The sequence below is a fragment of the Periplaneta americana genome, chromosome 4 (assembly GCF_040183065.1).
Source record: "Periplaneta americana isolate PAMFEO1 chromosome 4, P.americana_PAMFEO1_priV1, whole genome shotgun sequence".
Classification (NCBI taxonomy): Eukaryota; Metazoa; Arthropoda; class Insecta; order Blattodea; family Blattidae; genus Periplaneta; species Periplaneta americana.
The window spans coordinates 206,596,801-207,070,840 of record NC_091120.1 but is presented as its reverse complement, the minus strand read 5'-3'; the positions used below and the strand labels follow the sequence as shown (position 1 = coordinate 207,070,840).

At 39.0% G+C, this 474,040-nt stretch overlaps 16 protein-coding genes and 2 long non-coding RNA genes across 47 annotated transcripts; 7 read left to right on the top strand and 11 right to left on the bottom strand.

The window, feature by feature from the left end:
* The first annotated feature begins 7,092 nt into the window (after positions 1–7,092).
* LOC138698733 (uncharacterized) lies at positions 7,093–21,940 on the top strand. Of its 4 annotated transcripts, none has more exons than XM_069824956.1 (5): positions 7,093–7,284; positions 7,411–7,477; positions 20,605–21,129; positions 21,271–21,609; positions 21,691–21,940. In XM_069824956.1, the coding sequence occupies exons 1-5, from the start codon at positions 7,273–7,275 to the stop codon at positions 21,702–21,704; spliced, it is 957 nt and encodes a 318-aa protein (XP_069681057.1). In that variant the 5' UTR covers positions 7,093–7,272; the 3' UTR covers positions 21,705–21,940. The 4 variants fall into 4 exon arrangements, with proteins under 4 accessions (XP_069681057.1, XP_069681056.1, XP_069681055.1 ...); XM_069824955.1 differs by having other exon boundaries at positions 7,094–7,284; positions 21,229–21,609; XM_069824954.1 differs by having other exon boundaries at positions 7,094–7,284; positions 20,605–21,228.
* LOC138698732 (lisH domain-containing protein ARMC9-like) lies at positions 21,828–50,901 on the bottom strand. 4 transcript variants are annotated; one of them, XM_069824950.1, is made up of 15 exons: positions 50,544–50,901; positions 47,132–47,213; positions 46,889–47,056; positions 43,188–43,463; positions 40,898–41,105; positions 38,655–38,782; positions 37,333–37,473; positions 35,294–35,622; positions 33,250–33,577; positions 33,061–33,174; positions 32,871–32,991; positions 28,913–29,105; positions 28,767–28,837; positions 28,581–28,687; positions 21,828–22,050 (listed from the first exon to the last, which is right to left on the bottom strand). In XM_069824950.1, the coding sequence occupies exons 1-14, from the start codon at positions 50,588–50,590 to the stop codon at positions 28,587–28,589; spliced, it is 2,307 nt and encodes a 768-aa protein (XP_069681051.1). In that variant the 5' UTR covers positions 50,591–50,901; the 3' UTR covers positions 21,828–22,050; positions 28,581–28,586. The 4 variants fall into 4 exon arrangements, with proteins under 4 accessions (XP_069681051.1, XP_069681053.1, XP_069681050.1 ...); XM_069824952.1 differs by having other exon boundaries at positions 21,828–22,045; XM_069824949.1 differs by having other exon boundaries at positions 28,591–28,687.
* A 5,098-nt stretch (positions 50,902–55,999) lies between these two features.
* Positions 56,000–66,049, bottom strand: mus81 (mus81 structure-specific endonuclease subunit). Of its 2 annotated transcripts, none has more exons than XM_069824946.1 (9): positions 65,478–65,968; positions 65,032–65,356; positions 62,399–62,620; positions 60,925–61,078; positions 60,785–60,851; positions 60,470–60,603; positions 58,855–59,074; positions 57,384–57,710; positions 56,000–56,387 (listed from the first exon to the last, which is right to left on the bottom strand). In XM_069824946.1, exons 2-9 carry the CDS (start codon positions 65,312–65,314, stop codon positions 56,142–56,144), a joined length of 1,653 nt encoding a protein of 550 aa, XP_069681047.1. In that variant the 5' UTR covers positions 65,315–65,356; positions 65,478–65,968; the 3' UTR covers positions 56,000–56,141. The 2 variants fall into 2 exon arrangements, with proteins under 2 accessions (XP_069681047.1, XP_069681048.1); XM_069824947.1 differs by having other exon boundaries at positions 56,259–56,401; positions 65,478–66,049.
* A 12,146-nt stretch (positions 66,050–78,195) lies between these two features.
* LOC138698730 (MAPK/MAK/MRK overlapping kinase-like) lies at positions 78,196–80,265 on the top strand. The gene is made up of 3 exons (XM_069824945.1): positions 78,196–78,528; positions 79,341–79,517; positions 79,766–80,265. The coding sequence occupies exons 1-3, from the start codon at positions 78,425–78,427 to the stop codon at positions 79,941–79,943; spliced, it is 459 nt and encodes a 152-aa protein (XP_069681046.1). The 5' UTR covers positions 78,196–78,424; the 3' UTR covers positions 79,944–80,265.
* A 292-nt stretch (positions 80,266–80,557) lies between these two features.
* On the top strand, positions 80,558–85,466 carry LOC138698729 (uncharacterized). Its single transcript, XR_011331931.1, has 3 exons — positions 80,558–81,055; positions 83,308–83,438; positions 85,427–85,466. It is a non-coding gene; the product is annotated as an uncharacterized lncRNA (long non-coding RNA).
* Positions 85,467–88,934: 3,468 nt separating this feature from the next.
* On the bottom strand, positions 88,935–125,607 carry LOC138698728 (NEDD4-binding protein 2-like). 3 transcript variants are annotated; one of them, XM_069824943.1, is made up of 9 exons: positions 125,483–125,607; positions 112,704–112,860; positions 111,146–111,725; positions 106,198–109,219; positions 103,771–103,893; positions 102,893–103,008; positions 100,406–100,885; positions 95,755–96,047; positions 88,935–90,877 (listed from the first exon to the last, which is right to left on the bottom strand). In XM_069824943.1, exons 1-9 carry the CDS (start codon positions 125,514–125,516, stop codon positions 90,793–90,795), a joined length of 4,890 nt encoding a protein of 1,629 aa, XP_069681044.1. In that variant the 5' UTR covers positions 125,517–125,607; the 3' UTR covers positions 88,935–90,792. The 3 variants fall into 3 exon arrangements, with proteins under 3 accessions (XP_069681044.1, XP_069681045.1, XP_069681043.1); XM_069824944.1 differs by lacking the exon at positions 125,483–125,607 and adding an exon at positions 122,430–122,458; XM_069824942.1 differs by lacking the exon at positions 125,483–125,607 and adding an exon at positions 119,653–120,361.
* A 7,709-nt stretch (positions 125,608–133,316) lies between these two features.
* On the bottom strand, positions 133,317–254,278 carry LOC138698724 (inverted formin-2-like). 4 transcript variants are annotated; one of them, XM_069824934.1, is made up of 17 exons: positions 254,245–254,278; positions 195,634–195,774; positions 172,118–172,393; positions 166,711–166,744; positions 155,283–156,552; positions 155,099–155,206; positions 154,954–155,024; positions 154,759–154,885; positions 151,929–152,184; positions 149,245–149,472; positions 146,274–146,321; positions 142,672–142,806; positions 142,449–142,590; positions 142,246–142,370; positions 140,909–141,046; positions 137,864–138,018; positions 133,317–136,330 (listed from the first exon to the last, which is right to left on the bottom strand). In XM_069824934.1, the coding sequence occupies exons 1-17, from the start codon at positions 254,255–254,257 to the stop codon at positions 134,879–134,881; spliced, it is 4,719 nt and encodes a 1,572-aa protein (XP_069681035.1). In that variant the 5' UTR covers positions 254,258–254,278; the 3' UTR covers positions 133,317–134,878. The 4 variants fall into 4 exon arrangements, with proteins under 4 accessions (XP_069681035.1, XP_069681037.1, XP_069681036.1 ...); XM_069824936.1 differs by lacking the exon at positions 254,245–254,278 and adding an exon at positions 227,631–227,845; XM_069824935.1 differs by lacking the exon at positions 146,274–146,321 and having other exon boundaries at positions 254,245–254,276.
* Positions 254,279–274,860: 20,582 nt separating this feature from the next.
* Jupiter (microtubule-associated protein Jupiter) lies at positions 274,861–362,543 on the bottom strand. Of its 8 annotated transcripts, none has more exons than XM_069824928.1 (5): positions 329,123–329,207; positions 286,826–286,903; positions 283,426–283,748; positions 281,422–281,496; positions 274,861–275,420 (listed from the first exon to the last, which is right to left on the bottom strand). In XM_069824928.1, the coding sequence occupies exons 2-5, from the start codon at positions 286,897–286,899 to the stop codon at positions 275,284–275,286; spliced, it is 609 nt and encodes a 202-aa protein (XP_069681029.1). In that variant the 5' UTR covers positions 286,900–286,903; positions 329,123–329,207; the 3' UTR covers positions 274,861–275,283. The 8 variants fall into 8 exon arrangements, with proteins under 8 accessions (XP_069681029.1, XP_069681030.1, XP_069681026.1 ...); XM_069824929.1 differs by lacking the exon at positions 329,123–329,207 and adding an exon at positions 294,724–294,742; XM_069824925.1 differs by lacking the exon at positions 329,123–329,207 and adding an exon at positions 294,360–294,436.
* Positions 362,544–362,695: 152 nt separating this feature from the next.
* LOC138698721 (inhibitor of growth protein 1) lies at positions 362,696–366,628 on the top strand. Of its 2 annotated transcripts, none has more exons than XM_069824924.1 (3): positions 362,696–363,087; positions 363,930–364,133; positions 364,919–366,628. In XM_069824924.1, exons 1-3 carry the CDS (start codon positions 362,952–362,954, stop codon positions 365,587–365,589), a joined length of 1,011 nt encoding a protein of 336 aa, XP_069681025.1. In that variant the 5' UTR covers positions 362,696–362,951; the 3' UTR covers positions 365,590–366,628. The 2 variants fall into 2 exon arrangements, with proteins under 2 accessions (XP_069681025.1, XP_069681024.1); XM_069824923.1 differs by having other exon boundaries at positions 364,889–366,628.
* Positions 366,629–372,538: 5,910 nt separating this feature from the next.
* Positions 372,539–381,586, bottom strand: LOC138698719 (endothelial zinc finger protein induced by tumor necrosis factor alpha-like). Of its 2 annotated transcripts, XM_069824922.1 has the most exons (7): positions 381,330–381,586; positions 381,022–381,138; positions 377,977–378,714; positions 376,492–376,626; positions 375,148–376,367; positions 373,803–375,045; positions 372,539–373,469 (listed from the first exon to the last, which is right to left on the bottom strand). In XM_069824922.1, exons 1-5 carry the CDS (start codon positions 381,465–381,467, stop codon positions 376,185–376,187), a joined length of 1,311 nt encoding a protein of 436 aa, XP_069681023.1. In that variant the 5' UTR covers positions 381,468–381,586; the 3' UTR covers positions 372,539–373,469; positions 373,803–375,045; positions 375,148–376,184. The 2 variants fall into 2 exon arrangements, with proteins under 2 accessions (XP_069681023.1, XP_069681022.1); XM_069824921.1 differs by having other exon boundaries at positions 373,803–376,367.
* LOC138698723 (uncharacterized) lies at positions 378,721–381,011 on the bottom strand. The gene is made up of 3 exons (XR_011331930.1): positions 380,450–381,011; positions 380,298–380,373; positions 378,721–380,116 (listed from the first exon to the last, which is right to left on the bottom strand). It is a non-coding gene; the product is annotated as an uncharacterized lncRNA (long non-coding RNA).
* Positions 381,587–381,935: 349 nt separating the features above from the next.
* Klp64D (kinesin-like protein 64D) lies at positions 381,936–392,508 on the top strand. Of its 5 annotated transcripts, none has more exons than XM_069824915.1 (8): positions 381,936–382,142; positions 384,834–385,040; positions 387,023–387,228; positions 387,593–387,783; positions 389,797–389,936; positions 390,007–390,204; positions 391,220–391,412; positions 391,607–392,508. In XM_069824915.1, the coding sequence occupies exons 2-8, from the start codon at positions 384,834–384,836 to the stop codon at positions 392,380–392,382; spliced, it is 1,911 nt and encodes a 636-aa protein (XP_069681016.1). In that variant the 5' UTR covers positions 381,936–382,142; the 3' UTR covers positions 392,383–392,508. The 5 variants fall into 5 exon arrangements, with proteins under 5 accessions (XP_069681016.1, XP_069681017.1, XP_069681019.1 ...); XM_069824916.1 differs by having other exon boundaries at positions 381,936–382,158; XM_069824918.1 differs by lacking the exon at positions 381,936–382,142 and adding an exon at positions 382,191–382,306.
* A 1,991-nt stretch (positions 392,509–394,499) lies between these two features.
* Positions 394,500–404,831, bottom strand: LOC138698718 (uncharacterized). Its single transcript, XM_069824920.1, has 2 exons — positions 404,112–404,831; positions 394,500–403,016 (listed from the first exon to the last, which is right to left on the bottom strand). The coding sequence occupies exons 1-2, from the start codon at positions 404,382–404,384 to the stop codon at positions 402,276–402,278; spliced, it is 1,014 nt and encodes a 337-aa protein (XP_069681021.1). The 5' UTR covers positions 404,385–404,831; the 3' UTR covers positions 394,500–402,275.
* Positions 404,832–409,925: 5,094 nt separating this feature from the next.
* Positions 409,926–411,304, bottom strand: Pex3 (peroxin 3). The gene has a single exon (XM_069824911.1). It carries the CDS (start codon positions 411,160–411,162, stop codon positions 410,149–410,151), a length of 1,014 nt encoding a protein of 337 aa, XP_069681012.1. The 5' UTR covers positions 411,163–411,304; the 3' UTR covers positions 409,926–410,148.
* Positions 411,305–411,853: 549 nt separating this feature from the next.
* LOC138698714 (zinc finger protein 782-like) lies at positions 411,854–420,525 on the top strand. Of its 2 annotated transcripts, XM_069824909.1 has the most exons (3): positions 411,855–412,141; positions 412,223–412,381; positions 414,057–420,525. In XM_069824909.1, the coding sequence occupies exons 1-3, from the start codon at positions 412,004–412,006 to the stop codon at positions 415,278–415,280; spliced, it is 1,521 nt and encodes a 506-aa protein (XP_069681010.1). In that variant the 5' UTR covers positions 411,855–412,003; the 3' UTR covers positions 415,281–420,525. The 2 variants fall into 2 exon arrangements, with proteins under 2 accessions (XP_069681011.1, XP_069681010.1); XM_069824910.1 differs by lacking the exon at positions 412,223–412,381 and having other exon boundaries at positions 411,854–412,141.
* A 1,672-nt stretch (positions 420,526–422,197) lies between these two features.
* On the top strand, positions 422,198–432,112 carry LOC138698716 (alpha-ketoglutarate-dependent dioxygenase alkB homolog 6). Of its 2 annotated transcripts, none has more exons than XM_069824912.1 (5): positions 422,198–422,562; positions 422,675–422,851; positions 425,457–425,561; positions 429,109–429,216; positions 431,674–432,112. In XM_069824912.1, exons 1-5 carry the CDS (start codon positions 422,500–422,502, stop codon positions 431,905–431,907), a joined length of 687 nt encoding a protein of 228 aa, XP_069681013.1. In that variant the 5' UTR covers positions 422,198–422,499; the 3' UTR covers positions 431,908–432,112. The 2 variants fall into 2 exon arrangements, with proteins under 2 accessions (XP_069681013.1, XP_069681014.1); XM_069824913.1 differs by having other exon boundaries at positions 422,199–422,436.
* Positions 432,113–437,900: 5,788 nt separating this feature from the next.
* Positions 437,901–450,141, bottom strand: LOC138698713 (golgin subfamily A member 5-like). Of its 2 annotated transcripts, none has more exons than XM_069824906.1 (4): positions 449,229–450,141; positions 449,006–449,141; positions 443,814–443,994; positions 437,901–439,102 (listed from the first exon to the last, which is right to left on the bottom strand). In XM_069824906.1, exons 1-4 carry the CDS (start codon positions 449,381–449,383, stop codon positions 437,946–437,948), a joined length of 1,629 nt encoding a protein of 542 aa, XP_069681007.1. In that variant the 5' UTR covers positions 449,384–450,141; the 3' UTR covers positions 437,901–437,945. The 2 variants fall into 2 exon arrangements, with proteins under 2 accessions (XP_069681007.1, XP_069681008.1); XM_069824907.1 differs by having other exon boundaries at positions 443,814–443,991; positions 449,229–450,038.
* Positions 450,142–454,979: 4,838 nt separating this feature from the next.
* LOC138698727 (uncharacterized) lies at positions 454,980–467,136 on the bottom strand. Of its 2 annotated transcripts, XM_069824941.1 has the most exons (5): positions 466,882–467,136; positions 464,196–464,360; positions 460,269–460,427; positions 458,527–458,703; positions 454,980–455,640 (listed from the first exon to the last, which is right to left on the bottom strand). In XM_069824941.1, exons 1-4 carry the CDS (start codon positions 466,945–466,947, stop codon positions 458,551–458,553), a joined length of 543 nt encoding a protein of 180 aa, XP_069681042.1. In that variant the 5' UTR covers positions 466,948–467,136; the 3' UTR covers positions 454,980–455,640; positions 458,527–458,550. The 2 variants fall into 2 exon arrangements, with proteins under 2 accessions (XP_069681042.1, XP_069681041.1); XM_069824940.1 differs by lacking the exon at positions 454,980–455,640 and having other exon boundaries at positions 455,709–458,703; positions 466,882–467,134.
* Between the last annotated feature and the right edge of the window lie 6,904 nt (positions 467,137–474,040).

Genomic DNA, 474,040 nt, shown 5'->3' with positions numbered 1-474,040 from the left:
TGAATTCATTGAAATTACAAATTGCATTATACCTGTACATATTTAAAAACATAGCATTAGCTCGTGATTGGAGCAGTTCCAGTTAATATAACATTATACTAGAGGTTATGTGATGTAATTACAATTTTTGGTGGAAATTGAGGAAAAAAAAAAACACTAGTTGAAAAAAAAAAAGAAACAAAGAAAGAAAACATCTATATGAAAAAAAATAATGGACAATTTAAATTTAAAGAAACGTAATAACGAATTTATTTCTCTTACTGAAAATATTACTGACGTCAGTTAACCCGCATTTATTTTAACAAACCGATGGTATAATGTTGGTCCATAACATGAAGAATTAATTTGTCCAGATTTTGTGTTGTAGGCTATTTTGGTTTAAGTGAAAAAGGTAAACGTATTTCGTCTAGTATTATGAAATGTTTCTGTGGCAACTTTACACTTATTGTTTTCATGAATAAAGTTTAACAGAGTCAAATTGTAAATTTGTTCAATTATTACTCGCATTAACACAACATTTTGAAAAAATTGAATGTGTTGGACAATGAACAGGTTTATTTACTTCACGGCGCTTTATAAACCGCTAGGGTTATCTAGCGTCTGAGTCAGATGAAGGTGATAGTGCATCTCCTTGCTTTAGCCCGCAGTGAATTGGAAAAGCATCTGACAGAAACTGACCTATACGGACTCTGTTGTACGTTTCACTGAGACACATTTTAATTAATCGAATTAATTTCTTGGGAATGTCAAATTCAATAAAACCACATTGATGATTCCCAATAATTACAACCATGTAGTCAATCTTATCAAAAGAATATTGGACAAAATTTTGTACGACGTCAACAAAAGTGATATACCTCGAAAGTTACTACAGTTAGTCTTGTCCCCCTTCCTATTGTTCTGGTATAATTTCCTTTTCCCAAATTGCAAGTACAAGCTTGCCAATTTCACTAGATAATGTACTACTGCTGCTACTACTAGGCCTACTAGCCTAAATACTCGATCTCAGATCACCGGTACATAGAGTATACCTCATTATATCATTTTCCAATACTCTTCATCATTCACAGTTTCAATTTGTCGTCATTGGAACTCCCTACCGCATACCTTAAGTAGCTGTCAGACATTTAATAATTTCAAAACCCGGTTGTCAAATAGATTGCTTAGACTGTGAGCTTTCCTAAAATATAATTTTTTCTAATATATGATTTTTATTTTTAACATATAAATTTTCTTTATTATTTTAACGATTCGATTCACATTACTATAATTTGTTTGGTATTTAGAATTACATGTAACTAAACTTGTTTTCATTTTGTTATCATTATTATTATTATTATTATTATTATTATTATTATTATTATTAGTGTATATTGTTCCTGTATTTCTGCTATTGTATTGCTATTGTTCTAATACTGGTTGAGTGGAAGAGAAGACTTTATGGCCTTAACTCTGCCAGTAGAAATAAATATATTACTACTACTACTACTACTACTACTACTACTACTACTACTACTACTACTACTACTACTACTACTACTACTATTCAATTATCTTTTTTTATTTTAAACTCGGGGGGGGGGAGGGATTGCCCTCCATGTCCCCTTAATGACGCCTTTTGTCTTACGAAACTATCATTCTGGAAAGCAGTCGCCATTACAACCAATGCTCTCAACGCCATCCGGTGCGCTCGGTTGTTGGATGTCATCAGAATTCTTATGGTCCTGCGGACATCATGCAATTCTGCAGGCAACAGTATGCAGCACGCCCTGCAGACCCACAGGCCCACGGTCTCGCATCGTCCGGATGAAAACGATCGACCAACCCAGGCTGCTCCTCACGAACAAGTTGGTTGACTCGGCCTGGACAGCTGATTCCTGCTGAGGCTATCAGATGCTCAACAAAATCTTCTGACGTTGCAGTTGGACGTTTTGGCGTATGATTATGCTTCCCCGAGGGACAGCCAATATTGTGACATATTTGGATGGTTGTAAAGAATTCATTTTCCATCACAAGTCAAAACTCGGCTGAGGAAGTCCCCGCGGTGGCGGTAACAAGCGAGCTGCTGGTCTCCGCTCGATCCTCGCAGCCGCCAATCATCGACATGTTTGCTTCGGACCATTCTCGGTCGTCGTCAACGTTGATGCCGGGCTTGATTCATCACCACTTGAACCACTTTTGCACTCTTCTATTAAACCAAAGGCGATACAGGTATAATCTTTGAACTCGCAAGCAACCAAGGTCAAAACAAATTTTAACTCTGCACACTATGCGATTGGTGAATAAGCTTCCCTCTCCAGACGAATTTCTAATAAGCGCCAAGCGCTTTCTATACAAATGAGCAGAACTTCCTCATACAGCGTCTTTCACGTACGATGATCCGGCTTGCAATTCCCCGACCTTGTTTACTCTTGTTCGTTCCTGCTTGTCCGGCAGGCAATGCGAAGACATCTCTTATGGGTAATGCGTTATGATGGCTTAATAAAGCCGAAGCTTGTGTGGATTCGGAAGTGGTTAATTGAGTGTTACGTAGATTCTGTGTATAATAATAATAATGCCACGAGACGCTGCAGCAACTGTTTGTACCAAGTTTGTGGTTTCAGTTGCGTAGATATTTTATCCGACTGCTCTGGAGCAAAGGTAAGCTTCACTACATCGTATCGCACTCATCGGACGAATCGCACGGATCGGAAAAAGACAATCTTTGCTGAAATTGTTATGTAACCGCGTTCACTGCATCGTATCGCACGCATCGGCTCTCGGCAAATCCGTCCACGTTTCTCGGATGAGCAACTTTTCCGATGCGTGTGATCATGGCCTTCTTTAATAAATCAATTTTAATTGCTTAACTGTTACTATTATGTTGTGCCATGTTCAGTTTCGCGCTAAAATGACAGACGGAAAACTTATTTCGCTTGTAGAAAATTACGAAAAATTATATAATTTGAGGCGTTCCCATTACAGTAATCAAGTCATTTCTTACATATATATTATGTAACCAATATATCTTTCCTTTCTTCCTCTTCAACAGGGGCGGCTCTAGAAGGGAGTAGCAAGTTAGCGCTACCCCCAGAAATTTTATCAATAAATAATGTGTGTAATAATCATTAATGACTTACCAGTAGTCCTATATACTCTTCTAAACATAATAAGAAATACCCCTATTATCTGTAGAGGACTTGCATGTTCATCTGTACTAGCCTTGTTAACTCTGTGTCTGCTGAGGGACTTTGGGTGCTAGAGGGGCAGGTGCGGGGAGAGACTCTGGAGACGTGGCCTTCGCTAGCAGACAGTTTATGACGTGTATACACACGTCGTTTGACGAAAGGCTTCGCGCCTTGAAATCACTGCCTTCTTGATCATATTGCTGCATAGTATGTTATACCGCGTTTTATGCTTCAGGTGTTGTGTGAGATTTTGTTGTATTGTTGAAAGTGTTAATTATAAGAGAGTAAGTAATTAATTAAGTGTACAAAAATGAATTCCATTAATAGTTTACAATCACAATCATTTTCATCTAGGTCATTAGAGGCGAAAATATAAATAAAAAGGCTTGGTAGACCAACCTGCTATTAAGCTTTCGCAAATAATTTCTAAGAAGGGTAGGACTTTTAACGGAATTTTTAATGCTAATATGTTCGAAAAAGTGATTGGTTGTGCATCTGCAATGTCAAGAATACTCTATTTTGTTTTCCGTGTATGTTATTTGATGGCGAAGAAATGTGGACTAAAACAGGAATGATTGATGTGCATCTTCTAAATGAAAGGGTTAAGAAACACGAGGCATCGTCAACCCACATAAAAAAATGTCCTTAGTTTAGCCTTCATGGGAATTGTAAATATTGTTGCTCAGTTGGACGGTGCCTATAGAAGAAACGTTGATCGTGATAAATATCATCATTAATTGTATTAGATTCTGTGACTCCTTTGAATTAGCACCGAGAAGTCACGATGAAACGGTTTCGTCTTCTAATCTAGGCATATTTCGTGGTCTCATAAATTTCAGTGCTGAGCTAGACAACGCTCTAAAGACCCACCTAGAAAATTCAACAGTTTTCAAGGTGACGTCAAAAATCATTCAAAACGAGCTTTTGGCGTTTATACTAGAAGTCTGTCATGAAGAGATTTCACGGCAGATAAAAACTGTGGACTTTCTAGCTGTTACTGCAGATGAAACAAGTGATGTCTCCAACAAATTTCAGATGGTGGTTATTTACAGACATATCCACAACAACAAACCTGTTGAAAGATTCTGGGACTTCATTGTTCCTACTGGTCATGATGCAACATCTTTGGCTAAAAGCATAACACACGAGTTTGATCGTCATTTAGGAACTTGTCCCAGGAAACCGATCGCTCACACATATGATGGTGCTTCGTCATGGGTGGCTCATTATGTGGTGCTCAAGCATTGGTCTAGCAAACTTACACAGACGCAGCTTAGCCTATGTTCATTATTATGTGCCAGCTTAATCTGATCATGCAGAATGCCGCATCAGCTAAAGAGTATAAAAGTACTGTCACCGACAATATGCAACCCCCTATATTTCAAGTTACCAACCGCCACTGCTCTTCAATTAAGACATATGAAGCAATTACAAATTCTTATTCGCTAAAACTCATAATTAATAGACCTAACCTCAACTCCTCTGTTTTCAGTAATGTCAATATCGTACGACGTCATGTTTTAAATAGATGATATGGGAATCCGATGAGATAGAGCCGTTACAGTGAACGCACTGCACTTAAAATATCCGTTGCGTGCGATGCGTACGAGGAGTGCGATACGATGTAGTGAACGCTAACCTTTAAGAGCTCTGGCTGCCGCAGAGAAATTCGCCGCGCGACTGGCCAACTGGTACGCGACAAGCGCTGTATTTGTAGAAGAAACAGGAGTCTGAGTAGGATCATGGTGCACTCCAGTACGTTTATTTGCTGGAATTATGATGCATTATTTACTGTTCAAAATGTCCGCCTGCATACAGGCTGCTGCTCGTCGTCTGATCGAGATCTGAACATGCTTGACCAGATCTCAACCATTGCATTTCTCTCCGTGGGGCACTTGCAGTCGTCGGTGTATTCCATCCTGTGGACAATGCAGGCTGTCAGACAATGAAAGTGTCAGGAATTTGAGAGCATTTTCGGATCTCGATGAGACGACGAGCTGCGGTCTGTATTCAGGCAGGCGGGTCATGAAAATGTAAACAGAATGCATCATAATAATTCCAGCAAACAAACGTAGTGGAGTGTACTTCTTACTTGCAAGCCCTACCCAGAAACCAAGCATTTTCGGACCCATGTTGATATAACCATTTTTATTCTATGCATATGAGAAATCCATCCATACCCGGAGTTTTTTCCCCACTTTTTCGTTACACCTGTACAAGCATCTACTTTCCAGTCTATTTCTAACTACTGCAAATGACAGAAGAGCCCCTCCCCGACGTCTGCTTTGTTCATGACGAGCAGGCCGCCTGGATGGAATAGTCAACATCTCGTCAGCTCCGGTACGCCACAGATGCGCAGTGCTGTGTACGCCGCTCCCGCTGCACATTCCGCAGCAGCAGATAGGCACTTTCTACTTTCGTCTGCTGTGAATAATTAAGCCTTTCCTCTTCTGTGAGTAATTCAAATCCTTTGAGCTTTCCAATAATTACTCAGCCACCAAGTCAACACGCAGAATGCAAAACACATCGAGCGAAGTGACGCGGTATGCCGGTCGGAGCTGCAGGCATTACGTCAGAATAAGCCATTTTTGGATTATTAATTCAGAGCTGGGGGATTTATATGTGAATACATATTTCTGTATTACGAAGATAGTCTAATTATATTATTTGTAAAGCAAATAATACCGGTACCCATTTATTTTACATATTCTTCCATATTTGTAAGCGTAGAGCATATTACAATTGGAAATAAATATTATTCCATATTTAGTCGTATACTGTCACGTTGAAAATTAAACATAACGTAAGCGTTAACTTAAGAATATAAACGTTACGATAAAATCAAGATCATTCACGATGGGAACATAAACATAACAGCAAACATATTTGGTAACCATGGAAATATAACAACGACGCCATTTACTCATATTCTGCCGTATACTTCAGCGCTCCACGATTGTGTTCTGTTTGCAAATCACGTAAGCATAAGCATGAAAGTTTGGAATTGGCAAACTTTCATGTTAACGTCTTACGGTAATTTTTAAGTCAATGCTTATGTGAATCATTGTGAATAATCCCATTTGGTAACCTGGGCGCAAACTTCTGTGTTTATGTTACGGTTATGTTCGATTTTCATTGTGAATGGGCCTCAACTATCTATAATTGTTTCAGTTGGTTTGTTTCCGGCGTTTACTCGACGGTTCCATCGCAGCTCTCGCGATTCTTAGTAATGTCCCGCTTTTCGTAATTTGTCGGGCCTCGAACTCAAGACAACAATGTATCACAAGGCACAACATTTTGTAATCAGGGTCTGAAATGTCGTGACGTCATGATATCCTACGAGATGTTTATTGAAGATCACGGCGTCCTTATCCATCGAAATCACGGAAGAGACGACAAAGGGGAATTACCGTTGATTCCGAAGAAACCTGCCGACACCTGCGAGAAAAGGAAGTGAAGTTTTTGAAATGGACGACAGCAAAAATACGAGCGGTGGAAGTTTGCTGGTGCTTTGTTATACAAGTTAAGAGTTTCGTAAATGTCTGGCTGAATTAATTGGTTTACTTTCTCTACTACGACTGTTCCTTTTTTGATACGTATTACAATGTTTTGTTGTAATGCTGTTTGGACAATGAACAAATTAGTCGTTCGCGTTATTGTTGCTATGGTAATTTTTTTGCACACGTGCCATAAAATGCCACGTTACGAATGATTGTGAGCACAACCAGGGTGTAGCAATAGCGACACCGCTCGCTCCAGGGAACGGCGCTCAGCTCGCCTTCCCACGTGCCGCGGAAGATCCGATCTGCTGCGCGTTACGTACGAGCGGCGTGTGCCCCATATCGCAGACCCCACCCCTGCGAGGGCACCAGTAAAACTGAAAGTCGTCCGGCAGATGGCTCTGGGGAGTGGGAATAGAAAGTGTGGTGATAAGGCACCGTCCTGGAACTAGTTCAGGTCGACCCAGCTGACCCCTGGAGGGGCACTTTCCCTGGAGAGAGGAGACGACCGCCCCCGCTGCGGGCGCTGCGCAAGGTCACGGATATAAGGCCCGCAAGCCCCAGCAGGCTCGCACATTCGTAACAGCAGCTCAACCAGCAACAACATGGCTCCTCGGGTAAGGTTACTAGGATGCTACCAAAGCTTAATTCTGTGTGCATAGTTAGTCCTATTGTGTGATATTAGCGCGATCTATGTGCTTGCCAGAAGTGATTATTCTGTTCGTTGGTTGGCGACGTTTCAGGTGACCCTGGTGGTTCCCCTGTTGCTAGTCATCAGCCACGTGCTCGCCGAGCCACCATCTCACGGAGGTAAGAGAAAAGATCACATTCAAGTTCTGCAGTTGATTGAGCGTAAGACATTTTCGAAATAGCACTCCAAGCTCGTGTTCAAACTGGTCACCCAAACAAGAGAGATATTTTTCAGGAATCGACAATAGTAATATGCGTTACAAGAGCGGTATGTTGAAGTTTTCATGTTCGAGGAAAAGTTTGAAAAAGCGAAACGTAGTTGAGCTTTTTTAATTTCCGAGAATTGAAAGAAAACATACCGTTCGTGTATCGTACATTATTTTGTGCGAACATCGATTATTACATACCTGAAAGAGGAATTTCTAATTAGTTGCAATGAAATCTCCATCTTGGTTTCTGTTCAATGACGGAAAATTTGCAAAACAAAAATATCTATCTTCAACATTGTTGCTTTAAAATGTTTTCTGTGTTTACTATACTCCAGCAGGCCGTGATATACGTCTGTCTTTTTTCCCCCAGTCTATGATGAGTCTGGAATCTTGTTGATTTTTTCAGGCTTCCTTAATGTTACTTGCATCACGAATGCAGTAACTTTAGTGGAGTTAGAGTTTACTTAATTTTTGCAAATATTTAAAAACAATAATTAACAGTGCAATTTAGGTGAAATTGCAGTGGTAAGTTTCCAATTTATAATTATTACTATATTGAACGTCTCTAAAAATAATATGTTAAAAGCCTAAAGCAGTAAAATCAATATGTCACTTAAGCGGTAAGAAGAGGGAAATTGTTGTGTGTGTTAGGTTGGGAATACTGAATGTGGAATTTTAGATTTTCCGCGGATTGGTTTTGTGCGGAAACCAAGCAAATACGCACGATCTCGCACAAATGTTATTTTTATAGGGGCTTCAAAATACGAGACAATTCGAAGTGTTTGGCTATGGTTACTATGGTAACAATTTTATTGTTGATACATTTTGTTAATACTTATGTTATGAAAACAGTTTTATTGATGAAATCGATAAAAAACAAAAAGCTCTTAACAGAATTGTACATAGAGACCCAGGCAGTTAACAGAGTCGGGCCCCTCTGTCGTAATTTAGCAAAAAACAACTTTAGGGGAGAGTCGGGTAGTATCGGACATCGGGTAATATCGGACAGTGAGTTTCTTTCATCTACCACACGATGATAGTACCTGATTGACATAGTTACGTTTCTGTGATGTCGCATAGAGAAACGTAACCATGTCATTCAGGTACTACCATGTGGTGGAGGATGAAAGAAACGCACTGTCCGATATTACCCGACTCTCCCCTACCTTTATGTTTTATTTATTTATTTATTTATTTATTTATTTATTTATTTATTTATTTATTTATTTATTTATTTATTTATTTATCGTACTTCAACTTTATTGTATAAAATCTTAAGACAATGTTACAGAATAAGTCAGGAGCGATGCGAAACAACGAAAAAATAAAGAAAACAAACACAGTGTTGCCACTTTCTATTTCGTATGGAAAAAATTGCCATTTCCGTGTCCTCCCCTATACACTATATATATATATATATATATATATATATATATATATATACAGAGAGAAAGAGTGAACCGTGAATAATATAATTAATTTCACGGAGTTATTCTTTGAGATATTTCAAACAAAAAAGTTGAATACAATTTTGCTCGTCTTTGGTTCCTTTTCGTGACAAAAATGATTTTATATGAAAGACTTCATACCATGTTTTGGGACAGCTACTGAATCAATCCCCAATATCATCAGTCAATGTAAGAGAGCATTGTCTTATGATATCGAACGAATTTTAGTTTTTTCCTTCAAATGTACAGAAATTTGATCTGAACAAATGTAACTTTCCGTTCTGAAAAGGAATATTAAAATGTTATATTTGTTCGGATCACATTTCTGCGCATTTGAAGGACAAACCTAAATTATTTCAATCACTGCTCTCTCAAACTGACTGAGCATATTGAGAATTCAATCAATGGCTCTCCCAAAACACACTACCGGTACGAAATCTTTCATATAAAACCATTTTTATCTCGAAAAGGAATTTAAAACGAGCAAAATTGTATTGAACTTCTTTTATTTGAAATATCTCAAAGAATAACTCCCTGAAATTAATGCCATTACTTACGATTCACTCTATACAGGGTGATTCACGAGGATTTACCGTCCCTTACGGAGCTTATTTCCGAAGACATTCTGAGCAAAAAGTGTCAAATAGGCATTTGTCCTAATCTCAATATTTTCAGAGTTACACTAACTTGAAGTTGTCAGTCCTACCTCCTTCAGTTTTACAGGCAAAACAATATTACAAATAGAGAATGAACTGTTCAGAAGTGTCATTTCTTTAATTGGCTAGTGTTCTGAAGCTAAAAATGTGTTGTTAATTACTTTGTACAGATTTTATTTTTCAATTGTTAACCAAAAATGACATCATTCTTACGCACTTATCACAAAAATTGTTACAAATCATACGACTTTAGGAACTTGATTCTTTACAGTTCAATTATGCATCCTAATGTACAGTCTTGAAGAATTTACAAGAATGGCGTGATATGTAACAATTGTGATAAATGCGTAAGAAAATGTAATTTTGTAGTTAGAGATCGAAAAAAAAAATCTGTATGAAGGAACTATGGAATTCACAACACATTTTTAGCTTCAGAATACAAGCTAATTAGAGAAATGATACTCCTGAATACTTCATTCTTTATCTGTAATATTCTTTTATTCTTAAAACTCCAGAATAATGGCATTTTACAAACAACTTCAAATTAGTGTAACTCTGAAAATATTGAGATTAGGACAAATGTTTATATGACATTTTTTGCTCAGAATGTCTTCGGAAATAAGCTGCATAAGGGACGGTAAATCCTCGTGAATCACCCTGTGTATTAGTGTACCAACAAGTACCACTATTATTATTATTATTATTATTATTATTATTAATAGTAGCTATAAGAAAAATGTTTCATTGCTCCGTAACTAAGACAAGAGTTAGGATACTTTCATCAGTCATATTAAATCAGGGTTGCCATATCTTTAAACGCAAACCTGAGGACATCATGTCTAGGATTTTGATGACCTATAAATCATGAAAAAATGTCCTAAAAACAATGCACTTATGAACTTAAAATCTTTCAAAAATGCCCTTAAAATGCCCTAAAATTGATCTTACATAATTGGCTTAGTAGCAATACTAATATTTAGACTAGTAATTAAATTAAATTCTAGTACCAACATTTAAGTTTATTTAATTTTACATATTTTTTTCTAATTGGTACACTTTAATTAATTATTTTACCTGATGTAGTTTCCATGTAGCGCATTACAAGGCCACTCTTATCCGGAACTAGCAGGAATAGAGGAGTCTATATTGAAGGGGTGGTTGGAGTGAACTACGTTAAAATGGCAATATTTGTGTAGAAAAACGATTAAAATATTATACAAAATAATGGGTATTAATGGACAAAATATGCAGAGGAAAAATCAAAGGAAATAAATAATAGTTTATATTAATAATGGGGATTTATGGCCAAAATTAAATGAAAATACTCCAAAAATGACCGAATAAAACAAAAAATGCTCTTATGAGTTGTAAGAGGTAAAAAATGCCCTAACAAATATGTCTTAAAACACTCAGTTTATCACATAACATATAAATACTGAAGCAGCTATGTTTTTGGCTTACTAGAAAAAAGATGCAATTGCATCGAAATCCTAGCCCTGCTTATTACTCTACCCCTTAGATCGGGGGCTGCACGAAAGCAGCGTCAGGAAAAGGGGGGGGGGGAGGGGTTCGTCACCTTCGCCAGAAGTTGAGTACACTTCTCCGCAGTTGCCCTCGCCCGCCATGAAGCTTGAGGACCTTTGGCTATAGGCCTACCGGCAGGCCGTTGTTCAGTTCCTGTTCTACTGTCGTGTGTATGTATGCATGTAACTGACTAATGTTTATGATATTGGTGATTAAGGCGGTGATGGATCGTGGTCTGTAAATTTCCAATTTGCCCTTGTAACAGAGAGCAGCTACGAAGACCAGTCAGAACGCCCGACATCCAGTCCGTTAGTTTTTAACAAGCTGGAAAGAAGCTGCGGGAATGCGTGACACGCGAGGTCGGAGAAAGTGCTGCGAGTGATGCATCAGACAGAGAGGCCGCCCTTTGCTATAAAAAGCAGACGATTCTGAGCCGGAAATGCTTTGAAAGGATTTTGTGCAGGAGGCAACAGTCCATCGGAGGTGTCACGATTCGGTGTTCGGTGTCCGGTCGTCTGCACGCGAATTATCTGGGTTTGACAAAATATTGTCTTTGGTTAATTTTTCCGTTGTACACGATCTTAAACCAAAGTTACTGTTTCTTTTAAAATGACAGATTCTAAGTATAGAGTTTCCTCTTCAACAAGATTTGGATTCGACAGACAGCTTACGAGCATTTTCAGATTTTCAATTTGCTTACCTTCCCCCCCCCCTATTTAGGGCCTTCGAAAACATGAGGCCCCTATCACAGGATGTCAGTTGAATATTTATTTCAGGGGACATTAAAATCTTAATTGTTGATAAAAAAAAATACTGTCTACAATACTTAGCAATGTCGGCCGAATCATATTTTTCGCGCTCAACTTTTTTTTTACCTTGTACAGGAGGGACTTTAAAAAGGAGAAAAAAGAATCGTTGTTTGTATTGCAGTTAACATATCACATACAGAAACTATACATTAGGCACCTGAAGGGGACAAATGTCTCTGGCAGAAGAAATTAACGCCTTTTCAGTAGGGAACACCTTGGCACACTATCTACATTTGCTACTAGCGTTAATCCGGCACTAGACATCCTGATCCACATCTCCACTTCTTACAAATATTATTGTGTCCGGTTTTCCAGTACCTAAAGAAAAGTTGGCAGCACTGGGAGCAGGGCTTCGTTCTAATCACGTACAGTAGGACAGCCTTACCTGCATCGTGAATCGCAGAAATCCCACAAGTCAAATTTTTTCTCAAATTCAGTTTTTCATACAGGCTACCTGCAATATATCCACACACAGTTCTTCCAAGTGGTGCAGGAACCCAACCCACATCCCGTGCTCTCTGTACATTTCACAGCGGCAGTGAATTGCAGGAACATCACAAACGTGGAATCTTTCAGAAGCTAAAGAAATTTTCAGTTTGCTTTTATTTGATTAAAGGAATTTGGAAAATTAAATATGTTATTCACATACTTCCGCATTTTTGTATGTTTGTGCACTTTTTTTAATTTCTTGGCTTGAATATAGCCTACATTTAGTCGTTTAAAGTTCTTTATAAGGTAAAAAAATTGTCTTCTTCTTCACCTAAAATTGTTTTAAAGAAGTCGTGAATTACAGAAACCCCTCATGTTCAGGCAATTCAGATTTTTTTCAGGAAATGCTACAGAAAAGCATTAAAGTTCATGCATGTCAAACAGTAGAACTTATTATCCTTTGATAAAAAAAATATTCACTCCAAAATACCAAACGCTTTTGAAGATAATCAGTGTTTTGTGTCTCCTGGAAAATTTACTCAAATGGACATGGGTGATTTCTGCGAGTCGCGATTCAACCCTCTAAATATGGTTGTCAAAAAAATATACAAACGCTAATAAAATCTGTTATTTTAGACGAATTCTTCTAATACTTGGGGAAAGTGTTAAATTCACGTTTCTATCAAAGGTGAGGTTCGACGCAAAGAAACAAAAGTGTGAAAATTTAGATTTCGCGAGATTTTCAGACATAACTTGTATAAAAATGACAAATTCCAACCGATTCTTCTAATTCCAACTAAATCGACAACACTGTTGATTCGGACAATTATTCCTTCTGAAAAAGTGACATCTTATTTTAAGGAGCCACGTGTAATTAAGGCCTTCAAAAGTTCAATTTTTCAAGATATTTTTTTCTTTTATGCACAAATTATTGTAAAATATTCTACAGAAAAAAAATTCATCAATACCTGCAACAGTTAAAAATAATAATGTGCAAGACAAGACGCTGCAACCTTGGTTCAGTCTGACAGCGGGGACTTCGCTGCGAATTACATTTCGTAACTAACATATTCATATTATGAATTCTTTGGTGTGATTGCGCATGTTATAGCTACAATAGTATGCAGAATAACTCCAGTCTGTTAAACGGGTTACTTCCTCGGATATAAAATAAAAATGTTGAAAAATCAATATACAGCATCTATTGTGTTTAACACTAGGTGAAAAATGTTATTTCTTGAGAAATGGAGTTCAAACAACATGCTAATGTAAACATGAAATAAAATATGAAAACGATAACATAAAATACTAAAAAAAAAAAAAACTAAATTGTCAGGAAAACCCTGCATCACTGCACGTTAAATTGTCACCATTTTGAATTTTCAAAAAAACATATAAATAAATTATTTTCTATTATAAAAATATTTTTATTTTTAGTAGAAGAAATATAGTGTTTTACATCTACAACTTTTAATTTTTCTAAACATTATAGGAAGAGAAAAAAAATTGAATATTTCCAAAATGTTGCTGCAGTACGCTTAATATAGTAGGCTATGTCTTTTTTTTTTTAACATACTGTGTTCGTAACTGTGTGCTGAGCATGCGCAGTATGTTATAACTGAAACTTGGAAAATTCAAGTGACCCAAATTTTGTTTCTGGGTTCAGTTTCCACTTGCGTTCTTTTCGTTACAATATTTCGGGGACAGATAATCGGCGCAGAATACTACTCTTAAAAATGAAAAATACGGTATTCAGGAAGTGTTTTCGTTTAATCATCACGTAATACTGCATAACTTGTTGCCTTTGCATTTGTAATAAAGTGAGAAATGCACTTAAATTGCTACTTGCAGATTTAATTGCGATGTACAAATATCACTCTTGACATAATTAAAATGCGATTGTCCCCCCTCCCTGTATTTATCACATTTACTTCGCCGTCCCAACGGACAGCCACATCCGTTGTGAGAGCTTTCACATCGCACACTAGACTTGTTCTATTTGCTTGTGAAGGGCACTAGGTTGGCCTTGGGTTCGCATCCTTTCCCTGCTACTTTCTCCACAGTGAGATGAGTGTGTGTATTACGTGAAAGGTTCGACGACATCTGGCAGCGGTGCACAACCTAGGGATCGCAGTCCCACGACCGCTTGGCTTGCTGTGACCGCAGTCACATTTTCCAATTTGTTTCTTGTTTCCTTCGCCAGAGGTCTCCGTGATCTCACGAAACACCCCGAATGGACATCTTGTGTCACTCATGGTCAACGGAAAAAATGAAACATATTTTAGAATTGGTCGAAAGATCGTTATGTCTTTCTTGCATGGACTACTTACCATGAAAGAATGAGTGTCGTCGAAGATGTCCGTGAAATGGCCGTTGTTTAGTCCGAAGACAAGTTTGAACCTCACAAGTGATAACAAGAAAGCACCACTTATGAGGCAACTAGGTCAGGAGATAATGGGGTAGAGTGGCCAGTTCCTTTCTCCCTCCATTGCATACATCGCCGATTAGCTATATATCACACTGATCAGACTTCAGATGCATACAAACAATCTTCCTCTGACACATTGTCAAGTGAGATGTACTGCCTGATAATAGATGTAGGTACATATCAGCTAGAACCTCAATCAGAGGTAGTATGAGGTTTTCATGGTCCGACAAAATATGTAAAAAATTGTACACGGATAATACAAAAAAGTGGCAGTATATAGTGAATGCAATGTTGGCTTATATTATAGCAAGGAAAGATTGTTTTCTACTAGTAATATTGTTGAAATGCAGAAATGAGAATTATCGTGTTGGTATAGCAAACGAGAGGAAGCATTAACTTATAAAATCAGTATGATTTTGCAACACGCACACTGTTGGTTATTTGGTTTTGAAACTTCCTAACAATAGTAAACATACACTGAACTGTCCTGCAGTAAGCGGCACTAATGCGTTGATGTAAGCAACTCTCGGTCAATTGCAAAGGCCAGTCCAGAAAATTAAGTAAATCTGTATTCAGTACATCAGTACATTTTAACTGGATTCCAGAATGTTTAGAGCAAGTATCTGGTTAGACCATTTCAATATTAAACAGTTTCGGATGAACTTTAGAATCAAGATTTAGTTCACAACCGTCAGCCCTAATGTGAATTCGTTGTCTCGAGATCATAGACAGAAACTGAAATAGAAATAACAAACACCAAACGTGCTACGAAATAATGTCAACGTCAATGCTATTAATTAATTAAATGTCCTTTCAAGGAATCGAACACGTGACATTTACCACAGTAGGCTAATCATGAACGCAAGATCGTTATCTTCTCTAGTAGGTATCTCGTAGACAATGAATGACAAAACTAATTAATTATTTTCTATACATCCGATAGCATACTTTACGTTATAGAATAAAAAGTAATTCAGTGTTGACTACCAAACCGAAACCTTTAAAGTGCAGTGAATAAATGTCTTTAACTTTCACTCATAATATTCAGGCATTATGAACGATATACATTCATTCACACGATGGTCTACTCTACTTCAACGATGACTGGTGACAGAAGAGCATCGGAAATGCCAGCTGTTATTGTGGGTAAAGCATGAAAGCGGTCAATGCCCCAAACAATCGCAGTTCACATGAATCGAATGTGCATGCGCGAACGTCACAACGCTTTCCAAACATTCACGTCGTTATTATTGTACGTGAGGATATTATCCCTGCTGAAGTGTCGTTTCTCATAAATTGGAATGCGCAACAATACACTATTGCGCCCTCCAACGTTGTTGTGTGTACGAAGCACATACCACGATGTTATTCAAGATTTGTATGATTCACAAGCAAATGTACAATTCTGATTTGCGCTTTCTTTCCAGATAGAAACTGTGATGAGATCAACGTATTTTATTTCAAGCAACTGTGTAGAGATTGTTAAATACGTGTCCAACAAATGGACGACTTATTGACGTCTGTACTATACAGTAAGTGAGACAGTCCCAAACAGTTATCTATACTGTTTCCATTTATACCTATGAAGTAATGTATCACTACGCCGCGCACGTTTATTTGTTTTGGTAGAACCCATACCAATGCTGTTGCCATACACAGAAGTGACAAGGGCGCAATTATAAACAATTTCCGCATTATTATTATTATTATTATTATTATTATTATTATTATTATTATTATTATTATTATTATTCAGTGAAACATACAGCAGAGTCCGTATAGGTCAGTTTCTATCTGATGCGTTTCCAATTCACTGCGGGCTAAAGCAGGGAGATGCACTATCACCTTTACTTTTTAACTTCGCGCTAGAATATGCCATTAGGAAAGTTCAGGATAACAGGCAGGGTTTGGAATTGAACGGGTTACATCAGCTTCTTGTCTATGCGGATGACGTGAATATGTTAGGAGAAAATACACAAACGATTAGGGAAAACACGGAAATTTTACTTGAAGCAAGTAAAGCGATCGGTTTGGAAGTAAATCCCGAAAAGACAAAGTATATGATTATGTCTCGTGACCAGAATATTGTACGAAATGGAAATATAAAAATTGGAGATTTATCCTTCGAAGGGGTGGAGAAATTCAAATATCTTGGAGCAACAGTAACAAATATAAATGACACTCGGGAGGAAATTAAACGCAGAATAAATATGGGAAATGCGTGTTATTATTCGGTTGAGAAGCTCTTATCATCCAGTTTGCTGTCCAAAAATCTGAAAGTTAGAATTTATAAAACAGTTATATTACCGGTTCTTCTGTATGGTTGTGAAACTTGGACTCTCACTCTGAGAGAGGAACATAGGTTCAGGGTGTTTGAAAATAAGGTGCTTAGGAAAATATTTGGGGCTAAGCAGGATGAAGTTACAGGAGAATGGAGAAAGTTACACAACACAGAACTGCACGCATTGTATTCTTCACCTGACATAATTAGGAACATTAAATCCAGACGTTTGAGATGGGCAGGGCATGTAGCACGTATGGACGAATCCGGAAATGCATATAGAGTGTTAGTTGGGAGACTGGAGGGAAAAAGACCTTTAGGGAGGCCGAGACGTAGATGGGAGGATAATATTAAAATGGATTTGAGGGAGGTGGGGTATGATGATAGAGACTGGATTAATCTTGCACAGGATAGGGACCGCTGGCGGGCTTATGTGAGGGCGGCAATGAACCTTCGGGTTCCTTAAAAGCCATTTGTAAGTAAGTAAGTATTATTATTATTATTATTATTATTATTATTATTATTATATCCTGAAAAAAAAAGTGTCAGAACTTACTTAACTTGATTAATCAGATTCTGGAAGAGGCTCCACTCCCTCAATTTCTGAATCAGCTGATGAGTCACATTCGCCTCCAACATTAATCACAAACGGTTCATGCCTTCTACTTCCCACATATTAATCCTGTTTAATACAATCGCGCCAATACACAACAGTTAGTGCTTCCCTAAATGCTGTAGAAACAAGTTTCCGACCGTCAACCAGTTTGAATGTTGTGTCTTGCAACCATAGGCGGAATTATGGGAGGCACGGCCCCTCCCCCCAAACTTGCCTCAACTCTTTTTTTTTTCTATTAACGTTAGAAAATACTGAATTCAAAAGATCTTTTTCGCTTTTGTTTATGATTTAGTTTCTGTGCTTTTAATGACGATCTTTAGATCATGTGTCTGGACTCTAACATTTATTGTACATTTCTGGATTGCTATAGCTCATTTGAGGAATGGAAGCGTTGTAATGTTTCTTTTGTAACAGCTTATACTCATGTGCTAGAAGTCTGCAGGTGTTCAGGCCGCCACTTAGAGAAATATGAATAACATACTGCAGAACAATGCAGAAAAAAGAAAAGTGATCTCGGTGTAATGTGTAAACTTAAAGACGAAATTAAATAAAATAATTAGAGTTTACATTTCATAATATTATATCATCAGGAAAAGATCTCCCAGCTAGGTCCAATGGACCCGTCGACCAACAGCAGGTGTGGTCCTCCAGACATTCTGGGGGTTGTGTGTGGATGAAGTAGCCACCAAAACGTTAAAATATGGTGTTCACTTAAATCGGTTACAACTTGCCACATGACAATATCTTTGAAAAATATTGGAGTGCAAGTGGTCAAATGACTTTATTGTCAAATGTCTGGTATTAGAAAACAACTACAACAACAAACAACAACATATCATCAGGAAAATAAGCTTCATATAAAAAAGTTTCTGTTAGCACTGTTACGTAGTTTTACTGATGTATGCATGTTCTTCTACACGAGAGACAAAAAAGAGGGAGATTGTCAGCCTTAATGTATCTCGGTCCGAAACATCGCGGATATGGATGTAACTCTGTAAGAAACATGCCCTCGAAAATACCTTTATTAAATGATCATATTCCGGCATACTGTACCACGGTCACGGGAGGAGGAGGTAAATGATGTCCCCCATAAACCCATTATACGAGGATTGTATGGTTTTGCTTTGTCCCCCCCCCCCCGCCTATGCTAGCAACATAACCCTTCACTTGACTGCACACGTATTCAATGGGATTGAGGCAACAATGGTAAGGAGGCAATCGAACAATACAATGTTCTGCCATACAGTTCAAAACGTATTTTTGACACGTACTTTTTAACGGCTTTACTAGTTCAATTAACTCCACTTCAACAAAACCCTCATCACACTGAATGTCTTTCTTCCGTAGCCACGTTATAGTGTCATTTCTTCTCCACGATTTATTTGGAACTCGCTCTGATTGAACGCTGTGGTAGGAGGCATTATCCATAACAATGAAACTGTGAGGTTCTAATTTCGGGAGAACTTTCTCAAACCAGGTCCTAAAAACATCACTTGACATTTTCTCGTGGTAATCCCCACTTTTTTAAGTTGAAAAACTAGTTCCCCACACTCCACAAGTGTGGAGTAACGGTGAGCGCATCTGGTGCGAAACCAGGTGGCCCGGATTCGAATCCTGGTCGGGGCAAGTTGCCTGGTTGAGGTTTTTTCCGAGGTTTTCCCTCAACCCAATATGATCAAATGCTGGGTTAACTATCGGTGCCGGACCCCGGACTCATTTTACCGGCATTATCACCTTCATATCATTCAGACGCTAAATAACCTAGATGTTGATACAGCGTCGTAAAATAACGCAATAAAATAAAATAAACACACTCCACAAAATCAGAATCATTACCAATTTGGAGAATTATCAATCGTCTGCCCTTTTCGCTTGAGTGTTTAGTCCCGGGGGAGGGAAAAAAAAAACGATTTTATTAAAGGTCACACCAAGCTCTTGAAAATGTATGATGTTCGTTGACCCACGTCTCATCCATCTTATGCCCTTTTTGCAACGAGTTAGAAAGAGAAAGATATCAGCAAACCAGGTAACATCACAATGCTATGTACTGAAACAACAACAATAATAATAATACTTACTTACTGGCTTTTAAGGAACCCGTAGGTTCATTGCCGCCCTCACATAAGCCCGCCATTGGTCCCTATCCTGAGCAAGATTAATCCAGTCTCTACCATCATATCCTACCGCCCTCAAATCCATTTTAATATTATCTTCCCATCTACGTCTCGGCCTCCCCAAAGGTCTTTTTCCCTCCGGCCTCCCAACTAACACTCTATATAATAATAATAATAATAATAATAATAATAATAATAATAATAATAATAATAATAATAATTTATTATTGATGTAGTATTAAAATGTATTTCTTCTGACAACATGAAATTCATAGGTCTGACTAACAGTTTATTTACAAGATCTAACCTAAAATTCTATGTTGTTTGGCCACATGAAATGATTAGTACGAACTCCGAAAACGTAATACCAGTTTAAAATGTTTATTTATTAATTGTTACTGTATTATTTATTAATATTATTAATTATGGTCACATTTCAAATAACATTTGCTAGTAACTTTTGTTTCATGACTGTTGACAGCTTCTGCAAAGGCAAACGATGATACCTGTATCCAGTTAACAAAAGTAACTGTCAGTTGTAGTATTTGTCAGTACAGAAAAAAAATTGTAAAAAGAAAATTCAATGCGGCATATAGAAGATCACCATAATTCACTAGTACAGCATATGTAGTGATAGGGAGGCAATGGTTAGGTTTCATCCTTGTAACAACACCCAGACAGATCAATTTTATGTTTAAAAATCCGTTTGCCAAGGTTCCTCTTTCTGTTGCAGGATACAGCTACAGTGGTGGCGGTGGAGGCGGTCATGGTAGCTTCGGTGGCTACAGCAAAGGCGGTTTCAAGGGAATAAGTGGTGGTGGTGGCGGTGGATTCAAAGGTGGGTTTGGAGGAGGCGGTTATAGCTATAGCAGTGGCGGTTTCGGAGGTGGTCATGGAGATGGAGGCTACAGCAGTGGTGGATTTGGAGATAGTCATGGAGGAGGGGGCTACAGCAGTGGCGGATTCGGAGGTGGCTACAGCAGCGGCGGATTCGGAGGTAGCCATGGAGGAGGGGGCTACAGCAGTGGCGGATTAGGAGGTGGCCATGGAGGAGGCTACAGCAGTGGCGGATCTGGAGGTGGTCACGGAGGCGGAAGTTACAGCAGCGGCGGAAGTTTCAAGGGTATTAGCCTTAGTAGCTTCGGAGGTAGTCACGGAGGAGGCGGCTACAGCAGTGGCGGATTCGGAGGTGGTCACGGAGGTGGCTACAGCAGTGGCGGATTGGGAGGCGGCTACAGCAGTGGTGGTCATGGAGGAGGTGGCTACAGCAGTGGCGGATTGGGAGGCGGCTACAGCAGTGGCGGTCATGGAGGAGGTGGCTACAGCAGTGGTGGATTCGGAGGTGGTCATGGAGGAGGTGGCTACAGCAGTGGTGGATTCGGAGGTGGTCATGGAGGAGGCAGTTACAGCAGTGGAGGCGGTTTTAAGGGAATCAGTCTTGGGAGCTTTGGAGGTGGTCACGGAAGTAGCAGTTACAGCAGTGGCGGCTTTGGAGGTGGTCACGGAAGTAGCAGTTACAGCAGTGGCGGCTTTGGAGGTGGTCACGGAAGTAGCAGTTACAGCAGTGGCGGCTTCGGAGGCGGGCATGGAGGAGGTGGCTATAGCAGTGGCGGCTTCGGAGGCGGTCACGGAGGAGGTGGCTATAGCAGTGGCGGTCATGGAGGAGGAGGTGGCTACAGTATTGGCGGTGGCGGAAGCAGCTACTCTGGTGGCGGTGGCCACGGAGACGATGATTTTGGTGAGTGAAGTGCATATGACTGATGCCTCACAATATTTGCTATAGTCACGAATATGCGACTAACGTCTTGTTTTGTTTCAGCTGGATACCCGTAGCAACGTAGGCATGCCGTTCTTCTTCCCTGTGTTCGACTGCATTCTTATTCAGACCTCGTTTTTGCTGAGGTCTTCTTTATGTTTTTATACTTTTGTATTTTTGAGACGAATGAATGACTGCGGTGTGCTGATTAAGTTTATTTGTGATAATAACATTATTTTTGTAACACAACAGTGATATCACAGACTTATTTTGTATAACAATAAAAGTGCAAAATAAATTATTTTATATATAAGTACATAATGAACAACACTCGACTAAGCTGGCGTCACATCGTCGCTCTGCAGTGTGGGCGTGCGAGGGATCTTGGGACGGGATGTGAACGCCTTCGTGTACTCATCTTCTCTGAAAGGAAACAGTTATTGTAATTGTTTCTTACTTCTGCCATTGCTAACAAAGCTTCAAATATTGAATCTACCATCATCGACGGATTTAGCCTATCAATATTTGGGGGGGGGGGGGGACTTGAAATTGTTTTGTATATACTTTAAATAATTTCTCAATATTCTTTTACATCTCTATATCTTTGCCTTCAACAATGGTATTATTTGAAAAAATAAGCAAACTGACAAAATGCTATGCTCACATACTCACAACAATCTACTGACATCTTACTTGTGGTGATGATTTTAAGCATCCATTTTCTTTGTGACGCAGCGCCAGATTAGTCTCTGAAGTTCTCAGCCATGTCTTGATTTTTCTCATTGCAGAAAAACTCCTTTCACAAGCTGCTCAACTACGAAATGGTTGCAGCAGCTCCGACAGCTTTATGCAGATTTGGGTGCAGTTTTTCTTTACTACTTTGTCCAAGTGACTTAAATCAATGCATTTACATCTAACTGCTCTGTTTCCAATACAGCTTTTGACAACTGACATTTCTGCTTGAGAAGAGTTTCACCTACTTTCAAACATTCAACATAGTTTCTAAGAAATCTAAGTTAAACAGAACACCATAAGCATTTGCCAGAACCTGTACCTCAAACTACCAGTCAAAACATCTGAATGATTTGAAATACCCAGCTGACCTTGCTACTCCGCAAAATGTCAAGTGACACGAGATCACGACGAGGCACACTTACTGCACTTAGAGAAGGAAACAATCTTGGAACTTCAAGAAAGCTTACTGGACACAATACAAATCCAACACAGAAAAATAAATACCATCAAATTAGAGAAGCAATTTAATAAACACAAACACTCAATTAATGAAATTCTGTAAACTAATAAAAAAAAAAAACATTAAAAAAAGAAGCATCTCTTGTGGAAAATAACACAACTACAAACCATTCTGGACTAAGAAATATCAAGAACTAAAGAAAAGCAGGAATCAAGAGAAGATTAGCTGCAGAAAACTCATCAAAGAAACAAACAAAACTGGAAGAAAAAATCAGCAATATTATGGAAAGTCATCATCATGGGGGAGGAGCGGTCAGGAAGGGGGAAGAAAGAGAATTTATGAAGAAAATTCCTAAAGTCTCTAAACTATGTAATAGATGGAATCAAATCACAAAAATTGTTAAACTCATTACATAACAACCATCCAAAACAGAAAACAACAATAAATTACACAACAACATAATTACATGCAGTCATGGCCCAAAAACTAAATACACATTAAGATAAACAAACAAAAACAAATGAGGGACAAACTCTACAAACAACTAAACAAGCAAATGAACAACGATCCTACAATAAAGATTCAAAAGGAAGAAATCTTCACAAAAGACTTTAGTATGTTAGAGCTAAAAGAAGCTATATAAAATCTCAAAATGAAGAAAGAACCAGCTCAGACGACATTCCCTGAGTTCTTTAAGCATCTAGACCCAAAGCCCTGGAAGTGATCAAGCGTGTACTCCCCAGCAAACTGGCTAAAGGCAAAACAATACCAATCCTCTAACCACACAAGTCAAAGGAAAAACTCAGCTCATACAGATTATTGCAGTTACCTCGACTATAGCAAAGACAGCAATACGCGCCTGAAACTGGCATCCAGAACAGGCAGGACAGATCAACTTCACGATTATTATACAAGAAATAAAAGAAGCCTTCAATAAAAGAGAAAATACAATGCAGTTTCACTGATCTGCAAGGAGCCTATGACACCATGCTGTTTGAAAGATTCCTCACACATAGATGGATAGCTACAAAATACAATAGATCCACAGCAGGGCTCCAACAAATGAAAAACAGGGGCGACAATTATGTCATTGTAAATACATTCAATTTGAAATTCACTGTCCTCACAAACCACGAGGTGTCACGTGCGTGCAGTACTCCTCACTTGGGAAGTTCCTTACAATCAACGACAAAGATGGCGTGGTAGCCGAATTAGTCCCGTCGCCACTCGATTTTTTCTTCTATCCTGTTTTTAACTTTTATTTTTCAACACTCATGAACATGCACAAGACAAGAATCGGTTATGATTAAGTTTCCAATAAGAGTTTGAATCTGTCGGAAAAAGCTGAGAATATTTATCACAATTTCTCTATCATCCAATTGTAAGCTATTAAAAATACAATCATAGGAGTACAACGTGCAGCTTGGAAATACCACCCTCAATGCACTGCAATTAACCATTCTGGCTCACAGGGTGAATCCCACTCAAGCTGATGAACCTTCAACATAGTACACTCCGGGAGGAGAGTAAAGCTACAGGTCCCAGATTGTACATTTATGACACGATAAAGAACCCGCCCGTTCCTGAAGAGAAAGCCTCTGGTCCCATGTTGTAGATTTACAGCACGTTAAAGAAATCCATCTCTGACCTTGATGAGAGTTCTAATAATAATCCGTGGCACTACAGCCCGTGACGGGCCCAGATCGACCAGCCAGCTGCTGGCCTCACACCCACATGCCGAAGCAGAGGTGGACGATCATCCAACCAGAATGGAGGTATCGTGTGGTTAGCACGATGATCCCCCCAGCCGTTATAGCTGGCATTCGCAACCGGATTTCGCTACCTATCGTAGCTCCCCAAGTGCATCACGATGCTGGGTAGGCACCGGTCCCATACACTGGCCGAAATTTCATGAGAAAATTTCTTTCCCATGAGGCGATGAGAGTTCTAGGCGAGATTTACTGGCCACATCTAGCCGAATATTAATGAATAACCTGTGCAGTTGAAATGCATCGGACAGCCAGGTGAATGGACACGAACTGCGTGTTTCCATGTAAGACAAGTACAGACAGAGAGTGGGACAGGTGAAGTGTGTGTCACGCACAATTATTCTATCCACTACAATGTGAAAAGCAGTTTCGATAAATTACAGTAGGCCTTAGAAATTTGCAATAAAACAGACCAACCAACTCTGTTGCAACATGTACTACACTTCACAGCCGAGACTCTTGTTGCGAACTGTATAACATTAAGCTGCTCTGCTGATATCAATAATTCTGTAAGGATCTAAAATTAACATTGGAATCCTTGCCAGAGGAATAACCAAGGAATAGCAAAAATGACGTCATACATATCGTCGGCTAATGTACGCGATACAAAGTCCGATGTGCGACAGTCTGTTTCTGCTCTAGAACTCTCATTTTATGAGGGCCACTTTTACCATAGTTTTAACTTTTATCCACTTTCGTCAAGTAATGTCGACTTTACATCACTAATAAAAATGTTGTAAACACATTCATTACGCAACTAGTTAGATAATGATACTGCTATTACCTAACTGGTAGCGTAATGTGAACCACACATTAAATTAAATAAAATGGAATTGATTTTATTTATTATTAACGTTAACAACATGTTCGACACACTTTCTACATTTTTCTTGGAACACCAATCTTCAAGTTTTTTATACTCCACTGCATATCTTAGCGGGATTTCGATGGCACTAAACATTCAATTGCAGAATTTGCAGCGTGTTCGATATCTGAATCCTCATTTGAACTCATTTTAACAATGTTTGTCTATTTCTCCTAGTACTGCTGTTTTCCTGTCCTTAACAAAAACCTATCATGCTCAAAACTAATAGACCAAACATAAACGAATCGCTTCTCACAGGAAGAAACTAATAATAATGCAATCGCCTCTCCACAAAAGACATGTTCGAAACTACACTGCAAGATTAATACAATTACTTTTATAAAAAATACTAAAACTCCTTAATAGACAAGGAAAATCGATAACGTTTCAATGGATCCCATCACATGTTGACATTTCCGGGAATGAAACTGCAGACCTACTTGCTAAGAAGGGAATGACACTTAATCCTACTTCAACCTCACTGGACACAAAAACAGAAGACTAGTAACGAACCGAACCCATGACCTATTTCACGCAGAAGCATCGAAATTATCCCAGGACAAAATTTGGTGAAATATTAAAGAAATATGGCAGGTGAACAAAACCAAACCTAGACAAAAAGCAACAGCAACCTTCCGACTGAACACTGAGCAATGGATGTCTTAGATTTCAAACAAGTGGTATAACAACTTCATATGGCTCAAGGTAGTAATGCAATAAATTACTTTTTCTGCTACTGTTATATTAATATTAATATTAATAATAATAATAATAATAATAATAACAATAATAATAATAATGGTTTATTTAACCTAGCCATATGGCCTTCAATAGCACTTAACCAGGAGTAAAACTGTGATACAAAAAATTTACAAAACACAGCAAAAAAAAAAATTGAAGTAGATAATCATAACACAATGTAAACAACAAGTCAGTAGAAAAGAGACATAATATACAGGGTGATTCACGAGGATTTACCGTCCCTTACGGAGCTTATTTCCGAAGACATTCTGAGCAAAAAATGTCATATAGGCATTTGTCCTAATCTCAATATTTTCAGAGTTACACTAATTTGAAGTTGTTAGTAAAATACCTTTTTCTTTAGTTTTAAGGGTAAAAGAATATTACAAATAGAGAATGAACTATTCAGAAGTATCATTTCTTTAATTGGCTAGAGTAAAAATTTGTTGTTAATTGTTTTGCACAGATTTTATTTTTCAATTTTTAACCAAAAATGACATCATTCTTACGCACTTAACAAAAAAATTGTTACAAATCATATGACTTTAGGAACTTGATTCTTTACAGTTTAATTATGCATCCTAATGTACAGTCTTGAAGAATTAGAAGACTGGCGTGATTTGTAACAATTGTTGTGATTAAGTGCGTGAGAAAATGTAATTTTGTAGTTAAAAATCGAAAAAAAAAAAAAAGAAATCTGTATGAAGCAACTACGGAATTCACAACACATTTTTAGCTTCAGAATACTAGCTAATTAGAGAAGTGATACTCCTGAATAGTTCATTCTTTATCTGTAATATTCTTTTATTCTTAAAACTCAAGAATAATGGTATTTTACATACAACTTCAAATTAGTGTAACTCTGAAAATATTGAGATTAGGACAAATGTTTATATGACATTTTTTGCTCAGAATGTCTTCGGAAATAAGCTCCGTAAGGGACGGTAAATCCTCGTGAATCATCTTGTATAACTTATAGAAAGAAGAAAAAGGCATAATAAAATGTGAACAGTAAGTCAAAATAAATGAGACATACAAAGTATAAAAATATGAGATAATAATAATAATAATAATAATAATAATAATAATAATAATAATAAGAACAACCAGAAAATAGTAAAGTATAAAGCATATAATGAACACAATATTTCTTAGGTACAGACAGCAAAGAAAATTATGATTATGAGCAGCTCAAGTTACCACATGACAGACATACATTATCAGGAAATATGATGAAACAAAAATAAATAAAATAAAATAAATATGACTAGAATATAAAAAATGTAGTGAATACGTGGAAGCATGTAATACAACACTTGTAACACTAAGTCAGTTTGGTAAATCGTCAATATTTTATTGAAGCCTGCAGCTCATATGGATAACTTTATGTGTTCATACTGGGTGTCAGTGCATGATCTAGACCTTGTACAAGTAATAATGGTCTTTACACACAAAGAACTGCATCACAGATTGTATTATTACTTACGACCTTTCAAAGACTCCACCACGAAACATGAATGTCAAAGTATTCTTCACACTATCTTTATGTGGGAAAAAATCCAAATATAAAAAAGATATTGATTTGAAGTTATAAATATAACTGCAATTTGTTGCTAATTTTCACCTTTGTTCTGATTATTACCGTAATTTTTATGAACTTAATGAAAATTCAAAGAGATTTTATTTATCACCATAATGATACCTCACGACCAAGCATGCACTAATTGTTACAATTATCCTACATGTGCAACAGTCTAATGTTTCTCTCTATGCTATAGCTAACCGTTCAATGATACGGTCGGCCAAGATGGCATAGCGCTGGCCTTCTATGCCCGAGGTTGAGGGTTCGTTCCTGGGCCAGGTCGATGGCATTTAAGTGTGCTTAACTGCGACAGGCTCATGTCTGTAGAATTACTGGCATGTAAAAGAACTCCTGCGGGACAAAATTCTGGGACACCGGCGATGCTGATATAACCTCTGCAGTTGTGAGCATTGTTAAATAAAACATAATTTCAATGATACAAGTCCTAAATTTTGCCATTTCGTTATTTATTATTAAGATAATCATTTACTAGAACATAAAAAACATTGCATGCATCCCTTCTGAGTTGCAAAATTTTGTACGGGATTGACCCAATACTTCGTCAATAGGGACAAAATGGTCGTCATTCGTTATATGAAAAACAACCATTACATTTAACGAAAAGTATACACTAGTGCAGCAAAATAACATTCTGTATGAAAAAGACTGACAAGAAAAACATGCATGAAATATAAAACAAATTACATTCACGTAGCCTAATCATCAAAATCTTAATACAACAAAATACAGATGGCAGCACTCGCAGTAAACATGCAGCACACGGGGAGCAGTAGCAGCTACCTGCACTCACCCTTCCTCAGAGGCGGCAGGGGGCACAGGAGGGGCTTCCACTGCAACAGCGTCGGAACTGGAATCTGTGGAGGACAGCAGTGCCGCTTCCTGCAGGCCTGCCAACACACCGCATGTCAAGCTGTGCAACTGCCAGATAGCAACACCAGCAATGCCTCGCTAGGCGCGCTTGCTCACCTTCTGCACCGCACATGACCGCCTCCTTCTCGTCGTCGTCGTCGTCCTTGTCCAGGCTCTCCAGCACCAGGCTGGCCAACACAACAAAACAGTCAGCACGTGCACGCCCGTGACGTAAGCATTGCATAAACATGATGAGTTCTTACTTGTCGCATGCTCTGAGGCAGGAATTGGCATCCGATGACTCGTCGGAGTGGCGCAGCTCGGGGGACGTGGCGGGTCTCACCACGGTGCTGGAGCACTTCCTCTTCCCCTCCAGAGACCCGAGGGACAGCAGGCGCGGCGTCGTGGGGCGCAGCAGCAAGTCACCGGTGGACGAGGACGACGGGTGCACCACTCCTGCACACACCAACTGCTCTGTTAGCTGCACCTGCACAACTCTGCTTTTCCTCATATTCATTATAGAAAAGGCAGCACAATTGCTAATAAAGAAAAGGAATCATTTTAGTACATAAACTTTACAATTTCTTCTTTCCGTGTCCTTAAAGATGGAACTTGTGTTGAAATCACCGACTGTCCTTTCATTGGCAGGTGTTCTAAGAATACACTTTGATCTCAATCTATCACACCCGTGTACTGCATGCTAAACATTGTGTCAATATGCAGTGCACACTGACTCCTACAGTAGCAAAGAGTAAAATCACGGCCAGGAACCAGAGTCCACAGTCCTGTTCCTATTACCAATTATCATCAGTGCAGTGGGCAAACAATCAAACATGCCTATTTTATGTATTTCTTCCACGTTTTAACAATGTTAGATTGTGAAGAAAAACCAGAAATCCAGCGAATAATATGCAATCCGTAGTCAATGTCATATTAAAATGCAGTTCTTGTTTTATGAAGTTCTCTTGTAGTGGGTGGAAGAACTATGACTGCCCGTCCTTGGCAATAATTGCAAGGCTGCTTCTACACTACCAAATCTTTCTCTCATTTCAATACTTCATAAGAACACTCATCAGGGTTATAATGTGACTTCGTTTGTAGACACTAGATAGCAGCATAGTGAAATTGATGAAAAATATTGTCTTCAAAGTGGATTAGGTTGATAAATCTGTTATATGTGACTAGGGGTAAGAGCTTCCTTCTTCTCACACAATTATATTAACATGTTATTTCCATTTACGTCATGTAAAATTCGAACTTCATCATTTGTATAAAACAATTTATGCCCAAACACAAACATCTGTAATATTACTTCTTTTTTGAAGAAATATTGAACTCCAAATTCTTTTGCAAGAATGTAATAAATTATGTCTGTGAATTCAATAGCACCGAAATGTAGGAATTACAAATTTTCTTTACATAGCCAGAAGTTATAACATACAAAGTTCAATATTCAATGGATGTTAAGTAAACAATAACGTCACTATTATTATTATTATTATTATTATTATTATTATTATTATTACGTGTTCCAGAATCACATGAGAAAATGGTTGCAATCCTATATGTAGGCCTAGATACCGAATATTATAATTAGGGTTCGGTAGCTACTAAATATGGCCTTAAAAATTGCAAAATATCCCAATAAATATGCACTAATAAATCACGTTTTCTTTAAGAGTGCGAATGACAATGAGCATAAACTTACATTTCCCTAGAGGTTGAAGCAGAGGTGTTCCTTTGTATAAAATCAGCAAAGAGTTGCAGTGGATGAAGTTTTCAGTTGAGATGCTGTGTCTGTTGCTTTGGTATTATGAAAACTTCTCTCCTGGTCACACGAGGTTAATGATGTTCATTGTTCCGTAGACGGGTGCAATGAAGGAACTTCCTTCGAGAATGTCTTGAATATTGCACAACATTCTTCTAAATAATGTTAGTCACTTTTTCCTTTACTTTTTGCCCAGAACAGACCTCAGATAAGATTTCTTTATACAAGGGAGTGCCAACACTCTTCAGTGATGATTGCTTTTGATAAACAGCAAAATTAAGTAGATATAAATACAAGATTCCCTTCCAGCTCATTGTTTGAGCTCTCTCAATAGACGCAGCATTAACTGTAGATGATGAACAGTGATGCCATGTGCAAGAGCAGATCTCACTGCTTTGAATGCCAATATCGCTCTTTTTTGCTCGTGAGTGCACACAGTGCAGCTCTGTTGGTCATCACTGATATAAAGTCTCATTCAACCACGTTCCCCAAAAGATGAACACTGGTGCAGGTACAAGTGCTATTGATCTACATAGCTGAACTCTTTGATGGACTTTTAACAAAAATGCTCTTTATGAAGGCCTGCAAATCAGTGACCCGGCACTGATGTGTGTTGTCACCAGCTTATCACAGTGATTCAAACATTCCATCTTCCACGCAGGGCGCTGCTCTTTGCGTTCACAAGAACTTTTAAATCTTATAAATATGCGATATAAGTCTTAAAGCATTGCAAATATTATGCACTTATTAAAATAGCGGAAATACGCAACATAAAATCATGCTCAATAAACTCAAAAATTGATCATTCGTATAGATAATTGTAAGCATATAGTTACACCCTTCAGGGAAAAGCATGCAAATGCACGGACTTCTGGGACTAGATGCAAACCCTTTAGAGAATAACTAGGCTGTACAAAACAATATCTATATTACTTAACTGTACAGTACCTAAAACGAAGAATATCACTACTGCATAATGTTTTAAAACAAAATATTTATACGAATAGTATTTGCTTAAAACATATATTGTTAGAATCTTTTTCATTGGTACTTAACTCGAAGAATACGCATTGTTTTCACTCATTTTATTGTGGTGTTCCACAGTGTGCAGGCATGCTTTTAATTCATATAATTGAATTAACTCACAAACATCTTTCTTCAGCCAGGATGCCATGTTTTTGTGGTTCTTGGCATCATATTTTCGAATCCTATTGGTTAATTCCTTCAAAGACTTGTCAAGCCTTAGAACATGTTCTGATTTACTTTCAAAACAATCAAACACTTTTAAAGTATCGTATGTGATTTGACAATATGAGGTACAGTCAACGAGTTCGTTGTGGATAGACTGCATTGCAGAATGGTGCCGTGTCAGTTCTTCTCTTGTCCCGGCAAGAGGCAGTTGCGTACATACAGTGTAAGCAGAACTACAGTCTCTGTTGTAAAGGGTAGTTGAATGCTAGAGGAGGAACTCTAGAATGTCGCAGTTTGAGCAACAGGAAAACATCAAGTTCTGCCAAAAATTAGGCAAATCAGATAGAAAAATGTCTGAAATGATAAAGCTTGTGTCGGACAAAGAAGCCTCGGGCCCCGGTGTTGTGTTTAAGTGGCAAAAACAGTTTGCAGGTTGATGAGCATACTGTCAGTCAAAAATGTTACCCAGCGCCATGATGCAAGGCCAACGTGACGACTGCATGACTGATCAGCAATGCTGACGACGATGCGATGCTTCTCAACCAGATCATAACGGGAGACAAAACATGGTGTACGATCTGCAACTGAAATGACAATCGGTCACCTGAAAATCGACATGAAGGAAAAAGCCGCGACAGGACAGGTGAAAAGACAAGGTGATCCTTGAGCTGTTTTTTGACTCCATGGAATTCATATCATAAGGAGAAACTGTAAACAAGACCTGATACAAGGAGATCTACGCAATTCAATTTCTTGTAAGCGTTCTGAACTTTGGCATACGAAGAACTGGCTGTTGTTACATGATAAAGTCCCTGCACAGCGATCTGTGCTGGTCCAAGAGTAACTGGCAAGGCAACAGGTCACCTCCACACTTGTCTGATCTCGCACCATGGAATTTCTTTCTCTTTTCTCACTTGAAAGCAACCCTAAGGGGGTGTAGATTTCAGTTGGTCAAGATTATCACTGCTGCCATACGGGATTTTCCTACAAATATCTTTCAGTGGTGTTTCCAGCAGTTGTACCAAAGTTGGCAGATGTGCGATTACTGGTGTGTGTAAGTTGAATTTGATGAGTTAAGATTTGATCGTGTAGAAGCAGCTTAAGACATAAACTCTCTCTCTTTATGGCAACTTGAAATCTTAGAGGAGTAAATTTTTGATAAGAACAGCCAAGTGTCTAGCAAGACTTGTCTGAAGCCACTTTCATTTCGGGCCAATGCAGAGCAATGTTCTGAATGGAGATCGCACACGGGTACTGCTCACCGTGGTGTGGGAACACGAGGCGGTAGTTCTGCAGCAGCAGCTGATCGCCGCTCAGCTCGCCGTGCAGGCTGCGCACCGGGTCGTCTGAATCCAGCTCCTCCTCCAGCAGGTCCACCTCCTCCTGCACAGACAATGTCTGGTCAGGCGGCTGCTGCTGCAGTGCACGTGTGAGGTGCGCCACAATACTCACCGCATCGTCGTCGGCATTCTCCTCATCCGAGGTGGCACTGTGGTCGGGCTGACAGTCCCCGCGATGCAGCCTCAGGATGTACTCCAGCTGCTTGGCCATCTCGCCCTCGCTGTGCTGCAACATGGAGCACACCTTCACACATGGCCGGGCGTCTGCACTCGGACGCATATGCCGCTCACCTGCGCTCACCTTGAGGTACAGCTCCAGCATGCTGCACAGCCCCATGCGCCTCGCCTCCGCGTTCAGCTGGGGGTGCGCCAGCAGGCTGTACAGGGTGCCGTTCACATACGGCACGGCCTGGGCCACGTCGGTTCCTAGCAGGCCGGTCAGCAGCTGGAGCACGGTGTGCGCGAGTGGCACACAGCGCTCCTTGGCACGCCGGTGCAGGCACAGGTTCATGAGCAGGGCTGCGCTGTATTCCAGAGTGTATGGCTTCATGACCACGGCGTCTGCACTCAGGCGCTGCACCAGCCACTCCACGAGCCCCAGTTCAATCATGCCGATGCGCTGGCTGTGCCTGCACACACAACTGCTGCTTATTAGTGAGTGACACGGAAATATAAAACAGTTTAACAGTATAAATTATGAACAATTTTACGTATTTCCACTCACTCAGAAGAGTTTGAAATAACATAATAACGAGACTGATGTTTTTACAATGCAACAAAATTCTCACAAACTAATAGGTTAGTGATGTGATATGATATAATTATGATAAATTATATATTTATTGTCATCAACTGTCTGCAAGTAGTAGTGATCCTTCACCTTACTGTATTCAATGCCACCACAACTATTATTTACTAGAGCCTTATCTTGAATTTAATCACTTCATTATAAACCCTACAGATTGCCTGCACTCTTTGTGTTTTGTTTGTTACATCACTATATTTCAATAGATTAGTGACAGCAACTGGCAGTACAGTAGGACTAATTGATGGACATGATCCAGATGATTGGGTCAAAAGTGAAAGTCACTCTAGCAATATGTTATTGTGAAAGTACAGTATTGCACGTGTTAAAAGAACAAAAGTTAAAAATATTTAAACACAAAAAGTACAAAAGTTATAAATATTTAAACAGAAAAAATATAAAACTTACAAATATTTGAACACAAACGTATTTTTAAAATAACGAAAGTTAAAAATATTTAAACACAAAAAGTACAAAAGTTATAAATATTTAAACAGAAAAAATATAAAACTTACAAATATTTGAACACAAACGTATTTTTAAAATAACGAAAGTTAAAAATATTTAAACACAAAAAGTACAAAAGTTATAAATATTTAAACAGAAAAAATATAAAACTTACAAATATTTGAACACAAACGTATTTTTAAAAGAACAAAAGTTAAAAATATTTAAACACAAAAAGTACAAAAGTTATAAATATTTAAACAGAAAAAATATAAAACTTACAAATATTTGAACACAAACGTATTTTTAAAAGAAGAAAAGTGACAAATATTTAAACATAAGAAGTATTTATTAAAAGAACAAAAATTACAAATATTTGAACACAAAAAACATTATTTAAGAGAATAAAAATGACAAATATTTAAAGACAAAAAGTATTTTTTGAACTAGTCTACATATAATGACATATTAAAAGGGGGCGAATGCATTCTGAAACATCTGCACCGTCTTCTGCAGTAAAGGAAAGTTTTTTCTGTCACTAAATAAATAATATCTAAACTTCCTGAAAACTGATTCAGATAATTAGAGATCTGGATATTTGGAGTTACAGTGTTCAAGGATGATACAATAGCTAGTTCCACAATATTTCTTATGACTGCAATTGCTAAAATGTGATAAAAAGTTCTTTCAGATGCCACTAACTTAGAATGCCTCACAATTTTTTTTCTTTTTCAAAGGAATTTATATTTGGGGAATTTTTTCGTCTGCAAAATTCATCGTCCTTGAATGGATTTGGACCAGAGGGAAGTAGGCCATAAAGAATGACAGTGCAAAGCTCATTATAGCAAAGTATATTGTTGGTGTAGCTCATCTGCACCTGCCAAACTATCTATTTTAAATATCACTTCACGCAGAAGGAAGGTACATATACACTACTCACAGAGCAATGATTACTCTTCTATGATTCAGCCAAACATAATCTGAACTTCAGGAATGCCTCCAATATACTATACTGTAGGCTGTATTTGTCTCTTAACGAAACAGTACTTTTACAAGTATCTGCATTGACACAATTAGCACTTGTTGACTTGACCTGAGGCTCAGCTTCTGCAGTGTGGCGAGTAACATGTCGGCAGTAGTGGAGTCCAGGTGCGTGCCTGCATCGCCACGCAGGCAAGGCACGAGCACACGCAGAAGTTCGGTGCCTGGGGAGCTCAGGTAGTCGCGGCCACAGCGCAGCGATGCCAGCGTGTTGATGAGGCGCGCAGCCGCCTGCTGCAGGGGGTGTGGCGTCGCAGCGTCCAGGGGACACAGATGTGCAGCGAGGGGCAGAGGGGCGCTGTACTGGAGCCCCAGCACATCGTGCCGACAGTACGCACTCACCACGGCATCACGGTCCTCAGGAGAACTTCGTGTGATGCGCTGTTACAGCACACACAGGGTTGGGAAGTTACGAGCAAAAAACTAATTTCTACATCATGTGTAATTTATATCATGAATGTAAAAATGTAATAAATTCAAAACTTATGTTGAACTGTTGCTAGGCTACCAATGTGCATTACTTGTGGTAGTTCATTCGAGTTGAACCCTGTTCACACGTCGCTACTTCTAAGCTGTGCGCAGCATGGAAAAGTAGCGGGCAGCAGGTTCGGCAGCCGCTACTTTTCGGGTTGCACCGTTGTTCACACGTCGCAGTACGAGAGTTGCGCAGTTTTTTGTACTGCAGCGCAGCAAAAGTAGCGACGTGTGACCGTACCTTAACACCTTCCTTCCATAATTAAAACATTAAATACATAAGGTTTATTCAAATCTCACATATAAGGTCAGTCTCCTTTAAGTCACACTACATTGTGGTCGATCACCTGAACCAGCCGTCGTGGTAGTCACTGAGGATGAAGAGGCAATCTTCGAAACATGTCTGAATTTTATTAATTTTAATAATTTATTTTATTCTTAAAAGTGTTCATACAACTGTGTTATATATATTGTATGTTTCTCACATAAGGTTTATTTATTATTTTCATGAAATATGTTAAATTCCACCATAAACTCGAAGACACAAGAAATAGTAATATTATTTTTGGGTGTTTACACAAAACAAACTGAAATTTAATATAACCTTGAATGAGTGGAGCAATAATGAACTACGAAACCAACAAAATATTAATTTGCAGTTACCATTACCACAAGAAAATAATAATAATAGTAATACTGGAAATACGAATTGGTGTAACTTGCTGTACATGTACCAGTACTTGTAGTGTAGGCCTAGTTATCAAAGTAGGATGAGCTTAAGCAATAATAATCACACCAGAATTGGAAATAAAACATGATCAATCAATTTTATTACAACAGACTTAATTTTTCTACATCTCTAGTAAAATAATACATAAAAATAATAATAAAATGAGTACAATCAAAAACATATGCACTGAAAGGAGTAGGCCTAATGATGATTTCTCTAGAAATTTCAGCAGTCTAGGTGACAGAACTTTAAATACCTGGTGAAGCATTTGGTTGTGAAGTTTAACTATACAGTGCAATCTACACTGACAAATATCTTCAAAAGCAACACTTCAGTTTCTTCACAACACTCTTTTGGAAAGCCAGGTACATGGAGAAGAGCTTTAGCAATTAATGATCCATATTTAAGTTTATGAGCACTGGCATAAAAAATACTAGATATTGCATTTCCGCAATCCATAACAAATTAACATACATTATTATTAAACCTGAAACCACATTTCTTTCTTGAGGGGAATCTAATTTAGTTCAGCAATATGTTGAGAGTCTCTGGTGTTAAATAGGCCTATTTTGAACCTATATATTTCAACTTTTATCTGAAACCGCCTTACAAACGTCTCCTCCTTGTCCCATATTATTATTCCAATTATTCTATGTTAGTTGTTAACATTTATCACAACTGGTAACGAACATTTCAAGTTTACACAACTTCTCTTTACAAGCAACAATATGAAACAGTACTTGCACAGTCTAATGTCCCTAGTACTCCTAGTAGCTAGCCACTTGGAGCGCTGTAATGTCAAGAAATGCTTCGTGACTGCATGCACTGGACTGTGGTAATACCTGGAAACTATGAATATATCTCGCAATATTTATAAGAGTGCTCACCCAGCGCAGAGCTTGGAAGAGCAGCAGCTTGGTCTTCACACTGGCCGTCGCCAGATGCTGCTTGATCTTGCGGAAGTCCAGTTCGAGCCCCGGCATAGTCTGCTCAGAGAATGACTGCCAGATCACCTCGTCCGACGCTGTCTGCAGAGCCACACAAGCGCATGTTTACATATCATCGTGGATGACCATCTCGCAGATACAAACCATCCATAACAAGTTCAAGACAGCAAATTTTATAGCACGGTTGGCATTCAAAAGTGACGTACATAATCACACATGCTGGGAGAAAGGCAGGCTCACATACCCAGCTAAACAAACGAGTCTTTAATCTCCAACTTAAAAAAAAAAAAATGTGCTCTTTTCTTTTAAAGGTTATTTTACGACGCTTTATCAACAGCTTAGGTTATTTAGCATCTGAATGAGATGAAGGTGATAATGCCGGAGAAATGAGTCTGGGGTCCAGCACCAAAAGTTACCCAGCATTTGCTCATCTTGGGTTGAGGGAAAACCCCGGAAAAAACCTCAACCAAGTAACTTGCCCCGACCGGGAATCGAATCCAGCCACCTGGTTACGCAGCCAGACGCGCTGACCGTTACTCCACAGGTGTGGACGGGTTGAGGAAAAACCTCAACCAGGTAACTTGTACCAACTAGGATTTGAACCCAGGCCCGCTAGTTTCACGATAAGGCATGCTAAGAATGCGCTCTTCTGAACGAATTTTATATTTGTCATCATCCTGAATTTCAGGCGACCACAGTAATAATATATGAAGAAGAATGGCCTAGTTGCAGGGTTATAGCAGATTTGAAAGAAGGGAGCGCTTCCATCAGTTCATCACAAGGAGACAAGCCCAGTTTTCTATCTTAAATAAATAACAACGAAAGCTTGCATAAGCATCTGCACGTTCATTCATGTCCAGTGAAAGGAACTGGCCAAGTCTTATAAAAATGAAACCCAATCCGAGCACCTGTTCTGCATAATCATAACTGATTGCTACGTTTCCTTTTGCGCATGTAATGTTTCACAGAGAACTAAAATCTCTCTTGTGCTCAATATGTCAATTCGTATAGGTACAGTTATGGAGATGTGATGTCACACCATTTTATTCATCACATGATCTTAAGCGTGGAAACGAACCATTATACATCATCTTGTGTTATGTTTTCAAATAAAAATGAAATATTTTAACAAAAGCGACCGTATGCAGCACACCGACTAGAAGGTAAAGCTGAACAGAGAGATCGCGTGCAAAAACCATTTTTTTTCAGGTTTGCTGAAAATTTCGAGAAATCTCCATTTGTACATTTTGATGTAACTTCACCTCAGTCTGGGGAGCCTGTCTGAAGAGGTCCGGGAAGATCTGTGTGCAGTTGTGCAGTGTTGCCTTCAGGTCCACGGCCTGGCCCTTCACCGAGCTCTCCAGCGCCCCTGTCAGCTCTGCAGCAATGCCTGCAGTCAAATGAACAGCGGGCTCTGGCATTTATCTGACCAGCAGGATATCACATTACACATCCTCGCCATAATTCAGTTCAACTTTGGAACAGTCCATAATGTAACATCTAAGAAAGAGTGTGAGAATGTGTGTGTGTGTGTGTGTGCACGCGCGTGCGTGCGTGTGTGAGTGTATGTATGTGTAAATTTTTTGGGCCCCTCTGTTTATTTGATAGCCCATTTATATCAACAAAAAATTTAATTTCTATACTCTGTGAGCTTTAACGGTAAATTTGTTGCTAAATATGGCAGTACTGACAACATTTAGTCGCTTGTGATTGGTTGATTTACATGATAAAGTAAAACTGCAATAAAGTATCATAATTAAAACATTTCAACTACCACACTGTAGCAAGTGTGTGTTGAAGCTGGGTACTGCACACATCCTAGACTTTTGTTGTGGGTGAATAAAATAGTAACTCACAGGCAAATTTAATTCAGTTTAGCAAAAATAATTAAGATAACCTGTGAATTCGTAATAATGACATTCTATCATGATAATGTCGAGAGATGATGCAATGCAACTGGTGGGCACAGAAGGAATGCAGACACACAGGCCAGATACTGGCAAAATCAGATGCGAATGGCACAAGAATTATTTTACTGAAGTGACACCTGCAAAATTATACTTTTATTTGTAAATGATCAAAACATCTTTAGCAGCTACCTTATATACATAAAAAGTGACACAAAATTATAATCCAAAAATATCTACAAATGAAATGATGGAAAAGGATGTTAGAACTAAAATAATTTTAAATTATAACAGTTTAACTATCTGTCACGTACCTTAAGGGTATATGTACGTGAATGACCACAAATATTATCAGAAAATGCAGGCTCTAAATTTCTAAAATTTTATAAGAAAATAAACTCACAATTGGACAAAAATTACAAGGTACCACAACAAGACTTATTTAAATTTAATATCTGATAAAAGCATAAAAAAGGTTACTAACAATATTTTGAAACCAGTTTTATCAACGTAAGAAAAAAAAAATTCTGCAGTTACATCATTTGGTAACCGTAACAATTTTATGGTCTCTCTGACGTCTTTAATATTTTTCCTGAATGTAATAAACACTTATTTCTGAAAAGTAGACTACTCTCAGACATGTAGAGTTGTTTATTTTAATACAGTTAATTTTTTATTTGTCCTATATAAAATATATTAAAATTTCCGTAATGTTTTGTGACCAATTTTTCTATTTCCAAAGAAATGGGCATTATTGTAGTCTACCTTTTGCATAAATGCATGTTAAATCAGTGTACAGAATTTAAAAATTCTATCTCTAATGGTTGTGGAGTTATGAAATAATATGTGTGAAAATTTTCAAATTTTGGAAAATTTAATTTAAAGTAAAAAGTGAATTCTAAAAAATATTATTAGTAACCTTTTTATACTTTTATGAGATATTTAAGTTCTAGTAAGTCTTGTTGTGGTACCTTGTAATTTTTGTCTAATTGTGAGTTCATTTTCTTATAAAATTTTAGAAATTTAGAGCCCGCATTTTCTGATAATATTTGTGGTCGTTCACTTACATATACCCTTAAAATGACATGGACAACAAATTAGATCAATTTAGACTTACACGCACTTTTGAAAAAAGCAAGGAAATAAACTCTTTCAAAACTAAGGCAGTCTAGTGTGTTATATTGCGCAGAAACTTGGGCAAACAAATAAAATGTACCTACAGAAGCATCAGAAGAGAAAATGGTCGGATCCTTTGCAGGATATGCTGTACTAAATCATAAAAATGTAATGAAGAAATAAGGAAATAACTAAAAATGTGGAATATTATATTAAAATGACCAGTTCATATAACGAGAAAGGATAACAATAGAACTCCATACAAGTGCAGTGTGCAGGGAGTTAGTGTCAAGCCTTCATTATGCTTGCTTGCTTACAAATGGCTTTCAGGGAACCCAGAGGGTCATTGTCACCCTCACATAAGCACAGTGGTGGGTGGAGATAGATTACTGTTAGATTTTTTTGTGATCTCAGGTTAAAGAAACAAAAGTATTTATTTAGGAATATAACATATGGTGTTGTATAAGTATTTATTGCAATACCAATCAGGTTGTGGTGGTCTCTGTGCAGCTTCTGGTAGCGCCGCTTCAGCTGCTTGTAGTTCTTGTGGGCCTCCAACAGCTGCGAGTGGGACTTGTGCACGCCGTCGACCAGACTCAGCTGCAGCAGGCGCGGTGCCACCCCCGCGCCCCAGCAGTGGCCCACCACGAAGTTCCTCAGACTGCCGGCCAGCCGACATGCCCAGTCCTCCTGCACAACAGCGTCAGTGCGTCCATGATATGTTCACATTGCGTCAGTCAGTGGCGGCTGGGTTCACTATTACACGGAATCACAACTCAGTCACAAGATTGTTGCTAACTAGAAAGTTTCGTAAAAATGTCTCGCACGATCCTCCCGCAACTGACGAACTTAAATGAAATGTAAGGAAAAAACACAGAGATATCTATAAAGTGGAGTAAATGATGACTAGTGAGGCACAAACATGCATCGGACTCTGACGCTGTCATTCAAGTTATAAGAAAGATAATGAATACATTTTAACCTAAACCACAACGTGGCAGAAACATGGACACAGACGAAGTGAAGAGAAACGACCGGAAGCATTTGAAATGTGGATGTGGAGAAGAATGGAGAGACAGAATAAGAAATGAAGCTGTGTTGGAAAGAATGGGTGAAGAAAGAATGATGCTGCAACTGATCAGGAAGAGGAAAAGGAATCGGCTGGGTCACTGGCTAAGAAGAAACTGCCTACTGAAGGATGCACTGGAAGGAAAAACGGGAGAAAAGTTCAGGGCAGAAGAAGATATCAGATGATAGACAACATAGAGACATACGGATCATATGTGGAAATGAAGTGGAAGGCAGAAAAGAGGGAAGATTGAAGAATGATGAGTTGCCCTTGAGCAGAACAGTATGAATAAATGAACCACACACTAGCTGTGGGCCCACCGGAAATAGGACTTGAAGAAAACTGAAGGAACCAGGAAACAAAAAGACTACTAAACAACTCACAAAAGCAATATCAGACACAAACACTGCATAGATCTTAAGTAAATGGTCCACATTACATTAACCAGGACAGGGCTGTCTTGCTGTTTGCAGGGACTTTGGATGCATCTATATACATAAGAAAGCATACAGCTACAAACAAGGACAAACTGCCAATTCGTGGAATAGAGAACTCTGACAGCTTCACAGGAGACAAACTTAAAGGTGCCTGTACACTATACGCGACCATGCATATGCTGGCTGGACTTCTAACGAAAAATAAGTGGTGTAAACACATGCACTGGTCTTGAACACATCTATGGTGGCACTGTGGTTTATCCTCCTGCTGGACAGAGTACAGGGCTGAGGCCAGGGTCCCATTCGTCTTGAGTTTTGGTGAAGTGTCCTGCTTTTAAGTGATGGTAATACTTACAATGATGCTTTCTTTCTCCATGCTTCTGTTACTTTATCAATTTCTGTGCACATACATGCCTGTACATTCAGTTGTAAATACTGCATCTCACATGGTGGTTGGTTTGCTTCCTTTGTTCTCGCAAGTTATGTGGATCCTGTTTCTAAGTTTTTTTTGTTAGTTAAAAATGTTATGTTTTATTTAACGACGCTCGCAACTGCAGAGGTTATATCAGCGTCATCAGATGTGCCGGAATTTTGTCCCGCAGGAGTTCTTTTACATGCCAGTAAATCTACTGACATGAGCCTGTCCCATTTAAGCACACTTAAATGCCATCGACCTGGCCCGAGATCGAACCCGCAACCTTGGGCATAGAAGGCCAGCGCTATACCAACTCGCCAACCAGGTCGACTTTTTGTTAGTTTATGATGTTTATGCATCATGATAATGGCGAGTAAATTGAAGAAATTAACCAATGGGCTGAAAGTTCGTTGTTGAGGTTAATCCTCAAATAACACCATCACATATGGCAAAGAAACACAGTTTGGAAAATAATGAAGAAGAAAAAAGAAATTTTCACTGCCAAGTTTCAGTGTAGCTCGGGTTCCACCAAATGGAAAAAGATTCGTGCCTCACCATTTAAAGAGTTAGTAAATATTATAATGGAATGTATTGTAAATAATAATTTAGGCCTAATTGAATTGCTAATGTCTGGTACATAACATACATGCTAGTACTAGTTATTTTAGCCTTTCCTTCCCATTTTATGTAAAACCTCTTTTAAGGAAAAAAAAAGTAATCTGTCAGAGATTCGTTAAAAAGGGGTTCTACTGTATCACACACATTCCTAGTGCACGAGCAAACAGCTGTGGCAGTCGAAGAGCGTACAGACGCCTTACAGCTGTTCTGGGTTCGCTGTGCGACGCTCTCACCGTGAACAGCTCCTGGAAAGAGGGGTGAGTGGCGGGGTTGCTCACGAAGGGCAGCGCATAGAAGGGCAAGAACTCCGGCTCTGCACTGAACTGCGTGCCCTTGGTCTCCAGGAAGCCGCGCAGCACCTCCATGCCTGCTTTGTCTCCGTCTTCCTCCTCTGCCGAGTCTTGCTGTTTGCGTAGTGGCAACACTGCAAAGTGCACGTGCAGGTAGAAGGTCAGCTTCTTGTACTCCAGCTTCTCCTGGATCGAGGCAGGCACCAGTTGCTCCCACGCCTGCAACAATACGCTGATGTCATGCTGGACAGCAAATATTCAGCAATTCTCTGAAGAATGCAGTTTTATTATAGCTTCAACATCACCTTACCAGCTGTTGTTAATAAACTCTAATCACGACCGCTGCCCCAACTCATGAAGCCATACAAGATCCTGGACCACTAGAAGAGTGGTTTGAAAATGTAATTAGCACAAAAGGTGTCGAAGTTTTGAATTCAGTGTTTGTGCAGACGAGGCTTGGTGCCATTTATTCACAAAATTGCCGCTTGTGACCTTCAGAAAATCCATATGGCTGCAATTAGTAGAACACCAAATCACTACAATGTTAGAGTTGCGATCTCAAGGCACCGAATTGTAGGTCTTATCTTTTCTGGCACATCATCAGTTGCAGAAGACACAGCCCTGCAGTATATATTGACTACACCCCAAGTCTCACTACTAGCAAAAGGCATCTATAATGAACACCGATCAAAATGCCCCTCATTTCTCGTGAAAAACAACAACTGAATAGACTACAGTGGACTTTATGTTGTCGGCAAACAGCTGGATACATTAAGAAGATTGATTGATCTTTTTTTGGCATCACAATAAATTCAGAAAGATACTGTTCCAAAATGTTGTTGTTGTTGTTTTCTAATGCCAGGCGTCTGACAATAAAGTCATTTGACCTCTTGCACTCTAATATTTTTCAAAGATATTATCGACTGCCTCTGTGGTCTGTTGGTCAGCATGCTGGCTTCCAGATCAGGAGGTCCCGGGTTCGATTCCCGGGCTAGACTCTCGGTGAATTTTTCTTGAAGAAGAGGAATTCCCTGGGTGTCTAGAGTCTGGAAATTTGTATGAATGTGAGTGTGATTGTGAGTGTGCCGGGTTAATATTAATTAACCAATCATCACAATATAAAAATACGTCAGGACTGTCGCTGGGCAGTAACCTGAACACACGTTTCAGCGTCACATTGTTGACAAGTAACTCCATCTGTTAGCACAACCATAAAGCATCTAATAGATGCTATAGAGTTACCAACAACGGGGAAAAAAAAAAAAAAAAAGATATTATCATGGTCAGCCACTGAAGCACAAATTTTGAGGTGTTCCGAATCCATTTCTTGGTTTGAGTTGCACAATGGGCAGTTAGGGGACTGATATATTCCAATTCTATGCAGGTGTTTGGCCAAACAGTCATGGCCTGTTGCCAATCTAAATGCAGCTACAGACGATTTTCGTGGTAAATCGGGAATTAACTGTAGATTATGATGCTGAGAGTTCCATTTTTTCCCTTGAGATTGTGTTATCAAATTTTGTTTGTTGAAGTCTAAGTATGTAGATTTAATAAATCTTTTTGTTCCAAAATGTTGTATCCATTATAGATCAGTTAACGGAAGATGAAAGTTTGAATGGGTATTTCCACCAGGATAATGCTACCGCCACTTCATTGGACTTGATGAAAGATATTTTGGTGAGAGTGTAATCTCTAAGGGATTCTGGCCCCGGACTCCTCTGATCTTACGTCACGAGACTATTTTGGGTGGGGATCAAAGTTTATGCTGATAAGCCTTAACAATAGAAGAGTTGGTAGTTGACATTTCTAATTACATCCAACGAAACAATGATCAAAGTGTTAGACAATAAGTATGAAGTGTTCATTTGTATCTACAGAATGGTCGAAAACATTTTCTACATTTTCTGTGAAAATTAAGTTTATTTCACTGAAATGTCTTTATATTGTTAAATTTTAAATTGTTAAATCGCCGAAAATATTACATAATTTAAATCATTTAAGGTCCCCAGAAGCTTGGAGTAATGCCCTGACCTTTCATTAACATTTCTTCGACAGTGTCACACAGTGTTTTAATGTCTGCAGAGTATTACTGGACGAGGAAGAGAAGGTGCTCGCTATGAAGACTGTAGGTTATCGAAATTGAATCAGTTAGATGGGCACAGTTAAGAAATATTGCTCCTTGTCAGGCTTGCTAATGCTTACAGCAAAATAATTTCCTGTAACCCAATATAATCATATGGTGGAGAATTGGTAGAACAGAGAAAAATTCTTTCCAGCACCGGGACTCAAACTTGGGTTTCCAGCTTTATATGCTGGCACTTTATCCAGCTGATTCAAGTCCCGATGCCGGATTGAATCCCTGTCATCTTAAGTTCTACCTGCTGTGTTGGCCTACCCTTGTGTGCCGTGTCACAGCACATACAATGTCCAACCACAAGTACAGAGCTGCACTCATTATGAGTGACTAAGTGGCCAGGGTCCGACGCAAAAAGGCGCCATCTTGAATCACAAGGTAATTATTTACACTTCATCATATTACTATGATGTACCGAAGTACATATGGCGTTTCAGTGCAGTAATTCAGCTGGAAACCCGGGTTGGAGTCCCAATGCTGGATAGAATTTTTCTCCATTCTACCGATTCTTCACATCTGGAAATGCAGAATTAGCCTACTACACCAAAATTCCATCTGTACTTCGGTACAGCATAGTAATACCAATAATATCAGTTATCACTGCTACTTACAGACCTGTTACTAAATCTACGTATTACTCTGTGAAAAGATTTATTAAATCTACATACTTAGACTTCAACAAACAAAATTTGATAACACAATCTCAAGGGAAAAAATGGAACTCTCTGCATCATAATCCACAGTTGATTCCCGATTTACCACGAAAATCGTCTGTAGCTGCATTTAGATTGGCAACAGGCCATGATTGTTTGGCCAAACACCTGCACAGAATTGGAATATATCAGTCCCCTAACTGCCCATTGTGAATCCAACGGATTCAGAACATCTCAAAATCTGTGCGTCAGTGCCTAACCATGACAATATCTTTGAAAAATATTGGAGTGCAAGAAGTCAAATGACTTTATTGTCAAATGCCTGGCATTAGAAAACAACAACATAGTAATCAGTTATCTGTGTGCAACATAAATCCTGAACACGAGGTTTCGTTACTTCAATAAATTGTTCATTCCACCAAAATGTCATGAGAGATCGGTTTTACAAGGAATTCTTCTGCCTCTTCTGACCTCTAAGAAAGCAACAGTTCTCGGTTTCTGCACAGTAGTGTGCAATTTATTATTTACTATTTCGACATGCATAACACTTTTCTTTGGCGTTATTCTGTATGGAATGGAACTACGTCACTACGGCAGCTTCACTGATAGCTGGTCATCAAGACGTGAGCATCAACAGTCTACCAAATGCTGCACTTGGATCCAGAGCAAGCAAATTAACTGAGATGCAAAGTAAACACAATAATGGTCAGAACTGAACATACATCTGCAATAGGATTTAAGAGTCGCCAGTGCATTAAGAGCATCTCTCAACTCAGCCTCGTAAGTGCACACAAATCATTGCAGATAAAAATAAAGACCAAGTGCTACTAGTGAGACTACAAAGTGTATTGACGTACACTAAAGAAGTTGGCCAAGTCGTTCTTGGCGAAGTGGTCCAGTATCTTGAGCAGACTGTCCTTCCTGACCCGCTCCTTCTTCACCGACTCCGGCACCTCGTACGCCAGCTCGCTGCAGTCTGCTGTGAAGGCTTCCAGGGTGGAGGCCAGCTCGTAGCTCTGGAGGAACTGCAAGATGGCACGGCATCAGTACAAGCTGAGGGCGCGGTGCGGCATGGCTCCTTGCCCAGCATTTGCGCTTACCTCACTGATCAGCTGCAGACACAGCTTCTCTGCTTCCTCGTAGCGGGTGAGATCTGGGAGCAGCACGTCATCTTTACCTGGGCTGTAAAACGACATGATACACCACTGACATGTTGGTCACTGCATTGGATACGACACTAGTGATAAATAGTAGCATACATTTCCCCAGAACAAGCTATACAATAACTTCATTTTTCATAATCCATTTTTATTGGTCACAAATCCATCATGGAACTCGAAATCAACTTAGAAATGTTAAATAAATTTGTATATTTTTGGTATTATAAATGCGAAGAATATTTCTCTCCCCTCCCCCCGATTTTAATGATAAAATTACATGGCTTCATCATTTATTGCACAAGCATTGCTATTTAAGTTCCAAGGACTGTTCAATAGTGTCATTCATTTCAAACCACGGTTTCTTTTTCTCAGTTTCATAATAGCCTATGCTCTGCCCAGCTGCAATTTTGATATTAAAAATTGAACCAAATAATGTTTTATTTAACAATGCTCGCAACTTCAGAGGTTATATCAGCATCGCCAGTGTGCTGGAATTTTGTCCCGCAGGAGTTCTTTTACATGCCAGTAAATCTACTGGCATGGGCCTGTCGCGTTTAAGGACACTTAAATGCCATCGACCTGGACCAGGATAGAACACGCAACCTTGGGCACAGAAGGTCAGCACTCTACCGCCTGGGCCATTCAAGCCAACAATTTTGATATTAAATATCCGATATTTTCCATCATGTTATTAATATCTAATTCCTCTTCAATTTCGTCAGAACTTCCTAAAGCCGCAAACCTATTTGAAATTTCGACCTGATAATGTTGCTTAGTTACTAAAAGAAACAGAGTAAGCTCTAAGGGTTGTTTCTGACAAGTCAACATTATATTGTGAAGACAATACCTGAGACGCATGGGCCAAGATAAGGATCGAAACAATGATGAGCTTCTCATGAACATTGAAAATGCAACTGTTCTGCACAGAAGAGCAACCTTCCACTGATTACGAGGCATTATTAATACTGTTAATACTGGCAGAGCCTGTTAACTACATTCATAATTTAGTACCGGTACTTACCTATACTTACTTACTTACAAATGGCTTTTAAGGAACCCGAAGGTTCATTGCCACCCTCACATAAGCCCGCCATCGGTCCCTATCCTGTGCTAGATTAATCCAATCTCTATCATCATATCCCACCTCCCTCAAATTCATTTTAATATTATCCTCCCATCTACGTCTCGGCCTCCTCAAAGGTCTTTTTCCCTCCGGTCTCCCAACTAACATTCTATATGCATTCCTGGATTCGCCCATACGTGCTACATGCCCTGCCCATCGCAAACGTCTGGATTTAATGTTCCTAATTATGTCAGGTGAAGAATACAATGCGTGCAGTTCTGCATTGTGTAACTTTCTCCATTCTCCTGTAACTTCTTCCTTCTTAGCCCCAAATATTTTCCTAAGCACCTTATTCTCAAACACCCTTAACCTATGTTCCTCTCTCAGAATGAGGGTCCAAGTTTCACAACCATACAGAACAACCGGTAATATAACTGTTTTATAAATTCTAACTTTCAAATTTTTTGACAGCAGACTGGATGATAAAAGCTTCTCAACCGAATAATATCACACATTTCCCATATTTATTCTGCATTTAATTTCCTCCCGAGTGTCATTTATATTTGTTACTGTTGCTCCAAGATATTTTAATTTTTCCACCCCTTCGAAGGATAAATCTCCAATTTTTATATTTCCATTTCGTACAATATTCTGGTCACGAGACACAATCATACACTTCGTCTTTTCGGGATTTACTTCCAAACCGATCGCTTTACTTGCTTCAAGTAAAATTTCCGTGTTTTCTCTAATCGTTTGTGTATTTTCTCCTAACATATTCACGTCATCCGCATAGACAAGAAGCTGATGTAACCCATTCAATTCCAAACCCTGTCTGTTATCCTGAACTTTCCTAATGGCATATTCTAAAGCGAAGTTAAAAAGTAAAGGTGATAGTGCATCTCCCTTCTTTATACCGCAGTGAATTGGAAAAGCATCAGATAGAAACTGACCTATACGGACTCTGCTGTATGTTTCACTGAGACACATTTTAATTAATCGAACTAGTTTCTTGGGAATACCAAATTCAATAAGAATATCATATAATACTACCCTCTTAACCGAGTCATATGCCTTTTTGAAATCTATGAATAACTGATGTACTGTACCCTTATACTCCCATTTTTTCTCCATTATCTGTCGAATACAAAAAATCTGATCAATAGTCGATCTATTACGCCTAAAACCGCACTGATGATCCCCCATAATTTCATCTACGTACGGAGTTAATCTTCTCAAAAGAATATTGGACAAAATTTTGTACGTCAACAAAAGTGATATTCCTCGAAAGTTACCACAGTTGGTTGTCCCCATTCTTAAAAACAGGTACTTACTTATAATAATCTTAATTTTACTGCGACCATAGTTTTATTTTGTGAGCCATTTTAGCGATGTAGTACTGATACCTTGCCATATGGCATTTGAAAGGAGTACCTGTATCTCATTGTATCGCCAGAAACAAGGAGGAATACAATTTTTGTTGATAACAGGATTAATTTACAGAAAATAGAGTATTTAAATATTTGTATAGTCTATTGACAAATTATTGGTGGAACATAATTTGGAATCCGTAAATAACAATGTAGAAAAGTTGAGCTAAGTGTACCGGTAAACTGCCGACAGGTTTTGAATAGCTTGGTGACGAGACATTTCCTAATATATCAGCAACCATGAATTAGAAGCTATTTTAATAACAAAAATACACAACATAACCGAATGGGAGCAGTATACCAGTATGACTGCATTAATTTTTAACAGCTTAGAACCATACTTAGGCCTACATCCAAATTATTGCTTTATAAGACTCCAGAACCGTCCAATTTATGCAAGTACTAGAAGGAACAAGTGGATGCATTGTTCAAAAGAAATCTATGGTCAAATAACAAAAACATACGAAAAGTCTCTAAGAGAAATGTAGAATTACAATACAAAAAGAATAGTTAAGATATTCTCGCTATACTTCAGAATACCGTGTAAGTACTTACGTACAATGACTGTACCACCTAAAAATATTTTTTTATTGAATGGTACAAAGGTAAATAAAATAAATACATAAAAAAGAGATGTCCCTTGCACCAAAAATAAATAATTCAGTAATGTAATAACGACATTAAATGTAATTACTTACGCGGTATTCTGAAGAAGTCCCAATTTCTTAATATTTATAATTATTACAGTAAAGTATTAACTTCAATTCCTGAACCCCATCATAAATACCATAAAAAAAACTCATCCAAAAACTCTTCGATATCATACTACTAATGCATATAATTATGGAAGTTGTAACATTACTTTGGTATGTCACTTTTCTGCAGATTTTCAGACTCTAACTGGTCCATCGCTGCAATATATTAAAGAGTAGTTCAGTGTTTAATTCCATTCCTGTAGTTTACAATTTTTTTCAATTAAACCTCATTTATTATTTAAATCTCACAATATACAACACAAATGCTTCAGACATTTCTGTACAAATACTTCAAAATTATGTAAAACAGTGCCACCACAACACCTGCAAAGATTATCAGAACATAGTATGAGAAAGAAATATGAATTTGCATTACACCGATTTAATTTGGTAAATTAATCTTGTTAATAAAACTCTTAAGCAAGAAGTACAATCGTTCCATGCAAATTAAACTTCTGAATTCCACAAAAAATTTGAATTGCTGATACTATAAGCTCTCACATGTTGGCCACACCGGGATTCAAAATCGATTGCATTCGACTATCGATCGTTACGATGAATATAGCGATATAGCCCTCTTCGTTTGAATGCAACATACAGTACATACATACATTACGAAATAATTTTAATGTATTATATGTATGTTACAGAAGTTTCAACCACAATTCAGAGATCGCCACAGTTCATTTCATGAAGGGTTACCAGACGTCCATATTTAACAGGGCATGCTCATATTTTGAAGGTCTGTCCTGCCGTCTGTATTTTTATGAACATTTTCTAATCATCTTGTTCTCAATAAATGAATGTCAAACAATATAATTTTGAACTGCAAATAAAACTTTAGTTCCATTTCCATAGATTTTATTTAGAGACAACTGACTTCAGTCTTCAACACAATGGGGCTCCAAGTAGGCTATTTAGCGTTACTTACGGCTTTTAAGGAACCTGGAAGTTCATTGCTGGCCTGACATAAGCTCAGCAGTGCCTATCCTGTGCAAGGTCAATCCAGTCTCTATCATCGCATCCCACCCCTCTCAAATCCATTTTAATATATCCTCTCCTCTATGTCTCGGCCTCCTCAATGGTCTTTTTTGCCCCAGCCTCCCAACTAACACTCTATATGCATTTCTGTATTCACCCATATGCGCTACGTACCCTGCCCATCTCAAACGTCTGGATTTAATGTTCCTAATTATGTAGGATGACGAATACAATGCGTACAGTTCTGCATTGTGTAACTTTCTCCATTCTCCTGTAACTTCATCCTTCTTAGCCCCAAATATTTTCCTAGGCGAACTATTTAATATTGTATGTTGTTCAGAATTGAGTATGTCTATTTCCGTTCCAGTATTCGTAATGGTACAATTTCAAATGCTTCCTGTAATTATACTATGAGGCTCAGCAGAATGCTAATATTATCAGTGGTTAGGCATGAACCAATATAACTTGTGAGACCAAGTCCAGTGACGTCACTACAGGCATGAGGGCGCCGAATTTGCGTATAAAATTAGTGTACAGCTTGGGCACTGCCTTTCTCAGTATCGAGAGCATTACAAACCTGTGCTATCACTCGTTTGATTTGTAATCGCGAGTTTTAGGATATTGAAGTGATAACAGTAACATACGATAAACTTTGAGTGAACCATCATGAAAAATTTGTGAACTGGAACAAATTTCAGAATACCACTTCATACAAAGATAAAATATATTCCATGCCCTTCATTAATTACTTTTCTTATCATTAACCCATCCTCTCTATTTATAAACTGAAACAAGAATAAAACATTCAAACCAAAACAACTGTAGTTTCATTCTCGAAACTAGGTGACATATTCTACTATCCAGCAAAGCGAACTTGCAATGCAGAAAATATGTGCAACAAACACTGTGACGTCATCATATCGTAATACAGTCAGTCACCTGGTCGACTGCAGTGCCCGGATCTACAAGGCCAAGTCAGAGGTTAATACTTGCAGGTGTATTCCTGACTGCAGTTTTTTTTTTGTAGCCAAAATGCAAATGTTGAAAGAATATTTTCATTAAAGCACAATGGACAAAGGAGCACAACAAACTGAATGCTAGTCGTTTCTTTCTTTCTTTTTCTTTTTTTTTTTTTTTTTTTGTTGGTTATTTATAATAACGCTGCATCAACTACTAGGTTATTCAGCATCAATATAATTTGTGATAGTAAGATGAGGTCGAGGATTCGCCATACATTACCTGATATTCGCCTTACAATTGGGAAAAACCTCTGAAAAACCCAACCAGGTAATCAACCTAAGTGTGAAGTTCAGCACCACAGATTTGACTTGCAGTGCTTTGTTTGCTTGTTGTAAAGAGACTGGTTCATACAGAAGTACAATAATTGAATGACTGTGCATCAAATGTACGTAATCCATAGTTTCTGAGGAATCTACTTAAAAAAATAACTTTGGAATATAATTTGTACAGAACCTAATACTTTGCAAATATAGAAGCATAACAATGCAATGAAGATGTAATGGAAGAATTACAACTAGAACCTGTAATTTATCTCGTAAAACATTATCAGAACAACTGGATAAATCATCTGCATCGCATGCGTAAAGATAGAATCCCAAAAGTCATGCTCCACTATCATCCAATGGGAAGAGATCTCTCGGTTGTCCAAAGAAGCGATGGATTGAAAATTCAACTGTGAGATTGTAACAGACCATTTGGCCTAATACTTGAAGGAAAGAAGAAGAAGCATAACAAGTCAGCATTAGAAGAGGTTTCCACCAGTGGGGCTGTGCAGCAGTTACTTTACAGCAGAACCTGGGTTTAAATAACCAGTTATACACAGTTCTGGTTTGTAGGTAATTATGCACAGGTTCTGGCAAAATAGCTTTTAATTACAAATAAATTAACTGATTTATACACAATTTTATTTTGTAAGTAGTAATATATTTAAAATGAGTTTGAATTGTACGTATTTTTATATGCTTTGACATGCAAGTTTCATTTTAACTTCACATGATTTCTCTTATGACTTTAAATTATTTGCCACACTCCTCAAGGTCAGGTGAATACAGATGGCACAGTCCATCTTTATATATTACCGGTACCTTATTTTCTTTCTCACAGGACGTGTTCCAAACATTTGAAAACAATCGCAGGTCACTCAGCATTTTTCATGAACTCATAAACATTGGCCATAATTTCGCGACTCTGACTGAATTGTTGTTCCTTTCAAAATAACTGGAGATATTGTTTAACACAAATAATAGAAGTGACTTAAAATTACAAATACTACAAATATTATATTCCCATTAAAATTAAAACGAAATTAGATCAGTTAAACTGCTGTACACTACAGACACCACCCTAACTCCGACGACCTCAAAAAACTGCAGAAATTTGATTCAAACAAATTAACATTTTAAAATTCCTTTTCAAAACGAAAAGTTACATTTGTTCAGATCAGATTTGTGCACATTTGAAGAACAAAATTAAAATTCTTTCAATCATTTTAATATCACAAAACACTGCTCTCTTAAATTGACTGAGCATATTGGAAATTAAATCAACAGCTTTCCCAAAACACGCTATGAAATGTTTAATATAAAACAATTTTTATCTCGGAAAGGAAGAAAAACGAGCAAAATTCAATTAAACATTTTTGTTTTAAATATCTCAAAGAATAACCCCCTGAAATGAATGGCATTACTTACGATCCACCCTGTATACTTGGCAGGAATAAAGAGGAAATTAGGTGCAACGCGTCAATAAATAAAGACAAGTGAAGGAGCGATGTCTAGTTTAAGTGTGGAAAAAATAAAGCAAAAAATAAAATGAAACATTTGCGCATGTATATCAGTCACAAGGAACTGACATTTCAAGACTTTTGTAATATTGGTTTCCATGACTTCATGATTGCACATGGCAGCAAGAATGACGTTAAGAACATTCTAATAGTGATGTCCATCTATAAAAGACAAAACCAGCTAATAGAAAATGTTTTCGTATCATCAGAAATTGAAAAAAATTCATTAACAGTCGCAGAAGTAGGGTTCATTTACCACGCAGTAAAATACATTCTATAATGAAGTGTTCGCTGAACAGTCACAGTCATGCATTCTTTAATCATCTTGCATTTCTGTCTCAGTATGTAGGTATTTAATGAAGCCAAAAGAGCTAGCGTAGCTAGTGACTAGATAGACAGGCGAAATCCGCCTACGCAGAGGATTCCAAATCCTCCACTCTCACTGTGTGAATTGCAGAGCTTTGTCTTGTCTGTCCTCAAGGTTCACCGCGGCTTACGAAATCTGGGAGTGATAAAGTAACGCCTCTTCCACATTCTTGAAATATTTCAGCTCTTCATGTCTATGGATATAAGGAACTCACGGCATCACTGTTTCAATATTTTTCAGTCTTCTCATTTTATGCTCTTAAACCTTGAATCTACAATCCAAGTACAGTATATTACAGACAGATATTCAGTTACTGAAAGATATTTTATTTGCAAAAAAAAAAATAAAATAAAATAAAAAAACCATAAGGCACAAAGGAGAAAAGAGAATACAATGAAGAAGTAATACTACTGACAATCAATGAACTACTGTAGTAGAAAAGCAAATATTTCAGACTTGTGAATGACTTGGCATTCATCCACATAGTGATCATTACTACTACCTAAAAACCTAAAAAAGTCTAATGAACAATACAAATAATTACCAGCAGGAAGACAATTGATTTCAAACTTGCGATGTTCGGAGTGCAAACATTCAGTTTGTGACCCAGTGGTCGATAATACTTACTTACTGGCTTTTAAGGAACCCAGAGGTTCATTGCCGCCCTCACATAAGCCCGCCATCGGTCCCTATCCTGAGCAAGATTAATCCATTCTCTATCATCATATCCCACCTCCCTCAAATCCATTTTAATATTATGTTCCCATCTACGTCTCGGCCTCCCCAAAGGTCTTTTTCCCTCCGGCCTCCCCAAAGGTCTTTTTCCCTCCGGCCTCCCAACTAACACTCTACATGCATTTCTGGATTCGCCCATACGTGCTACATGCCCTGCCCATCTCAAACGTCTGGATTTAATGTTCCTAATTATGTCAGGTGAAGTATACAATGCGTGCAGCTCTGCGTTGTGTAACTTTCTCCATTCTCCTGTAACTTCATCCCTCTTAGCCCCAAATATTTTCCTAAGAACCTTATTCTCAAACACCCTTAATCTCTGTTCCTCTCTCAAAGTGAGAGTCCAAGTTTCACAACCATACAGAACAACCGGTAATATAACTGTTTTATAAATTCTAACTTTCAGATTTTTTGACAGAAGACTAGATGACAAAAGCTTCTCAACCGAATAATAACAGGCATTTCCCATATTTATTCTGCATTTAACTTCCTCCCGAGTGTCATTTATATTTGTTACTGTTGCTCCAAGATATTTGAATTTTTCCACCTCTTCAAAGAATAAATCTCGATAATAAAAAAATAAATATGACAGGAAAAGGGGGAAAAAAAAACATGTCTCCTGGTTTTCTCACTAAGTTAGGATCCTACTCTTCTGACAGTCTGGACCAAAATGCAGCAACAACAGATAATACATTACTATTTATAAAACATAACTCTGAGTGTACAATCTGGGCAAAGATCAATAAATTTATCACAAGAAGCAGAAAAAACATTTTTCAATGACAAAAGCGGTCAGGACTAGCATTTGTGTTAATGTCTCTGTCAGGACAGCGTGTGGTTGGTGTAGAGCTGATGCACAGTGCGGCTGATGATCGGGCCGATGAGTCGCTTCAGAGAGCCGTAGCGGAGGCCGGCAAGGAGCTTCTCCCCAGCAGCGCCCTCCGCCTGGTATGCAGCCATCAGGGCGCGGGGCGTGGGGTAGCGTTCCACGATCACCTGCGCCTTCTCCACTGACAAGCCGTACAGCTGCAGCAGCTGCTTCACGAACATGGCGGACACACTCAGTGCCTGCGAGACACAATCTGCTTAAATGACACGAACTTCAAGCTGAATCACTGGCTATGAGACAGACTAAATTTCTCATTTCAAATTTTCTCGGGCTTCCAGCCAGGTCATAAGTTGGTGATCCACCAACTTATGACCTGGCTGGAAGCCCGAGAAAATTTCGAATTATCACGTCGCCAGGAAAGCTTCAGTAGTTATTTCTCATTTCAGTTAATCTCTTCTTTCATTAAATAAGAAAATACAGATATGGTGACAGTTACATAGACATGACACTGTCACAGCTATATATAAATATAAATTTAGCTTCCCTTATGAAAAGGTTACCATATTTGACAAAGCGTATTACATATAATTTGGAAATACACCTAAAAGGTAAAATGATATACATTTGAAATGGTTAGGGAATCGAATATACAAAATGTCAGAAAAATTTACACTTAAGTAGCGTTTATGCTCATTTACAGTTAAGAAAGGGGAAAAAAAAAAAATCATTAGATGGGTTAGAATGATATGAATGCCATATACCGCGAGAAAAATAATAGTACGGATTTGTTGGCATTGATATCTAAACCAATCAACAGCCATCGGTTAAGATAACTTGAAATTTCCATTATCACTCCCATACAAATGATTTCTCAATATCTGAACCAATCCTTTGAGGGCACTAATGGCTATTTCCTTCACAATGCTGTGTGTTAGCCCCAGGTTTTTACATTTGTTGGCAAAGAAGGAGGGTATGGTACCTCGTGTTCCCACCATCAGACCTATTACATCAATGCGGGACAGACTATATTTATCTTTATAGAACGGGATTGTTGGTCCATAGATCCGTTTCTTTTCACTGTCCACCTCATGCGGTTGATATGCATGTGTCTCAAATCTGATGGTGGGATCGAGAATGATGAACACACGTGCAGGTGACGCAAGAAAGATGAATGACCGTGGTAATAAGTAAATAAGTATGCAGTACGTAAGCAAATGTCTATTTAATAAGCTCACCTTGGTCTTGGTGGCCGCACTGTTGAACTCACAGAACGTCATGAGGGACACCAGGTCGTCCCGGATGTGTGTGGGGGGCAATCCCTCGCAGCGGCAGCTCACCAGGATCTTGCCGTGGTACGCTGCATGCAGCAGCCGCGTCATGGTTGCCAGGAAGCGCATGGAGCCGCGATGGTTCTGCGTCGTCTTGACTGTAAAGCCATCGACCACCTGCGTGTTGATGGCTGCCTGGTTGAGGGTCTGCAGGGGCAGCGTTGTATGCTGATCATCCCCGTGGCTCTCCACCAAGTAGAGCAGGTGCTGCACCCCACTCTGCTTCAGACGGAACTGAGCAAACAGCAAACACAACAAATACTTTAACTGAAGATTCCATTATTTAGATTTAATGGTTTTCAAAATCTTTAAAACTGCTTAGTACTAGGCATAATGAATCAAGTTACAAATCATAGTGTACAGAAATGTCTGATATGTGTCACATACAGATATCTCTATGGTCTTGAAAATGCTCCTATTGAAGCTGAAATATGCACATCAGCCATGTTATAAAATGCATGAAACATAGTGGTCGAATGGTTTAAGGCGTATGTCCCTGAGTATGGGGTCATTAGTTCGGATCCCAACAACATCAATCACAGGCTCGCACTTGGGTGGTCCCAGGTTCGATCTCTAGTGCCGACCAATCTGGTCGAGGTTTTTAACTGAATATTTTAACTTTATTGTAAATGTTTCGAAATTGTTGCTGTTTTGTTTCTCTTGGAATTTGTACAAGTACATTCAGTTACTTATATTTAGATGTCTAATTGTTTCCTTTAATCATTAAATATATTAGGCAATTAATATATTATATTAGTATTTTGTGTAACTGCTGTAATTTTATCTTCATACTTGTATTTTTTTTTCTTCCACTGATTTGCATTTCTTTTTGTATTATCTGTGTATTATTATCATTATTTTTTTTTGTATTCCTTATGGCCTTAATCCAACAGATTAAATAAAAGAATAGGTTTTTATTAACACTGTTTGTAATAATCAAGATAGTATTAATTGGATACTACTATGTAATAGATTTACTTTATGTTTTGGCATATCGGTACCTCAATTGTTTTTAATCTGGGCTTGGAACCTAGTTATCTAGTCCAGGTATCATAGTTTGGCTGCCTAATTAATTTTTCATAACTTGATATGGCTTGCGTGTCACATTTTTTAATTTTATTGGCTTAGTTGAAGTGGGGAGCAGTTTTAACTGAGCTTGGTTTGTATGCAATGCAGCTCCATCCACCCTCCTCTATCTCGTAACTTTTTCGATTTTCCTAGCTTCTTTATCGACCTGTGCAACACTTGTAACATATTTCACTTATATAAGCTCAAGTTTGGTGTAAATTGCGGGAAAGCTGACTTCAGCTACTGTGATGGGAGGTAAAAATGTATTGTGAACATAGGAAAGCAGAAAGAGTGAGCAGGAAGTCTTTACCTTCTGCTCGTGGAAGCGGCCGTCGCGGATGCTCTTGGCGAGGTCATCCATGCGCTTGCGCTCCACAATGTAGGGCAGCACCAGCTCTTGGCCAGTTGCGCGGTCACGGCAAACCCAAGCAAAGTCCCCAACCTTGAGGTGCCGGAGTTCAAACAGCGCTCCCAGGGCCGACAGATCTGCCACAGTCGCGTCCTTCGAGAGCTGCTGCAGTCCAGACCCCCTGCAGGCAAAGACACGTGTGGCTGCTCACCTCATACTGAACAAAGTCTGCCAACTGCAAATGCACTGACTTCGTATGTTATACTATCCGATTGCCAAAAAAGGATCCAATTTAATTCAGAATAGAAATACAAGCCTACCTTTTACATCCATCAAAAGACTAATTAAAAATAAATATAAAATCAAGCAAAACCAAGTACTATGTACCGAAGCCAAAGATAAAAAATGGAGCATTTTAATAAAAAAAAAAAAAACAAACTATTACAGAAATCCCACGTAAATCTGCAGTAGCAAAATTCAGACTGCTTACAGAACACGATTATTTGGCCAAACACTTGAATAAAATAGGAATTTACACAAATCCAAATTGCCCTCTATGCAACAAAGAAGAAGAAATGACTGAAGATCATCTCATAACCTGTGAAGTTCTACCTGATGGATCCACCACAGAGAAATATTGGAGAGCAAGAACGCTAATGGCTTTGTTGCCAAAGCCCGACATTAGATAACAACAACAACAACTATCTGATTGGATGGTGCATGATCATTGACTGAAAGATGTCCACTGCTGTGATACTGTCTTGTCCACAGCTGTTAAGTTTAATGTTAGGATTGCAGCCGTACACAATTTTCTGGAAGCTACAATTTTCTTTAAGGGGAGAGGATGGTATTTTTTGGTGAAAAATGAGTAAATTAAAAAAAAAAATCTTTAAAATACTCTATGATATGTGTGGAATGCATTGCATAACATTTTGTGGGTATTTGTGCCCTTATCGGATGTTGAGACGTCATTTTTAAACTTCCTGCGCTATGGATTTTTTAATCACACGCCCGCTTTTATCAGTTTCCAGTAACTTCATTTTTTTTTTGCTACATTGCCAGACAAAGATGGATATAATTTCTGAACTATTAAGGATACATGCATGAAATTTAGGACACACATTCTTCAGAGTATTAGGAAACATTTCTCTGTAACAGAATTTTGTTAATTGATTTTATTTTAAAAATACGTCCGTTTGTTTGCAAGAAAGGAAATCAGACAATTGTTATTAAATTTTAATTGTTTATTTTACAAACGTAGGGACTATTATCAAAATTCTGTTACAGACAGTTTGTAGAACATGCTTTTGCAAATACATTGCAAAAAACTGTTTGACTCTATCTTTAAAAATGGTTTATATATTGTATCAGTTTTAGTACAATCCTGCATTGGGTATATTTTTTTCAAATTTGAGCTCCCAAATAATTTTTTTTTTTTCAAAATATTTTTATTTGGTTGAGTGCCACAGCTATGGACTCTTTACATACAAAAAATTAATATTTTACACCAAATAGGAAAAAAGTTTAAAAAAAATACCGTCCTCTGCACTTAACATAGTTCGTATGTTTCCCTCACCCACTGGTCTCCTTCTTGTCCACCAGCAGAATAATGTCGAAGGAGTTTGGCTGCAGGATCACTGTGTCTGCCTCAGGCTCCGGTGGTGCAGCAGTCCTGCTCTGCTGCTCCACTCCTGTCTCCAAGGCTGGTGACTGCGCAATGCAACACTTTCTCTATCATATCTAATCCTTTGCTTATTTTAAATTAGGACAAAATGTCAAAACATTGCTTTAGAAAACTCTGCGATATTGAATATGGACTGTTTGTGCACACACGTGGAGGGGGAGGGGGAGGCACTCTCGTTCACTATGCCTACCAGGGTGAGCCACTTACCTGCGAGCCTCCTTCCACGTCACGCAGCTGCCGGGCCATGCTCCTCCCCGCCTCCGACAGGCTGAACCTGCAAACAGTCATGACTTGCAATTCAGTTTTCCCGCCTGCGACAAGCACAGCATACCCAGAGCAGTACGAACCTGGCTGGACACCCCTGACGCAGCACAAGGCCCCGCTTGACAAGGCCGGCCATCGAAGACCAGGCCGTGTAGTGGGAGCCGGGGTCGGGCCTCGTGAAGGACACGTCGCACCACGGCTGCGCGGCTGCCTGCAGCTGTGCTTTGGTGAGGAATTCTGTGAAGAGTGCACACTGCATCAGAGCGAAGCAATTTAGACACTTTGAGTGAACCACAGTGAAAAATTGGACTAATTTCGGAATGTCGCTTCATTCAAAGAGATGATATATTGCATGCCCTTCATTGATTACTTCTGTTATCACAGATCCACACTCTCCATTTGTCAACCTGAACAAAAATAAAACATTCAAACGGACTAACTGCACTTCCATTCTCGAAACTGGGTGACATATTCTAATATTTTTCTTTAAAGCTATATTAATTACAGATTCTACAACAACATTCTGCAGGCAAAATACATACAAGTTTCAAATCTAGTAAGAAAATTAAAGCTCTGGACAGAACAACAGCTTAGCTTTCAATGAATATTGTGACATGCAAACCATTTTGAAAAGGATTGCTGACTAACTGGTACAACAGAGGGCCTCAGACAATGCAATGAAAAATATTCTTCCAGAGACATCACAAGAAAAGATTAAATCAGAACATAAAGTGATAGCAGTCACTTTGAAAAAGCATTCAGAAACACAGCACAAGTTACATTTAGACTAAACTGTTAAGCACATGACTCGAATCTTCTTTGGGCTACCAGCCAGGTAAAAGGTTGATGATACACCGACGTTTTGAGGATGTTCATTATCCTCGTCTTCAGGGTGAACTGATGATCAGGGGAGTATCGTGCCGGGGGAGGAGGTGGGTGCTGATTGGCTTGTCGTGTTCCAGGCTTTGCAGATCGTGGCATCAACATGCCTCGTGCTGTGCGGGCTCACTGATCACGGGTCTCTCAGAAAGCCCGGCAGACGTGTTCTCCGTTGATGACGGGCCACTGTCTGGGTAACCAGACGCGCTGAGTTGGAGTCCCGATTCAGGTTATTGCTTTCAGATGCAATGGCCAGGGTTTCCTTGACTCTTCTATTCCAGTAGCCCGTCAACAACATAGAGCACAGGAGAACACGTCCGCCGGGCTTTCTGAGAGGCCTGTAATCAGTCAGCCCCACATGTCGGCCACGGTCTGCAAGCCAATCAGCACCTAGTTCCTCCCCTCAGCAGTTATGTTAAGCACATATTCACAGTACTGCAACAACTGATGCCAAGATGACTACAGTCCACCTCAGCCATGACACGAAACGAACCAAAGTAATAAATAATGGAGTCCAATACAGTTTACGTAGAATCTAATAAAAGTGTCACTCAAAATTTCCTTGGATGCAAAGGACTCACGAAACTCTGCAGGAAGAGGACACTGAATGGACAGTGGAAACAACTGATACTGCACGTCATAAGCAGGCAGGTATTGTATCATCACTGCAGCAGTTACCTGAGGAGTTGTGTCCCTGTGTCTCCTCAAGCAGGGCTAGAAGGATGGCGTAAGGGCCAGAGCGCCAAGCAGGCAGATATTGTTTTCCCTTGCCAACCCGTCTGCCCCTTTTGCCAGAGTCCTTTGGTGATGAAATATCAACTGCACGTGCCACCTTCCTGTTTCGTGGCCTGGGGCTGTCACCACAAGAAGCTGCAGTGTTCTCAATGCTGCTGTCCTGTCCTGAAATCAAGGCAGACGAAGTGTTCAGACAGCAAGGCATGCAGCTCATTCTAGACAGGTCTGCGGTAAATTTCTCCACTGCTGATGAAATACAGAATGCCCAACCAGATCTGCAATGAGCAGTATGCCAGGATTATGAAAAATGGTTCTCTTTAATCGACAACAATATTTCACACTTTTAGCCTTGCATACCAATGTCAGTACTGTGTTCCTACCTTGACTGGCTTGGAGTTCACATTCCCTTACCACTGCCCCAAGACATGGAGGCTACTTATGTGCCGTTTAGTTTATCATTCATCTTCCATCCTACTGATTCCTAATTTCTAATTAACGTTCTATTACATTCCACATCGATATATCGAAGTTATAAATTTAAGGTAGGCACTCACTTACCAGAACGGATTTGTTCAGCGCACAGATTTTTTTCATTGCATTATTTTAAATGGAACATCGCCCAATTGACTGTATCACCTCTGTCCGCATGATCTGATTTTGTCCTGAATTCTAAACGGATTTCCATACAGGGCAAGGTCGAACTAACCTAACCTAACACTTTCTTGCTTAATCATTTATGAGAACTTGCCACTCCCATAACGGGTGATGAGAGCTACTGTGTTACGATAATCTACAAAAGTAATTAAACGTTCTGATGCGGGCAGATAAAAAAGTTAAAGTTTTTTCTTCCACCATGTTAATAATGTCAAAAGAAGTGCTTATACAAATTTTGGCCACTCGACCGCAATTACGAGGCCCTCCAGAAAGTGATTTTCCCTGGAGCCGTTTATAGAAAAAAGCACAGTTGCTTGGAATTATTTATTGAAACAGATATAACAATTGTTGTGCTTTTGTCAACATATCCCCCACAGGAATTAAGACTTTTTCATACCATAGGATCAATTTTTGTGTCACAGAAGTCAGCTGCCTCACATCGGAACCAGCATTTGACTGCGTCTGCATCTCTCTTTGAAGATCCCATGTTATGAGAAATGTCTCGATTCCGATGGAAAATATGTTAAAAAATAGCTCAACAATTGCTATGTCTGTTTCAATAAATTTGTCCAATTAAATTGTGTTTTTTTTCTGTTAACGGGTCCTAGCGAACTTATTTTTTTTACGGCCCTCATAATTGCGGTTGAGTGACCAAAATTTGTATAAGCACTTCTTTTGACATTATTAACAAGGTGGAAGAAACAAATTTAACTTTTTTATCTGCCCCCATCAGATTGTTTGCTTGTTAGACCAAAAATAGTGATAAATTTATACCACTTTCCTCAGGGCAGGAAAAGCGTTGGGAAAAACGCAAAAAGCGTTAACGACAGTGGGGGCTAAATGGTAAGCCATAGGATATGATAATGCATCATACCACTACTAGTGTCTCAATATGGACATATTCTTTTCTGAGGGTAGACCATTCCATTGCTAGCATTAAAGCTACTTATATATAAAATGACTTAACAGACAGAGTTTATGTTAATACAAAGTTCCTAGAACAGAGAGGTCCTTACAACAGACAGAGAATCATCATTTTCAAGTGATTTATATATTACGATTGTAAACAAGGCATTCTTTAATTAGCTGCTCAAATTTTTAAGTTAAACTTAAACTTAAGTAGGGCCTACTTACAAAGTGAAGTTAGCCTAAAGTTGTTTGGGGGGCCGGGTAGCCCAGTTGGTAGAGCAGCTGGCTACGGACTGGAAGGTCCGGGGTTCGATCCCAGGTGGGGACGGGAGTTTTGTCGTTGCCAAACTTCCAAAATGGCCCCGAGGTTCACTCAGCCTCCTATAAAACTGAGTACCGGGTCTTTCCCAGGGGTAAAAGGCGGTCAGAGTGTGGTGCCGACCACACCACCTCATTCTAGTGCCGAGGTCATGGAAAGCATGGGGCTCTACCTCCATGCTCCCCATGTGCCTTCATGGCGTGTGACGGGGATACCGTACCTAAAGTTGTTTAGATGAATCTACTCTTTTCGGAAAACCAGTACTATAAGTTTAATTTTTCTTTGGGAGGAGGAGAGGAAGTAAAATACGTAAAATAAGTGCCATATAGTCAGTATGTCACGACAGCCGCGAAATGAAGCGCAGTGCTAATTCATGGCAGTGGAATGAACATAATAGCCTATATAACCTAAAAGAAAAGCGACGAAGTACATACATTTTAATTGGCTTTTTCATTTGACTTGGGTGAAACGAGCGTTGAGCGGATTCCGCCGATTTCGGAATAGACACCGACGTACTTGAACTGCCAAAAAACCACACTCAATCGCTTTCACCTTCATCTTGACGGGATAATAAAAGCCTAAACTAACCTAACCTAACCTAAGTGTGTCGGTATCTATTCCAAAATCGGCAGAATCCTCTCAACGTTCGTTTAACCAAAAGGGTATGCAAGCTTATAAATAAATGGCAACTAACCTTCGGGGTTCTCCTTTCTGTATTCTGCAAGTTTACGATCTAACATGATGCAGAGTCTGTTTCCGAAACAGTCTAGAATTCCACATTCCCTGCCGCTTTTTAATGGAAGCGGATACTTCCTCAATGATTTCAGTGCTTTCCCAAAACAATACTGCATGTCTGAGCCCTTGCTTGCCGCCTCGTTCTTCCATTCTTCAAGCCATCTCTCGAACAACGGATTTGGAGACTTCTTGGTCTTCAATGTTACTCGTTTCTTTCTCTCCTTCGTTATACCCGTTGCCATTTGTTACGATTATATAGCGACTATTACTCCAACCTTAAATTCCTGCAAAATAAATTATAGCATAACTGTAAATTGAGGTTAGAATCTAAATATTTAACCAAGCCACATTCGAACAATGAATATAACTAAATGTCAAATCCATATTCGTTGCCATAACAATTACCCAATGTTTTTCTCCCAACACTCTGCACACACATCTGGGCTGGAATGAAAAGGAAGTACTTAAAATCAACGAAAAATATGTCCATTTCGGGTTATGAGGAAAATTTACAATTTATTTTATGATGTAGACTAAAATGTCTACCACTTTTCTAAAAAGTAGGCATAATGAAGAAAAAAAAAATTAAATGTTCATTATCCACGGTAGTTTCATAGCACTTATCAGTTTTGTAAATAACACTGAAAATGTTATTTGCTATAGAAGTAGAACTAGAACCACAAAACAACGCTTATACAAAACGCGGGGATTTAATCGAATATGATTGGTCATCAATATCGATAGCTTACCCATGATACATTTATGGCGGATAATTCGATTGCCTTTAATTTGTAATTTTATTACTAAATAGATCACACAATGCATAGATCGCACTTTGATTTATAGACCTGCATATCGTAAAACTTAAAATTATATGTTTTATTACGAATTGCATATAACTGCTCTATTTTGTAGTAACTGAGAACTATTAGGATGCTGAGGTGGCAGATCGTGACCATTTTTGTTGGTCGGGCTAGATGTAAGGTTGATGATCTTGAAAGTTGGAATGGGGGTACATTTTTTAAAACATGGTCGACCTAAGTTGTACTACCAAAAACACAGGAATAACAAACGATATTATAATAAAATTATAAATATAAATTCTAAAATAATAATACAGATACAGAACTTAACTCACCAAGTGGCAGCATTACATATACAAGCGTTGGGCATGTCTGTTCTTCTGGCTGGCAAACATATTGATGACTTTGTTGTTGAAGTTTGGAATTTCACTAACTTTCTCATTATGAAACGAAAAAACAGTCTGTGAATTCAACCTGTGTTGGCCCATACTGTTCCTAAGGAAAATTTTTATTCTTTTCAAGGTGCTGAAACATCACTCTGCCTCAGCTGTTGAAATGGGAGTGGTAGTGCAATTTCCAGAGTTTTGTGTACTGGTACTTCAGAAACGATTCCTCGAAGGAATGCTATATGAAAAAACAGAATAGATCACAGACTGAAGGAATATCTTGGAAAGTATGATTGCAATAGATCACTGACAGTTCGTTTTTCAATTTCTCTTTGCAAATAACGAGATTGTAACTTGATGCGAAAGTGCTGACTAAGTTGGCTGGGAAATTTTCTCTGAACATAGCAAATTTCTTTGGGTCAAAACTACTAAATATATGACTATTATAATAGTCCTGCTTCTTTGACATCTGCAGTCAGGTTTACTTCTGAGATATTTCGGTCGTTTTCTTCAAGGACCGAAATATGTCGTGTCCTCATCAACGTGACACATTCCAATGTTCTGTCTTATTTCAAATACAGTTGATTCAAAATGTTGTAATGCGTCGGATATGGTTCCGGTAATTGCAATCTTCATTTGAATTGTGTTAAACAAAGTGACAATATGTTTCATAATGTTGTAGAAAAATTTAGAAAAAAACAAAAATCGTGGATTATTAAAGAAATACTTTAAACAAAAAGCTTCCCTTAGTGTTAAATCATCCCATCCATCTTCTCAAAGCATTCCAATAAATCAGATTTGTTTTTACGAACACTATTCACAGCCTGAGATTGAAACTTCCATCTTGCTGTGTTAACAGTTGGAATCAGTGTCGGCTGATTCAATGAGGCAAGTGAGGTCGGGCCTCAGTCACTTGGCTTAACTAAACTCAAATTGTGTTTTTATATTAATATGTTAGTTATTTGGATGAAGCATATAGTGTTGTAGATGTATTTGAAAACTTTGTGATGTATATAGGCCAGTCTTGCAGTAAAATTTGTTCCTGAGGCCTGTGTCGGGTCTGGTTTCTGTATTTCGTGTTTTTCAGCAGGTTCTGAGGTTGCACTTCAAAAACTGTAACTGAGGCCCATTTCTTATGGTCAGCTTTCACTTCTCCCATCCACAGACCGGTTTTTTAATAATGCCCGTCTCAAGGGTGGGATGGAGTGAGAATAGCAGTGGTGAATCGTCTTCCTAAATAAGTCATAAATAACACAAAAATTCTCGTTGTCTATCAGGCATAAGCCCACACTATTCTCTCTCCTTATATCTCAGTTTATGACCAATGCGAGGGCGTTGTACTATTGTCCTTTGTAGTATAGTAGAGTGTTTGGTCCAGTGTTGTGTTTCGGAAAAATAGCAACAGAAACAGATCCAACAAAACAATGATGATATAATTAATTCACTGTTAGAGTAGCCTTTTCTGGAAGAAATAATATTAAAAGACGGGACATTTTAAATAAAGAGATACCTATGGTATCAATGATAATTTTTCAGAAAGATAATCTTAAAACGCAAGCTTCCAATGTATTTTTTTAGTAGGTTATTTTACGACGCTTTATCAACATCTTAGGTTATTTAGCGTCTGAATGAGGTGAAGATGATAATGCCAGTGAAATGAGTCCGGGGTCCAGCACAGAAAGTTACCCAGCATTTGCTCATATTGGTTGAGGGAAAACCCCAGAAAAAACCTCAACCAGGTAACTTGCCCGACCGGGAATCGAACCCGGGCCACCTGGTTTCGCAGCCAGACACGCTGACCATTACTCCACAGGCTTCCAATGTATCCTGATATGGGCAACATAAATGATTACCGGTATGTGGTAACGTGGTGCGAAATAAATTTTTCTGTTGCCTTGCTTGTTGCTGTTGAAAAAAAAAAGAACAGTTGTCTACTGAGGGCTTCAGCGACCTGAAAAATATTTCCAGGGGAATTTCAACACATGCTTCTTCAGCTGAGCATAATATGCACTGCTTCATTCGTGACATCCAAACAATCACTGAAACAAATAAACAGCATATTAGTGATATTACTTTTAATTAGTACTAATAATAACAATAATAATAATAATAATAATAATATATTAACAATAATAATGATTAATTTCACTGAATAATAACCAAATACCGGTCCTAAACAGGTACTGTACTTAAATTAGTTAACATCAGTGCTCACTGAGGATTTCAGTCACTGGTCGCTACTGATTGAAATCCACTCATTACCGCGACACCATCATATGCTTGACCTGAGTTTTTTTTCTCACTGAAAGGTTGTAGACTTTTTTTTTTTTCAGAACCTCACTGAGAGCATTAGTTGTACGATCATGAGCTGCTTCAAAGGAAAGAAATCTTCCAATGGGTTTATAGTTCTTAATATTGTAAAATAGCAACAAATTGACTTCGGCAAGGTATGTCTGATGTTTCAACATAATTGACAGTGTTATCCTTGGTCAGTTCCTCAATGTAAACCTGATGCAGCTCATCCTGCATAATGTGGCAATTCCTTAGGCAGAGTTTGTTGATTCTTGTGTTTCAGTGTGACCCTTCAATTCTCGTTCATGAGTGCTACAAAATTTTAAACACTCTGTCACTCTGTTCAGTATGTGTCTATTTTTTGTGACCGGTTCGTTGTGTTTCTGGATTGAAGTTTTATGTGCAGAGTCAATCTGCACAGCAATGTTTAGAGTCCCAAATATTTTAAAGTTACAGGAATTTTCTAAGTAAAATGGACTTTCCTCTTGTTTTCAATTCCTTCACTTAAATATTCTTACAACTTACCATCGTCCACAGTCCTTCACCACCAAATAACAAACAATAAAAACAAAGCAGACTTAGTTTTTCTTCACTCACTGTTAACCACTAAACCACGTGTTACAGAAAGTTCTCTTTTTCTTTCCATGCGGTAGCATACATAACAAACCTGCAGAAAAGTATATTCTATTATCCATGTGCTAAAAAGGATAAATGTTCATCTCCCCTCTTGCTTAAAAAAGTCCCTTGTGCAGACACTTGTATTTCCCTATTTCGACTATGCGGACATTTTACTGACTGACCTCTCCAGCGACAACAAAATTAAACTTCAACATGCTCATAATTTGTGTGTACGTTTTGTAAGCAATGTTCGTAAATATGATCATATTACCCCATCCCTGGAAGCAATAGGTTGGCTTAAACTAGATAAGAAAAGAAATTTACATTCACTTCTCTTTCTCTTCGAAATCTTGAACTCTTCTATTCCTTCGTACCTGTCGTCTCGCTTCACTTACATTTCTTCCAACCACAATCTGAACACACGCTCTCGCCATGAAACAATACTAACAATACCATCCCATCGCACCTCCTCATACTCATCCTCTTTCACAATAGCCCTGCCGAGACTCTGGAATTCGCTACCTGCTAGCATCAGGGACTGTCGAAATAAAATTGAATTCAAACGAAAACTTACTAGGCACTTGGTCAGTAATTGATTTCTTGTAAATAGTTTCTTTAATCTATCACAAAATATTTCAATATTCAGTAATTTCATCACTATACAATTTTGTTATTCTAGATTTAATTTGTAATTCAGTAAATATAAAATATTCTTTGTTTCTCTATGATAAATGATCTAGCTTTAATTATTCAGGTAATCTTTTCGTACTTTGATTTTATTGTAATTGTAATTGTAAATTTAATACTAATTGTAATGTTATTTGTAATTGTATTTATAAATTTAATACTAATTGTAATTTTATTGTTCATATTGTAGTTGGAATCTCCTGGTAGAGGGGCAGAGAAGGCCTGACGGCCTTATCTCTACCAGGTTAAATAAATAAATACTACTACCACTACTACTACTACTACATATGTGCACATAACCATGTAATTTCAAGTTTTTCTTCTAATTTTAACGAATGGAAGGAAGCATTTAATAAATAATCCACTTTGTTTATTTTAAAATCACTTGAAATCAACTGTTTGCAATGCCAGCGCAGCATGGCCCCAAGTACCTCTGTAGTTGCCTTGGGCTGCAGAAGGCAGTTGTCAGAAGGTGTAGGGATGGGAGGAAAGTGCAAGGGCAAATGAAATGCAGTTGCTCCAGAACGTGTACATTGAGACCAGGATATTTTTACTCAGCTTCCTCACCTAGTCAGCACCACTTGGAAGTAATGATTACGAGGAAATAAATTATAAAATTATAAATAAATGCCTACATTTTACACGTTATTCTTTGTGGAACCTGGCCCTTAACACTGAATATTATTATTCTTTGATTATAAAAATAATTATTATTTTTTTTCAGAATACAGAGTATTAGGTAAAGTTGGCGAGGGATCATTTGCAGACGTTCTGAAATGTCAAAATCGCGAAACTGGTGCAGTGTATGCTGCAAAACGACTGAAAAAGATGAAACAAAGGTGAGTATTAGAGTGTGTCCTTAGTTTTGTTTTGCAATTGCTGCATTTAGCTGCGAAACCATTGAAATTCTTATTCTCTAGCATATTTCTGTAATCGAAATCAGGCGCGTAGCTGGGGAGAGGCTGAACGGGCTTTACCCCCTCCCCCCATAGGACCACAACTTACACAATTCAACACTTTTAAATAAAGAATACTTTGCATTCAGTTCGTAGTTTAGAGTATGTCAGTACTCGTATATGGCAAAAGCAGCACCCAAAACATTAACCTAACCTACAATACTATTCAGCTTCTTTAAATTCAGTAAATACCGTTAAAAGATGTGCAATTTGTCTGCAAGGCAAGCCAACCACCTCTCAGTGAGCCACTGCAAAAGTTTAAAAATGACTTCGTCTCAATGGCTAGCCTTTGCTAAAATTCATAAAGACAACAAAGATGATGCCGGTGAGCTTTAGACACTAAATTCAAAGAATGGAGCTAGAGGAATGCTCAAAAGACTCAGATTACGTGTCTGTTATAACATTATTGTGTTGCATTTTCTGTGATTTAATATTTGGTGTTCTGCTTTGGGTAACTATAAATGTTTAACTACATGTAATACCAATATGACTACTTAATTTGTACATTTTCTTAGTTTATATTCATGTTTTATTTATATTTATAGTACATCAGCATCAGCATCGTAGCTTGAGATGTGGAACAAGTTAAAAATTGTACAAAAATAGGCTACATAATTATCAGTTCAGAGGCCTAGTAACAGATTAATATTATAAGCATGAACAGTTCATCAGTTGAGTGGAAGGTTTGAATATGGAGAATTTTTTTCTGTTCTAAACTTTTTCTCTGGCCATTCAAAATTGAAGAGAGTGCTACGTGGATAGTGAGCTCTTTTCTCATGACAACAGACTAGACTTTATCTTGGATTAAAATTGTATGTCCTGCGCCATAGCATCGTGCTTTTCTCATGATATTTCAGTCAGTGTACAGGACTGGTGCCCACCCAGCATCATGATAAATTGGGAAGCTATGATAGGCAGCAAAGTCCGGTTTTGAAAACCAGTTCTAATGGCTGTAGGATCACACGTTACCTCTGTACTAGTAGGATGATCATCCTGTGGACGTGTGGCTAGCAAGCAGCTGGGTTGTCGTGCCACGGATTACATTGCAATGTTCCGATTAACAATAAACAGTATCTTGATTTTAACATAAAACAATGTAGGCTACTCACAAGATATAATCAAGATTTATAAATTTTGAAAACGTTTTTACAGAATGTCCTTTCATGTTCCTGTCATTCTTAGCGTTTTCTTTTGTAAAATAAAAATATGTTTAGTTTCAGACGAGTTGGCCTAGAATATTAATCCAAATGTAATTACAGAATGAAAGTATGCGAAATAGGCCTATGCCATTTTAAGGGTGTTTATATCGTCAATAGAAGATAAGAATCTTAATGCATAGTGCAAAACTCAATTTAGGGGTGTACCGTACTATAATCCAAATTTTCTCATTCTTCCTGATTATGAGGTCTCCTCTTTCCTCACATGACTTTACTGCCTAAGATTTAAAGTGGAATGTAGAACACAGAGATCTGAAATTTGGTATCATTTTAAAAAGAAAAACCAATTATGTTATTTAACACAAAATAGGCATAAAAGATCTTAAAAACTATGAAGAGTTATGTGACTATATTAAATAACCAGAAAACATAATTAGAGAAGTGTTACACATGCATTAAATAATTGAGAAGTCCAGTATGAATTATTTGTGGTGGGTCGTTTGCAGCATTACAGAAGTCCTCCGGACTCCAGAAGTGGTTGCTATGAGGAAGCTCAAGTACCACCCCAACATCCTGCGCATGATAGAGTCTCATTTGTGAGTATACATCGCCATTTTCTTCACATAGTTCTCTATTTTACTGAAAAGTAACAGAGTCTTTACTCAATTCCTCTTTTGAACCAAAGCGAGAGCTTATGAGTTTGCACTATAATGTGAATTCACTATCATTCAGTGCTTTTCTTCCTATGTGTTTGTGCTGCTTGCACATCCTCTAATAATACTTTTTAAATGTAATCTTCATCTTACGATGTTTGGATGACGTATATACGTCCGTTGATGTGACATATTAATGAATTAAATACTATAGGTTCGATTCCCGCTCGAGGTTGTGAAATTTTTCTTTCATACCATGGCATGATTGTGACTATAATAGTATTTAATTCATTAATACTTTTTAATTTGCACAGTAAGTTCTTGAGTTGCATGTAGGCCCTTCAGGTGACGAATTTTAACATTTTGAAATTAGAAACGCAATTTTAATTTACTAATTTAGCACTGTACCATCAGCAAATTTCACATTTAACATTTAGGAGCATTTTTAAGCATAACATGTCTTTAGCTTAAAACAGGTAACTGAGTATATTTTAAAGTTATAATTTCATTAAGAATAAACCCCATATCGCAAGAAAAGAAATTGATAAACTAAATTATGTTAAGTCACTTTTATGAAACAGAAAATCCAGCCATTCTAAATGAAGAAAGAAAAGAACTAAATAATGAAAAATGCATTGTCTTGTTTTAGTTATTAACAATTATATTTAACTACATTAAAATCAGAAATTAGCAAAGCTAAAGGTATGTATACAAAAAATAGTAAAATGAACTGGAGAACTCTCTCTACAAAGAAGATTGATATTATCATCAAATAAGAACATACAATAAATTTATAGATAATTTTACAGCATTCTGTCAGAATTTCAAGGATGCTTGTTTTGTTTCAGTGACCCACTGTCTGGGAAGGTGACCTTCATATTCGAACTCATGGACATGAGCTTGTATGATATGCTGAAAGCCAGGAAGAGGTAAGCCTGGACGCAGTCCCTCTGCATTGTCTCCTGTGTCATGTTTTTTTTGGTAGGTTATTTTACGACGCTTTATCAACATCTTAGGTTATTTAGCGTCTGAATGAGATGAAGGTGATAATGCCAGTGAAATGAGTCCGAGGTCCAGCAATGATAGTTACTCAGCATTTGCTCTTATTGAATTGAGGGAAAACCCCGGAAAAACCTCAACTGGGTAACTTGCCCCAACCGGAATCGAACCCGGGCCATCTGGTTTCACGCCCAGACGTGCTAACTGTTACTCCACAGGTGTGGACCCTGTATCATGTTACAGGTGCCTGCCGGAGACACGGGTCAAGAACTACCTATACCAGATTCTTCAAGGGCTGAACCATCTGCACCAAGCGGGGCTGTTCCACCGGGACATCAAGCCAGAGAACATCCTGCTCAAGGTGAGATCAGCCAACACGTGATCTGAGGCAAGGATTTCAGAAAGAAACATTCGTCTTGCTATATTGATTGCTAAAAATGTAATCATTTTAGTACTGGAGACTTACGTAAATTCGACAACCCTGCTTCCTTCAGTATCTGTAATGTGTGTAGAAGTTGGAAGTTATATTCAAACCGTTGTTGTTTTATCAGTAAGTGTTCTGGGAGTGGAAATGTAATGCTCAGCAATGTGCAATAATATATCCAAATAAATATGTACCGGTACTACATTATTGACCAGCACAGGCGAAGGGGAGGAGGGATTTGGGAGTCAAACCCCCCCAAACCGCACAGACAAAGCATGTTGAAGCCCAGCAACATTATAATAGTAACTTACTTCCGGTAATACACAACCTGTTCACAATGACAGCAACTGTCCCTGTAACTGACTTGTACTCCTGAAAGTTCTTTTCATGACTAAAAGCACTGAAAATGTATCTCAAAAACAGCATAGGGGAGGAGTGCCTTAATGGATTCGTTGTCATGTATATAGTTGAGAAAGTACCTGTGAATGAAAATGAAGCACTCGAGGAACTAGCCAAGAAACGTAGAACACACTGCGTCTGACTTAAAAGTATAATAAAAGGAAAATTAATAACATTTCATGTTTATGCAGGAGCACAATAAGTGATAACTGATGTAAAAGATAAATTTAAAATGTTTTTTATGGTACCCTGGCATGTCGTGATAACGCACTGCACATGTGCACGACTCCATTGGTGCCAAGAAAGCATATGCTGCATTTGTGGCCATGTTAATGGTTTTCTGTGTTGGGACCTATTTAGTCCAATGAGAAGTTCAAACTGTAATCATAAACAAGGCGCAGGTACAACTTGGCCAATAACATATCTGCAATTCAACAAAGGTTTTCAACAAAATTGACCAGAACTTTTTGAATACCAGTACCCAGTTTGAGGAATCAACACAGACATGCCTTGTGTGTGAAAAGGCTCGCAACTTCTGTAGCTCCAATACAAGAGTTGCTTAGCAAAAGCAGCGGTGTGTGACTACCAGACCACGTCATAGAATGTCCCGAAGTGCGAACTGCAGTCTATTTGGAACACGCAACACTCAGCCAATAGGCTGATGCAAATGGCAGCATGTCTCAGCCTATCAGAGTCACCCAACAAGCTGAAGGCCAAGTGCGGCTGAGTATTGCTGATGCTTGTTCTCAGCCTATTCCAAACAAACTAAAAACGGTTTTCTTATGTTTTACATCAAATTCGAAGACACACACTTTCTCCCACATAGTCTTGTATCTTGCGTGTTGCAGAATGGCGTCATCAAGCTAGCCGACTTGGGTTCAGTGCGCGGCATCTACTGTCGCCCCCCATACACTGAGTACATCTCCACTCGCTGGTATCGCTCGCCAGAGTGCCTGCTTACTACAGGCTTCTATGGACCCAAGATGGATGTCTGGGCCACGGGTTGCGTCTTCTATGAAATGCTGACGTAATGGCACAGCATAACAGGCAGAGATCTTATATCACTCAGTACAAACGACTTGGACTATACTGCATGCATTCATTCAGTGTTCTGCAAACCCAGCTTTCTCCAGTCTTTCCTATTTTCTACCTTCCTCTTTGTCTCCTCGTATGATCCATATATCGTCGGTTTCTTGGTAAAAGTGACCAAGTCACATTCCAAGGCTTCCAAGCATTATGAAAATTTAAGACATAATTTGATATTAAAAACTAATAATATAGCACATTCACCTTCAAAATAACTTATTACTAACATCTAAAGAAGTACAGTTATCTTTGGATGGATCATTAAGCCTTTAAATGGCCCTTTTCCAACAATTTTGCATTTTGGACTTGGTCACTTTTACCAAGAAACCGACGATATCTTAATGTTGTCTAGACAGCATATTACTTAGTATAACAAACCACGATCTTGTCTTAATTACTTCTAAGTGATTAGGAGCATATGTTGCTTAGTGTAGCAAACAAAGATCATGTTACCAGCACTGTGTAATAGATTAGAAACATGTTGCTTAGTATAGCAAACCAGGATCATGTTACCAGCACTGTGTAATAGATTAGAAACATGTTGCTTAGTATAGCAAACCAGGATCATGTTACCAGCACTTGGTGTAATAGATTAGAAACATGTTGCTTAGTATAGCAAACCAGGATCATGTTACCAGCACTTGGTGTAATAGATTAGAAACATGTTGCTTAGTATAGCAAACCAGGATCATGTTACCAGCACTTGGTGTAATAGATTAGAAACATGTTGCTTAGTATAGCAAACCAGGATCATGTTACCAGCACTTGGTGTAATAGATTAGAAACATGTTGCTTAGTATAGCAAACCAGGATCATGTTACCAGCACTTGGTATAATAGATTAGAAACATGTTGCTTAGTATAGCAAACCAGGATCATGTTACCAGCACTTGGTGTAATAGATTAGAAACATGTTGCTTAGTATAGCAAACCAGGATCATGTTACCAGCACTTGGTGTAATAGATTAGAAACATGTTGCTTAGTATAGCAAACCAGGATCATGTTACCAGCACTTGGTGTAATAGATTAGAAACATGTTGCTTAGTATAGCAAACCAGGATCATGTTACCAGCACTTGGTGTAATAGATTAGAAACATGTTGCTTAGTATAGCAAACCAGGATCATGTTACCAGCACTTGGTGTAATAGATTAGAAACATGTTGCTTAGTATAGCAAACCAGGATCATGTTACCAGCACTTGGTGTAATAGATTAGAAACATGTTGCTTAGTATAGCAAACCAGGATCATGTTACCAGCACTTGGTGTAATAGATTAGAAACATGTTGCTTAGTATAGCAAACCAGGATCATGTTACCAGCACTTGGTGTAATAGATTAGAAACATGTTGCTTAGTATAGCAAACCAGGATCATGTTACCAGCACTTGGTGTAATAGATTAGAAACATGTTGCTTAGTATAGCAAACCAGGATCATGTTACCAGCACTTGGTATAATAGATTAGAAACATGTTGCTTAGTATAGCAAACCAGGATCATGTTACCAGCACTTGGTGTAATAGATTAGAAACATGTTGCTTAGTATAGCAAACCAGGATCATGTTACCAGCACTTGGTGTAATAGATTAGAAACATGTTGCTTAGTATAGCAAACCAGGATCATGTTACCAGCACTTGGTGTAATAGATTAGAAACATGTTGCTTAGTATAGCAAACCAGGATCATGTTACCAGCACTTGGTGTAATAGATTAGAAACATGTTGCTTAGTATAGCAAACCAGGATCATGTTACCAGCACTTAGTGTAACAGATTAGAAACATGTTGCTTGGTGTAGCAAACCAGGATCATGTTGGGCCTACTTATTAAATCAGATTGGAAATATGGTACGTAGTATATTTTTATTATAATTCAGCAGGACTGGCATGGAAGGTGGAAAAGATAACCAATGCTTGCTTCACGTGAAAATAGCATTGGCTGAGTAAGGTCAGGAATTTTGGCAAATGTCTTGAAAATACCAAATGTGAGATAGAAAGGGATTTTATTCAATGAGTCCATTGCATGCATAAATGTAAAGTTCAAAAGAAAAGAGCAGTAATTTCAATTGAGGCACTAAAAGCTTATACATTTAGATCTGAACACCCATGGATGTGTATAGGATGTCCTGGATATATAGAAACTAAGGAAAAAATAGACTTACTTACTTACAAATGGCTTTAAGGAACCCGCAGGTTCATTGCTGCCCTCACATAAGCCCGCCATCGGTCCCTATCCTGTGCAAGATTAATCCACTATCATCATATCCCACCTCTCTCAAATTCATTTTAATATTATCCTCCCATCTACGTCTCAGTCGACCTGGTTGGCGAGTTGGTATAGCACTGGCCTTCTATGCCCAAGGTTGCGGGTTCGATCCCGGGCCAAGTCGATGGCATTTAAGTGTGCTTAAATGCGACAGGCTCATGTCAGTAGATTTACTGGCATGTAAAAGAACTCCTGCGGGACAAAATTCCGGCACATCCGGCAACGCTGATATAACCTCTGCAGTTGCGAGTGTCGTTAAATAAAACAACATTTATCTACGTCTCGGCCTCCCCAAAAGTGGAAAAAATAAAGTATATATATTTTTACACAAAAGCTATTATTTCCAACTTCATTTCTTTTTTTTCTACAGAATGTCTATGAAATTAATTTCGATGCCGAACTTGTACCTTTCCTTAAATTTAACAACAGCTCTGGTTTATTTAATATCATTCTTACTGATTCAATCAAGTGGGGGAGGGGAGAGTATTGCTAGAATCAGAATATGGACCTGGTAGTAGTGGACAGAGGGTTCAATAGAGTATTAGAGCTTATTTTTCAGTGTTTGACTGCAAGGACAGAAAGAAAAGCAAGCTTTTGCTGGTAGTCATGTTAGATAATCCGTGTGTGCAGAATGAAGCCGTTGTTCCCAGGCGCCAATGAAATGGACCAGCTGGCCAAGATCCACGGTGTTCTGGGAACTCCACATCCTCACCTCATTGCCAAGTTTCGTCGCCAGTAAGTAATGTTTTTCTCAACGTATTTATTTGAACTGTGTAATTATAATTGTTTTGGATTGCATTAATTATCTCACTTGTTAAATGATACAATATTCACATGAAACAGAAAGCATTAACAAACAGAAACACTCCAAGTACGATATACTTGTTCTGTTGTTTTTGACAGGCGAAAGTATTGCCTCCTGTTTCCTGTCAACAGCCATGTTCCTATGCACAAGTTCTGTACTATTGTCGGTAGAAATATGTTTAAGCAGTGCAGCAGATGTGGTTGGACAGTCCATCGAAGTTATGCATTGCACAGAACACATATTTCAAAGGCTTTCTCTAACTCAGTCAACATCGTGAGATTATTGTTCAATTGCGAATTTTCCGCTATACTTAACGACATTAACACTACAACCTTGGAGGTATTTAAATATCAAGCAAACCCTATGCCAGCACTTTTAATTGTCGTGAGGTGGCAGCATTTGACATAGGAACAACTATATCCTATCATAAATATTAGACGAAATTGAGTGCTAAGAATTCACATCGATATTTGTTGGTTACCTCGATAAAAATCGAAAATTTCAACATGTGCATGTGATGCGGGATCAAAATGTTGACGAAACTGCACATGTTCTTGTCAGTATATGCAGGTGTCTCTAACTGCCAACTGTAACAATGTGTGCAAACAGAGATGAAACCACTGATAAGAATGTGAATTAGTTGGACTGTAAATTGCCTTCATTAAATCTATTTACCGGTATATTCTTTTGTTTGTTGTCGGGAATGTCAATACCTGCATGTGCACTTACTGTCTTGTCGCAGCAAATCTCGCAACTGTGAGTACGCATTCCCATCGCGGGTTGGCTCCAACTTCTCGTGCATGCTGTCCAGTGTGAGCGAGGCGGGGCGAGACATCATGAAGCTCATGCTGGTCTACGACCCACAGCACCGCTCTAACGTGCGCCGGCTTCTGGAGCATCGCTACTTTGCCGACCTCCGGTACTTATACCAGACTACACTAGAGTGTACAGAATTGCTTAAATTCAAATGCATTACTACACCGTCCCAAACTACAGAGAATGCCCCAACTATCATAATAACCATAAGGTTTCGTGACCATCAGTGCAGGTCCCCATTCAAGAATTACTGCAGAAAATGTACACATGGTTAATATCTAGCCACCTTGTTCATATAGTGGTAGAGACCCGCAGTTTTCAATTATTTCTCCTACAAAACTCGGTCCTCAGGGAACAAGAGATGCTCTGTCTGAGACAGCAACCATGTTCTGTGACACCAGCCAAGACGGGAACATGCAGTGGAGAGTGGCGCAACCCGGCGCTTCAGAGCTACATGACCACCGTGGAGAAGAGGCGCAAAGTCAAGGTGAGAGTTCCTACCAGAAGAACAAGGCGAAGCTTTCTCTGATTGTGGTAAGATTAGCAAACACATGGTAAGCCTTCATGTTACTCCAGTAACAGAAGTAAATTCAATATCAGGCTTCAAGTTACTGCAATAAGAGAAGCAAGTCCAAGGGAGAGATTCACACTGCTGCATAAGAAGTACAAGGTGCTGATTGCTTTGTCACACATTCAGGTCAAGCGGAGCTGTGTAAGAAGTAAATACTTCATGTTAGATGACATAAATACTTCATGTTAGATGACAAAGTCCCGAATTTTTATTACTTTACTACACAATATGTACATCATTCCCTGATAAATTGACTCGTAGACACTGAATATGAACAAAATCCATCCAATAGTTTAGTAGAAATCGCTGTACACAGACAGACTAGTACTAAAATTATTATATTTCAGGTACATTATTCCCTGATAAATTGACTCGTAGATACTGAATATGAACAAAATCCGTCCAATAGTTTAGTAGAAATCGCTGTACACAGACACATTAGTACTAAAATTATTATATTTCATGTACATCATTCCCTGATAAATTGACTTGTAGATACTGAATATGAACAAAATCCGTCCAATAGTTTAGTAGAAATCGCTGTACACAGACAGACTAGTACTAAAATTATTATATTTCATGTACATCATTCCCTGATAAATTGACTCGTAGATACTGAATATGAACAAAATCCGTCCAATAGTTTAGTAGAAATCGCTGTACACAGACAGACTAGTACTAAAATTATTATATTTCATGTACATCATTTTCTGATAAATTGACTCGTAAATAAAGGATATGAACAAAATCCGTCAAGTAGTTTAGTAGAAATTGAGTGAATATAGTTTACTGTTCCTGGTGAATAACATACATTTCTTAGTTGTACAGAAACAAATATCTCGCCAGTTCCTTAGAACTGTCTCTGGGGGGAAAATTATCCTTTCCAATGGTATGGAATTCCCCAGGTAGTTATTTAATTCAATATGTACTTGTGATGTGCTTCACTGCAGCGAACAACCATTAACAGAGAGCCTGCGCCTCGCACCATACTGTCCAGTCCCAGTGAGCAGCAATCTCCTCACCACGTCAAAAAGCAGCCCCAGCTGAAGGAGCGCTCCTGCGACATCAGGGTGAGTTTAGAGATAATCATCTGTAATCTGCTCGTATCTTTTCCACTCCCACGCATTGCTCAGGTCATTATGCTGTTTTAATTGCACTAACATTGAAGTCATCTGCACAGATTGGAAGCTCACTGCTATTCCCCAAATCATGATGTTTGTATTATGTTGCACTACTGCGAAGTTCTGGTAACTAGCCATGTCAGACTCGTGACTTCAATGCAGTGTGAGTTCGAGTCCCATGTAGGATGTCCTGCTGACCCCACTGTCTCCTGTAAGCGTGCACATGGGGTAGCAGAAACAGTCTACAGATAGAAATTTAACCTGAGTGCAACTTGTAAAATTCAATTGGATTATTTTAGATAAACAAGTGACATTACAGTTTTAAGAGAATCTGTTGAATTGTCGAGTCGGTCTATTCTGTTAGTGGACTCAGAATATGTTGGTATTATAACCTCACTGTGTATTTCATGGTTTACACTTCATCACCCAATTGTAAGTGCATGGATTTTGAACACTGAAACTGGTCAAAGCACTTAATGTTATTTATGTATGTCAGTTACTCTCATTTTTCTCCAGAACTGATAATGAAAAAATTCCTGTTGCAATTTCGAATTTAAAACGTAATGTGCTTTGCAGGTAGCATAATTACTTCTTTCCACTTGAATAACAGAATCTTCACGAAATAGAGTTAAGTTTACCAAAGTTCTGATATTGAAACAGTTAAATGCTAGTGTGCCTGTATTCTCCATTCAAAATATGCATAACTCTATATTCCAGACTTACTCTTTTCCAGAGTGTTATCTGTTATAAACCAATTTGCTTTCTTGATTACTTTTGTTTCCAAGAATGCAAAGATTCAAGATTCCTGAATATTTAGTTCTGCTACTACTGTCCAATTAAGATTTCACTGAAGCAGATACACTTTTTTTTTTTTTTTTTAATTTCATTTCTGGAAAAATTTTGTGTTGATCTTTTTCACAAAACCAGTTCAATTATTAAGTGAAGGCAAAGTCGTGTTGTCTTCCATTCTTGCAACTTTGTATTATTTTACTTTATAAATGTAGTTGTCCTTTGTTTTATACATAAGAGCGGACCCATCCTATAATCCACAGATAGCCAAACTTAATCCCCACCTGATTTACTCATCGCTTTATTTAGCCAAGGCTTGTTCTTCTGCTGTGCATGAACCGACAATTTTCACATTTTGATATGTTAAATCTTAGCTTCAACTTGTTTATTCTTGTTTCACATCTAGGCAGTGTACAAATGCTGTGCAGTAAACATCTGCTTGACAGGTAATAGTGCACTGTAGTGTGGGGTATGATTCTTTCGCTATGATAAGTTTGTCACTGGTTGCGACCATGACTACAGTTCCAAAATCACAGCTCCAAGAAGTCGCCGTCTCTGCCCGATATGTAACTCACAGCAAAGGCGACTGTGACAGAAGATTAACTTGAAAGACAACATAACTCGGATCTAATTAACTTTCGTCCCACTCAAAAGGTTTAAGTTCGATACTGAAGCTATGCACTTGCTATATTCTTCCAGGAATGATTCACTTAATCATTCATAAACATTGGACGAATATACATGCCCACACATCACACTAACAGCTCAGATGTGTTTTGCTTTCAGTATACACGCCGAGCTAATCTCTCTTGTTGATGTAAGACATGGCGCCAGCATATCAATCAAATCTATAGAAGAGTCATAAACGTAAACATGTCGGTTTGTGATGAGAGACACGCATATTGAGTTATAGATCTACAGAGAAGAACTGGAGCGACAATCACCAAGAATCATCACAAAAGATCAGGAACTGTCACACCCCACTTCGATAGCACTGAGCACGAGTAACAGAAGTTGCCCATTTTAATTAAGTTCCTTTCTGAGGATCACTTTGACGTCTAGTATTGAAATGCCTCCTTTTTATTTTATTCAAGCATTCTTACAATGTTCCGTGAAGTTGACAGTATTGCTTTCGATACTTTCCACAATAAAGTAATGAAATAATAGCCCAATGTTTGTTATTACATACCAAAGTTACTTTCTGCATGATATAGCAATACTGCAATCACTGGTTCATACATGTTTGTTGTATACTTCTCATGGGCATGCACATGTATTTACACCTCTAGCATAAATTCTGCTTGATATAATTTCAAAACGTGATGTTTACGTAAATGATAACTGTGGTACATAGTTTTGGAGTTATAATGTAATGCATTATGAGCAGAACATTGTCTTGTGTTGACTTTCAGCAGCGGCTGAAGGAGCCCCAGCACTTACCCCCTCTGGCAACCAAGAGGAATGGCTGCCAGCCCCCCGTGAAGCTTCCTCCACTGGAGGTGACGACCTACAGCAAGGAAGTCCAAGTCCCCATCAACAAAAAGTGAGTAATTTATGAAGAGTGAGAGAAAAAATTAAATAGACGTGTAGGAAAATCGTTCAATTACAGCAGGTTTGAAGAACAGAGGCATTCAAACAAAGAGCTTCCACAGATTCTTTTCAGGTCATTCATAGAAGAAGAGTTTGCTTATGTGAGAAAAAGAGGCAAGTAGAATGTTTTATCATTGACAATGATCACTGTTATGTTCACATCTTAAAATAGAAATCGAATGCAATTAGCCTAGAACATGATATTCCGAGTAAGACTTTCCTCCTCTCTTCATTGCCACACTCTTATCCCTCCAAGCCTCTGCGACATTACCTTTGTTTCAGAAAATACGCATAGGTACAAGTTAGGTAACTTCTTGTGATACATTATTACTCATATGAAATGCAAGAAAGTGTCTCCAAATTACCTTATAAACTTAAAAAATTTACTATCGAAAAATTATATAAAAGAAAGGATGCTCCCTATTTCCTCTGCCCTCTTCTCAACATTTTAAATAATTTCAAATCAAGAGTGTTTCCTCAAATATGTGGTGCTACAATCCTAGAACTCACCATACACGCCTCTCCTCCTCAAAATGATGACTATCACGATGTTCTTAATGATAAAACTGCGTGTTTTGTGTTTGACGTTCTTTGGGGTGCATAAAATAAAGAGATACAGTACTACAATATATCATAGAGAACAAAGATTAAGGGACAAATAACGTTATTTTACAAAATGAAAATGCAGAAGATATTCTGACAACAAAGGATGACGATAATGACAAACTGAAGTGAAATGAAAATGCAGAAGACATTCTGACAACAAAGAATGACGATAATGACAAACTAAACTGAAGTGAAATGAAATTGCAGAAGACATTCTGACAACAAAGAATGACGATAATGACAAACTAAACTGAAGTGAAATGAAAATGCAGAAGACATTCTGACAACAAAGAATGACGATGACAAACTAAACTGAAGACATTCGGACAACAAAGAATGACGATAATGGCAAACTGAAGTGAAATGAAAATGCAGAAGACATTCTGCCAACAAATACCAGAGGTTGGAAATATTTTATTGCCAGTGTATTTATTTGTATCCTCAGGTTGCAGATCGAGGAGACAGCTTCCTGATAGGGAGAGTAGCTGTAAATATATTGAATAAGCAGTCGCAGACAGCTGATGATGGGTGGTCCTCCAGCTTGGGGGTTGGGCAAAGGGCTAACAACCCATCACCGTAAAAAACAGCTTGTTACGAAACCACATAATAAGCCTCTAAATTCTTCACCTATCTGACATAATTAGGAACATTAAATCCAGATGTTTGAGATGGGCAGGGCATGTAGCACGTATGGGCAAATCCAGAAATGCATATAGAGTGTTAGTTGGGAGGCCGGAGGGTAAAAGACCTTTGGGAAGGCCGAGACGTAGATGGGAGGATAATATTAAAATGGATTTGAGGAAGGTGGGATATGATGGTAGAGACTGGATTAATCTTGCTCAGGATAGGGACCAATGGCAGGCTTATGTGAGGGTGGCAATGAACCTCTGGGTTCCTTAAAAGCCAGTAAGTGTATTTATTTGTAGGGAACTTGCCATCTATATTAATTATATTTCAATCTGAATATAATACATTATTTCTGTTTGTGATATGATTCATGACAAAATAATACTTGAATGCTCTAAATTATTTTAAAATTCGTTCACTTCGTCTACCTGGCCAGCATATGCTTCGGTCCTAATCAGCTCCTCTTCTCGTGCTTCTCTGTGAACCAGTTTCTTACAAATTCTATGTTAGCACTTCCTTATTATCTGATTCAACCGCCCCAAAGCCAATTTCAGAAGAGCTACAATGTGTCATTATCCAGGCACTAAAATATAAATTGCCACCTATGAAATAGTTTATATTTCAGATCTGCTCCACCAGAAACGAGTTAATTTTACATTTTCAAGCTCATGACGCAGGAGGTCTGACCTACTGGTGCTGCTGTTTCAGCTCTGTCCGCCTGCCTCCTATCGTACAGGACCCGTCCACATTGCCCGTTGATCTTGAACCTTTGGCCGGCGTCCAGGAGCACAGGGCACTGCTGCAGGTTGTAACACTTTTTAATGTGAAGTCACTTTCTAAGTGGTATATACTAGTAAAAATTACTAACTGAAAACAGTAAATCAATGACTGGATCGTGAAAATGATGGAGTGTAACTAAAATGTATGGACCTAAGATCTGACACACAAAGAACACCTCTTACTGAGCAGTTTGTAAACAGTGCAACACTGACATGCAACTCAATAGTGTCAATGAAGCAGTTCTTCCCTTCCAATTACTTCATATTCAAAAACTGGGTATAAGATTGCGTGGGCTGCAAGAAAAAGAAATGGTCATATTATGAAATCCCTAATGTACTAGTCTCTAGATCAGGCATCTCAAGGCCAACGCATAAAAGTTGTTACAGAGAGCAAATGTACCGGTAGATAGTCAGCTGAACAGATAAGAGCAATACCCAAAGATAGCCAATCGCTGATTCGTGTCACACGCATGAGTGAGTTAAGTTATAACTGCCACGGGAGAAATTCCACAAAGCTGCACTTTTGAATTGTACTGTCACAATAAACGGTTGTTTTCGGAAGGAATAAAATTTCGCGGCGGCGGCGGCAGCAGCAGCAGCAGGAGTAGTAGTAGTAATAATAATAATAAATTTATTTTTCAGTTATGTATTAATGAGTAAAAAGAGGACATCTGAAGCATGATGAACCATACATGTTACGTAATTATTTAAGCACAAGGAACTGGTCACACTACCCCATTATCTCCTGGCCTAGTTGTCTCATAAGTGGTGCTTTGTTGGTATCATTTGTGAGGTTGAGATGTCTTCGGACAGTTGACTAGATGACAACATACTTCATTTCTAGTAAATGGTTTTTGGTATCTTTGTTTTAAGTTTATACTATATTTAATAAAATAAAATTCAATTAAATAATAATAATAAAATTACAATTAAACTTGTTTGTTGTTAAGGTACGTATTCTTACGACACGTCGATATTAATATATTAATTACAATAATAGTTAAATAACATGTTTTGTAATGTTTTCAATAATTAACAATAACCAAAACATCTTAGAAATTCACAATTATTTTAAATTAGAATTATTCAAATCTTAAATCTGGTCCCAAATTCTTTTCTCAAGTCCTTCGTTACCCTGGTCTTGATTCAAATTAGGTAACAATTTTAGATTAATGAAGTGGTAACAGTTACCCACTGAAACTTGCGATTCCCACTTTCCCTATAAAAGCATTTATTTCTTCATACATTTGCTGTAATAAGAACATTCTTTCCTCGGAGATGGACACAACGTCGTAGCGGTTGCAGATGTCTATTCAAATGACGCGGTCAATGACGTCATCCGGAGATACACGAACTGCTCCCGCATCTTGTTCCTCTCTTACATAAAAAAATAGAGAGAGGAGGAAGTGCTCCGAGAAGGCCCTATTGAGACATCTGCTCTAGATGGTCCCTTCATACGGGTCGCGAATTCGACACGTCTTGACTAGCGGAAGGACTAAGCCTACCTGGACAGCATCACAAATATTTTGTTCTGAGTTCGGCAAATTTTGGAAAACTTATTTTGGTCTCAGATATTCAGCTTTAAAATGTCTGTATGTTTCCTTCAAATTGCACAATATTAGCCTCTTTTGTTTATGTATTTTTGAACATCTTTCATGATCATTTCTTTATGGCACATAACTGTTATACATTTTCGAAATATTAATGGGAAACTTGCTGTTTTCCTAAGCAACGAAGGCAATACAATATTTGAAGGAGCTGGAAAAATAATTAAGGTTGTCACGAAATTATGTGATTTGTAGGTGGGTTCGACAGAACCTTTACAACGAGGCATTATAACATAACAAGGAGGTCCTGTAATGGTGCATCACCACTCAAAACACTAACCCAAAGAAATGTGGAATCAGTGGTTGTTGGATCAGTTTCTATTACTGTTTGCTACATATGCTGTACTATAACACGTGTACTTCGTCAGTGCTATGTTAAATCGAGTGTTGTTAACATCCTGTACAAGTAATAGTGGAAGCTAGAATGGCTAGCCAGTTGCTGGTAATTCAGGCCCAAAATAACATTTCGTTACCTGACCTGAACGCTTCATGATGTAAGCATATTCTTGTAAAAATTTTGCATGCATTCGATGCTTTAATGTTAGGCTGTTAGCCTAATTTTCTTTAATGTCACGTCATCTGTCATTGCACACACATGTCGATGCATGCTTTATTTTCTGGCATGGATAAAGAACCAATCACCAGTTGGGAAGCAGAAGAATTTTGCAGTATATTTATTGATATGTGGAGTCTTTCTGTATGAAATGAGGATTAGTGTAATTTTCTGCGAGAAAGTGTTCCTCAACAGCACTGATGGGTTCTTTTATGATACTCAGTATCTCCCATCAGTTCCTTATTGGTCAGTAGTATGCAGCACATGCACTTACAAAAATATTTCTTTACAATTCAGTTTCCGCATCTCCATTTTCAAATTACAAACACACTGACAAAGTTAAATGGGGAATAAATTATTTTTTTTTTTATTTACTAAAATTCTCGCGAACGTGTTACATTTACAATAAATTATTCCAAAAAGCAGCATTATGTAAAATAAAACTACAATTCTTAAACTTTCAAATGAGCCTAAGACGAGTTCTGTGCAACACGGAACCAAAGTTATAAGCATTTATGTCTATCACCGTGCACCCGTTCTTAATTTTTTTCAACTTTGATTCATATTACAAATTTTTTAACCCCCTAAAAACACAAAAATTTCCGAACTGTTTCGAAACATCAAAGTCATAACCTGTTCGATTTGTTATGGAATGCCTCATTTGCTACTTAAGGAAGTATCGAAAGAAGCATTGTGCCATCATTAAGTTTTAAGTTCTCATTTGATTAATTAGATACTTCATAGTTCAAGGATATCGACTCTCTTACGGTAACTCCAAAAAGTGACTCAAAAGTGCTGGGTTCTAAGATGGTTGAAGATATGCACACCAATGTTGTAAGTGTGGCAACACAGGAGACAGAGATGCACCTTGCTACATCATTGTCTTGGTCAAAGATGCTCCTATATATACAAAATACAAATAGAAAATTTATTAAATAAAATATTATCACACTCTAATATATACAGTCACGAAGCTTGAGTTTTCAGGTGCTAGAAATAATAGACTGTGATGGTACTATTTTGCATTGCCTGTAATGAGGCGATATTAGCGATCCTAGTGGTGAGTAACTACCTAATGTTTGCACATTTCCTATGTATTGAGCTTCGCGACCGTATATACTAGACTGTGATATTATGTATTGCTTTCACAGTGACTCCATGCTTTCCTGTTAACTGTTGTGTCTACTTCTTATTGCAGCTGCATCTTGGGTTGAAGACCAGGGCATGGGGCAAACTCCCTGGTAGACTGAACAAGTAACAAAGGAACTCCAGCCAGATGACGTCAAATTATTTTTTTAATCTGATATTATATTCCAGTTACATTTGTACTGCAACAATGCTCTAAAACTAGTGCCTGATTCACTACTTGCTGGTATAAAATATCTTTAAAAACAAGAAAAAAACACAGCAACGCGCCATCAGGAGAACGACCGGCTGCAAGGCACGACTGCCACTTTGTACTGTGAGTTACTGCAGAGAAGTAAGCTTTCGTGTAGTCTGAAATCCATATTCTCCAATGCGGAAAAAACCTTGGTTCAAAGAACTAACTTCTCTGTGAAATGTTTTTTAAAGAATTTCCAAATATCACACACACCTGTGTGACTCTATAACAGTGGAACAAGTTGTACACATTGACTCTCTCCTGTTTCCAAAATGAAGCTGTGTAATGCGCCACACCCATCTCTTAGTTCTTAATTACATTCACAGTTCATTTTAGAAATTTTTTATGGGATAAGAAAGAACTCATAAGAAAACAAATTTCTTTTTAGTCTAGCTTTGTTTGTATATTAACTGCCTTCAAATAAAATAGAACTTCAATCATCATTATTGTTATACCAGCACCAAAAATTTGCAATAATTACTGAAATGATAATGAAACCATTTAAACCCAATTCATCCATGAAGTTCAAATCAGTTACTTACACGTGATTTGTATGTCAGCCCATTTTTTTTTATATTTAATTAAATCTATATTATAAAAAAGGCCAATCTATGCTGATGCAATTAACAAAACAAATTCAATCTAAAATTATGGTTTTCACTAACTGATATGTACAGGCTAGGTTCACAATTCACTTACCAGAACATGTAACATTTCTAGTATGCTTATTCGTGTATAGAACAGAACAAAGCCACTACCTGCATCACACTCATGATAGTAGAAACGATGATAATGAAGTTCTATTGTTGAGTCAGTTCATCACGGACCGCCAGTCATTCTCCTGGTCGCACAATTTGTACTTACATTTACTTGATTGAACAGAAACTGACAGTGCTCTGTGGAAATGTTGTCAGCACAAGACATTTGTACATTCCAGCAGCCCAACATCTTGTATCCCACAATGTTTGCTGGCAGTGCTGCCAATTGCAACTGTCACGTCAGTTACAGCAGTGCCAACTGTGCAGTGCATTCTATGTCTTTTTCTTAAAAATACTAACAAATATTAAAGGCCAGTTTCATCAACTTCCATTAGATTTTGCTTGAAAAGTGTCTCGTTAAAATTATAACTATTTCAACACTAATAAAAAGATACAATGTCTATTTGCATTTACAAACACTGATCACTTGGGAAAGATTATAACATAGAAATGTCCTGATTGGCAGTCATACAAACAGATTTGCTGGGAGTAAGTATCGGTTATTTATAACACTACAGGAAATTCGAATGTGTAGATAATGTCAACAGAGTTCAGGAACGCTGATGAAATTAAAACGAGGCCTTTGACAATTGTTAAAAACTCTGAGGTGGTCAAGCACCAAACCTCACAATGTGCGGTCGCTATGACAACCATGCAGAGCACACTACGGACACGCCCTCACAATGTCCCAATCTGGCTTCACGTGGTTGTAAGTCAAAGTCCTAAAACGAATATTTTTCACAGCCTTAGAAATTGCAGAACCACTGGACTGGACACTTACATCAGTAGGGGCGAAAGCCTGCAGATATAAACTTATATAGTATATAAGAAAACAACATATTTATAACACTGACATGTACAAATCTCACTTCAGAAAAATATAGTATAAAAATATTTAAAATACTGCATCGACTATGTAACAGCTGATCTCCTGGGGGGGGTGCCCCGCGATGCTTGAGGCACTCTAAGTACTGCGTGCGGACAGCTGGCCGGCTCTCAACTGCCGCCTCTCACACCAGATGACAGTGGTGTCAGCCACATCACCACCACTTTCAGGAGTCCTGGGTTCACGGTCTGCCACCTGCAACACAATTACATTGCACTGACTTCCTTACTCAAGAGATTTCAGTTGTGAGTTTAGCAAGGGAAGAAGTCTGAGTAGGCAAAGGTTTGGTCCCAGATTTCTGTAACTAAATATTATTAATAATATTACTAGGTCGTCTCGTTACTGCATGTGACTATCGTAATTTGTTAGAGTCCTTCTAAAGCACTACTGAAAACAAGATTATAAAGCTACTGTCACAGTTCAAAGAATATGTGAAGTCGAGGGTGAAGGTGTTGTTAGTGAGTGTGTAGCTCAACGATGGTTCCAGCATTTCAATAACAGAGAAAAATAAATGTAAGATTTATAAGACTTAAGGCAATAAATATTGAGAACACACAAAAAAAAAAGTAGTCCTAGATTGTCAGAGAACTTCGTGTTTCAAAGATACAATACACCACCACATTAAGACAAAAATTCAACACAAGTTGTAGATCTGTACTTCACGAATTGACACCTGAACAGTTTCAACACAGAGTGAATATCTGTCATCAGCTTATAGCTAATCCCATGGATGATAAATTTATCAGGAGAATTGTCATATGTGATGAAAAATGGGTATATTACCGCAACCCAGACACCTAAAGACAGTGGCTCGATCCCCATCAACCTGCCAAACCTGTCGTTAACACATATCTGGCATTATCTGATATAATTCTCTTGTAATAGGACAATGTGAGATCCCACACTGCTTGAACCCTGAAAAAATTCAAGAACAGGGAGATATAGAACTGCCAATACACCAGGCATATAGCCCAGACCCTGCACCTTCAAATTACCATAAATTATAAATCCTGTACACACATAGAAAAACATAAACAAGAGATTGCTACAATTGGTGAACTCAGAATCATTCATAGTAAGAAGAGTTATTATAAAATTGAAAGGAAATATTAACTAGTTACTGTGACGTGTAAAGATATTGAATAAAAAGCATCCTGTTAATCAACATAGTTACCACAGCATTAGCCTTAGGTTTCCATTCCGATCATCTCAACTTCGTGGACAAGAGTGATGTTCACATGTAACCATAATGAAGCAGCTGTTCATAATCAAAGATTTGTAGAGAGAAAACGATAACAATGCTTGATATGCGCTCTTAAAAATGTAAAATAAAATAAAATGAAATATGTGTTTATGACAAAATATGTAAAAATATGCGAATTAAACCTGGTTTATTTTAACCTATAAGACATGATCAGCAAAACTTCACAAAGCTTTTAGATATGTATGCACATTCAATAAAAATACGCATTTGCATAAACTTCCGCAAAGCAAATAAGGAAAATGCTTTGAAAAGTACAAAAATATAAGGTAAATAAATTAATTTGTTCAGTTACGTGTAAAAAAATAGAACATATGAAGGTATACAGAAATACAACATATGAGCATAAAGAAATTTAATATATAAACGTGTAAAGCAATACAACACGCAGTATAAATGTGTAAAGCAATGCAACATATAAATGTGTAAAGCAATACAACACGCAGTATAAATGTGTAAAGCAATGCAACATATAAATGTGTAAAGCAATACAACACGCAGTATAAATGTGTAAAGCAATGCAACATATAAATGTGTAAAGCAATACAACACGCAGTATAAATGTGTAAAGCAATGCAACATATAAATGTGTAAAGCAATACAACACGCAGTATAAATGTGTAAAGCAATGCAACATATAAACGTGCAAAGCAATATAACACGCAGTATAAATGTGTAAAGCAATGCAACATATAAATGTGTAAAGCAATACAACACGCAGTATAAATGTGTAAAGCAATGCAACATATAAATGTGTAAAGCAATACAACACGCAGTATAAATGTGTAAAGCAATGCAACATATAAATGTGTAAAGCAATACAACACGCAGTATAAATGTGTAAAGCAATGCAACATATAAATGTGTAAAGCAATACAACACGCAGTATAAATGTGTAAAGCAATGCAACATATAAACGTGCAAAGCAATATAACACGCAGTATAAATGTGTAAAGCAATGCAACATATAAATGTGTAAAGCAATACAACACGCAGTATAAATGTGTAAAGCAATGCAACATATAAATGTGTAAAGCAATACAACACGCAGTATAAATGTGTAAAGCAATGCAACATATAAATGTGTAAAGCAATACAACACGCAGTATAAATGTGTAAAGCAATGCAACATATAAATGTGTAAAGCAATGCAACATATAAACGTGCAAAGCAATATAACACGCAGTATAAATGTGTAAAGCAATGCAACATATAAATGTGTAAAGCAATACAACACGCAGTATAAATGTGTAAAGCAATGCAACATATAAATGTGTAAAGCAATACAACACGCAGTATAAATGTGTAAAGCAATGCAACATATAAATGTGTAAAGCAATACAACACGCAGTATAAATGTGTAAAGCAATGCAACATATAAATGTGTAAAGCAATGCAACATATAAACGTGCAAAGCAATATAACACGCAGTATAAATGTGTAAAGCAATGCAACATATGTGTAAAGCAATACAACACGCAGTATAAATGTGTAAAGCAATGCAACATATAAATGTGTAAAGCAATACAACACGCAGTATAAATGTGTAAAGCAATGCAACATATAAACGTGCAAAGCAATATAACACGCAGTATAAATGTGTAAAGCAATGCAACATATAAATGTGTAAAGCAATACAACACGCAGTATAAATGTGTAAAGCAATGCAACATATAAATGTGTAAAGCAATACAACACGCAGTATAAATGTGTAAAGCAATGCAACATATAAATGTGTAAAGCAATACAACACGCAGTATAAATGTGTAAAGCAATGCAACATATAAATGTGTAAAGCAATGCAACATATAAATGTGTAAAGCAATACAACACGCAGTATAAATGTGTAAAGCAATGCAACATATAAACGTGCAAAGCAATATAACACGCAGTATAAATGTGTAAAGCAATGCAACATATAAATGTGTAAAGCAATACAACACGCAGTATAAATGTGTAAAGCAATGCAACATATAAATGTGTAAAGCAATACAACACGCAGTATAAATGTGTAAAGCAATGCAACATATAAATGTGTAAAGCAATACAACACGCAGTATAAATGTGTAAAGCAATGCAACATATAAATGTGTAAAGCAATGCAACATATAAACGTGCAAAGCAATATAACACGCAGTATAAATGTGTAAAGCAATGCAACATATAAATGTGTAAAGCAATACAACACGCAGTATAAATGTGTAAAGCAATGCAACATATAAATGTGTAAAGCAATACAACACGCAGTATAAATGTGTAAAGCAATGCAACATATAAATGTGTAAAGCAATACAACACGCAGTATAAATGTGTAAAGCAATGCAACATATAAATGTGTAAAGCAATGCAACATATAAACGTGCAAAGCAATATAACACGCAGTATAAATGTGTAAAGCAATGCAACATATAAATGTGTAAAGCAATACAACACGCAGTATAAATGTGTAAAGCAATGCAACATATAAATGTGTAAAGCAATACAACACGCAGTATAAATGTGTAAAGCAATGCAACATATAAATGTGTAAAGCAATACAACACGCAGTATAAATGTGTAAAGCAATGCAACATATAAATGTGTAAAGCAATACAACACGCAGTATAAATGTGTAAAGCAATGCAACATATAAATGTGTAAAGCAATGCAACATATAAACGTGCAAAGCAATATAACACGCAGTATAAATGTGTAAAGCAATGCAACATATAAATGTGTAAAGCAATACAACACGCAGTATAAATGTGTAAAGCAATGCAACATATAAATGTGTAAAGCAATACAACACGCAGTATAAATGTGTAAAGCAATGCAACATATAAACGTGTAAAGCAATACAACACGCAGTATAAATGTGTAAAGCAATGCAACATATAAATGTGTAAAGCAATACAACATATAAATGTGTAAAGCAATACAACACGCAGTATAAATGTGTAAAGCAATGCAACATATAAATGTGTAAAGCAATGCAACATATAAATGTGTAAAGCAATACAACATATAAATGTGTAAAGCAATACAACATATAAATGTGTAAAGCAATACAACACGCAGTATAAATGTGTAAAGCAATGCAACATATAAATGTGTAAAGCAATACAACACGCAGTATAAATGTGTAAAGCAATGCAACATATAAATGTGTAAAGCAATACAACATATAAATGTGTAAAGTAATACAACATATAAATGTGTAAATCAATGCAACATATAAATGCGTAAAGCAATACAACACGCAGTATAAATGTGTAAAGCAATGCAACATATAAATGTGTAAAGCAATACAACACACAGTATAAATGTGTAAAGCAATGCAACATATAAATGTGTAAAGCAATACAACACGCAGTATAAATGTGTAAAGCAATACAACACGCAGTATAAATGTGTAAAGCAATGCAACATATAAATGTGTAAAGCAATACAACACGCAGTATAAATGTGTAAAGCAATGCAACATATAAACGTGCAAAGCAATATAACACGCAGTATAAATGTGTAAAGCAATGCGACATATAAATGTGTAAAGCAATACAACACGCAGTATAAATGTGTAAAGCAATGCAACATATAAATGTGTAAAGCAATACAACACGCAGTATAAATGTGTAAAGCAATGCAACATATAAATGTGTAAAGCAATGCAACATATAAATGTGTAAAGCAATACAACACGCAGTATAAATGTGTAAAGCAATGCAACATATAAATGTGTAAAGCAATGCAACATATAAACGTGTAAAGCAATACAACACACAGTATAAACGTGTAAAGCAATGCAACATATAAACTGTGCCATCAAATTCACCTGAGGCCTCTCTGTTTGAGACGGCGCTCCACTGCTGGACGTATGCGGGACTTCCCATCTGAGCTGCGCAAGCCTCGTCCTGTGATGAGGAACAGACATTGTCTGCCACGCTGCTCAACAAGGTTTGCAATGTGGTGGTCCAGGAAGAGGTCCAGGGCTTGCAGGGCCTCAGCCACGTGCAGGTAGTGCAGGTCCAGGGTGGTGCTGTTGTCACGCGCCAGTGTGTGCGCCTGCAGCAGCGAGGCAGCCGCTTTGGCGTTGGCATCGTCGATCCTTTGTCGGTGCAATGCTGCCTGCAAGATCAATCAGTAATCTGAATCTCAGCTCCCCTTCCTTAGGATGTGCGTATCCACGGTAGTTCGACAAAACAAATTAAAACGGAAACTCAAATGAAGATATACAGTGTGTCCCATCTTGATCATCCAAAATAACTTTGTAAGCAAGCACCAAATGAAAAACTGTTTCATACAAAAGGGAGAATAATACTGATGGGGAGACAGCCTTGTAGCGTTATTTATTAATGAAATACTAATACTAACATTGCTTTTCTATGTATTTATTATTAAATATTTCAATTAAGCTCAAGACCTATTCAAATTCCACTTCATACGAATTAATTAAATTCATTCCACTTAACACCAATTAATTAAATGCATTCCCCTTCATACCAATTAATTAAATTCATTCCCCTTCACACCAATCAATTAAATGCATTCCCCTTCATACCAATTAAATTCATTCCCCTTCACACCAATTAATTAAATTCATTCCCCTTCACGCCAATTAATTAAATTCATTCCCCTTCATACCAATTAATTAAATTCATTCCCCTTCATACCAATTAATTAAATTCATTCCACTTCACACCAATTAATTAAATGCATTCCCCTTCATACCAATTAAATTCATTCCCCTTCACACCAATTAATTAAATGCATTCCCCTTCACACCAATTAATTAAATTCATTGCCCTTCATACCAATGAATTAAATTCATTCCCCTTCATACCAATTAATTAAATGCATTCCCCTTCATACCAATTAATTAAATTCATTCCCCTTCATACCAATTAATTAAATGCATTCCCCTTCACACCAATTAATTAAATTCATTCCCCTTCATACCAATTAATTAAATTCATTCCCCTTCACACCAATTAATTAAATGCATTCCCCTTCATACCAATTAAATTCATTCCCCTTCACACCAATTAATTAAATTCATTCCCCTTCATACCAATTAATTAAATTCATTCACCTTCATACCAATTAATTAAATGCATTCCCCTTCACACCAATTAATTAAATTCATTCCCCTTCACACCAATTAATTAAATTCACTCCTCTTCACGCTAATTAATTAAATTCATTCCCCTTCACACCAATTAATTAAATTCATTCCCCTTCACACCAATTAATTAAATGCATTCCCCTTCATACCAATTAATTAAATGCATTCCCCTTCACACCAATTAATTAAATTCATTCCCTTTCATACCAATTAATTAAATTCATTTCCCTTCACACCAATTAATTAATTTCATTCCCCTTCACACCAATTAATTAAATTCATTCCCCTTCATACCAATTAATTAAATTCATTCCCCTTCACACCAATTAATTAAATTCATTCCCCTTCACACCAATTAATTAAATTCACTCCTCTTCAAGCCAATTAATTAAATTCATTCCCCTTCACACCAATTAATTAAATTCATTCCCCTTCATACCAATTAATTAAATGCATTCCCCTTCATACCAATTAATTAAATGCATTCCCCTTCACACCAATTAATTAAATTCATTCCCTTTCATACCAATTAATTAAATTAATTCCCCTTCACACCAATTAATTAATTTCACTCCGCTTCACACCAATTAATTAAATCCATTCCCCTTCATACCAATTAATTAAATTCATTCCCCTCCACACCAAATAATTAAATTCATTCCCCTTCACACCAATTAATTAAATTCATTCCCCTTCATACCAATTAATTAAATTCATTCCCCTTCACACCAAATAATTAAATTCATTCCCCTTCATACCAATTAATTAAATTCATTCCCCTTCACACCAATTAATTAATTTAATTCCCCTTCACACCAATTAATTAAATTCATTGCCCTTCATACCAATTAATTAAATTCATTCCCCTTCATACCAATTAATTAAATTCATTCCCTTTCATACCAATTAATTAAATTCATTCCCCTTCACACCAATTAATTAAATTCATTCCCCTTCACACCAATTAATTAAATCCATTCCCCTTCATACCAATTAATTAAATTCATTCCCCTCCACACCAAATAATTAAATTCATTCCCCTTCACACCAATTAATTAAATTCATTCCCCTTCATACCAATTAATTAAATTCATTCCCCTTCACACCAATTAATTAATTTAATTCCCCTTCACACCAATTAATTAAATTCATTGCCCTTCATACCAATTAATTAATTTCATTCCCCTTCACACCAATTAATTAAATTCATTGCCCTTCATACCAATTAATTAAATTCATTCCCATTCACACCAAAATTATTAAATTCATTCCCCTTCACACCAATTAATTAAATTAATTCCCCTTCATACCAATTAATTAAATGCATTCCCCTTCACACCAATTAATTAAATTCATTCCCCTTCATACCAATTAATTAAATTCATTCCCCTTCACACCAAAAAATTAAATTCATTGCCCTTCATACCAAGTAATTAAATTCATTCCCCTTCACACCAAATAATTAAATTCATTCCCCTTCACACCAATTAATTAAATTCATTCCCCTTCATACCAATTAATTAAATTCATTCCCCTTCACACCAAATAATTAAATTCATTCCCCTTCATACCAATTAATTAAATTCATTCCCCTTCATACCAATTAATTAAATTCACTCCTCTTCACGCCAATTAATTAAATTCATTCCACTTCATATCAATTAATTAAATTAACCCAAAAAGTAAAGACTATTAAACATGAAGGAAGTGTGTCAGCTGCCCACGATTTAGTATCAGCAAACTGAGGCAAATTAAAACTACCAAAGAAAACATGTAAATCAGATCAAAAATTGTTGTCAGAAAGAATGACAACTGTTCGATATGAGAACTTGATTTTAAAACACAAGCAATCAAAAGCAGGACTTCTGCAAGAAACTATATATATATATATATATATATATATATATGGTTTATTTAACGATGCTCGCAACTGCCGAGGTTATATCAGCGTCGCCATTGTGTCGGAATTTTGTCCCACAGGAATTCTTTTACATGCCAGTAAATCTACTGACATGAGCCTGTCGCACACTTAAATACGATCAACCTGGGCCGGGATCGAACCCACAATCTCGAGCACAGAAGGCAAGTGCTATACAAACTGCGCTACCAAGGACGATGCAAGAAACTATAACCGGCAGTAATATATACAGAGCCATGTATTGTGGGTCCCTATCGCCACAGCATGGCGCGTCCTCAGGTTGCAGATCGAGGAGACTGCCTTCAGATATGGAGGGTAGCTGTGAATATATTGAATAAGCAGTCGCAGACAGCCGATGAGGGGTGGTCCTCCAGCTAGGGGGCTGGGCGAAGGGCTAACAACCCATCACCGTAAAAAAACAGCTTGTTAGGAAACCTTTAAATAAGCCTTGGAATGGGACTCATTCTCTGGCACAACTACAGCAAACGAATAAGGTTTTGAGATTTGGTACTTGGAATGTTACAAGTCTATATAGAACAGGAGGGGTGACATTAGTAGCAAAAGAACTAGCTAGATATAGAATAGACTTCGTGGGAGTACAGCAGGTTAGGTGAGATGGGAACGGCATATCACAAATAGGAGATTACTTGTTGTCGAAATTGTGATAGAAAATCTGAAAAATTATAAATCTCCAGGTATCGATCATATTCCAGCAGAATTAATACAAGAGAGTGGAAGCGCATTATCTAACGAAATTTATAACATTGTACTTGCTATTTGGGAAAAGGAAATTGTACCAGAACAATGGAAGGAGTCCATAATCGTACCTATTTTTAAAAAGGGGGACAAGACTAGCTGTAGTAACTTTCGAGGAATATCACTTTTGTTGACATCATACAAAATTTTGTCCAATATTCTTTTGAGAAGATTAACTCCATATGTAGTTGAAATTATTGGGGATCATCAGTGTGGTTTTAGGCGTAATAGATCAACTATTGAGCAGATATTTTGTATTCGACAGATAATGGAGAAAAAATGGGAGTATAAGGGTACAGTGCATCAGTTATTCATAGATTTCAAAAAGGCATATGACTCGGTTAAGAGAGAAGTCTTATATGACATTCTTATTGAAGTTGGTATTCCCAAGGAACTAGTTCGATTAATTAAAATGTGTCTCAGTGAAACATACAGCAGAGTCCGTATAGGTCAGTTTCTGTCAGATGCGTTTCCAATTCACTGCGGGCTAAAGCAAGGAGATGCACTATCACCTTTACTTTTTAACTTTGCTCTAGAGTATGCCATTAGGAAAGTCCAGGATAACAGAGAGGGTTTGGAATTGAACGGGTTACATCAGCTACCTCTCTTGCTCTGTTATTTCAAATAAGTTACAGCAGTAACACAAATATAAATCGGTTAGACAAGCATATTAACATTGCAACTCACGACTTGGGAGTAGTAGGACGCGACGGACGTGAGGCCCTTGCGGTAGGCGTCCTGTGCTTTGTGGAAGCACTCGTTGCGCAGCTGGTAGTGGCGGCTGGCCTCGGCACGGTAGTGGTTGGCGTCGTTCATGGCCTGGGAGTGCGGGCTGGCCGCCCTGCAGTCGGAGGGGTCCTGCACCACCACGATGGGCAGCTGGGTGGGGGCGCAGTCCTTGCTGCTCTCCTGACGGGCCTGCTCCATCAGAGCACGTCCGTATGCAGCCCGTGCCTCGGGCGTCATCACGGTGCGCACGCCCTGTTCGTGGGGGGTGCCGGCCACAGACGCCGTCACCTCCTCCACAGTCCTGTCGAACGAGTGGCCATGCGCAGCGTACACCTCGAGCAGCACGTCGCGTTCCAGCATGGGAAACATCTCGAACAGCCGCTGCTTGGACAGCTTCGTTGCCAGATCCTCCTTCGTCTCGTCACCGCGCCACTGTGCCTGCGAACCAGACTATCAATCCTGCAGCGAGGCAGCAACAACAGCATAGCTGAGCGCCACATATAAATACAGGCGACTGAACTATCAAGGAGAACGAAACAAAAGCACTGATATACTGCTTACGTTACAACGAATCTGCACAGCAACTACGATAGAGAAAACTATCAAACATCATACACAAAATCTTCTAACGAATATTACTTTTATACTCACGAGAATCTGCCTTAAAAATGATCTCAGTAACGGAGTAAATATAGAGGATTCCTTCCTTTCGAATAAACAGCTCTACTTTGTTTTGTACAATGGTAAGTTCTTTAACGTGTCACAATTAACCCTGACTCTACATTTCAATCATAATGAATAAATTATGATGGAGAATTATTGGAATGTCACACGAGAACTGGGATATCCAGAGAAAATCTCTACTGCATGGACCTGGGCAAGGTTCAAGCTGCAAACTTACAAATTGTTTGGAAAATGCACCAATGACAATTTTCTGCTAAATTTTGTTAACCCATTATCAATCTTACACCAAATGGCAGTGGAGGGAATACGCTATAGCCACTGTAAACCATTACTGCCATTAATACCACTTTCAAAGCAAAAAGTCAGTCAGTTACGAAAATTTAACTTTCATTTCTGCAAAAATCCCAGGTGTTGATGCAAAATGCCATTATATCATCGGAACTTCAATAAATGGAAAAGGTCCTTTGTAAGTGGTAAATTTAATAAATGGGCCATGTCATTTGTAAGTGTTAAATTTAATAAATGAGCCATGTCATTTGTAAGTGCTAAATTTAATAAATGGGCCATGTCATTTGTAAGTGCTAAATTTAATAAATGGCACATGTCATTTGTAAGTGCTAAATTTAATAAATGGCACATATCATTTGTAAGTGCTAAATTTAATAAATGGCACATGTCATTTGTAAGTGCTAAATTTAATAAATGGGCCATGTCATTTGTAAGTGCTAAATTTAATAAATGGCACATGTCATTTGTAAGTGCTAAATTTAATAAATGGCACATGTCATTTGTAAGTGCTAAATTTAATAAATGGCACATATCATTTTTAAGTGCTAAATTTAATAAATGGCACATGTCATTTGTAAGTGCTAAATTTAATAAATGGCACATATCATTTTTAAGTGCTAAATTTAATAAATGGCACATATCATTTGTAAGTGCTAAATTTAATAATTGGCACATGTTATTTGTAAGTGCTAAATTTAATAAATGGGCCATGTCATTTGTAAGTGCTAAATTTAATAAATGAGCCATGTCATTTGTAAGTGCTAAAGTTAATAAATGGCACATGTCATTTGTAACTGCTAAATTTAATAAATGGCACATATCATTTTTAAGTGCTAAATTTAATAAATGGCACATGTCATTTGTAAGTGCTAAATTTAATAAATGGCACATGTCATTTGTAAGTGCTAAATTTAATAAATGGCACATATCATTTTTAAGTGCTAAATTTAATAAATGGCACATATCATTTGTAAGTGCTAAATTTAATAATTGGCACATGTTATTTGTAAGTGCTAAATTTAATAAATGGGCCATGTCATTTGTAAGTGCTAAATTTAATAAATGAGCCATGTCATTTGTAAGTGCTAAAGTTAATAAATGGCACATGTCATTTGTAACTGCTAAATTTAATAAATGGCACATATCATTTTTAAGTGCTAAATTTAATAAATGGCACATGTCATTTGTAACTGCTAAATTTAATAAATGGCACATATTTGTAAGTGCTAAATTTAATAAATGGCACATATTTGTAAGTGCTAAATTTAATAAATGGGCCATGTCATTTGTAAGTGCTAAATTTAATAAATGAGCCATGTCATTTGTAAGTGCTAAATTTAATAAATGGGCCATGTCATATGTAAGTGCTAAATTTAATAAATGGAACAGGGCAAAACAATGTTCAGTGCCTGAATGCCTGGTCAGTGTACTAGAAGGAGAAGTACCTATATAAAATACAGCACTTAAAACTACCTGGTCAGTGTGGTACAGGGCCAGCGCCATTTCCATGTCCATGATCTCCTGCATGTCCGGCACAACGGCGGCAGCCCCTTGCTCCTGCGCCTGCAGTTGTCGTGCCAGTTCCTCATCTGCGGCAGCAGAAGAGTTAATAAATACAGCAAATGTAGAAAACAAAATCTATGGCAACAAAGAACTACAAGCAGGTAATAAACTGAAGTGCCAAGAAGCGTACCACAGGCGGTGCATCTACACTGCACTGTAATTAAAGATGATTGGCACAGAATTTGGTTCTGGGGTCAAGAAACTGACTATGATACATATAGTGAGAAACTTTAATGCGTAATTACTTATAATTACAGTTTGAATGAAACAAAACTTCTCATTGGATTAAATAGGTCCCCAACGAAAGCAAACGTAACTCCATTTGCTTCTGAGTCCACACGGGCACAAATGCAACATATGCTTTCTCGACAACAATGCAGTTACGCATACGTGCTATATACTATCACGACATACCAGTATTGTACAAAAAACCTTTTAAGTTTATCTTTCACGCCCTGTATTGTTTATTGTGCTGATATGTAAACATGAGATGTAGGCTACATTTTTCTCACATTTTACCCTTTGGAGACAGGTTTCATTTCATTGCACTCCTTTTAATCTAGGAGGTTCTGAACTCAACATGCTTGGTTTGGCAGAGCTTACAGCTTATCTGGTTTGGTCTTAATGGTGGTGTATAGCAGTGCATTTGCTTAGTGGTTAGGGAATTACCATACCTTCAATATAGGCCCAAAACACTTTAGCAAATTTACTTTACACAAATGTTCTTTTACAGATCTAATTGAGTATTTTAACGTGTTAAGATTTTATAAATATGATGTCATTCTCACCTTCACGTATCATCTGCTCCATCTGCTTGTACTGTTGTTCCAGCAGGGCTAGCTGCGACTCTACTAGGTAGTAGTGGATCTGACGGGCAAGTGACAGCGGCAAATTCACCACCGGCTCCATGTCTGCCAACATCCAATAAACACAGGTGCCATCCAATTCCTGCTAACATGCTAGTTCTCTCACTGTGATTCGATTTCCAACTTCCACATGTCTGTACAGCATAGCAGAATAACTGCTGCTGCAAGTAATTGAGATCAACAGTAATATGAATGCGTGGCTGTTAGCCCTCAGCCTATAGGACCAGGTCTCTGTATTTAGCTATGCAGTAGCGTGCAAATTAATCCGAACACGACATATTTTTACATTTTCTGTCATTGTTGGCCTCACAGCTGCTCATACTGCTTTAATTGACATCTGTAGTACGTGTAATTCCATTGTTGAAGGTCTGTCATTATTTTTTTTATAATATGTGACATTTTGCCTGTCGTTTTGTACTTATAAGCATTTCAGTTGTGTTGGAGACGTAATACTGCAATCCTGTGTACATTCTGTCGCCTTCACAAATGGATACAACTCCACAAAAACGGTCTAAAATTATAACATTAGCAGAGCATTCTTCTATGACACAGAGGCAAATTGCTGCAGAATGTCACATCGGTTTGGCTTCTGTTAATTCGAACATAAAACGATACAGGGAGACTGGATCCATCACACCCCAGAAAAAAAAAACTGTGGCCGGAAAAGGAAGACTTCACCTGCAGATGATCGTTTAATTGTCAGGAAAAGTAAATTAAATCCTAAACTAACTGCTGTCGACTTAACCCGCGAGTTAATGGCTACCACTGGGGCGAATATTCACGTCACAACAGTGCGGCATAGGCTTTTGGAAGCTGGATGAAGGGCTCGTAAGCCTATTAAGAAGCAACTGCTAACCCCTGTTATGTGCAAAAAACGCTTAATGTGAGCAAAATTACATTAACACTGGACAGTGAATGACTGGAAGAATGTACTTTTTTCCGATGAGTCTCATTTCGAGGTCCACAGCCACCATGTTGCTTACGTATGGAAAGGATCCAAAAAAGTAACAGCAGCTCATCTCCAACAAGCACCCAAATACCCCCCTAAAGTAATGTTTTGGGGTTGTTTTACACATGACGGGCCTGGAGCATTAATACCTATCAAGGGAATGATGAATTCTGACAAATATATTCACTTATTGGAAACCAGAATTGTACCCCAGCTGCAAAAATCATTTCCGGATGGCAGAGGTGTGTTCCAACAAGACCTGGCACCATGCCATACGTCTCGAAAAACTACAGAATTCTTCAACAAGAAGAATATTCAGGTACTCCCCTGGCCAGGCAACTCACCCGACATCAACCCCATTGAGAACTTGTGGTCAATTTGCAAAAGAAGAATGCAAAAAATGAATTGTTCTACAAAGGAGATGATTTCTGCCCTCAATGGTGTATGGTTTCGCGATGAAGAAATGAAGAATGTTTGTGGGAAATTAGTGGAATCCATGCCAAATCGTCTCAGAGCTGTTATTAGGAACAAGGGAGGCCACATAGATTATTGAGGTATGTCTTAGATCCTTTTTTTATCCCGTTTGAGTGTTTTTGCATAAGTAATTATGTTGTTCGGATTAATTTGCATGCTACTGTACTTTATGGTAGACTATTGTCACCATATGAAAAGCTAGGGCACACACAAAGTGTAATTCAATTAATAGCTTGGCTAGTGTTTTAAGATCATGTCACTGATATTTAAAACCCTCGATTAGTGTAGTTTTCCAGCACTACTGCAAATGGTAAATCAGATGAATTTCTCTCTCCACGTGAACACATGTTAGTCTGTGCAAGAACTACGTGGACAACCGTAAGAAATTCGTTCCATGAATTATGATCAGTCAGGTTTTCCTAGACAGAACAGATACCTGATGTAGAACAGCAGTGCCTGCAGCTCACAGTCTGTCATCTAAAAGTTAAAATGTACGTCCGTGACTTTCAACAATGGGCAAATTACAGTATATAAGCCATGAACTGAAAATTGTTGAATACACAGAAAAGCATGACAACAGAAGAGATGTGAGTTCTACATTTAGATGGAACAGACTCTGTCACGTGATGTTAGTATTTGTGCTAGGTACAGTAGTCACTTTAAAGCACTATCACAATTAATTATTTCATAATAAACGTCATAACTTTTTCCTCACCTGAATTAGGCACTGTGGTTGAGGTTGAAATAAGTGCTCTTCACACAAACTTTTATGACAATCTATCTAAAAGTCACAATTACTTACTGAAAGTGAACTTTTGCTTTTTATACAGAACACAATGGCATGACTTGCAACTGTTTAATAGAAGAGCATGAAACTATTCTTACACACTCCCACAATATCGGGTGCTAGTAATCTATGTCCTCACCTTCGGGGCAGGGCAGAGCTGGGTTCCCGAACCTTTCGTGAAGCTGGGATACAAACGCAGGGTCCAGCGCCACCTGCAGCATCTCCTCGTCTTCAGCACTGCTGATGCTCTCGACCTCCTCCACATCACCAATTTCCTGCGGTGGCTCATGCTTCGGGGAGTTGGCACTGCAATCCTCCATAAACCTCCTCAGGTGCTGAGGGTCTGCCGGGATCTCTGTCTGTTCTGTGAGTTCTACAGTTGGTATGAGTTCTGTGGTGGATGTGGGTACTACGATTGGTATGGGTTCTGTGGGTACTGTGGATGGTATGGGTACTGAGGTCGGCATGGGTTCTGTGATGGATGTGGGTACTGAGGTTGGCATGGATGTGGGTACTGCAGTTGGAGTCGGCTCTGTGGCTGGGAACTGCTCCAGCTTGGACTCCAGCAACAGGTCGATGGCCCAGTGCAGGTTGCCGTGGCACTTGTCGAAGAGCTCGCGAAGGTCCTCCTCGGGCACAGTGCTGAACATGGCGGCCAGCTGGCTGAACTCTCGCCTCTTCTCCTGAGCGGACACCAGCATGGCAGCGGCCAGGTCGTCGTCCTCTTCTGTCATGGAGCTCTTGTCCAACATGAGTGTGCCGGGAATCGGTCGGTCCAGCACGCTCAGTGGCATCACGCCCTCGCAGATGCTTCGGTTCCTTGCCATCACAACCCGCACACCTGCCGCAGGCTCTGACTGCAGCATGGCAGAGAAGTCTGCCTCCTCTGTGCCGATGGCCACGCTCCTTCTGGACATCTGCACAAAGTTGTCAGGCGTGAGCAATGTCGGCGCACCGGCGAACATGGATCTCTGCGGCTGTGGCTCCTCCGTGCTGCCCCCTGCTGGTGCCGGCACTCCGGGCTCTTCTCGCTTGGCCTCCCAAGACTGTGCGGCCTCGGGCACCGTGCCCCAGGCCTGCAGCTCGGGCGGCAAGACCTCTGTCTCTCGTGATGGCACCAGTACCTCACTTGGTTGCTGTGGTCTGCGATAACCCTGTCGGGGAGACCGCTGCTCTCGCACACCACACTGCTCCGGTGCCGGGGCTGCCCCCTGTGCCCAGCTGGATTCACCTTCCTTCTCATCTCTGCACTTCAGGACCCACGACATCAAGTCATACGTGGGGGCAGATGCCAAGCCCAACAGGTCTTTCAAATCACACGCATCAGGTGTGCTAAGCATACCGAGCTCCTTACATGTATCGGAGGCACAAGGGACTATTGGACGTTTATCCAATGAAACTGGATCATTATCAGATGTTACAGGCCCCATGCAAAATGTACCGTTATCCTTAGCAGACACATTGCTCGCTGCAACAGATGAATCAGGTGCCTTATTCATAGCAACAGACTCGATATCAGATACAGGATACATGCAAAACATACCACTTCCCTTATCAGATACATAGTTGGCTGTATCAGAGGACTCAGGCTCCTTATTCATAGCAATGGATTCGATATTAGAAGTTGCAGGATACATGCAAAATGTACCAGTACCCTTATCAGCTACACTGTTCATTACATGAGATGAATCAGGTTCCTTATTCACAGTAATGGACTCTATATCAGATAGCGTACGATACGTACAAAATGTAGCAGTATCCTTATCAGCTTCAATGTTGACTGTATCAGATAAATCAGGCTCCTTATCCAATGAAATGGGATTATTATCAGATGCTGTACGATCCATGCAAAATATACCAGTTCCCTTATCAGATACATTACTGGCTTTATCAGATGATTCAGGCTCCTTATTCATAGCAACAGACAATGTACCCGTACCCTTAGCAGACGAATCAGGCTGCGTACCCACAGATGTGTTCGGTTCCTTGTTAGAATCAGGCTCTGCCTCAGAACTGACTGCACTGTGATACACTTCATCTTCAGCTGTCAGCAACTCGGTGAGTGGGCTGTCCTCCTTCAACTCCACTCCGCACCCAGCTCCTTGCACTTCTTCCCCTGTGGTTTCACTGACCTCCACCGTTTCTTCCACAGTGTGAAAAAGCAACATTTCACTATCTGTTGCTTGAGAAAGTGGCATTTCCCTGTTTCTGGCTTTCTCCACTTCGTCTGTGGACTGAGGAAGTAAAACTCCATTAGAGCAGACGGGCACCACTTCCTCTGTTGGTTGAGGAAGTGATACTCTGCTGCTAATGTCTTGAATAAGTGATACTCCACCGCTCTCCATCCACGTGGCAGCCTCCGTGCCCGTCTCGATGGGAACTCCTGGCTTAATGTCTCCGCAGAGCCACTCATCAATCTCCTCAAGCGTGAACGTGCGTGCCGGGGCACTCGGTGCAGGATTCTGCTGCTGCTCAGGCTGGGCATCTGTCAGGTCGATGAGCAGGCCCTCTTCATCGGGGTGGTGCTTCTGGTACACCCACTGCGAGTCTTCTGTCACCAGAATATACTCCCAGCACTGGGGGGCTGCTTCCTCCTCCTTCGCCTCCTCTTCCTCACTGCTGCTGTCCTCGCAACCCTCTCCCTCTCCTCCATTGCTGTCTTCAGCAGACGAGCTCTCCGCAGGGGCGTCCTCCAGTAGGGCATCACTGATGGTGATTCCGCTGTTGAGTCGACAATTTGCCACATCTGGGTCCAAGCCTCGCCCCTCTTCCAGCGTCTTCTTAGCCAGGAAAAGAGACAGGCTGTCCATCAGCCTGTTGGCCTGTGCCTGCTTCGCCTTCCTGCGCTGACGCACCCTCTTGGTCTTCACCTTCGGCTGCTGCTGCTGCTGCTGCTGCTGCTGGGGGGGGGAGTTGGCTGCGGGCTGGGGGGGCTTGCAGCCTGCCGCGTACTTGTAGCCCAGCTTGGCCAGCAGCTTCTTGCCTGTCAGGTTCCTCTCGAAGCGCACCAGCATGTTTGCGATCTGTGATCGTGGCACCCTGTGCACGTTCTTCTTCTGCAGCTGGTCCTCCTTGTAGCGCCACGGAGTCGACGGTTCCAAGAGCTCCAGCACGTAACCGTTCTTCACTGCAATTTCTGCATACGGTTTCATCTCCCACACCTGCACAAAAAAGGCTCAAGCTTCTGTAGTCTAGGTTAGTCGTTACTGTGCATGTCTCTGGACCCAAGTGTCATAAGTTCAAATCCTGCTCAGGGTGCTGGATTTGTCCACAAAGAAAGTGGAGTTCAGAGTACACATCACGCCAAGTTCATGATATATTAAAGAACCTAAGAGCATTCGATAAAAAGAAATCATTCTACTTTGAGTTATAGATTACAGATGGCTCTCCTAACCCATGAGGGTGCACTAGCAAAAGCTAATCTGGACTCTGTGCAATCCATATTGCAGTCTTAAGTGCACCATAAACTGCATAAAAGCTGTAAGGCCAGATCAAAGCTATACCCGAGTATAGCAGAAACGCGAATGTAAAACTCACTGACAAGACATTATAGAAACTACAAACAGTGCAAAATGAACCCAACGTAACGACAGAAGCAACGAAGAGAAAAACTGCCACCCTGCTCACACTAAGAACAAACCTACAGAAATTAGCTACAGAGGACTCTCAATTAACCCAACGTAATGATGGAGATGATAAATCATCGTGGATAATACAAAATATAACGAACACCTGTGAGTGCAGAGTGCAAAGTGTGCTGACTAATTCGTCTTTATTGTTTTGAATCGGCTCTAGTTTCCTACACGAGCCATTCACTGGCATATCTTCAAGTATAAAATGTGGCGAAAATTAGGAAGTTGAGAAAATGATCGATAATTAAAAACACGGATGTCACAATAAGTGCTAGTCTTAAAACTGCTGAGCGCTGTACGTTGGTTCTTAAGTGGCACAAACTACAGATTATCCAAGATCAATCATTAAACTATTTTTGAAGCAATCAACGAAATTTCCATTATTTTTAAAGATGTTTTAATTATTTTCACCAGATTACCTTAACACCTCCAGTACTAACTTCGGTTCAAGCTACTGTTGCAGGCCGGGTGACATGGCTGCTGAAGGAAGAGCCAGCACTATTCAGTACTTCGCGTGAATATGACTTCTTTTGTTAATAATAATAATAATAATAATAATAATAATCCATGGCGCTACAGTCCGTGAAGGACCTAGACTGACCAGCCAGCTGCTGGCTTCACGCCTACATGCCCAAGCAGCGGTGGACGATCATCCAACCAGAATGGAAGTATCGTGTGGTTAGCACGATGATCCCCCCAGCCGTTATAGCTGGTATTCGCAACTGGATTTCGCTACCTATCGTAGCTCCCCAAGTGCATCACGATGCTGGGTTGGCACTGGTCCCATACACTGGCCGAAATTTCATGAGAAAATTTCTTCTCCCATGAGGACTCGAACCAGCGTGCATTCCGTAACATGAGTCCTAGGCGGGATGCCTTAAACCACGACGCAACGGTGCGGGACTTTCTTTTGTTAATAACAGATAAATAACAGCAGATTTACTGCTTGTGGTGTTGCTGAATAACGGAAAAGTTCTGTATCAGGCAACCTATTGTTCTGCTCTATATGGAGGTATGTGATCTACAGCCCCCTCTGTGTACCAGTAATGCTAAATGCACAAATTGAGTACCGTATTTACTCGATTATAAGACGCTTTTTTTTAATAAAATCGTCACTTTTAAAACTGAGGTGCGTGTTGTATTTGAAGGAAGTCCTGATCTCTCCAATGCTTTGGTAGTGAAGACAGCCTGCTTTAGGAGGATGACAACCAAAGTGATTTTAGTGATTCGGATTTTAATGAAATGTGATGCATAGACAAAAAAATATTCTTTCTTCACACTTTCACTCCTACAGATTTTCTGTGTAAATTTGAGATGGATACGTGTTATACGTGCAGCAAACTCATTTGGCTACAAGTAGTTATGGTGTTTGAAGGGGGGACCTGGAGTGTATTATATTCGATGGTGCGTTACAATCGAGTAAACACAGTATCAGCGATCACCTAGCATGCACACCTCTGTGTTAGTGTTGTCCACGAAGATGGGGCTCCAGAAGCGAGTCGCAGCGGAGGCAACACGCTCGCGGTTCCAGCTGTGAGCCTCCGTCAGCATGTGGGGCACAAAGCGCCCCAGCAGCAGGAAGAAGTCGTCCGTGCTGAACACGTGCTGGCTGGGGTCGCTCTTGGACCCCATGGTTTGCCGGGTCAGCTGTGTGGCCAAGTACGATTTACCGCTGCCCGGGGCTCCCCGCATCAGCACCAGCACCCGGACACCGTCCCGAACAAGGCCCTGCACCCGCTCCGCCACAGACAGCGGCTTCACCGGTTTCTTCTGCACCATCTGTGCAGATGACAACTGTGGAGTCTGCTTCTTTGTCTTTGGAGGCGACTTCCCCCGTGCCAGGTCAGTCACGGCGGGGGTCACGTATTGCACAACAGGAGGATACGGCAGCTGCAATGCTGGGAGCGTGCCGTCCACCGCTGAGCTACCAACCAGCTCAAACTCCTGCTCATCCTCCACCACCACATCGGCGTCCGAGTCGGACTCCTCGCAAGCGCCAGACGTCTTGTACGACACTCTGATGGCTCCACTCTGCCTGCAGGACGACACAAATAAGTTAACATTCCTATTAAAATCTGTTTTGCTTCAAATTTATTTCAGCTCTAAAATTCTGTAATTTCATTCAACGAATTCATTGTAATAAGTTTCTCGGCTCTTAACACACAATTATATCACGGTCCGACAGTGATGGCACATGGCTGACCATTGCTCAGGGAATAGTCGTAATTTTCCAGGGACTTTAAGTACTGCATTCAAACAACTCATACTATCAATAAAAAACCATTCCAGAAATAAATATAGTTCTCGGCCAATAAAATTTATTTATGCTGCAATCTCAAATAACAATAAAACATGCATAAACAATTATTCCTCTATTTACTCTATATTGTACATCCATAGAGTATGCTCCACATTGAGGTTCACTATCTTCAATAATTGATGTTCCGGGTAAGCAAACTTCCTATTTTTACACAATTTATTACTATATTTTTGTACATTTTAAAGGCTTATTTTAAATTATGTGTAAACAACATATGCTTCACACTTCTAACATTAGTACTATGTCCTTGGTCACTAGAGAGCATCTTTGCAATGATATTAATTTACTACTTACTCTTCAGTGGTTAAGAAAATTTCAAATTGCCGTGCACTCCTCTGTACGAGGTGATCTTCCATGAACCATCCTACTTTTGGTTACGGGTGTGACATTTGCACTCTATTTTTTTTAATTAAGTTAATCTAATATACAATGTTTATTTTAGCACACCAATACTGCAATGTCTTCTCATGAAAAGCAAACACCTCTAACAAATAGATTTTTTTTAGTTGGTTATTTAACGACGCTGTATCAACTACGAGGTTATGGACTAGCCCATTCATAACAGTGTCTCATGCACAGTGAAGTCTAACTAGATACGATATTTTCTGTCCTGGCTGCACAACAATGCTTTACACTTGTGCCTCAATACCAACATGACGATTTTAATCTACACAGCTGTGGACCAGTACACACCCATGTGCCGAATTTGCAAGGAAACTGGTGTGACTAGGAGACTTGGTCTTCCTCGGAGGTGCTGCACCATCGGCCTTCCTGGTGCGAGGGGCATCCCACGGCCTGCAGATCTCCACGTCTGCAGACAGCATCGTCAGCGCGTCTATGGAAGCATGTACTGCAATCAAGCCAAGGCAAATGTTCAGCAATGCAAGAGGCTACTTTCATATTAACCCACATTTCCTTAAAATTCGCAGTCTCTCCTGAATGGAACCATTTATGCGTGCACGAAGAGAATCGTCATGTCCCTCATGGCTAAGCTCTAAGCCAAGGCAATCCAATCCAACATCGCAAATCCAATATAAGCTTACTTACACAAAATCTGTTCGATACGTATCACCACAAAATTCTCATTGTTCAATCTATACTAATAATAAATCTGTAGCCGAAATTTTTCTGGTAATTTTCAATTTTCCAAAAATAATTGGTCCTAACATATATAATTAACCACCCTGAAACCGAAAATCGCATTTTTGAAATTTTTGTTTGTATGTCTGTCTGTATGTTTGTTACCTTTTCACGCGATAATGGCTGAACCGATTTATATGAAAATTGGAATATAAATTAAGTTCGTTGTAACTTAGATTTTAGGCTATATGGCATTCAAAATACTTTATTTAAAAAGGTGGTTGTAAGGGGGCCTGAATTAAATAAATCGAAATGTCTCGCTTATTATTGATTTTTGTGAAAAATGTTACATAACAAAAGTTTCTTTAAAAATGATTTCCGATAAGTTTTATTCTTTACAAAATTTTGATAGGACTGATATTTAATGAGATAAATGAGTTTTAAAATTAAAATAACGCCATCTAAGATGGTGCAATGAATTAAGAACAAATGACTTCGTCTATAAGGTGCCTTCAACAACAATCGAAACAGGGGCCTTGAACATCAACAATCGAAAGCTATTAAACATAGCCTACAGAGAATGTTTCTGTGTTTGTATGAAGTAATATCAGAAGCTAAATTAACCGATTTGTATAATTAATTATTATTTCACCACTGGAAAGTGTAGTTTATCTAGATGGACATAATGCTATAATGTTATTACAGTAACGTCTGAGTAAATCGAGGACAGGTAAGATTAAAATAGCTTCTTATGCACAGAAAATTTGATAGGCTATTTTGTACATTCGTTTTCTGTATTTCTTAAAATAATATTTATGTACACTCATTTTAATCTCAGAGAATTAACGAACAACGAGAGTGTATTGATTTAGTATGCAGTAATAGTACGTTAGCTTAGCAATCCATTATTTTATAATTCAAATTTTAACTATGCTCAATTGAATTGTGTTAAAATGCATAAAATATATATGCAATAAATGCAATGCAAAAAAAATTGGGTAATGAGCCAAGCAGATTATCTTGAGCTGTTGTAGAATTTGTTCCCTGGATCAAACGTCCTATTTTAATTATGTAATTACTTTATATTTATTTCTAACAGGTGCAGCGGAGCGCACGGGTACGGCTAGTTTAGCAATATATGTGTGACACAATCTTCCTTTGTGGCACGACAAGAAACAAAACAAGAGGCTTGCCAGCTGAGGGAAGGCACTGTCTGCGCACATTATCTAAGCAGCTGGTTCCCTAGTGCTCTCTCACTGCCCCTAGCTATCTGCTGCAGCAGTTGTACGTACAGTTACAAACACATCATTCGGTATTTATTTTCAGTGCATTCCATTGGATATGGAAGAAGAAAGTGTACGGATTCACAAAATAACAAATATAAATAAATTACATTTTTCTTCGTTTGTGTACAATACAGTATAAACAAAACTCCAATTTATTACAATTCGTATCTGACCGTGAACTACTGATAGTATGCAATACATAAAGTCTTTCAAGTAGGTCTGTTACAGGGGCGTACGCAAGGGGGAGTTACTGGGTTTGAACCCCTCCCCTTGAACTTTAAAACAAAATTACATATATTTCACTACAGTTGATTGTTTCCATGGATTTTCCTGTTACGTTAAGTGTCTTAGCTATCATATACAAATAACTGTTCGACTACATATATATATATCGGGTGTTTCAGACCACTCGTATCAGCCTTTTTTCTCGAAAACTACATGATACTGGTTGTTCATAAAAAAAAATTTTGTAACCAAAACCTATGTAAAGAATCGATTGGTGGTAGTACCATTTCCCGTATCAAACCAGAAGTAGGGGTACCTGTGGTCAACTTCGAAATTTCAAAATGGAACATGGGTCACTGAAGGTGTCATTGGAAACTACTTAAAAAAAAAAAAAACAACTTTTACTCAAACTTTTTTTTCTAACTTTTATTGTTCACTCACAAAGCAACAAAAATGGTATTTTCTGACAAATGTTGTATGTTGTTTATGTACGTACACTTTTCATAGTAAGTGTTCAAAATGTACACCACCCTGTGCTAAACAATGCTCTGATCTCCTCCTAACATCCGTGAGGATTGAAGTGACAAAAAAAAGTATTTTAAAAGCAATAGCGAGATACAGAGTACTGACTACGAAACGAGATAGATGTACAAGAAATCAGTTAGCAGTGTTATTCACAACACATGAACAATTCGTAGCTAGTAGCATTTCCCACGAATTCCAGTGGACAACAGTCAAAGACGGAGGAAACCTTAAAAAACATTGTTGAGGCAGAGAAGAACGACTTCAGTACACTCCCATCATACTGATTGTTCACATTTCTTTGTACATTGCATCCACTTGATAAGATCCTGAATGCTACAGTCATACTAATTCCAGCAGAAGCACGCTATATTAACCGTTTAACATTTCAAAGTTGTTCTGTTTACATACAACACAGGTTTCATGTTTTTTATTTATTTGTTGTTGCACATAACAGGGAAAGCCCAATTACAATGTTCAAGACTGACAATTGATATAATTTATAAAGCTAAACATGGAAAAGAAAACATACTCTTATTAAAAACTGAAACAAAATAGAAAAGAGAGAAAGAAAAAAATTTAAATAAGGTGTGAAAGTAGCTTGAAATTAACTAACAACAATATTCTGTAAAATATGATAAATTATTCTGTATTTAGGAAAATTCATATTGATAATACCAGTATTCCGATCAGGATGTTAAAGATATAAGTACTTAATGTCTGGTGCTTGTACACAGTCTATCTTTTACGTTTATACTTATAAACTACATATTTTTTTAAATCAACTTAAACATCTCGACTTCTTTGCATAGGCCTACAACTATTATTATGCATAGCCAGTTATCATATTCTCTCAACAAATATCACACATGACAGCTGTGTATTATTTTTATTTTAAGTTAAGTTAGTTGGTTATTTAACGAGGCTGTCTCAACTACCAGACACCTGTGCAGTACCTATCTCAGTATTTATTTACTATCTATTATTGCTCCACTTCTTACTGTGTAGTTTCCAACTAGCTCACTCTCCGGAAGTTAGGTTAGGTTAGGTTAGGTTAGGTTAGAAGCGGCCATGTTGTGTTAGTTAAACGACGACAGTCACGAAACAATGCACTGCGTAAATGATGCAACACTTGCACGTCAACAATTGCGATATAGGTAATGTAAATAATTACCTTTTCCAAAGGAACTACACTAAGAAGGCGCATCTACCTTCTCCCTCTACTAATTACCAAGATAACATGCGAGAAGTCCAGGACGAAATGGCCTGTTTCGCTTACTATTGCGCCCTGGACCTCTCGAGTGTTATATGGGTAACAAGTAGGGCAGTGGGAACGCTACAACAGTGTGTTAGAATATCAAACGATTAGCCTATATTGTTGGAAGTACAGTATGTGTGACTGCAAACTAATACTACGTGCTTTATCAGTATATACACCTCAGAGAAGCCAATGAAACAAAAAAAAAAAAGGAATGTGTCTATAGTATAACGTTTCTGGAAAATTACCGCTACTCTATACCGTCACCTGAATGCAAGAACTAGGTAACTCAATATTGCCTATTTACTTAATTATTTGCGCAAAGGAATATGTCTCGTTTTCTTTTACCTATTTTTTTTACATTGCAAAAGAGATGTCACTGGTATCGTTCGATCAGTTACCTAGTGCTTACATTACATTCTGCGCGATTTTTGCTATGCTATAACAGAGATAACTAAAAAACGCAAATTTCGAGTTAAGTTACCTAGTTCTTGCATTCAGGTGACGATATTAAGTCGACCATGTAAGCTAATAAAATTTGTTATAAGCTATGTGAACTATGAATTAAATACTATACACATGTGGTTAGCGGAAGAAGAGCCTTAAGGTCAATTCCACGATAGGTTGGACATTGAAGTTAAAATTAAATTTCGTGTTCATTATATGTTCTTTATATAATTTTCTTCAGGAAAGTTCATATTTTTAGAAATTAGCAGAAAAGTTCGATTTGTTTAATTCATCTTTGTTTTACATACATCCGAAGTGAATATTTTTAGTGTGTACTTTTGATCTGTCACATTTACTTTGGCAGTTTGTTGCCAAACCATGACTTAAAATTAATAAACCAGGCTGTTCTCTGTTGTAATTCTATTAACGGAAAGAGAAGACTTTAAAATCAGTACCAGTTTACTTTTATGAATGTCAGTGAGTTTAAAAATTTGCTATTTTAAAAGTAACTGTTTTTATGTAACACCCGTCACAGAATATGCTTAAAGCTACTCTCTTGCTCTCAATTTTTGTCCTGAAGGCACCAATTTTTGATAGCTAAGTCGAAATATAATGCCAAAAGTACAATATTTTTTAAATTTTTTTAAAACTAAAAATAATAAGTGTTTTAATGTGACGAGTGTTACAAAATTAGAGCACAGAGAACACAGGAATTCTGTATTTTGATTTATTGCAGGTAGTTCCCACAACACATTATTAAATAGGTTTCAAATGTTGGTAAATCTGAAGTTTAAGTTATCAACAGTCGTCAATAACTGTTTCCTCCAAAAGCTTGACTGAAAGATTTCCCGCCAAATTTACATTAAGCTGAATGTTTGGTCGAAAGTTCTGATTTACATAAAAATTATAGGCTACAAAGGTAAATGTACTTATGTTCTATTTTAGTTAATCATAGTACTTTTCTATTCTGTAACATTATTTCTTGCTTACTTAACAAGGAATGAATTACTGAAGATATTAACCACTAGCATAACCTAAAAATAAATGTGGATTAAGCTGCTGCATTTTTAGGAAACACGAAGCTGCATGTTAACCATGCAATTAATTATTTTAACGTTTTGAGATAGCTGGATACCGTATATATTTAACTGCAGAATGGGGAAATCAGCAGCTGAGAGGCAACCTGCATGCCGTAGGCGAAGAAAATTAAATAAAGATAAAATTCTGTGGTGTTCGAGTAAAGGGGGATAAGTAATTTTTTGTGCAGATGTAATTTTGTTCCCCAGATGAACACACAAGTTAAATTATACAAGTGAGTTTGCAAAAATGAAAAGAATACTAGCAGTTGATGTGTTTTGTGTAGAAAAATATTTTCAGTAAGAGTTCCAAGTTTAATTTTCATTTATCACCAAGCTCATTTTATGAAATCTCCTTTTACCCAACCAACACAGATATGAAGACTACTTGCAGAAGGAGAGAGAGAGGAAAAGCTTAGGAGAACAAAGAAGCTATCAAGAAAAGAACTTACTGCTCACAGTAAGAAAACAAAACTGAAAGTTTGAAACTAAAGGGCAAGAAAAGCTGCATTAATAAACACTAGTGTCTTCAGTGATTCACCTGTGTACGAAATTCCAGTCACTAGGAAAAGCTGTCCAAATAGTAAAAATTGAGACAGCTCTGAGTATGATGCTGCTTAAGGTGTTGCATTTTGTTTTGTAATTACAGTTTTAGTCAAATTTATTAAATTCCATTGTGAGAAATATAAATTTATATTTATCATTTGTTGAAGTGAGCATATATACTGAAAGTAAATTTATGTTAGGAACAACAGTTTAATATCAAAAGCGAATCTGTTTTTCCAGCCACACTATTTTGATTTTATGGCTGTATTTTTTATTGTTTCTATTAAATATTTGTATTAATTTACTTTACAGCGTCAGAAGTACAATTTTGCACCTGTCAACATCATATTTGTAATTTACTAAGTGAAAGTTAACTTAAAAAAATTGCACACTTTGAAAATATATGTATACCGTTGATATTAGGCTACCAGTACTCTTAAGTCTATGTAGTGAACTACAGAAAATGTATGTTCTATGATTTGAACAAAAAAAAAAAAGTGAAATTTCTTCAGACAAGTAACACCCATCACATAAGATTAATTAAATTGTAAGTGCAATGCTCAATATTTTAATTACATCCATTATATCACTCGATTCCTTGAACTTTCCTCTCACTGAAAATAGGTAACACAATTAATTCAAACTGTGAACTTCACAGAGTTATCAGTTAAACTGTATCATTAATTTATGCATGTCTTTTTCATGTTACACCCGTCACATTGTTTATTTCACTTATATCACCCGACAAATAATGGTTAGAAAAAAAAACAATTAGTTGTGTCTGATAAGCAAGAAGTGGAGATTCATTGGAGTACAAAAAAACTAATAAAAATATTTTATTAATTATTGTATTCCAGTTAAATTTCGAAGAATCTCTTTCTGAAAGTAACACCCGTCACAGTGGAATTGACCTAAATGTTCACTAATATGCACTAAAAGTTAACGCGTTTTCCTATAAAAAATATGAGTGTTTTTGTAAATGACTAGTAATTTCGTTTAACTAAAAATACAACACAATACACTACTGTGGACCAAACTTGTGCTAAAACGGTTTAAGTACATATTACCAATGCCGTGGAATACTATAAGACGGAACGAGTAATTTCCGTGGACCAAAATTATAATAATGGCGTTGCTACTTAGTGACAGTGATGTGCCGAGCATTTGCCTAAAATTCTTCAAAACAGCCCATATATACTTACAATTGAATTCACAATTGTGTGCTACTGACTGTATGATATCCAAATCAAGAGCATCAATAAACATGTCTTCCAGTTGGTGAAGAACTTCCTGTCGCTTCTTAGAGTTAATGTTTGAATTCGATTGATACGAATTCGAGTTTTTCTTCCAAGCTCCGCCACCCTTTGCAATCCACCCTTGCTGGGAGGGCTTGTGATTGCTTGCCATTATCACCAGATACTTTCAAAATCCAACACGGTAATTTGCTATGTTTTATGAATTATGGCAGTACTTCTGGTGCTAACTACGTCTTATAAACGGCGGTAATCGTTCACACAAAGCCATAAATGAAATACTTAGCATTTTATTATGAAATAACCTGTACTTTATTTTGCTCATAAAACATCACTAAAACTCATTCGTCCCAACTCATCTTATGTAACAACATTAATTAAAAGAAAATGTATCTTAGAACCGAATTCTACCATTACAGCAATAAAATCTATCCCTCTTGTGCCTATAGATAACTTGGGTTATCAATAGTTATTCCCCTACTGATAATGACTTTATCACTTTATCACTTAGTTATAATAACAGTAGGGTGCCAACATCTCTCACAGACAGTGTTGCCAGGAACTCCACCTTGATTTTCCCACAAAGAAGCATAAAATTTCCCACACAACTGAGATCTTTCCCACAACCTAAATAAAAATAAACAGGTACTAATAAAAACGTGTCTGATTCATACGGGGATAGTTTACAGGAGTCAAGTGCTTGAAGCCTCTAAACTTGACGCCATATTTGTGATCACACGGAAACACTGAACTTGTAACCGTGTTCCACACGTAAAAAATGTTGTATGCTTATTATCATATAATAAAATTCAAGAACATAACCAAGTCAATTAGCGAATACAGCAAAGAATAACAACAAATCAACTCTTGCACACTTGTGCGCATTTCTTCTTACTATTATTAAAGCCCTGATCACGTATACACGATTTTTTTGGAACCACTTCTACATTAATGTTTTGGCTAGCGGGTCTGGCCGCGAAACCAGGTCGGGGCAAGTTGTCTGGTTGAGGATTTTTCCGGGGTTTTCCCTCAACTAAATATGAGCAAATGCTGGGTAACTATCGGTGTTGGACCTCGGACTCATTTCACCGGCATTATCATCTTCACTTCATAATAATAATCCGTGGCGCTACAGCCCACGAAGGGCTAAGACCGACCAGCCGGCTGCTGGCCTCACGGCCACATGCCGAAGCAGAGATAGACGATCATCTAACCAGAATGGAGGTATCGTGTGGTTAGGACGATGAGTTAGTTTGCGTAACCGGATTTCGCTACCTATCGCATCACGATGCTGGCCGAAATTTCATGAGAAAATTTCCGTAACGCGAGTCCTAAGCAGGATGCCTTAGACCACGACGCCACGGAACCTACTACTAAAAATTGTTTTGGACACCTTGTTCCTAAAGTTTCGTAGCAAGTTTCTGAAATAATTGCCTCTTGTTTAATTTTTATTATTATTATTATTATTATTATTATTATTATTATTATTATTATTATTATTATTATTATTATTATTGAAGTTTTCTCGGGCCGTATATTCCACGGAAGTTCGTAGGTATATCTCATGCACTTCTAAAAATAGGGTCTATATATTTATTTTTGTTTATTTATTATGGCTTATGGGAAAGTACACAGGCTAGATACTCATCAAAGCAACTTCTTCACATAAATTTAATTTATAATTATTGATAATGATTCACATTGACTGCAGTTATAAAATAGGTCGGCTACTAATATATCGGTGTGCAATTCATTTACAACAGAAATAAAAGAATTCAAAAATGAATGAAAGAGATGTTGCTTCTTATGATTCAAAAATCAGAAATTTAATGAATCGATAATAAATTGCAGGGCCAAAACAAGGGAAAAGTTTTTATATTTGTCTCGATCTAGAGATATTAAACACTAAATTTCTTATATATATATATATATGTGTGTGTGTGTGTGTGTGTGTGTGTGTGTGTGTGAGCCGTTCAGAGCAGAAGTGGTGTAAGTCAAAATTGACTTACACCACTTTTGCTCTGAACGGCTCAAATAAATAATGTACAAAATACAATTCCTACTTTCTCTTTGTTTTTTTTTCTCTCTCTCTCAATCTTTCTGTTCTTCGTATATACATTTACAGGCAAAATATATATTCATGTCATTTAAATTTGTATAATAACGACCGAATCATTAGCCTAGTTTATATGAGTCGTTCAGAGCAAAAGTGGTGTAAGTCAAAATTGACTTACACCACTTCTGCTCTGAACGGCTCTTATGTATATTTAGAAGGTTAAAAACTGGAATTAGTTTGAGTATTTCAACGAAATCAGTATTATTTTTGTTCATATTTTTCTAAGAAATATCGAGTCGTTTTTGTGTCATTGAGCGTAAGGAAATCAAAAATTCATCTCAATAATCTAGTTGGGAACTGGAATGAACAGAGTATTTTGAATACCTTATAGTATAGGAACCTAAGCGATTTATACTGTATCAACTCGATACAATGAACGTTGGTTTTGCAACAAGGATTCGAAATAATTATAGTATGTAGCATATTCCATTTGCTTCTAACCAGGTGTTAGCCTAACCTAAAAATAAGTGGTTGCCTGAATAATTTCGAATTACAAATCCAAGTGACTTGTAAGCACAACTAGTAATCGTTAAAATGTGGGGTTTGAAAGTTATATTAATCTCAAATTCGATACCTAACTTAATTAGCTATTAATTTAAACAAACCATACGTGCACACTATCCACAAGATCTCTTTGCAAGTTGCTACAAGAGTACAAGCTAGTAGTGATTAGAGATGGCCGATATTTCACAAACCTATATTTTGTCACAGGTATTTTTTTGTCACAGATAAACCTGTGACTGATGACGCGAATTATCTGTGACAAAATATCGCTATCGAAATCTGCTCCGTATTCAGTACTCTGTGACTGATATTTTCTACTCTACGTCTTAGGTTTGCGCCTGCGCATGATACAATAACTGCAATCGGGCGGTAGTTTCTCCATCTTATTACAAATTATATAGTTATTACACGATTTAAATAACACCATTGGTTACCAGTACTTAATCTTATGTAAAATCCTGTCTGAACAACTGTTTTGTTTTGTAATTATTTTCCAATGTTTTTCCGAATACTTATGTTTCATTAATTTTGATTCTATGACTCAATATTATAATGTTAATGCACGACTTAAAATAATTTATCCATAACATTATATACAATAAAAAGGATCAATTTTTAAAACGATTAGGATAATCATATAACCTCAATTTCTCCATACCCAACTACATTTAAAAATGATCAACTGGTACAATATCTATAATATAGCCTCTTGGTACATGAGGTTAACTTTTGACATGTTATTGTTCAGTTAGGTAAGTATTTATTTGTTAATGGTACATGTACATAATTTCTTTGTTGCATTTTCCCATATAAATCACTGATGAGTGGTGTGTATAGAGAAATCGTATTCATATTTCACTGCTCTTCAATATTTCCTGCTAATTTTGATCGGTGTGACAAAATATCGGTGTAATTCATGCTACGTATCGATATAAAATATCGATGTGACAAAATCACCGATAAAAGTCACAGATATTTAATTGTCACAGATACTTGAAAATATCGTTTAAGCTCATCTCTATAATAGCAAAGATGTTTTATAGTTTAACCTCTCTAGTAATGATGAGCAGAAAATCACTGACCTGTGATTTTATCACGGTGATCGAAAAATCACGATCACACCTGTGATTAAACAGCTCTTTAAACATGATCACAGTTCGAGAGCTAAACTGCTCACCAGCTGAACAGTTCGTGTTCTTTGCTCACTGCGTGCGTTGCGCTGCTATGCTTATGCTACCTAGTGTCAACACTGGGAACGACTACGCCCGCGAACTGTGAGCGCCCGATTTTAACAATACATTCACGTGTAGCCAACTCAGTAGATTTCAGGCTGATCCTGGCAGATTTCAATTTCTTAAACCCGGGAAATATATTATTGTCAGCAGACAGCCGAAAATCTGGCAGGTTTTTACATTGCTTAATTGATTCCATTATTTTAAGCAGTGACGTTATAAATTGCCTACACTAATCAACCAGTAAAATTACAATAATAACAAAATTTTACCAAATATGACAATGATTTAAAAATAACAATGTTTCATTCATCTCCTGAGTGATGTGTGAATTCACACACACACACATACACACAATGTCAAAATTACTAATTTTCCATTTTTTTCCCCCTTATAATATTTCACTTCGGGAATAGTGGACATCAAATGGAAATCATTATACTGGTTAGCCAGACGAAAAATGTTCAGTTTCTCTATAGCATTAGATTAAAGGAATGAATAAATAATCAGATAAATGAATAAGTAAATAAATAAATACTGGCTTTTAAATCTTTAATCTGTTTTTAAAATGATGAAACGCCTGTATTTACATCTCAGTATTGTGCTTACACTTGACTTCTGTGAAGTACAAATACATAACCTCATTTTCTCGCCCTCATCTACCATGTGCGAAATATCGAGAGAGCACTGAAACATCGCAGTGAGCGGGAAAGAATGAACCGTTCAGTGTTCACCTCGAATAAGTTCAATCACTGTTTATCACTGTCTATAAGAACACCGTGATCATAAATGAGCAATCACAGGTCGAACAGTGATCACAAAAGAGCAGTTTATCTCATCACTACAAGCTAGCAGAGGTGGGGAAAAAATAACGTAACGGTTATTTTGGAACAGTTCCTTGCTTGGAGCTGCACCTTGGAATACTACGTTTCAAAATAACGCTGTACTTGCTGTTTACAACGGAACATGTCTGGCACTTTCAGGAAACACTGGGTGGGCTCAAACATTTGAGGTGTAAGTTAAGTAAATATCGTAAGTATAATGATAAATTATTGGGTGGGCGCCACTGTTTGAAAGCAGAATTGGGAATTTTTTCGTCGCACTGAAAGAAATGTTGGAATCTAAAGTGAAATATAAATAGTAAAGATATGAAAACCTTCGTTAAAAAAATGTACACATTATCTTGAAACTAATGTACCTGAGTATAGGATTCTATCAAACAATTATTCGCATAATACCTGTATTAGAGTGTAGTAACTACATTGTGAATTTTTTCAAGCGAGGTGACAATATATAGGTTATGTTTTATTTAGAAATATTTTACAATTTTAGTTTCATTACCAATTCTTGAAATTAAACTAAATTCTGTTGAAACACGACTATTGTCGAAGTTTTTTATTTACAAAAGTACAAGGGTAAATTGTCGTATTTCATTACAATGAGATTATTACTCTTCATGACGGTATTAATATGAATTTTAGTACGATCGAATGATTAGAGCTTTCATTTACTAATTTTTGTATAAATTGAACACTATTGTAAATCTGAGCTGAGCAGAAGAGAAAGAATAGGTTAGGTTTTATTTATCATTGGGATCCACTTCGATTTCGTGACCAATAAAATTTACAAATAATTTAAAATTGCATTACATTTGCTGCTTCGAACAAACCTGACCTACGAATTCAATTTGGCATTAGAAAACATTTCTTTTCCACAAATTCACATCTCGGCTCACTATGACATCATAACGAATCACATGGCATACAGGGAAGTTGTGTTCATTAGCGTCCTGTTATATTACTAGTCGTACGTGCATGTTCCAAAATAACACTGTTACATTACATACTAATACGTACCTGTTCCAAAATACTACCGTTCCATCAGATACCACAGTCTAGTATATACAATCGCGAAGCTCAATACTTACTAAATATGCAAACATAGACAGTTGAAATATGCATTCATAGATAGTTGCTAACCACCAGGATCGCTACTATCGCCTCATCACAGAACCTTTCCTCAGCAGACGATAAAATGTATTGTACTTTCGATATCGAATTAGTGATGGGTCCAACCGGCTTTTAGGCGCGAGCTAGCTCGTTGGCTCGCGCTCCCAAGAGAGAGTCGTTCAAAAGAGTCAGTTCGTTCATGAGCTGGCTGCCAGCTTGTTCGTTCACGAGAGGCTAGACAGCTCGCGAACGACATCGTTCAAAGAGCTGGTTGCGTAACATCGAAACTGTCAATAATAGTGTAATGTATGACATTAGGAATCAGAAGGATAACAGGGACAATCGCATTATGTTAAACAAAATAGATGACAAAACAAAGCTTGCAACATAAACGTTTTACAATGTTATATGTATATTTTTCTACACACATATCAGCTGATAGAAAGCCGCGTAATATTAGTTCCACATCCGTCCGCTACTGGTATATGGCGCTTCTCTGTCTTTCACAACAGAGCAGTGTATATTAGAGAGTACCGTATTCTCGACGGCGGCAGCCATATTTACTCCTTGCTCGACACAGAAGCATAAGCAGTAATGCTAGAACATTGGTAATTAAAGGCGATGTCATACATGTTGTTGTAGTTTATTGAACACAGGAGACAAGGATTAATAAACATTATTGTCATAGCGAAATGACTCATGGGAGATAACACTTTATTATTTATGTTATGTCCATTTCAATAAGGATAACATCAACAATTTTCTAATGCAATTCTCACACCAACATTTCGACCGCCACATTTAGCAAATTGTTGTCGTGCATTTGCTATAACAGACAATTTTCTTAACAATAAATATATTCTAGTTATAAAATAGTGACAAGACTTTTTCCAATATATTATAACGAATTGAGAACTTATGAGTTGAAGTGTTAATGAATAAAGACTTCAAATCCTTTAGTGTCAGTATATTTTCTACCAACGTTTCACATTTTTCTGCATTTAGAATTATATCAAACACGAATTTATAAGGTATACGTGACATTTCCATGTACGACTTGAGAGTCACTAATATGCTAATAAAATCTATAGATTCATCCCTGTTGTCAGTTATTAGATATGAAATAAAGTTTTCACAAATATTATATAACTTATTTTGTTTTATTTTGAACAATACTGATCCCAACAAATAGTAAAGAGCTTGTTGTTCACTCAAGTCAATATTTCCATTTTCAGTTAAATTAAAATTTAGCCTATATCAATTTCTTTTGCTCAGATTCATCTTCACTAGACCTTTCTGTTTCGGGTTTACTTACATCTATACCTAGAAACTCAACTAATTGTTCAGAATCGCAAACTTCCCCAAAGATTTTTTTCCCTCCGGCTTCCCAACAATACTCTATATGGATTTCTGGATTCGTCCATACGTGCTACATGCCCTGCTCATCTCAAACGTCTGGATTTAATCTTCCTAATTATGTCAGGTGAAGAATACAATGCGTGCTGTTCCGCGTTGTGTAACTTTCTCCATTCTCCTGTAACTTCATCCCTCTTAGCCACAAATATTTTCCTAAGAACCTTATTCTCAAGCACTCTTAATCTCTGTTCCTCAAAGTGAGAGTTTAAGTTTCACAACCACATTACTTGCTTCAGTAAAGTTCCCGTGTTTTCCCTAATAGTTTGTGTATTTTCTCCTAATATATTCATGTCACCCGCATAGACAATAAGCTGTAATGCTAATTCAGTACAACAGCAATTGATTACACATTGATTAACTGCACAACAACACGGCATTCTTCATGATAACGATGGAAAATCACACTAGAAACCTGTGTTCCTATGCAAGTCTTACGGTGTACTGAGTCTCCGCAGGAGTAAATATGGCCGCCGCGTCGGCATTTGTCGGATCAAAAGAATGCGGTACTCTCCAATATACACTGCTCTGTTTCACAAAGTAATTGCAGATGTCACGTGATCATGCATTGAATGCCATTGGTTATTCGAGAGCGGGAGTCGTTAGACGAGCTGTGAGCTGGTTGAGAGTCGCGAGCTGAAGGAGCTGGAAGTGCCTCGCGAACGACCAGCTCTCAAATGGCTCTCAACGAGCAAGCTAGCTCGTTACTAGCTCGAAGAAGAGAGTCGTTCAAAAGAGTCAGTTCGTTCGCGAACGACCCATCACTATATCGAATTCTTTTGAAAAAATTAACACCTTCCTTCCAGTATTGAAATGTGAAATACATAAGGTTTATATATTATTTTCATAAAGTATATATTATATTTTATAAACTCACCTTCCTGGATTTTTCGTAAGAAGGATAAATCTGACCTATTTTTCTTACACTATTCGGCCAATGTTACTTATGTCCCGCCCACTATAGAGACATAGGCCAATTTTACACATATTTAGTATAACTTGCTTCTTTGACAGGTTAGGTTTGGTTAGTTTAGGTTTTTGTTATAGCCTACCTTGCATATACGATTATAGCGCAACATTGGCAGTGATAAAAGTGAAATATTCATTCAGTGGGCGTTGGATACTCTACATTCACCCAATATTTATAGTACCACAAACGTCTCCTTGCCGCATATTATTATTCAGATTATTGTATTTTAGCCATTTACAGTTATTACAACCGATAACGAACATTTCACAGTTTACACAACTTTTCACAACAAAGCGAAATACGGCACAGTCAATGCCTTTTCGATCTGGACCAGGCCGTAATGTATGTTCGGGTTTTCTATTTCAGTGTACGGAGCTCAGTGAAATATTATATTATAACTTTATTGCGTATCATTGCTAAGTTTTATTTAGTGTAATGTGTCCATAAGTTCCGTTTACTTCTTGTTGCATAATATGTTGCAGAAATAATTACAAAACTGTGTTATTGTAATGTGAAGAGAATTTTACGCGTTAACATAATCTGTTCGCATCAACATTTTAAGTTTATAATGGAAGCTATATAGTGTGTCACCGTCCTGATCGCGATCAGGAGCTAAATCCTGTTCCCAGAACTACAGTAGATAATAGCGCTGAGGCACGGCCCAGTGGACGAAAGTAACATTTTAGTAATCTTTGGTTTCGAATCACCTTGATTTATACAGGGACATCATTTTATTTTTACTAACATTTTTAATATTAACCTGGCTATACTTTTGGATTAATGATTGAGACCCGGAAACACAGTTTGCTACCTCCTTCCACGACTGGAGTTCGATGGTAGGCTACTGGCGTAAAATACAAACAAATCACTTTACTAGGTATAGGAGGGAAGATAAGTAGTTCATCCATTTACCTAAACTAGGAAATATCGCGATTTTGAGTTTGATAATTTTCATTGGGTTTTGTTTAATCAAAATACAGTACAGTATTAACAATAAGTGTTTTTATTCACGAACTGAGTTATCCATGCGAACGTATTCATTATGCAATGCATATTATACTGTCTACAGCACATTAGCGTACAATATAGAGAAAGAAGTTAAATTGAAAAATAATCATAATATGGATATTTAAACACATTTTTGAAAATGGTGGCCGTTCATTTCGATACAGGCTTCAGATCTTTTGTGCATATTATCGCACTATAGAGTATAGACTATTGCATCTAATTCCAATTACCAATTTCGTCCTTCATACTTAGTAACTCATATTGAAATAATTCTGTACCTACTCTATAAAAGAGTACCTTACGTACTGTAAATTCAGTCTTCATTTCTGCCCGACCCGCACAGATAAAATTACTCAGACATGCTATCTACTGTCCGTCCAAGTGGTTATGTCGCAGGATCGTAGAAAGTGGGGGGGGGGGATCACGTGACAGTTAATTACTTAACGAGGCGCTTTTATTTAAGTTATTTTAAACAGTTGCATAATATTACGTAGACGTCCAATTAATTCCTAACTGAAATTAATGTTTTCAGAAAAGAGCTAAGAAAGTCCAGCCACTAGTCTTTACAATGGTGCGAGCAGAAGCAGGTGGGGGAAATCGGGATGCGACGTAGGCAAACGGACGACAGTACCTGTGCGAAAATATGATTCAATATTGGAAGTTTTCGTCACTGGAAAACGCGAAAATATTTCTGAAACGTAGGCCTACTATACTCACTAACTCAGTACTGCGGCCTTGGTTCTGTGTGGAGGACAGTTGGAACTTCGTTAGTAGAAGGGGTGGGAGCGAAGTAGCCTACATTCAAAAACTCAGGTACAATAAAAGTTGAGGTAAACTATGTCCCTGTATTGTATACCTACGATTTTTGGAATATATTATAATAGCTCCACGGTCTACAAATCTCCAAGATTCCCTGTTTACTGCACCGAGTATCAGGTTTTTACTAATAACATATCCTTTGATATTCAAAACTGATGATAATCTTGATGAATTGCGGGCTGCGGCCTATCAGTTCATCTCCACCTACACGTAAAGATAACAGAAACAGCCATTTAAGTTTTTTAAATAAGTATGACTCCGTATTAGCAAAAACAGTTCCCATGATGTGGTGGCAGACTAATACTTGTCTTGTATGAAATTTCGTTAGCTGCAGTTCCTGAAAATTAACATATGAATAGTCTTGAGTGGAATAACGTGGTATGTAAATTTAAAAGCAGCTCCACTGGTGTCCGTATGACCGAGAACAAATACTCCTCCTGTAAGCATACGAAAAAGCGACATACCACCACAGTCTACTATATACAGTCACGAAGCTTGAGTTTTGAGGGTGCTAGAAACAATAGACTGTGCCGGTACTATTTTGCATTGCCTGTAATGAGGTGATATTAGCGATCCTAGTGGTGAGCAACTATCTAATGTTCGCATATTTACTACGTATTGAGCTTCGCGACTGTATATACTAGACTGTGATACCACGTTCTTCCAGCCATCCATTCTTTTACTAAGCATTACCTATATTTAATTTTATTTTGATGTAGTCGAGATATTTCAAGTTTGTATCTTAGAGGCGTCATTTAGAAAGGGTAGGGTAGGGTAGGCAATTGCCCTCCTACTGAGTTTTAGGATTAACAGTACATTATGCAACGAGCCTATAATGATAGTAATTAAGACGCGAGTATGTTTGTTTATGAAACAAGCGCAAGCGAGTTTCATAATTTTCATACGAGCGTCTTAATTACCATTATAGGCAAGTTTCATACGACTTTTTATGTTCGACCATATTTCTAACTAGAAATTATTCATAAGTATTAATGTTATGGTTATGTAAGTGAGGAGCGGAACTGAGCTTCTAAATTGTGAGATGTGCGCAGACGCGAAAGTATTGATTTTTTTTCCGAGGAACGAATGTCATTGACCTTGATATAATCTAGAGAATAATATGAACTTTAGTCTTGATATAACCTGGAAATTGATTTAGAATTGAAAAATGAGATGACAAATTGAATTTATTTGAATATTATTTACAATTAACGCTAATTATTATAGTAACAGAACATAAACTTCTGCGACAGTATTGGATTTCCATCCTCCGTGACGTTTCGCTAGTTGTCTTTCGATTTCATATCCGAGAATAATCGATACTTGCGCTTTTATAATGGTACAATGGTGATTTCTCATTGGCTGAACAACCGAACTATAATGAATAGGTGTACTTTAGTGAGGTGCATTAAAGGGCTGCTACCAGGTGTATAATTACTACATTTCGGCATGGTCGAGCATAAAAAATAATAATAGAGTAGTACTATTACGGAAAAAATGTAGAAACTATACCTTTAATACATAAAATATCCAACTTTTATAAACGCTTATGAAATGAGAGACGAAATTTGTTGGGGCTAATTAAGGAAATTGTTTGTGGCAATGGCGTACCTTCCAGCAATGTCTTGTGCCATTGGGAATGCACCAGAAAATGTGTTTTAATCCACTGCTTAATTATATGTTAATATTGTCTGCCTATAAAATAAATTTATGAAGATTATAATCACAGTTCTAGAGACGAAGTATATTCCATGTACAACCAAATCTGTGTCTATCGGAATTTGTGATATTACTTTACTACTTACTGATGTTAGAATATGAAGAATAAAAAACCAGGAAATGTCACAAAACAGTAGTATTGAGATAATAAAGTTTTAACACCTGTGACATTCCTGACGTTTATCCAGTGAACATTATCTTATACAGACATTTCCACATTTAAATTCTTTGTGATTGGATCGTCACCATGAAGTCGCAAAAGCGGCACATTCCCTGTTTTTTCTTCTTATCCTTGATATATGTTGAGCTAGAGAGAGTCGCCAAGCTTTCTTAACAACCAGCGACCTGTTTTAAGTTCCAAAGAGAGTAATGCAAACCCTCAAAACAGGTGCAATGAAACTTGCTGAATCACACGGACTTGAGGGTGGAGTCCACAGGTAGTTTCTGCATTAATTAAAGTTTGCTACATGCAGAGCTAGGCAGTATTTGAAATACATTTGTATTTTGTAATTTGTAAGAATTTTCGAAAGTATTTTGTATTTAAATACATAAAATTGATGTAGTTTGTATTTCAAATACTTAAAATACTTTTTTTTCTTCTTGTCCTTCAAGTTTTGGATTTGGATTTGACGAATGAACTTTTGTGTTATTTGCCTATCCATTTCAGATCTGCTAGTTTTCTTGCCACAACTGATACCCTTAATGCCATAAAGAAATCTCCAACAACATCAAGGATCCATCACCCAACACTTGCTAAATGGTCAGCATTTTGGAATGCGTCTAGGAGACCCAAATCCTCAGAAATTATATCAGATGTCTTGAAATATTCATCAAAGTTTCCTTGCCGAACTCGATGGAATTCTCTTTATGACTCAGTCTCTCAAATATTGCAATTCAAACATGATATAAACAGGTGTAACAGAGAACTGCTTAGCTGGTTTCACACACATATTCTGTGTCCTCTTCTTATCATTTGGTGAGGCAGTGTCAGAGAGCCATCTCATCTTCAATGGCAAAGGGACAACCCTGTGCACTCTAGAGAATTACCCAACAGTGAAACAAGCTTTTATAAAGTATAATACAAGTTTGTGTACCTCTGCACCTGTAGAAAGACTGTTGTGCTTTGCAGGATTTATTCATTCACCAGCAAGGGGATCCTTATCTGATAAACTTCTCGAGAAACTGTTTTTTTTTTTTTAAAGGGAGCAGTAATTATTCATATGTAGCATAATTTCATTGCTGTCTGGGAAAAGGAAGAATGTTCAGTTACAGTGTTTGTATAAAATTTCGAGGTAAAAATACGTTTAATGTTAATATAATATTTTAGATTTTCAGTAATAGGCTATTCTTATTTCTTTAGGCCTTTATATTGTATCGAGTATTTCAAATACAAATGTATTTTGAGTATTTGAAATACAAATGTATTTTGGTTAATTTTTTAAAAGTATTTTGTATTTGTATTTCAAATACAATTTTTTTAAGTATTTTGTATTTGTATTTCAAATACTTGGATGTCAGTATTTTGCCCAGCCCTGGCTACATGACCTGCAATAGAATTTGTGCAAACGAAATCGGAAATTTTAGACAGACTAATATTTACAATTTAGCAACAATGCCATTCAGCTTAAATAGAGCAATCCAGTTTACCCCAGATTACGATATGGAAAATAGTTAATTTCAGAGGAAACAGGGAAGGAGTATGCCACGGGATATATATATATTTTTTTTATATATTTTTAGGGAAGACCTTATAATATTATATATATATATATATATATATATAATATTATAAGGTCTTCCCTAAAAAATCTTGCTCTCCACCCAAGCAAAAACTGAAATGACGCCCCTGTACCTACTTATTATTAACAGCAATACAAATGGGACAGATTTACACAAGGTGAAGTTTTATTTATTTTATAAAGTCATTACCGGTAACAAGTAATCTAATATCATGTGTGTGCACCAGTCCAGTGTTGTTTACTGCCGTCTTCAGTGTAATTATATTAACAGCATGTCAAATAATTTATGCCAAAACAAATAATCACAAACTTGCAGTTAAGACTGACTGCATTGTAGTAAGCATGATCGTTTATTCTTTGTACCAATTAATCTGGGCTGCTTGAAGTGGAATCCCATTGGTCATCAATCCACTCTACTCTCCCTCTTTTTGTAGTTCACTGTTGTAGAAGTTAAGCAGCTGATAAGTACCGTAAGCTGTTTGTTGCATTTCATCATCTGAAAACCTATCACGAGCGTACACACAAAGCTGCATTTGCTGTCGCAACTTCTGCAGCCCTGCGCGCTACTTCTGGCCTGTGTGTGAACGCGATGCCACACAGCACATGTGATAAGTTAGGGTGCGGGCACAACATCTCGTAACACGTTTGGAATCACTGGGATAATCTAGAAAATAAAAGACGACGTGAACACTGTAAAGCTATAAAACCACCTCCCCGCCCCAAAATGTCCAGCAGGATGACTTCAGCTCCATCACTACCAGCCTATGCAGAGGCTGTCAGCTATTTCTCACCTAACCCACTCTAACCTTGTTACAGACCTCGGGGCAAGGTGTCACAGTATTTGGAACTATGCCTGTCACTTCAGTAGCCCGTCCCTAACCTTGTCGCTATTTCACATCGTACTTAATCAGCAAAGATTCCAATGGAATCTCCCCCATCTCAATCAACAGTGCGATTATTGTCATTCATTGAGTTTCTTTTAAAGTTTTTCTTTCATTTTAGTCTTGATGTATAAAATACTGCCGTCCTTCCTAGCTAGTATTAGAGACTACAATATCTTTGAGCAGCTTCGCTACAGATCATAAAGATGGAAATACCTTTACTGATTTCGATATGAGAATGAGGCAAGCACGAAACTCAGGGCAGTTGTTGTTCTGTGTACCATTGTGCCAAGTACATGTGTTTGCAGCATCTGCCATCCTTCACATATGTGCTCCAAGGCCAGCAGCAGCTGTTTCTCTTGGTGACTGTTCAATGACCTTAGCAACAGCCACACTTCTCGAAATTCAGCTGTGTCCCTCAAAATGTGAAAAGGTTTACACAAATTATTTTACTCTTCAATCCTTTCAAAATAACTTTAAGCATCACTGTCGAATCATCTCAGTACGGGTGAACTTAATGAATCTGAATAATTACAGGCTAGCGTGCGTGTAGTGCACTATAAATACTCCGTTTGATGCGCTTATCGCCACACCTCCCAAAAGAAAGTGTGGTAACGGAAAAGTTCGTTACTTTCTTCCTTCACTTGACACCAACATGAACATTTGATTTTAAGCATTTCGGTATGGTACATTCTTTTGGCACTATTATAGCCAGAAACTTTCGGATCTCTGTAAAAGCCATTACGATTTTCGTAAGTTTAATAAAACGTAGTGAAGCTCGGAGCAGGGTTGGAAGAGTTTTATCTGCATTATTAAGCTATTTCTCTAGTTGGGCTTGGCCAGCCTGCGCGTCTTGGTGGCGTCGAGCGCCACGCTGTCCTTGGCGGCGCTGGCGGCGGTGGGGCGCATGAAGCCCCGGCGCGCGGGCCCCACGCTGCTGCCGCTGCTGGACGAGCGGCTGGCCGCGTTCTCCTTGAAGCTGGTGCTGACGCCGGGGGCGGGGCGGGGGCGGCGCGCCGTGGGGCCGATGCTGCTGCCGCTGCTGGACGAGCGGCTGGCCGGCGTGGCCACCGCCTTCAGCTGCGCCGGCCCCAGCGGCTTCTTGGCCGGGGCGGCGGCGGCGGGGGCGGCGGGGCGGCGCGCCGGCTCCTTGGCGAGCGCGCGGGCGGGCGGCGTGCGCGGCGCGTGCTTCACGGTGTTGACGGAGGCGGCGCTGTTGAGCGACGAGCGCGAGGAGCGCAGGCTGGTCCGCGAGCCGCTGGCGACCCGCGCCAGGCTGGCCTGCGAGTCCGTCTTGCGCAGGCTGGCCGTGCGGCGCGGGATCACGCTGGCGCGCGCCTCGCCCCTCACCGAGGCGCTGCGCCCCAGCGCTCTGGCGGGGGCGGGATGGGGCGCCGGGTTGCTGCTGCTGCTCCCGCTGCTGTCCGCGCGCGCCACCCGCGCGGGGGCGGCGGACGCGTGGGGGCGGCGCCGGGGCGAGTCCACCACGTCCGAGGACGTGCCCGTCTCCGACGCCAGGCTCTGCGTCTCCTCGAAGCCCTCGTCGTGCAGGTCGTGCGCCTTGGGGGCGGAGGCGTGCACGCGGATCTCGGGCACGTGCTCCACGAGGCGCACCCTCTCGCGGGGCCGCGGCTGGTCCAGCGTCTGCAGCTCGCGCCGCGTCGTCGCGATGTTCGCCAGCGCCTCGGCGGCCACGGCGTCCTCCCCGGGCGTGGCGGCGCCCCCGCGGTACTTGAGGCGGTCCTGCCACTTGCGCAGGCGCGCCGCCGTGTCCTCGGCCGTGGCGGGCGCCGGCGTCTCCGCCGCGCACACCGACGCCACGTGCAGCGTGGCCGGCCGCACCACCTGCTTCTCCGACACCAGCTCGGGCGACACCACCTCGGCGTCGCGGTCCGAGCTGTAGTCCGACGTCTTCTTGTAGCGCCGCGTGCGCCGGGCCGACGAGAAGCGGTCGAACTGCCCGTCGCCCAGCGTCTCCTCCTCCTGCAGCAGCGTCGCCCTGCGGCGCGTGGCGGGCGGCGTCTCCACGTTGTCGGCGTCGATGTCGGCCTGGTCGTCGTGCGGGGTCCTGCGCAGGCGCCGGGGCACCGTGGGCGGCGGCTCCTCCCCCACCAGCGAGCGCCGCATGTCGCCAGGCACCTCCGCCGCCTGCTGGTGCTCGGCCGGGGGGGCGGGGGCGTCGCTGGGGCGCCGCAGGTACAGGGTGAGGCAGTCCTGCTGCTCCGCTGCGCCCAGCGCGCCGATGATGCCCTTCCGCTTGCACTCCTCCTTGATGGACTGCAAGAGCGCAGAGCAATGTTACGATCCGTGGCACTGCTGAGCTGCTGCGGCGCAAGTTCTTACCAGAGTCTTCAGCTCAGGACGGCTAAGTGCATCAACATGTACTAACAGCAATGCCTCCAATTCGTTGTCATGCAATTTACCCATTAAGCTTCACAGACGCCAGTTTATTATCGCTGTCACTAGATAACTCTGAAGTATGGCAGCATGTAACAACGCCATATCAGAGTGTCTGAAGCAACGTGCTGTGATAAGAGTTTCTGACTGCACAAAACGTGCCATCAATTGACATTCATTGGGGAAGGAAGGCTGTTTATGGGAATGAATGTGCTCGTAATGAACGAAACAGTGTTGGCCTCTCAATGGCACAAAAGCAGTCCGACTGATGGCACCCATCGCAATCGTATCAATGAATTCATTAGAGGGATTCGCCGCATAATGCTATCAGTCAAGTGTGGCATGTAACAGTGCGTGTGACGCATTAATCGCATAACTGGGATTCCAAAATGCGCCATCAGATTTTCATCTGTTCCCAGAACTAAAAGAACATGTGAGAAGACTGCACTTCGTTTCTGGTGATGCAGTGAGGTTGTCAAGTGAAATATTCCATAGCAACGGTATCAAGAAATAGGGAGAATGTGTTGATGTCAACAATAAAGTTGTAGGAAGTTACCACTTTTGCTTTACTCAAATAACTATAATCATTTTCAAATAAAAGAATAGGAGGCATTACTCTTAGTACGCCTTTCTACAATTAAGCGAATAAATAGTAACATCATTTTTAATGGACATTTACTCATGCATGAATCCAGGATGACCACATATTCTAATTGAGGACCGTTTTTGCAAAACTTGCTAACCGCAAAATTTGAAAAATTAAGATTTTGATGGATTTGTTAACATAAGGCAGGCCTCTACATGATGTTGAAAGCGTCTTAGTAAAATTGGGTTATTTCTCTTCATTGTAGTGTGTCAAAGTGTGATCGTTTTTTCAAAACTTGCTTTCTGCTATAAGTCAGAGATACAGCAAAACTTGCTTGCCATAGTGTTTTGTCTTTCCTGTAAAATTTAGTTTTTTCAGTTAGCAAGTTTTGCAAAAACGATCCTCAATTTCGTTTTGATTTTACCACTTCTCCTTGAGTGCCAATTAACTACCTACCTCAAGTCGAACCTAGCATAAGAGACCTTCATGTCATTTGGCTGTAGTGCCCACTTTCAGCTGAGATGCCACTAACAACTAACTTCTGACAGTAAAAATTTTACCCTCTGGTAGAAATTGTTGTTTAGTTAACTGCCCTAAGATCAATTTCAATCTCATAAGAGACACCAACAAGGTATCACTCATGAGGCAACTAAGCCAGGAGATAATGGGGTAGTATTGGCCAGTTCCTTTCCCCCTCCATTGCATAAATCGCTGACTTGCTACATATTACACTACTCAGAGTTCAGATGCATACAAACAATTGCTCTTCCTCTGACACGTATCGTCAAGTGGTGTGGTTGCCACATGTGCCGTGCAGTTTGCCGTACCTGCAAGGGGTTGGGCGCCGTGTCCATGCTGCCACGGGAACGAATGCGACGCAGGCGCCGCATGTCCAGCTCTGTCTCCTCGGCACTGTTCGGGACGTTCAGATTCGACTTGCGCCAGGGGGACTTGTCCTTCACTGGCGTCTGGGGCTGGGCCTCTGCAACACACAGTGATATCAGCAATGCAGCTTGGACAGCTTTCAACGCGCAGTAATACGGGACACTCGACACTGATTTTAGAAACTGAGTTTTGGTATAAATGTTCCATCACGCTTATTCATGTTATCTTTGACCAGATTGAAACAATACAATTAAATTAAATTAAATAATATTATTGAAAATAAAGTATTATTGAAAATAAAGTACTCAGTAGATAAACTGAACAAAATGAATTGAAAATGTACTTACTTACTAGCTTTTAAGGAACCCGGAGGTTCATTGCCGCCCTCACATAAGCCCGCCATCGGTCCCTATCCTGAGCAAGATTAATCCAGTCTCCATCATCATATCCCACCTCCTTCAAATCCATTTTAATATTATCTTCCCATCTACGTCTCGGCCTCCCTAAAGGTCTTTTTCCCTCCGGCCTCCCAACTAACACTCTATATACATTTCTGGATTCGCCCATACGTGCTACATGCCCTGCCCATCTCAAACATCTCGATTTAATCTTCCTAATTATGTCAGGTGAAGAATACAATGCGTGCAGTTCTGTGTTGTGTAACTTTCTCCATTCTCCTGTAACTTCATCCCTCTTAGCCCCAAATATTTTCCTAAGCACCTTATTCTCAAACACCCTTAACCTATGTTCCTCTCTCAAAGTAAGAGTCCAAGTTTCACAACCATAAAGAACAACCGGTAATATAACTGTTTTATAAATTCTAACTTTCAGATTTTTTGACAGCAGACTGGATGATAAAAGCTTCTCAACCGAATAATAACAGGCATTTCCCATATTTATTCTGTGTTTAATTTCTTCCCGAGTATCATTTATATTTGTTACTGTTGCTCCCAGATATTTGAACTTCTCCAATTGAAAATGTACCCTTTGTGAAACAGGTTCACCCTGCTATAGATCAGGGTCACTTCTCTGAAGAACTGTTTGTTCTGAAGCATTAAGCATGAAATGCAGCACAAGCCTCAATGAAAATGATTTCACAACAAGCATCGATTTCACTGTCGTTATAAGCCACTTGTTTTCTCGTCAGTCCACAGCGAGTTCATGCGGAGATCGATCTCCCAACATTTCCATTTGCACCGAAAGATACATAAAGAACTTTATAACTTTTTTAAATTTGAGAGCTTTTCGTCAACACTTCTGAACAGATCTACCCAGGCTTCATCTAAAAGTTTTGACTTAAGAATTTGCATCAATTCACTACCTTCTTTGAAATTCAGAAAATTTTCCACAATCATGATCTCAACAAACAAGTGAGAATCTGGTAGCAGTTTGCTTCGTGGCATGTGTACATTCAGTGTCACTCCCAATGTTGCCAATGCAGCGAATTCCAGTGTTACCAACAGTGATGAAGACTGATATTGAAAGATATAGCACATAACGTTCCCAATTTTGATTTTTCAGTCACTATTATTCAAATAGGGTCAAAAACATGTCCTGAAGACCTCTTTTAGGACATCGGAACAAATTAACAAAAAAGGGATGTTCCGTATTTTACGGAATGTATGGGAACTCCAACATGTGAACAGCTTATTATATTGTTATAGTGGTTAGTACCACATTATATCGAGAGCGTGAAGACAAAACTGTAAGTTTAGAGTAGAGCCATATAAATATGGAATAATTTTTCCTATTTTGTCTATATAACAACGCAACTTCTTTTGATTCCTTCTCATGCCCATTCTAAATCTCAAACAATTGTTTTCAAACATAACTAGGTTCAATAAGAAACATTAAAGATTATATATTACAGTTATATGAACACTAATAAATATAATTATTAAAGAAATTAGTAATAGTCAGACATGTTTCGAAGATGCTTCTCCATCTTCAGTGACTATTTACCACGATGGATGGTCAGGTGATCGAACCGCGTTGTTGCTTGGCTTAAAGGAGACTGACCTAAAAACCTCCTTTAAGGTTTTATTAAACCAATTTTTTTTATTTGAAAGTTGTATTTTAAGACGCACGTCGTAGTAAAAATTGACCAATTTTTCTTCACTAGCTTTTTTCATAACGAAGTTCAATTAAAATATTTCAATAATGCAAAGCCCTTCTGGCATGATGCTCTCGATAAAGCTGTAGTTCATTAAGGGCCATTTATATAATAATAATTATTAATAATAATAATAATATAATGATACTAATGATATTATAATGATGATAATAATAATAATATAATGCCAATAATAATAATAATAATAATAATAATAATAATAATAATATAATAATGATAATTATAGTAATGATAATAAGATGATGATGCTAATGATAATAATGATGAGGATAATGCTAATAATAATAATAAAGATAATAATAATAGTAATAATAAAAATAATAATAGTAATAATAAAGATAACAATAATATAATGATAATAATAATTATAATGATGATAATAATAATAATAATAATAATAATATAATGCTAATAATAATGATAATAATAATAATAATAATATAATGATAATAATAATGATAATAAGACGATGCTAATGATAATAATGATGAGGATAATGCTAATAATAATAATAAAGATAATAATAATAGTAATAATAAAATAATAATAGTAATAATAAAGATAATAATAATATAATGATAATAATAATTATAATGATGATAATAATAATATAATGCTAATAATAATGGTAATAATAATAATAATAATAATATAATGATAATAATAATGATGAGGATAATGGTAATAATAATAATAAAGATAATAATAATAATAATAATAAAGATAATAATAATAGTAATAATAAAGATAATAATAACAGTAATAATAAAGATAATAATAACAACAACAACAACAACACATGGAGATACACAAGGCAAGCACTGGCACAACTTCTACAGTGCTGAAGCGTTACCTTCGATGGCCTCCATGGCCCCCACGACGTCCGTCTTCTCGATTGTGGGGCGCCAGTCGGAGTACACACGCTTGTACTGCGTATTGGTGGCCTTCTCCTCGGGCAGTGTGTCCAGAGTGCTGCTTCGGCCTTCGTTCTCTGCACCAACAACCAATTGAGTTGGAGAAAGTGATGCAAAGCTGTTGTTATACTAAATACCATTTTACAGAATTGCGACATGAGTATTGAAAGAGAGAAAACGAAGACAATGGAAGTGCTAGTATGCGAAAAATTGTATGAGCAAAGTATAATACATAGAAAAACTAAAAAAATTGTCTGCAGACCAAAGAGATTCTCAAAATTATTTTCGAAAGGGAAATTGACTCCTGATGTACATAACATTGTTGGTAAACAGGAGTGAAGCATGGCGCATTAGAAAAAGGAGCAACAAAGATTAACATCGGCGGAGAAGGGATATGAGACAAGCCGCTTATGGTTTGTAAGTGCAGTTCGAATGTTCCAGAACGTTAAGGATGCAAACAATTTCGTTATTCAGAATTGCACAGCCTAGAATGGACACATCAGGTCGAGAGGATGGTGCATGGCAGAATCAAGAAAGAAAACTTTTATCATATTATACTGAAGGGAAAGAAAAATTTAGGATGGTCTAATGGGTTGTTATGATTGCAGAGGAATGACTCTTCCCATCTTTATCTAATTTTTCCGGGTTTTCCCTTTCCTTCCCATTAGAACTATCGCATAATTCTGGAAACCTTTCTGCTACCAATCTATCATTCACATTAAAAAAATGAGTTACTCTCATACAAAAGTATTCATATGTGAGAGTGAATGCAGCTACCAAACATAGAAACTTAATCCCATCTAGAATTCCTTTTGGAGCTCTTGTTATGGTCCAATGTTCACACCTTAGCCAAGCATGGGAACTGCCGTCAGTCTGTAAGGTGTTCACTGAGTGTCTCTCTCTGCATAAAGATTGCTAGTTAAATTGCAATCCTATCTATACCCGTGATTATTATCTCTCCAGGTATCTTACACACAAGGAAAAAGATTTTAAAAAGTAGGAAAAATTTATATTGACTGGTTTTACTATCTTAGAAGTTGTGACGAAAGTAAATAAACGTCTGAATATCTCTCAAAGACCAACAATTTCACCATCGCGGTTACCTATCACATTCGGTATTACCAGGATTGCGCATCACAATATGACTTAAAAACTCTTGAAGAAGGCGTTGTGACAGCACCCACCAACACTATATGCCAAAACACAAAGGACCAGCACCTGTCTCAAATATTACACTACAAACAGTAAAAGATGCATTCATAGTGACCCTGTTTACCAGAGTCGGCTTCCAGAGAGCGGCGATTGCTCTGCACACGGCGCGAGCGGCGACGCAGCTCTTCAGTCTGCTTTTCTTCCTTCTCGTTTTCCTGCAGCCAGGCCTCGATCTTCTGCCTCCACGCCCTGCACACAGACAACACCGTTCGTAAGACACTTCACCACCTGCAATCCCCAACTTGTCTGCCTGCACACGTCACTTACTTGGGCTTGTTGTCTCCTTCCGGTGCAGATGGCAGCAGGGGGGATGGAGAGCTGGGGCGCTCCCGCTCACCGGAGAAGTCTGCAGTGAGGAGGTCTGGGCGCTTGCGCCCCCCACCCCGCGCACGCCGGGCCCATGAGCGATCTGTAACATCAACATAGATGTTGTAATGTAAGAATTACCGAAAATCACGAAGTCATGTTCAAAACAGCATCAGATGCTCACCCAGACTGCCCCACGACTTGCGCTCCCGGCTGCCGTCATGGCCCGAGGACCTCAGAAAGTCCATGAGGTTGGAGTCATCCTCCTCTGAAGGGACTCTGCTGCGTCGACGTCTGAGGCTGCCGTTCGGGGTCACGTCTGAAACAACAAGTCCTGCTAAAACAACTAGAACAGCGCAAATAAATGTCTGAAACAACAAGTCCTGCTAAAACAACTAGAACAGCGCAAATAAACGTCTGAAACAACAAGTCCTGCTAAAACAACTAGAACAGCGCAAATAAACGTCTGAAACAACAAGTCCTGCTAAAACAACTAGAACAGCGCAAATAAACGTCTGAAACAACAAGTCCTGCTAAAACAACTAGAACAGCGCAGATAAAGGTCTGAAATAAGATGTCCTGCTCAGAACTAGTACCGGTACAGTTCAAATAAAAGTCTAGCAATGGTTTTTAATTTACTGAATATGGCGACTGTTCGCAATTAAATTGGGCCACTGTATTATTAGTTCGAGTGCTGGGATGGCAAAAATTTTCCCCTAGAATGCGAGAATTCACTTCAACTATAATCGCGGTAAGTCTAGAAATGTTTAAATTTATGAAAACCAAAATTGTTTGAAATACGAAGTATTGACCTAACTTGTATCCCATTCAATTTATCAGCACAGCTCAAAAAAAAAAATATATTTTTAGACAAATAAGTCCCAGGTATTGTATTAAGCGTGGTGTAAGTTCTTTGTGTGTTTGCATTGCGTCATGCAATACATTCATTACTTCAGAGCTAAGCTCCAAGAGTGGAGTGAAAGCCTTTCAGTGTCTGTAGGTACAGCCGTTTTCAGTTGATTGGTAGTACTGAAAATCACTACAGTTCGTAAATTTCTATTCATTTGTAGACTTTCCTAAGCATCCATTGCCATTTTTGATTACTGACAACAGAACTAGAAAATAATATAAAATATTTCAACATTTGCACTTTCAATAACATCAATCTTCTAAACAGCGATATTTCAGAAATCACAGTCTAACTTATAAACATCATGCCTGCATCTAATTCAATCATCCTTTTTGAAAAGCGATAACATCAGACATCAAACTACAATTCACAGCAATAACAGAAATTAGAAACATCAAATACAACACGGAAAACCAACTGACTACAAAAAGACATCAAGGTAAGAGGACAAGAAAAAGACTACTTTAACATATTTTGTTAAACATAGGAACACCAGATGCAAAGTGGACAATGTTATAAAGGACAGATTAGGACAGCTGCTTGCAAACGAAGATGTTTAAGTATTTATTGAATGCAATATCTACATGACATTTGATACATTGTCATTTGTTTTCCGTGCAGTAACTGCCATGGTGATTCAGTGCTGGACTCATAATCCTCTAGATCTGAGTTCGATCCCCAGCATGCCCCAGTCTAGGACTTGTATTGTAAGCAACACAGGGGTTTTCTTTAGGAGTTTCGTTTCCCCTGTGGCATCGCAACAAACCTCCATCATCATCATCATCATCATCATCATCATCATCATCATCATCATCATCATCATCATCATCATCATCATCATCATCATCATCATCTCATATTGGCTGTAGCACTGATCAGCTTCCTATCGTGCACACTGGCTTCGTATGGGTGGATGACGAACAGTCAAGTACATGCCATTAATAAATAATAAATAATAATAATAATAATAATAATGATGATGATAATAATAATAATGATAATAATAATGATGATAATAATGATAATAATAATAATGATAATGATAATGATAATGATAATAATAATAATAATAATAATGATGATGATGATGATGATGATGATGATAATAATAATGATAATGATAATAATAATGATAATAATAATAATCATTATTATTATTATTATTATTATTATTATTATTATTATTATTATTATTATTATTATTATTATTATTATAAATCTTCTGCAAAGTTGTTCTTCAAATGTTTCCAGTTCTTGAGCTTACCAGTACAAAAAGCGCGCGCACACACCTGAGGTAAATGTGACCATACAAAAAGAAAATAAGAAATGGCAACGCTCATATTAAAAACAGACACAATATTCGAACAAAATATTCATTCTCATGCACTCTCTATGAGCAAGGACCAAGTAGCAACATCTGAAAGTTCAAGCAGGGATGGGAAAGCTCTGGCAGTTTTATATTAATATATCAGCAAGGCTAGAGTCACTTCTTTAATCAAGGGAGTAAACTGGCCATGATTCAACATAAGGCCATAATGTGACACTTGTTTACTTAGTTAACCAAATCAGTTTGAAGACTTGCGGTAGTATTCCATTTTTCCAAATACAAAGTATTAAAACATACAGCTATCTTCTTGCGTCATTTGCAACCAAGAAATCAGTTTATCTTGAACTATGTGTGCACACTTGGATGTTATATACCAAGACTGAATGGAGATGGTGAATTGCTGAGCACTGGCATTTGTAATCTAATATGACAATTACTTTCATTGAATAGTATAATAATAACAGGTACTGCCTATTTAAAACATTCTCCTGAACATTTGCTGCTTGACAAGTGAGTAACTTACTTGAGAGTCATATAAACCAGGACCTTTCATAAATACGACAGCAATATTAGAAACAAGCACGACATATGAACAGATAGCCCTTATATGTGAATCTGCACAACATTGATGACGTGTACAAGCGAAGCCAGATATTTGACTTCATGTCTTTTGGTAATAAATGAAAACGAATGTTTAACTTTTATTTATGTGGGCAGTAAATTATTTAATTTTATGTAGCCTATGATAGTTAAAAAAAAAACAAAAACAAAAACAAAAAAACAAATATATATTATTTTAATGTACCGAAGTAGCCTACATATGATATTTCCATGCAGATATTCTGCGTCATCATGTGATGAAAGAGTAATGGAACGGAGAAAAATTCTCTTCAGCGCTCGGATTTGATATGCGTAAATCACTTCTTGATTTAAGACGGTGCTTATTCCGTCGGATCCCGGCCAACTAGTCACTCATAACGAGTGCACCTCAGCACATGTGTGGACTTCAGTCCTACGTTCATAGACATCTATGACGTAGTGCAGAGGGCGGCCACTAGAGGGAACCCAAGAGTTGGAACTTAATCTGAGACGATTCTGTCCGACACCGGGATGGGTATCCGGTGTGGCTTAGTGGATAAAGCATCAGCACGTAGAGCTGAAAACCCGGGTTCAAATCCCGGCGCCGGAGAGAATTTTTCTCCGTTCCATTACTCTTTCATTGTAAAAAAACAAATGCACACACATCCGCACAAAAATAGTTTCCATGCAAGCCAGATTAAGACATAGTTATGTAAGTTACATTCTACATGTTTCTGCTCCAAGACTGACAGGATTCATCTCATTATTTGGGGAATGGGAAAATTATTGCGGAACTTGACAAAATGGTTCATTATATGACCACGTGTCCCATGAAACACACAGAGACAGCAGGTCCTTGTGTTACGACCACGGATTGTGTTATTCGGTGTCAGACAATGAGAAACGTGTTCTCTTCACCACAGACCTCGTACTGGGTTAGTGACACAGACACATGCGTGTGTGTAATGACCTGCACGGACGAGGCAGCTTCGGTGACACAACTGGCGGCCTCTGTCACCTGCAAATAGGCATTCTGTCAGTCAGAGAGAAAAACTCAAGTAATGTTTTAAGCTCAGAACACGTGGCAACATCTGAAAAGTTGTGTACAGAAAAGTGGACTGCATGCCGTGAAGGCCTCACAATGGTGAAGTGTCATCAGTACTGGTAACAGATAAAAATTCATGATGGTGACAAATGCTAATGTATGCATTACTGTCGTGAAGCCAAGATACAGCAGTACTGGCACTTGACTCATTTGCTGGACTGCCATCTTGATGCCATCCTCAAGAAGTTGGACATCGTGAGATGAAGCAGAGCATTTCAGACTCTATGAACAGGGTGTGCAAAACTGATAATCGTCTGACTGTAGCTGATGAATAATAATAATAATAATAATAATAATAATAATAATAATAATAATAATAATAATAATAATTTGTCACTGACCAGTATACGAGGCTGTGACATCGTCAAACTTCAAGCTAGTTACCGGTACAGGATGTTTAACCTACAAACTATAGTCCCATCGCTCTAATTTCAGGCAGCCAATCGCGTTGCAGGTCGGCTACATTTAAACGTGTGCGTCTTGTGATTCACTTATGAAGACGTTATTCATTTCTTAAGGCTCGATAAATGCTTAATATAATCGCCAGCCATTTTGGCTTTTTTGTTTGCGTTTGCAGAAAGCACACAAAGACGTTATTTGCCGCTCAATTACAGTGCGTTTGATTTATTATCATAGGAGCTACGACATGATAATGTTTAACGGTGTGGCAAATAGATTCCTCGTATGGTAGCTCGGCAACGAAAGAACAAAAATGGCGAACGATACTACGTACCTAGACTTTATAGAGCCTTCACTTCCTAAGACGTAAGCGAAGAGGCGGAGTCACGCCGGAAATAACAGTGTCGCGACTATAATTCGAACTATATCTTGGATAGTTGATGTCACAAAAGACTGATTATAGGAATGTTGTGAAAGAGTAATGTCTTGTTAAAGTAGACTTCGGACGTGATGTTGCACAGCAACCGTGATGGTCCTGTTTCACCTCTCACAGCATTCCTAATTACCATTTCCTATCATGTTTTTAATTTACAATTTTCTCTCAACTCATCCCAAGCATGTGGTTGTTATATGCATATTGTTCTATAATAGTTTTTTTTTTTTTTTAAAGAATTACATTTCATTGTTGTTGTTTAGTCAACAGCCCAAAGACAGGTCTGAACCTCACAACTACATTTCCCTCTTCAGTGCCTCTTTGTGTAGTCCTTGGAGTAGTTTCAATGAATGGTTTTGTGAGTAGGTGTTGTGTGATGTGATAGATTGAAATGCTGCTTTCGAGTCACTCAGGATAACTGCTTTGTTCAAGGATTTAACGTGGTATAGTAGACAAGTAGAAGGAAAACAGTTTGCATTTATTCCTGTTCCTGCACTTCTGTTTTTATCTATCATTAATCCATCTGTGTATATGTGATCCATTCATCTACAGGGTATTTTTTTAATTGGTTATTTAACGACACTGTATCAACTACTAGGTTATTTACAGTCGATGCGATTGGTGATAGTGAGATGGTATTTGACGAGATGTCGCCAAGGATTTGCCTTACGATTGGGAAAAACCTTGGAGAAAACCCAATCATGTAATCTGCCCAAGCGGGACTCAAACCCAAGCCTGAGCACAACTCTGAATCGTCAGACAAGGGAAGCGCCTCAGCTAACTGGTGGGTCCTTACAGTACTGTTTGTTGTTTTAATTTGGTGGGTCAGTTTATTTTTTATTTTTTGGTGTATTCTAAGAGTTCAATTCTGACAGAAGTAGAGAGCGACTTGGGGGAATCAAGTCACAGGACAGTTTCTCACCACGAGCTGCATATCTTCTCCAAGAGTATTGTACAGAGTCATGAGGAGGTGAAGTGGGCCAGAAAGAGAGGATCCAGTGGAATGTGCGGATACACTAGAAGATTTGCTTCCTATTTCAAAAGTTTAGAGATAAAAAATTTAAATTTACACAAGACTGCAGGAGGAATTGTACCTCAATGTCCAAAAAACTAAGGAATTGAGAACACTGATGAGAAAGGAATAGAGTTGGTCACTCTTTCATTTAGTTACTACAGGAGGAAGAGAAGCCTTGTAGGGTTGTATCCAGTCTGCAGGAGACGAAACATCTCTAAAGGGGATGAGCTCCTGATGCTCTTCATGCATGCGAAAAGTGGACAATCGCCCACCAACCTGCGAACATTTGTTAATCGCTGACAATGACCAGATTTATAACAAATTAAAATCTTTGTAGGATAACAGAACAACTACAAATTGCAACACAGATAAAGAAGAGAAAATGACAATGAATTGGCATATCGTAAGAAAATGCACCGGGCCCATTGAGAAAGCAACATTAGATTGGAGTCGTCACGAACTGATCACGACATGAAACCAGCTACTGAAGAGAGAGGCTGCAGAAACATCCAGATGTAGCAGACAGATCTGAGTGGCGGATGCCTGGAATTACTGATCACGATGGTGATGATAATGATGATTTCTTTTTCTTCAGCTCTATGTGGTCAATTATAGTCCAAATATTTTGAGGACCCAACTACTTCAATTGACACGTTTTCAGCAACACTTGGTAGTCCAAGTGATCGTGCAGGGTCCTATGTCAGTCAGGAAGTTATATTCACAAAACTGAAAATACCGGTACTGCTGGAAATGAGAGATTTGTGAATTGAAGAAGAGAGAGACAGTGAATTATCGTAGTTACTGATGCTGTATGATAGTGATTTGCCTAACGTTGACATAAACAAACGACGAATTCAGACATCTACAAAGCATTCATGTATGAAATGTAATAATTCATGTCACAAGATCTTCTTCAAAACTGACTCATGATACACTTCGTGTCACCAGAGCATTTTGTCAATTCAAAGTTACATTATTTCTCTGTTTACCTGGGGAGTAGCCCTCCTCACGACCCCCTGGCTCCCCAGTGGGCCCAGAGAAGGAGCCCATCCTGCGACGGGCCACGAGTGGCGAGCCAGTGAGTGACGACACCTCCTCCTCTGACGTGACGCAGCCGCCATTGTGTGGCTTGCGGGCACGCAGGTCCTGGCTCTGGGCGAAGCCGGACCGGATGTCGCACAGCAGCGAGTCCACCAGGTTGCTGTCGGACTCGCAGCCTGAGTGCAAAATGGATACGTTGATAAAGCAAAAAGAAATAAACAAGTAAACAGAAGAAGAAATACATTCATGAATGAATAAATAGAAACACGAAATAAATAAATAAATAAATGAGTGAGTGAGTGAGTGATTGAATTAACAATTAATGAAACAATAATAAATCTGGATGAATGGGTCGATGGACAGTTGGATGGACAGCAGTGTTCCAATTGAAGAGGGGAATGCCGGGGAATTTCCCCTTATGTTTTTTCCCTCCCAGCTTCTGCATTCCTGTATATCAATAAACAGGGCATATCAAAAGTACGGTAACACTTTCAATATTTTATTACATAAAAACTACAAATGAAAGCACTTTCAAACACACGTCAGTTTGAAGTCAAACTTCAAAGCTCTGTTTACACCTTACAGAGATTCAATGTGTGAACCACGAGTGACTCGGCAGATGTCCAAACGATAATCAAACTCTTCCCATACCCTTTTCAACATATCCTCTGTGACCGTGGCGGCAGCTTCTCGAATTCTGGTTTTTAGTTCCTCTCAATCACGTGGCAAAGGCGGTACAAACACACGGTCCTTTAGCTACCCCCATAGAAAAAAAGTCACATGCAGTCATATCAGGTGACCTTGGTGGCCACGTCATGAAACATCTGTCCCTTACTCCAGCACGTCCTATCCAAGGATCAGACATCTCCGTATTCAGGTAAGCACGAACTGCATTGTGGAAATGTGGCGGAGCCCCATCTTGCTGAAAGATGAAATCGTCATCGAGATCTTGCCTAAGTTGAGGCACCAACCATTGCTGCAACATGTCCAGATATGAATGTCCAGTCACAGTAGCCTCAATGAAGAAGAAAGGTCCGTACAGTTTTCGTTGTGACAACGCGCAGAAAACATTCACCTTTGGTGAATCACGCTCATGTTCAATGATTCTGTGAGGTTTCTGTGTACCCTCAAACACGACAGTTGTGCTTGTTAATTTTCCCACTCGTATGGAATGTCGCTTCGTCGCTGAAAATTAAGCGGCTGAATAACTTTGAGAGTTTGACTTTAAACTGACGTGTGTTTGAAAGTGCTATCATTAGTAGTCTTTTGTGTAATAAAATATTGAAAGTGTTACCGGACTTTTGATATGCCCTGTATGTCTTAATACTATCAGTACCACATTGGCTGGATAGCGATATTTTCCCTGAAATTGCATTTCTGACAATTTGCTTTTATTTTGTATGCAGTAGTCAACATTTTCTCCTCTAGAATGAATTATCCAGTACGTACGTATCAAGCTGTAAGGTAGAATAGAAAGACTTGCCATGGCGCTAGAAATTCAAATACCATGCAATGCCACAGCAATTGAACAGGACTTTAACAACAGCAATAATACGTCATCATTTTATAATAATAAACTTTAAAGCCGAATATGTTACAATTTATTGATATAAATACTTCAAAAACAAATAAAAAAAAATAGTAAGTGAACAAGAAGGAAAACACGGCAATTTTACTGGAAGCAAGTAAAGAGATAGGTTTGGAAGTAAATCCCGAAAAGACTAAGTCTATGATTGTGTCTCGTGACGAGAATATTGTACGAAATGGAAATATAAAAATTGGAAATTTATCTTTTGAAGAGGTGGAGAAGTTCAAATATCTTGGAGCAACAGTAACAAATATAAATGATACTCGGGAGGAAATTAAACGCAGAATAAATATGGGAAATGCCTGTTATTATTCGGTTGAGAAGCTTTTATCATCCAGTCTGCTGTCAAAAAATCTGAAAGTTAGAATTTATAAAACAGTTATATTACCGGTTGTTCTGTATGGTTGTGAAACTTGGACTCTCACTTTGAGAGAGGAACATAGGTTAAGGGTATTTGAGAATAAGGTGCTTAGGAAAATATTTGGGGCTGAGAGGGATGAAGTTACAGGAGAATGAAAAAAGTTACACAACACAGAACTGCACGCATTGTATTCTTCACCTGATATAATTAGGAACATTAAATCGAGACGTTTGAGATGGGCAGGGCATGTAGCACGTATGGGCGAATCCAGAAATGTATATAGAGTGTTAGTTGGGAGGCCGGAGGGTAAAAGATCTTTAGGGAGGCCGAGACGTAGATGGGAAGATAATATTAAAATGGATTTGGGGGAGGTGGGATATGGTGGTAGAGATTAGATTAATCTTGCTCAGGATAGGGACCAATGGCGGGCTTATGTGAGGGCGGCAATGAACCTCCAGGTTCCTTAAAAGCCAGTAAGTAAGTAAGTAAGTAAGTAAGAACGAGAAGCTTCTCCCCTCTACATTTTGATTAATTCGAACACTGATGGACAGACGGAAGTAGGTAGAGAATTAATAGTGAGACACACAATAGAAGTTAAGTAAATAAGTATGCCAGTATTATGAAAATAAATAAATCGGTAAAGTATCAAATAAACGAACATAAAAAGCTATGGTGGAACTCACTCTGCTGCCTGCGGCGTGAGGCCAGCTGCTCCTCCCGCTGCCTGCGCCGGGCGTTGGCCTGCTCCTCCTGCACTCGCCGGCGCTCATTCTCGGCCACCGCCTGCCGGAATTTGACGCAGAAGCCGTGGAACACCCGGAAGCATTCCTCCAGCTTGAACGTGGCCGTGTCCTCGCAGAAGAACTCCGACAGCGCCTTGCGCACGGACTCCAGCTCCTGCATGTCGCGCTGCAGCCCCGACACCTCCCGCTCCGCCATCTGCGCATCAGGAGTTCGAACCTCTACTGCATCATTCAACCCTAGGCAACACTAACATTGTTCTGGACTTTTCATACAACACTTATTTTCCTAGGTTTTGAAACAGAATAGTAATATGCGTTACAAGAGCGGTATGTTGAAGTTTTCATGTTCGAGGAAAAGTTTGAAAAAGCGAAACGTAGTTGAGCTTTTTTAATTTCCGAGAATTGAAAGAAAACATACCGCTCGTGTATCGTACATTATTTTGTGCGAAGATCGTTTATTATATACCTGAAAGAGGAATTTCTAATTAGTTGCAATGAAATCTGCATCTTGGTTTCTGTTCAATGACGGCAAATTTGCAAAACAAAAATATCTATCTTCAACATTGTTGCTTTAAAATGTTTTCTGTGTTTACTATACTCCAGCAGGGCGTGATATACGTCTGTCGTTTTTTTTCCCCCAGTTCATAAATGCGAACTTAAAACAAACGGTAAGGTTATGTAATGATTTATTTTTCATTTTAATATTTTAACAATATTATTTATAAAACATATTGCAGTAATAACATCGGCATCTGGAATCTTGTTGATTTTTTCACGGCTTCCTTAATGTTACTTGCACCACGAATGCAGTAACTTTAGTGGAGTTGTAGAGTTTACTTAATTTTTGCAAATATTTAAAAACAATAATTAACAGTGCAATTTAGGTGAAATTGCAGTGGTAAGTTTCCAATTTATAATTATTACTATATCGAACGTCTCTAAAAATAATATGTTAAAAGCCTAAAGCAGTAAAATCAATATGTTACTTAAGCGGTAAGAAGAGGGAAATTGTTATGTGTGTTAGGTTGGGAATACTGAATGTGGAATTTTAGACTTTCCGCGGATTGGTTTTGTGCGGAAACCAAGCAAATACACACGATCTCGCACAAAATTTCATAAATTCGCTTACTCATAGAATATTGCGAAGTTAAAGGTGAAGAAGAGAAAGAACGAATGAAGCCGTGTTATTGCACGAGTGCAGTCCACTGGACACGCCGGTTTACATTGTGACAGATTCTACATAGAACACGCGGAAAAGCTAACTTCAAAGACTTCATGAATTAAATATAAAACGCGACGCAGTTTTAGAATCTATTGTAACCAATTTACAAGCCTCTGATGACGAAAATGGCTAGGATGGTTACGACTAAAGGTAATCGTTCACTACATCGTAGCGCACTCCCCGTACGCATCGCACGCAACGGATATTTTAAGTGCAGTGCGTTCACTGTAACGGCTCCACCTCATCGCCTCATCGGATTCCCTATCAGCTGTTTAAAACATGGCGTCGTATACCTTATTTTATTTCAAGGAGTGCAGTTCGGTGGCTCCTTTGAACACCCACTTACAGATTTATGACTTCCTACACAAACAACTCTGACAATTCCATCCTGTCCCCTCGTCCCAACATTGCACAGTTGCCACAATCCTGATGACCTTCGAAATTATGCAGTGAAACTGACGGGATTCTTGAAATTCGGAAAAGATACGGCAACTCTGCCTCCACGTGGATTTGACGGGCACCTGTCAATTCTTCTGAACGAGGGTTGTGATTGGTTACTAACAAGAGAAGACAAGATTTCCGTCACAGTAAGTAAGACATTTATTTATGACAACCAATTAGTAGGGGGCAGTAGAAAGTCTGTCGGCAAAGTCCTTTCTGTGAAACTGCACTCCATGAAAAAAAAAAAAAATAAAGTATGCAATATTGACATTGCTGAAAAGAGAGGAGTTTGGGGTTAGGGCTATTATTTATGAGTGTTAGCGAATAAGAATTTGTAATTCCTTCATGCGTCTTAACTGAAGAGGAAGAAACGAAAGAAATATTGGTTACGTAATATATATGTAAGAAACGACTTGATTACTGTAATGGGAACGCCTCAAATTATGTAATTCTTCGCAGTTTTCTACAAGCAAAATAAGTTTTCCGTCTGACATTTTGGCGCGACACTGAACATGACACACCATAATTGTAACATTGAGCAATTAAAATTGATTTATTAAAGAAGGCCATGATCGCACGCATCGGAAAAGTTGCTCATCCGAGAAACGTGGACGGATTTGCCGAGAGGCGATGCGTGCGAAACGATGTAGTGAACGCTGTTACATAACAATTACAGCAAAGATAGCCTTTTTCCGATCCGTGCGATTCGTCCGATGCGTGCGATACGATGTAGTGAACGCGGTTACATAACAATTACAGCAAAGATAGCCTTTTTCCGATCCGTGCGATTCGTCCGATACGATGTAGTGAACGCGGTTACATAACAATTACAGCAAAGATAGCCTTTTTCCGATCCGTGCGATTCGTCCGATGAGTGCGATACGATGTAGTGAACGTTTACCTTAAGAGTGTTTCACGAATCTGTACCAACTGTAAGACTATCTAGGTCGGTGAGACATTTGCCTGGCAGTTGGAGGAAACCTCGACTAATCCGAGTTAAGCAATCAGCCCAAACGGGATTCGAACCCACGCCTGGACGGAGTTTTGGATCAACCAGCTGAGTTAATGAGCTGCAGCACGTTTCAGTTAGTGAGCAGAGGGACCGACCTGCAAGAACTCGCCCATCTGCATCTTGATCTCGTCCTCCGTGGACGGCAGGTCGATCTGCTTGCGGACCTTCTGGATGCGGGAGTCCAGCGCGTTGATCTCGTTGTGCAGCTGCTCCACGGTGGTCCTGCAACAAGCACAGAGCCATGCAGCCGCCCCTCCTTCTGACCGGCACGTCACAGTCAAGGTACTCACTTGGTGGCGTCCTCCAGCACGGACATCTCGTCGGGGAAGCGCAGCAGCTCCTTGCGCCGCCGCTCCGCTTGCTGCGACAAGAACACAATGCTAGTCAAGGAGCGCAACACGGCGCCGCGCGCGCGCGCTAGCGAGCGCAACTCACCAGGGCCACGTAGTGGATGAGGTTCATGCCCGGCTTGTTGGCGCGGATGTCCGTCAGCTTCTGCAGCGAGCTCAGCTTCACCCCGGCGGCGTTGCCGGCGTAGCCACCCTGCACACACATACACGGTCTCAGATACATTTGGCAACGCCGACCTGCTTAGCAACTCTCACTGCGACCAACTCACGGAGTTGAGGAAGTTGCCGGCGACCAGCACCATGTAGAGCACCTCGTGCAGCGGCTCGTTGGTCATGAGGTCCTCGCCCGCCACGATCATGGCGTTGATGCTGGGCTCCAGGTAGCCCATGTTGGCCGCGAACTCCTCGCGCAGCAGCATGCTCTCCACGCGCAGCTTGTAGTTGGGCACGGCCACCAGCTGCAGCAGGAAGCGCTCGGCGTTGCCCAGGCGCGCGCGGTCGCCGTCGAAGGCGCGCAGCATGTCCAGCTCGTCCAGCTCGGGCAGCAGCTTCAGCAGGCCGCGCAGCTTCTCGGCGCCCACCTCGTCGTGCGCGCCGGCGCGCACCAGCTGCACGATGTCCTCGTTGCGGCTGCGGAACTGCTTCAGGAAGATGTTCACGTTCAGGCTGCGCTTGCCGTCCAGCAGCGCGATCTCCGACGACTCCTTGCGGCGCCTGTCGCCGTCCGGGACGTCGCGCCCCGGGCGCGGCGACGCCTGGGCGGCCGGCGCGGGGGGCGCCTGCTGGCAGAAGAGCCCCTCCATCTCGGCCCAGTCCAGGTCCGCCATGGGCGAGTGCTCGTGGCTGCGCGCCACCAGCGCCCACACGTTGTGGCGCCCCATCACCTTCTGCGGCGGGATCTTGTTCCAGTTGATCGTCTTCATCTTGGCGCGCGGCGTCGGCGTCTCCTGCTGCGGCAGCAGGCGCCCCCCGCCCTCCGGGGGCTCCGGGCTGCGGGCGGGCGACACCGCCGGCGGGTTCAGCGGGGGCGGCGGCGCGGGAGGCCCTCCCATCAGGGCGACGGGGGCGGCGGGCCGCGGAGGCGGGGGAGGGGGCGGCGGCGGTCCCGGCGCGACGACGGGCGGCGGCGGGGGCGGCGGAGGAGGCGGCGGCGGGGGCGGGCCGGCGCTGAGCGACTGCTTGCGCGCGTGGCAGTGGCAGCAGAGCTTGGCCTGCAGGCTGGGCGAGCGCAGCAGGCGGCTGGCGTCCTGGCGCGACTCCAGCAGCGTGGCGCGGTGCACCAGCGTCTCGGCGGCGTCCCACACCACGTCGCTCACCGGCTCGCGCGGGTCCACGCGCAGCAGGTGCTGCAGGATGCTGAGGAACGGCACCTCCTGCGGCGTGTCGGCCACCTGGCGCAGGATGGCGTAGAACACGTCGAGGTGCGAGCTCAGGTCCACTCCGTGCGGGCCCTGCAGCGCCTGCGCCTCGTCGCTCTCGCGCTGCTCGTCGAACACGTCGAGCTGCACGCCCAGGTCGGGCTCTGCCGCCGCCACACGCCTGCGAGTGCAATCGCAGGTTTAATAATATGTAGAGGTTTATCTTGCATATTACCTTCACTTTTTATGTTAAAACCCATAATACTGCACTCACATCATGGCGGATTACATGTAATTCAGTTCTTAATTCGCCATCACCCACTATACAATGATTACAACTTAGCAATAGACAAATAAACAGATGACAACATGATGTAAGTAACTCAAACTTTTCCGTTTACATTAAAATATAGTAATTAGTATTAATTCTTTATTTACTAATCTATTACAATTATTTTTCTAGCTAATTTATACAATTCTCCATCATCGCATAATAAAACTAGTCAACCCTTATGTATTTGAAACCATTAATTTTCCCTTTCTTTTTTTAAATATTAAATCCATTACTTGTACTGTCTATCTATATCCCTATCTAGTCTACCTGTATGGTAACCTTCCTCTTCCATAATAAAGTTAAAGATTATTTTGTTATTCGATATTATTCCTTTCGATATTTGAATTGTATACTTTTCATAGCTTAACATCGGCTCCGAGTACTCAACATTGCAATCATAGCTTTAACATTCTTCCCATCTAATTTTAACTCTAAAAAGCAATTTCCATAATTAATTCGGATTGCTAGCGTTCAGATCATTCTTTTTTATATGCAACTGTAGCGTTTTGTTATCGAGCCAAACATTTCTCAAACACAGTTGCCGCACAATTTAAAGCTATACGTATTGCGTCTTCTGCATAACGGACATTTACCTTTCTCTCTTATTCTTGAGTCTCCAAATACCAAATCTTCCCCCTGTCATTCTTGTCTTGGATTTATCCTAATAAAATATTCTTCCTATTCCCAAAACGTTTTAATCTCCAAATAGTAGGCCTACACCTTGTTTCAAACAGAATGACCCAATTTTGAATAAATATATTTAATAATGCAAATACTTATGGTTCCAAAACTAATTATTACAGACTGTTGAGCAAGTCCTTCAGTTTTAAATGCTGCACGGACATCATCAAGGCGCTTGCTGAGAGTCACTGCAGCCGTGATTCTATCCAAGTCAGCGAGTAATGGTGGAACATAAACACATTCTTTTACATATTCCCATAAGAAAAAGTCACATGATGTGATGTCTGGATATCTTGGCGGCCAAGAGTGTAGCGCCAAATCCTGGGTTCCCATGCGTCCAATCCAACGTTGAGACAATATTTCATTTAGAAACTGACGAACTTCATTAGGCCAATATGGCGGTGTTCCGTCTTGCTGAAAAATGAAATCTTCAGAGCCTTGTCACTTGCAGCATTTCAAGATACCAGTTTCCCGAAACAGTGTTACCCTCGAAAAAGAAAGGGCCATAAATCCTACGACTGATTCTGAAACGCACGCTGTACCGTAATCACGGACTCAGTCTTGCCAAATTCAAGCACACAAAATGCTTTTTGAATAATTTCGAGGGAAAAATTGTTCCGGGGCCGGGTATTGAACCCGGGACCTTTGGTTAAACGTACCAACGCTCTCCCACTGAGCTACCCGGGAACTCTACCCGACACCGATCCAATTTTTCCCTCTATATCCACAGACCTCAAAGTGGGCTGACAACCGTCAAGCAACCAACATTTGAGTGCACACTAACTCTGTATGACTTTAAATTGTCACACCTTTAACCAAAGGTCCCGGGTTCGATACCCGGCCCCGGAACAATTTTTCCCTCGAAATTATTCAAATTGACTTTACAGGGAGTTATTCCTGAAAGCTTAATTTGTAAAATGCTTTTTGTTGCATAGATGCCATTTTATCAACAACTAACGATAGCGTTTGTTTGAGCGCTAGTAGTGGAACCTCGCGGTAGTCACATGAAACTCATTTGGGGTTCGAGGTTGCTGAAATATAACCCTAGTTCTCTCCATAGCCAGTTCAGATCTAATTTGTTTATTTCTAATTCAAACTCCTTCAACCAATTTGACTTCCAATTAGCAGCTTTCATACACCAGAGGTAATACATATTTTCACGCTGAATCATTATTCAACAAAATATAATGCTGCAATTAATAAATATTACCTCTTAGAGTTTGGTATTTCTGACCTCACAGAATTTGAGTGTATCTACTGAAAAATATAAGTGAAAGGACTAATGACTTGCAGGGCTTCTACCTCAGAACTCCTGGATTTCACATTGGAATTTCAAGCCCTCAAGTCTTGTTCTATACAAACTCCACCCTGATATTAGAACAATATCTCCCATACTTAGTGCCAACATGTGAATTGCTAAGGCCTATTTCTGCTGCAATGTCTCCGATTAAATGTTTGGAAAGAGATCTTGCGAACGAACTTTGCAAACTGCCTACTGCAGTGACCGAGTTGGACTGCCAATCAATTGCCTTGAAATTATTGAAGACGTTAGGATCTGCATTTGTGGTTGTGAGTATATCAGCTAAAAACAAACTGGACAAAGCCATTAATGGATATTCTGATTACGAACATACGTGTTCAGTAAAAAAAAAAACTAACTTGCGGTGAAAATATAGAAGACACAGAATTTATAATGACTTCGTTTCAAATTTCATCACTCAAATTTGCACCTATCACTTCGTGTGACGTATAAACGCCATTTTCTATACTAAAAAAACATTTTGATAAATAAACGGATGAACTTGACTGCTGAAAATTTGGAAAGGTTGTTAGTAGTACATTGTGCCATTAGAAAATAAGATTAAGTGGTTTTTTCCTCCTCTGTGCATATTTCAAGATTTGATAGAGCATGGAAATCCTGTCCTTGTAGAATCGGATCGACGGGGAAGAATGGATTTCCCATCCAATTCATCACGTGACTAGTTCTTCTTATTCGTTGCTTCCCGCGCGCTGCTTCCGGTTGGTCGTGACGCGGCTCAAACCTCAACATGAAGACAACACAACTACTTCTGTGTTCATACTGTACGAAAGGATATGTCCTTACAGTTCATACAACGGTATGAGATATCATTTCTGAGTCCTATTAGTGAATTCTACAGTTGAAATCAGTAAATCTAAATAAAACCGAAAATATGACAATTGCTGATATAATGGAGAACACGATGATCTATACTGACTTGAGACAAGAGTGAGCACATTCGTATGGGAACTTAAAATGAGGAATTTCAAATAAAGGACAGTTGAGTAGCCCACAGTTGGAAGATAGTAAGGTCTAGGTTGGAAGCTGTATTCTCTGTGTTGGGAACAGAATGGATGGAAACTGTTTTGACGTCACCGCCAGCGTTATATCATTCTATGTACAGATCTTGTACAGGAATTTCAGCTACGTACTGCGACCGGATCTTGTACAGGAATTTCAACCATGTACTGCGAACGGATCTTGTACAGGAATTTCATCTACGTACTAAGAACAGATCTTGTACAGGAATTTCAACTATGTACTGCGAACGGATCTTGTACAGGAATTTCAATTATGTACTGCGAACGGATCTTGTACAGGAATTTCAACCATGTACTGCGACCGGATCTTGTACAGGAATTTCATCTACGTACTAAGAACAGATCTTGTACAGGAATTTCAACTATGTACTGCGAACGGATCTTGTACAGGAATTTCAATTATGTACTGCGAACGGATCTTGTACAGGAATTTCAACCATGTACTGAGAACGGATCTTGTACAGGAATTTCAACCATGTACTGCGACCGGATCTTGTACAGGAATTTCATCTACGTACTAAGAACAGATCTTGTACAGGAATTTCAACTATGTACTGCGAACGGATCTTGTACAGGAATTTCAATTATGTACTGCGAACGGATCTTGTACAGGAATTTCATCTACGTACTAAGAACAGATCTTGTACAGGAATTTCAACTATGTACTGCGAACGGATCTTGTACAAGAATTTCAACCATGTACTGCGAACGGATCTTGTACAGGAATTTCAATTATGTACTGCGAACAGATCTTGTACAGGAATTTCAACCATGTACTGCGAACGGATCTTGTACAGGAATTTCAACCATGTACTGCGAACGGATCTTGTACAGGAATTTCAACCATGTACTGCGAACGGATCTTGTACAGGAATTTCAACCATGTACTGCGAACGGATCTTGTACAGGAATTTCAACTACGTACTGCGAACGGATCTTGTACAGGAATTTAAACTATGTATTGCGAACGGATCTTGTACAGGAATGTCAACTATGTACTGCGAACGGATCTTGTACAGGAATTTCAACTATGTACTGCGAACGGATCTTGTACAGGAATTTCAACTATGTACTGCGAACGGATCTTGTACAGGAATTTCAACTATGTACTGCGAACGGATCTTGTACAGGAATTTCAACTATGTACTGCGAACGGATCTTGTACAGAAATTTCAACTATGTACTGCGAACGGATCTTGTACAGGAATTTCAACTATGTACTGCGAACGGATCTTGTACAGGAATTTCAACTATGTACTGCGAACGGATCTTGTACAGAAATTTCAACTATGTACTGCGAACGGATCTTGTACAGGAATTTCAACTATGTACTGCGAACGGATCTTGTGCAGGAATTTCAACTATGTACTGCGAACGGATCTTGTACAGGAATTTCAACTATGTACTGCGAACGGATCTTGCACAGGAATTTCAACTATGTACTGCGAACGGATCTTGTACAGGAATTTCAACTACGTACTAAGAACAGATCTTGTACAGGAATTTCAACTGCGTACTAAGAACAGATCTTGTACAGGAATTTCAACTACGTACTGCGAACGGATCTTGTACAGGAATTTCAACTATGTACTAAGAACAGATCTTGTACAGGAATTTCAACTACGTACTAAGAACAGATCTTGTACAGGAATTTCAACTATGTACTGCGAACGGATCTTGTACAGGAATTTCAACTACGTACTAAGAACAGATCTTGTACAGGAATTTCAACTATGTACTGCGAACGGATCTTGTACAGGAATTTCAACTATGTACTGCGAACGGATCTTGTACAGGAATTTCAACTACGTACTAAGAACAGATCTTGTACAGGAATTTCAACTATGTACTGCGAACGGATCTTGTACAGGAATTTCAACTATGTACTGCGAACGGATCTTGTACAGGAATTTCAACTATGTACTGCGAACGGATCTTGTACAGGAATTTCAACTACGTACTAAGAACAGATCTCGTGCAGGAATTTCAACTATGTACTGCGAACGGATCTTGTACAGGAATTTCAACTACGTACTAAGAACAGATCTTGTACAGGAATGTCAACTATGTATTGCGAACGGATCTTGTACAGGAATTTCAACTACGTACTAAGAACAGATCTTGTACAGGAATTTCAACTATGTACTGTGAACGGATCTTGTACAGGAATTTCAACTACGTACTAAGAACAGATCTTGTACAGGAATTTCAACTATGTACTGCGAACGGATCTTGTACAGGAATTTCAACTATGTACTGCGAACGGATCTTGTACAGGAATTTCAACTATGTACTGCGAACGGATCTTGTACAGGAATTTCAACTACGTACTAAGAACAGATCTTGTGCAGGAATTTCAACTATGTACTGCGAACGGATCTTGTACAGGAATTTCAACTATGTATTGCGAACGGATCTTGTACAGGAATGTCAACTATGTACTGCGAACGGATCTTGTACAGGAATTTCAACTATGTACTGCGAACGGATCTTGTACAGGAATTTCAACTATGTACTGCGAACGGATCTTGTACAGGAATTTCAACTATGTACTGCGAACGGATCTTGTACAGGAATTTCAACTATGTACTGCGAACGGATCTTGTACAGAAATTTCAACTATGTACTGCGAACGGATCTTGTACAGGAATTTCAGCTATGTACTGCGAACGGATCTTGTACAGGAATTTCACCTATGTACTGCGAACGGATCTTGTACAGAAATTTCAACTATGTACTGCGAACGGATCTTGTACAGGAATTTCAACTATGTACTGCGAACGGATCTTGTGCAGGAATTTCAACTATGTACTGCGAACGGATCTTGTACAGGAATTTCAACTATGTACTGCGAACGGATCTTGCACAGGAATTTCAACTATGTACTGCGAACGGATCTTGTACAGGAATTTCAACTACGTACTAAGAACAGATCTTGTACAGGAATTTCAACTGCGTACTAAGAACAGATCTTGTACAGGAATTTCAACTACGTACTGCGAACGGATCTTGTACAGGAATTTCAACTATGTACTAAGAACAGATCTTGTACAGGAATTTCAACTACGTACTAAGAACAGATCTTGTACAGGAATTTCAACTATGTACTGCGAACGGATCTTGTACAGGAATTTCAACTACGTACTAAGAACAGATCTTGTACAGGAATTTCAATTATGTACTGCGAACGGATCTTGTACAGGAATTTCAACTATGTACTGCGAACGGATCTTGTACAGGAATTTCAACTACGTACTAAGAACAGATCTTGTACAGGAATTTCAACTATGTACTGCGAACGGATCTTGTACAGGAATTTCAACTATGTACTGCGAACGGATCTTGTACAGGAATTTCAACTATGTACTGCGAACGGATCTTGTACAGGAATTTCAACTATGTACTGCGAACGGATCTTGTACAGGAATTTCAACTGCGTACTAAGAACAGATCTTGTGCAGGAATTTCAACTATGTACTGCGAACGGATCTTGTACAGGAATTTCAACTACGTACTAAGAACAGATCTTGTACAGGAATGTCAACTATGTATTGCGAACGGATCTTGTACAGGAATTTCAACTACGTACTAAGAACAGATCTTGTACAGGAATTTCAACTATGTACTGCGAACGGATCTTGTACAGGAATTTCAACTATGTACTGTGAACGGATCTTGTACAGGAATTTCAACTACGTACTAAGAACAGATCTTGTACAGGAATTTCAACTATGTACTGCGAACGGATCTTGTACAGGAATTTCAACTATGTACTGCGAACGGATCTTGTACAGGAATTTCAACTATGTACTGCGAACGGATCTTGTACAGGAATTTCAACTACGTACTAAGAACAGATCTTGTACAGGAATTTCAACTATGTACTGCGAACGGATCTTGTACAGGAATTTCAACTACGTACTAAGAACAGATCTTGTACAGGAATTTCAACTATGTATTGCGAACGGATCTTGTACAGGAATTTCAACTACGTACTAAGAACAGATCTTGTACAGGAATTTCAACTATGTACTGCGAACGGATCTTGTACAGGAATTTCAACTACGTACTGTGAACGGATCTTGTACAGGAATTTCAACTACGTACTGTGAACGGATCTTGTACAGGAATGTCGATCCTCGTTCCTGTGTGAGCGTGAAGGCAGTACAATATTGAAACATGTTTATAGAATTATTGTGTCCTGTGAAGTCTGTGCGGTGTAATGGTAAGTGTGTATGCGGACGTTAAATTTGCCTTGAGCTAAATTTTAGTAGTGATGGGATTTAAACAAAAATCGTTATGGAATAAAGGAATACAGTGAAGCTACAAAGAAATGCCACTCTGCTTCATATTTCGTGATCATTTCCTCTACACTTGACGTCACTTGCTCATACACCGGTTGCGTTGCTACTTTTATTTTAACAATACTGCAGCTACTTATGTCACTTTCAGAGTCTAACAGAATTTAGTCGCATAAGATTAATCTCGGATCCGTTAAACCGTAGCAAAGGAATGAGCCACACAGTTTGCCTGGAGGAGCTCCTTGCCCTCAGTGGAGTATGAACCCACAGCCGGCTTATGTGCTCGCCGTTGTAAACAACCCCGGCTGCCAGACCGCTGCCGCCGCCGGCTCATAATGGAGGCTTTGTGCTCCACCCGCGAGACGCGCAAAAACAGCAGCTTCCTGTGGATGTGGCGTACTCGGTTTGATTCCCGATAAGGGAATGGAGGTTTACCTCCTTTCCATACCGAGAGTCTTAAGTTGCACCACGATAAGATGTCGTGCTACCACTCAACATTTATTATTATTGTTTCTAATTGGTTACTTTACGAAGTTTTATCAACTGGTATGGTTATCTAGCGTCTGAATGAGATGAATGTGATAATGCCAGCGAAATGAGTCCAGAATCGAGCGCCGAAAATTACCCAGCTTTGCTCTTAATGATTTGAGGGAAAACCACGGAAAAAACCTCAACCAGGATTTGAACCCGGGTCCATTTTACGATCAGGCATGTTAACCGTTACTCCACAGCGGTGGAGATGACTATTATTATTATTATTATTATTATTATTATTATTATTATTAATTGCATTGAAAATGAAAACAGATTTTCCTATTGAATTCTCGAGAAAATTTCCATAATAGAGTCCATTCTCAGGTCACGTTATCCAAGGTTTCTGTGCGTCTTTTAGTTTTTTTTTTTTATAACCTCTTACACTAGAACGGTTGCGGCTCACTATCTAAGGCAACAGGAATATCAGCTTACTACTTGCGATCCACATTGTTGCATGCGCACTGTAAAGTGACCCGTCAAAACAAGCAGCCAGCCAGGCGCGCTCACAATGTGTGTTACAGTTAGGTGTTTGACTTGACAAAACTGAGAAATAGTTATTTTCATTGAAAGAAAAGCTTAGCCTAAACAGCCGGCACACTTTGCTGCTGCTGCTGTAGCTTCAAGTATTATTCGGAGCGCAATCCCAAGGACTCGGTTCCCATCCTGGTGGCACAGTGCATGCAGACACGGACCTTACCTGGAAACGAAGCCGCGACGCCGAGTCCACAGACACGAGCGACTGCCTGCAGCCTGACTCACTCACTGAATGCATCCAGAGTTAAATTTGTCTGACGCTGGACTGGGCGCGGCCAGGCGCACACTGCAAGAGGGCAGCACGTATAAACTGAGTTCAAACCCGACGAGGGATGGCTTCGTCTCTAGGGACAATTGCGGCCAATTCCGCGATGAATAGCTTCTGCAACTGAAACCTCCGTTAAATACTACTGCTATTGCTACTAGAATCATTTCATAGCTTTGCTATATTTTCAGTCATTCACTGTTATCAGCCCAAGATCAGGTCCTTCATTGCAAACCCAGCATTCTCCAATGTTCCTTTTTCTCGCCTTCCTCTTAGTCTCCGCACATGATCCATGTATCGTAAAGTTGTCTGTCATTTGATATCTTCTTCTGCTCGAACTTTTCTCTCGTTCACCATTCCTTCCAGTGCATCCTTCAGTAGGCAACTTTTTAGTCAGTGACCCAGTCAATTTTTCCCTCCTGATCAGTTTCAGAATAATTCTTTCTAACACAGCCTAATTTCTTATTCTGTCTGTCCATTTCACACGCTCGACTCTTCTCCATATCCACATTTCAAATGCTTCTAGTCACTTTTCTTCTCTTCGTCGTAATGTCCATGTTTCTGCCCCATACAATGCCAAACTCCACAGAAACAACTTCACTAGTCTCTTCCTTAGTTCCCTTTTCCAGAGGTCCGCAGAAGATGCTCCTTTTTCTATTAAAATCTTCCTTTGCCATTGCTATCCTCTTTTTGATTTTCCGGCAGCATTTGAAGCTGTCTACTTGCTCTACTGCCTCATTTAGAATTCGTAAGTTTACCTTCTTTATTTTCTCTATTCCACTCCTCTCTAACATTTTTCTTCTTTCCTGACTTTGAATGGTTGTTTCATATAAACGTTACTGAATGACCTCCTGTCTGTCTTTCCACGTTCAATTAATAATACTAACAATCATAGAGGACTGGCAGGGTGCCAACATAAGAACTGATTATCCCCCCCCCCCCACTTACAAAAAGTATTTCCGCGGTTATTCCTTGAGGTTGACGGCTAATCTGCTTGAGTTATTTTCACTAACATGACTGTGATATCCCGTGACTGAAAAAAGATGCCTTATTCCCCCTCCTAACAAACCAGCAGCAAACTGGCCGTTCAGATCTGCTTGAGCAATGACAACAAGCTGAACTCTCAGTTCTTATTTTTCAACAGAATCAAGACTTTCAGTTTTTCTGATTCACTGGGGGTTCCAACTGCAGGGAGGCAACCCTGCGTCACTTAGAGCGTATACATATGAAGTAACAACAAACATGTGACTGACTACACAGTGTGCGAGCGTCGTCGAGGCAAGGCCCCCTCCAGCTCACATTCCAGGCGGCTGAGCCCGGGACGTCAGTGGCGGCCAGTGTACAACTCACCTGAGCTCGTTAAGCAGCGGCAGCAGCTTCAGCCCTGAAACGGAGTAACAAACTTCAGTCACAACTGCACTGCTCCTTCAACGGTTGCCAGTTGCCATGACAACTGTAGGCTGGAGACATGCTCCTTCAACGGTTGTCATGACAACTGTAGGCTAGAGACCTGCTCCTTCAACGGTTGCCATGATAACTGTAGGCTAGAGACCTGCTCCTTCAACGGTTGCCAGTTGTCACGACAACTGTAGGCTGGAGACCTGCTCCTTCAACGGTTGCCAGTTGTCACGACAACTGTAGGCTGGAGACCTGCTCCTTCAACGGTTGCCAGTTGCCATGACAACTGTAGGCTGGAGACATGCTCCTTCAACGGTTGTCATGACAACTGTAGGCTAGAGACCTACTCCTTCAACGGTTGCCAGTTGTCATGACAACTGTAGGCAGGAGACCTGCTCTTTCAACGGTTGCCAGTTGCCATGACAACTGTAGGCTGGAGACCTGCTCCTTCAACGGTTGCCAGTTGCCATGACAACTGTAGGCTGGAGACCTGTTCCTTCAACGGTTGCCAGTTGCCATGACAACTGTAGGCTGGAGACCTGTTCCTTCAACGGTTGCCAGTTGCCATGACAACTGTACTGCTCCTTCAACGGTTGCCAGTTGCCATGACAACTGTAGGCTAGAGACCTGCCCCTTCAACGGCGGTTGCCAGTTGCCATGACAACTGTAGGCAGGAGACCTGCTCTTTCAACGGTTGCCAGTTGCCATGACAACTGTAGGCTGGAGACCTGCTCCTTCAACGGTTGCCAGTTGCCATGACAACTGTAGGCTAGAGACCTGCCCCTTCAACGGCGGTTGCCAGTTGTCATGACAACTGTAGGCAGGAGACCTGCTCTTTCAACGGTTGCCAGTTGCCATGACAACTGTAGGCTGGAGACCTGCTCCTTCAACGGTTGCCAGTTGCCATGACAACTGTAGGCTGGAGACCTGCTCCTTCAACGGTTGCCAGTTGCCATGACAACTGTACTGCTCCTTCAACGGTTGCCAGTTGCCATGACAACTGTAGGCTAGAGACCTGCCCCTTCAACGGCGGTTGCCAGTTGCCATGACAACTGTAGGCTGGAGACCTGCCCCTTCAACGGTTGCCAGTTGCCATGACAACTGTAGGCTGGAGACCTGCTCCTTCAACGGTTGCCAGTTGCCATGACAACTGTAGGCTAGAGACCTGCTCCTTCAACGGTTGCCAGTTGGCATGACAACTGTAGGCTGGAGACCTGCTCCTTCAACGGTTGTCAGTTGCCATGACAACTGTAGGCTGGAGACCTGCTCCTTCAACGGTTGCCAGTTGCCATGACAACTGTAGGCTGGAGACCTGCTACTTCAACGGTTGCCATGACAACTGTAGGCTAGAGACCTGCTACTTCAACGGTTGCCATGACAACCTTAGGCTAGAGACCTGCTACTTCAACGGTTGCCAGTTGTCATGACAACTGTAGGCTAGAGCCCTGCTACTTTAATGGTTGCCAGTTGCCATGACAACTGTAGGCTAGAGACCTGCTAATTCAACGGTTGCCATGACAACTGTAGGCTAGAGACCTGCTACTTCAACGGTTGCCATGACAACCTTAGGCTAGAGACCTGCTACTTCAACGGTTGCCAGTTGTCATGACAACTGTAGGCTAGAGCCCTGCTACTTTAATGGTTGCCAGTTGCCATGACAACTGTAGGTTGGAGCCCTGCTCCTTCAACGGTTGTCAGTTGTCATGACAATTGTAGGCTAGAGACCTGCTACTCCAACGGTTGCCAGTTGCCATGACAACTGTAGGCTAGAGACCGCCTTCTTCAAAATTTGTCACGACAACCGTACGTTTTTAAACTGGTTTCCTAAACAGTTGCCACGACAAAGTTGCGGTTAAAACCAGAGAGTACGGAATGGAAATAGAGTCGCTGTATGTATTTGATATTGAAGCCGCCAATGTCGCGCGGCAGCCATCTTGATCCAACCCATCATTGCATTTACTCTTATGGTGTAGGTGTGTTGTTTCCAGTTATTTAGAATAATATTATAGATACATATATGCCGACCTGTGTTATGTAAGACAGAGAAAATAAGAGTCCAAGAAGTTACCTATGATGGCTATGTATGACTAATGGCATTGTATAGTAGCCTACTGTCGGATATCGTTGTCGTCTGCAGTTTATTAATATTTAAATTCAACTTGTGTTGCAGCTTTCCAGAGGATCCAGCACAGTCACTTCGCACGACCTCATCGTGTCAGAAGGCGTATCAACAAAACTGCAGTCTAACATTAGAGTCATTTAAATACAAAATAATTTTTCCTGCCCCTGTCTACTTAACAGGGTACTTTCTGTGATTCCTTCTCATGCCCAACGTAACTTTAATAGGTTTCATTAACGCTGCAGTGTTGATACGCCGTCGACATGTCTATCAGAAGGGGGCGGTGCTGTCTATATTTGCAGCCTAAAAAAACTAAAGATTAGTTGGATGAGCATGAAACTAATATAATTAGCCATAATAATAATAATAATAATAATAATAATAATAATAATAATACTGGTATTTATAATCACTACTGTTCATAAAGTAGGCCTGTTATGTTATGTATATACATTATGATTGACCTACATTATGTCATTGGAAGTTGATACTGAAAATGAAATTCAGGTTTTCTGTCGAAGAAGAATAAGGAAGTTAAGGAAAGAATGATTGTTTTGTCTACAAGAATAAGATTAAAACAATGCAACAGTGTAAACGGCGAGTGGTGAAATGAGTGGGTGATATAAACGATGTGTTAGAAACACTGAAACAGAAAATCTTGTTTAAATATGAGTTCTGTGATATTATGTTACGTTTCATTTCAAAGACTTTTCTATCTCTTCTCAGTAGACATATCGAAGGTTAATGGCGTGAAGGAAAAGAAACAATGTGATGAAAATGTTAAAGCGTTTAACGTAACAATTAATTTTCCTTCCATTAAGGCATAGACCTACAACTTTGTTAAAAGAGAATATGACACGTCTTCGTCATCCTTGGACTCTGTACAAATGGTACAGATAAATGAGATATTCATATCCTCAACAATGTATAAATAAAAATGTTGTAGCCTAAACTTTTTAAGGCGGGACCCACATCTTTTGCCACCCCTCTCCCTACCGTATCGGTACTTAATCCCATTGGAAAAATACAAATAACGATAATTTGACTCAAAAGCATTGGATACCTCACAAAGAGCGACAAAAATAGAAGTATATAGTGCAACAATGACACGACATATACGTCAAACTATTACCACTATGGCGCTGCGGTAATAGTTCAACACAAAATAGTAAATGTTTTCAAATGAAGAGCTTTGCAAACTCGTATTTTCAGCAAAATTTGTGAAGACATGAGTTATATGAAAATATTCTTTATCGTACGAAAGGAAGACGGCTTTCGCGGAGTAGCATGTTGAAAAGAGTTCTACAGTTAAGAGCAGAACTTACTGGCACATGCGAGACGAGAAATCGGAGTGTGCAAACCCACTTCCCAGTTCTCTTTGGTTTTTACATTGGTCTTCCTTGTTCATATTTTCGAACACTTAAACAAACTGAATAGTAGCTTGTAACGCCAAGATGTAACATCATAACAGCCAGGGATAAAATAAAATCAGAGAATTTATAAAGAACCTGACTTTCGGTCAATATTACTTGACAAAAAGAAATTAGATTCATTTCAGTATACCTATTAAAGAACTCGTGGAAAATTTTGCTCCGTAAGATACTACGAACTAAGTTTGTTTTTGCCGATAAACAGTTCAGTCTCCAAAATTTTAAACAACTTTCCGAAAGAAGAAGAAGAAAACAATTACGACAGTGACAAATGAATAGTGAATCCGTTTTTAGACATTTTCGTTCAATTGGCTGAATTCCAGAAAATATGAAGGAAAAAGTCACTTGACAATCATATCATTCATATTCCGATTTCAAAATTCTGCTCTTAACTGTAGAACTCTTTTCAACATGTTACTCCACAAAATACAGAAATTTTGGAACAATTGAACGTCCAACCTACATTAAGTTTTCTTCAAAACTACAGAATTAATTGGAAACATCATGTCGAAAGAATGCCAACAGAAAGCTGCCAAAGGCAGTGCTACATTACCGCCCTTCTGGACTACGATCTGTTGGAAGGCCATTAAGAGGATGGCATCAGACCATTGAGACTGCAACAGATACTAGGTCTAGTGCTTGAATTGGATGACGACGATGATGATGATGATGATGATGATGATGATGATGATGATGATATAATTCTGTGTGTATGTGGTATACAGAGTCAGATTTGAGAAGCTCTTTTATGAAAAATAGACACATTTATTGAATTTATTTATTTTTTTACTTTATTACTGAAACATTTTTATTCTTATGTTCAACGTTGTTTCTGTTTATCTTTCTAAATACAAAATAAATGCATGTTAAAACGTTTTTGTATTATTTTGTAAATCATCTCGTGACCCCCTAAGCTCCTTACACGACCCTCACTTTGGGAACCGCTGTTCTAGTCTACAGTTCGATCCTTACAAAAACCATCCAGTTTTTTAATACAAGTATAGCAGTGGACCCAACAAAGAAACAACAGTTTAATAATCTGGAAAGGTAAGTAAGTAGTTTACATAATTTCCTGGTGCAAAACAGGATTAGTGAAGCTAACTTTTGTTTGTTTTCTTTGAGAAGTTAAATTTTGATTGTTACTCCATTACCATGGAAGGAAAAAGATTTATGTTACATAAAACTGCAATACGTGTATTTGACAGATGTGTTATTTATGCTGGGCTGAGTTGTATCAAGATGGCGGTGTTGGCTTCAGCTGTCCAAGATCCATCCATAAGTAAGGTCTTCGCACACTGCCATATTTGCGCTAACTCTTATACTTGTTTTTTTGAAAGATGGGACATGACAGGGGCGTTGCAATCGGAAAAACAACTGAATGTCACATAGCGTGGTAGGCCTGTTGCTATGGTAACAGCGGTTGAGTTGCCAAAGTTACAATTCGCACGTGGCGAGTGCTTAATAGCTCTCTTGACGACATTTATTGTGCACACAATGTTAGCATTGGTACGTTTCGTCTTTGATTCTCTGTCGATTTTTGTATTGTTTTCTTACCTTCGCGTCAATTGTCATTGATTGTTTTAACGTCAGCCATCTTAACGACATCAGCTGGCAGCGTGGTAGTCTATATTGGCAACATGGCACTTAGTTCCAAGCTCGGCCGTTAAACTGTCATGTCCCATCTTTCAAAGAAACAAGTATAGGTTTGTTTACATTGCGCTATGGTTGCGTTGTGGAAGGAATTTGTGTTTACATTTATATATTTCATAAAACAAGTCTCCAAGCAAACATTCCGCCTGCTCGCACTGACCGATGAACTCGTTGCGGATGCGGATGCGGTCCTTGAGCTGCGGCGTGGAGATGATGAGGCAGTTGATGAAGGCGACGAGCGCCGTCTGGTAGTCGACGGCCGCCGCGGCGCGCAGCTCCGCCACCACGACGTGCAGGCGGTAGCGCTCGCCCTTGAGCGCGCGGTAGTGCTCCAGAGCGTCCAGTGCGCGCGCATAGCCCTCCGCGTTGTACACGCACAGCGCCGACAGCAGCTCCAGCACCTGCTTCTTCACCGTCACGTTGGGCGTGTCCAGAGCTGCAACACCACGGAAATGTTATTACCTCTTTGTCAGTTTGCCTACCCTGACACACTGATCAGACAGCTTCACTGATGTGCTTGCTTAACAGTACGGTGGGACAGCGCACAGCGTGTGTGACGGATACTTGAAGATGAATGCTACTAGATTACCTAGATTCCGGAAGTGAATTAAACACTATGATATCAACTGCGGAGGACGCAAAAAGGAAAGCAACTAAAGGGCGTTCGGATCGGTCCCAGGTCGATGAAGTGCATGCGTGCGTCACGATCACGATTGACAATAATTTCAATCTGTAACCTCCCGCGTAGTTCACCACATAGGTTGTAACAGCATGCAGACAATTGCATTTCCTGTCTTCCAAGTGGTGTGCATCTGCACTCACAGTTACAGCACACCACACACCAATTCTGTAATCATGCAAAGGCACTCCGTGTATTATCTGTGCCCGGAGTGTGAAGCAGCATGGAACCATGCAGATCACATGTGGATCAACAATTACAGAAATTCTCACAACTTACATTCTCATGCGGTTTGGTCAGTCCTAAGTGCTTACGTTCGCACACCTGAGTAGCAGTAGGGCTGTCAGTAGCAGTAGGGCTGTCAGTAGCAGTAGGCCTGTCAGTAGCAGTAGGCCTGTCAGTAGCAGTAGGCCTGTCAGTAGCAGTAGGCCTGTCAGTAGCAGTAGGCCTGTCACTAGCAGTAGGCCTGTCACTAGCAGTAGGCCTGTCAGTAGCAGTAGGCCTGTCAGTAGCAGTAGGCTGTCAGTAGCTGTAGGGCTGTCAGTAGCAGTAGGCCTGTCAGTAGCAGTAGGCTGTCAGTAGCTGTAGGGCTGTCAGTAGCAGTAGGCCTGTCAGTAGCAGTAGGCCTGTCAGTCTTAAGTGCTGATCGTCTCTTCAACAGTTCAATCGGAAGGAATCGAAAAATGAACAATCCATGGTCCCATCGGGAATCGAACAGACAATATTCCGACTTGCAGTGCGTTTCCAAATAATTCATTTTCCTCACACATTGCCGTAGTGCCAAGTGTGCGGACTGCACAATGTTAAGCCGGTACGTGGGCTGCATGCACATAACAAGCATTCCTAATGCAGCTGGCTTCACTGCGACACAGGATACATACTGTACAGGGACATCATTTTATTTTTACTTCAATTTTTATTGTACCTCAGTTTTTGAATGTACTTCACTCCCACCCCCTCTACCAGTAAACTTCCAACCGTACTCCACACAGAACCAAGGCCGCGTATGCAGCCAAAGTCGTCTTTCGGTCATAGTAAACAGTACTGAGTTAGTGAGTATAGTACGTTCCAGAAATATGTTCGCGTTTTCCAGTGACGAAAGAGCTTTCAATATTGAATCATATTTTCGCACAGGTACTGTCATCCGTTTGTCTACGTCGCATCCCGGTTTCCCCCACCCACTTCTCGCCCTTTTGTAAAGGCTAGTGGCTGGGCTGTCTTAGCTCTTCTGAAAACATTAATTTCTGTTAGGAATTGGACGTCTACGTAATATTATACCCATACAACTGTTTAAAATAACTTAAATAAAAGGGTCTCGTTAAGTAATTAACTGTCACGTGATTTACCCCCTTTCTACGATCCTGAGACAAAACCACTTGGATGGACAGTAGATAGCATGTCTGAGTAATTTTATTTTTTCGGATCGGGCAGAAGTGAAGACTGAATTTACAGTACGTAAGGTACTCTTTTATAGAGTAGGTACAGAATTATTTCAACATGAGTTACTAGAACGAAGGACGAAACTGATAATTGGAATTAGACACAATATAGTCTATATACAAAATCCACAAACGATTAGGGAAAATACGGGAATTTTACTTGAAGCAAGTAAAGAAATAGATTTGGAAGTAAATCCTGAAAAGACAAAGTATAAGATTATGTAACTCACACATGTAAGGTCAATTAAACAGTGTCCCTTCTTTCATCGTAGTCAGTCTCCTTTAAGCCACGATACATCGCGGTCGAATACCTGTACCAGCGGTGAGTCTTGCGTCCAGATTGTAATTCTGTCCATTCTTCTTTTTCATTTACTTTTTGTACTTTTTAATACATGATACATGTTTTTTACTATTAGATAGTACTTACTTCTTATGATGTTAATTTCTTTTATAAATACCAATTTAATCTATTTTAACCTTTCATATCTTTTATTCTTTTATATTTTTGAATAAAACACACACTGCTCATTAAGCTCTGAACCTTTTCTAGTCTTACAAGAATTTAATATTAATATTCAGACATTGTATATTTTTGTATTTTATTTCTTAAACATAACTATCCACGAACCTTATATATAATTATTTTCCTTTTGCAGTCGTGGTAATATCACTGAAGATGGAGGGGCACCCTCCGAAACATGTCTGAATTTTACAAATCTTAATTATCATCATTTGTAAAGTGTTCATACAACTGTGTTTTATATATATTGTATGTTTATTATATATTGTATGTTTATTATATGATTATGTCTCGTGATCAGAATATTGTACGAAATGGAAATACAAAAATTGGAGATTTATCCTTCGAAGAGGTGAAAAAATTCAAATATCTTGGAGCAACAGTAACAAATATAAATGACACTCGGGAGGAAATTAAACGCAGAATAAATATGGGAAATGCCTGTTATTATTCGGTTGAGAAGCTTTTGTCATCTAGTCTGCTGTCAAAAAAGATGAAAGTTAGAATTTATAAAACTGGTTGTTCTGTATGGTTGTGAAACTTTGACTCTCACTTTGAGAGAGGAACAGAGGTTAAGGGTGTTCGAGAATAAAGTTCTTAGGAAAATATTTGGGGCTAAGAGGGATGAAGTTACAGGAGAATGAAGAAAGTTACACAACACAGAACTGCACGCATTGTATTCTTCACCTGATATCATAAGGAACATTAAATCCAGACGTTTGAGATGGGCAGGGCATGTAGCACGTATGGGCGAATCCAGTTGAGAGGCCGGAGGGAAAAAGACCTTTGGGGAGGCCGAGATGTAGATGGGAGGATAATATAAAAATGGATTTGAGGGAGGTGGGATATGATGATAGAGACTGGATTAATCTTGCACAGGAACGGGATCGATGGCGGGCTTATGTGAGGGCGGCAATGAACCTCCGGATTCCTTAAAAGCCATTTGTAAGGAGCAAGAGCATCATTATATGAACACGCAATTCTCAAATGTTGCATCTACGAGTTTAACTACTTTCATTATAAATTATTTACAGTACAATATCACATCGCTATTTATATACAATAAAGAATGTTAAAAATGTCCGATCTTATGACTTATCGATGTAATATTAACAGTTGTTAATACATGTTAAGTATAAGTAATGTATAAACGTTTCCGCCTTTTACGGCGTCATCAGATATAACTGCTTCTATGATATCTAAATTACATAGTGGAATTTTTGTTTTCTCTTGCAGTAAACCATCAAATTGGTGTTATAGTAATAAGTAATAATGGACTCACGAGTTTTATATATTTTACTTGTTGGAAAAATTTTAGATTATAAATAAGTCTACATTGTATAACTAATTATATTCTATTTAGTATTGAAATAGATAAAACTCATGTTGCAATGGTTTCAGTTGCATGTGTATTTTAAATTGTCACAATTTTAAATTCAAATACGTTTTCAATCTATGTGTTTAAATATATGATATTGTGTTTGTAATATACAGTATAGCTCAATTTATGTAAAGCTTTGTTGATGTAATTTATATCTTCATTTTATATTTGTCATAATTCATGAAATAATTCGTAATATTACATTAATGTCGTGGTGTCTGTTGAGATGTGTAATGATTCTACGTAATATAAAATGAAATTTGTGTCTTGTGTTTGTTGTTTTTAAGCTTATTTTGTGCTTGATGAAATTGGTGTGCTATTAAATGGATCTTGAATATCTGCAAAATATATACGTTTGTTTTAGGTTGAAATAGATAATGTTAAATTGATAGGTTATAAGATTGAACATTTTTAATTTTATTTATTGTATTTAATAACTGACATCTGAAAATCAAAACATGAATCGTAAATTAGGTATTTATATAACTGAACTTTCCTTGAAGAATGCATTGTTGCGTTTCTGTTCAGACTACAGACCGAAAGCACTGAGCTACCAGCAAGAGAGAGAGCGAATGATTGTTGCGTCTGTACTCGTACTGGTGTGATCGTGGCTAGGCTAACGAGAAAGCCAGGCTATGGCGCAACGTCACATTCTTAGTCATAACATGGCCAACATTGAACAAGTTCATATGTAAATGCATGTTTAACATGAGATTAATATAGCTTTTCCTTTGTTTTTTAGAACTTTGAACATGTATTTATATTAGGCGATTGTTAAGATGGCCGTGATAACAACGTGACTCCGATTCGTGCCGAAGCCTGTCTGTGGTGCGATGTGCGAACAGGCCAGAAGACGATAGTATTAATAATGTTAAAGCAGTCGTGATAATATGACATTTTAAATTAAATGGTTTCATGTAAGCTTAATATTTGACAAAGGAAAAGAAAATCAGCCAGACTCAGTTATATCAAATTATGCTACAGGCGTTTCTTGAATCTCTATTCTCTATGACTGTGTCACTAGATTTAACTTGAAATGGCTAAGTTGGCAACACTGGCTACCACTACCAGCGCGGCCGACTTCAAAGAATTGTGCTCTGTGCAATTGTGCTGTTTTTAGAATCAGTGTCGCATACTTATGAGAATTTTCACGTAATGTCTGATGCATGCAGTCCACTGAGCTGTGTCGCTTACTACAGAAGCTGCTAATGTAAGATATTGCTGTAGGCCTGTATGAAATGGTAATTGAAGCAAGTGCCTGGTGGCACAGTGGACCCCTGCCTATGAGCAGTTAAATGTAATTTAAGTAACAAGGTCCTGAACTTGTATCCTTGTTCCAGACATTTTTCGCAGCTGTTTAAAAAGTGAACCACTGCTCGCTGCAGTTTTCCTTGAGAAACGGAGGCGAAATTTTTCTATTCTTTCAGAATATGTAAATTATTTTTATACACTTTGCTCTTTAGAATTCATCAGAGATAAAATTCACAAGCGATTAGGTCCTTAAGCATATTGAGGATTTTATCCTGGTATTCTCTATGAAGATCGTCCATAGAATAGTCGACTGTATTGATGTCGCAGGATCAGTATCGCCAACTTTTGAAAACATTGGGTAGGCTCAAACAGTTCAGTTATAACTTAAAAAACAAAAAGAGCAAGAAAGAAAGAAAGGTTAGAAAAGGAAAGATATGTCCTAAGTCCTCATTTGGGTGTATCGTGATATTAATTTCCATAACACTGATATGAGTATGGATAAAAAACTACAAAGTGCTAAAATAACGAAATGCAGATCTGAGAACGATTTAGAAATGTATGTGATTTGATTAATATAAGGTCCAGGGGCTATGGCCCTTTAGTTGTAGATAACGTTCTTTTGTATTTTTTTGTGAATACCAATTGCGACTACGAAATAAAAACCTCTTCATATTGTTAAGACCGTCTAGCAACTATATACATCATCTGTTATGCATAATTAGCTACCCAGTTGTGATTAAATAGATCCTTATAATTATGTCAGTGTTTTAACTTGGGTGCTTTCTGAAATAACAATAGTCAGTAGAACGTTAACCGCCATTATGTAGCAAGGCGTGTTTCTCCTGATTGCACTTCTCCCTATAAATTCGTCACAAACATCTGTCTCCTCCAAGTCCAACTCTCAGCACTGTCCTTGTGTATATGTGATAAGTCTTTGCTGGGACACACTTGAACGCTAAATGCTTCAGAGAGGACAAATATCTCTCTGGGACGGCATGGTCAGAGTTAGACGTTTAATTTGCATGAATTTAGGCACATTCGACTTCAGAAACTTTACTACATCAGCAAATGTTGCCAATTCTACACACAACGTTGGAGCACTTTGCCTCTGTGACCGTCAGATTTCACAGTCTGAAAGTCGTCATTCAAATCGCACCTGACGTCGTCTACTTTTCCAATAACAAAACTTTCCACTGCCTTCAGAATTTAATTTCCCTGGAAGCATTCTTTAAGGGGTACATTCACGCAATTTAGAATTTCATGGAATTGGCACTCAAAACGCTTCTTCACACGCATACATTCGTGCTGTGTGTAGGCGCCTTCCCTTGCTTCAAGAAAGCAAGCCATTAGCTTTCTTGCACACTTGAGATAATTTGAATTTTTTATTTCCATCATAAAGTACCCAGGGATGTATTCCCTGCCATTAATTTTGAAAACTTATTTGTTTCCCATTAACTTGACATTTTAAAATTACAGTCCCCTGAATTACTGAATTATTTTAAAAGTAATTTCGTAAAACAATATTAGCCGATTTCCGAACCGAATTTAAATCTACAGCACCGGAACACTGGCGAGAGTATTGTTCATCCGTGGTCATGTGATAACCAATTTGTCCAATAAGACTGAGAAAACCACAACCACGTGACACCAGACTGAGAAAACCACAACCACGTGACACCAGACTGAGAAAACCACAACCACATGACACCAGACTGAGAAAACCACAACCGCATGACACCAGACTGAGAAAACCACAACCACATGACACCAGACTGAGAAAACCACAACCGCATGACACCAGACTGAGAAAACCACAACCGCATGACACCAGACTGAGAAAACCACAACCACGTGACACCAGACTGAGAAAACCACAACCACGTGACACCAGACTGAGAAAACCACAACCGCATGACACCAGACTGAGAAAACCACAACCACGTGACACCAGACTGAGAAAACCACAACCACGTGACACCAGACTGAGAAAACCACAACCGCATGACACCAGACTGAGAAAACCACAACCACATGACACCAGACTGAGAAAACCACAACCACGTGACACCAGACTGAGAAAACCACAACCACGTGACACCAGACTGAGAAAACCACAACCACATGACACCAGACTGAGAAAACCACAACCGCATGACACCAGACTGAGAAAACCACAACCACATGACACCAGACTGAGAAAACCACAACCGCATGACACCAGACTGAGAAAACCACAACTGCATGACACCAGACTGAGAAAACCACAACCACATGACACCAGACTGAGAAAACCACAACCGCATGACACCAGACTGAGAAAACCACAACCACGTGACACCAGACTGAGAAAACCACAACCGCATGACACCAGACTGAGAAAACCACAACCAGGTGACACCAGACTGAGAAAACCACAACCACGTGACACCAGACTGAGAAAACCACAACCACGTGACACCAGACTGAGAAAACCACAACCACGTGACACCAGACTGAGAAAACCACAACCGCATGACACCAGACTGAGAAAACCACAACCACGTGACACGAGACTGAGAAAACCACAACCGCATGACACCAGACTGAGAAAACCACAACCACGTGACACCAGACTGAGAAAACCACAACCGCATGACACCAGACTCAGAAAACCACAACCACGTGACACCAGACTGAGAAAACCACAACCGCATGACACCAGACTGAGAAAACCACAACCACGTGACACCAGACTGAGAAAACCACAAACACGTGACACCAGACTGAGAAAACCACAACCACATGACACCAGACTGAGAAAACCACAACCACGTGACACCAGACTGAGAAAACCACAACCACGTGACACCAGACTGAGAAAACCACAACCGCATGACACCAGACTGAGAAAACCACAACCGCATGACACCAGACTGAGAAAACCACAACTACATGACACCAGACTGAGAAAACCACAACCGCATGACACCATACTGAGAAAACCACAACCACGTGACACCAGACTGAGAAAACCACAACCGCATGACACAAGACTGAGAAAACCACAACCACGTGACACCAGACTGAGAAAACCACAACCACGTGACACCAGACTGAGAAAACCACAACCACGTGACACCAGACTGAGAAAACCACAACCGCATGACACCAGACTGAGAAAACCACAACCACGTGACACCAGACTGAGAAAACCACAACCGCATGACACCAGACTGAGAAAACCACAACCACGTGACACCAGACTGAGAAAACCACAACCGCATGACACCAGACTGAGAAAACCACAACCGCATGACACCAGACTGAGAAAACCACAACTACATGACACCAGACTGAGAAAACCACAACCGCATGACACCAGACTGAAAAAACCACAACCACGTGACACCAGACTGAGAAAACCACAACCGCATGAAACCAGACTGAGAAAACCACAACCACGTGACACCAGACTGAGAAAACCACAACCACGTGACACCATACTGAGAAAACCACAACCACGTGACACCAGACTGAGAAAACCACAACCGCATGACACCAGACTGAGAAAACCACAACCACATGACACCAGACTGAGAAAACCACAACCGCATGACACCAGACTGAGAAAACCACAACCACATGACACCAGACTGAGAAAACCACAACCGCATGACACCAGACTGAGAAAACCACAACCGCATGACACCAGACTGAGAAAACCACAACTACATGACACCAGACTGAGAAAACCACAACCGCATGACACCAGACTGAGAAAACCACAACCACGTGACACCAGACTGAGAAAACCACAACCGCATGACACCAGACTGAGAAAACCACAACCACGTGACACCAGACTGAGAAAACCACAACCACGTGACACCAGACTGAGAAAACCACAACCACGTGACACCAGACTGAGAAAACCACAACCGCATGACACCAGACTGAGAAAACCACAACCGCATGACACCAGACTGAGAAAACCACAACCGCATGACACCAGACTGAGAAAACCACAACCACATGACACCAGACTGAGAAAACCACAACCGCATGACACCAGACTGAGAAAACCACAACCGCATGACACCAGACTGAGAAAACCACAACTACATGACACCAGACTGAGAAAACCACAACCGCATGACACCAGACTGAGAAAACCACAACCACATGACACCAGACTGAGAAAACCACAACCGCATGACACCAGACTGAGAAAACCACAACCACATGACACCAGACTGAGAAAACCACAACCGCATGACACCAGACTGAGAAAACCACAACCGCATGACACCAGACTGAGAAAACCACAACCGCGTGACACCAGACTGAGAAAACCACAACCGCATGACACCAGACTGAGAAAACCACAACCACATGACACCAGACTGAGAAAACCACAACTACATGACACCAGACTGAGAAAACCACAACCGCATGACACCAGACTGAGAAAACCACAACCACATGACACCAGACTGAGAAAACCACAACCGCATGACACCAGACTGAGAAAACCACAACCACGTGACACCAGACTGAGAAAACCACAACCACGTGACACCAGACTGAGAAAACCACAACCGCATGAAACCAGACTGAGAAAACCACAACCACTTGACACCAGACTGAGAAAACCACAACCACGTGACACCATACTGAGAAAACCACAACCACGTGACACCAGACTGAGAAAACCACAACCGCATGACACCAGACTGAGAAAACCACAACCACATGACACCAGACTGAGAAAACCACAACCGCATGACACCAGACTGAGAAAACCACAACCACATGACACCAGACTGAGAAAACCACAACCGCATGACACCAGACTGAGAAAACCACAACCGCATGACACCAGACTGAGAAAACCACAACTACATGACACCAGACTGAGAAAACCACAACCGCATGACACCAGACTGAGAAAACCACAACCACGTGACACCAGACTGAGAAAACCACAACCGCATGACACCAGACTGAGAAAACCACAACCACGTGACACCAGACTGAGAAAACCACAACCACGTGACACCAGACTGAGAAAACCACAACCACGTGACACCAGACTGAGAAAACCACAACCACGTGACACCAGACTGAGAAAACCACAACCGCATGACACCAGACTGAGAAAACCACAACCACGTGACACCAGACTGAGAAAACCACAACCACGTGACACCAGACTGAGAAAACCACAACCACGTGACACCAGACTGAGAAAACCACAACCGCATGACACCAGACTGAGAAAACCACAACCACGTGACACCAGACTGAGAAAACCACAACCGCATGACACCAGACTGAGAAAACCACAACCACGTGACACCAGACTGAGAAAACCACAACCGCATGACACCAGACTGAGAAAACCACAACCGCATGACACCAGACTGAGAAAACCACAACCGCGTGACACCAGACTGAGAAAACCACAACCGCATGACACCAGACTGAGAAAACCACAACCGCATGACACCAGACTGAGAAAACCACAACCGCATGACACCAGACTGAGAAAACCACAACCGCATGACACCAGACTGAGGAAACCACAACCGCATGACACCAATGTTCACGCAAATCGAAATTAGCCTCAAGTGGTTCTTGAGCATGGTTCGTACGTGTTCAGAGAAACATTCTCTTATCAACATAACAAAAATTCTCGTATTTCACGAAAAATTCTCGTGCCCGTAAGAAAAAATAAATAAATAATAAAATAATAATAATAGTAATAATAATAATAATAATAACAAATTATTGGGAGGGCCTCGCTCCAATAGCAAAATTAATGTATTACCTAAACCAGGGGTGCTCAACCTTATGAATACTACGAGCCAGTATTTTAAAAAATGTTCTTTTGGAGGGCCGCAGACATCCTCCAGTAATAAATGGAATTTACATAAATGTCTTACTAATTAGTGATTGCTGTAATTAATAATATGTCTGTTCAAATATTTTTTTTAATTTTAAGTTTGAAACTTTACTATCGAGCCGCAGCAAACATAGTGGCGGGCCGCGGGTTGTGCACCGCTGATCTAGACGAATTCACAGGTGATGTAGAATCTGCAGTAGTTACCAGTGTGTTCCATGTAGCCTACTGCCGGTAGGAATGAGTGATTTTAAATTTATATATCTTCTCACCATTCGTGAGCTGCCGCAAGGGACAAAGAGTACTTAACCGTAGAAATGTTTACAAGTTCAGTGAACCATTAATTTTGTTTTAACAATGAAATTCTTACAAGTACATAGCTGCAATAATTTTTTTTTAGATTAGTGGAAATATACCTATTTTTAGAAAGGTTAGTGTTACGAAAAAGTAAAGAATGCTAATGAACTTGGTTTCATTTCGAATATAGGTGATGCTTCAGGAGAGCAATTGATCCTTTCAATGCAGCTAAAGTTACAATCGGAATAATAGTTGTAGGTATTCCAAGCCTCTTAAACTCATCTTTCATGAAGAGAGTAGCGGTACCTCTTGCTCCAACCAGAAGTCCGATTACTTCAAGCTCTTCTAGCTGGTATGTTTGGAGGTAATAGGGAATGGTAGGATTGTAGATATTCTTTTTTTCCTTATCCACTTCTGCTGGCTGCTCCTCATTCGTTTCGAAACGCACAGTGGGATCAATTATGAATCCAGATCTTGTAGATTCCTTGAAAGCTATTATATCTATGCGCCGTGTACTGCCAGTGACGGAGAGACCATGTACTTCTTCAAAGGTGTTGTAATCGGCATCTTTAAGGGCAGTGGCTACAATAGATCGTACTTGGTGGCGTTTCGCAGAGCTTCGCCGTGCGGACAGGATCCCAGTGTCTGTAAGCTCACCAGCAGGTGTCAGAGTTCCGCACACGATTGTTTTCAATAACAAAATTACGGTAAATAAAACACAGATTTCTGATCGTCAATATCAGCTCACGATTGATATAAGCAACAGTGCAGTGAGTTGGACGTGAACGGCTTCCACGTGGTTTTTGTGTTGTTAAACTTCATTGCACGACGTTGCAGTTATGGCGTGGTTTTTTGTCCTCGGAAAGGAAGCAAAATGTCTTAGTAATTGAAAACAATAAATTTTAAACAGATTTAGAGGATTTCTTCACATTTTTCGTCATTCTTACAATTGGTCACACTTAATTCGTAACAGATTCATATTCGCCACAGGGCACAGCGGTATATTTGTCACAGGTGATTTACTGATAACAATTTCAATTGGTCTGAATGATTCATTGGTCACAATTTGAATTGGTGAAATTGAATTCCGACTGAATTAATTAACAATAATTTAGTTAGTCATATAGTGAATTTCCTGTTATTTTGCCGTAAGTTTGCTGCAATATAATGCCCGTAGAATGTTTCCTTCCTCCTTGTAATGTTCGACGATGGAGAAATGCTGCACGTGTGTCGGTCTCCGCAGATTTTCTTTTCTTCTTAGTCGGCGAGTTATCTCACCCTGCGGATTTTGAAGTACACGATGCTTTGTATTCAGTCCACTGTGGCATGCCTCAAGTCCTGGGAAGGTGCCATATGAGGCTGTTAGATGCAAAGCTGATGTTATTTACTAGCGGATAGAATTTGCTCTTACATCATAATTTTGATATTTACCGTTTTACGGGGTCTTGAAAATCGTTATTAAACGTTTAACTCGCGTAATCCATTATAAAGTTTGATGCAAACCTTGCGTGATCCTTCCATAAAGTTTGAGCAAATCTGTTCTTATTCTTGGGTTTATGCATCTTCAAGAAAAGGCTCAAGCAAATTTGTCTTCTATTGAATTGAAGGAAGACTACTAATAAAATCTATTTCTCATCGATTTTGGAGGTTCTTTCTCTTGTGCTAGCTGCATCGAAGTAAGATCTTAATGTAGTCAAGAGATGTTCCACAGTTGTTGCAAGGGGGAAAATCCTGAAAGCTTTAAGAAATTAAAACAGCCGTGAAAGAAAGAAGAGCGTTAGTAGAAATGTGTTTTATGAAGGGTGACCAGACATACTCTTTTCTATCTGAAAATATCTTCAATTGTACCCTTTTCTTTATTTTTATAAATTTCAACAAAAGTGATATTCCTCGAAAGTTACTACAGTTAGTCTTGTCCCCCTTCTTAAAGATAGGTACGATTATGGACTCCTTCCATTGTTCTGGTACAATTTCCTTTCCCCAAATAGCAAGTACAAGCTTATAAATTTCGTTAGATAATGCGCTTCCACCCTCTTGTATTAATTCTGCTGGAATTAGATCGATACCTGGAGACTCGGATGTTTTTATTCCTGCTATTTGTTTCTACCTCATTCAGTTTTTCCTTCAAGTAACCTCTCTTTTTATTCCCAAGTGTACGACTTGCTTCCCATCTTTCATTGAAATAATTATCTCTATTCTCCTCAACTGGATCCTGCAAGAATTTCAATTTTGTCTGTTTCCTTCTTTCTACTACCGTGCAACAATCTTCATCAAACCTCGATTTATTTTTCTTAGTTTCATAATAGCCTATGCTCTGCTCAGCTGCAATTTTGATACTATCTCGGATATTTTCCCACACGCTATTAACATCTAACTCTTCCTGCTATGTTGCTTAGTTTCCTCGTGCCGAGCGAGTTGGCTCGCATTCGGGAGGTCCTTGGTTCGATTCCCGAACCAACCAACCTGACTGTGGTTTTTCTGTCATTTTCCACAGTTACTTAGGCAAATGCCGGTTTGGAATTTTCATTGCCACGGTCCATTTTCCCTTTCCCTTCCGTGTGGAAAAAGAATTTAGATTATCATACCATATCATTCATCTTTCTCATCTCATTCAATAGCCATATTCAGGTCAGACGCATGTCTTCATCCGCTTACAGGAGAGGGCGTCCTGAGTTCCCAGCCTTCCGTAATATCTCTGCCAGGATCCTTTCCTTAAGAGCACTTCCAAGGGCGCTTCGACACCTTGGAAGGGCCGTTGGAATGGATCCTGTGCTGCTTCGTCACCACACGCCGAGCGGACTAATTTTCAGAACATAAGCGGCAAATTAGTTTTTTTCGTAAATAATAATAATAATAATAATAATAATAATAATAATAATAATAACAACAGTGGATATCATCTCCACTCGCAACTGCTCAGCCACACGCTAGCTACACGTGACGTCAGAGTGCTTGCGTCACGCAGGTGGTTTATGAATAAATGTATCAGGGCCGGCACCTCCGCCCGCCCGCCCGCCGCGCCGCTCGCTGATGCTCCGTTGCGACATTGTTGAGCTGATTCAACGCTGACACCGAAGGTTACGAGTAGTTGTCAGTAGCAACAAATGTTCCATCAGGGACCATTTAGGCTTCCAAAAGTATTCAGATTAAGGCTGCCACAATTCTGCATACAAAAATAGGGAAATTTTTGTTTTCATGAAAGTTGGAGATATGATTTGCAACGAAGAAACCTGTCTGATAATTATACTGTACGTATCCATGCATAAAAAAATAACAGCAAATCTGAATATGTCTGCCGTGACGTCAATATCCTGATAGTTACGAGCAGATAGGCTAGTCTGATTAACTGATTTAAACATGCATACTATGAACTTAACCTCTGATTGAGGTTCTGGCTGATACGTATGTCTAGTATCAGCAGTACATCTCACTTGACGATATGTGTCAGAGGAAGAACAATTGTTTGTATGCATCTGAAGTCTGACTGGTGTAATATGTAGCTAGTCGGCGATGTATGCATTGGAGGGGGAAAGGAACTGGGCACCCTACCCCATTATCTAATGGCCTAGTTGTCTCATGAGTGATGCCTTATTGGTGTCACTTATGAGGTTCAAACCTGTATTCGGACAGTTGACTAAACAACAACAACATGAACTCAGTCGTTCTCGTACTTGCTTCAGGAAAGAAGATGTTTTCTCGAAGTCACGAAAATGCACGCATGAAAAGTCTGAATTGCCTTATTTAATTGGAGTCTATTTCTTTCATGATTCTCTCCACAGGTGTAGAAGTTACTGGAAAACAGTACACAAATTTATAAAACTTTCTAAAAAATTTTACATTTGGTTCCACATTCTTTTAATTTGTTGAAAACTTCAACCCGCACATTTACACCTTGCATTCCTTTACTCGAGTCTCTTTCATTTTAAGCACAAGATAGACCAGCACGACGTCATCAGGAAGGGCAGCATCAGGACTAGAAGTCAGTGCCTTTAAGTTGCGCACTGCTTCCATGTAATTCACAACCTGAACCTACTTCAATCAGCTCACTCAAACCTGCTCTCCATAATTATGAGATTATAATTCAAGGTATGAAATGCACTCGTCATAAGAGTAAAAGTTTAAAATATTTCTTCGAAATTCTCCACTTTAGTTTCTCCTTCAGTGACAAATATCGTCAATTTTTCTTTAGCCGTCTGAGGAATGTTTTCCTCTGGAAATGAGCTTCGTGATGTGTGAACAGTGACTACAAGTTGGCTGATCTTCCTTCAGAGCCCGAACGAGAAGATACGGACAATTCGTCTCTTTTCACCGGTACGATGGGGACAAGAACACTGGGTCTTAAAATACAAACTGTCCGCACAAAATATGGATGCATGGCAAATAAAATGTGTCCGAAATGTAGTTATCTAAATCAGGTCTGGGAGCTATTAACTCAATCGAGTCACTACAGATTCCCCTTAACTCCCCACTCTACCTTCCCTGGCTGAGACGAGTAGACCGGCAGTTAAGCACTGCTCAGTGACGGATTGCATTACAGCTTTTACGAACTTGCTGTCGCTGGTCGCCTGAAATCCATCACTGGTGCACAGTACCCACTGTGTTTGTTTACAAGGCAGTGTGTGCGGAGAGGGTTCCACTTCCCCGTTGTATCCGTGGTTGTCCTAAAAGCTCATAAAATGCCCTACCGCGAGACAAGGACATGACACACTGATTTAAATTAGGGACTAATACACCAAGATCTCTCATCGCGATCAGTGCTGACAACTTATCGAAATAGTTGAAAACACGCGCTCAGTCTCGTTGGCGACGGCGTCTTCTGCCCCGGACGAGATGCACGAGGAGCAATATGTCACCTGCCACCTTGGCGATTGGCACAGCTAGAAATTTTAGGTGCAAAATTTTGGTCAAAAATGTGCAAAAGAAGATGCGTTAATTTATAGTCCCGTCGCTCCAATTTCCGGCAGCCAATCACGTTGCAGGTCGCCTACATTTAAACGTGTGCCTCTTGTGATTCGCTGATGAAGACATTATGCATTTCCTAAGGCTGGACAAACACTTGATATAATCGCACGCCATTTTGGCTCTTTCGTTGGAGTTCGCAGAAAGCACACAAAGACGTTATTTGCCGCTCAATTATATTTGCTGAATTACAGTGAGTTTGATTTATTATCATAGGAGCTACAACATGATAATGTTTAACGGTACGGCAAATAGATTCCTCGGCTGGTAGCTCGGCAACGAAAGAACAAAAATGGCGAACGATACTACCTACCTAGACTTTATAGAGCCTTCAGTTCCTAAGACGTAAGCAAAGAGGAGGAGTCACGCCGGGAATAACAACGTCGCGACTATAGTTAAAAAGGGGAGAGTTGGGTAGTATCGGACATCGGGTAATATCGGACAGTGCGTTTCTTTCATCTACCACCAGATCGTAGTACCTGATTAACATGGTTACGTTTCTGTATGCGACATCACAGAAACGTAACCATGTCATTCAGGTACTATCATCTGGTGGTAGATGAAAGAAACTCACTGTCCGATATTACCCGATGTCCGATACTACCCAACTCTCTCCTAAATATTCATTACAAACAGTACCAAAACCAATGACGTTACAGATAACGTCACAAAATTCACTCATTAAAAAGTCCCAGAGCGCAATGTCGTCCAGAAAACTATTAAAACAGATCACATTCAATATTTCAATAAGTAAATAGTTACATATACAAAAGAAACGTTCCACGTCAATAGATACAAGAGGTGCATACTTTGTTCGTTGCAACATCCTCAACATCAGGGCTTTTGACAGCTCTGCTCCAGAGCTCCGTTCAGAAATGCATTTGCATATGAATATTCATCTTTTAGTGCCTCACAAACTCGATGCAATAGCCGGTAACATGTAAGATGCTTGGTCCATACTCCATCATATTCTATTCCTTCAGGCCACAATACAACGCATGCATTATTGAAATTTTGCATGATATCAGCACGTCCGTTTTGTTCAGAAAGTAGGTTTTCAAAAGCATGGGTTTCATTTTCTCTCCTTTTAGGGGTGCTACTAAAATGTTCAAAACATAGGCTATCTGTTCTGCCTATCATCTAGGATAACATATTCTGGGTTATCAGCTACTACTTGCGTGATGTTTTAATTGTTCTTCATAAAAAGGCTGAAGATATGATTTTCGTGAGGTGCTCTCATCTGAAACAGTCTTCCCGGTATATTTCTGCAAATACGATTTCATAATGGGATTTTTAAGCTTGGAAAGAGAAATGCCGCAGGCCACAAGTGTACTTGCTGTTTCAGTAAAATATTCATTTTTATTTCTTGAATTTGAAGAAGCCAGTGCCTGGCCAATAAACTGTTGTGGCATTCCAGTTTTCAATCAGTAGTTTCTTATTCTTCATGTGTATTGCACTACCTTTCATGTGTATTGCTTAATTTACGCTGGTGCTTTCCATCAATCGTTATTGAAATATTACAAACATTGCACCTCAGGACAGATCTGAATACTATACACATCTGGCTTCCAGGTAGTAGCTCCCTGTAAAGCAGGTTTGAATAATTTCAGATTTGTATAATACATTCGTTACTGGAGGTACGTTAACAGAAAGCCACAATTTAAGTCACACAGTATTGTGTGCACTCAAAGTTGGGTTCTGGCGTCTTGTCAGCTCATTTCAGTTGTGTGGATATAAAAGGAAAAATTGTGACGGTGTCGTGTATAGTTCCTGAGGTAGCTCAGTCGGTAGAGCGTTCGCGCGCTAAGCGAAGGGTCCCGGATCGATACCCGGCTCCGGAACAATTTTTCCTTGAAATTATTCAGGTCTGAATACTATCTGCACTAAACTGTTTTACAATATCGTGTATTTTCCGGCGTTGTCTTTCCGTTTCGTCATGCTGAATGCTGGAACAAAGAAGAATGACAAAGACACCACGCACTAGCAAAGCATACTCTGAATTGAAAAATGAAAACAGTTTGAATTCGTTCTCAAATTTCAGCTTCCAACAGTAAACCATACTGATTGCTGATTGGTCAGTTTGATTTCGCCCTCCTCCTTTTCTTCCTATTCTATAACGGCGCGCCGGTGCGATGAAACGCAAACTAATCCTAACTAATTTATACTTCACTTCCTGATATATTATACAAATAATTTACAGTAATAGACAATCTGAAAAATAAGACATTTCACTTCACTTACGTAATGCATATTGTGATAGCCATGCAAATCGGCGTTCAAACGCGATATTGTGGTGGCTTACTTCACTAACGCGCCAAGGGCTGTAAACCTCTGACAATAGGGCGCTCTTCATCAAAACTAAGGGCTACCTCGTTTGTCCTGAGGGCTTTTGGGATTGAAAAAAATCTGAACGAAAAGTAAAAATAATTCTGCATATAAGAATTAATTTCTTCGGAGTATGTATGATAAGTCTTTCCTGTGTTAAATTTTAACGTACCTTGTTGACATGTTTCGACCTATTTATGGGTCATCTTCAGAACTGGTCGTTGTTGGTCTTGGCGCCTCTTGTTCTTTCCTGTGAGGGTGCGTTCGTAGTGTAGAGTCAAAGAGTGTGTGTGTTTTTAAATTGAGTTGTGTGTTGAGAATATCAAAACACACACACTCTTTGACTCTACACTACGAACGCACCCTCACAGGAAACAAGAGGCGCCAAGACCAACAACGACCAGTTCTGAGGATGACCCATAAATAGGTCGAAACATGTAACTTAAACAAGGTACGTTAGAATTGAACACAAGAAAGTCTTATCATACATACTCCGAAGTGATACAGTGTTAAAAGTTGTGTAATCAAGATGTATAATTAATTTCTCTGGAACTTATAAAGTACTTGGGAACGTGCTGGGCAGCTCACTTCAAATGTCTCCATCTTATGCAAAATAAATAAATAAATAAATAAATAAATAAATAAAGTCCTTTAAAACGATATCCAGTTCATAGTCATTTTGTATTTCTAATTTCTAAGAAACAATCATATTTTTACCCCCAATGTCGCGTCTGTTTGCTGGACGCTACCGCGCTGGTTTCCATCCAGGCGACCCCTGTTCGATCTCTGACCAGATTATGGTGGATTTCGTGGTGGACAAAGCAGAAGTTGCAGAAGGTTCTTCTCGGGGCACTCCCGTTTCTCTCTATCATTCCACCAACACTCCCCACCTCTCCCTCATTTCATCTATCATCTGCATATTTAAAAATAGGCTGGGGTAGTACAGGTTGGTGGTGCTGATATAGGCAGGATGACCCTGATTCACGAATGCCACTGTCGGGCTTGGGTAAGGATCCGACGAGGGTCGAGGTTTAATGTGGATGAGTGCCATCACGACCTGACCGGAGATCAAACCCGGGCAGCCTGGATGGCTCTTCTCCGCGCTATCTTCGAGTAGCACCACCCGCTGTAACGTTCAAGTCAGCAAGCGAAATAGGTGCGATTAAGAGATCCAGTGCAGGCTCGCGTTACCATGGGAACGGGGGCTCCGGCAGAGTCGCAGGAGTCCCACGCGCAGGGGTGGCCAAACTCGAACCAGAACCACGCATTACATGCACAGCCAAGGGAAAATGTCATCAGCGCCTAATACTCTGTGGTTCTGCAACCCCCCAGTCATTCTGAATATAGACTGATCTCTTTGCTATGGCGATCTGCTCACTTAAGTTGGGTCTTGCAACCAGTGCCAAATAGACGACTGTGATCATCCAATAGCTAATAGATACTAGGAAATTCTATGTTTCTTCTGGAATTAATGATGTTTTGTTTAGTCTTTTCCAATTATTTCTAATTGTGCTATTTCTTATTCTTTTCCTCTCCATTGTTTTCTTGTTTTTATTTATGGTAAGCTTTGTCTTCTAGGCAGCCTTCACTTGGAGGAAGCTGAATAAAATTTATTCGAAATAAATTAAGAATATAACGAAATAACATCAGAAATTCACATACCGAGCAAACTTCATGTATGATGAAAATATTTAATTTGTTCTCTCTCTCTCTATTTGTAATTATCACTTTTATAAGGCACGCACGCTTTGCAATTCATGCCAACAGAATCGAGTGACAAGCATTACTAATTACTATTCAGTTAAGCTTTCATTGTCTGCCTATGATCTATTATGAAAATGCTCTAAATATCACTCGAACGTGCAATGGCCATTCTACACTATTCCTTAAAATTAATTCAACACCAAATTTTGACAATTTCGTCAATTACTTAAGGTAGCAGAGGTTCCAATCTTATTCACCCCCTTTTCATAAAGCCAAATCTGAACTATATAATGACGCGATAAACATTCTTTGCTTCATGTTTTGCGTCAACAGCTCCTTTCTGCAAATTTCTTCTTGAAACACATTTCTCCTTGTGATCAGAAGTGATCGCACTGCTTGATATGGGATGCTGCGCCCTAGTAGAAATTATGTAAACAACAATTCGGCATTCGTGATCGCTGTTTCATCATTACTAACAAAGAATGACGAAATGCTCGTTTTCCAATTACACTTAATACGTTTTACGCTTCTTTGTGTCTTCTGCAGTCATCTTAAGTCACATGGGACACAGAAAAAATACACGAGCACACACTGCAAAACACACGACTTCAATAACCACACGTGGCCATTCCTTTGCGATACTGCTGTCTTCTTACTGGTGGACGCAGTTTGAGAACTCGAACGCTTCATTTCAGAGAACCAATCAGTGGAGATAACAGCCACTGCATGTAACAGGTAACAGCAGAACATGAGGCGGCAAATTCACTGTCTTGTTCACATTTTCACAAACCACGATACACGCTGATGACGTAACAACAAAAATTAATCTCCTTCCTCGTTCAACACCAGCGACTATAGCAGATGGAAGTGACGATTTCACCCGCATAGCTGGCAAATGTTGCGCATACAGTGTTGACACATTTCCTTTCGTTTTATATCTGCGGAATGAATTAAAATATTTTCTCCAAAATAATTTTCCCTTTCACCGCAATTCCGTAATAATGAGAAAAAATTTTTACTAATTACTGATAATTCCTAATAGTGTATTTATTTCATCTGTTCATTTAATCTGGCACCTCTGTGAATTGCTTTAACGAACTGAACATCATCTTAAGTGCTCACCTGAAGTCGTTGAGGAGCACAAGATGGAGAACATTCAAACGATGAGACAAAGCAAACAGCGCTAAGAGCAAAACGTAGGTTTCTTTTCTTTAATTCAACTTTAAACTCGTGCAACGTAACACGAATACTTTATGATTCACTATGCTAAACAATGCAACACATGATTCACCAACACTTGCCCTCTTATATTCCGTCATTCTGAAGCAGCAATCTGTTGTGCATCACCATCCGCTTTCAAGATTTCGGGATATGAAACAATCCCCCACACTGCTCGGTAATGAGGTCAAGGCTGGTTCACAATAAACTGGGAATGGAAACGACAACGAGAACGAGAACGGAAATATTGTTAAAATAAATGTATTTAAATGTGAGCATTCACAATTAACTATTGTGAAAGCTCACATTTAAATATATTTATTTTAACACAATTTCTTTTACGTCTTCTTTGTCGTTTTCGTTCCCGGTTTATTGTGAACCAGCTTTCAGCAAGCGGACGCGAAGTGTTCGCACCCGCATTGCCGAGCCCTTCAACATTTATTTCCACAGAACGTTCGATCGCCCAACTGCCTGACTGCGACACCAGCCCACGGTCATGGATTGCAGGCCACACAACACACTTCCCCATCAGTTAATTGTGTCCGTCTGTGCGGGTGATAACACTGCTTGCAGATTGTTTTCCTGCCCTGTTATCCTGAAGACTGCAAAAATTAAATTATTTGATAGTCACTCAATTTAAAAGGCGATCTTTCGATTTATGTATTACAAGACAAGGCATCCCGTGTTAAGTAATGAGCTATACCTACATTGCAGTCACTGCTAACAGTACTTCTCTATGAAAACCTACATTTAAAAGTCACAAGGATGTTAAAATATATCAGACTTTGCTTTGGTTCATTCACGCGTAACACACGCGTTTAGAACAAGGGACGCTAATCCTGTTACAATGAGACAATCTTCACTAAGAACAGTGAAGCTAGACACACTAGTATTACAATTATTACATTTCATGTACATCATTCCCTGATAAATTGACTCGTAGATACTGAATATGAACAAAATCCGTCCAATAGTTTGGTAGAAATCGCTGTACACAGACAGACTACTACTAAAATTATTATATTTCATGTACATCATTCCCTGATAAATTGACTCGTAGATACTGAATATGAACAAAATCCGTCCAATAGTTTGGTAGAAATCGCTGTACACAGACAGACTAGTACTAAAATTATTATATTTCATGTACATCATTCCCTGATAAATTGACTCGTAGATACTGAATATGAACAAAATCCGTCCAATAGTTTGGTAGAAATCGCTGTACACAGACAGACTAGTACTAAAATTATTATATTTCATGTACATCATTCCCTGATAAATTGACTCGTAGATACTGAATATGAACAAAATCCGTCCAATAGTTTAGTAGAAATCGCTGTACACAGACAGACTAGTACTAAAATTATTATATTTCATGTACATCATTCCCTGATAAATTGACTCGTAGATACTGAATATGAACAAAATCCGTCCAATAGTTTAGTAGAAATCGCTGTACACAGACAGACTAGCACTAAAATTATTATATTTCATGTACATCATTCCCTGATAAATTGACTCGTAGATACTGAATATGAACAAAATCCGTCCAATAGTTTAGTAGAAATCGCTGTACACAGACAGACTAGTACTAAAATTATTATATTTCATGTACATCATTCCCTGATAAATTGACTCGTAGATACTGAATATGAACAAAATCCGTCCAATAGTTTAGTAGGAATCGCTGTACACAGACAGACTAGTACTAAAATTATTATATTTCATGTACATCATTCCCTGATAAATTGACTAGTAGATGCATCTAATCCCTGTAGAACGGGCACAGTAAGTTTCCACTTCCTGTAGCAGCAGATTCTGCAACTACACTAAAGTTTCCTAAAATTGTTAAATAGGCCTATCTTTTCCAAAAACTGTTGAGCAATATGCGGACGGACGGACGGATGTGACGTAAGTGGCACAACAATGAGAGAGGTTCATCGACCCAACAATGTGTCCGCCGCGCCCACGCCTTGGCGCAGGTGCCACTCCTACACCAGCGTTCAAGTCTCCACTCACCTCCCGCGAGTTTGGCCGTGTACTCGGGGTTCTCCACGATGTAATCCAGCCCGATGCGCGAGTCCATGGTGACGGCGCGCGCATGAGTGCTGCGACGCCCGGGGTACGGGGGCGGCCGCCGATCACTGCTCCACCGAGAAGCTGAAACAAAAAGACGTTATCAGAGAGAGTTTACCGCTGCGGAATATCGGTCAAAATTAATTTAGAATTCAAAAACAGGCACGATGAGGAGAAAATGTAGGCAGAATATGAAATTATGAAGTAAATATATGTGTCAAAAGATCTCCGTTCATATGCCACGCAGAGCAGGTTTGTATCATTTCTTCCAAAGTAAACATTCAGAGATCAATGCGCTTGTCATGTTTGAATTGAATTGAATTTAACGGAGAGGGACACCATGGCCCAGCACTGCGACCTGTTCAGATCTATTGCGCTAGCCCTCTGGTGACGCTTTCCAAACCCACACCGGCCGACCACACTGAGGTTCTCTGGTCCAGGCGACCCCACTCGTCCCTAGGCCAACCCCCTCCATGCATCGCCGGCCGGAACGCTACGGAATGATAACGAAATGGAGAAATGGTGACGGAATGATGTAAATGCCTGATTTGGGGAAAAACGGGAGAACCCCGGGAAAAAACCCAACCGCGACCTTGTTCGCCACAAGTGTCACTATGGATTTTTCAATGAAAAAAATCCCAGACCTGACCGGGAATCGAACCCGGGCCGCCTGCGTGACAGTCTGATCCTTCAGCCACCGCAGAGGTTTAATATGACATGGAATAAAATTAAACAGTTTCCCAGAGTAAGCAAACTCCCACCTGAATGCAAGAACTAGATAACTTCGTTTTTTACTTCGGAATATGTATAAGACTTTCCTGTGTTAAATTTTAACGTACCTTGTTAATATGTTTCGACCTATTTTGGGTCATCTTCAGAACTGGTCGTTGTTGGCCTTGGCGCCTCTTGTTTCCTGTGAGGGTGCGTTCGTAGTGTAGAGTCAAAGAGTGTGTGTGTTTTGAAATTGAGTTGTGTGTTGAGAATATCGTTGCGGTGTGTTTTTGTGTGTCTGTATATTTCATATTGTTCTAGTGTGTTGAGTTTCTGGCTTTTTGGTTGGTTGTGTAGTATTTCCATGTCTGTGTTGATGTCTCTATGGGTGTGGTTAGCATTTGTGATGTGTTCTGCATATGTGGAGGTGTTTTGTAATTTTGTTATGGCTATGATGTGTTCTTTGTAACGTGTCACAAATGCCAACCACACCTACAGAGACATCAACACAGACATGGAAATACTGCACATCCAACCAAAAAGCCAGAAACTCAACACACTAGAACAATATGAAATATACAGACACACGAAAACACACCCCAACGATATTCTCAACACACAACTCAATTTCAAAACACACACACTCTTTGACTCTACACTACGAACGCACCCTCACAGGAAACAAGAGGCGCCAAGACCAACAACGACCAGTTCTGAAGATGACCCAAAATAGGTCGAAACATGTTAACAAGGTACGTTAAAATTTAACACAAGAAAGTCTTATCATACATATTCCGAAGTGATACAGTGTTAAAAGTTGTGTAATCAAGATGTATATTCAATTTTTATATTCAAGAGAACAACAAACAGAAGAAAAGTTTCTTACATTAATTGGATTCAACAATGCGACACAAGTAGCTTCAGTAGTTTTCTGCTACACCTTCTGTCAGTTAATACGATGGAAAATATCGCTGCTCGGACCTTCAAGCACCTTACTAACTTGATAGACTGGAAAACATCTCTATTGTTCCCTTATAATTCAGCTACCTTTAAGCTGCAATGAAGTCGCCTGATTCGAAGGCACAGCGCAGGCATACTGTAGGTACATTCTACCTCTAGCTCTAGCAAGTCATAGTGAGTACTGTGCTGTTCCGATACTGGTCTTACTATTGATTACTACATCTTGATGGCTGATTGTAGTTCACTGCAAAGGTAAGACGCTCAAGTGTGTTGTTGCAGGGCATAGGTCAGGAGTATTGAACTGATATTTTGACGTGTGTAAAACAATCATAAAAGTGACAAAAACAGTGCAGTCAATGCAATAGGCCTACCAAAAGGCACAGAAAATGTGTTGAACGTAATCCAAAAGAATCAGTAGCATAAAAATCTGCAAATTATCACGATATTAACTCCAAGTTTACATGCATCTGTGTACCGTGACGGTCAGTGCCGTCATCTCAAATACTAAAATAACCGACATGTGCACAGAAAAATAATGGCAATAACAGCCTCATGAAACACGAAGGAATGTCCGATAATAGGAATATTTTGTATTTTCTTGTACGCCAATAACGTCATGTGATATTGAAAAAGGTTTCTCGCGATTCATTAGGTTCATGCACAAACCTGCGTTGTCAAGGGATTGTTTCATCCATCTTGAATCTTGCGTAGTAGGCTCTGATGATGGTGTACAGCATACACCGAAACAGCTGTAAGCCACACGAGCTTATAATATAATTAACACTTGTAAGTTTGCCATTTAATCAGTCATTGATTGTTTCAGGTTTGTCATTTGTTGTTTGGAGTTTTGTGCTTGTAAATAAGTATTGAATTTTGCGGATTTGAAGAAAGTTTCTCCTACTTGTGGGCTAAAGAAGATGGAGTGCCAAGTGGAACAAGCGAACCCTTCCGACATGTTATTCTGTTTGCCGGGAGCCTTAACCCTGGGCCGACGGGTTGACTTTGAGCTAAGGCGGCTCGTGCACAGGAAGAAAGTGAATGGTTGTCGTTTCAACACCTCTACAAAACTTAGTGGATGACGTTATGGGTTTGGTGAGATAAAGAAGGCGTCGTGTACTACGAATTGCTTCCCAGGAATGAAACCATAACTACTGACATTTATTCCCAACAACTCAGACGTCTTGCGGCCGAAATTGAAGAAAAACGACTGGGAAGACATCAAGTACTGCTGCACCGCGCACTCCGCTAACATAACGACAGCTGCTATCCAGGAGCTTGGGTGGTTGGGAGGCGATTCCACATCCTTCATATTCTCCCGATCTTTCGCTCTCAGATTTCCATTCTCTATCCAACAATCTTCAAGGGAACTCCTTTGATAACGTAGATGCTTAAGGACTTCTTTAATTCCAAACCAGCAGATTTCTTCAGACGCGGATTGAAGATACTAACACATAGGCATTTCCAAGTCCTTCACACCTCTACACCTACCTACCTTGCCTCCCGTTTCAGTTACCTGTCATCATATCATAATCTCTTCACACGCACGCAAAATAGCCGCATACTAACCATACCAACACATAAGACATCATCGTATTCATCATCATACACAATCTCGCTCTCGTGCTTGTGGAATACCCTACCCAGTGACATCAGAGACTGTCGGAATTTAGTAGCGTTCAAAAGCAAACTTATTAAGCATTTTCTTATTGCGTAGAGTGGTTTAATTTTTACTTAATTGAAGCGTGCATTTCCAGAACGTTGTAAGTGCCAATTTGTAAAGTTTACAGTAGGAACAAAAATAGTTTCATACAGTCCATACAACGTTGTGACTTGCACAACCTGAAAGTGCACTGCTTTATTACTTGGAGCAGCACTTTCTTCATAACCCTTCGTAATATTGTCAAACAGGGCACCTACAACTGATATATGTGAAAAAATAGATTCTCCCGGTATCGGCACTTACAACGTTATGGAAATGCACGCTTCAATTAATAAAAAAAGTCTCTCTTCTTAACTTCTACAATAACCCGTCTAGCTTATATTAGTCAGTTAATCTTTTAGTACTTCGATTTTTATTGTATTTGTAAAGTTAATATTAATTGTAATTATAATTGTAATTTCATTCTTAATATTGTAGTTGTAATCCCCTGGTAGAGGGGAAGAGAAGGCCTGATGGCCTTATCTCTACCAGGTTAAATAAATAAGTAATAAATAAATATTACTGATTAATTTCTGTCTTCCGTTGATCTAAAATAAAAAACGCTACGAACCTTTGTATCAACGCAGTAAAATAATTTTAAGTGATATCTCATGAATGCACATTATTATTAGTGACTGCAACGACCAGGACGGAAATGCAGATCACGGCTGTAGCATGCAACGCACTTGCTATGCAGCTCCGTGCTGGTCACTTCTGTAGCCGCTCCACTATATTGGGAGTTGGACTCCACGAACACGAAGCGACGACCTGTTTTTAAATCTGTATCCGTTGTATTCGGTGTGCTGTATACTCAATGTGTCTTTAACTGGAATACTAGGCCCAGCTTCACCAAGCTTCGTTAAAATAACGACGCTAACGGCATGTTAACTAATACAGGGACATCATTTTATTTTTCTTCAATTGTTATTGTACCTGAGTTTTTTAATGTACTTCACTCCCACCCCTTCTACTAATGAAGTTCAACCGTCCTCCACACAGATTCAAGACCGCATATACAGTCATAGTAGCCTTACGGTCATAGTAAACAGTACGTTCCAAAAATATGTTCACGATTTCTAGTGACGAAAGAGCTTTCAATATTGAATCATTTTCGCATAGATACTGCCGTCCATTTGCCTACGTCGTATCCCGGTTTCCCCCACCAGGTTTTATTCGCCAGCTAGTGGCTGGGCTGTCTTAGCTCTTTTCTGACAACATTAATTTCTGTTAGGAATTGGACGTGTACGTAATATTATACAACTGTTTAAAATAAATAAAAGGGCCTCGTTAAGTAATTAACTGTCACGTGATTTCCTTCCTTTCTACGACCCTACGACATAACCACTTGGACGGACAGTAGATAGCATGTCTGAGTAATTTTATCTTTTCGGATCGGGCAGAAGTGAAGATTGAATTTACAGTACGTAAGAGTAGGTACAGAATTATTTCAACATGAGTTACTAGTACGAAGGACGAAACTGGTAATTGGGATTAGGTACAATAGTCTATAGTGCGTTAATATGCACATAGAACTGAAGCCTGTATCGAAATGAACGGCCAGCATTTTAAAAAATGTGTTTAAATATCCATATTATGATTATTTTTCATTTAACTTCATTCTCTATATTGTACGCTAATGTGCTGTAGACAGTATAATATACACTGCATAATGAATACGTCCGAATGGAAAGCTCAGTTGTGAGTAAAAACACTCATTGTTAATACTGTACTGTATTTTGATTAAAGGAAAACCTAATGAAAATTATCAAACTCAAAATCGCGATATTTCCTAGTTTACGTAAATGAACTACTTTTCTTCCCTCCTATACCTAGTAAAGTGATTTGTTTATATTTTACGCCAGTATCATCGAACTCCAGTCGTGGAAGGGGGTAGCAAAGGTACAGCCAGGTTAATATTAGAAATGTTAGTAAAAATAAAATGATGTCTCTGTATATTGTTAAAAATTAAACATCCTATTAGTGTACGAGTAATAGTGTTTCACTAATCATATGAAGTACTTTGGTTAGATAACATGATGTTAAGAACAATGTAACAGAATCAACGAGGCAGTGATTGTATGGAAGTATAATCGGTTCCAATAGTTGCTGTGTAGCCATTTGTTTTAGCGGAAAATTGTATTTTTACATTGTGGAAGTATTAGAGAATAATATAATTATCATGGAAATTGAGAAAAATAAACGTGCCGTAATTTTACTTCATATGAGAAACATTATTATTTTAGTAGATCTAGCAACTAACTACAAGAATGTGCTGGTAATGAAGACAAACGCAGTGATAGAACTTCCGTAAGGGAAAAGGAGCAAGTGTGGGTTTCTTTAACCCAAGATTTCATCGGCATTTGCATGTGAAAACGCGAACTACGAAACAAATCAATATTATGAAAGTATTCAGAGGAATGCTAAGAAGAATCATGTACAAGATTCAGTGGAACATCTGAAAACTACTTTCACTCTCAAAGTTGACGGTAACTGCGCGAAGATTCTTTCAATTATCCAGGACCAAGTTGAACCATTAGAAAAAGATCATTGAGATGCTGAATAAAATGCAAAGCGTTAACATTATTGTCATATCTTACATACTTAATATATTTTCACACGTCATTAATCATAATTACATGTAAACTGTTAAATCAGTGAAGTAAAGAAATATCGTTTTGAAAATCTGCAATTATAACTGACTATTAATACGGAATAATAATCACACACATCCCTGCTTTAATAAGCACAAATCTTCTCTTAATATTAACATTAGTACTTACGAACATATCTCTAAATAATTAAACATGCTGAAGGAGACACTGCAGCTATTTATTTTCATTGCTGATATACGTCGATATAATAATGCAGCTTGTGACGTAATTGTGTTCCCTGGCAGCTAAGATTCACGCTGTAACAGGATTTAACTGCGGGAGTACGCTATGTGAACTTAACACGATATTAACAGTAACAACAGTTGATGAAACATCTCTTCAAACTGCCTTAACGACATGTTAAATATTTAACAAAGGTTGGTGAAACTGAGTCCTGGTCTACTTATGATCCGGCGGGTCATGGAATCTGACGATTTTTAAGATAGGCTAGAGCTGGGGACGGAGCGAGTAGAACCGTTGAGTAACTCGGTTCTATCGGTTTATGTGCTTGGCAGCGGAGCACCGGTGTTAAGGCTGGTTCACAATAAACCGGGAACAGGAACGACAACGAGAACGAAAAGAATCTATACTAATAATAAATCTGTAAGCGAAATTTTTCTGGTAATTTTCGCTTTTCCAAAAATAATTGGTGTTAACATGTATAATTAATCATCCTGAAACCGAAAATCGCTTTTTTGAAAATTTTGTTTGTATGTCTGTCTGTCTGTCTGTCTGGATGTTTGTTACCTTTTCACGCGATAATAGCTGAACGGATTTCGATGAAAATTGGAACATAAATTAAGTTCGTTGTAACTTAGATTTTAGGCTGTATGGCATTCAAAATACTTCATTTAAAAGGGGGGTTATAAGGGGGCCTAAATTAAATAAACCGAAATATCTCGCTTATTATTGATTTTTGTGAAAAATGTTACATAACAAAAGTTTATTTAAAAATGATTTCCGATAAGTTTTATTCCAGGCAAAATTTTGATAGGACTGATATTTAAGGATATACAAGAGTTTTAAAATAACAATACAATACATTTCCACCGCAGCCTCAGATTATAGTGCCGTTGTTCCGTAACTGCTATGTGCAAAATATTAAATTTTTTAGTAGGAAGAAAAACAAATTTATTCATTCTATAACAGTAGTGCATAGGAGATCGTGAATTCTTACATTTTTACACAATCAACTCTATTAATTAGAGTGATTTATTAAAGGATGCATTCAAGACTAATTTAGAAAAATGTTAAACGAATTATATTTGCACCAAATGAGTGGTCTCTGGACCAAAATGATAGCATTTTAATTATTTAAATACAATTTAAATTAAGTAGCATATTAAACGATTTATTCTTCTATCAAACACGAATGTTCCCTGGACCCAATGTTCTATTTTAATTACTTTATATTTATTTCTAATAAGTGCAGCGGAGCGCAAGGGTACAGCTAGTGTTAAAATAAATGTATTCAAATGTGGGTTGAAAATAACTGATGACTAGAGCTCGTAAATTGCCCCTTTTCCCTATTTTATCCTTGTACATAAGTTAGGGAACTTCATCCAAAATCGAAGTTAGATCATTTAAAAGTGCTTCTTCCAGTTTTAGGGATAATAGTCCATTTTAGGAATACCTGCCTCTAAGCACCTATCTTGACAAATTTTATGTTGCGTATTTCGCCCATTAGAAATTTCCTTCATTATATTGTTTAAAGTTACAATTGTTTCATTGCTATTGCTGTCGTTACCTGCAGATGGGTGAACAGTCTCTGCAATAGTGCCTCCAGATAAACATGCAATGACGTTAGGTTGGTTTTGTACAGTTACCGTACTCGAAGCACATTGTCATCTACAGCACCAAAAGAAAAACCTGGCATGTCCATTTTCAGAAAATACACTTCAGATGCCAAAAACTTATATCTCTGCCATGAATAAAATGATTTCTGCGGTGAAATTTAATGATTTTTTTTTTCTATAGACTCGAATAAAATTTTACCATAGACAATTATTAGTTTTTAGGGACGCATATTTATAGCATTGTCTCAAAATGGACATGTTAATTTTATTATAGAAAGTTTGCTCCTCAGATGTACTCGACTATCAGGCAGTTTATGTTATCTACCAGATGTATTCGTCGACAATGAGGCAGTTTATATTGCCCATCAGATGTATTCGGCTATGAGGCAGTTAGTATTGCCCATCAGATGTACTCGAATATGAGGCAGTTAGTATTGCCCATTAGATGTACTCGACTATGAGGCAGTTAGTATTGCCCATCAGATGTACTCGACTATGAGGCAGTTAGTATTGCCCATCAGATGTACTCGACTATGAGGCAGTTAGTATTGCCCATCAGATGTACTCGACTATGAGGCAGTTAGTATTGCCCATCAGATGTACTCGACTATGAGGCAGTTGGTATTGCCCATCAGATGTACTCGACTATGAGGCAGTTAGTATTGCCCATCAGATGTACTCGACTATGAGGCAGTTAGTATTGCCCATCAGATGTACTCGACTATGAGGCAGTTAGTATTGCCCATCAGATGTACTCGACTATGAGACAGTTGGTATTGCCCATCAGATGTACTCGACTATGAGGCAGTTGGTATTGCCCATCAGATGTACTCGAGTATGAGGCAGTTAGTATCGCCCATCAGATGTACTCGACTATGAGGCAGTTAGTATCGCCCATCAGATGTACTCGACTATGAGGCAGTTAGTATCGCCCATCAGATGTACTCGACTATGAGGCAGTTAGTATAGCCCATCAGATGTACTCGAGTATGAGGCAGTTAGTATCGCCCATCAGATGTACTCGACTATGAGGCAGTTAGTATCGCCCATCAGATGTACTCGAGTATGAGGCAGTTAGTATTGCCCATCAGATGTACTCGACTATGAGGCAGTTAGTATCGCCCATCAGATGTACTCGAGTATGAGGCAGTTAGTATTGCCCATCAGATGTACTCGAATATGAGGCAGTTAGTATTGCCCATCAGATGTACTCGAATATGAGGGAGTTAGTACCATCCAACATACGAACGTCACTAGGAGTGAGTCAGTAATGCGGACCAGATGTACTACGTCAGTGTTACTGACAGATTTAGTCAATGAAGGAGTCTGTACCGTAGTGACGACCAGATGTATTCTGCAATGGGTGAGTATGAATTAGCCACAAGATATAATCAGTTAAAAACGACTCAGCAGTGCATGGGCTGCATGGGCCACATGATTTACATCGGCCGGGCCCCGAACCCGGCACAGGTGCATCCGCGACCTTGAGGGGTCGTGGCGCCAGACACGTTGCAACATTGCTGACGTAACGTTGTGACGGCCTTGGCCCCCCGCTTCCCCACGGGTCCGACAGCAATCTTCAGGGGCCCCTGACCCCATGGTGGGCCCATGGCGCGTCACCGCGTGGCTCACGTGACTAAGACCCAAACTACAAGTTGCAGGGGGCTGTGGGGCCACGGCCGGCGCGCCTGGGCCCTTTCATGGTAGCAGATGGCCCCCGCGACCAGGTCTAGGCCGCGCCTCGCCGCTCCCCGCGTTTCCATGGCACCGGCAGCAGTGGCGTGCTTCAGTATCCAGGCAACAGTGGCGTGCTTGACACATACCTAACCTCTGATGCCAGATGGATCAGAAGCGTACTTGACATATTCCCCAACGGTAATAACAGCACGTTTCAGTCTTGTCCTTAACACACTCCATGGCTATGATGCCAGATGTATCAGTAATGTGCCTCACATATTACTCCAAAATGATGTGCTTGTCCTAACCCGTACTTAATGACAGATATCAGTGACGTGCTTGATGCAATGTATTGACAGATACTTTGAATTTTTTCATGTCATACCCGATAGTCAAAGTGATAGATTTATCTTGACGTACCTAAAACACTCAATAGTTCACATGGTGACGACATTGCTGGCATCCTAAAGACACAGTTTGTGTGACGATTTTACTATCAGTCACCCTCGGCATATGGCAAACTTAACTACTAGGCTATGTACAAATAGGTCTACGTCAGAATGTATTTAATCTATTAATAGGCTATTTTTATTGGGTTATATTACAACGCTGTATCAACATCTAGGTTATTTAGCGTCTGAATGAAATGAAGATGATAATGCCGATGAAATGAGTCCGGGGTCCAGAACCGAAAGTTACCCAGCATTTGGTCGTGTTGGGTTGAGGAAAACCCCGGAAAAAACCTCAACCAGGTAACTTACTCCGACTGGTATTCGAACCCGGGCCACCTGGTTTCGCGGCCAGACGAGCTGACCGTTACTCCACAGGTGTGGACTACTAGGCTATGCACAAACAAACCTACATCAGAATATTAATCTATTACTAGGCTATGCACAAACAAACCTGCTTCAGAATATTAATCTATTACTAGGCTATGCACAAACAGACCTACATCAGAATATTAATCTATTACTAGGCTATGCACAAACAGACGTACATCAGAATATTAATCTATTACTAGGCTATGCACAAACAGACCTACATCAGAATATTAATCTATTACTAGGCTATGCACAAACAGACCTACATCAGAATATTAATCTATTACTAGGCTATGCACAAACAGACCTACATCAGAATATTAATCTATTACTAGGCTATGCACAAACAGACCTACAACAGAATATTAATCTATTACTAGGCTATGCACAAACAAACCTACATCAGAATATTAATCTATTACTAGGCTATGCACAAACAGACATACATCAGAATATTAATCTATTACTAGGCTATGCACAAACAGACCTACAACAGAATATTAATCTATTACTAGGCTATGCACAAACAAACCTACATCAGAATATTAATCTATTACTAGGCTATGCACAAACAGACCTACATCAGAATATTAATCTATTACTAGGCTATGCACAAACAGACCTACAACAGAATATTAATCTATTACTAGGCTATGCACAAACAAACCTACATCAGAATATTAATCTATTACTAGGCTATGCACAAACAGACATACATCAGAATATTAATCTATTACTAGGCTATGCACAAACAGACCTACAACAGAATATTAATCTATTACTAGGCTATGCACAAACAAACCTACATCAGAATATTAATCTATTACTAGGCTATGCACAAACAGACCTACATCAGAATATTAATCTATTACTAGGCTATGCACAAACAGACCTACAACAGAATATTAATCTATTACTAGGCTATGCACAAACAAACCTACATCAGAATATTAATCTATTACTAGGCTATGCACAAACAGACCTACATCAGAATATTAATCTATTACTAGGCTATGCACAAACAGACCTACAACAGAATATTAATCTATTACTAGGCTATGCACAAACAAACGTACATCAGAATATTAATCTATTACTAGGCTATGCACAAACAGACCTACATCAGAATATTAATCTGTTACTAGGCTATGCACAAACAGACCTACATCAGAATATTAATCTATTACTAGGCTATGCACAAACAGACATACATCAGAATATTAATCTATTACTAGGCTATGCACAAACAGACCTACATCAGAATATTAATCTATTACTAGGCTATGCACAAACAGACATACATCAGAATATTAATCTATTACTAGGCTATGCACAAACATACCTACATCAGAATATTAATCTATTACTAGGCTATGCACAAACAGACATACATCAGAATATTAATCTATTACTAGGCTATGCACAAACAGACCTACATCAGAATATTAATCTATTACTAGGCTATGCACAAACAGACATACATCAGAATATTAATCTATTACTAGGCTATGCACAAACAGACCTACATCAGAATATTAATCTATTACTAGGCTATGCACAAACAGACATACATCAGAATATTAATCTATTACTAGGCTATGCACAAACAGACCTACATCAGAATATTAATCTATTACTAGGCTATGCACAAACAGACATACATCAGAATATTAATCTATTACTAGGCTATGCACAAACAGACCTACATCAGAATATTAATCTATTACTAGGCTATGCACAAACAGACCTACATCAGAATATTAATCTATTACTAGGCTATGCACAAACAGACCTACATCAGAATATTAATCTATTACTAGGCTATGCACAAACAGACCTACATCAGAATATTAATCTATTACTAGGCTATGCACAAACAGACCTACAACAGAATATTAATCTATTACTAGGCTATGCAGAAACAAACCTACATCAGAATATTAATCTATTACTAGGCTATGCACAAACAGACCTACATCAGAATATTAATCTATTACTAGGCTATTCACAAACAAACCTACATCAGAATATTAATCTATTACTAGGCTATGCACAAACAGACCTACATCAGAATATTAATCTATTACTAGGCTATGCACAAACAAACCTACATCAGAATATTAATCTATTACTAGGCTATGCACAAACAGACCTACATCAGAATATTAATCTATTACTAGGCTATGCACAAACAGACCTACATCAGAATATTAATCTATTACTAGGCTATGCACAAACAGACCTACATCAGAATATTAATCTATTACTAGGCTATGCACAAACAGACCTACATCAGAATACATTTAATCCATTCTGTCAGTCATACAAACCCATGAGGTCGGTCTAAAGGTAATTTAACCGTCAATAGTAGCTAAACAGCAGGACTATATTGGGCGATACAAACGTGGTGAAGAGCATTACAACAGAACTGAGGAAAAGTTAGAGAAGACGAGACGAAGTCGATTCTTCTTTATTTCAGAGATTCTGTTATGCACTTAACACATGTATTGCATACTATTTTTTGGCCGATCTTAATAAAAAAAATAGGTAAATTATTATTAATCATTTTTAATTTAAATAAAGTTTGTTTTTGGACGCTAACATTTTCACGTGTGATCGTCGTTTGTTGATAGGTATTATTCATTTGTTATTATTCGGCGGCGATTGTGAAAATGTTGTAATAAAATAAATTATAGAAAATTTAGTTTTCTCTTCAAAGAAGTAGGTAGGTGACACGTTAATTATATTATTATTATTATTATTATTATTATTATTATTATTATTATTATTACTATTGTTGTTGTTGTTGTTGTTCAGTCAACTGTCCGAAGGCAGGTTTGAACCTCATAAGTAACACCAATAAGACATCACTCATGAGGCAACGAGACCAGAAGATAATGGAGTAGGATGGCCAGTTCCTTTCCCCCTAATTATTATTATACATGAATAAATAAATAGCATATAGAAAATGTTTGTGACACATTAATTATACATCAATATAAATAAATAGCATACAGTATAGAAAATGTTTGCAGGTGACATATTAATTTTACATCAGTGTAAATAAATTGCATACCGGTATAGATTACTTGAATACGTATTTTATTCCATGGATGTTTTCGCGTTCAGCCACGATCCCACTAGTGGCGCTTAGAGCAACAACCAGAAATCAACAGAAATGGCTTTGACGCTTACGTATTATCTACATTAATTCCAGTTTTCTTACAAATCTCCACTCCAATAAATTAATTTAGAAAGAGTACAGTCTAATAAGGCATTTAATTATTCCTCTTAGCACAGTGGTGCACGACACTGATCGTTCGTTACTTTTAAGTAAGTAAATAAAAGTTGATTTCGTTTATCTGCTTACCGCACGTGTGTTGTAAGTTTAACTTACAAGGCCTACCAACAACATCGGTAAGGTTGTTAAAAACACGATCGGGCAAAAATTAATGTGTAACACAGTTGCCTAGTATTACATCTGTTGTTCTTGCTGGGATATAGTGCAGAAACCGAATGAGATAGCAAGCTACCCACAAGACTGTGTCCTCAAAGAGTACTGGACAGGCTTATTGGCCGCTCCTGGCTTGTAACGGCACACCTGAAGTATTACATGAGAATGAAAGTGATACTCTTTGAAAACTACGCCTGGTTGGTGGCATTACAAGCACTTGTGCCACTAGGGGAAATTATCAATGGATAAGTAGGCCCATTTGCAAACATATTTTCGTACATTTAGATGGAAATACGTAATTTCAGTAATACTAATGCCCGTGTGCACCATTCTCGATTAAAATTTGACCATGGTTAAGTCGGCACTTGACCATCTTCAACGCCAATTTGCGGAGTATCAATCTTGATCAAAGTTAAACAAGCGAGTTGATGATATCAAATTTGATCATGGGTGTGGGACCGATTATCTTGAATTGAACATGGTCAAGTCGAGAAAACCAAAATGGTGGCACGATTTGACGTGCTTGATGGAATTGAAGATGAAATTATGTATCTTGAACACGCAAATCACTGCGGAAATAACAGAATTGGTGTTATTGTAGAAAGAGTAAGTTTGTAGATGAATAATAAAAATGTATTTTTTTCTCAAAATAGACTAATGTTTTATATAATATGTTTCTGCTTTGGAAGATCGGGACTTTATTTGAGGACAAAATATTATTTAGGCCTAACTGTTCAATTTGTTAACATAATAATAAAGTAGTTATTCTATGCCGGTAATAATATAGTAAAACTAAATGACCATTTTGTAGAATGCGAGATTATCACTTATTAGCTATAGATTTGCCATTTGAAACTATTAGGGCCTACATGATGTTTTGGACAATTAGGCTATTTACGCTTGAATTAAGAGAAATTACACGGATACCTTCCTTTCCCTCTTACTCCAAAATTCCAACCTTGCGAACACAAAATAAATGGATAAATTTCAGAACAAGGATACTTTCCTTTCCCTCTTACTCCAAAATTCCAACCTTGTGCACACAAAATAAATTGGCACTAAAAACTTCCTTTTCGTATGCATGATGATGCGTATTCGACATACACAGACAAATTGCTTTTTTTTTTTTTTTTTTTTTAAATTATTGTTAGCGAGGTATCCGTATACTGAAATTTTCCCAAATAAATTATTGGCACTGAAATGTGTCTTTTCGTAAGCAAGATGATGAGCATTCGACTAACACATACAAACCTGGTCTTTTTAGTAGCCTATTTCAAGATAATTGTCAGTGAGGTATCCGTATACTGAAATTTTCCCAATTATTATCAATAATATGAAATAACCACTGTATAAATTACGTTACAAATTATGTAAACACGTGTAACTCATGCTGAATTGTGAGGTTAAATCCGACCAGGTAGCCTGCTTTTCTCTTACAGAACTTCCGTCAGTACTTTTATTCTCTAATATGGATGCAGAATTGCTGACGAGTTCTAAAAGAATTCCCACTTCGAACTGTGAGAAGTTCGGTGCTCTTTTCTTTTTTTCTTCCATGATTATTGAAACTTGTTATTTGAAAACTGCGAGGATGTTTGAAACAGTCCGACAAACAAAAACGAAGCAATAATTGACAGAGTGCGTTCGTTCGCTGTTTTATACGCGGTAACCTAGCGCTCAGATGATTCTTCTCAAGCGAGCGTACCGTCAGCTGACGGTACTGAGTTGATCGAGAGAAAATGTCGGTGCACCGCATTAACCATGTTTCCTTGATTGCTGGTAAACGGGCTAGATGATCGAGAATGGTGCACACGGCCATCGATCTGTTTTACTCAAAGTAAGCGCTATAAGCAACTCTGATCTCCTTGTTTCTATAATTCGTGGTACTCGTACATATAATTGTTCGTGTTCAAGGATTCGATGCTTTAGTACTTCAGTTGTCCCTTCCTCACTCCCTGACGAATACTAACCAGGTCACACTTATTGTGCCAGTCCAAGAGTTTCGACTTCGATGTCAGCAGTTTTCACGGCAATTAAAATTACACCTCAGATATACTCACTTCAAATTTAAATAGTAATTACTCGTATGTCAAATTTCATTGGAATTCGAAAAGATCCGTACCATATTTTTTCATTACCAAGTTCTTTATGACGTCACTGATTATATCCTCACTTACGGTTTATTTTTATTTACAAGACATACGGAGGTGACAGGTCCAAACACATATACTATTGGGTACCGAAATAAGAAACCAAAACTTTTTTTACTTTCTGCACTCCACACAAATATAATTTCTGCAATAAAAATTTCGATATCTTTCTTCAGTAATTATAAACTGTACGCTGTCAGCAGATGTAAATGCCATGGCAGCGGTCCACATCTGTACTGTATTGCTCTGCGTTTTATGGCTGATGAAACAAGACAGAATTCAGCTACGTCACTTGTCAAGTGAGTGCCAAAAACAGGTAATCTCCAACACAGAACGTGCGTCCTTGTGCCATTCTGTAGTGCAAGTCCGTAACGGCCAGGATTCCTTTTAGTCGGTTTTAATCACGCTGTATCAACCACTAGCTTATTTAGCGTCGACGGATTGGTAATAGCCATGGATTACCCGACATTCGCCTTACTGCTGGTGCAAATCAGCCCAAACGGGAATCGAACCCAACTGGCTAGAGTTGATTGTAATAAGTGTAGATAACTTTTGGCGATAATGAGCAATTGCAATACAATTGTACCAACAAATTTCAGCTTACCAAAAAAAAAAAAAAAAAAAAATTAATTGACTACGGTAACATCAATAACAGCTCCTCCAGAGAATACAAACCATGTATCCAGATGTCAAATTCGAGAATGGATTTTCTAGAAGCCGAAAACAGTCTATGATAATAAGTAAATCCGATTTACACAAAAACAACAGACTCTATTTGTTTCAATGCTCACCTGCCTCCATGTGCCGGCCGTTATGTAACAGCGCGTCAGAGAGCACAAATAACACCGGCCGACATTCCAAGCTCGTGGTGATATAGGTGACGTGGTGATGCGATATAGCTGATCGTACCATTGTTAGACGTGATGTGGTTATGTTGATTATAATGGTGGTGATTTAGACGCAATGATAACGGTAATGATATAGGTGATGGTGGTGTTCTAAACGGTAATTGTCATGATATGGATGACGGTTCATAATGATGGAAGGACGCTGATGAACAGACAAGCTGATTTCGTGTAGCACACCATACAGTGCACGCCAGTACTGCTTGCTTGGTCCTATTGCGTTAAGTTTTTCCTATTCTTAGAAGTCATAAACATACTTTTCCTTTTAACTATCAGATTTAATCCATCTTGAGTCTTGCGTAAACTGCTTTTAAGGGAAGGCAGAGGTGAATATTTCAAAATCCACAAAATTTATCCGCTTTGTTTGAAATTGATCATGGATACTAAGTACGTTATTAGTAATGGACATACCAAGTTTCAACTTTCTAAGTACAATAGTTCCGTAAATATTAATAATTTTATAAAACTTTATATCGTTTGATATAAAATGCTCCATGCACCATATTGTAAGAAATTTTCAATATTTCTTTTTATTTATATGTTCAGAGAAGGTATATAAATAATGATAAGTATTAGTTTATTATGGGAATAATATAGTAATACAGTTATCTTGGTTTTAATTTCATACTTTAAAGGGAACAAAATCAAAAACTAACATCGGAATATCAAAATAAAGATAATAAGAATGGAAAAAACCAAATTTTAATTTTTTCTTCAGTTTTATTCGAAAATTTCACCTCTGCCTCCCCTTAACACTTTATTACAGAAGATTGATAAATGGGCAACCTGTTATATATTTCAGCACGTGGGCTTACAGCTGTTTGGTACACACGCCATCAGCAGAGCCCATTCATCAATCTTCTATCAGATTTACTACAAAACGGAATTTTGTATATAAGTTACGTTACGACCACTGACAGAAAATTGTTATCTTTCCTTTATTTCTTACGCAAATTTGGAGGTTCTATTCCTTCAGTTGCATTCTGAGAGCATAACAATCCAGACCATGGTCACCAACGAACATGGCGCTGTTCCACTTGGTTGTTGGTCGATTTTGAAACTACAGAACTGCTTAATTCGTTCAGGAATGCTGGAGTTCAGACTCCACAGTTAAATTCGAGCGAAATTTGTAATACGATGTGTCATTCTGCTTGGCAGGAGAACGCCAGCATTTGTATTGCAGAACCTCATCGTCGTCATAGCATTAATCATATATGACTACAACATGTCGTTTGCTTGCCCTCGTAGCATCAGCAGGGCTGGCGGTTTCGGAACCCAAACAAAAAAACAAGTTATGTGCACATAGGGTTGTGATTACTGGTCTACGCCATGCAGTCCGTTTACACTCAGCGTAAGACAGATCATTCCAAGTGATGCACCTTGGCTGCCCTGGGTTCGTTGGAGCCGTGTCAAGCCCCGAACAGAGACAGCGAGTGAGTGGGAATGAGACGGAATACCGATCGCTGAGAGGGTTGCACGCGTGCAAGGGGTGGAGTGAGCCACTGAGGGACACATATAGATGGCACGTTTTATGACACATATGAAGAATTCAAGAATTACAACAATTGGCCATAACAAAATAATACAACAACATAAAATTGTCCTTTTTTCTGTAGTTAGGAAGACAATAATGATATTTCTTTGATTTCTTTTCCTTTCAGCTATATCAGGGAAAATTGTTTGAGTATAATAATTGCGTAACACTGCTTCCAACGCAACATCGAACAAACATGACCTGGTTCTACTCTTATTCAGGTTCATGACTGAGAATGTGTGTTCGCAAAGGTATATACAGGCAAACGTAACAATTAACTTGCATATCAATGCGTAGGTAAACGGAAACTCTTTTTGTTCCAAGTTTTTATAAAACGCAAGGAGGCCGCCTGGAATATTGAAATATTTATCTTTCAAAATTGTCTGACACTGAAGCCTTATGAATTCTCTTTGAAATTTCACTCGAGCCTGCTCAACATTTACAGGAAAGGGCGTCATAAAAATGTTCACAGACGACTGTGGAGAGAGACTAATTGTCTCAAATAACGTCACCAGGAAAGGACACAATATCTGAAGTTGAAATCATGCACTCCTTTACAAACATTCCTTCCGCAAAAGGCCGGCTACTTTTGGCGATATCTAGGGCAACAATATAGCTTGCATGGACAGCTCTTCGGAACTTGGCTCAATGTGCTGCGAGAGAAAGGGAAAATTAATTTTTAATGACTTCTTCACTAGACATAAAATACATACATACTTAAACGGATAGAAAATCCTCTAACAGTTTAACAAACGTTTTTATAATAATTCCCAACATTGTTGACAAGTTGTCAAAATAAACTTACTCTAACCTAACCATTAATTTAATCATATTGCCCTTAGAGTACTTAATTAGTTGAAATGATATTTACCTAGACGTAAGAAGACTGCATTTCGACCTTTAGTTTCGTTATTAATGCCTTCCTCTCTTCTCCGATAATATGAGCGAGGGTATCAGAATGTTTAACTTCAAAGTGACGCTTAATGTTGTACGTTTTTGCCCGCAAATTTATATGGCATATTAAACATTGAACATTGTTGTCGTCAGATTAGACTAGATACAAGCCCGCCCAAGAGCGATTAAATCCTGAACCGACTGTCGACGCACTTCTCTTCATTCTTACTCAAAACAGTTAAGCACAAACGATAGTACACCATATGGATGAATGCATGACTGATGGAACGCATAATCCAGCAATGCCTGCAGAATATCATCAAACAGAGGAGTAGAGTTGATAATCGTATGCATTCGTACACCACCAGCGACAGAGAGGAGTGGGGGTCCGCCAGGGCAGCTGCGGGCGCCCTAGCCCTCAAACGCTGTCTTCGTTCGATGAAGATAAATGCAAATAAGACGAAGATCTGGTCATAGGAAGAAAAATAAAGAAGGTAAACTTGCGCATTATAAATGAGGCAGTCGAGCAAGAGGACAGCTTCAAATACTTGGGGTGTACTATTGTAAAAGAAATCGATTTCTTCATCATGTTACTCCCACTTCTCCTAGGAAAACCTATACTTCACTTCAATACGTGCATTGCAAGTGTGGCAGCTTTCTCTGCGTTAACTTTAAGCTATTTGACAGTTTCGCACGCAACTTTTAATAACCCAGTTCAAAGTCGACTTTGAATAAGTGTCCATCATCGCATTACAGGAAGTGTCATAAAGGATGTTTTCTTATGTATAGGCTAATCTTTATAATTGACTTAATATTATTGCCTTGAATAGAGTTAGTTAACGTTACTTGTGTTGGCTTTAATGTTAACTTTTGTTCCGGTTTACAAATGAGTTTGGGTTTCTGATAAGAGAAGTAATTAATGCTGGTCATGCAATATATTTTTTGACCGAAAGTGTTTTCAACAACCTTACCGATGTTGTTGGTAGGGGTTGTGTTATTGATAGCCTAATACTTACTTACTGGCTTTTAAGGAACCCGGAGGTTCATTGCCGCCCTCACATAAGCCCGCCATCGGTCCCTATCCTGAGCAAGATTAATCCAGTCCCACCTCCCTCAAATACATTTTAATATTATCTTCCCATCTACGTCTCGGCCTCCCTAAAGGTCTTTTTCCCTCCGGTCTCCCAACTAACACTCTGTATGCATTTCTGGATTCGCCCATACGTGCTACATGCCCTGCCCATCTCAAACGTCTGGATTTTATGTTCCTAATTATGTCAGGTGAAGAATACAATGCGTGCAGTTCTGTGTTGTGCAACTTTCTCCATTCTCCTGTAACTTCATCCCTCTTAGCCCCAAATATTTTCCTAAGCACCTTATTCTCAAACACCCTTAATCTCTGTTCCTCTCTCAAAGTGAGAGTCCAAGTTTCACAACCATACAAAACAACCGGTAATATAACTGTTTTATAAATTATAACTTTCAGATTTTTTGACAGCAGACTGGATGATAAAAGCTTCTCAACCGAATAATAACAGGCATTTCCCATATTTATTCTGTGTTTAATTTCTTCCCGAGTATCATTTATATTTGTTACTGTTGCTCCCAGATATTTGAATTTTGCCACCTCTTCAAAGGATAAATTTCCAATTTTTATATTTCCATTTCGTACAATATTCTCGTCAGGAGACATAATCATATACTTTGTCTTTTCGGGATTTACTTCCAAACCTATCTCTTTACTTGCTTCCAGTAAAATTCTCGTATTTTCCCTAATCGTTTGTGGATTTTATCCTAACATATTCACGTCATCCGCATGGACAAGCAGCTGATGTAACCCGTTCAATTCCAAACCCTCTCTGTTATCCTGAACTTCCTAATGGCATACTCTAGAGCAAAGTTAAAAAGTAAAGGTGATAGTGCATCTCCTTGCTTTAGCCCACAGTGAATTGGAAACGCATCTGACAGAAACTGACCTACACGAACTCTGCTGTAGGCTACGTTTCACTGAGAAATATTTTAATTAATTAGTTTAATTAATCGAACTAGTTTCTTGGGAATACCAAATTCAATAAGTATATCATATAATACTTCCCTCTTAACCGAGACATATGTCTTTTTGAAATCTATGAATAACTGATGCACTGTACCCTTATACCCCCATTTTTCTCCATTATCTGTCGAATACAAAATATCTGATCAATAGTAGATCTATTACGCCTAAAACCACACTGATGATCCCCAATAATTTCGTCTACATATGCAGTTAATCTTCTCAAAAGAATATTGGACAAAATTTTGTACGACGTCAACAAAAGTGATATTCCTCGAAAGTTGCTACAGTTAGTCTTGTCCCCCTTGTTAAAGATAGGTACGAATATGGACTCCTTCCATTGTTCTGGTACAATTTCCTTTTCCCAAATAGCAAGTACAAGCTTATAAATTTCGTTAGATAATGCGCTTCCACCCTCTTGTATTAATTCTGCTTGAATTTGATCGAGACTGGAGACATAATTTTTCAGATTTTCTATCGTAATTTCGACTTCAGAAAGCGTGGGTTCAGGTATAAATGGCTCAGCAGTTTGTATTTCAGTTTCGTCCCGATCATTACTATTTGGCCTATGTGCATTTAGCAGATGCCCAAAATAGTTTTTCCATCTGTTCAGGATTGAATGAGAGTCTGCAAGCAAGTCACCATTCTCATCCTTGATCACGTTTACCCTTGCCTGATATCCATTCTTAAATTCCTTTAGGCATTATATAAATCTCTAATGTTTTTATTTTTACTATTTGTTTCTACCTCATTCAGTTTTTCCTTCAAGTAATCTCTCTTTGTATTCCTAAGTGTACGACTTGCTTCCCGTCTTTTATTGAAATAATTATCTCTGTTCACCTCAACTGGATCCTGTAAGAATTTCAATTTTGCCTGTTTCCTTCTTTCTACTACCATGCAACAATCATCATCAAACAACGATTTATTTTTCTTAATTTCATAATAGCCTATGCTCTGCTCAGCTGCAATTTTGATATTTTCCCACTCGCTATTCACATCTAACTCTTCCTCAACTTCGTCGGAACTTGCTAATATGGCAAACCTATTTCAAATTTCGACCTGATAATGTTGTAGTTTCCTCGTCCTTTAATTTTGAAAGCCTAATAATTTGGCAAAATCCGAATCATTTAATATGTGGGTAAAATATTATACATACGAGTATTAACAATGGTTAAGCTCACATTGGCAAAATCCGAGTATTAACAATGGTTAAGCTCACGAGCGAACATTGGCAAAATCCGAATCGTTTAATATGTGGGTAAAATATTATACATACGAGTAAGTATTAACAACGGTTAAGCTCACAAGCGAACACTGGCAAAATCTGAATCATTTAATATGTGGGTAAAATATTATACATACGAGTATCAACAATGGTTAAGCTCACAAGCGAACATTGGCAAAATCCGAATCATTTAATATGTGGGTAAAATATTATACATACGAGTATTAACAATGGTTAAGCTCACAAGCGAACATTCTTATGGGGGGCCAATAAAAAAGTTCATTTGTTTCTTCCACTATGTTAATAATGTCGAAACAAGTGCTTGTACAAATTTGGCCACTGGAGCGCAATTACGATGACCACAAAAAATAAGTTTCCGTAGGAGCGTTTACAAAAAGAAAACACAATTTCGTTGGAAATATTAATTGGAAAGATACAACTGTTGAGCTATTTTTCAACATATCTCCCACCGGAACTGAAACATTTGTCATAACATGGGATCGACAGAAAGGTGCAGATGGCTGTCACACACTGGCTCCGACCCCAGTCGGCGGACTTCTACGACGCAGGGGTACAAGATTTGATCCTACAGTATGACAAATATCTCAATTCCGGTGGGGAATATGTTGAAAAATGGCTCAACAGTTATTGTATCTGTATCAATTAATATTTCCAATGTAGGAAATAATTTCTTTTCTGTCCCCATGAGAATGTGTGCTTGTCAGCACGGAAAATTAGCCATTGCATTATTTTCTGGCAGTAGTGTATGCATTAAATTCTTAAATTAATTTACGCCTCAGAGTTTCCATTTCTTAGCATGATTGAACGTCAGTCCACTACCCTGTAAAACTAACTTATCATCACTTTGTAAGCTTAAAAAGAGTAGTTTATTTCATAAGTAATATAAATACTGTAGCCTGCATGAAGAACGTGTCCGGAAATGAATCATTACTGTAATTAAGTAGCATAAAATATAATAATAATTATTATTATGTTAATAAAATGCCCAGTTTCTCCACATTCCAACTTACTCAGTCCATTGTTATAATTAAAGACCAACAACATTGGAATGAGTGCACGGGACATACATTACGTCACGTGTTCCTCAGTACAACACTACAGGGTCAATCTGAAACAAGTGCAGCGTGCTTCAGCTAGCAATGTGTATAATATCATGCACTGCTAGTTGGAATGAAGCACAGAAGAGGGCAGAGGAATTCGGAAGACTGTGTCTCTGCGTAAGTGGCGGCGTAATTGTGTGAACTGGCCCTGTATTAAAAACATATAAACCACTTGAAACTGATAGAAAGAAGTGAGTCCGACGATCTACCTTCAAGTATATAGTGATTTAGTGCCAGCGGACGAATTCAGCAGATCTCTGTATGGTGCAGGCCAACATTCAACAAGGTTGAGAACAAGCACTGGAAGTACACCAGGCAGAGCCTGTGTTACAGAAGCACCCGTGGTTTAAGTTACATTTTACAGAAGAGATTACTGTGTCATAGGCTTAACCACGCTGTTAAAAGTAGTGCCTCTGATACATTAACATTTTAAGTTAAAATTTTACATCACATATTGTTCACGTGTTAAATTTAAACTAAGTTTACAAATAAGCTTAAACATTTCATTAAGAGCGGTACCTATGAAACAGTAAGGGTGCTATTCATAGACATTTCGCTAGCCCGCGCTACGAGCGTGCTAAACTAGCCCCGGCTATCTACTGGTTACTTGTACAGGATTCATATCACATCATATCGCTAACAGTGGTTTATGAATAATGAAAACGTAAGTTCGCTGATCATCCATCGGAAGCCCGCGCTAAGAATAGGGACTATCTATGAATACGGCCCTAATATTTTAAGTTAAAATTTTACATCAAAGGTTATCTATCGTAATATAACATGTTTTTTTAGAGTAGTGCTTGCGAAACAGCAACATTTTAAGTTAAAAGTTTACAGCAAAGACTACGTTTATTCTTTTGTAATACACAACGCAGCCCTACTCTTTTTTGTTGTCCTTGATGTGGGCCATTCGTCAAGTCATTTGGCTCATCGTACTCACTTGACTTCAAAGAGCAGTGGCTAAGATTACGGTCCCTACTTATAATCCATGCGCCACGGTTGTTACCCTCCATCAGTTGGAAGAAATCGTAGCCTATGCGTCACGCTGGCATACAGTGAGTTTGGAAGGTTATCTGATCGAACGCACAGGCACAGAAATATTGCGAAGACAGAAGTGAAGCAATGGAAAGAAAGCATCCATCGTGGGATCTTGTGACCGGTATGAACTCTGCCTGCGTCGTCACAGTGACGGCGCCCGCCCTAAAACAATTGGACCACATTCTGCAGAAAGAAACCAACCCTCGAAATTGTAGTAATACTCCTGACGCTGTTTCTGCATTTCAGTATCATTTATGGAGTAAAAAAAACACTGACGTCAGTTTCTGAAATCTCTCTTCTGCAGAATGGAACCATGTGGGTTCGTTCCTTTTAGCAGAATGAACAAAACATTGTATGGGATCAGCCTTTGCTAAAATCTAGTGTTTCAAATGGCTCATTTAAGCAGAGGGCAAAGGTTTGTACAATCGCATACTTTAGAACGTGAAAACGAGTTCAGCTGTGAATCGTTTGAAGGAGAATATGCAGAAATTGGTCTAGGTCAGGCATGCCAAAACCCTGCACATTGTGCAGTAGTCTCTGTGCGATGTGCACTCTCTATTCCCCTACCTGGAGGGAGTGAATCGCCTTGGGGGGAACGCGACAGAGCTATACAGCATATCAGCTTCTCTTTCAGTATGGGTGCCGATTTGGCTGTCTGTGAATGAGTTATGATAAATAAAGTGAGGAGTTCACAGATAACGGAGAGGAGAAATTACGAATCATATAATATAATTGTTATAATGCTTTCCTCAGCAAACAATAATTATTTTAAAATGAAAGGCTTTCATCAGCCCATGTCGAGGTAACAGTTTAGACCAGATCAGTAAAGTTCTCAAAATATGATATTGCCTGCGCTTATTTCTTAATCAGTACTCTCACGGCAAAACGAACTTGACAATGGCGTTGTTTTGGAGTCTGTACTAACACAGCCATCAAAGGTTAGACGACTTACGACTTTCATTTCATAAGCTGATAAGTGATGAGAATATAGTGAGGAATACATGTGAGGCTCTTGAGGTTGTAAGGAGCGAAGAAAGCAACTATTTGCAAGGAGGAAAAAGTTTCTAGAAAAATATATAATAGAAATTTTTCCATCTCACATCACTATATTATGCTAATATACTTACATTAATAAATCTTTAAACCTGACATAAATAGAACATCGTCGCTTCGCAGCGACTTTTAATTTCTTTGAGTAACGCTCCCAACTTGTCGATACTTGCTCTCAACGTTTTCCAAACAAATTATATGTGAATTTAAATTCTAAGCTTAATTTATATTATTTATTCAAATTAATGTTAATTTATATTGACATACAGCAAGGGAATTATTTCAGTGTAAAAACTTCACAATATCCTACTGCATGTAATTAATTGGAAGTATATTTTCTTCAACATTTGTCGCCCAATAAATAATAATGTTCGACCAACAATGAAAGAGCAGGGTCTAAGCCTATTGCTTTAAAATAATTAGTACCTACTACGTAAAATGAAATACTTGTTCGTTTTCGCTGTTTCGAAATTGCTGCAATATTCTTTTTCTTCGAATACTATATAAAAATCATTTTAATAAATTACGCTTTACAAACCACTACTTTGTGAAGTATAACTGAGTAAGCCTAAAGTTTCTTGTATTACAATTGAAGGGTAAAAAGGTAAAGGTAAAGGTATCCCCGTAACATGCCATGAAGGCATTTGGGGGGCATGGAGGTAGAGCCCCATGCTTTCCATGACCTCGGCACTAGAATGAGGTGGTGTGGTCGGCACCACGCTCTGGCCGCCTTTTACCCCCGGGAAAGACCCGGTACTCAGTTTTATAGGAGGCTGAGTGAACCTCGGGGCCGTTCTGAAAGTTTGGCAACGAGAAAAAATCCTGTCACCACCTACAATTGAAGGGTACAGAGAAAAAACGAACAGCGTCACAATTTTCTTAAGGGTGATGTCATCATCTAATTCAGTATATTACTGCAAAATTTATTGTTGTGCCTAATGAAAATGTAGGAAAGGATGATTATATACGTAGTGATAATTCTCCTTCACCAGTTTTGATAAGAAAAACACGTACATTTAGCAGTAATATACTAAATTAAATGATGTCGTCACCCTTATGAGAATTGTGACTGTTCGTTTTTTCTCTGTACCCTTCAATTGTCAAGTATAGACACTGATAATAACTGTGTTTTTTCCTTTCGCTAAGTGTGTTTATAATGTCCAAATGCCCATTTAATCCAACCCTAGAGCTCAGAATAGATTATTGTACACCCCTCCAGCTGAGAACTGGTAAGAGCAACGCTTGAATGATGCAGTCTACACAGACCGGCGATCCGCGCACATAACTGCACATTTAGGGCCAAATTCATAGACATTCTTAGCGCGGGCTTCCGGTGGATGATCAGCGAACTAACGTTTTTTATTCATAAGCCAGTGTTAGCGATATGATATATGAATCCTGTACAAGTAATCACTCGATAGCCGGGGCTAGTTTAGCACACTCGTAGCGCGGGCTAGCGAAATGTCTATGAATTGCACCCTTAGAGTCTGATTTCTGGCATGCCTGGTCTAGGTGATAGGCCAATTCCTTTGTTGCCCAATGGTAAACTAATAGTAACGCGTAACGCCAAAGATTCGCGGTCTACAATCAATTATGATCTAATAACTAGTGACGCAAAGGATTTCTGCATTGCTTTGACTGCAGACTCATATGAGACGCATTATCAGGAAAACTAGCTACACTTCTAAGTTGAGTAAAATTATTAATTTTGTAATAAGGACAGAACTGTGTATGTCTGTACTGTATATTCTTTTCTTGCACTATTTGATGTTGATTGTAACGGTTATTACGCGTGTTACTACTGCCACTAGTACTATTTTTTCTGTAAACTTTTATACAATTTTCTGTGGTTTAAAAGAAACATAATCATGCGGCAATTTGATATGTATAAATTTAATATTACATTTCAATAATTATAATTCACGTACTCTGTCTATATTAATGTTAAACAAATTACATAATTATTAATATAGATCTTTGTCCTTTAACAACATTAAGATACATGGATCATATGCGGAGACTAAGAGGAAGGCGGAAAAACAGAAACGATTGGAGAATGTTGGGTTTGCAGTGAAAGACTTGCCTTAGTCAAAACACTAGAACTGAATTAATGTCACTAAAAATATTCACACAGTATCTACTGCATCAATGCAAACGTACGAGTTGGATCATTTTTGCAGAATGTCATCTGAAATGTATGTCACTTTGCAGAAAAAACCAAACCACAAACATATAGAATTACATACAGGGTGTCCGCAGCGGGACGCACATCTGTTTACCTCCAACAGTTTGAAATTTCAAAATGTATGTAAGCAATTTGATATGAGTAATTATTAATTGTTAGATCCTATTTTATTGTAATTTATGCATGTAAATTTATTATGTATCGAATCCTTCCCTGAGCTCTAGAACACTCTCTTTTAGGGAGTGCTAGAATTTTGTAAATGTACAATTTCTTTCTAAGTAATTGATTAACTAGCGGACTTACTCGTGTTAATTATGTAAGTCTGTGCGGCTTACAGCTGTTTCGATGCTTCATCACACCATCCTCAGAGCCTACTAGATCTCGGCATCATCTCGAACTTCTCTGCCTGTTGTGTGGGTGCGTTTCATTGTTGAAAAGCGGGGTCAAATAGTGTGTGTGTACTGAAATTGATCTGGGTGTGTTTTAGTGTGTCTGTATATTTCATATTGTGTGTTGTTGAGTTGAGTTTTTGGTTCTTGGATTGTATGTGTAGGATTCCCATGTCCGCATTTATATTATTGTATGTATGGTTAGCATTGGTTATGTGATCGGCGTATGTAGATGTATTGTGTCCTCTGGTTATTGCTTTAATGTGTTCTTTGTAGCGAGTTTGGAATGATCTGCCTGTCTGTCCTATGTAGAACTTATCGCAACTATTACATGTGAGTTTGTATACGCCTGTGTGGTCGTATTTATTTGTTTGTGTTGTTTGTGTGTTGAGATGTCTTTGTAGTGTGTTTTCTGTTCTGTATGCTATGTTGTATTTCTGCTTTCTGAATGAAGATGCGATCTTATGTGTGCTTTTGTTTTCGTATGTTAGTGTGATGTATTTCTTGTGTTCTTGTGTTTGTGTTGTGTTTTGCGTGTTTTTGTGTTTGTTAAGTTTTTGTTTTGTCTTCCTTATGATGTTGTCTATTATGTTTGGGTTGTAATCATTTTCTTGTGCTATGTATTTGATTGTGTTCACTTCTTCATTGTAGTGTTGTTGGCTCATGGGTATGTTCAGTAATCTGTGTACCATTGTCCTGAGTGCAGCATGTTTGTGTTGTGTGGGGTGGTTAGATGTGTTGTGTATGTGTGTGGTGGTGGTGGTTGGTTTTCTGTATATTTTGAAGGTGTGTTTGTTGTCAACTTTTGTTATGGTGATGTCTAGGAAATTTATGGAGTTATTGTTTTCGAGTTCCAGTGTGTATTGAAGTTTTGGGTGTATTTTGTTTATGTATTGGTGTAGTTTGTGTATTTGTCGTTCGTTTCCTTTGTATAGTATGAGTATGTCGTCTACGTATCTGTGCCAGTATATTATGTTGTCTGCATATTTGTTGTGTTCATTGTTGAGTATGTATGTTTGTTCTATGTTGTGTAGAAATATTTCTGCTAGTGCTAGATATGGGTGATCCCATTGACAATCCTTCTGTTTGGGTGTAAGCCGCACAGACTTACATAATTAACACGAGTAAAAGTCCGCTAGTTAATCAATTACTTATATTCAAGTGTTAAAAGTAGTGTACGCAAGATTCAAAATTAATTTCTTTCTATTGTATTATTCTGGCAACAGTAATAATAATAATAATAATAATAATTATTATTATTATTATTATTATTATTATTTGAAATTAATCTTTCACAATTCATTATACGCGTCGAAATGAATAGCAGTAGGCATTTAGCACGTGGGGAAGTTGCATGGACTCTCAGGATGCATGCGAAGTGAAGGCATATAGGTCGCTGGTAGCTGAAAAAAATAATACGATCCATTATACCAGCTACCAGCGGGCTAACAGGCTAGAAGGCAATCGGCCGAACAGTCTTCGTCTTGCACGTCTCCATTGCATTCCTTCCAGCAAGGTAAGGAGTCAAGCTACCAGCCAGGACACAGTATTACGTACCCTTAGCATATGACATTCTAAACCCATTTGCCTAACATTATCATCACTGTGATAGAGATAGTCTTCAACTTCTTCCTAACACAATGAGTCGCTATGAATCTAAAAGTGAGTGTGTGATAAAGACATTAGTGGAATTTGTAAATTTTTTAAATAATATTATTTAAGTTAGCTTTTCATGAAATATACGAACTAGCTCTTATTCTACTGACAATTCGTGCGAACGTTTATTTTTCTGTATGCGGAATATAAAAACATAGGCTACCTCTGTAACCGAATGGCAGACGAGCCCTTAGGCAGTCGAGTAATTCTTTGCATTGAAAGGGAATTAACCAAAGACACCAGCTTAGACAAATCTGATGCCCTCCACAATAGACGCATCAATCTACATTAGTATTTCTACTGAGCCAAGCAAGTTTTACTTTTTTCATTTCATTCATGCTGACATAAAATTATAAATATGGTAAATTGTGATCCCTCTATATAATAGGCTTATAATATTAATTTACAAAAATTATTAAATACGTATGTAAATGCATGGACATTGTCCAGACAAGAATAGTTCCTTATTACAGCATTAATATTTTAATGCAGTTCCCCAAGCCCACCCCCAGATTACAAACCCTGGCCACTGGGAACATACCGAAGGCGCCGCGCTGCACTGACTGCGCAGTTTCACAAGGCCACCATATTGAAGTTGCTTATGATAATCGGATGGGCGATGGATTTTCAAGAAATCCCCCATTGGAGGGCGCAAAGTCGCACCGGACGTCATGACGTCACAAGTATGAAGAAAGCAGATGAAGGTGACGCCGCGCTACTGAGAACTGAGCAAATCCGCACGTGCAAAAGGATGCATAAACGTGATTGCAACATTTCAATATAGTGGAAGCATCACAATAAGTTCGTAAATTTGGCAACAAATTTTAATTGCATAAGCCTACTTCATTACCAAGCAGGATTACACAACAGTCAACTCTTTACATATGGTGGATCTTGCCCTGCCAGTTTCTCCCACAATTCCAAGTATTGTACCTACGCTTGCCATTCTGAGTTGTGTCCCCTGTTCTTGTTTTATTACTACTAGAATTACATTTGTACACAATTGTCCTCTAATAGCATAATTTAGAACTTTATTCCCAACACTAAGGCTGTATTTAACAACCTTAACAGTGCTCCATCAGTTTTAGTTTCGCCTTTCTTTTGTGGGTTCATTCTCTGAGATCGGTTTTCATGTTAATAGTTAGAGTGTGAGTTGCATGCTACAGCATGCTAATAAGCCTACGCTTAAATACCATACAGACCTATAGGAAATCGACTCCAGGCAGGAGGCGGAGAGATGCACGATTAAATTTAATTCAGAACTGTATATAGGTCTGGATACATACGCACATGTTAAGGTTACAGTTTGTAATTTAATTCAGAAATATATAGGCCTGGATACATACACACATTTTAAGGTTACAGTTTGAAATTTGATTTTAATATTTATAACTTCATGGCCTTAATTTATAATTTCCAATTAAAAAAAATTATACATCTTGATTACACAACTTTTAACACTGTATCACTTCGGAATATGTGTGGTAAGACTTTCCTGTGACCCATAAATAGGTCGAAACATGTAAACGAAGTACGTTGAAATTTAACACAAAAAAGTCTTACCATACATATTCCGTAAAAAAAAATATTCATAAAAAATGAAACGGTTTCTAATTGGAACATGTATTGGTGTGTAGTGCTTGATGTGCATAATGATAATAACTGTCGGAAGCTTAACTGTTAACTAGTACAATAAAATTGCATTGTTATACAACGTAGACCGAAATATACTGTCTCTCAAATTTAATTTCCCGATGGAGGAAAGAGCTTTGCTGCGCCACGAAGTTATATCTGAAATCCGTAATTATTACGTAATAGCAATTCATTAAGTTTCAGATCTAGAACTGGATATAAAATGTCTCTAAACAGCCGACGGTTTCAAAATATGGAAGATTTGCGCCATCAGCTGTCAGGACTCACACCCACACTACGATTGTTGGCGAGAAAGCGAGGGTCTGTTATTCAACTACTTACATCATGATGAGGCGAGATGAAGAAAGTTGACTTCACACTATAAACACCACACAAAAAACACACACACATACACACTGAAGAAAACAAACAACAATCACAACAATGACGGACACAAGACGCGGTCTGCAGCTGCGCACTGGAAGAGAACAAGTGACGAACACTGAACAGCGCGCTGCTCTCACGGCCACATAGACTCGCACTCCACTTTCACTAGTTGGCCGGTCGGCGATCCGCGCAAGCGCGTGCTCAGGGTAAACAAACAAAACAAAAACGATTTGCACATAGCAACCGCCGTGAGTGCTGAGACACTGGAACGAGATGAATGTCGCTCCAGCGAGAAGACGATCAGACACCAAACCACGGCGATGACGTCACTGACCACTACTTCGTTAGAACAAGACCGTGGGTGTTCCCGATTCAACAGAAATTGTTATTTCTATTTTAAAACCCACACAATCACAAACTTAGTCTAATAACGAGAAAAATGCATGAGTTCAGATTTTGAAGTGGGTCAGTGATGAAGTCAAATACACAGATACGAACTATTATTATAAAATGCAAGATCCATGATTAAGTTCATCTTGAATAATATTGCAAGCGTTTGGTTCTTTAACCCCTGTTCAGTTTCGTTTTACTTTCTCTCTACACTTTGCACGAAGTACAAATACAAAGTATTGTAACTTATGTTGCGAAAAAGTCACCACTGATACACTGATAATGTAAGTTATTTTCGGGATACCCTCTGTATGTCTGTGTACAGCAATTTCTATTGAACTACTGGACGGATTTTGTTCATATTCAGTATCTACTAGTCAATTTATCAGGGAATGATGTACATGAAATACAATAATTTCAGTACTAGTCTGTCTGTGTACAGCGATTTCTACTAAACTATTGGACGGATTTTGTTCATATTCAGTATCTACGAGTCAATTTATCAGGGAATGATGTACATGAAATATAATAATTTTAGTACTAGTCTGTCTGTGTACAGCGATTTCTACTAAACTATTGGACGGATTTTGTTCATATTCAGTATCTACTAGTCAATTTATCAGGGAATGATGTACATGAAATATAATAATTTTAGTACTAGTCTATCTGTGTACAGCGATTTCTACTAAACTATTGGACGGATATTATTCATATTATTTCAGTATCAATGAGTCAATTTAACAGGGAATGATGTACACGAAATATAATAATTTTAGTATTAGTCTGTCTGTGTACAGTGATTTGTACTAAATTATCAGACGAATTTTATTCATATTCTGTATCTACGAGTCAATTTATCAGGGAATGATGTACACGAAATATAATAATTTTAGTACTAGTCTGTCTGTGTACAGCGAATTTCAACTAAACTATTCGACCAATTTTATTTATATTCAATATCTATGAGTACATTTATCATGAAATATTAGTAACTTATGCAACGAGCCTATAATGATAGTAATTAAGACGCGAGTATGTTTGTTTATGAAACGAGCGCAAGCGAGTTTCATAATTTTCATACGAGCGTCTTAATTATCATTATAGGTAAGTTTCATACGACTTTTTATGCTCGACCATATTTCTAATTTGAAATTATTCAGAAGTATTCATTTTATTTGTATCTGACTGAAGATCGGAAGTGATCTTGTGCATAGCTCGTAAATTGTGAGATGTGCACAGACGCGAAAGTATTGATTTTTTCCGAGGAACAATAATGTCATTGACCTTGATGTAATGTAGAGAATAATATGAACTAATTTTGATATAACCTGGAAACTGATTTAGAATTGAAAAACGAGATGACAAATCGAATTTATTTGAATATTATTTACAATTAACGCTAATTATTATAGTAACAGAACATAACCTTCTGCGACAGTATTGGATTTCCAGCCTCCGTGACGTTTCCCTCGTTGTCTTTCGATTGCATATCCGAGAATAATCGAAAACCTGAACTTTAATGAATAGGTGTACTTTAATGACATGCATTAAAGGACTGCTACCAGGTGTATACTTACTACATTTCGGCATGGTCGAGCATAAAATAATTTTAGTACTAATCTGTCTATGTACAGTGATTTCTACTAAACTATTAGACGAATTTTATTCATATTCAGTATCTACGAGTCAATTTATCAGGGAATGATGTACATGAAATATAATAATTTTAGTACTAGTCTGTCTATATACAGTGATTTCTACTAAACTATTAGACGAATTTTATTCATATTCAGTATCTACGAGTCAAATTATCAGGGAATGATGTACTTGAAATATAATTTATTGTTACGGATATATTGTTAAATATGTTACACCATTACATCTCCACTCAAAAACTTCTTTCTGTAAAATATCTGTACCAATTGTATTTCAAATTAATGTAGTCCTCTCCGTCATTTAATGTTCTTTAAAGTCTACAGCAGTATAGCTCAGGCAACAGTTTCAGATAAAGCTACCTTACGTATTGTATATACATTCATAGTGTTCTCCCTAAGGGCAGGTCTTTCACTGCAAACCCAGTTTTCTCCAATCTGCTATTTTCTGCATTCCTCTTAGTCTCCATATAGCCTATAATCCATATATCTCAATGTCTTCTATCATGTGATATCTTCTTCTGCTCCGAATCTTCTCCCGTTCACCATTCCTTCCAGAGTATCCTTCTGTAGACAATTTCTTCTCAGCCAGTGACCAAACCAATTCCTTTTTCTCTTCCTGATCATTTCTTATTCTGTCTGTCCATTTCACACGTTCCATTCTTCTCCATATCCACATTTCAAATGCTTCTATTTGCTTCTCTTCACTTCGTCGTAATGTCCATGTTTCTGCTCCATACAATGCAACACCCCACACAAAGCACTTCACTAATCTCTTCCTTAGTTCTTTTTCCAGAGGTCCGCAGACGATGCTCCTTTTTCTATTAAAATTCAACTTTTCGAGTTATTCCCTACGCAATTACTAACCGGAAATGACAAAATGTTATGTACTTTTAAATGGAAAGAGGCCATCGTTGATGAGATTTGGAACATTATAAAAACCATGAAAAGATCAAAGATGTTTTTTATATATCCAATGGTTTAAAAAAAATAATGTAGTTTATATTCCTCTTACATACGTGATTAATATTCGTATTAAATAGGGTATATTATTTCCAGGTCAAGTAAAAATTTCGGAAGTAATCCCAATGTATAAAAAAGGCACGTACAGTTCAAGTCCAAGTAGTTCTGTCATTCCAGCCTATCTAAGTATCTGAATATGAATTTCACTCAAATTTATGATTCCTTTAAAAATTTTGATCTTTTACTACTAACCAATTTGGCTTTAGGAAAGGAAAATCAACAATAAAATAGAGCTTTTATTAACGGAAATTTTAAGAGATTTTGAAAATAAGTCACAAGTTAAAGCCAGATTTTGTGATCTCACCAAAGCTTTCGATTGCATTGATCACATTTTAATTATCTAAATTATAAATCTATGGCATTCGAGGAAATACACGGAATATTTTTAGAACTTTTCGTGGCAGAAGGCATGATAATTGGTCGAGTCTCACCTGTACACATTATGGGGTTCCACAAGGCTCAACTATAGGTCCAGTGGTAATTACTGGCCTTCATTACACTAATTTCCTATGTTCTAGCTCTGCTCTTAATGAATTACATTTAATGGTTTGAATCTAATGAAGAAAAGATTATCAACACATCTTTCAGCTTAAGGGAAGAGGATGGTATTTTTTGGTGAAAAATGAGTAAATTTTCGAAAAATAAGATTTTTTCCTTAAAATACTCTGTGATATGTGTGGAATATATTATATGATATTTTGTGGGTATTTGTGCCCTTATCGGATGTTGAAACGCCATTTTTAAACTTCCTGCGCTCTGGATTTTTAAATCACACCGCCCTTTGTTTGTTGTTTCCGGAACTTCTTTTTTTTTTCAAAACCAAATTTTTCTTTAAAATACTCTGTGATGTGTGTGGAATACGTACATTGTATAACATTTTGTGGATATCTGTGCTCTTATTGGATGTCGAGACGCCATTTTTAAAGTTCCTGCGCTCTGGATTATTAAATCACACTCCCTTTGATTGCTGTTTCTGGAACTTTATTTTTTTGCTACATTGCCAGACAAAAATCGATATAATTTTTGAAGTATTAAATATATATGTATGAAATTTAGAATACACATTCTCTGGACTACTAGGAAACTTTTGTCTAACAGAATTTTCCTAATTGATTTCATTTTAAAAATAAGTCCGTCTGTTTGCAAGAAAGAAAATAAAAAAAAAATGTTATTACATTTTAATTGTTTATTTTACAAATGTAGAGATTAATATCAACATTCTGTTATAGGCAGTTTGTAGAACATGATTTTATAAATAAATTGTAACAAACTGTTTGAATTTATCTTTAAAAATTGCTTAGATATATCGAGTTTAGTAAAATCCTGCACTGGGTACATTTTTGTTTTCAAATCTGGCTCCCAAAAATTTTTTTCAAAATATTTATATTTGGTTGAGTTGCTATAGCCATGAGCTCTCTACATACAAAAAATTAATATTTTACACCAAATAGGAAAAAAGTTAAAAATAATACCATCCTCTCCCCTTAAATCATCAAAATAATAAATAAGAACAACACTCAAAACTGTACACAATTTCTAGGATTTCATAGAAGATTATGGACGGGTATCACGTCTTTTCCCCTGTTTAAGTCACTAGTTCTTAGTTTAACAAGAAAAACCCGACTTTACAAAATATAAAAAATACATACATCAATGAAAATGTTTGAAAATTCATCTCAAATAATTAGGTATTTCGAAACTGTTCTAAGTTGTCGATAACATCAGAGGAGATACAAGCAATAACTTTGCATGAATTGCGATACATGAAACGACCGGTGCAGCTAAATTTGGTCCATCGAATCCACATCTGCTTGCCACCAGAGATGGACGAAGTCAATTTTCAAAATTGGCTAATGATTCCACTAGTAGGTAGAAAATGATTCATTTGCCAGTATTTATCTTAAAATTGTAAATCTCTTTGAGAGAGCGATAATACGAGGGGGGGGGGGAATAATCGGATAATTGAATTTTTATTGAACTCTACATTCACAGAACTTTAGTCCCCTCCACAGTATTGTCCATGTGCATTAATGCACTTGTCCCAACGCTTTTGCCACTGCTGAAAACAGTGCTGGAACTCTTGAGGCAGGACACTGTTCAAAGCCGTTAGCGTGTTTTCTTTGACGTCATCCACATCACTGATTCGCTTTCCTTTCAGACATTTCTTCATCCGTGGAAACAAAAAAAAGTCCGACGGAGCCAGATCGGGTGAGTAGGGTGGATGAGGCACAAGCACCATGTTGTTGTTTGTCAAAAACTGTCGGACCGTCAGAGCTGTGTGGGCTGGAGCATTGTCGTGGTGAAGCAACCAGTTCCCATTTCCCCACATTTCGGGCCGTTTTCGTCGCACACTCTCTCGTAATCTTCGTAACACATCCAAATAGAAATATTGGTTCACTGTTTGTCCTGGCAGAACGAATGTGTTCTTTGTAACGTGTTTGAAATGATCTCCCTGTCTGTCCTATGTAGAAGTTGTTGCAGGTGTTACATTTGAGTTTGTATACGCCTGTGTGGTTGTATTTGTTTGTGTGTTGAGATGTTTTTGTAGAGTGTCATTTGTTCTGTATGCGATGTTGTAATTTAATTTCTTGAATGAGGTTGCAATTTAGAACAGATATGCATACTAAACAAAAACAACAACAAACACGCAGACGTCATATATTGGCACAGATATGTAGATGATATACTAATACTATACAAAGGAAACAAAAGACAGATCCAAAACCTACATCAACACACAAACAAAATACACCCAAAGCTACACTACTCATTAGAAATTGAAAACAACAAATCCACAAATTTTCTAGACATCACAATAACAAAAGTAGACAACAAACACACATTCAAAGTATACAGAAAACCCACAACAACAACAACAACACACATACACAACACATCCAACCATCCCACATAACACAAACAAGCTGCATTCCGAACAATGGTACACAGACTACTCAACATACCAATGAACCAACAGGATTACAACGAAGAGCTAGACACAATCAAATACATAGCACAAGAAAACGGATACAACCCTAACATAATAGACAACATAATACGTAAGACAAAACATAATCACAAAAAACATAAGAATACAACACAAACACAAGAACACAAAAAATACATCACACTAACTAACACATGAAAACAAAAACAGACACAAGATTGCAACCTCTCAGTTCAAGTTCCAGCTCTCGGGTTCCCTCTAGTGGCCTACCCTCGTGCACTGCATGACAGTGTCCACACATGTCAGGGGTGTACCAAGTGGCCGACGGAGCAAGAGCCGTCTTAAAACACTGAGTGATTGCTTTTCGCTTACTACTGCTATTCCCTGCAGTGACCTACGCAGACCGGGTTCGAATTCCGGTCAGACCTGGACTTTCCATTCAAAAATCGATAGTGGCACTTGTGGCGAACCTTAGTGTAGTCAGCCGGTGTGGGTTGGGACGTGTCCCGCTCGAGATCGCATGTTGAAGGCTACGCGTAGACCAGTCTGATATCTGCACAGTCGCATCATTCTCATCGCATGCCTAAACGCTTAACGCATGTAAAAACACATTGCACGACCCTTTTCCTGATAGAATTTGAGTACAATACAAATGTTATTCATCTTCAAAATACGGGATAATATTTGTCCCGTGAAAGACTCATAAGGGACTCGAGACATTTTCTTTAAATGTGGGGTTGTCCCTTAAAACATGCGACGTCTGGCAATCCGTAACCCTCACCACCGCAGATCAAAACATGCGACGTCTGGCAATCCGTAGCCCTTACCACCGCAGATCAAAACATGCGACATCTGGCAACCCATAACCCTCACCACCGCAGATCAAAACATGCGACGTCTGGCAATCCGTAACCCTCACCACCGCAGATCAAAACATGCGACGTCTGGCAATCCGTAACCCTTACCACCGCAGATCAAAACATGCGACATCTGGCAATCCGTAACCCTCACCACCGCAGATCAAAACATGCGACGTCTGGCAACCCGTAACCCTCACCACCGCAGATCAAAACATGCGACGTCTGGCAATCCGTAACCCTTACCACCGCAGATCAAAACATGCGACATCTGGCAATCCGTAACCCTCACCACCGCAGATCAAAACATGCGACGTCTGGCAACCCGTAACCCTCACCACCGCAGATCAAAACATGCGACGTCTGGCAATCCGTAACCCTCACCACCGCAGATCAAAACATGCGACGTCTGGCAATCCGTAACCCTTACCACCGCAGATCAAAACATGCGACATCTGGCAATCCGTAACCCTCACCACCGCAGATCAAAACATGCGACGTCTGGCAACCCGTAACCCTTACCACCGCAGATCAAAACATGCGACATCTGGCAACCCGTAACCCTTACCACCGCAGATCAAAACATGCGACATCTGGCAACCCGTAACCCTTACCACCGCAGATCAAAACATGCGACGTCTGGCAATCCGTAACCCTTACCACCGCAGATCAAAACATGCGACGTCTGGCAATCCGTAACCCTCACCACCGCAGATCAAAACATGCGACGTCTGGCAACCCGTAACCCTTACCACCGCAGATCAAAACATGCGACATCTGGCAACCCGTAACCCTTACCACCGCAGATCAAAACATGCGACGTCTGGCAATCCGTAACCCTCACCACCGCAGAACAAAACATGCGACGTCTGGCAACCCGTAACCCTTACCACCGCAGATCAAAACATGCGACGTCTGGCAATCCGTAACCCTTACCACCGCAGATCAAAACATGCGACGTCTGGCAATCCGTTACCCTTACCACCGCAGATCAAAACATGCGACGTTTGGCAACCCGTAACCCTTACCACCGCAGATCAAAACATGCGACGTCTGGCAATCCGTAACCCTTACCACCGCAGATCAAAACATGCGACGTCTGGCAACCCGTAACCCTCACCACCGCAGATCAAAACATGCGACGTCTGGCAACCCGTAACCCTTACCACCGCAGATCAAAACATGCGACGTCTGGCAACCCGTAACCCTTACCACCGCAGATCAAAACATGCGACGTCTGGCAACCCGTAACCCTTACCACCGCAGATCAAAACATGCGACGTCTGGCAACCCGTAACCCTTACCACCGCAGATCAAAACATGCGACGTCTGGCAATCCGTAACCCTCACCACCGCAGATCAAAACATGCGACGTCTGGCAATCCGTAACCCTCACCACCGCAGATCAAAACATGCGACGTCTGGCAACCCGTAACCCTTACCACCGCAGATCAAAAGACATTCTTGAACTGACAAGACAGCTGCTTCGTAAGTATTGGCAATACCTCTGTGCAGTGACAAAAGAAATGCAATAATAATAATAATAATAATAATAATAATAATAATAATAATAATAATAATAGATAACAATAATAATAAAACTTTAATAATATGAGACACTCTTTCAGTTTTTCTTCCTCATTGGACAAAGCATAACACACAGAATGAAAACAAAACAGATCACAAAAGAGAAATGTGGAGAACGAACAAAAAAGGGAAATGAAGGACAGGAAGGATAATAGCACACATATAACAGGCCTAAACACAGTAAACAAACAGATTAGACGTTCAAATAAAAGTTCTTCCTTTTTAGGAAAAGAAGTACAGGTGGTATTTTTAAATGGCAAGTGATCCTCTGATAGCGGCAAGGGAAACATCACGAATAAAGTCGTTGTTCAGCTGGAACTTCTTGCAGAAACTGGCAAAGAGGCGAGGTATTGTGCCCCTAGCGCCAACCATTAGCCCAACTACTTCATGCATTTTTCTGCGTGGACGTCAGCGGGCTGTTGTTCCTGTGCCTCGAACCTGACTGTCGGGTCGATAATGCAGGCGAATGTAGAGAATGGCAAGCATGTCAATTCGCCGACAGGATCCCTCTTGAGAGATGCCATGGACTTCTTCGTGCACAGTGAGACCTTTCTTCCTCAAGGCTTCGGCAATCATGGACCTGATGCTGTGATGTCTAGAGTTCCGCAGTGTCTCGCTGAAAGGCCAGGCACCCAAAACGTGGCCAAGAGTTTCAATCTCACTGACGCAACGACGACAGTGGTTTCCGTCTCGGGACCTTCCTGGTATAGCACGCAGGGGACAAACATTAGCTGTCATTTTAAGAGCTTGTCTCCATTCGCTGCTAGTGAGGCGATCAGGTTGTCGGATCCATTTACTGGCGGGAGTGAACTCCTTATAGAGGATGACGCCTTTCCCTTTCTGATTTAAAGAGCACCAAGATTGAAACCCCTCAATTTTTTTCACTTGAAATGAATCAGAAGAGATGCTCTGAAGTCCAAGTTTATTTAAACAAACCCCAATTTCATTAGACAATATGGTGTTATACAAGGTGATCCACATTATTTTGTCTTGTTTCAGATTCTATATTGCAAAAAATGGATAACTTATGAAATTAAAACAATGTATAGCATACGCAGATGACAATGCTAGCTGCAAGTACAAAGGAAGCTTTGATTGAAACATTCAACAATTTGAAAGAAAAGTCGATAAAATTTGAATTAATAATAATAATAATAATAATAATAATCAATGATAAGAAAACCAAATTTTTAAAACATGTTAAAAGGAATAATACATTAGAAGACCTTATTATTAGTAATTTAAAATTGCAAGTAATAAATTTTAAATATCTTGGCTCAACTGTTAATAGTAATTAACAAAATATAAAAAGAAATTAAAGAGAGAATCATACTTGATAATAAAGCATAGTACGGTAATCTACCACTTTGTAAAAGCAAATTAGTCTCAAACTAACCTAAATTAAATTTATACTGGACAACAGTCAGGCCTCTGCGAGTGCTTAGTAAGCGGAGACTATTCATATCTGAAGGGAAAATATTAAGAAGAATCTTTGGTCCAACAAAAAACAACAAGAATTAAAACTAACAATGAATTAAATTAACTAATAAAGAACAAAGACATAATAAATCCCTAAGACTAGGATGGCTTGGTCGCACAACAGGATGCAAGAACAGAGACTGGTTAAAAAACTTTATGAATGGAAATCGATAACTACCAGAAAATTAATTGGGTAGACCAAAAAACAGATGGGAAGACGATGTCCTAACGACTTTAAAATGATGAAAATAACTGGATGAATTATACAGCATCGGAAGGAATGGAAGGAGGTTGTTGAGAAGGCCAAAACTCCTAATATAAAATTGTGTCTAGTGGTAAATAATAATAATAATAATAATAATAATAATAATAATAATAATAGGACTCGTCCCCACGAAACGTGGACATTATCCTACTCTCGCATTGTGGCGCAGTCCGGTACAAGGCAGCGGTGTCATTACGCGGTCCGCGAGCCACATGCGGCTCTCAGAGATATTTATTGCGGCTCTTGAATAATATTACTATTACTAATCTTTCTCTGAGAATTATTTTTTAATTTCTGCAATAATATCCAACTGAAGAAAACTTTCCTTACCCTGCATCATTACCGTCAGTGAAGGTGTTGAACATCGATACGTATTTGTTTTCCCTTAAAAGGTAGTGTCATGTGCTGGTTATGTCTTGATACAATAATGGGTTATAAACGTTTTATCTTAGTACACATTACAATGGCGTGCAAGTATCCAAAATATTCTCAATCAAAGATAGAAAATGTCAGTAATATCTGAACAGAAAGTAATTTATTCTACTGTATGTGAAAATGAAAGCAAGCAAAGCAGAAATTGGACCATTTATAGACGAGTAGGTTATTAAATGCCTTCTTGTTGTATCTTGTTGTTTAGTCAACTGTCCGAACACAGGTCTGAATCTCAAGTGACACCAATAAGATACCACTCATGAGGCAACTAAGCCAGGTGGCCAGATCCTTTCCCTCTCCATTGCAGACATCGTTGACTAGTAACATATTGCACTAATCAGACTTCAGATGCATACAAACAATAAATTGTTCCTCCTCTGACACTTATCGTCAAGTGAGATGTACTGCCTGATAATAGATGTACATATCAGCCGGAACCTCAATCAGAGGCATTCTTGCTGTATGTGAAACTTTATTTTCTAAATTTTCGAATTAAAGACCTATTAAAACAACAAAGCAGCCAGCTTGTATTGATATGGTTAGTAATATAAGCAATGTCATTAATTTCAGGGGGTTATTCTTTGACATATTTCAAACAAAAAGGTTTAATAATTTTGTTCGTTTTTTGCTTCCTTTCCGAGACAAAAATTGTTTTACACGAAACATTTTACAGCTTGTTTTAAAATTCCTTTTCAAAACGAAAAGCCACATTTGTTTGGATGAAATTTCTGCATATTTAAAGAACAAATATAAAATTCTGTCAATGATTTATTATCACAACACACCGCTCTCTTAAATTGACTGAGCATATTGGGAATTAAATGAATGGCTTTCCCAATACACGGTACGAAATGTTTCATATAAAACAATTTTTATCTCGTAAAGGAAGCAACAACGAGAAAAACTGAATTAAACTTTTTGGTTTGAAATATCTCAAAGAACAACCCCCTGAAATTAATTTCTCTCTTATTTCCAGTGTGTGCTACTGCTCTAAGGGTAAGTTTACAGAAATGACAGGTCGGCAGAGGTGCTCGCTGCACGACCGGCAACTGTGACTCACGCGGTTGCACGATTTCGACATTTCGCGATATCTGCGGCCCACACGCTGCGGACCCTCGCCTGTGAGTTTCGGAACACGGGGAGCACCGTCCAGGATCCGAACCTGCACCCTCGGCACGCGGAGCGTCCCCAAGCAACGCCAGATGGCGCGATGATGCAACAATCCGATGATCTCATCATGAACAGATGTTCACCTGATTGTTGACCCACATCCGAGTCTGTTCACGGCTGATTGTTGATGTCGCCGCGTCGTCATAGTAACCATCAGCGGCGTGCAAATTATTCATTGTTGGCTTGTTAACAGGGTTGCCAGGTGTCCCGTATTGTTAGGGATGTCCCGTATCTGAATCTAGAGAAGCTTATTGCATATGCATCCCATACGGGACATCATGGAGGACCAACTTTTACTTTCTGTACTGTTGTAGAAATATCACAGCAATCAATTTATTATTAATAACAATGTCTATAGAATCGTAACAATTTACACATAAATTTAACCCTGTAGCTTGTTCAGTTTCACAGTAATTACCGCCATATTTCCAACCAACCAACCAATCAATCAATCAATCACTATGCATGATTAATGGTACAATAATGTTGTTGAATTGTGTCGAAGCGGGGGAAATCACGTGACAATCATTTAACGGGGCCCTTTTCTTTAAATTATTTTAAACAGTTGAATAATATTACGTAGACTTCCAATTCCGTACAGCAAATATTTTCAGGAAAAAGCCTAACAGCCCAGCCACTAGCCTTTACAAAATGGCCAACAGAAACGGGTGGGGGAACCAAGAAGCGACATAACCACTTGGACGGACAGTAGTATGCGTGAAGATGAGGAAAGTGTTTGCAATCAAAATGAGGGATTCTCCTCAGCATGAAACAAAGAGGTCATGCGTATATTCAGAAAAGTAGAACGCATATTTAATAATTTATGTAAACACAGCAATTGCAATAAAATTACATTTAACCATACTGCATCCCAGATGTTATTGAAGTGCCTTCTAAAAATAATGAAAATATACCGATGATGGCAACACATACAGCAGCTTACACAGTGTTAGGCTAAGGCAGTTCTTTGACATGCTGAGAGGATTGAGATCCTAACGATGATACTTTTGATGACAGAAAACGTGCACAACAAGGTGTACACACTTTTTAACAACTCATCAAATCGGCCATCTACGTATTTCTCAGTCAACTGTGAGTATAAAAGAAATGAAATTCAGAGATACAAAAGGATCATTTTCTGTTAAAAACATCTTGTTTTATTTTCATTTCATAACACAAGCAAACTAATAAGATATATCAAGAATATAATTGAGTCGTCTAGAATCAAACTGCACTTTATCCAAAAATCCGATTTCTAGAAAAGACGAAAAACTAGTGGTTAGACCCCACGCGGTGATTTCACTGCTGAAGCTAAGGCAGATAATTTCCAGTTTGACTCCAGACGAGCAGTTCATCACATTCCCTGCAAAATTCTGCACTGGAACATAACTTAATCCCATACTTCATGATTAGGAGAAAATGCAGTTTGATTCTAGGCGACTCGATTGTTACCACAGTAACCATAACCATAGTGCTTCTGTTTAAAACAAATGAAATATTGCATAAAAATATTCTCTTTCAGATGAATATGAAAAACACATTTAAAAATGTTCTCCATGACGTCATAACTCGCACAACATTCCTTTCTGAATTGAAGGTTTGGCTTTCTGAACTTTTTGTTTCAAATCTTCCCAATCAATTTTAATTACAATTAATCGTTATTTTTCATACAGTTCCGAGGCATGAGTTGTCATTCTAAAATTCCAACTTTTTTTCCGCCCATATAATTAGCTAATCTTTATTTTTACAACTAATCCATTCTGTGATAAACTTCACTAGCTGTCACAGAATTAAGGCAAACAAGAAACATGTACACATGTGTATTACAGCAATGCAGTATGTTCTCCCTTGAGCACATCTTCAACAATGGCAGACGTATTTCGAATAATGCAATTCTTATTTTTTTTTTTATTTTACAGATTCACCAAGAAAACAAAATAAATACGAGTGCGCTATGTGCTCGATAATAGATAGATTAAATAAAATTAATAACTAATTAACAAATAAACAATAAACTTAAAATAGATAAAAATAGAGACAGAATGAATAAAATTAAATAAAAGGCAGAAAGAAAGCAACTAAGTGTAATCTTATGGAAACAGAAGAGCGAAGTGGCGCAGGTGCGCAATATAGTCCAAATTAGGAGAAGTGAGGTCGGCCATCTGGTTGCCATGGCGACATGAGCCAAGGTCGGCCTTGCTCTCACTTTCTTGAGTCGGAAAATGCATCTCGCGACCTTATCGACCATCTGCGTAACATCTCGCGCGGCTGTTCGACGTCCTGTCGCAGTGTGACAAGGGTTCGAACCCCACTCACAGTCTTGGGTCGTGAGAGTGCGAACAGCGCTTTATACTGGCGGTCGTAACTGCAGTCGTCCCGCCAATCCGGGATTCGAATTAAGGACCTGCGCTGGGAGGTCAGCAGGGCGACCTTCTCGTGTTCCAACAGAAGGGCACGGGGTCGACGAAGTACACAGCGACTCACGCTTATTGTACAATCTGCTGAGTTTTCAAATAGAACGATGTTCATTGCTAGCAGAAGCTGCCAATTAAGAGAGGGCTTTAAATCTTCACTTTCAGCAGTAGCCACTGACGTCTTATATGGGATAATATGCACAAATGCACGAACAGTGAGGGAAATCTAAGGATAATAAAATCCACATAAGAAAGAAAAGGAAGACTGCATTTTACTTTCAAAGTATTTGAAACTGCCACAATAACCAGAGAGTCAATTCCAACAGCAGAGCATACCGCTACTGTATATCCACTACAGGAAATTTACCTTGCTCACAAATTATGTTCAAAATGATTATTATTCTACATCTTGATTGCACAACTTTTAACACTGTATCACTTTGGATTATGTATAAGAACTTTCTTGTGTTAAATATTAATGTACAGTAGATACCTTGTTAACATGTTTCGACCTATTTTCGGTCATCTTCGGAACTGGTCGTTGTTGGTCTTGGCGCCTCTTGTTTCCTGTGTGGGTGCGTTCGTAGTGTAGAGTCAAAGAGTGTGTGTGTTTTGAAATTGAGTTGTGTCTTGAGAATATCGTTGGGGTGTGTTTTCGTGTGACTGTATATTTCATATTGTTCTAGTGTGTTGAGTTTCTGGCTTTTTGGTTGGATGTGCAGTATTTCCATGTCTGTGTTGATGTCTCTGTAGGTGTGGTTGGCATTTGTGATGTCAACACAGACATGGAAATACTGCACATCCAACCAAAAAGCCAGAAACTCAACACACTAGAACAATATGACACACGAAAACACACACCAACGATATTCTCAACACACAACTAAATTTCAAAAAACATACACTCTTTGACTCTACACTACGAACGCACCCTCACAGGAAACAAGAGGCGCCAAGACCAACAACGACCAGTTCTGAAGATGACCGAAAATAGGTCGAAATATGTTAACAAGATACGTGAATAATATTTAACACAAGATTATCATTCACTGCGATACAAGCTTCCAGAGTGATTATCTGCCACACTGCGATGTTGATATAGTGAGCATTTCCTTGTAGACAACATCCTTCAGCGTTCCCCAGAGAAAAAAATCCTCAAGGCATCAAATCAGGGTGACCATCCTGTAGGTCCTCCGCCTCAATTCAATGGTCAAGAGTTGCCTTACTATATCTTGCTGATACCACGTTTCTTCTAGTTTCCAGTGGAACGTCTCCCAACATGTGTGGAAGTTCGAGTGTTGGCATGTCTGCATTCAAAGATCTGATGCCCAACTGCTCCACACCAATGACGTCCACGAGCTGCTTGCCGTTGCAATGCAGGAACTTAATTTGCCTTGTGCACACTTACCAAAATTCTCACTATTCTCAAAATCGTGTGCAGTAGCTCTTGGTGGAGAAAGACACGATGCGGAAGGAACCCGTGGCACACTGCTGTGAACCGGCAGCAACAGCAGCTGGGCAGTAACTTCACCCCTTCTGAGGTGTTCCACGGTCATCCAGTTCATGTCTCTCGGTACAGTTCAATCCCCTTACACCATAGGATACGCTCACTCTTCGTTATTGTTTAAATATTGTATAACAACTATGAACCGCGCTACAATCTCGAAACATTTTCGCCCGCTCCACTGATTGATGTCCCTCACTGTACATAACTGAAGGAGAATGACTTACAATTACGCGCAACACAGAACTGAAATGGATATAAGATCACCAGGAATCAGTTTCACAGAACACAGAGAGCCTTAGCAATAGAAGGTGACTACAATAATTGTAATATTAACACAGCCTAATATATACAGTCACGAAGCTCAATACTTACTAAATATGCTGGGGGAACACGTTACAGACACAGCGGGAAAAGCATGGAGAGCGTTACACTTTGTGATGAGGGTACTAAGAAAAGGCTCTGATAAATCCAAAGAGATTGCATATTAATCACTAGTACGTCCAGTAATGGAATATGGTGCTGCATGTTGGGATCCTTACAGATTAGAACATATTAAGACACTGGAAAAGATTCAAAAACGGGCTCTCAAGAGTTGTCGGAAAAATTCACCATTAAAATGGGACACACTCACGGGCAGGAAAACGCGAATTCGATTATGCGCACTGTTCAAAACATACAGAGGTGAGCCTGCCTGGACAGAAATAAAAAATAGGTTGCAGCCGCCAAATTACTCTTCAAGGAACGACCACTCATATAAATTGAGGGAAAGAAGGCAGAGGACGGACACTGGAAAGTTTTCTTTTCTCAATCGTACTATCAGGGACTGGAATGCTTTACCTGCAGACTTACTAAAGGCTTTACCAACAACCAAAAATGTATTTAAAAATAGGCTTAAGGACTTTACTAATAGACGGTAATTATACACAGTATTTAAAGGGTGTAAATGATATGTTGTTATTGAAGTGTTGTATCAGTGAAGAATTATGTTGTCAGTGAAGTGTGTTGTATCAGTGAAGAAGTATGTCGTGTCAGTGAAGTGTGCTGTGTAAGTGAAACGTGTTCCTGTCAGTGAAGCTTTATAGTTTATAGTAGCAGTGCAAAGTATTTGAACAGTGAAATGTTTTTGAAGTGTTAGTGAAATCAGGATAGAATCAGTGAAATGTGTCGTAGTTCCAGTGCAGTGAGTGAGTTGACAGCGAAATGAGTGTAATTTGAAAGGTACTTGTGCAGATATGACCATATCACACTCGTGGGTTTCAGTTCGAGCTTAGTTTTAAGATACAAATTAGATTTATTTCAAATGTTACTTTAAGTGACCGTTTCATTTAATTTAGTATTTTCCCTGTTGTTGTTATTATTAATTATTGTTAGTTTTAATTATTAGTATTATTATTAATTGTTTTTAATTAATAAGTTTATTATTGTCATTATTGAGTGTAATTAGTTACCACTGCCACCGGGTATATACCCACTGCAGTGTGAATAAATAAATACATACATACATAGTTGCTAACCACCAGGATCGCTACCATCGCCTCATCACAGACCCTTTCCTAGCAGACGATAAAATGTATTGTACTTTCGATATCGTGTTCTTTTGAAAAAATTAACACCTTCCTTCCACTATTGAAATATGAAATACATAAGGTTTATACACTATCTACCAAAAAGTAATTGGGCACCCAGGATTTTATGTGCTAGGTGCCATGTTTCGGCGGTTATTATGCAGTGGTATGCAGACAATAATGTTCACCGGTTGGACTGGCCTGCACGGAGTCCTGATCTCAATCCCATTGAGCACCTTTGGGCCGAATTGAACCGGCGATTGAGGTCTCGCAAAATGTGGCCAACTTCCATTTGTCTAACTGAGTGCCATGTTGCAAGAGGAATGGCGACGCATTCCAGTGGATATCCTACACAAACTAGTGGAGAGCATGCCTGACAGGATGGCTGCTGTTATAGCAACAAGAAGTGGAACTACGAGGTTCTAAAGGGGCAAAAACAGTGCCCAATTACTTTTTGGTAGATAGCGTATATTATTTTCATAAAGTATATATTATATTTTTTAAACTCACCTTCCTGGATTTTTCGGAAGGATAAATCTAACCTATTTTTCTTACAATATTTATACTACCACAGACGTCTCCTTGTCCCATATTATTATTCAAATTATTGTATTTCAGACATTTACAGTTATTACAACCGATAACGAACATTTCACAGTTTACACAACTTTTCACAACAATGCGAAATACGGCACAGTCAATGCCTTTTCGATCTAGACCAGGCCGTAATGTTTGTTCGGGTTTTCTATTTCAGTGTATGGAGCTCAGTGAAATATTATATTATAACTTTATTGCGTATCATTGCTAAGCTTTATTTAGTGTAATGTGTCCATAAGTTCCGTTTACTTCTTGTTGCAGAAATAATTACAAAACTGTGTTATTTTAATGTGAAGAGAATTTTACATGTTAACATAATCTGTTCGCATCAACATTTTAAGTTTAGAATGGAAGCTATTTTGAGGTTTAATAGAAAAGAATTTATATTGTGATTTTAATTTAGCACATCTACCTTCCTTAATTGTAGACAGGAAATTTACCATACCACTCCTGTGAAATTAGTGTACGTACGATTGTGTTACTTTGTCTCTTAGGTAGTAGATAAATACAATAATTCAGTACTCAATTGTAGTATTAAAATACAAATTGAATGTGACGGGTATCATACATGACATTATGTTTAATTATAATGTATAATTGCGAATATAGGAATATAAGTTAAATATAGTAAACATAACCTATAATTTCCATATGACATAACATACATATGTAATGGCAGGACATTGGAGACCATTAAAATTAGACATAAAGGGGGGGGGCAACTGGTACAATAAACATAACCTACAATTTTACCTTATCTAAATATCCGTGTGGTGCAACTGAAAATGATTGAATCGTGCATAAATGTACAAGAATTTCCCTATATTTAATAGAAATAAAGGCAAGTATTACACACCAAAAATAATATTACACCTTAACTCGCAAGTGAATTGTCTTAAATGTCTCATAATCATTGTTTTAAATTTTAATAATGCAATTACACTATATTTTAGAGAAATATGTGATATTCTTTATGCATTCCAACTAATTTATATGGTTGAAACGCCGCCCTTCGTGATCGGGTTAAGCGAGTCACATGGTCTGCCTTACGGCCTGTATTAGATCACGATGGCACTGGCACAGTCTATTGTTCCTAGTACTCACAGCGCTCCAAGCGGCTAGCAACTATCGCGAGAAATGCAAAAAATCATCCCAAGCTTCGTGACTGTATATAGTAAGACTGTGATATTAATATAAATGCATTACATACATTTACCATGAAATGTTATCTTGTCATGAACTCAAGACTTCAAAATATATTAATTATTAATGTTTTTATGTTTATTACAAACCTCTTGCAATTTCAGTTGTTTTGTTGGAATATGCCTCAGCGTCTTTCATAAATCTCAGTCTTTTCTCGCAAGCAGCTTTTCCTTTTACTGTCACACATGATGAGTGACCTGCAACTGTTTTGAACAAGAAACAACAGCGGTGCGCACTTGTGGCCCGGGGTTCATCCCTCCACCGCACCAGACGAGTGAGCTACCCTCCGTTCGTATTTCTAAATGTACGAGTGGCAATGTCGTCTGCAGTGATATAGGCTAAGTGTATGAAGTAACTTTTATGGTGAATGGGGACAATCTAGATTGCGATAGTATTAAGTGTCTTATCTTGTCTCCTGTTATAACATTGCAGGCATTTTAATAAATACCACCATAATGACTATGGCAAACGTATTCTCTCCGGTATGTAAACAGCAACGATAAACTGTAAATTGTTAGTTTATAATGGTTGTATTAGTATTCAAAATTGTTTATTTCCAGGCGAAGCCAGCTCACAGAAACTTAGAGATTCGGAGCCACAAGCTCATTACGTTTCCAATATTGAGAATGCTTCAAGATTTCGTACAGAATAAAGTTGCGGAACTCAACTGGGAAAAATATGAACCCAATTAGTGAAGCAGAATTGTGGTGTTCTGGTAAAGGGGTATAAGCCATTTTTTTTTTTTTTTTTGAAAATGGAGTTTTGTTCCCCAGGGGAATACAGAAGTTAAATTCTACACGTGGTGTGCAAAAAACAAAAGAATACTAGTATTTGATGTGTTTTGTTTGTGTAGAAAATTATTTGCAATAAAGGTTCGATGTTTAATTTTCATTTAACTGAAAACTAATTTTTATGACTTATCTCCTTTTACCCAAACACCACGGAAATCATCAAAGACGGCTTCATAATAGGAGCTGCGAAAGTGTACATGCCCTAATTTATGGATATGTTTAAATCTGTCTTTCGCGAAACTCCTTAAAGGAAAAAAAATAAATCACTAACTTATTTTTCTCTTGCCCTGAACGAAGAAACATTTTCGAAACTGAACTCTATTAAGAATGAATATCGCAGCATGTCAAGTGACAACCACTTAGTTCATCTTCTGTGGCTGTGCATTTCTTCTTTTGAAACAAATATTCATGAACTGGTTAAGGCTAAAATTCACAAAATCGGACAAAATGAGATACGATGAAAGAGTAATGGAACGGAGAAAAATTCTCTCCAGCGCCGGGATTTGAACCCGGGTTTTCAGCTCTACGTGCTGATGCTTTATCCACTAAGCCACACCGGATACAACTCCGATGCCGGTTAGAATCGTCTCAGATTAAGCTCCAACTCTTGGGTTCCCTCTAGTGGCCGCCCTCTGCACTACGTCATAGATGTCTATGAACGCAGGACCGTAGTCCTCATATGTGCTGAGGTGCACTCGATATGAGGGAACCCAAGACTTGGAGCTTAATCTGAGACGATTCTAACCGGCGTCGGAGTTGTATCCGGTGTGGCTTAGTGGATAAAGCATCAGCACGTAGAGCTGAAAACCCGGGTTCAAATCCCGGCGCCGGAGAGAATTTTTCTCCGTTCCATTACTCTTTCATTGTATGATGACGCAGAATACCTGCATGGAAATATCATATGTACTTCGGTACATTAAAATAAAATAATATATATAAAATGAGATACGTTTCACACATATTTTAAATTAAACATAAAGCGTGCATGATGGCGTCATTCTCTCGCGGTGAGCTCACCCTCCCCTCTTCCCCAGGCGCTAGCTTGCAGGGTGTGTAAAGGGGCAGCTGGCTAAGAATTGTGGGAAATGATTAAAAAGTATTCAAAATCGTAAGACAAATCACGTGAAGTTAAAATTAAACTGCATGACATATGAAAGAGAACAAAAATACCTACGGCACAACTCAAACCCGATTAAAACAAAAACACTCCTCCGCCGATTTAGTAAATGGCTTTGAAGGTGATCTGCTGCTGTGGCGAGGATCCAAGCCCCCGCACACCTAGAGCATCACGCCACAACACGTTCACGTCTGAGTATTTCTGACGAGTAAATATTATTCAATGCCTTAAAAACCACGCAAATATTAACGATATTGCTGGAGAGTTTAAGGTAATATTTATTTATTTATAATATCCTACGTCATCCATAATAACGTTGTATCAGATTCACTTTTTATAATAAATTAACAACTCTTAAATACTTACTTACTGGCTTTTAAGGAACCCGGAGGTTCATTGCCGCCCTCACATAAGCCCGCCATTGGTCCCAACTCTTAAATATTCATAATAAATATGATCGATTTTTACTGTCCATAATATTCCTCGACTTTCATGCTCTACCTAAACATGATGTTTGCCGATTGCAGGGGACTCGCTCCGCATGTTGTATCTAAGCAGGAAAACATTGGGTTTCCCCTATATCTACGGAGCAGTGTACTTACTACGTACAAATGAATCAAGTATAGTTCCAAATTAATTTGTACGTAATTAAATACTGTATAATTAAGTACAGCCCCCCCCCCGAAAAAAAAAATGAGACGACTCTTGGTAATCCGAAAGTCCAAGTTCTATAGCGTGGTTCACACGATATCGATGTAGCCATGCAGGAAAACATCTGGCCATGCACGCGTATTTTCACCCTATTCCGAAGTACACACCAGTCAAAATGTTATCACTTATCTGTCCATTTCTGGTACAGGTCCGTGATCTTTTATCTTTTGTGAAAGTATGGAAGCAACCGTGAGACAAAAAGTCTCTGGGGAAAAAAAATGTTATTACGAAATGACAAATGTAGAGCTACGACAAAAACAACAAGGACCACGAAAAAGACAAAGACAACGGTAAGGATCACAAGAACCAGGATCATGATATGGACTATGAGAAAGACAACAAGGACCGCGATAAGGACCACGATATTTTAAATACATGTCACATGTTTGACAAGTCTTTCTCATGTGTATAGTCATAACTCAAATGAGCACATCTGACATACAGCTTCGTCATCATTTTGAACAAACTACTCACTGCCCCACGCTTTCTTGAAACTGAAATGCACTTCGCACATCGGATGCTGCTGAGTGTCTGGGCTCAAACAGCACAGGGCACCTGCCGCCCATGCCTGCACTAGGGTCATATTATTACCATAACGTTCTTTTCATCTTCTATGAATACTTCACAGCAATGATGCAATGACAGAATGAATAGAAGTCTCACTGTCGAAACTCGCATGCAACAACTTCTACAGCGGACAGAGGCACATCATTCAAAACACGTTACAAAGAACACATCACAGCCAACACAACACTTCCACATATGCAGAAGATATTACAAACGCCAACCACACCTACAGTAACATAGACACAGACATGGAAATTCTACATATCCAACCGAAAAGCCACAAAACTAAACACATTACAATACGAAATATACAGATACACAAAAACACGTTGACAACAAATCCTCAACACACAACTGAATTACAGGAAAAACACACTATTTGACTCCACACCACACAACACAAACGCATCCGCGCCGCAAGGATCTCACAGTTCTGAAGATGGCTCCCACGCCGAAACTAACTAGGTATTTATAAACTTAGTTCAAATTAACACGTGGAAGTAATCACCATATATTGTATTCCAAAAAGTGATATAATTATGTAATTAATAACACAGAAGTACAAGAACATGCTCTGTATACTACTACATTTATCACCTAATATTATAATTATGTAATTAATAACACAGAAGTACAAGAACATGCTCTGTATACTACTACATTTATCACCTAATATTATAATTATGTAATTAATAACACAGAAGTACAAGAACATGCTCTGTATACTACTACATTTATCACCTAAAATTATAATTATGTAATTAATAACACAGAAGTACAAGGACATGCTCTGTATACTATTACATTTATCACCTAATATTATAATTATGTAATTAATAACACAGAAGTACAAGAACATGCTCTGTATACTACTACATTTATCACCTAATATTATAATTATGTAATTAATAGCACAGAAGTACAAGGACATGTTCTGTATACTACTACATTTATCACCTAATATTATAATTATGTAATTAATAACACAGAAGTACAAGGACATGTTCTGTATACTACTACATTTATCACCTAATATTATAATTATGTAATTAATAACACAGAAGTACAAGGACATGTTCTGTATACTACTACATTTATCACCTAATATTATAATTATGTAATTAATAACACAGAAGTACAAGGACATGCTCTGTATACTACTACATTTATCACCTAATATTATAATTATGTAATTAATAACACAGAAGTACAAGGACATGCTCTGTATACTACTACATTTATCACCTAATATTATAATTATGTAATTAATAACACAGACGTACAAGGACATGCTCTGTATACTACTACATTTATCACCTAATATTATAATTATGTAATTAATAACACAGAAGTACAAGGACATGCTCTGTATACTACTACATTTATCACCTAATATTATAATTATGTAATTAATAACACAGAAGTACAAGAACATGCTCTGTATACTACTACATTTATCACCTAATATTATAATTATGTAATTAATAACACAGAAGTACAAGAACATGCTCTGTATACTACTACATTTATCACCTAATATTATAATTATGTAATTAATAACACAGAAGTACAAGAACATGCTCTGTATACTACTACATTTATCACCTAAAATTATAATTATGTAATTAATAACACAGAAGTACAAGGACATGCTCTGTATACTATTACATTTATCACCTAATATTATAATTATGTAATTAATAACACAGAAGTACAAGAACATGCTCTGTATACTACTACATTTATCACCTAATATTATAATTATGTAATTAATAGCACAGAAGTACAAGGACATGTTCTGTATACTACTACATTTATCACCTAATATTATAATTATGTAATTAATAACACAGAAGTACAAGGACATGTTCTGTATACTACTACATTTATCACCTAATATTATAATTATGTAATTAATAACACAGAAGTACAAGGACATGTTCTGTATACTACTACATTTATCACCTAATATTATAATTATGTAATTAATAACACAGAAGTACAAGGACATGCTCTGTATACTACTACATTTATCACCTAATATTATAATTATGTAATTAATAACACAGAAGTACAAGGACATGCTCTGTATACTACTACATTTATCACCTAATATTATAATTATGTAATTAATAACACAGAAGTACAAGAACATGCTCTGTATACTACTACATTTATCACCTAATATTATAATTATGTAATTAATAACACAGAAGTACAAGAACATGCTCTGTATACTACTACATTTATCACCTAAAATTATAATTATGTAATTAATAACACAGAAGTACAAGGACATGCTCTGTATACTATTACATTTATCACCTAATATTATAATTATGTAATTAATAACACAGAAGTACAAGAACATGCTCTGTATACTACTACATTTATCACCTAATATTATAATTATGTAATTAATAGCACAGAAGTACAAGGACATGTTCTGTATACTACTACATTTATCACCTAATATTATAATTATGTAATTAATAACACAGAAGTACAAGGACATGTTCTGTATACTACTACATTTATCACCTAATATTATAATTATGTAATTAATAACACAGAAGTACAAGGACATGCTCTGTATACTACTACATTTATCACCTAATATTATAATTATGTAATTAATAACACAGAAGTACAAGGACATGCTCTGTATACTACTACATTTATCACCTAATATAATTATGTAATTAATAACACAGACGTACAAGGACATGCTCTGTATACTACTACATTTATCACCTAATATTATAATTATGTAATTAATAACACAGAAGTACAAGGACATGTTCTGTATACTACTACATTTATCACCTAATATTATAATTATGTAATTAATAACACAGAAGTACAAGGACATGCTCTGTATACTACTACATTTATCACCTAATATTATAATTATGTAATTAATAACACAGAAGTACAAGGACATGCTCTGTATACTACATTTATCACCTAATATTATAATTATGTAATTAATAACACAGAAGTACAATGACACGCTCTGTATACTACTACGTTTATCACCTAATATTATAATTATGTAATTAATAACACAGAAGTACAAGGACATGCTCTGTATACTACTACATTTATCACCTAATATTATAATTATGTAATTAATAACACAGAAGTACAAGAACATGCTCTGTATACTATTACATTTATCACCTAATATTATAATTATGTAATTAATAACACAGAAGTACAAGGACATGCTCTGTATACTATTACATTTATCACCTAATATTATAATTATGTAATTAATAGCACAGAAGTACAAGGACATGCTGTGTATACTACTACATTTATCACCTAATATTATAATTATGTAATTAATAACACAGAAGTACAAGGACATGTTCTGTATACTACTACATTTATCACCTAATATTATAATTATGTAATTAATAACACAGAAGTACAAGGACATGTTCTGTATACTACTACATTTATCACCTAATATTATAATTATGTAATTAATAGCACAGAAGTACAAGGACATGCTGTGTATACTACTACATTTATCACCTAATATTATAATTATGTAACTAATAATACAGTATTGTGAGGAGTTGTTCTGTCATGCCTTTCCAGAAACAAAACTTTGTAAATTATTTATTGTTATATCTTATTCCCAGTGAATGACTTTTTGTGTTAATTAGTATCAGAGATCCGTGATTTTAAATGGAAAATTATGAAGTTATATTTTGCGCGCGATTCACAAATGCCGGAACAAGCTGACTGCTGAAAACGAGCTTTCGCCTGAAAATCTAGGAATGTATCTCGTGCAGTGTCGCTTTACATTTTGTGCAATGAGAAAGTAAAGAGAAAAGAAAAGGCACACGAAGTACGAGTATGCGATGGACTGTGTGGATAGTTTGGTGGTGAAGATGAACCGACGGACGAACGGACCCAAAGGCTGGCAGATAGGAAGTAATATAAAAACGCGTGTCGTGTCTTCGAGTGTGTGCGTTACGTCACTTGTGTGTTATTCCAAAGGACAAGCTCGACCGGAAGTGCCCGGAGAAAGTCTGCGAAACGTCGTGGGGATGACGTATTAAGGGAGTGCATGAAGCAGTATGGAGGAGGAGAAGAAAATGTAATATTGAAGTAAGCAAAGGATAAACCAAAACAGAGAAGTGAAAGTGAAAAATTAGGAAAAAGAACAAGCAAGAGAAACGCGAATTGCAAACGGCGCCGGCTGAGATAGGCCCTGCCCGCTGCGCCTTACCGTGATACACAACACATAGCAATACATTAATCCAGGCTCTGGCACTCACCGAGCAGACGCATGGCGGCGCTCCTCACAACATGGCTGCTCACAACAATGTGACGCTCTCGTCACTGCAGCTGCGCTGTGTGGCACTGCGAACGACGCACGCATATCAAACAAAACACGCACTTCCTGCACGTCATTAATTTTATTGTTGTGTCTGAGAACTGAATACAGATGCGGGCACGAGTTCGACACTTGAGTCACGTCAGCTGGGCAACTGTGAACACGTCGTGTTTCACTTCCCCAACCCCAGAACTGTGCCGTCTGCAAATCACGGCTGCGGTCTTATTTAAGACGACATGCTGGACACGAGGTGTGGAAATTAATACTACAGTACACTGCACCACGCTTGTGACTCCGGTCGTGTCCTGGCGGCTGATGCACCCATACTACCACACATTCACTCCCGCCTGTTGTAACTATAACATAAGGGATGAGGCCGATGGTAGGGTTGGCAAACGACGGCTTTGAGGCGGCCCGTCCTGCTTTTGGTTTTTAAAAATGATCTGCCCGACGCCTTTTGAGTGAAACGCTAGCTTCTAAAAATAAAATATAAAGAAGAAAGATTAAGGGAGTAAGAAAATTAGTAAATTTAACTGAACCTTACAGTTTGAACGCGTTTTTAAATATTTGAAATTATTGTTAATTAAAATTGAGTACGCAGCGTAATTTTTTTATAGCGAAATCCTTTCCCATACATTTCCTCTCCCCCCCTCCAAGACGAAAGCGTTGTCAATTTTTTGTAACAATATTGCAACAATGAAATTATATGTTAATATGAAATAGTTCATAATTTGCTTGTAATGGACAAATGCTACACGAAAAATTGTTTCAGCAACAGTGGAATATACTCTCCCTTCCCTATGCCACATATCTGTCATGCATTAGACAGTTTTGCCTGCAGTAACTACATCGGATCCATTGTTCTTGTAGTTATGAATGTGGCGCTCTTCATTCTAACAAGGGAAGGGTTTCGGTTCGAACAGGAATTTCGTATCCAAAATTTGTATACAGGCCCATCTTTACATCTCTGTAAAGCTCCCAAAAGCATTCGTTTGTGTAATGTGTGGTTTGTCTGTTAGAGCACTGTACAAGTTGAGGGGTGGGGAGAGCACTGCACAAGTTAAGGGGATGGGACATCTTACCCGTAAGCCTAGAAGCTAGTGCGAGTGGTAAAATGTCTAAAGCCCATTGAAGATTTTTCTCCAACGTTCTGTCTGAAAATATTGCAGCTAATAAAAAATGTACACTGTTGTGTGAGTCATTGAATGCGCACAAGGACACAACCTTAATAAATGGATCATTCCAAGGCTAGGACATAGAATGTATGATCATTCCACCTAAAAAAACTAAATATATCCAGCCTCTGAATATCTATTTCCTTAGACAATACAAAATATATGCTCGGAGGATAACAGATTGCATAAGGACTCTTGCTGAGAATCCAGAACTTAACTTGGGAAATCGAGTGTTTATAATGAAAATGCACTCTGTTATTCATACCCAGTTGTCTGCTCCAGTGTACCGCCCCAGTGTACCGCCCTATGCTTCAGTATTCCTGGCAGTCAGCTGGTTACGTGAATCCTGAACAAGTCTCGGACTTCAAAAATGTAATTCAGGTGGCATTTGATTGTTCAGCACTGGAGTGTGGTTCAGAAGATTGTTCAGGTGTTGCTTCTCCGTGTTGTGCTTATTGCTCTGCTCCATGCTGTTTCATGCATTTTATAGAGAATCCTCATGCACATTTTTAAAGAAGTGTATTGACCAATACCAACCAAACGGAGAGTTACACAAATGAATGCTTTAAGGGAATTCGTCATCATTGTGAAGTAAGTCTCTGTACAAATTTTTAACCAAAAATTCCTGTTCGAGCCGAAACCCTTCCCTTGTAAGTGGTCCTATCGTCACTTATTTTTTGTTAATGTTGAAAATCCCTAGTTCTGAAGGAATGTCTTCACTCGTCTGTTCTAATTTAGTATATCCTGCAATATATCTTAGGAATTTCATTTCGTTTGATTGCATCCTGGACTTATCTTTCTTTTCAAGATCCACGTTTCACTCCCATAGAGAAGGCAAGGGCCTGATTTCGCTTGTTTCTTTCTGCACTTTGTTGTTCAGGATTCTTCTAATTGTGCCATTTATATAATTGTCAATATTTTCTTTCTGGTCAGTGCTTTCTAAGTATGTCCCAGTCACTCGCTCTATTGTTTTAAAAGCTTGTCTGTTGTACGATTTATTCGCAGTTTCAGAAATATAAATTGTACATGTAAAGGTGAGTAAAATAAAATTATCGTATATTTTCTTTCTTATATTTCAGGATATTGGTCCAATATCAAAATGTTTCTCTGACTTCGTATGTCTTCCTCCTTCACTTTGCCCACAGAAACGGGAGAACCCTGAGAAAAACTCTGCAACGTCTGTTTTGTCCACCAAAATTCCATCGCGAACAGACCGTGAATCGAACCCGAGCCACCTGGATGAAAAGCCAGCGTGTCAGCGCTGAGCCACAGACGCGGCTGTCCGTCGCACCGGTAGCATCACCAGATGGTCGTCATTCCTTTACTTTCACTATTGGTGAATTTCCACTTATTCTTCTGAAGAGGCAACAGAGGTATACACGCAAACAGACAAAAGAAACACAGTCGTCGTAGAATTTACAGTCTGGAGGGAGCAAACAAACAAAACTAATCTACTACAAAGTAAAGGAACGAACTCGAAGCATCTAGACTCATATTTGATTAGTGTGAAAGGCAGAGGAATGGATGGTTATTGGCTCAATTTATTATTTCAAAACGACAAACCTACCTGAGATCATGAAGAACATAGTCTGTCATTAATTACAAACGACGTTCTTGTATTCAAGCTTTTCTGCTAACGTATCCCGAAATACATTTTTTTTTACCTTCGTATCCCCAAACTGCACTGCAATTATATAAGAAATAACAAGACTACGATCGATGTTGTACTTAATAATAGTAATGAACTGTGTAGCAAGGATAAACAACAGTTGATATTGTAAAAGAAAATGTGTGAACTGCAATAATTATCAACAAGTACAGTAAAATAAATATGTCAGCATTTTCACAATCCTGTCCCCTTGGGGGGGTCGCGTACCATAGATTGAATACCACTGCTTTAAGTGACTACTTCCTCATTTTATCTATAGTTACAAATAGGCTGGGGTAGTGATGCTGATATAGGAAGGGCTTGGGGCTTATCAGGGGCTGAGGCAGGATAGCCCACTGTCAGCGTCGGATTCGCTAATGCCATTTGTCTATCTTGGACAATCATCGCACAAGTGTACGGACTCGTCTGTGCCGGGTGCTGCCAAACCAAGCAATCAAAACAATAAAATTATTCGGAATATGTATGATAACTTTCTTGTGTTAAATTTTAACGTACCTTGTTAACATGTTTCGACCTATTTTCGGTCATCTTCAGAACTGGTCGTTGTTGGTCTTGGCGCCTCGTGTTTCCTGTGTGGGTGCGTTCGTAGTGTAGAGTCAAAGAGTGTATGTGTTTTGAAATTGAGTTGTGTGTTGAGAATATCGTTGGGGTGTGTTTTCGTGTGTCTGTATATTTCATATTGTTCGAGTGTGTTGAGTTTCTGGCTTTTTGGTTGGATGTGTAGTATTTCCATGTCTGTGTTGATGTCTCTATAGGTGTGGTTGGCATTTGTGATGTGTTCTGCATATGTGGAGGTGTTTTGTAATTTTGTTATGGTTGTGATGTGTTCTTTGTAATTTAACACAAGAAAGTTCTTATCATACATATTCCGAGGTGATACAGTGTTAAAAGTTGTGTAATCAAAATGTATAATCAAATTATAATACATATTCCAAACTACAAGTCGAATGCCAAACATTAAGATTCTTCAATAACAATAGAACCTTCTTTCAATACCGTGAAGTAGGAATCCAATCCTATCTAGGAATTCAGTTGCAAACTACAAATGTTCGCTCTCATCTTCAGTAATTAAATTATTCACACTGACGTAACTCCTACTCACTAAATATAATGCTCTTGCAATAAGGTAGAAAATGTACCACTGACTTCATTACAATGTTCACTTTTAGTGCTTAATCAGCTATCTGTGATAAAACATTATAGCCTACAGTACATCTTTCAGTGTGCCTACTTCATTTCAATGATATCACTTTCAGAAAGTATGGAGGGTGGTAAAGCGACCAAGTCTGGTTTATCGTGATCATCATGGGGATATTCGCCATTTATAATTTGTAGTAAGAAGTTGGGAAAGTCACATTCCTTTGGCTTCGCTCGCATATTTTTACTAAATTTAAATATTTTGGATATTGGCCACAAAGGAGAGAGCTGTACGGAATTTTGGAGGATGACTGCTCTCGATCTGTGAGGCACAACAGGCAATACCTGCCTGAAATCGCCTCCAAAACTATAATTTTACCATCAAATGGCACATCATTATTCATTATATCCAGGGCTGAGCAAAATACTGACATCCAAGTATTTCAAATACAGATACAAAATACTTCAAAAATTGTATTTGAAATACAAATACAAAATACTTTTTACATATGAATAATTAATTACTCCTCCCTTAAAAAAAAAAAACAGTTTCTCAAGAAGTTTATCAGGTAAGGATCTCCTGGCTGGTGAATGAATAAATCCTGCAAAACAGAACAGGTGCAGAGGTACACAAACTTGTATTATACTTTATAAAAGCTTGTTTCACTGTTGGGTAATTCTCTGGAGAGCACAGGGTTGTCCCTTTGCCGTTGAAGAATTGTGTGAGCTCATACTCCGCAGTAGACAAGTTCTTTTCTTTTTGCTTTTCAAAGTCTGTTGTACTTGAGTTGAAAACATAAAAATTGTCTTCATCGTCTGAACTGACCAAAGGTGTAGCAGAGAACTGCTCAGCTGGTTTCACACATATATTCTGTGTCCTTTTCTCATCATTTGATGAGGCAGTGTCAGTAGCCATCTCATCTTCAATGATGGGTAGAGCAAGCTGCCAAAATAGTTCAATTTGCTTCTGGGGTCAAATCAAACATAGCTTTAAATCTTGATGAAAGCGAACTTATTAGGATTGGAGTTACTTGGAATATGGTGTAGATTGCTATATAACAGAATATGTAATCTGTTTTTGAGGGAAATTAACAGAGGACAAAAGTTGGTCATAATAGCACGTCTTCTCATTTGCATTAAATTAAGGGCTACGGCAATGGGTTTCAGAACTGCACAATATTCTTCAAGGTACTGAAACTCAATATCTTTGAAGATTGGCAATCCCAGTTTTTCACATATACTGTTTATATCATGTATTTGAGAGGTAGAGTCAAAGAGAATTCCATCGGGTTGGACAAGGAAACTATAATGAATATTTCAAGACATCTGATCTAATTTCTGAGGATTTGGGTCCCCTAGACGCATTCCATAATGCTAAACATTTAGCAAGTGTTGGGTGATGGATCCTTGATGCGGTTGGAGATTTCTTTATGGCATTAAGGAAATCAGTTGTGGCAAGAAAACTAAGTGTATGGCTAGCACAACTGAAATGGGTAGGCAAATAAGACAAAAGTTCATTCTTCAAATCCAAATCCAAAACTTGAAGGACAAGAAGAAGAAAAAAGTGTTTTGAGTATTTGAAATACAAAATACACCAGTTTTATGTATTTAAATACAAAATACTTTCGAAAATCCTTACAAATTACAAAATACAAATGTATTTCAATTATGTATTTCAAACACTGCCCTGCAGACGATTTATATGCATAGTAGCCACAGAGCTTCATCCCAGATCATTAGCTTTGCTGAACGAATATGAGAAGCCTCTTTGCTATTTAACACCTGATAAATTTAGAGGTAATTTGAATCGACTGTGCACAGTACAGTCTTGAGGTAGTAACATTGCTGAATTACATTTAGCCCCAAATTTGTGCAGTTGTGAATCACACACTGATAAACAAAGGTTTTCCCAGGGCCACTCGGGCCATGATTGCTGATACTTCCTCCTTTTTTTGTGCCAAGTCCATAATTTTAGTAATTATAGCATGTTGTTGTTCACTTGCCTGGCCTACCTCTGTCTTCACCGATCCTCATTAATTTGTGGAGAGTTTACTGGCACATCTGAGGTTGGCAAGTCAAAAGGTGATATAAGAAATGTCTGTAAGAGCGAACTGCAGGTGACACAAACATTGTACTACAGGAATACTGACTTGCAACAAAAAATTAACGAAACTTCCGGAACACTTGAGCAACGGTTAACAGTAAGCTCAAATTAAATGCAAATAAAACTATTTATGAATTTCAACAACAGTTGCAAGACCCTGTACAGATTATACTTAACGGCACCATAATTAAAGAATATTTAATATTTGAGGAGAAAAATTCGCTCCGGTGCCGGGGATCGAACCCGGGTCCTTGCTTCTATGTACCAAGCGCTCTGACTACTGAGCTACACCGAATTCAATCCACAGCGCCAGATCGAACTCTCCTCCTATGGTGTTTCCCTTTTTGTGGCCTGACTCCAAGTTGGGCATATACGTTGACGTTTATATTTCATTGTACAAGGAGCGCACTCAGCTGAGTGACTAATGGCCGGGATTCCACAGTAAAGTGCACAGCAATCTGTACAGACTCATGCACTGCTAGCTAGACGAATTTACTAAAGATGTTATTGATTGGTCCAACAATTAAAATTAATTGTCATTATAACAGATATTATTCTGTTGGACCAATCAATAACATCTTCAGTAAATAATTAAAGAAGTTAAAAACACAAAATTTCTAGGTATCTGGGTTGATACAGACCTGACATGGGAAAGCCACATTCAGTTCTTAACAGAAAAAATATCTCGACTATGCTATGTATTCCGAATCCTCTCAAAAACATCACCCACTGAGCTACTATTGTCAGTTTATTTTGGCTATGTACATTCAGTCATATCATATGGAATCATATTCTGGGATCATCATCAAAATCTTCTCTTATACTTAAACTAAAAAAACGAATAATTAAAATTATGAAGCAAGTATCCATTCGCACAGAAAGTAAAGGACTTTTCAAGGAACTTAAAATTTTACCGGTACCCTGTGTTTATATCCTAGAAACGGTATGCTTTATTCATAAAAATTTTAATTCCTTTAAAACAAACTCAGAATATCACGAGCACAATACTAGGACATCCAATAATATACATTTGAATTATCACAGACTTGCCAAACTCTCAATACCCCTACACATGCCGGCAGTAATTTATATAATAAACTTCCCCCACATGTCAAGGCACATAACAATAGTATGTTAAGAAATCTGTTAAAAATATATTACTGACACACATGCCAATGTGCACAAAGGAATATTTAAATATAAAGTTTTAAATCTTAACCATTTGTTCTTTTGAGTACTGCCCTTCTGTTTTCTCTTGTTTCATGTGCCTGGAGACCTGCTGGAAGAGAGACAGCATCAAGACTCAGAAGAAAGAAAATCAATTGCCTGCTAGAGTGTGATTACAAAATAATTTGTGAATCTCTTAAAATAAACCCAGCATCTTATTTACAAGTAACTATTCTAGTGTGTTATGCATTACTGACTGAATTAGTAGTGCGTTATTTGCTTAGTGATTAACTACATTATATTCTGAGTAACTAGTATCCTATTTAATAAGCATGGTCTATGGCCTAACGTCATGAGCAAGCAGATGATGCGTTGCTCCACAAGGTCGTCAGTGATGATGGTTGGCCTCCCACTCCGCTCCTCGTCATGCACATTTTGGCGTCCTGCTGAAAATTGTCTACAGCAGCAACGCACCATCTGCTTGCCCATAGACCTGGCACAGCTGATGATACATTTCAATCGGCGCTATGCCCTGTGCATTCAAAAACTTTATCACTGACCGCACTTCACACTCAGCGGGAGCTGGAATAGGAGCGTCCATCTTCAACCAATGCAACGAAGCTACTGAGAGCACTCGGGAAGTTCCGTTGGCGCATGCGCCATGCCAGGACATTACTCTATCACGTACATGCAGTCGCTTCGCGCAACATATGGTTTGCTGTGGGACGAGTGGGGAAAGTTACTTTATGGACGCGCCTCTTACATATGTCCCCTGTTAAAACACACTAATTTAATTCTTTCCAATGTAACAATACAAAATAACGTTGGTTACTATCGTAACCTGGTAGAATGACAAATGACTAGCACTTTAATATTCACTTCCGTTCAGTTTTGTAACTTGTTCAATTTTCTTAATATTTCAAGTTTTTAGTTGTTTCTTAGACAATTTTGATGTGTGTATTTTATTTTACAACAGTAAAGTAATGACTCAATAAGTTTCGTGCATATATTGGAAGATGTAAATTTGCATTAACATTAAATTTAAAAGTCATGTTGAGTTCAGATAAGTTTGTGAAATAATATCATATAAATTAGTTATTTATTTTTCAGTCAATCATTTATCATGTTAAGATGGCAGAACTGGATTCTGTTACATCAAGGTACAATGTTAATATATGTCACGAATATTTTCGACTTACTTTCAAGTCATCTTCAGGTGATACTTTTCTAACAAACGAACATTTGAACTACGTGAAAATATTATTTAAACACTAGTAAATAGTCTGACCATGCATACTTTACATAAAATGGTTGAATGGCATACATAGTCTTTATGAAATTAAAAACATTTAAAATTATTATATATAACACTGAAGACTAGGATTGTTCTTTATGACGTTCAATGTATTGGAAGACTGTATGAAGTGGATGTAAAAGAAAATCTCAGTCTATTCGCCATGGTGAGAGGCATTAGAATAGACCGAGATTTTCTTTTACATCCACTTCATACAGTCTTCCAATACATTGAACGTCAAAAAGAACAAGCCTAGTCTTCAATTATATATATAATAATTTTAAACGATTTTAATTTCATAATTCAGGCACACTGCCTCTATGTCAATTTAATTTTAAGACTATGTACGCCATTCAACCATTTTATGTAAAGTATGCATGGTCAGACTATTTACTAGTGTTTTATAAATGTGTTTAAATAATATTTTCACCTAGTTCAAATGTTTGTTTGTTAGAAAACTATCACCTGAAGATGATTTGAAAGTAAGTCGAAAATATTCGTAACGTTCAGTATATTAACATTGTACCTTGATGTAACAGAATCCATTTCTGCCATCATAAAATGATAAGTGATTGACTGAAAAATAAATAACTAATTTATATGATATTAACTTTAAACTTCATTGCCCATTGGTATTACAACAGATTACAATATATTTCTCCAAATTTTCAGATGTAAATCTCTTTCGGTTATCAGCAAGTATGTTCTTATAAACAGAGAATGTTCTTTCAACTTCACATGAAGTTAGGGGACAAAACTTAAAAGCTGCTATTTCTTTAGGTGCGTAATTCTGAACAGTCTGGGCTCACCTTGTAGAATTCCACTAATCTTTTTCACTGTTTCCAAACCTAGATTTCGTTCCTCAATTTTCTTCATCTTCTCTGTTAGAATTCTCCCCAATGGCCCTGGTAATTTGTTGAAAGATGTTATGACAGTGTTCAACAAACTCACTGCAATAGTCAGCTGAAGACCACGTTCCTCAAGTTTGGTCATTGTTTCAGGAAGTGTATTGATGTGTGCCTATGTGCGAAAGTTCACTTTGAATTCCTACATCATCTGCTGCCAATATTGCTGAATTAATACAGGCCGCATCTTCTGGATTCAGTAAATGAAGCACCTAAGAACAAACATATAATTAATTAATTATGAAAAAAATAAGGACCATCGCAGGCCTGCCTCCTAGTGTTAAAATCTAGTATTTCAATATATTCAAGAAATTTATTATTGAAATTCAATAAAAATAAACTGCTGTTTATCAAGTAAACAAGGAAAATATAAACTAAATATAGTGTAGTGCATGGAAACCCTTACTATTTAGTTCATTTATATAATTTATCTATTTAAATTATAGAAATGTATTTACAGTGAAACTTGGATCTATGCATCAATGAAAAACACAAATATTTGAACTTAAATTAGATAACTGGAAGCCCCAAAAATAGGTGGCACGAGACCGTAACAGACCCTCAAGGGTCTAACACATGATGGCGAATGATGATGATGAAATTAGATAGCTCAGAATACCAACCTTCTTAATATCTTCAATATGCAAACAGTAGTAGAGTGCAGCATTGATCCAGGTTCCCATCTAGTTAATACAGGCTCTGGTAGAAGAGTAATTTCTGTTAGTTCTTTGAATAGTGCAGTCCTTGCTGGAGCCTTTACAAACACCTTTTTAACCGAAGAAATCAAATTGTTGGCCTTAGGATGCTGTGAACGAATCTCTTCAGCAGCACGATGTAGGCTGTGGACAATGCAAGTACAGTGGATCTTTTTGGGGTAGAAAACTTGAAGTGCCCCCGCTGATTTCAGCATATATGCTGCACTGTCAGTTAAGAATGCCAGGAATCTCTCTTCATGTACTTTGGTTGGCCAGAGTAAACCTAAAAACAAATTTACACTCAAGTCATTCTCTGATATCTCTATTTCTTTCAGTTATATTCAGGATAATAAACTTACACAAAGCATCTCTGACTGTCCTTGCAATGGTAGCATGATTGGTATTTTCTAAGACAGTGCACATAATCAGATGAGGAGATCCAGCGTCTATGGAGTCCATTTTCACCACAACTACATTAGCTACATACCTTCCACAGGAATCTGTAGTTTCATCCACGGAAACCCAAATAAGTGAATCTCCTATGTCGCTTCTAATTTCTTGGAGGACCTAAAATATAATTTATTTTTAATAGTTACGAAAACAACTATTTTAAAGTACACATCAATTACACAAATGTTTTAAGCAATTAACTTCAATAAACATTATTAACCCTCAACTGGTATTGCTTTTTAAATGTACATTACAATATCTAGCCATATGGGTCTATATTGACCCATAGATACCAGTTGAGGGTTAAATAACTGAACTCACTTTTTCATACAGCGGATCCAAGTAATTCTTTCTCAATGTGGACTCGCCAGGAATTTGCCTTTTAATGTATTTCTGCAAAAATCCGCGAAGTAATGGATTGTGCAGCTTCCTCCAAGGTGCATCAGATGCTACTGGGGCTTCACAGAGGTTCGGACTAAATGTATCATTTTCATTTTGTTTTGGATTCAAATGAAGCAAAGGCTGATAATTATTTTTCGTTGCATTTTTTATGTGAGACGCAGTCTGCAAATGCTGATCCACTTGGAACTTTTTTGTGCGGTTCACCTATTAACTAAAACATTATTAAAATTTAAAATACGCAACTGTAGTTTGTTAAAATTTTATTTTTTTTTAGATTTTGATTTGTTATTATTTAATTATTTTATTGGAACTTTTTTATTAAATTATTATTTATTTGTAATTATGATAAAATTAGTAATTTTTTATTTATTTTATTTAATTTTTGTTAAAAGTTTAAAAGGATAAGTAATATAATGTGTCTTTGTAAATAAAATAATTAAAAGTGTTTGTGGATAAATATTTTTAAAAAGTGCAAAAGCTTACTTTCTTCGATCAAACTTGATAAAACATACGTTTTCTGTCCCATATTAAAGTCTTCTCTCCATCAATCCAGCTTTTCAGAAGAGTACTACTTGAACTTTTGTCTTTAGGCATAACGAATATCACAACAAACCACCATGAAACACATGAACCGAATAAATACATGGAAAGTTGGCAGTCAGTTTGAATTTTGCTGTTCAAATATAAACCAATTCATAGGTATAGTATTCTATTAAACCATTATTAACATACTTACTTACTTACAAATGGCTTTTAAGGAACCCGAAGGTTCATTGCCGCCCTCACATAAGCCCGCCAGCGGTCCCTATCCTGTGCAAGATTAATCCAGTCTCTATCATCATATCCCACCTCCCTCAAATCCATTTTAATATTATCCTCCCATCTATGTCTCGGCCTCCCTAAAGGTCTTTTTACCTCCGGTCTCCCAACTAACACTCTATATGCATTTCTGGATTCGTCCATACGTGCTACATGCCCTGCCCATCTCAAACGTCTGGATTTAATGTTCCTAATTATGTCAGGTGAAGAATACAATGCGTGCAGTTCTGTGTTGTGTAACTTTCTCCATTCTCCTGTAACTTCATCCTGCTTAGCCCCAAATATTTTCCTCAGCACCTTATTCTCAAACACCCTTAACCTATGTTCCTCTCTCAGAGTGAGAGGTCAAGTTTCACAACCATACAGAACAACCAGTAATATAACTGTTTTATAAATTCTAACTTTCAGATTTTTGGATATAATGTCTATAATACAGTATTGTAAAATTTATGAAGGAAAATGAAAATATATACAGTAGGTTGTTTTATTTACAAATGTTTTCTATTTTTAGTTCCATTACCAATTCTTGAAATTAAACTAAATTCTGTTCAAACATGACTGTATTGTAAACTACGTGAGACAGCAGATCATGTTGATGACTTTTATTTACAAAAATACAAAGATTGCAAATTTTCCCTGCAATGAGATTATTACTCTTCATGATGGTATTGTGAATTTTAGCACAGCGGAAATAATTATAGCTTTTATTTAGGGTCTACTAATTTTTGGAGAAATTGAACAACATAGTGAACTTGAGCTGGGCAGAAGAGGAAAAGGTTAGGTTTTATTTATCATTGGGATCCACTTCGATATCGTGACCAATTTACAAATAATTTAAAATTACATTAAAATGTATGCTTTGAGCAAACCTGATCTACGAATTCAGTTTGGTATTAAAAACATTCCTTCTCCACAAATTCACATCTCAGTTCATTTATTGCATTATATCGCATACAGGGAAGTATGTGGTCATTTAACATCCAAAATACCACTGTTACATTACATACTAGTCTTGCCACTGTGCACCTGTGTATTTATATATCATTCGTAAAAGTGCAAGACCTCTTAATTCCTGAGGACTTATGCACTATTGCCAACAATATGGTACTGTTATTTCGGAACTGTTATTTGGAACCTAGTATTTTCGTGGAACTGGAACAGTTGGAACTGTTACGAGAAAATAACTTTTTCCATCTCTAATTGGAGCACATTTAGAGGCTGTTTAAAGCATTTCATTCCAAGTAACGTAACAGTTTCTTCTGCAGAAGACTTGGATGCAGAATTGAAATGTACGCCAAAACTGTTTACTCTGCAGTCAGGTTAGCAACTGATTCCTTCCAGATAAATAAAAATATAAATATAAATCCAGAACTCAAACTTACGTCAACAAAAAAGAACAGGCGACAGAGAACTTGTAACCCTGCAGATAAAAATATATATAATAATCTGAAAACCAAACTTCATAGATGGGCTACTGAACTCAGAAGTAATAAATCTGAAGCTGATGTAAAAAATGCTGCTTCATCAAATACCATTTTGAAAATCACTAAAAGATGTCAAACTCCTCTCTAAACAGCATCCAATACAATCTCCTTCCGGACTCAAACCTAACCCAAATGAAAAATCTGAATACTTAGAAAATCTTGGACTGTACACTTTCATGGCCGGCGTTATATGGAACGATGTTATCTAGGCTAAAGGGCAGTGGTCTGTTGCTACCATACATTTCGTCTGCTGCTCCGGCAGATGAAATGTATGGTAGCAACAGCACCAACAGATCATGGCCCTTTAGCCTGGATAACGTTCCATACTTAGAAAATCATTTTGAAGAACCTCCTGCTCATCCAGATTATAATACTGTAAATCAAGAGATAGCCACTCAAGTTATAACAATCTTCAACAAGCCACATAATAGTCAAATTCGTCCACACCTATGGAGTAACGGTCAGCATGTCTGGCTGCAAAACCAGGTGGCCGGGTTCGAATCCCAGTTGGGGCAAGTTATCTGGTTGAGGTTTTTTCCGGGGTTTTCCCTCAACCCAATACGAACAAATGCTGGGTAACTTTCGGTGTTGGACCCCGGACTCATTTCACTGGCATTATCACCTTCATCTCATTCAGACGCTAAATGACCTAGATGTTGATACAGCGTCGTAAAATAACCCAATAAAAAAATAGTCAAATTCACAATACTACTCCCTCTGAAGTGAAATCAATAATCAAATCATTAAAATCTTCCAGTTCTTCAGGACCTGATAAGATAAACAACCTAGCCCTGAAGAATCTTCCTCAAAAAACAATGTCATATCACTAAACTGTTTAACATAGTAATGAGTCTGGAATATTTTCTCACATCATGGAAACATGCACATATCACTACTTCTGAAGCAAATAAACCACCTAATTTTCCTCAAAACAGATATCCTATCAGCCTACGATACACAAGGAAAAGTATGAGAAAATTATCCTTAGACTTGGCCCATTCACGGAGAAGATTAACCCCCTTGGCACACAGCATTCCAGAAAGGGAAATCTGTAAATCACTGCATACTTTCTTTAGTTGAATCCTATCATATATACCCCAGATAGGTCAGCCTTGTAGGCTTTGACGTTAACAACTTTTGTCAGGTTTACTACGCTGCCATCTAGTTGTTACATAAGGAGTCACGTCATAATTCCCATTTGAATTGCATTAGCAACTGTACTGCCATCTCGTGTTCGATCCTGGCGGTTGTTCTCTTCAAAGTGCAAACGATTTTAACATAGCGATGACCTGTTACATATATGATCTAACAGCTGATGTCAAGAAGGCTTTTGACTGTGCCTGGCACTATGGTGTTTTGTGTAAAATTGATCAACTAAATTAATAGCCTGTTACCTACAGGATAGGACATTCCAAGCAAAAATCGAGGCTCTTTGTCTTCAACTCATCATACAGCTGCTGATGTCTTGGGCCCTATTCCATACTGTTTATATATGGCAGATATACCCACTTTAACTCAAACTTCTGTTCTTATGTATGCTGACGACACTACCATTTATCACACGAGCTAAATGATGTAACAACAGTTCAAACTCACATTAACTCTATGTCAGAATGGTACAAAAAGTGGCCTATTTCAATCCAGAAAAATTTCAAGCTGTATTATTCATCAAATACAGAAAACGTCCAAGAGATAATTTATCCATCAACAACCAAGAAATTCCTTTTACTGATAATGTAAAATACCTACGAGTATATCTAGGTAAGAGGCTACTGTTTCATAAACATATTGAAATCACCAAATCTAAAGGAAATGCAAGGATATCACATCTCTTTCCCCTTTCCAAGTCTCTCCAGTGCTTAGCTAACAAAGAAAAATTGTACTAGGCCTATACACAATGTTAGCATTGCAGTGCCAGTCTGGTATCACATACCTGAAAGTGTCCTTAAACCATTGAAAAATAATTCACGCATCTGACTGGTACACTAGAATTCTACAAATGCATGAAGATCTGGATAAGTTCCTTGAAATTATTTGAAAGAACAAGTGACAAAATTTTACGAAAACATTAATAAAAGTGAAAATTAATTAATTAATTAATCAATCATTTAGAACAATATGATCCTCATTTCTTTTGTAAACAACAGGAACATACTGGTACCCACATAATACTATACGTACGTATGTATGTATCCAATGCCTGACCACTTCACTCTACATGATTCAGGTTCCACATATAGCAGATAGATGGCAGGGTTGTGACCCATTTTTTCTAGTTGCACACCACTTCGGCGGGCCACACTGTACATGTGTAGTATCTGCTGAAAGTTACGTCGTGTGCTAGGGTGAGTGTATGTGTAAGTACAGTGTATGGAATGAGTGATGACGAGGAAGGGAGAAGGGGAAACCTGGTGCTGGCACGTAGCCTACTCCTGTCAAATAGCACCAAGGTACCCACATAATATTGCAATTGTAAATTTGTAATCTAATTAATGTATTACAGCCTGGTGGATGCTGACTACCAGAGTCTTTATATCAATTACTGCATAATTTTTATGTATCTCAATAATGTACATTAAAAGGCAAGAGGCATTTAGGTTACTGTCTTGATACTTTTGCAATAAAGTGAAGTGTATATGGGGGGGGGGGAACTCTGTTGGGCGATATAAAGTGAGTAGAAATATGATGCTACTTCTTTTAAATGGTGCAATTTTTTATAGTGATATTTAAAATTAATTGAGTGTATAAAGTGTATTAATATTTAGCAGTGACTATAAATAAGTTGTTACATTAAACATTATCTTCCATGTTTGGTGTGAGTGCTTCAAGCACATTAATCTGTGTGGTGTATTTCTAAATAAAAAAAAGTGCCCTGGCATTGAAATTTCGAAGCATAAACTACTGGGCCATTCTATTTAAACAGAAACAGTTGGTTGCTTATAGCCATATAGAAAACAGAATTGAAGCAACTTACTGATATCAAAGATTAAGAAGTTGTCAGGTCTGAAGAGCAGATTTCACCATCAGACACTGCCCGGGTCCATCCACCAGGCCTGATTAATCTTAAGCATAGACGAATTCAGAAGATGTATACAATATCTCCTCAAATATCCCAGTTTCTTCAAGTCAACAATAACTAACAATTTCATTGCCTCACATAAAAATGGAGGTTTCTACAAATCCAGAAGTTCATGCAAGTACTAGCATAGAAAAGAAATGAATAGACTCCAAAATGAAAGTTCGTGAACAGATGATGAAGAATTATTTATACCACCAAAAAAGTCACTGAAAACATATGCTGCAAAAGTTTTAACAAACTGCAATAATGACAATAATAGATTCCAGGTTCCATGTAGGGCACCTTCTATATTTATGCAACCAACCAATTCAGAAACAACACCAAGATGTAGTCACTACTAATAGTCAAAACAATTCTACTATGGCTACAGCACAAAATTTAGTCGACAAGAAACCAAAGAAACCCCCGCCTATTATCCTAACTACAAAACTTTCCAATTTCTTTTCCAATAATCAAATAATCCGAGGAAAAAGAATAATATACAGCAATAAAGGTCTTAAATATCATGACAAGCTCATAGAGATCTTCAAATCAACTTAAGAATAATATACAGCAATAAAGGTCTTAAATATCGTGACAAGCTCATAGAGATCTTCAAATCAACTTAAGAATAATATACAGCAATAAAGGTCTTAAATAACATGACAAGCTCATAGAAATCTTCAAATCAACTTAAGAATAATATACAGCAATAAAGGTCTTAAATATCGTGACAAGCTCATAGAGATCTTCAAATCAACTTAAGAATAATATACAGCAATAAAGGTCTTATATGTCGTGACAAGCTCATAGAGATCTTCAAATCAACTTAAGAATAATATACGGCAATAAAGGTCTTAAATATCGTGACAAGCTCATAGAGATCTTCAAATCAACTTAAGAATAATATACAGCAATAAAGGTCTTAAATGTCGTGACAAGCTCATAGAGATCTTCAAATCAACTTAAGAATAATATACAGCAATAAAGGTCTTATATGTCGTGACAAGCTCATAGAGATCTTCAAATCAACTTAAGAATAATATACAGCAATAAAGGTCTTAAATGTCGTGACAAGCTCATAGAGATCTTCAAATCAACTTAAGAATAATATACAGCAATAAAGGTCTAAATTATCGTGACAAGCTCATAGAGATCTTCAAATCAACTTAAGAATAATATACAGCAATAAAGGTCTTAAATATCGTGACAAGCTCATAGAGATCTTCAAATCAACTTAAGAATAATATACAGCAATAAAGGTCTTAAATGTCGTGACAAGCTCATAGAGATCTTCAAATCAACTTAAGAATAATATACAGCAATAAAGGTCTTAAATATCGTGACAAGCTCATAGAGATCTTCAAATCAACTTAAGAATAATATACAGCAATAAAGGTCTTAAATGTCGTGACAAGCTCATAGATATCTTCAAATCAACTTAAGAATAATATACAGCAATAAAGGTCTAAATTATCGTGACAAGCTCATAGAGATCTTCAAATCAACTTAAGAATAATATACAGCAATAAAGGTCTTAAATATCGTGACAAGCTCATAGAGATCTTCAAATCAACTTAAGAATAATATACAGCAATAAAGGTCTTAAATGTCGTGACAAGCTCATAGAGATCTTCAAATCAACTTAAGAATAATATACAGCAATAAAGATCTTAAATATCGTGACAAGCTCATAGAGATCTTCAAATCAACTTAAGAATAATATACAGCAATAAAGGTCTTATATGTCGTGACAAGCTCATAGAGATCTTCAAATCAACTTAAGAATAATATACAGCAATAAAGGTCTTAAATATCGTGACAAGCTCATAGAGATCTTCAAATCAACTTAAGAATAATATACAGCAATAAAGGTCTTAAATATCGTGACAAGCTCATAGAGATCTTCAAATCAACTTAAGAATAATATACAGCAATAAAGATCTTAAATATCGTGACAAGCTCATAGAGATCTTCAAATCAACTTAAGAATAATATACAGCAATAAAGGTCTTAAATATCGTGACAAGCTCATAGAGATCTCCAAATCAACTTAAGAATAATATACAGCAATAAAGGTCTTAAATATCGTGACAAGCTCATAGAGATCTTCAAATCAACTTAAGAATAATATACAGCAATAAAGGTCTTAAATGTCGTGACACAGAAACAATTTTTTACAAGCTCATAGATATTTTCAAATCACATAAATATGAGTTCTATTCATATACTTCACCTAAAGATAGACTAATTACTAAACTGTCGCCAAATATCAAGGAATCTGAAATTACTAAAGAACTGAAATAATTGCCTAACTCTTCAGTAATCAATATCCACCAGTGGGTTCAAAACACAAACGGAGATTCAGAAAATCACAAGCTACCTACATACCAAGTAAACTTGTGTAGTAGAAATTAAATACTGGGTGCCATATTAACGTGTCTGTTGTAGCATCCAGCAACCTCTACTGGGTTTCTGCTTATTCTTCTTCAGTCCGTTCTGCTGCTAAGCGTCGGGTTCGCCTCTCTCCGTCCATTTCATCCATTTTTCCCGGTCTCTACACATTCTCTTCATCTCTACCATTGTTTTTCCTTTCTGTTGGCCTATTCTTTCTATTGTATCCTCCCATTTAATCCTTGGTCTTCCTCTTCCCTTCCTTCCTTCCACTCTCATTTCCATCACCTGTTTAACCTTCCTTTCCTCTCCCATACGATATACATGCCCAAACCATTTCAACTGCCTTTCATTAATCACCTCTGTTAATGCTTTTCTCATTTTAACTCCTTCTCTTATCCTGTCATTCCTTATCCTATCTCTTCTGGTCTTTCCTACAGTTCTTCTAAGATATTTCATTTCCACCGCTGTTAATTTACTTCGATGTTTATCTAAGAGTGGTAAGCTTTCGGTACTATATTGTATTATAGGTTTAATTATTGAATTATATATCTGTATTTTTGTCTTAGTGGTTATTTCTTTTTTCCCAACTATTGTATTACTTATTTGATAGTATGCTGATGTTGCTTTCTTTAGCCTGTTCAGTACTTCTTGATCTACTCTTCCATCAGTAGTTTTCTTTATAATTTAATAAACAGAAACTATATAATAATAAAGTAGCTATGGGCAAATTATTACATCCTATAAAATTTGATGGGGAGGTAAACACTAATGGCACAGAACAGCACTGGTATTGTATGTTTAAAAATTTCGTGGAATCTACTAAAGCTGCTCACCAATTACATTGTGCTCCCTCTGTATACGAGCGTGCGTACCTACTCTGGTGCAATCGCAGCATTGCAATTATTGTGTGTTAAGTGAAGAGTGAAGTTTTTGCAGGTACCAACTTTCTACTAGTGTCAGTTACAGGGTAAGTCTGTGGATCAATATATTGAAGCATTAAAATTATTAAGCAAAGGCTGCAATTCCCAGGTTGTCCACATGTAGAACCTCCTAAAAATACTCAGAAAGAATACCCTTATTCGCCAAAGAGGCAATTCCCTTGTACATCAACTCCATTTGATGAACATAATAAAACTTATTCAGATCAATCATCGTTAGAGGATGTTAAATCTTTCTTAAATTTCTTTACAGAATTACATGTTCAGAAAATGTTCAACATTTTAAGATCAACATCACAGAAATTGAGAGAATGCAAAGACAATTTTTAAAAAATGTTTATGTTATGACAGCAAACTATAAATAAAAAATCCACAAGCCACTAGTCATTCCAAATTTTAATGTGGTCTTCAAAATCAAATTTTAGAATTTACAGAGTATTTACACACCCCAATCACGCAAAGTGGGTACGCATTATAGATACACACAAAGTAGTTGCAAGATAAACAGCTGACAATGCCTGTGTAAAGAAACCCATCTAAACAAAATAAAAATTCCAAATTAGTGTGTTTACAGAATGGATAAAGAACCATGAGCTGCCAATGGCAGGAAGCAGAGGAGTAAGTGGCCAATCAGAAAGGAACCTAGTCCTTCTCATAGCTGAGCTCTCCAGGGCTCAAAGTTAAGCATGCAAACAAAGCTTTCTTACCTCATCACTGCCTGCAATACCAAGCTTCCTTGCCAAGTCCTCCTTCTATGGTACATAGTGAATTTGTATAAAGAGAAAGTTATCTATTTTTCACCAATTCAGCTGCTATATTTCTTATCATAAAGGTTCATCAAAATTCTAAATAAAACAAACGAACACTTATAAAAATTTTTATTGTATGGGAAGTGTGATACATTTTTAAACAAGCAACAGTTTCACAATTGTTACAGTCTTCGAGTGGTGAACAAGCCCAGCGTGTGCCAAGACAAATAAATAGTATGTACACAAGCCACAATTCATCTGGGTTACCGACACGTCATTTATATAAAAAACGGAGTCCAAACTAAACAATCTGGGATGATCATTTAATATTAAAGGCACCAGCTGACAGTCAGTCTGTCCTACGCTACCTGAACAAGCATCAAACCAAGAGAACTTATGCATTGAATCAAGTAAAGTATTAATTATATAACTATTGTTATTGTTAGTCGTCATTAAAATAAGATGCACCACTACAAATTTGCTTAGAGAATCCGTGTTAATCCTTCTAGTGGTGACCTGGAAGAAGAGGGGGCCGGCTCACCACAGGCCGGAGGAGTAGCCGCCGGGCGGCACACGGTTGCGACGGGCCTCGGCACTGCTGGTTCCATTTGCAGGAGAAGACTCCTTCTCGCCGTTCACTGCACTGTAGCCCTCGCCGGTCACAGGATTGCCGTCTGTGAGAACAGAAACATCCCCACCATAGGTGAGTCATGGAATAATTCAGATCAATCTTAAGAGGTAAGATGCAAGGTGGCTTGCTGAAGAGGAGAGCTTTATATTTGATTTTTCCTATTGCTGATGGAATAAAGGAAATGAATGTTCCTAAGGTGTGACCTATCTTTGTCTTTAAGGGACGAGGAAAAAAGATTTTACTTGTTGCAGACGTCAAAAATTCTTAAATCCAGGACCAGTCAAATGGAGTCAGCCCATTTTTTACATGATGACAAGGAAGCTCAAATGTTCGAATCATCGTATTTCTATAAATGATCAGTTTAGACAGCAACTTTTTTCACAATAATGGTAGATGTAAAATTCTTCCACAAGTGTCAATAAATATTAATGTGTTGTGTCCTCAATATGTGTCTCGCAAAATATTATCTAATTACCAACTCGACCAATAAGCCTCCAAAACACGTTCCTCATAATCAGAATGCAGCAGTATGGATTTGTACATTTGAGTTGCTCTGTGGACCTGGATCATTTTATTCAAAATGGATATGAGGTCACAGGTCAACAACATTCAGATGCGGATTGTCTACGAGTTGCATGGTATAAGCTACAGCACTTAAATTCCCAGAATTCGCCAAGTAGACTTGAGTTCCAACTCCACCCCGATCAAAAACACAAACATTTGCTCATGTTATTTCATTATCCAGAGTGCAACAGGACCTCACCAACGAACTTTATGGAATGCTAGAACACGCAGAAAGGATAATTTTTTCTTAAGGAATATAAATACTCGAGCTACCAACATAGCTCAGTCGGCTGAGGTACTTGTCTGTGCTAGGGCATGGCTCCGATTCTTGCTTGGACAGATTACCCGGTTGGGTTTCTTCCGAGATTTCATAAGGCAAACTCAACTCGTCAAATACCATCTCACTATTACCAATCACATCAATACTAAATGACGTAGTTGATAAAGCGTAGTTAAATAACCAAGTAAAAAAAAAAAGTTCGACACATCCTAATGAAGTTATATATCCGAAAAATCCTATCCATTTTTCTTTTGCACAAATGAAATTTAATTTCCTATGCATAATCAGACAATTTACAATAGCTGTTCAAATTGCATTTTTGACACCTTCACAGCATTGAACGTCCAACTGGCAGGACTGTGTTGGATGACAAGATGGACTAAGGTGCATCACACAGAATAACAAATCTACATATGTACGGCATTCATATAGGGATGAAGGTGCATCACACAGAATAACAAATCTACATATGTACGGCATTCATATACGAATGAAGGTGCATCACATAGAACAAACCTACGTATGTACCTACTTCATTGGTACAGGGATGAAGAATATCACACAGAACAAACTACAGCAGTGCAACAGAAATGATACAACATGCGTGATGAGGAATGAGCTTCTAGAAAGGATGCATAATGTATATGTTCCTTGACAAAAAATTATCCTCTACATCTGACCTATCACTCCTCAAAGTTAGTCGGTGAGGTCCTCTTACACCCTGTATTCATATTTTTAGTTCTTCAGTTTTCATGTAGACACTTTTCATCGCTGAAAAAATTAATATATATATTGTATTTGTCGGTGTATATGACGCACTTTTTGTTCTCAAAATAAGCCTACAGTACCATTATTTTTCATAGTTTCGCGCACTCTAGTTTTTTCCCTTCAAGATCACGGAATGCTCCGCGTTCAAACGATAACGATGCGACCTGTTCATGAGTGATGGACAGCAGTGTGCTCAAATGGCCTACACTCACTCCAGTTTGTGAATGGGTCAAAATATCCTCGTGCTAGGTCAGTGAAGTCTTTTTTGAAGTGAGGTATCACCAATGCCTTAGATGAAGTGAAGATCATTTTCTCTATGAATCTGAAGATGAAGATTCTTGTTCTGATGAGTTCAATGGATCCAATGAAAAAGAAACTTCCAATGACAATAATGGGAGTGGATTTAAAGTATTCTGAAGGTCAGTGAATAATGCTTAACATTAGTTATATATATTTTTTAATTCAAGTTTTTTTCTGAAAAATTTCTTTCAATTTTTGGGGTGCGTCTTATTCACCAACAAATATAGTACTTATATTTTACCAACATATTGTGATGTGATGAGTATTCCATGTGCTGGAACTTGACATTTTCAACATTCCATAACCACATACAGGCAAGACCAGAGGGTCAACTAGTTATGTCTGGCTACTGAAAACGACTGAGCCATCTGCGAGTTCAAGCACACAGTGGAAAATCCAAAGTTTATTTCTGATTATTATGAAATTATTACATCAAACTATGGCACAATTCACTGCACTGACTCACATGTTGCTCTTTAAACTTCTTCACAGGACCAAAATGCTGCATCACTATCCTTTATTCATCAGCAATCAGAGAAATCTCACACCACCCTTCCTCTTCACATTTCAACAGACCTACACTACATCAATTGTGCACCGACATCAAGTCACTGGGGAGGGGTTGATGGTTTCTAACGTGCAACTAAGCCTTGAACACTACAAAGCATGTACCAGCTACAAAATTCTAAAATAAAGTCATAATCTGTTTGCATGGCTAAGGATGAGGAAAATGTACCAATATGCAAGACAAGGGCACTAAATTTCCATGTTGGAGAACTAAGTTCTTAATAGTGCAGAAGGAAGGAACAGCACCGGGCAGTTTCCTTGAGGCAGTCTCTTTACTTTTTATCGACTCCTTCATTTCTCTATTCATAATTAATTCTATGTATGACACCAAAGACAAAGAGAGAGAACAAAGCCAATTCTCTGCTGTTGTCCACTCATTTTACCTTGCTATTATTATTATGGTGTAATATGAGGATCAGCACACTTCAAAACAAGTTCTTATTCCTATGCTCACATAAGTTAAATAGGAAAACATTTTAGTCTATCTAAAGAATTCCTCTCTCAACAATGGTGGGAAATAAAATTACATGTTTGTCCATAAGAAACTTGCTGTAATACTCCAAACCCAACATCACACAGTTCTGTGATTCACAGGTTGGCAATTTCTGAGTTAGTTATCACAATTTCAAGAAGTCGCTGACATGAGACACTCACTGATTGTTATTTGTTTCAGAATTCATACAATTGAAGAACAATTGAAGATTTGATAAACCTGAAAACTGCAGTCACTGAACAAAATCTGACAATGAGAACTGTGACAAAATACCTATAAAAAAAAAACGCAGGTTCTGACTTTTGTACACAAGTCTAGCAGGCTGCACAAAATAAAAATGACTTTTTTTTATACTGAGCAAATAGCTTGAAACCAACTACAGTGCGTTTGTAGCTCGGCCAGACCGTTCCGCGGCGGCCTTGGACTGGGTGAATTGAAAATCTAAATTTAAACTCTTCAGTGAGATGAATGGATCAATAAACTGAACTGTCGTGTAGCTTGACTCAGAATTCTTTACAATATTCGGCTTTGTTATTGTAAACATTTGAACGGTCCAGCCGATCTACGAACGCACTGTATAAAGAGAAGCACTGTGATGATGTAAACAGTTGACTTGGAGATTTTCATGGAAATACACTGTTTCAGTGTTCCTGATATGGAAAGCCACCTGAATGTGTGCAGGGACTTATCTTAATGGATTTCGTTCATACTCTGTATCCATGAGTCAGTTTCTCAGGTAATGATGTACAGATGCGGAATTAAAATTTGGAGAGAGTCTTGATGAGAGTCCACTTGTATATATAGGCAACAATTTCGCACGACTGTCCACAAGTAGCATATATACAGGGGCTCTAGTTTACTGCACATGTGCAGCGTGTTGTAAGCAAAACTTACACAATAAGGGAGCTCCAAATTTTATTTATGTATCTGTACATGAAATATAATAACTTTAGTACTAGTCTGTCTGTGTACAGCGATTTCTACTAAACTATTGGACGGATTTTGTTCATATTCAGTATCTACGAGTCAATTTATCAGGAAATGATGTACATGAAATATAATAATTTTAGTACTAGTCTGTCTGTGTACAGCGATTTCTACTAAACTATTGGACGGATTTTGTTCATATTCAGTATCTACGAGTCAATTTATCAAGGAATGATGTACATGAAATATAATAATTTTAGTACTAGTCTGTCTGTGTACAGCGATTTCTACTAAACTATTGGACGGATTTTGTTCATATTCAGTATCTACGAGTCAATTTATCAGGGAATGATGTACATGAAATATAATAATTTCAGTACTAGTCTGTCTGTGTACAGCGATTTCTACTAAACTATTGGACGGATTTTGTTCATATTCAGTATCTACGAGTCAATTTATCAGGGAATGATGTATATGAAATATAATAATTTTAGTACTAGTCTGTCTGTGTACAGCGATTTCTACTAAACTATTGGACGGATTTTGTTCATATTCAGTATCTACGAGTCAATTTATCAGGGAATGATGTATGTGAAATATAATAATTTTAGTACTAGTCTGTCTGTGTACAGCGATTTCTACTAAACTATTGGACGGATTTTGTTCATATTCAGTATCTACGAGTCAATTTATCAGGGAATGATGTATGTGAAATATAATAATTTTAGTACTAGTCTGTCTGTGTACAGAGATTTCTACTAAACTATTGGACGGATTTTGTTCATATTCAGTATCTACGAGTCAATTTATCAGGGAATGATGTACATGAAATATAATAATTTTAGTACTAGTCTGCCTGTGTACAGCGATTTCTACTAAACTATTGGACAGATTTTGTTCATATTCAGTATCTACGAGTCAATTTATCAGGGAATGATGTACATGAAATATAATAATTTTAGTACTAGTCTGTCTGTGTACAGCGATTTCTACTAAAATATTGGACGGATTTTGCTCATATTCAGTATCTACGAGTCAATTTATCAGGGAATGATGTACATGAAATATAATAATTTTAGTACTAGTCTGTCTGGGTACAGCGATTTCTACTAAACTATTGGACGGATTTTGTTCATATTCAGTATCTATGACTCAATTTATCAGGGAATGATGTACATGAAATATAATAATTTTAGTACCAGTCTGTCTGTGAACAGAAATTTATACTAAACTATTGACGGATTTTGTTCATATATTGGGTATCTACGAGTCAAATGAAGAAGAAATGGTGTACATGAAACATAATTTTTACGAAAAAATTAATGGGTCGTCATTATTCTTTACACGTGATCAATTATGTAGGGAATATGTCGACAAAAATCTTCATCTGAGAGGAATTCATTACACTAACAAACAGAACTTTTCAATAATTGAAGTACTACAAGTATGTGGACAAATTGTTTTGCAAAATTTACAGATTGTAGCCATTATGGAAAGTACAGCAAAAAACAAATTTCTTGTGTAGACGAATTAAAATCTATAGAATTATATCCCCCTGCAACTGAAAATTTCTTGAGACGAAAACTTTTCAGGCTTGAAGATACGCGAAATAATTTTCAAAGCAAATCTAACCGTAGCTGTTACAAAAATAGAGCAATGAAAAGAGTCTCAAAGCGACACAAGCCTATGATCACAGAGACGTGTGCAAGTCTCAATCAGTTTCTAGCTGCCAATAATTTAAATAAATCACTGTAAAGAAGGGCTATGTCTATAAGTTATCTTCATTTCAGTGGTTGTTTCTCATTGTATAAATGCCTAAAACTTTCCAGATTTTTTTCGAATTTTTAAGAGTTATTTTCGTAATACACAAAGAAAGAAACAATATGAAGAGCCATTTCACTGAAAGTAGATTACTTGAACTGTACAATTTACACGTATATGAAGCAGATCTATTTGTGTGTGTGATTATAAAGAATGCTTTTCAGCTTAAATTATTACCTTATTTTGGTGCGTGGTAAATGATTTCATTCCTGTAGGTATTCCGAATAACAGTTTAAGAAAAAGGCAACATCTACGTAGTGTCATGTGGGGTTTGAACCCACACGCACGAGGCAAGATAAGCAGAAGGAGAGTGTCGTCCATTACCTCGTTTCTTTGTGCTCCTCCTGAGAATAGAGTCGCTTGAGCAGACACCGTCCCCGGTCACCGGATTGCGCCTGGCTGCAACCAACAAGCCATGCAGCACCAACACCTCATGCACCACAGACACACGACACCAAGTTCTGTGCTTCAGCAGCTTCCAAAGATCTCGGCTGTCCGTTACCTGCTGCAGCGTTTCGCAAACTGGACCACCCTAAGCTATTGAGCTGATATTGCACACTTATAAATCCTCTGAGTTGTTTAGAAAGTTTACTGCAAATTAAATTTCTTATGCCCTCAGAACTTTACTAGATTTCATAAAAATTTCTCAATTTATTTTCCTATTATCAATATTTGTTGGAGCAAATTCACCCATCTTCTACAGCTCAGTAACTTGCCAGCAGTTCACAGGCAACTGGAAATATCACGCTTTGAAAGCTTTAACGCGATTCTTACTTTTATTAAATGTTTCAACAACCAGATTTTGTTTGCAGCTCGAGAATTTATTGGAGTCCCACCTAGTTGATCCAAATTTAGTTAACAATTCGCGAGCTAGGTAATAATCTCACATTGCAGCCCACTGAAAGATCACTAGTAGCCTGCGGACCATAGTTTGAGAAACGCTGTCCCACTATAAATAGGATTTATGAGAGTTTCATTTGTCAGTACTGCAGCAACACTGAACAGTCACCTCGCCATCACAGAACTACACAACACAGCACATCGCCGACCTCCTCCTGGAAAGAGAACAGCCCCTCCCAAAGAATTAGAGCAGGACAGTCAGTTTGTGCAGTACAGTGCAATGTTCTCCTAATTTATGATCGGAAAAAAAGCACAAATAGTGATAATCTGACAATGCTTACGGTTTTCTTAGCAAGTAACAAGACAGACAGTTGTGCCTTCTAAGTCACATTTGTTAATTTCATGACTAGTCTGTGGTAAAAGTACTACACGAGGCCAATTCGAATTATTAACCCACACTCAGATGTTTTCTGCCTGAAAAAATCGATTACTCTCAGCTGGAAATGAACCTATGACACTATGGTCAAGAAACTAGCACGACAGCAATCAGACCATCAAGGAAAATGCAGTAATGCATGCTATTAATGTCAAATAGAATTATCTTTTAACTTTAGTCAAAATCATTTCCTGCAGTTGAGGCCATTCTCGAAATACATATTGAACTTAATATTGCAGCAGCAGCAGAAGCAGTAGTAATATCAGATAAGAGCATTTGTTGCAGGAAATTGGTTAGTAGCATATTATGAGGTTATACATCGAACACATACATGGACACCTTAACTTCTGTACTGCACAAAATCAATATAGACATGCATGCAGCCTCCACCAATGTGATGCATGCAGAAACTCTTTTAAGTCTGTACTCACGCAGGCCACTCAGCGGCTATGCCACTCACCTAGACTTGGAGAGAAACAAACAAGATATAGTCCACCGTCTGTCTCTGCACGATGTGACGCAAGCCAAGCCACCCACTTCTGTTCGTATGATATGAGGTAAGAATTAAGCTACTTGGGCACAGCTGAGGGGGGGAAACCCATTAAAAAAATGGAAAGAATTTACATCTGTTCCCACACTAACTGAGCTTTACCTCCCTCCTCAAGGCAGCCATGATCGAATCAGTGATATTTGCATTAAACTGGATTATAAAGTGTGCCTCATCCACTCCTTATAGCTGTAAAATGGGACGTCAACTTATTTGCTTACTAAAAGAGCATTTTAATTTATCTTAAAAATACGCCCTCGGCTGGGTTCGAACTCGGGCCGTGGAGTCAGAGCCAGAATAAATGTTTGGTGGAGTTGCAGACTGAAACACTATTTCAGCACTTCTCCTACTAATCTGTACTTATGCTCGAGGGCTCTTCAGCCGTGCATCTGCGTGGCATGCAGATGGGTCCTCATCTAACCAGACTGTTACAGACACTTGCTTCACCATTTGCCAGGGTTTGAACCACGGCCACAACGAGTGCAGACGGTGGAACAGGTCTCACCTTTGGGCGTGGACAACACTTCCTGCTGTCCGTTCTCCGCAGGGCTGGACTGATGGTTCTCCTCTGCGCCGCCCAATGGAATGCTACTTTTCAAGCGGTTTCTGACTGTGGTTTGGGGTCGGCTTTCTGTGGGGCCGAACAGGCGGTTGTGCGAATCATTACCAGGCTTAGTGCGCGGCGTGCTGGGCGCCTCGGACGCGCCGTTCGCCCCGAACACGGACGACTGCAGGTGGTGCGTGTTGCGTGCCCGGCGTGGGGACTGCTCCACGCCCTCTGCAGCCCCAAAGATGTCACTGGTGCCGCCGCCTGGGGGCTTCAGCACCCTGAAACAAACAAGCGGAGTTGATGAGAGATACACGTCAGACACTTTAAGTGCCCAGTCAGCATGGACGAGGAACGGCCCAGCAGTTCTTTTGGGTGACCCTCGCAAGGGAAGTCACTGCAACGATTATTTTATGTTGTGTAATGCACACATTGCTTTCTCCTGAACTTCACTCTTCGACTTACCCGAAGCAATGTTGAGGCTTAATAATTCTGCCCACATTTTTCTAGTTGCCCAATCTTTACAGCTCTACAAAGTCTCTCCTCTTACTCTGCTGGTAAGTGTTTATCTTTATTTTTTTTCCTCTTAGAAATATGTACGCAAATTATATTGAAATTTCGGAAGACTTACTTCTGACAATGTTCATTCTATAAAATTTCTTATCTTCAATCTATTCACCAATTATAATACTGTTATCTTTATCATAAAAATTCCAACTATTATGTGGTGCCGTACTTGTGGGACAACACAGCATAACCCACGTACTGTGAACCTACTGGACTGTATTTAAATTATTTACAATTAAGACAGTTTATTGGAGCAATTAAAAAGTACAATATTAAAAAATCGAGGAAAGAAACTGTTGTAAAACTCTATAAATTATAAAGAATTGGTCGTACCAGCATTTCTCTACGGAACCCAAAAACTGGGCGTTAACAATTCAACAAAGGCGAGGAAATGAAGCTGAGACACCCAACAGAGAAGTGAAGATATTCCGATGGAATGAGCAATATTCTGACATCAAAAGAGAATGAATCACAGCCGTATACTTTCAAAGCTATCATGTTAGAAGCACTACTCCGTACAAATAGCAATTCAGTGTGGGGATCTTCCGAACAGCTAGCCAATAATAATCAGCACGCAGTTATGTGAAAGGATTGTGACCCGTTTCCAAATAACATGTTAATATAAGGCACTTGACGCACGAGCAAGGCTAATGGGAACGCACACTTTCTCTCAGGCAGCTTTCTTCCGTCACTTTATTACACCCCCACCTGCTGTCCCAAATAACAAGGGCGCACAAACATGTTGATCAGTAGCTATGCCGCCCGCTGTGAAACTATGTATACTAACTTATTTTAATAATGCATTCATTCGAGATTTTAAAATTAAGTAGACTCAGGTGTAAGTTCAGCAGAAGAAAAAGTAAACTGCGACTGAGAACTTTGTACCCGCTAAGTAAGTATTTTTCATATCATATCAATGCTTGGAGGCTTGGAAGACAAAGAAACAATCATGACAAAATTAACAAACTGACCTCGAAATAACGTCCAATATTAGAAAGCAATTTCGAGTGCAGAACACTTCTGCTTTGAAAATAGTAAAGTGACTATTAGTCCGCCTTTGTGGCTTTGCGGATAGCGTGTTCACTTCCCGTCCAAATGGTCCGTGGTTCGATTCCTGGCATGGCCAATGGAAGAAATTTATCTTGCGTCCACGGGACTGGTTATTTTCCCTTATGCCCTGCACTGTGCTGACCACACAGCCAGAGAGGCTGTCTAGTGTTAATACTCAGCACTGATTGTGAGGCGGTAATACTGGGTGCGCCAATAAACCGTACCTGATTTCAATATTTGATATTTCACTATGTTGGTACAACATTGTTCTTTGTTCTTGTTTTTTTGGTAATTGTTGTGTAAGTTTGGGAGAATTCATGATGGTTTTCACTACGGCAGAGAGAATTAAAATTACTACATTTTATTTAGAAACAAAATCAGTGATAGAGAGACAACGTAGATATCGGAATCACTTTAATTGCCGATTAGCACCAGCTGCACAGACAATGCTGCGTATAGCAAAGGAATTCAACGACAAAATGACTGTTCTTAACCTTAATAAAGAAAATTCAGGACCGATGGCGAGGACAGAAGAAAATATTGAAGCTGTACGGTCGTCAGTCAATTAGAGCCCAAAAACAGGATACCGAAGACGTGCGAGAGAACTGAGGCTGCGTCCAACGTCCATCAGCAGAATTTTCAAAGAACTCAAACTGGCCCTGTTTAATTTGCAAGTGAAACAGTCACTAACAGTTCAAGACAAGCGTGCAGTAGTTTTGATTGAATGATGGAAGATAATGAGGAATGGCTGAACAATGTGTGGTTTACAGACGATTAGTGAATCACCAGAATGTGAGGATTTGGAGTGCCAGTGGGAATCATGGAACTGCCTCTTCGCAGTCCAAAATGTACTGCATGGTGTGTCCTGAGTGCTGAGGGCATGGTTCTCCGAGTAGGATGGGAGTGCGGTGACAACCAACAAGGAGCGCTGTCATTCTTTGCTCACTTGGGGCGCTATGGGAATATCGATTTGTAGTGGTGCCATTTCACACACTGCTAATTCAACCATGGCGCTGCTGCATTAACTTTTCGGCGATCGGATCATCTTCAAAAGAAGCGACTTGCCTTGGGCTCCTCACTCACCGATCTGAGTCCTTTAGATTTCTCTTGTTGGGCCACGTGTATGCAGATAAACCTAATTCCATTTTCCAGCTGAACTGAGCAGTTTATCCGTTCAATTCCTTTACAGACGTGAGAGAGTGATATAACATTTCGGCATACGCTTTAATCGGTGCCTTATCTAAAGAAGTGGCCATGTCGAGAATGTTGTTGAGAATGGATAACTCTCCCACCTCTCTATTGTAACACTATATCCACATGATACATCAATCTTTAATAGTTTGGAAGTAATGTTTGTTTTAAATCAGGTACACTTCATTGGCGCACACAGTACAAGGGGAGGTAAAACAGAAGAAGGAAGATGCAGCGATCGATATTCGTTGGCAAATTAATGGAATATGGAGCATCCAACTTGGTGCTTCTGTATGATTTTATTATAACGATAAAGGAGGGAAGACTATTCATTGTGCTCTTCCCACAACGAAGGCTGCACACTCCAGTTCTTCCAACTTAAGAACAACTACACGAAGCTAGTAAAGCGAAACAACACAGTTTGCTCTGACCGTGCGGCCTGGCACAAACCGCACGATGCGTGTTAATTAGTGCAAAGGGAGGAAGAGAGGCTGGTTCCTGTGCAAATAATGCAGAGTAAGCACAAGATTAAAGCAGTGCAGATACTTGCCTGTGGTGACAGGGCGAGCCCTTGAACTCGGCCCCAAAGAGGTCATGGCAATCGCCGCCTGGTGGTTGCTTCATCGTCCTGCAAGCAGCGCTCAGTTCAGCAGGCACACTCAAGCACACTCACACACACAGAATACTGAACAACACATGAATGAACGCAGTGCTCTGCAGAATGGGACGAGTGGGCGCAGAGCCTTACACAACCCAGGGTGCATGCACTGCCCTTCAACATGAGTTGGAGACTGCCCTACTCCGAAACTTACACCACATGAATCAATGCAATATCTTGTACTGAATCCTACACAACCTGAGTGTATTGTCCTGCTATGAACCCTTCAGTACTGAATCCCACACAACCTGAGTGTATTGTCCTGCTATGAACCCTTCTGTACTGAATCCTACACAACCTGAGTGTATTGTCCTGCTATGAACCCTACAGTACTGAATCCCACACAACCTGAGTGTATTGTCCTGCTATGAACCCTTCTGTACTGAATCCTACACAACCTGAGTGTATTGTCCTGCTATGAACCCTAAACAACACAAGCGTGAATGCAGTGAACCCTTCTGTACTGAATCCTACACAACCAGAGTGTATTGTCCTGCTATGAACCCTAAACAATACAAGAGTGAATGCAGTGAACCCTTCTGTACTGAATCCTACACAACCTGAGTGTATTGTCCTGCTATGAACCCTTCTGTACTGAATCCTACACAACCTGAGTGTATTGTCCTGCTATGAACCCTAAACAATACAAGAGTGAATGCAGTGAACCCTTCTGTACTGAATCCTACACAACCTGAGTGTATTGTCCTGCTATGAACCCTTCTGTACTGAATCCTACACAACCTGAGTGTATTGTCCTGCTATGAACCCTAAACAACACACGAGTGAATGCAGTGAACCCTTCTGTACTGAATCCTACACAACTTGACTGTATTGTCCTGCTATGAACCATAAACAACACAAGAGTGAATGCAGTGAACCCTTCTGTACTGAATCCTACACAACCTGAGTGTATTGTCCTGCTATGAACCCTAAACAACACACGAGTGAATGCAGTGAACCCTTCTATACTGAATCCTACACAACCTGAGTGTATTGTCCTGCTGTGAACCTTAAACAACACAAGAGTGAATGCAGTGAACCCTTCTGTACTGAATCCCACACAACCTGACTGTATTGTCCTGCTGTGAACCTTAAACAACACAAGAGTGAATGCAGTGAACCCTTCTGTACTGAATCCCACACAACCTGAGTGTATTGTCCTGCTATGAACCCTAAATAACACAAGAGTGAATGCAGTGAACCCCTTCTGTACTGAATCCTGCACAACCTGAGTGTATTGTCCTGCTATGAACCATAAACAACACACGAGTGAATGCAGTGAACCCTTCTGTATTGAATTCCACACAACCTGAGTGTTTTGTCCTGCTGTGTACCCTAAACAACATAAGAGTGAATGCAGTGAACCCTTCTGTACTGAATTCCACACAACCTGAGTGTATTGTCCCGCTATGAACCCTAAACAACACAAGAGTGAATGCAATGGACCCTTCTGTACTGTAGCCTACACAACCTGAGTGTATTGTCCTGCTGTGAACCCTAAACAACACATGAGTGAATGCAGTGAACCCTTCTGTACTGAAGCCTACACAACCTGAGTGTATTGTCCTGCTATGAACCCTAAACAACACAAGAGTGAATGCAGTGAACCCTTCTGTACTGAAGCCTACACAACCTGAGTGCATTGTCCTGCTGTGAACCCTAAACAACACAAGGGTGCATGCAGTGGACCCTTCTGTACTGAAGCCTACACAACCTGAGTGTATTGTCCTGCTATGAACCCTAAACAACACAAAAATGAATGCAGTGAACCCTTCTGTACTGAAGCCTACACAACCTGAGTGTATTGTCCAGCTATGAACCCTAAACAACACACGAGTGAATGCAGTGAACCCACCTGTACTGAAGCCTACACAACCTGAGTGTATTGTCCTGCTATGAACCCTAAACAACACACGAGTGAATGCAGTGAACCCACCTGTACTGAAGCCTACACAACCTGAGTGTATTGTCCTGCTATGAACCCTAAACAACACACAAGTGAATGCAGTGAACCCTTCTGTACTGAAGCCTACACAACCTGAGTGTACTGTCCTGCTATGAACCCTAAACAACACACGAGTGAATGCAGTGAACCCTTCTGTACTGAAGCCTACACAACCTGAGTGTATTGTCCTGCTATGAACCCTAAACAACACAAGAGTGAATGCAGTGGACCCTTCTGTACTGAAGCCTACACAACCTGAGTGTATTGTCCTGCTATGAACCCTAAATAACACACGAGTGAATGCAGTGAACCCTTCTGTACTGAAGCCTACACAACCTGAGTGTATTGTCCTGCTCTGAATCCTAAACAACACAAGAGTGAATGCAGTGGACCCTTCTGTACTGAAGCCTACACAACCTGAGTGTATTGTCCTGCTATGAACCCTAAACTACACACGAGTGAATGCAGTGAACCCTTCTGTATTGAAGCCTACACAACCTGAGTGTATTGTCCTGCTGTGAACTCTAAACAACACACGAGTGAATGCAGTGAACCCTTCTGTACTGAATCCTACACAACCTGAGTGTATTGTCCTGCTGTGAACCCTAAACAACACACGATTGAATGCAGTGAACCCTTCTGTACTGAAGCCTACACAACCTGAGTGTATTGTCCTGCTGTGAACCCTAAACAACACACGAGTGAATGCAGTGAACCCTTCTGTACTGAAGCCTACACAACCTGAGTGTATTGTCCTGCTGTGAACCCTAAACAACACACGAGTGAATGCAGTGAACCCTTCTGTACTGAAGCCTACACAACCTGAGTGTATTGTCCTGCTGTGAACCCTAAACAACACACGAGTGAATGCAGTGAGCCCTTCTGTACTGAAGCCTACACAACCTGAGTGTATTGTCCTGCTGTGAACCCTAAACAACACACGAGTGAATGCAGTGAACACTTCTGTACTGAAGCCTACACAACCTGAGTGTATTGTCCTGCTGTGAACCCTTAACAACACACGAGTGAATGCAGTGAGCCCTTCTGTACTGAAGCCTACACAACCTGAGTGTATTGTCCTGCTGTGAACCCTAAACAACACACGAGTGAATGCAGTGAACCCTTCTGTACTGAAGCCTACACAACCTGAGTGTATTGTCCTGCTGTGAACCCTAAACAACACACGAGTGAATGCAGTGAACCCTTCTGTACTGAAGCCTACACAACCTGAGTGTATTGTCCTGCTGTGAACCCTAAACAACACACGAGTGAATGCAGTGAACCCTTCTGTACTGAAGCCTACACAATCTGAGTGTATTGTCCTGCTGTGAACCCTAAACAACACACGAGTGAATGCAGTGAACCCTTCTATACTGAAGCCTACACAACCTGAGTGTATTGTCCTGCTGTGAACCCTTAACAACACACGAGTGAATGCAGTGAGCCCTTCTGTACTGAAGCCTACACAACCTGAGTGTATTGTCCTGCTGTGAACCCTAAACAACACACGAGTGAATGCAGTGAACCCTTCTGTACTGAATCCTGCACAACCTGAGTGTATTGTCCTGCTATGAACCATAAACAACACACGAGTGAATGCAGTGAACCCTTCTGTACTGAAGTCTACACAACCTGAGTGTATTGTCCTGCTGTGAACCCTAAACAACACACGAGTGAATGCAGTGAACCCTTCTGTACTGAAGCCTACACAACCTGAGTGTATTGTCCTGCTGTGAACCCTAAACAACACACGAGTGAATGCAGTGAACCCTTCTGTACTGAAGCCTACAGAACCTGAGTGTATTGTCCTGCTATGAACCCTAAACAACACACGAGTGAATGCAGTGAACCCTTCTGTACTGAAGCCTACACAACCTGAGTGTATTGTCCTGCTATGAACCCTAAACAACACACGAGTGAATGCAGTGAACCCTTCTGTACTGAAGCCTACACAACCTGAGTGTATTGTCCTGCTATGAACCCTAAACAACACACGAGTGAATGCAGTGAACCCTTCTGTACTGAAGCCTACACAACCTGAGTGTATTGTCCTGCTATGAACCCTAAACAACACACGAGTGAATGCAGTGAACCCTTCTGTACTGAAGCCTACACAACCTGAGTGTATTGTCCTGCTATGAACCCTAAACAACACACGAGTGAATGCAGTGAACCCTTCTGTACTGAAGCCTACACAACCTGAGTGTATTGTCCTGCTATGAACCCTAAACAACACACGAGTGAATGCAGTGAACCCTTCTGTACTGAAGCCTACACAACCTGAGTGTATTGTCCTGCTATGAACCCTAAACAACACACGAGTGAATGCAGTGAACCCTTCTGTACTGAAGCCTACACAACCTGAGTGTATTGTCCTGCTATGAACCCTAAACAACACACGAGTGAATGCAGTGAACCCTTCTGTACTGAAGCCTACACAACCTGAGTGTATTGTCCTGCTATGAACCCTAAACAACACACGAGTGAATGCAGTGAACCCTTCTGTACTGAAGCCTACACAACCTGAGTGTATTGTCCTGCTATGAACCCTAAACAACACACGAGTGAATGCAGTGAACCCTTCTGTACTGAAGCCTACACAACCTGAGTGTATTGTCCTGCTATGAACCCTAAACAACACACGAGTGAATGCAGTGAACCCTTCTGTACTGAAGCCTACACAACCTGAGTGTATTGTCCTGCTATGAACCCTAAACAACACACGAGTGAATGCAGTGAACCCTTCTGTACTGAAGCCTACACAACCTGAGTGTATTGTCCTGCTATGAACCCTAAACAACACACGAGTGAATGCAGTGAACCCTTCTGTACTGAAGCCTACACAACCTGAGTGTATTGTCCTGCTATGAACCCTAAACAACACACGAGTGAATGCAGTGAACCCTTCTGTACTGAAGCCTACACAACCTGAGTGTATTGTCCTGCTATCAACCCTAAACAACACACGAGTGAATGCAGTGAACCCTTCTGTACTGAAGCCTACACAACCTGAAATGTATTGTCCTGCTATGAACCCTAAACAACACACGAGTGAATGCAGTGAACCCTTCTGTACTGAAGCCTACACAACCTGAGTGTATTGTCCTGCTATGAACCCTAAACAACACACGAGTGAATGCAGTGAACCCTTCTGTACTGAAGCCTACACAACCTGAGTGTATTGTCCTGCTATGAACCCTAAACAACACACGAGTGAATGCAGTGAACCCTTCTGTACTGAAGCCTACACAACCTGAGTGTATTGTCCTGCTATGAACCCTAAACAACACACGAGTGAATGCAGTGAACCCTTCTGTACTGAAGCCTACACAACCTGAGTGTATTGTCCTGCTATGAACCCTAAACAACACACGAGTGACTGCAGTGAACCCTTCTGTACTGAAGCCTACACAACCTGAGTGTATTGTCCTGCTGTGAACCCTAAACAACACACGAGTGAATGCAGTGAACCGTTCTGTACTGAAGCCTAGACAACCTGAGTGTGTTGTCCTGCTGTGAACCATAAACAACACACGAGTGAATGCAGTAAAGCCTTCTGTACTGAAGCCTACACAACCTGAGTGTATTGTCCTGCTGTGAACCCTAAACAACACACGAGTGAATGCAGTGAACCCTTCTGTACTGAAGCCTACACAACCTGAGTGTGTTGTCCTGCTGTGAACCCTAAACAACACACGAGTGAATGCAGTGAAGCCTTCTGTACTGAAGCCTACACAACCTGAGTGTATTGTCCTGCTGTGAACCCTAAACAACACACGAGTGAATGCAGTGAACCCTTCTGTACTGAAGCCTACACAACCTGAGTGTGTTGTCCTGCTGTGAACCCTAAACAACACACGAGTGAATGCAGTAAAGCCTTCTGTACTGAAGCCTACACAACCTGAGTGTATTGTCCTGCTGTGAACCCTAAACAACACACGAGTGAATGCAGTGAACCCTTCTGTACTGAAGCCTACACAACCTGAGTGTGTTGTCCTGCTGTGAACCCTAAACAACACACGAGTGAATGCAGTGAAGCCTTCTGTACTGAAGCCTACACAACCTGAGTGTATTGTCCTGCTGTGAACCCTAAACAACACACGAGTGAATGCAGTGAACCCTTCTGTACTGAAGCCTACACAACCTGAGTGTGTTGTCCTGCTGTGAACCCTAAACAACACACGAGTGAATGCAGTGAAGCCTTCTGTACTGAAGCCTACACAACCTGAGTGTATTGTCCTGCTGTGAACCCTAAACAACACACGAGTGAATGCAGTGAACCCTTCTGTACTGAAGCCTACACAACCTGAGTGTATTGTCCTGCTATGAACCCTAAACAACACACGAGTGAATGCAGTGAACCCTTCTGTACTGAAGCCTACACAACCTGAGTGTATTGTCCTGCTGTGAACCCTAAACAACACACGAGTGAATGCAGTGAAGCCTTCTGTACTGAAGCCTACACAACCTGAGTGTATTGTCCTGCTGTGAACCCTAAACAACACACGAGTGAATGCAGTGAACCCTTCTGTACTGAAGCCTACACAACCTGAGTGTATTGTCCTGCTATGAACCCTAAACAACACACGAGTGAATGCAGTGAACCCTTCTGTACTGAAGCCTACAGAACCTGAGTGTATTGTCCTGCTGTGAACCCTAAACAACACACGAGTGAATGCAGTGAACCCTTCTGTACTGAAGCCTACAGAACCTGAGTGTATTGTCCTGCTGTGAACCCTAAACAACACACGAGTGAATGCAGTGAAGCCTTCTGTACTGAAGCCTACACAACCTGAGTGTATTGTCCTGCTGTGAACCCTAAACAACACACGAGTGAATGCAGTGAACCCTTCTGTACTGAAGCCTACACAACCTGAGTGTATTGTCGTGCTGTGAACCCTAAACAACACACGAGTGAATGCAGTGAACCCTTCTGTACTGAAGCCTACACAACCTGAGTGTATTGTCCTGCTATGAACCCTAAACAACACACGAGTGAATGCAGTGAACCCTTCTGTACTGAAGCCTACACAACCTGAGTGTATTGTCCTGCTGTGAACCCTAAACAACACACGAGTGAATGCAGTGAACCCTTCTGTACTGAAGCCTACACAACCTGAGTGTATTGTCCTGCTGTGAACCCTAAACAACACACGAGTGAATGCAGTGAACCCTTCTGTACTGAAGCCTACACAACCTGAGTGTATTGTCCTGCTGTGAACCCTAAACAACACACGAGTGAATGCAGTGAAGCCCACACGTGCCACATGACACACCTGCTGCTGCTCATGGCGCACTCGCTCGCTCGCCCGTACGTGCCGGTCGGCCACTTTCGCCACACTGAGAGATGCTGGCCGATCTCCGAGCGTGTCGAAGAAAGCGAGTGCTGTCATCCGCACTGTGGACTCGAACCCGCAACGGCGAGCGAGGACCTTGAAAGCAAGGCGCTAATCAGACGCAGCTGCCACACAATGCACTCACTGTTTAAAGCCTGGAAGCATGGCGGACACCCCGTAGCTTGTTCGAGCACAAGTGTGCCACATTCTCGTGCAATATAACTGAATGATGGCATGCGAGGGATCTTAAACTGGGGCACGGCACTTGTCTGCCCGAATTTATCCTCAAGACTCCAAGTTTCGTGTCGTATGGAAATAAATGTAACGCGTGATTATATTGTTTATGACATCATCCGACCGACCTGCGCTTCCTGCTATTGTGGCCGGCCCGGCGCCCCAGGGGTGCCAAGTGGCTCGCGGCATCTGACCTGCGAAATATCGGCCCATTGGTACACGATTCATTTATGATCGCAGAACTACATGTAACATCAAGAACATAAAAGTCATACCTCGGATATCACAACACGCGTACTAAGGAATTACATTTCGGAAAGTAATTCAGAAAAACTTAAGGGGAACGGAAGAAAACGTCAATGATGTTCTACTCCGAATCTTGCATACCAAGGATCATTAACACAACTGAACTTGTGTATGGTGCGAATATACTTATCGCCGGAAATTGTGGTTTCTGCTTAGTCCGCTTTATACCGCTGCAACTCAAACATTACAAACCCAGCCAGCCAGTCACCGGCGTAGCTCAGTCGGCTAAGGCGTTTCCTGCCGATTCGGAGTTGCGTTCGAGCACGGATTCAATTCCCGCTGGGCTCATTTCCTGGTTGGGCCAAATGTCAGGTAATCCTCGGCCTCATATCTCATCACCAATTCCATCGACGCCAAATAATCTCGTAGTTGATACAGCGTCGTTAAATATACACGTAAAAAAAAAAGAACATGATGCCTCGAAGTCTATTGGAAACTTCACAACAGACAGATCGTTCTTTATGTTTTTATATAAGAACTGTCCGCAACGAACTTAATTAATTAATCCGAAACAGAAGCAAAAACAAAACCTGATCATAAAGTTAACGGAAACTAAAGGAATCGACCCATGCATTACGTCCAATAAGATGTATTCATTCCGTGAAAGGAGAAAGACAGACCATCACTAATTATGACACGCTCATTTAGTGTGTTAATCTAGCAAGCATGCAGAGAGGATAGAGCGCGTAATAATAATAATCATGAACAGTTGTAGAAGGTAGTGTCGTTTGCACTGATTTTGTGGACCAACGACGTCTTGGTCTTCCTTGGTCCTACGGTTGATAATGCATTGCTAATTCCGGCCTGGTAACACATGTTCTTTCCAGTCCTTTTGGTACCGGTAGTTTAAGATTTCGTCTATGAAGTTTTTAACTTTTAATTGTTTTCTAATTACTGAATTGGCAGCCCAAATTCCAACCTACCTGGCTATGAGTTAGGGTTGGCAGCCCATTACAATTCTGACCTTTATTTTAATCTGTATAATTTGTAATTAATTGTTTAAGTTATACGTTTAGTTGGGAGGCCGGAGAGAAAAAGACCTTTGGGGATGCCGAGACGTAAGTGGGAGGATAATATTAAAATGGATTTGAGGGAGGTGGGATATGATTGTAGAGACCGGCTTAATCTTGCTCAGGATAGGGACCGATGGCGAGCTTACGTGAGGGGGCAATGAACCTGCGGGTTCCTTAAAAACCATAAGAAGTGATACATTTCCTTATTTTATTTATATTGTATTTCTTAATTTTATATATATTTTATTTTTTACTCTAGTTGTTGAATTGTGACATACTTTAGATACCGGTATTTTACATTTAATATATTTTTTATCTATTTATTCAATTGTCACATCGTTTACATCGCTGTCATGAGCACGGTTTCCTCGACCGACGCCACAGACCTCAACTCCACGTATACGTATCGTGGGTCCCCACCACCACGGCACGGCGCGGAGAGGGACGGCCTCCAGATACGGAGGGTAGCTGCGAATATATTGAATAAGCAGTCGTGGACAGCCGATAAGGCTTTATGGATGACTTTGATATTCTGATTAACCCTGTACCCCCCCCCCAAGCTATTCAAAAATAAAAGAGTGCGTGTTTCACACTGCATACAAGTGAAGGGCATGAAGCGGCTCGAGAGGTCAAGTGGGCAGTTCGTTGCCCCCGCCGCTCACAGCGCAATTAACACATTAACACAGAATGGGCCCTGTAGGCGCGCAGTTGACCTCGGAAGTGCAAGTCTTGTCTAGCGAACAATGCCACTGCAGTTTAATAGTGAACAGTACTGCGAACAGCACGACGACCATGATTATCGGAAGAAAAATAAAGAAAGTAAACGTGAGAATTCACAATGAGGCAGTAGAGCAAGTGGACAGCATCGAATACTTCGAGTGGAGCTGCTGCCAGAAAGTCAAAATGAGGATAACAATGGCAAAGGAAGCTTTTAAGGGGAGCCATTAAGACCTAAAATGAAAAAAATCACATTTCTATTATTTTACACGTTATCAAAGTATGGTTCATTCTACTTAATTTGGTGTATGACCTATTAAAATATTCGAATATTTACCATTTTAAATATATTTTTAAAAATATTAGTGTACAGTAGAACTTGGTTATAACGACATCCAAGGGACCTTAAAAATTATGTTGTTATAAACGAGTGTCGTAGTAACCGAGATTCATATTGTCAGTCTAATGAGGTGGAAAATGAAAAATTACAAATTGAAATAGGCTTATTTCAGATTTATGTATTCACTTTTAAGCTACCATGGACTTAATAAAATACACGTACAATTATAAATACAGTATTCTGTATTAAAACAGTTTGTTCAGTACTCACTAAACTTCTTTACTGAGGAGTCAAGTAATCAGTCATTTTACTCTGTTGTCTCCTACTTGACCAATACACATTTTCTAAATTACGTTCTACGAGTATGTTCATTATTTCAGTTACAATTTCACTGCTCCCTCCCCTACCTTCGATCCATTCTGTTCAAATGCAGCAACAATTTTATCCTTGCTCTTCCAAATCATTTGAACTGTGGAATTAATTAGGCCAAACCCACGATAGACGTAAGCTTTTTTAATTCCATTCTCAATTTGATGGATTTCTTCAACTTTTTCTTCCAACGTTAAAACTTTCCTTTTAGTGCCATATTGCGTTAAAATGCGTTCACTTAGTGAAAACTTCCTGTCGAAACTGACCGCACACAGATACCGTTAATACCGCATGAATCTGGACAGGTTACAATGGGGTGGGGAATCTGCCTGTCTTCCAGAAATCTATGACAGAAGGAGAGAGTAAAGAATAAGCCAGGTTACTAGATTTCAACAAAATATTTCTTAAAATACTTTGGTTCTTAGAAAATCTTATTCCAAACTAAGGCTGAAAATGACGTTATATGCGAGGTAGACGCATATGCGTTTGTCGTATTAAGCAAGGTAGGAAAGCATATGTCTTATGGGGAATTAGTTGGACCACAGAATATTTGACGTTATAGGCGAGGTGTCGCACAAAACGAGGTCGCTATATCCAAGTTCTACTGTATTTATGTTTTAGAGAAAAGAACTTATAACTTTTCCCAAAAAAAAAGAAAGAACATATTATTTCAGGAAGTAATTGTTTTAGAAGGCTGTGGTTTGCCTTGTTTTGTAGTAAAATTTATGTTTCATAACGCCTGTGTTTCAAAAATGTTTGAGAGGAAGAACTCAGAATAATCGTTCAATAACGCTGTTTGGTACCGAGTCCCAAAAATGTGTTTGTTGGTATGTCAACGTTGCAACTTGGTGTGCTAGATGCTGTACTCACATTTGATGATGGATACATTGCAAGAATACAGGTGTTGATGGATCTATTAGGTTTTCAAATTGGCTATAATACCTCGAAAAATATGGCGAACTTGGATACATTGCGAAGGACTAGCAGTAACAAAAGAGGCACGACCCAAGACGAGGAGGCAGCATTAGAGGAGCAGGATGAGGACTATAGCCCGCGCTAGAAACGATTACCGAAAACCAATGGTGGCGTTGCTGTCTGTCTTGACGTGTGTATGTAGGCACGCGAGCCGATGGAAGTACTGTCTCTTCCAAGAAGATGAACAGATGAGGACATCGCTGTGGAAATAAAGAACGTAGCAAGAGAAAAATTCGAAGCTAATTAAACGCGCAACATATGTTTACGAATGAAATAATAATACCGTGCGATACAAGACACGTATTCACATGCAATGGAACGAACTGAAGTCGTAATGTAACTATCACAACGCAAGACTGATTCTGTCGATGTCATTTCTCTTCGACTGTACTCTTGAATATCATTCAAGTTATCTCGTGACCTTTCCTGTCGCCCGCTCTTCCTTATCGCAGTGTTTGATTCGCATTCCTTCCGTCGGTATTCCGTGCTTGCGAGACCTATACTAACTAGGAGGGCTTTAAAACATTTTTTCTGTAATAGGCGAATTCTTGAGGAAAATTTTACTTTAAATGTGATTTACAGTACTTAAAACTACATTTTTCAAGATAAATGACTCGTTTTCACAGAAACTACAGATCTACTATATGCATGACATTTTTACAACACATTTCAGATAACACAGTTATGGTGTGAAATTCCTTTGATCGAGTTTGCTTTAATAGTTTATTAAAAAAATAAATGATTATTTTTTTAATTTTAGAGGTTTAAAATAACATATCTTTTTTTTCTATTGGATATTTTATCATCAAAACAAATCAGTGCACTCAGAAGGAATGCAATGAACACCCTGTAAAATATATTTCTCTACCTAGTATGTTCTGAGGTAACGGGATCAATATAGTTGTTTTAACATAAGTGAGATAGAACTTGAAGACTCCCCTTCATAGAAAAAGGAGCATCTTCTGTGGACCTCTGGAAAAAGAACTAAGGAAGAGACTAGTGAAGTGTTTTGTATGGAGTGTGACATTGTACGGAGCAGAAACTTGGAGCATGAGAAATGGGCAGACAGAATAAGAAAAGAAACTGTGCTGGAAAGAATGGATGGAGAAGAATATTATGCTAAAACTGATCAGAAAGAGAAAAAGAAACTGCCTGGATCAATGGCTAAGAAGAAACTGCGTACTGAAAGATTCAATGGAAGGAATGATGAATGGAAGAATAGTTCGGAGTAGTTAATCTACGTAATTACAAATACAGCGAGTATTTTGAAAAAAAAAAAAATCTTAAATTTTTCTGTTTGCCAAAATATACATAAAACGTTACACGAATGGCAATATAAAAAAAAGACTTCGCTACTCTGAGTCATTCACGCGTAAGAAATCCGACGGTTCGGACAATGGGGAAAGTTGGCTTCAAAAATTTCGAGACTAAAGTAAGAGTAATTCAATATTTAACTTCCCTTAACAAAACGTATTCCATCACCTCATGTGAAGCGAAATCACGAACAAAATTATTATATTTTATTACCATCATTTCCTGATAAATTGACTCGTAGATACTGAATATGAACAAAATCCGTCCAATAGTTTAGTAGAAATCGCTGTACACAGACAGACTAGTACTAAAATTATTATATTTCATGTACATCATTCCCTGATAAATTGACTCGTAGATTCTGAATATGAACAAAATCCGTCCAATAGTTTAGTAGAAATCGCTGTAACGGCCTTTCCCTATCTGGGATGCCGTGTACAGTACCGAGTCCCACATGCCAACAGTAAGCTCGTAACGTTCGGTCTCTGCATATGGAATAACTGAACCTGCGGGTTCTCTAGTTGACAGAACTATCTGCGGTTCGACAATTTTAATCATTCGCATTAGAAACGCACGCGGACACACCGTCTCCGCACCGCTAGTCTCGTTTTAGACTAGACTCCTCTTTGTTTTTTGTCCTCTGCTAAGGTGGCAGCGGCGGCTCCGACTGCAAGCACTTACCGTGCTCATTGTGCTCCAGACGCGATATGAGTAATCTTGCAAACAACAAAATACGAGTAGCTGGCTAGGACCCAAGTAGGCAGCCCAAACGGCGCCGCGGTGCCGCGGGCTGCATACACCGCAGAAATCCCGAGTACGTCATTGCTAGACAGCGACTTGACGATACGCGCAATCCGCCTTAACCTGGGCCAGTATTCTTAAAAATAAAACAAGTACAACAGGTAGACTTAAATACAGCCTATATGTGCTATTTTCTCATCACGAGAAATCAACAGACACACGTCTCCCTTATGAAATTAAATGGATGAAAACTGTCCTCCATAGCAACGAGCCTGATCTTCAGACTGCACATCAGCAGAGTGCGGACACTGACCGCCACAACCAGGAAAGACGAATAATAATGAACGGTAAGGGTATTCGCACAAGAAACGGTACTATTTAGGACCCAAAACTTCGCTGTCTATAATACATAATCGAAACACCTGATATGACGTATACATTTTAACGAATATTACAAATTACACCAGTCAGTCAGTGAGTATCGACTAGATATGACCTGTTTCCGCAATTGGGCCTTCCATATCTGTACGTTATTGTTAGGTCACTAGACGCGCGATTCACATACGTGCGGGTAGTCAATATGCCTAAATCAATCAGAAACGTTTTGTGCAGAAAGAACAAACATTTCATTGCCAAAACAATGATTTCTTTTATGCCTTGTGAATCTTCTCTTCTACCGAAATACAGACACGAAACACAAGTTTCCAAGTCAAGAAGTTGTTATACAGCAGACTGTTCTGTATTGATTTGTTTGGCATCAACACGACTGTACTCAAACGAAACAAATCGTTATACCTTCGTAATTGTTTCAATGCGATCCATTCAATGTCTTTCTATATTACATTCTACCTTCTCAGAATAATGCCAAGACATAAGTCTTCATAGGTGCCGGTAGAACACCCCCGACAATTCGAGCAAACATATTGCGAACATCAAGAAGAAATTAACTGAAATGCGTACAGGCAATGAAGGAATCCCACGAGAAACGTATTGCCATGGTAGAGGACATTCTCGGCTGCGATACGCCGTGTCTCGCTGCGTCGCTATTCACGACAGAACGACGCATCTAACTGGAAATGTTCGACGTTCTTCCACGCCCGCCACCCAGCTGTGCAGGCTGTCACCACACACAGGCGAGCTCGGATATCGAAGGCGAAATTCCAATACAGAGCGGATTTCAGTCAGCAACCCGAGAGAGCTCAGCCCATATCGCGATTCTACACCCGATGGAACACAGCGATCCCCTCACCGATAAGGACTCAAACCCACACAGCGATCCCTCACCGACCTTTACAGCCCCACACAGCGATCCCTCACCTACCTTTACAGCCCCACACAGCGATCCCTCACCTACCTTTACAGCCCCACACAGCGATCCCTCACCTATCTTTACAGCCCCACACAGCGATCCCTCACCGACCTTTACAGCCCCACACAGCGATCCCTCACCTATCTTTACAGCCCCACACAGCGATCCCTCACCTATCTTTACAGCCCCACACAGCGATCCCTCACCGACCTTTACAGCCCCACACAGCGATCCCTCACCTACCTTTACAGCCCCACACAGCGATCCCTCACCGACCTTTACAGCCCCACACAGCGATCCCTCACCTATCTTTACAGCCCCACACAACGATCCCTCACCGACCTTTACAGCCCCATACAGCGATCCCTCACCTACCTTTACAGCCCCATACAGCGATCCCTCACCGACCTTTACAGCCCCACACAGCGATCCCTCACCTATCTTTACAGCCCCACACAGCGATCCCTCATCTACCTTTACAGCCCCACACAGCGATCCCTCACCCATCTTTACAGCCCCACACAGCGATCCCTCACCCATCTTTACAGCCCCACACAGCGATCCCTCACCTATCTTTACAGCCCCACACAGCGATCCCTCACCCATCTTTACAGCCAACACAGCGATCCCTCACCCATCTTTACAGCCCCACACAGCGATCCCTCACCCATCTTTACAGCCCCATACAGCGATCCCTCACCTATCTTTACAGCCCCACACAGCGATCCCTCATCTACCTTTACAGCCCCACACAGCGATCCCTCACCTATCTTTACAGACCCACACAGCGATCCCTCGCCCATCTTTACAGCCCCACACAGCGATCCCTCACCTATCTTTACAGACCCACACAGCGATCCCTCACCTATCTTTACAGACCCAAACAGCGATCCCTCACCTACCTTTACAGCCCCACACAGCGATCCTTCGCCTATCTTTACAGACCCACACAGCGATCCCTCGCCTATCTTTACAGCCCCACACAGCGATCCCTCACCTACCTTTACAGCCCCACACAGCGATCCCTCACCCATCTTTACAGACCCACACAGCGATCCCTCACCTACCTTTACAGCCCCACACAGCGATCCCTCACCTACCTTTACAGCCCCACACAGCGATCCCTCACCTACCTTTACAGCCCCACACAGTGATCCCTCATCTACCTTTACAACCCCACACAGCGATCCCTCGCCTACCTTTACAGCCCCACACAGCGATCCCTCACCCATCTTTACAGACCCACACAGCGATCCCTCACCTACCTTTACAGCCCCACACAGCGATCCCTCACCTACCTTTACAGCCCCACACAGCGATCCCTCATCTACCTTTACAGCCCCACACAGCGATCCCTCGCCTATCTTTACAGCCCCACACAGCGATCCCTCGCCTACCTTTACAGCCCCACACAGCGATCCCTCGCCTACCTTTACAGCCCCACACAGCGATCCCTCGCCTATCTTTACAGCCCCACACAGCGATCCCTCGCCTATCTTTACAGCCCCACACAGCGATCCCTCGCCTACCTTTACAGCCCCACACAGCGATCCCTCGCCTACCTTTACAGCCCCACACAGCGATCCCTCGCCTATCTTTACAGACCCACACAGCGATCCCTCGCCTATCTTTACAGCCCCACACAGCGATCCCTCACCTACCTTTACAGCCCCACACAGCGATCCCTCACCCATCTTTACAGACCCACACAGCGATCCCTCACCTACCTTTACAGCCCCACACAGCGATCCCTCACCTACCTTTACAGCCCCACACAGCGATCCCTCACCTACCTTTACAGCCCCACACAGTGATCCCTCATCCATCTTTACAGACCCACACAGCGATCCCTAACCTACCTTTACAGCCCCACACAGCGATCCCTCACCTACCTTTACAGCCCCACACAGCGATCCCTCACCTACCTTTACAGCCCCACACAGTGATCCCTCATCTACCTTTACAACCCCACACAGCGATCCCTCGCCTACCTTTACAGCCCCACACAGCGATCCCTCACCCATCTTTACAGACCCACACAGCGATCCCTCACCTACCTTTACAGCCCCACACAGCGATCCCTCACCTACCTTTACAGCCCCACACAGCGATCCCTCATCTACCTTTACAGCCCCACACAGCGATCCCTCGCCTATCTTTACAGCCCCACACAGCGATCCCTCGCCTACCTTTACAGCCCCACACAGCGATCCCTCGCCTACCTTTACAGCCCCACACAGCGATCCCTCGCCTATCTTTACAGCCCCACACAGCGATCCCTCGCCTATCTTTACAGCCCCACACAGCGATCCCTCGCCTACCTTTACAGCCCCACACAGCGATCCCTCGCCTACCTTTACAGCCCCACACAGCGATCCCTCGCCTACCTTTACAGCCCCACACAGCGATCCCTCGCCTACCTTTACAGCCCCACACAGCGATCCCTCGCCTACCTTTACAGCCCCACACAGCGATCCCTCGCCTATCTTTACAGCCCCACACAGCGATCCCTCGCCTACCTTTACAGCCCCACACAGCGATCCCTCACCTACCTTTACAGCCCCACACAGCGATCCCTCACCTACCTTTACAGTCCCACACAGCGATCCCTCACCTATCTTTACAGTCCCACACAGCGATCCCTCACCTATCTTTACAGCCCCACACAGCGATCCCTCACCTACCTTTACAGCCCCACACAGCGATCCCTCACCTACCTTTACAGCCCCACACAGCGATCCCTCACCTACCTTTACAGCCCCACACAGCGATCCCTCGCCTACCTTTACAGCCCCACACAGCGATCCCTCACCTATCCCTCGCCTACCTTTACAGCCCCACACAGCGATCCCTCACCTATCTTTACAGCCCCACACAGCGATCCCTCACCTACCTTTACAGCCCCACACAGCGATCCCTCACCTACCTTTACAGCCCCACACAGCGATCCCTCACCTATCTTTACAGCCCCACACAGCGATCCCTCACCTACCTTTACAGCCCCACACAGCGATCCCTCACCTACCTTTACAGCCCCACACAGCGATCCCTCACCTATCTTTACAGCCCCACACAGCGATCCCTCACCTATCTTTAAGCCCCACACAGCGATCCCTCACCTATCTTTTCAGCCCCACACAGCGATCCCTCACCTACCTTTACAGCCCCACACAGCGATCCCTCGCCTACCTTTACAGCCCCACACAGCGATCCCTCACCTACCTTTACAGCCCCACACAGCGATCCTTTTAGCTGACGGACACAGACCTATAGCGATCATTTCACCGACCTGGACACAGCCCCACAAAACGATCTTCTTACCTGACGAAGCAGTCCCTCCCAGCGACTCTAAGAACTCAAGAAGGCACAGCCACACTTAGCCATCTTCTCACACAGGTACAGCCCCACCCGAACACCTGACATGGCTCAGCCCCACACGGCGATGATCGTCCCCGAAATACCGCTAAGCCGCAGTACGAGTCTGAATCACTCGCCCCAACACGCACAACGCGGCACGCGACTTCCGTTACGCGTGGATCGATTTATGTTCTCTTCCGCGTGCCAGGGTTCGATTCCTGGAGTGGCTTCCGGAGTCAACGACATAATCGATTATCATCACTATCGATACTGCGGCACGGGCACTGACCTGCACGCAATTAGCTGTCAAAAGAAACTTCACCGTAAAGACATTCGCGAGCTCGGGTATCCTGAGATGCTCAGTTCCTAGGAACAAATGTGGATTGTAACACCTTCGCCTCCTAATTACTGTTTGCCCGCTTCATGCAGCTCACCTCTTCTTGCCGTAGCCGATCTTGTCCAGCTCGATGTGCCGGTAGGTGGCGTACACGGCCATGGCTGCAGCGAGACTCTCCGCCAGCTCGGCGCGCGCCGCTTATATAGCGCCGGTGCAGCCCCCCCCCCTCACCGCGCGCCGATATGTTCAACATTAAGACACAATAATTGTATATTTACAATGGCAGTTATGGCTCTGGCCGAATGCGTCACTCTTAAGATTTCAATTTAAAAAAAAAAAACGACAAACACAAACTAACTGAACTTGAAAATGACAAACCTAACCTTTGTTTCTACATTTATTCACCGACATAGAATTACTGACCTTAGCACAACACAGTACTTAAATGTGACTGCTGAAACTAATTTTGAAATTTTTACCACTGGGATTCTAGTGAGATCCCCAACCGCACCATATCAATAGCAGAAAAACAATTTCTTCACATTCATATCCATTTCCTATTGTCACATTCTGCTAGAAACGTTAATAAATTCTATACTTCATTAAAGTCGTTTTAATTTCTCAATATAGACTATACAGTACAACACAAGAGTATCGCACACTTCAAGAAGTAAAATAAATAAAATGGTTATTCCAGTATCACTGACAACACAATGAAGAGGGGTTCAGCATGCCTTCTGTCCGCATGCAGTGATTTCCTCTATTACATTATTTCCTTTTTTTTTTTTAAGGTTTATTTCCACTCACTAGTCAATGCAGCAAGGAATGAAGAACATTAATTATCATGTTAGTATAAAATAAACGAACGGATCTTTACACGACAAGCAGCACAAGATGAGGATTTATTCGAAATCGATCAGTTATCTTCATGTCTCTCCTATGGCGTTCTAACTTTACTGTGCTTGCAGATTTACTCCCAGGAAAAGCCAGACAGATGCAATTGTCACTGATGATAACAACCACAATTCTGTTGCTTATGAGCAAGATCACAATATACAAGTATTGCATGCCTATAGGCAGGGTCGGCCTTGCAAGTTGCGGGGCGCAATTCGAAACATTTGGGGGGCCTCACAGACAGACAAGATTTCCAGAATCTATGCTGACAATTAAAAATGTATTATAAACGTACAGTATATCTGTTACACAGTGCAATGAAAGCGAATAAAAAAGTAATGGGAAATAAGCGTACAAGTAAACAAACAACATGTTCATTATGTTTATTTTTAGTGTAAAGAGAAAAACACTTGTTATGAGCGAGAAATGATTCAATGAAAATATTACGTTTATTTTTAATCAAGATATAGAAAAATTAAGATCATCAATATTAGGAAATAATTTATATATTTTAAGTATCACTCAATATGGATAGATAATACAAAGACGTATTATTATTATTATTATTATTATTATTATTATTATTATTATTGCCTTCAATGTGAAAAATCTTTCTTTTTTGATTTTCCAAGATTAAATGCATGCTAATTTCACATTCAACGGACATAATTACCAAACTGTTCAAACGTTTTTGCTGCATTGATGATCTCAAATAAGTTTCGATCAGTTCAAGCTCCGAAAAACTCATTTCCCATGATGCCACAGTCACTGAGGGTGTCAGGAAGATCCGAAAGGCAACAGAAGAAATTAATTTGGAAATGCAAGCAATGCTTTTTCATGGAGTCTTTAATCTCTGCTGGCCTCAATTTCTCCGTCTACATCAGCCCCTTTATAGTAGTATTCACGTGTTCTTTTTCCTGTTCTAGCTGGACCCGTACAATGAAGACGGGCATCTCTTTTCAGAATAAGAAAAGTCCTTCTATCTTCAGGCCGGCGAAGGGGAGTATTTGCAGATGGTAAAAATGTGATTGTATCAAGTACGCAACACCGTCACTTTATAAACACCTGTAATACAATGTTGAAGCTAACCAATTATTTTTTCTTACAAATAAACCAGCACTTAGTGTCCAGTTCTCCTACAATATTAGGTAGGAGCTGCCCAACTGAGCCCTTCCTGTTACACATTAAGATGAAGACCCTTATCTTCATGAACACCCTTGCTGGCATATTTTCCATCTGGAGCAAACATAAGAATGTCAGGCGTGCATCATGTAGAAGGAGAGCTGCGCTCGAGCGTGGGCCGATTACCTGGCTAGGTTTTTTTTTTTTTCCGAGCTTTTCCCGAACCGTAAGGCGAATCCTCGGCTGCATCTCGCTATCACCAATTCCACCAACCAGTAGTTGACACAGTGTCGTTAAATAACCAGTTACAAAAATATTAAAAATTTAGAAATCTTGGCCTTACCTTCCGAATGCATTCTTTCCCTGATAATGTTCCATGTTAAAAGTCAAGATACGTTTAGTACCAATCAGAAAATTCAAGATTTTAATACAAGATACAAATGAGATCTCCATACATCTTCTGTTAGTCTAAACAGACATAAAAAAGGAGTTCATCATTCATGTATTACGGTCTTCAATGCACTGCCTAATTGCCTTAAAGCTTTGAAAGGCCAAGGGAAAAGGTTCCGAATTTCTGCATCTCATACCTTCTAACTGATGAACTTACTATGCGATAATATAATATATTTTATTACTTGTTCCACATCTGAAAGCTAGAATGGTCATGATAGTGAAATATGGGTGCAGAGTAAATTATGTCTTTTACGGGAATGTAATTCTCAACACTTTTAATATTTTATTTAACGATGCTGTATCAACTGCTAGCATAGGCACCGACTTGTAAAATTTATTGGGGATGCTCACTCAGAAAAAGAAACCCACAATCAAGTTTAATATAATTTATGTTCAAACTGTTGAAAGTTCTCCTTCATCACGACAAACGACGCTGTTAACTGGTATGCATAAATACTTTGTTCAGTCTGTTTAATCAATAATTACTTCATTATTAACAGCACTACCATTTTTCATGAGGATTAATAAAATCTGAAGATGCTGTACCACAGAAGGCGGCCCTTTTGCGAATTACGTTTTCATAGTAAATGTCCGCCTGCGAATTTCATTTCTAATGATGGACTCATTTGCTATTCCATCCAAATCTAAATGCAGAGCTTCTTCTCTGTGATAGCTACATCAGTCATGGTAGGATTCAAGTCTGCGGACAGAGGAGGATGGTAGCTCAGCAGTAGAGGTAGACACGGTATTGTAAGAACAGTCTCTGGTAGCATGTCACGAAGAAAAGCTTCTTTCCGAAGGAGATCAAGAACAGTCTGAAAATCTGTGATGTGGTGCAGTTCTGATCTTGCAATATCCAATAACATGTCCCTGTGTAAAAGTAGCCTCTCCTTGTCCAAGTCATCTCCATAAAATGAGAGAATTTCTTCCAGTTCCTTATCACCGTCAATGAGAACATTCTTGATCCTAACCAGAAAATCTGTCAGTGCGACAGTTCACAATATTGTCAACAACTTCGTAAAACTCTTTACGATACATGACAGTCGGTATGGCATAGCTGCGCCCCGCGGTCAATTGGGAGGCCTAGGCATGGCATAATTGCGCCCCGATGGATATAGTACACATGAAAGTGATTGTCATAATATAAACAAATTACTTACAAATATTACAGTGATAGCTGCACTGAAATCAGGTAGCTAGGCCTAGCATATGATCAATTTTACTATTTAAAATAGCACTTTTTTTTATCGATCACACACAATAAATGAACTGCATTTTTTGTTTGTACATCGATATCTTAACCCTACGGTACAGGGTTTCGAAAATTGAAACTTAGGACCATTGTGAATTATCAACTCTTCACCCTTTTCACTGAACTTAACATTCATTTTAAATTAACCTCACTATACGCCACAGACGGTGTGAAAATCATTAATAAAATGTCAAAGACTGCTAAGCCCCCATATTCCAACGGCTCACTCATTTGAATATGTCAGTTAAAAAAAGTACTGCCAACTTCATGGTGTTCATTTTAACGGTAGGCTATCGATAATCACTGCATAAACAGTAGAAAGACAGTTAATAAAATATTGCCAACTTCATGGTGTTCATTTTAACGGTAGGCTATCGATAATCACTGCATGAACAGTAGAAAAACAGTTAATAAAATATTGCCAACTTCATGGTGTTCATTTTAACGGTAGACTATCGATAATCACTGCATAAACAGTAGAAAAACAGTTACGGTAATAAAATATTGCCAACTTCATGGTGTTCACTTTAACGGTATCGATAATGAATATTAAATCGAATAAGAAATCAATAAGGTTGGCTGATTACGAGGCTCGAGTTTCCGTAGTGTCTTTTTCTCTACCTATTTCATCGGGGCGCAACTATGCCATCCCCTTTTCTCTACCTGATGGGAACGGGGCGCAACTATGCCCACAAAACAGGGACCCTTTTTTATCTGCTGCATTTTATCTGACCGTGGGGCGCAACTATGCCCTGCCCATGACAGTTGTGGGAGCTCGGAAGTCTGTATATAAATAATATTGGGGCTGCCCGGCTCAAAATGCAAAGCACCCCCGAAGTAGGCGCCCATGACTACTAGGTTATTTAGTGAGGATGTGCCATGCGATTACAGTTGAGAAAAAACTCCAACTGTCCACACCTGTGGAGTAACGGTCAGCGCGTCTGGCTGCGAAACCAGGTGGCTCGGGTTCGAATCCCGGTCGGGGCAAGTTACCTGGTTGAGGTTTTTTCCCAATACGAGCAAATGCTGGGTAACTTTCGGTGCTGGACCCCGGACTCATTTCACCGGCATTATCACCTTCATTTCATTCAGACGCTAAATAACCTAGATGTTGATACAGCGTCGTAAAATAACCCAATAAAATAAAAAAAAACTCCAACTAAGTGGGAATCGAAGCCGCGCCAGCTCGCAGCTCCCTAGTATACAGATAATAGCGTATCCACTATGACAGCACGTGCCAAAACTTCCTTGTTACAAACAGAGGGTGTTTTAGTTTATTACTGCAAAATCAACAACGCTGGGTGATATTTTCGATTTGTACTCCATTTGAAAGCAAGCGCACAGTGAAATTGTGCCCTGCCGCAGGGCGCGGAATCCAGGTTACTCCTCCGATAACCGTTCGTACACGGCCAAGGAACAAAGACTTGTCTGTCCGTCTAACTGTACCGCGTTGCCGCGTGTTCTCCACTTAGTAATGCCTACCTCGCACACAAATATTAAAAATGGTCAGTTTCTTCCAATCGACATGTAATGAGGCTCTGCGGGATTGTGCCGTTAGCGGTATTTATTTATAAGCAGATTCGTCGGTGCAAACACATTGTGTTAATCTTGGTATTTGATAAAATATTAGGTTCAGATACAAAAAATCTTTTAAGATGTACTATTACTAAGATAGAATTGTCAGTGTTGAAGCATGCTTATCTGCGCCCTGCCGTGAAATGCATCACATTCGTGTGCTGTACAAACTAGCTGCATATGATAGCAATGCACAAATACAGCGTAAATTGTAACTGCATCAAATTTTTTCGATTTCTGGGAGAAGATGACAGGATTTTGCAGGTCGTTTTGAAGAGGAAAGTCGGAATTAAGTTAATTTACAAATGCAATCAAGAGTAACGAGAAAACTGATTTGATGCTTCAACAACGCAGCTATGCACTGATCGCCGCGATATCTGTGTAAATCTGGATTAACGGCACGGATGTCTGTCTAAATTCTCTCTTATTCGCCTATCGGAAATCAATTCTACACGCGCTGAACTTCAAGAGCATGTTTACATTTTATTCCCAAAAAACACAGTAATGAAGTTACTGAATTGTCTATATGAATATATTACCGTTATCATTGGTGCCAACTTTACAATGCTCTATCTGTCATGCACATCAAATATTTACAACTCAACGTGTAGTTAGCAATTCTGCATGACCTCTTTTGCTCTTCGTCCTCCTAGCATTTATCCCCCAAATCATCTTAGCCATCCTTCACAATACTTTTATTCCAGACTAGCCGCACCCGTGCGCTCCGCTGCACCCGTTAGAAATAAATATAAAGTAATTACATAATTAAAATAGGACTTTTGATCCAGGGAACATTTGTTTATTATGTCACTTAATTTAAATTGTATTTGCATAATTAAAATGCGATCATTTTGATCCAGAGACACTCATTTGGTCATAAAAATTATTTTAGGAATTACAGGAAACGAATGTACAGAATAGCCTATCAAGTTTTCTGTGCATAAGAAGCTATTTTAATCTTCCCTGTCCTCGATTCACTCAGAAGTTACTGTAATAACATTATAGCATTATGTCCATCTAGAGAAACTACACTTTCCAATGGTGAAATAATAATTAATTATACAAGTCGGTTAATTTAGCTTCCGATATTACTTCATACAAATACAGAAACATTATCTGTAGGCTATCTTTCATAGCTTTCGATTGTTGCTGTCCAAGGCCCCTTATAGACGAAGTCATTTCTTTTTTAATTCATTACACGGCCTTAGATGGCAGTTATTTTAATTTTAAAACTCATTTATCTCATTAAATATCAGTCCTATCAAAATTGTTCAAGGAATAAAACTTATCGGAAATTATTTTTAAAGAAACTTTTGTTATGTAACATTTTTCACAAAAATCAATAATAAGCGAGATATTTCGATTTATTTAATTCAGGCCCCCTTATAACCCCCCTTTTAAATAATGTATTTTGAATGCCATATAGCCTAAAATCTAAGTTACAACGAACTTAATTTATATTCCAATTTTCATCGAAATCCGTTCAGCCATTATCGCGTGAAAAGGTAACAAACATATAGACAGACAGACAGACATACAAACAAAAATTTCAGAAAAGCGATTTTCGGTTTCAGGGTGATTAATTATATATGTTAGGACCAATTATTTTTGGAAAATCGAAAATTACCAGAAAAATTTCGGCTACAGATTTATTATTAGTATGGATAAGGACTCTGATCATATTCTTTAAATGCCTTAAATTTTTTCTTCTTCTTTTTTTTTTTTAATCCATCCGTTCACCAGTACAGGATTCTTTACTTCTCGGAAGTATTCCTGTAAAATATCCTTTGAAGTATTCTTAATTCTATATTTTAATGCAGTGTATCGAAGCCCGTAATTTGTTATTTTTTTTTGCTTCATAATTCGGAATATTTTTTCCAAGCACCAACAGTCACACCACCACACGGCTGACTGCATTCGAGCTGCACGAATCGAGTTACGGACCTAAGGAAAGATGATGTTTAAATGCGGTGAAAACCAGTAAATTAAAAAATATATACATTTTTTCCTCCTTTAAAATACTTTCATGTATGAAAAATACATTAAATAAAATTTAACCCGCATTTCTGGCCTTGTCAGCCACACAGGGTTTTTAACTGCCGCTAAACTTTGATTGCAATTTCCTGTAACTTTAATGTTTTCTTATAATCCTCGGAATTATTAATGCTACATGCACACATATCCCTTAGGCTAGTAGAAAACTTGTCTGTAATAGGAACCTGTTATTTTGCTGCATTTAAAAAGTGTGCCTCCATATTTACATAAAAGTACCTGTAAAATGCATACTTAAAATGTAATAAATTGTTTATTAAAATTTTTGTAAACCCATATCAAGCTGTGCTAGGCATTTTAAAGAACTGCTTTTAGGAGTAAATTAATGTCATAGAAATGTTGGACTGATGTTTACGCTCGACCATGTCGAAATGTAGTAATTATACACCTGGTAGCAGTCCTTTAATGCATGTCATTAAAGTACACCTATTCATTAAAGTTCAGGTTTTCGATTATTCTCGGATATGCAATCGAAAGACAACGAGGGAAACGTCACGGAGGCTGGAAATCCAATACTGTCGCAGAAGGTTATGTTCTGTTACTATAATAATTAGCGTTAACTGTAAATAATATTCAAATAAATTCAATTTGTCATCTCGTTTTTCAATTCTAAATCAATTTCCAGGTTATACATTCTGTACATTACATGAAGGTCAATGACATTATTGTTCCTCGGAAAAATCAATACTTTCGCGTCTGCGCACATCTCACAATTCACGAGCTATGAAAAGGTCACTTCCGATCTTCTGTCACATACAAATAAAATGAATACTTCTGAATAATTTCAAGTTAGAAATATGGTCGAGCTTAAAAAGTCGTATGAAACTTGCCTATAATGGTAATTAAGACGCTCGTATGAAAATTATGAAACTCGCTTGCGCTCGTTTCATAAACAAACATACTCGCGCCTTAATTACTATCATTATAGACTCGTTGCATAATGTGCTATTAAACTTGCTGAGACAGGATATCTATTTCAGTGAATTACTGTATCCTGGCATTTTTTTTCTTTCAAAAGACTAATCTCGAATTTAGCTTGCTGCAGGAATTATATTTCTCATACAAAAAGCGATTGGAGAAAGATCAAATTTAACCAACATGTAGGAGACGTGGCAGACTCGAGTGTCTGTCGATATAACCACGCGCACCTGAGCGGAACTCGTAATCGGCTGGGCCAGCGTTTAAGAGATGACTGAAACATTAACAATTTTAAACCCCAGAGGAATGTTGCAACGCTGCATAGTCCGAGAGGGCAGCTAACTGTACAGAACGCGGCGGCGGCGTCCTGCCTCTGTTATCGCCGCCACACCGCATCCTTCCGTGCTCGAGGACAACAGCTGCCCAACACGACGACAGATGGCACGCGGGATCGCAGGTTTCACTGCTTCCGGTCACGCAGAGAAGTGATTTGGTCAAAATCGTTTAATTGCGGACTTACACTTCGCGAAATCTAGTGACTGGCGAGTTGCGCGGACCACAATCAAACTGACGAGTATTTCCGTCACTGTACCAATAAGGGAGAAGCTAACTGTGACAACCGTTAAAGAGGGCCCTGTCCAAATCCGACTGTGCGTTATGGGGAAAGTTTGTAACGGATCCTTCCGCTCGTTGAACTCAACACTTCGAACACGTGTAAACACGGCGAGGAGGTGGGCGGGCACATCTTGACCCCAGCCCTCAAAAAGAAACGACCTCAAATGTTTATTCCTCAAACCCTAAACATTATTCTGTGCTAGAAAACGTTCAGGATTAAAAAATCTTTTGTGCGAGATCGTGCGTATTTGCTTGCTTTCCGCACAAAACCAATCCGCAGAAAGTCTAAAATTCCACATTCAGTATTCCCAACCTAACACACATAACAATTTCCCTCTTCTTACCGTTTAAGCGCCATATTCATTTTACTGCTTTAGGCTTTTAACATATTTTTAGAGACGTTTAACATAGTAATAATTATAAATTGGAAACTTACCACTGCAATTTCACCTAAATTGCACTGTTAATTATTGTTTTTAAATATTTGCAAAAATTAAGTAAAGTCTACTACTCCACAAAAGTTACTGCATTTGTAACGCAAGTAACATTAAGGAAGCCGTGAAAAAATCAACAAGATTCCAGATGCGGATGTTATTACTGCAATATGTTATATAAATAATATTGTTAAAATATTCAAATGAAAAATAAATCATTACATAACCTTACCGTTTGTTTTAAGTTCGAATTTATAGACTGGGGGGGGGGGAAGACAGACGTATATCACGGCCTGTTGGAATATAGTAAACACAGAAAACATTTTATAGCAACAATGTTGAAGATAGATATATTTGTTTTCCAAAGTTGCCGTCATTGAACAGAAACCAAGATGGAGATTTCATTACAACTAATTAGAAATTCCTCTTTCAGGTATGTAATAAACGATCTTCGCACAAAATAATGTACGATACACGAGCGGTATGTTTGTTTTCATGTTCTCGGAAATTAAAAAAGCTCAACTACGTTTCGCTTTTTCAATCTTTTCCTCGAACATGATAACGTCAACATACCGCTCTTGTAACGCATATTACTATTATACCTTGCTCTGTGAATTCAAAATGATCATTTACACCTACTAACGCAACTGTGGAGTCTACCGTCACATTTGTCAGGAAGAAACTACAGGATTAAAACGATGACGTCAGGGAAAATCAACTACTCAGCTCCAGCATCACAATGACGATGCTTCAGCTTTACAATCGGTTCTGCCTTCGAACCTCCCGAGGCTTCGATTCTGATTAACAGCAACTTCAATACTTACATGTTTTGTGGCAAAATTACATTATTTCTCTTTTCATATTTGCGTATTTTGGACGTTATGCAGTTTTTCAGTAATTGCATAATTCTGGGTTCATTTCCAATCTTTACAGCATCCATTTTCATTTTATTTTCTTTCACCTTGCGCTGCCCTCGATCGTCGACAAAGCTTCCCTTCATTAAGAATACAATCTGAACTACGTCAGCTCCAAGAGCTGTAGTCAGATGACGTAAGGCAGCAAAATAGTGTTTTCTACAATTTTAACTATCCTTCAGCGGACAGTATGGAAAAATTTAGTGTTCTAACTGAACATCATTCCAAAACCAAAAGCTGGCGTTACATTAAAACGAGGCAGTGCGTGTCACAGTACGTAGGCTTACAATAAAATTTCGTGTAGGGCCCTTCAACGTCTGCTTTCACTACACCACTCTCAGTTATGCAGGCGTGTAACAGCAAAGGGAGGGAATTTTTAAGAAGCAGGTATCGAAAATAGTTTTTAGATGCCTTCATTCCGCGATGTGCAAAGGATAAGAATATCGAGGGGAACTTTGCACGGCGCGTCATTAATGCAGCCTGGCAAACGTATTGTATAAATTGTGAAGTGATTGCTCTTCAGCACTCATCAACCAGTCGGGAATATGAAAACGTTTTTCCCGAATGCAACGACTCCCACGTCATAAGTGCCTTTGGAGAGCATGGACGAATCTTTTAAGGTTTGCATCTTACGAGAACTCAAAACGTACCACGTTAGGGTTTTACTTCTTCGGATATAAACGCCCATCCTATCTTTATTTGCACTGATTCTATACAGCGAGTGGAGTATAAAGGCTGGTTCACAATAAACCGGAAACGAGAATTGGAACGAAAACGGTAAAATTGTTAAAATGTATACATTTAAATGTGACCATTCACAATTAACGAAAAGCTTGCCGGAGCCCGAGATCGGGAACGGAGAGTTGGCCAAGTTTCAACTTTGGCGTTCACGTTTCCGATCACAGCCCACTAGATTCATTCTATTGCCATCTAAAAGCTATTTTGTCGTCGTATATTTGTTGCAAGAAGACCGTGACATAACCTATGCATTATTTTGTTCTGTGCTGTGCATCATGGAGCAAGTTTTATTTGTTGAGATTCTAATATTGAGTGTTGAGGAAAATCCTCACGTTTACGACAAGCGGCGCGCCTCGTATAAAGATGAGAAAATGAAGGAGAATACGTGGCTTTCAATAGCTGCATCTTTGAACACCGATCGGAAGCGAATCATATTTTATTACTGTATTGGTTGTATTACACACTACATATTCAAGCTTCAATTCAATAACTACTGTTGTGTTCATTTTTGTTCTATTACAAATGTTTCTTCTCTAATTATTTTATGTTATGGTAGACTTAAAATAGGTTGTGACAATAAAGATGCATAGACATATTTATAGTACCGTGCCTAATGAAATGTTTCAGTTGAAATTTCGAAGTTGGTTAACCTGTGTTTATGTTGTCTGCCTTGTACTCATGAGAGAATGCCATTGGTCAATTATACACTAATAACATCAGAATGCGTAATATCGACTTTACATATCGTTGACATGCATATCGATATGCATAGTCGTCTACGTTCTCAGTTTATTGTGAATCAAAAATTTTCATATTCACGTTCTCTGCTTCTCGTTCCCGGTTTATTGTGAACCAGCCTTAACATTAATAGAAAAATGAAAATTACGTGAATCTGCAGAAGAACAAGGAATACGTTATTCAAGTTCGGTATCTCCTACAAGAGCAATAGAAACGGGTCAGCATTTCTCACTTGGACCGCAATTGCGAGCAATGAAGCGGCGAATCGGGGCAGGCCGGCCGGCCGGGGGTCGCAGTCTGATAACCGCGGCGAAGCCCCGCGAGGAGGCAGAAGCCCCACGAGTGCGCTGATCGGTGTCACGCAATTAATTTAGGCCGTACCTCGCGCGGGCGTTGATGGGACTCGTAATGGCGGCGGCCGCTCTGAGTCGTTGGCTGAATTGTCGCGTAAGTAAGAGAAATTGCGGCTTCCTCGAGGGCGGAGTCCTGCTTCCGGTCTTTGTGTTCATGTGCCGTGAATTCGGGGCCCCACGCCCGACAAGAGGGTGCGCCCTTCGTTTACGTCTGGACGGCGGCATAAACAGTAAATCCCCTCAAGACGAAGCGCAGGCCGCAGGGGTGGGCGAGGTGTGGCCCCTAATCATGCGTTGTCAATACCGTGACAGGCTACACTAATAACTAGCTATCTCACGTCAGCATTTCTGAAGTTACGGTTTGACGCCTCCTTCGCCATACTTTCAAAACAATACAAAAGAAATAAATGAATCGGTGCGTTCCCATTACAGTAAAATACCTGAATGACGAAATCCTAGGCATCCCTGAAATTACTTCCTTACAGTGAAATTTCGTTATATCCAAATACGTTATTTTTTCTAAAGAAAAAAACATTGTTTGTTCATTTACCTCTATACACGCAATAAACTCAATATTTTTTGCATGTAAAGGCTGGTTCACAATAAACCGGGAACGGAAAGACAACGATAACGAGAACGGAAATATTGTTAAAATAAATGTGAGCATTCACAATAGTTAATTGTGAATAGTCACATTTAAATACATTTATTTTAACAATATTTCCGTTCTCGTTGCCGTTTCCGTTCGCGGCTTATTGTGAACCAGCCTTAAGTCTAGAAAATATACTTAAATAAAACCTAAACTTAAAAAGAACAAAATTCAAGTTTTATGAAGAACTTTGTAGGACAAGGGGTGCCATGTTGTGAGATTAGTGAGCTGTGATTGGTAGAAGGAAGAACACGGAACATCTGCGTCATGCTACATTAGCCAGATATTACTGACCACGTGGGCATGTGCAGTTGCCATTTCTACTTGCTAACCAACTATGTCCTATATTCAAAATATTTTTCGTTAACAAACTAGATTCTTTCGGCAAGGGAGCGAAATTATTTCGTTACACTCGTGTTGTTTTTTTCTCGCAAAAAACGAAATCGTTAAATGAAGTATTGTAACATTAAATTACATGGGAAAAGGCAAGGGAGAGAAAATAATTACCTAATACTGAATATTTCGTTATACTGGCGTTCATTACGATATTTTATTGTGCCAGGGTCGTTCAAAAAGTAATGCCCCACATTTTTCTCAATTTATTTAATGAAAATTGTTGTACTTTGGTGACAATGTAAATTAATGTTTTTTCTTCACACACTATTCTTCGATGCATGTATTCCTTGCTGGTACCAGTTCTTGTCCTGCGTGCGTAGCCACTTCCTCACTGCATCAATTGCTCTGTTGTCATTTTCAAAATGAATTCCACGCAAAGGAGACCTAAAGATCTGGGCTCTAGGGTGAAGGGGCAGTCCCACCAACCCATTTTGCTGATGTGTTCCCAGGATCGCAGACTTGTGTGAGGGCGTGCGTTGTCATGCATTGTCAACATTTCTACTGGATTCTGCCAGGCCGAACTCGCCGAAAACGTTTCTTGAGCTAGTTCAGGTGCTGATAAACACTTCCAATGCTGTGATGCGCCAGTCTGCATGGCACGCGGCAGATCCTGAGCTCGGTCCTGCACTCAGCAGCGCTCCTGTCAACTGCACGAGTATCATGCGCTTCTGAACGCACACTTTCGTTTTCTAAAACCAAAAATTCAATTACTGTTCGCTGCTTGTGACGGAAGTCTGGAACAGATGCGATTTTAACAGTTCACTACAGCTCCGCCATCTGTCGGAATGACTTGCAACTCGCTACACGCGCAGATTTCAAGTCCTCAGAAGTGCACTTCTCTAGCATTGTTATTGGCTTTAGGGGGGGAGTTGTAGGGAATTACTTTTTGAATTACCCTCGTACATATTTTACGCTTTCATATCAAATAAATTTCTTTACCATTAGGCTAATATCACTGTTTTCACTATTTTCTTTAGCTAAAAGAAAAGTAATAGTCATTTAATTTTCACCAAACTAAGACTGCAGCTGTTTCCTGAATTCTCCGTAATTCCCGAAATACGCTACGCACCTACCTGACTTCATTTACCCACACAACTACGTCTATACAAGTATCGCGATTTTTGCTGAACAACTGGACGGATCTTATCCAGGAGCCAATCAATCCCGGCGTGACACATGTCAAATATACTGCAATGACTCTCAGTGCAAATGCATACCATTGTCTCTGTTTATACGAGGGAGAATCGAAAAGTAACGCACAACAATTTTTACGGAATACTATTTCGGTTAAGACGTTCAAAATTGGCACACAGTTTGAATCTTGCTCTACAGACAGCAATAGCTCAATCAGCAGTCACCCTGGCGCAACGAGCGGCAGCTACCGAGTAGTGTGTTAGCATCGTCTGCTTCTGTAGTTCTTTTTTGTGGGTAAAACGAACAACTCCGAGTTAAATTCAGACGGAAATGTTGATTACATTTGGTTTAATGCCAGTATGTGTACCATACGAGCACTAAACGTAGCTGATATTCGGTAACGAAAGAAGTGCAAAATTTTTGGGTTGACAAGACCATCCAATTTCGGCTTCCCCTTCAAAATTTTCTAGAGCTCCTTCAGGGGAGCAGCGTAACCCGGAGTGAGACTAGTGGCCAACAGGCTTGGAGCTCACATATTTAGTTTTGTACAGCCCCCAACCCCTTGCAAGGACGCGTTTTGCGTACCTTTTAAATTTTCCTCCCAATTCTCCTTCGATTTTTCGATTTTTCGATGGCGGTGTACGGTGCTGACTGGACCGTAGCAACAGGTGATGCAGATTCTTCGAAGAGGACCGCCGACGAAGCACGTTTCGGCCGACCAGTGACAGCTGCAACGTCAGAGGCATTGAGGCGGAAACCATCCACCCTACAGTCCAGACATCGCACAGTCTTTCACGTCTTCGGACCAATTATTATTATTTTGAAGTCATAAGAGTCAGTAATTATTAATATTAAAGATTAAAAACTTTTCTTGACCTTACTATCAAAGACAAGAAAAAACCCTGCCTGATGATGATATTAACCTATGAGTTCAGGGAAGACAACTCCAGTTACGGAACGAGGTTAGAAGATCACACCCTCGTGCACGCTACTGAAGAGTGGCTCTGACGTGTTGATCCAGACTTTTACCGTGCTGGTCTACAGGCCCTCGTTCCTAGGTGGCGTAAGGCAGTTGAAAGGGACGGGGATTATGTGGAAAAGTGACATTTTGTTCCTAAAGGACGTATCTACATTCTGTGAAAATAGCAAAGCTGTAGGATAATAACGTAATTGTTTAATAAATGGTGTGCGTTACTTTTGTAGTGACTCTCGTAATATATAGTAAAGTCCGTAATAAAAGTGTTCACCTTTTCAGGGCAAGGAAGATCCCTTTTCAATTTCAATTATTATTTTGATTTCATTCTTATTATGTGTTGATATGTATTTCAATGTTTCCTTGCTATGAATATTAGACGGAATTACTATGTTTGAAGTCTTGTAACAATAAATGAGAATTTCATTTGACTTCAATGAATTTTTCCACAATTCTTCTATCTCTCACGAAATTATCAATGTAATATCACGAAATTACCAAGGTTATCACGAAATAACCAACCTACTAGCTTACGTTATAAAAGTGGTTTTTGGCAATTCTTCAAAAACGTATCCAATCTTATGTCTTCAGATTTGTACAGCACATTATCGTCTCTTAGATGGCAAACTCGGAATAAGAGAACATTTACACATTTGCATTTTAAATTAATTTTCATGAAATTATCACGAAATTACCAATGTTTACCCTAACTAAACGTACAGCGGTACTTAATTCGGAGCATGTGAATGCACTCACATGTTTAAAATCATGGATGAAGCAGTATTAACTAGGTTTCATACTTTCTGTTATTCATGTTTGTCTCAAAAATTCCCGGAGAAATTGACACACTAAATTATAAGCCTTATAATAAATATGTCAGTAAGTAATTAAAATAGTTGTGTTGTAATATAACGCTACAATATATACTGATACACAACATTTAATACTTATGCTTATCACCGAACACAAGTTAAATTTAACAATAATTTTGTATTACAGTACATTAAAACATTTTTTCATCACGATCAGAAGTCGATTAATCGATTAAATTCAAACAGTTAATCAATTAAATATATTGATCGATCAACAGCACTATTTAAAATACATCAAAAAATGTTTTGCATGTTGTAAATGAGCATTCTTTACTAACCTGTCAGTGCATATTGTTTACCAGCCAATATCATGTTTGCTGTTGAAAGAACAGATGTTTGCTATTTTCTATATAGCTACTTTGTTTATTTTTCAGTTCGTTACATCCACATTTTCGTTCCATTATTATATGAGCGTAATACGGAAACCGTTTTGTATGTGTGGAAAATATAAATTAAATTGCTGTCTCCTACGGGATACAATAAAACTGACAATTAAGGTTTAAGTTATACTCATAATTACCCATAAAAATTGTCTTAATAAAATTATTTATCCCATTTCTTAGAATATTAATCTACTGATTGTTAGTGCCATCATTAATTAATGTAATTAACGTAGTGTTATCACTATGGCAACAGCGCATCCTAACGCAAAGAATCGTGGCGTGAGGACGAGCCACAATAGACCACCAAGTAAACAAAGCATTCTCTTTAAGTTTAGAATCAACTTAGCTCAACCTTTCTGTTGTGAGGAGGGGTGGTTTGATACCTGCGGGGAGGCTAGTTGCCGCCTAGTACGTTACTGTCGTGCGGTGAGTACAAATACCAACTTAAGAACGAGAAAATCTGTACAGTATACTTGAGCTGCTTTAGTGGGCTCGTCTAAAGTAAGGAAGTATGTATGTATCTATCTATCTATCTATCTATCTATCTATCTATCTATCGATCCATCTATCGATCCATCTATCGATCCATCTATCGATCCATCTATCGATCCATCCATCGATCCATCCATCTATCTATCTATCTATCTATCTATCTATCTATCTATCTATCTATCTATCTATCTATCTATCTATCTATCTATCTATCTATCTATCTATCTATCTATCTATCTATCTATCTATCTATCTATCTATCTATCTATCTATCTATCTATCTATCTATCTATCTATCTATCTATCTATCTATCTATCTATCTATCTATCTATCTATCTATCTATCTATCTATCTATCTATCTATCTATCTATCTATCTATCTATCTATCTATCTATCTATCTATCTATCTATCTATCTATCTATCTATCTATCTATCTATCTATCTATCTATCTATCTATCTATCTATCTATCTATCTATCTATCTATCTATCTATCTATCTATCTATCTATCTATCTATCTATCTATCTATCTATCTATCTATCTATCTATCTATCTATCTATCTATCTATCTATCTATCTATCTATCTATCTTTAAATTCTAAGCAGCTGTATCAAAACTTCTCAACTCATCCAATAACCAGCAGTACTGGTCTTACTACAATGAAACAATCTGTCAGATTCAGACACATTTTACTACCTTGAGTGTTTAAGTTGAGGTAGGGACGCCTAGTGTAAAATGAGCACAGAGTACGCTTATACTACAGTGGCTCCTGGAATTCCCACGGATGACTTATGATGGGGAAAATGCATTATTTGCCAGCACTGCAACAAACAAGTAGGCCTATATAAACTGAATTAACTCCCGGTAGATTCCTTATTCTAACAATATACTGTTAATGAATACTAACTATGACTTTATGCATTTTGTTTTTATTTACAGTATAAAGATGTACTGTATTTCCAAATACTCAAAAAGTAGCTTTCCAATAATATTTGACATTGATTCTCAGTGGTTTTAAATCTCGTCATACTGGTCGGTTTTTCTGTTGAGCTACATATTTTCAGTTTCATAAAGATACAGAACATGAAATGATACTGACTGACCAAAGACAGCTTGAGCAATACAATTTGAAGAAGATTATTGTTATTAAGATGGGTTAAAGTGTCGTAATTTTTTTGATACCATAACTTTTGTTTCATAGATGTAAATAAAATTTTGAGGATCTATTATAGCATTTTAGGTGTCTAAACATACATTCTTCAGTGCTCTAAAATCCCAGCTCTGGTTACAAGATTAACTGAAGTAAGCAGAAAACAATGGCAGGACGCGTCTAGGGAATGGCCCACCGCCGTGAGTAGATGAATATACTTCGCAACAGCTAAGAATCACTACTGCCATAAAATGGACACTGACGTGCTCAAGCCAACTTAGCGAACGTTCCTGGAAGACGAAATACATGAGGTTCGTTCCAACAAGCGGTTCATGGATCAGTTCATGTACGGTTCCTGTACCATCTTATGCGCATGCGCTAGTTGAGCATCTGCTATGGGATTGAAACTGGACTGGACGCTGTTGGAACGCTTTCGCGGATCGTTATGTACTATATCCAGAGATGCTATAGCTGTGATCATCTTTGCTAAGAATTGGATGCTTAATTATTATCGTTTCGCAGCTAATTCTAATTGCAGAAAATAGAATTTCGATCATTTTCTATAAAAAGATGACAAAAAATATGGAAGGCAAGAATTCCGATAATTCAATGTCGTGTACTGGGGGACTCTCATCTAAAAATAGTTCTTTTTTTAAATTATTAATGTATGTACGTTATTTATTATACTTTTAATCAAAGCTGCATGTTGAAATTGTAATTAACTATTTAAATACCCAAATAATTTCCATTCCCTTTCTTTTTGGCGAAAATTTAAATTAAATCTCTAGTTTTATTATTCGTCTGTACTGTCACTTTTCATCTTTAACCTCATTGATGTGAACAGTCGATCATGTCTTTCTTCAGTATCCAGGAGACGTTGGTGAGCTTATGCGCATGCGCGTCTTGCGTACTCTTCCGTACATGCCTCAATCCGCGGACTATTTCTGACCGTTCCGAACCCGTGTCAAAAGCTTGTTGGAACGCCCGACTGCAGTACATGTTTCCGGTTCAGGACTGGTTCGGATTGTGTTGGAACGCTTTTTCTGTACTGCGCATGCTCACGATGGTTACGGACGGTTCCTGACTGTTGTTGGAACGAATCTATGATGTTTCAGTTCTAGAGCTGACGACTGACTACTGAACACTTTTTAAAACTCTTCGTAAGAAAATGTTTTCAAGACATAAATTTGGAAATGCATCATATTACGTATTTTGTAATAAGCTACAGCATTACGAAAAATTGTGTTTCATAAAATCTATATTTATTAAGATAATGGAAAAATGATTTCCTGCCCATTTTCCTCCCAACAGTGACCAATATAGAAACTGTGACGAATACAAAAGTAACCATGGTAACAATAACCTTTTATAACATCGTGACAACAGTTTTTAACATTCCCCAAAGCATGCGCAGCCAGTGGAATTTTTACTACTATTGTTGTTATTGCTTTCAGAAAGTTTGAAAATTCTGTCACTTTCTTCCAAGCTTACTATTATTTCCTTAACATGAAAGTGTCTTCAGTTCAAATCGTCGTGAAATTTGTGACAGATGAAAGGCAACAAAAGGTAGTTTTAAGTTTGACAGCAATAGCTGAGCCCAGTGCTTATATCCACTTCTCTGCTGTGAGTCAAACCTGAACCGCTGGACGTGCTTATTTCCAACTCGACATTATTCATCACTTTACTGCAGCCAGTGTACGAACCCCGTTTACTTAGTAAAATTGGCTACTACATGTAAAAAAATGAATATACGTCGTACGCTTAACTCTGGTTTAAATAGAGAAGAAAGAAGGAAACTGGTCGGAGAGTGCAGACAGGACAGGTTCAACTACCGAAGCCGTAGAACTGGACATTGCACGGCTTCATTGACAGACCCGACGAAGAGAGGAACGAAAGGAAGATATGCTCGAGTCAGGGCACGGACTGATCGTGGCCTATTTGACAAACTGTCGAGGCATGCCCTTGTGTACCAAATTTAGTGGAAATTGGGCATGCAGCACGCTGGCCTTGTACGGCGTCCGCCGCGCCTAGCTTCACAAGCAGACCTGGTAGGCGGCGAGGGACCCTCCCAACAACGTCCTTCAGCTGGAGTCAACTGCGAACTGCGGAACTTTCTGAATAAAATGTCCGCTTCCAAAACAAAACTGAGGCAGTAGCAGCATACGAAGAATTTAGTTAAACAAATCAAATAACATTAAAATCCGTGATATCGTTACCCTGAAAACGTACCACTATGTGCCGATGTCAAATTATAAAAAATAAAACGTAATAACAGGGAGAAACATCCGCACACAAAGGTCAGTTTACGCAAGAATAATCCATTAGCAAAATACAATATTGATACAGCATGTTTCTGGACTAATAATAATAATAATAATAATAATAATAATAATAATAATAATAATGAACCAGTTAACATATTTAAACATATAGGGCCGTATTCATAGACATTTTTAGCGCGGGCTTCCGGTGGATGATCAGCGTTTTTCGTATTCATAAACCAGTGTTAGCGATAGGATATGATTTGAATTCTGTACTAGTAACCAGTGGATAGCCGGGGCTAGCTTAGTACGCTCGTAGCGCGTGCTGCGAAATGTCTATGAATAGCACCCTTATAGTAGAGACCGCCGAGTTAGCTCTATGGTAGCACGTTTGCCTCCGGACTAGCCGGCCAGGATTCGATTCCCGGCAGGATCAGAGATTTTTGTGTTAACTTTCTACCTCGGGACTAGGAGAGGTGGCGGTGCACAACTTCTACATCTCTCAGCAGTGCATATATATTGCCACTGTTGACAGTGATGAGCCTGGCAGCTATTCCCCTTTCCCCTGCCTCAGCTTCACAGTCATCCACGCCTATTCCCTACACTTACACTCACCCCAGTACACGACACAGATATACATCATGCACAGCGTGGCCCGACGAAATGATGTGCAACTTGAAAATGGGTCAGAGTCGCGCCATCTATCCGCAATATGCGGGACCCGAATCACGCAAGTGAAGTGGGTAGGCATTCATAGCGCGGACAGTTCGAAAGGTAATGGCTGAAACCTAACCATCCCCCCCCCCCATTACTGTACTACATATGCTAGTGGGTTATAGTGTTTCTCTAGTTGTCAGGTTGAATTTTCTTTTGCCAACTTTGTTTCGACTTTCTGTACTGACATATGCAGCCGGCAATTACTTGTTATGTTGACAGCATCATTTGCCTTTGAAGAAGTGAAAGTTACCAGGGAACGTAAATGTAAGCTATGGTAAATAAGTAAGACAATCTCGATACAGACCTGAAAAAATTGTCCGATATTATTTACTTAACTCATGTGTTGCCTAACATATTTACGTTATGGTCTTAAATGAAAAATTGGCCCAATTTGTTATTTTTTTTATATAAAAATTAAATTTATTCGTTTGCGTAGTGGCAAATTAACCTATGGATAATTTCTATATTAATTCATTGTTATTCCATAAAGAAAAACACGTTTAATTTGACTTAATTTGTTGTTGAAAAATATATAAACAGTCGTAAAACCACAAGCGTTATAAAGTTTATTTTGGTTTTAGAATGGAATATCGTTGTTCACGGAGGGAATTATTACCCATTTTGCAGATAGAGAAGGGCAGGCGTTACGGGAGGACGCTCTATTTCGGTTTGTTATAGCAAACTCATTTGACCAGGTAAGATTATTACAAAGTTTTCCGGTTTTGTGGTGAGCTATTTCGCACACTCGATGAATCAAATAGAATGGTTGATAAGTTCTTGAAAACAATGAACAGAGGTTAGATAAAGAGTTTGTGTGTGATTTGGAAGTTGTAGAACATACAGTACTCCAGAGAAGAGAGGAAGATCACACACAGTACTGTACTAGGTTTAAACGCAGGAAGGAAAGCCGGTGTCAAGGAAGTCAGAGGACAGTGAGGAAAGTTTAACTTTCGCAGCACAAATGAGACATCATGAATCTGGTAATGTGGACCACGCAAAACTCTTAGAGAAGATGCAAAAAACACCAACTAGAGTTCATAAAATAAGGAAGTGTTGGAGGTTAGTAGCTCTGTTATGAGCAGTCACAAGGAGGAAGAAGCATTGGTGCTTTTTCCGGAGGCCGATTTGACAACGCACCAATATAATGTAATGAGAGGAGCCAAGGATCTAAATGCTGACAATACCCATCATACTAAACGTTAAGAAAATGTGTTATCCTGAATCTATTTGTCACGGAATCCCATGCAGAAGTGAAATTTCACGATCTATTGAACCATACCTCGTACAACATTTTGTATGTACCTAAAAATATTGTATTCATTGTATGCTTTGTTCTTCACTATTTTATTACTACTATTACTATTATTATAATTACTATTATCATCATCATTATTATTATTATATTATTATTATTATTATCAATAATTGTGTTATTTTTTATACTTTGTATGTCTCATTAGTTTGACCTGCTGTTCACATTTTATTATGTTTTTTCCTTTCTTTCTGTATGTTATGTATTATGTCTGATTTCTACTTACTTGTTGTTTATATTTTATTATTATTATCTTATTCAGTTTTGTGTGTAAAATTTTAGAGTACTTTGTAAATTCGTAGTGTTTTTTGTAACGCAGTTTTACTCTGGTTGACTGTTACAGAAGGTCGTATGTCTTAACTCTGCCAGGTTAAATAAATCACTATTATTGTTATTATTATTATTATTATTATTATTATTATTATTATTATTATTTTGAGGTCATAAGAGTCAGTAATTATTAATATTAAAGATTAAAAACTTTTCTTGACCTTACTATCAAAGAGAAGAAAAGTCCCTGCCTGAAGATGAAATTAACCTATGAGTTCAGGGAAGACAACTCCAGTTACAGTATCAGTCAAACCATATTGAAAAATTAGCATGTAGCACTGAATTATACATATTTGTTATTTCATGATCCATGTGTTCGAGGATAAGGTGCTTAGGAACCTATTTGGGGCTGAAGTTACAGGAGAATGGAGAAAGTTACACAACACAGAACTGCACGCATTGTATTCTTCACCTGACATAATTAGGAACATTAAATCCAGACGTTTGAGATGGGCAGGGCATGTAGCACGTATGAGTGAATCTAGAAAGGCATACAGAGTGTTAGTTGGAAGACCTGATGGGAAAAGAACTTTGGGGAGGCCGAGGCGTACATGGGAGGATAATATTAAAATGGATTTGAGGAAGGTGGGATATGATAGCGACTGGATTAATCTTGCTCAGGATAGGGACCGATGGCGGGCTTATGTGAGGGCGGCAATGAACCCCCGGGTTCCTTAAAAGCCATTTGTAAGTACCAAAAGTAGATAAGTAGGTTGCATTTACTCCTTTGACCAGGTTCTGAGCAATGTTACAATTTACCTGTCAGAAGTGTTAAAATAGGTTTTATAACTGGCTATCTAAAAATGCTTTTTATTCTGTTGTAGATTTTCTAAACACAAATTGGAATGAAACTGTTTTTAATCAATAAATTTAGTTATATTGTGTTAGTTTTTAATAGTAGCTTAGTTTGTTTAATGTATCCTACGTACGACTGTATTGACGAAACCTACTACACGTATGTTCAATGGCATAAGAAACTGAATTGAAGAACCGAACATATACACTGAAACTGAGAAATTAAAGACATAATCAGGCTCAAAGCAAACGAAAATTAAGTTCGCCGCAATATAAGAAAAAGAAAGAAGCATTTTGTGAACGATTTAAGACAGTAAGCTGCGCAGTATTCTGTGCACAATCTCTCTCTCACACAGCTGCTGTACTCACGTGCTGAGCGGCCTGCGACCTCACGGGGACTGGGCCCCGGCCGGCCCCGAGAGGGCCTCGCGCCACTGCTGCACGTGGGTAACGCGCGGGGGCGACGCCACGACTCTGGGCAGCCCTGCCTAATATAGCAGGGATCCGACAGAGCCTGCCAAGGACACTTTCACTGCCAACAGCTGTCACAATTTCTTGACAGTTCGTCCCTTTTCCGCCATAAACAAAAACGCGTTGAACGGGCCGACTATGCCACACTCAGTACCAATTCGCCAATCTCTTTAAGGGGGGAAATTGGAGATATTTTGGTCCTTTTTCGAGGAAAATCACATTTTCGCTTCCCATTTTTGCAAAATAATAATAATAATAATAATAATAATAATAATAATAATCAGTGACCTTTCATTCACATGTTGACCAAATTTTATTAACATAATCGTCCTCGAAATTCATTCTTTATGTATATTTTCACAATTACAAACTGGTTATCGTGACGAAAAATTGTCTCTTTAAAGTCGTTTTTCCACACTTTCATTTTCATTATATTTACTCTCATTCAAGCATCACAGACTCCAACAAATTTCATGGTAAGAAGTTGAAATTTTTACTGCAAATTCTGAAAAGTATGGTTAACAAAAACAGAGCCTTTCTTGAAGTAAATACTTTCATATATATATATATATATATATATATATATATATATATACACCATCGGGACACAAAAACAATTTAGAATGTGAAACTGATTGGATTAATTTTTTCAGGTCACTCATACACTACTAGTAAAACTTCGTGGCATTAAGAGGTTGCTGTACATAAAACATCCATAAATATAAATTTCGCTCACTTCATCCCTCAAGTGGGGTTGAAAGGAACCCTACTCCATTATCTCCTGGTTGCTCATGGTGTGACATTCAACATCTCTGAGGTAAGGAATAGTACTGCAACTTTTGAGGTTCTCTTTCTATTGGTACTTTTTTTATGTATATGAGTTTTATTAAACCTAAGTTACATGTCTTCGAAACCGGAAGGCTCATTTGTGAAAGCTCTATATATATACCAGGTGTTTCAGACCACCCGTATCAGTCTTTTTTCTCGAAAACTATGTAATACTGATTGTTCATAAAAAATTTGATAACCAAAACCTATGTAAAAAATCGATTGGTGGTAGTACCATTTCCCGTAACAAACCGGAAGTAGGGGTATTTGTGGTCAAGTTCGAAATTTCAAATGTGAATATGGGTCATTGAAGGTACCATTAGAAACTACTCTTAAAAAAGTGTTCAAAATGTACGCCACATTGTGCTAAACAATGTTCTGATCTCCTCCTAACATCCGTGATTGCACTTCAGCACAGCTGAGAGACCCACAGGCTTCTCTAATTCTTTGTTTCATTCTTCTCTAGTTTAACGCACCTGGTAGAACATGTATTTAATTCTCTCCCACAAGAAGAAGTCATTTGGAGTGAAGTCAGGAGATCGAGCTGGCCAAGCTACTGGTCCTCCTCGTCCAATCCACCATAGGGGAAATAACTGCTTAATAACTCGTGGAGCCCTACGTGAAAAGTGAGCCATACAGCCGTCATACTGAAGCCACATCATTAATCGACGCGCAAGGGGAACGTCATGAAGCAACTGGTGCATGTTTCGGGGGAAGCATGCGTTCTACCATTCAAGTTCTCCTCAAAAAAGTATGGTCCTATGACGGTGACCGTGGAGGCCACACCATGTGTTCAGGCTCCACACGTGCTAGTAATCCACTTCCCGTAGCCAGTGTGGATTAACCGGAGACCAGTAACGGGCATTGTAGAGAGCCACCTGACCATTACTTTTGAAAGTTGCCTCATCAGTACACAGAATTCTGAGCTCAAAATCACGGTCCGTGTTTAGAAACCAGTTGCAGAAATCAACACGAGTCTGGAAGTCATGTCCCCCAAGTTCCTGATGGAGATGAATATGGTATGAATGAAATTTGTTGTCTTTGAGAATTCTAAACACTGTGTTATGGTGCAATCCTGAGTCACGGGCAAGCCTTGTGGGGGAGAATTACAGACATGGTCTATCATGTGCGTCCAACTAGAGAAGAAATGAAACAAAGAAGCCTGTGGGTCTTTCAGCTGTGCTGAAGTGCAATCACGGATGTTAGGAGGTGATCAGAACATTGTTTAGCACAGGGTGGCGGACATTTTGAACACTCACTATGAAGAGTGTACGTACATAAACAACATACGCGTACAGTATTTCTCAGAAGATACCATTTTTGTTGCTTTGTGAGTAAACAATAAAAGTTAGAAAAAAAAAGTTTCAGTAAAAGTTGTTTCTTTTTAAGAATAGTTTCCAATGGCACCTTCAATGACCCATGTTCTCATTTGAAATGTCGAAGTTGACCACAGGTACTTTTACTTCTGGTTTGTTACGGGAAATGGTATTGCCACCAATCGATTCTTTACATAGGTTTCGGTTATCATAATTTTTTATGAACAACCAGTATCATAGAGTTTTCGAGAAAAAAAAAAGGCTGATACGCGTGATCTGGAACACCCGGTATATACACACATACAGGGTGAGTTACGAGGATTTACCGCCACTTACGGAGCTTATTCCTGAAGTCATTTTGAGCAAAAAAAGTCATATAAACACGGTTCCTATTCTCAGTATTTTCAGAGTTACTTTAATTTAAAGTTGTTTCTTTAGTTTGAAGGTAATCGTACAAAATAATCCACGACGTGGAGTTGGATGACTGTCGACTAGCGTGGTTATGCGTATCTGAACTGAACGGGTGTCCTACAGCTTAGTCGTCTTGGACATGTCCAAGGCCTCCGGAAAGTGGGTTCCTAGTTAACATCGGAACATAAGCACCTGCGATGTCAAATTTTGAGAGATTGTCCAGCTCAATTCGAGAAAAATACGCCTCATTTTTGAGGCTGCTTGTTACCACTGATAAAACCTCGATCCACTGCTACATACCAGAGACGAAACAGCAGTCGGAACAATAGAAATACAGAGACTCTCCGCCTCCAAAGAAGCAAAAGCCGTTCAATCGGCTGAGAAAGTCGTGGCGTGCGTGTCCTGGGATTCTAAGGGGATAATCATGATTGATTATATTTAGCAAAGGGAAGAATAACCGGAGAATTTTCATCAATACAATGCACCTACTCATACGCTGTTGCTAAACTACACGAACTACAGTTCGAAATGTTGCCGTTACTCACCAGGTCTCGCACACTCAGATTCAATCTTTTCCCAAAGCTGAAGACTCACTTAGCTGAGGAGGTTATCGCAGCATTGCAGCACCGCTGGGCCAAGTGTGTGAATCCAAGGGAGGATTATGTTGAGAAATAAAGATTGTTTCAGAATAATCCTAGTTTAATTTCTATGAACTTTTCAAAAGTTCAAATATTATTTATAAGCAAATCTTTAAAAATAAATAGTAGTATTCTAAACGTAACTATATGGAATATAATCTTTTCGATTTTTATGGTAATACAGACTATTTCAATAATGTATATTCATGGCCGGTTTTTTTATTATTATTAGCGATAAACGCCCACTGTATCGGAGAGATGCAGCAAGAAGCATATGCACGATTTATCACAAATGTGACTGATTTATGGCTGTAATTTTGTCGCGAATTTTCGCGAAAATTAACTCTTTCTGCGAAAATCTTCATTTTTACGATAAAAACGAAAAAAAAAAAATGGCAGTTTTGTTAACATTTATTTTTAAGAAAGATATTCGTTTTGAAGATGTTTGCTACAGAGAAATGAGAATAATTTGGAAAGGTACATTAACCTGAAATTCTATTATACTCTTTTATGAACTGCAAGACCATCGATGACGGGGTTTTCCTGATCCTTTGGAACATTTATTTAGACATACATTTACTTCGCTGCAGAATCAACTGGATCATTCCATTCAGCGTATTGTCAAAGTGCAGTTAGATGTGGCAGAACGTAATGTTGAATTAACTGTAATTTGCAAGTGTGGTGCGACTAGTTCGGACAAGCAAAGACTTGAGCACAAAGAAAGTCAGAACTGTGTTAATGAATAATTATTCATAATTTAATTAGTTCCTCTTCAAATTAATACCAACATGCTGTAATAAAATCCTCCAGCATAATCTACATTTTGCAGAAAGAAATGTCACAATTAATCAGAGGAGAGACAGATAAAGTCTAAGAAATGCTACTTTTGCGGCGCTCTGCCCAGATATTTGAATAAGGATGCAAACGTTGCGGACACCACAGCTTTACGCTTGGACTCGTTGTTTCCAAAGTCTTCTACATATTGTCTAGAGATTAGAGATTAAAAAATAGTAGATAAGAGATGAAACTGACAAATCGAAGTGTGACTTCACTACATATACCATGAATTCAACAGAATAAGAAACATATTTTGTGTGTCTCAAATTTTTAATTTATTCAATTCTACTGACGGTTGCTAATTTTGTCTAAATGCACTCCTATAAAGTATTTTTTTTTCTCATATGAACGTAATCAGAGTGTTTGTACACAAATCTGTTCTGCGTAAAGTTTCATGAAAATATGCTAGATGGGAAAAAAAGTTATGAATTTTGTCTAAATCCACCCCTGTAAGTGGTAGTTTCCCTTGCACGAACATAATCAGAGTTAGCACTGAAATCAAATATGTTACCTTTTAAGTTCTGCATCAAGTTTCATAAAAAATATGTCAACTAGGAGAGAAGTTATTCATCTTGCCCAGTTAGATTAAGAAAATTGCACACAGCATAGGTAAGAAATATAGGAATGCCATCTAAGATGCTGATTCCACGACTGCAATGAGCGAGATGGCACCGGACAAAGCAACTCGCCATGGCATCACCGACATTCATTTTACAGGTGATCGGCCCATATTCGATATAACACACACAACATTAAACAAAAGTGGACGCTCCTTTTTCTTCCATGAGCTTCCAAATATCGAAAAAATAAGCATGAGAAAGCCAAAGTCTCTATGATTGCTCTAACACGGAAAATGATCTGGATTTGTGGTCTGTTAAAAGTAGTAGATTAGACATATGTTTGTTGTCTTAACGTGCGGTAATTAACAAATTGGTTTTGATACGACGCGAAGTTTAACAACGTGATCTGAGATTAGCCACGATCAAGGCATACAGCCACGAAGCAGTCCATTGTTATTAATATGAATCGTTTGATGTTTTCTATGACCAGATTATTTTTTATATTTTACAATCCTCACGTAATTTCCCCCACCTCGATTTTTGCCTCCAAATTTTTAGAAAATGGCGGAAATTACGCAAGTAAACACGGTACTGTACTTTTACGTCGCACGTGCACCTAGAGCAGAGTATTCGCTTGTTATCTCCCTCCACTATACGCACCACTTTTCCTGAAGAGCAAAGTAACATGAACTATGCCAATGTGTAAATTCGAATTCTTCTGAATATAAAAATGGTTTTTGTGAACGATGCAGAAAGCCTAATGGTATCTTCTTTTGAATAATGTATCTGTGGGACACGATAAAGAATAAATTACATAATTGCGGACTAGTACAGGCCTAATCGTACCTCACAGAGCAATAGAGACATATGCACACTTCAAATTCACCGCTCCGGTATCAGCAGGGTATCTTAGAAATCCTACTGCTAAGCTATGGAAAATATTACCACATGTAATATAATGGAATTGAAACAATGACCGAGGAGTAAATACAAGCCGCTGGTCACGTGACACCAAAGCACGTGTTCTCCAAGGTGTCACACCCGTTAGTAAACGTTCACCATAATCCGTTAATAGCCAAAGAAGAAATCTCACACTGAAAATAATAAATCTATGAAGTATCTTCTCAATCTATTTACACACAGGCAGAATGGCGTACGCGCAACAGCCAGGGCACTTTAAGACTATTAATTGGTACTACAATTCCATTACTATCGTGAAACTTAATTATTCGTAAAAGTCATATTTAAACAATTTCATAGTGAGGTCTATTCCGCACACCGAACCCCTATATCTAGATTCGAACCCATGTATTTTCTAAGTATTCCTGCGGAAATAATTGTGACTACGATGACGATGATGATGATGATGATAATGATGGCGACGAAGCCGAAATCTCAGAGACAGGGCACCACTGACAACAGCGCCTCAGGTCAGCATGTTGCAGAATCTAGAACTGTTGCCACCATAAAGCTATGAGGTTGCAAAGCAACACAGCATGGCGTGGTGCGCACTACCGCTCTATTTATTGATCTCATTTATAGCAATCCCGGCGACGGGGTCGATGCCCTCGAGATACCGTCATTAAGTCACGGTGTTGTTTCGTTGTTTATGCGGTGTTGTCTCACAAGATTAAATTCTCACATTTACAATTTCATAGTTGTTTGCCCAAGGACAGGCTTTCACTGCAAACTACGCATTCCCCAGTCTTCCCTCTTTCCCGTCTTCCCGTATGATTCATATATCTCGATGTTGTATATCATCTGATATCCTTTGTTTCTGTCACGAACTATTTTTCCGTTCCATGGATCCTTCAGTAGGCAGTTTTTATTCGTCAGTGACCCTAACGATTTCTTTTTCACTTCTTGATCAGTTTCAGCATTATTCTTTCCAACACAGCTTCATTTCTTATTCACGCTCCACCCCACATTTCAAATGCTTCTAGTACTTTCTCTTCACGCAGTAGTAATGTCCATGTTTCCGACCCACACTCCACACAAAGCACTTCACTAGTCTCTGCCTTAGTTCTTTGTTCAGAGATCCGCAGAAGACGCTCCTTTTTCTATTAAAAGCTTCCTTGGGTGGAGCGGAGAAAAATTATCTCCGGCACACAATGTGCAGGACATTGCCACTGCCACACATTGGTGACACAGGGTTGGTCACTACAGCGAAACTACGAGGTGGAACTTAAACTGAGAGGATTCAATCCGGCATCGGAACTGGAATCCGGTGTGGCTTAGTGGATAAAGCGTCAGCACGTAGAGCTGAAAACCCGGGTTCGAGTCTCGGTGCCGGAGAGAATTTTTCTCCGCTCCACCCATCCTTCATCACATGGCAATTCAGAATTCCTGCATGGAAATATCATGCGTACTTCGGTACATCACAACAAACATGTAGTAGCAGTAACATTGACGTATGTATGTGCAGTTTATATACAGGATGTTTAAATAAAAAGATTATAAAGACGTTCGTGGGGTTGTAGGACAGAACATTTCGAATCCTTTGAGACGGGGAATGCATGTCAGCCGAAGCTACGTCCTTGGTAATCCCTGCAGGTAGGCAAGTTGCTGGAAATTAAAGGAGCTGGCAACTTTAAAAATTTAATTTTCACTAAGAAATGCACTGCAAAGGCCATGCTTTGACAAGAAAAGTCGAAAAACCCGCAAGTCTCCGCGATTCCTAGGACCAGATCCTACTCATTAAACGAACGATATGGTGCTTCAGTGTGTATTCAGGATTCTTTTCGTTGTTCGTAATAAATATGGATAATGTTCGTCCCTATATGTTTGAATCAGAAGTCGACGAGGACAAAGTCATGAAACAAAGAACAGTTCAGAATGTTGCACTGTGGAATAAAATCAAAAGCAGCTATGTAAGGAAGATGTTGAAAACAAAGAATATTAGAGGTAAAATTAATAATTAATATCAAGGACAATGGAGAGACTGCCACGGCAAGCATATTATTGGTAAACGTGACCTGAAACAAGGCGGAGAGATGCAATGACCCAGCCAATAAGAATATAAACACTGCAAATAAGAACAACAATAAAGTTTTGATTTAATGATTGGAAACCAACGAGAAACACGCACAATAACATTCATGATTTCTTAACTGAGTCAGGGAGAGTCAAGGAAATGGATACCAAAATTTCTATATGAACCATGTTGAAATGTTAATTTTATTGTAATGTATGAAATTGATATTTCATGATTTGGTAAGACTAGGAATAGCACCGTATTACTAGGTAAACTCTGTGTTGATATGGGGAATGAATCTAATCCACCATGACCAGACAATAAATAAAGAGCACAGTAACTGGTACTACATGTTGGCCAGTCTTAATGCATGTTGTACAGAACCAATTGCATAACAATGCAAAGGAGCCGAAGAAGCCCACAACAAAGACTGTTACCATGTTCTACTGGTCACATCAGCAACAGAAGATTTCCACAAAGATGTGCCAGTCAAATGAATGACGGAAGAGGAGGCTTCAGAAAACGAAAAACCGAACTTCAATTCTGAAGACCCCGAATAACAAACTGTGCTATCTGTAACTACTGTATGAACTTTAATGAAAATCTGTTGCATATGAAGATTATTAACTTTGTCTAAATTCATCCCCTATAAAGGGGTAATTGATCTCTCAAACGTAATCAGTGTATGTATACAACACAATGAGCAACTAATTAAACCATATAACATCTCTTCGAAGAAATCTGTGACCAAAATGTAAAATCAAATTTGACGGACAAAATACAATTTGTTGCAACTTCAGACTATTAGAATTCTTTCTCAATGGGACAATACACATTTTGAAGCAATTTGAATGCAGAAAGGCGTAAAACACGAGCGCCATATACTTCACACGATCAAGCCCTTTTGTCGCTAATTTACACATCATATGAGGGCCATTCACAAAATATTACCCAACTTTTCTTTCTCGGCCATTAGCACAGATAGAAAAGTGTAGCAAGTCATTCCGAGCTGTAATGGAGTCTGTTGTACAAGCAGCGATTGAATTTTTTGTTTTCAAAACGAAAGTTAAAAGTTTGTGTGCAGATGGTATCATTCAGAGCACTGCTGGCGAACGTCAGGAAGTGCAGAGGTCTGCCGGTGCTGGATGCCCTGCCACAGCGAACGCTCCACACATGGTACGTGCGTGATGACATTTGTGCGAATCGGTACATCCCAACACGACAAGTAGTCCTGTAAGCATTGAAAATGTCTGTTCTCGGGTATTCAAAATAGGTTCCACGAAGTTTCACAAGCCGTTTCTTCTGCGATTTGAAGCCGAAGGGAAGACCTTTTTGTCCCAGATCGTTACGGCTGACGAAACTTGGGTGCATCATTTTGAGCCGGAGACAAAAAGGCAGTCAATGGGGGTGGCTCCATCCTCAATCGCCAAAAAGAAGGAATTCCAGACAGCCTCTGGAGGTTACTGTCTTCTGGGATTGTGAAGGAATCATCCTTGTGAATGTGATGCCAAGAAGAGCAACCATTAATAACTCAGAGGTGTAGATCAGCACCTGAACTAGCTCAAGAAACGTTTCTGAAGAGTTCGGCATGGCAAGAATCCAGTAGAAATGTTGTTCCAGCATGACAACGCACGCCTTCACACAAGTCTGCGAGCCCGGGAACACATCGGCAAAATGGGTTGGGCGGTACTGCTCTTCACCCTACAGTTCAGATCTGTCACCGTCAGACTTCCGCCTCTTTAGGTCTCCTTTGCGTGGAATTCATTTTGAAAATGACAACAGAGCAATTGATGCAGTGAGGAAGTGGCTACGCACGCAGGACAAGAACTGGTACCAGCAAGGAATACATGCATCGAAGAATAGTGTGTGAAGAAGAAACATACATTTACATTGTCACCAAAGTACAACAATTTTCATTAAATAAATTGAGAAAAATTGTGGGGCATTATTTTTTTAATGACCATAGTAGTATAAAATATAAATCATCCTCGATTTTTTATTAATTGCTCCTCAGATTAACTATCGTACAAAGATTTATGAAAATCTGTTGGCTAGGTAAGTCGTAAGTTCATACATCGCAGTGAAGACCAGCTGCACACGTGCACGCTCAGCTGCACACGTGGTTTTTGCCTCTGCTTAACTAGTGCGAGGAACAAAGAGGCGCGCCTGCACGTACCGGCGGCTGCTCGGGCGTAACGCCTGGCCCCAAGGTCCTGGTTTCGAGGCCTTGTCCTTCGAAACACCCCATATCGCTTGATTCGGACCATCGTTCGCAGACACGGTCGCTCCGTCACGGCTCACAAACGCGAGAAACTGGGACGTGACGCTCAGCAACACCTGCAGCTAACGGTTCCGAGCTCGAGCTCGAGCTGCCCCTCACTTCATGCCATTCAGTCCTTCGCTAACAAGATACGCCACAGTGTGTTCTATGGATCACCATGTTTTGTGTAATTCCTCTGTATTATAATCCAGATAGTCTCGTCTCCGTGAGGTTCGAGTGGCAGGCTGTGCTAGATTCCACACGCTGGATATGTAGTAACAAAGATTATTGCGGTAATTCTATTTCTCTATTTCCATTAAATTCGCTTTTTATTTCTCAATGTACTTAATATAAATACTTTTATGCCCACTCCTTTTCTGATGGTTCAGTCCAAGCTTCCTTCAAAAACAGGTGGAAGTATCGGAGCGCTGGTCCACAAACCTCAGTTCTCTATTTTTTAAAACTTGCATGAAGGTGTTTGTTGCACATTGCAAATCTATGTTGACAATAAGAAATAACAAATACTAAATATAATGTATCACCGAAATTATGTAGTTCTTCTCACTTCTTCCCCCTATAGAAATTAAGCACAATCACTACGGATGCGTACAGGTTTCGCAAACCACGTATTCGCGAGATCCGGGCGTTTAGCTGATAAAAGCAAATCTTCTAGATCAAGGTAAGCACGCGACATAAGGCGAACATTTTATTTTTAACACAATTTTTTTCTAAATTAATCTTTTCAGGACACATTTTTATTTTTCTCGCAATATTTTAATTTATAATGTCCAAAGATTGATATCTGCACATCATGTAAGTGCTGATAGAAAACTCTGCGTGTTAAAGAACCCACGAGTACCTTGGTGACAGAGGAACACACTTTCACGGTGACTGATCGGAATGAGGCTTTCGGGTATTCCACCGTGTCAAGCCCCAGAAACCTAACCCGTATACAGTAATGTGCTTTGCACAAGTCAGAAAGTTATAATTTTTAAGTGGGAAATAACACCGAGTTTCTTTGTTTGTTCTTTTTTTTCCTTTGTGCGAAATAACATTGAAATTAAGCAAATTTTTGTACCGAAATGTACATAGACCTAATTATGATTTTTATCCGCCGTACAATAGGGTCCCTAATAATTACTTTATGTACACCCTAAAAAACGAGCGGAGTACTGAAGCTGAAATACGACAAAGTCCACTTCGGTGGGCAGAATGAAGAGCTGTGCAATCCAATCTTAGTAGTGATGGCATTTTCGGGAATACTGTGCATGCAAGTTAACTGAATACTGGAGCATAAGCCTGTGTATAGCTGCAACAGCGGCACATGTACACAACAGACTATGTAGGGAGGAACACTATGAAATGAACAACTGTTAGTTCACCACGACACATATAGTTTGTAACTACCCGTCAGTACGCTACTTATCTGCATAGACAGTGCATCATGAAAAGGGACCTAAGAAATGACAATTTGGAAGCGAGTATTTTGAAGTGAATGGGGAATCTATTACTTGCAAACTGTGTAGTGTAAACATGCGGGATGACAAACGTCAATATACAGAGGCATTGTAACACTAGAAAACACACACAAAATAGAAAACTTGCATCGAAAAACGAAAGAGAAGATCTGCCAACAGGTAATTCCATTTCAAATAAACAATCACAATTTTAACTGGATTTGTGTGAGATCATGGTAAAGGCCGGCATCCCGTTCTTTAAACTAAAAAATCTCAATTTTAAAGTCTTTATACTGAAAAATACACAAATAAAAAGATGTCAATCTATGTAACATTAAGGCAAAATTATTTTAAAATATGTTACGATAGCACATTGAATTAAACCAGACAGATGTATTCAGGTTATTTTCATTTTTAATATATTATTTATTTAATTTTCTATAAATGTTCTTATGTAAGCCATCGTGTTTATGTTCATTAGACGACCAACAGAGCAGCTCAAAGATCCGCGCCTGATCCTGAACTAGCCTACAAGATACACATTCAGCAGTAAACAACGCTCCTCTGCATTATCTCCATCTTCTGTCACTGTAACAAAGCCTCCGTGTTGCAGCCAAACAAGATGAAATGTCTAATGATAAGTAATCATTCCGTTTCCTTTTGCTTGCTTCAATAAATGAACCCAATAAATGTACTTAATTTTGAGTGCTCACTTCATGTCTAATGCTATAACATAATATAATGTACTATACAAATCTGGCTTTCAGGTAGTAGCTCCCTGTAAAGCAGGTTTAAATAATTTCAAGGAAAAATTGTTCCGGGGCCGGGTATCGATTCCGGGACCCTTCGCTTAGCGCGCGAACGCTCTACCGACTGAGCTACCCCAGGAACTATACACGACACCGTCCCAAAAAAAAAAAGGAAAAAATTGTGACGGTGTCGTGTATAGTTCCTGGGGTAGCTCAGTCGGTAGAGCGTTCGCGCGCTAAGCGAAGGGTCCCGGGATCGATACCTGGCCCCGGAACAATTTTTCCTTGAAATTATTCATAATATAATGCAGATATTAACTCTTTCAAATTCATTTCGTAGTGTATGTTACGTTTCACGTATGCGCGCGCACACTATGTCCTACGTATAGGACCTGGTTTTCTGGTGAACATTTTTGAAAAGTTTCGTGAAAAAGAAAATTAAATTTATTTATGGTTAAAAATGTGACAGAAATTTCGTGAAAATTTCACGATTTCTTTTCCCACCGTGTAATGTCATAACACAAACTTAATTAGCAATAACCTCGTACACAGCGTCCTATTATTTGCAACGTTCATGGCGAAACAAAGCTCTCAATAATAATACTAAGTTGTAAATCAGTATTATTGCTACTTAAGTTAATTTTATACAAAGCCAGTCATCAACGGCCCTGTGGGCCATTAAAGAGAATAGAATTCAAAAATAATTCTCCCCATTCTTTAGCAGCTAAATGCTTTAAAACTAATATACATTTCTTTTAATCGATGTAAAAAGGAATTTCCTTTTCTCCTTTTTATCGCAGAAATGAAGATTTTTCGCACAAGGAGCCAATTTTCGTCAACATTCAGGACAAATTCACTGTCATGATGTCGCATGTCATGTTTATCGTTAATAACGAAAACCCGACACTGCCTGTACTGCGCGATGGCACAGACGACAGCAGATCGTACAGGACGGAGAACACGATCCTTTGCGATCTGAAGTCAGGACAGCCGTTCACATCGCTGTAGTTTAGTATAGCGTAGTGGCGACTTTCGCGAGGATCTCGTCATCTGATGACAATGATAGCAACTTACAGCAGTGCCATAAAGGAATGAATCCCTTATTCCTGTTCGTCCCTAACAATCGAGGGTTGCCCTAATGTGGGTCCACCAGACTGAGGCTGAATAGTTACCGGGCTATGGTTCAAGTTTCGAAGTACGACCTTCTGCAGTTGAGCCCTTCCTAGCCAACAGCATAAATGCTCTTTCCATAAGAAGTTTTTTGACTTCAATCCTAAAAATCATTTCACTGAGAAGGTCCATGCGTCTCACGTGGGGAGAAGAGAAGAAGATATCATGTTTGTCCAAAGATTCCAGGTGCGTCCAACAAGGGAAGACATGAAAGAATTTGGGCAGGCTGTTAGTCTCTTAGCAATGCTGAAGTCCAGGAGATCACGCTTTGTTTGGTACTTGGAGTGTTATGTGAGCACGAGTCCAAATATCACAATAACTTATTTTTTATCGTAACATGCCCCATAATCAAAATGGAGATACAGTATTTACAATATTTCTTTTCTCACTCTTCTTTTATTATGACTAAAGAATGAAAATGACAAGAAAAAGTTTTAATTTTTGAAGTTGATCTGTTACCCCTCAATCGATTCTTTATATAGGTTTTTGGTTACGACATTTTTCGTGAACACCCAGTATCATGTTGTTTTCGAATAACGGTGATACCGATGTTTTCAAGCACCCTGTATTTCTCATTATTGCAAAACAAACCCCTCCATAATTAAAACCGCATTAATACATTTCATTTTACCCGTTACCAACATTTACACTTCGAAATTACATCAAGTTGCCAACCGAAACAGAAACTGCTCTCCTTATCATTCCAAAGTTGTCTGGTGCAACTTGTTCACTACGCCGTTGAACGAAACATCGCTACTGCTGTTTTCGTACCATGGACTGCATGGTATAATCAACTTCACAAAATTGTCGGAAAGTGTTCCATTCCGACTACACGCGCCTAACTTCAAAACGAGTTTCTTTCGTTTCCTACAAATTAACACAAGCTGAGTACACCAAAGCCTCAGGTTCACTTCTGTTGCTCATACAAGTTGTTCGTGGAGGCCCAAGCGCTCTTCGTTTTTACTTGAGGCCGTTCTAAATCCATTCACTCAACATCAATAGAAACGTCAAAGACGAGTTGAATATGGTTTGCAATGAATTCTACGAAAACCTGACCACAAAAATAAAAGTGATTTTGGGCGTACGTCTATACAACTTGTTGCCATCCCATGTTTTATAAACGACACCTGTATGATTTTGGACGTAGGTCTATACAATTCGTTAAGCTCAGATCCTGAATCCATCCCATGTTTTATAAACGCCATCTGTATAATTTTGGACGTAGGTCTATACAATTCGTTACGCTCAGATCCTGAATCCATCCCATGTTTTATAAACGCCACCTGTATAATTTCGGACGTAGGTCTATACAATTCGTTAAGCTCAGATCCTGAATCCATCCCATGTTTTATAAACGCCATCTGTATAATGCTATCTGCAAGATTTCTGTTTGGAATAAAGTACCGGTAACTTTCGTATTCAACATGAAAACGGAAATTCTCGTTTAAACAGGTGATCATTTTCTGATATGACGAAGTAGGCCCTAATAGTACCACCACCATCATCTGAACGTGTTCACCAGTTGACACCAAGACAATACAACGTACGCGTGCTTCGTCCTTGTGAAAAGAACTTATGCCGAGTTTAAAATTCTGAATAACAAAAATGACAAGATTGAAGCAACTACTTCAATTTATTTTCCTGCCTCTTCACGACAGGAAGCGTGTAGAAAATCCGGCAACGCCGCGCGGGGCCGGAGCACTTGTTCGCCTTTCCGGGAAATCTGATCGACATCGTTTGTTCGCAGACGAAGGAATCAGAATGTTAACACTGGGAAGTGGAAACAGTTGACCGCTTGGAGACGTAAGACGATCACACAGGGACCTCGCCCTTCCCGGGCGTGGGAAGGAAACAGGGCACTTCCAAGGCCAACGGGCGGATCCATCCTCGAGAGATTGCACGTCCCGACTTCAATCATTTAGGCTAAAGCAGTGAAATTAGAGAGCTAAAAATGAGAAATAGTGATTTGTCGAGAGCCACAATGCACTTCATAGCACTGCAGCGCAAAATTCTCGACTTTTTAATTATAGTATTTTGAACGACTATTATTATTATTTAAATATAAAATAACTAACATGTACTTGAGGTTGAACGAACTGTACTACCCTTCTTCAAAATCATATCAATACGAGCAAATTGATTTGTTGTTTTATTTCACCCGTACTCTGTTGAAGGGGCAGATGAGCTCTGGACTAAGTACTGGGGCCCCTGTTTTTAAGTTTGCCTCAGTTACATCCTGTGACGCTGAACGTTCATTTTCAGCATACAGGCTTTTATTAACTGAAAAAAGGAGTTATCTGAATCTCATGAAAAGTATCGAAAGCGTTTCATAGTAAATTTATTTTTAAATGTTGACAGTTTCAGTGCCTAGGTCTAGTCCTGCGCCTTGATACAAATGTAAAGCGGGACACTGCTCCAACCAGTCTTATGCGGAAACACACACACACACGCGTCTCCAAGGACAACACCCCCAGAACATCTCCGTACATGGCGAGAAACATTCCGATTCAGTACAAACTCATCGTATGACGTTTATGAGTCACGCCTGTATTGAGTGTAACGGTGGCTCAAGGGGCAAAGCGGGATTGCAGGGCTACCACCTTGACAACGCGCACGAGAGTCGACGGTGTTTCGGAAGGCGGTGGTCTGCGCCGAGGCAGCGCACAACATTGCCATATCGCACATGCAGTACAAACAGGGCTGAAGAGAATTTGAATTCTCAAAAGATAATGACTTCTGACGTTGATTACTGTAAGCACGAAACCAAACAAATCGTTTCCTTCACTAACAATTCTTTGCACGATCCGCAAACCAATACATGCTTCTGCAGTCGTTTCTTGCACATTGGCAACGTTGCAGCCAGCACAATGATGGCTGGCAGCGTACTGCTCGCACACACTTTAAACACTATTTCCTGCGTACTCGTCTCTCATTTCATTTGTTTACCTTGCACACATAGTACAATTATGTTAGTTTTACTTATTCGATGTATTGAAACACTCACACGTAACAAACGAACTCGGTAAACGCTTGTTACTCACTGATTCCGACTAGTTTTACAATACAAGCTTGTGACGTCACATGTCAAAAATGTTACGGCGCATACAGCAGCCGACCGCCTTCCGAACTGCCGACGACTCTAGTATAGGTAGGTGCAGTCAACTTTCCACCAGAAAAAGCTGGGGTCCCTACAAGTGAAAACCTAACACAGAGGTCATCAGCACAGTGCACTCTCGGGCTAGCGTCTCTTACTCGCGGATAAGAGAGGCACTAGCGTGCATCCGTGACTGCTGGCGGGTATGCCTTCTCTCTCTCTTCTGCACGAGTGCATATTGCGAGACACTCCTTACCCGTTACCCATTTCAGCGAGTTCTCGCCAAAGTCACTACACGCTTACAAAAACTCACCAAATGTCATAAACCCACTAGCTTTTCGTTTCTATAGATTTTTTGCATTTAATTATTAAGTAATGCGCAGATAAGATATAGTATAAATAATTATTAAACACTCAATGCCGAAACTATAAAATTAGTCATTCCACATGATTCTTCAGTTTCAGATAAAGGTATAGAACATGAAGTTGAAGCGCCTCCAGTTGGTGCTTTGTAGCTTTCAATGTCCTAATTTTTAACACGATTGCGTTGAGGGAATTATAAATTATAACATATACTCCGTCTTAGTGCAGCCTAATTTCAAAACTGGCTGAAATTCCCATCTTATTTCTAATTTTGGTTTAATGATGATACTTGGAATTCAATTCTGAATTTCACCAGCAAGATGGCGCGAACTCGATAATTCCTGGCCTAACAGGTTTGTAATTGATACCTCTTTGTACTGGAAAAGTTCACCCCAAAAATCGATAATTTCTTGCTTCATTAACTTCATCACGCCCCACTGTACTTAAACGTCTTCAGTGCTGAATTAAGAAAACCTTGGTTTGTTGTAGAACATAATGGAAATTTAGTCTAGCATTTCCATACGTTCATAAAGTCTTTTCAGCAGTCGCTTGTTTGGAGAACAACGAAAGAAACGCGCCGTCATCGAATTAATTCCTCACTTTATTAAGACTGCTCCGTTCTCAGTTCCAGCCATTGGGTTCTTATGTACATTGATGAACATCTAATATTGCAAGACTAGTATTCTGAGAAGATAATGGCCATCGTCGAAACAGTCGTGTTTTATAGGCAGATGTGTTTGAGAATTACTGCAAAATCACTACAAATTTCCATTGACATTAGAACAAACTAGATTTCCCATTGCCAACTGTTTAATGAATTTTAGCCGCTGACAGAGGACCAAAAAAACTAAATTTAGTGGGTAAACCAGGTTGGCAACACTGCAACAGAAGATGAGAAATACCGAACTACAGTAGAGGAGAAAAGACCTTCTCATATTCCGTGGCTATAGCAGCAATGGGTTGGAGGGGAAAGATGGATTTCAGTCTGAGGAGATTCGTATAATATTAACCATCATGAAACAAACTCTCTTTCTGATACTCATTCCACATGCCAGGTCTGCCACAAGCGTGATGTTATAGAAAAACAAAGGACAAAAGTTCGTGGAGTGATACTTAAGGTATCACTTCCTCATTGTACACACAATACGTCTTTTTCCTGATACGAACTACACAGTTTTTTTCTAAGCTTAATAATAATAATAATAATAATAATAATAATAATAATAATAATAATAATAATAATAATAATAATAATAATAGCGCAAATTGATTCGACATACCCGAAACAGCTTCTTCGGTATGAAGACCGATACTCTTGCAACACAAAAGAACCACATCTCGGTGTCTAACAGGAATGATGAAAATATGCAAACCCCGCTCTGAGTCGATATTTGTGAAACAGTTGGAACACTCCATGTGATTAATAGAACTAATGCCTTTAATTTCCAGTTTCATCGTCATTGAGTTACGACAGGTAGCTCCGTAGCCTGCTGAGGAGTGTTCAGTGATACTAACGGTCGGCTGTCGCGTCACAGATTTTAATATTTAATATCTCCAATTTTATCTGAAGTCTGACTAATCCCCATTTCAGTTTGGTTGATGGGTCTTCCCCTCTACTCACCAGTGGCGTAGCATGAAATTTTGAGCAGGGGAAGCTAACTCAAGTTATCTTTCATGCAATATGAGAAAACGTATTACAAAAATATAGTCTTAAAATAAATAGTAGTCAATGTCAAGTCAGCAGTCGAAGATTGGTTGAAACCTCGTAAGTAACACCAATAAGGCATGACCTCAAATGAGATGTAGTAAAATATGATTTCACGGTTTACACATATCTCTAACAAATAGATACGTATACGTATAACATTAGCTCACTTCCTGTCATACTTAGAGAAATCATAGTATTAGTATCATTACGTAAGTATGCGTCTGTCTTTTGGTTGTGTCCTTCATTGACAGCAAGGGAGTCGGTCATTTGTTTTTTAAACCACACTTTTGTTCGTAAGTCAGTCTTGATAATACTATTGTCCTAAAAAAAATTCAAGTAAATTAGTGTCAGGAACTGTTATTTCACACATTTATTATATCAGCCACAATGCACACTAACACTTCAACTGAACACAACTGACGAAAAGGGATAACTCGCAAACTACTTATTTTAAATGTTAAAGCTAGCTTTTTGCGAGCCTTGCGACCAGGGTAGTTTAGTTAGAAAGGGATGGAAAATCTGCGGGGTGGGTTACACAGAAGAATGAGTGTAAGAAACCAGTCTGCTTGGAAGCTGGTGTGTGCAGGCTTCTTGTTTACTGCTGCATCACAAATCATCCTGAGCTGCCGCATCACAATATTTAACGCGTAAATATAAATTCTATTAAAATTAATAAATAATTTTGTCCATAAACTGCAGGTTTATTATGAAATTATTATTAACTGGGGAAGCTGAGCTTTTTAGCTCACATTGACGCTACGCCACTGCTACTCACACTCTTTACCTTCCGTGAAGGGGAAGACGCTACTGTCCATCTCACTAACATTCGACTAATTGACTTTGAACATAGTGAAAATTCTTACTATTGAAAAAGTTTACCGGTAATCTATATTTCGAAAGTCTATACTAAGCGTTTATATTGCATTTTATTGTTGTTTATATCAACTGACACATTAAAAAGCTACTGACAGCAGAAGATAAATGTTTTCTTCACCGCTAGTTGCTACTCTACAGCATACACAATGGGACAATCTGCACTGTCACTTCCCCCTGACTTCATAATACAAACTAACATTCCTTCATTTAATTATTAGTTGAAAATATTGTAACAACGGCATTGAAATATACTTAAACATATGTAATTCTTAAACATGTGTCACTGTATTTTATATCCACTTATGTACTTTATTTAATATTTTATTTCTTGTGTGTAGAACTTGGGGGTACAGGTATAAGAAGTAACAGCTACCATTTTGTTACTGACGGACTCAGGGCAAGTAGAAGGGGAAAGAAATGCCTTCGCTTCCTCTCAACTTGTATGAAATATCGTTTAGTGTAATATGTAGCTAATCGGCAATGTATGCAATGGAGGAGGAATGAAACTGGCCAACCTACCCCACTATCTCCAGGCCTAGTTGCCTTGTTGGTATCACTTGTGAAGTTCAGACCTGTCTTCGGACAGTTGACGAAACAACAACCTCCAATTTTAACTTACAACTTTCATAAATATAAAAACGATATCAGAAACGATTACAATATCAATATATTTCATGAATGATGTCAGAAATCTTACGGTTCGGAATTTTACAAAATTATTAGTATGCAATGACGAAAAAAAATCTTAATTGGGTGAGGAGCAGCACACATTATACTGCTGTTAGGTGGCTCAGTGATAACGCACTGCACTCGCTTTCGAGTGCCGGCAATCTGGTCGTGGCTCTCCTCGGACTAACGTAACTAATTTTCAGTTAAATGAGGATAAATGTCGACTTTTACCCCAATTACCACGAAACAGACAGAAGGGCAAACTCGGCTAATTTCGAGGTATCTTTATTTAAATATATATCAGCGACAAAAGCAATTCCGATGTATAAATGGCACAAGATGTAACTGTGCTCTTACGTTAACGCGAGCGGATTTTTTGGAAACTACTTGAAGAGTTGTGAGATTTATAGCTTTGAATGTGCGAGTGAATACAATATCGACTTCCTTTCTTAAAAGAAGAGTTTCTTGCTGTGTTTTGTGGTCCAAATTGTTTTCAATATTAAGTACTCATATTGCATACTTCTTGGTGCTTATCAACTCACTGATTATGACGTAACAGAGTCTCATCTTGGAGGTTATCTTCCCATCCCACAAGACCATCTGATTCTCTTTAAATTGTTTCTACGTTATAACATCTTCTGGTGGAAGAAATATCAAATGCATGAAACGTAAAATATTTGTGTGTGGGTTCATTGCATCTCTGATATCCTGTGCATGTCGCAGATAATCGCACAGGCAAATGTGGAAAGAAATACAATATGAACGATATGAAAGAGGCAATTGATTGTCTTAAACATAAGAAAACTGCCGCAGAGAAACGTCATTTGTTCCTAGGCAATTTCGACGAGGACCATGAAGGGACCAAAGCAGCAGTCAAGGAGAATGATATTTCCTGCCTCTGAAGTGAGTTAAAAGAGGTAGACTACGACACAGGAGCCGAACAAAGAAGATCTCTGCTTAAAGAAAAGCCTAATGATTTGTGCGAATCCTGCTCAAGAAATTTCGAGGACGAAAGGATGGCAAGATGGATTCAGCGTGTCAGTTGTAATCAGTGTTTCATGAAACATAGCGAGCCCTTTCAAAATACCAAAAGAACTTTAATTGTTTGGGTTGTAGGTATGAATCTGACTGAGGTATTTAAGATTTGACTGAATGTGCTTAAACATTGTGAATTTAAGGACTATCACGAAAATATCCTTGTACTATCACGAAATTATACCAACTCTTCAAGACTGCTAATTTTTTTATTTGTATTGTGTGTTTGTAATTATTTTATAAATTCATTTTAGGTAAAAATGCTGACGTGTACCTAACTTCCTGAAACCTAACAATGTACACGTGGTCAAAATGAAAGTAGCCGGCGTCTGAGAGACTAAGTTCGAATCGGGTATTTCCGTGAGCGCTCGGGACAGCCAGGCTGGCAATGGTCATACTCCACTTGAGAACTGTTATATAGTATACAGTGTTTGTGTACAATATTCACTGTTTAAACACTCCGAACGATCTGTCTCTAAATCTCGTATCTGAATTATTTTCTCGGAAGATTTTAGTAATTAACAGTTGTATTTCCCATTACAACTACTAGAAGAATATACGCAATCTTTTGAACAAAGCCTGACTGTCCCGAGCGCTTACGGAAATACCCGATTCGAACTTAGTCTCTCAGACGCCGGCCACTTTCATTTTGACCAAGTGTACATTAAAAACACTCTCTTTTTTTTTAAATTTGAGTCTTATTTTTACACCAAAACCTTAAAATCATTAAATTAGCCGAGTCTGCCGTACAACAGCAAACTAGACAGTCGCGATATGATCTAGGAGTTAACGCTATTATAAATAAAGATAACAAAATTGATATTGTTCATGGAAATGATGAATGTTGGAGGTTACGAAGTCGTCTCAGTGAGAGAATGCGCGATGTCCATTACCATAACTGTGCGAACTTGTGGTATCAAAACATGGACGTTCTGCAAGCTAGGAACCCAAAATCAGAAAGGTTGGCGGGTTCAAACTCCTTGTCGACATCTCCGCGTGCCCAGCAGGAAGTGGAGTCCGCAGCTCGCCGCACTTCACGGCACTTCCGAAGCCACGGAACGATAAATGGGGCTGCGCCCCGCGTCGAGGCGGAACTAACGACGCACACAGCGAATAACCTGGTTACAACCAAAGCGTTCGTTCACTCACACAAAAGAGAGCTTTGCAGCGCTGGAAACAGGGCACACCAGACATATGCACATGTCGTCCTTAATCTGCGGTCCTCCAGATCAGTAGAACTGTTTATCACTCTGTCCAAACATTTTCTATTGAACTTGAGTTCAAAAATTTTCCCACTTATTGTCCATGCATTAACACATTATTCAGCACTATTGGCAAGTAAAGAATGTAATAGAAAAGAACCAATTTTTTTAAATTTGGAACTGTCCCTTTCATGCACCAAATTATGTGTAAATTTCACGAACGTGTGTGTAAATTTTTAATAGGCTAAGAGATTAAAAAAAAAAACCAATCGTAATGTATAACACTCAGAATAGCTTCTTTATGATTGAAACGTCACAGTTTTATGTTGCCCTTTTCTGCCTTTATATGATTATATTTATCTATTATTTGAAGAAGATGGCAGAGCTAGCCGTCGAAAGCTTGGAAGCTAATCTCCAACTCACCTGGCTGAGAACCCGAGAACAGTTATTCTACATTAAACGCCGGGAAAGCCTCAAGTCATATATAGTGGAGTTGTTTGTTATTTATTAAATGTGTTCTTAAATGTCTCCAGTGTCTTATTCAATAAGAAAATTTGGAAAAGTATGTCATGAAGTACATATCATAACTCAAAAGCTGTGGAATTAAATATCGCATTGAAATCGTAGTGCAACCGGCACATTTCACTGGGTAATTACAGTATTTCATTTTATACAAATAATTTTTTCCATGTCACACTTTAGTACTTCCTCAACATAAAGGATGATGCAGTGTAATTTTTACATACGAGTTGAGTCATCTATAATGACGTGTAATTATTCTCTGCAATCTGGTCAGATCATAACGCTCAACATGGAAATACTTTGGTAAACAGCATAATAAGCAATGGAATAAAAATTCCTTTCAGATTCAAAACCTACATTATAGTACAAACAAAAAAATATTTAACCATTTTTCTCTAAAATAAGTTTTTCTGCGCACAAATGCCATGACAAAAATGTCAGTACGTAACGACGCGTTTTCCTCTGAATACTGCTTGGTCAGTAATAAGCGAGACGTTGGTGAAGGTGAATGTGCGTGCAGTTGCTAAGTCTATATCAGTGTGTTGTTTCTGTTATGACAAAATCATCAGCACAAAGACAACGTATAAAGGAGCTGGACCGATATGAAGAATGGAAAGAAAAAGATAAAGTCAGAATTAGGAAGAAAAGAGCTGCACTCAGAAAAACTAAAAGTGGAAGAGAACGACTTAAAGCAAAGAATAGAGAGGATAAACGAGCTCAGAGGTTGAGGGGCAAATTGAGAAGAACCTAGGATGGTGATGGATGACCTTGCTGACATTGCGACGCCTAAAGGATTTAAAAACAGACAGCATTATGGGAAATGCAGAAAACGAGTTGAAGAAGCACTGCCTAACTCTCCAACCAAACGAAAAGAACTCATTGCTAATTTAGCACGGAAGTAAGGCTTAATAGTCAAGAAAACAGAGGAACATTTACACAGCAATTCTCCATTTCTATGAGGATGATGCGATATCACACCAAGCTCCTGGGAGAGAAGATTTCAGAAGGGTTCGTATTAATGGTGAAATCCAAGAAGTCCGCATTAGATATTTATTGGTGTCGGTGAAAGAAGCACACGCACTATTTCTAGAGAACAGTGATAATATGCGTGTCTAAATTTGCAGAACTACATCCTGCTTATGTGCGTCTATGGAGTGGCATTCCCCACGATGCATGAACCTGCATAATATGCGAAAACATTACATTCCTTCTCAAAGCCTTGCACAAGAAGCATGAACCTGCATAATATGCGAAAACATTACATTCCTTCTCAAAGCCTTGCACAAGAAGCATGAACCTGCATAATATGCGAAAACATTACATTCCTTCTCAAAGCCTTGCACAAGAAGCATGAACCTGCATAATATGCGAAAACATTACATTCCTTCTCAAAGCCTTGCACAAGAAGCATGAACCTGCATAATATGCGAAAACATTACATTCCTTCTCAAAGCCTTGCACAAGTAGCATGAACCTGCATAATATGCGAAAACATTACATTCCTTCTCAAAGCCTTGCACAAGAAGCATGAACCTGCATAATATGCGAAAACATTACATTCCTTCTCAAAGCCTTGCACAAGAAGCATGAACCTGCATAATATGCGAAAACATTACATTCCTTCTCAAAGCCTTGCACAAGAAGCATGAACCTGCATAATATGCGAAAACATTACATTCCTTCTCAAAGCCTTGCACAAGTAGCATGAACCTGCTGAGATTGAGTTTCGCAAGTTATAGCTCAAATGGTGTGTGATCAGGACAGAAGTGAATGTATGCAATTAGACTGTGAGGAGTAATGGATTATATTATACTGACCAGTATGTGAATTTCCTTGTATGTGAATGCCGTATGTGAATTGTCCAGTATGTGAAATAGCATACGTGTTGTATTGTATTGTATTTATTAACATTCCATGGTATTCATACATTGCTTTACAGCTAGAATATGGAACAAGTCAAAAAACTTAATACTATTATAAAGACTTAATTTATAGTCACAGTCTAGATGAAATATATACAGACGAGATTTACAATATAGTCTACTAGTACAACACATAGTTTTAGTATCAATTTCATGAGTGTATTGAATGTCATGAATTCACTTACAGAATAGAAGGCGTGAGAAATTAGGTACTTCTTTAATTTGGCCCTAAATAATCTTAGCTCTTACGTGAAGTGTCTTACGAAGAGTTTGATAGTATCCTAAAATAATTGTTAGAGCCTAATTTGTTAATATTCGGCTTAAAATGCCTAAATCAATGTAAAATTTCGTTATTTCACTATTCACTCACATGCTCATACATATAAGCAATATTAAAGGTCAGTGTTTCATGGATTAACACTACCGGGAAATGCAACAACAGATGGGACGCATTTTCTTCAAATAGAATTTCAACAACAATGCTATATAAGGGTTAGTTTGAATGTCTGTTGGCTGTTCCTTTTCCCCTCTTTTTATTTGTGTTGAGAAGTTTTAAGTGGTAGGACGTTATCCCGTTCAGCTTAATGCCCAAAGATAAAAGTGCAATGGCTTACAGAATTTTCACTTTCGATGGAAAAATAATATTCTTCGAAATTTGTAGCAGACAAAGTATGTAAGAATAGTTGAAATGTATTTTAATGAGAAGGCCTGTTATACTGACTGAGCTATGCTGAGGTGACATCCTTTCAAAGACAACTACATTTCAAGTATTTATGGGTCACTGTGATTTTGGTTGTTTGGACCTAGTACTCGCAGTTTGTCATAGAAATACGGCAATAGAACATTTAGGATTTTAATTCAGTTAATTTCTACACTTTTTAGATTTTGCATGAAAAGAAGCGACACATGAGGCAGCTTGTGCACTGAGTGGAATGTAAGACGTGAAACAAACTGTACTACATCCAACCTCGGCAGCAATTTCTATGCAGACTTAACCAGAACGTTTATTGCTGCCAACATTCCATGGAATGCAATTGAAAATCTGATTTTAAGAGAGTTTTTACAAAAGTACTGCAAACAAAACATCCCCTCTGAATCTACTCTAAAACAATTATTTAGACAGAACTTTAGCATCCATTCGGGAGGATACAAGTGATTCTTACATATGGGTCTACATATGTAGATGAAACCTCAGACTCTACGAATAGGCATACAGCAAGTACAATAGTAGGGAAACTTGACCCTGATGAACTTCCGATTCCACTCCTCGCATGTGTTAAGGCACTTCCGAAAGTGAAAAGCCAAACTATTGCTTATTCTGTAAACAATGGCCTGGCAATATAGATGATTCTAAAGCTCTGTTGCTTTGTACTGATGCATGGTTGCTGCAGCTCATGTAACCTGTTTAGCTCATGCCCCTCACAATCAGGAAAGAATTCCCTCTTATCAATTCGTCCATTTTCAATATGAAAAAATGTTCTTGTAAAGCCTCATCCAGGATTTCAATATTCAGAGACAAATGTCCAGATATTCCACTCCCATCTCAGCCTGTTGTTACACTATGGGGAACATGGATTCAGTCAGTGGTGTATTATTATAAATATTTTAAAGAAGTGGTCACAATTATTGAAGAATTACCTGAACACGATACTGCAGCATGTGTGAAAGCCGTGAAAGAGTGTCTGTATGACCCGTCAGTGAAGAAAAGTTATTGTCTACATAGCATCAAACTATTCATTCATACCTGAACAATTAGAACATAAAAAACAATCATTTTGTAGCCAAATAGCAATAGGAAAGGATATCCAGATGAACATATATTGTGCTTTGGATGAAACTAGGAAAAAAGTTAAAAGTGGCACAATGTACTAAATAAGAATGTAGGATCTTCATTGTTAGAAAAAGTGTCAAGAGTGACATCGGGGAAAAATGTAAATGTTCCAGTAGGTATTGATGTTTTTTTATTGTAGCTAATTTAAAATATGCTCCTTTCACACCTTTTTCAGTAGAAAGAAGTTTTTCTACTTTCAAAATGAGTCTCACTGACAAAAGGCAAAGATTAACTGCAGATAATTTAGAAAAAATTCTGGTGATGTACTGTGCAGATAATTATGAAAAAGAATGAGCATGGAACTGAATTTCAATAACTTCAAAATTATAATAATTATTTAATTTTTTTCAATACCGTATATTAACACGTTGACTGCCGCTTGAAGCGTATATACGTCTCACAGCACGTATAGGGACGTATATACGCGTCAAGTGGCTGTCAACGTGTTAAATTTGTGCAGCTGTGTTCATATAATATAGCCTACATACAGTTAGTTGTCTGCCTCCATTTCTTAAATATATTTTTTGTGCCATGTTTTGTGTATTTTAGTGTATAATTTCAGTGAAATAAGTGCCTAAAATGCCTAGTTTTACTAAACTAGAGTCTAATTTATTAAATTTTTAGTTTATTTTTGGCACCTAAAACTGCAATTTTTACTGCCTAAAAATCCGATGTCTAGTGGTTACTTATGGTTGTTCCACCCACATTTTGAACCTTCTACATCAAGATTTATCAAAAAGTGCTCCAAATGTGAAAGAACGTGTCATAGAAATTGTAAAACACTTTCACAACAATCATTTTGCAAATGCTAAATTCAAAAACGAAGGTGGACAGTCATTAAAATTACCACAAGATGTGAGATGGAACACACTTGTGGACTGTCTAACTGCATAAAAAAAAAATGTTCATGAAAATTCGTGAAGAGAACAGAGATAAAATTCATAACTCGATTTCGAAAAAGTGAGTGAGTGACTTTCAAATTAAGCATAATGTAGAAGACTTGTTAAAACCTTTATCAGTGGCACTTGACATTTACCAGAAAAAATACTACACAATTGACCAAGCTGTCGAAAAATGGAAAGTTCTGAAAAGACTAAATATATTGCATGAAGATAAAAATCATCCCACAACAAAGATATTTGAAAAGCACCACAATCAAGCACTTACACCACTACTTTTTTTTTTCTTTTGGCTTTTTTGGTTGAGCCCAAGCTTCAACATTCCTCCAAATAAGTTATAAACTAAATGTAGAAGAACATGAATCTGAACTTCAGTTTGCTCAAACTATAGTGGATCTTCTTCTTTTGCTTCTTCTTCTTCTTCTTCTTCTTCTTCTTCTTCTTAAGGCACTACAACTTCAAAATTGAATGTCTTGGCCTTCTCAACAATTTTTTTCCAGGAACCTTGTCGAGAATTACGAGCAAGATTTTTTTCCAGGGCTAGGGCGCCGGCCTAATGCCCAACCCCCAATCTGGAGGACCAGGTGTCCCTATTTATAACCCCAGGCACTGGGTACCCATTTTAGTCGCCTTCTACGACATGCATGAGCCACACTGGGACTATTCTAACCCGGTCAGCACACGGGGGCATTCTCACCTACAACAGTGAAATATGAAGCAAAATCTTACCCATTTTAAAAAATAATGTACACAGATGAGATTTGAGGAGGAGTGTCTGCACTGCAGTGGTGGAAGTCAAAGAATCTGAGCAAAGACGTCGTGAATGCAATTAGTCAGAATTCTTCTGCTGGTGTAGAACGTGTTGTCCCTAAATTTAGTGTTGAGCAACAGGCTTGGTACAGACAAAGCATCAAAACTTGTGTTCCTACACAAACATTTGAATAAGCAGACACCATTAAACACAATCGAAAATGAAGAAACTGTATGAAAATAATTTGCTCAGTTTTCATCTATTTGTGGTTATGGTGTTTTGTTTCTTTACATACGTTCTAGTATTTTTATTGTTCCACCTATTGGTATGTTAGTGAGTGTACAGACTGGACAGATGTCAAACGATGCTAGTGTTGAATTGTGGGATGTGTTTGTCCTTGATGCGGTTGACTAGGTCTGTGTTATATATATATTTTGATGTACCGAAGTACATATGATATTTCCATGCAGATATTCTGCGTCATCATATGATGAAAGAATGATGGAACGGAGAAAAATTCTCTCCGGCGCCGGGATTTGAACCCGGGTTTTCAGCTCTACGTGCTGATGCTTTATCCACTAAGCCACGCCGTTCCATCATTCTTTCATCATATGATGACGCAGAATATCTGCATGGAAATATCATATGTACTTCGGTACATCAAAATATATATATGATATGCGTAATAAATAATTTTGTGATTTAAGACGGCGCCTATACCGTCGGATCCCGGCCAACCAGTCACTCATTCGAGTGCACCTCAACACATGTATGGACTTCGGTCCTGCGTTCATAGACATCTATGACGTAGTGCAGAGGGCGGCCACTAGAGGGACCCCAAGAGATGGAGCTTAATCTGAGACGATTCTGACCGGCGTCGGGGTTGTATCCGGTGTGGCTTAGTGGATAAAGCATCAGCACGTAGAGCTGAAAACCCGGGTTCAAATCCCGGCGCCGGAGAGAATTTTTCTCCGTTCCATCATTCTTTCATCATAGGTCTGTGTTGTTCTTGATTGAAGTGTAATTGGTGAATTGTATGTTTTTTCTGATGTTTTCCATGTATTTAGCTAGCTTGTATCCTGGTGCAGACATGTAATTAACTAGGGGTCTGATTGATATATTGGGCTCGTGTATTTTAGGTTCAGCATTCAGTTGTGGAGTTTCTGGTTTCATTTGTTTCAATTATGTTTTTTTTTTTCAACTTAAAACTGGAAAAAGTCTAACTCCTGTTTGGTCATTGCTGTGATTTGTTATTAACAATACCTTGTTTACTTCAATAAATTCAATTTTAAAAAAATACTTAAAAGTATTTAAGTAAAAAAATGTTATTGAAATAAAAAAACCTGATTTAAACAAAAAAATCGTTTTTTTTCCCCCCACCCTGATAATTAACCATAATAATACTTACTTACTGGCTTTTAAGGAACCTGGAGGTTCATTGCTGCCCTCACATAAGCCCGCCATTGGTCCCTATCCTGAGCAAGATTAATCCAGTTCCACATCCCTCAAATACATTTTAATATTATCTTCCCATCTACGTCTCGGCCTCCCCAAAGGTCTTTTTCCCTCCAGCCTCCTAACTAACACTCTATATGCATTTCTGTATTCGCCTATACGTGCTACATGCCCTGCCCATCTCAAACGTTTGGATTTAATGTTCCTAATTATGTCAGGTGAAGGATACAATGTGTACAGTTCTGTGTTGTGTAACTTTCTCCATTCTCCTGTAACTTCAACCCTTTTAGCCCCAAATATTTTCCTAAGCACCTTATTTTCAAACACCCTTAACCTATGTTTCTCTCTCAAAGTGAGAGTCAAAGTTTCACAACCATACAGAACAACCGGTAATATAACTGTTTTATAAATTCTAACTTTCAGATTTTTTGACAGCAGACTGGATAATAAAAGCTTCTCAACCGAATAATAATACGCATTTCCCATATTTATTCTGTGTTTAATTTCCTCCCGAGTGTCATTTATATTTGTTACTGTTGCTCCCAGGTATTTGAATTTTTCCACCTCTTCAAAGGATAAATTTCCAATTTTTATATTTCCATTTCGTACAATATTCTCGTCATGAGACATAATCATATACTTTGTCTTTTCGGAATTTACTTCCAAACCTATCTCTTTACTTGCTTCAAGTAAAATTTCCGTATTTTCTCTAATCGTTTGCAGATTTTCTCCTAACATATTCACCTCATCCGCATAGACAAGCAGCTGATGTAACCCATTCAATTCCAAACCCTCTCTGTTATCCTGGACTTTCCTAATGGCATACTCTAGAGCAAAGTTAAAAAGTAAAGGTGATAGTGCATCTCCTTGCTTTAGCCCACAGTGAATTGGAAACGCATCTGACAGAAACTGACCTATACGGACTCTGCTGTACGTTTCACTGAGATACATTTTAATTAATCGAACTAGTTTCTTGGAATACCAAATTCAATAAGAATTTAATATAAAACTTCTCTCTTAACCATAATAATACTGGTATTTCTATTTGCTACTGTGAATGAAGTAGGCCTGTTACATTACTCATATAAATTATTATTTTCAGGAAAGAAGACCAGTAAACGGAAGTAAACTGAAATGCTTTTCTCTCTCTCTCTACTGTGACAGTTGCAGATGAAGCTAGGACCTACATTATCTCAATGGAAGTTGATAAATAAAATTCAGGTTTTCTGTAGAAGAAGAATAAGGAGCTTAAGGAAAGAAATGTTTTATGTACAAAAAGACGATTAAAACATTGCAACAGTGTAAACGGCGAGTGGTGAAATGAGTGAGTGATTTGAAAGATATGTTGAAAAAACTGCATAAATCTGCAATAAGTCTATTTGACAGATGTGCAATAGCACTGTTAAACTGTGTTGTAACAAGATGGCGGTGTTGGCTTCAGCTATCTAATATTGTGTATTACGGATGGAGCCACTTGTATTCTGTACTCTTTACTATGTAAGCTACACGAAGTTACTACATTGCCATCTAGCGTCAAACCTTCAGAACTATTTTTTACCGGTTTCGTTTGTAGAATGTGGTCTGCGAAATTGTCTGGGGCTTGTATGGTTGCATCATATTCCACATCTTCACGATCGTACAGATCCCAACCTTAACACCCGTCAGCTCGCGAACGTAATCTACATTTATTTAGTTCGCGCGGTCCTTATCCTTCAGTACAAACGCACAAATTTCTACAACATTGCCAAAGACCTCAGTAGGCCTATTTCAAGGCAAGGTACCATGTTTAAAAATTAAAAGCAAAGTATGGTAACAAAAAATTGTCCCGCGGTATAACTACGTGGTCTAGATCGTCATGCTTTACGGAATGACCGCTGTTCGAATCTTCGTGGTATAAGAAGCTAGTACAGTAATCCATGGTAATGTGCACGTAAGCCGTTTATAACACAAACATTTGGTCCATGGTAAAATACCGATACTGATTTTTACTCCAGCTGTATTGCATTTTTGGCGCAGGGAAAATACCGTCTTATTCGCTTATTTATAGGACTACGGCAGATTACTCAGTGCATGTGACCGGAGTCCATCCAGCATTGTGATGAATTTGGGGAGCTACTGTGAGCAGCAAAACCTGAAACTTTTCGCAAGCCGACTAACCACACGTTACCTCCGTACTGGTTGGATTATCGTTCACGTCTGCTGAGGCGTAAGTGGAAGCTGAGACCAGTAATTGGTTGATGGGCTGGCGCGCCACGGATTTGTTATCTCCTAGTAAATCACGATATTTGTGAAAACAGATATATGAACTTAAAACATTTCTCTGAAGCTTAAACTCGATACAAAGAAAAGGAGAAAAGGCCATTATCTACTCCCCTACCAAGAATTCTGGATGGTGGCATTCTGAACTCCTGCACTCCAATTTTGTGGGTAAAAGGACGCTTATAGTTAAAACATTTCACTCAGCAGTGAAAATATTAACTGTAGGCCTACATTAACGAAGAATCGCTAAGCTGATGAGCTAATGCTCAGGCAGGTCCACTGCTGCCACCTAACAGCCAGTCACTGAGCTTTACTGCCCCAGAGATTGGGGAGGTTCTGGGGTGTGCATCGTGCATGCATTCCTTTTTTCGCTAGAAGTGTGAGATTTCACTTTAAATGATCTATGGATTCTTTTGAGCTATGCCTGGCCATCAGTTGCCGAAGCAACCTAATGAAACATAACATTCCCGATTATTGATGTGTCTGTATTCCGTTCGTTACCGGTACTGCTTATTTCATAGTCTACTGTACAGTATTCATAAAAGAATAGTATGAACACGTGATTCACATTTTTATGTTTCTCTATTTAGGCCTAATATATTATAACACTTAACATGCACATCTTTCATCGATTAAATTGTAATTACACCTTCGGGCAACCTCATAAATCTTTCATGGATTACATTGTAATTATACCTTCGGGTAACATGTGGAGTTGTCTTCTCTACCAAGTTGCCATCTGACAACAGCACTCAGAGGTAAACGTCCGGTGGAGGCAGACAATCAACCTACCCTGGAGAACGAACAAAATTCTACAAGATGAAACGCCCGCGCATTCGAGAGCATTGGCTTACTTAGAACCGGTAAGAACCAGACGTCTACAGACTGCACAGGGTATGAGTCTGCCCACGACCTTTGTCTGCACCATGTTTCAGGAGTTCATGACTCATTGCTCACACAAAACATTCTATTCGACTGGAGTGTTTCCTAGGACATATACAACAAAACACTTTTTTTGGTACGGTATATACAGCACTTACCCACGAACAAATAAATTTATAACTCTATATAGCCTACTCAATAAATGATTAGACGTTCTATACTTGACAGCAAGACCGATGTATCCTTCTACTATTTTGCTCACATATCGAGCGGCTAGAACAATCTTATCATGACTTGTTACGAAAAAACATATCCCTGAGTATTATTTTAGTCAATTTTTTGCCAAATTTCTCAATTGATTGTTTTGTGGCCGCACCCGAGGTTGCAACTGACCACTTATGTCAATTAAATTAATGATAATATAGCTTAAATGCTAATCACTTACTTGCTCGACTTCCTGTCAGTTTCTCCGAATCCAACGCTGATGCCAGTAGACGTCATTTTCTTAATTTTCTATGATTTCTTCACCAGAATAAATTTTGTACATTAAGCACTTCTAGCACAACTCACAAGCATACACGCATTCTCCTATGGCGCTAAATGCGCAAGTTGAATCTGGTACTCGAAACACGATTGGCTTAACAAGTAACGACATCCACACTATCTATATAATTAATTCAGTTATTGGTAAGCAATATTAATAACAAATGTAAAGTTATTTACATATTAATAATAATTTTATACCTAAATATTTAAAATATTGGACTTCATAAATACAAATAAAGATTTATATAAAACAGCACAGAATCTACTCATTATAATGGAATTCATATTATATCCATAGATTGCGCTAGCGATCATGGCAACAAACATGTCGCTGTTTATGTAGTGGGATGTGTGTATATGTGTATGTGTGTGTGACGTTTTTACAGGTTATTTTAAATTAAGTGATACATGTGTATGCGGAATTCAAAATTACAAGGTCAATCCACATATTTATCACGATAAAACTAATTTAATGTAAACATACTAATTTGGTATTTTGACCAGAAAGCAATTATGCTGAACCAAGCTGCTGTGGAAGCGTTATATTCAGCTACATACGTAGAGAATTATCTTGACTGTGTTGAAAATCTCCCGGATGATTTACAGAGACATCTTTCACGAATGAGAGAGTTAGATGTCACATACCAAGGTACGTATTTGGTGAATATTTTGCTTTCTTTTTTAATCCTAATTGAAACATAAATTGCATATTGTTACTTCAAAGAATAAAAGGAAGAACGGACAGTGATCATAGCTATGCTTGACATCAAGGGACAAAATTGAGTAAATTTGCCACTTGAGAATTACCAAAGGGCAGTGTTGTCTTAACGCGTGGACACGATCGGCAGTTGCCTGGGGGTCCCACGAGCACAGTGGCCTCATGCTAATCTGTGCACAGACCAAAATTTAACACTCATTTTCCAATCACCCGCCACAATATTCAAATCTGCTAACTCGGTTGGAGAAAAATGACGACTTGTAGGTAGTGGAGAGTTTGCATGTCTGAAACCCTGAAGACCATTTGACTTCAAACTAATTAAAGGAGTTCTCTGTAAAGAAATTTCGGAAATGTTTGCGTTGAACACTTGATCAATAATAATTCATGGTAATTTCATAATGTTCGCCTGTGTTATCTGTCAGTATGCCATACCAAACAAATACCATTTTTATGTTGAAATTTTTGTTTTTAAAGTTCAGGGCTAATGTATTGTATAAGCCTTTGTAGTGATTAATCTTCGCTGTATATCATGTTTTTTTTAATGTGAAAACACTGATTTTGTTGGAGGATAAACATAGGTTTATTTTATAGATAATTTACAATTTTACTTTTGTGAGTGATTGTGTAGGCAGGGCCCAGTGCATTGCTTTGCCAGAGGGGCCTATAATGCTGTTAAGACGGTCCTGACAAAGTAGCGTAGAAATGAACTGACCATTAAGTAGAAACCTCGAGGCTGTTCCTCGAAAGTTTGACAGAGTTGATGTTGTGTGTAGCATTCTTAAAGGAGGTGGAGCAACAGCAGGAGTCGTCACGGCGCGATTGCGACCTGGCCACAAAGCGACGTATCTTGCTGCGCATACAGCAGACGCTAATCGCCGCACAGGAGGTCGGCGATGAGAAACTGCAGATCGTGCAGACGATCCAGGACCTGATCGAAAACAAGGCGCGACAGCTGGAGCTAGACTACCGCAATCTGGGTAAGCCTCCATTCTTTTATTTGGTATTCATCTTGCAGATTTTTGGAAAAAGATTCTATGAGGCGCAAGTTTTTTTCCCTAGTTCGAGAAAATAGCACAGATAGAAGAAAGTTGAGTGGAATCTTATTCGAGTGTTATATTTGCAATCCAAGTAACATGACATAGCTTTTTTTAAACTTTTGTTATTTAACGACTCTGCATCAACTACTAAGTTATTTAGTGTTGATGAGATTGGTGATAGCGAGATGAGACTGAGGATTCGCCATAGACTGATATTTGCCTTATGGTTGGGAGAAACCTCGGAAAAAACCGTTTCGTAATTGCATTCAAGCATAAGCTCATAATTCAACTGATTGATTCGAAATTAGCAACACGAATCAAGTAACATCAGAATTCAAATAAACATTTATTATTCACTAAAAGGTTTGAGTGCTTTCTTCATAGTTTTTTTTTTTTAATTCGTGTCTTCCCTTCTATTCAGCCAGAAACAAAAGAATTAAAATATGTAAGTATGCCCAACAACAGTTTGTAAATTGTAGCATTGATGTACTGTCAAGCTCCAAGTTTCTGAACTTTTCTTCTCTCTACTGTATAGCTACATCACACACTGAACAATTTTCCCTCCTAGCTTTTGGAAGCAATTAGATTATACTGTCCCGTGAGTAACAGTTACTAGCTACGTCATTCAGACATGTACCCTTTATCCTCTCCCGCCTTATGCATTTGTTATGCTGAAGGACCGTGATATCTCGCAGGTTGGTGTCATCTGTCTGATCGGTTTGCAGACTTCACGAAGGACCAGGAGAACACTGAGCCCAATCGAGAGAACCACCACCACCATCACCACCACCATCATCACCACCACCACCATACCTTGGGCAACTCGAGTGGTGGCGGGGGTAGTGGGTCTGGTGGCGGAGAGCGCCAGTCCAAGCGTGCTCGACGCACACGCACCGAGCAGCTGACGGCAGGCCTGGACACCAGCAGCACCGCAGAGCTGCTTCCCCCACCCGAGACGGCGACCACCAGAGGAGGCAGCAGTTCGGGAACGGCATCGGGAACAACGGGTGCGGGCGGCAGCAGTGGTGGCGAGCGGAAGAAGGGTGGCAACACTGGCAAGAAGAAGAAACGCAAGTCGCGGCAGTCGCAGCAGCAGGTGGTGCAGGCGCAGGCGCGAGAGGACTCGCCCCCACACGAGGACGAGCTGGCCATCGACCCCGACGAGCCCACCTATTGCCTTTGTGACCAGATTTCGTTTGGAGAAATGATCCTCTGTGACAACGATCTGTGCCCCATCGAGTGGTTCCATTTCTCATGCGTGTCTCTTGCAACCAAGCCCAAAGGCAAGTGGTTTTGCCCCAAGTGCCGGGGCGATCGCCCCAATGTCATGAAGCCCAAAGCACAGTTCCTCAAGGAGCTCGAGAGGTACAACAAGGAGAAGGAAGAGAAATCCTAGACACTGCAAGCATCTTACAGACTTTTATGATACCCCACATTGGGGCAGGGCAACATTTAATGTATATTTTAAATGTAACAGATAAAGGCTGCGGCTAGCTTGATGTCCACTTCAACCCGGTGTTCCTCAGCCCTCATTTCAAATTGTCATTTTTAACCCTAAAACTATTTGCTTCCCATATGAACTTGTGGCCAGTCCAGCTGCAGAAGACATCTGCAAGTGTTGCACACTGAATTTCATCCAGGGGGTATTACAGTTTGATATTTGAATTGTATGAGACCGTGGACATGTGTTATTTAGAATGCGCATTCCTGTCTCATGGCCAAAGTGAAGCAAGATTGATCGTGCAAACCCTATCCTGGAGCTGGAGCAGACCAATTCCTCACTGACTTATAGCAAAACAATTTATGTGCAGGACATTCAGTCATGCTCTGCAATATGTGCTTGTGTCATTTTAAACATTTATCTTTTGTCAGTTTATTTCCCAAACATATTTTAACCATTTATGTTGTCATAATTCAGAGTTTTAATCCTTCTTGTTTTATTTTCAAGCAGACTGAGCTGTGCAGCCGGACTGTACAATGCAATAAAGTAGGAATGGGTTTACTCGAACCTTCTAACAGTACTTTTTAAGGTACCACAATCGTTTGTCCAAATTAACTGCAAAATAATTTACACAACAGATAATTTCAAGAAATGTAATTATAATATAACATGTTCAATGTAGTTGAAGTCTAGAATTCTGTTATTTTAATATTATTGCAAAAGAACCCATTGTTATTTTATACATTTAAATGCATCTTTAAAATTTTTTATTTAATAAAACATTACAGACTAAACAAACAAAAAAAAAAGCATTGCACATTAATATTCAAGATCGTTTGTGTATTTGTTGACACTAACTGCATCTCTTAGACTAATTCTATAACTCGCTACTTATAGAGCTCTCCATTTGTAATTTGTGTTGTTACTGTCTTCACACACTGAAGCTGTGTAAACTGTTTATTTCAAGTAAAACTTTTATATTCTTATTTGTGAAGCTGACTCCAATTCTTAGTTATATTCTTCTTCTTTACTAATGCCACCAGGCTGTCTTTTCGACATTTCTGGTCTTGGCTTAGTTGTAACCCACTTCTGAGATTGGGGTGCCTGGAAGGCGGAGTTACATTACCCCGATGATGTGATAGGATGATAATGTGGTGCCAGGAGAGGTCTTATCTACACTTAACCTAAATTCCAGACCACGGACGAACACAGGAATGCTCTCCTTCAAGGAAAAATTCCTGTGCTCTCTGACTGGGAATCGAACCCAGGACCTCATGAACTATAGCCAGAAGCTCTGACCTTCTCGAATTCGTATCTATCTAGGGCATTGTACCTACGATATTCTTATTACTTAGAAATTCTAGAAGATCAGGCAATGCAACCATCATAGTCTGTTTCATCCATGATGACCACATTCAGAAACTGTTGCAACAACTTTAACTGGACCAAGTCATGATTAATGAATATATCTACAAAACATATTAAACTGGCTCGTCTACCAAGTTCTGATGTTATGCATGAACATACCTACATTGAGCAGCTCAGATCAAGGCAAAGGAAACCATTCTCTTCATAACCAGAGACAAGCTTTGTTACTTTTTTAGTAGTTTTTTACGACGCTGTATCAACATCTTAGGTTATTTAGTGTCTGAATGAGATGAAGGTAAAATGAGTACAGGGTCCAGCACCCATAGTTACCCAGCATTTGCTCTTATTGGGTTGTGGGAAAACACCGGAAAAAACCTCAACCAGGTAACTTGCCACAACCGGGATTTGAACCCAGGCCACCTGGTTTCACAGCCAGACACGCTAACCATTACTCCACAGGTGTGGACAGCTTTGTTATTCTGGGAGAGTACATCAGCTGCACTGACTCGAAAGCCGGAGCAGGAGTATACAGTAAGATCTGTCTATGCATCAGCAGAAAGCAAAAATCGAAGCTATTATACCCAGGCCATTGTAACCTTGCACTTGACAGTCATTTCCGTTGGCAACCCTTTCTAGGAAAAGCGGTAGCCTTCTGAAACAATCAGAACACAGTATTTTCTATCAGCTCTACTGCTGCTGTGTTACTACCACGTGCTCAATTTCTGTGTTGGTGTTATAATAGTACATTATGCAACGAGCCTATAATGGTAGTAATTAAGACGCGAGTATGTTTATGAAACAAGCGCGAGTTTCATAATTTTCATACGAGCATCTTAATTACCATTATAGCTAAGTTTCATACGACTTTTTATGCTCGACCATATTTCTAACTTGAAATTATTCATAAGTATTCATGTTATTCTTATCTGAGGACCGGAACTGACCTTGTGCAATATCTCGTAAATTGTGAGATGTGCGCAGACGCGAAAGTATTGATTTTTTTCGAGAAAGAAATGTCATTGACCTTGATATAATCTAGAGAGTAAAATAAACAATCTTGATATAACCTTGAAATTGATTTAGAATTGAAAAACGAGATGACAAATTGAATTTATTTGAATATTATTTACAATTAACGCTAATTATTATAGTAACAGAACATAACCTTCTGGATTTCCAGCCTCCGTGACATTTCGTTAGTTGTCTTTCGATTGCATATCCGAGAATAATCGATACTTGCGCTTTCATATTGCTACAATGGTGTTTTCTGATTGGTGCAACACCTGAACTTTAATGAATAGGTGTACTTTAATGACATGCATTAAAGGGCTGCTACCAGGTGTATAATTACTACATTTCGGCATGGTCGAGCACAAAGTTATAAATAGAAACTAATAACTCACGTAGTGACAATCCTTTGCGTAAACAGACATCAGCCTTGGTGAGAAGGACTCGTTAATTTTACAAACAGGAGAAGGAATTTCCCCTTATATATGAGCATTCCTGCAGGTAATGTAATACAGGGGATATAAAAATTTTGGCCTTTCTAAGAGGCAGTAATAAAGAACAGAGTTATATAACAATTACTATTTGAATTAATGAAATTGGCGTGGATTGGAAAGAGAGAAGACTGTTCAGTAATCTGTATATGAAACGAGTCAAAATCAGGATAGGAGAAGAAATGTCAGACGGAAGTGAAATAGGGAGAGGAGTACGTCAAGGATGTCATTTATCACCTACCCTGTTAAACATCTACTTGGAGGATCTAGTGAAGAACTGTTTTCAGAACATGGGAGGAGGAGGAAGAAGAATAAAGTGCATAAGATTTGCTGATGATATGGCGTTGTTAGCAGAAGAGAAGACAATACTACTGGAGCTGAATGACAGCTGTGAGCAGTATGGATGAAGATAAATGTAAACAAGACTATAGTCATAGGAAGAAAAATAAAGAAGGTAAAGTTACGAATTTTAAATGAGGCAGTAGAGCAAGTGGACAGACAGCTTAAAATATTTGGGATGTACTATAAGCAGTAACATGAGCTGCTGCCAGGAAGTCAAAACGAGAATAACAATGGCAAAGGAAGCTTTTGATAGAAAAAGGAGCATTTCTGTTAACCTCCGGAAAAAAAAAAACTAAGGAGGAGACTAGTGAAGTGCTTTGTGAGGAGTGTGGCATTATATGGAGCAGAAACATGGAGATTATGACGAGGTGAAGAGAAACGACTTGAAGCATTTGAAATGTGGATATGGGAAGGACGGAATGTGTGAAGTGGACAGACAGAATAAGAAATGAAGCTGTGTTGGAAAGAGTGAGTAAAGAGAGAATGATGCTGAAACTGATCAGGAAGAGGAAAAGGAATTGGCTGGGTCACTAGCTGAGAAGAAACTGCCTACTGAAGGATGCACTGGAAGGAATGGTGAACAAGAGAAGAGTTCGGGCAGAAGAAGGTATCAGATGATAGACGACATTAAGATATATGGATCATATGCTGAGAAAAAGACGAAGGTAGAAAATAGGAAAGATTGGAGAAAGCTGGATTTGCAGTAAAAGACCTGTCCTTGGGTAGAAAGAATGAATTAATCGTACAGAATAGTAAATGTCGCGTTAGTTAAGTCAGCTGTTTTGTAGTGATCATTGTGGCCTCGCTACCAACATTTCACAAAACTCTCCGATGCAAGGTAGCAGCGGCCTGGATATAGATTAGCATGAAACCAGCTACATCTAAACAAAAGAACTGTGCCATACTAAATGATTCAAAACGTGCAGTTCAAGTCATAGCATGCTTCGATTTATCTAAAAGTCCTGAAGTGCAAGAGTGCCAATGGATATGCCAGTCGCTGTAATCGAGAAACAAAAGAATAGTTCTGCAATTAGGTCACTGGTCACTGTGATCTAGTTGGTAGACAGGCTAGTAACAAAATACAAACATATACATATTGCATATATAACAGTAAATGCTAGAATTAAGAAATCTTGCAAAGATCTTCATATGAAAGAACTCAACGTCCACAAGACAAGATGAAATACACACCATACCCAAGACATGAAGCAGTTGCTGCCTCCTAGACAGACATTTATGCTGCACTGGAATCGCACAAGACCCATAATGCAGTCTTTGCAATCTAAGGGAACATGTGGATAGAAACCACGTCAAAAAAATTCCAAAACAACTGAATCTACAAGATATTGGGAAGCACTACGTTTAAAGTGTATTATTATGTTTTATACTTGCCAATAGAATTAATAAACATGGCAAATTATTAAATGACCTTTTCGTATGATTTTCTGGAATGCAATCTGTGTCCTAAGACAAAAAGATTGTTCACTAGAATGAGAAGTTGATTTTTCATTTCCAAATGACACTGGGTATATAATACTTGGGCATTCGATAAGTAGGGGAGACTGGGGATGTTTGATATACGTGGATAAAAATAAATATTGTGGCATTAAATATCCTTCCTGTAACTTTCTTCACACAACTACTTAGTTAAATAGAGCTTATTGATAACATTAACAAAATACACAATTTAAAAGCTTTTTTGAACACAAAAAAAAAACAATCAATTTTTACATATATGCAAAGGATATCAGTCCTCCCTGTCATGGAGATATGTGATATACTTTTTGGGAATATACTGTATGAGTTATTTTATATTCAAAATTTAAACGAGATTTTGGTTTACAATGCTAATGGTACATTTTGAAAAGATATTTCAAAGTTGTACAATGGATTATCAATTACATTTTTGCTGAAACTAATCACAATATACTTTAACATCTTACATCTATTCCACAGATAGTTCTCCAAAACTTTCATTAAAATAAAAACAAACTAAACGTTCAATTTAATCTATAAATGCAGGTTTTGAAAGTAGAGTATCAAATTGAGAACTGTCAATCGCAGAAATATCACCTTAAATGGCCATTTAAATTTTCTGCCACTTACATGTGGTGCGAATTTCACAGTCCATTCTTCTACAGAATGCATCCAACAAATCTATTAAGGTAAGCGTTCACTACATCGTATCACACTCATTGGACGAATTGCATGGATCAGAAAAAGACTGCTGTAATTGTTATGTAACCACGTTCACTACATTGTATCGCAAGGATCAGAAAAAGACTATCTTTGCTGTAATTGTTATGTAACTGCGTTCACTACATCGTATCGCACGCATCGCCTCTCGGCAAATCCGTACACGTTTCTCGGATGGGCAACTTTTCCGATGCGTGCGATCATGGCCTTCTTTAATAAATTAATTTTAATTGCTCAACTGTTACTATTATGTCGTGCCATGTTCAGTGTCGCGCCAAAATGGCAGACAGAAAACTTATTTCGCGTGTAGAAAATTGCGAAGAATTATATAATTTGAGGTGTTCCCATTACAGTAATCAAGTCATTTCTTGCAAATATATTATGTAACCAATATTTCTTTCGTTTCTTCCTCTTCATTTAAGACGCATGAAGCAATTACAAATTCTTATTCGCTAACAGTCATAATTAATAGACCTAACCTCAACTCCTCTGTTTTCAGTAATGTCAATATCGTACGACGTCATGTTTTAAACAGCTGATAGGGGAATCCGATGAGGTGGAGCCGTTACAGTGAACGCACTGCACTTAAATATCTGTTGCGTGCGATTCGTACGAGCAGTGCGATACAATGTAGTGAACGCTTACCTTTAGTCGTTTTTTTACCTTTGCATGAAACTACGACCCAATCACCTACTTCCACCTTCTCTTTAAACGGTTCTTCAGTTCTTCCACAAAGTCATCATCACTCCTATCAGACATTGATGCAACGTCCTCATCTGAACTTGTCATCTGTTTTAGAAAATTTCAGCCAGTGATCCAACCTATTTATTTTCCTCTTCCTGATCAGTTTCAGCATCATTCTTTCTTCACCCACTCTATCCAACACAGCTTCATTTCACATGCTCATCCTTCTCCATATCCTCATTTCAATGATTCTAGTCACTTCTCTTCATTTCGTCATAATGTCCGTGTTTCTGCTCTATACAATGCCATACTCCACACAAAGCACTTCACTAGTCTCATGTCTTTTTTCAGAAGTCCGCACAAGTTGCTTCTTTTTCTATTAAAAGCTTCCTTGGCTATTGCTATCCTCCTTTTGACTCCCTGGCAGCAGCTCATGTTACTGCTTATATTACACTCCAAGTATTTGAAGCTGTCCACTTACTCTACTAGTATTCACATGTTTACCTACATCTTCGTCTATTTGCAGGAAGGGTAATGAATAAAAATGCAGTTTCACACAGGATAACTGATACACGTATCGCAACAAAAAGGGGAAGGGGGAGGAGAAAGAAAGATGTCGCAAATAAGATCTAATGCTGAAAAAAAAATCCAAGTGTAAATAATTATACACGCTGATTAGCTTTACACAAAGAAAATGGATGTATTTGAACATGATATTTGCGATTCAATTTCAATTATCAAACCTTCACTCAACCTGAAGGCAAACTCCAATACAAAGACCATAGACAGTAAGTATAGACAAACTGAAATGCAGCCCAACACCTAGCAAACAATTCATCCTAACTGCTGGAAACAAAATCCTAGAGTAACTTCTGAATCTCAACAATTTCTCTCTAAAGATAAGAATTCTTCACTGGCTCACATTTCACCTTCTGAAGTAGCACAAATTATCAAAAGATTATGATCACCCACATCTAAAAATTCTGACTGTAACTCGAACTTAGCACTAAAAACCTTGCTGGAGAAGCTATATCCTACATCACGAAAATTTGTATGCCATATTTCCATCTCGGTGGAAAAGCTAACGTTATCCTCATATTGAATGAAAAGAAGGATCCATCTCTTCTGAAAGAAAACCTACAGCCTTACTGGGCACACAATAGTATTTTATTACATAACATTATATGCACCTAAGCTTAATACGAAATTTCGAAATTTATTTTACATACCAAGGGCAAATACTGAATCCCACAAAAATTCCCCAGTTTTCCAAATGTTACAGTTATACAATAAATCACATCCTCATCCAAATGTTGATATTTTCAATATGAATTTCTCTAGATACAGAATTATTTGTTATCATATTTTACAGAATATTGTTGTTAGTTAATTTGAAGCTACTTTCACACCTTATTTCAATTTCTCTTTTTTCCTTTCTCTTATTTCTATTTTGTTTCAGTTTTTAATAAGTGTCTGTTTCCTTTTCCTTGTTTATGTTTTATCAATTAGTTTGTCAGTCTTGAACACTGTAATTGGGCTTTGCCTGTTCTGTTCAATAACAAATAAATAAATCAGTGTTGCTTTTATTGACCAGACAACACTTCGTTCCTCTGATGGCGCTAACTTGCCAAGTACTGTATGATCACTAAAATTACTGACTGTTTATAGCAGCCCTTCTTGAACTGCAGCTTCTTCTGAAGATCCAGCCAGCCTGTGTTTTGAGTAGTTTTCTGAACGGACTCGATTCTATAAAATGACAATACAAAATAATTAAATGAAACCAAGAAATGAGCAATTACAAGCCATGGTATCCAACCTTAGGATTCTAGGTTATGTTCTACATTGTCAGAGTATTTTGTTCTAATTAAAAAAAAAAAAGCTGTGAAAATGGTTTGAAGGAAAAATTAAAATGAGAACAAACATAATGCTGTTTCAACATATATTTTCTCCTTACTCTTAAACGAAATTCAAGAAAACTTGTCTCGTCTTGATTACACACTTAACACTTTGTATCACTTAAGAAATTAGTTATAACAAACACCTTACAGGCGTTAAAATGAAAACTAAGCTGTAAATTACCTAGTTCATGGTTTTCCTTCGTATCAGTCATCTTCAGAACTAGTGAAGTCCTCACTTCTTCTGGTTCAAAAGTTGTTATGCTGGGGGTGTGCATTTTTGTGTTTGGTAGTGCAGAGTCAAATAGTGTGTGTGTTCTAAAATTTAGCTTTGTATTGATGATGTCAGTGAGTTCTGTGGTCTATATATTTCGTACTGTTCTAGTGTGTTTCATTCCTAACTGGAAATGTACGATTTGCATATGTCTATGTCTATGTTGCTGTAGCTGTGGTTGGTGTTCTGCATATGTGGAGGTATTGTGTAATTTGATTATTGCTGTGATGTGTTCTTTGTATCGTGTTTGAAATGATCTCCCAGTGTGTCCAATGTAGAACTACAGTAAAACCTCGATAAGACGCGCCCACTTATTACGCTATCCCGTGTAATACGCTTTTTTTGTCCAGTCTCTGCACATTTCATATATAACGCCTTTATAAAATACCCCGTTTGTTGCGACCAAGTCCCGCATAATACGCTGTTTTTGTGGAATATTTTCGATGTAATTTTCAGCAATGTACTGTAACAGCAATGAAACATCTTGGTCACTGAACTCGCTGGTGCTATTAACTTGAAAAGTATTGGTATTCGACCCTTTACCTGCGCATTTAAACCTTCATACTTCATACCTTAGTATACCCCACCCTCTTGTTACGCTCTCTTATTCGACTCCTTATCTGCGTGGTTAAAGCCTACATACAGTTACAGTACTCTTACTCAGAAACAACTCCCTGATTCATTAGGAATCCCGTCATCGAATGATAATAAAAAATTGCTACAGCTTCGACGACGTCGGGAGGATATAATCGCAGGAAGGTGAAGCGTGGTAAACATGAGGACTTGGAGAACATGCACACGGCAAACAACTATAAATTACTTTTTTTCCGAAAGAATTAAGTACAGTACATATTGTAAATGTCTTTGACGTACAGTACAGTAATTACATAATGGAGTAATACTACAGTATATTACCTTTCATTAATCATGTATTTCAATAAAGAAAAATGCTAATAGATACTGTATATAAGTCAAAATTAGTATACCCACCTAATACGCGGTCCCTTGAACAGCGTCTTATTGGGGTTTTACTATATTGCAAGTTAATTTGTACACTTCTGTTAGGTTGTATTTGTCTGTCTGTCTTGTCTGTGTGTTGAGATGTTTTCGTAAAGTGTTTTGTGTCCTGTATGCGATGTTGTAATTTAATTTCCTGAAATTGTGAACACAAGAACATAAAAAATACATCACACCAACATACCTAAATAAAAACACATACAAGATCGCAACATTCTTTCATTGTTTACATGCTCACCTGCAGGCAATGCAGCATTGTCACCTTTCAGATCAAGTTTCATTTCATTATAGGATTCTGAAGTTTCGTCATTTAGTGGCTTTCTTTTCTTTGGGTGCTATTTAATAGTCACAATCAGTGGAATTTCATTTTTTATAGCCTTCTCTTCAAAATAGTGAAATATGCTAGCACTACCGATAATAGGGATTTGCTAAGTATCATACAACTCTACCATTACATTTAAATCAAAATTTTAACCATGTGGAAAAAGATTTGGAAGACCCAAGAAAAGATGCAATTAGAGTGGAAGAGGCCACTGGTTAATTTCCCTGACAGAAAGATGATGACGCTAACAGCTTGTACATGAATTCCTTGTAGAACTGCTCCCCAAATGGCAGTTTGTAGCCTCTGGAGTTGATTCAATGAATCTGATACTTCTTTCTGGCCATTGGTTCTTCAATAGAAAGTAATGTTTCTAAAACCTGATCCCAGTCTGTTAAGCTAAAACATGTATCCTCCTGGAACATTATGCTCTGAGTTGTCATGTGCACCTCCAGATGCTTCGTGAGGTCCCTGCTGTTTGCATATTTCTCTGGAACATTATGCTCTGAGTTGTCATGTGCACCTCCAGATGCTTCGTGAGGTCCCTGCTGTTTGCATATTTCTCTGGAACATTATGCTCTGAGTTGTCATGTGCACCTCCAGATGCTTCGTGAGGTCCCTGCTGTTTGCATATTTCTCTGGAACATTATGCTCTGAGTTGTCATGTGCACCTCCAGATGCTTCGTGAGGTCCCTGCTGTTTGCATATTTCTCTGGAACATTATGCTCTGAGTTGTCATGTGCACCTTCAGATGCTTCGTGAGGTCCCTGCTGTTTGCATATTTCTCTGGAACATTATGCTCTGAGTTGTCATGTGCACCTTCAGATGCTTCGTGAGGTCCCTGCTGTTTGCATATTTCTCTGGAACATTATGCTCTGAGTTAAGTCGCGTGCACCTTCAGATGCTTCGTGAGGTCCCTGCTGTTTGCATATTTCTCTGGAACATTATGCTCTGAGTTAAGTCGCGTGCACCTTCAGATGCTTCGTAAGGTCCCTTTTTTCTGCATAGTCCCGTTGACACATTGAGCAATGGAAGCGCTTTATGTTCAGGTGTCGCAGCACGTGATCTTTGAGTTTGTCTCCACGGCTGAAAGCCTTGTTACACATGTTGCACACGTGTTCCTTCACTCCAGTGTGGGTCTGTAACAGAATGCATCAACGAAATGGTGCTGGAATTAAATCAGAGGAAATTGGCAATACATCCCACAGTCAAGACAGCTGTACAGGACTATTAGTCAAGAGAAAATGGACAAATGGCACTCACTTTCTGATGCACCTTGAGCTGAGAGCTACTGATGAACTGACGTGGACACACAGTACAGTGGAAGGGGCGGTGTCCTGTGTGTGTCATGTAGTGCTTCTGAAGGTAGTCTGGGCGACTGAAAGTCTTTCCACACATCTGGAACAGCAATATCATAATTGTGTACAAAAATTACTGTAATGGTGAGGAGAGATACAAACTAACAGCACTAACAAAAGGCCAAGCTGAACTGCTCGGTTCAGGTCTTAAACAATTTAATTTCCTTTCACCAGTTACGACCTCACAGTTTCAGCACAGACATAAAGAACTTGTGAAGTTCTTTGCAATGAGTGATACTATTTGATAATGCATTGACATTCAAGATCTTATGTCAAGCTTCGGTGTAGAACACAGTATTGAAGCATGGCGACTATTCATAGACTCAGCTAAGACAAGTTTGAAGGTAGTAAATAATATTATACACAATGGAAACAGATATCCGTCAGTACCGGTTGCATATTCTACGCACCTGAAAGATACGTACAAAACCATGTCGCTGTATCTTGAAAAAAATACGCTATTGCGAGTGCAATTGGCGTATCTGTGGTAAATTTAAACGTTATCACTTTTCTCATGGGAATGCAGACAGATACAGCAAGTATGGCTGCTTCATCTGCGAGTGGGACATCAGAGATAGTAAGAACCATCACATAAAGAACAATTGGCCGTTCAGAAATAGACTGCAGCCTTCGTGTGCCGTGGGTTGAGCATGACAAAGTTATCATGTCACCGCTTCATGTACATCTGGGGCTCATGAAGAATTTCGTGAAGGCACTAGACACCGACTCAGATGCTTTTTGGTACCTGTGTAACAAGTTTCCAGAGTTGAGTTACGCGAAAGTGAAAGAAGGTGTGTTCATAGGTCCACAAATGAGGAAGATCATTGCAGACAGCCACTTCCAAGACTTACAGGGTGGTACTGAAATATTACTACTATAATTATGTGTCATGTGGCGCAATTGCACCATTTTCTTAGCTACAGCCATGTTCATTAGTACTCCATGTAGCAATAAATACTCTAACGAAACTCCTGTCTGTGAGTTGTTATACATAATGGTTGATGTCGTATATCTCAAGAACGGTGGGTAATAGAGACAAATGGTTTGCATATTTGGAATCGGCATGTTTCAATTGTCTTAGAGCGCCTGCTGGATACCAAGATATCCACCACAAATGTTTTTTTGTTATTCAGTGCTATCAGGCAGTACATTTCATTTGACGATATGTGCAGAGGAAGAACAATTGTTTGTATGCATCTGAAATCTGATTGTGTAATATGTAGCTAGTCGGCCATGTATGCAATGGAGGGGGAAAGGAACTGCCCAGCCTAACGGGCCTAGTTGCCTCATGAGTGATGCCTTGTAGTGTCACTTGTGGGGTTCAAACCTGTCTTCGGACAGTTGACTAAACAACAACAACCATAGTATTTCTAGATGTATAGCTACTCACGTCACAGACGGCACCCTTCTTCCCGCCATGCGTGTCCATGTGTCGCCGGAAGCTGAGCCTGGTCATGAAGCGCTTGCCGCAGGCCAGGCAGTGAAAGCATCCGCGGCCACCGTGTTGAGTGCGGCAGTGCTCCTGCAGGCTCTGAACTGACCCGAAACGCTCTTCGCACAGATCGCACTGCCCCCGCGGGCGGTGCTTCGAACTCTGGTGGGCCTCCAGGCTGCTTGCCGAGCGAAAGGTCTTCTGGCATACCTCGCAGATGAAGAGACTCTCTGACTTGGGAGACTGGTCTTCAGCTGCCGCTGAGGCCACCACGATGTGCATCACATTGGTGGGCTCTTGCTCGTACGTCTCCAGCACCAGGGACTCCGTCCCCGCCATGAAGGGTTTCAGGTCCGTGACGGCCACGTTCTCTAGGGACGTCTCAGTGCCAGAGTCCATATATGCGGCCGGCTTCTCAGACTCCGTCATGGAGACTGGAGGACTCTGCCCTTCCTCAGGAGGACTGCTGGGTGCGGCCGCAATGAAGCCATGACCAGTGATGGCAGCCAGCGCAGAAGGGTGACAGGTGACGATGATATCCGTCGTGGTGCCTTTGCCCCCGTCCTCCACCCATTCTAGCTGGTCCTCTGCCTGCGCGAACACGAGCGGGGTCAGCTGGCCCTCCTCCACTGTCTGCGTGCCTGCCTCGCGTCGCAGCTCGTGTCCAGGCACGGGCGGCGTTTTCGTCAACACGTCCTGCAGATGATTGTAAATAAAGGAACCTGCTATAAGTACCTGCCGTGCAATGCAACAATGCTGATATGTAAAAAAAAAAGTATACACTTTATATATTACTGGATATGCGGCTCAACCAATAGAGCTATAATATAAATTAATTTGATCTAACCAAAATTAGCATAAAAATATGACTTAGACTTTCTGGAAAAATATACGCTTTTCTTTAATACAATAAGTTGCACTCGAAGAGGCATTCAGTTTACATTGCTTGCTTTTATGAGTGCGTTTAATGATCTTGACTTCTTATATAATGAGAAATGATATAGTTCACATTTCTGACCACAAGCACTGCACACGCATTTTTCATTTGGTTGGTGGTATTTAGTACTGGACACATCTTATGGATCATGACCCACTCCCTGTTCACCACAGCATCTCTCTGCATCTTGATTCTTAGGTCTTCCAAAAGAATGTTTCTCTAGCCAAAAGGCACACCATTCTGTTTGCTACCCCTATAGCTCGTTTTAAGAATCTTACCTTAGTTTTTTTTTTAATTTTCTCCATGTCTCAGATGTTTAATCAGTTGGAGCTTGCCTGTAACTAATGGCGTGATTACTGTGACATATCAGGTTCTTGATGTTGCAAATTGCTCTCATGGCTGCTGATGTTCTCTCCTGAATATGTTCGCTGAAAGATGATGATGTCTGAATTGTTAGACCTAAGCATTTAAACTTTTCAATTATCTTCAGTGGCATGTCTGCTAAGATCATGTTTTATTCACGGATATCCTCTCTCTTTTTCTGGATATCATCTGGATGGTTTTTCTCTTTATTTATTTCTAATTTATTTTGCTTGGCTCATTACTATAAGTTGTTCAGGGTTGTTTGCTGGCCAAGCATAGGATCATATCATCCGCACACGGTACATTAGCCTAGGAGCTTATCATCTGCACACCGGCACATTATTAGCCTAGGACCTTATCATCCGCACACGGTACATTAGCCTAGGACCTTATCATCCGCACATGGTACATTAGCCTAGGACCTTATCATCCGCACACGGTACATTAGCCTAGGACCTTATCATCCGCACATGGTACATTAGCCTAGGACCTTATCATCCGCACACGGTACATTAGCCTAGGACCTTATCATCCGCACACTGGTACATTAGCCTAGGACCTTATCATCCGCACACGGTACATTAGCCTAGAACCTTATCATCCGCACACGGTACATTAGCCTAGGACCTTATCATCTGCACACTGGTACATTAGCCTAGGACCTTATCACTCGCACACGGTACATTAGCCTAGGACCTTATCATCCGCACATGGTACATTAGCCTAGAACCTTATCATCCGCACACGGTACATTAGCCTAGGACCTTATCATCCGCACACGGTACATTAGCCTAGGACCTTATCATCTGCACACCGGCACATTATTAGCCTAGGACCTTATCATCCACACACCGGTACATTAGCCTAGGACCTTATCATCCGCACACTGGTACATTAGCCTAGGACCTTATCATCTGCACACCAGCACATTATTAGCCTAGGACCTTATCATCCGCACACTGGTACATTAGCCCAGGACCTTATCATCTGCACACCGGCATATTATTAGCCTAGGACCTTATCATCTGCACACCGGCACATTATTAGTCTAGGACCTTATCATCTGCACACCGGCATATTATTAGCCTAGGACCTTATCATCTGCACACCAGCACATTATTAGTCTAGGACCTTATCATCTGCACACTGGTACATTATTAGCATGGCCTCATTTACTTTTTTCTCGAAGTTTGCAGTCATAATGTTCAACAGTACTGGACTAATTTGATCGCCGTGCATCACTCTACTTCTTTGATATCCTCCGATGTTGCCACTTCATCATTTATCTACACTGTATTACACCTGTATGTCTTTCACTATTTCTTTAATATGTCATACTTTTGCGTGTCACATTCATTTACGTGAACAAAGGATAAAATGTAACCTTCTTCCCTAGAGAGAAATATAAGTAAGTTTAACCTATTGTCTTCATAGTAACAAAGTAATTTCCATATTAACAGACTATACTGAACACACGTGGAGAGCTCCCGCGCTGCAATAAAATGAGAAATCACGTTACGTATCACAGCGACATAATAGGCTACATTTCGCATCAAATGTTTACCTGAAATCTTTTTTTATATGGATTTTAGATTAGGTGTGTAAAAGGCTAACCGTTGCCACCTGCTTCATGCACTGGTTAATATACCGACATGGACGAAGACTGTACCGATAATGATTTTAGCTGGTCTTATTTTACTCACCTGCAGACTTCTGACGAACTGTAGCAGCAAAAACTGATACTTCACCTGAACCGCGAAATCCACTGCTGTGCCTTGCAACTGCACAGAATATGTTGTCAGCAGACCGCATTCTGCCAACTGAAAAAAACATGAATTTCAAATAATAGCCTAACCCAATATACAACCCATTACCAAAATACTAAAAGCCTAATGCCACATTTATTTTACTGCATATTACATGTCGGATTGAATCAAAATACAGGACGTCAAAAGTAAACACATTTTGTAATCAACAGTAGATTAACTGATGATAGCAGATTTTTACATACGCCTTTGAAAAACAACTCCAATACTTTTGCAAGTTCGGTCAGCGATTCCGTAGTGGCCACAGTCCCCATCACAGTATTATTTCTGCAACGTTCGTTTTGTTCAACATTTGACGATCCGACATACTTAAAATTAACCATGATTCCAAATTTCAGTGCTGCCAAATGTAACTACATAATTATATTACTTTATTCCACTTTACAAAACTCCATATAAGGTATGACAGACAATCCAGAATTCATTACTACTTCGTACGTTTTATACATAGCACTGCACTGTCATTACTAATCAATGAAGGATGCCTGATAACGATAGAAATGATAATTCTCCTACTTTAATTTATGTTGGCGATCTTGCACAAACAAAACACTTGACTAACAGTGTTGTCAATTCAGCGGTTTTTCCGCTAGATCTGGCGTTTTACAGTGCTAATTTAGCGGGTAAAATTCATGAAATTTATATTGCTGATATAGGGATTTAGCGGGAATTTTTAACACTCACAGAGGCAAAATAATCTCATTTTACATTGAAAATTTAGCAATTTAGCGGTTTCTGCACAGTTTCCTAGCCGGTTTTTAAGAATGGCGTTGGCGATACTGCTAACTACTATAATCAATAACATTACTTGTGAAAGTTAAGAGACGTGTGACACGAGCTTGATATTGCACATAAAAAGAAAAATGTCTGAGTTCTTTCATAATAGCAATTAGGCATAATTTTGTGTGCCATAGAACACAACAAAAATCCTCGGTTGGAAATTTGAAACACGACTATAATATTGTGACCACTCCCAAATTCTTCAGTGACGAAACAAGGTTATATACATTTGAAGTACAGTATCTATATTATAAACATGTATCGTATTTGTTATTATTTCCCTATGATGGTCTTATTAGAACTCTCATTTTAGATTGTTAGTATTAGTTTCATTTTAAGGCGCTTTTGACATCGATGGCCTTCCAGCGTCTGTTACCGTAAAGTATATAATGCATAATAGTAGTAAAATAGTTCAGTTCGTGTAATTTACTACAGTCTATACAAAACTAGAAAGGTGTTGACAGTTCAGAGGCTCCTAGCGTCACCATGGCAACCGCTCAAACTAGCCAATCAGAGCCAATGACAACAGGCCGACGTTGCCGACTGTTTCGTAGGGAGCATGTGCTTCGTTCGGAAGTGTTCATCATCATCATCATCATCATTAGTCTGGTCAAAGTTTACCGTAGGATACAAATTTATGAGTTTACGATTTCGTGTCAGCTGCGTAGTTCCGACACGGCAGATAAGTGGCGCAAAGAGCTGCACTGCACTACCGCGCAACTTCACAACGTCGCTCCCTCTCCGCATGTGCCAGAGAGAACTGTCAATACCTTTCTAGTTTTGTATAGACTGTAGTAATCTGATAAGGTGAATAATAATAGGATAAATGAACACGTCTGCACTTCACGTAAACAGACCGATGAATCCAACTCATTTCAACTGGGTCCCCAGGATGTAATTGTCATTCTGGTAAAAGTGTTGTATCCCAAGACGGGACATATGCCCTTGTTATAGTTCCATATCGTGTATATATATCTTCCTCGAGCCGCCCTACAGACCTCTCACATTTTTCGTTACCAATTTTTTATATTACTGGTATTATTATTATTATTATTATTATTATTATTATTATTATTATTATTATTATTATTATTATTACTCTGACCTTCCAAGAAAAACATCTTATTTATTTGTTGACGCACTCGTTCCTTTTAAGAGAAAAAAAAAATGCAATTTTTCCTTTACGTCTTCAGTAGCATGGAATGTTAATTTACAGGATGCGAGCTTAAGAAATTAGAATGACACTAGTGGAGCCGTGGAGTATAACAAAATTTTTTTGACATCGGTCTAAGGGTAAATAATTAGTGATATTGCCTTATTTTCTTCTTTCCTGCGTGTACACAACTTGTACGAGAATCAGTAGGCCTACACAGACAAATGAGAAATGTTAAATTTATTTTGAGTGCTGCATCTTTTCAAGGCAGTACCCGTCACATTTATCCACTCTTGTTCATTAATACCAAATTGTTCGAACAACAGCATGCAATCCACGCTGCCACTATAGTTGTGGGAGTTGAAAACTGCCGTCCACAAAATCAGTTCTTCACAATGGGGAAAAGAAAATAATCACAGGGTACCAAATTAGGACTATAATATAGAAAATGAGGCATTAACTTTACATCGGTCAACTCCAGGAAGGTGATGCCCCTTGTACCTTCCTCCTGTTCTTGTTTTAGTGTACCATTGGACAGTGGCTGCCCAGTTTCTCCAATGAAAGTGACCTTTTTAGGAAAAAACGTGATCGTCAACTTCTTCAATGTGTTGTTTTTTCATTAGATATCGTCAACCCAAGTCTGAAGATGCCGTAAAGTATGGCGAAAACGTTCACATTGTTACTAATATAATATAAATTGATAACTGCACAATTTTATATTAAAAGTAAGTCACATGATGGAATAATATTTATCTTCTCTTGTTAATTCTTCACAATTCATGGCCCCTTAACTTTCGTGAGTGCATTGTCATCTGCGAAGATACACACAGCCGACTGTCATTTTGTTTGTGGACCAAACTGCTAAATTCATGTTTCTTCACCTGTGATGATATTGTACACCTGCCGTTATGGAATCTTTTCAGCATCATTCAATGCTGGTAACATTTTTGGGCCTGTCAGATATGGAGCTCATTGCAAAGAAACTTTCCTCATCTGAAGGAGGCTGTGCAAAATGGTGGACACAGTTGGCGAACTAATCTGCAGGGTTGCCTCAATGCTCTTTATGGTCAGTTGGTTGTTCTCATGGATCATTCTTTGAGTCACTGCATTCGCTTCACGTTTCATCCAAGTTGCCTACCTTAACCATTGATGCAATGTCTCCAACACTTTGGGCCTTGTAGAAAATCACTCTCACTCCAGCTTCATTAAAATAACTGTTGTTAACTAATGCTGAGTTCTTGCTCTCCAATGATGTAGCAAAAAGTCGACCCCCAAACTGTTTGGAGGAGCACACTTGCTGTTGGTTAGCAGGTCCATATGACCTACCCAGGAGGATTGTCGAACAACACCGACCATATCCCCTCCTTACCACTTAGGGGACGCTTATGCATGCCATGGCAGGTCAGCATGCTGACATGTTTGTCATCACCCTGGTGGAAGAGGAGGGCATGGACATGACTACCTGCTATGGATAGCACGACACTATGCTTTTTAGCTGGCGTACTTTTGCTTTCCGTGGCTTGAAATTCAGTAGAGACCTTCAGATAAATATGATTCCATGTGCTGTCACCATGCTTACTACCAGTTACGTGCTGTTGGTTGAAAAAGAATTTTATGTTGCCAAATAGTACTATTTTCGATAGTGTTAGCCATACTTATTGAAGAAGATAAATGCATAACTCAATGGCATTGTGACCCTTAATGTGGGTGAAGGAAACGCACTACAAAAAGGACCGACATTTCTCACTGGTTGCAGATGTGCGAGGACGGCGAGGTGGAGAATGTGCGGGTGGTGGTGCGTGTGCGGCCCCTGAATGAGAAGGAGATCGAGTCCGGGTATCGACAGATCACCAAAGTAGATACAGTCAACAACACTATCTGCGTCGAGAATCCACAGGCAGCCGAGGGCGAACCCCCCAAGACTTTCACATTCGACGTTGTCTTCGATACAGACTCAAGGCAGGTAAAGTATAAAACTTGCTGTCCATGAACAAGGCACGGCTTGTAGGCTGAGGGATGCTATTCAGTACGAGGCAGCGGTGTTGCTGCATGCAGCATGTGCAAAGCCAACAGAGTTTTATTTCCTTAGCCATGGCAGTAAACAAAATATATGAATCACCCTCAAGTTGCCTGTACAGATTTTACGAGTCAAGTAGCACTGGAAATTAGATTGCTACAGTAAGTATATAAGATCAGAACTTCATTACTCGACATTTGTCACCAATGAAAGCCATGAACAGAAACATGGAGCTTACACGTCTATGCAGCTACGCCTTGTGGAGGAACGACTGAAGTTCCGAGCTAACACAGGGTAGGAATGGATTGAGGCAGCTCCCTTAGATCTGGTGACCAGAAGTCTTCTTTTTGACAATAATTTTGACACACAAACAAACAAATACAAATACAACCACACAGGCGTATACAAACTCAAATGTAACACCTGCAACAACTTCTACATAGGACAGACAAGCAGATCGTTTCATACACGTTACAAAGAACACATCACAGCCATAACAAAATTACAAAACACATCCACATATGCAGAACACGTCACAAATGCTAACGCTAACCACACCTACAGAGACATCAACACAGACATGTAAATTCTACACATCCAACCAAGAAGCCAGAAACTAAACACACTAGAACAATACGAAATATACAGACACACAAAAACACATCCAAATTAAATTCTCAACACACAACTTAATTTCAGAACACACACACTCTTTGACTCCACATTACACTACACAAACACACTCCCACAGGAAACAAAACAAAAGGCGCCAAGACCAACAACAACCAGTTCTGAAGAAGGCCCATAACAGACCGAAACATGTAACCAGGTATGATAGAATTTAACACGAGAAAAACATATAATACATATTCCGATTAGAAGAGGTCTTGAATGGTTCATTTTCTTCCTCTTCTTCTGGTTCTACAGCCTGTTTCCAGCCATGACCTGCATCTCTTTCCATCCTCTGACGCCTGTAGATTTAAGATCTTCCTCATCCACTTTTATCTTAGTGGATCATCCAGTGATTAAAGTAGGACATTTCTGACATTGATGTGGACTAGTAGAAAGTTCCGTTATCACAAGAGGAAGGCATTTCTTCCACTGACACTTCTAGCTTAAGGTCATAAAAGAGGATGTCCAAGATAGTGAGTATCTCTTTTTTCTGCAAATGACCTGTCAAGCTTCTTAAACTATAAGTACAGAAGTGATGATACAATACTCATCATTTTCATAAACCTAGATGTCTTGTACTCATTAAAGGATACTATTTCACATCATAAAGTCATACGACTTTTTATGCTCGACCATATTTCTAACTTCAAATTATTCATTTTATTTGTATCTGACCTTGAGCAATACCTCGTAAATTGTGAGATGTGCGCAGACGCGAAAGTATTGATTTTTTCCGAGGAACAGATGTCCACATTGACCTTGATAGCCTATAAGAACCTACAGAGTAAACTAAATATTAACTTTGATATAACATTGAAATTAAATTAGACATTGAAAAACGAGATGACAAATTGAATTTATTTGAATATTATTTACAATTAACGCTAATTATTATAGTAACAGAACATAACCTTCTGCGACAGTATTGGATTTCCAGCCTCCGTGACTTTTTGCTAATTCTCTTTCGATTGCATGTCCAAGAATAATCGATACTTGCGGTTTTATAACGGTACAAAGCTGGCTTGTCATTGGCTGAACACCTGTACTTTAATGAGTAGGTGTACTTTAATGACATGCATTAAAGGACTGCTACCAGGTGTATTATTACTACATTTCGGCATGGTCGAGCATAAACAATCAAAAGAGTTTACTTTTTATGACTTATCGTCATAGTGCTGGAGGACCGAGGAATAAAATATCGAAATTCTATATGTACGACGTTGTTTGTGCAGTACAGCATCTCTGCTTGGTTGCAGATGGACGTGTACAACGAGACGGCCCGGCCGATTGTGGACAAGGTGCTGCTGGGCTACAACGGAACAATACTGGCATACGGACAGACGGGCACGGGAAAGACCTTCACGATGCAGGGCGACTGCATGGCTCCAGAGCTCAAGGGCATCATCCCCAACTCGTTTGCCCACATCTTCGGCTCCATAGCCAAGGCAGCTGAGCGCAAGAAGTAAGCAGAAATGCAGGATCTGGCAATTATTTCGCTTTGTGGCCTCAATCACCAACAGCACTTCGGATTCGTGGACAAGCAGTCTTAAGTTTCACATTGAGAACATTCACAGCTCATATCAGTGAGCAGTGGGGGCGAACACTGACTTGTTGCACTTTGTTTTATTGCATTTTATATTTTTGCGACAGCTGCGTCACACCATTCTAATAATCAAGCAACACATGTTGTGAAACTGCACCAGCACACAGTCTCGTGAGGTTTGTAGATTCGAACACAGCTGAGGACGGTGGATTTGTAAAGCTGGGAAACCCTGTGCTTGAAGGAGAAGGTTCTAGGCAATGTTTACCAGTCGTTTCTGTTGTAGATTTCTGGTGCGCGTGTCACACATCGAGATCTACAACGAGGAGATCAGGGACTTGCTGGGCAAGGACCAGACGGCACACCTCGAGGTGAAGGAGCGCCCCGACATCGGCGTGTACATCCGAGACCTTTCTGGCTATGTTGTCAACAATGCTGATGACATGGAGCGCATCATGACATTGGGGAACAAGAACCGTAAGCGTTACCTCATTGAGAATACTTGAATAAAAGGAAACGAGACACATATTCCTTCTGCATTGCGCCATATTTACAGTGTTAATATACATTTTAAAAAATGTATGTTTTTAGCTTAGTAACCTAAGTTACCTGCATCTTATCCAGCCATTAGGTTGCTTCTTTATGGGTGGCACATTGGGTTTTCTTTACAGTTGCTGCACGAAGCTGGCAACACAATTCTGCAGACACTTTACATTTTCAGTCGCTGTCAATTGACTGAATTGTATTCAGAGAGACATATTTTGAATCATAGTTAGATACACAGCAGAGATATGCAACTTCTATGCTGATATATATCTTCTGAAGAAAGTCCTATCAGTTGGGTTTACACACAAGCTTCGGCGACATTTTCCAGAAACTGCACAACCGTCTGTGCGATTCCTACAGCTGTACTCACACTGGCTCTAGCAAGCAATAGCGTACTAACATGCACTTGCACAGAGAAAAAACCCAACTATACAATTGCACTCATGAAACAGAAGAACAGCTATTATTAATAAATGATACTAAGAAAATTAATCCGACTTACTACATTACAGCAGATATTCGAAAAAATATGTATAGGTAAAATATACACATGGGATGACATGGCAACATACACAAACTTCTTTATTAGTGCAGATAGCGAAAAATGGGATGAGGGGAAAGTTGTAGTTTTCAATCTAATGTGCGTGAATTTTCAACGTAGAATACACTGTTCAGGCTGTACACTAATTCGACACACCCGCCATCCCAATGCTGCCAAATTAGTAGTTTTCCGCTAGTTTTACTGGATTTGAGATACGTAGTGTATCGGGTAAATTACACAAAATGATGACGATATAATTAGCAGTGTTGCCAATATAAGTTCAGGAAAAACCACCAGGCAAGAATAAGATTCTGAATTCTTTTGCTGTTAATGCAAAGAAATGTTTCTTTGCACTATGAGAAGTTAAATAACCTGAACTCTACATGTCAACTGTTTTTCTCTGTTAAATAATACGTATGTATCTAAAACCCAGTAGAACTAGTAGCAAGTATGTCATACTACTGTACAGCCTCAACGGTATATTCTACATTGAAAATTCAAGCAAGTTAGATTGAAAACTACTTATTTACCATTTTTCACTATCCGCACTAATAATGGAGTTTGTCACCAGACTTTTGAATCATTCTGTATATAATATGTATAATGTATATATATATATATATATATATATATATATATATATATATATAAATTTTTCAGTATAGCTGTTATAATTTTAAAATTTATATGGTACTTTAACATATCTTTCGTGAACATGTTAAAAAATCTACATCTTAGAAATGAACAATATCACTATGGAGCATGCAGTAACATAAAGCAGGTGTTCCTAGCAGCGCACTTTTTGTGTTTCATATAAACAACATAAAACGCATTACTTGCATACTCTGTCCTCCTAAAAACTTCGAAAAACGCAACTGATGTCGCAGACTCTCTCCAGTTGTGAATGTCCCCCCCCCCACTCTTCTTCTAGTTACAATTTACATAAAATGCCATCATGGTGATGTGACTTTAAAATTATACTTCATTCATAAAATAAGTTACCCCATTTATTCACCATATTTCTAATCTCCTTGCAAATTAAGGCCTTCTTTAAGGTCTTCTTGAACTCTGCATCCAAATTCCATAAAACAGGATGCCCAGCAACCACTTGCTGTTCGTCTTCTGCAGTAAGACTCGAACTGACAGGGGTGCCATTGTTGAACAAGATCTATGAAGCAGCAAAGCCGCATATGACTTCCCTATCACGCAGCGCACGGTGTACTAGATCCTCTAGCTCGAGTTGGTCTACTGCACCACGGCGCAACATACTTCGCATCCTTAGAAAACACTTGAATGATTTTTTGTTGTCTGAGTCTGCAGCGTATTACACTCCACATTTCATGTCATACGTAATGCTAGGAACACTTCACAGCTGGGGACACTGATGTGCTGTCTGCTTGCAGGGGTCGTGGGCGCCACAGCAATGAATGCACAGAGCTCGCGCTCGCACGCCATCTTCACCATCACTGTGGAGAACAGCGACACCGACGACGAGGGCAAGCAGCACATCAAGATGGGCAAGCTGCACCTCGTGGATCTGGCCGTGAGTGTCCGCCCCACCTCACCCCACATCACCGCTTGCGACAGTTTATGCAGCATGTTACTACTTGCAGGGCTCCGAGCGGCAGAGCAAGACGGGGGCAACAGGCGTGCGGCTCAAGGAGGCCACCAAGATCAACCAGTCCTTGTCCACGCTGGGCAACGTCATCTCGGCCCTCGTGGACGGCAAGAGTACACACATCCCCTACCGCAACTCCAAGCTGACACGGCTGCTGCAGGACTCACTTGGCGGCAATGCAAAGACTGTCATGGTGAGTCTTTGTGTGCCCTTCCGCGCTCACATCTTCAATGCACGGTGTACTAGTTATCAGATTATTCCTTCAAACTTATTGTGAAAAATTATAAAATATCGTATTTATGATTTAAAATGTGACAGTGTTTTCATGAAAGTTCGTTATTATTTTTCTTTTCATCATGTAGGTAGTACACAATCTTAATTAACAATAATCTTACATAGGGCATTGTATTTAAAAGATTCATGGCAAAATAAAACTGTTAATAATAATAATAATAATAGTCCACTGCTGTGAAGTAACAGCATGTTTGACCATGAAACGAGGGGGTCCAGGTTGAAATCCTGGTTGAGACAAGTTACAGGTTATCTGGTTGAGTTTTTTTCCGGAGTTTTCAGTCAACCCAATAAGAGCAAATGCTGGGTAACTTTCGGCACTGGACCCTGGACTCATTTTGCTCAGACACTAGATAACCATAGCAGTTGATGCATCGTAAAATAAATAGTATATAATAATAATAATAATAATAATAATAATAATAATAATAATAATAATAATAATAATAATAAGAATAATAATTTACTGTACCCTTTCTAAATCAGCCTTATTGTTATTTTAGCTCAGTTTCATACAAAAACCCAATCATCAACTGTCCTGTAGGCCATTAAAGATAAATATAAATTCCTAAATAATATTTCGACTTATTTTTTTTCAGTTGTCACCTTTAAAACTAATATACTGTATTTCTTTAAAATCATTTTTAAAGCTCCGCTTGTCTCATTTTATTACATAAATAAAGATTTTTCGCAAAACCGGCAATTTTCGCGACAAATTTGCCTCATATATCAGTCACATTCCGCGTTTTTCGTCAATAACAAAGAACCTGGCTCTGCTTATGTTTAATTCAATATCGTTCAGCCTTGTTACGTCTCACCAGCTTGAACCTTCTCCACCAATTATAGTTCCGTTCACTTCCTCGAGATGAGTTGTACTATTTTAATTTTCGATCTTTGAACTGTGACTCGTGTTGCAGTGCGCCAATATTGGGCCGGCTGACTTCAACTACGACGAGACCATCAGCACTCTGCGCTACGCCAACCGGGCTAAGAACATTAAGAACCGCGCGCGCGTCAACGAGGACCCCAAAGACGCTCTGCTGCGCCAATTCCAGTGCGAGATTGAGGAGCTGCGCAAGCAGCTGGAGGCCGTGGACGAGCCGCACAATGGTGAGCCAGCCTGCAGCGAATTGTCGGACTCCTCTCACTTAGTATTACCAATTCTGATGCCTGGAAACCTTGTAGGTGACACAGCATTATTAAAAATGAGGACATCTCAGAACTATTAATACGCGCTATCCCATTCAGTAGGTATTCTCAGTTGCACAACTAAAGAACTCTGCCCCACTTTGTCATTTCAACAGGGGTGATGGAGTGCGAGAACGAGGACTTCAGCCACCACATCCAGACCATGGACCAGCTGGACGAGCTGGAGCTGGAGGCGGCGCCGCACAGCGACGAGGCGGAGCTGCAGCAAGCCCAGAGCGAGCAGGACGCGCTGCGCGAGAAGCTGCAGAGCCTGGAGAAGAAGATCCTGGTGGGTGGCGAGAACCTGCTGGAGAAGGCGGAGGCGCAGGAGCGCCTGCTGGAGGCGTCGGTGCGCGAGCTGGAGAACCGGCGGCGGCGCGAGGAGCAGCTGCGCGCGGCGCTGCAGCAGAAGGAGGCGGAGCGCGTGGACATCGAGGAGCGCTACTCCACGCTGCAGGAGGAGGCGGCCGGCAAGACCAAGAAGCTCAAGAAGGTGTTCGGCATGCTCATGTCGGCCAAGGCGGAGCTGGGCGACCTGCAGTACGAGCAGCAGCGCGAGATGGAGGGGCTGCTGGACAGCATCCGGGGCCTGACGCGCGAGCTCAAGCTGCAGGAGGCCATCATCGACGCCTTCATCCCGCCGCAGTACCAGGACATGCTGGAGCGCTACGTCCACTGGAACGAGGACATCGGCGAGTGGCAGCTCAAGTGCGTGGCCTATACGGGCAACAACATGCGCAAGACACTGCCGTCCGGCGCGACGGGACAGGGCCGCGAGGCTTACCAGCAGCCCGACCTGTCGCACGTCTACCTCTCCTACTCCGCGGATCGCGTCACCAACTCTGTGCGTGGCCGGTCTGCTGCCCATCGCAAGCCCAGTGACGCTCCCTAGTAACTGACTGCCAAGCCCTAATTACACATCTTCTGTATTCTCTTGTGCTGTGTGTATCCTTAGGATACATTTCTCATCTGTTCTGATCTTTGCTGTGTCTCGTCTTAATAAAAGCTTCAACCTTCATATGTTTATGTATTTATTCACACTGCAAATGGGTATATACCTGGTGGCAGTGGTAACTAATTACACTCAATAATGACAATTAATAATAAATACAACTAATAAAAAACCAATAATTAATAATAATGATAAATAATAATAATAATAATAACAACAAGGATTATAGATTTCATCACTGCACCATAGTCATCTTGAATTAACAAGGCATGTTGATACACTTGGCAATGTTGCTGCACCAGCATATGGTGCCCTGGTGCAGAAAACACAGCAGACACATTTACGAATATGTATCCAATACCTACCCACTTTCATTTGCGTGATTCGGCTTCCGCATATTGCGGATAGGTGGCAGGACTGTGACCCATTTTCAAGTTGCACACCACTTCGGTGGGCCATGATGTGTACTAGGGTGAGTGTAAGTGTAGTGCATGAGAATGATGATGGAGAAACCCGGTGCTGGCACATAGCCGCCTACTATCGAATAGCACCAAGGGGGTCACCAGGCTTAACGTCTCCATCCGATGGACGAATCACTGTCAACAGTGACATATGCACTGTGGAGAGATTTGGGATTTAACCCAGGCATATTGGTGCACAATTTAGTGATTAGAAGTTGTGCACCGCCCAAGGTAGAAATTTTACATGAAGATCTGACCCCACCAAGAATCAAACCTAGGCTGGCTAGTCTGAGCTCAGACGCACTACCACAGCTGCCTCGGCGGAGTTTTACGAAACACTGCCTATTTAAAGATTAGTTTATAATGACCTGGTAGTTTACAAATGATTTCAACATGAAAGTGATCAATTATCGATATACATTTGATTTCTATTTAATCATCCGTGGCGCCACAGCCCTTGAAGGACCCAGACCAACCAGCTGGCTACTAGCCTTACGTTCACATACCGAAGCAGAGGTGGACGATCATCCAACCAGAATGGAGGTATCATGTGGTTAGCACGATGATTCCCCCAGTCGTTATAGCTGCTTTCGCAATCAGATTGCGCTACCCATCATAGCTCCCCAAGTGCGCACCAGTCCCATACACTGGCCGAAATTTCATGAGAGAATTTGTTCTCTCATGAGGACTCGCACTTGCGTGCATTCCATAACGCAGTCCTAGGCAGGATGCCACAATGTGGGACTGATTTCAAATTAGGAAATATAAACACAAAATCAAGTATAGGTTATTTGTCATCAAGCTATAGATCTAATTTCATAGTGTATTTCTACAACATACACGATACAATTAAAACATTAAAGAAAGAAATAAACATTCATCTTCCTTTCTTTGGTTTGCATTAAAATATGAACTAATCTATTAATTAAAAAAAAAAAACATTACTGTTTCAAAATCCAGTTGGTCTGTATCTGAAGTCAACCATTAGAACTATCAAATTATCGTGGACTCGATGATGATGATGATAATAATAATAATAATAATAATAATAATGGGCTCCAAAGAAAACTGTATTAGACGATAATTTGAAATTTACAACACATAAGCCTAAATTCTAATTGGTGATGTATGTAATGGAGGGGGGAAAGGAACTGGCCATCCTACCATATTATCTCCTGGCCTAGTTGCCTCATAAGTGACATCTTGTTGGTATTACTTGTGAGGTTCAGACTTGTTTTCAGACAGTTGACTAAACAACAAGAAGCCTAAATTAAGTAATTGAATTGATTGACAAATTTAAAACAGTAACTGGGTACTGACCTATTGTAGGCTACTTTTCTCCTTTTTGTTTTTCGATTGTTCTGCTGTGTCATTAACAGTTTAGTTGTTTAAAATTATGTTGGCAAACACGGAAACAATTTTGTGAATTATTACATTAAATTCTACTCATATACACAACGTTAGAATTCAAACTGAACTCTGTCAATTGAATGTGCAAAAACTTTCTTACCAACTCAGAAGAACCCATAATAAATTATAATATAAAGGCTACAGATAATCCTTCCCTCCGAAGGTAGTCAAAATAAGGACCATTAGTGTAATTCCAATGACTTTATTACATCTGCATAACCATACACATACAACAACTCTGACACATTTGATATTTCGTAGTCTTCAAGATAAGTGGAAGACAAATTATACTCATAAAATCTATTACCCACTTCATCGGAACTATCTACATCAATGTCCCATTCAATGTTTATATCCTTAATCTTAATCCTTACTGGTACTTCCTTTTGTTAACTATGTTCTGCTTAGTATTAATTTGTAGCGAATTACTTTGCTGCATGAAATAAACAATTGTAACAAACACCTTTATGCTTCTCACTACAGGTAGGAGCTCATTAACCACAAGTATCACTCGTCTGCATTTCTGAATTGATCATCGTTTACTGCTAGAGTGAGAGCATTGCTTCCTTCCAGTGTTCTTGACTAAACCTGAGCAGCTCTGTGTTAGCATTAGAAGAAGAGAAACAAAATTAACTTCGCATCTTCCATTTCTTTTATGCCTTCAATATGACGGCAAATATGAGGCCTTGCAATCAATATATTGTCATGACTTTATTTTAACCTTGACCTATACGGAAATCCGCCTAGAATTCTGGACGGAATCCAATCCTGCGAGCAGAAGTGATACAATCAAGTGGCTAAAGCTCGATTCAAAAGTACAAAGAATAAAAATCCGAACGTGCTGAACGAATACGTTTTAATTAGTGAGAGCTTACCTTAAGGCTTCAAGTATGTTTTGTCGACCCTGCATTATTTTAAGTGATTTCCATTTGTTCACCCATTCAAGAAACACAACTTTACTCTCATTTACAAAAGATTATTACTTTGCTTTGGTATTTACAATATCCCACCCACCACATTTACGAAAATAAGAATACACTAAAAGCCTGATATAGCACTGTTCCATTTACCGGGAATTCATATTTAATGCGGGGAAAGTATGTCCCCCAGTAAAATACATAATACTTTAGTGGAAATCAATCTTTAAAAAAAATCAATGTAAAAGTAATATTGCAACAGCAGGTGTATGCACAACCCTTAGTGGACAACGGCCTTTTCTTCGGAGTTGTAAAACTGCATTCCAAGGGATTTTACTGGCATAATGGAAAACAATTTGTGCGTTAACAAATCATGAATGCATTTCTGTTTTAGTTTTCTCAAATCTTGCAAAGTCATACGGTACCGTGTTTTAGTCTGTGTCACATGTTCTGAGTCTTAATTTAATTAAACGTTAAGTGCAGTAATGTCGCAAAAACGAAAAGCATATTCAGTGAGTGAAAAGCTTAAAATAATTGACTGTATAAAAAGCGGAGAAACAAAGGCAAACTTGTTGCGGGAATGAGGCATTCCAGAAGGTACAATTAGAGGGTGGGTTAAAGAAGAAACTAAAGTTCGAAGTTTTGTAGACATTCTTGAAAGTGAGATGGGATTACAAAGAAAGAAAACTAAACTAGGCAAAGACAGCGACTTGGATGAGTGTCTATACAAATTGTTTTTAATAAAAAGAAGTGAAGGTGTACCATTGTCAGGACCAATCTTACAGACACAGGCTGTGAAATTTCATCACGTTCTACATGGAAATAATGATTTTAATTCATCTGATGGGTGGTTTTCGAAATGGAGATCTCGTCACGAGATAACCCAACACAGCATCGAGGGACAAGCTAGGTCATGTGGCAGTGAGTCTGCGGCTCTATTTTCAGAACGATTAAAGAAAATTATGATTGATCATGGCTTAAATGATAATAAATGTGGAGTAAAAATGAGCCAGGACAGGATTGACCTCTTTTTTGCTGTTAGTAAATCAGGCAGTCATACACTTAAAAGTCGCAGCCCCAGATGCTTTAAGCTCGTCAACATGTCCTCACTAACCATCTCCTACAAAAACACTAAACATGCGTGGATGATAGGTAAGATTTTCACGAAGAGTTTGTTCCGAATGTCAGAAATCATTTGTCTGGCACATCCACCATCTTCATACAGTTATCCAGACAAGTCTTCACCATTAGAAATATGGTAACTCCCACTCTAAGCAAAATTTTTATTGATTTAATCCAAGTTTTTTTTTTCTAAAGACTGAAATGATTGTCACATCTTCTGCTTGTCCTTGTGCAAAATATGTGAACGTAACCAGGTTCTGGATTTCTCAGCTAAAATATAATAAGGATTAAAAACATAACTTATTCTTTCAATTTACTTTGATAGAATATTATTATGTTGCAATCTACTGTACATTTTTACACACTTTGAGTAATTTTAAGAATTCATTTCTTAACTGCACATGAACTTTCTTTACTGAAACTAAAATCAGTTGTAGTGACAACAAAGTAATTAAATAAATACGTCTTTTGATTCTCTTTAATGAACCACATCTTACACTATATGCACAAGACACCAACGTACTGTCACAATGCTGGAAAAATGAAATCTACAAGTTTGCACATGCGTCGCCCCTCTTTTCTGTCTGTTGTTGTTCAAGTCCATTCCTGAGCAAGAACATGAAAAATCCTTATCTGTGCACAAACAAGGTGCGTCCATTGTAACAGACCCGTTAACTACCTCATTTGCAGAATGTTTGGAAACATTGACATTCCATAAACACTTGATATTCAATATTGCATTACAACTTTATACATTATTTAAGCAATTGTATAAAAAAATACATGAAATACGACATAAACATGGCCAAATACATAAAAGAGAATACACAATTACGTATTTGTAAGACTAATAAAAACAACACCATAGAAAATGGAGCATAATATACATACAAATAGGTCAGAAAGAATATGCATCATATAAATTCGACCCTATATACATTAGAGGCACTCGGTATACACAACCATAGTAAGTACTAATAAGGATTTAATATGTTCGACAGAGGAGACGTAAAATCAGTCTACAGTAGAGATATTTGGCTCTAGATAAAACGATTTTTTTTCCCCCTCCTCCTCCAGAAGACAAGCGAAGCAAGTCCACAGTTGTTTCTGCTATGATTTTGACGTGAATACATTTTTAAAATGGATACTCTCTACGAAAAGTTGGGCAAGCAAAATAAAATATATAATTTTAGCTAATATCTCAAAATGTATAACCGATGGCCAAAAAGTGAAAACTGACTTTCATAACAGAAGCATCTAACGATAGCCACTTCCAAGTCACAAGCATGCAGGGGGATCATCCACCATTTTTGGTTCTTTTGCTCTGAGTCACACATCTTCGAGTCAGTATATCTCCAGACTGCAACATGCTAGGGTGGTAATATGGGTTTCAAATGATTCATCTGAACGAGATCAAACCAGAAAATGCTAAATCATAGCATCTAAATGAATAGTGAAAAGTTATAAGTGAGAATTCCGAAAGAATACACGTAACTAAAATCGAAACATTTGCAGCTAAAGTCTGTCAAAATACAAGAAATGCGAATAGGATGAAAGATGAGCTCAAAAGGAATTGATTAAGCCCAAAATGAGCCAAGCCGAATAATGCAGTGCTTATAGAGAGAAGGAGAAAGCCAAAGTGGCACACCTCGGCGAGCCCAGCCTAGCACCTCACCCACGAGTACGATGCGGACCCTGAACGCAATGCAACAGACGCAAACACACAGACCGAGCAGTAAACGAGGTTAAATCTAAAAAAAAAAAAATGTGAGAAAATATAACACAAATGAATTGAGTGACTTTATAGAGCAATAAACCACACGTTTGCTCCTCTCCAACCCGCATCCTTTAATTAATAACATTCTACTACAGTTAACTTGACTTTCATTTCACAGCCAACACAAAACCCACCCCACAACTGTCACCAACACAGCATTCTATTTCTCCTCTCTAATAGCTGTTATTTTAATTGTGCTGTCATTAAAACAGTGAAGAGCAGGGTTGCCACATTTAAAAAGTGAAAATCCGGAACACATTATTTTCATCTTTAAAATGATCGAAATGAAAAGGGGGGGGGGGAGGGAGATGCCTTCATTAACTTCCTTGCACTAGATGATGCTTTTAGATCTGATGTGGTCCATAATGTCTGACTGAAAACACTGCGCTGCACTTAAACGATTTCACTGTCATTGCCTTCAAATTTCTTTGTATAAGGGAAATCACTCTAATTTGTCGTTAAAATAACATCATCTTTTTGGTGGCACTGCAAACGAAATTGTTGGCAATGAATGACAATACAATCCGACAAAGACAGGAAATGAATTGCTACCGACTTCTGAGATTGCAAAAACATTCCTGATTGAGGTAGCAACAGAAACATATCGCTGGCTAAATGTTACAAGGGTGTATGTAGTAATATTTCTGATATAGACATAGAACCTTATAATATTGAGCCAGCGATATGACAAAAAGTTAAATTTTCAATCAAAATTATCTGTGGCATGTAATACAAAATACGACATTTCCGCCTTATAATTTTCTAATGTAATGGCAGTTATTGACTTTGCATGCTATGAAGCTGCTTGGAAGAAACGGAGGCAGAGTTCCATGCTTTCATGACTTCAATTTCATCAATACTTTCCATTGATGCGCAATCAGACATAATTAATTGGTAATCTAATAACAAGGCTCACAAACAATGCTGTGCACAGCAGTTTAGCAAGGAATTTGCTGGAAAAACGAACTTTAAATATCAAATTCTGAAGCAAGATGCAGATGGAAATCATACCAGTTTGTCCAGGACATACCAATCAAACTATTGTTTCATTCAATATGAACTAATAACAAGGCTTAAAACCAATGTTATGTGTATTCAAGTTATTTATTTTTAACCCTTTCAGCTGCCATACCATGAAACATAAGTGAATAAAATCGTGTGGAAAGGGAATGCTGTTTTTTCTTTCCTTTCATTTATCCTTCTAAGAGTTCTTTCCAGGACGCAGTGAAGAGTTATCAGAAGACTTGTTCCAAATTATGTAAATGGGAAATAATGAAGAAGCCTTTAGTGATGTATAACATGACATTTCAGAAATTATTTAGAAATGAATTATAAACTGTTGTCACAAGTTTGCTGCAGTGACACAATTTTGGGACTCTTAGATCAACTGACATAAGGAGCTCAACAGAATAGGCTCATACCTATGGGCATATGTGGACAATGCGGAAGCAGAAGTTATATTTGCAATAGTAAGTCATTCACTAGTGCATTTGAAGCAAACTCAAGAGGAAAGACAGGGATCCCAATCCGAAAATAACGGATGGACAAAAAGTATGTTTACTCTTAAAATATAATTAAAATACAATAATGTTCGCTCTTTTCCGGGTGATCACCAGTTCCCAACCTGTGCGCACTGACCCGTTTGCAGCACCAGGGTGTTTTCATTAAACAATATTTTACATTTCCTAATTTTTCTGAGCTTGTTTGAATATTTTTTGCTCAACATTTTTTAAGACAGTTTAACACGAATGAGATCACCTGAGGGACTTCTCTAGCTTTGTAAGTCTCGCCTACGCATCTGATATTTTTAGTTTTTTAAATTCTCTAAATTCCAGTCTTCAGGGTTCAGCTTAAACAGTGTTGAAGGTAAGATTGAAACAATGGTAAAGAAATTAAACTTGTGGTCTTGCTGGGTTGTCAATCTCTAATTACATTCACTTCCAACTCCCAGTGACTTTCTAGCAACAATATAATACTGCGATCTCGTCTGACACCATTGAAAATACATCCTCCTGAGTTGTGAGACATTTGTTTTATTTTTGAAGTTCAATATAATTCTACACTTAAAAAAAAGTCACTGACATGAGGAAAAATGCTGAAAAAATTCTGCAGGTTACAGTTAGGGCACAAATGCAGGTATATTATCAGTGAGGGAATTGAGAAAAAACCAGAGGCGGTATACTACCCCAAGATTTTCCCCTGGCATACCTGGATTTAAAAAAGCATTCCCCCCTCTAACAACATACACATACATCATGTATATACAATAAATTGTTTCGTGCAGTAAAGCAAAGTCTTTGAAGCTTACGCAACACATTACATTTCTTAATAAAATAATTTCAAGTTACTTCAGTTATTTACCAGATCATTTTGCAGTGTCCTTTGAGACTTATCATTTAAAATAATGTTAAAGCTTCAAAGTGCCTTACTTAATTATAAACAAAAAAATGCAACAACAACAAAAATGACAGCCACTAAATTGGCAACAATGGCCACTACAAGCTACAGACCACAGCCTTATGTACTTGAAAAACTACCCTTGTAAGCATTCCAGGGGTTGACTTATCAAATAAACATGTTGAATTCGGTTCCAGAAGGCTGCGGTTTAGATTTACGAATCAGGCAGATAGTACTCTTTGCTTTGAATAAATGTATTAACAAATTTTTACGGATCACATTTTGTCAGTGACGGTATGTCATTTTTCACTAACGGTATGTTTTCTGGCCATAGAAACCAGTGGCGGTATTCCATACCGTCTCACTTCCCTCAATGTATATTATACTATAGTTCGAGTCTCTGCACATACATCTTCTATCATAATCATGTATGAAGTATGGTAGGCCTATAGTATACTGTACTCTCAGGACTCAGGTGGATAAAATAGATATTGATTCATTAACATTAAAATTAAGGGAATTTCCTTCCTGCAATAGAAAAAAGAATTTGATGAAACATCCCTTGTCGGTGAGAAAAAATAGTTCGCCCATCAAAGAAGAAGACGAGCTGTTAGAATTATCTTCTGTTTCGAGTTCAAAAATCGTGTTTTCTACACACGAGCCTGTATCCCAGTGTTTTCCGAATTGCAACAGAACACTTGATTTGCATAAACTTACTGTACATTTTCTCCTCTAGTCTTCTTGAAGAACAAATATGTATAGAAGCAAATTTAATGTTGAGCCAGACTTGCGACTTAAGAGTACTTATCTGTAACTGAGCAAGGCAGACAGCATCAACAACGCCACTGATAACCTTATGCCAGGTGGTTTCATTTCCCATAGCAAAGCCATGACAGTACGTAATATAACTTTGTATTTATGACTTTAAACAAATATTTATGGAATCGTCAAACTAAAGTATACACTTTAAAGGGCTTGTGGCACGCAAAAGGTTGGGAACCACTGACCTACATGATAAAATTTCGTAAACTTACAAGGCTCTATGGATAGTGACTGAAATGCAATACTGATTTACGTCATTCACATAACCTTAAACGGGAGGAGGACTATAATGGGCTGGATACAAATTCAGAGAACGCAAACCAGAGACTAGCAAAGTTCGAACAATAACCGAAGTCTAGAACCAGATGGAAGACAACAAGGATGATGAAGTCAGGTTATGGGCGACTGAAGGGCTCTTCATGACTTGTAGTGTGATGATGATTATGATGATGATATCACTAAATATTGAAATCATTAAACCTGTGAAGGTCAAGGTTACAAGGTATACAGACAGCTCACTTGCACAGCAAACACTGCTGCTGTGACAATGATCAACACAAATTCCCTCAGAGAGAAAAATAATAATAAGAAGAAGAAATTAACTCCATCAAAGAAACTGGTCACATTAAGAATGGTTATTAAAGGAGTAAAATTCGCTCCAGTACCGGGGATCGAACCCAAGTACTTCGTTCTATGCACCAAGCGCTCTAACCACTGAGCTACACCGAAGTTCAATCCACAGCACCAGATCAAATCCCTCTCTTCTAGTATCTTTCCCTTTGTGGTCTCCTTAAAATCATAAGCCAAGAACTACAGATATTTTATATATACATTATACACAAGATGTCTGAAAACGGAAATATGTGCTCAGAAACAATAATTATAATAATTATGATCTTCAGTAGCCATGCCTGTATGCATTACACATCAACACACAATGGAGAAGTCATTTTGTACGAAAGTGTCGATCCCCGTGTCGTCGGACTCCAGTGGGGCTGCACTGGCCGACTCTCTCGCCTTCAGAAGTCCAAGCAGCTGAGCCAGCAGACCGCCTCTGGCCGAGTCCTCGACAGGCAGCATGGCGAGGGCCTCCTGTGCGTCAGTCTGCCCCAACTCGGCCGCGGCCTTGAACAACCGCCGTGCACGGGCACAGTCCACGGGCAAGCCACCCCAGCCGCGCACGCAGAACACCCCCAGGTTGTACATGGCCGTGGCGTGGCCCTCTTCCGCCGCCTTCTCGTAGTAGCACACGGCTTGCTTCAGATCCTGTGCCGTGCCCACCCCCAGCTCGTGGCACAGCCCCAAGTTGAAGGCCGCGGGAGCGCAGCCCAGCACTGCGGCGCTCCGGAAGTGCGTCACGGCCTCCTTCTGCTGCCCCAGCTGCAGGCAGGCCATGCCCAGCCGGTTCTCCATGCCGCCCAGCACGGCGTTGTGGGCCTGGGCCAGCCCTTCCGCCGCCTCGTCCACGGCCTGCTCCGCCGTCACAGGGCCGAACTGCACGGCGTCCACCGGCTGCGGCAGCACGCCGAGGGGCTGCGCCAACACAACCCGGGACAGCACACTGAGCAGACTCACGTACTCGGTGCGTCTCTGCAGCTCTGGAAGCTGCGTCCTCTGGCGCTGACATATCGGCTGGCAGAGGTACCAGCCCAGGACCATCACACCACTCTGCAATGTACATTAATGAGGTTCGTTTCTGTGTACAGTAAATGGGTGTGAATGCCCACACACTTATATTCTTACTACATTCTCTATTAGTATTGGCACAAATCAAGATCCTTACGCATAGTAATTATCCGGAACAGTGACGTTAAACTTTACTGTTGGAGGGGAGGGTGGAGGAGGAACACTTTTTTTTTTTTTCGAAAACTATGAACTTTCAACCAATATGGTATTAGACTTTTTGTTATACTCAATATGATCAATTCACTCTGCAAATGTGCAGGATTATTTCACTTCCACCCTGTGTAAATATCTTGGTAGAGATGGGTTGTGTTGGTGATTTCCTGTTTTAAATAAGGGCAGATGAGCTCTTTTTTTTTTGGAATGGAATATCGTGAAATTGTGTTGTTGATATCCTATTGTCAATAAAAACGGATGGCTTCTGTTTTAAAATGGGATGCTGTGAAATTGTGTTGTTGATATTCTATTGTCAATAAGAGAGGATGGTTCTGTTTTGAAATGGGATATCGTGAAATTGTTACTGATATCCTATTGTGAATAAGAGCAGATTGGTTCTGTTTTAAAATGGGATATCATGAAATAGTGTAAATATTCTATTATAAGAAGTGATGGGTTCTTTTTTTTTTACAATGGGGGGGGGGGAATTTTAGAACACGGATTGCACCCACCAAATTATGTCTTAAAATACTAAAAAGATCAGATTTGTTTGCGTTTGTCTAATGCGCATCATTATATTTACAAAAAGGCACTTTTCAGTGCTAATAATTTATTTTGTATGGACAAGGTTGGAATTTTGAAGTAAGAGGGAAAGGGTGCAATCCATGTTCTGGAGTTTATCCAAATTTGAGATAAAATAAAGTTGAACCAGTTTCAAAATTTATACGAAATTATCGATTGAAAATAACCCTACATTGAAAGAATTAAATCAAAATAAGAATGTCAAACAAATTCTAAGCTATGTACCCGAAGGCGAGTTACCTACGTTACGTTGGGACAGAAAGATGTCCGCAAAAGTATAAATTACACATCAAGTCAACACCTCTTTACATGCCCTGCACTGCAACCTAACCTCATCCTTACCCAGCCAAGGGCTCCCAGCAATCGGGGCTGCTGCGGACAGCCGGTGCTCTGCCACCTCGTCCCCTGGCGTTCCCTACGTTGCTCTTTCTTATCTCCGCAGGAGCCATCCTTACAATCGCTGTCGAAGGTGTGGGATGATACGATGCCAGGTATGAGCTTGTTTTGTAGGGCGGTGAGTGGGCAGTCTTGTCCAGTTGCTTTTTTGTCTTTCCTCGAAAAACCAATTCTTCGTTCGAACGTCTCCCTAACGCCTCGAGACAGAAATTTCCACATTCTTCTTAATGACTTTTATCTCTTGATGATTTTATTTCGGAACGAAGGTACTTAAATCCTACGTGCTGCAAACTTTAAATTCGCATCGTTGTTGTATTAGATATTCCACATAGCTTATCTTGATGTCGGTGTTATATTTCTAGTTGAAAATGTATGACCCTTTAATGAAGGACGTATAAAATTATACTTTACAATTACTATTCCACCAATGTCATCAGAATGCAGGCCTCTCAGGTAGCATTGAAATGTTCTACTCGTAATAGTCAGCTATTACAGATACAACAGAACATCACATTCAACTAACAATAACTCACACACAAGTCAAGAAAGAAATTCCATATTAAAGTACGCCAACTCCAACGAATCAGATTCGTAACCCAGTCTGGTGTTCTGACTGGGTGCCATAGATAGTTCCTATCCTCCCAATGTTCTTGTATTTTTGTAACGATGTACCAGTGTGCCCAACTTCAGAAACACGAAATCCGCTACGGAGCTGCCAAAATTCCGCTACATAGCCATAGCATCCATAGACAAATAAATAGATAGCATCTGTGGAATAGAAGTCTCTCCATATTTGGTATTATGGATATATAAAGTATTATTTTTGCCCCTAGAGGGCGTTGAAAAGTCGCCAAATCCCTATTTCCGCAATGGAAACCGTAAAAGAAATTGTGGCCAGAAAACTGTTAAAAATCTGCAGATTTAGCAAAAAGAATCGCTAATTTGGCACCAATGGCCACGCGAGGTTTTCATAACCAGAGTTGCCAACATTATTGTTTGTTGAATCCTTGATCAAGGATCGAACTCAAGATTTTTTTTTTTATTTTATTTTAAGGGAAGTTTGTCAGTTTTTCTTTCATATGAAGATTATCACGAACATTGTGTAGCCTACATAAATGTATCTTCTTTATGTATCTCCTGCTGGGAGAATTTCTTGCAGAATATGACAAGTTATTGTATTCTTATACATATAATCTCATGTATGGAAATGGCTGAAAGGATTTTTTTCCTTATGTATCATTTTAATTCAATTAGATTTATTACACACAGTGTCTACATAATAATAAAAAATGCAAGCTATATCATTGTCACCCTAGATCATTATGTAACAGATAACTCTTCGCTATGTTAAAATCGGCAGCACTTTGAACAGAACAATTGCCAGGATCGCCACCCGTCCGCCGTAAACGAACACGAGATGGCAGCACAGTCGCTAATTTCAAATGGGAATTATGACATGACTCCTTAAGTAACAACTGGATGGCAGCATAGTAAACCTGACAAACGTTGTTAACCTCAAAGCCTATAAGGCCGACTTATCTGGGTATATATATATGATCTAGGTTGTCACGCAAAGTTTTGTTTTCTGCGTAAAATGTTAAGACCTATTAGTCCTTGCTTGGTAGACAAATAGATGGCAGATGTTGGCAGCACCGTCAACACAGGGTACATCACAGTGTGTCCAACAGTAGCGGAATTCCGCTAAACATAGCGGAATTTGAGGCTTCGGGAGACGTAGTGGCGATAATCGAAATGTAGCGGAATTAAAAAAAATGAATGCCAGAAGATAAAATTTGTAGTCTATTTTCTCTGAAATGTTCAAATAAATATTCGTTTTTTCTATAAGATTTCAAATAACTCAAATGTTCTCTAGAGATAGTGCTAATGCTTGTAATGGCATGTAGAAATTAAAATATCACTGCTTTCCCAACTGTAGCAAAGAACTACAGGCTTACTGTTACCTGCCTTTGTAGGTGCTTAGTCTACTAAGAATAAAATTAAATCTGAAAAATAAAAATGTATGCTGTGAGATCTACAAAATAGATGATAATCATATTAGGAGGTTCAACTAACAAACGAGTGATAAGAGTATTCCATTAACTTCACAGAATTCACCTGGGGAGGAATCTGATCAACTTTTAAATTACTGTACCTACATAAAAAAAAAAATTATATGTAAAGATGCAGAACCATATCAATGATTTTTATCCATGACCATAACGAAAAACATGCGTTTACTAAATACTTTTACGGTTCTAAAGTAGACTTTTATTCAACATTATTTTATTCCACTAGTGAAATAAACCTTACTTTACCTCACATTAGTAAGTACCCGGGACCACTCTTTTCCATTCAACTATTACTCAAGAAGTTCAAATATTAGTTACTAGATGCCATTGCCATTATTATTATTATTATTATTATTATTATTATTATTATTATTATTATCAAACACTTTCCTTAAAACAAGGATTGCCTAGAAGACAAAGTATACCATTTACAAAAACAGTTTTGACAGTTAATGTTGTCACTTCTATTAAGTCTTTCATGAGTTTTTTCTCACCAATTCTCATTCCATTAAATAATTTTGGTGGGTCAATATTTTTCGCAATAGTACTATTGATGATTCAATATTAAGCATTCAATTATGTAATAGCAATACTTGTGGTTTCAAAAAATTCAGTTGGATAAACACAGCCTGCTCACTATGTACAACTCCATCGAGAAATTCATAATATGGTCCCGGACTGCGTAAATATACCTACTGTATTGAAATAACTACTGACCTACTGTATTGTCTTCTAGATTTTAGCCTTCATGATGTATCTACAATGTAATTTAATTTAGTGTTATAATTTCCATGGCCTCGTGAAAGTCGATGTTGAATACAACAGACAATAATAAAGAACAATTAACTGTAGAAGATTTTGCATTTTAATATTATACATGAATATTTTGATCTATTTATTTTTATTTTTTATATTTTTAATTAATTTAATTTCCATTTGCACAATTTTAATGTAGCCTATGTTCTTCTCCTGGTTATGAAGGTTAAATGTGCAAACTTTGGCACGTATCAGTCAAAGAGTGTAGATTTGTATAGAGAACATACCCACATTCAATTTTATATATTAAGATAAATAGTTCATTATCATAAACTGAGTTATTAATTTATTTTACAACTGAAATTATTACCCACATATAATAATGTTAGGTCATATTTTTTATGTTACAGTACATATTTCTGGAATTTTTAGATCATAAATGCATATTTTGGAGATTTTTAGGTCATAAAAAACCCAGCCCTAATCATGAGATTTTCGTCAGAATAACTTAAACCTTATCATAATTAAGCAAGACATACAACTTTATCCCAGTGTGTTTGTTATATTTTCAGGATTGCCTCAAGACCAAGACAGGACAGAGTGTGCGACTGGTCTTGACTTATTCTTGGTCCTGGGCAAGTCTCGAGAATAGCTTGACACGACTGCATACAGGTCTAAGAGGTGCTGCACTCACAACCACTAGAATAAGGAGTACAAATAATGAAAAGTACGGTATCCATGTTTTATGTAAAAAAACATTTAAAAATCGGTAGCAGAGCAGAGGCAACAGATGTGTTGCAAGGATAGTAAGAGAAACAAAGAACATCGACAATGCAGCGTGCACAAAGGCAGATGTCAGCAATCCCAAAAAATTCTTACATTTTAACGATTTCCAATGAAGTCTGTCAACTTAAGAGAAATTCTTTTCAAACTGAGATTTTCACTGGAGAAAAATCTACAAACAATGAGGTTCATCCTATCACTTACATGGATGACACATCCATTCACCACATACACCATTTTCATGAAGTGAGGATTCCATTCAAGAATTATTTTCACCATCCACTGTATCCCTAATCCATAAACTTAGGCTTCAGGTATCCTTGAATTATCACAATGACAGGACTTACAAGAACTGTGAGCAGTGGTTAAAGCAGAAAGTCATTTCCAACTTTCCTACAATACTGTACTTGTCACTGACAATGCTCTAAAACAATGTTCAGATTAACAAACCCTCTACTTCCAATTCAAGGAGAGACATCATGACTTCTTGGCTCAAAAGTCATCACCCCATAGCTGTGATACACTGCTCAAAACAATTAGGGGAACACTATTGATTACACAAATATTTATTTATTGGATAAGGGTACAGACAGGAAAATTAATCATGAATTTTAATGGCAACTAACAACTTTATTAAAAAAATTTACTAAGAAAGCAGTTAAATCTTGTGCTAACTTTTCAAACTTGAACATCTTTTATAAAGGTCCGTATCGTGTAGGACCTCCACGACATTCAACAACAGCTTGGCACCTTTGTGCCATACATACTCCATATAAGATTCTGGATTTCCTCTTGGGGGATATTCCCCCATTCCTCCTGTAGAGCATCTTCAAGTTCTGCAGTGTTTGTGGAGCTGCAGGTCGGTTCCTGACATTCCTATCTAGAATACCCCACAAGTGTTCAATTGGGTTCATCGCTGGTCACTCCAATACCTCAATTTCATTCTCCCTTAGGAAATTCCTGCTGACATCCGCCAGAATGTGCTGTGGCATTATCCTGAACGAACAGAAACCCAGGCCTATTCCAATGGCAGAAGGCACTACATGTTTTCCAGAACGTCCTCAATATTTGGTCTGAAACGTGGATTCCGGAAGCCATATGGAGGTCATTTAGCAGGCCTCTTGCAGTTTTTGTATGCTGTCGAAGTGCAGATGTGACAATGTATCTGTCTTGGAGGAGGTTTGTTTTAATGTACGACTCTGACTAAGTCTTCTACAATACTGCCCTGTAACCTGGACACTACAGAAGGAGAAACATCAAACTCTCTAGCCACTTGTTGCAGAGACTGACTTTCTCGTAACAGAAGTAAAGCATGATACACTTCAAACTCATTTAAATGACTCATTTTGTCAGAAGCTTTAAAAATAAGGCAATAATCAGCATCTGTTATCATAGCAATGTCAAGAAGCTGACCAATTAGAAATTGTCAGGGCCTTCCATAATCAAAGATTTCTTATTTCAGGTAATTACTCTGAATTCAGGCCACGAATCTTTAAAATTCTTATCCGTGGATGAAACATATTTCAATTTATATTTACCAATTTTCACAGCTTCAAGAAACAATTACCTATACAATTTATTATAAGTGTTCCTCTAATTGTTTTGCTCAGACAAATTTTTCTACATTGTAAATTCATGATTATCTATTATATGATTCTACTTTCTAAATCAAAACAAATCTTCTATAAAAATTTGGTATTATCGCAGCCCATCAGCACTCCAATTTTCGACTCCTGCCCCGGTCTGCTAGACAGTGAGGAACTGGGTTGTGGAGAGAAATATAACTTTAACAATGGTTCCGTCACTGCAGAGAAATGCTCCTGTGCGACTGTTTGGTTATGTCGCATCCATTTCTGTTGGCTGGGGGTGTTAGACCAGTCTTAGCTCTTTTCCGAAAATATTTGCTGTTCGGAATTCGACGTCTACGTAATATTGTACAACTGTAATAATTGTCACGTGATTTCCCCCCTTTCGACAATCCTGCGACATAACCACTCAGACAGACAGCAGCAATGATACAGACTTGTACGGACCATTACAATGCAAAAAAATGGGAAGAGAAGACTTGTTGCATAGGAGATGGAAGCAGTTGATCCATGTGACAGGGTGACATTTGTTCTGGTTCATCAGATGGAAGAGGAACAAGAAGAAGTAATGAAACATTCTTATTTATTTCCAGGACAACATAATAAACCTATGTGCAGAGCTCTATTATTTTGTATCAGGCTCAAGACCAGCAGCAGGGAATCTAGTGCAGGCTTCTTGTTGTTGTAAATAATAAATGTGTAATGCACACACGCTAAAAAAAAAGTGCTTGTAAGAGTATACATAACCTCGTAGCCAAATTTCAAATTTTTATTCATTTCAATAGGAATTTAGAGGGCGTGGCTGAAGGCCTCGTACACGTTGGCGCCCAGCAGCTTCAGCTTCTCGTCCAGCAGCAGCTGCTGCAGCCAGGGGTCGGGGTTCTGCTGCCCGAGCCCGTTCACGATGGGCACCAGCTTCGCCATGGGCACCGAGGCGTCGTGCGGGTGCGCCAGCCCGTTGCGGGGCTGCGCCCCATCCGTGTAGAACTCTGCGATGCGGTCCACGAGCTGCGCGAAGCCCCGGCTTACGCACGACGTTGCCAGCTCCGCCACCTCGTCGCTGTCCAGCAGGTCGGCCGTGTCAGCTGCCAGAGCCCGCAGCGAGGCGCAGTCCCCGGGCAGGCCGGGGGGCAGCACGTAGTGGGCCGCGGACCTCGCCGGATCCCGAGAATCGCCCGCCACGGCCGCCTGCACGGCCCAGAACAACTGCTCGGCATCGCGCAAGTCCAGGCGCCTGGCGAGGGGCGTGTCCCCCACGACGAGGCGCACCTTCTCCTCCAGCAGCACGCAGAGCTCCCGCGCGCCCTCGCGCACCAGGTGCTGGCACAGGGATAAGTAGTTCTGCTGGAGGTCACCGCTCGTGCGCGGGTCGCGGTACATGTACCCACCGATCAGACTCAGCTGCACGCGCAAGGCGACCACCAGCAAGGCGCCCGCGTAAACCTGGGCCGCGGCGCGCGCGAAAGCCAGCACTTTGAGCCGCTCCCACAGGGGCAGCTTGTCGACGGGGGCGGGGGCCTCCCGCAGGCGCGCCACCAACGCCTCGGTGTCCAGGGCGCGCGACACCGCCTCGCGCACGGTGGGTGCCAGGGACAGCGCCGTCTGGTTGCAGGTGCGTTCTGTGCTCTCGAAGTGCTGCTGCCTCCGCGCGCGCTCCAGGAACTCCTTGGTCTCCCTTTCCTGCCATTGCCGCAACTTCTTCTGGGCGTATCGGGATGCCAGCACCGCACTTCCCACCAAAACCGCACCTACTATAAGCTTCCGTCTGTGACGGCTGAGGAACCCTCTCATCCAAGCCAACATGGTCTCATTAACTTACATTCTTTATTCGAACGACACTTCCGAAGACACGGCAGAGAATTGCTGCGTTTTTTCGAGGCGGTTGACGATGAAGTTGGTTGTGTCGATGAATCGTTCCACACAATTGGTTAAGCAGTTTTCCGTTCTGTTGTCCAGCCTCGACGACGGCTTATCGACACACAGCTCCCAACATGTGTCTGTCAGGCCGTGCACAAGGAACTGGAATCATTGTTCATGGACACCCATTTTGTGTATTAGATAGGATAACTCAAGGAAGAAAAATACTTTTATTATTGAATATAATAGACTCTAATGTATTCTCGTTATTCGGCCTAACTTTACCTGAAATCTTTGCTTCTGCGTTTCTGCTTCGATGAACTGCTGAAGTTGTGGGTCAACAGAAGAAACACTCTTCTCCAAACTCATACTTTGTACAAGACTCTGTAATTCGCAAGTCACATATGTAAACGTAACCTATTCCGTAACACGAAAAACAAGACGACAACTGTATTATTCGCCAAAGAGTAAAGAATAGGGAAACAAAACATTTTGATCTTTTGAGCAGTAACGTCATATACAATGCACCTGTTTTAATTAATTTGCACGTATATCAAACTAATTATATTCTAATATAGTAACGCAAATATGCATAAGAAACAATTTTCAGAATACATGCAAAATGTATGTGATTAATTTTGAGTTCTGTTGGCAGTCCTGCAATTTCATGCGAGATTGCGTGTAGGTTATCAATACAATATTTAAACAAACATACATTTACTACTACAATCAAACTAGATAGTTTCATCTGCTATTATACAAATTGGGTTTACATTCAGTACTAATAATGTGTATCGTACATAACGTCCAAAAGAAATGTCGCCTATGTTTGTCTGATAGTAGTGAGAATCACTCAATATTTGATCCACAATTCAATGAAGAAATACCTCTCTCCCTAAAAATTATGGTCTGTGTTTCTCTTACTGTGAGTATCTTGGGTTTTTGTGTATAAAGTCTGTGTACTTTAATATTATATTGGCCGGGAATGATAATTTCTTTTATACAGGTTACTCCTGGAGACTCTCTGCCGAAACTTATCTGCACTGGTTGTATGGATTTGGTTAATAAGTTCTATCAATTCCGAGAGACATGTATGAGTACACACATGAAGTTGATGCAATATTCTAATAATATGGAGACTTCTGAAATTACATCCACAACGGAGGTTTGTACTAGATTATTTGGTAGTTTACCAGAATGCGTCACTGTCGGCTGCTTCTCAACAAAAAATACATGCGCCCTGGACCAAATACTCGAAAACCGAAGGTGTTGCTGAAGTCTTTGGTCCAGGAAACTTATTAATTTAATAGGTATACCATTTAATATTATGGCCACCGGTGTAGCTCAGGCGGCAGGCACGTATTCCTGCTTATCCGGACATGGGTTCGATTCCTGCTTGGGTTTTCCTCCCAATTGTAAGACGTCATCTCGCTGTCATCAATTCCATCGACGCCAAATAATTTAGTAGTGGATACAGCATCGTTAAATAATAAAAGAAAGTTTGGAAATACGTGATTTTAATTCAAGAAATAACTTATCTTTATTGCATTAAATCCGGGTTTGCTGAACTGGGGAAGAGAGTTCGTTCCCCCACCCACAAGGCCGGAGCCTTCAATGACGTTTGGCATAATACTCACCTCTCGTCTCTCCCCCTACCGTACAATGACGCGAGAGTTGAAGGAAAGGGATGAGTTACGTCTTCCGGGTAATGACGCGTGCTTCAACTGGAGCACAGTTTTGAATTCCATAAACAGCCCTTCCCCGGGCTAGATCTTCAGGAAAGTGAACCCCCGTAAGCCCCGCCCCTGAATTCACTAACGGGCTAGTTGGAAGGGGAAGCCATCTGTGAGAATGAAAGAACTAGACATATAAGATGAAAGATTGTTTACTAGATGTCACTTGCACCTACTCCTTCTCATCTGCCCTTTTCTCTCTTATCTTACTCTGTCTGTAATCACAAGGTTTAATTTATTACCTGAGGCGGACTTGAACCATCCACACTCGCACATGTTTCCACCTACCTGTCATGGCAGTTTGTTGAACAATTTCAAATTTTTCTGATATATATTGTATATGTTTGGGAGGAAGGGGATAATGTCATTGACGTCATTAATATTAATGATGGTCGGCAGGGTGATGTGGTTTGGATGGTGTGTCATGGGAAAATGTTACATGAGTAAGTTTGTATATAAATTTCCTGGAGAAGTATTCATGACCCCTCAAATAAAATAAAGTGTGTGCAGCTACTTGGGACATGGGCGACCTGACGGCAGGAATGGGAAGTGGATTATTACAGTTCAGTTTCTCTAAACAAATACCTACCAAGACCATGATAACTAACCACTAATCAGATTTTCGGTCATATTCTTCTTAGTGCTTAAGATATTTCAAAAGTTAAAACTCTGCTCTCAGATCATACTAAAAAATTCAGCATTTTGTATTTAGGCTACAAGAAACTATTACCCTTAACCTTGCGACGCTTCCATGAGAAGTCAGCATTGTCTACATTTTGCTCATTCCAAACTTCCTGGATCTGCTTGAAGTACAAGGTGATAATTGCGTGCTGAATAAAATGTTGATTCACAAGCAGCTACAATAATTTCCATATTACACAATGGATGAGAAAATCGTATTCATTCATAGTTTTCTACCCGAAGGCAGGTCCTTCCATACAAATCCAGCATTCTCAAATCTTCTCCATTTTCTGCTTTCTTCTTAATCTCCGCATACAATTCATATTTCTTAATGTGTTAATAGCGAAATGAGAAGCTTTCGTACCATTTTTAAGTCCTAGCATAACCAATGCAAAATAAGTTCTTATTTGTCGTGACTCATGCCAGGAGCAGGCGCAGGCCGAGGAAGTGAGCGTCGCGCTCGTGGGCGAGGAGATCGTGGAGGAGAACTACCTGCAGGAGCTGCACATAGTCAATGAGTCCATGGAGACGGTGACCGTGATCTGCGGCGAGTTCGAGGAGGTGGCAGACTCCGGGGGGACGAAGGAGGAAGTGGTGGAGTACGGGGCCGAGGAGCTCGTGATGCGACTGTCGCCAAGTGACGACGACTCCTGCGACTTGAAGACCGAGGGCAGCGACGACATCGCGGAGGAGTCCGGGCTTCGCCGGCGCTTCAAGTGTCGGGGCTGCGTGCGCGTGTTCTCGACCCTGGCCGCCCTGGACAAGCACTGGGACGCGTGCCCCCGGGACCGGGAGCAGGGCTCGACGCAGCGGCGCGCGCGCTGGGGCGAGGGCCGCCGGTACCCGTGCCCCACGTGCGGCAAGGTGTTCAAGGTGCCGGCCATGCTGCGCAACCACGAGCGCGTGCACACGGGCGAGCGCCCCTTCCTGTGCAGCCTGTGCTCGCGCTCCTTCACGCAGATGTACGCGCTGCGCAACCACGAGCGCCAGCACCGCGGCGAGTCGCCCTACCCCTGCGTGCAGTGCGGCAAGGGCTTCTTCCGCCCCTCCGACCTGGAGAAGCACGTGCGCTCGCACACGGGGGAGCGCCCCTTCATGTGCTCGGTGTGCCCCAAGGCCTTCCACCAGCTGAGCGGCCTCGTGGTGCACGAGCGCATCCACACCGGCGAGCGGCCCTACGCCTGCGCCTTCTGCCCCATGAGCTTCAACCAGTGGGCCAACAAGAAGCGCCACGAGAAGACCCACGCCGGCGGGGCCAAGCCCCTGTCGTGCGACGTGTGCCACCGCAAGTTCGGGGAGCGGCGGGAGCTGGAGCTGCACCGCGCGGGCCACGCGGGGGGGCGGCCGCGCGCCTGCCCGCACTGCGCCAAGGCCTTCCGCAAGCCCTCCGAGCTGCGCGACCACCTGCGCCGCGCGCACACGCAGGAGCGCCCGCACCGCTGCGAGCTGTGCGCCAAGGCCTTCGTGGTGCCGCACGAGCTGAAGCAGCACCTGCTGGTGCACACGGGCGAGCGGCCCTTCGCCTGCGACCTCTGCGCCCGCAGCTTCACGCAGAGGGGCAACCTGAAGCGCCACCAGGAGCGCCACCACAAGGAGGAGAGCGTTGTCGTGGAGGACATCCAGCTCGTGGAAGAGGCTGCGCAGTGCTAACACCATCCACAACTGCTGAAAGACATTTTGTTTTGTGCTAATGGCTACTAAAATTATAATTTCAATATTTGCTACATATGTGTGAATTTGGCAATCCTGTCTTTTCAGTTTCTGTTATTTCTAGGTAGGACATGTAGCCTGTATCCAAGTCATTGTGACCTCAGCAAACCCGGTATTATTGCATGTTTCTGTACACATACAAATAAGCTCTTGTTACAAAATGCTCTCCCTAGGGAGTAGATCCCCCCCCCCCCATCAGTAACTGACAGTTTCATTCATTCAGTGTTCTGCCCAAGGGCAGGTCTTTCACTGCAAACCCCTTTCTCAGTCTTTCCTATTTTCTGCCTTCCTCTTAGTCGCTGCATATGATCCATATGTCTTAATGTCGTCTATCATCTGATATCTTCTTCTGCCCCGAACTCTTCTCCCGTTCACCATTCCTTCCAGTGCATCCTTCAGTAGGCAGTTTCTTCTCAGCCAGTGACCCAACCAATTCCTTTCCCCTTCCTGATCAGTTTCAGCATCATTCTTTCCAACACAGCTACGTTTCTTATTCTGTCTGTCTACTTCGCACGTTCCATTCTTCTCTCCACTTCGTCGCAATGTTCATAATGCAATGCCACACTCAGTGTAGTGAGACTTAAAAAATGTATTTTATATTTCACCATTGCTCCATGTAGTGTTAAGTAGTTCACCTCCCATGGTGCATTGCCCGCAGTTCATCCAGGAGGATGCTGGTATTAAGACTTCAGCTACAAGCCACTGGTTGGCAGAGCACAGACCTCACTGCATATTTTTGTTCATAACGATTCGTAATAAAGAACGTGAGTGTCACTCCTGTGTTTCATTATTCACGTGAGGTGCGACCCGATGCAGATCATGTTCAACAAAGTCAGTGTTAAGTAGTAAGAACGAAGCTCCAGTCAAGTCTGGGTTTTAGAACCCTGTTGCGGTTAATGACCTGACCGGTTGTAAGATGAATGTCAGGTAATCTCATGGTACATCATCAGATGATGTTATTAAATAACATGAAAATATCAAGAAAGAATAAAATAAAGAAACTCCCTATGTGTGTTACATGCCCATTGCATAAAACCGTAACAAAAACGTTAAAAATAATTAAGCCTACTGAAAATTGAAAATATGAAACTGAAGAAATATATACACACAAATTACGCAGTCTTGCAGGATATGCATTTCCATTCAGGACAGTGAAGTACTGGTAAGGAATTTCTATAAACCCAGATTTAAGATTTAAATGTCTAAGAAAAAGGGGACAAGGAAATAGCATGATGAAGTTTGTCTGACATCTTTGCTAAAGGAATAAATAGAGAGATTACTTGAAGGAAAAACTGAATGAGGTAGAAACAAATAGTAAGAATAAAAACATTCGAGATTTATATATATATTTTTTTTATTTATTTTTTTTTATACTCTTTCATTGTATTCGAGATTTAGATAAGGGTATAAAGCCATTTAAGAACGGATATCAGGCAAGGGTAAACGTGATCAAGGATGAGAATGGTGACTTGCTTGCAGACTCTCATTCAATCCTGAACAGATGGAAAAACTACTTTGGGCAACTACTAAATGTATACAGGCCAAATACAAATCATCAGGACAAAATTCAAATACAAACTGCTGAGCCATTTATACCCGAACCCACACTTTCTGAAGTTGAAATTGCAATAGAAAATCTGAAAAAGTACAAAACTCCAGGTATCGATCAAATTCCAGCAGAATTAATACAAGAGGGTGCAAACGCATTATCTAACGAAATTTATAAAGTTGCACTTGCTATTTGGGAAAAGGAAATTGTACCAGAACAATGGAATGAGTCCATAATTGTACTCATTTTTAAGAAGGGGACAAGAATATTTGTAGTAACTTTCGAGGAATATCACTTTTGTTGACGTCATACAAAATTTTGTCCAATATTCTTTTGAGAAGATTAACTCCGTATTTAGATGAAATTATTGTGGTTATAGGTATAATAGGTCTACTATTGATCAAATTTTTTGTATTCGACAGATATTGGAGAAAAAATGGGAGTAAAAGGGTACAGTACATCAGTTATTTATAGATTTCAAAAAGGCATATGACTCGGTTAAGAGAGAAGTTTTATATAACATTCGTATTGAATTTGGTATTCCCAAGAAACTAGTTCGATTAATTAAAATGTGTCTCAATGAAACTTACAGCAGAGTCCGTATAGGCCAGCTTCTGTCTGATGCTTTTCCAATTCACTGTGGGCTAAAGCAAAGAGATGCTCTATCACCTTTACTTTTTAACTTCGCTCTAGAATATGCTATTAGGAAAGTTCAGGATAACACAGAGGGTTTGGAATTGAACGGATTACATCAGCTTCTTGTCTATGCAGATGACGTGAATATGTTAGGAGAAAATCCACAAACAATTAGGGAAAACACAGAAATTTTACTTGAAGCAAGTAAAGTGATAGGTTTGGAAGTAAACCCCGCAAAGATGAAGTATATGATTATGTCTCATGACCAGAATATTCTACGAAATGGAAATATAAGAATTGAAGATTTATCTTTGGAAGAGGTGGAAAAATTCAAATATCTTGGAGCAACAGTAACAAACATAAATGACACTCGGGAGGAAATTAAATGCAGAATAAATATGGGAAATTGCTATTATTTTATGGTTGAGAAGCTTTTGTCATCTAGTCTGTTGTCAAAAAAATCTGAAAATTAGAATTTATAAAACAGTTATATTACCGATGTAGATTCATTTTCCGGGCTGAGAGGCCGTGGTCTATTAGTTGGTTTTATACCAGACGTTTCGTCTGCAACTGCGGCAGACATCTTCAGTGGAGTGGTATCCGAGGTCGCAAGACTCTTCTCGGCGTACCTGAGGCAACTGATCCTGTGTCTGGTTGTGCGGGCGTATTTATAGTGCGGCTCGCGGGCCGAGGCCTGTTGTCGCTGTGGTCCGCGCCGCTTTGTTCGCTGCTCCCGTTCTGGGTTCCGTCCTTTTGTTGTAGTGGCTTCTTATCTGTTCTGTTTAGGACCGGGTACCAACACTTGTTTAGCTTTACGCCTTCTTCCTTGCAATTAAAGTTGTTGTTATGTTTATGTATTTCGATCGCTTCTCTATGTAGACGGGGGAAGAAGTGCGTCGTCGTGCTCAAGATGTCCGTGTCCTTGAATCTAATGTTGTGATCGCCCTCTTGATAGGCATGTGCTGCCACTGCCGATTTGTCGATCTGTCCTAGGCGGCAATTCCTATTATGTTCTGTCAGTCTCATCCTGACGCTCCGCTGTGTAGTACCGATGTAGACCTTCCCACACGAACACGGAATCCTGTAAATACGCCCGCACAACCAGACACAGGATCAGTTGCCTCAGGTACGCCGAGAAGAGTCTTGCGACCTCGGATACCACTCCACTGAAGATGTCTGCCACAGTTGCAGACGAAACGTCTGGTATAAAACCAACTAATAGACCACGGCCTCTCAGCCTGGAAAATGAATCTACATCTATAGACTCCGGCCGTGAAAGCCTACACTGCAAGTTATATTACCGGTTGTTCTGTATGGGTCCACACCTGTGGAATAATGGTTAGCATATCTAGCCGCGAAACCAGGTGGCCCAGGTTCGATTCCCGGTCGAGGCAAGTTATCTGGTTGAGGTTTTTTCCCGGGTTTTCCCTCAACCCAATATGAGCAAATGCTGGGTAACTTTCGGTGTTGGACCCCGGACTCATTTCACCGGCATTATCACCTTCATCTCATTCAGATGCTAAATAACCCAAGATGTTGATAAAGTGTCGTAAAATAACCTACTAAAATAAAAAAAAAATGTTCTGTATGGTTGTGAAACTTGGACTCTTACTTTGAGAGAGGAACAGAGATTAAGGGTGTTTGAGAATAAGGTTGTTAGAAAAATATCTGGGGCTAAAAGGGATGAAGTTACAGAAGAATGGAGAAAGTTACACAACGCAGAACTGCATGCATTGTATTCTTCACCTGATATAATTAGAAACATTAAATCCAGACGTTTGAGATGGGCAGGGCATTTAGCGCGTATGGACAAATCCAGAAATGCATATAAAGTGTTAGTTGGGAGACCGGAGGGAAATAGACCTTTGGGGAGGCCGAGACGTAGATGGGAGGATAATATTAAAATGGATTTCAGGGAGGTGGGATATGATGATAGAGAGTGGATTAATCTTGCACAGGATAGGGACCGATGGCGGGCTTAGGTGAGAGTGGCAATGAACCTCCAGGTTCCTTAAAAGCCAGTAAGTAAGTAAGTAAGTTTGTATAACTCTTAATGTTTCATTTGGATCGTTGTTCGTAGCCCATATTGTAACATCATCTGCATAGATACTTATTTTTATCTCAGGTGGAACAACATCAGGTAAGTCATGTAACATTCTATTAAACAAATTTGAGCTTAAAACAGAACCTTGAGGTGTACCACCTGTAATTTTTTTGGGTAAAGATGAATTATTATTTACTGTTAATTACTGAGGTTTGAATTGTTCTTTCATTAAGAAAAGAATGTAGAAAATTAGCATTCTGCCTTTGATTGAAAGTTTCATAGATTGTAATAAAATGGATCTGTGAGGAGTATTATCAAAAGTTGCTTCAAAGTAATAGGGCTCCAGTTGTGCCACATGATGGTCTAAAGCCAAACATAAAAGGACTTAAAATACTGAAAGTTTCAAGTCTCCAGGTTAATCTTCTGTGAAAAATGTGTTCCAGTAATCTAGAAATGCAGGACATTAAAGATATTAGTCTATATGATTTAGGGTCCAATTTTATTTGTCTTTATCTGGTTTGAGAATAGGAATTATAATTGAATTTTTTCCAAGTTTTAGGATAAGAGCCTGTTTGCAAATATTATTGAAGAGGTGGAGAATTTCTTGCCTAATTTTATCAGAGGAATTTAATAACATGCTGTTATGGATTTCATCTCCACCTGTGGCAGAATGACTGAATAGTAAGAGAAGGCTGATTTAGAATATGGAAAAAAAAAATTGATATGTGTATTTTAAGTAACAGAACAGAGAGTAAATTAGTGAATATATTTAATTTCAAATAAAATCAAATTATAATATGCTACAGGTCAATTTCATTATTTGTTTTCTTTGCACTCCAACAGGGTTTATAACAATTATTTGAAAATTGTATTTTCACCAATTTAAGTGTTAATGAAGGAGAATTTTTGTAATGAATAATGGCAGCAAATAAATGAAATACTGTTTTCCTTTTTAATTTGTTTTTATTAATCTCAATAACCACTCCAATTACCAAAAAGAAAGAGAATTCAATATCCAATACAATGGCCAACACCTTCCTAGGACTTATGAATCCAAATATCTTGGAGTTATTTTCGATAGTAAGTTAACAATATGGAGCAACCATTTGAAATACATTTCTGAAAAAGCTTGTAAAAGATTCTCCCTGCTAAAAAGACTAGCAGGAAAGAAATGGGGATGCTCTAGGAATACTTTGAACACTACATACAAAATGTTTATACAGCCAGTGCTGACATACTGTGGAGAAATTTTAATTACTTCACCTTTCATAAACGAAATTGAATATGTTCAAAACCAAGCTCTCAGGCTCATTACTGGTGGAATCAAAACAACTCCAATAGATTCTATGAGATTCCTCACTAATATTAACAGCATCAAAATGACAATAGAAGAAAAACCACTGATTCAATATGAAAAACTTATCAGATTACCAGGAAACAATTGGCATTCAAACAGTCCTCTCTGTAGATTGAAAACTCAAAAAAGTTTCATAACCATGGTTCAAGAATTAAAACAGAAAATCAATATCCCGAATTTAAAAGAAAACTTACAAATTAAACCAAACCCTTTAACTCTATTAATATAGAATATAATCTAAATTTAACAGAAGAAATACTGAAATCAGAAGTAAACACTGAAATAATGAAACAATTGCCTTTAGAGACAATTAATATTAGGTACCCTCCACAAAACTGGCTTCATTTATATACCGACGGATCCTTGATCTCCAGAGAACAAGGTGCCGGTGCAGGTGTTACGTGCTGTCTCTTCTCACTTTATAGATCTCTTGGATATGGAACAAGTTTTGATGGAGAAATCATTGCAATAAGTGAAAGTCTCAGGAATCTTCTATGCCACATCAATAAATTTAAGAATGCAGTTATATTGTCAGACTCCAAAGCAGCTATTCTATCAATAGTCTCTAAACACACACCTTCACCTCAAACAGCAGAAATAACTAAAATGCTCTCTCAGTTAATAACACTCAATAAAATAATTGTAGACTTGTTAAATCTACATACTTAGACTTCAACAAACAAAATTTGATAACACAATCTCAAGGGGAAAAAATGGAACGCTCTGCATCATAATCCACAGTTAATTCCCGATTTACCACAAAAATCGTCTATAGCTGCATTTAGATTGGCAACAGGCCATGATTATTTGGCCAAACGCCTGCATAGAATTGGAATATATCAGTCCCCTAACTGCCCATTGTGCAACTCAAACCAAGAAATGGATTCGGAACACCTCAAAATCTGTGCTTCAGTGGCTGACCATGTTAATATCTCTGAAAAATATTGGAGTGCAAGAGGTCATATGACTTTATTGTCAAACGCCTGGCATTAGAAAACGACAACTACTTTGTAATTTGTGTAGGCCTACTTATTAAGTTTTACATCCTTATCTCGACTCTTTGGTAATTACAATTAAAATACTGGTGCATCAAATCCTTCTTATGACACAAATATCTTCTTGCCTTCATTTTCTTTATCTTTATAAGTCTTAAACCTTTTTTGCAGGTTGAGCTGGGCCCATAACCTGTTACAATAAAAAAACCAAAATTTCTATACTGTATTTTTTTAAGCTATTTGTCTTTAGGTACCACTTTTCAAATTTTCCCTCCACCTTCTGTCATTTATATAACAAACATGGCGGCTTACAAAAGCAATAACAACCAGTGAAGAACTCGGTTTATATGTTTGTAATTTATTGCTTGGCCATAGTTTTACCAGCATCGGGACTTCTGTGAAAGAAGAGAAGCTATTCTCAATTTATGCTATGACGTCATCAAAGTAGTTTCACACAATAATCAAAGTCAAACTGGGCAATACACTACGAATAAAATAGGCTAAATAAATTATAGGTTAAGTCACCTTGTTTCCAATTACAATGTTTATATTGCACTGTGCTATAATTCCATATTTAGATGTCTAGCATTCCTATTGTTAAGAAACGAAAAATGAATCTTAAACACAATCTTATTATCAAGGTATGGTAAACTTGTAACATAGGGTACGGTACTGGACATTTCTTTATATTGTAATTCACTCTTACCGGCTCTTTAGGCGCTCAGTTTAATAAAAAAACCTTTTGTCTAACAGGCCCCGCCAAGTGTGTATTATGTACCGAATTTTATTAGTGAGGAAGAAGAAAAGCAGATACTTGAACGGGTTTACTCTGCCCCAAAGCCAAAATGGACGCAACTAACACATCGACGATTGCAGAACTGGGGAGGAATTCCTCACCCAAAAGGAATGATATCTGAGAAGTTACCCGAGGTGTGGTTTGTACAGACCCAGAAACAAAATTTGGGCACCTGCATTTTTCAAGTTCCAGTTATAACGTGTTATATAGGCTACAGTGCTTGTGTACTATCTTGTGAGCAGTAGCGATCAGTGATTCAAAATGTAGCTAGCTGAAGAATTTTCCCATATTATTATTATTATCCATTTTATTTTTTAAATTCTTCACTGCAGTGTAAACCGCCATTTATTTGAAAGCACACAGCATTAAAACATAGACTAGCCTACAGGCTGCTGTTCTAAAGACTTTGAAATCTCATTTTCTGGAATGCCTTTAGTAGGCCTACCAGCAGGGCCGCCGAGAAGGGGGGGGGCAAAGGGGGCACGTGCATATGGGCCCATGAGCAGTAAGGGCCCATCAGATTAAGTGAGTCTGATTATTTTTTATTATCACAAATATTATTCACAGATACATACCGGTACTGTAAAATTTTGTAAGAACATTTGTTACATGAATCTGACATATTAACCAACAATAGTAGAATTAATATAAATTACCACTTCAAGATGTAAATGTTTAACTTTTATATAATAGAATATAAATTTCCCACGTTAACAATCATCGACACGACACTTGAGGCCTCCGGGATTTGCCTGAAATATGTTCCCATCGTACCGAACACGTTCAATTGGCTTGTCCACTTAACTACCAACCCCTGCCGGCCCACTGCAATATGCTAGTGGACGATCACGTTTCCTTTTCAGTAGGGCCTACATAGTATGTTTCGTGACGAAACTTTCGTCTTTTTTCTAGTAAATTCTGTTCATTAATGTTAGCAGTAGACAATGGACAAGTAGAAGCATAAGTCGGGAGCTGAGAAGCACAAGGAGAGATAGAAAAATTGGAAGATATTAAGAAAGGGAATAGAACTTTGTTTGACTTTGGTGTGAAATTGAGCGACCTTGGAAAACTAAAAAGTACGGTAGCAGACAAATTGTGTCATTCAATGTGTTGTTCGAAAACAAGAGCCTTTTCAAACACAGTATTACAGTATTTTCAAAACTTAAGAAATGAGGGAAAATAGTGCAGTGACTGATTTGTTTCGCTCCACACTAGCCAGTGTCTGGGAACACATTCTCCATTCTTGAGTTTTGAAAATAATACTGGAAAGGCTCCTGTTCCGTCACTTAGAAGGTTATTAGGCAGGTTGGGGGTAGTTTTTCGAACAATACATTCAATGACATTTACAATTTGTCTGCCATTTTTTAGTTTTCCTAGGTCGCATGTTACTTGCCGTGACTCAGAGTTAGGAACTGGTGTGTGTAAATTTGTTTCTCTTGCACATATCAACACATCATTTTTACTATTGTTTGCTTGTTCTGATTCAATAGTACCATTATCAGAATTTTATTCTAAACAGCCACAACCATCAGTATTCACTTCTAAGCATGAACTGTCTTCATTTTTGACAACCTGAACAGACGGGCTTGAGATTTGTTTATTTTCTGCACCTTCACTAGCAACGCTCAGTTTCACACCAACTTCAAACAAAATGAAGGAAATAAAAATGTATTCAGAGTAACAATGTGTCGAGAGAGACTGAGTAACTTGGCCTCCTTAGTCTGGAGAGCGATCTTGCTAGGTCTTTAAATTTTGATGATATAATTGATTATTTTGCATTAATGAAATCAAGGAGAGTTATGTGTTGATGTTGGCCTGAAAGTCAGAAATTGAGTGATGCCTTATCAGCGTTACTTATGAGGTTCAAACCTGTATTCGGACAGTTGACTAAGCAACAACAACGTTGCATCCCATCTACCAGTACACATATGCATGTGGCGTGGTTGTTTCCTACTTAATATCTGATGACATTGCCTAAATGTAATACGGTGCGCTAAGCATTTCAAAACAATAGCAGTTCCAAAGTGAGATGAAGGTGATAATGCCAGAAAAATGAGTCCAGGATCCAAAGCCAAAAGTTACCCAGCATTTGCTCTTATTGGGTTAAGGGAAAACCCCGGAAAAAACCTCACCCACGTAACTTGCACCAACCAGGATTTGAACCTGGGCCCGCTCATTTATAGTCAGGCGTGCTAACCATTACTCCACAGCAGTGGACTCAAAAAAAAAACATATGGCATAAATCAATCTTTTAAAAATAAAACTTAATAAGGGTTTCGCATTGTTTCAACTTTCAATAGAGGTAGACTAGGTAACTTCTCATATCTCCATCTCTTTCAGAAGTGTTTGTGCAAATATTTTCCATACATTACCTGGTTTACAGTTAGAAAATAACAGTACTATTGTGCTTTTAAGTAAACAATTCCTGAGAGAGAAATATCGTCGAAATTTTTAGTATTTTAGTATTAACAAAATAATAATTAAAATCAACTATAACTGATTAATTTTAATCAACTCGATTAAATATTTTTTATTTATTAATCTTACAACAGAAATTGATCGATTAAATCCCACAACACTATTTAATATTGTTACTTCAATAAGTTTTTATTCTTCACTCGTGTATTAGATTTCCGTCAAATAACTCATCAAGTTGTATGCATGACAGTGAATATTAAATGTTACAATGTACTGAAGGCAGCTTCATGGGAATCACACACAATTGCTTGACCCTTGCAGTGGCTGTCTGTGTTGGCACAAAGGATTGGCGTGCTGGACGTATTTGGAGGGAAGTCGCCCAACCACGTGCTGGTCAACGAATACTTGCCTGGCCAGGGGATCATGGTGAGCAGGCTCAGAAACTGATCTTAGCTTCTGAGGATGTGGGAGAGTTAGCCAAGGAGTGATGCTGCATGAAAAGTGAACATCCTAGTAGTCGTTCAACTAACAGAGTATCTTTCATTTATGGGGATGAGACAAAACCTTGAAATAATTGAGCACTGACTGATTGTTCAATACATTACCATATACATGGATGTACACGTCACTTAAATGCATTGTTAAAAATACATTATAGATTAAAAATATTTTTATTATTTATTATACTAGTATAGTAGACATTCGAACTTTCAGGGGTGCAGACTGTAATTCTGACCATTATTTGGTAATTGGAGAATTAAGAGAAATACTATCAGTAGCCAAGCGAGTAGAGCAACAAGTTAATATTACTAAATTCAATCTTTTGAAATTAAAGGATGAGGAAACTAAGCAAAATTATCAGGTCGAAATTTCGAATAGATTTGCCACTTTAGAAAGTTCTGACGAAGTTGAGAAAGAATTAGATGTTTACAGCGTGTGGGAAAATATCAGAGATAGTATCAAAATCGCAGCTGAGCAGAGCATAGGTTATTATGAAACTAAGAAAAAGAAACTGTGGTTTGATGAAGATTGTTGCATTGCAGTAGAAAGAAGGAAACAGGCAAAATTGAAATTCTTACAGGATCCAGTTGAGGAGAAGAGAGATAATTATTTCAATGAAAGACGGGAAGCAAGTCGTACACTTAGGAATAAAAAGAGAGGTTACTTGAAGGAAAAACTGAATGAAGTAGAAACAAATAGTAAGAATAAAAACATTAGAGATTTATATAAGGGTATAAAGGAATTTAAGAACGGATATCAGCCAAGGGTAAACATGATCAAGGATGAGAATGGTGACTTGCTTGCAGACTCTCCATCAATCCTAAACAGATGGAAAAACTATTTTGTGCAACTACTAAATGTACATAGGCCAAATAGAAATGATCGGGACGAAATTGAAATACAAACTGCTGAGCCATTTATACCCGAACCCACGCTTTCAGAAGTCGAAATTGCGATAGAAAATCTGAAAAAGTACAAGTCTCCAGGTATCGATCAAATTCCAGCAGAATTAATACAAGAGGGTGGGAGTGCATTATATAGCGAAATTTATAAACTTGTACTTGCTATTTGGGAAAGGGAAATTGTACCAGAACAATGGAAGGAGTCCATAATTGTACCTATTCTTAAGAAGGGGGACAAAAGCAACTGTGGTAACTTTCGAGGAATATCACTTTTGTTGAAATCGTACAAAATTTTGTCCAATATTCTTTTGAGAAGATTAGCTCCGTACGTAGATGAAATTATTGGGGATCATCAGTGCGGTTTTAGGCGTAATAGATCGACTATTGATCAGATTTTTTGTATTCGACAGATAATGGAGAAAAAATGGGAGTATAAGGGTACAGTACATCAGTTATTCATAGATTTAAAAAAGGCATATGACTCGGTTAAGAGGGAAGTATTATATGATATTCTTATTTAATTTGGTATTCCCAAGAAACTAGTTCGATTAATTAAAATGTGTTTGAGTGAAACATACAGCAGTTTCTATCTGATGCTTTTCCAAATCACTGCGGGCTAAAGCAGGGAGATGCACTATCACCTTTACTTTTTAACTTCGCTTTAGAATATGCCATTAGGAAAGTTCAGGATAACAGGCAGGGTTTGGAATTGAATGGGTTACATCAGCTTGTCTATACGGATGACGTAAATATGTTAGGAGAAAATCCACAAACGATTAGGGAAAACACGGAAATTTTACTTGAAGCAAGTAAAGCGATCAGTTTGGAAGTAAATCCCGAAAAGACAAAGTATATGATTATGTCTCGTGACCAGAATATTGTACGAAATGGAAATATAAAAATTGGAGATTTATCCTTCGAAGGGGTGGAAAAATTCAAATATCTTGGAGCAACAGTAACAAATATAAATGACACTCGGGAGGAAATTAAACGCAGAATAAATATGGGAAATGCGTGTTATTATTCGGTTGAGAAGCTTTTATCATCTAGTCTGCTGTCAAAAAATCTGAAAGTTAGAATTTATAAAACAGTTATATTACCGGTTGTTCTGTATGGTTGTGAAACTTGGACTCTCACTCTGAGAGAGGAACATAGGTTAAGGGTGTTTGAGAATAAGGTGCTTAGGAAAATATTTGGGGCTAAGCGGGATGAAGTTACAGGAGAATGGAGAAAGTTACACAATGCAGAACTGCACGCATTGTATTCTTCACCTGACATAATTAGGAACATTAAATCCAGACGTTTGAGATGGGCAGGGCATGTAGCACGTATGGGCGAATCCAAAAATGCATATAGAGTGTTAGTTGGGAGACCGGAGGGAAAAAGACCTTTGGGGAGGCCGAGACGTAGATGGGAAGATAATATTAAAATGGATTTGAGGGAGGTGGGATATGATGATAGAGACTGGATTAATCTTGCACAGGATAAGGACCGATGGCGGGCTTATGTGAGGGCGGCAATGAACCTTCAGGTTCCTTAAAAGCCATTTGTAAGTAAGTAAGATTAAAAATATATTCATTCATTCATACATTCATAGTGTTCTGCCCAAGGGCAGGTCTTTCACTGCAAACCTAACATTCTCCAATCCTTCCTATTTTCTGCCTTCCTCTTTGTCTCCTCATATGATCCATATATCTTAGTGTCGTCTATCATCTGATATTTTCTTCTGCACCGAACTCTTCTCCCGTTCACCATTCCTTCCAGTGCATCCTTCAGTAGGCAGTTTCTTCTCAGCCCGTGACCCAACCAATTCCTTTTCCTCTTCCTGTTCAGTTTCAGCATCATTTTTTCTTCATCCACTCTTCCAACACAGCTTCATTTCTTATTTTGTCTGTCAACTTCACATGTTCCATTCTTCTCCATATCCACATTTCAAACGCTTCGTCGTAATATCCATGTTTCTGCCCCCATACAATGCCACACTCCATATAAAACACTTCACTAGTCTCTTCATTAGTTATTTTTCTAGAGGTCCACAGAAGATGTTCCTTTTTCTATTAAGAGCTTGGTCATTGCTATCCTCCTTTTGGCTTCTGGTACCAGCTCATGTTACTGCTTAAAGTACATCCCAAGTATTTGAAGCTGTCCACTTGCTCTACTGCCTCATTTAGAATTCACAAGTTTACCTTTTTTATTTTTCTTCCTAGTATTATAGATTAAAAATACATTATCATATTGACATATCAAGTAATATTACATAGTATAATAATTTAACAATCTTTTACAGAATAAAAACATTCATCAGTTAAAATTTGTTTCACCTTCACTTTGAATTTTGTACAAGGTAAAGTCTGTATCTTTATTAAAATGCATAATACTAGTACAAACAGGCAATTTTTCATATATCTTAAGTTTATGATTTGCTATAGTGACCACATGTGCATTTCGCGTGATATAATTACGAAAATCTGAATTTGTTTTGTATTTATTCTCATTCTGTTTAAAGAAAATTAAACATTTATAAATATAAATGGATGGAAATGTTAAAAGTGAGCGCATGTTTGTTACAGCCACATCTGGATGGGCCGCTGTTCCACCCCACGGTGACAACCGTGACCTGTGGCTCGCACACCGTCCTGGACTTCTACACCCCACGCAACACTGATGCAGCACTTGAGGTGAGGCACTTGCCACAGAACAACTTTGGTTCAGATTTGCACAAAAACATGAGACATTTGATCTGGGAATAATTTTATATGACAGGCAAGGTTTGTTTTGACCTTATCATCTCCAGCAACTTTACAGGTTCCATGTCACACCTTACCCTCTTGGATTTAGTGCACACGTAGTGCAACACAACACAATTTTTTTTTTTTTCCCCCCCCCCCCCCCACATTTTCTTATGAATGGTTACTGAGTAACAGGCGCTCATATAAAATCAATAATACCAATTTTGATTTCTTGAGTTGTAAATCAAGGTAGAATAATTACATTGGCTCATTGAAAAGCTACTTTAATGACTTAAATATGATACCATATGCAACATGGGCTAATATCACTATATAGTCGGCCTCGGTAGCATAGTTGGTATAGTGTTGCACTTCTATGCTCGAGGTTGCGGGTTCGATCCCGGCCCAGATCGATGGCATTTGATTGTGTTTAAATGCGACAGGCTCCTGCAGGACAAAATTCCAGCACACTGGCGACGCTGATATAACTGCGTCGTTAAATAAACCATAATTTTTAATATCACTATATATAGGGCAATTCACAAGGATTTACTGCCACTTACGGAGCTTATTTCTGAAGACATTCTGAGCAAAAAGTGTCATATAAACATGGGTTCTATTGTCAGTATTTTCAGTTGCACTAATTTGAAGTTGTTTGTAAAATATCTTTTTTTTTAAGGGTCAAAGAATATTACAAATAGAAAATGAACTATTCAGAAGTATCATTTCTTTAACTGGCTAGTGCTCTGAAGATAAAAATATGTTCTTAATTGCTTTGCACAGATTTTGTTTTCCAATTTTTAACTAAAATTGCATTATTCTTACGCACTTAGCACAAAAATTATTGCAAATCATACGATTTTGGGAACTTGATTCTTTATAGTTTCATTATGCATCCTAATATAGTCTTGAAGAATTTACAAGAGTGGCGTGATTTGTAACAATTGTTGTGACAGATGCGTAAGGAAAATGTAATTTTGTAGTTAAAAATCGAAAAAAAAAAAATTCTGTACAAAGCAACTATGGAATTCACAACACATTTTTAGCTTCAGAGTACTGGCTAATTAAAGAAATGATACTTCTGAATAGTTCATTCTTTATCTGTAATATTCTTTTACCCTCAAAACTAAAAAATAATGATATTTTACAAACAATTTCAAATTAGTATAACTCTAAAAATATTGAGATTAGGACAAATGTTTGTATGACATTTTGTGCTCAGAATGTCTTTGGAAATAAGCTCCATAATTGGCGGTAAAATACGAGTATATCCTCAAAGGTAATCTTTTTCTCTACATATTGAGAAAGATTTAACTTGGGACGAGAATGGGATCATTATTAAAATAAATTCTATGTTGAACATGATGCTGTAAAAACATCTTTCACATCAGTCTGTGAACCAGGCTTAAAACCCTCCCAATGAACACTGCATTCCCTCTAGACAGCTTTCACACAGAAACCAGCGTGGGGCTAATCACATTCAAAGCCAAGTGAATCAAATTGAGCTTGTTTGTTTTGACGGCTGATTACCCTTCTGCACATTATGAGCTGTCATCATTTGCTATTTTCTCATCTGAGTTATTTTGTGGAATTCTCCATACATTTAAATAATGAGCCCAATAACGTGAACTTTTCAGGAGCAATAAGAAAACAGGGGACATGGACACTGTGATGCCGCGGTGTTGTTCAGCTCGGAAGGTCCCTAAGAGTTACGATTGAACATCTGATGGCAATGATTCAATAAAATGCGTGGCAGTAGTGTCGATCTTGACAAGTTAGAGTTGCATTGTTGGAAACAAGCTGGGATTCTTCAGTAGATTATTTAATGACACTGTACTAACTACTATGCATATAGAGTGTTGTTGGGAGGCCGGAGGGAAAAAGACCTTTGGGGAGGCCGAGACGTAGATGGGAGGATAATATTAAAATGGATTTGAAGGAGATGGGATATGTTAATAGAGACTGGATTAATCTTGCACAGGATAGGGACCAATGGCGGCTTATGTGAGGGCGGCAATGAACCTCCGGGTTCTTTAAAAGCCAGTAAGTAAGTAAGTACTAAGTTATGGAACTGATGATAGTGAGATAGATGTACTTGAGGAGATGAGGCCGAAGATTCGTCATAAAATTACGTGACATTCTTCTTACAGTTGGAGAGAATCTCTGAAAAACCCAACTAGATAATTAGCCCAAGCAGGAATAGGCAGCTCTACCTGAGCCACACCAGTGACTGGCCAGGGGTGTGCAAAGTGGGAGGCACGTGGCCATATGCAAAAGAAAAAGTGCGCTAAAGCAGCACGTTGCCAGGGCAGCTGCTTGCAATGCACAGTGAACAATGCGGTAGATGACTATTAAAATGTTATAGCATAGTCGGAGCCCAGGCATTTATTACAGAATCGTTCACAGCCGTGCACGTCGCTGCTGCTGGAGCGGCGCAGCCTCGTGGTGCTGAGTGACGACATGTACACCAAGCACCTGCACGGCATCGCAGAGCGCGAGGATGACTCGCTGACTGGGCAGGAGGCCAACCTGGACCGGTGCAGTGTCCAGCAAGGAGACCTGCACCGAGGCACCCGCATCTCACTGACTCTGCGCTACGTGCCCCACACCACCCGGCTCCGTCTGCAGCTGGGGAAGTAGCTCTGCTCTGCACTTGGAGGGTGTGTTCTTATTAACACAGAAGGACATTATTTCTCCATTGTGGATATTGGTTATTGTATAATTTCTGTAAATTTGTGTTGTCACCTGGTTTAGTTGATTTGGGTTTTCATGCAATTTTGTAAATTATCCTATTAGTCATGAATCAACACTATACTAACAAAAATTATACAAAAGAAAGATCAAAGGCAGAATATTTTGTATTGAGATTAAACTCGTCTGATGTTTTGGGGCAACTTACAGGACCACCAGTACATAGCTCTGAAATCAAAGCATACTTCACCTTTAATACGAGGAAGAACAGTTCTAGACACCATCAGTGTAATGCAAACTGTGTACCCTGATCTCTTCTTGACATTCTTCACCTCGTTCTCTCTTCATTTCTGATTTTAGGTTGTCCAAGCCTCCAGATACTGTCAATAAAGGCCTTTGGGAACTTTGCTAAGATGGTCGTAAATTTAACATTTTGTTAGTAGGTGGTATACCTCGTCAGAGAAGTCCATTGCTGAAATGGTGGCACAAGTCATGAACCCTCAGTAACACGAATATGATGACTAGGAGAGTTAGTAGCTATTAATACCTTTCAGTTATCTGGGCTAACCAGCAGTGTGGCTGGTGAATTCTCTGGTGGGGAGGGCTGTCAGGAACTATTAAACTCCTATCCCATCTGCCATGAGCTAGTATATATAAAAATAGCAAATAAAAGAACATACCAGTAACGTAATATATTAACAAATAATGAAGAATACAAACAAGAGCGGAATAATTCTGTAATGCAGTAAATACCTCACTTAATTTATTTGTAGATGTGAAATCTCTTTTGCTCTGAGAAGTGGTCGACAACACGTTCGTTGCAGTCACCAGTCTCGATGGAGCACATTGCTGATGCGTTCCTATTACTCCTTGTTTCAACACCTCTCTCTCACTTTCCGATGTCCTGGGGATCGTGCACATGGTACACTCGATCAGGCAAGAGAACTTGATTTCTGTAAATGCAGCTGAGCAAGGTTGATGCATTTGATTTAAACTGATTCACTTAATGGCTATCTCAAATTCTCTCTCAGGAAATAATCAATGTTTGGAGTACAAGCCTGGCAACAGGCAAGTGATCACTGAACACGAAGTCATAATGACGTCACATGCTTCTTTTGCTATGATAATTCTGTTTGTGTCAAATCGAGGCCGCTTTTGACCCAGATGCATAATTTGTGATGGTTTCCGGTTGGCATGTCAAGGTGTTCATGACAGAGAATTCCTAATGCGTTGACTGGACAATTTGATATCAGAGATGATTTTGTAGCCCTAACACTGTCAATTTCCCTGCTGAAGTACTCTGTCGGTGTGGCTTAACGTTACTAAAAACTCCAACAGAGAAAATTCTGATACCCTAAATGACTTTTAAGACCTAATGCTTTGTGAATTGTATTACTATTGTCGACAACTTTTTGGAGAGTCGGATATTTCATTCCTATATGAAAATACTGTGCTTGTGCATCGAGCTTTCAAATTCCATCTGGTAGTAGCATTTTGTGGAATATGCGTGTTTGCAACTCACCAAGTATGGCAGTTGGTTTAATTGATTCTGAAAAAATTAGGGAAAAACATCTAAATTACTGAAAAATATTTTGAGATGTACAGAATACAAATACATACTATATGATTAACTGAAGAACAAAAAATAATGATGATGAAAAATGTAACAATATGAAGGATATAAAGGTGATTAAAAATGACAAAGTCGATAGTCAGGGCTGTACTCTGAATTACACTAATCCATGGCCTGTACAACATTTGATGTTAAGTTGCCTCATTAAAAAGAAATGCACACACATCTGTACAATGCTACATAACTTGAAATAGAAGGTAAACTGACGAGGGGAGGAATGTTTCAAAGAATTTACTGAATAGAAATCTCAAAATAACCAATACATCTGTAATCCGGATCCTTCCAGAATTATAAGTATACAAATTATAGCATGTGATTTCAAAACTTCCATCTCTATCTCGGGGCAGCAATCTTGTGCGTATCTTGTCTATACTATGCAGGAGCAAGTTTCCAAGCCACACCAGATAGGATCGAATTTCCGAGTGTCGATGTATGATCATCTGCCTTCCAAGAAAACTCCTTCTCCATTGTCGTCTACCCACAATTCCTCGCTGTTGTGAGTTATGGAACTTTCGGGAATGCCGAGTGAAAAGATGGCGCTGATGATGGAGAGCAACTTCGTCGATTGAGATGTCATGCACACCTCACTCTCCCACACTGCTGAATTTCAGGCAACTGCAAATTCCAGAAGCACACGTGGTTTTCCTCCCCAGCATGGAGGTCAGGCAGACTCTGTGAGAAGGGATGACCGCAGCATCCCAAGAACCCAGATACATCCAACACTAACTGCTCTGCTGGCAGCCAATTCCGCTGCAAACAAGGCGAATGGCCTGATCACCACCTGTCCTCACTCGATGCAGGAGCAGCCTGAAGAGTGATATGTGCCCCACACTGTCACTGGATCTCCAGGAAATCATCCAGAATGACAACTCAGGTTGGAGGCCAGGACCCCCAGCATCCACTCGGCAGACCGGCCAAGTGCCTGCTCGTCGAATCCTCGTTGTGTAGAATTCCGATGTGATGTATCACCAGGGTAGATAAAGCATATAAGGAGAGGGATTAACCAAGGCAATTATCTGAACTGGACCAAAGGATAGGAATAATCTGTAAAAACATGTCGGAATTATTGTACAGACTTGTGTTAAATCAAACAAATAAGGAGGACATAAGTCCCCCAGAGGCCAAACATAACCCCTGTACTAGTTTCAGATGTGCGACATGAGCCTTTCGAATTCGGCGACCAGACAATGGACACGGTAACTAGTGAAAAATACTTTGATATGGTTGGGGGTTGGGACCACAATTCCCAGACTGTACTAACCTTTGGGAATTCAAATTGGCGCGACTTTTACAATTAGCTCTAATATGTCCGACCTTCCCACAATCATAACAAGTGACCTGCGTATTTGGAGTAAGCTTTCCCTACTGATTCCACGAACCCAGTTTAATCCTCCACAATACTTGTCCTCTTTGTGCAAATGATCCGAAATCTCTGGCATTTAGCTACCAAAAAAATTGTTCACCCTAACCCCAACTCATATAACTCCTCAAAAGAAGTTGGCTTAAACGAGAAGACAAACTGCGATCTAATAGGAGGACTCATATCCTGCAATACCAAGTAGGGCAGTAAGCCAGTATAACATTCGGCCTATACAAACAGTTGAGAAATTCGGAAAAACTTTCATCAGGTAACTAGACTCACCGTGACAAATAATTCCTAGTCAAATCTTCCTGAAGTCGGTTAGGAAAAAATTCCACAACAATATGTTTTAACAACACAGACCATCCCCAACGGAACTGAAAAACTCGATCAAAGGTCTCCAATAATAACCCGTTAGTCTGTGGCATAAGGCACAATATGAAGTCTCAGCCTGAACTATGGATCCCAATAACTTTCATAAAAAATTTCATTAGGGCATCGGATCTTTGCCGTCTACAATGCGCTCATTCTTAACCAAATCTAATCTTTATATGGCACTGATTCACATCGGGCAACAAGACTCCCTTCTCCACAGAAGGTACACTTCTAGCCAACTTTAATGACACCGCATCAATTCCAACTAACTTTTCAACTTGTTCTAAATCCACATTCTGCGGCTTATCACTATAACCTGAGCCGAGACCAACTGACTGTAGAAGTTTGTGAACTTAGACCTTGCATGGCATACTTATCTCTAAGTTCCCCTCAACTCTTTTCCGAATAGTGGAAATACTATCCGGACTCAAAGTCTTCAACTACTGCGAAAACTGAGATTGTTGCTCTCGTTTCTTCCCTTCCACAGGTAAGCCGACACGTTGCAATTCCAACTTCGCGAGGTCCCAACCCCAATCAATTGATAGACTCATTATAACAAACAAATATAACAATATCAGCACAGTCTACTATATACAGTCGCGAAGCTTGAGGTGTTTTTTTGCAAATCTCGTGATAAAGCGCTCCAAGCGGTTAGCAACTAGAAACAATAGACTGTCCATGGTCGACTTTGGACTGTGTCGTATTTCTATTGAGTGCTAGCTCGTTGCGTATTTCACATTGCTTGTGAAATGTTCGTTATTGGTTGCAATGAAAATGTTAATGGCTAAAATATAATAATTGGAATAATAAAATGGGACAAGGAGGAGACGTTTGTAGTGCTATAAATTGTAGCAGCAGTAAGAGAAAGAGGCCAGAGTTATCCTTTTTCCGATTTCCGAAAGATTCGGAAAGGTTCCTGGGTTTCCACAAGAATGCTGTGCAGAAACAAAACTCTTAATTTTGAAGTTCTTTGTGACTGTTAGAATACATTATATCCTTAAATTTCACAATGATATGTTTCAGTCTAACCGAAAGGACATTAGATACCAGTTGAAGTTCTGTCACTTAGGCTGCTAAATTTCCAGAGAAATAAAGGTTAGGTCTACTTTTTTTCAGAGGATATATTTTTAATTGTAGCTATTAATTTTGTTATTTTTATGTGTTATTTTACTAAAGACGTAGAAAAATTAAGTTTGTTTTAATTAAATTTATTGAGCACGTTTTATTTTCAATTCTGGTGGGATTATTATTGCTTAGGCCTACTTTTTTTTCCGAAGGATATGTTTTTAATTATAGCTGTTAATTTTGTTGTTATTTTTATTTATTGCTTTACTAGAGACGTAGAAAAAGTCTGTTACAATAAAATTTATTGATCACGTTTTATTTCCAATTCTGGTGTGATTATTATTGCTTAACCTCATCCCACTTTGTTAACTACGTAAGCCTACACTACAAGTACCGGTACACGTAAGTTACTCCATTAATTCATATTTCCATTATTATTGTTGTAAAGGGAAATGCAAATTAATATTTATTGGTTTCATAGTTAATTATCGCTATAATCTTGAATGAGTGAAGCGATTATAGTAAATTTCAGTTCGTTTTGCACAAACAAAAATTATATTAACTTATTTCTTGCAGGTATCTTCGAGTTTATGGTGGAATTTAATATACTTCATTAAAATAATAAATTAACTTTATGCATTTAATATTTCAATACTGGAAGGAAGGTGTTAATTTTTCCAAAAGAACACGACAACGAAAGTGTAACATATTTTTGTCGTCTGCTAGGAGAGAGATCTGCAATGATGAGGTGATAGTAGCGATCCTAGTGGTGGGCAACTACCTATGTTTGCATTTTTACTACATATTGAGCTTCGCGACTGTATATAGTAGACTGTGATATCAGATTCAATATAAGTCAATATCCAGCCAAACTAGATCAATAACAAAGCTGATCAAATCCACTTCACATAAAAGTATTGCGAAATGCAAACAAAATTGAACTTCACTATCGAAAATTTCTTGCATTTCGGCAATGTGATGATATTTTACATCAGAAATAACACTATATTAATTTAATTATTTTCTGGGGGGATCATCGTGCTAACCACACGACACCTCCATTCTGGTTGGATGATCGTCCACCTCTGCTTCGGCATGTGGGCGTGAGGCCAGCAGCCGGCTGGTCGGTCTAGGCCCTTCACGGGCTGTAGCGCCGCGGATTATTATAATTTAATTATTTTATTTCGGAATATGTATTATATGTCTTTCTCGTGTTAAATATTACTGTACCTGGTTAACATGTTTCGGTCTGTTACTGACCTTCTTCAGAACTGGTTGTTGTTCTAAGTGATATAGCGTTAAAAGTTGTGCAATCAAAATGTATAATTATTTTAGTTATACTGACAGGGTGACAGGAGGGCTCTGCCACTGCTAATCAAACCCCTAATTGACAAGAGTAAGCATCCTTCCAGATCTTGAATAGAATGAAATCTGCAATGTTTGCAAATTCAATGTCCACAGATATGAACAATCCAAAAGAAATGCCATGAGACATAACTGTAATGAATGTGTAAAATAAAAATGAGCTTTATTTAACGACTTTATTACAATTGATCAAGGAGTGTAAGACAAGAGAACCACCATGACCCAGAGGTGCAGAAGCACCATGTAGCACAGCACCAGGATGCGTGCCAGTGGGTAGCGCCGCAGGAACACGCCCGTGCGGATGCTCACGGCATCCAGTGACGAGTAGGCGCGCTTGACGCGGCGTGCGACGCCCGTGTCGAAGGGCGACTCCACGAGGAAGCTGGGCACGCGCGCCTTGGCATCGTCCGTGTCGTTGACCCCGCTCTGCAGCAGCGCCAGCGCATCGCGGTGCCGGTGCTCGGCGCGCTCCAGCTGCAGTCTCAGGGCGTTCTTCTCGGTGGTGGCCGTCTCCAGCGCCGCCTGCTTCTGCACCAGCGCCTGCGTGAGGGCGTGCAGGCGCGCCTCCAGCTCGCTGCCCGCGGGCGAGGAGGGGCGCTGCGCCAGCCGGTCTCGCAGGCGCTCCAGCTCCAGCTCGCGGTCCCGGCCCCGTGCCAGGTCGTCCCTCAGAGCGCGCAGCTCCTCGGCGTGCGCGCGACAGTCCTCCTCCGCGGCCTGTCGGCGCCGCCTCTCCTCCTGCAGGCCGTCCTGCAGACGCTGCAGGGCCTGCGCCGCCTGCTCGCGCCCCGTCTCCAGGCGCTTCTCCATCTCGGCCAGCTCGTCGCGGCTCGCGCGCAGCCGACTCGCGGCTGTCGTGGCCTCCTCGCGCAGCAGGTCTCGCTCCGCGCGCAGCTGCGCCAGCTCCAGCTCCGTCCCCGCCGCCCCGTCGTCCGGGGTGCTGCGCCCGCGCAGCTCGGCGATCAGCCGCTCCTTGTCCTGCAGGATGCGCTGCGCACGCATGCGATACTGCTCCAGCTCCGTGCGCGTCTCGCCCAGCTCCGCGCGTGCGCGCTCGTGCTGCTGCTCCAGAGATGCCGTCCTTTCTACAAGGGTCGCTGCCTGTTGGCGGTGCACCTGCAGCTCGTCCTGCAGGGCCTGAAGAGCCAGGTTCTGGTGCCCATTTGAGTCCTGCAGCAGCCGGGCATTTTCCAACTGCAGGCCTTGTGCTAGGTCTTGTGCCGCAACGGTCTGCTGTCGTGCGTTGGCTAGCTCGCCCTCCAGGCTGACCACCTGCTCCTCCAGAGACTGCAGTGCTTGCTTCTGCGCCACCTGCAGAGTCGTCAACTGCTGCTGCAGATTCCAGTTGTCTGCAACAGTTGTAAAATAGGTGGCATACATCTTGTCTATTTATTGCCTCATTATTTTCTCACATATCCTGCGCATTTTTTTTTTACGAAATACATAAGTAAAATATACGGTGGTTTATTTGAAGTGAAGTTGCAACATTCCCCAATTTTCCTCCTGCACAACTCGGTATTTCAATTGTTAACATTGTTAAATGGCGTCTGGATCAGCGGAACATGTCAGAATGAAGTTCAAGTGTGATAAATGTATAGTTTGTGCGTCTCATATTTTCAGTTCTGAAAACAAGTACAACTAAAGGTAATATCTTACAAAACAAAGGTAGTTAATTTACTGTTAATGTTATAGGATATCGTGTAAATGGTGAAACACTACCTGCATTCCAAAGTGTAGTGGGTTATGTCACTTACATCACATCATCATGTTTGAGAGGTGTGTGTGTATACATACATACATACATATATATATATATATATACACACACACACACATATGGAATATTATATATAAGAAAAGGCTGGAAGACTTCGACTCTATCAAACGAATGAATAAATAAATGTCATACATATACAGGATGTTAAGAAAAAAGTATCCAATATTTTAGGAGGTGCTAGTATGCATCAAAACAAGAAAAAAAGTCTAATAAACATGGGTCCTACAACACATACTTTCTGAGATCTGAACACTTGTTCTTAGGAGGTGCTCAATGTGACGTCCATTCATGGCAATGCATTCCTCTGCCCTTCGGTGTAAGGAATCACGTACTCTTTGAAACTGACCTGGTTGTTCTTGATAACCAAAAGTCTAGGGGATTTAGATTTGAGGAACGAGCAGGCCAAGGTGTGGGGCCTCCCCAATCAATCCAACGGTCCTGAAATATCAGCGTCAGGTGTTCACGCTCATTGCGGAAAAAATGTGCTGGTGTGCCATCGTGCATGAGCCACATCTGTAGACTTTGCTGACATGGCACATGCTCCAGCAAGGTAGGCAATACATTAATTAGAAAATCCTGATAATGAGCCCCAGCTAATCTCTGTGGTAGCACGTATGGTCCTTAATCTATCGCCAAGAACGCCTGCCCATACGTTGATTGAGAATCGTTGCTGATGTCTTGTTTCTTCAAGTGCATGGGAATTTTTTATCAGCCCACACATGCTGATTACGAAAATTCATATCACCATCTCTGCTGACCCCCGCTCATAACAGCAACCAAACTTTTCTTTTCAGTATTCCTTGCGACGTATCAGTATTCCATGCCAGGGGTGTCAACTACGGTATGATTACCTAGTAGCATGCTGTATTGTGGGGCAGAAAAATGCATTACCATAAATGGACGTCGCATTGAGCACCTCCTATGAACAAGTGTTCAGATCTCAGAAAGTATGTGTTGTAGGACCCATGTTTATTAAACATTTCTTTCTTGTTTTGATGCATACTATCACCTCCTAAAATATTGGATACTTTTTTTAACACCCTGTATAATCTTAGAACCAGATTGTTCCATGTCCATTTTACTAAATTTTTGAGGAGAGCTATTTTAATTTTCTGACTTTCGAAACTGTAATACTATGTTAACATGTAACTGCAGTACGTTGCTAGCATGTCTTCAAGGACATTTTAGAGATTGTCGAGTGATAAAAGATTTTAAAAATGTATTTTATTCCTAAATATAAGAATTCAGGTTTCAAGGAACTCATTAAAGGAAAAAAAAAAAAAAACCAAAGTGTTCCTTCCATGTCCAGTTGAAATCACTAAATTATTAATTGTGTTGTGTAATGAACAATGATACAACACAGTTTCCTGTCATTCCTTTAGTATAGCATTTCAAAATTGCCTATCCACTAGAGAGAAGCAATAAGTGTAATGTCCTGTATCTTCTTCTTCAGAACACTAGCAAGTAAAGTTTGTTGGATACTGGTATTATGCTGTGCCCTGGTTTTTTCAGGTTTCGTTATGATTACTTCCTTCAGTTCCTTTTCATCAAAGGAACATTAATTCGATTGTGTACAAGACATGCTGAAGGTCAAAGCATAACACAATACAGAAATCATGCCATCATTTTATCATTTTCTTCTCATTATAAGAAATACTTTTTTTACAAAATAAGTTTTGAATATTTTAATTTGTCTCCATCACATCACCATCCCTGTTTTATAACAGTTACACTTTCACACTCGTCCTTCTTTGGTTTATAAAATTCAATATTAAATTTTGTATTGAATGAATTTGTGTATACTTAACCATTTCTTTTCTGGAATAATATTATTACAATGTTCCACATACATTTCGTACATCTCCCTCAAATTTAAATTAACTTCTAAATGTTCTTCCCTGGTATATTTCCTACAGTAATGTGAGGAAAGCTCCTGCCATAGTCCCTTATCCTGTTTTTTTCTCATTGTCCACTCTTTAACTGTGTTTGTGCCCGCGCATCATTTTCCGGTGTACCTGTAATTCCCAGTTTTTGTTAGTATGAAAATAGCTAATCTTTCTCTGGCTTATAGAAAGAATATTCGAAAACTCTGCAATAGCCTATAGCACCCATAAAACTGTTCTATATTGATTAAAGAAAGTCATGCTTAGCTTAAAAATAACAAGTAATTATGATACAACTATTCAGATGCAAGCATGTGATGGTAATGACGTGGAACATTATGGAGTGAATATTTACAATTCATACATGCCCACAAGGACATGGAACACAGATATCATTTTGCTAAGCAGTTGGCTGTTCTCAGCCATCAACCCTGCTAGTCTGAACTAACAGAGAGCAGGAAACCATGCCTTGTGCCTTCCCACCCTTCACTGCCCACCGCTTAGTTCAGTTTCAAGGTCTAATTCATTCACCAGCAATAAACTAAGCTGTACTCATACTGTATGTTGTATATTTTGAGTTCCTAAATGTGCCATTTTAGTTTCAGCACACTGTGTTTCTTTTTCTTTTTTCTTCTTTATTCTTGTCTTATTTTTTATTGTTAGTTACCCTTTCTTCTCATAGGTGGCTTCCTATTCCTCCATTTTAGGTCATTTTTCCTTCCTATAGATAGCTTGTTTTCTTTCCGCTATTCTTAGTCTCTATTTCTCACGTATAAGGAGCGAATCTTATTCGTCACGTGACATGGGCTTTGAATTTCATTGGCCATTTCTGCATTAATTATTAATTAGCGTCGGTTTTCCTGGGAGAGACTCTCGAAGAGTAAGCTTGGACGAGAGCTGTGGAGTGCTGAAGGTTTGTATAGCGACTATCTGTGATGGGATCATAGATAATTCAGTCTGGGCAGGAATGTGTACTGGTGTAGCCAGGTCTCGAACGGGGTTCGTGACTCACTACAGGGGAAACGTAGTCAAGCTGGGATGCAGTGTGCTGTGTGATTAGGAAGGCGTGAAAGTTGAAGAGAGACCATTGTTGTGTTGGTTTCGAGACTGGCCTACCAGGAATCATCACAGGTTTTTCTATATCAGTAATGTTAAGTTTCTTGTGATTAGTAGAATATTTTTGATTTCATATAGAGGATGAGATAATTCACGAATAAGCTGGCATTCGTCAAGGGATGTGACATTGGTTGATTTTGGTTGTGTATTAGTGCCTTCAGCCATATCAGACAAGTTGGGACTTGTCGAGCAAGCTATTTATACTTACAATATGTGAGTACAGATGGTGTTACTAGTAAGTGTAATGATGAATGCCAGTTGAGTGACTTTTAGTGGCGAGCCAGTTTCGAGGCATTGGTGCAATTATCCATGATTGTATTTCTACTTCAGCCTTTGATTCATTTTCTAATTTCCGAAAGTATTAATAAATGTAAGCAGATAGTTGATTGTTTATGTGGAGTGTTTTCTTTGCACCACCGCACCAAAGAGACATTCGACCCTATCATACTTTCGACGGTGGGGTAAAACTTAATTGTTTAAGTATTGTTTACTTATTATTTATATCAACTGTTCAAAGCAGATAAAGGCCCACCGTACCATAAATACTATAGCATTAAACTGAGTTTCAGTTCAAGTTTTTTTTTTACCTTCTTCTCAGACTAGTGGGGTTCTATTGTATACAGTATATGTATATGTATAAAATTAGAAAATTAATTTCTCTTTCGAATTTTCATGAAAAAATGCTTAAAAAAGACATATGCGATGTTATATACCAATTGATTCACATTGATAAACGAAGGGTGGTATGTGGTCCTTTTTTCAATGCATGAACTATGAATCAAATAATTTAATGGCCCCTTTTCAATCTATGCCTTATGAAGTCAGATTCTCCTTAAATCCACATGAGAAACATCTGTGTTCAAGAAGTAAACAACCTGCAGCTCCTGAATGCTATTATTAATCAAATTCACACGAACAGAAATACAACCTATGAGTTCCCAGCCAGGGAGGCTCTCTATTTGTGCATTTTTTCTACTAGAGGCATTCACCATAGTGACTTCTGATAATAGGAGTTGAAGGCAAACACACAATTTTGCTTTTATTCACTAAGCATATGCTACAACACATACATCAGGCTACATGAAGGAAAGGTGTACATGGCAGCACTTAAAACAGACAGACTGGAAATACTCACCAACTGCTGTAAGTGTATTGTGCTTCATTATTGATTTATACACCACTTCTAATATTGGTGGTTGTATTATAAAAAATTCCTTTGTATAATGTCAATTGTCAACGTAAAAGTATAGAATTCTTTGCAGACAAACCTATTAGCGAACTCACCTTGCTCAGACGCCTTGGCACGACGCAGCAGCAGTGACATCTCGCCGTTCAGGCTGCGTAGCTCGTTCTTCAGCAAGCCGTTCTCCACCTGCAGTGCGGCCTCTGCATCAGGCTCGGCCACAACGGGAGAGAACTTCCTGCTCTCAGCCACGGGGCTGCACACCTCGAAAACTTTCTGCTGCTGGAATAGATCAAGATCAAGCCAGAGTTCATTCTGCCTACACTGGGCAGTCTGTATTAGCGAAGTTGCGAGTGACTATCGCATTAGATATTATGCACACAACCCCAGTCATCTGGATCAGCAACACTAACTACGTGCTCATCTATTTAGTAAAATATGGACTACAATTATTTGAGATTTTAATTCCATTTCGAATGTAAATCTCTGTAAAGCCTGAAATTATACTCATATACTATACTGCTAACAAAATTATAGGAACAATTTTTAATCCTTCGTTCTATATTTAACAATGAAAATGTCTTCAAACCCTATAGGCCTATTTAATAAATTATTTTCCATGGTGATTTACAGACAAGTTTTGATGAACAATGGTCACTGTTCTCGACACTGTACAAAGTGAGAAACCTCTTCAACCTCACAACCAGATTCCTCAGGATCTCTATGGGGGGGGGGGGGGAGCTCAGTGCCTCATATGACCTCCACAAGCACGAATTGCAGCTGACATCTATGAGACATACTCCACACAAATCTCTTAATGTACACTTGGGGTATATTTTTCCACTGCAAGCTCTAGGGTCTCTTTCAAGCATATCCCATAGTTTTTGGTACGATTTAAGAATGCAGTTATATTGTCAGACTCCAAAGCAGCTATTCTATCAATAGTCTCTAAACACACACCTTCATCTCAAACAGCAGAAATAACTAAAATGCTCTCTCAATTAATAACACTCAATAAAAGAATTGTATTCCAATGGATACCATCCCATTGTGGAATCCTGGGAAACGAGAATGCGGATGCTTTAGCAAAGAAGGGCAGCACTGCTACTTACAGACCTGTTACTAAATCTACGTATTACTCTGTGAAAAGATTTATTAAATCTACATACTTAGTCTTCAACAAACAAAATTTGATAACACAATCTCAAGAGAAAAAATGGAACTCTCTGCATCAAAATCCACAGTTAATTCCCGATTTACCACGAAAATCGTCTGTAGCTGAATTTAGATTGGCAACATGCCATGATTGGCCAAACACCTGCATAGAATTGGAATATATCAGTCCCCTAACTGCCCATTGTGCAACTCAAACCAAGAAATGGATTCGGAACACCTCAAAATCTGTGCTTCATTGGCTGGCCATGATAATATCTTTGAAAAATATTGGAGTGCAAGAGGTCAAATGACTTTGTTGTCAAATGTCTGGCATTAGAAAACAACACAACAAATCTGGACTCATTGCTCACCAATTCATTACAGGAATTTCGTACTCGTTCAGGAAGGTCATGCATTGTACCCATACGTTCCATTGTAGGCACATCATGATGTTCTCAACATAGTCAGTTGCATTTAGCCACCTGAACAATAGTGAGGTCAGTTTTGGTTTTTAAGCCAATGCTGCCCCAAAACATAATTAAGCCTGACCAAATCTGTCAACTTCCTGAATATTGGGTGAATCAAAACGTTCTCGTCCATCACATGAAGTTAGGGAGAGCTTTGATTTATCTGTGAACAGTACTCGCCTCCAATGCAGTGAGTTTTTGTAAGGTCGAAGGTCAGTGACAGATTAGGTTTGGTTTGTTCAGTTTTTGGTATGCCATGTATAGGCCTATAAACGTTTTGAAAGGGAGTTTTCATAAGGCCTAGTATCAGTGATAAGTTAGGTTTGGCTTGTTCAGGCTTTTGGTATGCCTTGCATGTACGTGTTTTGGTAAACAGATACACAAACAGATTTGTCCTAAACTGTCCCGTACCTTTTTACCCCCTCTATCTTCGTAATAATTAAAGGTTAAGGCCAAAGTCAATCATTGTATAAAAAAATCACAGTTTTAATTTTTTTTTTTTTTTTGCAATGGGAAGGAATAAAATATTAGGGCTTTCATTTTGTTAGAAAACAGCTATACAGTGAAACCTTTAGCATAAAAATATGTTATCTCTCTTACTCGTCTCCTTTTTTAAACATTTTAAAAGTCACGTTTCATTTTTTCTCTTAATTTGAACCCTAATTTCTCTGGTGAGGGACCTAATAAAATGTAAAGTTCTTAATATAAAGAGTACTCTACGAGAGGTAGGCCCACCTGGAAAAAAAAGTTGAAATTTGCTATTCCATAGTAACAAAGGGGGGGACTCAGTGAAATATAGGTTTATAGGCCTACTGTAGTAATACGTATACAATAAATATTGCCATGTTTAACAAACCATCATATAAATAGAGATATTATTCTAACCTAGTTAGATATTTTGTGTAGAAAGTCCAATACCGATAACGCTTTAAGATATGCGTTGATTATGCAGTTGAGATATTTCTTCAGACAATTTGTCAGAATTAATGTGAGCGACCAGTTTGCAACCGACAATGACGCAGCAGATTCTCAACAATGAAAATACATAGGCTACTCCTTCTGTAGCGAGGAAATAAGAGAGATTACTTACATTCTTGTTAAAAGAGATGAAATCTGTCAGCACACAGAAAAGCTGAAGGACACATTTGATCATTGGCAGCTAATTCACGGTACTCGAACATTTCATAAATTTCATAGTGTTGCTGAAAACACTATCAGAAGTTAAGTTACCTGACAGCAGCAAAATCAGAAGAATTTGAATATCATCCTATCAGCAAGATTATACGTCTTAGTTTACACTCACGTAACACATCCACAATGGACAGTGGTGCAATGCGGAAATTAAGGTCATCAGTTTCGAAAACAAGAATGGTTATGTGTTACTTCATGACCCGGCAGGTCCAAGAACCTCCTTCAAAATGTCAGCTGCTGACAGAGTCTGGGTGCCAAGTTAACATTACAACAGGAACAGGCTGCTTACACGTTACTGTCTGAAGAAATATCTCAACTGCATAAACAATGAACATTGTTCATATTGGACTTCTTACACAAAAGTCATTATTAGATTAGCATAATATCTCTATTGATATGATGGTTTGTTAAACATGGCAATATTTAATCCCATAAGTATTACTGCAGCATAAACCTATATTTTACTGATTCACCCCTTTGTTCCCTATGGAATAACAAACTCTGATTTTTTTTACAGGTAAGTAGGCTTCATAGAATACTCTTTATATTAAAGATTTGAATTTTTATTAGATCTCCCACCAGAGATATTAGGGTTGAAACGAATAGAAAACTGAAAAGCGACCATTTTAAACTACTCTAACTCAAAAAGGAGACGATTAAGAGAACTAATTCCTTCTCACAGCAAAAAAAAAAAAAAAAAAAAAAAAAAAAAAATAACTGTATTCTTTTTTTAAACAAGGTAATTGACTTTGGCCTTAACCTTTAATTAGTACAAAGACAGAGAGAGAGTAAAAAGGCACAGAACATAAAACGTGGCTTAGAATGTGCTGAAGATAATAGTGTTTTCCCTACCTCGTTATAATTTTTCTGAGCTGAGCTATCGCATTTATCGCAACTTTCTGCAAAAACCAAAAATGTTGAATACCACGATACAAAAACGGCTGCCATTTTTAAATGAAGGTAAATAAAAATGAACGATTAATACTAATTTCTGTCTACTTATGAATAGAGGTCATCACATATTTAAAAATGTGTCAAGCTACCACTATTGGACCACTCCATTTGGATTGATTCTATAGCTTTCGCAGTGATCACATTGTCTCTAGAATAGTGTACGACAATTTTGAGGTTATTTACAAAAATTTTTAAATTACGGTTTATTTAACGACGCTCGCAACTGCAGAGGTTATATCAGTGTCGCCAGTGTGCCAGAATTTTTGTCCCACAGGAGTTCTTTTACATGCCAGTAAATCTACTGACATGAGCCTGTCGCATTTAAACACACTTAAATGCCATCGACCTTGGCCGGAATCGAACCCGCAACCTCGAGCATAGAAGGCCAGCGCTATACCAACTGCGCTACTGAGAGCGACTACAAAAATTTAAATATAGACTTTTCTCTCCAGTGTGCGGTGCATAGGGGGATCGAAGTTTCACTCTGAATTTTATTAGACTAAATTTACTTTATAAGTAAATCACCCCAGAATTTTCCACCCAGGATTTGTTTTCTCATTGGAAGAAAATGTCTGAATGTAACAATGATTACTACTTCTTTCACTATCTTGACTTCTTACATTATCAGCAGATGTGGGGTTACCATTCATCCGGCAAAAGGGGGACATGTCCTCTTTTTTTAATCATTTTATCCTGTCTGGCAGGCATTTTAAAAAAATTTGAAATGTCCGACATTTCGAATTTCAACTAGAATTGCTATGAATATTGAATAATGTGCGATATTATGCATAGAATATCTAAACAAATGGTGAAAAACTATGACAGAATTTAATGCTTTCAATGCTTGAAGCTGGAACACATAAAAAACATAAAATATGATGACCTATTGACATGCATTCAATTCTTACACTTTAAAAATGATTCTAAGCTATTTTATCAATTTTATTCTGCAATGAACAAAGATATGCCAATCAAGTTAATTTGGACAAAGATTTAAGTTTATATAAACAATAGTGCAAATTCTTCAATTCCAATAGTTCTGCGAGCACTGAAACTTTCTCAGAACTCTTAAAAATATGTCAATTCTATTTATCTCAAGTCATAATGGAAGTGTTGGGAGAGTATTTTCCCTACGTAATAACTGCTCAATGAACAAAAGAACGAAATCGCATGCTAACGGAGACAGTCAGAGGTATCATCATGTCAAGGACATGTCCTCTGAACAGTTCCATAGTTATTTGTTACAAGATATGTTTGTTTCTTGTGCACAAAGTGGGCTCCACCGATAAGTAGGGTACAGATGTAATACTGATCCAGCAACTAGTGAGAAAACTAAGGTGAGCCATGGTTTTTACTTTTAATTTTGTTCATACTAATTTTTAAAAAGTCCTCCTTTTTTCAGCAATGTCTTCTTATTTTTGATTCCATGTCCTTCTTTAGAATTTCTTCTCATGGTAACCCTAGGCAGATGTCAAGTTCTGAGGAATGACTAGTACAGGTTAGGTAGATTAGTAAGTCAGACCAACCTCGTCTGGTGTGGGCGCCTCAGGACTGTTGAGGAACTTGATGAGTTCATCGTCACTGTTGGACTTGGGGCTGCGCATCGTCTGGCTTGGGGACGACCTCGTACTCGAAGGGGGTGGGGTTAATCTGGAGGTATCCCTTGCGAAAAAGAATACATATGATACGTCAGAACTTCTCTCTAATGGCCTACGTTTGCGTGGCAGATTCCAAATCACTTACACTTACCCCTTAGGCCCCAATCCTTCCCAAGTCACATCTGTCAGCAGAGTCTCTCCTGCATCCGCTTCCCTCTTCTCCTTTTGTAAAGCAACAGCAGCATTCTGATCAATCTGATTAAGGAAATCTTCAGCTTTGCCAGCTAGTCCTTTTAACCACGACATTGTCAAATCAGATGTAGGCCTATTTTATTATTTGACATGGGCGACTCTTCAATACGAAATATATAATTCGCTCTCTATTACAAAGTTTGGGACACCCAAAAATTTTCTCGTAGCATCCCTGGTAGTATATAAGTTTATCATTTCAATTCCTGAACAAGACGAATCATATAAAACACGTAACGAGTATGGTTCAGACATTTATGGCGCTGAAAATATCGTGCCTTTTCTAAGAACAATTAATCTATTGAATTGTTCCCAGACTGGGAAGTCGAAATTTCTACATTACTAAAAACCTATACGTACAAAGTACGAACATAACCATTAGAAACGAGATTCTATTACCATCCGCAAAGAATGAGGTCTTCCCTTTTTAAATATAATGTACTAGTTATACTCTGTTGTACTACTGAATTCTACTAGTTGCTTACGTATTTATTACGTAAGCAACGATTCTACCAAAGCCTTCTACAACTGTCTTCGCAGATAGCAATAAATAGAAGGGAACAGAACAGGAAGAAAATCTCGGCAAAATTTTATAGCACCGACGCCATATTGAACCGAGAATAGACAACCGAATCACACCGAACTACGAATTGAGACATGTGGTGTGAGGGTCCATCATAAGATTTGTTTCAATAAAAAATTCCATAAACCAACTGAATCTTGTATATGTGAACTGTACGGGCTCAAATGTGACAGATACCACATTGAAGCTCTTCATAAATAGAACGCTATCTGTATGCGAATACGCAAAACTTAACTAAATGGTACCCATTTAGTAGTGCAAGGTTTATGTCACAGAGTGTGCTCAATGACGAGCTGTATCTGAGAGGATAAAAAGAATGGAGGTAGCAATCCAAGCAAATATGCTTGAAATCCGTGCGGCAACTTCTACGCCCCATAATCCTCCCCGAAATACTGCCAAATATTAATTTGCTATGACAAGCTTCTGCGGAAGTTATACTAAAAGTCAGGTTATGAAACGACTAAACCGGAAGCAATGTTCTGTTGCTCTCTTCCTAGCTCTGTTGCCACATAGTGGCGCGAGATTCAAAGCGGTTTTTTAGTAGGTTATTTTACAACGCTGTATCAACATCTTAGGTTATTTAGCGTCTGAATGAGATGGTGATACTGCCGGTGAAATGAGTCCGGGGTCCAGCACCGAAAGTTACCCAGCATTTGCTCATGTTGGGTTGAGGGAAAACCCCGGAAAAAACCATTAACCAGGTAACTTGCCCCGACCGGGAATCGAACCCGGGCCACCTGGTTTCGCGGCCAGACGTGCTAACCGTTACTCCACAGGTGTGGTTCAAAGCGTATTCAGCATTTGTCACCGATATGTTTAAAATAACACTATCAACAATATATATTATATTGTAGACTATTATAGATATATTAATTTATCCTACAGAATTTATCTATAATATTGACACTTAATCAGCTAGCAGTTCATGATAACTGCGGATTCCCGGCCAACAAGTCACTCAGCTGAGTGCGCTCCTAGTATAACGGCAGTTGACATTGGATACACGTCAACATATATATATATATATATATATATATATATGCCTAACTTGGAGTCAGGCCACAAAGATAAACATCGGAGGAAAGTTCGATCTGGTGCTGTAGATTAATTTCGGCGTAGCTCAGTGGTCAGAGCACTTGGTACCTAGAACCATGGACCCAGGTTCGATCCCTGCCGCCGGAGCGAATTTTTCTCTAAAATATTAAGCATAATAATACTGTTCACTACTATGTATAAAGTAGGCCTGTCGTGTTGTGTATATAAATGATTATCTTCAGGAAACAAGACCAGTAAACAGAAGTATGCTGAAATGCTTCTCTCTCTCTACTGTAGAAGCTGGGATCTCCACTATGCCATTGGAAGCTGATACTGAAAATGAAATTCAGGTTCTGTCAAAGAAGAATAAGGAATTTAAGGAAAGAATTAATTGATGAACTAGTGGACTTACTCGTGTTAAATATGTAATATTTGTCCGGCTTACAGCTGTTTCAGTGCTTCATGCACCATCATCAGAGCCTACTAGATCGCAGCGTCATCTCGAACTTCTCTGCCTTAGGAGGGTGTGTTTTATTGTTGGAAGGTGTTGAAGTGTGGAGTCGAATAGTGTGTGTGTACTGAAATTGATCTGTGTGTTGAGGATTTGATCGGGGTGTGTTTTAGTGTGTTTGTATATTTCGTATTGTTCTACACTAAAACACACCCCGATCAAATCCTCAACACACAGATCAATTTCAGTACACACACACTGTTCGACTCCACACTTCAACACCTTCCAACAATAAAACACACCCTCCTAACAGGCAGGGAAGTTCGAGATGACGCAGCGATCTAGTAGGCTCTGATGATGGTGCATGAAGCACTGAAACAGCTGTAAGCCGAACAAATATTGCATATTTAACACGAGTAAGTCCACTAGTTCATCAATTAATTATATTCAAGTGTTAAAAGTGGTGTACGCAAGATTCAAAATGGATTAAGGAAAGAATTGTTTTGTCTACAAAAGATAAGATTAAGACATTTACAACAGTGTAAACAGCGAGTGGTGAAATGAGTGGAGGATTTGAAAGATGTGCTGGAAACTGTGAAACAGAAAATCTTGTTTGAATATGAGTTTTATCACATTCAGTTGCACAGATTTTTGTATCTCTTCTCAAGAAACTTATCAAATATTAATGGTGAGAAGAAAAAGAAGCAGTGTGATGAAAATCTTAAAGTGTTTAACACAGGTAACAATTTTCTTTCCCCTAAAGCATACAATCTTGTGAAAGAAAATTTTGACATTCTCGGACCCTATACAAATGGTAGGTACAGTACTGCAGTTGATTGTGCAGATAAATGAGACATTCATTTGCTCTGCATAATATAAATAAAATGTTAATATTACTAATAATTGTGTTTATTATCTTATAGCTATAGTTCGACCCTTAGAAATCATCCAATTTCGTAATAAAATTTAACAGTAGTTCCAACCAAGAACCAACAATTTAATAATACTAAAAATAGTTTACATAATTTTGTGGTACAAAACATAGATTAGTGAAGGTGAACTTCAGTTTGTTTTATTTGAGAAGTTAAATTTTGATTGTTACTCCATTACCATGAAAGGAAAGAGATTTATGTTGCACAAAACTGCAATCAGTGTATTTGACAGATGTGTTATTCATACTGGGCTGGGTTGTATCTTTTTTTTATTGGGTTATTTTACAACGCTGTATCAACATCTAGGTTATTTAGCGTCTGAATGATATGAAGGTGATAATGCCGGTGAAATGAGTCCGGGGTCCAACACCGAAAGTTACCCAGCATTTGCTCGCATTGGGTTGAGGGAAAACCCCGGAAAAAACCTCAACCAGATAACTTGCCGCGACCGGGAATCGAACCTGGGCCACCTGGTTTCACGGCCAGACGCGCTGACCGTTACTCCACAGGTGTGGACTGGGTTGTATCAAGTTGGCAGCGTGTGCATTGGTGTTGGCTTCAGCTGTCTAAAGTTGTGTGCGGATGGGCTGCTGTATTCTATTAATAATAACAACAAATACGCACAATGTGCATAGTTGACGAGAGGCTCGTGAAAGATAATCTTGGCTGTCTGCGCATGCACGGACTTGATTAATAAAAATCTAAACTAACCAGACCTAATCTTTGTATATGCAAGATGTGTAACCGGAGCATGAAGGGAACCTTTCGATTTGATCTGGAATGTATACACGAAAATAAATCCGTAAGGCTCACGCTGGCACTGCATGAGAGGTTCGCATATGCAGCACAGCAAAACTGTTCCTGATGCGAGCACCTCCTTCCACCATTAGTTAAAAAAATCTTTTTAAATGTAGTCATTGTGTAAATTAACTTTGAAGTGTTTATTGTTGCTTAAATGATAAGTAAATTATAAGTATTAATAAAACACCGTACCGAGCATCAGATCAACTGGGCCGACAGTCTCGATTCTCGGAACACAGCTAGCTGAGTAGGAGTAGGAGGGACGAGTAAGGTGCATGCCAACAATGCACACTTACTTATTTTTTTTAATCTGTAATGTACTGATTTTAATAAGCAATCTCCTTTCTCTTAAATTTTATAATGAGGACATTAACAAAATTTTTCTAATGGTATTGAGAGATTCATTATCCATTTTATACAATCACTTGTATAATACTATGTAATTTTTTTTTTACTTCATTTCATTACTCTTCAATGTATTTTCATCTCATGTTTCTCCGAAATCAAATTGTACATTATTTTTAAATTTATCATTGTTCCGTATTCTCTCCGCAATCATATTGTATTTTTAATTTAACCTGTGCTTTGTATTCTGGATCCTAGTGGTCAGCCGTAGATTTCGGCCAGATGTCCCAAATTGTGGAATTTGTGTGTAAATATATACCGGTAGTGAATAATAGTAATAGTAATAATAGTAGTAGTAATAATAATAATAATAATAATAATAATAATAATATAACAACACAAAATTTCTTGGTAGCCTATATGGCTAGATGAACAGAAACTAGGGAAAAAATTAAGTAAAATTTGCTTGCTTTGCGATTATTAATAAGAGCGTCATCTATTGAATTCACACGCTCATTGTACTCTGCATATTTTCACTCTATTCTAATATGTGATATAATCTTTCGGGGTAATTCGCCTAATGTAATCAAAATTTTTAAACTACAAAAGAGAGGAATTAGAGCCATAGTTCAAATATCTCAAACTACCAGCTGCAGGCCATTCTTCAAAGAAATTACATATCTTACCATTACCTGTATTTATATTTATGAAACCTTAAATTTGATCAAATATAATTTGCATAGCTTTCCTACAAATTCAGACATACATCAGCACAATACAAGAAATAAAGATAATATTTTTATTGAAAGTTTTAACACAACTCTATATAAAAGTAACTAGTTTCATTCATGCTGGTCTTCTTATGTATAATAGCCTACAAAATTATCTTAAAGAAATATCAGCACATCAAAAATTTAAGAAAGCTCTTTACAGAATTTTAATAAAAAAACTCCTTTTACAGTATGAACGAATTTATTGAAAATTGCCATAACTCATTAGAAAAAGAATGCCTTACTTCAAAAATTTTACTTTCTCTTTTCCAAATCCTGACTTCGAAAAGTGACATCTTCTCATGAAGGATGCGTTGGTCGAAATTGACTCCAAACTGTTAAATGAAATGTGATTTATCTTGTAAAGTGTTACGTCTGTTCTTGTGGTTGTTATTTGTTAATGTTGAAATGACTTATATGTTGTATTTTAATTATGTTGTATCTTAGTAATTATGTGTTACTTTTGACATGCCCTATGCCATGTACCAGTATGTGATCAGTTGGATGCAATAAATGTATATTAATAATAATAATAATAATAATAATAATAATAATAACAAACACGATACATTATTGGATGGGCTCAGGCAACATGGGCCCAAATAATTTGGCGCCACTGACCTATTGGTTATAATTTTATCAGTTTTAGTTTCATTAAAACTGTTAGATACAAGATTTATTGGGCATTGGGCACACATCACTTAATATTATGCATGGAATTTAGAAATACCACAACTTACTGCATTAAAAATGTATTTCCTCAAGTATACAGACTATAATAAAAACATAATTTTCTTAAATAACATATATTATACATATTTGACAATCTGATTCATATTAGATTTTGCCAATTTTACACAGAATAACAAAAATACACATTATATATAATATGAATACATGGATTCAGAAGAAATGTTCCATAATAACATAAATTTCAACAATATATAAAATAAATTATAAAATTACGCCATCCCTTGTAAATTAGTAATTTGCAAACAAAATTATAAATAAATCGACAAAAAACATTAATAACATATATTGATATACAATAAATTGTTGTTTTTATATGGAAGTAATTCCATACAAATGGTTTCTGAAAATTGCCACAACGTAATCAATCAATCAATCAATCACTCAATCAGTCAGTCAGTCAATCGATCGATCGATCAATCAATCATCAATCAATCAATCTTCTTAATGTATCCAGCTGTTTGCTGACAACATAAAGTCCACTGTAGTCTTTTCAGTTCTTGTTTTTCATGAGGAATGAGGGGTACTCTGATTGGTATGTAATAACTGTGACGACTATTTGATCCTGCAGTTCTTTTCTATTTTGTATTTATTTCTCCATTTAGCAAGCAATTTTGAAATTGTCCGCCTAGAACTGAATTAGAGACCTGTAACAGAAATTTTTTGGATGTTGTAATTCTCTAAAAAATAGGATATGGTGGGCTCATATGTGGACTTCTTTTTTTTTTTTGTCAAATTCTTGAGGTTGCCAAATGCTGGTTTCAAAGCGGACGTTTGGATCAATGATCTCAGCTTCGCATTTAGATCTATTGATGGGATAATGTCGATGCGTTTTGTACTCAGCCATGGACTTTAACACCCAGAGCAGCAGCAAGTAACGATCTAATGATGTGTCGTTTAATTCTTAGAAGCTCGACTTGAGGACTACGGGCAACATTTCATATGCACTGCAGTGCTGAAGCGACAGTGCCTTGCAACCACAGTATCAGCCAGATAAACTGTAAGTTATGCATTAAAATGTCCTGCCTTGCAACCACAGTATCAGCCAGATAAACTGTAAGTTATGCATTAAAATGTCCTGCCTTGCAACCACAGTATCAGCCAGATAAACTGTAAGTTATGCATTAAAATGTCCTGCCTTGCAACCACAGTATCAGCCAGATAAACTGTAAGTTATGCATTAAAATGTCCTGCCTTGCAACCACAGTATCAGCCAGATAAACTGTAAGTTATGCATTAAAATGTCCTGCCTTGCAACCACAGTATCAGCCAGATAAACTGTAAGTTATGCATTAAAATGTCCTGCCTTGCAACCACAGTATCAGCCAGATAAACTGTAAGTTTATCACTCATTTTCTCAAAACTTTATTTTTCTAAACTGTTTAAATCAAATCCATCCACAATTTTTTTTAGATAATTGCATGAAAGTTACAATGTTAGCTGAAATTCCTTCTTTTTATATGGTTTTCGTCCATTCTAATCACATGACCAGCCTATTGCAGCCCTTGAATCTTAATAAATGTTGTAATCTTAATTTCTTTATACATATTATAAATTTCTTCATTATATCTGTTTCTCCATCTATTCCCATCTAATTTTGGCCCAAAAATCCAATATTGAGCTAGGGATTATTAATATGAATATTACCAGTGCTGTCATGGTAATTTTTTTCTTGGCCATACGCCCCACCCCTTGTTTTTTCCCTTGAAAAGTATTTTACTCTCCTCTATCTCTCCGATTGTCATTCAATGATTTTTGTAATATTAAAGAAGTAAAGAAATTGTTTTGCTTTACATTTTAATTGTACAACAAGATTGATTTAAAGAATACACCATGTAGCCCCACCATAGATGCACACTTGTCTCGATAAATCTTAGAGTATGTATTTGCGCACTTATTGTTTTTCAACCATTATTTTATATAATTCTGCATTTCAGTGCTGCAGAGGTGGACAATTTTTGTTTATGAACATCAAACAAAATACATTAGAAACAGCAAGAGATGATCTAAGAACTGTACAGATCTCCGTGTACAAAACTTAGGCACCATACATACAAAATTTCCTTTTCCCCATACGATTAATTAAAAAATTGTGGATTCCCATACAATGTATGGCCCCATATAGCCTCCATGACAGCACTGAATATTACCTTTAAAGAAGAAAAAAATTACCAGAAATATTAAAAATCGTGGGAGTAATTTTTTAAAGAGCAATTTGGTACAAATAGCAAAATAAAAATTTTGAAAATTCACAATTCTGAAAGCTATTTATTTAGCTTTTTTTAGATTGAAGATAAATTTTCAGATATTATGTATATAAAATTTCATGAAAATAGGGCTTCAGGATATGGAAGAATGAAATATAAAATAAACAAATTTTTAATGATGGAAAGAGTTAACATGTTTCCATCTGATTTTCTTACTAACATTTTGTCAGACATACTCGTACCTTTAGTTCTACAACAAGTGAGCACTGCCACGTCTCGCAACTCATCTCTGATTCTTTGTTTCCGGTACACTCTGGATGTCAAGTAGACCCACAGACAGAATTAGGTCTAGGTTGCCACTCAATGCTTCATTAAGGAAGTCAGTCATCCTCTTCCAAAGTGTGCTGAGGCACCATCTTGTTTGTACCAGACTTCTTCCTCGAGCAGAAAACAAATCTTGGGGAACTGGAGTGATACTGTTTTGCAGCAGGTATGGATACAGATCAATAATAATTCAGAATTTAAGAAAAATGGCCCAATTATGTTAGTGCTAATCAAACCTGCCCACACATTAATTTTTTGTGGATTTTGCGTATGCTGTTGCGTGGAGACCAATATGGCGATTCTCTGCATTTGTAAGACAAGAAGACAAGTGGCCTCATCTGAAAATGTGATCCGGATTTTGGTTTGTCATCTCCATTAAAGTTTCACAAAATTCACTTCTCGGTATAGGTGCCATTTCACTGACTCTGTGACCAGTTAATAACATATCAAGGGCATTTTCTTCACTCATAACAGATTTTTTTCACCTGGGATTTGTCTTGTTCCTCATGTCGTTGAACTTCTTTACAATTTCTGGCACCGTGGACTGTGTTATGCATCTCTCTTGGTGTCATCATTAGCATTCCCTTTCATGGGGTCCGCATGACTAGTTTGTAAGGCAAAATTATGAAACTCATTATTGTCAATTTTTTTGGCAGTACAATTCATGACCTTCTGTAATCTCTAAACAATTTACAATTTAATATTCATATTGATTTACATTCTCGAATAAGTCAAAATCAATAGCAGTTAAATAAGTTTTTACAGTAGGCTACTAAAACTGATCACAGAAAAATAAGATTAAGCTTCCATATAGAGAATTGTAAGCAGATTTAAAAAAATATCAATAGAGTAGCCCACAATTTAGGAAGAATGTGCTTTGCAGCTGTATTCCTGAGGAAATCGAGTTTCTAAATTATATGCCGAATTTTAAATGACATAATATCCTTATAATATATTTTCAATAAAAATTGAAACTGAAAAGTTATAAGCTATATTGCGTACTTTCTTCACTCCGAAAGACAGACATCAGGAAAGTCGGAAAGTAGTTTTGTAGCAGCCAAGATCCTCCTTGCCATGCTCCAAGTGAACACGTGTTCTGACGTCGCCATCTAGGAGGGCCAACATCTTAGAGACCTGCTTCGGCAGCTTGACAGTCTTCTCCAGAACCACTTCTGTACCCTGCATGGCAGTTATCACAAAATATCCGTTACCCTTCGGTCATATTACTCTGATACAGTAGTTTAATAACTCTCAATACATACTAAATTACATTCATTACTGACTATATGTGACAGGGAATTGTCCAGATGACTTAGCTATAGAAGACGAAGCAACTGTATTAGAAGATGAAAAAGCATTTTCTATTTTAAGGGAATAAGTTGAACTAGCGCTTAGGGAAATTAAGAATGGGAAAGCAGCAGGAGTTGATGGAATCCCCACTGAATTAGTGAAATGCTTGGTGAAGACAAGAAGGAAATTCTGTCATTATACAACGAAATATATGAGAAAGACGAATAGTCTAAAGATTTCACGGAGACAGTGTTTCTTCCAACACTGAAGAAAAATAATGCCAAGAAATGTAACGAGTTCAGGACTATCAGCCTGATATCACATCCAGTGAAGATTTTCCTGCGAATACAATCAGCATTTATATTCTAAGATGAAAGGACAGCTGGAAGAAGAGCAGTTTGGCTTCAGAAAGGGAAAAGGTACGAGAGATGCAACTGGACTGCTAGAGAAGAATAAAGAAGTGCGTGTAGTATTTGTGGACTTAGAAAAGACTTTTGACAGAGTAGATTGGAATAAACTGATGGGGATCCTGAAGAAAATAGGTGTGGACTGGAAAGAGAGAAGGCTGTTCAGTAATCTTTATATGAAACAACGAGTCAAAGTCAAGATAGGAGAAGAAATGTCAGAAGGAAGTGAAATAGGGAGAGGAGTACGTCAAGGAGGCCCTTTATCACCTACCCTGTTCAACGTGTACTTGAAGAATTGTTTTCAGAACATGAAAGGTGTGATAATAGGAGGAAGAAGAATAAAGTGCATAAGATTTGCCGATGATATGGCCTTGCTAGCAGAAGATGAGATGATACTAAGGCACACATGCCAGAAATGAAACACTGAATGTGCAGTATTTACACGCAAGATCGCCGGTTTGTGCAGATTGCGTCATTCACGTGTTGCTCTTGTCAGTTTTTACCTGGAGGAGTGTACAAGAATTTATTCTGCGCTTCTAGTATTGGATTAAACTGGCGTTTGGACATTATGTAAGAACACTAAGCAGAAGGAAAAGGACACAGTCATTATCAATGTCTAGGCCTAAACTTCAGAACAACGGTCCTTGTACAGTAAAAAAAAAGCTGGGCCAATAATTCACGATTCACACCACATACCTATTTTCTCTCGATCCAGTTTGGTTTCTTTCACTGCATGCGGGTTTTCAATGACCAAATTTTGGTATTTTGAGAATTAGTGTAACAGGACAGTTATAACCATCATCTCTTCAACACTATGATGCCGAATCATTCACAGTAACGAATATGCTTCTCGTGGTTGTTCAACCTTGTCACAACACACTTACATACTGGAAGAGCCAGGGTACAAGTTTCTTGTCCTTAGCAGAGCATACCGACTAGCCTGTGGGATTGGACTATGCAGCTATTTGATAGAACCCTTTCCTACTTCAGGCCAGCTATTGCACAAGAGGAAGATAATCATAGGCTACGATAACACAGAGAGATCACCTCGGGAATGGGGCAGCGGCACGGCAGCTGCAGCTTCTGCATTTCCGCAGGACACTCTTCGTCTTCTGGCACCCCAAACTTGCACATATCTTTGATGGTGCCCTTCCGTAGTGTTATGTACTTCCCAAACAATCCCTTGTGCTCCAGTTTGTAGATGGCCTGAAGCACACAAGGTTATTATTATTGCTGAACACAGGGTTGCCAGATTTTAACAAAAAATAAGAAAGATTGCGAACTTCCCTGGGACTTAGTAGCATGAAACTTATTGTTTATTAAAGTGTAAGGTCATTATCATTCCTAACTCTATTCTAGACATTTAACATTATAAAATACATTTGTCCACACCTGTGGAGCAACGGTCAGCATGTCTGGCCAGGAAACCAGGTGACCCGGGTTCGAATCCCGGTCAGGGCAAGTTACCTGCTTGAGGGTTTTTTCCGGGGTTTTCCCTCAACCCAATACGAGCAAATGCTGTGTAACTTTCGGTGCTGAACCCCGGACTCATTTCACCGGCATTATCACCTTCATTTCATTCAGACACTAAATAACCTCAGATGTTGATACAGCATCGTAAAATAACCCATTAAAATAAAATAAATAAATAAAATACATTTACGGAACCTGTTTGTTAGGCCTACAAAGATATCTGTAGTTTAAATGCAATAAAACATTATTTACTCATATTTAACAGATGATTTGGCAGCCTGAAGTAATTTTTGTATTATTTTTTTTCTCAAAGACAAATTCTCTAAATGATGAATTGAAGTTGAGGAATACTTGTAGTTCAACTTCATCATGTCCACACAATACTTGGGCCTATTTTTACATCTGACCACTTAAATTTCTTTAAAGAGAACATTCTTACAACATAGACGTTACAGCCTGGTATAGGCCTAAACAACAGAAAACCAATTATGGTACCTTTGCAATATTTGGAACTTCTGTTACTTTCCAACATGCCAACTTCAGACAAGCCACTAGGTCTAGTTTTTTTCTTGTTTACAATTTATTTTAGAATAGTGCATTATAAAAATAAATCTCCGCATCTAGGCCTAATAAACGCCATGTTTTTGGGGAGTTATTTTATGACGCTTTATCAATTGCAATGGTTATCTAGCATCTGAGTGAAATGAAGGTGATATGCCAGCAAAAGGAGTCCAGGGTCAGCACCTTAAGTTACTCAGCAGTTGCACTTGATGGTTGAGGCAGAACCTGATTTACAGTTTCAGAGGCCTGGAGCATAATTTTCTTCATGAGGCCCCTTCAGAGTTCTCTCTGCAGAATATCCATACAGCCGACTACGTATGGAATATGATCAGTAAATTATTGCAATATCTTTCCTGCGGTGCACCAAGGCTTAGGCCAGAGTGTTGCCAAGTGATTTAACCAAGAACTTTTCTAGTTTTTGTCAGGAAATCTTTTCATATTTCTCAGTTTTCTTTCCTGAACATCAATAGACTGAAGGTTCGGAAATTTAAGTAAACCGAGTGTTTTGTGTTGCACTTAAAGAAGTTCGCTATCCAGAGTTCTTCCTTGTCCCGCCAAGTTCCCTGCTTTCTGTTCAGGTCTCGCTGCACGTCAGTGTCTTAATCAATAATCAGGAAATTAAAAAATAAATGTGAAGACTGCACAATAAATCAATATGACCAGAAAGAAATATATACATAAAGAAAAAAGTTGACTGTTTCCATTATGTTTTTTTAACCCTCATCTGGGTCCTGGCACTGTTATTTTTGTGAATAAAATGAAAGATATAATTTCTGCCTACTTCAAATTTCATGCCTTCATTAACTTTTGTGTTTTTTTATACTTAGGGAGAAGGACAACAATTTAGTAATTGACCACCTCTGTGGTGTATGGGTCAGCATGTTGGTCTCTTACGCAGAGGGCCCAGGCTCGATTCCTGGTCGGGTTGAATTTCCTGGTTGAGGTAAGGCAAATGCCAGGAAATTCGGGCCACAACATCCTTGAATATCACCGGCCTCGTTCATCACCGAAATCATATTCATAACAAATCAGTAATACATATACAGTCGCCATCTAGTTCACAACAATAGAACCAGCCTCAACAATAGAACACAGGCCTTCGGATTTCAACCAAAAGATTAACTCGCGATATGACCAGAGATGTTAAAGCGAGTATAAATAACAGCGAGGAAAAAAAAATAGTACTGAATACAAAATATGTTACAGAACATTATTACTTCTTTTCATGTCTTAACCAGGCATACAGGGTCTATTGGACCATAGAATATTTTATTGGTTTATATTACTTTGTAATGAGGTTTCAGTCTTTCGAGCTACTCAGTGCTAATCTGACAACAATGAAATGTTGGGAAATTATTTTGAAGTCTGAACAACAATGACAATTTTTAAATAGGGACCCCTTATAAGTCGTAATAAATATAAATAAGTAAATGTGCCTAGTCTGCGTGTGTTTTTGTAAAAATACAGATTTAACACACGCATGACTGTATGCTGGAAATAAGAAAACATATTATTTGCATAAATGTGTATTGGTTTTACAAAGGATGTAAGAAGAAAAACTATAGACCAGGGATGCATAACTGGGGAGAGAGGAATGGAAGTAGGGAAGAGTTTGTTTCCCAGGCCACAATCCTCCGCCTCCAATGACGTATCTATGATGTATGGCGAGCACACTGAATACATATCTCTTCTCCCCCTATCATGTTCAATGACGTGAGGGTTGAAGGGAAAGGATGAGTTACGTGTTCTAGCTTGTGACGTCTGCCACAATTGTAGCACAGTTTTGCACCCCTGCCACAGACTAAACATATTTTATCGAATGGAAAAAGTACTAAAATTATAACCGGTACATTATCATGAAGACTGTGGTTATTATTATTATTATTAAACAACTTTAAAATTGTGTACAACAAAACAATTTCGTTATATCAATGTCCATCTATGTTACAAAAAAAGTTACCACAGAAGAATTAAAAGAAAAAAATAATTCATAGATCAGTAGAAATGATTATATAACATAGAAATATGGAACCTACAATCACCTGAATAATAATAATAATAATAATAATAATAATAATAATAATAATAATAATAATAATAACAACAACAATGCTTAATGCTTAATGCTTACTTCAATATGGCTTTCAGAGAACCCGGAGGTTCATTGCCGCCCTCACATAAGCCCACCATTGGTCCCTATCCTGAGCAAGATTAATCCAGTCCCTACCATCATATCCTATCTCCCTCAAATTAATTTTAATATTATCTTCCCATCTATGTCTCGGCCTTCCAAAAGGTCTTTTTCCCTCCGGTCTCCCAACTAACTTTCTATATGCATTTCTTGGATCACCCATATGTGCTACATGCCCTGCCCATCTCAAATGTCTGGATTTAATGTTCCTAATTATGTCAGGTGAAGGATACAATGCGTGCAGTTCTGTGTTGTGTAACTTTCTCCATTCTCCTGTAACTTCATCCCACTTAGCCCCAAATATTTTCCTCAGCACCTTATTCTCGAACACCCTTAATCTCTGTACTTCTCTCAAAGTCAGAGTTCAAGTTTCACAACCAAACAGAACAACCGGTAATATAACTGTTTTATAAATTCTAACTTTAAGTTTGTTTGAAACCAGACTAGATGACAAAAGCTTCTCAACCGAATAATAACAGGCATTTCCCATAATATTTATTCTGCGTTTAATTTCCTCCCGAGTGTCATTTATATTTGTTACTGTTGCTTCAAGATATTTGAATTTTTCCACCTCTACGAAGGATAATAATAATAATAATAATAATAATAATAATAATAATAATAAGAAGAAGAAGAAGAATAGAAAAACCTATTTGGCTATAGTTCCTTTAAACGTAATGAGGTTCAATCTCCACGAACTGCTACAGATGCATTCCGAGTTGAGAGAAGTGCCTGATCGTTCTGCTCACCTTGACAGGTGACGTCATATTTGTGAGCGTCTTGCCCTTGACTGAGACGTCAAAGCCAGCATCATTCTGGGTGATGCTTAGCTTCTCCAGTTTCAGGGGGTCTGTGGATCGACCGCAGTTTTGAGTTTTCACATTTGTCACATGAACTCCGCCGCCACCAGAGCTCTGCAATCAGAAATCAGCCCCAAATAACACTGAACAGACAAGATGTACGACTGAAGAAACAAATGATGATATAATGGCTCCAGATCAGGGCTGTAATGCGGTGATGTGACAACAATGTTCGTTCAAAGTTGGTAACCATCTCCATGGTTTGCAGTCATATTACAATTAAACACTCTTCATGTGGTGACGAAGACGAATAGGGCACAACCAAGAACCAAGTTTCTTCCGGTTTCACAAGCAGATTTCAGAATTAACATGGTTTCCTTTTGGCATAATGTTCACAAGCAAGATCCTGTCAAGTTCTAGAAACCCTGATCTGGCATCGTTAGATTATTGCTCATTTGGTAAACTAAGACTGTGTATAAGGATGTGGCAGGCGTAGACGGTGTTCAGGGTAGAATCTCGCAGGATATATCAGTTTTTCTGGTCATCATCCTTTACCAAGGGTAGCTTACTCCATGACGGCAAAATAACTGAGCAGGTGATTTGCAAAACTGTCCTTTTTCACAAATTAAAAAAAAATAGTTTTCTTATGATTATGTTAGTGTTGGCACACATGCATCTAGAAACAGTGATATTTTGCTTCAAAAGCAACTCTTTGCTATAATGAAATTCGAGTGCTGCTGCAGTCCAGCAGCAGAACTTCTCTTTTCCATATTGTTATGATTGTGCTGTTCATGTATCAATGTGCAAAACTGCTCTTTTATTTCCCAACTAACATTGACTGAATTGTTATCATTATTAAAGATATAGAAATCACTTGTTTGTTCGAATGCCGCAGTGCGGATGGAAGACAAAGATATTCACGTGTGAAACTCTAGGGATGCAGGATATTCGGCGCTTTTATGCGAATTCGATCAAAGTGGATAAAGAATGTTGCATTTTGAAGTACACTCCTCACAGCGAACATCTCGAGCTAAAGCACCACCTAACTTACGTCAGGACTAAGCAAGAGCCTATGAATACAGGTCTGTGCTGAAACCTTAGCCTACTGTCTATTCCGGGAATATTAAAAAATATCGTGTCAAGAACTCAATGCAAGAACAATTTAAGCACTGGGCTTTTCCTCCTAAACAAAACAGGGATAGTGATAGATCCTGTAAAATTTTGAGACAAAGAGAAATGCAGTTAAAGAGTTCATTAAAAACTGTACTCGGCTGAAGCTCTATCATACTAGGGATCAAGCAAACATCTGTACCTTGATTGCGCCCTAAACACTAAAAAAACTCTAGTGAGTTTGTAACAAGTCCCATAATATTGAACGAGAAAAGCAGAAATAATACAACTTCTTCAGACATATTGTACTTTTAATTACAATTTCAATGTAAGTTTCAAAAATCCCAGAACTGATGCTTGTTCTACATGCCTCCAACTTCAAAATGAGACAAAGGTTGCAATGTAAGGAACTCAGGTTGGAAGCAAATTCGTTGAAAGAAGGTGAAAATGTCAATGAAGTAGGTAGAAAATATCTTAGTGTAAAGTTCTTAAATAGGTTCCATTGTTATTTACATGTTTTCTGTTTAACATTACTGAACTCAAAATAAATATAATTTCAAACTAATTTTTCTGTTTCAAAACTATCCTAATCCGACGAGTTTATTGTCAAAACTGTCCTTTTCCATTCGTTTGCTACAAAACTGTTCTTTTCCAAAATATAATTTCAAATAACTCTATAACTTTTAGGAGAGTATTTATGAAACTTCTGAAAACAACTCATTTCTTTGTAATTGTACACCAGAAGGAGGTCGCGTCATTAAACATTTATTTTTCTCGTGTTGCAAGGTTTGCATGTTTAGTGGAAAATCATCTATAATGGATTAGGGCAGTTTTGCAAGTCACCTGCTCAGTTTCACTTTAAACTGCTAGGTCGATGACGGGAATCGAAGTAGGTGCTCACTGAGGTGGTGGTTCAAGGTGACACGAATTTATTGAGGTAAACATCATACTTGGTTCCATAAGGCCGTACCTAAACATTACGGGGGCAGCAAAACTGTACGACATAAGGATATTTAAAATGTGGCGTATTATTAACTTGGATTTATATAATTGCTAAACAATCAGAGATCAACTACCTGAGAATTTCGGTAACATTTAATGTAATATTACGAGAGTACAACAAAATAAATTAATCTGTCAAAACAAAATGTTATGAGGAAACACCAAAAGTGATGCAGAGCAGCGAAATTTGGATCCCAAAGAAAACAGGAGCTGCACATATGAGATTTGTAAGCTTGCTATCAGTGGTTCACAAAGTCATGCCACCATGTTATTTATAAAGTGAAAATAGGAAACATGAAGTCAGAGCAAGACAATGAGTTCAACAATGAACAATGAACAGAAGATCCGCAGAAACCAAGGATACCAACAAGAATTATTGTGAATGTCAAATTTCAGGAGACCACGACGATGATGAAGACGCATTTCTTCAGCAGCCATTCATTTGGAAAATCACGTCATATGAATAACTTTATACTGAGCATTAAAGATAAAATTGTGGATACAACAACGAGTTAGTTCTTACCAAGATTTCCAGTGGATTCCAAGCAGAGCAGCACAAGAAACAGTTGGCAACGATGAAGACCCACATGTCTGTCTGGGTCGTACCCCATGCAGCTTGCTTTTATACCGAGGCTTATCAGCAACCTCGGCCTTGAGGAGTCTACCGTGTCAGAAATTAGAGCAGTGATATTTTCCCAGGGGAAAACATAAATTTTCAGAGTTCAAATGATTGTAACTTGCGAAGTAAAATTAACCATTTGAAAATAAAGTAATTAACTAGAAGACATTTGTTCCTTTTTTTTTTTTGGGAGGGGGCGGGGGAGTAGCCTATGTTCATACAAAGTATTATTTTAAAACTAACAAATTTTGTCCCGTAAGTAGGTCAATAAAATATCACGCATTGAGCAAGGTGGCTCAGTGGTTTCTTTTACTTAGTTATTATTTATCGATGCTGTATCAACTACTAAGTTATTTAGCGACGATGGGATTGATGATAGCGAGATGGTATTTGGCGAGGTGAGGCCGAGAATTCGCCATAGATTACCTGACATTCGTCTTACGGTTGGGAAAACATCAGAAAAATTCCAACCAGATAATCAGCCCAAGCGGGAATCGAACCCGTGCCTGAGCGCAACCCTGGATCGACAGGCAAGCGCCTTAGTCGACTGAGCTATAATAATAATAATAATAATAATAATAATAATAATAATAATAACATAAAAGGTAAAAAGGTAAAGGTATCCCCGTAACATGCCATGAAGGCACTTGGGGGGCATGGAGGTAGAGCCCCATGCTTTCCATGACCTCAGCACTAGAATGAGGTGGTGTGGTCGGCACCACGCTCTGACCACCTTTTACCCCCGGGAAAGACCCAGTACTCAATTTTATAGGAGGCTGAGTGAACCTCGGGGCCGAGAAAAAATCCTGTCACCACCTGGGATCGAACCCCGGACCTTTCAGTCCGTAGCCAGCTGCTCTACCAACTGAGCTACCCGGCCGCCAATAATAATAACATACAATTAAAAAAAACCAGAAACAAAATTAAAACATAAAAAGTAAAAAAGCAAACAATATGAGTAATGCTGGAAAGATTGCATTAATCTTAGGGATATTTTTTGAGGATCAGAAATATTGATGGTAGGCAATTGTATGACAACGTTGTTATATTTTTACTAGTATTACTGTACTCATTATAAATACATTATAATATTATAGTAATTAGGGACTAGGTATTTAAAATGATAATCATTATAATGATTTATAATTATTGATACGAGACCTTATTTCAGTCACAGTTGACTGTTTTCAGAAATTCAGTTCCAAAGCATATTAGTTATTGCAATGCCACCACAATGGTCTACTGGCTAGAGTGCTGGGCTTATAATCCTGTGGACCTAGGTTCGATTCCCGATTGTGTTGTGCAAGCCTGTGATCCAGGTAACACAGGGATTTTCTCTAGAAGCTCTGGTTCCCTGTGCATCCCAACAAATCTCCATCATCTCATCTCATGAGGGGTGCAGCATAGATCAGCCTCCTATGGCGCACACTGGACAATGACTTTGTGAGTAGATTGGTCTGCATAACTGGCTTCATATGCGTGAATCACAAACAGTCCAGTACAGTCATTAGTAAAATAATAATTATTTGAATTGCGATTAAAATAATTAAAATATCATTGAATTGAATTGAAAGAGGAAAATTGGGAGGACAAAATTTAAAAGGTACGCAAAACGCGTCCTTGCAAGGGGTTCAGGGCTGTAAGAAACTAAATATGTGAGCTCCAAGCCTGTTGGCCACTAGTCTCACTCTGGGTTACGCTGCTCCACTAAAGGAGCTCTAGAAAATGTTTAAGGGGAAAAACCAAAAATGGACGTAACCTCTTAGGTACCACATACGCGAGGGGATGGAAATGTGATCAAAGTGATCACGGGACGGGACAAGGAAGAAATGGCTGGTGTAAATCTGCACATTGAAATGAACTGTGTCATTTTGCAGTGCAGGAGGAGTCGAGAAGACTCTGTCGTCTGTTGTTCGATGACAAGGCAGGTGAAGATCGTCAGAAGAGATGCCGTGGATTCTGAATCTGCAAATTGAAAGGTTCTATGTCCTTTCGCAATGCGACTAAATAAGTGACCTCGCAAATTAAATAGGCAATTTATAGGTTCTGAACTAGGGCATTACATCGTTGTTAGAAAAGGGAAAATATGGGGAAGGGCATATAGGTCCGTGGCCCATTTCTCTTAGGGCTCATCCCGACATTTGAAGACCTCCCTCAAAGAAGGTTGTATATAATATACTTTTTTATATGATATAAAACCTTCTTTGAGGGAGGTCTTCATTTGTCTCAACACCTTAGGAAAACCACGGAAATACCTTAGGCAGGATGTTGTCTCATATAAGAGACTAGCCAATTTGGCTTTTAGGTAGGGGGTATGATTATGTCTTGAGCCTTGTTGAATTGTCTCAAAGTAGAGACCAGCCCTTCGGCTTTATGTTGACTCAGTTACAAAGAGATAGGTAGGGATAGATGTAATTAATTAAATTTAGAAAAATTACCGGGGTCATGGGGATATGAGTACAGGTCCGTGGCCCATTTCTTTTAGGGCTCATCCCGACATTTGTCTTAGCGCCTTAGGAAAACCACAGAAAAACCTTAGGCAAAATATCAGGATTTCAATCTGGTCTTATATTTCTAGCACACTTTATAGTTTCAGTTCAGGATGATAGTTGGTAACTTATGTTCTTTTCCCCTCTCTTTGTTAAATTATGTGAAATAACAAGAAGAAAACAGTTATGAGTCGATTGAAATGGTGTTATTTTTTAATTAATGGCCCATTATACAATAGTAAAATATATACATTTCTAGTAGAATTGATTCACTCACACTGAATATGAATAAAATCCATCAAATATCTTAAAACAAATCATTGTACAGGTGGCATAGAAATAAATCACTTTCTCAAATCAGGAGTTCTGAAAAAGTAATTTTTCGTGAAAGTCTCTGAATATATTTTTAGTACCACAACGTTTTCTGTTACCCATTGTATACTGTAAACATTTTATTAAGTGGCTTTTTTCTATTGCACAGAGAACCTGTGTGTAGAAAACAAAACCAGGTCATAAGAATGAAATTATTCACAATGACAAATGCTATCTCCATGCCACACTTTCTCTCTGTGACTCATAAAGTTTATCGACACTTTCTCGGAAATTATGCAAGGCTATCTCGCCCTTTTTTCTGCCAGTTCGACTGATAAAATTCGATATACTCCGAGCACCATACAAATTTAATTAAGGCCACTAATGTGTAACATGTCGAGTTTACTGATGAGGAAATGCTGGAGATCTAGAGACTAGATTGTAGAAGCTCTGTTTTCATGTAGTTACACGAGGCAACTGACAATTCTCTAAGCAGCAATAATAAGTAAACATGCTGATAATTAAAGAAATGAATACCTATATAATAATTGATAAGAAACGTGAGACAGTATAGGGCAGGTAGCAAAACAGTGAATTAGGAATTAATTAGAAATGCAAGACAGGGGTATGAAACAGATGATTATGATTAAATCAAATTGAAGAAGAGGAAATTAACTTGAGCGGAAATTATGAACAATGAACTGATATGTAGAAGTGTGAACAATTTTAAAATGATGATGGACCGAAAAAGCAAAACTCAGAAGGTCCACCATAATAAAAAAAAATTATAATGTTGTCTGAGAATATATATCATATCCCTTAGTATAATCTCCTCTTCTGCTAATAACGATATATCATCAGCAAATCTTATGCACTTTATTCTTCTTCCTCCTACTACATCGATTCTTCGTCTGTTGGTCACTGTTTATTCTTTGGAATATGTCGTGTAATTTAGAAATTATAGCCGCGACAAAACGCCCAGAAAATATGTCCACTGACTTTCTGGGATGGCACCCAAGCACTGGACCAAATTTATAGACGCACTGATTTAAAAAATAAGAGGATCTGGTGGAAAGTTTTGATATACTGACGTCATTCTACTTTGGTTGTCTTGGAAATACGTCCTATGCACTGAATTCAACACTCCATTCCTATACACAGGGAGTCCACAGATATTAATAACCTACTTGGGAGGGGAATTTACAATATAAGATTTTAATTGTTATATAGATACCTTAACATGAAAATGAGCAGTTTGTAAAGTAATTTCAAATCCAAAAATAAACAATATCAGAAATTATTCTTGCACTGATGTGATGTTTTCAAGTGATGATGATTCTCTTGAATGTATGAACCGTGTATCTTACAGTTATCAGTCACATTCTAGTATCTATTTTAAGGGGTGTAAAACAAATGACTCACACAGACTGCTATACAAGTCAACTTCAAGAAATCATTCAATAGTTAAATTAAATTATGTTTTATTTAGTGATATTCGCAAATGCTGCCAGTGTGCTGGAATTTTGTCCTGCAGGAGTTCCTTTTGCATGCCAATAAATCTACTGACACGAGCCTGTCGCATTAAGCATACTGAAATGCCATGAATCTGGGTAGGGATAGAACCTGCAACCTTGGGCACAGAAGGCCAGTTAAAAAAAATGTTTTGGTATAGTAAGAGTGTTAAATGAATAATATAATAAACTTAAACTTAAATCTTACAGAAAATTGTATTCATTAATCCTTACCATACCATAACTCCTGTATAGACGTTACATGCAATCATAATCCTGTCACTTTTTTTTTTTCCATAAAAATGTTTTAGACAGACAGGATACATTGTCTTCCTTTTTTTGCTGTACTGTCGTAAATGAGCTTCTGAAATAAATCCCAAAAGACAAAGGATATTTGATCCTCTTAATAACATAGCTCGATCTAAACAAATAGGAATCCCTTTTCAGCTAAACACGAAGACAGAGCCAATCTTCTACACCTGTGGTTTTCTTTTTCATTATCCCAATAAATCTTAAGATTTCTTTGCTTCAAGTACTGTTCATGTAGTTCAGAATCTATTTTATCAGAAAGCCTCAAGTCTCAAAACTAAAGATTTTGTGCCATTTCTATGTTGTGCACTTCTCTCATATTCAGGAATTTGATTCTGATATTTCCAGTCACTGAACTTCGAAGAATACAAATGAAAACTTTTGCATTTAGAAAATAATTTACAAAGAAACAGAAAAGTTTTCTTCACTTTGTTTTTTTTTTTATTTCTCCATCTTTCTGTTAACTTGCTATAAAACATCACATGTAGATGCTGTCCTTATCTCAGAGGAATATATACTTACTTATTTACAAATGGCTTTCAGAGAACCTGGAGGTTCATTGCCACCCTCACATAAGTCACATAACCTGAGTAAGATTAATCCAGTTGGTAGCATATCCCAGCTCCCTCAAATCCATTTTAATATTATCCTTCCATCTATGTCTCAGCCTCCCTGAAGGTCTTTTTCCCTCAGGTCTTCCAACTAACACTCTATATGCATTTCTGGATTCACCCTTGCATGCTACATGCCCTGCCAATCTAGAGGAATATACACAAGTAAAATCTCTATCCTTCACACTTTGTTCACTTAGTAAGGGTTATTTTAGGTGTCAGAAAAGTCTGGAAGTTCTGTTGTCTGTTCGCTGGTGATTCAGACACAGCTTTGATATCGTTTTATTCTCAGTTGTACTCAACTGCTTATCTTTTTCTTTGATTAGTTTAAAACTTAATTTACTCAAACTGGTTTCATTTTTTATTTTATTTTATTTTATTGGGTTATTTTACGACGCTGTATCAACATCTAGGTTATTTAGCATCTGAATGATATGAAGGTGATAATGCCGGTGAAATGAGTCCGGGGTCCAGCACCGAAAGTTAGCCAGCATAAAACTCGTTTCATTTCGCAATAAATACACGCATATATCAATTTTTTCATATTATTTTCCGTATCGTGAGAACTAATCAAGATGGCATAACGCATACGCAGAAATACTTTGAAAATATTGTGTGCTCATTCTTTCTTGGAGCGACTGTACATTTCATATTACATATCTTATCTTGTGCATAACACAGGCACTGGAATGTTCAACAGCATTTTCATAAAATTCGTAAGAGCCACTGACAATTCTGTTGTGAAATAACAACCACTTCTTCTAAAGATGACCGGAAGTTGTGTAATTGACGGTGGAATAAATTTCTTCTTCTTTCCTGGAGTTCAGTGTTTTTATTAACTTAAATAATGTCCTCGCCTTCAATTTTAATTAGGACATCAAATAAAGCTGCAAAGTTGCATTAGCAAAATTTATCACAGCATTGTGCAAGGATCATTAAACCATATTAATAATTATTAACAATGAAAATCCTGGGATATCTGAGAAAAATTACTAAATCCAGAGACATTCCAGGAACGATTTTTTCTGGGGATAGAAAGCAAAATTCGGGGATTATCCCCAGGAAACAGGGGCGTCTGGTAACTTATCTTACATTAATCTTCTGGAGGATTGTTTCCCCTTCTGGAAGGGTAGAAGGCACTTTCACACTGATCTCAGAATCATACTGCACTACCACTGATATGTCTCCAACTCTTGCACACATTCCTCAATGTGTTGTTTTTTTTTTTTGTGTGGATAATATCAATACTTACTTTGGTAGAACTGCTGAAATATTAGTAGGAGATCGGGAAATATGTTGTCACCCACATAAAGAGCAATTCGAGTGATAATTCAATCTGTCTTGTACTCAACATGGCACTGAAGCAGGACTCACACTGGATGTTCATTCGGTACTACTAAAAATTTAATAATTTTGCATTGCATACTGACAATCAAAAGGGTTTATGTGAATTTCTAAGGTACAATATAGGAAATTATTGAATCATTTTAAGCTACGGTGGCAGTCTCTTTTGCTTTGTGTTTCAAAACTAATTAAGATGACACTGAAACTGCATTTCCTTCCTCAGACTGAAATTCCTATTTTGAACATTTTTCTTCCAAGATGAGCTCAACAAAGCATTGTTCTGGCTTGTTCACTCTCATGTCAGTTCTTCACCTTAAAAATCACTTGAAAACGTTTTGAATGTTGTTAAAAACAAAAGCAAAATTTAAAATCTCCAAAACTCATATAAATTTTGAGACAATAGGAGAATGAATGTTACATTTTCTAAGTTGAAATAAGACGTGTTTATGGTGCAACAGGGAAGGAGTGACAAGATTGGTTCTGTATC

What these genes read in the sequence shown, in the direction of transcription:
- LOC138698733 (XM_069824953.1), top strand. An exon ending in CGAGCCACCATCTCACGGAG is followed by an intron (nt 7,478 to 20,604) that starts GTAAGAGAAAAG and finishes TTTCTGTTGCAG; the next exon opens with GATACAGCTACAGTGGTGGC.
- LOC138698713 (XM_069824906.1), bottom strand. Translation starts at nt 449,383, where the DNA reads ATGTCGTGGTTAAAAGGACTAGCTGGCAAAGCTGAAGATTTCCTTAAT. An exon ending in GAAGGATTGGGGCCTAAGGG is followed by an intron (nt 449,142 to 449,228) that starts GTAAGTGTAAGT and finishes CTTTTTCGCAAG; the next exon opens with GGATACCTCCAGATTAACCC. An exon ending in TGCCAAGGCGTCTGAGCAAG is followed by an intron (nt 439,103 to 443,813) that starts GTGAGTTCGCTA and finishes CAACTGTTGCAG; the next exon opens with ACAACTGGAATCTGCAGCAG.
- LOC138698714 (XM_069824909.1), top strand. Translation starts at nt 412,004, where the DNA reads ATGTGTATCGTACATAACGTCCAAAAGAAATGTCGCCTATGTTTGTCT. An exon ending in TGGTCTGTGTTTCTCTTACT is followed by an intron (nt 412,142 to 412,222) that starts GTGAGTATCTTG and finishes TCTTTTATACAG; the next exon opens with GTTACTCCTGGAGACTCTCT. An exon ending in AAATTACATCCACAACGGAG is followed by an intron (nt 412,382 to 414,056) that starts GTTTGTACTAGA and finishes GACTCATGCCAG; the next exon opens with GAGCAGGCGCAGGCCGAGGA.
- LOC138698732 (XM_069824949.1), bottom strand. Translation starts at nt 50,590, where the DNA reads ATGGACCAGTTAGAGTCTGAAAATCTGCAGAAAAGTGACATACCAAA. An exon ending in GTCTGCAGCTGATCAGTGAG is followed by an intron (nt 47,057 to 47,131) that starts GTAAGCGCAAAT and finishes GCCATCTTGCAG; the next exon opens with TTCCTCCAGAGCTACGAGCT. An exon ending in ACTTGGCCAACTTCTTTAGT is followed by an intron (nt 43,464 to 46,888) that starts GTACGTCAATAC and finishes GTATTGTTGCAG; the next exon opens with GCGTGGGAGCAACTGGTGCC.
- Pex3 (XM_069824911.1), bottom strand. Translation starts at nt 411,162, where the DNA reads ATGTTGGCTTGGATGAGAGGGTTCCTCAGCCGTCACAGACGGAAGCTT.
- LOC138698728 (XM_069824942.1), bottom strand. Translation starts at nt 119,857, where the DNA reads ATGGCAAGCAATCACAAGCCCTCCCAGCAAGGGTGGATTGCAAAGGGT. An exon ending in CTTGCAAATTCGGCACATGG is followed by an intron (nt 111,726 to 112,703) that starts GTGTGTACTGGT and finishes GTCGTCCTGCAG; the next exon opens with GCAGAGTGGAGCCATCAGAG. An exon ending in CTCAAACAGAGAGGCCTCAG is followed by an intron (nt 90,878 to 95,754) that starts GTGAATTTGATG and finishes ATTGTGTTGCAG; the next exon opens with GTGGCAGACCGTGAACCCAG.
- LOC138698716 (XM_069824912.1), top strand. Translation starts at nt 422,500, where the DNA reads ATGTCTAGCATTCCTATTGTTAAGAAACGAAAAATGAATCTTAAACAC. An exon ending in AACACAATCTTATTATCAAG is followed by an intron (nt 422,563 to 422,674) that starts GTATGGTAAACT and finishes TTTGTCTAACAG; the next exon opens with GCCCCGCCAAGTGTGTATTA. An exon ending in ACACTGATGCAGCACTTGAG is followed by an intron (nt 429,217 to 431,673) that starts GTGAGGCACTTG and finishes AATCGTTCACAG; the next exon opens with CCGTGCACGTCGCTGCTGCT.
- LOC138698721 (XM_069824923.1), top strand. Translation starts at nt 362,952, where the DNA reads ATGCTGAACCAAGCTGCTGTGGAAGCGTTATATTCAGCTACATACGTA. An exon ending in GTTAGATGTCACATACCAAG is followed by an intron (nt 363,088 to 363,929) that starts GTACGTATTTGG and finishes TGTTGTGTGTAG; the next exon opens with CATTCTTAAAGGAGGTGGAG. An exon ending in GCTAGACTACCGCAATCTGG is followed by an intron (nt 364,134 to 364,888) that starts GTAAGCCTCCAT and finishes GATATCTCGCAG; the next exon opens with GTTGGTGTCATCTGTCTGAT.
- mus81 (XM_069824946.1), bottom strand. Translation starts at nt 65,314, where the DNA reads ATGGCAACGGGTATAACGAAGGAGAGAAAGAAACGAGTAACATTGAAG. An exon ending in ACAGGGACACAACTCCTCAG is followed by an intron (nt 61,079 to 62,398) that starts GTAACTGCTGCA and finishes CACTCTTCACAG; the next exon opens with AATTCCTCACCAAAGCACAG. An exon ending in GCCGCTTCCACGAGCAGAAG is followed by an intron (nt 57,711 to 58,854) that starts GTAAAGACTTCC and finishes CTGTTTGCTCAG; the next exon opens with TTCCGTCTGAAGCAGAGTGG.
- LOC138698719 (XM_069824921.1), bottom strand. Translation starts at nt 381,467, where the DNA reads ATGGTTAATTTTAAGTATGTCGGATCGTCAAATGTTGAACAAAACGAA. An exon ending in TGGAGTTGTTTTTCAAAGGC is followed by an intron (nt 381,139 to 381,329) that starts GTATGTAAAAAT and finishes TGTTTTTTTCAG; the next exon opens with TTGGCAGAATGCGGTCTGCT. An exon ending in AGTTCGTCAGAAGTCTGCAG is followed by an intron (nt 378,715 to 381,021) that starts GTGAGTAAAATA and finishes AATCATCTGCAG; the next exon opens with GACGTGTTGACGAAAACGCC.
- LOC138698730 (XM_069824945.1), top strand. Translation starts at nt 78,425, where the DNA reads ATGAAGCCGTTGTTCCCAGGCGCCAATGAAATGGACCAGCTGGCCAAG. An exon ending in ATTGCCAAGTTTCGTCGCCA is followed by an intron (nt 78,529 to 79,340) that starts GTAAGTAATGTT and finishes GTCTTGTCGCAG; the next exon opens with CAAATCTCGCAACTGTGAGT. An exon ending in CGCTACTTTGCCGACCTCCG is followed by an intron (nt 79,518 to 79,765) that starts GTACTTATACCA and finishes CTCGGTCCTCAG; the next exon opens with GGAACAAGAGATGCTCTGTC.
- LOC138698724 (XM_069824934.1), bottom strand. An exon ending in TCATCCACTACGTGGCCCTG is followed by an intron (nt 155,025 to 155,098) that starts GTGAGTTGCGCT and finishes TTCTTGTCGCAG; the next exon opens with CAAGCGGAGCGGCGGCGCAA. An exon ending in CAAGTCGTGGGGCAGTCTGG is followed by an intron (nt 142,591 to 142,671) that starts GTGAGCATCTGA and finishes TTGATGTTACAG; the next exon opens with ATCGCTCATGGGCCCGGCGT.
- Klp64D (XM_069824914.1), top strand. Translation starts at nt 384,090, where the DNA reads ATGGTGGACACAGTTGGCGAACTAATCTGCAGGGTTGCCTCAATGCTC. An exon ending in TGCACCTCGTGGATCTGGCC is followed by an intron (nt 389,937 to 390,006) that starts GTGAGTGTCCGC and finishes TACTACTTGCAG; the next exon opens with GGCTCCGAGCGGCAGAGCAA. An exon ending in GCAATGCAAAGACTGTCATG is followed by an intron (nt 390,205 to 391,219) that starts GTGAGTCTTTGT and finishes CTCGTGTTGCAG; the next exon opens with TGCGCCAATATTGGGCCGGC.
- Jupiter (XM_069824925.1), bottom strand. Translation starts at nt 294,421, where the DNA reads ATGTGGCACACTTGTGCTCGAACAAGCTACGGGGTGTCCGCCATGCTT. An exon ending in ATGCTTCCAGGCTTTAAACA is followed by an intron (nt 286,904 to 294,359) that starts GTGAGTGCATTG and finishes CGCTGCTTGCAG; the next exon opens with GACGATGAAGCAACCACCAG. An exon ending in GAGGAGCACAAAGAAACGAG is followed by an intron (nt 275,421 to 281,421) that starts GTAATGGACGAC and finishes CTGTTCTCACAG; the next exon opens with ACGGCAATCCTGTGACCGGC.
- LOC138698727 (XM_069824941.1), bottom strand. Translation starts at nt 466,947, where the DNA reads ATGTGGGTCTTCATCGTTGCCAACTGTTTCTTGTGCTGCTCTGCTTGG. An exon ending in GGAATCCACTGGAAATCTTG is followed by an intron (nt 464,361 to 466,881) that starts GTAAGAACTAAC and finishes TTCTGATTGCAG; the next exon opens with AGCTCTGGTGGCGGCGGAGT. An exon ending in ATATGACGTCACCTGTCAAG is followed by an intron (nt 460,428 to 464,195) that starts GTGAGCAGAACG and finishes TGTGTGCTTCAG; the next exon opens with GCCATCTACAAACTGGAGCA.
- LOC138698718 (XM_069824920.1), bottom strand. Translation starts at nt 404,384, where the DNA reads ATGTGGAAATTTCTGTCTCGAGGCGTTAGGGAGACGTTCGAACGAAGA. An exon ending in TGCTGGGAGCCCTTGGCTGG is followed by an intron (nt 403,017 to 404,111) that starts GTAAGGATGAGG and finishes TGTACATTGCAG; the next exon opens with AGTGGTGTGATGGTCCTGGG.